This window comes from Pararge aegeria, chromosome Z, assembly GCF_905163445.1.
Source record: "Pararge aegeria chromosome Z, ilParAegt1.1, whole genome shotgun sequence".
NCBI lineage: Eukaryota > Metazoa > Arthropoda > Insecta > Lepidoptera > Nymphalidae > Pararge > Pararge aegeria.
Genome location: NC_053208.1, coordinates 20266767 through 20775471, shown reverse-complemented (window position 1 = coordinate 20775471; position 508705 = coordinate 20266767). Strand labels below are relative to the sequence as shown.

At 35.7% G+C, this 508705-nt stretch overlaps 11 protein-coding genes across 26 annotated transcripts; 6 read left to right on the top strand and 5 right to left on the bottom strand.

Annotated features, from left to right (window-relative positions):
- Positions 1-11770: 11770 nt before the first annotated feature.
- LOC120636624 (chondroitin sulfate proteoglycan 4) lies at positions 11771-45541 on the top strand. The gene is made up of 25 exons (XM_039908183.1): positions 11771-11983; positions 12111-12247; positions 13264-13410; positions 16322-16465; positions 16921-17102; positions 18330-18537; positions 23826-23981; positions 24946-25170; positions 26947-27234; positions 28093-28290; positions 30213-30319; positions 31110-31245; positions 32127-32302; positions 32826-32985; positions 33176-34381; positions 34570-34751; positions 35206-35359; positions 35827-36318; positions 37178-37373; positions 38264-38419; positions 39078-40936; positions 41664-41902; positions 42940-43090; positions 43427-43574; positions 45338-45541. The coding sequence occupies exons 1-24, from the start codon at positions 11929-11931 to the stop codon at positions 43532-43534; spliced, it is 7062 nt and encodes a 2353-aa protein (XP_039764117.1). The 5' UTR covers positions 11771-11928; the 3' UTR covers positions 43535-43574; positions 45338-45541.
- A 13016-nt stretch (positions 45542-58557) lies between these two features.
- On the bottom strand, positions 58558-74298 carry LOC120636660 (retinaldehyde-binding protein 1-like). Its single transcript, XM_039908222.1, has 7 exons — positions 74226-74298; positions 65409-65596; positions 62612-62771; positions 62039-62100; positions 61237-61430; positions 60118-60322; positions 58558-59501 (listed from the first exon to the last, which is right to left on the bottom strand). Exons 2-7 carry the CDS (start codon positions 65590-65592, stop codon positions 59293-59295), a joined length of 1014 nt encoding a protein of 337 aa, XP_039764156.1. The 5' UTR covers positions 65593-65596; positions 74226-74298; the 3' UTR covers positions 58558-59292.
- A 39183-nt stretch (positions 74299-113481) lies between these two features.
- Positions 113482-167501, top strand: LOC120636611. The gene is made up of 4 exons (XM_039908159.1): positions 113482-113779; positions 165476-165649; positions 165866-166161; positions 166637-167501. Exons 1-4 carry the CDS (start codon positions 113579-113581, stop codon positions 167319-167321), a joined length of 1356 nt encoding a protein of 451 aa, XP_039764093.1. The 5' UTR covers positions 113482-113578; the 3' UTR covers positions 167322-167501.
- Positions 167502-167778: 277 nt separating this feature from the next.
- On the top strand, positions 167779-177387 carry LOC120636261 (galactose mutarotase-like). Of its 2 annotated transcripts, XM_039907649.1 has the most exons (10): positions 167779-168134; positions 169314-169407; positions 169814-169977; positions 170537-170746; positions 171587-171674; positions 172350-172497; positions 174042-174147; positions 175569-175685; positions 176527-176637; positions 177269-177387. In XM_039907649.1, the coding sequence occupies exons 1-10, from the start codon at positions 167859-167861 to the stop codon at positions 177359-177361; spliced, it is 1407 nt and encodes a 468-aa protein (XP_039763583.1). In that variant the 5' UTR covers positions 167779-167858; the 3' UTR covers positions 177362-177387. The 2 variants fall into 2 exon arrangements, with proteins under 2 accessions (XP_039763583.1, XP_039763584.1); XM_039907650.1 differs by lacking the exon at positions 175569-175685.
- A 12371-nt stretch (positions 177388-189758) lies between these two features.
- Positions 189759-413568, top strand: LOC120636036 (basement membrane-specific heparan sulfate proteoglycan core protein-like). Of its 14 annotated transcripts, none has more exons than XM_039907283.1 (79): positions 189759-189898; positions 262823-262946; positions 263414-263474; positions 264646-264716; positions 265691-265853; positions 266476-266645; positions 267008-267535; positions 269958-270071; positions 352571-352681; positions 353108-353218; positions 353450-353596; positions 353680-353793; positions 354677-354784; positions 355033-355146; positions 355878-356102; positions 357279-357398; positions 358574-358700; positions 359045-359154; positions 360442-360552; positions 362894-363109; positions 364088-364207; positions 364910-364963; positions 366915-366923; positions 368741-368874; positions 369657-369750; positions 370269-370403; positions 370511-370762; positions 371153-371349; positions 371936-372060; positions 372243-372459; positions 372596-372784; positions 373150-373292; positions 374678-374846; positions 376541-376752; positions 377575-378066; positions 378188-378299; positions 378678-378778; positions 379132-379368; positions 380101-380191; positions 380610-380725; positions 382189-382366; positions 382615-382810; positions 383089-383252; positions 383500-383721; positions 384320-384506; positions 385071-385376; positions 386024-386353; positions 387201-387417; positions 387960-388148; positions 388315-388600; positions 388927-389077; positions 389635-389815; positions 390461-390672; positions 391410-391592; positions 392424-392481; positions 394962-395064; positions 395462-395691; positions 396034-396161; positions 396473-396745; positions 397053-397226; positions 397695-397855; positions 398632-398761; positions 399011-399174; positions 399704-399911; positions 400493-400687; positions 401046-401178; positions 402362-402497; positions 403064-403233; positions 404106-404338; positions 405538-405680; positions 406473-406577; positions 406710-406805; positions 407800-408052; positions 408749-408943; positions 409026-409123; positions 409668-409785; positions 410611-410752; positions 412069-412118; positions 412412-413568. In XM_039907283.1, exons 1-78 carry the CDS (start codon positions 189848-189850, stop codon positions 412070-412072), a joined length of 12747 nt encoding a protein of 4248 aa, XP_039763217.1. In that variant the 5' UTR covers positions 189759-189847; the 3' UTR covers positions 412073-412118; positions 412412-413568. The 14 variants fall into 14 exon arrangements, with proteins under 14 accessions (XP_039763217.1, XP_039763216.1, XP_039763220.1 ...); XM_039907282.1 differs by having other exon boundaries at positions 396470-396745; XM_039907286.1 differs by lacking the exon at positions 353450-353596 and having other exon boundaries at positions 396470-396745.
- Positions 413557-414343, bottom strand: LOC120636038. The gene has a single exon (XM_039907297.1). The coding sequence runs from the start codon at positions 414271-414273 to the stop codon at positions 413686-413688; it is 588 nt and encodes a 195-aa protein (XP_039763231.1). The 5' UTR covers positions 414274-414343; the 3' UTR covers positions 413557-413685.
- A 1027-nt stretch (positions 414344-415370) lies between these two features.
- LOC120636620 (tubulin polymerization-promoting protein homolog) lies at positions 415371-417335 on the bottom strand. Its single transcript, XM_039908180.1, has 2 exons — positions 417151-417335; positions 415371-415630 (listed from the first exon to the last, which is right to left on the bottom strand). The coding sequence occupies exons 1-2, from the start codon at positions 417333-417335 to the stop codon at positions 415441-415443; spliced, it is 375 nt and encodes a 124-aa protein (XP_039764114.1). The 3' UTR covers positions 415371-415440.
- An 8284-nt stretch (positions 417336-425619) lies between these two features.
- LOC120636646 (solute carrier family 35 member B1 homolog) lies at positions 425620-433168 on the bottom strand. Its single transcript, XM_039908209.1, has 7 exons — positions 432732-433168; positions 431874-431996; positions 430994-431227; positions 430837-430898; positions 429302-429449; positions 427112-427247; positions 425620-426089 (listed from the first exon to the last, which is right to left on the bottom strand). Exons 1-7 carry the CDS (start codon positions 432921-432923, stop codon positions 426022-426024), a joined length of 963 nt encoding a protein of 320 aa, XP_039764143.1. The 5' UTR covers positions 432924-433168; the 3' UTR covers positions 425620-426021.
- Positions 433169-437799: 4631 nt separating this feature from the next.
- LOC120636652 lies at positions 437800-439581 on the top strand. Its single transcript, XM_039908215.1, has one exon. The coding sequence runs from the start codon at positions 437800-437802 to the stop codon at positions 439579-439581; it is 1782 nt and encodes a 593-aa protein (XP_039764149.1).
- A 17021-nt stretch (positions 439582-456602) lies between these two features.
- LOC120636374 lies at positions 456603-458767 on the top strand. Its single transcript, XM_039907826.1, has 2 exons — positions 456603-456798; positions 458049-458767. The coding sequence occupies exons 1-2, from the start codon at positions 456627-456629 to the stop codon at positions 458741-458743; spliced, it is 867 nt and encodes a 288-aa protein (XP_039763760.1). The 5' UTR covers positions 456603-456626; the 3' UTR covers positions 458744-458767.
- On the bottom strand, positions 456798-459171 carry LOC120636373 (protein ALP1-like). Of its 2 annotated transcripts, XM_039907825.1 has the most exons (3): positions 458758-459171; positions 457518-457916; positions 456798-457346 (listed from the first exon to the last, which is right to left on the bottom strand). In XM_039907825.1, exons 1-3 carry the CDS (start codon positions 459045-459047, stop codon positions 457034-457036), a joined length of 1002 nt encoding a protein of 333 aa, XP_039763759.1. In that variant the 5' UTR covers positions 459048-459171; the 3' UTR covers positions 456798-457033. The 2 variants fall into 2 exon arrangements, with proteins under 2 accessions (XP_039763759.1, XP_039763758.1); XM_039907824.1 differs by having other exon boundaries at positions 456798-457916.
- Between the last annotated feature and the right edge of the window lie 49534 nt (positions 459172-508705).

The window sequence follows — 508705 nt, the reverse complement described above, 5'->3', positions numbered from 1 at the left end:
GTTAAATTAACTTATTTTGCCTAAATACGAGTATATACCAACCGTTCTTCTTCGGATGTGCCTGTTTTTGATGGCCTTTATCCTCTCCATCTTTTTCTTAAGTCTATGTGGGTATAGATCATATTAAGTATATTGTGCGTATATATATAGGTACTATTTATACTATTTTTTTCTAGAAGTTATTACTGTACCTACGATGTAAAGAAGTTTTGAGTTAGGAGCTGGATTTTTAGCTCGGTAATAACTTGCAACTTAAATTAATTTCTTATTTTAATTTTATTTGAAAGTGTTATCTTTCGAGTTTATGTTGAGATAATACTTATTTAAGTTTCAAGTTTTTATACAAGGCAATTATTAATATTATATTTCTACAAAGACCTCTCAGACCTGCATGAAGCAAAACTACTTACATCCGTATCGATAAATTATACCTACCTAAGATTTTTTGAATGATCCGAGCATAGCATAATGTGTTCCACCGACCTTTTTATTGAAGGATGGCATATCACGTCGTCTTTCTACAATCTGGTTAGTGAAATCTACTTGATTCATTATCGCAATTCAGAGTTATATTTGTGAATACGGATATAAGTCTTTAATCAAATGAATGTAAATATTAGTCATTAAATAGGTAGAAGTTTATTATTTATCTACTTAGGATATCAAATATATAAATTTTATTAAGTGTATGATAGTCATATATTAAGTAGAACTATATTATTTACTGATATCAAATATTGAAATTTTATTCATTGTATAATGTAATCAAAATATATTATAAGAACGTCTCGTATTAATTCTCTTAAGTTTAAATAATGGTAAACATTAGAATTTCTCTTCACATTCCTGAGGCACAAGTCAAGTATGGATTTTCAAGGATTTCCTGACGTTATGGGACAGCAGAGTAGTTTTTTTATGTAATTTGTTTGTGTTGTTTTAACGCATCAGCTGGGTGAAATTTCCGACAGCTACGGTAAACTAGACTCTGACTCTCTGTAACATTCAAGTCGTATCAAACTCGTCAACTAGTGCATTTTTTACATATAACCTACCACTACACAACGTGTAATTGAAACCCGAAATAATATTTATGAGACTATAGAGGTACATAATTTACATTCTCTGAGACTTATCTGTGAAACGAAACTCTAATAGTTTTTTAATAAAACCGTTGCGGTGGTACCTTAGAAACTTAGTGTCAGTTATTTTATGTAGCATATTAGATCCCAACATTTATTTCGAGCTATTTACGGCTTTAATATTATAGAGAATAAGTACGCTAGTAAATATCAGACTGTGAAACGAGGACTTTGCTTACTGTGTGAACAAACAAACCAACTAACATACTTTCGCATTTGAGTAATAGTTATCAGTATATTAACTGATGATAACTTTTTATAACATGATGGGTAACTTTTTTTTGGTTTTCTGGAACCGTTTGTGAAAACGTTTTTATCTTATTTTAAAATCATTTACAGATGATGACATTAATTTATATTACAAAAAAACAATACTATCGAAAATAAAGGAAATTCTCATGATGTTACCAAGATGTGGATTCGACTCAACCGTAGTCCGTATCCCTCGTACAAGATTTATGTGCTCACAATCATAAAGACGTTTCGAGTTTCGAAAAACTGTAATGACACGAGTCGAACTGAACTTATCCTCCTTCAGTTAAAACTCGAATTGATCCACACAGCCATCTGAAAAGTTAGGTGGACTAGCGACTCTGAAACATGTTAAATAAGGTTCATTGTACCTCATCATGTAGCGTTTTGAAATTCGAAAACGACGGCACTATTGCGAGCGTGCATACGTGTACTAACGATAATGTTATTGTATCGGAATCGTATTAAAGCGAAAAACTTAGAACAACAGACGCATAATCTTTTGCTTGGCCATACAATCTAAGGTACAAAAGGTGATTATTCTTGAAATGGGACATCTAGTACCTAGAGCCCAATAACCGTATCCAAAAACGTAAAATATCATGAGATCACAAAAATAAATGAAAGACAGTAAAACTTCTATTTTAAAATTTTAATAAATTAAGATAAATTTTCTAACAGATTGTTGGATAAGAAATAGTGTTAATTACAGTTAATTTGTCTATTTTTTATAGTATGTATAAAATAATAACACTTTGTCATTTTATCAAAATCATAAGATTATTTTTGGTCGCTGATAGGAGTGATAAACGTTTCAGTATTATTTGTATAGAATATTAAATAAGTTTTATGGTAGGTATCACGTGAAAAGAACGCTGACTATCTTACTGCGCATTGGGCGGTTTTTTGACAATACGTCTTGTCTAGTATTTTACGTTATGTTATTAATATTCAATACAGCAATTAAATATTAAAATACAAATAAATCACTCATATTTTGTATGTATATATGTTAATTTATATTTCCTTAGCTAGTTGAAAATAATCTCAGGGCAAATCTCAGGTTTTGTTTGAGAATAACCGGATTAACGTAAGATCATTGACTTCCTAGAGCATTGGCACTGGGGTACAAATATATACACATATAGAGTTATATACAAACTTTAAATTGTCCATTGCGCAGATCGAACACCAGGGCCCTTTTTTAAATGAGACCTAAAATAATAGCATAGGATGTAGGGGGTGTTAAATTACAATAAAATATAAAGACACGGCTGCAAATAAAATTAATTTGTAATATTTTGCGATTTCCAATTAAAATTGTACGGTCATTTATCTATTTGGCTAATTCCCAATAAGTATAAAAAATTGCTTTTTTGGTACTTTACATCCAAAAAGTTACTTAACTTTGTCTCTTTGATTCGACTCTTAAGAGGTTTTAATAAAATCATTGTCATCATAAAGAAATTTTTTTATCAGCATTTTATTTATATTCTCATGAACAAAATTATACAAATTAATTTTGTCTTTGGCAGTTATATGACTGATGAGAAATGTATAAAACTGATTACTGTCGGTTTCATAAGGCGTGGCCCGCTCGCCAAGTGTTTGCGAGCCTATTTTAACTAGTCTAATTAATATTTGAGAGGAGACTGCCACAGGACCAGTAAAAGCAAGGCCAAGCCGACGCATCCAACCCGCGTCCGCGGTGGCGTGTTTAATCAGCTTTCTATCACATGTACCCAACTAAATCTTTACGTGGTCTACAGAATCGGTAAAATGACAGTGCTATTTTTAAATGAAACCTGTTATGTTATTAGATGAACGGGTGATGATACACAATAAAATTAAAAAGGCTGCAAATAACATTAATTATTTTTTTTTTGTAATATAAGTGTGCAAAGCACCGCTTTACTCGTCTTAGCCACTACTCGCTACCACCCGCTTACCAACAATCACTTATAACCTTTTAAGAAATATCAGGAAATAAGATAGGTGCCAACTCTATGTATAATTTCTAATACTTCTTCTTTTCGTCTTCAATTAATTGATTTTACTTTGACTCAATTATTTACCTTTGGAAGTGGCTGGAGGAGATAAGTGGGAGAGCGTGTGTTTGAGGCCGAACTCGGTAGCAGCCCACATTCACTTTTATTAACCAAATAAATAAAAGGCAGGCCTCAGAGGCAACTTAATTCTATACCTTGTCATATTCGAATAATTTTAAGTACTGATTCTTTTTTCTCTTGCGTCTCCTGCTAGCTAGCTAGGCTAGTCTTGTGGCAGTGTGCGATCGACTAATACCAATATAATTACTATCAAAATAATTAAATAATGTTTCTGAGGGTTTGTATATACATAGTAGCTGTTATTTTTAAAGTGCAATCGTATATTACTTATAACTATAAAAATGTAGGAGATATTTAGAAAATGGTATTTCCTTCTTTAAAATATAAATGTCTGTTAAAAATTATTGTTTATATCTATTTACAGGCTTTTGGTTTTAGCCCACGTCAAATTGAGTTGAATTTGAGCTTTTCCAAAATAAGTTTTTTTTTAAATATTTTGTCTCGGGTTTACCCGCATTAAATACACAAATGTCGAATAGAAAAGGCCTAAACCTTCCGATAGCAAAAAATATATTTGGCAACAAAGAGAGAATAGCGCCTTAAAACATACAAATTTTATAAGCTTTATTATAATTACTATTAATTTAAACTAACATATTATTCAACATTTTGTTACTATTTATTTAGATGTTATTTAAAAAAACTAATAATTTATTAAGTTCGAAATAATTTCTTAAAAATTATTTAATATAATTTATTTAGTACAATTCATTTTATTTAAAACAGGTAAATTATGATTCGCCTCAATTTATTTATTATTATTATATATTAATTTAATAGCTATTTATGTTTAATGCCATTTTATAATTATGGCTTTACAATAATAAATACGACTAAGTACCTAGTTACCAAATTAGTGATGTTAGATTATTATTTTAAAGGCAAGGTAATTTTAAATTATTAAAAAAGCAGATACCAAACCTATTTACACAACGTTGTTTTACCTATTTTTAGTTATAATTATTGTGCATGATAAGGAAATATAAATCCATTTAGTCGTAGACCATTGTATAGATGTTATTGTATGAATAAAACTAATTAAACGATCTTGTTTCTTATTGTACTAAGACCCCTATTGGTTGTGAATTATTGTTATACAATAAAACAAACCGATCCTCATTTCTTAATTTATGAAGTCAAACTTGACAGTTCTTAATTACGAGTGATCCCAAGGTAATCGAATGGCCAGCCACGAGGTAGACAGGCGACATCAAACGAGTTGCTGGGAGCCGCTGGAAGCAAGCAGCCCGGGACCGTGGATTATCGAACTCCCTAAAAGAGACCTACGTCCAGCAGTAGACGTTGATCGGTTGAAGTGATGATGATGTTTATGAATTATTAAAGGCCACTTATGTCAACTGGATAATGTCAACTGAATACTTCTAAACTGAGACCTTATAACTTTTTACACAACATCAAATTAATAGTATGTAAGAATATCTTTAAATGTCTTCTGACTATGAAATAGCGAGCGGACGGGACAATTATTGTAAGCGGAAGAAATCACAGGCATGGTGAACTGCTAGTCGTAAAATTATAGTTTGAGGCGTACTAACTAGCGCCATCTATCGTTGTACGTAAAGTTGTGGTGGAATATATTCTCACTGAACGTTCGAACAGTTGCATCGGAACAAAGTACCTAGAGTCATTTAGTTAATAGTCTGAACGTCACATACTAGATGGCATTGCTTTTTGCTCGGTGTTACTTTCTAATTAACTATTTTAATTATCTTCACAAAATAGGAATATGAAATATAAAGTCTCTTTGCTCTATTAAAAAAAAATTGTGGAAAACGAGCAAGCAACGTCAAGCAATAGAAAAATTGTTAAATGTCAAAACAGTTATCAAACAAAATTACAAAACTCTTGTTCGAAACGGTTCTTGTCTCCTACGAAATCTTTTTTGTTTCCTTGTAAAGCGTTCTAATAAGATCATTTCGTGAAGCTGACGAGATTTTAGAATGATTCGATTTCGTTCTTTGATTTTCAGCGCCTTGCGTAACCGAAATGCTCTCGACCGCCATCAAAGGAACGCCAATTTTTATCACTACGACGAACCAACGCAACCATTTGACAATTTACCTTTTAAAGTCAGAAGCAGGTAACCTAGCTCTTTATTATCCTACTTACATTTGTGAGGATGCATGGATGTATGGATGTTTGACGTTCACGCAAAACTGCAAAACTCTTTTGACTTACATTTTTAATTAACCTAGAATATACTCTGGATTAGCAGGCTTACTTTATAGCCCCGAGAAATCAATGGTTACGATATTTCTAATAGACTAAATTTTACGAAAATGATCTAGTTGTACGTACCTCTAGCTATAAGCTCATCGTGGTAATTTGCCATAGCAAATTTTTGCAATTAGTTTAACAGACTTGCCAGCACGGGGAACACAGAATTAACCACAATCATCATCAAATATGTAGCTCTACGTGATCAAATCAAAAATGGAGATACATAAAAGCACTAGAGTTACCGACATAGCTAATCGAGTCGCGAAGCTGAAGTGGCAATAGGCACAGTGCCTGATTAAGCAAGCGAGGGGCCCGAAGCAAATTCTTTAAAAGAGCCCTTGATCTGCGTTGGGTTCTTAAGTATAAAGTGTGTTTGCGTGTGCGTGTGCGAGTGCGCGTGCGTGTGCGTGTGGGAGTGCGTGTGGGAGTGCGTGTGCGTGTGCGTGTGCGTGTGCGTGTGCGTGTGCGTGTGCGTGTGCGTGTGCGTGTGCGTGTGCGTGTGCGTGTGCGTGTGCGTGTGAGTGTGCGTGTGCGTGTGCGTGTCTGTCTGTCTGTCTGTCTGTCTGACTGTCTGTCTGTCTGTCTGTATGTCAGTCAGTCAGTCAGTCAGTCAGTCAGTCAGTCAGTCAGTCAATCATTCAGTCAGTCAGTCAGTCAGTCAGTCAGTCAGTCAGTCAGTCAGTCAGTCGGGCAGAGATGAGCGGTATTAAATATGCGGGGCACCGTTTCGCGCGGGGCCCGTAGCAATTGCTACTCTTGCATTACGTGGTAAATCCGGCACTGAATAGGCAGGGCACATAGCTCGGAGAACCGATGGACGTTGGGGTCTTAAGGTGCTGGAATGGTGACCCCGCACCGGTAAACGTAGCGTAGGTCGGCCCCCAACGAGGTGGACAGCTGACATCAGACGAGTCGCTGGGAGCCGTTGGAGGTGAGCGGCCCAGGATCGTAGATTGTGGAACACCCTACAAAATAACAGCATTGGACGTCAATTGGTTTTTATGATGATGGTGATGATTATCAAATTTCAACCCATTACCTCACAGAATGAGAAGGGCCGCAGACCGTAGTCCACTACGCTGCTGACCCAGTGCTGATTGGTAGACTTCATGTGCTTTAAACCTTTGACAATGTTAACAGCGCTATCTAGTTGCCTTACCGAGTTAACATCGCCGTCTTTTTTTCTAACAAAGTTAAAAGCGCCACCTAGTCAGGTTTAACAAAGTTATTAGCGCCCGCTTGTTAGATCTTACTGTATAAAAATTAATAAAAGAAGTTTACAGCATCATCTAGTTTTATAAATTGAAACTTCTCTTACAAAATTAATAGCGCCATCTAGTTAGGTCTTACGAGGTTAACAGCGCCATCTACGTGCCATACCGATGTAACATCGCCGTCTCTTTTCTCACAAAGTTTATAGTGCCACCTAGTTAAGTTATACAAAGTTAATAGCGCTATCTAAGTAGGTATTACGAAATTATTAACGCCATCTTATTATGTATGTAACGAAGTAGTATAAGAGAAGTTTCAAGTTCTCAAATGAAGATTTTAGCGCCATCTAGTTGACTTTCCAAGTTAATAGTCCATCTAGTTATATCTAACGATGTTAATAGAACCATCTAGTTACGTGTTACGAGGTCAATAGTGACATCTAGTTTTTGCGCCATCTAGATGTTCGGAACTTTGCGTAAGTTCGCTTCAGGGCGATAAAAAAATTTAAGACTATACCTGTAATATATTCGCTCTATGACAGAATAGTTTTATTCTGTAATTAGTAGGTAGGTACTAAAGTTTCTACATTTAATGTTAATGATAATAATTTAACAATTTAAATAGTGTTTAAATGTAATTTTATAATACCTAGTGTTTTAATATAAAATTGTAAATATAGTTTACTGTACAGTGTGTATGAACAATAATAGAAAGAATAAAAACACATAACTTTTTAGGTATCCCAAATGTAAAAATACCTTAAAGTTTCTATAATCTAATATATATTTGTTATTTTCTCGCTATTAAATGGAAAAGTTGTAAGTATGTATTACGCGATAGCAAAGTACATTTTTTGTTTATTGTGCCTTGGAATGCCTCACTAGACTCAGAATTCTAATTTACCTAATACATACTTCCTAGCTCGAATCCTTCACTAGCCCGGGATTTAAACTAGGCAACCACAACAAAAACAAACTTTGCCATCTTGTTGAACAAATAACTATTGTTTATTAAATTGTATCCTCCTGTGCCAACCCTACCAAAATAGGTATAAATTTTGCTCGCTTCTTAGAAGCTTTCTCCTCTGTGGCATAACCTTGTAAGAACTGCCTTTTACACCTATCGGCACGCAAGTATCGTTTGTGTAAATTAATACCTACATAAATTTAAGTCAGCAGTTATACAGAAACAAAGAGGGTTACTTCATGCTTTAACGTTTCTATTTGGATCATTAATACCTATTGTTCTAATTGTTCCAGATACGCGCTGACTTTTACTTTCGCATTCTTATTTGGTTCGGGACTGTGGGCACCCTATATCATTGTGTGGTATTCAATGGCCAAGAGAACAATGTAGTTCTATAAAGTTAAAATAAAACTTAACATATTGTTAAATTATTTGTCACATAATACTTACCTATTCTCAATGAAACTATCTTATTAGCACCATATAGCACTAGTGTTCGGTATTGTTAAATTATTTGTCACATAATACTTACCTATTCTCAATGAAACTATCTTATTAGCACCATATAGCACTAGTGTTCGGTTCTATAATTTTCAGTAATTATAGGGCTGTTTTTGCCTGGGACTGCAAGAAAAACGTGGCACCTGGGCGCAGGAACTAAATGAATATAGAGTTACTTAGTTAGTTTATTAGTTTTTGTCTGAGTATTAGAGATTCCATCAACATAATCGAATTAAAAAATTTCAAACTTCGAGGAAAAAGAGTAGAAAATCAAAAACCATTATTTTTTAAACCAGCGAATCCGCAAGAGCTATTGATCCTGGCCTGAGCTACTTTTTTTGTCCTGTGAAGGAAATAGTTTACAGGTGGCATGGCATAGACCTCCACTATTATCTAAAGGAGAAAAGATATTAAAACATCGATCCAGTAAGTTGGCTTAAATGTGGCAACTATTATTACCAATTGGAAATGATAAAGACTAACCAACGTCACATTTTTACGCTGGACACCATAAAAATAAAATAATAATTAAATAATGAAATACAGCCTTATTTTATTAAGAAGCAATATATGCTACATATCGTTAAGATTTAAGTATGAAATAATTAGTAACTACTATTAACACAATATTTTGAACACCAGGCCAGATTAGAAGATGTTCAGTATCTTGTATCAGAGTTTATCGATTACAAATAAACAAAAAAAAATCTTTCCTCTTTGTAATATAAGATTTGATAGATCAGTAACTGAACTGTTCTTATTTCATTTCGCTCAATCTATTGAAATTAACCGATTTTATAAACTTTAATATCAGTTGTTTTTGTGATTTGCTGCGCGTGCTGCTGCTAATCACAAAAAAAAACTGGTCAATCACAAAAAGGGATGTTTAATTATAGCATTTTTGTTCTTTGCAGCGAAGTTTATTGTTTGGTTTGTCAAAAGGGCGTCCAGTATAAAACGGTTAATTTAGGTTTTTTGAACGTTACTTATTCGGCTCGTTACCGGAAAACAAAAGGGTACGATAACGGTATTCAAATAAACCGGTCATAACCGGTTTCAATATACTTATTGGTTTAAAAAACCGGTTAATTGAAACCGGTTATTTTGATGCCTGAAAATATTATACAAAATAATGTCCTAAGTACACTAACGTAATAAGAAATACTTTTGTGCTAGGTACCTACTTTTAATGCGTACCATGCGAACAACCACAGACTATCCAAAACACGATTTGAACAATCTTTCGTTACTTTCTAGTGTTAAGTATATTATGTATTGTATGTATGTTAAATATAAGAAAAACAAATACAATTAAATAAGATTTACTTGTAGACGTACTTCTTTATTATTTTCTTTACAATTTGAAAATTAACTACACCATATGTCACCAGATTGTTTATATCTTCAGACTATGGAGGGTAGAGGTAAGGAGAGTCACCTTATATGGGAGAAAAGTTGAAAAAGTGTCCAGTTGTATGCGCTAAATAACAGTTCAAAAATCCTCCACAATGGCGCTGGTGGATGCACAGGGTATGGTATGAATGTAGCAATCGTAGATGAATTGAAGTATGCCGAGTTAAAAAATTTAATGTCATTATCGACTAAAGTAGTTAATTATTGAGAATTTCAACAACTTACGTTATACAAAATATTGTGGTAAATATAACCTTACTTCCTTGTTTATTTTTCAAGCCTACTCTAACAATATATTTTATATTTGGCGCTTCTTTTAAGAGTTACCTTGATGCAAATGTGGCGCCATCCTAATTTAATACATTTTGACGACACTTTTTCATATACACAGATGATCCTCCTTACCTCTACCCTCCATACTTCAGACAAGTAAAAAATAAATAGCCTGTAGGTAATTATATCAATAATTATGGTTGTTAAAAAAATTTCTTGTTGCAAACCATTGATTTAATATGTTACTAGTATTTGTAAGCTCATTGAAGCAAACGAACAAAGTATGATGTATTGATTTAATAAGTTACTTCTACATGAAATAATATCTGATCCGAAGTATTAAAAAACTCGTCGGACAAAATGGTTGACGTTGCCACAAAATATATACCTATTTTGTGGCAACGTCAACCATTTTGTATTTCATAGATTTTAGAAGTTACACATTTTGACACAAGATAGAGACGTCTTTTTCTTTCATACTAAGTTTTGCGTATAATAAAAAGAGACAATGTTATAAATGTCATGTTTTCCCAATTAATACATTATATTCGTATACCCTATAATTGTATAGACACCATAGCGATGTCGCTGTTTTCTTTATAGTCGTAAAAATGTAATAGGCCCGTTTTGACATTTGTGCAAGACCATAGAATGTAACTTGGAACGAAACTGAAAGAAACAAAAAAATAAAAATCAATTACATACAGTGTTTTAAAAAATACGTAAATTTTTTTGGGACGTTAAATAATACGAAAGAATATATCGCGAGTATTCTTTTTGCGCTTACTTCATAGTAGCATGCAATTTATAATTGTTGCGAAACGTTCCGAAAACAGTTACGTTCTCAGTCTTTTTTTTTTTATACTAGAGCTGTAACCATTTTTTTACTGAATATCGAAATTATATATTGTGTAGTTATTTTTACTGCAACGAATGAGCTTGGTTCTCAAAATGGGTTCTAAATAATGAGTCTGAGTTGATGTATCTGACCAAGCGGCACATGACTGAAGCGTCCCCGCGCGCACTGCGCAGTTTTTCGTTCCTCATCTTGTAAAGTTGACTGTGCGCTCGTTTAAGTTTGATATATATTGTTTACTTTTACGTTAACTATGGCTCTTCTATTTTGGACATTAATTTAAACATAGTGATTTGACTCGATTTTTGTGTTTGTTTTTATATAGTACTAACTCTGTTTCAACATGTTGAAAAGTGGACGTATAATCAACATCCAGTTACGCGTATTGGTTGTGAAGTTAAAGGAATACTTTGAACGAACGAACACTTTACAATACATAATAATATCAATCCAGTACTGATACTAACTTGAATTGATTTATCGTGAGTATCGAGTACAGAGTCTTATGGTTCCATAACTAGTTACGTCGCGATGACAAATGTCAAAACGGGCCTATTATATTTTTACGACTATAGTCTGAGCCTGGACGTTAGACTTTTTGTTATTAAATTTATTCTTATCGTCTGTGGTGGCCATTCATGTTCTGTTTATTAAGTGTGGTGGTGGCTCGAGCAGTGATTTTAATATTATTATTTTTTAACAGCTTTTGTAATTGTATTAGCAAATTAATGTTTCACCCAAAAATTTACTATCCCAACAATGAGACGCCACACTTGTAATTTCGGTTAATTTGGATTTTTGAAGATGTCGCGATATTTTTTTGTTCTATGGATTGGTGAAATTATTCCGAGAGTTTTCCTAAAAGAATTTATTCAGCGACGCTTTAGCTAAATGCAAATGATTACCTTTATTGTTTTATTTGGTAGTGTTGTGTGAAGTTATTAAAATGGAAGTTTTGTTTATATTGTGCCTCGTTTCATTCGGACTGGCTTACGATAAAGGTAATTACTAAGTCTAACTTTAGAGCACAGTTTTCTGTATCTGCATTCAACTATGAAACGCTAATTATTGTAAATTGTTGTATTCAACGTATAACAACCGGTTGATGAAGGATTTGTTTATTTATAGCGTCCTTTTATGGTGCCAGCTACATTTCCTATCCACTTCAGGAAGCTAAAGGCGTTACGGACATAAGCTTTAGATTCCGCACCCATTTGTCTGACGCTCTATTATTACTAGCAGCAGGCAAAACAGATTACTGTATGGTATGTATTAAAATTCTCTATGGAGTGTATTTTCCAAAGATTTAACTAGCCTTGATATGAGGAGATATGTTTTTTCCAGTTTTAATAAACCACTCCTTTTAGTATCTCTATTCTAATCTCAATTTATTTCTCTGTTACTGCATAAAAAAGAAACTAAAAAATAGACTTTTGTATCAACAAATATAAAAAAAAAATGGTGAGTGTATATGTTTACCATTTGCAAATTTTTTAAAGTTGTGTTGGATTTACAAATTTTATATGATGTTACATTTCTATGTTACAAGTATCAGAATGTGCTATAACAAAAAAAGCTTTGTAGGATTAGTTTATTTCTCTTATTATCATCACAAAAGATTAAAGTGCAAATGCTGTGTAAGACCTCCTCAAGATAGAAAGACTGCTGAGTTTCTTACTTGCTGTTGACATATTCTGTCTTCCGAACAAGAGGTAGAGACCCTACAGACAGACAGACTTGACATTTCAATTAAGGTGCATTTTTATTTAAGGTGCTTGAAATGAATACCTGAAACAAAATATAAATTATCACCCATTACTGGCCCAATAAAAGAGCACAAGTTTCCTCAAAAAATAAGTCTTTGCAATCCCACTGCAGTAAAGCAATTTGAAGAAAATATCCCATATTCTCCCTTCTTTATCCCAGAATTTCAAAAATTTCTTATCATAGTTCTTTATTGTTTATGTTATAATCAATATGATTTTGAAAATATTTATTACTGTAACAAAAAAATTAACAAGCTCATAATAGGAGGTAAGCTCAAAATATTTGCAGATATGTTTGAACAAATGTACCATTAGTATAATGTTATTGGTTGCCAAATTTTTACATCACAAAATTACTTTTTATATGAAGTACTACACAGTGTTGTATTTCTGTATGTATAAAGTTGTTTGTATATAGTTTTTATTCCAAAGTTCTATAGGAACTGATATTAATATAAGACTTGAGTTGATATTGTTCTGAAATTCAATGTGTTAACACATATATATTATTTTAGATTCGACTTGAAAGTGGTAGATTAAAACTGCACATTAACCTTGGAGCGGGGGAGAGTGAACTGTCATCATCAAAGGGCATTAACCTTAACGATACAGAATGGCATTATGTGAGCATTATCAGGAGAGAAGCAAATCTTACTATGAAGGTATGTACATAGTTTTATTTTGATTAGCTTAGTATATAATTTTCCATACTTGTGGTAGAATAGATTGGTTTTATGAAGATAATGGTATTGTAAAGACTTCTTTAAGTGTAATAAAACCATTTATCAATATAAAAATATGTTAATAATCAAATTGAAGGCACGTTTAGCTTTTATAATTTTCCCATTACCTTTGTTAGTAAAACAAAAGTTTAAAATGATTTTCAGATTTTAGTCCACAACTTATATTAGAGCCAGAGTGACAGAGCTTGTCTATAGAAGTACTATGGTCTTGCTTATGTCTGCTGCAAAGCAGCATTGTTGAAATGCTGTGTTCTGGTTTTAAGAATGTAATTACAGGCACATTTGAGCTTTAATAATTAGCCCATCACCCTGAAAATACAGAAGGCTTTATAAGTAAAACAAAAGTTTAAAACAATTTTCAGATTTGAATTCACAACTTATATTAGAGCCAGAGTGACAGAGCTTGTCTATAGAAGTACTATGGTCTTGCTTATGTCTGCTGCAAAGCAGCATTGTTGTGTACTGGTTTTAAGAATGTAATTACAGGCTGATGATGCTTAACACCTATGGCTCAGGTTAATAGACACAGGGCAACACTTAGTAGGGTGTGCTTTTTGTGTTCCCTGCGAATTGTTGCTTGTAGGTAGCAATGATTACGAAAAAAAATACTGAACCATTGGGTTATTTGTTATGTTATGTAATGTTATGCACCTTCTACCTACAACTTTGTTAGCACAGATATTCTCGCTGTTTCTTGATGTTTCTCACTGTATAGAACTCTTGGCCCTCATCTTCAAACCTTTGGAAATCTTTTCCCTTAAAAATACCAGCAAAAATTTATTTTGTATACAATAGTAATACATGATAAATAATTATGACTGTTGTGTATGCAACATAAATCAAATCTTTAGGCAACATCCCAAGATATTGTCTTGCTCTATTGCCTTCTATGAATTCTTTAATTAAGTTATTTGTTTAATTTTTATATGTTTAAGCATCAGTATTTTACTGTAGATGATGCTCTTGTTTTATAATTATAATCCTTATTTTGGGGATGTTTTAAGATTTAGAAGAAAAGTTTTTAATATAAAAGCGCCATTTTAAAATATTACTGCATCAAGCAATGATTAAGACAAGAATACTACTATTATTATTTTCAACATTATAAGTAAGCTTTCTGTACTACAGAGTAGAAAAACTTATTACATTAATATAAGAGAAAATTGCTTATGCTATTTTAGTATAATATTCTAAGATTTTAGCTCGGATTTTTTTGCAATATGAATGATGTACTCTGAACACATTCGCTCTGAACTTGGTGTTGAGTTTCCAACACAGTGTCTGTTTGTGAGTTAAAAACAACTCACATCAAAGAACATCAAAGGATGTACATCATCACAATAAGATAAGTGATTCCTATTCGCAAATCAATGACTCGTCACACAGCTGCTATGTTATTTACTCTATTAATAACTAAAAAAAAAAGATTTTTAAATTATCTAAAATGGAACTCGGTAAAATTTTGTGTAATGTCTTTTGAAGCCATCAATAACTGAACTTTACTGAGAAATTTAAGAATCTGAATATATATATTTTAAAAAACTCATATTATTGCAATAATTATTTTCCACTTTAAAGCCAAAAAAAACCTATTCTCCATTCTTGGAAACATGCACAAGAAGTCGTTTTGTTATGTTGATATATTATGATTATATTATATACTCTGTCTTATTCTGAAGTCAAAACTTTACAATCTACATGCCACATTTAATTCAACCAGCAAAAAAGAAAAAGAGACAAGATATTCGTAGGGGTTTTTCCTGAGTGTGTTCGAAACCCATCCGCCCGTATTAATCATTGCCTCTCAATAATTGAAATAAATATGTATGAACTTATCAACAATGCCTGTGTTGTTGGATGGCCCAATTGGATGGAGATTTTATGATTCCATTTGGTTGTGCCTACTGGCAGAATCCAAAACCTCGCAACGTTATTAATGACGGACGAAATAAATTTTACCTATTATGTACGAGAAATATTGAATGCAGTTTTGGGATTTTGCCAAGAAAATGGATTGAGTGCACTTTCAATACATTTGGGTTTTTGAATTTTCTCTGCCTTAGGTATATGACTTGTATGTGTAATATTTATATTTAGTTATTGAACTCCATGTAGGGCTGCCTGAAGGTAGAAATTGTAATTTGTAACTTTTTGTATATTTAATATTAATATCTCACGTAAGTTTCTTTCCACCTCAATCTGAAATTGCTGAACGGATTATGATGAAATCTTGGATGTTAAAATAATACAGTGTAATATACAATAAAATAATACAATATAATAATACAGTACTTCCCAAAACCCATTAGAATGTTAAATATGCAAAATTGAGTTAGTTATTATTTATAGTTTAAACGGGTATACACGATAATATTTTTTTTGAGTTATGATATTTCGACTCAGTTACATGGATCGTGGTTACGACCGTCCGGGGTATGTACCCGTTTAAATATTTACACTGTCTGTGTGTGTTGTGTGTTGTATTGCTGAATAACCACGAAAACCTAAGTTTAAAAACTTCAGTTAATTAGTTCGCTATTCATTCATATAGCAATTTAGTAGCATTAAAAACATTAGAGAAGTAAGTATAACAAGAAGATAAAACATGCGAGCGAAGCCGCGTGCACTCCTTGTAAGAAAATACATTTTTTAAAGTATCGTTTTAATCTTTTTAATTCCACATATCTTAATTAAGAAGGCTTAAAAGGTTGCAGCGAATATAATTATTAAGTTTTCAAGGGGACAGCCTGTGTAATACAAGCTTTCAAGTGTATGAGTCAGCCGACACAGTCCATTGATTATGTCAATGACTTCGCCTCATTATTTTTAGGTTGACGACAACATTGTGAAGAAGAGGTTACCGGGCCGCTTCTTCGAGTTAAACATCCATTATGGCATATTTCTCGGAGGGCAAGGCGATTTTTCGGAACTATTTCTCGGTCATATGGAAAATTTTCGCGGATGCATGGAAGATGTATGTAACATTTAATTAGAATACAATTTTGTGGCTATTTGCTATGACTGAAGTTTTTAACAATAATTCTTATGTAAGTACGTTTTAGGACGTTCATTAAAATATTGAAATAATTCTTCAAGTTGAGAATTAATTTCATGTTTGGGCAGTAATCGTTGTCGATAAAATATGTCAAATTTATTCCTTAGTTAGGTTACCAGCTCTAAGTAAAGCCTGCTTAACAGCTTACTGAGTGAGTAAGAGCTAATCAATCTTCTACGAACATTATCAAAGTCATATATGACATGGTGAATCTTGCTAAGTTATGCTTTTGACCACTTTTAGTTTAAATTCTTAACTTGAGCGGGAGGACTATCTAATATCAAGAATTGCAATAAATCACAAGTTGTGTAATACACCTGAGACTGACTTGGTTTGTACCTGAAGATGGTTTTATATTTGAAATACGTGTTTAGGTTTACTACAACGGAGTGAAAATAATTGAAAAAGCTCGAAGCCGCAGTGGTTCAGTTCACGTAGAAGGAGTGACGTGGAATTGCGCCCCAGAGTTCGATGCCGATATTAACTCTGACATTAGTTTCATTGACGAGGGCGCCTATTTGATTCTACCGAAAATTAACTCAAGAGCGGGAGGAAGGTATGTCTTTACAGGTGTCTTTGTGTGATAGTCATAATTAGACGTATTAAGTATACGATTGGCGCAGTGGGCAGCGACCCTGCTTTCTGAGTCAAAGGCTGGGTCCACAACTGGAAAATGTTTGCGTGATGAACATGAAAGTTTTTTAGTGTCTGGGTATTTATCTGTATATTATAAGTATTTATCTACTTTAAAATATTCATCAGTTAACTTAGTACCCATAACACAAGCTACGTTTACTTTGGGGCTAGATGGTGATGTGTGTATTGTCGTAGTAAAATTATTTTATAAAATAAAAATACTTGTAGTAACAATTAAGATTGTATACTTTATTAATTTACAACCGCGCAGCGTTGCCAATAAAATCGATTGAACGATATGTTCCCCGATACGACTATAATGCGAGCTGTCCCCCGCCGTACCAAATACCGAAATCATTATTTATACATCATGTGTTGTGCAGCAAAGGATGACCTGTTGGCAAACAATCAAAAAAGTTTCACAATAAAGCAGCAAATTGATCCGTGTGCAAAATTTTCTTATGACCAAAATCGATGCTGGTACATGAGTCACATCAGGTGTAGGGACTCTTGAGTTATAAGACAAAACATCTTCCTACATTGAAGTGCCGTGATGAAATGTTATCGTAATATAATATACCGTGCACCGAGCGGTGGCTGCTAATTACCTGTGGGATGCACGCGGATCATATTTCTTGTAGTTCCTATAAGTTCAATATCGACCTAATAAACAACGTGTAACAGAATTAATAAATAATATTGAAAGATGCATAAGTATATTATCATATTTATCTTTTCATACAAACGAATTAAAAACATAATAAGTGTTCATTTATGACATTATTGAAGATGAAAGACCGCGTGCATAGTACCTACGCTACGCGACGCGTAAAGTGTCAGGAGTCACATGATATTAATTTTACATGTGATTTAAGGGCTGTATCGGATTTATTTTAGTAAAAACTATAGAAGTGATTTACTCAAAAACGATTACGTTTTCGGTTTCCCAGATAAGTTTCAGAGACAGTACATGTACCTCTTAAACCTGTAAAGTAATATTTCGGTTTTCATTTACACGTTGCATTGTTTTTTCCTTTTAAAGAATCAAGTCTTCGTGCGCTTAAAAGCTAGCAGCACCTAGTTCCTAGCTAGAGCTAGTGATAACTGTCTTATTCTGTATTAAGTTAACTAACTCAGTGTGTTTCAGGTGGCAGATAGAATTCAAAACGATAACGCCAAACGCAATCATCTTATACAATCCCGGTGGCGGCCGCGGTTCTGATTACTTGGCTGTTGAGATATTGGAAGGAGTTGTGAGGGTTAAGATGGCTCGTGGACAGATCGTACATACGGAGAGAGTGAACGATGGCCAGTGGCATAAAATGCATCTGCTCTTCAACCCCTCTCTTATCGAGGTCAGTGTTTTACTATATTTATTTACATTACTGGCAGATTTTCTGCCAGTAATGTCAAGTGGGCAGCATCTGATTGAACCTACTATTATATTCTTTGGTAAGCGAATTTCATATGAGTTTGCTGTGCTTGTACTATAAAAATTAAGGAATACATCATATGGGAGATATTTTCTTTGAATACATTATCTCTAAAAGGTATTAGAATACGATGACGAAATAAATATGATTTGTCGTGTGGTTTTGCCGTGCCGAAGATAACTATGCGATCTTTTAAGTTTGCTTTAGTTACGTTTGTGCTTAGCTCGATCCATCCTACTTAGATAAACCACGTAATAGTTGTTGTGTACACGTAAAGAGTTTATTTTAACCTTCGCAGTTTGTATGTAAGTTGAATTTTTTTATTTAATAGGGGAAAATTATTTTATTTAATTTTTTACTTTACACACGTTGCATTTTTGTACACTGGGTATTTAATTAGTAACAAAACTTAATTAAGTATTATTAGTTCATGAAGTTGATGATCTACTTACAGTAAAAATGCCTTTTCACCAGTGTACATATTCGGAGCGCGGTCTCCGAATTGAATTGGGTTAATCTCAGCTTTTGCTCGATCAATTATAAAATGGATATTACTTGCTGGAACTTTGCATTTTTTGTTACGTAATATTTGTTTAATGGACCTTTTTTATGTACTTACGTTATATTTTAAACCTTTAAATCTTGCTTTGCTATATAAGATAATATTATGCACGGGCTATTTTTTATTGTTACTTTAAAATGCAATTAGAACTTCTGAGCAATATTTGTTTGTTAAATCTTCTCTTTGTTGCCTGAAAGACGGACAACAAACTCATTCAAATAATAATAGTAGACAAAACTTAAAATGCTTTGCGCTTTTTTATTCAAGTACAAGTTACCTATTTCCTGTATGTCTAAGACGGTAACGGGCTAGCCCTGTGTGGGCTGTTAGGGTACGAGTTATATTAAACTTATTCTTCTAATCTTTATCTACGCGTCATCGTACCGGAACACTTAATCGCTTAGCGGCGTCTTCGACGGGATGGTGGTAAACCATGGCCGAAGCCTCCCGACAGAACTGTCCATAGAAAATTCTAGAATTAAAAATTCCTAAATTGCCCCAGCCGGGGATCGAATCCGGGATCTTTCACTTAAAACTACAACTCTCACTGCACCAGGGAGGTCGGTTGCATACATTTTTGCGGAAGCGGTTATAGCGCATTGGGTAGGCTCGACTTCATTTTCGGGGGACCGAGCTAGGATCGCATAACGCACCTCTAACTTTTCTAAGTTATTAAAATATCACTTGCTTCAACGGTGAAGGGAAACATCGTGAGGAAACCTGCTTGCCCGAAAGTTAGCTTTCGGGCAAGCAGGTTTCCTCAGCATGCCGGATCGAGTTCCGGAGGTAAATCTCATTTCCATCTGTCCTTCAGAAAGTGGTGTTAAAAAGATTTCTCCGTAGCAGAAACTAGTTTACCTGGAAGTGTCATACATAGTTTCACATTGCGGGGAAATATCGTGCACGTGCATATTCCATGTGAATGTTTATCGGGTTAAGTATATTATCGTTTCTTTTTTGTTTTTGTTAAAAACCTGTTATGATAAAATGATAAATGCTGGCTCAGCGAAATACTGTGTTTCAATATTACTACCTCGTGTTGAGATGTAAAGACTGAGAATGAAAGAATGAGATTTCCTTCTTCTTTAAGAAATATCCAATTTCAGCTCGGAATTAGGAAAAAAGTATCGCCAGTTACTATCACTACCACGTCCTAATAATCGTTAGGTTAGGTACCCAATAGGTTTGATGATACGAGACACAATCATAATATATACCTACTGTAAATGTTATACAGTACGGCGATTTTTGCAAATGGTATTCTTTATAGTATAAAAACAGCCATAAGAATTCCGACGTTATGTCATATTGATTTGACAGGGCTTTAAAGTTTAAATATATTACGACAGTACAAGCATATTTCGTTTTGTAATTATTTATCAATGTAATTGAAATAATTGAGTTTTCGGGTTCATTTTTGCGAAAATATCTAATCTTCCAAATTTCAAGATTTTAAGATAACCGTCAATTACGTGAATTTATAAGTTTTAATAATCAGTCTGTGAGGAATCGAGTAGTATGAAAATACGTTTTAAAAACCAGTAGACATTTACTTTTACCGCAATAAGAGATAGTCTTAATTAGTCTTTAGTAAAATATTATTTTTGATAGTGGGCTTACACACAGATGCCATTCTAAAGATTCTGAAGATCCTATAATAAACCCGTTGTTCTATTATGAGGTACGGAAACCAAAAAATGCGAACATTTAGAAGCCCCAACAATATGAAGTTTGTCAGAAAGTCAACTGAGAATACATTAGTTTCAAGTGTTTAATACATCTATCTACGTTGCGCAATTAGATGGAGGCATTTGACCTTATTTTTATTCAAGCATGCAACGAGGTCGTGATTCGAAATCTAATAGCTACAGTGGAACTGTCGAATGCATTGCTTTGGGCTATCGAATCTCAAGATGGCAATTTAAATTGATATCCCGGTTCAATAGCTTTATGAAATGTTGAGCATTTATAGTTTTAGTTTCAGTTATAGGTAGGTACTTTAAGTTTATTCTCGCTGACACTTGATAATGATTGTCACCTTCCTCGGATTTCGTTACGTAAGCCCTCCACTGAGCATTGGAACAGTCTGGTCGGTCGATCTTTACATTGAGTGGAAGGGTCTTGAAGTAGTAGTAATAGTTTGCATCGTACATTTCTAAGCCGAAGATTTATTAGAAATATAGAAATATAGATTGACTCGTTTGTCTTATCATAGGCATTCATTCATTAAGCATTGCTAACATGTAATACGCCACATGAGGCCAGAATGGGGGGTTAAGCTCTAAATTCCGTGTAGCTTTAAGAAAGGACGCCTGTACCTAGCAATGTTTTTCTACCAAAGAATACTCAATAACAGTCCGGTGTCAGAGCCAGGGCTGCCAGATCGATTCTTCCTGTTATCGGGAAACCTGTTATCAATAACCGTTTTTTTGGGATTTTATGGCTTCGGTCGGAAGAAATAAAAAAATAAGTTAATAATATTAATTATACATAATGTATTAGGTAAACAAAAATATTTTTGCATTGCACTGTAGATATAAGAAAAAAAAACATAGTGGGTATTTGTGGCACATAAGATAAGAACAGAATGAGCATGATTATTGTTTGATTTTGTTTTTGCCATAAGTATTTGTCATTTTTTTTGTGTATTGTTTGCAAGTTTCGTTAGACGAAAATGTGAACTTAAAATTATCGAACTTGTTTTTCGGGAGATTATTTGCTTGGAGTCGGGAGGACATACAAAAAATTCGGGAGAATCCCGCCAATTCCCGACCGTCTGGCAACCCTAGACTCAGAGCGTTGTCCACTTTCGTTTATCTGATTACACGGTAATTAATCGCTAACTTGTGATAACTAATCCGCATTAGAGGAGGATAGGGGTCTAAGCTTGAAATCCCGTTTAACTAAGAGGAAGGAGGCCTCCGTTTGTTAAAATATACTCAGTAACAGTTCACTACCAGGGTATTGGAGCTGTCCACTTCCGATAAACTAACTCGAGACAACTAATCCGCATTAGAGCAGGATCTAAGGAGCGGGGTCTAAGCTGGAAATCCTGTTACGCTAAGAGAGAGGAGGGCTACGGTATTAGAGCTTTCCACTTCCGTTCATTAAGAGCATGGTACTCATTAGCTGTCTTGTGATAGCTACCGCATAACTAACCGCATTAGAGCAGGATGGGGGGTTTACAGCTAAGACAGGGGGCCAGTGCCAAGCATTGCACATTGATTGGCTAGGGCGATAAAATCCAATTATCCGATTTTATTTATATATTTGTATAATTTCAAATATTATTTATTGCACCACCGACCTCTTTTCTATGTTTTTTCCTTTTACGCCATTGGTTGCCTGGAAGAAATCGCTATGTAGCGATAAGGCCACCAAATTGTACTCTCTTGATATGTATTCATATCTCTGTAACTACTTTTTCCTTTGGTGTACAATAAAAGTGTATTCATTCATTCATCCGTTTTTCTATTTATATTGTCTAGAAAAATGCAAGTGTTTTCTTTCTTGTGGATTATTCACCTGGCTAATCATGTCGACCTGCCCAGGTCAATATTTCCGCCTTAACTGGCGCTACGCTTCTCTGTACCAGTGAAACTAAAGCCCGATTATGATTGATATTTTACCAGTTAAAATACTTGCGATTGTATTTTTCAATAATTATTAACATTTTGTGGGAAGCGATAGCTACATTGTAATGTATTTAAAACTATAGAACAATGTCATTTTTTGTGAAATATATGATTCGCTGCAATGCTTGCGTTGCGTGCGATTTGCTATGCGTAAATCTATAATGTTAGGATGTACATATAACTTGTCACTACACAATTTATTCTTCTTATTCTCTCTATAATCTTTCTTCTTGCTCTTATCCCGCTTTAAAGTGTCGTCACAACAGCAGACTAATTGTTTGGGTCGTGACAATTTTTTCCGAGGTACCCACTCTGGGAATTAGCAGACATTAATTTAATGTTATAATTATTACCTATCATCATCATGAATACACGTTATAATGTTGGCAGATCACATATATAACTATGGTAGGTACATTAGGTGCTATCATGTAGTATTCATTAGGCGTATATATATTATATGATGTATATGACGTACATTAAGACATGTACGTCATTATACATCATCTCCAACACTGAGAAAGTAAAGTAGTATAAGACGGTTCGGACGGTAGTGCTTCTTCAGCATCTAAAATAATACAGACTTGAATACGGCGTATGAACCAGAATGCAACGATAAATTGTGGTACTGTTGTCTTAGAAATAACCCTAATATGGGAGATAGCCAAAAGATGTGTACCAACAATATTTTTTTTTCTCCCATTGTCGGTTTTTTTACATAAATTATTAGTGAACACCATGCGAATATTATTTGCGGGTCTATTACATTATCATTGGACTTGTTTTTATAGGCGGTCTTTGCGCAATTCTAATATAGTTTGTTAAAATTTGTAAAATCAGGTCTATTAATTGTGATTGTGTGCTAATTAAATTTTAATGCGACATAATCTAGAGCAAATCCTCGCGATAAACAATAAATTCAAGCAAATCAGGGAAGAAACTGCTGAGCAGTGTCTACATACAAAAAAGAGTTAAAAATTCTTACAGTAACGGTGCTTTTTATTTGCTTTCAGCTTTCCATAGATAACATAGCGATGAGCACTCGGATAGAAAGTGGTGGCACAAGATATCTAGATCTGTGGGACTCCTTCTACCTTGGTGGCATAGAGAGTGAGAAACGGCAGAAGGCTTTCTCAAAAGGCATCAAGGCAGCTGATTCTAGTATTATGGTAAGTCCTTCTTCTTCTCTCTGGGCAGTTTTTTGAGTCCCATTTATACATATAATAAAGTTAATACTTAATAAACCGACAACAATGTAAAGTTGGGGCATAGCGGTACATATCTACTTTGTTTCAAAGCACAAGTTTGTCGACGCTGCTATAGACAGCGCTTTTTCTCTTAAAATAAACATCAGTAGTTCAATATTTACGTTATACAAAACAAGCAGCATTAATGCCCGTTTTCACGAACGACGGACAAGGGAATGCCAAAATAAGTATCGTATAATCAAAGAAGATTCCTAGGCATACATTCCTTACACCAATCGATTTTCACTAGGCAACTCGTATTACCTAACTTATCTATGGTTCTTTCCACTAGGTGTGGTATTTTGTGTTTGCATTGTCATATTTTTCATTTTTCGCATGGAGTAAAGGTTATTAAAAAAAAACCAATTTATATTGCACCTGTCAAGAGTCAGTTTACACCTAAAATTTACGATCCGCCGAAACGGTGTCGAAACTTTAGACGGCGCCTAACGCCAACGTTCGTGAAACGTTTTCTTCTATAAGAAACAACTAAATCATTAGAATCCGATTAACGCGATTCCTAGGGTTGTGAAAACGGGTATAAGTCCATCAAGAGAAATACTCAAGTGTCACCAGTGGCGTGCATAGAGGGTATGCAGATGATATAAAATGAAGAAAATCTCCATTACGAGTATAAAAAACTTAAGGATAGGCATTCTAAGAGGGTATAAAAAGCCTTCCCTTTAGTATTTATAACTCGTAGTGTAGATTTTCTAAATTTTATATTATCTGCGTACTCTGTGCATACCCTCTAACTCTATCAGGTCTATGCATGCCACTGTGTCTTACAGAGTAGCAAACTTACGTGTCGAGACCTGTGACAGCTGTGCGTCCAGAGAAGTCGTAGGAAAATACCCTGACAATATCAATGTTTTTAAATCCTCAGGGCTGTATCAGACCGATCGAGGTGGACGATAAGATAATAGGTTTACCGAACGCAGTGGTGACTTACGGAGTGAGTCCAAGGTGCGTGTGGTGGTATCCTTGCCACGCCGGTCCTAGCCCGCCTTGTGTGTCCCGCGCCACTTGCGAGCAACACGGAGTGGATCACTTCACTTGCAAGTGTGACACGGATCTGTGCATCAACCCGGACTACGCTGAGAAGTATAAGGTATAATTAATTTTAGCGTGCATTACTCTACTAGTCAAGTCCTTTCATTTGATACCCATATTGCCCTCAATATGAAAAATTCCCACAAATTGTGAAATGAAAATTAATTCGCTATTATGCGGTAGTGGCTATCTGGGATTTAAAATTTGTCATACTGTATAGTATTCTACTAGTCAAGCCCTTTCATTTGATACACATTTAGAGAGAGTTTTTAAAAGATCTGTAATCCGAATTTCATCAAACACAGCGAAGAACATTCCCGCCTAACTCGCCTTTCAAACAGAAAAAGAAAAAAACAAAATCAAAATCGGTTCATCGGTTTGGAAAAAAACTATCACACTAGACATCCCACACACACACACACAGACACGTCAAACAAATAACAGCCCGTTATTTTAGCCACGGAGGTTATAATTAGAGGAAGCCCGCGACTTTGGTCGCGTTTATTTTGGGTTAAAAAAAAACGCGCAGGAACCTTTTATCTTGCGGGGATAAACTGTATCATGTAGCCTTATTGCAAACTATTTCTGTACAACCAAAAAAATAAAAAGCCGTTAAGCCATGCCTAACTATTTATACCGAGGGTAACGGTTACCAGCAGCTTTTAATACTACATATGTGCCAACGAATACATCCATCTTCAAGATGCCAACTACATGTTTGCCAAATTTCATCAAGATCATTTTAACGGTTGAGCCGAACATAGGTAGCAAACAAAGAGACTCTTACAATATTAATGTGGATAAAGCTGAAGAGTTTTCCTTTTTGTTTCATCGATAACTAAGTTTTCCGGATTTTAATAGGTTACAAATTGCTTTGCAGATACTGTGGTTAGGAATACAATTAAATAATGACAGTGTATAGTCAGGACATATTTGAAAATTTAATGTACGCTCATAAAAACATTTCTAAATTTAAGAAAAAAATGTGACTTCAAGAAACATTAGAAGTAAGAATAAACTTACAGTGCAATCTACTAGGTTACATAAAATTCATAATTCGTTTAAAGGAAATTGCATACAATTCTACATCAAACTACCAATTGAAATCTTGGAGATGTCTCTTAAAAAGTTCAAAGTTTGTATTAAACGTAAGCTTATAGAAAAGTCCTATTATAGTATAAAGGACTACGTAATCGATAATAAAGCTTGGGTGTAAATTATTGCTCTAACCAGGTTGCTCTTCCAATAATTCGAAATGACAACAAAAAAAAACACCCGGCTAAGTTTGTTGTGGGCTTCTTCTTAGACCAGGACGCGTTTGGAACCCTCGAAGCTTTAGTTTTAAGTTTACGAATGTGGTTATCGCCATCATCTCACTACCGTGTAATTCTTATGTACGCATCAAAAGTGCCACCTATGGGCCTACTTGAATAAAGATATTTTTGACTTTGACTTTGAATTGTATATAAGCAGTAGTTGAGCTTTTTGTGACAGAGGTCGTCTTGGAAAGTACTATCGCCATGTTTATTTCTGCCGCTAAGCAGCATTGTTGGAATGCTGTGATCCGGTATGAAGGGCGTGGTTTCCAATGTATTTACGGGCACATGATACTTAACACCAATGCCTAAAACTAATGGACACAGTGCAGCATGTTGCAGAACATGCTTCTTGCATGTTCCCTGTGAGATGTTGCTCCGTTTACAGTTTTCCACTTACCACCAGCTGCACCATCTTCTTGATCTGTCAATTATAACTATTAAAAAAAAATGGGTCAGTGAAGTATGATCTGCACTTTTTCCTACCAGGTAAAAAAAAATTATTTTAATCTTTGCAGGTATTTTCAAAATCCAGCAGCGAATTAGAACTTGTAGCTTTGTACCCGTTGACGGTACAAGAAGGCGGTGTAGCAGTTATAACCACACAGAATATCGACGTGGTGCTCGACCACCATAAGTATGGCGTTCGACCATCTGGAGTTTTGCTTCACGTGGCACAATCCCCTCAACATGGGAGGATCGCAGTGGACTTGTCACTGCAGAGGAATTTGCCGCAGTACACTAATTATATAGAAGGCGAGAAGTCTAAGCAGTTCTTCACGTTGATGGACTTGTCTAGGGATAAGGTCAGTCTTGAATTATACACGGTGTCTTTAGTAGTCTTTCATTGGTAGTTCTTTTTGGTATTAGACCATCGTAAAATTGGTGGTCGACCATTGCTGTAGATCTTTCACTACAGAGGAATTTGCCGCAGTACACTAATTATACAACGTGTAAAAGAATTACGAAATAATATTGAAGGATGCATAAGTACTCGTATATTTCATAAAGATTTACCCTGTAAAAATATTAAATGAAAAGAAGCATATTTATTTCTGCTTACAAACGAATTCAAAACACTCTTAAGTGTAAACTGTGACAACCCTATTGAAGACAAAATACCGACACCCGCATAGTACCTACGCTACGCGACGCGTACCTAATAAAGTGACAAGAGTCACATGATTTTAATTATGCATGTTTTGTTAGGGCTGTATCTTATTACTGTCAGTAAAAGCAATGGCAGTGGTTTACTCGAAAACTATAAGGTTCTCGGTTACACGCAACACGTTTAAGCAGTTCTTGACGCCGAAGGACTTCTCTAAAGATAAGATGTGTGATGTTTTGTTTGCAAAACATTCGTATTCCCTTTTGGTATTAGACCACCATAAATATGCGTGCGGAGTATATCTTCTGCGTCACGACGAATTCAACATACGTGTATCTTAATGCCCAGAATTAATAATAATTCATTTCTCAATTATTATTACTTTTGCAAATTTTCATTATTTAATTTAATGCGATATTTAATGTTTAACGATTTTTTATTGAAACCAAATCGGTACAGAGTAACTCAAAATATACCTTGACATAACTCTCGCAAAGATTTAGCAGGTGCTAAAAGCAAGTAATAATAAAAAAGACCACCAACCAATTTTTTCCAGGTCCGATATGTGCATGATGGATCAGAGAACCACCAAGATGCGATTGTGGTTGAAATGGAACTGATACCGGAGACTAAATTCACTCTTCCCAGCTACCTTCAAGGTCGTAACACGTTTGTCTTACACGTTAATGTTACGCCAGTTAATGACCCACCTGTGCTGAATCTTCTCCCTGGGAAAGTACTCAGACTTACTCAGGTAATGATTTTGATGAAAACGGTTGTATAATGTATACTATATACTATAGTTATCTGATCCAGTGTGCCATGATGGGCAGTAGCTAAGTCAGTGCTAATAGATTTTTTGACGTAATCTGGATACACTATGGACAAACTGTCAAACGAAACAAAAACAATTTACCCTGGGTGCCTAGTGTGAGATTTTTTCCTACGTTTAATTACTCGACCGCGTGAAAGTTAACTTCGATTTGTATGAAAATTTAAAGCGCCATTAGTTACTTAGGTAACTTCCACACTGCCAAATATGTAGAAAATTTCCCACTATGCACCCTGCATTTTTTGCTCTGTAGGGTTTTATAGTATCTTTTACTTTTAAAGCCATATGTCTGACTAGACCCTTAGGATGCCTTTATATTAGTTCTACTAGCCAATCTAAAAGTTTTATTCAAATCATGTAACAAACACTAATGTTTGTCACTTATTTGTTATTTTATTATTTGTTTTTATTTTTTATTTTCAGAGTGACCTATGTACTTCAGTAATTTTTTTGAGTTGCTTTTGAGTAGTTTGCATGCTAATTTGGTACGCGAATAACCTCAAAACTTAAAAATACTTTAGTGTGAGTATGATAATATAGATAATGCTAATATTTAATTTAGGTTTTAAGTTATTTTTTTAGTAACTCTAGTAGCACAATAGAATTTAAATTAACTTTATCATAAAGGTTTCTTATTATTCGAACATACAGTGTACTTCTTCCCAATAACTAAACAGAGTATTGGATTATAACGATATATATTAAGTACACATTTTTAACTTTGATTTTGACTAATGTTTATATACCGTTGATTGTATAAAAAGATGATTATATGACAATCGTTTGTAGATATTGAAAAGAAAACAAATTTTTAATGAAAATTGCGTGTTGAGCAAATCTTTGTTTCTTTTACCTCTCTGATCACGCTGATCCAAACTGATTTATGTACGTGAAAATGAGCATTGCGGTATCGACGGACGGATAATTTCTTAAAAGCAGAAATAAGTTTGAAAAGGTCTAGATGGATTTCTAGGAACAAGTCTTTAAAAGAAGTAGCTAAGCTCAAGTTGCATTTTCCTACCCTTGCCTACAGATAAGGATAATGATATATTTATATCCTCTAAAGCTTTTTGATTAAATTGATTAATAACTTCTGGCGAATGCCTATAGGGTTGAACTAAAAAACAACATTTAACTGACACATATTAACTATCTGAAAATGTAATGTCAAGATATTCAAATTAGTTATATTTTTTTTTTAGCTTACTTTCATATGAAAATAGCTAGTTAATTTGAAAATAGAATATATCTAAATAAACTTTTATTTTTGTTTCTATTTATTTAATATGCATGTAATATAAACAGCAAGAATGTAGTTAAATATTAAAAAGCTATTTAATAGTTAACAAATTAACAATAACCCTAATTTTATGGTCAATTTTAAAACTTAAAATAAGCAGTTTGTACGTCAATAATCAGGATTAATAAAGTTGAGCATAAGCCTTCCCTGCCTTAGAGGAGATTTCGATTTTTTTCTCCTGGTGTAAGTAGACGTTACCGACATCTTATGGCCACAAAACGTTTATAATAGGTAATATAAAGCATAATTTGCAATATCATTTTGTGCTGTTGGTATACTCCGAGAAGACCACGTGTTCAATAACTCTATAATTCATGATTTTTATAAAAAACTGATAGCTGACTTTTTAATTACATAATTTCCTCGCTGTGGTGTTCCTGCCTACTGCCCGATACATTCTAAATTCTGGGCAGTTATTAGTTGCCAGAAACAAAAAGTTCTCGCGGGACCTCGAATATATCAATGACTACACCAACAAGGTTGTTGTAATGAATAAATAAAATCTCCGTTAAAAATATAATTTAATTTATTTAAATAATTAAAGGGTACAAGAAAGATCATAACATCTGACATACTGAAAGCAGAAGACCCTGATACTCCGCCAGAAGACCTATTGTACACAGTACTGCATGGGAAGAATGAAGCTAACAGGTATTTTTTAGATTTAATTTAATTCCGCTACAAGTCAGCACTTGGCTGTAATCACATCTGTCGGAACTGGATGTTAAGTGATGAACCCAAACTGACAACCCGAACAAAAACCGATGGGGGGCCATCGGTTTTTGTTCTACGTCGTACCGGAACTGAGAATCGAACTCTGGGCCTCTCTCTTATAACACTAAAGAGCTTAACACAGCGCCATGGAAATGCCATTTATCTGGATGTTCTTTGCTGCTCCCTGACAAGAAATTGACTGACTGAAATTTTGCATACACTTCGTATGCAAAATTTCATGATCGCTGAAGCAGTGATATTTTAAAAAGCACATAACTTCGATAAATTATATTCGGGCCGGATCTCAAACTCGTTCACCCCGAAAAGGAGGCTGAAATTATTACCAATACGCTATCACCGCATTTTTGTATTCAAAATATCAATCAATCTTTAGCCTATAGAAGTCCACTGCTGGGCTAATAGCCTTGGTTGGTGATCGCAGTAGATTGTAGTAGTAGCACAAAGGACGCTGCTGCCCGTTCTCTGTTACCGCATTTTTGTATTCAAAATATCAATCAATCTATAGCCTATAAAAGTCCACTGCTGGGCTAATAGCCTTGGTTGGTGATCGCAGTAGATTGTAGTAGTAGCACAAAGGACGCTGCTGCCCGTTCTCTGTTATATTCCCTTAATCGCCTCGTACGAAACCCGCAGGAAGAGTGGGGATGGTGCTAACTGTATCCTTACATTTTCTTGTACTACTTTATTAAGATATATTTTTCTACAGTGGCCACATTGAAATGTCCGGACAGCCAGTCGACTCTTTCACGCAACAGGACATAGACGCTGGTGTTATATCGTACGTCCACGGAACAAATAGTGATAAGCAGCTTAATAAAACGTCACTCCGGCTGACTTTACAGGTAAACATCAATTTAAAGTTAAAATTTTAGTGACCCTGATAAACTCAGGGAGTTCTGGAAAACGCTGTATAATAAACGATTTGCCGTTTTACTAACCTTCATTTTATTGTCTCGCGACGAGTGTAAAATATAGAATATATTAATGATTTCTTTGTCTTGGGTGCCCCTAAATCTCTCGCTCTCGCAGCATTCGTAGATGAGAAATACTACGCTGGGTACTTATTCTATAACACCTCATTACGCTAAGGATTTATCCCGGGGCCCTTAACCTAATCTATTTTTAATTACTCCCATTTTGAATAGAGATAGTCTTATATAGAACTGAACGCCCCTTTCCTAAAACTGATAATTACCTATGCGTGAAACATTATTTGCGTGCGTGCAGTTCTTTTGCGCGTCGGCCATACGCACTATGAGAGTAAATACAGCCGCGTATTTTTGGTCGCGTCATTTCCGTCACGTAATTTTCTTAAAACTAAAATTCTACTGGACATTTAGAATTTGCTTGTAACATATGTGTAACCCAAAATAATAATATAGAGTGATAATAAATATACTTTGGCAATACACACATCGCCATCTAGCCCCATAGTAAGCTTACAGGTTTATATAGGTGTTATGGGTACTAAGATGACGGATGAATATTTTTATGAATAATATACATAAATACTTTAAAATACAGATAAGCACCCATACACTGAAAAACATTTATGTTCATAACACAAAAATTTCCCTGTTGGAATCGAAAGCAGGGTCGCAACACACTGCGTCAATCGGCCGTCATCTCTTTTTTTAACAGTAAATATAGATATCAAGTCGATCCGCGCGACACCATACAAAATTACTTTTTAGATTTGTGTTGAAAATGCTTTTGTCCCCAGGTATCAGACGGAATAGAAACGAGCGGTCCAGGTGTGCTTCGAATATCAGTAGTACCGCTACAAGTCCGCCTAGTCAATAACACCGGTCTCTTTCTAGTTCACAACTCGTACGCATTAATTACCTCCGAGAACTTAACTTTTGCGACAAACGCTGACGAGACGAACGTTCACGTCAAGTAAGTATGTCTACAACACTTTGACGTTTTTACCAGGTCTATAAAGGGTCTACTCATTTAACAATTTGGTAACTTTATAAACATGCCTTAGACTAAGTTAACGTACAATTTCTGATAAGTGAATTGTCTTTGTCGTATGGCCCCTTTTGCTCGAGTCCTAAGGGACTTAGATGTTAAATGGCTTATAACTAAAGAGTAAACGACCTGACCTCAGCAGTAAGGATCACTCTGTCGAGGCAATATCTATACGAAAGGCTTCTTAATTACTTTATCTCTTTCTGATTTCTCTGCTATCTACTCAAAATTTGGGCAATCGACTGCTAACCTTTCTTTCGAATCCGTAAAAAATATCTCGCCGCTGTCGTGTTGCTAGGCTCTAACGATTATTATCACAATCCCTATATAACTTTCATTGCGTCAAAGCAATATATTATGATGTTTTAAATTTTCTGCACGATTTCCCAGGACCTACGCTAACTTGTGTCGAATTACATTGAAATGAAGTACATATATTAATTTTTAGGTATGATATAGTCAAGCCGCCACAGTTTGGTGTGGTAGAACGTCTGCGAGTGTTAGATGGAACTTGGCAAACGGTCGATTCTTTCACAAGCGAAATGGTTAACTTTAACCGCGTAAGATACATGCATATACTTGGGAACCCCACGCATGACGAATTAAAGGTAAGCTAAACCCTTGAACTTTTTATGCCATAAAAGTACTATTTTTAAACCTTTTTGGTCATATTTAGTGACAAGCATAAATTTTTAGGGTTCTCATTAATTATTAAATAACTGCACACGGAGATTATTTTTCGTTCTGTAAGCTAAAATTTCATAAATAGGTTAATTATTGCGTGTTCCATTTTGACAGTTCAAGGCATCCGTGGGCACTGTTCGAACGAACACACTATACGACTTTCGACTAACTTTTATCAAACTCGAATTATACCAATCGACAAACGAAGAATTAGTGCTAAACAATACAAGAGAAGCTTTTATATCGGCACAGCATCTGAGGTTCAAGACAAGACCCCTAAGTTTGCCCGGGGAACGCATACTGTTCACGTTACTGAAGCCTCCGAAATACGGCATTTTACATTTATCATCAGGCAAGCATCACTTGCAAACGTACAGTACTTTCACACAACAGGATATAGACTTAGATCAACTATGGTACAGATTGCATAGACGGGCATATTCTCATATACAAGATGAATTCACATTTGTCGTGGGAGCTACGGAGTGCGAAAACATTACCGGTGTAATGACGATCAGGCATGTGCCGGGATCTGTTACCTCAGATCATTTGACCGGTCGAGTTCACACCACATTGGAAAGGTTGCAAGTGATTGAAGGCTCCAGAATGGCAATTCCAGCAACGCATTTGAATTTCCGAACAGATGTCATCACGAATCTTGTGTTCAATATCACACATTTACCCAAACACGGAAAGATTGAAGTTATCAGCGATAATCTGAAGATTGTGAGAGATAACACTACATACTTTACGCTTCAGGAATTGAATTCTGACAGGGTGTATTATTCCCATGACGACTCAGAAAGCAGACATGATTCGTTTCATTTTATGGCATTGAGTCCAGAACCGGAAGATTTTCAATATGTCGGAGTGTTCCACATTGATATAATACTTAAAAATGATAACAGTCCCGTGCGGGCGAACGAAAGAGTCTTCCATATCGTTCATGGAGGGGCGAGGCTCATAACTGCTCGAGATCTGAGTTACACAGACGCAGATTTGGATACTAAGCCATCAGATATAATGTATACCGTGCAAAGATTTACCAAAGACCCTCCAAATGGTGGTATATTTAGAGCTGATAACCCATCGGAACAAATTGCTCAGTTTACGCAAGACGATATTAACAAGAATCTTGTACTATTCAAACATCAAGGCAAAGAGTACGGGAAAATGGCCTTTTGGATTTCGGATGGTTTGTTCGATGTTAACGGCAATTTAGAAATACAAGCGTCACCACCGTTCATAAGAATGTACCCAACAAATGGTTCCATTGTCGAAAATGGAAAAGCGGTCGTCATTACTACTAGAAGCTTGCAAGTAAGTAAACAATGTTAAATAATTGTGATATAGAATATACACCATTAAATTGTCCGCATCTACATTATTTATCTCTTCACATGAGAACGTAAAATTTTTCTTTTACAAACTATTGAAAATATATATGTATGGGTATGTTTAGACAAATAAACGCAATTAAAAAGAAGTAAAAACTATTTTTTATTTAGGTGGACACAAACATGAACTGTATTGAAGAAGATATTCGGTATGAAGTCACACAAAAGCCAAAGCATGGCTCCATAGAAGTGGGTGAAGGACAGGGTGCTATAACTTTCACGCAATTAGACGTTGCTGCAGGCAGAGTTGCATACAGACATAGAGAGCCGAAGATACCAGCTGACTTATTCAGGTAAGGGGCCTAGAAGAAGCTATGGTTTTATTTTGGGTCTAGCGAGTTCCCTCTGTTCAACCAAGTTCTGGTGGGCAATCGCTCATGGAAATAGGGAACTTCTGGCCCGAGTAGATTCAAAAAATTTTACATTTTAGAAGTATGAAACTAACTATATTGCTCAAATAGAAACTTACTTTGCCGTTCCTCATTACACACATTTCTGAATTTATACTAGAAAATTCTGCAGGTTAATTTGATCTATTGCATTTTATTTGAAGTGAACGACAATTTAACAATTTTAAGGACTAGAGTAAAGGCCTGTTCTCCCTAAAATAATTACGAATTAAATCGAGTGATATACATCAGATAAGAACATAAAGATAATGAAGTGCTTTTAATAGTCTTGATTGAGTACTTTTATAAGTCATTGGGTGTTATAAAGTCATAGGTAAATCATATTTTGTTTTTCAAGGTTCAAGGTTATGTGTTTGGAGGCCTGGGGAGAAGGCATTTACCCCATTAAGATATTCCCATCGAGTTACTGGGAACCTTTGAAGATTACTACCAATAAAGCGCTCATTGTCGAGGAGTCGACCAGTGTTAACATTACCAAGGACATTTTGGAGGCAAGTTTTTTACATTATATCTGTTACTATTACAACCAAGAACTATATCCATTGCGATTCATACTAGAATAGAATATAATAGAAAAACTTTATTGCAACACAACACAATAGGAAAAATACAAGGAAAACAGTAATAGTACTTAAGTTCTAGGTCTAGTTCTTCACTAGTTAAAATAATCTCGTATCGGAATTCGCGGAGCTGAAGTTGCAATGAGCGGGGCACATAGCTCGGAGAACCGATGGACGTTGGGTGGTCCGAAGGTGTTGGAATGGCGACCTCGTACCGGTAAACTTAGCGTTGGTAGACCCCAGATGAGGTGACGTCAAACGAGTCGCAAGGAGCCGCTGGACCCAATCGGGACAAATGTCCTATGTTTAACAGTGGACGTCCATTAGTTGATATGATGATGAAGCTGATGATGATACTTGGACGGAGACTAGACTCAAAACACGATTTTTTTTTCTAGGTTATGCACCCCCAAATCGAGCCATCAAACATAGTTTTTCAAGTAATCGAAGGTCCTTACCACGGATGGCTAGAAATATCTTCAACGCCCGGCACCATTGAAGTCGAAAACTACGAAGAACCTGTTCACACAAAAATGTTCGATCAATCCATTATCAACATGAATCGACTAGTTTACGTTCAATCTGGGGTAAACAGAACTAGGGATAAAATAAAAATGGATGTAACAAACGGCATTGTGTGGCTTAGAAGCGTAGAATTAACAGTTATAATAATACCGGAGCATTTCTACGTTGTTTCCTCTAACTTGACAGTCGTTGAAGGTGAATCAGTTAGTATGAAGCAAGACTTGTTTAGAATAATCACGGATTACTATCGCGGTAAAGTTATATCTTACAAAGTGATACAAAAACCCAAGAATGGGAAAATTATGATGGGTGACCAAGACCTCAGTTTGTTACCCGTTTTAAAGCTAAATACGGGCAACATAATGGTACGGACTCTATTTTTGTTTTAAAAAAAATAAATAGGGCTTATATTTTTGTTCTCAGTATATTTTTAACATTAATGATATTTCTAATATTGTAATTTTTGTTGATCTAATAAAGTATTTCGAATCCTAATAGAACATCGATCACAGTAATAAAATTGAATCATTAAAACTGCACATATCTACTATAAATTCGAGTCTTAAAAAGGTTTAGTTTAAATTAATTGGTCTTGATCTTTGGTGACCCAAGAGCTGGCGCTTATTTAGCCCAACGGCTAAGTCTAGCAATTAAAAGGGGAAAATAGCGCCTGCATTTTGGGTACCATGCCCGTAAGTGAACAATTAGACGGCTTATATTTTTTGCAAATATTAATGATAGTTTGTAATTTTTATTATTTTCGTCAAATACTATTCGTAGAGTAAAAAGTGCAGATTTTATCAAAATATCAGTAACAATAATCGTTATACCGGTTTGTAAATAAGCCCTCGGGATACAAAATTTGTGACAATCACATGTGATCATTGCAATTGTATAGGTTGACTTTATGGTCATCATTATTTATTAATAGGCACTATATGGCAATAAGTCTCCTCTCCGAATATTAAGGGTTTAGGCCGGTGTCAAACCCTTAATATTATTATAAACCGCTGGCTAAGTACTTCACAAGCCTTCGAGACCATTATGGAGAGCTCTCTGGCATAAAGACTTCTTAGCGAAATTTTCTTTTACTATCAATGCTAATGATACTGAATTTCTGGAGACATGTGCCTTAATGGCCGGCAATGTCTTGATATTAATGAATTTGTATCCAGTTCTGTTAAGTCGGTACGCCTTTATATGCATGAATGGTTTTTTTTTCAGTATGTAAACGATGGTTCAGAAGAAACTTCAGATTCAATAAAACTAAAAGCACTAACGGAAGGGGGTAAAGAAAGCGAACCGTTCTACGTGAACATAAACATCGTTCCAGTTAATGATGAACCGCCCATAGTAGCCGCTAATACCGGCCTCTGTGTTTGGGAAGGAGGCACTTTCACTTTCACCAGAAATGAACTTTGTAAGAACTATTCTTTTTAAAAATTTTCTCTAATCATTGTGTGTTTCGTTTTTTCCTTGTGTTTCATAACTATAATTCTCCATTTAATTGGTGGAAAACCATCACCTATAAACGATGTAACACTTCATAGTTCATGGATGGAACATGTGCTAAGAAGTGCTGTCCTGTGTGCATTACCTGAGCCGTTGGTGTTAGCCTCATGTGTTTGTAGTTACACAGCCACCGCGCTCTTTTAAGACACGGATCACGTCACTGTTGCTCGTCGGCAGAAATAAGTGACGAAGCTCTATTGCTCTTGTAATACGTAATAGGTGGTTTTCAAAAAAGCTTTTTCAGGAAGTGGTTATTTCTAATAAGTAATCAAAGCAAATTTTCGTGAACAAGTTCAAAAACGGAACGTTTATACTACCATCCAACCCTCATTTTATTCAAACCCCTCGGATAATCCCCATTATCGTTTCCTGGCTGCAATCTCTTATCTATAATCTATCTGCAGGGCTAGCACAGGCAGGAGACAAAAATTATATCCCCCGATTATATCCTCTGACAAGGGATTTATTAACGTGCCCACCTGATACAAAAAGCACGGGAACATGGATTAAAATTTTATCCTCGTTTATACACATATATAATTTGGATATTATTTCCACTCGTGCGCCAGTGCTCTGAGAGTTGATAAAGCTGTGGGAAAAGATAAATTTTTATCCTTTCCACGGGGAGATAATTGTCTCCGTCCGATTGTGTCTCGTGCTAGGCGTGCTGTATGTTAAACTTTAGCATCATATGTCAAGCTACTTTGAGATCTCGTGTTTAATTAGTCACTGACCTCTTGCTTTTATTTATATATAAATATATCTTTATGATATCCTAAACTTTCGTTATATTTATAGATGTTAACGACATAGACACTCCGCTCAAGAACGTGACAATCAGAGTTGTGGATATAGTTTCTGGTTACATAGCCATGAAGGGTGACTTGGAGAATTCGGTAGACCGTTTCACGCAAGCTGATATCGATAGTAGACAAGTCCTGTTTGTTCATAAAAGTAAGTATTTCTTAATATCTTATATTAAATCATATTTAAAAAGTTTTTGTTTTAGTATCAGTTTTATTAACGTTTGTTATATGCGTCGTGAAACTGCAGTTAAACGTCCCGAAGTTCATAATTCAATTAATGAATTAATACACTTTTATTGTACACCATAGAGAAAATTCACACATAAACATATACAATAGCATAACAAGGTAGAAAAATTTGTCGGCATCTCTTCCAGGCAACCAAAACTAATATAATCAAACAAATCCAAAATATCAAGAAGGTAGAGTGAATTTCTTCTCATCAAGGGTCTTCCCTGGATGAGAAACTGTAGGAATCCTTCCTCATCTAGGGTAGTACTACTAAGTTCAATCTGCCATTTGAAAATTTTGGTATAGATTATTACTTTCGGGCGATAGTTTAAGGAATTACACTAATATACTGATCTTACTTGATTGAGGTGCTTTGAACAGCATTTCACTGCAGACTGTTGCTTGAATTAATGTGTTATATTAATTCATCAGTCCACCATCAGCATCAGTGTAGTAGTCCACTATCAGCCAAGGTCATACTCAACGCGTAACATGTTACTTATACCATAATATCATAATTACAGCTACGAATTTCAACAATCGTTAAATTGTCTAAAAAATTTTTGTTCTTCCAGATGGCTCCAAGGGCAAGATGATATTCAACGTCACGGACGGTCTTCACGAATTGTCCAAAATAACATTTCTTATAACTACCAAATCTGTGTCGTTAAAATTAGTGAGAAAGCACACCCTGCGCGTTTTCCCATTAATGAGAGAACCGCTTAACAATTACCATCTAATGTCGAAATGCTCGGATTACACAAGAAATATAATATACAAAATTGACAGAGCCCCGGCCCTCGGCCGTCTCATCATGCTTAATGGCGAAAACCACCACAGATCAATTAAGCAATTCACGCAGCAAGACATCAATAAAACATTAGTTTATTACGAGCACACGCATCCTTTCTCCGACTTACACACAAACGACTCATTTATATTTACGGTGGAAACCGCACTGGCCAAATCTATAGGCGATCAAATATTTAATATAGATATATCCGTGTCCTCTGGTGGTTTAGCCAAATACGTGCATGTCCCAGTAACAAAAGTTCAGGAAGGTGGTAAAGTTCCCATAGTAGTGAACGTTACGAACGTTATAACGTATTTGGAAGGCCAAGCGGGTGTCAGACAACCTCAAATTGAAGCACAGTGGTCTCAACCATCACACGGTGAATTAAAGCCATTCTTATCATCTCTTACCCAAGCGCAGTTAGAAAATGGTGAAGTGACATATGAACACGATGATTCCGATACCTTACAGGACAAAATCGATATGGCCCTTTACCTATTACCCGACTACGTACTTCTCTGCAATGTAACGATAACGATTAACATAGTACCGGTGAACGATCAACCGTTCAGATTGCTCACGGACACCCCACAGATACAAGTCGTTCAGGGAGAAAACTATACCTTAACGAAGAATGATTTACTTACTGAAGACGCTGATACGGCCCCATCTGGTATTTTATACGATATAATTAGTGGCCCGACGCAAGGAAGACTTGTCATGTGGGAAAAAAACGAAACTATGGATGAGGCGCAATCTATAAACAAATTCACTCAGGAAGATATAAATAATGGCAAAATTATATACGAACATTCCGGTCTGCTCCAAACGGCAACTTTCTACTTCAGAGTATGGGATGGGCAATTTAAACCGACTTACACGGTTTTCACTATAGACGTTTTACCTGTCATATTAAATGCTACTTCATTGCATCCAATATACCTGCAGCAGGGTTCGAATGTAGCCACTGTGACCACCGATCAAATATACATAGAAACAAATGCAAAGAAATCTAAGGTGTGGTACAATATAACAGGACAACCTGTCCACGGAATGATTTATCTGGGCAGAAATCCTGTTACTTACTTTTCCCATTCGGATTTGATGGAAAAAGTTGTCATTTACATGCAGAACGACATGACAGTCGCAAACGACAGTTTCGATCTTATAGCCTACGTGCACAATAGTAATTCAACCATGCCTTTTAAAATAGAAGTTGTCGTGCAGCCATTGATGATACTAGGTGACTTAAAGGTTGAGGCAGACAAGTCAAAAATAACACTTTCAAATCTAGACGCGACAGAATTAGCCAAGCTTACGGCCAGTGTTCCGGTATACACGTTAATAAAGAAACCAAAATATGGTACCTTGAAGAAAATTATTCGAAGTTCTGGTGAGAAAACTAGCGCCAGAGAACGCGAGATTGCTTATTTCACGCACGAGGACGTCAAAGCGGGCGTTATTTATTATGTGCCAAAGAAGAAATTAAGTTATTTAAATGGATTGGAGGATAGTTTTAAGTTTTTGCTAGCGGCTACAATATTTCAGCCGGCCGCTGGCGAAATTAAAATATTTATTGGAACCGGACAAAAGAAGAATCTTCCAGGACCTAACGATCCCGAGAGCCATGAGGGCATACCGGTAAGACCTTTAATGAATTTATTGAATGTATTAATTATTTGTAAACATTTTTATAAGACGCGTTTAATAAACGTCTAACATGGACGTGTTTGATTACTTCAATAACGATATCTCTAAATAATGCATCTACACAATCTTCTGAAACAATTGCAAGGCTTGATAAAGCATGAGCTTACGTCTGAATAGAATTGGTCAGCCGGTTGGTGTAGTGGACAGCGACCCTGCTTTCTGATTCCAAGTCCGTGGGCTCGATTGCCACAACTGGAAAATGTGTGTGTGAACATTAATGTTTTTCATTGTCTGGGTTTTATATGTATATTATACGTATATATTATGTGTAATATTTTGAAAAAAAAAAAATTTTGCTTAAAAAAAAAAAAAAGCTTGTGTTATCACAAGCTACGCTTTTTTGGGTGTAGATGGCGATGTGTGTCTTGTCTTAGTTTTTTTTTTAATAGAATAGAACTATAATAGTTGAACTACAAGGGAATAGAACTATAATAGTTCTATTCCCTTGTAGTTCAAGCTCTTTATCCAAGAATAAGTTTATACAATAGATATAATTTGTGCAAAGTAACATCGTATACACACGTGACACAGTTAATACCGTAATGTTTTATAAAAATTTAGTAAAAAATTTCGTCATATAAAATTTGTTATTTGTACTTTTTTCTTTAAATTTGAAATGCCCATGAAAAAAGTTCTCTTACTACTTTTCACTTATCAGGTTGCGAATGGCGAATCGGCGTCTTATTACATGATGGTCATCATGGCGCTATTGGGGACGGTTCTGGCGATCATAGTGATATTTGGCCTGTTGAAATGTCGGCGATACCTCATGCGGGAACAGAATGCGCTGGTTAAAATTCATGGACAAAGCCAGGGCGCAGTTGCTCCTATACCGTTGCCTAGGCCGCCAGATCACCTAATGCCATCGCCTACTCAAGCAACTCCACCTATTAAAAGGTATATGTTTAACTTGAAACACACTATACATTCCAGATTCTAGAATACATTTAAGAGTGTTGATAGCAAAGTAAATAGTTATAGGACCTGGACTTCATTTTTTGGGGGGCAGAGTTCGAATACCAGCACGCATATCTTACTTTTCTTAGTCTTGAGCGTTTAAAACAAATGAAATATCACTTGCTTCAACGGTGAAGGAAAACATCGTGAGGAAACCTGCATACCTAAAAGTTCTCCATAATGTCCTCAAAGGAGTGTAAAGTCCACCAATGGGCCAACGTGGTGGGCTACTGCCTTAACCCAGTGTTAGTGGGCCAGTGTTGATATGATGATGATGATAGCCTAGTTGTTATTACTTTGGTCTCCCTTTCGGGGAATAGAGTTCTATCTCACACTTCTCACTTTTGGGAGTTATGTGCGCTTCAATTAGCAATAATAAACTAAATAATGAATTCTAAACGCCTGACAATTCTCTATAATGTTCTCAAAGGCATTCTGAGAGTAGTAGGTCTTTTATGTGTCTATAATGAAAAGGTTAATGATATGATACATTTTAGAAAATTTCTTTCTTTATTTGTAGTTATACTTTTTATGTGTCCTTAGAAATGTTCTAAGTAGCAACTCGTTGCATTAAAGAAACGTACCTTTAATCGACCATTGATGCTCCTAATGTTATAATCGCAATTTATCCAATTGGCTATCTACCGGCTCTGACGAAAGCTGTGTGCAAGAATACCATAAATCTAGGCAATTACTACAATTGTACAATCCTATCTTGCTCGACAAATTAGTTTTTTTTTTTGGCATGTGTAAAGTGTACGCATTTTTCTTCGAGATCTATTGTGACGTGCTAATTCTACCTTACTTTCTTTTTGTTCCCACCATTGTCATATCTCGTCCTTTTGCGCCAGGACATTGTCTTGGATTGCCGCGTCGGATAAATTTGAGATTTCTTTTCATCGTGGTCCACCACGTGGCAGCCGGGCCTTCTCCTGTAAAAAAAAATAAACCAATGAAGTATTAACGTGACTTCCCAGATACGTGTCATCGGAGCAGTCAGTTCACACAGGCGCCAGTACGCCACTGCCGTCTGGTGGCAGCGTTGCCTGTAAAGTGACTCCATTAGCAGACTCTGGGCTGCCCGACCTCAACGCGCGGTACCCATATGGCGCGGAAGATCACACTGATGTAAGTTTCTTATAATCGTTGGTAGAATATATATAATATCAAAGGTTATTTGGGAAAGATAGCTTTAGCGGAAAGACCGCCTTTGCTCACCAAAACTAGTATTTAAGTGTCTCTACTGTTTATTTTTTTAATTTTGTTTTTGTGTTTGCAATAAAGAATTCAATCAATCAATCGATCAAAATTCTTCAGAAGCTGGATCGAAGGATTTTAAACGATTTCCTAAAAAAGGTTATAAACGTGAAACACGATCAAGGTCAGAGCCCACTAATATTGGGTTGATAATGACGATCGTATTTATACATATACCATTTTATTTATATACCAATTTTATTTTAGGCTGAAGACTGGAGCAGTTATGAGGCGAGCGAATCGGCGTACCCAATCCGAGCACCGGGTGCAGCCCCCGCAAATCCCATGCTCAGACGCAATCAATACTGGGTCTGACCCGCGGAGACCTTTACCCTTCCCAGGGTGCCAAGACAAGGTAAAGTTAAATAAATAGATACACTACGACAATACACTCATCGCCATCTAGCACTAAAGCGTAGCTTATGTTATGGGTAACTAGCGTAGCTTATGTTATGGGTGCTTAGATGACTGAATATATAATATACATATAAACATCCAGATAGTGCACAACATTCATGTTCATCACAACCTCATTGTTTAACCTGTCGGAATCAAATCCACGGCCTTGAACTCAGAAAGAAGGGTCGCTGCCCACTGCGCCAATCGGCCGTTAAAGTCCGTCAAGGGCAGTCGTAAAAGTTGGTGTTTAACGACACAGCTTACTATCATCACTTAAAGGAGTATTGTTTCAAAATGGAACTTCAAAAATACATTATAATTCTGAAACTGGAGCGTCAATAACATTAAAATAATACTAAGCGAGGGTAATTAGCACTTGGAGTAACTTTTTTATCAATAGCTTGCCTCGGGTTCTGGAACAGGCCAAACCACTCATGATATTCCACTAAGTTTATTTCTGTGTTCCGCTAAACTAACTTTTTTATCAATAGCTTGCCCAGGGTTCTGGAAAAGGCCAAACTATCCATGATGTAACGCTAGTTTTAATTCTGTGTCCCGGTATGAAGGGCGTGGTTGCCGATGTCAAATTCAAATTCAAAAATGTTTTATTCATGTAGATCACGGGCACTTATGAAGCGTTCATATATTTAACATGTTACACTAATGTTAGTGATGGTGATGACTGTATTGTTTAACTTAAAACTAAAGCTAGGAGGGTTCCAAACGCGCCCTGGTCTAAGAAGAGCCCACAACAAACTTTGCCAGGTTTTTTTTTGTTATCACAGTTGTATTAATATTGAGCTATGAAGTTGGAGCAATTCATACCCAAACTTTTGTATCATACATATAACCCTTGATATTATAATATTATTTTTCTCTAACCTTACGTTTTATATAAACTTTGAACTTATTGAGAGACATCTCAAGGATTTCATCTGGTAATTTGTTATACAATAATATACAATTACCCTTAAATAAATTACTAATTTTATGCAGCCTAGTAAACTATACTACAAGTTTATTTTTACTTCTAATTTTAATATTGTTACAGCCCACTATTTTTTTTTAATTTGTTACATTTTATGTACATAAATAAAATGTTCAAATATGTATTGATTATGCATCGTCATAATTTTAGCTTCTTTAAATTTATGTCTTAAAGAGTCTTGGCCCCATTTTATATATAGCACGAATAGCCCTCTTCTGCAGTACAAAAATAGAATCAATATCAGCAGAATTACCCTATAATAACATGCCGTAGGACATGTGATTGCGACTTATGAGGTTTAACTCCTACGCCTCAAATTGATGGACGTTGGTGGCACTTTGTTTGGTCGTGTTCTGTTCCCAGTAAACGGAGCGTTGGTAGACCTCCGGCGAGTTGAACATTTGACATCAAACCGCAAGGAGCCGCTTCACTAAAGTGGCACAATGCCGTTTGGAACTCGCCAAAAAAAAAAACTTATGTCCAGCTGTGGGCGTCCATTGGTTGTCTCAATGATGATGCGACTACTGAGTTTCTTGCCGGCTCTTCTCGGTAGAATCTGCTTTCTGAACAACTATTTTTAAGGTAGACTTACTGCAAACATACACACTTGACGTTTCAAAAGTGCTTATAAAGTAGGCCTACTTGCAATAAATGAATTTAGTTTTTTTTTTGATTATGATGGACGAATTCTTATACATGAAGATTAATCCGAATCCCCTGTTATTTTTCAGTAACTCTAACAACCCATGAGAACTTCGTGACGCTTAGCCGTCGACCAAACCGACGCGGGATCGACTTCGTACCAACGCCGTTCCTACTGAGCAATTACAAGGTGACTAAGTACGCAAGTTGTGAAGTGACTCTTTAGGTACGACACATACAAAAAGCTAGACGTTTATCGCATTCGAAGGCCCTAAATATTTATAGTTATGAATTACAAAACCGATGTGTTATATATCTCAAACTTAAACATATAGTTTTATTTTTTTGACAAATTAAACATTATCAATCAATGTATAAAAAAGGGATTCATATGTGATAACGATAAGATATACAGTTGTTAGTATATTTTTGTGTATATGCGTACCACTCTTGTTTGCGCCATTTAAAATGTACTTCAAATATGTATAGTTTTTAATTTTGTCTATTTTATTTTTATAAGCGTTTTAGCATTCTGGTACTTCATTATTTTAAGTTCTTTTCAAAAATATATGTACCCCTTAACTTTTGCATTTAACTGGAAATATTGTGGAAGAAAAAAAGTAAATAATTTAAAATGTAATCTAAATTGAATCCAACGGCCTCACGGCGGGCGGATTGTTGCAAATTGAATTCACATACCTATTGGGAATTAAAAGAAAAATTGGCAGTTCTAAAAATTGTTGAAACAAAATTGAAAATCAAAAGGAAAATTAAAGCGTAAGTAAAGTAGACATACGTCAGCATGGAGACTTGTTGATACCACTGAGGGATGTTTCTTCGTGAATATAACGAGTAAAGCTAACTATTTGAGGGGCGAATCTTTAAGGATCTTATTTATCAAAATGTTTGTCGAATCATTACCGTATACATAAACGGAGTCATACTAAATTAGAAAAAAAAATAGAAGAGAATGCTCTGTTGCTAAAAATTTGTCAGCATATTTAAAACGCTTATTACTTTAAAATTGATAATGATAACCGAAAGTAAAATTTACATTTAACCCTATTCGTATATTAGCGAGTGTTAAGGTAAGACAATTCCTACATCTACTGGGTACGTTAAGCAATTATAAGTTAATACAAAACGAACACACTTGCAATAATAAACACTAAATATAGCTTAGCATGGCCAGTGGAAGTCAGTTCTAACGTGGGTTGTTTTTGATTATGGTTACACATATGTTAAAGCGGTGGGTAAAATAGAATTGTGCGATAAATATTTTATTACATTGGGCAGTAATTTAACGCGTTAAACGTTATTAAACTTTTTCATATCGGAACTATTATTTGACACAATTTTCGTCACTTTTTAGGTCAGGCGTGAACCTTGCAATGGTTTCTTGCTGAATAACAATGACATTGGCACTTTGCAATAAATTGATCTAGAGTTTCAAAATTACTAATAAAGTAGATACGAAATAAAATAAATTAATTTTGAAGTTTAATTAATTAAATAATTATTTCACACGTAGAATTGTCATTCTACATCTAATATTAAAGTTAGAAACATATGCCACCTCTCTTTCGTTTGGTAAATTACAATTTTTAAATTAATTCAATTCATAAATTATCAATTAACACAATATTGAAGTGCGTTAATATAATAGTTATACGGTAAGAAGCCTTAACAATGTTTACAATGTTTACTTAACACTGCGACAGTGTTCAAATTTTATGACTTAGACCTTCATGGCTACTTACAGTATTATGTTCACTTTTATTTACGTGGGGAATCCTCATTGCCTTTGCTAACGGTTATGCAGGAATCTTAATGGCCGATCCTCACGGTGTTCCAACTTACCGCTTTACTCACATTCATTAGTATGTACGTGCGTAAAGCGGTAAGTTGTCTATGTAGTCATAGAAGTATATTACTTGAACGAGTGCTTAAGTTATTCGTTTGGATATACAAGAAAGGTACATGCATAATAAAGATAATATAATTTAATGTCGTGCTATTATGGGTGTTTTATAACATTAACGGAAAATTGTAATCACCGACTAAATTATGTTGTCTTAATATATTTAAGTTTGGTGCCCTATAGATCATAAGTGAAATATTCTTTGAATAGTTAGGTATTAAAAACAAGTGTTTAGTTAAGTAATTAATATAGCTTAATTAATATATAGGGAAAAGAAAAGGCTTAAGGAAAGTATAATAAAAATTGTTTTTAACTTGTTACTAATTCGAATAAAATTATTTTAACAAATTTTGTCGGCGCACGTTAGTAATACTTACCGTTAATAGTAATTATGTTTAGGTTATGCTAAAATGCATTTCGCCGTCGTTTTAAAAAAAGCTGAAATTTCTTTTTTCTTATTTATAGTTCTAACTTATTTTTGAGAATAAATTATATTGATAGTGCCAAACTGTTAAGTCTGAAAAGAAGCCGGCAACAAACTCAGTCTTAATTGATTATTTAATTAAAACGAATGCAAAGACAATACAAGACGAAAACTCACGAATCTTATGCTATTTAAGTGTAATAATTTAAATAACATTGTTTCATTCCGAAGTTATTTAGTTAGTACGAATAAGAGTACAATATGAAACACCAATAAGTATCGAATCTTATACCTTTGATAGTGCCAAAGTATAATAATATAAAGAAAACATTTTGATTCTGAAGTTAAAGCTGAACTTAATGACTAATACTATATCTGATATCACGCAAATAGTTATTTAAGTAGTATAAATGAGGATATTATATGTAAAAACAACAAGTGACAAGTCTTATCCCTCTAATAGTGCCAAAGTACAATAAGTAATATAAAGAAAATATTTAAAATGCCAAGTTATTGCATATTGCAATGCCATCGCTCGCTATTTCTGTTATCACTCAAATAGTTATTTAATTAATATCAATGCGAATATTATATGAATCAACAAGTATCGAATCTTATGCCTCTAGTGCCAAAGTACAATAAGTAATATAAAGAAAATATTTAAAATGCCAAGTTATTGCATATTGCAATGCCATCGCTCGCTATTTCTGTTATCACTCAAATAGTTATTTAATTAATATCAATGCGAATATTATATGAATCAACAAGTATCGAATCTTATGCCTCTAGTGCCAAAGTACAATAAGTAATATAAAGAAATTATTTAAATTACCAAGTTATTGCATATTGCAATGCCATCGCTCGCTTTTTCTGTTATCACTCAAATAGTTATTTAATTAATATCAATGCGAATATTATATGAATCAACAAGTATCGAATCTTATGCCTCTAGTGCCAAAGTACAATAAGTAATATAAAGAAATTATTTAAATTGCCAAGTTATTGCATATTGCAATGACATCGCTCGCTATTTCTGTTATCAATCAAATAGGTATTTAATTAATATCGATGAGAATATTATATGAAACAACAAGTATCGAGTCTTATGCCTTTAATAGTGCCAAAGTACAATAAGTAATATAAAGAAAATATATTAATAGCCAAGTTATTGCATAGTGCAATCACATATCTCGCTATGTCTGTTATCAGTCAAATAACTATTTAATGAATGTGAGAGTACAGTATAAAACACAAGTAAGTGTCGAATCCTTTGCCTTTGATAGTGCCAAATATATAGAGGTAAGAACCGGGAATTTAACAAGAACAGAAAGAGCAAGTAATTTCTCGATGAGTGCCAAATATGTGTGATTTTCTACCGTCGACTTTTTCGATCCCGTGAAAGCTTACTAGGGTTTATACTATCCCTACTTCCCTATCCCTATCCCTAATAATATTATAAATGACAATGTAAGTTTGTTTGTTACGCTTTCACACAAAACCGACTAACTAACTACTTAACCGATCCTCATGAAACTTTGTAAACATATTCTTGGAAGTGTTAGAAGTAATATAGGATACTTTTTATCCCGAGATTAAGCTCGGTTCCTTTGGGAGAGGGGATGAAAGTGTTTGACGATTTTACACCATAAATTCGACAAATTATAACCGATTTAAATAATTATTTTTGTACTATACAGGTTATAATATGTGTTTAATTTTGCCCATACTTTGTGTAGATCTGATAAATGTGCTTGGAGATAGGGGACAGAACTCATCAGTGATACTTAATACTATAAAAACAAATTCAAACGCAGACAAAGTCGCAGGCAACAGCTAGTGATTTATATATATGGTATCCACGGAAACAGTACTGTCACGAGGTGGCGCTCTTGCGATTCCTTATAAATCGTGGTTAAAGTGATCAAATAAGTAAACGTAGGTGGAAAATCTCACACTTGGCTTTCACACATTATCGAATTAATACGAATCATAAGACAATATAATTCGTATTAATTCGATCTGCGATCTACGATATACGATCACATCCGCAGTAGAGCCAGTGTCAGTGACATTGGAGATAAGTTGCAGCGAGCCCGTCTCAGATGGTACGGCCATGTTGCACGGAGACCACAAAATTACATTGGTAACCGATGCCTCAAAATTGCAATCTTTGGAGCTAAAATTCGCTGGCTAGACATTGTGAACGCAGATGTGAGAGCCAATGCATTGGATGCCCAAGACCGGGCACAGTGGGCTGGAATACGCCGGAAAGCGTACTTACTTACAACTTATTGGGATAAGGTTAATTCGAAGAAGAAGGATAAGACAATATAATTCTCACACCATTAGAAATTTAGTATCGAATCTTATGCAAATGAAAGTGTCAAAGTATTAGGAACCATAATAAAGCTTTTAATACCGATTTATTGCACATTGCAATACAAAATCTCGTTTTCATTGTCATTACTTGTAAGGGTTCTCAATCATTACGAATAGTTGATATAATAAATTTACAAATACATGCCGTTGATACTTTTAGATAGTGCCCACTGCAAATCACTTTTCAGTATTTAAGATTATTATTAAATGAAAGTCAATAATTGTCGATCAATAAATATATATCGAAGTTTATTTAAGGTACCGACTAAAAATATTCTGACCGCTAGCTGACCCATAATGAGATGCGTGCGTGCGTGATAGTTTATTTGAATTTAATTTGCGATAGAATGCAGTAGCGATATTTTTAGCAGTAAGATTTGTACGTTCGCAATCATCGTCGATTTTTAGTATAGACAGAGTAAAATCATCCTTATGAGAGTTGTTTTAGAGGCGTAAAATGTGCACCACGTAATTATGTTTACTATAAAAAATATTTGATAAATAACTATAAAGATGATTCCATTACTTCTGTGGACATTGAAGTGTCTTGAGATCTTATCGCCCGAGTGTACGAAAGTGTAGAAAAATAAAGTATTGATTTATACAATTTATATAAACCAGTTTATTTATATAAAGCACTGAAGTAGTTACATTTTTATACTTATCGGCATTTTAATTACCCTCTAAATATAAACTTGGTTAAACAGAAAGTATTTCAACATTCTAAGAAATAGTACTCATAATTAAAATGCTTTATTTTTTCTTTAACAACTTTGTGTTAAGATTTTTATATAAAACCATTACTTAATTGTTTATCAAAACCATCATAGCTTCAATAAATTAGATCAAATGCACTAAAACTTCCAAGAAACTCACAGTGTTTCCGTTTCTAATCGAACTTATGCACCACTTTAAAATCTGGACGTTAAAGTGATGGTATTGAATAAACTTTACGTGGAAAATTTTCCGTTAATAATTCTAGGTTACGCGTGCATTAATTCCATTGATAGTATACTGCCTTAAATATTGTCGCATCATACAATCTTGACGCATTTTAAATTGATTTAAATAGTCATTGATAAAATGATGGAAATGCAACAATATAATCATATAACATCTTTATTGTTAACTAGTTGTACCCTGCCACGGTTGAGGAATGAGAAACAAAACAGAGAATACATTACATATGTCAGCGAGTGTTTTTCTCGCTTTCGGCAGATGGCGCGGTCACTGGGACATCGATCGTTAAAAAAAACTAGTTTCGCGGTCGCGGATATGTGACTGATGCAAAAAATAGATAAAAACAATCCTTGACGCGGATTATATATCATGCTAAAATTTCAGCTCGATCGGTGCAGAACTTTTTAAGTTTTTGAAGTATACACAAACCAACATAACATTTTTATATATATAGATTTGTGATAATGCATTTAAATGGCCATAATTCATTGTAAATCATAATAGTAACGTCAAAAGTCCAGGTAGTTGAAACATTTTATTGACACATATGTAGTATTTTTAACGAATTCCAACGATATAACCTAAAAAAATAAAGGAATTGATTAAATTGAAATAAACCTAATATTACTTTAGTAGATAAGTACCTACACTAACTGAATGGACATTATTTGCTATTGCTAAGTATATATAATTGATGATACCCTCAAATTATAATAAGACAAAATGGTACTAGTAGGAATAAAGATGGCGTCTTTGTTATGATAGAAGTTATTCAGTATTTTTATTCTAAATCGGATTATTTGGCCAATTCGGCCTCATCTCCATACAAAAGTTCGCTAGATTTAGTATGGAGACCTTTCCATTAGATAGATATAACTTGGTTTCCGCATTATGTAAGCGCAGCCAAATATAAAGATATGATACATTTGTATGTTGAAAATTTTGAATTATCGCTTGAATTTGGTCGAAAAATACAAAAGTTTTTAGACTTTGATGATGATATTGCTTTGATAAAGATATATCTATCTCAGTTCATGATACAGAATGCTTAATGGTAGAAGAATCAGCAGATGACTTTTGTATGGAGATTAGTCCGGCCCTATTAACAAAACACTTTTTAATCTTCACATGTTTTAATCTTTTCTAACTTTCCATACATTTTTGCCGGTTCATCTTTATAGCGTTTTCATTTATATTGTATTCATTTTCGAAGTAAACTACGCGTGGATATCGAAAATAATTGTTTCAAAATAATTTTTTATAATATCTAGATTAGCTATAAATACTAAGTTAAGTTAAGGTTAATTAAATGATATGAAACTTAATGAAATGCATTAATGTTAATAATGAAATAGTCGATTTTTATATTCATTTGAAAAAGTTTTAAATAAATAAGGCAGTAAGTGATTTAAGCAAATTAATCTTTTCAAAAGAATCAGGCCTTATTTCGCCTTCTCGTAACACTACACTGTGAACTTATGATAATAGTTTTATTTATATATAGAAAACAAAGTTGAAAATGTGCCTACTCAAAAAGAAATAGAATATTTGATGTGTAAACGTAAACACTTTGTTATATCACATTTGAAACTACAAAGTTATTTAAATTTGTAATTAACGGTTGTTAAGCAAGTCTTTTTAATTATACCTACAATTTTTTACTCACGCCTTCCAAGTTCTTAAAAATCTATAGCTTTTATTGATCGACGGTTGAGTAAATCTAGAAGTAAATCACCAAGGGATTAAAACATCTTAGTACCACCTAAATAAAAACTATCCATTTAAATTAATCCGAAATGGTAAAAGAGATTCGCTTGATGCAAGATGATTTTAAAAATCCAATGGTCGGATCAGTGTCACTTGTCTATAAAACCTAGACAGCCTAACTAATAAACTTCTATTTGTATAAACTTAAAATGCATATAAATATTTTCGGAACCGACAGGATTAAAATTAGGAGTAGATCGAAACTGCAACGTTTCCTACTAGATGACGCTACGCGTCGGTAGGAGAGCCGTAGCTTAGTTGGTGAAAGCGCTCAGGCCGCGATTGTCCGAGAGTCGCAGGTTCAAATCCTGTCGGTTCCGAAATTTTTTATATGCATTTTAAATTTATAAAAATTGATAATTCCTCCAAGCGTAGGTAAAAACACTAATAAAAAATTATAAAAATACAATAAACTTCTATATCGGGTATATAATATAAATTGTATATAATACACATTGATTTCTCTCTTTCCGTCCCCGTTAATCTAATTTTTATAACAAGAAAACTACAATTGCTATTCAACGTTCACACCCAAGTGTTTATGTGTTTACGTTTGCACAGCTGCAAAGTGGGCAGTTCTTTTTAGCTTGGAATAGTTTAATCAGTAAAGTGCCTAGTAATCACCTGTTTACCTCATTGACTGCGGAGATCATAATGCGGAAATAATGCAATAGTGTTAGATGCTAGACTTTCGTTTTACATGTGCCTATAGTACTGCGCAAAATGTTAACAGATAGCAAGAGCAATTTTAAGAGGTTGTTTTATAGATGATTCTTTGGAATTGATTGTATAGGATAGTAATATACTCCTGACCTGTGACAGTGATAACTGCTGTAGTCCTATTTGAAGCCCCTTAAAATAGCTCTTTGCCCCATGATTAAGACGTTCCTCGTAACTTAGTTCTACAGACTTAAAGAAAAACTGGCCTAAAAAAGCAGCCAAATGTTTGCGTAACCATGTCATTTGGGTACAATGGCTGTATAGTTTTTATTATGTCTGTAGTACCATTTAAAAAGCTATAAACTTACGAAATAATAGTCTGAAATGGTCTTGCGACGTATTCACAAAACATGTGCTCTGATTGGTCGTAAATAATTTTCATCCACTGTGTGAAGTCTTCATAGCGTTTGTATGTATCACGGGTGTTAGAATATCGCATTTCAAATTAATAACGAATATATATTATCAAAAAAAAAAAACATAAACGTGTTGCTGTTCTATGATGGTCTGTTACTGCCTTCTCGAGAAATTTAATAGGCCTGTAATAGTAGACATATACACATCTGCATTTAAAGGCAATCAGTTTTTTTTCGTGATCAGATAGATGGCGTTAGCGATATCAAGCACCTGATTACGTGATACTCGAATTCTCAGGGGGCAGAATTGGGTTACGTGGGATTTCTATCCACTAAAATTCGGGATCTCGTAAGAACGCACCGGTGCCTCCCTTTTTGCCTTTTGGGCACGTCCCGCAGAAAAAACGCTTCCGGCGGTATCAGAGTGTACGAAGCCGCCTTAATAAATGTACGTCCTTTGTTAACACCATAACTGAGTGACGAATAAACTTGTTTTTTTTTGCATAGAGTTAGTTGAAAGAACGGAGAGCGCTAAGCTTTTTATCTTAGGAAAACAAACCGTTCCTACGGGATTCTTAAAAAATCATAATAAACGCGGACGAGGAATGCAGGCTATCAATAATATGATTGGTTACTGTGAGACCTCATAGTAATGTTTGTGAATACGGGTGTAAATCTTCCAGTGGCGTGCGTATGGTTATGGTAACTAGTTCTTAGTTAAATACATTATTTAACTGTTTCTCTGCCTTACTACAATGAATATTAAATAAGATACATTTACTATTTTAGCTTTGAAATAACTTAATTGTAAGCGAAATCAGATGACAGGGTAGGCAAATTCCTTTTGCCTCTATGGAGTGCACGCTACTGAGTTAAATGGCGACGAAATCCCGTGCTTCTGGTAGTATTTTAATATGTAATATAGTTAAAATATTATAATTATTTAAAAATTGGCGCTAATCGGGTTATATATACAAATCCTTGAACTGAACTAAATTAACAGATGTTCAGTAATGCCATCTCTTTTTCCAATACACCCGAGAAAATTCATGCTAGTTTTAGACTTCAATTTAGCTTTTAGTTAAGGAATTATGTACAACTGAAATAGCACCATAAACACAATAAATAATTATAATGATTATCTTATAAGTTTATTAATACGAAATATTCATTAATGTATGATTAACAAGTTTTTTTTTCCATAAATTTCTGTAGTACATATTTAATTTCTATATTCTTAGATAAACTTTATCTAAGAGAGCCATACATGGATCTATTATGTTTATTTATATTCACTTTTATAGATCTGATTTGCTTATATAATTAATATATCATATTACGTATTAGTGAAGGCTAATATAAAGTTAAATCTGCCCCATAGAACCATCTGTGTATGACTCTTTAATTTTATCTGTTTTGCAATTTTTTTTTATATTTCAGTGTCTGCGATGATTTCTTCTTATTTCTGAACCAAAGAGCTTTAAATGATCTTATCTACTAAAATGCAATACGAATCGCAAGCACTTTTAGTTATTAGCCAATTAATGAGTAGTGGTAATAAATAATTAATCTACTGTGCAGTGGTATACCAAAAATTTAAAATCGAACTTTAATTTAATCTCATTGTCATTTCAGAATTGTTAAAGAATTCCTTTAATCAGATTTAGCAATCAGGGTAGCAGAGTTTTTTGCTGGTAGAAAAATAATTATGTATTATATTACCTTTCGTTCCTGCAACTGTATTACCCAGATCAATAATTCTAAGAATATTCGTATTTTCTTACAATGGTAAAGACTTATACATAGAGACAATAAATGCTCGTGTATGCACCCTTAATTACTTTAAGATTACGACACCGACAACTCGACTCTTCTCAGTAAGAGAAGAGTAGAGTGAATTTTTAGGGTTCCGTGCCTCGTTAATACAATAACTCTTTCAAAATTTACTAAGTTGTTTGTCTGTCTGACCGTTTGTCTGTTAGAATGAGTAGGAGTAGATCAAAATAAGGATGTTGCGTTCCCATTGGCGTTAGGATTTCAAGTTTCTAGTTTAACTTAATAAAAGCATATGGTATTTTAAAGCTTTCTATAATATTAAAACATCTATAAGATGATCAAAACCTTAATAAAAAGAAGAAGAAGATTCCTTAACTTCCAGAAGATATAAGGTCGTAAAATATTGTGAGACATACTTCTCGCCATCTGATTTTTTTAAAGTAATTTAAAGACTGCTTTATGGACTGAGTTAGACAGTCCATGTTCGTCACAATTTTTTTTTTTATTTATTTCTCCAGGTTTTGAAATTTTAGTAAAATTGGGATATATAAAGGTACTTCATATTAGATATTTTAAAATAAAGTTAACTTTATAGCTGTATAGTTTTTAGTTATTCATAAAAAGTGTTAAATAAATAATTATACGTTTCCTTCAAAGGTATGGAACCCTCGAGGCTAAAGTTTGATTCGCAAACGACCTTTTTTTTTGATTGAGAAGTGTAAAAACAATCCATTATCCATAGATATAAATCCACACATAATCTAGTATAGTATTTCTATTTCATACCTTTCAATATAGGTAGACCACCAGGAACCTTTTTGTGTAAATTAAATAGCGTATTTCAACCTTTATATGTAGATCCGGAGTTTACGCTTACTAAAACAATGGGTGAAGCCAATCTTAGCTAAACCGTCGCTTATGTCTTGAGATAGAAGAACTATACAAATAATTATCCTGATAGTTGGTATTAGCCCTGATAAGCCTTTCTATAAGAATGTAGTTACTAGTAAAGATATCTCTTTAAGGATATCAATTTAATGAATGATCCTAGCCTCTTTTTTTAACTTTCAAACCGCTTCATGAACCTCCAAGCAACAGAAGTTCAACGGCATGAGGGTGCAAAGAATTACAAAACCGCTCCGTTGGACTATTTCCATGCACAAACACAAGCTTAGTTTTAGTCCAGGGTAGTAGTAGGGGAATTAGAAATTATTAGTCATTATGTATGGCATGCCTGTTTTTAAAGCTTTGTCCCCGTCCCTACGTATAAACAAGTCTTGTATGGTGGCAATATACCCGGTTTATTTCTTGCATGCATTTCTTTTAATAAATTAAATTAAATATATAAAGATTTTTTTGTTTCTTTCACGTTTGGAGGTTTATAGAACGTATTAAATTTTAACGAGAATATTGTATCTATAGTATATAATTTAGTGTTCAATACATTTCACAGTAGAATTTGTATACCTTTTTATAGTTGTTGATAATACCGATTTGTATGAACAATCGCTTGTCGTTGTTGTAAGAAAATGCTTCGGGACAAAATTCAGCGTATTGTTTCTTAAAGTTCCTAAACATGCCAAAATTATTGATGTTTTTGTTACACGAGTAAGCCCTGGTACGCAGGCGTACACATTGTTTATTTTAAGCGCATAATATCCGAATTGTTAAGCGAGGAAATGAACCACGGCGTCAAAAAAGACATCGCTCAAACGCATACCTATTTTAGTTCGAAGGAATATTTAACCGCGATGGTTAGACGATAAAATTGAACCCAGTAATATTATTATTTGTCCACTAATTTGAGCTCTTATAACATTTTCAGAAGCACAGTCGTAATACCCCGAAACGAAAGAATAAAACATGTTATCTACTAGTTTATAAATTTTCTTACCTATTTACCTATGGGTATACCATTTTGAGAGAAGTATTCACTTGATACGATTATTTTGAGTTCAATTTTCAATTAAAAAAAAAAAAAAATGATGTGTACGCTTGCTTCAACCATTAAGTTAACTAAGTAGTGGCTAAGCATTATTATTGTAAAGTTGTACCAATGACGGACAATGGTTTCCTATTAGCTTAATGTGGCAAAGTTCTTAAAACCAGGAGCACATTGACAACAAGCCACCCGGACCATGATATCATTTGACTCAACGCGTTTGTCGTTGCCGTTGGTGAGGTGGCATGTATCATATGCCAGTGCCCTTGTCACTATTGCAAAAAAAAAATCCTTGTTCTTGATGCGTAGGAAATCTTGTTCCGCCTTTTACTCGAGTCACGCCAAACTTCCTACGTGCCATACATTGTATCTATAAACACTGTGACGTTGGTAAAATATTTGTACGAATCTTCGTTTGATAAGTGAGAGTGTGAAAAGTTAGTTAGTAAACGAGTTTTTTATAAATAACTTATCAAAAATTGATCTTTTTATTTAAATACATTCTACTTTATTATATTCGAACTTCCACCTGCGATCACGAACCCATCGGTCCACCGTGGTCATTATCGGCCTCCTCCCATTGCAAGAGGAATTTAGTCCTCTATTTAGTTTAGCAGTGGACAGTGTGCTTTTTATGATGAGGATTTTTAGATCCATCAATCTAGTAAGAGAGCTGTGCACAACAGAATTAGCACCATTAAATTCGGCAGTTGAAGGGATGTCGTAGGTAAGTATCATCATGTCAACCCATTACCGGCCCACTACAGGGCACGGGTCTCCTCCCACAATGAGAGGGGGTTAAGGCCGTAGTCCACCACGCTGGCCCAGTGCGGATTGGTATACTCCACATACCTTTGAGAACGTTATGCAGAACTCTTAGGTTCAGGTTTCCTCGCGATGTTTTCCTTCACAATCGAAGCATGTACTATTTTTAATTTCTTAAAACGCACATAACTTAGAAAAGTTAGAGGTGCGTGCGAGGATTAAACCTCGGCTACCCGAAAGTTAAGTCGAGCTTCTAATCACCGCTTCTGGGTAGGTAAGTAAATATAGAAATAAATGCATTGATTAGGTAAGATATTTATTATTTAAAACTATGGAGAGCTTTTACAATTACAGGCAGATTTTTCGATCGCTAAATAACGAGGAATATATTTTACGAATATTATTCGGCGATAGGAAAACTGGCCCTTATAACATAAACATTATTATCACAAGTCTTAAAATTAGAATACTTTCATTGAAATACTACAAAACTGATGAGTTAACTAAAATAGCCGCTGAAAACAGGCGGCTCCATACCGAATCTGGTGCTGCTATCCCTACAAAAAAACCCCAGCTGTAATTGTACCTTCATCGGTTGAGATGATGATGATGATGAAGAAACTAAAACCAACGGCGCATGACTGTTTTTGGAAATCCTAACAGAGGAGCCTCTAATCCTATGTATGTAACAGTGGAAGTCATTTCTTTGTTATAATGAAACCTGACAGTGTTGACTTTTCTGACGCAGTCGTGAGTGATGTCTCAAGTGGGAGGTTCTGAGATAGATTATTTTTACAATATTTCTTCATCTTATATGACACCAAAGTTTATGACTGAATTCCAAACATGTTCATAATCAGTTGCGATTTTTAAAATTTTGTACTGCCGATTTTGGTGGAATTTGAGATTACCCCACCCTATCACCTTATTGGGCGTTCTTTTTATGATATTATTATAAGATGGTTTAAACCTAATTATTGTCTAATGAATCTATCGCTAAACTGTAAATCCTAAGTGTTCAACGTATTAACGCATCAGTCGACCTCTAGTTTTCTGAAGTTGCCAGTCAGTCCTCGCATAGCGTCGCCCACAGCATCTGCGCCTGCGCAAGTGTTAGCGCCAGCACGCAACGCTGAGATAGCGCCTTCTCGGGCAGCTTCACTATACATTTCCAACCGAACCGAAATTTTGTCGTTTAGCAGTAGAATATCCCTTTTCGCTGCCATTTCAGCTTTCCATAGTTCTGCAAGGTCAATGAGAAAGTTTGAAATAAATATATCATGTTATTTAAATTTATATAACAATAGATAACTAACTTTATATATATATTTATTATACTTTATATATATATATATATATATATAAATAATTAATAGGTGCCTAGTACACAAAAAAATTGTTATCGAAAATTTGATTAAAGAACATTTTGCTTGTTCAAAACTTTACTTGATGAACAATAGTAATATTTAATAGAATGGAAGTTCTAAGTCATATGCCTGGGGTTGCCTCCTTAACCAAATATTGATTGTAATGGCGAGAAGAAAGGGCAATAATACTGATACACGCAGGATCACTAACTCTCTTATAGTGTACTAGGTATACAATAGTATAATAGAGGTCAATGCGCAGGATGCACGCAATAACGTCAAAGTTTATTTACATTCTATATCTCGTCTCGTCGTCTTGCTTTAAGTTGATAAAATTTGACACCATTTTGGAATCTCATTACAGAAAACTTATACTTATTTCTACTTTAGGTTTTTATCACAGAAAATCATCAGATGTTGAATTTACAACGCATAATTGCTAGGATTTCTGCAATTGTGAAAGATAGAATTTTTTTGTTAATTATAACTCACGTATCATCTCCTTCATGGGCATCACTCCACCGTATTCCTGCGGCAATAGTTTCTTGTCGATTTCAACGTCTTCTATTGACGTATACAGTTTCACACGTTTCCTTATCTTCTCTGAGATGAGACCCATGCCAAAGTCTAGCGCGAACTTTATAGTGGGGTGTACGTTCACCCCGTAGATTTCTTTATGTCTCAGTGGGATTGTGCGCTGGAAATAAGACGATGTATGATTAATAAGACTGCCTTTCCATCAGACTTATGTGACGAAGCAGATGATGTGTGTCGCTTGACAAAAATAGTTTCTTCGAAATTGTTTAGCTTTCAGCATTTATGTTTAAGAAAAAATCAAACAGCCCTTAAGGGTTAACCCTTATCTTTTTAGTAGTTTTAGTGTGAATCGAGATGAACATCCGATTATAAGATGTCTTAATTTAAAGTTAATAGTACGATAAAAGGTATAGTGGTATAAGGTGAAACTTGATTGAATAGGTGACGCGGAATTCTGAAGCAGTAACGGTGTTTCGGATCTTTGCTGTGCGCATTAAAAACCAGGAAGGGTTTGTCTTAAGGTTTCCTGATGAATAGAGGAATATAGAAATTAGCGTGGTGGGTCTATGCTCTATGATTCTCTCTTCTTTGATAGGGGAAGCCTGTGCTAGACAGGCAGGAGATAAAAATTATATCCCCCTATTATATCCCCTGACAGGGGATATAATTAACGTGCCCACCTGCTAAAACACGGGGATATGGAATAGGAGAATTTTACCCCCGTTTCTTATTACAAATAGATTATTTGGATATTATTTCCACTTGTGCGCCAGTTTTTTTTTTTGCCGGATTGTGTGTAGCTGATTAACCCTAATGATTTTAACAGCGTGACGCGGGCTTGTTGGCGAGCCTCGGAATGGGGCTCTGCCAGAAATAATTATTTGGATATTATTTCCACTTGTGCGCCAGTGCTCTGAGAGTTGATAAAGCTGTGGGAGATGATACATTTTTATCCTTTCCCCGCGGACATAATTGTCTCCTGCCCATTCTTGCCGTGCAGTGGTTCGTTGTTAGGCTGATGATGATAATGAATAGTTTATAATAATAAGAGCCGATGACCTTGATAAGTCTTACCTCCCCATTTTTAACTATTCTCACGGCCTCCTTCGGTGTGAAGAGTGTAAGGTGTGGGAAGCTGACTCCTGAACCGTCTGCGTAGTGCACCAATCCTCGGACTTGAGTCTCTTCATCCTCCATCAGGGTCTCGTAGCACATGGCCATGACTCGACACATATCCTGATTTGTGTACTTATACGGATCGAAGACACCTAAGGAATGTTAGAAACGTAAAAATAGATTGCATCAGTAAAGCCTGGTCCAGATAATACCTATGTTACGTTAGCAAAACCGCGGGCTGAACTGAAGAAACTGTCATTCAATCCAAAAATCAAAGTCTAGTTATTTAATAGTATTAGTGCAGTGGCGTGCACACGGTTTTTCCACGGTTTTGCCAGGGAATGCATAAAGAAAAAAGATGCCTTAAAGTGGAAAAATCCTTCGCATTTATGAGTTATACAAAAAGTTTAGGGTAGGCAGTGCTTTTGTGCATGTATTAAGTGCACGCCGCTTAGTATCCTAAACCTTTAACTGTTGTAATTAAAGGTAAATCGCGGTTCACCATTTTTACCTTAAATGTAACAGTTGATGTGTTATACAGATGTGATGAACAGTGTATGGTTGTCACGGCGTGCTTTGTTATCGACGCTTTGTAAAGAAACCTATTTAAATTACTGATCGCACTAAAACTGTGCAACAAAAATTTTACATTATCACGATACCTACTGCAATATGGAATAATATAAGGCCGATGCGACATTGCATCTACTTCCAATTAGCCTTATCTAATAGATAAATACATGGTTTTACGAATACTTACCAGGTCTGTATATAACGACGCGTCGGCCCAGTTTGTCTTTGTAAGGGCTCACAAATATGTATCTGAAAGGCAATAATATGCGAATAATAAATGAAGTATACATCTAAAAAAATCTAATATCTTGCCCTCTGGTGGCCACCTTATACCTATAGAAATCTTGTAATCTCTTTGATAATACATGTGTATAATGCTAAAAACCTCATTAAAATCTGCCCTTCCGTTTGTGCGCGTATAGGGCTCAATCTTTGCCTTTTTAAACCAGGTTACACTGCTTACGGATCACGGGGCAGGGTTCGATTCTCGGTTCGGACAGTTTTTTTTCCAAGAAATTCGTCTAAAGTTAAGTCTCACCTAATTGTCAGTATTCACTTCCGTGTTACCTCGGTGAGTTAACAATACTTTCTGGTTAAAATGACTTCATTAACATGCGATGTAAGCAATCCCACCCGAATTGGCGCAGCGTAGTTCGACAATGCTCTAAATCCCTCTATGAGAGAATAGGCTTAGAATACGCCCAGCAGTGGGGTGTAAATATAAGGACCAGAAAAATGAATGTTTAAAGACTTGACTTACCCTAGGTCAATGATCTCTGTCATAACGGGCAGCATATAGTCGAGCTGGTTGAATGCAATACCCCAGGATTGCCGGAGTAGAATGTAGCGCTCAATAGCCTCTTGTGCCATTGGAACGCTGAACTTTTTAGTCCTGAGGTAACGAAGTAGGTAAGTAGAGTCTGGAAAGATTTAAAAACGCTAAAGATGATTTTGATTTCGATTTTATGACGTAATTATTATATAATATACTCCCATAATTTACGTTCATCCCTATCCCTATCCCTACTAATATTATAAATGTCAATGTAAGTTTGTTTGTTACGCTTTCACGCAAAAACTACTTAACCGATCCTCATGAAACTTTGTACACATATTCTTGGAAGTGTTAGAAGTATTATACGATACTATTTATCCCGACATTAAACTCGGTTCCTTTGGGAGAGGGAATGAGTGTTTGACGATTACACCATAACTCCGACACATTATAACCGATTTAAATAATTATTTTTGTACTATAGAAGTTATAATATGTGTTTAATTTTGCCCAAACTGTGGTTGGAGATGGAGGACAGAACTCCTCAGCGGACAGCGGCAAACCCCTCATTTAAGGCTTAGCGATACTGAATACTTTAAGTTTTTTTTTATTTACAGCTAAATTTAATGCCACATCAAAAAACAAAATCAAACGCAGACGAAGTCGCGGGCAACAGCTAGTATGTCAATAAACTCCCAGAACTAGCCCAGAAAGTTGGAGTCTGTTTCCACCCCCGTGCGTACATACGTTAAGCCATCGTTCGATCGATAATAAGCATAAAAGCTCACCTATCTACATTATCCTTATTCCGTAGTATAGCAAAGCGAAATCATTATTAAAAAATACTAATTAAAAATGGGTACTCTTCAATTAATATCAAAAAATAAATAAATAAATTAGATAACTAATTGACTACTATTATTAAAACTGGAACAATACCTCCAATAAGGAAAAAAAATTAAAATTGGTTTTAGATTTTGCTTATGTAATGTAAGCTTATGTAACAGAGACAACGAAAATCAACCTGCATTGATAAACTCTTTTTAAATTCGTTGTGCGATATTGCCTGATCCCGTTACCAAATTGAGATTGTACATACAATTAATCAACAGTCGCAACAATTGACTTAACACAATTAATTGCTGGTGAAATTGTCAGTAGAATTACTGAGGAGCGCTTGGACGAATAATTCACACACACACAGTCAAACAGAATAACTGTATTCTTAGAACAGATGTTTCTTTTACACTTAAAATCACTCAAACCACACGATTGCCAATCAAATTTGATCTGTGGAATAATAGGCTTCAAAAAACAATACAAAATTTTATCATGGATCTTGTCTGGTCTGGTATAAAAGAGTGGATATTCATCATCATCATCACATAAACCGATTACCGTGCACGGGTCTCCCCCTACAATGAGAAGGGGTTAAGGCCATAGTCCACCACGCTGGCCTCAGTGCGGATTAGTCGACTACACAAACCTTTGAGAACATTATGTAGAACTCTCAGGCATGCAGGTTTCCTCACGATGTTTTCCTTCACCTTTGAAGCAAGTAATATGAGCATGAGAAGGGGTTAAGGCCATAGTCCACGACGCTGGCCTCAGTGCGGATTAGTCGACTACACAAACCTTTGAGAACATTATGTAGAACTCTCAGGCATGCAGGTTTCCTCACGATGTTTTCCTTCACCGTTGAAGCAAGTAATACTTAAAACACACAATTCGGCCCCCTGAAAGTGCAGTTGAGCTCTTAACCCAATGCGTTATCACCGCTTCTGCCGAGTAGATATTATAGACAGGCAATAACAGGTTCTGCGTTATATTGACTTTGTCGCTTCCTACGGTATCCGAAGGAGTGGTGACCAATGTATCCTGATCTGCCGTCACAACACAACATAACCACAACACGACAAAACACCATACCATAAATATACTGGGATTTTTAACCTTAACTTTAAGTAAAGCCTGTTCTACATGTGGTTTAAAAGAGCAGGTGTTGTAGGGCGATATTACTTCGTATCCGCGTTGATAGATGTGGTCCAGCAACTCAGTGCGCAACACTGCACGCTTGACTCAGCCTTGCGCCACCGCGAAACCCGCTCGCTAAACAACCTCTCAATATTTATTTATATTTATGCATTGGATAGAATCATGCATCAGGTCCGTTTTATTTTATTCCTCTACATATCCTGCGACTGCAAACATGTGCGCATGTGATGTGGTCATGAAGCAGTAATTAATAATGATACAGAGTACTGAGTAAGATGCACTAACCTTCTGGGGCATGGCAGTTATGCTGGAACGCTAAATCGCTTGTCGGCACGTCTTAGTCGGTGTGGTGGTAACCAGCTACGGCCCAAGATCAAACCGAAGAGAATTCAGAAATTATAAATTCCCAAATTACCCTTGCCCTGAAATCGAACCTGGGACCTCTTTTGCATTGTAATGTCAACCTCTCCTGAGGCTAGAGGATGCTCGGAGCGAAATGAGCGTAAAGATAAGTTTTGGAAGACCTGTTTGGTATTGTGTTCCTACACTATGAATATATTATAAATTGCACCAAGCACATTTGCTGGGTGTTATTCGATAACCTAAGTAATGGTGGGCTTCAGTTTCCCTTTCGGGGATCGAGTGTGAAGTCCAGCGTGGTTTAATAAGGCCTGATCCCTTGTCATTCTAAGAGGAGACCCGCACCCTGTAGTAGACGGATAATTGTTTGATATCTATGATGTTAAGTCTTAAAGTTTATTTTTAAAGTTAATTTAAGCGTATTTACCCATTCTGACAGCCAGAAACTTAGGATTCTGTTCCATCCATTTCCTTAAGGCATCAAGAGCTTGACATCTTGAACTTTCTGTTTCCCTGAGTTCAGCTTCCGCAATCGCTTGAGTTTCTTCTGACAGCGGGGACTTGTATTCGTCGGCTGGTATCAGATACCGCTTCGTTAGCCTTCGTGACATGGTTCTACGGATAAGGAAAAATCAGTAAGTAAAAAGTAGGTGTACAGTAAGTAAACAAAGCATTAATTTGTGGAAATGGAACTCCCTACGAAAGACCTATACCCAGCAGTGGGCGTCTATTGGTTGACATGATGATGATAATGAAGACAGTGGATATTTTACTGCGAATTACAAATGTATCTATTTCCTAGTGTATCGAGTAGATGGATTGGAACAAGAAGTAGCCGATGGAAACTCAGCAGTTTCTCTCTTCCAAATTTAATATATATTTATCTGGAACAGTGCTATTTTCTAGATAGAAGTTACAATTAATAGGTAAGACTAAGAACCTTAATATTTTAAGATCCGATACTAGTACAGAAATACAGAAGTTGTAGCAGAAGTTCTACATTTAGTGTTATCATGAATAGATTGCAATTGACTGCTAGTTCCAAAAATAGATGTAGAAAAACTCAGGTAGTAAACAGATAATAACCGGTTTGATAAAATAAATACTATTAGTTAAGTACTTATTAACGACTCTGTTATGTAAAAAATATGCAAAAACATTTAAGTAGTTAATAAGAGTTAGATACTGCAAACATGCATGATCCTAACTAGCATAGATTATGTTGAAAACAGGTATATTATAATTATTGGGGAACAAAATAATATTTTTTTTCGTTAAGTTACTCGTTTTTAGACGTACGGAACAATTGATGTGCGCGACTGTATCGCACATTGCCTGTATTTTTAGAGTTACTCTAGATATTTCGCTCATTAAGTAATTATGTTCTTTATGAAAGTGCGTGGGCGTTGTATCTATTGTGCAACAGACATCTCTACTTCGTTTTAATAGTCTTGTTTACCTCTCCATATATTAGTAAACTACCTAGTTTGAATGTTGCAAGCGTGCTTTAAAAGGGGTCTAATATAGTCTAATCTAACAAGTATTAGGTTAACCGTCCGGAGTAAAGTAATCAGGACCCAATGACTCTGACAAATATTTAAGCCATCGGCCGCGGTAATTTTCACCAACATTATATTGTTATGATAATCGTTATGAGACTCCTTCTCGGGGGGGACCGATTTCTTTACTTTTGACACAAACTATTTAGCAAACTTGTCCTGTGAAGTTGAGAAAGCAGATACTTATGCCTACTCAGAAAGTTACTTAATTCTTATTACGTACACTTACGAGTTTTATTATTAATAAAATTTTTGTGAATTCGGTTTTGTTTTTATATATTTTGATTGTAGAACTTAAAGATGAATAGTAAATAAATAAATATACTACGACAATCACACATCGCCATGTAACCCCAAAGTAAGCATAGCTTGTGTTATGGGTACTAAGATGACTAATATTTTTTATGAATAACATACAGATAAACACTCATATTCTGAAAAACATTCATGTTCATCACACAAACATTTTCCAGTTGTGGGAATCGAACCCTCAGAATACAGGGTCGCTACTCACTGCCTACTGCGCCAAATGGCTAGAATGGTTAGTAGTACTAAGTAAATAAATATCGAAATTGTAAGTACAACTTCAAATTATGTTATTGCAATTAAGATAGCGGGAGGCCCCGGGTTCTATTTCCGGCAAGGGCAATGCTTTCTGGTCTGTTCTGGCAGTGTCTACTTTCCGGTACGATGTCATGAAGAAACCATAGGGGCTTCGATTTAGTATTACTGCCATTCCTATAACAGTTAAGCCGGCTACCATTTTGTACTGTTTCATAACTTACCATCAGATGAGATTGCAGTCAAGGGCTAACTTATAGTGCAATAAAAAAAGTAGACACACGATAGATACACATGCTCCTCTCCAATTTCATAATTTACTAGTACATACTCTGCCTACTTGCAAAATATTTATTTACGCCTGAAACTATGTAGTAAGCAAACGAGAAATACCATATATAAACGTCTACAGACGTGCCAACACGTAGTACGTTCCAACCGAGATAGTACGCCTACTTAAAACCTATCAAGTCGTTAAATATCTTAAAGGCCTGTTTTGTTTTTATAAATTAATCATGGTCTGGGCTCGATCGTGTTGGTTGCTTCGCGAATCCCCATTCACTGTCATATCTTAAATTACACAAAAAACAGGTATCGAAAGGCGACTCGCTAAGATGAAATACGGTGCGTACTTATATCCACTTTAAAAAATTAAAAAGTTTAACGTGGAGTGGTTGTCTCTAATCTTCTTTGATACAGCGATTGGCACAGTGGGCAGCTACCCTGCTTCTGAGCCCAATGTGGTGGGTTCGATTCCCACAACGGGGAAAAGGTATATGTAATTAAAATGAATGTTTTTCTCTGTATTTTAATCTGTATTTTATAAACTTATAATAAAGTATTTATGTATACAATTCATAAAAATATTCATCAGTTACCTCAGTACACAAGCTACCCTAACTTTGGGCCCACTTTGGGGCTGGGTGGCGTTATGTGTAGTATATTTATTTTTGTATAAATGTAGATGTGTCTATGTATATTAACGCTTATGATTTCTCATTTACATTAGTAGGTAAATACGGATATAGATTATGCGAACAACATACGCGGACTGTGTAAGTACTTTATATAAATTAAACTAATATCATAGCGAGATTAATATACAATTAATGAATTTCTTATCGATAAGGTTGTCTAGAACCACACCGCTTTGCTTACATCTATCGTAAAACAGAATAATAACTTATGCTGCACACACGTAAGCAGTGATTGTATATTTTTATAGTTGGAGTTGTAAGTTGGTGTATATGTCGAGGCTATTAGGTGCAAGTTTTGTGCCTCTGTCGCACGCAACGTTGGGCAACAGACCGCCGCAGTCAATGCTTGGGCAACACTTAATTTTTCGTAGTTATATAAGCAATATTCGGTGTCTACTTGTAATAGCAAGATGTTGATTACGAGTGCAAATCAGATTAAAATGGAAGGGCCACGATGCACATGTTGCAATGTTTTGCCTCTATTATTATTGCGTACCCTACTTTAAAGCGCTTAATGTCGTTCCTTAAAGTTAAGTATCGCCCAAATCGAATGCCTAAGAATTTAGGTGACGTCTGTTAAAAAAAACGTGGTGATAACTATTGGTAAACGGTTAAAGTATGCCTAGGAATCTTAGATTAGGAGTTACTTAATTAAGCATTGCCTTGTTCGTCGTTGGTGAAAACAGGCATTAGGTTCCTATGGGAATAACTTGCCACAGCTGTTTGGCGTGTTGAACTAGGGTTCACGGATCTAGGGATTCCCGAGTTATATATAGCCTTTTCTATATCCAAATTTCAGTATCAGCCCAGTAGTTAGGAAATGGCGTTAAACTGGGTGTTTTTCTGTGTATTATAAGTATTTATGTGTATTATATTCATCAAAATATTCCCCAGCTTTTTAGTACCCATAACACAAGCTACGCTTACTTTGGGGCTAGATAGCGATGTGTGTATTGTCGTTGTATATTTATTATTATTTATAATTATCTGGGATAGATGCTCACCACTTTTCGATTAATTAGTAGGTACTGGACAATTGAGCCTTAAAAATGCCTCGATTATGAAAATAGAATAGAGACAGGGTAGGTTTGCTGTCTTCTAATTTATACATATTTAACATTTATTACATACACACCAATATAAGATGCATTTGTTTGTATAATTATTATAATTACTTTACTTTACTTGTACATGTACCTACCTATGATAAATAAATAAAATATTATGGTAGTACTAAGTAGGTATAAGGTGAAATGTAATTTATAAGATTGTTAATAAAGGCTTACTATTATTAAAAAAAAAAAACTTCTTAATTTTTGATCTAAACACGCGTCTGTGTAGATACTTTAGTTAGACACCTATAACGAGGTTCTAATACATTTTTAAATTGGGAAAATGGAGGCATCCAAAATCACCTGTTGCCAATGAGAAAAAAAGGTCTCCTCCAGCCCGGCTAGCACGGGCAGGAGACAACTATATCCCCGGGAAAGGATATAAATTTATCTTCTCCCACAGCTTTATAAACTCTCAGAGCACTGGCTCACATGTGGATATATCCAAATACTATAGGTGTATTAATAAACGGGGGTAAACTTCTCCTATTCCATGTTCCAGTGATTTAGCAGATGGGCACGTTAATTATATTCCTTGTCAGGGGATATAATCGGGGGATATATTTTTTATCTCCCGCCCGTTCTAGCCCTGCTGGTGGGAAGCTTGATCCGAAGTGGGTGGAGTGATGTGATGGATTAAACAAAACGTTACAACGTAGTGAGTAAACCGCAACAGGTAAATTACATAATATGGTGCCAATTTCTAATGCTTGTAAGCTGAACAACGTACAATATGTATGTAAATGAATGAGCATAAAGTAAATAATACTTATATATTTATTATTTACTTAAACTCTTTATTTGTACACCACTACACAGTTAGGAAAATAAAGGGCGAATAGTGAGAAACACAAAAACTGAAATAGAATACAAAGAATAAATACCTATACTACGACAATACACACATCGCCATCTAGCCCCAAAGTAAGCGTAGCTTGTGTTATGGGTAATAAGATGATTGATGAATAGTTTTATGAATAACATACATAAATACTTTGAATATAAACACCCACACACTGGAAAAAAAATCATGCTCATCACACAAACATTTTCCAGTAGTGGGAATCGAACCCACGGCCAGAAGGCTCAGAAGGCAGGGTCGCTGCAAACTGCGCCAATCGGCCGTCGAGCATAAAGTGTTTGCCTTATATTAACTTATTTAGTATGATTTCATTTTGTTCATTACATTGCCTACACCGGATATAGTACTTTTAACTTGTTTGTGTAGATGTAAGCTAGTTTACCGCTATTTATTTTAATGCGGTCTTTACCTATAAGTAGCTGAATATTTTGACTTCATACTGTATAAGCTAGTTGAATTTGTTCTTTTTAATGTAAGCTGGTGGTAAACCAAGTAAAAAAAAGTATACTTTTTTATTCAAACAAAAAGAGTAGTTCATCTGTTTTTAAATGTATAGTTTGTCTGTTTGTCCTGATTATTTGAAGTTATACTTCTTTTGGCGCGTTATGGAAAAATGGTGAGAGTAAATTTTTACGATGCGCACACCGTCACAAAAAACCGACACCCTGAAGTTAGCTATAAGGTTTGACAGTGTACACTTTCTATTGTCAAAGTCATCACGTCACGTCACGGGCTCATTGCCGTGATTTAATTGATTCAATTGTACAAAAATCTCAAACTTTATGTAATTAGTCTATTAGTATTCCAAATTTATTATTTCCATTTCTTTAATTATGTAGGAATATGTTCATTGCGATATTTAGATAAACTTTTTAACAAGATAATGCGTTATAATAAAACTTGTAATGTAATAACTTTTTTCTATTGTTAGTGTCGTTTTTTCTACAAAATTTGAATAAGGCGTAAGATACAATTTTTGAAAAGATTTTTATTTTGTTAACTTCTAACGCGTGTACATAGTACACGCGTTAGAAGTTAACAAAATAAAAATTAGACCAAAGACTAGACTGGTGAAGGACCGAGTTCGATCCCCGGGACTCCTTTACTTTTTCAGTAATTTAAACTTGGCACAACGGGCCACTTGCCCACCAATCCACACTAGGCCAGGGTGGTGGACTACGTCCTAAAACCTTCCTATTGTGGGAGGAGACCCGTGCCCTGTAGTGAGCCGGTAATGGGTTGATATGATGCTGGTGACAATTCTATTAAAGTTCATTATTTTTAATTAATTATAATTCATGCTAATTTGAATAATCTTCAAATCTTTGATAAAATCTAGACTTCATTAACAAAAGCCCTACTAATATTATAAATGTCAATGTAACTTTGTTTGTTACGCTTTCCCGCAAAAACTACTTAACCGATCCTCATGAAACTTTTTACACATATTCTTGGAAGTGTTAGAAGTAGTATAGGATACTTTTTTCCCGACATTAACAGTAGAGGGGATGAGTGTTTGACGATTTTACACCATAACTAAGACAAATCATAACCGATTTAAATAATTATTTTTGTACTATAGAGGTATATGTGTTTAATTTTGCACAAACTGTGGTTGGAGATAGAGGACAGAACTCCTCAGCGGACAGCAGCAAACCCCTCATTTAAGGCTTAACGATACTGAATACATACAATTTTTTTAGAACTACAACTAAATTTAATGCCACATTTAAAAACAAACGCAGACGAAGTCGCGGTCAACAGCTAGTAAATGATAATAAATCCTCTATTATGTACATACTAGCAACTGACGTAATTAAGTCGTTGGTATGTTATATTAATGTACCTATTAAGAATGTGTAGTTAAACTATGGACAGTAGACAAGTAATTTGGTTTCAATACTAATAAGTACACGTTTCGCGCTTTGCTAACATAATTTGCATTTCAGTCATACAACTTCTGTTGACAAAGTGTAAGGAATTTTCTTAAACAACACAGTAATGGCCAATGGCTTAAAAAGAGAATTCTTCGCCCAATGAGAAGAGGTTAAGGCCGTTGTCCACCACGCTAGCTTAAGGCTAATTGATGGAATACACCTTTAAGGACATTATACAGAACTCTCAGGTTTGCAGGTTCACGATGTTTTCCTTCACCGTTGAAGCAAGTGATATTTTAATTGCTTCAAAAAGCAAATATCTTAGAAAAGTCAGGATTCGAACTCGGCCCCCCGAAAGTGAAGTCGGAAGTCATACCCACTGCGCTATCATCGCTTCATTTCATATCAATTTTAGTTGAACATTATCATATGAAGATTGTAACATAAAAATACCAAACTCTACGAACACTATAACTACAGTAACACGTAAGTGTTTCATACTAAATCCTGGAACCTGGTGAGCGCTGTGGTTTTAAGTGGGGGTCCCGGATTCGAGCCCCAGCAGGAGCAATTTAGGAATTTATAATTTCTGTACTTTCTCTGGTCTGGTCAGGTGGGAGGCTTCGGCCGTGGCTAGTACCACCCACTCTACCGACAAAGACGGGCCGCTAAGCTATCGCGTCGCGTAGAAACCGATTAGGGTATAGGTATAACATGACTGGCATACCCCTAACAGGTTAGTCCGTTACTATCTTAGACTGTATCATCACTTACTAGCTGGTGCACTCAAGGGCTCAGTTGGAGTGGAATAAAAAAAAGGATATAATTAATTACAGCCAAATATACTTAGCTACTTATTCTCCAAGAAACATAGAGGACAGTTATAGAGTTATAGTAAACTTTAAATGTATTAAACTGATTGTTAAAAAAAATGTTATTCGATTTTATACAGTAATTCTGGACAAAAGATTATAGATATTAAGTTTAAGATACAAAACTCACACAAGTCTATGCAATTCAAAGTAATCTTAATATTATTATGACATTTAACACAACTATCATAAATGTGAAAGTTAGTGAAAATGTTTAGATGTTTATGTATATTTGGTTGTGAGAATTGTGTTACCCAATCACGCATAAGTAAATTGCTAAACGGATAGCATCAAGTTTTATATCTTACTACCTAGGTATTAGCATAATATCTATATATTTTACCACGAGTATAATACATTATTAGGTATACCGAAATTAATATTACAATACCGCAGTATATGATAACGCATTTATAATGATGAGGTAGTAAGTCTAGCTTTTGCGTTATTTTCCAAAAAAAAATATATATTGAGTCTTTAGCGATAGCTAACCTGTGGCCTACCCTGTCCACCATTTCTTTTTTTTTTTTTACCAAAAAAGCGGCCATGCATTATTCAAAGTAACAAAAAAACAAATAACAATAACTCGACCTTGAATTAACGAAAACCAATGGGTACTAAACGATGTCATTCACTTAAAACTTTTAAAAATTGCATTGTTTTAATTTAACTATTTAGTATTTATTTACCGTAACGATGTATAAATTTACGATTTTTTAAATTTTAAATCCTAACCTAACCCAGTGGTTGTACGAGTAAACCCTTTGTACCCACTGGTGGGAGAAGCCGGAGGATGCACCCCATTTTTCATATTTATAATTAATATTAATTAATTTTCTATTGAATTATATCGATGTGAAGTGTAATGAGCTAGATACGGACATGAAAAGTTAGTATAAAAATAAAATACTAAAATAATTATGCGTGATTGAGTAATTTTTTTCAATCACGCATAATTAGAAATAAATCGCGAAGTCGCCAAGCTCAATACTTTTGTTAAATATTATAAAGTTTTAGTTTTTAATTCTTATATTCGCACAGCTTAAAATGAAAAGATGAGGAGAAGGAAAGTAAATTTTATTGAAAAAAATTTAAAATGTTGAATTCCGTGGAACACATAGGTATTTAGATTCACTTGCGTTAAATTCAAAAACAGAAATGCAAGCTTGCAAGCAAGTAAAAAATGCGCTTACAGCCGATCGGCAGACTGGTTAAATTTTAGTCACTGGCGAATGACTGCGGATTATAAGAGTACCTACTCTTAGTTTTTAAATACCATATATTTTAAAATAAATTTATTGCCATAAAATCTAAAGGCAAATTATAAATTTGATAAATCATAATATGCATTTACACTGAAAGCGCTTTTATTAAGTGACACGACTCAAAACTTTACTTAATATGTGATACAAAAACAAACTCACGTGTCGAAATTTGCCACCGAAACTTGTATCAAAAAACGTGTACACTTCACCACGAGCCGGCCTACACTGTGCACTTAAGAAATGTCTCGGCTACTTTTGCTCTGTGATGCTGAAGTTACTACGGAGTCACTCCTTGACTATTACAGTAAGAAGTTAAGACACTGCCAGTGAATGGATGCAGAGTTTGGCAACATTTTACCTAATTTCTATACATAAGTTTCTTATTTTTATTGGCAGGTTTAGTGTACGGATATGGCGGTTTTTATACCATAAATGGTTCTTATGTAGCATTAAGCATCGTACCGTAACGATAATGGTTTTGCGGTAAGGCTTCGCTAGTAAGTTGGTAAACAGGCACGACTAAAACATCTGGGATGCCCACTTATAATATTGATGGAAGCTTTAGGATCATTTCTAGCTTCGAGATCATATTAAAATAATTTATACAACATTAACTTTGTACAACGTTTCTGGGCTTTAAATAGAGGATATTGTAAGAAATACACGTTGTTGCTAAGTTAAGGGCGGTTTGAGTATGTCGTGTCGTTACAAATGCGAGATTAAATATTAAATCCGTTCGAGTTCTGGTTCGATCTTATCCTATTTGTTGCATTATGGTAATATCTATTGTGACCCTTCTTTTTGGCGTGATGGAAAAGCTTTGTTGCTACCTCCCACCCTTGTGCAGGACGGAGGTTATGTGGGACTGCCTCCTCTTAAGGGGGTATACCAAAACTAAAAACCCTCTTGTTGGCTTTGTTAGACGTCCGGGAACATCTATTAAAAGTACTTAAAAGCTTTAGCGTAGAGGATAGGGGAATAAAGCGTTTCTGTTTTCATAGACTGAATACTAAAAACTAAAGAACATTAATTAGCAATAACATTTTTATTAGGGTATTGGTTATAAAGTAAATATTTTAAAAATTGTTTATCTGCAATGAAATCCAATCTGGACTAGGCCAGCGAGGTGGACTACGGGATCAACCCATTCCCAATGTGGGACTCGTGCCTTGTCGTGGCCGGTAATGGGTCGACCTTACAAACAAAACTTAATTCAAAATTAAAACATGTAACATCAATTATTATTTGTTCAAGGCAGCTAAGTATTATGCATTATTACCAGATGGTATAAAAAGGCATTACCTGTTAACTAATTTGTATTTTATTATTTTGCTTTAATACAAATAAATATGTGAGATTTATATTTGCATAAGACAAACATTTATATTTGAATTCATTAAAACAAAATTACACTTTTTATTTTATATTCCCGACAGGGGAAATTTCGTAATTTATACTTTTCTGAATTTTCTCTGGTCTGTTCGGGTCTGCTGGAAGACTTCTGCTGCGGCTAGTCACTGACAAAGGCATCGAGTGATTTAGATTTTCGGTAGGGATGTTGTCACGTAGAACCGATTAGGCTATGGGTTTAATACAGCTGCCATATAATGATACACCCCTTAAGTTTTAGCAGGACAGGTTAGCACGATCAGAGTCACTCAGTGATGGAAATCTATTTTAGGAGTATCTTTACGTGATCAAATCAGAAATGAGGAGATCCGTAAAATAATTGGAGTTACTGACACAGCTCAACGAGTCGCGAAGCTGAAGTGGCAAAAGGCGGGGCAAATAGCTCGGAGAACTGATAGATGTTGGCGTCCCAAGATGTTGGAATGGCGACCCCGCACCGGTAAACAAGTCGCCCATGATCGTAGAATTTGTAACGCCCTAAAAATATCTATGTCCAGCAGTGTACGTCAATCGATTTAAGTAATGATGATGATGATAATAGAAGAATAAACAACAGTGCACTCTGAAAATATTCCACTCCTTATTTCCACAGTCATGTTATAATTAATCCGAAACTTTAATCGTATTAATGTATTAAGAGTTATTTAACTCTTTTTTTTTTGGTTTCATAGATCTATAAGATAAGAATACTTTAGGTTTATGTTAATAAGTGTGCTTTGTTTTCATTATAAAATTGGTTGCGATGATATCGTGGCTAGCTGAAAGCAGTGTTGCTTAGGTATTCAAGGTGTTATTGAACTGCACTGAAACCACCAATTCTGTATCCACACTATAATATAACGGAAAAACGACTACCAAAGCAAGGAGTCATATGTTTTTAGAGCTTCTGTGAGTTCCTTTGTATCACCGTCTTCTAAATATCTGAATAGATTAGGATTCATATGAGGTACTTAATGCCAAAATCCATTCGTAATTCCGCGTGACACTGGTAGTAAATTCATTATTAAATAAATCTAAATGGGAGCTGTATTCGTTATTACACCTTTTCACCTTATTCAAATGTGGGTATTAGTAGGTACAGGGTTCGGCAGCCTTACTTTTTACCGATGTCTCCGGTAGTCAATTTTTGAAATTTCTTTCATTAATACAAAGGGGTATACCGCGTTTGAGAAGCTTCACAAGCGATACGTGGCTTATTAAACTGTTTTATACCAGCGCTGTTTTTGGTCAGGTAAGTTTCATTAAACTTTATGAAATAAAATACAATAGTGTTGTGTACGCTAATTTTCTGTGTGTATCTCGGTGTGCAATAATGTACACTGTCTTAAAATCTAAAATAATAAAATAAATGTAGGTACTTCAATAATACACATATCGCCTAGCTTGTTTTATGGGTAGTAAAACGATTGATGAATATTTTGTGAATAATATAAATAAATATTTATAATAAAAACACCCGGACACTCAAAAACATTCAATTTCATTGCTTTTATTTTAATCACGGTCATCCCAATGAAGAAAAATCAATAGAAATTCCTTGGAAATGCAGGTGGAATCCTCAAAGCTTACATAGCCAAGTTTAACTAAATCAAATCGAATTAAAAGTATCTGTACCGTGTGGTGACCGCAGATCAGAATTCAATTGTCACCACAGCTTTTCTTCCCGCGGGTATCATAGGAAGTGATTAGGGGCATCTAACGAAGAACGGACAGCAGTGTCCTCGGTGCTTTTAATACCATCTACTAGAAACACCAACTCGTCTACCCAGCCTGGTGATTACGCGCATACCCTCGGTTTAGGAAAGACTTTGAGCCAAGCAGTGATTGATCTGTTAGTTGCAGTATTGAGAATTTTTCTTTCTTTCCTTCGAACCTTAGTAGCTAGATATGAAACTCAGTAATTGTTCAATTAGTCTAAGTAATACCTAGAGGCGAAAACACTATGGTAATGTATAGTGCAATTTACAACTTGCATGCTAAAAGTAGTAATAAGCCCGTAATTATCTTTACCTACGTTTCCTGATAAGTAATATGACGCCTTAAACCTGCTGACACACTCATTTACGCAAGTGTGAAACCAAAGTGCATAGGTACTTTATGGCATACTTCAATTGTGAACTTGCAATCTGAGGTATTTCTGACCATTTCAAAATGATTTGTGTTATGGTTGGTAATATTTGGTATCTACTTACTTTTCTTATTTAGGGGTTTATTAGGATTGATTGAAGATTTTTTTTTGTTAGAAAGTTGATTTTGATTTATTTCCATTAAGTAATTAGGGGAAATTCAAATTTAACATAATAACTCTCGCTAAACGTTTGGGCTATTGTTTGAAAAATGATATTTTATATTTTGTCCCATTTGCAATAAAATCCATGTAAAGGATCCTCTGAAGTTGTGTTCCCTTCCTAATTATGTTTTTATTTCTCGACATTTGTTAAATATAAATTGAGAATATCGTCGTTCCATTTCTCTATTTTGTTTCTCGCTAGGTTTAAATTAACTAAAACATTATATAGAACTTTGAAAATTTTTGTTAAATGAGTACATTGAAGTAATCTTTTTTACTAAGTAGTAGGTTCTTTATTTGTTAACCAATACTTAGTTAGTAGAAGGAATAAGCGGTGATAGCCCAGTGGTCAGGATTCCGGCTTAATTTTCGTAGTGCCGAGTTCGAATCCCATCCGCACGCACCTTTAGTAATAAAAATAGCGCTTTTAAGTAATAAAAATAGCTCTTGCTTCTAGCGTTCTGCATTAAGTCAGCCAAACCGCACTGAGCCAGCGTGGTGTACTAAAGCCTGCACCCTTTGCACTGTAGGAGAAGACCCGTGCCCTGTAGTGGGCACCACCCTGGCCCAATGCGGTTTGGCTGACTTAATGAAGAATAGGGTTGATATGGTGATGAGTCGAAACACGTTTGTACGTCTGTACTTCTTTCATGGTTCAGTTATAAGCCATGCAAATATTTAACATTAATATTACCTTGATAAGTTTTTAGAGATTATTTTATTAATTTAGGTACCTAAGTACTACTTAGTTTAACTTGTTGAATTTTTTGCTTGCCTTCAAGTTTTTAAACTTTTTGCTTTAATTTTTTTTTTGTTGTTTTGTGAATCATTACGAACGTCAGTGAAATATGAGGTATATTTCATATTTCCTCTGTAAAGCCTTAAGTACTCGAAAATCTTCGATCAACAGTCAACAGACTTTAAAGAAAGTCCATTGAAGTAATGTTAATTCGAGTTTGAAGTTTCTTGAGCCGAGAACAGCAGCAAGGTTGGTTACAACTGAATTCTCTGTACTTACTTTGACGGTTACATAAATCAAATTATAGCAGTTATTGCGAATAAGATTAAGGTCGGCGCTATTTGAATCAAATTTTGTTGAAAACTATTGCAAATGTTAGATAATAATGTTTTCCGTAAAGCCCTAGAGTACGGCAATAGAATGGAGTCGCAATTCATTCAAGCCTTCATAAAACAAAACAAAAACGGAAGATTGAAATCTAGAGCAACTGTTTTGCTGCTAAGAGGTCAGATAATCCTTTCTTAGTTCGATTTCAAATAAATCAAATCTCGATGTGTCTCTAAGCAATTTTTTTTCTACCAGAAGTTATCGTAAACTTTAATCTTACCTGGTGCTAAGTGATGATGAAGTTTCTGATGATAGCGGCTAATCTGTTAGGGGTATGGCGTATATATACAGTACCGGAACGCCAAGTAGCTTGGTGGCCCTTTGTCAGTAGGGTGGTGACTAGCCAAGGTCTCTCGCCACAAAATATTGGAGATAAATCGGAAATGATACCAGAAAGTTCTTCAATACCGGTTCTTCCAAAGTTGGGTCTAAAACGTAGAGGCTACGTGAGAAATTTTAATCTCTGATAAGGACCGAAAACAACGACTATTCGACTTCCCTGGCGCAAAAGTCAGCGCTGTGAATTTAAGCAGGAGGTCCAGGGTTCGATTCCCCGAATTTACAATTTCTGAATTTTCTCTGGTCTGATCTTGTGGCTTTGGCCGTGGCTAGTCACCTACAAGACGTTCCGTTAAGCGATTTAGTGTTCCGGTGCGATGTAGCGTAGAAACCGATCAGGGGTACCTATGATTACCATACTCCCTAACCGGTTAGCCCGCTACCATCTCAGACTGCATCACTTACCAGTTACCACCAGGTGTGGTTGAAGTCAAGGGCTAACTTGTAGTGGAAAAAAAAAAAGCGTGACTTATGTTCACTGTCATCGTAGGGCCCATTTCGGATATTGGAGTCGTGTTTGACCTGGGCGTACTTCGCATGCTAAGATGCAAGTATTTTTGACGCCCCGGAATGCACAGTGTGCGCGGCTCCGAAATCATCGTAAAGCAGGACACAGGCTAAAACCAACGGCAGACCTTTATAGAAGAATATACATGTTTTAAAACTAATTTTCCAGCTTCATAAATGCCTCTGTTAGGCCAATATGAATTTTTTGAATTGTTTTGCACGTCAAATTCGGTGGTCAGTTGAAATATTAATTCAAATTCAGCGTAAAGTTTATGTGTATACTTAACTTTTATTGCTTCTTAAACTGATTTTTGTTTTGAATTAATTTACATAATTTCATTAAATTATGCATGTATGTTTTCAAGAATATTTTTTGCTATGCAAGGATTCTAGATGTTGGACAATGTATGTGTGTGAGTGTGTGTAATAATTTACCTAAATGAATTGCTAATTAAATTATAAGATCGTGTGTAGTCCCCGTAAGTACCTAAAAATTAACTTAAAGAATGATCTGGAACGGCTAATAACTAAGTTATTAAAATGCTGTAATTATTCTAGGGGTTGAGGCCGTAGACCACCACGCTGGCCTAGTGCGGATTGGTTGAACTCCACACGCCATTATGTAGAACTCTCAGGGATGCGGGTTTCCTCACGTTGAAACAAGTGATATTTTAATGACATAAAACGAACATAACATAGAAAAGTTAGAGGTGCTTACTGGGATTCGAACTCTGCCCCCCCGAAAAGGAAGTCGAGCTCCTGCCCATCACCGCTTCTTCTTATATAGACTTACCTACTCTATAATATGAACGTCAAGTCCGTCTGTTTGTAGTGACTCTATCGCCGGTTCGGAAGGCAGATTCTACGGAGGAGAAACTGGCTTTTCAAACATTAAACATAACAACTATTTTTTTATTTTGATCAATATATAAGAATACAAATTGATCACTTTAAATTATATGTTATATATGGTATTCTAAAAAGTATACTTTAGTGGCGAAATTTGTTTTTTGACATTGATGTAGAGAAGATTTCTTATTTTTCTTATTTTGGGAGCATTGTTGCAGAATATGGAGATACCGACGAAAATTGATTCCCGGTCAGCCATTACTTTTACATGTTTTTTTTGCACGCTTCATAAGCGAAGCGTTAGTGTTCGAAAAAACACTATTTTTAACACTCATGATATTTTTAAATCTCTTTTTATTATTTAAACTAATTAAAAAGTGTTTGATAAAGTTCTGTCTTGGACGTCCGTGTGTCTGTTATGTAATGTGCGGATCCCGCATCCCGATCTTGTGGTCACGATAACGAGCGAAATACTTCACTTATCGAGTTGGTTATTTTATAGGCTTCAGTGTTTTGAGGAATAGAAGCCTATTACTTTTCACGGTATAATAAGATGTAGTTTAGTTATTATTTACAAATAATCTCAATTTTATTGTAATAAATGAGATTATGATTATGCGTGCACTTTTTGATTTTCCAACTATTTTTAAGTTTCTATAATTAGCTTTTGGTAAGAAACATCTGTCTCGTCTAGTAGTAAGCATAAGTTTGGTCAAATACGATCTCGAGATCCTCCAATCAATGCTGCTTTGAGTCCAGCTTGGAGTAAAATTGGTATCCTCCCAATCCACCTCAGAGAGCTCACTTAATCGGTTATTATCACAAATTTATGGTTATACTCGTCAAGTTACATTGGAGTAGTGGGTTTATGCTATAAAACCATCTTCTCCATGAGAAAGATGGCCTATGCCCAGCACATGGCGTTTATAGGTAGATGAAGAAGTGAGCTAACGTGCACTAGTACTAATATAAATCTTGAAAGTGGTACCATTATCAATGTTCGTTAAGCAATATTGAGGAGTTATTAACGTCGTTTTTCGAGTTGAGCTTAATGTGACAGAGCTCGTCGGGGAAACTACTACCGCTTTGCTTATATCTGCCGAAAAAACAGCATTGCTCTGTTCCAGCGTAATAGCACCGGGTTTTTTTTTATTCCACTACAAGTTAGCAGTCTATGATAGTAGCGGACTTATCTGCGGGAGTAGTCATACCTAATAGGTTTCTAAGCGACATCGCACCGGAATACTTTATCGCTTAGCGGCACGTCTTTGTCGGAAGGATGGTAACTAGCCACGGTCAAAGCCTTCCACCAGACCAGAGAAAAATATATAAATTATATATTTATTAATTCCCAAATAGTAATAATATATTTATTAATCCCCTGCCGGGACTCGAACCTCCTACTCAAATTGAAGAAGATGGCCATAGATAGGCACTTTTTATGAGGTATTCCTTGCATGCACTGAAAAGTGAGTAGGCGATTATTTTCTACTTACCATCATTGTATTAAACCTCACTATACCGAAATGTTGCCCAAATACAAGAGTATTTGTTTTGAACATTGGAATGAATATTTTAATGAGAGATCGCTCGATAAAGGTATATGGTACAGGACCATTCAATCTGAGCCTCCTCATATACCCTGGTTTATGAATAGTAATATTAGTAGGAATAATTTAATTCTAGCATTTAGACTTAGATCTGGGCACATGCCTTTAGGCAAGTTCAAATACCTAATGAGGAAAGTTGATTAGCCAATTGTGATTTATGTGGTGAGGTAGATGATGTTTTACACCTACTAATGGCGTGTGTTCGGAATCACAGCTTGAGAGAAACACTAACCTACGAACTGAATATAAATTTTATGAACATTGGCATTTTTTATTCTATTATTAGCGAACCGTTGAGAACTTCGGCAATGAAACTTTATAGATTCGTTGGTGATTCTGTCAAATTGTTGTAGTTTAAGATTAATGTTTATTTAGGATTCATATTGTGTGTAACGATGGGGCTGACACTATTATAGGTAACCTATAATAGTCCCTTAAAAAAAAAATAGATTAAAAAAAAATAAAACCATTATTGAGTCTTTACCTTGTCCATCAATTACGTATTACTATAAAAAAAAGTAATTAAATAAAATGAAACCCAGATGTGCATGTTCCACGTCATTATATTTACTTACAAAACACTTCCTAGCAATTTCAGCGTAGACAACACACGCCCTTTGCATTCCAACAACCTTGGCCCGATGCTCCTTTCATCTTAAACCGTTGACTCAAATGTTGTCTTACTGTGTCGACACTGTAGAACACCGTGCAATAGTAGGTACTATTGAGTTCGAGGTGTCTTGCATATACTGTTAAAGATCATAATTTTATAACAGTATTTATTGAGAGCTCTTTGCAATCGTTCGTGGATTAGGTTCCTCGCTAAAACTTTAAAGAAAGATTGCTACTTTTTTGATCGTTTAATAATAATTTATCAACATTGATTAATTTTACTTTTGTACGCTGTATTCCAAATGCCATGCGGAACTGCCTTTTAAAAAGTGGGTTTTTTTTACATTATTCCTTTTGTATGAGTTTGTTTTCGAGACAGGATTTTTTTAAAGTTCATCCTAGTTACCTAAGAAGTTTATTATGGTTTATTTAAGGTTGTACAAAGTCAAAGTCAAATATTTCTTTATTCAAATAGGCACAATACACAATAATACACAATAGGATGGCACTTTTGATGCGTACATTAGGTACATGTAAAATATGACAAAGTGGGTCGTTGATGTCTCTGAACTGAGTTTCTGTTTCTGAACTTCGACTGCACCAAATCGGTTATTACCAGAAAACACGAATAAAATGACATTTTCTAAAAATGAATCCAAGCTAGATCGATTTATCGCCTAAATTTCATGAAAATCTTTGGAGCCAATTCCGAGATTCCAATTATATATATATATATATATATATATACAAGAAATTTTAGGGTAGGCAGTGCTATTGCGAATGAATGAAGTGCACGCCACTGGATACAGGGCTCCAATGCACGCTTCGCCACTGATCAACATCCAGGTTGACAACTCCATAAAGATACAGATTTACTTTACAACAAAGTTAGCTTTGTTGCCTTGTTAAGTTATACTAGGCCAACGGCGTAATAATTGAGGTCAATGCACTGGTGGTTTTGTTTGTGTGATGTAGTTTTCTAAACAGTAACTACAACAACCAGGGGCCTTTGCTGAGAGCAGTATTATCTAAGAACAAGGTATTATTATAATATTGTAGAAACAAATTCCTCTCTCATCATCTGGATGCCTGGTACTCTTTTACTAAGTTATTCGAAATACCAGATCATTTCTACCACGCACTTGCAAATTGTGGAACAATCTCGCATCTGATGTGTTTCGTCAAAAATAAATTCCTTAAAATCCAGCAACGCATCGGTTGCTCCTCTGTTGCTGCAGATTTTTGGGCGGCGGTGATCGCTTAACATCAGGTGACCCACTTGCTCGTTTGCCCGCTATTAATATAAAAAAATGTTATTGTTGACATTTCGTTACATTGGTAACAGAATTATATTCTTTATTTTTGTGAAGTCAAGGTATGCCAAAACTGTTATTTTAAGATACATATTACAGTTTAAAGCTGTGGTAGTAAGGCCCCGGATAATTTAATAACGTAGGTACCTTTTTAAAAGAATAAAACGACAAGATACAAATTTTAGGTCGCCATTCGCCGCGCGCCCGCGCCTGTCTCTCAAATATGAGGTAATGTAATGTTGCAATAAAACCACCTTGCTCACTCTTTCGTGCATAAACTGAATGATGTTGTTCAACTGAGACATGCGCATACGCACTGTATTCATCGCTGTGCAACACACATTAAAATAGCTTTTTCTTTTCCACTAGGAGCATCCCTACATTGTGATCTTAACTGGTACTTCAGGTTTTAAACAATGCTTAAGATGGTAGCGGGATAAGCTGTAACGGGCGAGGTATGACAGTTATATGAAGCCCGTATCCCTATTCGTTTGATAAGTGGCGTCGTACGGGTACGCTGCCGCCGAAGCGTCCCACGAGGCCCAAATTAAACATGGCAGGAAAGGACCTCATACCATAGCTGTACTACCTGCCTCATCAATCAATCCTAACCGTATTGTCACAGTGACTGTTTCGGATTCCGGCTGAGAGCGTCGCTGGTGAGCTCTTAGATGGCTCGCGTAAACTGATTTTGTGCAAAACTTGCATCGACCTACCTGTTACATGCTAGTGTAACAGGTACGTCGACCAAAGAAGACTCGCATGGAATTATCGTGAGTTAACAAATTATTCGTGGTCTCTTCCTGTAACACTGTTGCACGAAGCATGGCACCTATACCGCGTTCATTGTCGTCATTCAATGCGCTTTTGGGCAGAAATGCTCAATGGGATCCATTCCGCGACGGGTGGAAAGCATTGTTCCGTGAATTGTTGAGATACTCTGAGAATATTGAATGAATTTTACTTCACTATAGTACATTATATTAGTATCATAACTTTTATTTTTTATTAATGTTTTAAGTCATCTTTCATTCATTTGTCTTATAATTATCCAGAAACTATGTAGTTCTATCTAGTTAGTGTAAGTGGCCCTGGCGTATTAACAAGATGTAAAATAAATAAATAGTTTCCAACAGTCTGTCAGTCTTCTGCAGCACCGCATTTATGAACACGCTTATTGGGTCGTGTTGCCGATTCAAATTACGGTGGAAAAGAAGCGCATGTCGGTCTCTACAAACCTCATTATTCCTCTGCGCCTCTCTTTCTCACCCAGCAGACTCCTTCAAACCGACGACTGAGTAACAGAAAGAGATAGAGATATGTGTACAATAGACACCATGATGTGCCTGGTAGCCAGAGCCAGATTGTTGGTGATGGTGCAATCTGAAAGTGGTACCAGGCCAACATGTTACCCCAATCGGTTTCTACTCGGCATCGTACCGGAACTCAGCGTCTTAATGTTTAAGGTGGTAACTAATCACGGTCAAAACCTTACACCAAAACGGACTAGTAGAAACGGAAACTATAAATCGCCAATAACCCACGCCGGGGATCGAAGCCGGGACCTCTTATAAGACCACAAAGCCTTTCTTATTACACAAAGCTTATAATACCTAGTTAAGTACCTAACTACGTAATAATACCTAACAAAACACGGTTAACAGTTAGTCTACATAATGGTGTCTTTGTTGCGTTTTACATAATCTGTTAATTTTACACTTAGTAGGTTAGTTAAGTAGGTATTTTAATAAACCGTGAAATTGGTGTTACCGCACCGCATCTTGCGATGGTATAACAGGACGGAAATTAATTAAAAATCAACTACCCAACATCTTCAAAGCCTATCGCCATATATATATATATCTATATATTGATCACAAGAAAGAGTTTTCGAGAAATGTAATAGTAGATTATGCATCTAGTTCGGTTACATTGCATTTAACAGTCGATGCGGTTTTAGGAGCATGAGGTAAAAGCGAATGCGCTAAGAAAGCCGCGAGTGTAACAAGTAATATACCACACGCGTTTAATACGATGATTTTCATCACACTTGCGCCAAATAGCTTTTGAAATAGAGCCGTTACCGACTCCGGATCAAATTAACTGAAAAGTCTGCTACTTAGTAAATAGTACCCATGTTCATTTAGGAATATCCCAGAACCCTAGATAGATTCCTAGCCGGATCTATTAAGATGTTATGAATTTATATAAATAAATAATATTAACTTTATATAAATTTCATTACTGTAGAAGAGTCAAGCCCCTATCTTCGATAGGTTCGAATATGCTATGCATCATAGCCTACAGAGCCTGACCTAAGTCTAGCTCTAAGTACTTTTAACTGTACCATATTAATAACCGTCGATACGCTTGATGCAATTTTATAAATCTACTTGCTTTTAAATTAGCCTGTGATTGACATTTATGGGATAATTCCTTTATGGAATGATAAATATCTTATCCCACAACTATAAATCGGGTGATAAAGCGGTGATAGCCTAGTGGGTTTGGCTTCGGCTTTCCTTTCGTGAGGACCGAGTTCGATCCCCGGTGCGACTGAATTGTCGGAGTTATGTGCGTTTTTAATTCAAGCAATTTTATATCACTTGCTATGATAGTGAAGGGAATCGTCGACTGCATGCCTAAGAGTTCTCCAAAATGTTCTCAACGGTGTGTGATGTCTACCAATCCGCATTGGCCAGCGTGGTAGACTAAGACCTAACCCTTCTCATTCTGAGAGAAGACCTGTAGTGGACCGGTAAAGGGTTAGTGATGAAGATGATGACAATTATAAATGAAAAAGAAAACAAAAAAAAAAACCAGGAACCTACTTGTGATCTTAAGAGCTTTTTCAAGTTTACCCGCCTCCCGCATCCAATTAAATCCCCCCCCCAAACTTCCACTTTTTTCTACCAGCTTTGCTGGACTAACTCTTACTCCAGTTATAACGAATTCGGGTCTTGATAAATAAACTGTAGGGGCAAACACTAAATTCAATCTAATAATAAATCAGTTGTCTAACGATGGTTGTGTTGGGGCAGGTTGCTGGATTCCCAAATATAGTATAAGTTTAAAATTCAAGTGCCCACCGCAATACTCGGTATTCACTGGGGAATCTATAGCAATCCATGAAGCCATCCTTTTTGAAGAATCTCATAACAATAAGCAATCCATTACATTGACTGACTCCTTAAGCTCCTTGTATTCAAGCGCTTCAGGCAAACCCTTTTCGAAGCAAAGCTCTTGTATCATCATCTTTCAGATTAGAGAAGTCCTATGCTCTTGCCAGCAAAAAGGCCTGTCTGTCACTTTAGCCTGGATACCAGGTTACATGGGTATAAAAGGTAATGAGACTGTTGATGTGTGTGCGCAACTTGCCATTGAGATGGGTTCTTTAGTCCATTTTAAAAACTTCCCCCAAGATCTACGTTCTCTCGCAAAAACTCACCTTCGTGATTCCTGGAATGTTGTATGGACTAAATAGAAGACAATTAAAGGAAATTCTATTCATCAGTTCAACCAGATATACCTCGCAAACCATGGTTCTTTATGTTCCGGAATATGAATCGTTGGGTGTCGTCCACAATAAGTCGGCTGCGTATCGGTCACGCCTGCACTCCAGTACATCTCAGTAAATTGAGAATAAGGGACAACTCCATGTGTGAATGTGGTCTTGACGAAGGATCGGTCGCTCATATTTTGTTTTCCTGCCCGAAACTCCTTCATAAGCTTTACGATGTCCTTCCTCCTAATCCCCATCCATTAAATGTCCAAAGTTTTCTTATGCCTGTTTTTAGTCGCTATGTAGAATTTGTATGTAAATATATTCAATCTAACAAAATCAAGCTCTAAATATATCCCATTGTGATTTATAATTAAAAAATTCTTTGAATTATAACACTAACCAAAGACCACACTCCATTACAAACGCCTTATTTTGGAATACTAAGATTTTTAAAAAGTATAGTGCTATAGTTATATAAGTTTACCTTTTGACAATCACCTCTGTGGATCTTCCAAGTATACGTGACATTGGCGAAGTACAACGTGCCGATTTGGCACACCTAAAAGCCAACAAAGCATAAAAAAGAAGAAAAAAAAATTAAATGAATTTAAAGAAATGAAATCAAATGAAAATGAAATGAAAGTTCACTTTATTTTACACCTAACAAAAATGAAATTATATACAAAAACAACACTAAATAAAACACAAAAACATTACCTATGAGCCCTTACTCTGCAAATAGTAAGTGGAAAAGCACAGCTTGCGTTATTCATGTTTTCACGGAAATTATTATTTATGGACTTAAAATTTTCTGTCAAGTGTCACGTAATATGTAGTTCCACGAACATTAAACGGCGAAACCATACTATGTTACCAAGACAGACTAATAAAATGACCAAGTCAAAGATTTCGGTCAATAAAACTTTTAACGAAGACAATTTTTAAAATACACCTTTTGTTGAATTACTTTAAACCAGTCATCCGTTGACGATGTGTGTAATCATCCGCCGGGTTACGAATAACAAAAACTGGTTTGATACAAAATGTACATAAAGACGACCTTCACCTACCTTCGGACCCCTTGGCCTGATGCGACGCCGCAGCCGCGATAAATGCACCTATGAGTCGGCCTTTTGGAACAGCTGGCGCTGCGTTACTTTAATTTAAACTACGAGTAGGTGCACCTATACTTAGCAGGCACTTATTCATACTTGAACAGTTACTTTTTTATTATAAGTTATGTAGATTAATATACCGACGTCATGATAAGACGTCGGTATATTAATCTACTGCCTAAATAATAACAACTCATCCTTTGTATTAACTAGTCATTATCGTGGTCCTAATAGTAGGTCAGGTTAGATGGTCCACAAAGAAAAAGCTACTAAGTCTCTTTCTTGTAATTTTTTTTAAGTGTAACTTAAAAAAAACTTGTCACGATTTTTTTAAGTTACACTACAAAAAATCGTCTTAGTCTTAGATGAAACGAAAAAATAAGTGTATAGAGACACAAACACAAATGTATAGGATTCAGCCGACGAGAGAATGAGATAGAACACATTAGACGTTCTCGTACTACATGTGTTTAATGGATGTGTATTAGAAAGTTTTAGTATAAGTGTATAGATTGTTAATGAAATTTTATTTGCGTCAATATTTGCATCTCCTTGATAAAGCTACGGGCAACGGATTGGTGCAATGGTGTCATAGAGCACCTGGTTTTGTATCCTTGTGTACATCAACGGCCAAGTCACTATTAACTATAATAATAAAGAAATCGTAGTAAGGAACCTTAGACTTGGCACGACTTTATATAAATTTCATTACTTTTTAGAGATGAACAAGCTGCTCCATCGAGACTTGGCTAGTATTTTAAAGAATGTTTTTGGGATACAGTTTACACAGTGGCGTGCATTGGGTTTCTTACTAAGGTATGCACAAAGCAGGAAAATTGCATAAAATGGCAAAAACCCTCCTATATATCAATTTTAGGGTATGCAGTGCTTTTGTGCATGTATGAAGTGCACGCCACTGAGTTTACATGAAGCGCCTTGTCATTTTATCAATAAGTTATTTAAATCGGGGACTTTCAGAAGTTTCACTTCTACCGTATGTGACTTGCACAAACAGACACTATTTCATTTTATAGTAACCAATAATTGACGGACCAAGCAGATAGTCCAGCTGATATAAATAGAGCATCACTTTGCTGGGCGTGCAAGGATCACGTTCTGAAACGTGCCATCAAATGTCCATAAACCTGAGGATATAGGTGTCAAGTCTCATGTACCTGTAATTACACCGGCACCCATGCCCTTAAGAGCGGAACACAGCATTGCAATACTGTTTACCGGCAGTTACAAGCATGTTGGTAGAATCTACTTCCCCGGACGAGTTGTCATAAAAAGCAAATCGGCGTCATAGTCATTTGACTGGGATCGATTCCCACATGTGGAAAATGTTTGTGTGATGAACATGAATGTTTTTCAGTGTATGGGTGCTTATCTGTATATTATAAGTATTTCTTATGTATTTTATTCATAAAAATATTCATCAATCATCTTAGTACCCATAACACAAGCTACGCTTACTTTGGGGCTAGGTGGCGATGTGTGTATTGTCGTAGTATAGGTATTTATTCTTAGTATTCTATTTCAGTTTTTGTGTTTCTCACTATTCGTCCTTTATTTTCCTAACTGTGTAGTGGTGTACAAATAAAGAGTTTAAGTAATTAATAAATAATATAATTATTATTTACTTTATGCTCATTCATTTGCATACATATTGTACGTATTGTCGTAGTATATTTATTTATTTATTTATAGGGAAGAAACAGATGCAAGCGTTACAAAGAGACTACAGCGCCGTCGCGGAACCAATATGTTAAGGTGCATGTATATTAAAACAACAACATCGGTAGTACAACAACAACATTTGAGCTTCGCGCTATCACCCAATCCTTGTACGGCTAACATAGGCAGGAGACAATTCTCTTATCTTTTCCCGTAGCTTAATCAACTCTCCAAGCAATGGCGCACAAGTTGAAATAATAATATACGTGTAATAATAAACGGGGGTAAACTTTTCCTATTCCCTGTTGCCTTGCTTTAACAGATGGTCACGTAAATTTTCGTTTTTTTTTAAATTTCATTACAACTGTCAGGGGATATAATTCTTATCTCTTGCCTTATGGTAGTCGTGGTTGTGTACTGTTACAATCCAAGTGGATATTAGCTACAATCAATCTGAAAAAGTTGTGTACAATTAGAATCAACAATGTTGTTTCTAATCAACAAGTTTAACAGTCTCATTTTACCACAGTTATCTAAACAGTTATGTCTACCAAATGAGTCGTTGCTACTGCGGCTTTCTTGATTTTATATTCAAACTATACAATAAAAAGAAAAAGACGCATAAATTAAACTAGCCCGTTGCTAGTTTAATTTATGCATCATTCATATCATTAATATCATTTTTCTTTTTATTGTCTTTATATCTACGGGTTATATTTCATAGCACTTCTTTATTTCTAGCCCTCAATAAACAAAATTTCATTGAATTTCCATTTTCAACATAAAATGACAAAAAAGTATGACCAACAAAGAATTAGGTATGATTATAATTGATTTAAATTGTTGATTGAATGCATGAGCTGTGTTCAAAAGCGACGCGATTATAAAAGTCGTATTTCTTAAACACAACACACGACAATAGTACTACTTTCCACTGAGATCGTCAGATGTTGATCAGATGTAAATGCACCTTAAGAACTAATACGCGCGGAGTGGTGGCATTAATGTCAAAGCGCAGAGTATTACAGAGAGCTGTGGAGTATGAGTGGTTTTTTGAGTATGAGTCGTCATACTATATTAGTGTTTCGAAACAACATTGCGAGTTTAATCTTCCTGTACTAATGATACCGACCCCAAGTCAGCTAGTACAATATTGAGTTAAAAGAAAAAATAAAATCAAATAACAGTTGTTTAACCTAAAATTGTCTTTCAAGCAAAGTTATGAGAAAGGGAAACCTGTGCCCAGCTGTGAGAGTAACAGCCGTAGCCGGTAAAAATGTTATGTGGACTAAATAATAAAATTACTGTGTTTGCAATCAGCAGTGCATGCTTTTTTTTTTTTTTTAATAAAACTCTGTGAAAAAATTTATTGGAATAGGCACGAATGAATAGGCACCACATAGGCTTTTCTAGAGTCTTTTTTCATTAGTACTTTTAATCAGATTATCATCATATATTATTCTCATCTTAGGGCCCAGTGTAACTTTTAATGAAACACAATTTTAGAGCGCTCATTGAATGAGTCCTAGCCCAGTTAGCCGCGGAATAATCCGAGAAGCCAGGGCTGCTTGACTTTTAACAATTATTCGGGAAGATACCTCAAATCTTAAAATTAAAAACGTTTTTTTTATAGGTAATTTGTTTAATCTGACTTAAATGAATTATCATTTCATTTCGTTGCACCTTTTTATTTATATTGATTGCTGTTTTCACTCACGGCAAGGAAGAGCAAGCATAGACTAACTGAAAGAATGATAAGGCGTTCTTCTTTTAGATTGTGATTATCGAGATCCCTAGGCATATACTTTCGGGCTGTCATTCTGTAATGAAATAATACATTAATAATGCCTATCTGTACACTATTATTGTAAACTAGCCGCTATTTACGACGTTGTCGTCGTTACAATTACAAAACTTCAACTTATTCAGAAACATAAAACCATCTATGATACTTAATAAACCTTAATCATATTTATTAAGCACTTAAAAATATTTCCAAATAATTTTGGTTCTGGAAATAAATAGCGCCAGTTGTTTACTAGATATTTTTTTTTTTTTTTTTTTTTTCCTATTGTTATCCTGCAATCAGTCCTTGACTATGAGCAGATGTGTTCATAGATATTTTTAATTATTTTATGTTAATTTCCCATTGGAAATTGTCATATTGAGGAAAGACTGGTTTAGCATTTATTTAGGTCTAGAATTTTTTTTCTTTTTAGCCGGCTGAGACAATCTGGTACGGTGAGTTGAACTGCCAGCTGGTTGGGATGGTGCCTAAGTCGTATTTGGTAGTTGTTACTACACTGTTGCAGTTCTTCTTTTACGTTCCTGATCCTCAGATGCTCGTGGATCTCATTGTTCTTGATAAACCAAGGGGAGTTCGTTATTTGTTTGAGAATAGTCTTCAGCTCTTTGGATTATTTTGATGTTGGAATCGCAGGCGGAGCCCCAGAGCTGTAATCCGTATGTCCATATGGGTTTGAGTACTGTTTTGTATATCAGGAGTTTGTTGTCTGTAGACAGCTTAGCAAGCATCCAATAGAGTCCTCTATATTTAAGGTTTAGTTCGTCGCGCTTAGTTTGGATATGTTTTTTCCACGTGAGTTTACGATCCAAGTGCATACCCAGGTATCTTACACACCGAGTGTGGGGTAATTCGTTGTTACCAAGTTTAACTGGAGGGCAATCACCTGTTCTCAGAGTAAAAGTTATGTGCAGAGATTTTGCTGGGCTAGCTGTTATTCTCCATTTCTCCATCCACATTTGGGTCTCTAGAAGGCTTTTTTGTAAGATTTCAGATGCTTTAACGGGATTTGTGTGAGACGCAAGTATTGCAGTGTCATCAGCAAAAGTTGCCACTGTTACTCCAGGACTTTGAGGTAAATCTACAGTAAATAATGTGTAGAGAACTGGGCCCAATACAGAACCCTGAGGCACTCCAGCATTGATATCATAGAATCCAGACATACATTCGCCTTCCCTAACTTGAAAGATTCTACACGTAAGATAAGATTTTAGTAATGTATAAAAAGAGTGTGGTAGCAACATTTTAATTTTACATAGCAATCCTTTGTGCCAAACTTTATCAAAGGCCTGCTGTATGTCCAGGAAAGCGGAGGAACAATATTCTTTCTGTTCAAGGGACTTTCTAATAACTTGGCATACACGATGAACTTGTTCGACAGTCGCATGTTCCCGCCTAAAGCCAAATTGATGATCAGGTAGAATCTTCCTCTCAGCTATTGCGCGAAGTAGCCTTTTCAACAAGATCATCTCAAACAACTTAGACAGTAACGGCAGCAGACTTATGGGTCTGTAAGACACAATATCATGATTAGGTTTACCAGGTTTGCAGATCATTATTATCTGTGAAACCTTCCACAATAGCGGGAAATATCCTATCCTAATAATACTATTAAAAAGTATAGTGAGAAAAATAATCCCCTCTCTAGGGAGTTCCATAAGTACTTTTTTGTCTATTAGATCAAATCCGGGGGCTTTTTTATCTTTCAGAGTACAAACCGTTCTTCGAATCTCTTTGGGTGTGACACATTCAAGCGGTAGATCTAGTTGAAAGTCCCGGTGCAATATCTCATCTATGTTAGATTCATCCACATTTGGTGATGCAGCGTTTGGCATGAATATATTTGCTAGATGATTTGCAAATAAATCGGCCTTCTCTTGTGGGCTTCTCGCCCAAGGATGCGCTTTTAAAGGTGGTTTGGCAATAACAGGTCGGCTTATGTTTTTAAATTCTTTCCATAGAGAATAATTTGAGGCTTTGTTAGGAGAAAGTGATTCAATACGAGTTTGATTTGTTGCATCATTTGCTTCAATTATCATATCTTTTAATTCTCGTATAGATCTATTGAATGCAGTTTTATCATCGGGATGTCGAGTATCATGCCATATTCTACGGAGGCGTCTTTTCTCTTGAATTTTTGATTTTATCTGCCATGGAACAGTTTTTTGACGAGGTTGTAACCGTACTATTTCAGGAGTGGACTTCCAACAAGCTTCTTGGATTCTCATAGTGATTTCCTTAGTTGCATTTTCAATATCTACTTCTGACTTCAAGGTCACTTGAAGTTGCAATGTATCCTCAAGTATCTCTCGAAAAGCATCCCAGTCTGTTCGATAGTTGTGGAGTATTAGGGGTTTTTCATAATTGAGGACCGTAGTACTAGCAGTAAGGACGACAGGAACGTGGTCAGATGAGCCATCCAAACACGTCTCTACGCCAAAGAAAAATCGTGCTAAGCCTTTGGTTATGAAGAAATCCAACCCATCTGGTTGCCTATTGTTGTCTGTTGGCCAATATGTTGGTTCAGAAGGGGACAAGGTTTCAAGGTGTAGAGAGTATATAGTTTTTTTTAGTTCTCTACCTCTAGTGGTCGCCAATCTAGATCCCCAGTGGACATGTTTTGCATTCCAGTCTCCACCCACTATAAAGCGATTGCCTAAGCTCACAAGATACTGCGAGAATAACTCCCTGGTTATTTTGTGTTTGGGTGGGCAGTAAACAGCGGATATTGCGAAGTTCCCATGTTTGTCCTCTACTGAAACAGTGGTAGCTTGAATATGTTCAGTTTTGAAATTTGGGAGTTCGTAATGTTTTGCAGATGCAAATGTGCAGAACCATCAGGATGATCAGTGTTATACATGTCATAGTATTGAATTTTTACTTTACTACGAGAAGTGAAATGGGTCTCAGATACAAGCAGTATGTCGAGTTTATGAAGTTGAAGTAGAGTTTCCACTTCGTATTTATTTGGGGCTAGTCCATTGATGTTCCATGTTGCAATTTTTAAGGAGCTAAAAGCGATAGTTTACTTACAAGTGAGGTAATGAGACTCATCAATGTGCTCATTTGTTGTAGGATTAAGTCGAATTTTTCAGATTGTTTTAAGATTAATTGTTCTAGTGTTGAGTAGTTGATAGGTTTCTCATTATCCCCGCTCACATGTGGTTTGGGCGATTTTAAGGTTTCTGCATAAGTTCTCCTGTCTGATTTATTTTCTGGCCTGGTTTGTTCATGGTTTGCTTTGGTAGGGTCTGAATCTTCTTGAAATTTTGTTATTTTGTAAGACTGTACTTTATTTTTCCTTTGTAGTATTTCTGTATATACTTGACACCCCTTATAGTTTGCAGGATGTGCACCAAGGCAAAGGGTACATGTAGCTGGGGTGTTACGGTTAGTTTTTGGACATTCTGACGTTTTATGACCTTGTGCACACTTTACACATCTATATGGTCTTAAGCAATAATTTTTTGAGTGTCCATATTGTTGACATCTTTGGCACTGTATCACAGTCGTCCTTTTCTTAGGGTCTTCGATAATAACAGATTGGTGATAAATAAATTTAATGTCTTTAGCCATTTTGTTGTTAGGTCCAGGGTTGAGATTAACAAAGAATGTTGAGGTTGGTATTTTTTCTGGACCATATCGAGCGTTGATAATTTCGCCAGCATTTAGTGTTGCCTGTGTTCTCTATTGATTCCTTTATGGCATCATGAGGAGTTGTGTGGTGTAGATTTTTAATAACTATTCGATAACATCTCGCATCTTTTCTATTGAATGTATGTCCTATCAATCCATTCTCCCTAACCAAGGACATTATTTTTTTGTACACCTCTGTAACGCTGCAGTTTATCCTTAGTTGGTTTCTATTGACAATTCTGTATGTAAAAGCAGACTTTCCAGCCACAGTTTCTAATAATTCTGTGAGTTTATTGACATCTTCTATGCCATATAGTATTATTGGTGGTGGCTTTGGAGTCTTTCTTTCCTTAGTCGGGCAGTCAGGATACTTGCTCACGTATCGCAAGACACCCCAGCTCGACCCTACTTTATTAAACTAGGTATTTTAACGCTGCCTTGCCTACTCATTTATAATGTAGCAGTATACGTAGAGCAGCACAGAAACGAGTTTGACAAAAGGAGTCATTGTTACTTACGATATCCTCATAGACTTCTATCCAAATATCACAGCCTTAAAAAAGCTACAAAGACTGTAGCAGGCATGGGCCCAGAAGTTTTCAATAGGATACCAGGTAGCATAAGAGATGCACCAAATAATAATTTATTTAGGAAAAAACTGAAGACTTGGCTTGTCGAGAAGGCTTTCTACAGTTATAATGAATTCTTGGATGGTAAAATATTGTGAAGATTGACTTTACTTATTTGTTATTATAGAATAATATTATAATGAATTTATAAAATTACAATATACATTTGCATGAGACAATTTATTATTGAATAATTACTTTGTGACGTATAATATTAATATTTATGAATAAATGACTATTGACCATTGACTATTGACTATTAGTTTTACTTTCAAGTTCTGGTTGGTCTACAGGTAGCTGGCTAAATCTGTTTGCAGTATCAATACCCTCTAGAGGTGGTGAGGTCGATGTTTTCTTTCTTTTTGGATATCTGAGACTGGGCACTCTTTGCCAAGAAGGGTGTTTATTACTTTCTGTATTGTCATCTGTTAGTTGAGTAATATATGAATCATGAACACCATGGTGGTGATCATATTGTATGTCTATAGTAGAGGATGGATTTGGAGCACTAAAACTTCCAACTGATGAACTCCTATTTCTTTGTAAAAAGAAACTTCGATGGAAGACTTGTTGCACACACTTTTTGTTTCCAGTAATATTAACGGCAGCAGGAGCCTGGGAACTCACTCCTGAAGCGTCATCGGTAACATATTTCACACTCTCCAGCCCGGGTACCGGAGAGCGCCGGGGGTTAGCCGGATCGCAAACATCGTATTCTCATTATCTGACTTTTCCATGTTACGAAGGGGGGTTGGGAGATATACTTTTAGCACTTTCCCAAGGTGCTAAAGCTGCATTTTTATTTTGTTTTGAGGTGATTTAATTCCTCATGGCGTGCAGTAGCCAGGTACAGGTTATTCAACCGCCGCCCGTGACTCGGCGTTGCAGCTCGTTTAGCACCACCCAGGGGACACGTGTAGGGTGGGCCTCAGGATGAGGTGGTAGATCCTACGGACGTGAGCTGCTTCCGTCCCCCACCACAGTGTTTACTAGATATAAATTTATATATAGATGTATATGAATACATAACTCGTGCTACAGTGTATCGAACTCCTCCAAAACGGCTCGAACTATTTTTACGATATTTGTTTGTACATTTGGTAGGTCTTAGAATAGGTCGTAGGTTCTTCTTATTTTTCTTTTTATATATATTTTTGACATATTTAATAATTAAAAAAAAAAATCTCATAACATCTGTGTCTGTACATTGCAGGTACATATACGCGTATAACCACAATAAAACGACACTGGCGGTTAAAAATTCTCGGCTGTCGCAAAAAATCAATTAAGAATTTATAATATATATACATAGTTATAGCTGGAACCGTTACTTTTCATCAAGATTTATCACCTTTAACAGCCACAAGCAGAAAGAGCGGGAAGAAGAAGAAGCCACGAGTAGGGTGGTGGGTGGGCAACTCGGCAAACGAAGTAGCCCCCTTTCGATCTCTTTTGTAACTCGCTTGGTAAAAATTTTAATAAAAAAACAATTTTGATATCAATTTCAAATAAAGAATTTGTCATTGATATGTTCCAATTTTATTTTCCTGGTAGGTGTAGTATAAAAGTGCTCGGACGAAAATGCGATTCAAATCCCTTCTGATGTGAGAACCTCAGCTCTCAAACTATACATAACCTCGTGAGTAATCTGTCACCTTTTTTGCCTTGACATAAAGCATAATATTTATGAATAACCACTTTTATTATGAAAACACATACAAATAAAGGAAATAAGTTAACACAATCGTCATCAGTAGCCTATTAACGTTCTACTGCTGGGCGCAGGGCTCGTCTCTGATAGGAGAGACGGTTTTAGAGCATATACCAACCACGCCGCTCCAATGCGAGCTGGTGGGCTTAACGTGCTCTCCGAGGCGCAGGGGCTGTCACTGCCAACTAACTAAGCCCGGTCTGCTGCCGAAAATTCTTTAATAGAAAATACACAACACATTATAAAAAGACCTAGGATTCGAACCCAGGATCTTGTGATTCGTAATTGAACACAAGAACAACAAGGCAGTCAACACAATGCTTACAACTAAGACGATAGTATACAGTGGCGTACATCTCATAGATGCAAATAAGCAGTGCATACCCTGACCTCAGGGCCTCTCAGACCATAAGGACGACCTAATTAAAGATTAAAAAAAATTAAAAATTTAATAGAAAACTACGAAAGCGCCATCCCGTTTAAACCGCCCGTACTTCTATGTAAATTCAATGGACAAGTTCCGTGTCATAGTTTAGAACTAAAATAGACAAACTGCATAATATTATTAACATAATATTTCGATTATATTTTAATTTTGAATTGTAAACAGTATCCCTAAATGAAAAGTAACGCTTGAAATATAATTTAAATCTCATAATATAAGCTGGGGTTTTCACGATTAAGTATCCATTGCCGGTTAAATCGTTTATTCGTCGCTCGAATAATTGCGCCGCGCCGCCGCGGTCTGCATAGAAGCACAGCGATTGAATGCATATGTCGTTACTAGTATGCGCGAGCATACTAGGAAGTTCTGGTGTGTATTGATGTAATCGTGTGCGTGCTTACACAATATTTGGCTCTTTCTATGTGTGCCAGTTTTCCAGGTTTCCAGTAAAGGAATTTCGCTTGTGTTCCGTAAGCAGTGCGAAATTAGAAATCCAAATGTATGTTTTGTTTTTTTATAAGCAGATTTAATTTGCTTTGTTTATTATTGTTTTCAACAGCATTAATTCTTTTTGTCATTAAAAAAATTATCAATGAATTTCAATACATTTAAGGTCTTTAGAAATTTATAAGTAGCTAATTTGTTCAAAGAATTTTATTAAAATAACCAAATTAAAAGTTGCCGAATTATGTTAAATAAATAATTAACGTTTACCAGGTGGCGTTGGCAACTGATGAACTAATATTCTTTTTTATTTATTGTTCAAATAACAACTTTTATTAGCATTCGTGTACTAAGAAAATATTACGGACATATTACGCCATTATTGTTTACCTTTTACCTTCTGTCATAACAAATTATATTAACTGAATTAGAATTAAGTACTGTTTTTTTCGTTTGCTGTGCGGTTGTTTGTATATAGTTACAATTATTATTGTTAACATTATAACCTTTGTGACAGTGTACTGTTTGTAAATGATTGTGAGGAATATTCGTAGTGTAAGAAAGTTCTTATATTCGGCGTGTGATCTGATGGTTCAGTGTGCTTGGTAAATGTAGGTAAGTTTAGAGCTAATTCTTAACTAACGTTTTGTTGCGATTATTCGTAAAGGAAGGAATGCACCTACAACGAGCGGCACGTAAAAAGAGACTGACTCACATAAACAGGCGAATAACAGTAATCAGTTTTTTTTTTTTAATTATTTTTTTATTATAATGCCTATGTTAGTTTATTGTTTACCCTAAAAAAACATTATTTAATGTAATTGCCGCAATGGCAGACAATTTTAAAAACTCGCTGATCGGTCGTTTCAGAGCTTCCTATACTGGACATAGGAGATGCGATCTACATAATACCAAATGAGTATCACAAAAAAATGTTAGGTTAGGTACCTACCTACTCACAAATAAAACTATACAGTAACATCAAAATACCATGTTCTTTTCCTACTTTTTTTAATGCATACCCTGACCGAAAACCTTATATATAAAAAAGGACCATATATATACAGGTATACACAGGTCGGTACATTACCACCTCACGTTAATAATAAATCAAATCTAACAACTTCAGCTTTTTAATCGTCTGAAGGTTTTTGATTAGACTATTAATTTCAGGCGGCATCTATAGGAAAGCTAGTTCTGAAAAAGGGGCATAGCAATACACAATCAATATTATATATTCACTTTTGACTGACTATCGGCGGCCGTGGCACATCACTGGTATCATCACTGGGAACAAAAGAAAACAAACTTTGCCAAGTACACTAACAAGTTTAATTTTGCTAAAGGATTACTCGCAACAACAAACTAATACTAGGTAAATAAAACTATTATAGCACATTAATAATTCACAATGAACCGTGGTTATCACGTATTCCCAATTAATAATCAACAGTAGGTTTTCATTTCGTCAATTGAGCACGCCTTATCGCAGCACTCACTCACAATTTGCCTTTTCCGTCTTGCAAAGATCAGAGCTTTTTGCGGCTTGATCGTTGGTATGGCGAAGTCGTTGTTTATGGAGTTTTCAGAGTTAATGGTCAGAGTTTCATTCATGGACTTCCTGTAGCTCGTTTCTTTATGTACCTCGACCTCGTATGTCTTTATTATCGACGATCTCTTTTCAGCGATCATGGGCCTCTCTGAAGTGACCGGTTCAATGCATACAAGTGCCATTGCCATGGCGAGTCTCCTGCCACAGTAAACTTGTACTTCAGCCTTTTGAGATAAGTACATCGGGGCCATTATGGCGAGTAGAAACAATACCATTGGGAGCTTCATTGTAGTATCAGATTTATCACTTGTTGTTATAAACCGACTTCTGACCCAGTGTTATTAGATAGGACGCAGCGAATGAAATGTGATGTTGGGAGGAATTTTCTTGGGTTATATACCTTGGCTAGGTTATTAATATTCATAAAGGTAGGAAGATCCAAATGAGTCCTGAATAAGCAGCGAAGTAGTTAACATAAATGCACATCGACATCGTAAGGGTAGCTTAACACAAATATATTCTAGGGAGTATGCATACTCATATTATTTCGAAACATGCATTTTTATTATCCTGAGAAATCATTATTTTTTTTAGTCATATTATTTAAAAAAGGCAGAGGTTCTACAGTCCGCTGTATATATACATATTGTTTTTATTTTGTTCAGTTTTTGTTCATCGATTTCTACACTAACTGTAGACTGACTAAAAAAAAGAAAAAATTCTTCGTTAGTGTATACTTTCAACTTAGTCATCAGGAGAGGATCTGCAGCGGGATAAAATAAGCGGGGTGCACCTATAGCGAGTTGTTTATATTTGATAGTAACTTGTGCATTTTCATCCGAAATGAATAATTAATTTGATGAATTAAAACTGATGATGGAGACTATACATTAATAAGGATTTCACGAATTTCGATAACTTTATTTTAATAATACAGTTACTGAGCAATTTATGCTTATCATAATATAGGTGTTACTGTACTTTTATATGACCTGGACAATATTAGGTACTTACTTTGTATACCGTTCGCTTAGCTGACATTTTTTATGTTTTACTCGGCACCATGATAGCCCAGTGAGTAGGAGCTCGACTTCACTTTCGGGTGGCCGAGTTCGAATCCCAGCACGCACCCCTAACTTTTCAAAGTTATATGCGTTTTAAATAATAAAAATATCTCTTGCTGAAAACATCGTGAGGAAACTTGCATGCCTGAGAGTTCTCCGAAATGTTCTTAAAGTTGTGTGGAGTCCACCAATTCGCTCTGGGTCAGCGTGGTGACTAGCGGAGACTGACTGATGATGATGACTCGACACCAAATCGTTTTCGAGCAGCGTGGGTTAGGGGACTGCGCTCTAAAAACGTCTCTCCAATGACGGAAGAATCTTGTGCAAAAAGTGGGACGTTAAAAGACTGCAAATGATGATAATGGCGGCAACGACGTTCATATAACATTTATTTTTTAATAACATTTTATTTTTAGTTATTTGTAATAATATGTACCAGATGCATTCTGCGTGATAATTGTGCCCCACTAATTCCCATCCATTCATTCATCCATCCAACCCATGGCCGAAGCCGCACCGTCAAGCAATTAAGCGTTCCAATACGGAGTCGCGTAGAGATCAACTACAAGTATGAGTTTAGAATACAAATTTAGCAACACACTTAATAGAATAGCCCGGTACCATCTTAGACTGGATAATACTAACCACAAGGGAGATTAGGGCTAACTTGTAGTAGGTGAAAAAAAGATTTCTATTGTCCTGGATAAAATATTAATTTTCTAATTCTGGGCACAGACCTCACTCCATGTAGCATTCTTCGTAGGTGGAAAACTACCTCTTTAACGCTAAAGTTTGTTCAGCACGTGTTCAGCTCTGATGACCTCCGACCTCAAATTGCGATACGTTTACTTTTCAAAATTCAAAATTTATCTATTTATTAGTAGGCCTAATATAAGCACTTTTGAAACGTCAAGTCTGTCTGTTTGTAATATAGTTACCTTCTGAGCAATTTATGCTCATCATAACAAAGGAGTTGCTGTACTTTTATATTTCCTGGACAATACTAGGTGCATGCTTTGTATACCGTTCGGTTAGATAACAATTTTTATGTTTTACTTGGCACTTGTAGCGGTGATAGCCCAGTGGGTAAGACTTTGACTTCACTTTCGGGGGCAGAGTTCCCATCCCAGCACGCACCTCCAACTTTACCAAGCTATGTGCATTTTAAGCAATTAAAACATCACTTGCGTCAACGGTGAAGGAAAACCCTGCAAGGAAACCAGCATGCCTGAGAGGTAATTTTGGACCTACCAATACATAAGTTTAAAGAATGTGTTAAAACATATTTATTACAGCGAGGTTATTATACAATTGATGAATTTCTTAATGACAAGGTTGCTTGGAAGCATCCGGCTCCGCTTTCATCTCTCACAAGATAGAAAAATGAATTTTAAAATGTAAATTGTTGATATTGGAAAAAAAGCAACTGCTGAGTTTCTTGCCGGCTTCTTCTCGGTAGAATCTGCCTTCCGAACCGGTGGTAGAGTCACTACACAAAGACAGACTTGACGTTTCAAAAGTGCTTATATAGGCCTACTTGAAATATATGAATTTTGAATTTAGAATTTTTTTGAATTTTCCATGTTCTCAAAGGCGTGTTGAGCCCGGGACTGCGGCCTTAACCCCTTTTCATTACTTTCCGGGCCGGTAATCGGTAGATATGTTGACGATATTGTTATTATCTCATCTGAAATTTAATCCAGCTTGGCGACACAGTCAAAGTTTAGACTTAGGATCTATTTATGGGATCACAATGATCTCATATTAAGATCGCAACATGACCGTATTCCATTGCAGTATGCAACGTTGCGAATTGCAATTTGTTTTGATGAATTCTAGGAGTCGTCCAGTACATCAATAACCTATAAGAGTCCACTGCTGGGCTAAAGGTCTCTCTCCCAACGGAAGGGTTTGTCCATTATCACCACGCTGGGCAGACGGGTTTGTGGTCGCAGTAGATGGTAGTAGCAGTAGATGGTAGTAGTAGTACAGAAGACGCTGCTGCCGATTCTCCGTTATATTCCCTTAGTCGTCTCGTACGATACCCGCGGGAAGAGGTGGGGTGGTGACAACTGTATTCTGATCTGCCGTCACCACGCGACATGTCCTCCAGTTTTTTGATGTGGCACTAAATTTAGTTGTAGATCTAAAAAAAAGTATTCAGTATTGCAAAGCCTTAAATGAGGGGTTTGCTGCTGTCCGCTGAGGAGTTCTGTCCTCTATCTCCAACCACAGTTTGGGCAAAATTAAATACATATTTTAACCTCAATAGTACAAAAATAATTATTTAAAGTGGTTATAATTGGTCGGAGTTGTGGTGTATAATCGTCAAACACTCATCCCCTCTCCCAAAGGAACCGAGCTTAATGTCGGGATAAAAAGTATCCTATATTACTTCTAACACTTCACTTTATTTTATCACTTAAGTAGTTTTTGCGTGAAAGCGTAACAAACAAACTTATATTAACATTTATAATAAAAGTAGGGATATAAACCAAACACTCGAGGGAAACATCAGTAAGTGTTATTAAAAAAAAATTCGAACAACCATTATTACTCAGTAATTTGTAGAAATTACTGAGTAATAATGGTAAATAATCTTATGTTGTTCCCAAAAATTTTAATAATAAAATAAGAAAAACGTATGTACTTCAAATTTTCTTTACAAGTAACTAAGACTTTTTCTTTCTGTAGTGAAAATTTTACTGCATCGGTTGCAGTGGACAGCCATTTTGAAAGAACTATATTTAAAACTAACATATATTTTTCGCTGTGAAGAACTAACTGCACAGATTATTTAAAGATTAGGTTATTTCAACCTTGCTGATTACTAGAGCTGTCGGCTTAGCGTTCTCTACAAGTCACGGGGAGGCATTCTTCAGGCTGGCAAGTACTGAGAATACCAAAACATATTCACAGAATACAAAAAAATCTCGACCCGGGACCCGGGCATCGCGGGTCGTTGCACCGTCAAGTAACGTGAATAATAGTTGAACATGATTATACCAACGAGTCAATCTTTACCTCAGTGATGAGCAAAAAAATGAGGCGAATCGCTCGATCTGGTTACACCCTTGTAGCGATGTCATATTATCATGCTTGGCTGATCTTTGCATTTATGGGTAAGTTTTTGGTTATTTTCTAATAATATACGTTCATGGCGCATTATCTTAGTATGTAAAATGCAAATACGGATGTATTTGCATTTTACATTATCACTTCATATCGCGGCACGTACGTCTTCAAGAGCAGCAGGTCGGAAGAAATTTATGCTGGTGAAAATTACAGGCAGTCATTTATACTAAAAATTCCACATGCAAATTAGGTATTACAAATCTTTGTGCCACAGCGGGTCTTTCAGGTGTCGATGTGTTGATATGTCGGCGAAATTAATACTTATGTCGGCTTCTTTGTTGAAATTGAATCTAATTTACTGCAATGCCTGCCGGCATGTGATGATGCAGGTCTATAACCTGTAAGATCAGTGGCGTGCACCAGGTTCCTTACCAGGGTATGCATTCAGCTGGTCAATTGCATAAAAAGGGCAAAATATTTCCTACACGAGTTTTATATCAATTTTAGGGTATGCAGTGCTTTCGTGCATATACGAAGTGCATGCCAATGTGTAAGATATATGGCATTTATTTGAAAACCATACCCCTAACCGGTTTCCGCGCGAAATCGTACCAGACTAGATAAAATTCAGTAATTACAAATACCCAAAATTCCCTTGCCAAGTATCGCACCCGGGACTTTTTACTTAAAGCGCTCACCGCTGCGCCTGACGTAAAGTAAAACATTTCATCTACATTTCATCGATCAGGATTTTGGGACAACGTAATCTTAGTTTTGTCCAAATTTTTCCCCTAGACAGCAGACTTTTCTGTCTAACCCAACGATTTTACTTTTTAGCTTCACCTCGAGGTGAGGTCAAAAAATATTGGTCGAAAATACGCAAGATTTTCGACCAATATTTTTTGTTCCAATTCCAAGGTCTAATTCTAACCTAACCTCAACTGCAATCCCGCCTGGTGGTTAGCCATGATGCGGTAAAGATCGTAGCGGGCTAACCTATTAGAAGTACCTATAGTGTCCCACAGTGTACCTACAGTGCCTGAAGACCAAAGTCTTCCAACAGAGCGTGTTGCCAGTGATGACCTATTACTCCGAAACATGGTCGCTAACAATGGGCCTCATAAGAAGGCTCAGAGTCAGTCAACGGGCGATGGAGAGAGCTAAGCTCGGAGTATCTCTACGTGATATGAAGAACCGACATAGCTCAACGAGTCGCGGGGCACATGGTTCGGAAAAAGATTGGATTGGGGTCCCAAGATGTTGGAATGGCAGCCGCGCACTGGTAAGCGCAGCGTTTGTCGACCCCCAACGAGGTGGACAGACGACATTAAGCGCGTGGAAGGTAGCGGCACAAAACCGTGGGATTTGAAACTCCCTACAAAAGACCTATGTCCAGCTTTGGGTCTATCGGTTAATATGACGATAATTATAATATTTAACACTAGTATATATAGCCATTAAGATACCTACATAATTGTAAGAAATGTAAATAAAGCTTTATCATATCATCAAGTACCTACAATATCAAAACATGCTCTCAAAACACCGAGTGTTTTTCAATTATTATATTGACGCCTTATGTAAGATTAGACGGTCTGTCTTGTTTAGAGGTACCTTCTAGGTAGCTTCTATGTTTTATGATATTAATTAGTCTATCTAAAGACGGATGTAGACATTGTCAAAGACAAAAGCAAAATACTAATGACTAATATTATAGTAAGCGGTGATAGCCTAGTGGCTAGGCTTCGGCTACACTTTCGGGAGGCCGAGTTCGAGATCATCATGTCAGCCAATCGACGGCCACTGCTGGACATAGGTCTTTTGGAGGGAGTTCCACAATACACGGTCCACAATACTTGCCTCCAGCGGCGGCTCCCAGCGACTCACCTGATGTCATCTGTCCACCTCGTTGGGGGCCAACCTACGCTGCGTTTACCGGTGCGGGGTCGCCATTCCAGCACCTTAAGACCCCAACGTCCATTGGTTCTCTGGTCGAGAAGTAATAACTTATCAAATAAATAAGAACAACAATTAACCTGGGCTCACTCACTAGTCTAGTTAGTCACAAATGTAGCTAGGATTATATGACACTCAGAGTAAAGTATTATAGACGTTACGTTAATATAATTATTATATTAATAAAAATTTAGTGACAAATTAAATAACTAAGCTATTCTTAGATTTAGGCAAGAATTCAATGCAACTAATAATTAATTCTCTTCAATTTTACTTAGTACCTAAGTTTGCTGTGGGCTCTTCTTAGACGTTTAGGAACCCTCGTAGCTTTAGGTTTAAGTTGGCGAACCAAGTTATCCCCATCCCCTTACAATTATGTAAAAATATAAGTTTGAACGCTTGTGATAGGGCAAGTGTGTCTGTGTTAGGCCTACATGAATAAAGAAATTTTGAATTTGATAATTTGAATTTACATGTAAAGATGATTATCTATAACAGCAATTATATTTTGAATTCAACTTGTAAAACTGTATCTATACTTGTAATCTATACTAAATTATGAAGTTGTAATAACATATTTATTTGCTATTAATACTTGAAATAAGGCTAAATAATATTCTAGCTAACACTATTAAAACATTATGATTATGATTTAATTGAAATGCACAATAACTTATATTACTATGTTATAGCATCTAACTAATGGATCTATCTATATATATGAAAGAGAAAGTGTGTGGGTATGTTCCTTATAGGCTCCTAAACGGCTGGACCGAATGAAACTTACAGGGAATCTCCGGATTGTCCTGGCGAGTAATCCTGAACAGTTTGGTGACGATCGGAGCATTCCTATATTTGAACTGTCAAACTGACAGGCTTCCGTCAAAAAAATAATGAGAAATGTAAAAGTAATCCATATGTAGACGATCTCGATTAGGTCAAATTGTGCACAGTGGAATCTTAACGGCCCTTCGCCCATACTTCAATCTGCCCTGCCCATTGCCACTTCAGCTTCGCTGAGCTATGTCGGTAACTCTAGTTTTTCTACGGATCTCCTCATTTCTGATTTGATCACGTAGAGACACTCCCAGCATAGCTCTCTCCATCGCCCGCTGAGTGACTCTGAGCCTTCTTATGAGGCCCATAGTTAGCAGCCATGTCTCAGTTCCGTAAGTCATCACTGGCAACACGCACTGTTCGAAGACTTTAGTCTTCAGGCACTGAGGGATTTCAGCACGCAACTCCAATTAAAATATCACTTGCTTCAATGGTGAAGGCAAACATAGTGAGGAAACCTGCTTGCCTGAAAGTTCGCCATATTGTTCTCAAAGGCGCATTGGGACCTCGTGGTGTACTACAGCCTAAACACTTCGCGACGAACGGGAGGTGACCAGTGACTTGTGGTCAGTGGCGTGCACTGGATTTCTTACCAGAGTGTGCATACAAAAAAATGCAAAAATTCTTCTCCAATACGAGTTATATAATAAATTTTAGATTAGGCAGTATATATGAAGTGCACGCCACTGCCTGTGTGCGGCCGGTAATGGTACAGGTACCTACCATAACAGTGGTACCTAAATGTGACAATAAACTTCGAACTAATTCAATTATTAACAAAACTAAAAGTTCTTACTTATTCTTCTAGTAACTGATAAATCCAGAACTGATGATATGGCTGGCTTGCGACAATATTATGAGGATAAAAGTAAAAGCAACACAGACGAACACAATTTCGGTTAGGTCAAATTGTGCGCAGTGCACCGATTTAAATGGAAACTCTCCACCCATTGTTCGATCTACAAAAAAAATACTCATATAAGGTACATATAAAATAACAATGTTTAAAGAATATTTTAAACTTTGATACAATTTTAAACAAATATGTGATATTTTTTTAAATTGTAACATACCTTTCGAGGGCAGAGTTTGAATCACAGCACGCACCTTTTGTAAGTTATATGCGTTTTAAGTAATTATAATATCACTTGCTTCACATTACAAGAAAACATAATGTAGAACTCCGACATGCAAGAAACCTGCATGCCTGAGAGTTCTACATACAGTTATCAAAGGTGTGTGGAGTCCAACAATCCGTACCGGGCCAGCGTGGTTGACTGCTGCCTTAACCCCTTCTCGCAGGGGGAGGAGACCCATGCTCTTTAGTGGGCCGATAATGCGTTGCGGGCCGAACCACACCAAAAAAATATTTGTTTTTTTAGACAATTTTTTATGATTAAGCATCCAAAAATAATATGAAAAGTCCGCAGCGTGGACGAAGTATTAACTTATCAAATAAATTAAGAAAAAAATTAACATGGGCTCACTCACTAGTCTAGTTAGTCAGAAATGTAGCTAAGATTATATGACAGGCTTCCGTCAAAAAAATTATGAGAAATGTAAAAGTTATACATACGAGTATGTAGAAATCTAAAAGTAATACATATGTAGACAATCTCGATTAGGTCAAATTGTGCACAGTGGACTGATCTTAACGGCCCTTCGCTCATACTTCAATCTGTAAACGATAACTAGGATAGATTCATCATCATCAACAGCTTAAAACAGTCCACTGCTCATCAACAGCTTAAAGGCCTCTACCCCCGTAAGGTCCCGCGACGGGAGTGTTTGCCAATAATCAACATACTGGGCACACGGATTGGTGATCGCAGTAGATAGTAGTATAAGCTGCCCGTTCTCCGTAATATTTCCTAAAGATAGATTAGGAAGGGGGATTTGCTAATGATTAGCTAATTTTGGAACGATATATAATACGATGTAACTTATATGTCATAATGGATTATAAACTTAACAGTGCTTAATATTTAGCAAAATTGTTTAACGCACAATCGGCTTCGGATTTGTACTGGCTGATAAAGAAGTTCGTAATAATAATAAAAGCAAAACATTAAAAAAAAGGTTAAATAAAGATAAATCTAGTCCTCTAAAATAGAGAGAAATCTAGTCCTCTGAAAGAAGACAACAGTTTTCAGTAAGTAATATTTTACAACAATATTTTCATAATAACAATAAATCGGGAAAAACATCAAATAAATAACACGCAACACAATAATATATCAAGGAGTAGATAAATAACAAAAGATCCTAAAATTAAGTAACTAAAAAAATAAAATAAAATATTAAAATGCTATTTTGTTGTGAATGTGATAAAAATAAAAAACCAAATTTAAAATAATATACCTACCTGTTGGTAAAAATAAAATTTCCTTCGGTTGTTGTGTTACCAAACAACGAATCGCTTGAATTTCCACAATCCAGCGAAAGATTTAAATGCTGAGTTTAGGCGAGAAAAGTAATGAGAATAAAACCTTTGGAATCCAACTAACAGCCTTAATTACTCAAAATAATATTTGTCTATTTATTATGAAGGAAACTTATTTGATAAAAGAATAATAAGATAAATAATAGACAATGATTATAAACTCGTTGTTCGTTCCAAATTTGAACTCTGTACTAAATTCCCATGTTATATTGATATTGCATATTCATCCAATTTACATAATGCGTGCAAAATTTCAGCTCAATCGAAAACTGAGAAGTGGGTCAAGTTTATTTTAATGATTTATTAAAGGAACACCAACAGCTTGTTCACAATACATTGTAAAGGAAAATCACAAATATTTTGTTTCTAATCAGTGTGCAAAGTGTGAAGCCACTTAAAGTACTTAAGTTTAACGATTTGATAAAAATAAAAGACTGGGACCGGGACATGTGAATCTAAAGCTTTAAAAATCAACTGACGTGCCCTAGTCTCGCAAATGGCTCGATCAGTTTGAATATTAGTGATTTTTATATTTTGTTCGCCTCAATACTGGGGTGGTTTAAGGAAAATTAAATTATAAAAATCGAAACCGGCAATTTTAAATGGAAATTAGTTTAAAGAACTACCCAGTTAAGGAGTTAGTGTCGGAAGTTTCGTTTGACAGCAGCGCCATGCATAACTTTTATGCATTCTGTCTTGTTATGTGAAATCTGTAGCTGAGAGGTGGCGGACCTATCGTTTGATAATTGCGCCACACATAACTGCTATTGATTCCGTATGGTTGCGTGAAATATATGACGGATCTATCTTAGTCGTTTGATAGCTGTGCCACGCATCACTCTCTCTCTGGTCGTTCCTTCATCACTGAATATCGTGGTCCTGGTGAGATCTCAACTTCGCGTTGGTAAACTTTCTCCATCGGCTTCTGTTGGAGGCCATTTTGGCGATTTGATAGAAGCGGTCCGAATTTAATTTTTTCAACTGGTTTGCCCATCTTGTTGGGGACCGGCCTCTAGGTCTTTTGCCTTCGGTGTTGCCCGTAACTATTATTTTCTCCAGGCTATCATTCAAACGTTGGAGAGAAATGGTAGATCGAGACTCAATGGTGCCATGCATAACCGTTTTCATTACGTGCGGTTGTGCGAAATCTATGGCGGACCCATCGTTTGATAATTGCGCCAACCTCAAAATCATCATCGTTTAACGTCCTCGTTTCTCATAGGTGAGACGGTTATAGACCACGGACCCACAACGATGCTCCAATGCGGGTCGGTGGGGTTTCACGAGTATTTTCACAAACGATAACAACCGGGACCGACGGCTTTACGTGCTCTCCGAGGCACGGGGGTTGTGCATCCAATGTCATAACACCAGGCTGGTACTGAAAATTCTTTCACAGAAAATCCGTGCTTCGACCCAGGACCTCGTTATCCATTATTGAATGTCACGCACTATTATTAATTATTAAGTGCAGTTGTATGAAATTTAGCGTCGTTTGGCAACAGACCAGATGCGTCATTCATAACGGTTTTCATCACTGCGGTTGTTTGAAATCTATGGTGGAACCATCGTTCAGTAGTTGCGCCATGTATGACTGTTATCACATGCAGTGCCGGATTAACCGCAAAAGAGGGCCGCATATTTAATACCACTTATCTCTGCCTGACTGACACGCACACGCACACGCACACGCACACGCACACGCAGACGCACACACACACACGCACACGCACACACACGCACACGCCCGCGCACACGCCCACTCACGCACTCGCACTCGCACTCGCACACGCACACGCCCACGAAATCAGACATCGCCTAAAGTGGTTTACTACACTATTAAATACCCACAAAATTGTAACTACGAGCAAAGATGTACGACAGCAAATACGTATTGTATTTAAGATACGTTTATACGTATTTAAGATACGTATATAAGATACTATAAATAGCTACCGAAATATTTACCTAAGTAGGTACTGCGATCACCAATCCGCATGCCAAGCGTGGTGATTATTGGCATAATTTTGTTATGGGAAATAAAGACCAACCACAGACCCTAGTACCCGGGCCTCGGTACGAGAACCGATGGGAGGGCAGGTTCCAAGGTGCTGGAATGGAATGTAAACGCAGCGTCGATCGCCCCCCAACGAGGTGGCCGGACGACATAGGACGGCCCGGGACCGTGGATTTTGGAACTCCCTACAAAAGACCCATGTCCAGCAGTGGACGAAGAAGTGATGATGATAATGACTATAAAAAACGTTTAGAACCCTTTTCTGGTTCCGTAGCGAACAAGGATTTTTTAACTTCACCATGTTCGTCGGTCTGTGTGTCCATTCAAGTTAGAGAATACGAGTATTGGCACAAATATCATTATTATTATCATGACAATTGATATGAGAAATTAACGATTGAATAGTTTGGTCTAAATAATGAAATGATTACATACCAACTGTATTTAACGTTCTTTCGGTTGAGCATGGAATGACTGGAATCGGGTTATTAGCTTGACAACTGCAAATTCAATAGTCTAAAATTCATTTATTTTTCCTTAAACGACATCATGTTCTTTTATGTATTGCTTATTGAATTTCTCTAAAGCATGTTTACTTTTGTTGATTTTCCAAAGAAAATGTTGTTACTAACATCTTTGTTTTGAATTTTGATGTTGGATGTGAAGATAAGTGGACGTTCAAGGTTCACTGCACTGGACTTTGTTACTGTCATTTTTATTATTTTATATTTGTGACATTCGTATACACAAGGAGGTATTACCTAATAAAGTTAGTTGGGACTTAGGAGTTCTTTATAATATGCACTCCATATGATATCCTTCGATTTTATTTGAATGAAAATAGGATTTTATTATATATAACCGCTAGTGGTTGGTATTATAATAATAATACATTTTGAATATCAGCTGTGATTATAAATGAAATAATTTGGAAGGACCCTTAGATGTTCTCTTTTAAAAAAATATGCTTAACACAAAAAAAACTTTTAGTCCGGTTTTTTTATTCAGATAAGAAAATAATCTTCAAATAAAAAGTATCAATGCGAAAGTGAAATTGCGGATGGAAACTAGTGTTATTCACGAGTAGCGCTATCTAGCGGTACGACTACAATTCAGTAAGACTTTTGAATTCGTTGTCCGCATCGCGTCGTGTAGTTTATAAAACGTAAACTCTTCTAGTTTGTAAATACAATAATAGATGGCGCTTTTATGAAAAACATGCTATCACAGGTAAATTAACTTTACCTTTCAACCAAAAATTTAAATTAAATCAAATTTATGAATAAAACTGCCCCTAAAATTATTTTAATACTCAGCATTTGTTTCTATTTTTAAAGATAGCTCTGATTTTTCGTTTGCAACAAATCGGCAGGTGTGTGAAGCTGATTTGGATTTCACACACGCAGTGCTTAGTTTAGTGCACCTTTAGTATAATGTTTACTCCGACAGTTAACGGTCGCGTGGACTTTTACAACTTCATACCTGATTCAGTTTACCCGTCAATGAACTTGTGCTTGAAAACTCTGGCGCCGGTTTTAAATTCAAAATGTTTTCGCAGTCCCGAGACTCGTTAGACGATGAATTCGGGAGGCCAGTAGAATCTATTATGCGATGTGAGGATTTTAAAAGCAACTTCGCGAGGAGGCTCTCGAACAGATATATTTCCAGATCTCCGGTATCTGGTACGAGGCAAGATAATGTTTTGAAACTGCGACCACCAGCCGACAAACAGGAAATACTAAATAATGTGAGTTACACTACTTTTATTTTAAATGTTTTCAATATTTATATGTTCTAATTTTTACGTTAAGTAGCTAAACATTAAGCGGTATACCTACGTAACGGTTTATTTTGAAGTGGATTTTTTGTGTAGCGAGTCGAGAATTAAATGAGATTGCACTGTATGGGTATCACTAATTGTCAGTGAAAGTGACTACCTATTTATGTATTTATAATAATGGCACTGAGTAATTGGCACATTAGACTGCAATATTACTTGCATAATTGGTGATTTAGGTGAACTATGTTATTGCTGGTAGATACGCTGTACATTTACAACTACTTTTAGTGAATACCGCGTAAGTGCCATTATGTTAATTTTATAAAAGTATCAGATAAATAAAATGTGCTAAAACGTTCATTAATTGTCTACTGCTGGATTGAAGGCCGTTTTGATAATCATCGGAGGGTAGTAGTAGCACAAAAGACGCCGCTAGCCGTTCATTTATATTCCCTAAGTCGCCTCGTACGACACCCTAGGAAAGACCACCTCTCCGGTAGTAACAATTGTTTACTACTAAACTACTGTGAATGTGAACACTAGTTTTTAGAAACATTTTGTCTTCCTATACCTAACTAATGTTACCTAGGTATACCTTTTGTAAGTTTGCGTATCATCACTTTTCTAGATCAAACCATACGATCACCATCACCAGTAGGATACGATTCGTCATATGTTACGTTCTTATTAAAAATGAATATAATCCTACTCATATTTTTGGTTTAAAATATCAGTTCGGCAGTAGGTAAGGAAAGGTAAACCTTTATCAAAAACTAACCAATTATCAACTCTCTCTGAAGAAGGTATTTACATTTTAGACTAGTTTCGCTCTCGTCTACATATACAGTGGTTATTAATAAATATAAAATAATATGTTAGTCGCAATCTTTCCAATAAGCATACAGGCAGGCATACATGCGCAAAAGCACTGCCTATCCTAAAATTTATATACAAATGGTATTGGCAGGATTTTTGCCGTTTTAGGCAATTTTCCTCCTGTATGCATACCCTGGTAATAAACCCAATCGTAAATAACGTAGGTACCTACGTAACGTAAATAAACAAACTCGTTCAATATTATAATGTGATGTAGGTAGACCCAATGAATAATTTGATTAGAAGAGAGTTAGATACTTATTTTTCATTAATCGTCCCTTTGTGCAGAAGTTCAGATAGAGAGAGAGAGAGAGAGAGGGATATTTATGAATCTTAATTAGGTATGTAGGTAGTTACTAGACAGAAAAAAGTAATAGATACATACCATTTGTACCTATCTTATTATTTGGACGAGTGAATTTCGAGTAATTTAAAATTTTTTTTTTTAATATTTTAACCGAATAAAAGATATCCTACGGAAGCCTTAATGCACAGATGGCTCAGATTTGGCCGGTATTTTAATGCACAACAATTTTTCGGATCTTTCATTTTATAAGGTAGGTACTTTGGTAAGTTATAACGATAAATTCTTCAAACATATAAAATACTATGAACTGTTCCCCAGTCCCCCATAGAATAGTTAATAATAGTAATAATATATTTAGGTTATAATAGTTTTAGGTTAAGCAGTTTTTTAACTTACCAGTTAAAAAAGGGGCAAAAAGACGTTAAATAAATGAGTACCCAACCAAGTGCAAGATGTTCAGAAAAAAAACCGAAAGTTTTCCTGTGAATTTTTGATATCTTTATTCTTTTGTTTAGTGTGCAATTAAGAAATTATTTTAATTTTTCTTAACTATGAATATAAGTGCATATGGTTGCTCACACCGAGTAAGAAACTAAGATAATATTTTTTTTACAAGAAAATAACCGGCATTGAAATTTAATACATTTTAAAGTTATTTGAGCCAAATTGCAAATGCTTATCTGTACAAAGGTATTTTCGATGCAGAGACGTTAATTTTTGAGGAGTTCTCCTGAGAGATACTTCACCGTCAGCTAGATGTAAATTAAAAAGCAAACATAAAATTAATCCCGTGAAATGGGTATCATTGTCTAGTTCTAGCGCCCATACAAACCTTCATCCGTGAACTAAATTGTCTTTCCGAAGGAAAATTCATTAGATTTTTATTAAAAATCCCTCGATTTCTCCATGAACCAAATTAGCAATAACACCAGGTCATTGGAAATATACCGTTTCAATCAAAAGAAGAAATTAGTATAAATACAGAGTTCTGCATTACTAAATGGAGTTCTAAGATAACAAACATAAAAAATAACCTAATATGATAGGCTATAAACCACCTCGTATTTAGGAACGCGGTTATAAAAAGAAATGATTTTAGTAGGACCACGTTACGTATTACGTAATCAACAACAGTTAGGTACTTAGAAAATAAAATTTTATTTGTTAATTATTGTACCAATGTTACCCACATGCAATAAGTTATTATTACGTGACTTGACAAACCTAGGTAATTAAACGTTACGGATAATAATTTATAGCCCAACAGCGGATATTATTTATTACAACTTTGTATGAATGAAAGTCATTAAACTAGATTACAACGGTCTATTGGGTCTGCCTTATATTAAGGAATAGTACTTCCTAACATTTACATTAGTTTTTACCGTTTCATTTTACCGTTTAAATAATCTTAAATTTTTAAACGAGCAATTGTTGTAATAAAATTGGAATCTCGGAATCGGCTCCAACGATTTTCATGAAATTTAGTATACAGGGGATTTCGGGGGCGATAAATCGATCTAGCTAGGATTAATTTTTAGAAAATGTCATTTTATTCGTGTTTTCCGGTAATAACCGATATGGTCCAGACAAAGTTTCACGGGTCAGCTAGTTATTTATTATACTGCCTGATGACAGCTAGGTAAATAGTTCATCCGCAACCTATTAACGTTCCACGGCTGGGCCGAGGCCTTCTCTTTCATAGGACAGTTTTATAGCATAGACCCATCACACTGTTCCAATGCGGGTTGGTGGGCTTTGACGAAATTGCCAAAAATTAGTGGTAATAACCGGGACCGCTGCCTCATCGTGATATCCGAGGCAAGGGGGTATACACCGCCAATTTTCTAACCCCGGGCTGGTTCTTTAAAAAAAAAAAACTATTTCATCGACATCCCAGAATCTCGTGATCCGTCGATAAACATGCTAACCGAGGAATCAGTCAACGAGGTACATAGTTATGTTGCGATACTTCTAAGGCCCCTAAATCTAGACCTTTATTTTTTCGTGAACGGATAATACGCAAACTGAAAGCTTGGATTGCATCAAGGTGCGGTACCTCTAAGCTTATATAGGTACTCACCGGCCATGGTTGCTTCGGTGAATACCTATTGATCGCGAGGTGGCACCTCGATGCCACAGCACGACACATGCGAGGAGTACGTGTTTTAAATTTTAAATTTAAAAGAATATACCTCTTTTATACAGAGAAAATGCCTGATTCATATCGCTGCATTAGGGCTAAAAGAGTGATTATGTGGGGCTTGCACCCCTATATATCTTCCTCGATAGATCAATGTTTGAGGTACCACATATTCATAGAATGTTTGACCACTCGTTTATGTCAGGTCCCATCGTGATCTTAGCTTAGCCGCAGCTGAATACCACGAAAAAAATCTCAAAAAAACTTATATTTACTAATTGACAAATGTGAGCCCGAGAAGAATTTCGTTTGACTATTTTAAATTTTGTAGCCTATTTTTTTTAGAGTTAATCATAATATTTTTTTTTAGGAAGATACACTGCTTTGAAATATGAAGTAGAGGTATGTTTAGTAATTTTTTATGCTACCAAACATTTAAATCGGGTTTTGGACCACGGGAAAAACTAATTTAAGGTGTCAAAAATGTCATATTTTTTCCAAGTATAATTAGGTATGTCACCATTTGAAAGACATAGTTCTTTGAAAATCCCCTTTTTAGTACATTCGAGCAAAGACTTCACCTTGTGAGGCGTGCGCAGAATACGGCGTGCAACCGTTTCGGCCTTCGGCCATTTTTTGGCGACGAACTCATGTCGAAGTCAAATATTTTTTTCTCCAAAAGACTCCTAAAAAAGAAAGTTTGATGCGTATATACAAAATTACTACATGGTAGTGAGATGATGGTGGTTGCTAGAAACGTAGGTTCGTATACTTAAAACTGAAGCTACAAGGGTTCCAATCTAGTCCTTGTCTAAGAAAAAGGCCACAACAAACTTAGCCGGGTCAGATCTTGCCAGATATGTAATCATTATGAATTCAAAAATAAATATGTTTGATGAAAAAGTACTTAGGTAGCTCGATAGCATACCTAATCTAGCAGATATTTATGAAAATAATATACAGCAAGGTGACAGGCGATACTTCATATCTTTAAAAAAATGTCAATAACATGATAAGAAATCCCGTGTGAATCTCTAAATGATTGACAGGTTGATAGTCAAAATAAAGTAAGCGCACAGCGGCCGCCGCGTCGCCGCGCCGCGCGAGGCATTGCATTATAAAATGACATAAGACCTATTGGATGAAATTTTATGGTACAAACCACGTACAAACGGCTGGATGTGATATCAACGGCCTGTTTTACAAACCCGTTAAAGCACTGCCTACCTTTATATATTTTTACCTTAAATGCGAAAATTTTCAATGGTAAAAATGTATCTGTGTATTATTCCAGAATTTGAGATAAATTAATACCAAATTTTTATTAAAATCCGTCCAACTTTTCTAGCATTTTGTAATTTCTTCCTCCACTAGGAAGTAGAAATACAGTTTAATAAAAAGAAACAAAGGTAGTGGGCAATCCAGCCCAAGTAGGTTAGAACTTATAATTTAACTTAAGTTTATTACCTTCCACGTAAAAAAGAGACATGTATTTCAGGAGATAATGGACCTTCCTCTTAGGAGATCTCGGATCATCCTAATATTTAAGGATATCTCGGAGCTTCCCCATATGTGCTGGGTAAGCCTACAGCAGTAATTCCTCATAACTCAAGCTTTTCACCTCTGTAGTATGCTGGATACCTCTCTCGAAGATTTTCAAACGTAAATAAAGGATAGTTACTTTCTTAAAAAATATAGAGCTTGTTTGAAAATCGAAATTAGGACCTTATGATTTGCAGGCGAATATACTAAACATTATATATTAACAGCGTCGAGTTGTTTGACAGGTGTAGTAAACAGTTGGTATATTATATTCAGTAAATAGAGGCAATAATAATTTTATTAAGTAACTTTAAAAAAGCTTAACCTACTCAAGGAACTGACGCATTTCCTCTTAGAATGTACCTATTAGAAAATTACGAAATAACGTTCTTAAACTTTATCTCTTATTTCCTTTAATTACTTTCTAAAATATGATAATTATATTATGTTATAAAATCTGTATCTTCCTGCACTTCAAAGAATTTTACAATAACATGTGTAACTAATTATGCAATATTTTTGTCAATAATTAAAAAATTGTGTTTATTCTTTCCGGTGTAACAGATACTTTGATTTTTTTTGATACATGACATAAAACGTCGCGTTGTGTCGGTGGTGATGTTCATGTAAAAACAATTTATCTTGCAATGTCAAATTATCAGCATTTCTCTAAATGCGTATGATTGTCCAAAAGTAACTATTCATTAGTTTCACCGATTAATCTCCTTCGTGCCTTCCTCATCTACAAGACGTTGGCAAAGTACCTTGTGCCATTTTAATTTCCTATTATAGTATACAGGATTACGTAATCGATGAAAAAGCTTGGGTGTGAATAATTGCTCTAACCAGGTTGCTCTTCTAATAACTTTAAATGACAATGTGAGATGGTGATAGCAAAAAAAAACACCCGGCTAAGTTTGTTGTGCGCTTCTTCTTAGACCAGGACGCGTTTGGAACCCTCGTAGCTTTAGTTTTAATCTCACTACTGTGTAATTCTCATGTACGCATCAAAAGTGCCACCTATGGGCCTACTTGCTTAAAGATATTTTTGACTTTGACTTTGAGAATTGAATTGAAAAAGGGTACTTATATCAGAAATCAATTTCTAAAATCTTTTCCGGTATGCCCGCTTTTCTTTGGAAGTTTCTTTTTATTTCGAGAATCTACCACTACCTAAAGGGTGAAATAAGGTTTGAAGGACCATATGTTTCTCAACTTTAGGGGTTTTCAAAATTAGAAGGTGAGTTCCTTTTTTCGTTTTAGTATGCGCTAAGAAAAAGTCTACAATCGAGGGTTCGAAGTCTTTATCAAATTTCTATATTTTTGAAGTTTTTAATTTCTACATTTTAATCTACAAAGCGTTGAATAAAATATTTCAAAGAAAGGGATTTTCTATAGAAACACCATTCTTTTACCATTGCATTTCCATACAAATACGCGAAAAATCTGATTTACCCGGCAGTTTCGTGGCCTATTATATTTGTACTATATGCATAGCATTTTTCCGCTTCAGTTTCCAAATAAACTCATCGAATGCATAAAACAACGCTTAAAATTCTTCGCAACAAATCAAGAACGGTCATATTTGATCCATGTTTCACAATCTTATAGAAAGGTTGGCTATAAAGTTAGTGGTATCAATGAAAAATTTCAAAAAATCCATGACTTGCAATATCATGTACATTAATTTACTAGTCAAGCCTTTCCATTTGATACCTATATCGAAGGAATTGCGAAAAATTAATGTAATTAACCATTTATTTGGTTGGCAATTTTGAATTTCAAATCATACCCATATTGAGAGAATTGTGTGTAAAAATTAGGAAACGGAAATGGTCCTAAGCGAGAGTCAAATAATACGTCCAGTATATGGCGTAATGGACGCATAGTTACAATATTAAAAAATGACACTCAAATAATTTAGTTACGATCTTGCTTTAAATTAAACGGATGATGCGCATGAGTCGTTCCATGCAAAAGAGATTTAGTCATAGTACGTACATTATCATGAGGAGTGGTTGCAGTATGTGAATCAGAAAGTAGAATATCCTCACTAGAGGCCGAGTGCAGGAAATTTAAAAGTCTTGCATTGGAATTGATTATCGGATTACTCTTTTTTCATTTTAGTAGCTTTTTTTTACTGAGCTGGTCCGGGGTAGTACCTACGACCACTATGGTTATTTTTTCCGCAAAGCAGCGTTGTAGCAATTTTGACTGAAGGGCGCGGTTTCCGGTGTAACTACAGACACGAGGTTTAACAGCTACGCCTCAGGTTGGTTTTCCGCTTATCAGGTGGACCATCTTCTTTTTTTAATACTCCATACGCTTGCGCTTGACAACTATTGTGCCTGATGGAAAGCAATGATGCGGTCTAAGTAGGGGGCGCTGGCCTAGAAAATGCCTATTCACTCTTGCCTTGGAGGCATTCAAGTTGTATGTATCAGGAAACACCGATGGAATGTTCCAAACGTTAGCGGTAAATATCATATGGAAAGCGCTTCGTACGTGATGACTGAATGTCAACAACAGATGCAAATGTTCACGGCGTCTCGCTGTTCTGTAGTAGAATGGTGCCGGAGGATTATTAAGTTCCTGAGCTTACTCGCCAAAGTCCTTGTATATCCTGTAAAAAACCGCCAGACAAGCAACATTACGTCGATGTTGTAGGCTGTGTAGTTTCGCCTGCGTGAGCGATTCGTTGCCGATGATTCTTCTGGCGCGACGATGCACCGAGTCAAAGGCTTTCAGTCTGGTACAAGGCAGAGGCATCCCGCAGGTGACTACAGTATTCCATGCTGTTTCGGATTTGAGCGTGGTAAAGAGGAAGCTGTCCCGGCGTGATATACCGCTTAACCTTGTTAAGGATACCAAATTTCTTAGCAGCAGTTTTGGCCTTATACTCTATTCTTTTCCCATAGTTGGAATTAGATGAGATGTTGATGCTCGGATCTGCTTGGTCCTTCAATTATTATCGGCCTTTTTCAGAGATATAGCAATAACTGAGAAGTTATCAACTATAGCATGTAATATGTTGCTTGTGATAAGCACGTGTAAGGGAAAATGAAATGAGGCTATGAATGAACAATATGTATTATATATAATAATTATTTCTTAAATATAGTTCAACGGGTACATACCACAATAAGATTTTGGATTTGTTTTGCATTTGCAATTTAAAAGTGACGTTGTCAGTGTAGTGTGTCGGACAGTTCTTGAAATACTGACAAAAAGAACACGAAAGCGGGTAGTCCGATTCTGACCGTGACATTTAACTTGACATCTCGTACCTACGCAGTCCCGTCGTGACCACGATCCATGCAACTGGGTCGAAAATGTTGATTAGCCACGAAAATCTTAGTTTAAAATCTTTAATATAATAATGATATGTGTAGTATTAGAATTTATAACATGTAGTTATACTTCAAATATTTACTTGACTGATTATAGCCTGTATCGTGACTATTTGATTACACGTTTTTCATTTAAGTAGCTGTAGCGCTTTTCTTGTCTGAGCTCTTTCGGGAAAGTATTATCACTTTTGCTATTATTATTTTTGCAGCATCGTAGCAATATTGTGCTCAGTTATGAAGGGCGCGGTTACATTAGCGGTACATATCAGAAACGTAGATGAAAAGCGCTTCGTACGTGATGACTGAATGTCAACCACAGATGCAAACATTTGATAACCACAGACCTCGACCGGATGAGTACGACTGGTGAAGGGCGTGGTTGTCTGTGTAATTACAGCCACATGAGGCTTAACACCTACGTCTGAGGTTGACTGTACTTTGTAGGAAGTGTTGCTTGCAAGTACTGCGAATTGTTACTTTGATTATCGGCGTTTATAGGCCCTTTAATTGATGCGTATTTTTGTCCATCTGTGGCACTCTTCTGTTACAGCAGTTTCTAAAGTGGGTAAATAATTCAACTTTTGATAACTTTGAATTAATATTTACCGGATATTTTATTAAATTTATTAGGATTTTAACAAAAGTGCTTATAGTTCTTATTTAATTAATAAATAGTTTTCAAGAAACATTTAAGAATAGACTTACAGCCAATGTTAATGACATTGTGTCAGTGGGTACTTGGATACAAATATGGAACGATTTATGATGACTTAGTCGTTATCATTTGTGATAAAGAAGAATCAGCTGACATTTTCTTTAAAATCGGTAAAAAAATATGAAAACGCTTTAGTAAAAAATGTTTTCTTGATATAGGTACGATTATTATCCGACTGGATTGAGAAATATGGCTACAACACTGTACGTTGTTACCCTTGCATTTGGCATTTGCTCCCGGATGTTGCGTAACGCTCGACTAGTCTTCGAATGAAAAGCCCTTCCCCATTACATACCTGTTTACAGAAAATGTTTTATCTGGTTCCATTGTTCCAACGTTACATCAACGGTTATTGTTGTTAAGGATTGAGTTGGTCACATGTGAGGACGTCATTTTTCTTCTACTACACTATTTTAGTTTAGCCCTTGCAAAGTGACCTGGTAAATGATGCCGCAGTCTAAAGTAGGTTGCGTGCAATTCATATATGCACAAAAGCACTGCCTACCTACCATTTTCGTATGTCTCATAAAGGAGAACGATTTTTCCATTTCATGTCGTATTCCTTCTTTATGCATACCCTTGTCAAGAACCTCGTGCACGCCACTGCTAGTAGGGGTTCGGCAGTAATATTAAACGTATGAGTTTACCCTTAAAAGGTTTCTACGTAACGGCGTTGGCAGCAAGTGTTTGTCGATAGTGTGGTAACAAGCCACAACCGAAGCCTCCTACAGTGGTGGTGTAAAGAAAAACAACGTAGCAGAAAAAAATCTGTGCAATCGTTGTGAAGATATCAATGATAACAGAGGTATTTAAAGAATATTACACTAATATATAAAGCTGAAGAGTTGGTTGGTTTGTTTACTTGATCTTTTAAGGTTGTTACTTATACGCGGCGGTTATGTCGATCTTTTAAGGTTGTTACTTATACGCGAACAAAGTCGCGAGTGACCGCTAGTATAAAGCCTTCGTTACTTTCTGGATAAAATAGCTTTCTAATGAAGAAAGAATGATTAAAATCACTTTTTCTAAATCAATCGATTACAAATAAAGAAGTCATCAAAAGATTTGGTATACGGCTCCTCTCTTTTCCTCTTTATAACTTTTGAATAGCTTTTGTATAGTAGCCTTAGTCTGAATAGAGATTTTTGCACAGAGCTCAACCGGATGAGTACTACTGGTGAAGGGCGTGGTTGTCGGTATAATTACAGGCACATGAGGCTTAACACCAGTGGCGTGCACTTCATACATGCACAAAAGCACTGCATACCCAAATTATTTTATATAACCCTTATTGGAGGGGAATTTTTCCATTTCATGCCATGTACCTGCTTTATGCATACCCTGGTCGAAAACACCTACGTCTGAGGTTGACGGACACGGGGCTGCACTTTGTAGGAAGTTTTCCTTGCAAGACCTGAGCATTGTTGCTTTGTTTTTTGGTGATAGTTTTCTATTCAATTGAGCCATCTGCTTGATAAAGCTATTGTTGTTATTCTTCAGCATTAACAAGAGTCGTAACGTTAGCTTAACTTTAATTGCACTGTCTATATTGTGTTTAGCATATTCAACTACAGCTGCTGCCCAGTGGCGTGCACAGGGTTTGTGAAGTGCACGACATGCATGTATGAAGTGCACGACACTGCTGCTGCCCGCATATATCCAGTGGAAATCGTTTATTTTCCTGTGGGGCTAGCACAGGAGACAAAATAAATCCCCTGACCAGTGGCGTGAACCATTCACAAAAGCATTCACCAACATTCACCATTCACAAAACAATTCACCAACATTCATCATTCACCATTCATAATAGCATTCACCAACATTCACCATTCACAAAAGCATTCACCAACATTCACCATTCACCATTGACAAAAGCATTAACCAACATTCACCATTCACCATTCACAAAAGCACTGCCTACCCTAAAATTTAAATATAACTCGTACAGGAGGAGAATTTTAGTAGTTTTATGCAATTTCCTCGCTGTATGCATACCCTGTTAGGAAACCCAGTGGACGCCATATAATAAGCGTATGCTGATAAAGCCTGGGAACATTTAATAGGAGAAGTTTACCCCTTTTATTATTACACATATTATATTATTTGGATATTATTTCCACTTGAGCGCCAAAGCTCTGAGAGTTGATAAAGCTGTGGGAGAATATATATTTTTATCTTTTAGCCTGATAATTGGCTTCTGCCGATGGCAGCCGTGCTCGGATATTAATCTCCGTCCTTCAACTATATCTCTCTGCCAAAAATCAAGTAGGTAAATTGTTTGTTAGTTATAACAACTTGAGTAAATACAAACAAACAAACACCTATTTGCATTTATTGAGTTAGTATAGATGGATAGTTTAGTTAGTTTTAGTTTTTTCCTTTAGTTTCCGGGTCGCATTAAAAGTTGTTGGGTAGTGGATTTTCTCGCCAATAATTTCTTATTTTATTGCCTTATATGTTATTTCTTGTGCGAGAAGTGAAAAAACAAATACACCATCAGGGTAAAGTAGATTTACTGGTAGCATAAATTTATTCCTTGTACAAATAACCGGTAAGCGATTTCACTATAACTACGTCCGGCAAAAGGCGTCCTAAGTCCAAAAACTATGGTGAGGCAATGTAAACGAGCTCTGACATGGGAAGTAGGTACATATTATTATATCTACGTACCTTTCGACCCATCGCTGCACACCTGTCTACTTACATGGGAAATAAACGAATCGATTCGAATCTTACTTCCTTTTAACGATCATTATGCAGTGTTCATGTAAAATTGTATGTACAGGAGGTTTTTCTAAGCAGGGATAGCAAGATTTTATCTAAGAACATAATTACAGCTATATATAAAACTAGCTATTGCCCGCGACTTCGTCTGCGTTTGATTTTGTTTTTTGATGTGGCATTCAATTTAGTTGTAATTCTAAAAAAAATTTAAGTATTCAGTATCGCTAAGCCTTAAATGAGGGGGTTGCTGCTGTTCGCTGAGAAGTTCTGTCCTCCATCTCCAACCACATTCATCAGATCTACACAAAGTTTGGGCAAAATTAAACACATATAACATAACTAGTACAAAAATAATTATTTAAATCGCTTATAATTTTTCGGAGTTATGGAGTAAAATCGTCAAACACTTTCATCCGTTTCATCATCAACAGGATAAAAAGTATCCTATATTACTTCTAACAACGAAACCCATGAAACTTTGTACTCATATTCTTGATATGAGTACAAAGTTTCATGAGTATCGGTGTAGTCGTTTTTGCGTCAAGGGGAACAACTTACATTGACATTTATAATATTAATAGGGTAGGGATGGGATTATTTCGGATAGATCGCAGCTGTTAATCACACCAAGGTTTGAAACAGCGTTACCAGGGGATGGGGGGGGATCAAAAGCTCGCCAGGAGTTGAGCCCTAGGGTTCGATGACATTGGGGGAGACATGGGGGACGCTTCATGTGAGGACCTCGGCTTTGGTTGGGGTTTGGACGAGTGTGGCTTTTCGGACTAGAGTTTATTCGAATGTCGACGTGACTGTGGATAGGACCCACGTCCGACCCACTCTGCCAGAAAGAGTTTGAGCCCTAGGGCTCGAAGAAGCGAAGGGATCGTCGGCCTGAGGGCGCCAGTTTGTTTCTCTCGTCTCGATCTTTGGGCATGCTTTGTCTACCAACTCTCCTATCGCTCGCCGCCTAACTCCCGACTTGACGACGTCATCGTCTATTTCACTAGCAAGAAACCATACACGCTTTGTACAACTCCCATTCTTCGTTTCGCTGTTAAAAACTGTTAACAATCCAACTGACACTTTATCCATGATTACAAGCTTTAGGTAACTCGTCGTCAACTGTTATTATTAAGGGCTTCCAAATAAAACACTGTTATCCCGATAAAGCTGTATTCCAAATTGAATAATGATGCAACAGCCTCCATTTGTACCCACATGTATACTGTGACATTTGGATTTTATTTTGACTTAGCAAGAATTATCAATTTAATATTTCTGGTTTTTTTTAAATAATTTTTTACTCTAATTTTTATTAACGCTATATTTATTTATTCGTATTGAAATTGCGTGTTTTTTAATTTTTTCTATGCGTTTATTGCAATCACATAAATTACTACACTATGTGTTTATTAATAATTATTGCACGCTAGCTAATGGCAATACACTGATACTTCGTGATTGATATTTAAATGACATATCTATGTAAACGTGTGTATTATGCAAATAAAGATATATCTATCTATCTATTTATCTGTGATAATACCAGATATGTGAAGCGTCTGAAACATAACACCAAGGCGGGGAATGGATGCTTTGAAAACAAATGTTAATTAAATTTTCGAAACCCGTATACAGGTAGCCCAGGTATGATTGTGTTCGATTCTCACGTGAGCTAGCAGTCAAGGAGATACGAAGACTTGGGAACAATGGGGTTGCGTTATCTGCCTTTCATATCAGCGTTTCCACTCACAATGCTATGCTGTGGGTATACTTCCGCCAGCGTATGTTTAATTAACACCCTGTATCATGGTCTGTGAGCACGCTATATTGTGTTCTATCGATATTCAGTCAATTTCAGTTAAGGTTTCCATACACGGGTCTATCCATCGCGAGCGACGACTACGGCATGTCTTGGTAGTAGAGATTTTTTTGAGAGAAGTACCATCACCCTTATAACAGCTGCCAAAAAGCATTGCTATGACGGGCGTGGTTACGGGTGTAATTTTAGGTGCAAATTGCTTACCACCTACGCTCCTTCACATCTTCATGTATTCAATTTGATTTCGTAGGTTGCCTGGTAGAGATCGCTTTTAAGCGATAAGGCCGCCTATTGTACCTTTTTTTTCTAATGCATGTTTTTTTTTTTGTATTTGGTGTACAATAAAGTGTTTTTTCATTTCATTTCATTTCACCTTCGCCACAGGACGCCAATTGGAACAATGTGTTTCTGGCATACCCATTATTATTATTATTGCTCTATTTGTAGGCCATGGTTTTCCACCAGGTAAGACCTCCCTGGTGCAACGGTGAGCGCTGTGAATTTAAGTAGGTGGTCCCAGGTTTGACTCCCGGCAGGGCCAATTTGGGAATTTATAATTTCTGATTATTTTTAGTGTCTGATCCGGTGGGAGGCTTTAGCTGTGGCTAGTTAGGTACCACCCTACCGAATAAAATGTGCTGTTAAGCGATTAAGTGATCCGGTGCATTGTCACGTAGGTATCGATTAGGGGTATGACTACCATACTCCGTAACAGGTTAGCCTGTTACCATCTTAGACTGCATCTAAGTGATGACTTACAGGTGAGTTTTCAGTCAAGAGTTAAATTGTAGGGGAATAAAAAATAAAAAAGCTCTATGCATCGACCGTCTATTATTACTGAAAAATACATAGCAAGCGATGGATTGCATGTGTATCTAAACACTTAGAAGAATACTCGCGTAAAACTTCTACTGAGCTTTCGCAAAAGTTTCTGCTATATTTTACCTCCCGTTACATACTCGTCATAGCCAACGTTGCCACTTCTGCTTAGAAGTGGTATTAGATATTATAATAATTTGCTTTTAGCGTGTAGGCACTCGCGTCAGAAAGTTAGCATGCTACTTGCACAAGTTACTGGTGCAATATGCACATGCTTTATTTTACGTCTCGTTGCAAAATAGTCGATCACTTTGATCGTAGCCACCTGTGTGTGGATGGAAATTATGAAGGATCGCTGTGATTTGTTTGTAATTGATCGCTGCGTTTTTCTAAGAATATATTAGGGTAATTTGCTTTTAGAGTTTAGGCACACGCGTCAGAAAGTTAACTTGCGACTAGCACAAGTTACTGGTGCTATACCTTCATATTCAACCGAGTTATTGCAATCCATCGATATCCGCTTTTTTCGAATTTTAGATACATAGATCCGTAAATCAGAAATCAACGTGAGATAGATAAGTCGTGAGCAACCGCTACTGTCAAGCCTATCACAAAGTTCGGCAGTAAGTTTCCCTGAATTTTGTAACACGCTTTTTGTGCAAGATTTGTAAATGTTTATGGTGTGTAAATCGGTTACTACTGTATTGCTTTGATTTTTTTTTTATTCGATTAATTTCGCCACGAATCTCTTTTCACGCAAGAAACGTTTTAGCATTTACATTAATTATGGATTGTTGTATTGTTTGCCGATAAGGCTGGAACTATATTACGTTAAATAATCAGAAGTATATTTATAACTAGCGTACCCAGCCCGCTTCGCCGGTTTTGATTTCTTTTATTTAAAAAATAAACTTACATCATTAAATTTTTAATTTAAGGCTCATAATATATTAAATCATTTATTTCTCTTCGTATTCATTCTCTTCTTTTAACTTCTCGATCGGGTGAAGATCATTATATGGGTTATATAAAATAATAATTAATAATAACTAATTAATTAATTATTATTATTATTAATTATTATTTTAATTATTATTATCTTACATGGGTATAGACCCATGTACACCCATGAATAGAATATCATCATAGTAAATAAAAGCTGTATTTGACAGTTTGACAGTTCAAAAATAGGAGTGCTCCGATCGTCACCAAACTTACTCGCCAGGTCAATCCGGAGATTCCCTGAAAGTATCATTGAAATCGGTCCAGCCGTTTCGGAGCCTATACGCAACATACCCACACACTTTCTCTTTTAAATATATAGATATAGATAATACTCAGAATACTCTAAAATAATAACCGAAATAATTACGCCGATAATAAAATAATTATTAAGGTATAACTAGCCAAGCCAAGCTAGTTTGCTTTTGTAATTTTGTACTGTCCGTCTGCCAAGGACTTCAAAAATAGTTTACCACCAGGTGAGACTGTTGTCAAGGGCTTCCTCGTACTACTGGATTAAGATCCTTAGATCAACAGTTTTCTAATGTCACAGAGTAAGGATATCTCTTCTGTAAACTGTGATATCATCATATAAACCCATTACTGGCCCAATACGGGACACTGGTCTCCTCCCACAATGAGAAGGGGTTAAGGCCGTAGTCCACCACGTTGGCCCACTACGGATTGCTGGACTCCACACACCTTTGTAAACATTATTGAGAACTCTCAGGCATGCCGGTTTCCTCACGATGTTTTCCTCCACCATTGAAGCAAGTGTTATTTTAATTGCTTATATCGCACATAACTTAGAAAATTTTGAGGTGCATTCGAACTCGGCCTCCCGAAAGAGAGTTGAAGGAATACTAAGCTATCACCGCTTCAACTGCGGTATTATGTTAAAAAATTCAACTACACCTTACTATAATGCCACATATCTTCCAAATAAATTATTTCTACAGAATGCTATAAAAACAAAAAGAAACGCGGACGAAGTCGCGGGCTACAGCCAGATACATATATACAGCCCCAGTTAATAAAACACTGTAACAATGCTATGTAAGTTTGATTAATAGTTCCACCTTGGAGGTGATGTTTTACAAGAATGCCCGCACGCACCTTATCGAGCCGTAGACTCCAGTCTCTTGCAGTTCATCTTGACCTGCAGAGGTAGCTCGCTACGTAACCATATTTGGCATAAAACTGTGATAGTCACGTACCTATCGCGATAGTCGCGAATATCGGTGACTATTTCTCATGAATGGACGTAAACAGTTTTTGGTCTAAGGGATGACCCCAGAGGTCAAAAGCTGTCATTTTACTTTAGGTAAATACTTAATAGAAAATGGACATTGTTTGGATTAGGTAGGTGTCACGAAACTTATGGTTAGGTCTTACTAGGATGGCCCCAATTTCGATGTATTATTTTTCAACTGTACGAAACGAAACTGTAGAAAGGAATATTTTTTATTCAGATGGGCCATCTGCTCGTTCCGTCTATTATCACTTTGTTAAAAACACAAACTAGTGGTTTGCAGAGAACCACTAGTTTAATATAATATGTCTAGGTAGAGATCGCTGCTATCCAGTTAATCTTATCAATTAATTTGCAGAACCTTCATGAAACATTTATAAAGCATCACTTGTTTTTATATAATAAAATAAATAATAAATAAATATACTACGACAATACACAGCGCCATCAGCCCTAAAGTAAGCGTAGTTTGTGTTATCGGTACTAAGATGACTGATGAATATTTTTTATGAATATTTATTTATAAATAATAATCATAAATATTTATAATATACAGATAAACACCCAAACACGGAAAAACATTCATGTTCATCACACAAACATTTTCCAATTGTGGGAATAGAACCCACGGCCAGCCACTACACACAGAAAGCAGGGTTTCTGCCTACTGCGCCTTATAAGGCGAAATATTATAAGAGAGCGGATCCCGTCAACAAACTGTTTTACAGTTTGTCGACATGTTTGTAATTTATCTTACTGTAGTAATTGTTACTGAAAATTAAACAAAACAAAAACAATAAAAATAATCAAACCTAGACTGGATGACGAGGAAGTTTAAGTTTTACTCTAACATTCGTCAAATAGGTATATTAAACTAGGTATATTATCCATTTGCAATAAGTTATCTAGAAAAAAGTATCGCAAAATGAGATTTAACCTTAAATGGACTTCCAAGAGGAATTCGATATGTTCGTCATTTTGTAATTTAAATGTGCAATTTCACTGGCATGTAAAATGTTTCCGTTACATTTATGTGACTTTATTACCATACCGGGTTTTTATTCTTAAATCGAAGATTTTTTTGCCGATAAGGCTGGAACCATATTACGTTCAATAATTAAAAGTATATTTATAATATTACCTCAGAATACACTAAAAGATAATAACGGAAATAATTACGCCGATAATAATATTTATTAAGGTATACGTAGCCAAGCGAAGCGAGTTTGCTTTTGTAAATTTGTACTGTCTGACTGTCAAGGACTTCGAAAATAGGTTACCACTTACCAGGTGAGATTGTTGTCAAGGGCTACCTCGTACTTAGTGGAATAAAAAAGAAAAAACTCTAGTTCTTTACCCACAAATAGAATGGGTAAAAAATATCAAATATATCAATCAATTTTTGTATCTATCTTTAGGCCTAAAGTGGTTCAGCTAAGCTATCTTTCTAGCTGTATTAGTTAACAGCGGTCCCAAGACGCGGACTTCGTCCACGTATGAATCAAACTTAAAAGATAAACGTATACTGTCGCGATCTTTTTTTTAGAAGTTGTAAAGAGGAATTCCGCCATACATTGTTTTGGCGTTACTTTAATTGTTTACGCATCGCACGCTTAGGAAGCTCGCAGAAGGAATATCTTTCCCGTTTACAACATTTTTCATGTAGCTCCGCTCCTATTGGTCATAGCGTAATGATATATAGCCCATATCCATCCTCAGTGAATGGATATTTCAACACAAGAAGAATTTTCAGAATCGGTTCAGTACATCCTACATTCTCACAAACTTTACCTTTTTATAATATTACTATATCGCAGTTCACCGGGATTTTATTGGCGTTGACTTGACGCGGGTCGTAACGGAATGTTATATTAACCACGCGGATATCTTACTCATAGACCCCTTGTTGTGTTTTTAAAATAGCCCAGTCTACTTCTGTATAAAATAGAATTAGTTAGTAGTTTAATAACTCAGCAATGACAAATCAAAACACAATATCAGTTTAAAAGTAGAGATTACCAAATAGTTGTCAATAGAAAATAGATATGGTATTCAAGTAAAATTGCGATGCCAATTATTTTCATATGAGCACCATCAAGATGATGATGACATACTTGAAACTCTGTGGGTACCCAGTGCATTATCTTTGATGGAAATTTTCATAATTCCGTTTAAACTTCGGATCTTCAATCCGCCCATCTACCTCGCAAAGTAAGTTATTCTCTAATATCGCGAAGGTACGTACTCAAACCTTTTAGGCATCGGGAGTTTCAAGGTCTGTTAATTAAACGTGTGTGATAAAGCATTCGATAGTTTAACCATGCGGGCGGAACTAACTAACGTTTTACCACGCTCTTGGTTAAGATTATCAGTAACAAAAAACACAAGGCCGAGTATTATATAGGTTAAATAAAGTAACTGAAATTTCTTTTCATGGCCATGCATCAAAATGCGTATCGAATCACTCTCTGCGATAGGATTTCCCAGTCATACGAATAAAGTGAACTTATTATGCAAACAAATAAAATTCATTCGGAAGAAGCTATATAGAGGGAAAAAGTTGGACGGCCGATTAGCGCAATGGGCAGCGACCCTGCTTTATTAATGCTTCTAGAAGTTATCATAAAAAATTAAGCAGTGATAGCATTCCTTTCTTTTATTCCTTTTCGCGGAGATGGAAAAAAACCGAAGCCGAACCGAACCGCGTTGAGGAAGCCGAAGCCTTTCCCACTAGCGAACTTAAATTATCGTTCCGGTTCGATGTCACGTAGAAACCGATTAGAGGTATGGGCTTATCATAAACTGCCATACCTCTAATAGTTTAGTCTGCTACCATCTAAGACTGCATCATCACTTAGTGGTTAGGACTTCCATCTCATTTGTAAAGGGGGCCGTCAGATCCTTGGCAGGCATCTCTAAGCTTAATCATTTAAGTCAATAAAACTTGATGAAGGAAATTATTGTGAGTGTGCCTGAAGTCCACCAATCCGCACTTGACCAACATGGTGGGACACGGCCTAAATTTTGGGCACTTTAGTGGTCTGGTAATGGATTGAAAATAATGGATATACCTACAAATGATTAATACGTTAACAATAGAAACGAGCTAACTTTATTTTTAAGCTGTGATGCATTATTTTCACATTGATTGTGTAATAGGCGAAACTTGTTTAATGGTTTAAAACCGGAATCTCGAACGTGATTTGCGATTTAGTTGTTTCGGAACGAAGTTATGTGAAGCTTATTGATGTTATGAATGTTCTTTAAACTCGGTTTGTTGAATTCGGTTTCGTTTCGTAGATTGGTGCCAGTGTAGAATGTCTATTTTAGGTTGAGGTTACAGGAAATAGTTAAACACACAGCTATTATTTTTGTGCTGATTTTAACGTAACATATTATTGTTTGTAAACCAACCTTAACTAGTTTGTGTTTATACTAGCGTTTCCCGCAACTTCGTCCGATATGCAAATTTATCCCATACAACCTTTAATTCTTCAACCACCCGACCAATGCGGCTTAGCGTAACGTTAAATAGCCTTTAACCAACCCAAAAAAATTGTTTATGAAATGCAAAAAACTGTTTATCGAACTCGTCGGGTAATTCCTGAGATAAGCGGAATCAAACAAAATAAACACATTCTCACTCTCGACTTTTTTATTATTGGCAGAAACCTCCTCTTTTGCCGCAGGTTCTATCAAGAAAGGTTGCCTTTAAGAGCCGACTTGCATTTCAGCAATAAGATCCTAGAATGACGGAATTTTTCTGTACTTAACTTACTATTGTCTGTTTATGTTTTGCAATATTTTTTTTTGGTTTTTCTGTAAGATAAAAATATTAAAACCGAACTGATTTTATAACCACCTATTTTTGATTCGGTTCGGTTTTTGTGTGTGTATCTTTAAGTGGTTTCCGTTCTATTTCGGGTGGGTTTTCGTACGTACTATTTCAGTTTGCCTGATTGCTTATTATTTGAGCTATATATATCAGCGACTTTAGTTGTCCCACGGATTACTGCGTTGTGGAGACAGTAGAACTTATAGCTAAGGTAAAAATTTCTTAATTGGTGAAAATCTTGCCAAATGAGCCAATAACACTAAATATAAATAACAAGTAAGTATTTTTTTTTTGTAATTTTAGAGTCCCTATAGGTATTTTGTAATCAGGAAATCGTTTATAATGTCACAGCCACAGATCACACCTTTAAATAAAATGATTCTACAAATGAAATTAGTTTTGTGACTTTAGTGGATTAGGAAGAAAGGGAAAATACTTTTTTAACTTCTTTGAACCTATATAATTTAAAGCTGTAGAGCTGAAAAGAGAGATGGCATAGATGCAGTATTTTAATGACAATTTTTTTTTTAGTAATGCTAAAGCTCAATTTGTTCTAAGCACATAAACACCGAGCGTCGACATTATATTACGTAAATCTTTCATAAATCTAGAAAAGAGTAATACAAGGGTTCCAGGCCCCTTCGTATTAATAACGCCATAGAGCTGTGGTACCAGACCGCACCTTTACAATAAGTAAGAAACATGATTAACGAAAAAGTCTAAAACAAAATTATAATGTCAGAGGCCTGTGCAGTTGACTTACTTAAACATTAGAAAGTACGAGAAAAACAACACGACGAATGAGAATTTAATATAAGCTGGAATTTAGGATACTAGGTATGCTTTCATTTTTTTCACGCTTGTGTTTATAAGGGTTCTCCTTTGTCCGTCGGTCTGTCCGTCTGCCACCAGGCCGTATCATGAACCGTGATAGTGACACAGTTGAAATTTCCAAAAATAATGTATTTCGGTTGCTGCTATAACAATAAATACTAAAAATCAGAATACTATAAATATTAAAGGGGCCTCTCAGGCAGACGCTTGAAATATTCACAGAACATTTAGAGTTATATGCATATTCAGTTTAAAAACAAATAATTAAATTAAAATAAAACTGATATTTAAGGGGCCCCCCTTAAATATCAGTTTTATTTTAATTTAAATATTAGTATAAGTCCTATATAACAAACTTGATATTCTTGTCTATTTCATAGATAATTCGGACGGTACGGACCCCTCTGAGCGCGACTCCTGACTTGCGCTTAGCTGGTTTCTTTCTTTCTATACTCTCATTTAAATGATTACAGATTACTGTTTTTAATGTTAAACATCTATTGACGCACCTAGGAAGTAAACTAACTCGTATGCCGTCACGGAAAACGGCATGACGACGACGTCATTTCTAAGATCATTCGATTACTAATCTACAACAGTACTTACCTACTTGCACAATTTATGACATATAATTATACCTTATTGTTAAAATACTAAAATATTGTTAGAAAAGAGCAACTGTTGAGTTGCTCGGCAACTTTCGGGCTTCGGGCTTCTCGATTGGAATTACCTTCTGTATCGGTGGTAGAAATAAAACTTAACTATATGTTTTTTTAAATAGTATACCATAGTACATTTTTGTTACTAATAATAATAAATAATAAATATATTACGACAATACACACATCGCCATCTAGCCCCAAAGTAAGCGTAGCTTGTGTTATGAGTACTAAGATGACTGTTGAATATTTTTATAACTAAAATACATAAATACTTAGAATATACATATAAACACCCAGACACTGAAAAACATTCATGCTCATCACACGAACATTTTCCAGTTGTGGGAATCGAACCCACGGCCTTGGACTCAGAAAGCAGGATCGCTGCAAACTGCGCCAATCGGCCGTCAAACTAATGCTCGTTCACAAGTATATTTTTGTTTCTAATTCTCAGATCAATAAATTCCTGTCAAGGAATTTTACCTTTTAGCCATTCATTGTTTTTTAAAACCAGGCAACGATCGTGTGATTTATCAAAAACATTCGTGGAATTAACATTTCTATCGACGCGAAGTTATGAAACGGACACGACACGATAAGTTAACGATTGAAAGGTAATGACGTAGTTATAATTTTAATGATCTCAAACTGACATGTTTTTAATTAACATTTATAAAACTTGATCGTTAGCGTACAAAACAAAATGCTTTCCAATAACGGCATCCAGAAGTTAATCGATTTTTATATCACTATTTTATTTTGAATTTGAAAAGTCAAGCTTAATAATTGGAGTAATAAACTCATTCTTTTTTATTTTATTTTTATCATCCTTATCTTATAGGTCCGCGAACAGCAGATAAGTAAATTCATACCATACTAACTTTTCTACGCGGTATTACACGCGTTTACTATAGGACGTAGCGATATGTTGTAGTAAATCATGTCGCATGGGCACATCACTAGCAGTCATAAACTCCCCTTCCTTAGGTTTTTTGATTTAGATCTATCACTATCCACTTTACTATACGGCCCAAAAATATTTGTTGTAGGTAAAGGGCAAATTTTATCAACATAAGATTTTCTCGATAGTAAAATGACTTTTTGTAAGGAATGGTAATGACGAGTGGAAATAAACTTTAAATTTTTTATTATAAATATATTTTCATAAAAAAACGGACTATAAAAAAATTAGTATTCAATCCTTTTGATCGCGAGGTTTGCACTCACAGAATTCAGAACTAATCTGAATTTAGGCCTCACCGAGGTAGAGTGGCGTTTATGTTTAGGCATCACATTTCGTTTCGTCACTTAGATAAACCCTGGTGAAGCTAGCCAGAAATATTCCAAAATAGAACATAATATTAAGCATAACCTTTGTTGTAGGTATATGTCTAATCAGAACACACAAGAAATGTATTAGAAGAGCAAGCACCCATGTCGAGTGAGCAAAGAAAACAATAAGTAGTTTCAACTACACTCATTTTGCATCGTTAAAGTAGACTTATCTCGCATTTCCCACAAACGCACGATAAATCCATACACCATGATCTACCGTGCCCCGTATACAAATGAACACTATAAATGGCATGCGACCCTCCTCCCACACCGCAACGGTACCATTCACCATTGTTTGTTGTACCAACACGAATAACTGTGATACAATTATTTATTGAAATGTCGGTCGCAATTGGCCATTTTTGAAAAACAATAGTTTTTATTGCGGAACAATCCCGATAATTATTTTTAGGTATGACGTAACTTATTAGAGCTTCGTAGTTTTTGTATAATGGCACGAGTAGCTGGCCTGGCCTGGCAATGGAGTAGCAGAACAACGCGCAGCACACCTTGGCTCCTCAGCAACACTCCATAAAGCACTCGGCGACCTGGGCGGCTTGCTAAGTTTCTGGAGCGAGCTCGGCTGGCTGGAGTGATCCAGCGGGGAGCCGCATCAGTGGCCATACGTACAACGGACGGTCCCAGACCAACCAAGTGCGGAAAAGGCCTAGGAACAGAAGAAGATGAAGAAGAAGAAGAAGAAGAGTAGCTGGCCTAATTGTTAGGGATATGGCAGTTATATTCAAACCCCTAATCGGTGTGTACCTGGCATCGTACCGGAAGGCTAAATCGTTCAACCTTCACCGATACTTTTTTGACTATAGGGTTACTATCGCGGATCAAACCCAGAACCTTCAACTTTGAGACCATAGTGATCATCATTGCGCCAGGTCGTCAACGAAACAAGGAGGCACTTCTTGTTTGAACGCAGAAATCTCAGTTCGATTCGAAACAACTTGTTTGCATTTAATAGGCCTATTCTAATTCTTGAGGAAGTTTATATGCTATTACGCTACGCCCTTCAGGAGCCGAGAGAACGACGTAAAAGCGCGGTAGGTCGAAATTTAAAGTGTATAAATTACAGGTAAACATATCATATTGAAAGAACTGCTGTTAAGTCTTGGCCAGACTCTTTAGTCATTGAACTGTTGAAGCTTGAAGCGAAAATAAAAAAAAGAACCTCAAATATGCGAAATTGCGCAAGATGCATCGTGTGAAAATTACGTAACAATCAAGTCATTATAATATAATATTGTGTTTGTATTTTTTAACCAGAGAGAGTTTGTTACGAATAGAGCAGGTACGAATGAAGCAATTCAATACGAAGCCATGAAAAATAATATTATGCATATACATAGAGGCTCTCGCAATTTCGCATTGTTGGTTGCGAAACTCTGATTCCATGAAGATTATTGTTTTGATTTTAAATGCAGGTGCTTACGTTAATAACGGAGATAAATATGAACCTCCTTTTTCAGCGCTTTTTTATGATGAAATTATTAGACTCACAGGTCTCGTTATTGTGGTCGTGGTGTTACTAAGATGATAAATACCTAATTAACCTGTGGCCAACCCTTTATTAAAAGTTATTCTGGGTGCCATGATTGCTATTGCAATAGTCTCAGTGATAAACCAATAAACGTTTATATTTAAAAAAGCACTAATGTAAAAAATCCAGAAAATAAAAACTTTAAGTGATTAGTACCTACACTAGAAAATAGTTGGAAAATCCAAAAGTGCACGCCTCAGTGCTAATCTCATTATTTGTAAATAATAATTAAACTACATCTAATTATACCGTCAAAAGTAATAGGCTTCTATTCCTCAAAATACTGAAGCCTATAAAAAAAACAACTCGATAAGTGAAGTATTTCGTTCGTTATCGTGACCACAAGATACGGGATCCGCACCAGAACTTTTTTAAACAATTTTTTAAATAGTTTAAATTATAAAAATAGGTTTTTTTCAACATTTGTCTATTTATATTCACTTATAAAAAGCAATAAAGAATAAAAAAAGTGACATTTTAAGTTGGAGAATCACTCGGTGTGCGTAAACTGACAGTAATCCCACCGCTTCGCATATGAGGCGTGCAAAAAAAAACCATTCGTAGCAACACTTGGCAAGCCTGTATCATCAGCAAGTTGTGATTACTTTTCGATCGGTAGCTGTAAAGGTTTGTCAACAAATTATTTGAGAAAAAAGCATGCACTTCTGATTGCCAACAAACGTCTTTAACCATTGGATGCGTATAATATTTTAATTAGTAAATAAATATTTTCTCATTTTCTTTTTCATCAGTAGGTACTATGACGTCATTGAACAACCACTTAGACAAAAGGTATAGCAGACTATGTTCCCTGTTGAGCTGTTCTGTTGAGAGAACTACTGGGTTTCTTTCCTACTTTGTTACTAAACTGTGTTCTGTTACTAAAAAGCACACATTGGTTGGACGAAATGGTTGGACCGCGATCCCTGATTGGTTATTTAAGATCTAAGTATATTAATTTTATAGTATATGTTTTTATTGTGCCCTGCGGCTTCGCCCGCGTAAATTACGGGACGCAACGTTCAATATCGGTTATTTAGTGCCCTCTAAAATTTTTTTTCAATATCTTCAATGTGTTGAATCTGACGCGTTACAGTTTTATTATAAGTTAGATTGGTTCCATTGCCTTTTTACGTTTATTCTGACTTTCGTACCTTTACGTATCCACAATATTGTAATATAATATTATAACTTACAAAATACAACTGGTATTGCTCAGCATAGTATCATTTGGTATTAAGTTAAATGCAATTAATTACGTTAATTAATTATTTAAATTGCAGTTTGAATAAGTGGAAAAACTGAAGATTATCATCCAATCCGTCGGTTTCTATCTAAATCGTTAAGTAAAAATCTTTCTTTGCCTACACATAATCAATCAATCCCTACTAATATTTTAAATGTAAATGTAAGTTTGTTCGTAAAAACTACTTACCCGATCCTAATGAAACTTTGTAAACATATTCTTGGAAGTGTTAGAAGTAATATAGGATACTTTTTATCCCGACATTAAGCTCGGTTCCTTTGGGAGAGGGGATGAGTGTTTGACGATTTTACACCATAACTCCGACAAATTATAACCCATTCAAATAATTATTTTTGTACTATAGAGATATATAATATGTGTTTAACTTTGCCCAAACAGTGGTTGGAGATAGAGGACAGAACTCCTCAGCGGACAGCAGCAAACTTCTTATTTAAGGTTTAGCGATACTGAAATACATTAATTTTTTAGATCTACAACTAAATTTAATGCCACATCAAAAACGTGAAACGAAGCACGAACGCAGACGAAGTCGCGGGCAGCAGCTAGTCTTCTATATTTTTGTCCCTAAATTCGTAGTGTAAGTATTTAAAAATGACAAGACATATACCTACTGGAAATTTTATTTATTTGTATAGTTAACTGGTGAAGTGTGTGGATACCACCAATCTGGCCCAGTCCGTATTGGTTGTATCCACACATTAATGAGAACATTATGGAGAACTCTCAGGCATTCACTCTCAGGTTTCCTCACGATGTTTTCCTTCACCGTTAAAGCAAATGATATTGTCAATCACTTAAAAAAAAGTTAGAGGTGCGTGCGTGGATTCGAACACGCTCCCACGAAAGTGAAGTCGAAGTCTCACTTACTGGGCTATCATCGCTTCCTCAACAGTTACACTTGAAGAAATTATGTAATAGCGTAACTCTGTACTCAAGTAAAAAAAATACATTTGACTCATCCTGTCCGGATCCCAGCAATTTGAGTAAGTGTATGCTTGGCTTCACAAGGGGCAACCAACCGTGTTAGTGCTTTGCGGACCAGGGAATAAACAGTCTGTAATAATTAGTGTTGCCCAAATGCAAGAACAAGACGAGACTTAGCCAGTCTTGGTCTTGGTCTTGCGCCAATACACCTGGTCTTGGTCTTGGTCTTGGTCTTGCGCTCCCAGTCTTGGTCTTGGTCTTGGTCTTGCAGCAAGAGTCTTGCAAGTCTTGCAATTACCTATTAGTCTATTACTATTTATTAAAGTTTACTTTAAATCTTAGAAAAACGTATTAGAATTGGAACATTGTGAGCTTGAATTAACATAGCCATAGTAAAGATCAAGCAGATTAATAAATAACTGAAGATTTGATAAGAAATTCGAAAAATCAACTGACCTATATGTCGTTTTCCATGGAAGTAACTGTTTCTTAATAAACATTTATGATTTATAAGCTTACATTTGCTAAAACATGTAAAAAAACAAATTAATTACAATAACTTGACTGTATTTTAAAGAACAATACTTATCTGTCTAGAAAGAGATTGAACCCTCAACTTATAAGAAATTTAATAAAAGAGTTTTACGATTTATCATTTATTTGAATAAAAAATAAAATACAACACAAATCAACAGCTTTATCATTAGGTTATGATACTTTATATCAATTCTTTTGACCAAGAATTAATACAAAGTAACCATCTGGCTGACTAATCACTTAACCTATTTCTATGTTTTCTAATTACTAATGATGCTTTAGAAAATAACCTCTCAGCAGGTACTGAAGTTGCAGGTATTGAGAGAAAATCACGGGCCATTTTCGATAAAATCGGATACTCTGTCTCATGCGTCCTCCACCAATCTAAAATCACCAATCTGAAACTTATTTATTCTTTGGAACACCTGTAGGTACTCTTAAAATTCGAAATTATTTTGCATGAATAGTGTCAAATGTTATGATTTCGGCGCGGCGGCAACGATTGTTTTAGATTTCAAAAGAAGCCGCCGGCGCGTGTATCATAACCATGTACTTCCGAAAAGCGGCAAATTTCTTTGAGAAGTAAGTACAAAACCTTTGATGCCGCATTATCAAAGTGCCGATGGTTAAAACATAACTATGCATGCACTCAGTTTGATTTTAATAGATATTTTTTTATTCGCTATGTTTATGGTATTAGTCGTAATGCGCATAGGTCCAGTTTTTCATATTCTTTGATATAGTTTTTTGCGTCTCATAGAATTCCTAAGCGTACCTACCTACCTATACACCGAACTGTTACACCTAACTACTCCGTGAAATAGCGCTAAGTCCTAGCTGCAAGACGCAAGAGTCTTGCAGGCTATGTCTTGTTCTTGCTCAAGTCTTGCACGGTCAGTCTTGGTCTTGGTCTTGCTAAAAATACGCGGTCTTGTTCTTGGTCTTGGTCTTGCAAAAACGCAAGAACAAGACCAAGACTGCAAGACCAAGACTGAATTTGGGCAACACTAGTAATAATGTACTTACTCCGTACTAACTACGTTATTACTCAAAGGGGATAGCTATGGTTGGCCACGAACTAACACCTCGCCTTGCAAAGTGTTACTAATTAAGTCTTTAACATTTATTTTATTTATGATTGCTACCGTTGTAAGAATTTCTAGATTAACTACAGGATGTTAGAAACTTTCTGATACTAAACTAAACTTTTGGATACAAGAAAAACCAATGTGCAAGATTAATGAAATTAAGACTCAGTGGCGGTAGTACTGGTTGGTGGTAGAACAAGATGAGCACAACAAAGAAAAAAAAAGAAGTAAAATTTAAATAAATAAATGATAGGATATTGTCAATATTAATAATAATGTAAAATAGGCTTGCGCTTCGTCAAAAAGGAAAAGCAGCAGGTAAGAGTTACCGGGCTTTTAAAAAATAAAACACTCGATAGCATGTCTTGAACGCTTACCTTATCTTGCTGAACTTTATGCCGAGAAAATAAAGGGGTCCTGCGATATTCTTAAAAACCCAAATTAAGTGCGGACAAAGGCGGTGACAACAGCTAGTAAATATATTTTATATATCGCTGAAGCCTTCTTTTAAGATTTGTATTACTACCCCTGTGTCAGAAGATTCCGCTCTTCCATTACAATTAAAATAAACTTAACTTTTTACCTACCTTCATTTTAATGTAATTACATTAAAATGAAGGTAGGTAAACAAACAAAACAAGAGATACAATTGTATACAAAAGTATATCATTATAACGCTTGTTCAATTGTAATAAACATTAAACCTTTTTGTAACGTACAAAAACTAAGAGGACCAATTAAATTATCGTATCACTGCAAAATAGCGAAGACCGACAACGCACTTTTTACGTGACACCTGTAAACACTACACCTGACTCATTCTCCCCGGGTTTAAAACAATTTAAGTTAAACGTATGCTTCGCTACACAAGAGGCACCCAACCGTGATGTTTCTTATCTAAAAAGGGAATAATAAAGTTGAGTTTAGCTTTTGTCTTCCATTGGTTTATACCCATATAGTTCTAAATAGACTGTGCTTCACAGTTCATTACCTATAAACTTTTATATAAAATTAAGGGATCCTTTACATATCAACTACGACTTAACAGGTTATTAGATTGGTGACGCCTTTTTTATTTTTTTTGGTCATTTATCGGTCTACAATCCGGCATTGTTCACCCATGAACCTAGGTTTTACCGGATGTTTATCATTACTATTGAGATAACAATCGTTAGAGCCCGCCATCCCGTATTGGAGCAACGTGGTGAGCTCTAAAACTCTCCTAACTGAGAGCAGGCCTTTGTTAATCAGTGACACATTAAAAGGCTTGAAGATAATGAGTTTGATGCTGATATCAAGTTTACATACTGTACCTACGTCTATTATAAATGCGAAAGTAACATACTTTCTTAATTACAATCGTAAGTATGCTCTTTATGTTTGAAGAACCAAAAAGTGACTTCTAGGCCAATTTTGTTGTACCTACGTAAATCTCAAACTAATCTAAGCTGACAGGGCTGAAACAGGTGCTTTATTTTGGAACTTCGTGAATAGGACACACTACGTTTACGCATGCTTTTTTTATTTTAGGTTAGAAATTTATACAGTTGTATATATAGGTACAGCATATTTTGCACCATAAAGGTGGCGATAGCGCATTGGGTAGGAGTGCGACTTCACTTTCAGGGGGCAGAGTTCGAATCCCAGCACGCACATGTAACTTTTCTAAGCTATGTACGTTTTAAGTAATTAAAATATCACTTGCTTCAACGGTGAAGGAAACCTGTATGCCTGAGAGTTCTACATAGTTTACTCAAAGGTGTGTGGAGTCCACCAATCCGCACTGGGCCAGTGTGGTTGACAACGGCCTTAACCCCATCTCATTGTGGGAGGAGATCTGGTAATGGATTGATGTGATGATGATGATGAAAACTGAGCTTTCAACGTGAGCGAAATCTCGGAAAAATAGGAACGAGAGGTCAGGTGGTTTACTCATGGTGTAGTGAATCATTAATTTCTTTTAGATAAAATGATAAATATGATAAAACGATCTATGTATGTAGAGGGACTAAACTGATTATTTCGCCTATTTTATTTTTATAATATATAATATATAAAGGCAACAAAAAAATTAACGAAAAAAGTGCATTACTTTTATTTCGCCAAGTTTTGAAATTCAATCTGGCAATGTCACGCTCTTCAGTTATTTTTATTTTATAATTGAACTGTAAAGCCTAAAAAAGCGCAGGTTGCTCGGGGCTCCATTCGGCGCTGAATTTCAACACTACATTTTAATAATTAGCGATAAAGTAACGACAAGGACTGGTTTTAAAAATGATACAGATGTTTACAGTGTGTAACTAATAATGAACGTAAGGTTAGGACACTAATGACTTTACTTATTTCGCAATGTAAATCCGGCTTTATGTAACTGTAGTTGATTCAACTGTATACTATTCAATGGCCCGCAATTAATGGAGACGACTCTGTCCATTCCAGTAAGGCTTTCGCTAATTCTTCCACTCAACACCATATCACAACTCCAAATTTTACCAATTAGTCGAAAACACTTCGTCAACCTGTCTTCCGCTTGTGAGAGACTATTGGTCCTACCATATTAGCGCACAGACAACCCATCTCGCGTGGCAACGCATATATTAGTATTAATGTCGAGTCTGCGATGGCCTTTATAGTGTAAGATTCCGAATAAATAATATATAAAACCTATTTATAATTTCTGCAGGTAATCTTAATAATTCGACGGCCGATTGGCAAAGTTTGCAGCGACCCTGCTTTCTGAGCCCCATGCCATGGGTTCGATTCCATAACACTACGCTTACTTTGGGGCTAGATGGCGATGTGTTTCTTGTCGTAATATATTTATTAAAAAAAAAAAACAGCATTGCGTAGGTATATAACGTACCTATTAGTATTATCAAGTGTTGTAAACCTACACTTATAATGTAACAAACTAAAATATGTCATTTAATATATTTTTTTTAAATGTATTATTTTATAAAGTATTCTGTAAAGTCCCTGTAGGCTTATAAAAAAAGCTAATTTTATATATTAATTAAGCTTTGGTTCAGTTTCCTAAGGAAAAATTCGGGTGCAAATCCCGCTGGCTGTAGAAATTTTATTAACTTAATAATTAAGAACATCAAAAACCACTGTACTTTAGTAAAGTTTCTCGAAAAAGGCGTAGTAATTATTTTACCTCAAATGTTTTAAATGTTTACCCTAAAATGGGGAAAATAGGAAAAGGTTGTGAGCTAGCAACATCCCGCGGGCGTAAAGTTGAGACGTGCTCGAGGCGTTTTCTCTGTATTTGGACACAACACACAGCAATAATAGCTGAAAGAGGATTCTGTGGGTTCTTAATTATGTGTTTATAACAGCACAGTTGCTCTCTTTTAACATATCGAACGCCTTTCGGAAGGTGTTTATAAAAAACATGTTTAGTTACCTTATTTACGAGTATCTACATATCCAAAAAGACGGCAATGTTATGTTATTGCATGATTGTGATTTTACTAAAATTATACCATAACATTTGTTACAATTAAACTGTACCAAAGAAACTTGGTTGTAATTTAGTATGAAACGCTCCATTGATCCAACGGTCTTTCGTTTCAAAGAATACCCTCAAGCAAAAAATGTGATATTATAGTGGCACTTTTTATTGCACTTTCCATTTTGCAACTGTAACAAGACATTCATTAGTTGTTATTATGTGATGATAATGGCTGTGACACTTTTTAAAGTCCTACATTAAAATAATAAAAAATAAAAAAGTATTTCGAGATTTTGAACAAGCTCTCTAAACGTCAATCATTGACGTGGCCCCATGCCCTGTGGTGACGGCAGATCAGAATACAGTTGTCACCAACCCTCCTCTTCCTGCGGGTGTCGTACGAGGCGACTAAGGGACTATAACGGAGAGAGAGAGAGAGAGAGAACGGACAACAGCGTCCTCTGTGCATCTTATACCATCTAATGCGATAACCAATCCGTCTGCCTAGTGTGGTGATTTTAGACAAACCCTCCCATTGGGGGAGGCCCGTAGAATAGCAGTGGACCGTTATAAGCTACGATAATGAGTCAGCATTTCAACTCTAAAATAGTTTCTGCAGTTTAGTATTGTGTAGCGTACCTCTTTCTTCAAAAGAGAACTTTTCAACAATGCATAACTTTACAAAGTCATAAAAGCAAGCAGTTTTTTCCTTGCCAACCATAACAATAGTAACAAGCTTTGTTTACATTTAAGGTGATATGGGGTCACAGATTACTATGGCAACAGAAAAATTAGGGATGGATATTATTTAAAAAATAATTCATAAATGCGTTCATACGCACACACATACACGTGTTAATGTGATTTTTAAATCATTAAAATTAGTAATGAGCTAAAAACTGGAATATACGGTATTTATTATCATAATCATTTCTCTCGTATCGTAAATCCATGATTAACGATATTTTATAATATGAGCCGTTTCTAAAAAACATAAAAACTTTGTAATACTATAAACAGATGAACTCACGTGGTTGTATTTTGATCGGTACAATTCTGTTTAATTTTTTTTATTCCTACTATTTTTGAGAGGCAACATCCAGCACGGCCAAAAAACTTTGGGGGAATCAGAACAAAGTCAAAGTCAAAGTCAAATATTTCTTTATTCAAATAGGCACAAAGATGGCACTTTTGATGCGTTATTATATACAAAATGTGTACATAGCAGTGAGTAGTGATGGCGATAACTACAATCGTAAACTTAAAACTAAAGCTACGAGGGTTCCAATCGCGCCCTGGTCTAATAAGAAGCCCACAACAAACTTAGCCGGGTGTTCTTTTTGTTATCACCATCTCACATTGTCATTAGAAAATATTTAAGAAGCAACCTGGTTAGAGCAATTGTTTACACCCAAGCTTTTTTATCGTTTACGTAATCATTTATACTATAATAGGACTTTTCTATAAGCTTTCGCTTAATACAAACTTTGAACTTCTTTAGTGACATCCCCAAGATATCAACCGGTAATTTATTGTAAAATTGTATACAATTTCCTTTAAATGAATTGCTTATTTTGTGATGTCTAGTGTACTGCACTGCAAGTTTATTTTTGCTTCTAACGTTCAAATTATTGCAGTCACATTTTCTTTTAAATTTTGATATATTTTTGTGAACATACATTAAATTTTCAAATATGTATTGGCTATAGAGTTTCATTATTTTAACATCTTTAAATTTATCTTTCAATGACTCTCTCGGACCCATTTTATAGATCGCACGAACAGCCTTCTTCTGCAGCACGAAAATAGTGCCAATATCAGCAGCATTACCCCATAGTAAAATTCCATATGACATAATGCTGTGAAAGTAACTAAAATAGACTAGCCTAGCAGTTTCTATGTCCGTCAGGTGGCGCATCTTCTTTACTGCATAGGCAGCAGAACTAAGCCTGTTCGATAAATTATTTACATGTGGGCCCCATTGAAGTTTAGCACCTAACGTTATTCCTAGAAATACTGTTGTATCCACCGGATTCAATTCCTCATTATTAAGTAGTATAGTGGTTTTTACATGTTTAACATTTGGTAATGTGAATTTTATGCACTTAGTTTTATTTTCATTTAAAACCAAATTATTAGCTTCAAACCATTGTACTACTTTAGCGAGATAGTTGTTTACATCGTCTTAAGCTAATTCACGTCTCTTAATTTTGAACATAAGTGATGTATCAAAAGCAAACAATACTATCCCGTGATTGTCCTTAACAAGGTAAGGCAGGTCATTAATGTAAATAAGGAATAGAAAAGGTCCTAATATAGAACCCTGTGGACGTGTAGCTAAATGTGTCACATTGTACACACACACACAGTGTGTGTGTGTATCTACTGTCCTGTTTAAATTATTTGAGATTTTTTTAGCCAAAGATTTTTTAGTTGGTACCACCATAATACCACTGGTATACTACTGGTCGCGATACTAATGTTAGCAGTTTAACCTTCATTTTTTCATAACCATAAAGAAAAATATACAGAAAAATAAGCCAAGAAAAGTATGACAATCAGCAGTAAGATACTGATTGTTTTATTATTCAATTGAATTTATTGATATGAGTTACGGCTTTTACACAATGTTAAATCACACTTCGTATAAAGTTACGTACACACAGGGTTGTAGAAGTTCCGTCGACTAATGTCCACGACGCGTCGTAAATACGAATCAAGTACCGGATCTAATACAAGTAGATAAAACACAACCGACACGAACTCGAGACGTGACGAAAATCTACATGTTAAGGCAACTTCACAATAGGTATATTGTCAAACTTTTCAACAGGTTTTGAGGTTATTGTCCTTACATCAGTTATTTTCATTCGCTGCCTTAGATTCATCCAAGTTCAAGTAGAGTCAAAGTTTTTAAAAAGGCAAACAAAAAAAAAAATTCATCTTCCAGCAATATAATATCACTTTAGCAGACTAGAACCTGTAATCACAAAAAGTATGTTAAAAATTTCGACCTTATCTAAACACTAGTTAGGTGATGGATAATAAGCCTGCTCTGTGGATTTACTACCATTACATAAAACAGTAATATTTGAAAGTGATAGTTATGTATAAAGCACGTCGACATCGGTAAAATTTTTTATTTTTTATTTATTAAAGTTCCGAAACAAGAGTAACAACGAAATTAAAATAATACCGCTCATTGCAATACTGTTGAATGGGGATATTGATTTTATGTTAGTGGCCTGGGGATGTCTGTAAAGAAGAAGAAAGAACGTTAAGCATATCCTAGTTATTATCAGAAGTAAATGTTATACAAATCGTGAATCCTCACCAATTGGCAATGGGACATTTAATAGAGAATAGTCATAAAATCATGGCACAGAAGTAGAAAGTTCACGATTATTCTAAAATGTATATGATAGGCTTATATAAAGAAGGAAGTTTTGAGTTTTAGTTCGATAGGGGTCAGGATGCTGATGAACTACCTACTTGAAATATCCAAATTCCTGTATTGTAAAAATCTGTTCAACTATTACTGTTATTGTACACGCATCTTAATATGTTACGTAAGTAGACATAAACAGTCGAGCGGTGTGCTGCATTTGAATTGTTTGCCCCTGTTTAACAACATTGGGCTTTGGAAAACACTGGATGTTTTTATAAGAAATGTTTAAACATAGGAGATATCAACATATTTTTGTTTAGTGTTAGCCTATTGTTAGATTATCATCATTTCAACGAGTATTACTGTATGTCTGACTGCAGAGTACCTCTTTTCTCTGGAGTGGAGTGTAATAGCTTAACCCATCTGATCATCATCATCGTCTATATCCCACTTCTGAGCGCAGGCCTCGACTCTCATGAAGGAACCAGAGCATTCACCCACCACGCTGTATCAATACTAGTTGGCTTTAACAATTATTAACATATGTTATTACGTTCCTAAACCGGTTTAAACTCAGGAACTCGTGATCCTAAGTTAAATATGCTAACCATTAGAGCTCCAAGTTAATAATTAATCTAATTGAATCTTCAGTTGACATATTGAATTCAGGCTGCTATTAGTACCTACAGAGAAGAGTATCAAAAGTATAGTACTACTAAACCCAAAGAAGCAGTTCTTGCGCTACAATACAATAATGCAGTTTGCTTCGGCAGGGCGTTGCAACGCGGAAATTGGTATATAATATAAGTCGCTAGTAATGTCATAAAAAGGAAAGATTGTTTGTAGGTTTTCCATTTATTCCCTTCAGGCTTCACGCAGCATTTTGCATAGAAACAGTAAAAAGCTGCAAAGTGAAATAGGTCACCTTCTTTCCAGGAAAATCAAATCCATTGACAAAACATACTAATAATATCGATACAAGGTAGGAAATGACTTTTATGTGATTTCTCCATACGGAAAGTGCCCCGCAATAGAGCCGTAGAGACTAGGAAATGTATTCGCGACTAATAAGTATTATTTATTTAAAGTAGCACCGACTTCCTTTACTTATATATAATATATAGCTATCATTATTATCATCATAATATCAACCCATTACCGGGTACGGGTCTCCTCGCTGCAGGCCCAGTGCGGAGTGCGCTCGCAAGTGATATTTAGAAAAGCTAAAGTCGAGTTCGAAGTCCTACCCACTGGGCTATCACCGATTTACATATAGGTATCTATACATTATTTTAGTTATATGTTCCTAATTATATGCCACATGCACTTTAGTTATTTTACATGAGGCAGTTTAGAATAACTGGGTATATATTATAATGCCCTGATATCTACTGGTCTAGATTTAGCGTCACGGAACAAAAAGTGCTTAAAAAGCGTGAATTCTTTTATAGAGGTGTGCATGACATTTAACTCTACGTACAATTGATTTCGATATTAAAATGTACATTACAAATATTTAAATCAGATGGTAACTAAAATGTCTTTACCATAGTTAACTTAATGACATTATTTACTCTCTTGAAATTGTTAATTGGGAATATAGCTTGGGAATATAGCTTGCTATCTGGCCACCATAGGCACTGCGAGAAACTTTTTAATCCCACGGGACATCAAATAATAGTATGCAATCGATGTCGCGAACTGCAACTAGTACACTCAATTTATCAAATACCTATCAATCATTGTTCAATATTCAGACATGCGGATTTATGTATGTAACAAATATTAATTTTGTAAATAAATGTACCATCTACTGTGGTTATTTATTACGTAAGGCACTTTTTATGCAGGGGAGAGGAGTAGTTGCAGCAGTAGTAGTAGTTCAGTAGTACTATAATAGTAGTATGGTAGTAATATCTATTATAATCATTAAACGGATATGAATTTCGTAGTCGAATGTACCATCTCCTGTGCTTATTTATTACATAAAGTTATTTTAATGCAGGGAATAGGAGAAGTAGTTTAGTAGTACTAGTAGTAGCAGTAGAAGTTTAGTAGTATTAGTAGTAGCAGTAGTAGTGGTAGAAGTATTAGTAGTCGATCAGTTTTCTCGACAGAGCTGGTCCGAGCAAGTGCTACGGCCATGCTTATTTCTGCAACAGAACGGAAGGCAAGAAGTGTTTCTCTGTTTATGACCGATGATTTTCTACACCATGGGCTGGGCCGTCTGCTATTATTGTAAAAAAAAATATTCCACATAAAACTTAGATAGGTACCTAACAGAGAGGCGTCGTAAGGATCACTCTTGCGTAGTTCATTTCCCATTTTATGTGTGCTATGGGATACATATATATATAACTTTAGCTTAGGGCTTAGGGCTTTGGTTCTATCACATATTATTTACCCACCTCCACCACTAATGTGTGAGTACCTTCAAATCAAAAGTAAATGGGCATATTATAGGAAAATGTGTTCAATTTTAGTCTAAATTGTTATTGCTCACCATATTTTTGATCATCAAAATCATCGTTTAAATCACCTGGCCCAGATAAATAGTCGTTGTTAAATGACTTGACTGTAATTATTAGTTGAAGATGAGTGAACTTACAACAATAACGATTTGGATTATATCATCAACTTAGTTATATATAGTATTTTAAAATTTACACTATCGCATTAGGACAAATACACGCTATATAAGTTTGTAAAATGGGTAAAATCATAAATGCAACCAAAAACTGCTGCCAGTTAGTTTTTTTGTATCTCGTATCGTAAATATCGTAAATTTTGGCACGATTTAACTTTTTCAATTCCAATGACTGTGCAGATCACTCGAGCCCGTCAAGTTTTAGGGTGCTTACGTTGCTTACGTCTATTATGTGACGACGTTTGCGTGTTTCCTTTGAGAACTTACGTGCGTACGGTTACGTAAATAGGTACTTAATTGCACCAGATTTAGGTCGTGACTACTTAGAATCGGCATGACATATAATTTACGTTAACGCGCCGTATTAAGGTGCCTTTTTGCTTGTGCTGCAACGTTTAGGTATATGAGACGTCGGCTTTCTTCAAGATCAAAGTAGTGCAACTCATCTACGTGGCACTATTATCTATTCTGTGACATTACGTGTACATTGCCTTGACTGCCTGAAAATTATGTGTTGCTCTAAGGTATGAACACATTGTTCATCTGGCTATGTTGATAGTCGTTAGTATAGAGTTCACACCTTCGGTTCAGTTCTTCGGGTTCCGATCTCAGTTTGATTCCTGAGCCGTACCAAAAAATTGTTATGTATGCTTAGGAGGTTGAGTTTTTTATTTGTTCTTTAGCTAGGGGTTAGGAACTTTGCCTCGTCCCTCGTATGAGCACATTAAACCTTCAACCTCGGTTATAACTGTTAACGTACCTATGACAGAGAACCCCCCCCAGCTGTGGGGATTGATAGGCTCAGAATGATTATGGTACACAAATCGGCAAACGAAACTTAATTGATAGATGTTAAAGACTGTTTACCCTATTTATTATGTTCTGTGTGGAGAAGGTAAGAACTATTTTTACGACCGGCCAATTTAGTTTAGTTTGTACAACAATTAACAATATAATTGGCAAAATTGGTGCAAATTCTGCTTAACATGAATCTCGACTAACTTCACTGATCTAAAAGTGCTACTATACTATTCTTGCTGTATTCCATGAAAAAGATAGCATGATTTCAAGAGATTGACTAGAAGTAGTTAAGGGATAAAAGACTTGGCACCATGGTCGACCAACTTTTATTACACTACGAGTAATAAAAAGTAACCTATCCAATTGTTTTTATTTTTCCTGCCTAATTTATTTCCTGTTAGCGTAGGCTACCCGTTTAACAGTGGCGTGCACTTTATACATGCAGCAAAGCAGTGCCTACCCTAAAATTAATGTATAACTTTATAGGAGGAGGATTTTTGGAGTATTATTCAATTTTCCTGCTGTATACATACCCTGGTAAGAAACCCAGTGCACGCCATTGCCTTCTAGAAATAATTATCTGATGGAGCGGTTATAACGCAGTGGGTAAGAGCTCGTCTTCACTTTCGGAGGGCCGAGTTCAAAAAGCACGCACCTCTAACTTTTCTAAGTTATGTGCGTTTTAAGTAATAAAAAATATCATTTGCATCGACGGTGAAGGAAATCATCGTGAGGAAACAAGCGCCTATTATACGTATTTGTGCGAAATACAACGATTTATCTAAAAAGATACCTAGCATCGATATCTTCCATAACTAACTTTAAGAAAAAAACTCACCGAACATTTATCGGTGAGTTAAATTTTGTGTTAAATTTTATTTTTTTTTGCAAATTAAGTTTATATGACGCTTTGTCAATGCTATGCGCACTTGTCATTGACGTGCATATCAGTCCATGTGTTCGTGTGTGTGCTATGTTTAAAAAACGTGTAATATGCATGTTGTTAGTGCTCTTAAATAAATAAATAAACCTGCATGCCTGAGTGTCTACTACATAATGTTCTCAAAGGTATGTGGAGTCCACCCATCCGCACTGGGCCAGCGTGGTGGAATACGGCCTTAACCCCTTCTCATTATAGGAGGCAGTGGCGTGCATACAGGGTATGCACTAAGCGGGAAGATGATGTAAAATTAAAAAGAGTTATATAAACTTAAGGATGGACATTGAAAGAGTTATATATAGTCTACGCTTAACTTTTTATAGCTCTTACTGGAGTTTTTTCTCATTTTTTATCATCTGCATACCCTCTACGCCACTGGTGGGAGGAGACCCGTACCCTGTAGTGGACCGGTAACGGGTCTATATGATCTTAGCCCTACTAGTCGAAACCCCTTAACCATGTCAATGTCTCTAAGCATGCTGGACACAGGACTAAAACAAGGCTATATTCATGTTTTAAAATTCAAATGTGATTTAATCTATTTAAATGCTATTTAAATAGTAGGTAGGTTACCTAAGGAATAATTCATATGGTAGAGTTTGAAAACGTAATGTGGCCAGGGAGTTGTTTTTGCCTACAATGCTAACACAAAGGTATTCAAAATGCATGACGATATCTCGTGTTGAAATTGACGAATATCAATATGAGATTGTTTACTTTTATCTGATGTGATCTTATTTGTCAAATTCATTGGTTAGCTGTTTTCCAGCTTTATAAATAATAATAAACAATAATGAAAAATAATTAATTATAAATAAAATCAAAAGATTTACATTGACTGGTATATTACAGCTAATAGACCTGATATAGGGCTAGTCGAAGTGGATGTTTTTTTTTTTATTTCTAATAGTGCAGGTTGTATATTTAAATTTTAACGTTCTTGAAAATCCCTATCCCTATCCATAATCCTATATCCCTACTAATATTATAAATGTCAATGTAAGTTTGTTTGTTACGCTTTCACGCAAAAACTACTAAACCGATCCTCACGAAACTTTGTACACATATTCTTGGAAGTGTTAGAAGTAATATAGGATACTTTTTATCTCGACATTAAGCTCGGTTCCTTTGGGAGAGGGGATGAAAGTGTTTGTCGATTTTACACCATAACTTCGACAAATTATAACCGATTTAAATAACTATTTTTGTACTATAGAGGTTATATGGGTTTAATTTTGCCCAAACTGTGGTTGGAAATACAGGACAGAGCTCCTCAGCGGACAGCAGCAAATCCCTCATTTAAGGCTTAGCGATACTGAATACTTTAAATTTTTTTAGAACTACAACTGAATTTAATGCCACATGAAAAATCAACAAAAGCTAGTAGAAAATAAATAGGTACCCAGATACTGGTACCCAGGGTCGCTGCCCACTGCGTCAGTTGGCCGTCATTGCTTATGATGATAACGTGTCAACAGTATCAACTCATAACCGGCCTACTATACGGGCATTTCTACTAGGCTAGGTCGCAGTGATTCTATTATGATATAATAGAGTCATTGGCTTTTTGAATTTAAGCAATAATTTATTTCACTTGTTTTATGATGAAGAAACACATCAAGGGATCCTACATAACTGAAAATTTAAGTAGTAGTAGAACTTTTGTGACTTATTTCTGCCGCTAAGCGGCATTGTTGCAATACAGTATAATAGTAAATCGTAGGTGATAAGAATTGACACCGAACTATTTGAGAGATCGGTATAGAAACTACATGTCCTTTTCATATTGACGTGCATACTAAATTTCGAAGCTGTCTGCCCGCGGCTTAGGGAACTACTTAAGGAAACGGGATATAAGGTAAGCTATGTTCTTTTCCATGTCAAAGGCTATATGCATGCCAAAATTCATCCAAATCTGTTCAGCCGGTTTAGCGTGATTGAATAAGAAACATCCACACTTTCACATTTATAATATTAGTAGGATAGTAGGATCCGAGTTACATTTTCGGCACAGAACGCCTTCGCAAATCCAGTAAAAAGCGGAAAGAAATCTTATTATGAGCAGACTTTCAGTAGATTTCGTATTAATTAAAATTTGCTGCTAACATTATAACAAACGTTGTTGCATTGCCAACCACGTTTCTTGTATTATTATTAATCAATCCACGAAACCTGTAGGTATCCAGTTTTATTTTTAAAGATGACCACTATAAACCCGTTAACTTTAAATAGCTTCCAAGCGAATACATATCGAGGTAATTTCACATGATGCCGCGGCCGTGAAGGTCAACAACTTTTTTTTAAATAAATGCTAGTAGTAGTATTATATCTGCTGATAGAGCATTGGGTACGAGTTCGGCTTCACTTTCTGGGGCCGAGTTCGAATCCCAGCACACCCATCTAACTTTTCTAAGTTATGTGCGTTTTAACTTAGAAAACTTAGAGGTGAGTGCTGGGTTCGAACTCAGCATCAGAAAATGAAGCCGATGTCCTAATTACTGTGCCAAAGACAAAAATAAAAGAAAAAAGGTTTAGTTATATATGATACCTACATGTAATAATAGAATAGAATAGAAAAACTTTATTGCAACACAACACAATAGGAAAAACAAAAGGAAAACAGTGCAAGGTAATCAATAGTACATAATGCTAGGGTGCAAAGGCGGCCTTATCACTAAAAGTGACTTTTAAAGCAACCTAAGCGTGCGAAGCCGATAAAAAGTGGAAAGTTGATGGTGCATAAAGTAAGTTACAAAAAAAAACTTACATGAACATACATGCACATTTGTTTTTTATTTTATTTTTATTTATATTGCATATTAATATTTAATGTAAGTTTTTTATTTTTTTATTTAGTTTAGTTTTTAATTATTCTATTTATGTTATAGTGTAGTGCGTAGTGATGGGTCATAGATACCAAATAAATAAATAAAAATAAATAAATAATCAAATAATATCAACAATATACAACATAATATTTAGAAACGCCGAAATTGGATGATGATGATGATACAAAGTAGGTACCTTCGTTAGCAAAACTTAAGTGTCACAGAAAAAACTTGTATGAAGTCAAATTTAAGGTAAATAAGGTGAAATTGTTCGCCATTCCATCAAAATAGATTACGCTTAGGCGTAGATATATTATGTAAAATAAATAAATAAAAATCGTTTATTTCGTTTCTTACATTGTAAATGATACATGTTGTGAAGTCCTCCTAATAAGCATCAAAATACCTGTTTCAGGAGGCCTTACTCTTCCATAGCAAAAACAAGATAAAATAAAAATAGAACGATTGAGTAGTGTGTCTTGGTGTGTATGGTGTGTTTATGTTTGTGTGTGTGCGCGCGTGTGTGTGCGCGTTTGTGTGTGTGTTTGTGTGTGAGTGTGTGTGTACATGTTATCATGTACATGTACATGTAGAAACTAAAAAACCTAATAAACTGAAACTTAGCAAAACAATAATATGCTTACGTTTCTATAGATACTAATTTTAGAAATAACTTATCATATTAGTACGAGTAGGTCAGTAAGATAAGATAAAAATTTTTTATTCAAAATCAGACTAAGTTATAAGTTATAATAATTACAAACTAAAATTAATATTTACAATAAATATAAGCCGTCCAACTGTTCGCTTATGGGCATGGTACCCAAAATGCTGGCTCTATTTCCCCTTTGAATTGCTAGACTTAGCCGTCGGGCTTAGGTAATAAGCCGAAGCTCTTGGGCCACCAGACGTCAAGACCAATTTTTTGGGACACGATGTTAATAAAATTTTTCGTGTCCGAAGACAGTACGTGATTCCACAAATTAATAACGCGCTCGAAATTACGAGCTTTTATTCAGCAATCCTAAAAAGGTCCTTAAAGACAAATACACACTGGGGTCGGTGGGGCAGAGAATTATATCTTACACAACGTAAGTTCCTACGTAAATAGATGTATCAAGAAATGAATTTCAATGGTCTGACATCGAAACCAGGGTCGGAGATCTATCAAAGGCGATTTATCTTTACGGCATTGAAAAGCGCGCCAGAGGATGTCGCGGCAACAGGATTAGGGATGCAAAGACATGCGACGGGATGCATCGTAGTGCAAGTGGGGATGCATGCTTAGCTGTCGTTTCCGGTGTGCGCAGAATCTCAGCATGCCGGGGAATGTCTCTTTTCCTGCATGAATGCCAGTATATTTAATAGATGGCTGTCATGATCGTGTGATGACCGTTAGCTAATCTCCTGCAGTCTCTGGTGTGCGCTGATTAGTTTATAGATTTGTCTATTGCCTTATCACATTGTCTACGCTTTGGAGGCCATTGAAGAATGTCAGTCATGTTGAACAAATTTTGTTAGTCAAAATATTGATAGCTGAGCAACACTGACAAAATGATAAGTGAAGAATGTTCGAAAAACCTCAAGAGATCTTCTTATTAGAAACTCAAGATTTTATCTTAAACCTAAATTTGAAAAAAAAAAGTATGGATAGATATTTTACAACTACAACTGTCGAGCTGAGGTTGAAATACTTATAGTTTATCTTAAGTACGTATGTCATGGCCTTGTATCTTTGGTTTTTTATAAAAATATGAAGAAAATAAGCTGATTTCAGATTAGTTATCTGCAGTCTTTTTGAGTTCGTTGTCCGCATTCCTTTGACAACTTTAATGTATTATTATAAGCGTTCAGCAACCAATTCGCTCAATGTGCTAATAATTAGTATAGCTTTATGTAATCATCATCATATCACCCTATTATCGGCCCACTAAAAGGCAAGGATCTCCTCTCGCATTGAGAAGGGGTTATTCCACTACGTTGTCCCACTGCGGATTGGTGGACGCCTACGCTCTACGCCATTATGGAGAACTCTCAGGCATGCAGGAATTCTCACTATATTTTCCCTCGTGGTTGAAGCAAGTGATATTTTAATTACATAAAACGAACATAACTTAGAAAAGTTAGAGGTGCGTGCTGCGATTCGAATGCTACTCCCATAAAGTGAAGTCGAAGTCCTATTCACTGCGCGTACGTAAGAAATAATAAGAGAGTACATAATAAATACAAAATAGATACACAATATACCCAATTTAAGTTTGGGACATATTTGATATTTTTTAACTGACTTCTTAAAATAATTTACTTTATAATTATTTATTAAATGCGTAGTTTTTAGTGATTTCACCGAGGTTTCTTGGCCGACTTGCGTTATTTTTATGGATGAGGTCACATTCAAATTTCATTAGGTTGAGTAGGTATAATAATAATATAGCTAATTAATTTAAAATAATTAGCTTCGATAATAATATTAATTTTTTTAACTGCTTGAAAAGTGTTCAATAAAGTCATGCTAAAAATTAAGCTTTCCAAAAATCGAGATAAATTAAAGTGCCACAAAATTTAATGTGCTTAGGAGTTAGGCTTTCGACCTGCGGTATACTAATTCTTATACCAAAATAACATCTACAATAACTGTTTGTATTTTGTAGTATAACTACAACTGTAAGTTATGAAAAAGGTTTTTATAAAGCATCGTTTTAAGTAGGTAAGAATCCTCTTCATATGATGAGAATCTACTAAGTAGCTTCTTTATACTTTTAATACTTTTAATACTCGCCATTTTTTATAAAGTTCTTGAGTTGAAATTTACTATATTACTATGCGAACCTTGTCATGGTCTTACAATCCGCATTTAATTTACTAGTGCAGACTACAGGATCCTATTTGGGTACCGCCATTTAAGTACAAAATATTTTAAGATGCTACCTTCATACTTGGATGTCAAAGATGTCGTGGTCTCGTTATGGTCGTTTATAATTTACAATACTTTTTTTATATTCGACTAGCCCTTGCCCATAACTACAACCGATTTTTTTTTTAGTTTTTTAAATCGCGTTTAAAATGATAGTTTTCCCGAGAGGAAATCTCGAAACTCTCTCTCTCTCGAAAACGAAGCTGACGAGCATAGGATAGGTCCTATGTACATAGTATTAGTAGTACGATACATAAAAACGTTCAGATAGACACGGTGGATTAAGAAAATTTGAATATCTACACGACCATAAATCTGTCTCAAAATAAAGGGACACAATAACTCAGCGAATTAAATAACCACACAAATTGCTTAAAAGTGACTTAGTACTTTTTTAATACCGTAACTTTGATTAGGTTCCAACACTCACCAATTTACCGGTAAAGTAAGTTATTCACATACGATCTTTATTTCGAAATGAGGTGGTAGATAGAGAAAGGTGTACTACCTCAGACCATAGGGATAGCCTATCTACCTAGACTATCCCTGTGGTCTGAGGAATGATTTAATATGGACATGTCTACTTAGGTAAATCCATTTCCCAGTCCGTACGTTGTCACGCTCGAAACATGACGCTACCTACCTGTTTACAAAATAACGTATTCAAACAGCATATTGGCGTGACTTGTTCATTAGTGCACTTGTCAGGACGCGGGCTGGGCGCTTGCTTCCGAGGGTTCGGGCCGGATGTTCGCGTCACGCGCCGCCGCGTCGACGGGCTTGCCTCACGCCAACCGTCCGTACCAAACCCCCCCTCTACTTACCGGATTTTGCTCACTAAAAGCAATACGATGTCGTTACTGTTCGATTATACCGTAATAATAATATCTTAAGCGGTGATGGAATGGCAACCCCGATCTGGTAAGCGCAGCGTTGGTCGACCATCAACAAGGTGGACAGACGACATTAAATCGCATGGATGTTAATTAAACATTACTGTAAATTTTTAACTTTCTTTTTCTTTTATTTATACGTGCAATAAAGTGTTTCTTCTTCTTCCTGAGAGTTCTTCATATTGTTCTCTAAACCTTTTTCATTCTGCAAAAAGACCCGTGTCCTGTAGTGGGCCTTTAATGGGTTGATGATGAATTAATGAATAATATATTTTTTGACCAAAGAGTAACTTAACCATTTACAAGCTTCGGAACTGACAGAGGCAAGCCTGGCAGACTAATTACGTCTTTATAGACAGCACTCCTAAATATCAAAACGAAGTCTCTCCAATACTCCAATAAATTGCAAATTTATAAAAACATTTATTTAAAGTAGGTAAGTAAGCACTTTTGAATCGTCAAGCTTGACTGTTTTAAGTGACTCTACCACACCTGTTTGATAGGCAGACTACATAACACTCTTTTGTTATCAACACGTTGACAGGGTGAGCCACATACCATATTTGGATATTAGTTGATGTAAGTATGCACAATGTTGACCCAAAACCAAATATTGAACTTCAATTTAAGTTATTTATTTTAATGTTGAGGCGAAGATATTGTGCATTGGACCATTTCACCCGATATTTAAGTTAAAGTATGCTTTTTTCTTGCATTTTTTTATTATTGTTTACTAGGTAGTGACTTGCTAATTAATCGAGCTTGATACTTGGTTCATACAACGCCACATTTACCCGAGTTAGGAAGGTCGTGACGGTTGTATTGGATTGAGGGCCTTAACAACAATTTAACCAACTACACCACGGGTCACGTAAAAAGAGCGCTGATAGTAGCGCATAATTTTGCTATTGCAATTGCATGGTTATATTATTACTAGATTTTTATATTTTACTATTTCATCCCTTAGAACTGTTGCTTTAACAGAATTCAACTATATCAAGAAAAATGAAACAAACATGCTTTAATCTCTAAACAACGTCCAAATAAAAACAAGTAATAAGTTTATTTCCCTGGGCTTAAAATTATGAAATGCGTATATTTAGGATGCCAGCTATAACTTCGCAATATTTCTGGTTCTGGTTTAAGATATTTATTGTTCCATAAAGGAACCTCCATTTAAATGGAACTTATAGGCTAATTTACAAAAAGAGGGTAATTATATAAAATTGCATCTTCGAGCGCACAATAAATAAATTGTAAATATTTGCTATTTTATAATGAAGATTTGCTGCCAAGCACTTTATAAATAAACACTTTTTTGTACCACCCGGAAACTGTACCTCTGTGCATTTTGGTGATACAAAGTATCCTATATCCTTTCAATTTTATAGGCTGTCCAACGCGCAGGTAATCTGTCAGTGCTATTTTTACTTAATATCTATTATACCATCCCAATTCACAACTTAGCCGTGACTCATTTTAAGTAACCTCGGTGAAATTGTACCTTACACTACAATTACCATTGACCGATTTCATTGTAACCCAATCTTAGCCTACTAGCCTTGGTCCGTAGTTACGTGGATCCGTGGTTCCGAGCTGATGCATCTGAGCACTGATACCCGAGAAACGTAACCAAGCACTTTGGAACTTGATACTATGTAAATAATACGTTCTATAACTGGCTATATAGGTCAGCTATGCTGGCGGATCTTGTGTACATAACATCTAGGGCTTACCACTTACTAGTATACTATTTTCGGGCACACACGTACTATATCATCCAGTGGCGTGCTTATAGGGTATGCGCAGGGTGCGCAGATGATATAAAATTAAGAAATCTCCAGTAAAAGTTATAAAAACTTTAGGGTTGACTTTTTATAACTCTTACAATGCATATCCATATCTATATATATAAAAGAAAGTTGCGTTAGTTACACCATTTATAACTCAAGAACGGCTGGACCAATTTTTCTAATATTTGATTTTTGGATGATTCTTAAGGCGGAATAGGATGAAAAGTATTAAAATATTGCGTATATAAAAAAAAAATTGTTTTGCGGTACGAAGTTCGCCGGGGCAGCTAGTATCTATATATCTATATTTATAAAACAAAGTCGTGTTAGTTACACCATTTATAACTTGAGAACGGATGGACTGATTTTCTTTCTTTTTAATTAGTTTCATTCCTGTTAGTCCGGAATAGGATAATAACTAATAATAGTAATAATATATATAAAAAAAATTGTTTAAAATCAAAACAATAATCTAGCCGTTCATCTATATCTATATTTATATATAAAAATGTTATGATGGTTTGTGTACGCTTCAAAAAGTCATAAAGTTCTACACTGATCGTGCTGAAATTTTAGCATGATATAGGTATATAATACGCATCAAGGATTGTTTTTATCTATTTTTCTCAACCATTCAATCACAATGTGCCAAAGCGAAGCGTGGCAGGGTATTGCTAGTATATATATAAAAGAAAGTTTTGTTAGTTACACCATTTATAACTAAAGAACGGCTGCACCAATTTTTATGATATTTGATTTTTTGGATTCCTCTTCGACCAGAATAGGATAATACGCGGTACGAAGTTCGCCGGGACAGCTAGTTTTTTTATAAAATGGACAGGAGTTTTTTTTTTTTATTTTATATAATCGGCCAGCTTGGTGCATACCCTGTACGCCACTGATCTCATCTTATAATCGTGGCTGTTATTTTAAACCCCAAACAGTTTCTTCGCGGCAACGTACCGTACGTAACGTACGATAGGGTAACCAGCCAAAGAAAGCCTAGAAAAAATTGACAAAGTATTAAATCCCAAACATTCTCATCCAGGGGATCGAACCAGAGATATCCCATTTGTGAGACCTGCGGTCACCATTACGCCACACAATCATTTTTCCAGATCAGTCCAGTGCAGAAAGCAGCCTAATGTCAAAGGCTGATAATAACCGTATCAGCCGGCTTTCCTAAGCACGAGGGTCTTAGTGCGATATAGACGTTTAACATCAAAATGAACTATCTATGCAAATTGTATTATTCATTGTTCCTGGGGGGGAATTCGTCCTTCTTGCAATAAATCACGTCAATTTGACAGAAGAACAAACCAACCTGTTTGTTACTTATGCTCGACTCAAAAACATCTTGATGAAATTTAGTACATGTATTGCTTGCATCTTGGAAAGTAGTTGCCGTTGGAACAAAATAGTTATTACGAATGTTGGCAATTTTTTACATCGATAAATCATAATATTGTCCTCGTCATACATGATACTTTACAAATATTATTACTTTATAATGTTATGAAGTAGAATGTTTTTTTCTCTATAATTTAGTATGACGGAACTATCTACAACGTATTGTTTTTTAATCTGACGTGCATTACCCAGTTCCATTACGTTTATTTTATTCACAATATTGTTTTGGGTCCATTTGATTGTTCTCCGTTGTTTTAACGGATGTTGCTCAGTCGTAAAACTCATATCAATGCTCCACTTTTGTAGGTCATTTATCGCCGTGATAAGATTTCTTAAATCTTCCGAATTTATTGTTGTCTATCTTCTGGATAAAAACCAGATTCTACACTTCTACTACTAAACAATAAATAAAAGTGAAACTTTGGTTTACTGATTCACATTTTACCTTGGGCAAAAAAATTATTCGTTCAAACTCTTTAAATATTAGAATATTCAAATCTTTTAATTCATTATGTATGTAAATAGAACATAAAGTAACTGATACAGTTGTACATAGAGACGAATTATTTTTTTACTTGAAACTATTTGATCCAGAAGGATTCAGCGTTGTTATAAGTACTTTTAATATATTTATATAATCAAAATTGTGATTTCCCAAAAATCATTCAAATATATCCTCCCTCTGGGCACAATATAATGGAGTACTTTCAGGCATGCAGATTTCCGGTCGATATATTACTTCATAGTAAAATAGTTGCTTAAAACACACATAACTTCAAAAATTTGGAGATGTGTGCCGGGTTTCTAGCTCACTCCCTTCGAAACGGAGATCGAAATGTAAACTATTAGTCAAATATAAGGTTAGCTAACTATGACCTTCTAACTGCTGGTTTTTCTCTTGTTGCAACATCATTCTATAGTCACTATAGTGAAACAATACGACAAAATAAAGAAATATCAATAATTTAAATTCGTTTTTCATTCATGTTCTCAGTTTTGGTTTAGATTTTCCATAGTATGCAAATAGATATCCTGGTATCACTAACAAGGCATCAGTAGTACTGGCTGAGTATGCTTCTGTGCTCAAGTGACTCGTACAAGTATTAGCCAGTACATAATAAATCAACAGAAATAAGAATTCTGTGACCTTGATATTAATAACATAGATGAGCTCTGACCCTGAAAGGTCTAGTTCCCTGTATTAAGTTCCTGTTCGGAGAGTAACAGTAACATTGCTTATATTATTGCGGTTATTCATTATAGTAATAATTGACAGTCAAGTGATGACAATGTTGAAGTTTTTATGATATGAGTTAAGTTAATGAGTACTCCCACTCGCTGTTTACAGCGTGGGATGTCTTTGACAGTTTAGAAGTTCACAGTGTTTACTGTTGTAGTGTCTTAGCTCCCAGGTTTTTGCCGCATGTCAACAAACACCTGTGTGTGGATTCCGTTACTTGATCCGTTTTTGTAAATCATATTCTGCTGTTAAAACCATTTGATATATCTCACGGTGCACAAAGCTGACTTGAAGCATTGTTGACGCTTAATCATGCAAAAATTGTACGATTCGATAGTACAGAATGTTCTTGCTAATACTCACATGCGGCAAATTGTGTTCCGTTGCCATAAAATTATATCTTCTTTCGTCTAGACATTATATTATTGATGATGATAAGAAAGTAGGAAGCGATCGAGCTTCCGACTTTCAAAAGACGTTTCTCATGATTAGTGCTGCGATTTGGAAAATGACTTATGGACAATTTTAGTGAAATCTTTTTTTTAATATGTATGACTCCATAGCTCCGTATTTTTTTCTTGCAGATTGGTAAAAACATTTCAAACGATCTGTTGAATCAGCAATAACCGCAAGTTGAAGGCCCTGGGTTCGATACCCGGCAAGAACCAATATGGGAGCTAATAATTTATGTCTTAGGCCCTTAATTGTCATGGAGTATTAAGAAACAATATTTTTTATCATATTATTAAGTATGCTTTTGTATTTTTTTCAGGGTCCGGAAATAGTTGAGAAGTGTCCTAAAATTACTAGGAATACAAATTATGAGCAAAACGGGGACGTTGTAAAAGCACCGGATATACCAGTAAAGAATATCGCTGACATTCGGCACACTGAAGTAAATGCCCTAAATATGGAGGTGGAGACATTGCGATGGCAGCTCTCGCAGGTAAATATAAATAGCAAAGTATCATGTTAACGTTTTGTTGGTGCACCAATATAATGACATAAATCTTTAGTTTTTTTTCATCTAAGGCATTGCGAACGCTTAGCGAATGCTCTATCTTGCTCTGGGCGAATTAAAAGTGTTGTTTCATGCTTATATTGTAGCACTAATGTGGTATGCTAACTTAGGAAATGCCAATTTTAGCGTGATTATTTTCAGACTGAAGCCAACAGGCAGATGCACATTGCTCTACTACAACAAATAGTAACTTTTTTGAACAGAGTTAAGGAGCATATAGAAAACCAGAAAAATGAAACTGAAGTACAACTAGATACTATGTCATCGATAGTTTTCCCAAAGTCCTTCAATATAACTGACTTGCCTAGAACCCGGTCAGTTTTTCACGTCAGCAAAAATATTGATTATACTCTGAGCCCTACTAAGAAAATTAGTACAAGGAAATTCAGCAAATCGATTAGTAATGTGAACGGATATAAAGATTGCAGCAGTTTTTGGTAAGTGCATCATATTGTTTGCAATTTTATATGATGCAATTGTGCATCATATTAATTGCATCATATTTGACTATGAAGGTCAAGTGTTTTGTAGTAACTTCTTTTTGTATAACTTTATTAGGCTCCATATCGAGATTGCCTACCATTGTCAAAACAGTATCAAGCATAGTATAGGATTTTATTTATCTTACTATTACATGTTCTTCCTCTGCGTTTATTAGGTTCTTTTACAAATCCCGTGGAAACCGCTTCTTCTCCTGGCGTTATTTAAAAAAATTGCGTATTTTACTCCCCAGGATCCGTCCTTTCAACTTTTTACCAAAAATCAAGTTGGCGGATTGTTAAGATAGGACGTGAAGGTAGACCAAAACAACCACAGAATTAAGTTCTTAATTATGTGAAACAAACAAACTCGATTTCGCTTTCATAATATAATGAGAATTTTAATACTATGATATTTCAAATTTTCTTTCAGGAGTCCCTCAAAATTGTCATTAGTTTCTGAAAATGAGACGGGACAAAAGTTAACGGAGGAGATGTCAAGACTAATAACTCTTGCCAACACTGTTCTTAGTACCAAACTGCCTGACCTAGCGTGTTCCTGTGCTGGTGGTCGCGTTGAGTCAACTCTGACTGAATCTGTTAAAAATGATCAAAATACTGTACAAATATTATCCAAGTCTTTGGATTCCATTGAAGAGAATGTAACCGATACTGTTGTAATGAATACAAATTACAGTAAGGAGACTTACAATGGCATAACTAACGAGCTCGATGACGTGAAAACTAGAATTTTGAGTGACTTTATTGTATCGCAATCACCGCTTAGTTGCGGATTGGAAAACGAATTTTCCGGTACAAAGTTATTTGACCAAGAACATTCAGGTTCCGTGAACGGTTTCGGCGCATCGTGTGGAAAAGTAGTTCAGAAACTTGACAAAAGAAACGAATACAATGTGTCTTCTAATTTCATAGAGGATGAGAGTGGTTTCTCATCGATGAGTTCGTTTCAGGAGATAGGTATACCTATCATAAGCATAATACCACCGTCACCATGCAAAGAAGTAGAATATTTAGAAGAGATTTCTAACGCAACTGAGAAGTGGAAAACGGATGCCATTGAACTGGATAAGCAAAGTGTCAAAGTGTTTTGGGTTTGATTTCCCTACGAATGTACAAATTTAATGCATAATAATTAAATATTGTTTCGGAAATCAATTGCAATGCGAGCCGATATCATTTGCTTTTAGCCATTACGTTTGTCATTAGTAATTTATTATGTCTAAGACTAGCATGCTACTCATGCCGTTCTTTATTACAAATAAAGATATTTTTTTTACGCGTTTACTTTTCTTTTATAAAATAAAATGATACCTTATACCGAGTTCATATTATAAGTTACACAATTACCAACTTTATTTTAAATTTTTTTTTGCCACAATAGGACTAATTATTATTGGAAATCATACGTATTTATTAAAACCTTTCTCGATTTTTACAAGAATGAGTCATCTTATAAAAAATGCGTTTGTATAATGTCATTTTATTGACAGAATTTGTAGAATTTTTTTATATACCATTTTTAGGTCTCAAAATTATTGCAAATTAAAACTTATTTTATACTAAACATTTAAATGATTATATAAAAATAGCAAATTTTAGATACTTAACAAAAATTCTGTGTGGTTTAAAATATAATGGCTGAAGAAGCTGAAGAGAGGGCAAGTGGAGACACAGTCTCCGTAGCCAAGCCGGAAGGTGAGGATACGTTACGAAAAGTTCCAGATGTTGAGTTGATATTAGATGGTTTTGGTTTTATGCCAGAAGCGAATCAATTTAAATCAGCAAAGGAACTTAAAAAAATATATAAAACTTCAAAAGAAGAGTCTAGCCAAAGTCCTTGCGCGTCAAGCACTAATATTGATATCGTAAGAAGATATACTTGGAAAACCAGGAACAGAATGACAGTACAGGTAATATACGTTCAAGTCAATTATTAGAAGCTCTAGTATTAGAACTGTAGTAGGATAGCGAAAAGGCCACGAAAAGATGCAAATAAACATACTATACAAATATCACTTTATTAATTTACTTTATAAACTATGACAATATGAACTTATCGTTTTTCAACCTCGCAATTCACTTCATAACCCTCTAAAAGAACGATCCAACCCGCCAAGAAGAAAACCCAATTTCCCGCCAAAACTCATAGCGTCCAGGTAGAATCCAAGCAATTTGATTGGTTCCCGCCGTTATGCGTCTACCGGCGTTAACCAATCGGAGAATGACAACCGATCGTCTCGTTCAAAAATAAGATTAAATTAAAAAAATAACAAAGAAGTGGAAATTATAATGCTATTCAAATTTAAATCCTAACACTAGCAACTAGTAAAAGTCATAATTTTCTGTAGATTTATAAGATGGTGCGGACTTTTGCCGGACCAATTTATAAATATACAGCCGGCGGATTGCCACGGGCAACCGTTTGGGTAAGAGGCTTAAAAGCATAGGAAAGAACGGCATACTGGTGTCGCTTTTAAAACACGATAAAACAAGCCCCGCCGTGGATGGATCTCAGGACCGTATAATAAGTAAATTGGGGCCGCTTGTCAACGTTTTGCAGAAGTTTCAATTAGTGATAACTTATCTAGTCGGCTTTGCCTTACCAGTGAAAATAACAAGCACTAGATTTTAGTGTTTAGAAACCTACCCTATAAAGCCCTCCCGAATTGAATTTGAGAGGCTATCCGGTGCAATTCTTAAGGAACGAGCTGGGGTAACGTTAATCCACTGCATTCTCATTTGCTTAGGCAATGGGCGGCATTTCGGAGTCAAGATTCTGCGCGGATATATTAATATCGATGGTTAGAGTGAGAGCGTTATCGTCCGCAGATTAGGCAATTAAGACATTTGAAATGTCAGTGGTAAAGAACGCATAGGTGCAGCTAAGTAACTTTAACAAATTTATCTTTGTTTGTTTGTTTGTTTGGTTAGTTCGGGCTGACCTGGAAAATAAAAGACTTGTTCTGGGGACGCAACTTTGGCATGGCAATACATTTAGAGTAGAACTATCTAGAAAAAAATTGTTCCATTTATATAGACTTTACAAATAGTGATTAAAGCCTTATGTGCTTTTATAATATTTCCAATAGGTTATAACGTACGGCGCTACAATAACAACAATTCAAGTTCCTGACAAAAAGGGAGTTCCTGACGATGTGATAGCTGGATTCGATACATTAGAAGGTAAAGCATTTCGAACACATTTTACGAATAACCATTTTTTTTTTCAAAAGATTAACGTAGGAAATTTGTTACAAGATTTTAAAACATGGTTTGTCATTTACCCAAGAAGATGAAATTCTAAGAAACCGTTTGTTAGAAACCGTTTCCTTTGCCTTAAATACCTGATTACATTTGATAAAAAAAATAGTCGGTTTCATTTTCCCGTTTTGAAACTTTCAATATGTCGGCAATGCCAAACACAAGTTCACAAAGAAAAATAAGTTAAGACATAATTATACAATTTTTTAAATGCCATAAACATTATTATTATGTAGAAAAAAATAACCGTTTTGCTCTAGTAGTTTTTGACCTTTATCTTGTGAATTTATAATTACAAATTAAACATTTGAATGAATATATTACACAGAATACTTTCAACCGGCAAACCCGTACTTTGGAGCCACTATAGGACGCTATGCCAACTATATCCGTGAGGGTACAATGGTAGTGCAACCTTCCGGAAGAATGTATATGCTTAGCCATAACCGAGGACACAATCACTATAATGGAGGACACGTCGGATTTGATAAGGTATTTAAGGTTATTGTCATTCGGACGAATTCTAATCATCATCACCAATGCCCCTGCATAAGGCTCTTTGCAAGTTTCCCGAACGGCTCTGCCCACAATTACTACTCTGAGCAGAAGGGATGGTGATCACAGTAGTAGCAGTAGCACAGCCCGGCCAGACTGCCCGTTCTTCTTTATATTCCCTACCTGCGGGAAGAGGAAGGTCTGTAACCACTGTATTCTTATCTGCAGCCACCACACGGCACTTCAAATAGAATTAATATATTTTCTCGGATTATAATGCTGAATATAATATTCTTCTCAGTTTGACAACTACATCACAAGCTATGATTTTCTCATAGAACAGAGAATACCGTGCCGTGACCAATTCACCATAAGTTCTAAATCACTGAACTAATTTTGATGTGTGAGGTATCGTATCGCTAGAAAAGCTACAAAATCCCACGAGGGAAATTAGATATTATTTTTTGAATAAAGTTAAATTTTCAAATGTCAAAATTCGTGTTATTTATTCATTTTAGTTTCGTATAACTTGGTTTTTTTATTTACTTGTTACTAGGTTAATTGGCGTTCCTACGTGAATGGTAATAAAGTGGTAATGAGTCATATCTCCGAAAGATTTCACGAAGGCTACCCTGGAACGGTAATGGCACAGGTGACCTTCGAAGTCACTTGTGATAACACTCTGAAGATTGAAATGAAATGTCATACCAGCGAACCTACCATCGTCAACTTAAGCAATGCTCTTTACTTCAATTTAGCGGGTCATGTGAGTTATCAAGACATAATAAATAAATATTTTTAAAATATTAAATGATGTTGAAAAACAGCAATCTGCTGAGTTTCTTGACGGTTTCTTCTCGGTAAAATTCGCCTTCCAAACTGTTGGTTTACCACATAAAAATAGACTGACTTGATATTTCTTAAATATAGTTAATCGGGTACATACCACGATATATTTTTGGATTTGTCGATATTTCGACCCAGTTGCACGGATCGTGTTCACGACGGGACAAAAAAAAAATATCGTGGTGTGTACCCGTTAAACTATATTTAAGAAATGTTGATTAACCACAAAAATCTTACTTTAGACTGACTTGATGTTTCAAAAGTGCTTATAAAGTAGGCCTACTTGAAATAAATGAACTTTCATTGGGCTAATGCAATGTCCTTACATATGGGCGACGGAATAAATACCAAGCGAAACGAAGGTCTGTAGAGTTACTCGTGTTGCATCTAAAAATGTCTAAGCGTCCTGTGACTCAAGGGCTGGGCTGGTTTAGCTTAAATTCTAGCGTTTGTGCACACTAACCTTGATGAACGCTTTATAAGTGCCTGTGATGAGCCGAACCGAATAAAAAATAAATTAATAAAAATAATTGTTTCATTTATCTTTAAGATCTGTGAAAATTTAAATATTAGACAAAAAGTTCGAAAGAGTTAATCGATCGTCAATGCTGTACTTGAGTATTACCGCTCATATTTAGCTGCAGAAGAGCTGTTATAAGCCTAGGTATATATAGGGTTATAGTCTACTCCAAAATAGTAATAAGCCGCGTATAAACTTCTACGGGATAGTAAACTTCATTGTAAATAAACTTTCTTTTAGCACGCGGGTCCCGAGCAAATGTGTGAACACATCATTACTATTAATGCGGATAAATACACGGCCGTGGATGACGAAGGTCTTGCAACAGGTACCAAACATTCTTTCTTAAAAAAAAAAAAAGTAGCAGTAGCAGTACTGGATACAAAAAACAAACAACACATCGTACTGAAATCAACCTTTATCTTTAAAAAAAAAAATTAGCAATAGCTCAGCAGTGGCTCGAACGTTTTGTTTTTTTTTTTTGTTTTGCTTGCTATAATATAGTGTTTTAAAAAAAAAAGAGAAATTTTGGGAAAAAACTTAGCAAAAATGTCAAAATCGCAATTAGAAATTTGACATGGGTGATGGGAATCCTAATACAATAGATAAAGTTCTGGAAATTTCATAAATTTTAGGTATAACGAAGTTTACTGGATTATCAAGCCATCATAAAACCCTGCCCATTCCTAATGATACTGAAATTCAAATTCAAATCCAAATCTTTATTTGCGTGATTGCAGGTTAACAAATTTGATCTTATACTAAAACATAACAATTGATGTTATTTTTATCTGATGTTATTTAATGATTTATTACCCGGCTATGTTTGTTGTGGGCTCTTCTCAGACCAGGGCGCGTTTGGAACCTTCGTAGCTTTAGGTTCCAGTTAGCAAATTCATCACCATCCCCTTAAAATTATGTAAAAATATACATGTATGAACGCTTCATAAGTGCCTGTGAATAAAGAATTTTTTAATTTTATGTATTTTTTTATTAATTTTAGGAGAGAAGAATGTCGTTGGTGGTACTGCGTACGACTTCAGAGTACCGCGTGTTTTGCGTGGTATGTTGCCAAGGATACCAATGGGGGGCTATGATGTCAACTACTGTATCACGCAAGGCACTGAGCAAGACTTATCGTTCCAAGCCAGGTCAGTAACAACCTGAAATAATCACAGCATAGGTACTTATTATCTACTATAGGTTAGGCTACTATAGATTTGCCGCGTGGTTATGGCAGATCAGAATACAATTTTCGCCTCCCAACTCTTCCCGCGGGTGTTTTATGAGGAGACAAAGGGAATGTAATTGAGAACGGGTAGCAGCGTTCTCCATCTACTGCAATCACAACACACGTGGTGTTCATGGGCGAATCCTTCCGTTGGGAGAGGTGTTTAGTCCAGCAGTGGACTGTATGATGATATCTTTACGTACCTGTAGTACGTAAGGATACGGTGATAGCCTAGTTGGTAAGGGTCGGCTTCATTTTCTGAGGGGCTGAGTATTCCCCGACAATGCAATTAAATATCATTTGCTTTATTTATGTATGGTAGCTATTCGATCGCGGGGCGCACCAGTAACTAACTAACATTAAATATCACTTGCTTAAGCGTTGAAGGAAAACATCATGAGAAAACCGGCATGCCGGAGATATAGAGACATAACGTTACCAAGGGCGTCTGTCTGCATTCTACCAGTCCCCACTTGACTACTGTGGGTGACTACGGCCTTCACTCTTCTCATTCTGAGAGGAGTTCCGTGGCTTGTAGTGGTCGGTAATGGGTTGATTTTGATGATGCCTATAACAGTCCGCTGCTATACCAAAGACCCCAACGAGAGAGTTTGGTCATTATTATATATTACCTCTGAATGGGCAGACGTAGCGTTGGTGGTCAAAGTAGATGGTAGTAATAGCACATAGGACGCTGCTGCCTTACTTATCGTTCGCGTAGTTTACCTTTTCTGTCAACAGATGGCGTGATCACCCTGTTGGCTCGCGCTATAATTGTGCTATTTCATTTATATATGTTCATTTATATATTGTCAGTTCAAAATGGAGATTTTGTCCTCATGTGTAGTCAAATATAGTAGTGTTACAAGTCGAGTATCGTGTTTCTTTTATGGACGAACGGCAGTGTTCACTTTTATCTACCTATTGCCAACAATATAAATAGGAGTTGGTAGGTATAGTTATAGTTATAAATAAAATAAATAAATATACTACGACAATACACACATCGCCATCTAGCCCCAAAGTAAGCGAAGCTTGTGTTATAGGTACTAAGATGACTGATGAATATTTTTATGAATATAATACAAATAAATACTTATGATATACAGATAAACACCCAGAAAACCCCCACACCCACTGAAAAACATCCATGCTCATCACACAAACACTTTTCAGTTGTGGGAATCGAACCCACGGCCTTGGACTCAGAAAGCAGGGTCGCTGCACACTGCGCCAACCGGCTGTCCGGCTGATAGTTATCACTTATCATCTTAATTTATGAATCGTCTGGAGATTTTAATAGTTATTCGGACAAGAAAGCGGGTTAATTACTAATAATAAGAATACACGTAGTAGTGACACGGAATGCAAACCATCTAAAAAGTCCACATAACTAGATATGATTTTTTAATATTAACAAACGTTCATAAAAATGTTTTTAAAATAATATTTCTATACTTATAGAGCTCTCCATCCCATTACCGGGAGGGTTGTAGAAGTCTACAGTACTCAATCAGGTATGCAGTTCTACACGGGCAATCTACTTCCGGATCCGGATAAAATCGTTGAGGTAAACTAAATATGTATAACCTAATTCAATAAAACCGTCGAACAACCCGCATTTAGCGTTCAAAACTCCTCATAAAGGTGGGTAGGTTTGATGGTCAACTTGGAAGCGAGCGAACCTGCGGGAAAAGCTACCTGTCTATAAGAATGATAATGAAATATAAGAAATTTCTTTAATCGGAAGTTAATTTATTTTTCATTCGAAAATGGGCGAACATAACAACATAATATAACAAACAAAATAAAATAAAGTAATTAAATATCAATGTAAAAAAAAAATTTTAGAGGTTTTACTTAGATCTTTGCTAGTTACTACACCTATGTGAAATCTTAAGTAATATTTTTAAGCTTAAGAGTTTCTATGTTGGACAGCGCTGTTGTTTTAAGCTGGAGGTTCCAGGTTCGATTCCCGACAGGGGCAATTTTGGAATTTATGAATTTTCTCTAGTATGATCTGGTGGGAGGCTTGGGACAAAGACGTGCCGCTAAGCGATTTACCGTTCCGATACGATGTCGCCTAGAAACCGATTAGGTGTATTTCTTAAATATAGTTCGTAGATTTGTCGATATTTCGGGACTGTCCCGTCCCATCGTGACCACGATCCATGCAACTGGGTCGAAATATCGACAAATCCCATAATATTACCGTGGTACTCGTATGTACCAGTTGAACTATATTTAAGACATTCTGATTAACCACAAAAATCTTAGTTTAAAATCTTTTGATTAGGTGTATAGTTTAAAGATAACAGGTTGTAAACTGTCAGTCCGATTTGATTAAAATATGCGTAAAAGTAAAAATGCTTATTTGTTATGGAATATGAATTTCTATAATACATCCACGTAAGCCATAGCTTGAGCAATGTATTACAGCTTATGTGGATGGTACTACAAATATTTTTAATTTAATTATCTGTTTTGTTGTGTCTGACGGCCGACTGGCACAGTGGCCAGCGACCCTGCTTTCTGAGTCCAAGGCCGAGGGTCCGATTCCCACAACTGGAAAATGTTTGTGTGATGAACATGAATGTTTTTCAGTGTCTGGGTGTGTATCAGTATATTATAAGTATTTAAGTGTATTATATTCATAAAGATATCCATCAGCTATCTTAGTACCCATAACACAAGCTATGCTTACTTTGGGGCTAGATGGCGATGTATGTATTGTCGTAGTATATTTATTTATTAAATAACCCCTTCTCATTTTGGGAGGAGACCCGTGAGACTACAGGGGTAGTGGGCCGTTAATGGGTTTGCCGGTGATCCGTTGTAATATTAAGTTAATATATATCAAGAAAAGTAAAAACATGCTAAGTGGCTTCCTTTTAGACCGTGCCGTTAAAAAACTATGTACCTAACTAAAAAGAGAGGCTTCGTAAGACAATTTAAAAAGTGTGTCAAATGACTGTCTGTTGGTTTGTTTAGGAACCGCGGGCTGAAGAAGAGTCACAAGAAGAGGAAGTGAAAGAGGAGTCTGACAGCGGGAGCGAGAGCAGTGACAAGTGGAGTGCGAATGGCGAGGAGGCTGGTGAGGAAAGCAAGGTGAATGAAATTGATAATATAAAAGTTCTTAAACTTGAACCTGAACGGAATGGATTTTCTTCACCTATTTTGTAACATTCCTCACATTTCATTATGGCTTTTAAAATAAGTTAAGAATATTTTAATATATTTGTATAGTCGCGAGGGTTTCAGTTAACGTTAATATAACTTAAATAAAAAGACGTTGAATAACTTCGAAATCAGCTCTGTGAAAGAAAGTCGCAATTTATATATTAATAGGAATAACTAATGTGCTAACGTAACCAGTAACTTTGGCAATGCGCTGAGTATAGGAACGCAAATTTTTACACAAATCTTTTAACTTAAATGACAGGTAGGTGTTAAGATACAACTTCATTTACCACAATAAACCTTAGGATGATTGCACTAATATTAAGAATCTCAATTAAGTTTGGTAAATTTTACAATTCTATAATAAACTACCAATTGACATCTTGGAGATGTCTCTTAAAAAGTTCAAAGTTTGTATTAAACGTAAGCTTATAGAAAAGTCCTATTATAGTATAAAGGACTATGTAATCGATAAAAAAACTTGGGTGTAAATTATTGCTCTAACCAGGTTGCTCTTCTAATAATTTAAAATGACATTGTGAGATGGTGATAACAAAAAAAAAACACCCGGCTAAGTTTGTTGTGGGCTTCTTAGACCAGGACGCGTTTGGAACCCTCGTAGCTTTAGTTTTAAGTTTACGAATGTGGTGGTTATCGCCATCATCTCACTACCGTGTAATTCTTATGTACGCATCAAAAGTGCCACCTATGGGCCTACTTGAATAAAGATATTTTTGACTTTGACTTTGACTTTGAAATGTTTTTTTAGGGCAAGAAAAGCTACGGCTACGTACCGTTATTGGGGAAGAAGGGGACTTTTTACAGAAAGCATGGTCTCTTCTGCCTTATGCCGCAAAACTATCCAGATGCTGTGAATCATGTAATTATATTGTTTTATTGTGTAGGTAAAAAATGGTGCCAATTTTGCTGAAATCGAAACTAAATTGACATGTCTAAAAGTATACTTTTCCACTGTGAAAATGGAACTAGGAGAAGAAGAAAAAACGCTATATCGCACGTATAACGTAAAGGAAAAGAAACAATAAGGAGTATACAGTAAACAAAGATATGCAAAGGCGGCCTTAATGCTGCAAGCAATCTCTTACAGGCAACTTTTGTAGACAGTACTTACAGCAAGAGGACGGGATAGTGCCAAGAGTGTTGATATAAATACATAAACACCAAAATGTACAGATGCAAGTACATAGATAATTTAAATAAATGTACGTAAGGGGGCGTTCATAAAATACGTTAGATGTAAGGAAGGAAGGGGGAGGGGATCGAGTCAAATCTCATCTAATCTTACGTTGGAAAGAGGGGGGGGGGGCAACCCACGACACCGCTTTCCGCTTTGGCATCTGTTTCATCACAGAGCGCGTGCTAACTCCCATACCCGGAGCGGCGAGCGGTCTCGTGGGAAACGCCGTTATGGGAACAATTCCTTTGATTTTAGGCAAAGAAATTTCATTTCTGTTTAAACATAATAGTGTGCAAACATTTCCTTGTTCCAGAAAAACTTCCCGAATTCCATTCTGAATCCAGGAGAGGTGTACGTCCACAAAATTCAATACAAATTCGGTCTACTGCTAGGGAAATATGTCTAATAAATTGTGAAAGTCTCGTGTGATTTGGTGAATAAAAATTGTTAACCGTTGAAAATGTAAAGCATATATCGCCTTATTTAAACTCATGTAGGAAAGTATAAGAAACGTGTTGAATTTTATTTCAGAGAATTTGTTTGCCATCAAGGAAATATATACCATACTCATGAACATCATGAAGAATACAGTTAGTTGAGATAACCTTATCAACATTAATAATAGGATATCGTCACTTAACTAATCAAGGATCTGAAGATTTTTAATTGAAGCTTTTACGGTGTAAACTCAGCATACCAAGAAAAAACTGGCTAAATATAGCCAGTAGTTAATTAATGTAGTTGACGGATTTGCATATTTACATTTAAACAGCATACTTGTTTGTCTATTTTCCCCTGACGAAAGTCATGCTGATAAGTAGGATTGTAAGTATGTTTTAACGCTCAAATAACTTCAAATGAGTAAGTGTAAAGTAAATAAAGATATATAAGAAGATGGATGTCTTCAAATAATTGAGTTTCGATAATTAGCCTTAAGAGTTAGTAATAGGTTTAAATACATCGATAAGAACAAACTGTACACTTTAAAGAGTACTATTAAAAGATTTACTAAATGGTTGGTTCCAACGCCCTCTACCAGTAAGGCTTGTGATTTAGCAGTTTCCACGTGGTCAACTAGATGGCGCTATATGCTAAAATTTTGATTGACTAGCACTGCCCTCTATTATTACCACTGGGTAAGCTGCTGTCACTTTGTTTTTGTCTCCAATTGATTGATGCCATTGTGGCGCTGTATGTGTTACGCATGTTATACGAGTGTCTAAGGAACTAAAATTCATAATACTAAGTATTAGTTCCAGAGACACTCGTATGTCACCTGAGGCGCTTCAATGACAACGTTAACACTGTCATTTTTAAAGGAACAGCATCAAGTTCCGTGTGATGATAATAGAGGTCAGTGTTTACTTTTCAATGTGCACGCCATATGACATGTTGTCAGTGTAATGGCCGTTGCACACCATCTCGACTCAATACCACATTACCTGATTTTTGCTTTACGTCATTACAATATTATGTGCAACTTATCAACAGAAGAAAAAGACCGCAGCGATATATGAATATAAGAAGTAAAAAAAATTCAGTGTGCAGATTATTGGCTACATAAAAAATTTGTAATTCATTCAAGGAAAATTGTATATTATTTTATAATCATTTTCAAAATGAATTCTTTAAGATGTCTATCAATTAGTTGCAGGTTTATATAAAACGTAAGTTTAAAGTAAAATCCTATTGTAATAATAAGTTTATATTCGATAAAAAAAAACTATGTCTATGAGTTAAAACTATAGGTATGAGTCGCTCTAAATCAAATATTAAATGGCTGTCAGATGATTATAACAAAAAAAAATAACCTGGCTAAATTCTCACCTTAATATGAATGAAAGCTTCATAAGTGCTTTGTTGGATAATTTTTGTATTTGAATATAATTATTTCAGTAGTATGTACAAAGAGTGGACAAGCGTTGGCTACTTATTATGATATAAACCTTTTTCTCTAAAAGTTAGCGCGTGTCTGCAAATTGCAATCACATCTGGTGGTAAGTGATGTTGCATCCTGAGATGGTAGCAGGCTAACCTGTTAGGGAGTATGCCAGTTATCTTTAAACTATACACCCAAAAATCAATAGAATCACAGCGCTCACCGCTGCGCCAGGAAAGTCTTCAAAAACCTCTGCTTTCAGTGTTAAAATTTGTTGCTGAAGTCGGCGTTGAGTAAAGGCCTTTAGTAATATTTACTACTCTGCCAGCGAGTCCGATTCGCAGCATAGATAAAACTCAGAATAAAGAACATACAGAAACCGTGTACACGACTAATACTAAAGCATCGAAAATCACTCCACTTTTTAGGGTTTCTTCAAACGGGCGGTTAGTCACTTCATACCATTTAGCAGTTGACAGTAATTAATTTACCTCAAATGTTCTTAAAGTTTTGAGAAAGAGGTAAACCGCTGAATCCATGATGGGCAGCGTTCGGGAAACTTCGTGACACCATTTCGTCCAAAAATCCCTCAGTGCCTGAAGACCATAGTCTTCGAACAGTGCGTTTTGCTAATGATGACTTACGGATCACAGTCGTGGTCGCTAACTTTGGGCTCATAAGAAGGCTCCAGAGTCACTCAGCGAGCGATGGAAAGTGCTATGTTAGGAGTATCGTGATAGAAATGAGGCAATCCGTAAAAGAACTAGAGTTACCGCCATAGCTCAGCGAGTCGCGAAGCTAAAGTGGTGGCAATGGTCTGGGCACATAGCTCGCAGAACCGATGGACTTGGGGTCTTAAGGTGCTGGAATGGCGATCTCGCACCGGTAAACGCATCGTAGGTCGGCCCCCGGCGCGGTGGGTTTTCACTGTTTTCGGACACAATGCACTGCATGCAATAATGGCATTATGAGGGTTCTGTATGATCTTAATTCAGAGCTCACTCTTTGTAAGGAAGGGTTTTAAAGGGAAATACCTACATAGGTACATTTTCCGGGAGAGGCACTTTCAGCTATTGTATTTAGTGACTCTGAACATCCTTTGAGCATGGGCATATTAACCCTAGGGCCAAAAGGGGCATGGCCCGGGTCGACAGGCTGCGGGGAGCCGCGAAAGCAGAGTGAATGCAAAATAATAAAATCCTTATATGTGGAAACCTGTTATTAGTGTTATCTGTCGAACCCCTGTCCCTAGGCCTAGGACCTGTTCATAGTTTTAAGGCAAAGAATTTTTGAACCAATTAGTAATTAAAACTATTGGTTTTCCAATTAAAGAAAATAAAATAAAAAAGGCACAGTTCCTATGGGACAGAGCTAAAGCATGATTCTTCGATTACCTCAGGCATAAATGGTGCGTTTTTGTTTCTTTCTTTTGATGCCTTTTTATATTATTTTTATTCTTCATTAGTTTCTTTATTTCAGGGTTTAGTTTTTTTTTTTTAATTACTTTATGTTGAGGCTAAAATTACCGGCCCAGACCGTTGAATATTAAAGTACGCGACTCGCCATGAGCATTAAGTGCTCAGAGTTACGGGCAGTGTTTAATGACGTCTAACTGCCAAATGTAAGTTCATATGGAGTTCTTTTGAAAAACCTAGGAGCTTAACTTCGATTTGAATTACCGAAGGGACACATTTATTAAGCCCGTCCAAAAAATTATATTTAGTTTATAATTAATTTTTTTTTTTTTTGAAGTAATTGCCGGCAGGCGTAGCGACCCTGCTTTCTGATTCCACGGACATGGGTTCGATTCCCAGAACTGGAAAATGTTTGTGTATATATGATATAAATGTTTTTCAGTGTCTGGGTGTTTATATGTGTATTATACGAGTTTGATTGATGAATATTATTCTTTAAAATATTCATCAGTCATCTTAGCCTTATGGCTACGCTACACAAGCTACGCTTACTTTGGGGCTACATGGCGATATGTGTAGTGTCGTAGTGTATTTATTATTTATTTATATTCAATCCCAAAAGGTTTCTACGCGACGTTGTACCGGAACGCTGATCGCTTAGCGGCACGTCTTTGTCGGTAGAATGGTAGCTACGGTTGAAGCTTTCGACCAAACAATGAAACTTTCTCTCCAATGAAACATTTTTTGACAATAATAATTTTTACCGAGGAGTCTTCAGTTGACCCACTTTCCGGTTTCCAATTGAGCTGATTATGCACATGCTTCTTGTCCTTATGGTATCTCTCCACTATCGGAGGTCGGGCGTTATCCGCCATACATTTCACCCGCTGTTGACCGCAACTTTGTCCGCTCTTATGTGGATGTTGGAAAATATTTTGGGATGCCAAATAGTAAACAATTTTTTTTTCCAAAAAATAAAAATGAAATGTTAGGATCGACAACCTTTATCACTTAAGTGTATGAAAAATAGAGAGTACAGACCTACTGAATACGCATGTAAAATTTAAAAATCGGTCTGTCAGTTTCGGAGGAATACCTATGGTTACTAACATTGTGTCACAAGAATTTTATATACAAGATTTTTTTATTTATATAGGTAACTGTCTGTCTTTCGCCAAACCGAAAAGTTGCTGGGCAATTATCGCTTCAAAAAAGACAAAATATACATATTAAAATCTATAGTAACGAATAAAATTTATATCTTTTTAACATTAGATAGATTACATTAACTTTTTTACAATAATAACAACCTCAATTATTAGTTACTTAAAAAAAAGGATTTTTTGAGTAACTTAATAATTGAGTTTAAAAAGAAATGTTAAGCACTCTTTATCAGTGACATATTGTATCGCCATCGCATGAGCCTGTTGGAGCACATACCGGAACTAATAACATTTTCAAACCATTCAGAAATCCATTGATATATTTACACACCAAATTTCATCCTAATCGGTCCAGTCGTTAAGGAGGAGGAGGTGACAAACACGTGTACAAAAGATTTACATACTTATATAAAGTTTCAGTTGATCGAATATTACTATGGTACACGTGACCTCACTTTATTTTATAAAAACTGAAAATGCAATACAATTTCAGAATATTTTGTGTAATAGCTGGGATAGTTTATTTTTAGCAATAATAATTTTGATACCGTATGAACTGTTCCGCGAAAAATATTCGCACACCTGGCTTAACCTAGCTTAACACTGATTGTGTGGGATCTCAAATTGCAAATTGTTGCATTATGGTTTCATTTTATAACAAGGTTATTTGGAAAACAGATGCCCATAAAAATACCAAAGTATAACTAATATACTCGCCTTAGAGGAATGATAATAATTGTAGATGACGTAAGTTTCTTGTCATTTCAAAGATAATTTGAAAAAAAATTGCTACCTCTTCAGTAATTGTAAGGATTTGAAATAACTTTTACACGTGTGTTAAACGTTGTTTTAATATTATCTAGGACCATAAACTTTTTCATTCTACTGTTGCCACAGTAAACCGTGACCGCATTTGACCTTAAATGTAAACACAGCTGTAATGGTTGTAGACCAAAAGTTGTTCATTATTATGAATGTCTTTACTACTACTTAGCGATAAGGCCGCTTCTGTCTTTGTTTTTCTATTATATGTCTTTTGTTTCTTTAACTTGTCCACTACAAGTGGTCGAATAAAGAGTATAAACAAATACTTTAATCAGCGTATTACCGGTTAAACCCCGGTTTTCATCTAATAATATGTTGAGTATGAAAATTTAATTGTTTTTGTTTTTTGACCATAAAATTTTATTGCGAACAACATATTAAAGAAAGTTAATTTATTAACTTAAAAATTGTTTGCACAATAAAAAACCAACTTTTTTGACCAACTAATATACAAACGTGTAACGGAATTACGAAATACTGTTGAAGCTTGCATAGGTATAACTTCCCTACTTCCCTACTAATATTATAAATATCAATGTAAGTTTGTTTGTTACGCTTTCACGCAAAAACTACTTCCTAACTACATCCTCATGAAACTTTGTACACATGTTTTTGGAAGTGTTAGAAGTAATATAGGATACTTTTTAACCCGACATTAAGCTCGGTTCCTTTGGGAGAGGGGATGATAGTGTTTGACGATTTTACACCATCATCATCATCATCTCAACCAATTGACGTCCACTGCTGGACATAGGTCTTTTGTAGGGAGTTCCACAATGCATGGTCCTGGGCCGCTTGCCTCCAACGGCTCCCAGCTACTCGCCTGATGTCATCTGTCCACCTCTCTTCCGGAGATTCTTGACACCCCTTGCCCGCCGTTACCATAACCGCTGCCAGAGCCAGGAATAGCGGGGCTGCCGGGGACTAGGGGCTGTGGCTTTCTTTTCTCCATTCGTACAAAGATTTGCCCGGTAATGACCTCGCTGGGCAGGCGGGTTGGTCATCGCAGGGCTAGACTGATCGCACCGGCGTCGCTGCTGCCCGACACCGGTCTGTGCCATTTATTCAGTCTAGCCAATTTGAAGTCGTTATTCCGCCACTTGTCGGTCGCCAGAGCCTCGTCGGTTAGACGGCAGGGTGCACCACGTGCAGGTGAGGTTGGCATTTTGGGAGGCTGACTGGTACTACACCCCCTTACACCCCTATTTTTTAGTACTATAGAGTTTATATAAGTGTTTAATTTTGCTCAAACTTTGTGTTCATCTTTGTGCAGATCTGAATGTGGTTGGAGATAGAGGACAGAACTCAGCGGATAGCAGCAAACCTCTCATTTCTCAGGCATAGTGATACTAACGACTTTAAATTTTTTTAGAACTACAACTAAATTGAATGCCACATCAAAAAACAAAATCAAAGGCAGACGAAGTCGCGGGCTAGTACATCATAAAGAATCACGCTGTGAAAATATTATGAAAAGAAGCATATTTGTTTTTCCATACAAACTAATGCCAACCAAAAAAAAAATGTGTGCGTGTACTAGTGTACACACGTAAAAAGTGAAACTTCTTAAAGACCTTATTTTTCGAAAAATGATCTACTGCAACTTTACAGAAACTGATTAAATAAAGTTAAATTAGATAAAGTTTAACAAAAGGCTTTTATCATGGACATGAATACAAATAATACAATTATGTCATTTTACTTTATTACTACTAAGATAATTTAAGCTTTAATTTAATTGTAATATTATTATTATGGCTTATGGTAACTGAAATATGAAATATAAATATAAATAAATAAATATACCACGACAATACACACATCGCCATCTAGCCCTAAAGTAAGCTTGTGTTATGCGTACTAAGATGACTGAAGAATATTTTTATGAATAGGTAATATAAATAAAATACTTATAATATACATATAAACACCCAGACACTGAAAAACACTTATGTTTATCACACAAACATTTTCCCGTTGTGGGAATCGAACCCACGGCCTTGGACTCAGAAAGCAGGGTCGCGGCCCACTGCGCCAGTCGGCCGTTAAATATTGTTTACATTCCATAAAAACTCCAGCAATTTTAGTGCCGGATCTTGTTGTTAATGTTTGAGGACTTTTTTTAATAATATATAAAATTCAAATAATCTTTCAAAAATTCAACTAGCTTCAAAGATTTTTCTAATGCAGATCGTTTTTTATCGTTATTGCAACCGAGTAAAGAGGCACGAAGAGGGAGGAGGAAGAAAAAAATTAATAATATCGTCCAACTTCTGATTTGGAGATAGGTATATAAAGTGCAACAATCAAAATATTCATCCTATTTTCCATTTGGCATTGAGCCATACATAAGTCAGGAGAAAGAACAGAAAAATCTATCGATGAAGTTACAATGTTAACAACATCATTAGCATTATGATATATGCTTACGTCTTCAGCCGTTTAAATTTTGCAATGCATTTGAAGTTCGAATAAACTCGAATCAACCGTGGTTGGGACAAGAAAAAGACGGCGCGTAACGAAAAAATGTGACGCGTAACTGAAAAATGTTACACTAAATTTTTTTCCAACCCCGATAAAGAAGTTTTACTTCTAAAAAGACCGACACGCGCATAGTATCTACACTACGCGACGCGTACCTAATAAAATGACCGGGGTCACTTGATTTTACTTTTGCACGTGATGTTAGGACTGTATTTGATTTCTTTCAGTAAAAACTATCGCAATGGTTTACTCAAAGGCTATTAGGGTTTCCGTTTCACAAATAAGTCTCAGAGACTTTAAATAATGCCCCTCTGAAGCCTCTGAAATATTATTTCTGTTTTCATTTTCACGTTGTACATACTTAAAGCATAAACTAATAATTTTATATTTAACTTGGAAATTACTTAAAAATGCTGTAGAATTCATTATTTCTTTAATTTTTTTGGTTAACAAAGTGAGACTTTTTTTGTCTTCTTCTTCAAAAATATACTCAAATTGCTGGTGTGCCTATAATATTTGGAGATTTCTCCAGAATCCATCGAATAAATATTTACAAAATTGAAATAGAGCCACCTCTGAAGTATGACGTACTAAACAAAAAAAGTATCATTAAAATCGGAAAAGGAGTAACAAATATACAAAAAAAAATATATAGTCGACTTGAGAACCTACTCCTTTTTTCTAAGTCGGTTGAAAATAAAAGAGTTCTGAGCCTACCAGCTGCGTCTGCGTAAATTGAAAACGAACTATTAGCTAAATAGCCTTAAAAAAGTTCTAAAAATTAATCCTAATAATTCTAATAAGACCTTACTCGTTTTATTAGAAACGAACACTGCCCGCAGCTTTTCCCGTAATGATTACTCGGTCATGATCATATCAACCCGTTACTGGCCCACTACAGGGCACAAGTCTCCTTCCACAAAGAGAAGGTGTTATAGTCCACCACGCTGGCCTGGTGCGGATTGGTGGACTCAACACACCTGTTGCTAATATTATGAATAACTCTCTGGCATGCAGGTTTCCTCACGATGTTTTCCTTCACCGTCAATGCAAGTGATATTTTTATTGCAGAAAAAAAAGCGCAACTGAAAAGTCCTACCCGTTGGACTATCGCCGCTTTACCTGTTCACCCCAGCGCGGCGCCTAGTAGTTAACAACAGGCGTTTAAAGTTGGCATAGTTTGCAAGTTGTCAGTGGAATAAGGACATAAGGATATTAGCAATATTTGTTTGTCAGTACCTACCTACGTAAGTGGAATGTAGCAAGAATAAAATACTAAAACAAATGCATCGTGAAAAGCCCTTCCGAAAGCTACAGGTGCGGAATTCAATGTTATAGTGCTGATATACTCTAAAAGTGGTTGGAAGAACTTAAACTATAAATAGGTAATCTAAGCAGTTCTTAAAAGCGAAGAAAAAAAACCTTTTTTCCAATAACCATTCATGACCATATTTCTGACTAAAATGTTGTCCGCTTTATACGACTCTGTTAAATTGTGTTGCTTGAACATAATGGCAAGTGACCTAAAAGTTACCAAAAGAAGACGTTTTTCTGGTTATCATTTTTGAATATTGAATTTTGCAGTTTTGAACGCGGAGGTCCCGGGTTCGCTCCGAGGTAGACGTGCCGCTAAGCGATAGTCCGCTACTATCTTTGGCTGTATCATTACTTACCGCCAGGTGAGTACCAATACAGGGCTTAATTGCGGTGGAATAAAAAATATATTTAGTAGTTTTTTTTTTTATTACTAATTTATACGGAAGCCTAGTGGTTAGGACTTCCACTTAACCTTCGGAGGCCGTGTTCGAATCCCAGCACGCACCACTAACTTTTCTGAGTTATGTACGTTTTAAGCAATTAAAATAACGCTTGCTTCAACGGTGAAGGAAAACATCGTGTGGAAACCTGCATGCGTTATAATGTTCTAATCCAATAATTTTCTCAGAGGCGTGCGGAGTCTACCAATCCATTCTGGTCCAGCGAGCTGGACTTCGGCCTAAACCCTTCGTTCTTCTTGTGGGAGGAGACACTTGCCCTGTATTGGGCCAGCAATGGGTTGATATGATGACGATAATGAGGATGAACAAGACAATTCCAAGAATGTAGATACAAAACATTAAGAAAAACTAAAAATTGCATTCGAAAATAGAATTTGGTCATGTCACGATTAAAAGATACCAAAACGAATTATATATCTTGCTATAATATACCTAAGACTAACGATAGACCTACTCAGATCAGACGAAGTCGTCTAGAAAGAGCAATCGTGTAGCGGGGTGAGAACTTACCTTACTGGCTCTAGTAAGACTCGTACACTGTTGCAACGCTGTCTATTTGATAATCTAGTCAACAGATTTCTATTAAATTTAGTGAGGAGTTAGATTTCATCCTTTGATTGGAACCCATCCCGGGAAAATATATTTTGTTCGTACAGGTTTACAAAAACAACAACGCGTATTATCGCGGTAAACAGTATTTTTGTCTGGTGGGAGGCTTTGGCCGTGGCTATAATAACGACCCTACTGACCGACAAAGGAGTGCCGTCAAGTGAATTAGCGTTCCAGTACGATTCCGCGCAGAAACCGCATAAGTATTTAATATAACTCTAGGCTAGTCCGCTACCATGTTAGAATACATCATCACAAATCTTACGTAAAAAAAAAATCTAGAATTTCATAATTTCATCTCTCTCTCGCTTTGACACTTATATACTGCTGTAATAAGTTTTGTGGATTAAGCTACTATTTCCAGCTATAGGGCTCTGAAACTTTGTAAGGAGGACAGAGAGACAGAAACGCTACCAGTCAAACAACTGTCATGCTGATAATAACACTAATATTAGATATTGGAGCCAATTGGGTTTTTTAACTAGGTACCTACTTACCCACTATAAATAAATTTAAATTACATGTCTTGGTTGTCGCTGTAAAGGAATTGGGTGCGACGAGTAGGTAAATAAATTTTATCATCATTTGAATCACGATTTTCTTGATTAACTATTTACTGTGTTCAGTGTGAGGAAATAAGATTTATTTTCAATAACACCATTTTTCAGTTACGCTCTTTCAGTTGCGAGCTATTCTCGCGATAAGCGCAAGAGAGGGGTCATGGAACTTTGCGGGGCTGAGGCTCGACTGGGAAGGAAGAAGAGGGAAAGAGACGCAACATTTTTCTTACAGCCTAGTTTCCGTTGGTATGCAAGATTATGCATGATGCAAAAAATATGAACTAGGCCTTTCAACTTAATGCGGAAAACCACGGTCTTATAAAACAATTGGACGCAGTTAAACGAAAAGGATTGAACCCATTTTGATCTAGTTTTGAGATATTTAGGGCTTCACAAAAAAAACCTGGTAAAACTATCGAATACTTGTGTACCTACAGTGTTTTTCACGCTGACATTTGAAAGATTTCTTCAGTTTAAGAGTGACAAAACACTGCATAACGTGACAATATGCCGCAATTATTTGTGAGGTCCTAACTACCTCAGTGTGGGTTTTCGTTTAACTACATCCAATTATAGTTGTTCATTTATGGCCTATAAATCAATTATGTACTAAGGTTTAATGCATTTGTTGCTATCTACTCCGATATAGGTAAAATTAAATAACTCGTAAACATGTTCAATTTAATAAAGACGAATCTTGCACTTGGCCTAATTTACACAATTAAGTTATTTTAATATACTTACCTGGCTGATTACCAATCGTCCCACTTTGATAGATCTAAGAGGGCTTTAGCTTAACTTAGATGGGCTAGTTAAAATATTTGTTCCCATATGAAAAACACTTTAATTCTAAGGAATCCTGTGCTGACTTACTACACTCGCTCAAAGCAGTATTATTTTAATATTGTTGACGCTCAAATAGTTTCAGAATTAAATTCTTTAACTGAATGACCATCAAAGTCTTTTAAGTATTATTTCCGGTGACAGTCACTTAAAATTTTGCATAAAGGTCTTCTGGTGTTAAGTGAAAAATTAAATACCGAAGATCTAAAAAATATTTCAGTTCCATATGGTTAATGGTACGAAAAAATCTACATATGTCATTTAAGTTAATATATTGTGTTGGTACTGACATTGAATTTGGGACTATATTCAGCACGCGAAAAAATATAGCTCTGCGTAGGTATAATATATAAGTTAGTGTCTTAGATGATATGCATTTGTCGCTTTTGTGAAGACTAAAGCAAAAAATCCGATGGACCTGCAGCTTTATGTTATCAGCGTACGCCGTCGGCTTTACAACGTATAATAGCCGGCGGCTTATGCCGGATGACTTTCACTTTGACAGCGGATGCGGTCCACCTTTATTGCAAATGAAAAAAAGGGAGGGATTTTTTTTTTAAAATTTGCATATCCTATTACCTATTTATTTACCTTCAACAATTTTCTTATTCGAAGGCTCTAACAACAAACGTAAGAAAGTCAGATTATTTAAATTGGGTGTAATGTTGTAAAAAAAAATTATCTTGCATAAGTAGGTACCTACCTCGTTAAAAAAACTTTTGGAACTATCTCCTAGTCTTAGAACTTAAACAAATAGTAAGTATTGGTACCTTTTTGTTATTTGATTTCATCGTGGCTTGGTACCAATCTTCTTTAGTATTTAAAATCCAAACTAATTTTCAGTGGCCAGGACTTTGTATTACTGCCCTCGACAAATAAATAAACAACATCAAAAACTATTTCATATTTAACATGTTATGTACGCATCAAAAGTGCCATCTAGGTATGTGCCTGATGAATTAAAAAATATTTGACTTCGACTTTGACTATAAGGAGATAACAAATTAACTTTCGGTTTATTGAATTAATCCAAGGTAACTGTAAATCAGTTCTTTTGTTAAAAAGTTTTGTCTGAAGGAGTTCCGTTTAAAAAAAGGCACCAATAATATGCCAACAACAAAGCGCATGCCCGACGCGCGTCGGCCGACCCGATGCTTGCATCTTGATGTAAAGCGATGCGTGCACTTCTAAAGTTGGGGCGAAAAGTTGGTAGCGGGCTCGCGGCGCGATTCAAAACCATTCGCGGTTCGACGCTAGCGAGGCACGGTTGGTGCCTCCGCGTTTGCCGTCGGTCGGAATATACTTTACACCATTACAACTAAACTCAAAAAATATCATGAGGGTCCCAACGACCCTCCTACTCGTCTTGGTCACTCTCCTCGCCAAGGTAAGTGATTATAAATTGTCATTGTGCGAATTCGTAAACTTTACTAACATAACTTAAAACGTGAAAACTTTTTTTAAATCAAAATACACATTAAATACGTTCTAATAATATAAAAACCTGAAATTAATAAATAGTTGCCTCTCGTAAAATAAATGGTTTCCAGATATTTTCGCACGGCTAAACTTTTTTCGCAAATTGAAAATAAACAACACAGTGCCCTAAAGCCGGTTTTGCAAACGACTGATCGCTGAATGCTTTTAAATTTTACGCATTTCTTTCTAAGATTATTGGTTAACATATTAGCTCACAGTAAAATTATTGGAATTTTCTTCTAAAATTTTTCTGATATATGAATGAGTATAGCCGACGTCTTTACAAAAAAGTTTTGTATTCACTAACTTGTATCGTAGGTAACTCTATTAATCAATATAACGTTCCTAGAACTTTATAAATTAAAAAAGTTTTCAAACTAAAATCTGACTCAGAGTTTGCAAAGTAAGCAACGCGAGTTTTAGGTATAATATTGTTATGAAATTAAGCCAAATAGGTACCTCTGCATTAAGCTTATGCAAGCGAAATTAGATATATAAGTATTTTATAGGTTTACTGAAGCAATATAATCGAGGTAGCTCAAAGCATAACTGCAAATTAATAAATCACATCGTCATTTACAATCGTAGTATAACCTCAATAAAATAATTAAGTAGGATATTTAGGTATATTTCAATTTCATTTAAGAATGTTAACATAAACCTTTTAAGACAGACTTTAAATTTTAACGCATTTATTTTCAAAATCCTAATTCTTATAGCAAAATTGATTATTACGAACATAAAATATGATAATTATGTATTCAGATGCAACTTTTTTTTGAAATGACATGTTACAATTGCATATTCAATTAAAATTTATACCGCAAAATTGTTACTAAAAACATCCTTTGCGCCGTAAAAGAAGTTAAAAAGTTGATTCAAATACCTTTCAATAGTGTACAAAAAAAAGTTTCAAAGATATCAAATAATTTAGAACAATTTCTCAGGAGCCCTCGATATTGTTCAATATAGTGAACTAAGATACTAACATGGGACCCACTGATAATATTGATAAACGTCTGTTTTGTTTTGGTTAGACCGCAGTAAAACTACAGTTGTGATAATATATTAGAGTGAATTTAGTTCTCATAATTAATGGTTTTTATCATTATTATATTCGACTGAATCTGAAAAGTTCCTTAAAAGTGTGCCTTCTTGAAATAAATGAATTTTGAATTTGAATATTGGCCCACTGATGGGCACAGACCCGGGAGAGGTATACACAGGAGTAGTTTTTTTATTTTGATAATTTTGTTCGTCACATCTATACTAAGTATGATATTCAATTACGACGTCTTCACAATATTATCATTAATTTGTGTGTAATCTGAATAATTATTATATTATTGATTGCCAGGCTAGGAAATGCGTTCGTGTATCCATGAAGTATTCTTACTACCAATCTATTATAAGTACCTTCGTTTTACTTCTCAGTCTCTAGTAAAGAATGCAGATTATCGGTTAATAAACCAGTCATTTGATCGAAGCACAACTTCACCAGTCCACCCATTAATAAAAGTATTTGTTTCAATACAAAAAAATAAGAGTTAAAAATCTGAACTACGAAGAAATTTAACTTTTATAGAAAACTAAAACTGGGCTAAATGAAAGTTAAAAACAAGTAGGAAGCCTTAAAAAAATTGTAATGCTCATTTAATAAAAAAGATCTTACATTTAACAAAAAAAGCCTAGTCGATTGCCTTCAAAAACGTGGATAAAAAAGCGCTTACACAGAGAAGATAAATAGATCTATATAACGTTTGAACGCAGCTTTAAGGCAAGACTATAATTATTGTTAATTATGCAGCTAAAAATTGTTAAGAAATCCTTTTGTGTGAATTCATGCACAAACTAAATATGTCCTTGATTAAGCAAACATCCGTTTCCAAGAACTCAGGAGATAAACTATGGATGGTTTTTGCGTGGTTTTAAACATAATCAGAATATCTTTTAACAAAAAAAGGCATAGACACTACTATTATAGCGGGTTTTCGGTTGAACTGAATTTTAAGGATTCTATTATTTATCACACGATTACCACCGGTATGTAATGTAAAGTTAGTCTATATTCAGGTTTCTTGGTTTCATGGTGAATTTATGTGATTTTCTTTATTCCACCATAGCTTCTTAATGCCCGAACAGATTTGAAGCCTTTCATCATCTAGAATGTCACTGGATATAAATGAAATATGAAAATTTTGTTCGTGTTTTTTTATAATTTTCTTGCTTCTAATTGTTTACTTAACATATATAAATATAGAGAAATTAAAAAAAAAAACTACATCTACGTGTTTGCATTCCTTCTTATGTACCTACGTCTTCTTTTAAAAGATATTTCATAATTAAACTCTCTACCGAACTGTGTACAAAACCTTTTTATTTCCGCTTAGTATAATTGTTCACCTACATATAATTAATACCTATGGAAATAATTAAGCGGTTTACATCAAACTCCAATTCTGAATGCAACTAGTTTTATTCGTAGCTAGAAACATGGAACGAAATTGCAATGCAATTGAAATTGTAGCTATAATCCGCTATGAATCCAATATACACACAGTGTAGGTATTTAAAGCGATGAAGTAGAGAGAGAGCGAACAATGCAATACCACCTGGTTCAAATCCGACCATTCGTATCATGGGAGCAAGTTTTGGTACCCCAGCGCCATCTGTCGGGCTGATTTGTGAATCTAAACCATCCAGGGTGCCACCCAAACGCATACAAACAAATTCGTTCAAATCGGTCCAGCCGTTTAGGAGGAGTTCAGTGACATACACACGCACACAAGAAATATATATATAAAGATAGGTACTAAACAGTATGGTGTATTCCTGATAAATTGGCGCTAGAATTTACAAGCGAGCTAACCTGGAGGGTTAGGTTACCGATCCTAAACCCGTAATTGGTTTGTTCTCGGTATATTATATATTATAATTACGACCTCTCATACAGTTGGCAACCTAACCCAAGTTTTGCAGCATTCGTATACGTGGCAATTAAAATATGTATTACGATTGTCAATTGTTGCCGACTACGTAACGGGTTTCCTAACAGTACGGTTTGGCTTTAGGTTACTAGACACGGCTGTAACCACTTAAAATACCAGTTCTCCAGATGGATCCAAACCCCGAATAACCCTCTTGCAAAGCACAAAAATATCACTCGTGAATAGCATGTGAATTCGTTATTTCAATTAGCTTTAAGAACCAAGTGCGTGCTTAGAGATACACATGCTTATATCTATCTGTACCTACTACCGCAGCCTGGCGGCAAAATTTGGCCAATATGTACTATCTTCGAACCGGAAAACTCAATTTGCCTTAAAATAGGACAGGATCTTAAAAGCTTTTTACGTTCAAAGTGTTTGTTGTACGTGCATTAACCACTTTCGTCACGTGTATAAAATTAACAATTGGGTGGCACGTACGTAATCACTTTTGTTCGATAAAATAATAAAATTATGTTTCCAATTTTTGATGAATATCCAATTCATCAAAAAGTAGGTAATTTAACTCGATAGTGCGGTGATTTGGTTTGTGTAGTTTAAATCTATTTACAAGTGTATTCTTGTGAAGTTCATAAATTTTGGTTCGAATACTTACGACTGAATATAGTCTGTAAGCTACTAATTTTATTATTTTGCATTTTATATCTGAATTCTTGAAAGAGTGTAGTGCGACGTGGTAGGTCGGGGTATATTTTGTTGAAAAGCACATGTACTAGTAATATAATTAATAGGAAAAAATCTGCTTAACGTAGGTACCCATGTTAGTAAGAGTTCGCAGAACTCGAAATGCAGTCTTTGAATTGACTTGTAATTTAGCAGAATACAAACAGTGTATCGTTCGAATATCAGACTGAGGGATGCGTGGTTGCAGAGTTCGAAATATAATTTATTTTTGCTTGAACGCAATGCTGTGTTATAGAATGGCATCAGTAGTGTGGCGATCGCAATGATTTTTGTCACTATTTCCTTCGCGAGTGATCAATAAATTCAGCGAATCACAACAAGATAATCACAAGCATCGTATAAAGTTTGATATTTTACTTAAGAGACATAGTGTTAAAATACATCACAAACATTCTAGTTATTCCAATTCATACGTTTTGAATATCCAAGTAACGAATATGGATTTAAAATGTAGGTATGTGACAGAATCGATTAGTCTGAAGCGAATTTGTAATCCAACTGAAATTTCATTAAGGACGTAGTAGGACATCCTAATATAACGCAACACTGGCTGGAAATATAGGGATATCACCATCGGATTGATTAATACCCCATACCTATGCAAATGCCATTCTAATAGAAGAGAATTATATAGAGCGTACGTACCCGCTAGCTGCGTGGATGTGGGTTGGTGGGCTAAAGTAAAACAATATTTTAATATTTAATTAAATTAACAAATCCTTATTGTAAGTACTGCAATTAGGTCCGTTAGCGTAATGTTGTAACTACATTAAGTATTTTTTAAATTAATAAAAGTAGTAACTTATTAATTTAACTTTTAAACTTATCTTTTACTTAATAATGTTATTTTTTAATATTACTTTTACTTGTGACATGATTAATCAATTAACTCAGGATATGGTAATGATTTTGACCTACAATAAACTACCCTTTGAACTTTTTAAGAGACATCTCCAAGATATCAATATCTTGGAGATGTCTCTTAAGAAGTTCAAAGTTTGTATTAAACGTAAGCTTATAGAAAAGTCCTATTATAGTATAAAGGTCTACGTAATCGATAAAAAAGCTTGGGTGTGAATTATTGCTCTAACCAGGTTGCTCTTTTAATAATTTTAAATGACATTGTGAGATGGTGATAACAAAAAAAAAACACCCGGCTACGTTTGTTGTGGGCTTCTTCTTGTAAAAGTGCCACCTATGGGCCTACTTGAATAAAGATATTTTTGACTTTGCCTTTGACTTTGACTACAGCGTAACGTAGATTTGCAACTAGGCCACATCGTCCTCACTCTGTATTAAAGGGACTATTTCGTGTCGAAGTAAACATTAGCTTTAACGCTCGATTGTTCTCCCACGTCCCGTTACATTATTGGCTAGTTTATTCAGCTAAAACTCGTTTAAAAATTGTAGCTTTATTTATTAGGCTTTTGAGTAATAAAAAAGATCGTATCGTGATTAACTAGCGGACCCGCGCGACTTCGTCCGCGAATGAGCCGACTTAAAAAAATATTCGTATGTTGTCGCGGACTGTTTTATAGAACTTTAAAGAAACAACAATTCCGACAATTCCGATATACTTACTACATACTTCCGTCGTTTGGCGTAACGTTTACCGTTCACGCATCGCACGCATTAGAATCTCTCAAAAAGGATATTTTTGCCGTTTTTCCTGAGATTCCAATATAAATGAATCCTAGCTAGAACGATTTATCGCTCCCTAAACCTATTGTATAGTTACTAAATTTCATGAAAATAGTTGGAGCCAATTCCGAGATTCCAATTATATATATAGTTACAAGAATTGCTCGTTTAAAGATATAAGATATCCTACTGATATTATAAATGCGAAAGTTAGTATGGATGAATGAATTTTTATTACGCTTATACGCAAAAACTACTGAACCAATTTTACTGAATTTTGGAATGAAGATAGATTATACCCTGGATTAACATATATGCAGTTTTTTTTATCCCGGGGAAATGTACAGTTCCCGCAGGATTCATGAAAAACCAAAAACCTTAGTTCGCGGTTTTTGGTCGAATAAGAATTTTATTTAAAAAAAAACGTTGGTTTTGAAAAAAAAACCCTAACCAGGTGGAGAAACCGAAAAGAGGAAGAAGTTATAATAACCGTGGTGACAAAGTTGTGTGAATTTATAACATACACTTTTTAAACTACACGCATAACTAATGCACGAGCATACAATACCAAAATATCTAGGTATAGATATTTTGATACTTTATGCTCATATCATATAGATATATTAAATTTGGCGGTCTTATCGTTTACAGCAATCTCTTGCAAGCAAACAACTTCTAGCTTCCAAGTACGTAAACAGATACTTTAGTTTTTTATTGATAAGTTTCCCACCGTTCATTATCTGATCTGATTACAGTAGAGCTTTAGATCCCTATAATGAAAGCACCATACTTTGTCTTTTTTATTCAACTAGCTGATACCCGCGACTTCGTTCGCGTAGATTAAGGTTTTCTTTCTCGCAGGCACTTTCTTATTTCCCGGTATATAAAGTATCCTATGTGCTATTCCAGACCACAATCGATCTCTGTAACAAATTTCAGCCAAATAAATTCAATTGTTGCGACGTGACGTGATCTAGCTTCTGCCCGCGACTTCGTCTGCTTGGACTTCAGAATTGGGTCCAAAAAGAAATGAAAAATGTGTTAAATATATCAATTCATAGGTCTGTAACTTCAATTATTTTTGTTACTTTTACTTAAAATTAAATAGTTAGATTTTAGAAAATAATTTTAAGTTAATTTGCTAATAAGAAAACCTGATAATATGCTTATTTTCGCGAAATATCCTATTTAAAGTTAGAACACAGATTTTTTATTTATTAAATATTATTGAAAAGTAGTTCCCGAGGGAAAATTGAAAATTGATTACGAGCTATGCCGCGGGCAGACAGCTTTGAAATTTGGTATGCATGTTACATTTGCCTATGGAAAATCACATGTACTTTCTATACCGATCTATCAAATAGTTCCCGTGGAATTAAAAAATGTTAACGAGACAAGCTTTAGACCCGCAGAGAAGTCCACGCAGACGAAGTCGCGGGCAGAAGCTAGTATTATATATAAAAAATAAATTCGTATATTTTTGATATACTACATGACAGGTATAACGTTACTCGAATCATGCAGGCTAATTAGTGAGTGCAATGTTATGATTGTTTTAATAATTTAAATAACTCTACACGTGCTGAAAGTTTATATTTCGTTGTAACAGAAATACTGTACTATATCGTGCAAGGAGTATCTGCCTTGCAATTAGGCCTGTTTTAGTATATGAAAAGATTTTTAAAGACGTGTTTATTTTAATTTTCATTTTTTCATTTTTAGTAGGCCTATTTTATAGTCAATCTTGAAATTTAATGTCAAGTTTGTAGTGATTTTTATTTTGGGACAAGATATGAGATTTTATCTGGTGGGGGCTTCGGTCATGGCTAGTTACCACCGTACCGACCACGTCGTGGTGTCAAGTGATTAAGCGTTTCGGTACGATATATTATTTTATGGCAGCAGGGGGGTATGGCAGTTATATTATTTAATATAACTGCCATACCCCCTTAACCGGTGAGATTGCATTTTGTGCTACAAAATATATATTTTTTTTACCTCTAATAGGCACCAGAAATATTAAAAGTAACATTTAACTAAGTACAAAAAAGTCCCCATAAGGTCGGGTGAGGTTTCGCTGTGTTAGAAAGATGTGGAACTTTTTTCTTGAGACTTTTGAGTATACTGTTATGAGGCAATATATAATATTAAAGTAGAATTTATGAGAAATGAACAATCCATTATTTTAAAACTTAACAGCCGCTATACCGACTTTATTTTTTCTATTTTTTGACCGATCAGAGGTTTGATTTACGTTTGATTTTTAAATCGGTAAATAAAACCTTGAGAAAACATGAGATCTCACGGCATTAAGATACACATAGAGATCGTATTTTTACTTTATTTTCTCAATGTGTTTTGTCCTCGGCATGTCTAAAAAAGGTTATCAATTGGCCGAGATTGTATTGTGTTCAGTATTCTCGGAATTTTGCATGTGGTGTGCTATCGTTAGCTTTATATCATGATATTTTTTTAACCCCTTTGCAATTTCGGAGTTATCGCGTGAATATTACAACATCCGTATCTTAGACTCAAAGTTCATGTTGATTTGTTAGTGATAATATGTACAAAAATAATATGTGTTCATATAATTCTGGGAAGACACATGGATGGGGCCCTGAGTCATATAAATAACTTTTTGTCATTTTTTGTCTTAATATTAATTTCGGTATTTCTTTTTAAACTTCAAGATTCAAACAATAATTATTTAAAAGGTCATATGTCTATTGTATATACAATAGACTGAATAGATTGTATATACAATAGACTGAATAGATTGTATATACAATAGACTGAATAGATTGTATAAACAATAGACTGAATAGATTGTATATAAAATAGACATATAATGCAATTTTTTTAGAACTCTTTAAGGGTAACTTTGTGAAAAATAATTTTATCGAAACTTTAACCGCAGAGCACGCAGCGGAAGCTCTCAAAAGGAAAAGTACCCGATTTTGATATTTACTTTTTCAAATTTGTCCAGCAGTTCCTGAGATCTCGTTCAAGTGAACAAACAAACAAACAAACTCTTCAGCTTTATATAAGATATAAGATATGCGTTTATATATTCGTAACTCAATAATAGTATGAGTTTTAAAAGTTATTTTTGTAGCATTCGTTACAATATAACTGATAGACTTGGTTGACCGATAAAGTACGTGATGTGTTCCGTACACACTAAAATAGGTATAGAGAAGTTAGTCCTGCAACTAGTTAACTTTGTACACTTTGGCTACCAATTTAGAAATCGCTGTAAGATAACTAGAACTTTGGTTTAGAACTTTAACACAGGCGTTGCGCAAATGTAGACGTTTTTGTTACTTATTGTTTATATTTGGGTACGAACTGACTAGTTGAAACAACAGTACAGACTTATAATATGTAGTATGTTTTGGTTAGGTTGCCAGTACTTTTAAAAGATAGGTTTAAAAAGTAAACTAGAAAGAAAAAGATTGTTTTTTGTAGAAATCGTATATCCATAATCGTATATCTCTGTAAACTTTGAGGTATCTAGTTGGTATTTAATGTGGATCAACGAATTCCCTGAAGTGACCGATTCCATATTATTAATTTTATAAAAATAAAATATTCACTGCTTTTGCTCGTTTTGGTTTCCCAGCTCTATGAAGTGTCCACCTCAGCGCGGTGTTAAATCATCTATTTTTATCTCATAGGTTTATTTTAAATATTATATTAACTTACAAAAATATTACTTTTGTATTCACCATTTTATTTTTATACAAATTAATAAAGTTTGCAGCGTTGCAGCTTAGCTCCTTAGTATTCCTCGCTGCTATATCAGATATTATACCTCTGCCCAGCATATTAGTTATGGTTTAAGGACAATTATTATATATAAATTTACAACTGAATCATTTTAAGGGACTTTCGCTCAAAATAACGGCACTAACTTTTAGTGCCACTTTAGTCAGCTATACCTTGATGCTGTCCGGTGTCTGTTGCCTTTAGTGCCTAGGGACTCTACGTCTATCGTCCAGTAATCCATTGTCACTTAAGCTAACTTATTGAGCTATCCCACGGATCTCCTCATTTATATACCGAATATGTGGAAATAGCTATAAAGCGCTCTGATGATGCCCATGGCGCATAACATTGCAACGTGGAAAGATAACGTGATATCGTCTTTTTATAATATGATGACCTAAATACACTGCGTGTTAGGATGCATTGTGAGACTTCGTAGTACGGTCGTTTGTGATTACGGGTATCTGCAGTGAGAGCGAGAAGCTGGTAATGAATGCAATGATACATTTTTACGCGCGTATGGGCAATTTAATTTTTTATCATTTACCCTGAATTCAGAATTATTATGCTATCTCTGCTTGTGATAGGACAGGTCATTTCCCGATGTCAAACGACGTGTTTTATTTTTCTGTAGCAAGGGTCAAAAGTGTAAGATAAAAAATGTAATTTCTTTTGTTCTACTTATATTGCAATGTACCTTTAAACAATCTTATAATATGTTTTGTATCGACCTTTCTTATTTACAAGACTTAACCCTGGGCCCTTGTTATTTGTGTCAAAGAAATCACACACCTAACTTATCAATTATTATAATAATTTTAAAGTTAAAGTTTGTGGTAATTTTAATTTGTATATCGTTTTAACCCAGGCCGTGGATTACAAATGATCGATTATAATATCCAGCTGTGATAGCCCAGTGGGTAGCACTTTGACTTCACTTTCGGGGGAGCGAGTTCGAACCCCGTCACGCATCTCTTACTTTTCTAAGTTATGTGCATTCTAAGGGATTAAAATTTTACTTGCTTCAACGGTGAAGGAAAACATCGTGAGGAAACCTGCATACCTAGGAGTTCTCCATAATGTTTTCAAAGGTGTGTGAAGTCCACCGAATCGCACTGGGCCAGCGTGGTGGACTTAACCCACTCTCACTTTGGTGGCTGTAGTGCGCCGGTCAAATATCTTGAAAATTCATAATTTGCCATGCCATAGCCTATTTCATCCGATTTGGGTAGAGTTTTCCATAAATGTGAAGCACGTGTTGCTGTTTTTTAACCTAAAGCCTAACTAAATACCAAGTTGGATAGATATAACTTGATAAAGTTAACTTTTATACAATATTTCTTTACTGTTTTAAACAGTTAAAAGGTAATGTAAAGAAATACTATCTTACCTACACCTCGTAAAGTACTCAAAAATATTCTCTCAAAATATTCTCTCAAATAGTTTCTTCGTTCAGTCGTTGGGGCTGTAGGTTGTCTTTCAGTCAGTCAAGACAAAGTCTTATACACTCATAGAACATAGATGAAAGATAAGTAAATTAATAATTAGATAATAATAACAACTTACGTTTAGCCTCTTTATTTCGTCAACTAGATAACGTTTATTAAAATATAATTAGAATTATTCGGTATAAATTCGATTAAAAGAATAAAGTTTATCTATGTGGCATTTAAGAATATACCTACAGTTACTTCTATTTATATAAATTGTGACGAATTCTTAGTTATGATAATAACAAGACAAAGTTCATAACTACAATCCAATACTACCGATTACCTAACTGCCTACTCCAAAGTGTTTTTAAACTATTTAAACATTTCTTCAACAAGGTCTCCTGTAGCCTCTTAAGAGCGAAAGGGTTTGGAGCTGTGACCTTCAACGCTGCAAAAATCCAGTTGTTTTCTAATCGGAGTCGCAGTTCTATATTATGCACATTAAAATTAGTATAGATATGCAGGAATATGATCTTAATGATTATATGCAAAATATACAAAATACTTACACCTACCTATCTTCCTCTCTATTTTTACAAGCTTTTTTAAATTCGCACTGTTTCTATGTAAGTTTGTTTAGGTCAAATCTTGCAAATGAATTTTAAAACAACCGATTGAGCTGAAACTTTTCATACACGTTTGGTTTGAATGACAATTTGTGGTAGTTGAGTGACACTGTTCTTAATCCAATATGGCTCCTAAAATTAGAGCACCAATTACTTAGTAAAAACAGACAATGAAATTTAAAAAATGATGTATCTTCTAGTCTTCTTCCCCATATCCCACGATCGATTGCCTGTTTGACGTCAATTATTCTTCGTGGCCTTTTTGGTGACATAACCGCCACTTTACGGTCCCAAGGGTTACAATTGTAATGTTATTTTAATCGCAAAATCAGTCTATCTGAGCATCACATGACACTACTCCGGACCCTTTCGAGAAGTTTATGTTTGCATTAGACTCATTTGTAAGCTTTTCACTTTATATGTATGTTGTGAACAAAACATTTTAACTTCAACTCTTGATGCTGTTCTGGTGTACAAAGTTTTACGCGTACACGACATGCTCGGAGCACCCGCAGTTTCTTTTACAGGGCTCCATTGTTGCTATTGCGTAAACATTCAAGTCAAAACCAACTATAGGTTTCGTAATTATACAAAAATAATAGGTCTATAGGCATTGCTTATAAAGTAAGTGACCGCACATAAGTGCCAAGATTGCCCGAGGTTATCCGCTGTGTTATCATCGCTAGTCTCATTGTGTCAATTTTCCAATTTTAGTACCCGATAATTATTGTAAGAAACATTTTTTCATCTTCTGATTTTTGGGACAGTTATCAGTCCAGTTTATCGACAGTGACCCAACCCGACTTGCACAATTATATTATATTGATAAGAGCCATTCTTGGTATAAAATAATTATGTTATTTGAATGAACCTATACAGGGAGTTATTTTAGCAGTTATTTATTTATTTATTTATTTATTTTCAACTTACGACTAGTTTACAGGAATTTCCTAATGCACTAGCGTAGATACTGATGCCTACCTACACACTAAACTTTACCAGAGTAGCAAATGCACCACAAAGCAACCTTTGTGAGTTCAGTCAGAGTACAACAAAACAGATCCGTTCTCAGCATGAGCAAATTATTAATCCCACTTCTGGGCTCAAGGATATTATGATAGCGAAAAGCGATTTAGAACTTTGACCCACTACGCTGTTTCTAAGAGGGTTGACGATTTTTAACGATTTAGATTATAATATTTTGTGTGTAGAAATATGGCTTATCGTGCTCACCAAGTTATGAGGATAGACAAGCAAATGTCAGCACTCCAGGTTGATACGAGGAGTTTCTTGACAAGAAGACTTTATACTTAACCAGCAAAAATTTGCCTGACGCCATATTCGAATTGAGGATTTTCGATCCGCAATCCGTTATCCGTTAAAAGCAAACAAGCAGTGTATATTTAAAATAGCTAACAGTGGTTATAATCTTTTTTAAAAACCATTATTCCGGCGTTGCTCTTACCCAGCCTGGCTTTCAAAGTATAATTCTTCTAAGTATCTGAAACTCAAAAAGTGCTCTGTTTTGAAGTCAGTTATTGTGCTTTTGAACTTGCTATTGCCCGCGTTTATTACGTTTTGTTTATAAACCCCGTGGTTAACACTTTTTTTCCTGGGATAACAAATAGCCTATGTTACACCACGTTCTTTCAACTAACTCTATGCCAAAAATCAAGTAGGTTGGCTATTAAGTTATAGCGCGTAAAGAAAGGACAAACAAACATACACACTTTCGCTTTTATAATATTAGTAAGGATAATATTTGAACACAATTGTTGGACGAAAAAAATTACGTCTCACTAACCGCTGCAAAAATAGCACCCTGTATCTATCTATACGGTGCAATCATACGACTAGTTATGGACGACATTTTGGTTAAATAATATTCATCAAACAATAAAATAAGCAGGTACAGACCACCGTTTCATTTTGTTTAGCTAAAAGTAGCTGCTTTTTGGTAATGAATAATTGTAAATAACTCAAATTTCATAATTCATCACGAAGTTTAAATAATTAATGATAATATTTTACCAGCTGTTGTCCGGTTGAAATTCGGGATCATGCAATCAAGTGTTTCAGGTTATTTCTCTTCACTTTATTACTTATTTATTACTACAGTATTATAGTAGATCATTATAAATAGGTAATAAAGTGTCTCTATTTGTTATCTATGTTCGGCTCATCTTCTGAACTGATTCTGATGGAACGTATAGCTTGAGACCGGCATAGCATACTTTATATTCCGAAAAATCATTTTTTTTTTAAATCGATAAAGCACGAGGCATCGTGCTGATATGCGCTCTTATTTAGCCTATATCCCTTGCGTACGAATAGCTTTCCTTGTTTCTAATACGCACCGCGAAGATCTGTTATATCTTGCGGCCTCCCGTTTTCAACCCCATCTATCTAAACGTTTAAAACAGTCTCTAACACGCACTATAAAATAGCTTTTAAGCTATTTTTAAGTAAGTAAGAAAAAAAACTTAACAAGGCATAAATAATAACAAAGCATTATAATTTATAAAAAAATACATACATTTCTCCGGGGCTTTTAAATGCCCAAGCAACCGGCGGACAGGGCTCCAGAGTGAGGAACCTCCTTACAATACGCGCCTTTCAAAATCCGACCCTTGATCCAACAACCAAGCGAAAGCTTCCTAAGATGTTGGTCGAAGCTTTTTTCGAGAAGACCAAGGAATAAAGATTTATTATTATAACGGTAAAGAAAAACGTTCTAAGAAAAGCTTTATTAGCTAGAGTACTCGGTTGACAAAAACCTAATTTGTACCCATTATAAGTTGATACACGTTCTGTGTGGGCCGGAAATGGGTTGATAATTCTGTCATTCTGGACTTACTTATGACATATTTATATTTTAGGCTTTTCATTCGAATGCCTTATATTTCAGTGGATCCACCAGTTCCTGTTTTAAAATCTCAGAAAAAAATTCTGTCAAATAGCGCATGATGAATGGGCAGATATTTTTTCCGATATTTTTTTCCGATGCAACTGTAATGCTGAACTGTCAAATTCATCTCAATTACCAACTATGGAAAACTGATGGTAGAAATCGTTAAATCATTTTGGTTGACACATTTGAAAATATTGAAGTCTTGGTTATTTGAATTCTTCATTGCACACACAAATATGATACAAAATAACAGAAGAAAGTTAAACTTGCAACTGAGGCGTGCAAAGGTGCTCTTAGTGAGAGTAACTTGAGCCTGAGTAAATATAATAAAATTTTGACTAATGAAACAATAACAACAACTTTTTTTTTACAAAAATACCGATATTTTTTATATCATGAGTAAAAAAATTAAGATGCACTTCATGTGAAGCAGAAAATACAGTCAATAAAAGCGTTATTTTGTTACTGCATCGTTCGCTCGGCTGTTTTTTAGAGTTCCCCGAAGGCTAAGCGGGATCCTATTACTAAGATTTCAAGACTTCGTCCGTCCATCCGTACGTCCGCCCGTGTGTCTGTCTGTATGTCATTCCGTCTTTCACGAGGTATCTCGGTAGCCGTGATAGTAAAACAGTTGATTTTTTTTCAGTTTACGTATTTCGAGTTTTTTCGGCCGAGATTCTAAACAAATACGTGACAACAGTTTTGCTTGATATTAATAACGGCAACAGGTAGACGCTTGAAATATGCACAGAATATTTAATGATACAATCACTTTTAAAAACCTTTTTTGCGATTTTTATAGATAATCGTACGGGAACCCTTCGTGTGCTAGTCTAACTCGCACTTTGCGGTTTTGTTTTATTCAATTTTGTTTTTTGAAAGTGCCAAATCCTTTTCGAAAACCTGTTTCACTCCAAACAAGGAAATCATTGGGTAATTTGCCTCTTTAAAATCCTATTGCAAGCTTTATTTGGATACGAACATAGGTAACTAGCATTAATAGAAAAATATAAAAAATTGTTAAATGTAAATTGTTGATGTTGAAAATGACGAACTGCTGCGTTTCTTGCCGGCTTCTTCTCGGTAGAATCTGCCTTCCGAACCGGTGGTAGAGTCACTACAAACAGACAGACTTGACGTTGCAAAAGTGCCTACTTGAAAAAAATAAATTAGAATTTTTTATTTGAAACCAACAGGCACACCAGATTTAGTATCGATACATCAGAGGTTATGAAAACTATGTTAGAATATGCACACTGAAATAATACAAGTTATAAATACACTTTTTATGTAGAAATTAGGTACCTACTTAAAATGGGTTGTGCTCGTGTACAGCTCTGCAATTAGTCTGAAATGCAGCGGCTCGTACAACTGTCATTCTCCATTCCTTTTCATAAACTACCTTTATGGCAAGAGTGAATAGGCATCTTCTAGTCAAACGCGTTTCATCTTAGACAAAATCATCATTTTCCGCTATGTCTTATTGTGGGTCAAGCTTATCTATCAGCATGAAAATGACTCATCATCCAAGGCCTATTGTTGTCCCAGTCGCACTGATGGGCACAGGCCTCCTTTCCTATAGTGACAGGGAATTAGTCCCACCATGCTGCTACAATGCTCGTTGGCGGGCTTTAACGATTGTTATCACATTTTTGTGATAGGGAGCCAGCCACAGCTTAACCTCGAAACATAGGCATGGACACCGCAAATTAACTAACTTCGGAGTGGTACAGAACATTTAGAGAAAAAAAAACCTACAAATTATATTGTCCTGATCCGGGGCTTAGACCAAGGGTGTTTATGACCTTTAATTTTAAAGAATCCCATTTGTGATGAATTTAAATTAACAGATTGTTATCTTTGAATTAACTTAAATTATTGACACGTTTGTTTTCGAACTGGCATAAACGTAGATTATACAACTGATCCTAATTAAAATATTTACAAATTCAAAAGGGCAGGAAGAGCAAGTAAGCCGATATTATGTATCATGAAGTTATAAGCAGAAAAAAAATACATTGTGGTTTAACGTACCTTAAGAATTAAGGATAGAAGGTATGCTCGTGTACCATATAATACAATGCCAATCACAAAACTATTATTTCTCATCTTTAGCCTATTGATGAACCGAGACCCAGAGCTGCCTCTTTCTTCTCTTTCTGTTTCTTTGCGGACCGCGCTAATCTCTGGAACTTTAAAAGGTTTCAATTGGTTTTTTCAGATTGATTGTTTTTGTTACAGAAATATAATAGCTTTTATATAGTTGAAGAATAACTAAAATCGGTTTAGTAATTTATCAATTAGTTAGCAACATACAAACAAACAAACAAATCTTTACAATATTAGTATAAAGGTATTGGTATTTACCATTACACAACTGCGACCCTTAGGAGTAAAGTAAATTAACTCCAGTGATAACGTAGCTTTCCGGGCAGGCGATGCAATGCGGTGGATCGAGGTTTATTGTGTTTCCTATGTAAAAATAATAAGCGCGAAACATATTTCTGAGCAGCTCTACGCAGATGGAGTAGCGAGTAACCGCTAGTGTTAAGCAAGTAGTACTATATTCGTACCTAACTTATAATAGAGTAGAGTGAAAAATATGAAATATGAAAAGTTATAATCATGTGCTTAAACGATTGCAGTTTCTGGTGAGGCTCGTAATGAAATATTAAACCTCTGTTACCGTAAATATCCGAGTACCATTAAATCTTAGACCTAAGCCAGCCGTTCCGGTGGGCTTCATTTGTGGGCTGGCTTCAAAACCCAGATCTAAAATTTACCCAGATTGCAAACTCTGCGTAAACCAGACACCCCCGCAAGGTGCAACTAAAACAGGACATATTTGGAACCCTCATAGCTTTGGTTTCAAGTTAATGAATGTAATAATCGACATTACCTCAATACTTACAAAGACGTGCCGCTAAGTGATTTAAGCACCAAATCGGTTATTACCGGAGAACACGAATAAAATGTCATTTTCTAAAAAAGAATCCTCCGAAACCCCCTGTATACTAAATTTCTTGAAAATCGTTGGAGCCGTTTCCGAGATTCCAATTATATGTATATATATATCTTTATATATATATTTCTTGTGTGCGTCTGTATGTCACGAACGAACTCCTCCTAGACGGCTGGACCGATTTGAATGAATTTTTTGGTATACGTTTGGGTGGCACCCTGGACGGTTTAGATTCACAAATTAGCCCGACAAATGGCGCTGGGGTCCGCTAGTATTGTTTTTAATATATATATATATATACTGTTTCTGTTTTTTATTATAAAAAACAAAACAGTATATATATACTAGCGGACCCCAGCGCCATCTGTCGGGCTAATTTGTATATATATATATATGCAAGAATTACTCGTTTAAAGATATCGGATGATTACTCCTAACCTTGAAAATATGCTGTATTCTTTTACTTATATCATTATATTTGGTAAAGTACTATGCTATGCTATGCTATCTGATTCTGATTGCGTCCGGACAGACCATCTGTCCGTCCGGACGCAGCGCACTGTTACATAGTCTTCACCTACCTCAATTAATCTGATACTAAGCGTAAAGTTACTTCCGTACATCAAATTACTGCAAATAATGTGTGGAATAACAGCAGCGCTACATACAAGTCAAAAGGCTAAGCAACTTTGATCCAAGTTACTAAATGGATGGGAGCACTAAGGTACTGAATACGTAATTGCGTAAGTGTAGCAATACTTCATGTATTCAGTATCGCTAAGCCTAAAGTGAGAGGTTTTCTGCTATCCACTCGACATCAGATCTACACGAAATTTGGGCAAACCAAAACTGATAGTATCCAGTACAAAAATAATTATTTGAACGACAGACATACATAAAAACTGACAGACAGGCAGACAAAATAAAAAAATACAGTTTTGGCGAACACAATTCAAAATATCTGCAATACAGAGAATTCTATATAAATAGGTATAGGTAGATTAACACGATGTAACTTTGTATGTTGCAAATATCGATTAGAATTCAGAAGATTCGGAAGATTTTTTATCTTCCTTGCTTATTAGGGCAAAGTAGTAAAGTCAAAGTCAAAGTCAAAAATATCTCAAGCAGGCCCATAGGTGGCACTTTTGATGCGTACATGAGAATTCAAATTTAAACGTCTGGTATTGGTCTAATAAGAAGCCCACTAATGACGGTATGGTCTATTATTATTACTGCTATTAAATACTCAGATGAAAGTACACAAACGCACTGCCGACTAGTCATTCGTAAGCTATAAATTATTAAATATTTTTCCGGCCTCGAAAATTTTGTTCTAAATAGATCAATGAGTTGAATAGTTCATCAACTAAAGTACGCAGCTGATAGCGATATTATGTTTCCGATATGAAAGATTTTACAGATAAAATCGAGCTGGCAATACAACCTACTTACTGTATAATATTGGTTTTCGTATCATCTATACGAAACGCGATTATAATAGAATATTTGTTTTGAATGTTTAAGTGCAGGATCTGGGTAGGTACTCAATAAAAAACATTGTTACAAATGAAAAAAGTGCCTGTACGAGTTCCTTTGTTCAAATCTTGAGTAGGGCCAAAAATTGTGAAGGTAATGGTGGTGTCAGAACACGTGCTTCAGGGAGCATTTATAATGCTTCTCCCTAAATAAACGTGCCCAAGTGTGACCATAAAATTTCACTTCCAAGTCTCGTTCAAAAATTACTCAACTTCTTTGGACGAGAAACAGTATAATTTGTTTTATTTCAAATCGTTGTCTTAGCGTAATATATATCTAGAAATCTTCTCTATGGTGATATCTATGTCATAAACGTGTTATTTTGAAGATAACAAGTTAAGTAAGTACAAACAAACAGACAAATGCTCTGTTCCGTCGTGGATAATAAAACGTCTTACAAACCTCTTTTCTGAAAATCGTTTTTTGCGAATGCTCGTCACGAATACGGTATTAGGTTGGTATTTTTTTCGCTTGGCTGTGGGGAAAGGTTTCGAACTTTGCTATTATAGGTAAGTGTTTCATTAGGTGCTGTATAACTAAACATACTAAACTGACATAATATTTTATGAAACTCGGAATTTTTTACCCAACATTGAATAAAGGTTATTAAATTGTTTTGAATATCAGACTGGATACAGTGAAGCATAGCTGGGTTTATATGTATTTTCATTGAAGTTTGATGAAAAACAGGGGGAAAGTGGACAGAACTATCCTACTATATATCTTAGTATTTTTATTGTCGTTTAGTATAACGTTAGTTTGTTATTACAAATATTTGCTCATAACCTTTAAACTCCGTGAACGTACATTAGAGCAGCGTGTTGGGTTTTAAACCTTTTCTCCTATAACAGAAGAGATCTGAGCCTTGCCGTGGGACATTAGTAGGTAGGTTATAATAATTCAGATGGTGCATATTTATCTATTCACGAAAATAAAAAGCGTTGCCTGAGAAGATTTTAGGAACTATAAAGTCATTGAAGGATATATAAACTAGGTAAGACAGAAAAAAAATTATCTTTCATAAGTACGTACCTACACGAATTGGCCGAATATGTAGCAGATATAAAAAAAAAATCATTTATATATACTCGAAGTGAGTGAGTTTGCAATGAAGCGCTCAAGAACAACATTACCTATAAGGAAATTAATGAGTCAAAAATACACAATAGAGCTGTATGGCACAAAGATAAGTCGTGATAACCCGGCTGGCCTATTTTGATATGTGTTTGCTCAATCTAAGTGCAGCGGCCGTATCTACAAGGTGCATTATACTCTATAGCAATGAGGATGCAAACACGTTAGTTAATGATTGGCATATAGATAATAACCATGAGTGGATTAATTTATTTAATATAATAATGGAATATAATAATATATGGAATAATCCTTGTTATATTTAAAAATATAAAGTTTCTTTTTGTCGTGACAACGTCTTTTAATTCGATGGAGCCGGCTGCACGCACGAAAAAACATGACGTATAAGGCGTTACCTCGCTCTGAGGCGTTCCATTCAAGGCTTGAAGTGAAAGCGAGAGCGCGGAACGAGCGACAAAGAGGCACAGTCGGCCTCCGCGTTCGACATCTGTCTCTCTCTACTTAAGTGAGCGATGCGTCCGCGTGGACAGCTTCTATACAATAATACATTTTCATGTTTTCAGCAAGGATGAAGTGCAGCGAAAAGTGAATGTGGTGTCAATTGTTTATAGCAACGATAATATCTATCAAACAAATAAAATTAAAATTTTCTTTTGAAAAATGTAACCATTCCATCAGTATTTTCTTACGACGTTGTCACGTCATCGTCAGTAAGCCGACTTTACAGACAACCAATTTTTACGCAACATATAAATCCATTTTGGTAGTAGTACAGCTTTTTGGGAAGTACCTACTACCGCCATGCTTATTTCTCCCTCAAAGCAGCATTGTTGCAATGCTGTTCCGCGTGTTTGAAGTGCGTGTTTGTCGGTAAATTTACAGGCACGTGAGGTTCAACAACTGCGCCTCAGGTTGGTGGACACAGGGCAGCACGTTTCGCACGTGTTGCCGGCATGCACTGCGAAGTGTTGTTCTCTGCCAATTAATAGTATAAAGAAAAACTTTGTTTCCTAACCAAAGGGAAATTTTGAACAATGTGATCTCTCCCTGTCGATATTATTGCCTCTGTGCTGGTACTTAGTTTACGTCCAAGGGTTTCGGGCGTCGATGAGTAAGCCAATAATTAATTCGGTTGTTTCCTTATATAAATGCATAAACAGATAAAATATTTAGCAACACAAGTGTTATGTTATAACATTGACCATGTAAAGATATTATAAAAGGCAGGCAAGGCAAACCTACTTATCGTAACTAGTAATTCCCGTGATTTTTTCTCTCCACAGAATTAAGGATGTACAGAAACCGTGTACACGACTAATATTAAAATCACTAAGCTTTAGATTGGTTTCTCGAACAAACGGTTAATCACTCCATACTATGTTGAGTTGCTTCGTAAAAAGAAGGGAAAACCTGAAAACATACTTAAGAATTATGATAAAGCATAAATAGCCACACGTCAAAAAAGCAAGAACAGTACATTCAAAAAATTCACAATTCATTTATTTTAAGTAGGCCCAGTTTATAAGCACTTTTAATACGTAAAGTCAGTATGTTTGTAGTGACTCTACCGGTTCGGAAGGCAGATTCCACAGAGAAGAGTTGGCAAGTAACTCAGCAGATTGCTCTTTTTAAACATCGTTTTACAGTTTACAATCTTTAAAATTCACAATCTTGTGAGAAATGAGAGCTGAGCCTGCTTCAAAGCAGCCTTGTCGTTAAGAAACTCATCAATCGTAAAGTCGTCATATAGTTACCACGATTTATTCAATATGGTTTGAAAACCGAAATGTCTTGAGTATAATGCAGCACATGTCTACATGTCCTCTATAAAACCTACGTAACATTGTGACGTAAAAACTAATAAAAACAGACGTTTTTAGGCTGAAATAATAGATAAAAACGCTACTTATCTATAGTTGTAGATAACAGGGCTTAAGAAGAGGTAAGCGGTTATTGGATTTACAAAGTACCTATTACGTAAAAGCCAAATGAAAACTATAAAATGAACTTCTCTATTCTTGCATTGCCTCGTATGTTTATTGTACAGTATAAGGTTTAGAGATTTTGAAAAAATACTGCGCTGGCACTTTGTAAATTTTTTCCGATTTAAATTCCAGCTGAAGCAGGTACCTAAATTCCAGCTGGATCAAGCACCTGGGGAATTATAATATATATATATATTAATTCATTCAACAGTACTGTACTGTACTATATAGGGTTTTTCAGACGAAAAAATCTCAGTACCAGTCTGAGTTGGTGATTTCCAGCTTAACGTGCTTAACCTGCCTCGTAGAGCAGGTTAAGCCGTATGCCAGGTTATGATCACTAACCCACACTAAAGCGTGTTGCGTGGAAAAATTGCCCATATATTATGTTTTGAGACCCTCTTTTTTATGAGAGACGAGGACTGCGCAAAGCAGCTACATACCCTTTAACCACTTTTATTCATAATCTTCCAATAAAAAGAGCTTAAAACTATAATTAGTTTTATTTCCGTTCAAATTAGGTGCGAGCACAATTCGCTGAGTTCGCGACAAAAAATATCGTTGAACTCACAGTTCACGTTTTGACTGGTCACAGATAATTAATTTCGAGGTAACTATTCACGTAAATTATTGTCGACACTTACGTAAGAATTTTTTACTCAGGCAAATATCTTTATTCTTAGTGATAACGGTGGCGTTATTAAGTGACTCTACGCTATAGCCCTATATGCTTGCGTAGACGGTCTCTTAATAACGCCACCGTTCCTTCTTCGCCTAAGAAGTTCGAAGGCTGAATATCTATTCATCGTGCTTTGACTTCGATCAGCCGAAGTAAGTTTATTAACGACATATGTAGTTTCATTTCCGAAAGACAACTTTTTCTCGCTTAAAGTCTGAGGTCCTGTCTTCTGAGGTTAGGTTAGGTTCGCTTTAGGGATCTCACCCAGACAGCTTAAGTCAAAAGAAGTGCCGATAACTATGTTACGTTTTCCTTTTCATCACCATTACGCAGCGTCCGGAGGATAAATACTAATTTCATAAAATGGCACTTTCAATTGTCAAAGTCTGGGGGCTCATTACGGTGATTTAATTGATTCAATTGTTCAAAAGTCTCAAATCTCAATATTGAGTGAAAACTGGTTGTACGATAATAAGATAACTAGATAATGCGTTATAACAAACCTTTCAATGTATTATTATTACCTTTTTTCTATTGTTTTTCGACAAAGTATTAAAACTTTTATCGTTTTTTCTACAAAGGCGAAGGCGAAAGCGTTTTAGAATAAGGCGAAAAATATTAATTTGTCTTGTTACGCCAAACAACCGTAAATTTTAAGGATTAACTTTAAGTACCTATCGAGGCACCCCACATTTAATGATGAATTAGGCATCTAAAACAAATGTTTTTTGACCTCTATAGCGAAGTGGTGAGAGCTGTGCTCTTACAAGTGGGAGTTACCGGGTTGATCCCTGGAGGGGATTTTTCTGGTCTGATGTGGTGACTTGCGATTTAGCGTTCCGATACGATACCGCGTTTAAGCCGATTAGGCCATCTAAAACATACTCCAGATTAGCCTGCCACCATATATTTAGCCAGGCTGAATGCATATTTAGGTAATAGTAGTGGGTACTTTTAACCACTTACCTTAATGCATCATACATCATGTTCTTCACCCCCTCTGCTCAATACAAAGAATTAAGAACATACAGAAACCGTGTCTACGACTAATATTGATGCATCAAATACCACTACACTTTAGAAGTGTTTTTGGAATATGTGGTTAGTCACTAAATTCCATTTAGACAGTAATTATTTCACCTCTAATAATCTAAACGTTTACTATGAAATGGGGAAAATGGGAATGTTTGTGAGGTAGCGTCATTTCGCGGATGTGAAGTAATGACACGATGCACGATGCAGGATAAGGGTTCTGTATGTTCTTAATTCTCGGTTCAATATTAGTGTCGTATACCTATTCTACGTTTGAAGAAACCCATAAAATCTATGTATTACTCGTTACAGATTTAACTATTTAAATTGCCTCGTTATAATCTCTTTTAAATAAACATTTAAGCCATCTTATAAAATTACAACTAAACAAGAAGGTATAATAGCACTTGCCGCGACACAATAGGTTGCAAAATATACAAGCATGAATTTAATGCGGCTAATCATTTTTACGTACAGTCGCGACATCCCAATGATTCTCGGAATCACAAGACTATATAAACGGTCGTGCTGAGAACCGGTTTTGTTTTATGGTTTGCGTTGGTGCAGTTTCATAGCAGATTACGTTGGCGCGTAGGGTTCGTGGGTGGTTTAAAACATGCAATAGATACGCTACACGAGAGTATAGCGTATCTATTGCATGAGATAGTACGATCTAGCTAGGATTCATTTTTAGAAGATGTCATTTTATTTGTGTTTTACGGTAATAACCGATTTGGTGCAACTAAGTTGCACGGGTCAGCTAGTTATTAATAATGCTACTATTTCGAAAAACAAACACTGAATACAGTAAGAAGATAGGTAATTTTTTTTACCAATTATTTTATTATAAAAAAATATTATGCATACAATCCAAACCACATGGGATTGTATAGTGAATCTATCCTATAAAACCCTCTGTCTTTATAAGAGAGGAGACATGTGTCCAGTAGTGGGACTATACTAGGTTGAGGAATTTATTAATTAGTGCCTTAAATGTAAATTCACGGAAACAGCAATAGAATATACCTATAACAAATAACTCGTAAATTGTAATTGGTTTAATAAAAATGTTGGCATAACAGCATATATTTAATATGATTAACAAGGTATCAGATTAATTCGTTAAACAAGCTGCTGAAATCTTTTAACGAATTGTCACACAACAAAAATATAGAGGTCTTATTTCGTCATCGTCGGTGATGTTGCTGGCGTCATGCTTACTCATCGTTCAAAGTTCAGAAAGTAACATGTACTCATGATTTTTAGCTTATTATGTATGTTTTGCTTGCATACATACATTACGCAACGGTGCTAACTCTATTGTACATAAATCTGTAAACTAAACTTTTTGCTTTTTCGGAAGGACACTTGCCGATAACCTCCTAAGGGGTTGCTACGGCGTCACCGGGGGAGTGGGGCGAGCGCGAAAGCTCGCCATGAGAAGAGCCCCAGGGCTCGACGACATCGGGGGGAGTATGGGAGACGTCGACCCGAGGGTGCCTCCTGCGAGGACTCGGACCTCGGCTCGGTTCGACGTTAATCTGACTGTTGGTGGACTTTTGGACTAATCATTGTTTAGTCCGAACGCCCCCGTGACCGTGGTAAGGATCCACGTCCGGATGACGTCAGAAATCGGGGCCCTCGTCTTCGCCGGCGAAGACGCTGTGAATGTTGCGTGTGTGTGTGTGGTTGGGACACGTTGTCGGTAGTTATTTTGTCGTCAGGGTCGTCAAGGACATGCTTCGGACGTCGCCGCTTTGGTTCGACGTCGGGGACGGGGGTATAAGTGGACGCCTCGACCACTAGGGGGTTGGGGTGTCGGACTGCATTTTCAAAGTAGGTCTTTGATAATGTTTTCATGTACTGGGCTATGGTGGGAAGATCGAGGTCTCGGTGGAGATCTACGTTGCGCATGTACCACGGACTGTCCGTGGTCATACGCATAAATTTGTTCTGCAGGACTTGAAAGCTCCTGTAGGAGCTGTGAGGGCGATGGGCGAATACGACGCTGGCGTATGTCATAATGGGACGTATGCACGTTTTATACAAGGTTACCTTGTGACGGAGGGATAATTTGCTTTTGCGGCAAATCATCGGATAGAGACGACCCATCACATACGCAGCCTTGTTGCGGGCCTTGCGAATGTGTGCGGTGAAGCTCATTCTATGATCGAACGTTACTCCCAGGTATTTGGCCTTGTCTTGCCAGGGTATGGGACGCCCGTAGAGGGTGACCTCTGCGGGGTTTACCGTGAAGCGGCCTCTCGGTTTGCCCGTGAAGAGCACCGCTGCGCTCTTCTCGGGGTTAACCTCGATCCTCCAGAGGCGGAACCACTTGCCCAGCAGGTGGAGCGCCTTTTGGAGTCGACTTGCAATGTTGCTCTTTTTGGGATCGGTCGCAAAGAGAGCGGTATCGTCGGCGAATTGGGCCAGTTTGACCGTCGCCGGTAGGTCGCGGGGAATGTCGCTCGTGAAGAGCGCGTATAGAAGTGGGGAGAGCGCGGAGCCCTGAGGGACTCCCGCTCGTATGGGTCTAGGGGAAGAGAGCGTACCGTCTAGACGATAGCGAAATGTGCGATCGGTGAGATACGCTCGCAGCAAACGAACGAGACTAGCTGGCACGCCCAGATGGTGCAGCTTGTACAACAAGCCGGCGTGCCAGACCCTGTCGAAGGCCTTGGCAATGTCTAAGAACACGGCCCCAGTGGGGCTCATGTGTCTGTATCGATTGAATCCTGCCAGTATGTGCTCCGTGAGGCGGTGCGCTTGGTGGACGCAAGAGTGCTTGGCTCGAAAGCCGAATTGCTCGTCGTTAAGGAGGTTTTTCTCCTCTACGACTGCCTTCAGTCTGTGTAATATTACCCTCTCATACACCTTTGCTAAGGTGTTGAGGAGGCTTATAGGGCGATAACTGGAGGGAAGGTCGCGGGGTTTGCCCGACTTGTGGATACCTATGACTGTTGCTTCCTTCCACTGGTTGGGGAAGTAGCAGTTTGCCAAGAATACATTAAAAATTACCACAAGTAGGTTGATAATTTGTCCTGGGAGTAACTTTAGGGTTTTGTTGGTAATGCCGTCGGGGCCTGGGGCTTTCTTAGAGTGGAAACCCTTGATAATAGTATGAACTTCATCGCAGGTCGTCGGGGCGAGAGGTTCACCATCGGGAGGGGTCGAGAGGATTGTTGCGAGTTCGCTTTCGACTCGCAAGACGTGGGGCCTATCAATGGATACGGTGCTCGGAGAGCATTGGGATTCGAGGCAGTCAGCCATGCATTCAGCCTTATCGATATCTTCAAAGGCGGGCGGAAGGTCGGGCCGTGCTAACGGGGGGAGGGCGGGAGCGCGGGTCATTTTGAGAGCCTTCGCCAGTTTGTAGAACGCACTACGCGATGGCGAGAGCTCCCCCAAGAACCTGTCCCATTGTCCGTGTCGGAGTGCGGTAATGATAGACACTACCTTCCTCTGGGCTCTCCAGAGTTCTAACCGATTCTGTCGTGTCGGATATTTGTCATGCTCCCTATGGGCCCTATTCTTGTTTGTGATTAGCTCTCGCGCGTCCTCCGTGAGTACCATGCGGTAAAATCCGCACGGCATCTCGCGGGAGCATTCGCTCGTAGCGTCACAAACGTGGTTGGTCAGGTGCAGTGAGGCTGCCTGGGCTTGCTCTAATGTCTCTACGACGTCAGGAATTTTAGAGAGGTGCACAGAGTCCTTCGCTTCGAGTAGCCCGGAGAGCTTCTTGAAGTCGATGACTTTACGGGTCGGGAGGATCGCGGGGCCTACGGGGCCTAGCTGTAGTTTGACAGGTCTGTGATCCGAATATAGCTCGGATAGCACTTCCACAGAGTTCACCTGAAGGGTGATATTCTTGAGGAGCGCTATGTCGAGTATGTCCGGTCGGTCGATCGAACTATCCGACATCGGGAAGCGAGTCGGCGAGTCTGGGGCAACTACGATAAAGTTGAGGTCGGGTCGTCTGACAAGTATGTTAAGTTGTCGTCCGTGCGCGTTAGTGGAGCGGGACCAGTCGGTGTGCTTAGCGTTGAAGTCGCCAGCCAAAATGACAGAGTCACCTAAGGAGAGGAGAGCGAGTAAGTCACTCTCTAAAAAGGTTTTGTTCGGTGAGAGATAAACGGATGCTAGTATGATCGACGGATGGCCGGTCATACCCACCTGACATACGGAGGCTTCCATGTTGGTAAGCTGTGGAGGATCGAGAGGAGTGCAGTGAAGAGCCCTTCTGTAATAGATCGCGGTACCACCCAACCGGTTGGTGGTCCGATCATTTCTAATTAAGTTATAATTTCCAACTTTGGGATCGCTTCTACTAGGTTTTAAGAAGGTCTCTTGCACTAGGAAGATATCGATTTGTTGTGCACATATAAATTCACGGATTTGATGCATTTGATCGATAATGCCGTTTGCATTAAAGAAGCTGACTGCCAGGGAGTGTGGTTTTACCCTACCTTTATATGTACTACCCATTAACGGATTGCTTTTTGGATAGTCCCGATGGTTGTTAGGAGGCTAGAGTGCTCACGCATAGCCTGGTTGAGGGAGACCTTTGCCTTTGCAAAGAATACTTTTACCTCGTTCATGTCAACCGCAGACACGAGGTACTGGATGAAGTCCAGGGGGTCCATATCCGGAGATAGGTGCATGGGCGAGGGCGCTGAGGCCGGGTGGGCCGCTGCCGGTGCGGTGGCCTGAGGGGCTACCGGCACCGGTGCGGGGGCGGGGGCGGAGGCGCTAGGCGCTCCGTTAAGGGGCTTGGCCCATGCGCTGGTAGCGGGTACCGGCGCTGGGACGAAGCGTTGGGCGGGCTGTGCTGCGGGTCTCCGAGCCGGCGGCGGACCCCTGCGCCGTGTAAACTGCGGCGCCTTAGGGCATCCGCGATAATTCGCGGGGTGCCCCTGGGTGTAGCAGAGTACACAGCTCGGTGGTTCGTCGACGGTCGGGTCCCGTCGGGAGCAATCGGCGGTGCCGTGATCGCCCAGGCACTTGACGCACCTAGGGCGGGCGAAACAATTCCTTGCGGAATGGCCGTACAGTTGGCATCGGTGGCACTGGCCGACCTTGCCTCTGTTATGGGGCTTCTCGATAGTGAGTCCTGAAAGGTGGCACACTTTTTCGAGATTGTAAATCTCTTTACCTTCGGGGGAAAGTTCTAATAAAACGAGAACCATCTCGTAGACATATTTCGTCCTGGTATTGTACATCCTATGTACCTCCAGGACAGGTAGATTTTGCTGTAAACTAAACAGTAGACGAGTCACTTAAATAATAAATCAATGCGTTTAAAGATCGTTTTTTTAAGAACTGTATCCCTGTCATGGGCATACAATGTGAAAGGGACAGCATTACTTTTGGAACCCTTAGTTTTGTTAAGTTTAGTGTAAAGATGATTATACAAAAGCAACAATTAGCCAATGAAAATTAAGCTTAACTTTTATTGTATATCATGGTATTCCGTAAAGTTACGCCTACTGCTGTCCTAAATATTCGAGCCATTTCTGATAAGCAGGAATAAATTAATTAATAAAGGAGGAAAAAAAAACGTGTGTGTACACGCGATAGATGTTTCATTGGCGTAACAGGATAAAAATATTTTCAAAAACTTTATCTTTCGCCTTATTCTGCATTTGTAGAAAAAACGACACTAACAATAGAAAAAAGGAATAGTTTGAATTATTGAAAGTCAACTGTCAAAACTAAAATGTTGACTTATAGCTAACTTCTGGGTGTCGGTTTTTCGTAACGGTGTGCGCGTGCATCTTAAAAATTTACTAATCATAATCATTATAATAATCATTTTTCCATAACGCGCCAAAAGAATACTTTATAAATAAATCAAGTGTCAATAATAATAAAGGTAAAGCAAATTATTTAGGTAGGCACTATTAATTCTATATTTACCCCTGTTGTGTGTCTGTTACATGTACTATAGTATTATACAGGTCAGTGTTTCTATACAATAAGATGATACCATACTAATCGATGTGATTTGACCATTAAATGAAACAAAGCGTGAAGCGGTGATAGCGCAGTGGGTAGGCGCTCGACTTCACTTTTGGGAGGCCGACTTCGAATCCCAGCCTGCAACTCTATTTTAAGTTATGTGTAATTAAAAATATCACTTGCTTCAACATGGAGGAAAATATCGTGAGGAACCCTGCATGCCTGAGAGTTCTACATAATGTTCCCAAAGGAATGTGGAGTCCACCAATCCGCACTGGACAAGCATGGTGGACTACGGCTACTAATTGTTCTCTAATTCCAACTATTATATAGTTTGGTTTAAGAATGCTTATTTGAAAAACAAACGACACGTATTTATTCCATATTTTTGGTTTGTCAAATCGGTCTTACTCACGCAATTTTTTATGAGTCGTTGAATACTAAAGAACGAGATGAACTTTACTTTGATCATACAGTATCTAGTAGTCTACAGAAAACGTATGATTTGTATTTAAAAAAAAATTGTGTACATGTTTATCTTGATTACTTTGGTTAATTTATTTCAGTGTTTATATATCCACTCGCAAATTTTCAATGTATCGGAAGTTGTAGGTGGTTTGTTTTCTTACAGTATATTTATTATAAGAACTTACAATGTAGCGCTACAATAACATCCGTGACCGCGATCAGGGGCTGTTCAATAAGTAGTAGGTAGGTATTTATTTTAAATTAAAAGCCGTTGTTAATCGTGCTTTAATCACCACAATAATCTTTATATGTCTATCAACCAGTGCCGCTATCCCACTGCTGGGCAGAGCCATCCTCTCTCATAGGAGAAAGAGTTTTGTTTTATTCCACTACAAGTTAGCCCTTGGGCGCTGATGGTAGCGGGCTAACCTGTTAGGGAGTATGGTAGTCATACCCCTAATCGGTTTCTACGCGACATCGCACCGGAACCCTAAATCGCTTAGCGGTAACTATCCACTGCTAAAGTCTCCCACCAGACCAGACCAGGGAAAATTCAGTAATTATATATTCCCAAATCGCCCCTGCCGAGAAAAGAACTTGGGACCTCTTACTTAAATTCATTGCGATCACCGTTGCGTCAGGGAGGTCGTCTAAAAGGTATAGGTTTTGAGCACAGATCAGCTATGCTGCTCTAATGCAGGTTGTGAATATGTTAGCTATATTACCTGGGACTTAACTTGCTCTCTGTGGCACGCATTTCCTAACTCCAAGCTAAAATTTTTATTATTTTATAAATTTAAAATGCATATAAAAATTTTCGGAACCGACAGGATTTGAACCTGCGACTCTCTAGCAATCGCGGCCTGAACGCTTTCTCCTATTAAAGCTAAAACTCATAATTTATTTATTTAACAGAAAATACCTAAAAAATCTAGTCCCGATCGAGGCAGTCTAAAGTATAACAATGAAAACATTATGTCTACAATATGTACTTTTTAACATAATATTGTTTAACCATAATATTGTGTTTGTAGTTGCATGTGTTTATAGTTGCTGGGAACTTACGTAAAGCAATGCCCTTTAAAGCTAGCCCGGGGACATGAATACAATATATAGAAGCATTGTTACAGAATTAAACTAAAATGTGGGATTAATAGGTACCTACCACATAAATAATAATGTATATAATTAGTATGGTAAATTAGAGTTCCTATTAGTACAGCACATAATATGATTGGGCTAGTTAAGCAAGTTGGGTTTAAGTTAATACTCGTAACTGGGGGCTCAATTCCTCCGAAGCTGTTTTTTATATTCTACTACAAGTGAGCCAAGAAGTCAAGAGAAGAAAGAGAGTGAAGTCGAGCTCCTAGCCCAGTAGAAGCTCGACTTCACTTTCGGGTGTCCGAGTTCGAGCACGCACCTCTAACTTTTCAAAGCTACTTGAGTAATTAAAATACCACTAGCCTCAACGGCGAAGGAGAACATCGTGAGGAAACCTGCACGCCAGAGAGTTCTCCATAATATTCTCAAAGGTGTGTTAAGTCCACCAATCCGCACTGGGCCAGCGTCTAATACGGCCTTACCCCTCCTCCTCCGTAAGAGGAATTGGATGACAAACATACCGAATATTGGTGTCGTTTTGAGTATTTTTCTCACCGTTTAAACCTTCCCTGGACTTCCACTAATATTTCAAGACTTATATTAGCCAAATCGGTCCAGCCGTTCTCGAGTTTTAGTGAGACTAACGAATAGCATTTTATTTTTATATATTAAGTATATTCTAGTATATTCAGCTGAGGTCCTCCTGCCTGGTAAAGCAGCGCCACCTACCGGGTCCAGTTGTGTTTTCAAACCATCAATGAATACATTGAAATATAAACAAAAAATTACACCAAAAACCGTCCACATATTTATGAGTAGTTAGGTGACAAACAAACGTACCAAAGGATTATATATACTAGCGGACCCCAGCGCCATCTGTCGGGCTGATTTGTGAATCTAAACCATCCAGGGTGCCACCCAAACGCATACCGAAAAATTCATTCAAATCGGTCTGGCCGTTTAGGAGTAGTTCAGTGACATACACACGCACACAATAAATATAATATATATAAAGATTATCACCATTTAAACCTTCCCTAGACTTCCACGAATATTTCAAAATCTAAATTGGCCAAATCGGTTCAGCCATTGTCGAGTTTTAGTGAGACTAACGAACAGCAATTCATTTATATATATATATACATAGATTTGGTATGGAAATTTAACGGATTGCAAGACTGTTGCGACAGGTCTCATATACAGGTCATATTCTTACGTCTGAAGCTATCTTAAAGCTGAATATCCCTGTCTCTTTAAAATGAGAGCGCTCAGTGTCACAGTGCAACATTAAGATATATGAATTTCCTGATGATGAATTACCTATTATTTTGCGCTTTATATATAGGCTCCAGATGGTCATCAGACAATAGAATTGAATTCAGTAACCTCTTCCAACAAACACTGATCCATATATCTGGCCACTCATCAGCTGGTTTGGTAGAATCTGCCTTCTGAACCGGTGGTAGAATCACTACAAACTGATTGACTTGATGTTCAAAAGTGCTTGTATTTAGGCCTACTTGAAGTGAATGTATTTTTAATCACTAACATTAGTGTAACATTTTAAATGTATGAACGCTTTATAAGTGCCTGTGATGAGGTTAAAATGAATAAAACATTTTTGAATTTGAATTTGGTTTGATTTCTAATTTGCTATTCAAAAGACAATGGCACCATAGTTTAAAAAAAAAACACCCATACTATATGTTATATACTAAAAATCAGTAAACAAAACTGCGTTTGCTTTATTTAGAACTGGTGATTCCATAGCTATTTTTGAATCCAATATGTCACTTTAAATCTTTGTTAAAAAACATCTATAAAGTAAAATCAAACAGTATTAGGCCTGGTTTATATGCGCATACATGTTTCTTCTCTTACAATTCATATGGCCCGCTACATCTCTGCCCTCAGCTTATCTAAAATTATTCATAATAATACATCAAACAAAGCAGAGATAGACATGAGTTTCAAGTTAAACCCCACTAGACTTTTAGTTAGATCACACTTATTACCAGATTATTGATCTTGACTTGGGAAGACTGTTCAGCATGCGCTCTGAGTAACGCAACATAGGCAACTACCAAACCAGCAAGATGTCCTCCTACCCAATTACTGATTTGTGTCAAAATTGCTTTACCACTGCACTTTTATCCAAAACAAGCCTCAGAAGCTCATCTCATCATCAGGTACGCCCGTATAAACGCGCTTTAGTAAAAGAGAACTTTCAATGTCAGCCGGGCAATGTTTTGATTCGATCCAACAGACGCGTCAAAACATGTTATGCACGGTGATTGGCTGAAGCTCACTGTTGCAGACGAATGGGGACTGTGGCCCAAGAAAGAGGCATTAGCGGTTAGATTAAACTGATTTTTTATTCAAGTTTGAGGATTAAAAAGCTGTTTGGATGTGTGGATGCTAATTATACACGCATTCTAAAAGCATTTCCATTATATTTGACACAAAGAGAGTTGATGGCTGTGTGCTGGACCCTAGGTTACTTTTCGTTGATACAAACTTTAATGATGCCATGCTAGCTAATTATAGAGAATCAGCAATGTAGGTACAAGTAAATTTTGCTGAGGTTACCTGAGGTTACCGCAAACCAGCTTCGTGGCACAAGCCTCCTGTCTTATAAGTGAGAAGCTGGGCAGGCTATAGATACCTTATACCACCATTTACATACCATATACCACCACATACATACCATGGATATTTTCTCACAATCATACTGCTTAGTGCTGAATTGCCAGGTTTCAATGATTTGTCAGCCTATTTTAATAATAATTCGATAGTAACAAACATTTTAAGGTAATGTTGCTTTGTAGGGCAAAAAATTGTTTAGTATATGATACTTAGAGACTTGCCCATTCATTTTATCGCTCTCTTTTAAAGCTAGTCTTCTACCTCTTTGGTTGCCTGGACGGGATCGCTATGAAGCGATAAGGTCCAAGTTTAATGCGCTGTGCTTGTTTTTCTGTTGTTTTCTGGGATTTGCACTTTAAATATCTACCAATAAATTTTCGTTGCTCATTATCTACGCTTAAAGCTTATGCTTACGGCACTATACGTTAATAAACAACGGAGTTAGGTTGTAAATTTACGTACTACATTTTCAGCCGGGGGCTCAATTGAAAGCATGTCATCAAAAATGCTAGTACTGCATACGAGAGATACATGATCTGAATAGCTGAATAGTAACAGATTAATTTTTTGCATGTTGCCAGAAATTGCATTGTTGTATTCTTTGCTACAAATATCCCTAAAGTAACAAGACAGTTTGACGTCAAAAGACTTCATGAGTGTGTAGTAAATGAGTTTAGAAAAATCTCGTGGATAAATTTCCTTTTATACCTATTGTGATAAACCATCAATGCCTATTCATGTCACACTGTCATTGACTGACTGTCACTGATTTTAGAGCAAAGATTCTAGCATAGATGGTAATTATGAAATGAATTCCGGGCTCGTATTTAAAAAGCTTAAAAATAAATAGGAATTACACCTAATAGGAAACCGCAGTTACAGGATCCGTAGTCAAACATGTAAGCCAAAACACTTGGAAACACATTTTAAGGTATAACTTATTTATAGAAGTATTCAAGGGAAAACATATCTCGTTGAGAACATAAAATCTTTGATAGCTATAAATTGAAAAGGTTAAATTTTTAAATATAATTGGAAGTGCAACTCTAAGACTGATTATTTTTGCTAAGTGTATCCAACGAATATACAACGTTGGGTATAACTATCTGGGTTTAAATGTCAGCCCTCATTTTTAGATAGGTACGTAACTCTTTGGCACCCACTCAATCAGTCCAACTTTAATCCGTTTCTCACAAAAGTTTATAACATGGACAAACAAGATTGACTGGATGATTCATGATGCATTCATTGAACTAATTTAAACGCGCCGTTTGTCCACGTTACCAATCATCCCAATCAATTATACCAGCCCTGAGCTCATTTTTAAACTGCTTAAATTTGATTTATGTGACAAACCCATAAAAAATATTGCACCACACAATTTTCGCTGCGTTCACTACAATTGGCGGGTCGGGGGCTTGATTAACTCGATTTGACTGTCATTCGACACTTGGCTATGTCATCTATTTCATCATAAATTACGATGCAAGTGGCGCCATGTAAAAAACGCTGACGGTCGGTCTGCGATATAGGTGATTTGTACAATGAAGAACATTTTAAATTTTGCGTACACGATGTCTTTATACGAGGATTCGGTTACAAATCTAGATTTTTCACAGACAAGTGGTTTTTTTGTTTTATAATAAACATTTACGTGTTTCGCATATCGAATGTAGATATAGGTAGACTATACACGTTTACATGCGTCTGTAGACATTTACACTACGCGGGAAACCTTTTGTCCACATCAATCAAGCTGTAGTGAACATGTTGGTGAAAACATGTACACATATTTGTCATGTTTACTGCCATGTTCCAAAAACCAAAATGACTGTATTTTATACATGCAGATTTTGTATGTAAGCAAATGGTATAATTCTTAATAGGTAGCTTAATACTCGCTTAGAGTTTACACTGTTATTATGCACTTACCATATTTATTAACTAGACAACATAATAATGTGAACGAACTTCAGGGGTCATCATCGAGTGAACACTTCTCTTATGAGAAAAACAAGCGTTGTTATAGGCATGCGATAATGATACCTATTGTGGTTTAATAAACAGCATAACGCGTTAGTAGCATATTTTAAAAATAAACAGAAAATCAAGTCTTGCTCAACTTACTCTATTTACTGCCACGTTTGCTTAGTGAAAGACTGGTTGATCAAATAAGGTTCGCGTATTAGATTGCTGGGTTTAGCCAAAAAATTAAAAAAAAACCTGCAGTGTGCAAATTTCCGTTGTCTCTTTTCCTCGAATAGCACTTTAAGTTGTCAGAACTGACTGACTGACCTATCAACGCACAGCTCTAACCACTTGACGGATCGGGCTAAATTTTGCACACAGTAAATACAACGTACGTAGGTATCCGTTAAGAAAGAATTTTTGAAAATTCCAACCCTAATTAGGTTAAGTGGGAGGTGAAAGTTTGTATAAAATCATTTGTTATCAATTTATTTTTCAAGTAACATTTATGAAACTTCAATTGATTTTAGATTTTCGATTAAATAAAAGAAATGCGTGTTTTACAATATTTATAAATTCCACCCAAACATCAAGGTATATACCTTGATGTTTGGGTGGAATATAGGGGATCAAAATTCATATGAAAGATTCCGATTTTTTAGCAATATTTTGATATATATAAAAGACAAAGGTAACTGACTGACTGAGTTATCAGGCTGAAATTTGAACACAAATAGTTATTACACAAACAGACCCGCCATATCATAGGCTTGTTCTACGTGTGAGTGCAGACATTATGTGATTGAGAAATGAGAAACCACCTAAACGGGACTGTGCAACGGGACCAGGTTGAAAGTCAAAGCTTTGCATCGTAATTTAGATGTAGCCACAATTATAAGTGGGCGATATCTATATACATATATGAGATATCTAGGTGTGCCAAAGGGGAAACTGTATTTTTACCATGGATTCCTTTCATTCCGAACAATCTTCCGTTTGAATTCATACAATTAAAGTTAACACTCAAAGTATGTTTTGCAATGACTATAATCAAGTCTAAAGGTCAGACTTTCAAAATTGCGTTAATAGACTGTAAAGAAAACTGCTTCTAACATGGGCAGTTCTACGTAGCTTGCACACGCATTAGCTCACCCAGTAGCTGGGTAGTTCTGCTTATAGATCAGTACAGAATATTGTCTATAAAGAAGTTTTGTAAATCATATTTTTCTATTAGCAGCAAGACATTTTTTTAAACCTTTCTAGTTAAATTTTACCAAATCGAAAATTTTACTTAACGTGAGCGAAGCCGAAGGCAAAAGCTAGTCAACACTAAAATGTTTTTTCATAATCATTAAAGCTTTCGCGCAGAATTTTGGAGCGTCAAATTTCTAAATACCTTTCTCCTATTAGAGAGTACGTCTTTGCCCTGCAGAGGAATATTGGTACGATGATAAGTCCTAGTGCACTTGAATAATAAAACAACAAAAAGTAGTAGTATAACAGTAGTAGTGAAACGGACTACTAGTCGATCTGTTCAAGTATTGTTAGTGGTCTTTTAGTTTTAAAAACCTTAATTTTACACATGAAATGAAGTGTCAATGACGTTTACATTGTTTTGTTGATAAGTGGACGCGTACAGCTTTATTAGAAAAATTCTAGAGAGCGTGATGGTTAGCACACTGATCCGATCTGATCCAATGTGTTTTATAAGCGTCGAAATGAAATGTATATAGTATTCCTTAATATGGTTAAAATACAAAAAACAAATCATTTGATAAGGTTACAAAATGATATACCCACCTGGAATCGACAAGTGAAGATCTTTTAATCAAAAAGGAGAGGTAAAGTCCTAATCTGGACTTCACAAGTTGAAACTAACCGACATGTTTACAACGGGTTAACGAAAGAGATGGACAGTGATAGACTGTGGCAACTTAAGGAAGTCTGTGATATCAAATTTCATAGTATCTATTTCTGCTAATTATAGGTATCTACCTACTTGAAGTATTGACAGGTGTGGTTGTATAAAATTCACGGAATAAGATTTAGCGGAAAATAAACACCTAAATACAGGATGTATATGATAAAACACAGTTTGTGGTAACTTATGTTATTGTGTTACCACGAAATAATGAGATCATTTTCGGACTTAAAGGAAAATAAAGTTTAAAAAATAGTGTTTCATAATTTGGTGCTAGCAAGTCAGCTACATACCTATCAGGACGACCTGGTTTCAATTTCTAGTAAACCTTTTCTGTGAAGAAATTCTCAGTAGATACCGTCACGATACCTCCGTCTACTCCCGTGCCTCGGGGAGCACCGCCGTCGGTTAGTTATTATCATTAACCCTCAATTTCGTATAAGAGCAAGTCAGCTACATACCTATCAGGACGACCTGGGTTCAATTTCTAGTAAATCTTTTCTGTGAAGAAATTCTCAGTAGATACCGTCACGATACCTCCGTCTACTCCCGTGCCTCGGGGAGCACCGCCGTCGGTTAGTTATTATCATTAACCCTCAATTTCGTATAAGAGCAAGAGAGTATGAGCTCAAATTCTTGTCTCCTTTGAGAGAAGAGGCTTGCGTCCTAGGACATTAACAATGTTTTTAAGAAGGCAAACATAAAATAGCAACAAAAATAAAAAGAAAGATCCAGAACCTAAAAATCTGGCAGCAAAAGGCCCCTAACTCGGTTGATTGCGATACTTTGATAGCCGGGCTTACTTGAAAAATATGAGTATAATTTGGTATGCGGTGAAGTGTCGAGAGGGCGTCATAGTCGGTCGAGACAAAACCCGCTCGGATCGAGGCTAATTGAGCGAAGAATGGCCGCCACCCTCTTAGTATTCTGTCCGGGGCAGCCCGAGGAGCCGGGCGTTCGGAACATCAATCTCAATACGACGAAGATGACGGCAAGGCGGAAAGCCCGTGCGCCAACAAGGAACCCCTCTTAGCGTCTTGACCGCTGCTAGAAACGGGATACTTTGATTGATCCTTTTGTAGTTTACACTTTTAATGCCTCAATGATGACGGCTTACAACCTGTCTGACTGAATTGCCTTCACTGGATTCTTACTGTTAGGTCGGAACATTGGCTGCAGCTAAACTTTTCTACACAACCAAACAATTTTGTTTTATTGATATTATCTATTTCACATTTAGAATACCACAGATTTTTTGAAATTCGAAATACTTTTAGCATGATCATTAATCTTCTTTTTTTTTATTGTCAACTAAGTACCTACTGCGTTACAGATTGCATGGTAAAAATAACTACGAATTTGATGAGTAAGCCACACTATGCTCAAACAGATGACAACTTTTGTGATCGCATGTGCTCGAAACATTTCAGAAGCAGAACTTTTGTTTTAATGTTGTTTAAATCAAATATAAAAAGTGGTCACAATTTTATTGTCAATCGAATTGATTTAATGTGTAACACGAGTATTTCCTTGTTGTTTATACCTTTTCAGTTTCTGATGTTAAACATAAATAAATAATTAATTATTTATAACAAAATAATTTTAACGTTACAGGAATAGAAATTTCAACAGGTGTGATCTATTGGTTATAAATGTCATTTAAAGTTCGACATAACCTCACAACTATAGATACCACATCTTTAAAAATATTATAGATTCTTTTGTTATTATTGTTTTGTTTGGTTTGCTTATTTGTTTTTTTTCCATTCACGCCTCAACTAAGCAACGAATGTACTTGATTTTTGCAATAGAGTTAGTTGAAAGGACGGTGAGCAATTCAAATTATCTTATTATCTTTATCTATATATATTATCTTTATCTCAGGAAAATAACAGGTTCCCACAAGATTTCTTAAAATCCCTTAATAAATGCGGGCAACAGCTAGTAAAAAATAAACAATATATCAATGTTAAAATCATCATAACCATCGTCGTTGGGCAAGGGTTAAAGATAGCGAGATTTGTATTAGGATCCATAAAGGGCGCCATCATACTTGCAAAACTAGTAAAATTGGTTGACCGTTGATCCCGGGTTGTACATTGAATAACAATAAGATACTATTTCGGGTACTAGAGATGACATGCACATAACATTAACGTATGAATTTATGTATTAGGCTTCACGTTTTTACGCTGGAGAGATAGCGGCATGATAAATGCTGAACGTATTAAGTTTGATTACTTGTTAGTTTTATTATGTTATTTGAAAATAGATTTCCTGATTGTCTTTATTGGGTTAACTTTTGATGATTTTAGGCGTAAGATGTTATTTAGAATGAAGTAGATCAAAAAAGAATGAAACAAATTCTATAAAGTTCTTCTGTTCATTGGTACCTACTTGTAGCAAGTTTTAACAAAGTAATTTATTTTCATATTTGATGATAAGTTTTAAAGAGTCATGATAAAATTTATGGCCGAAGCACACTAAGCTGAAAGAGGCACTGCAGTGTATTTTAAATCTCAAAGGGTCGTTACGTAGTAAGAGAGCAAATAGTCGCGATTGTAACCTTCCAAAATATCAGACCTGAGTCATGGTGAAATTAAAAGTTCTCGGGTTGATCCCTGCTGGGAACCACACGTTTGTCATGTTTATCAAAAAGATTGACAAACTTGCCCCACATTTAGATTGACACAGTACTATCATTCAATTTTTATTTCAATTATTAAAAATATTTATTTGAGTCAATCATTACTTGCGATCTATAATAATCCAGCTGGAAGGTCTGGTTTTCAAAAGTTCTAGGGAGGTGCTATAGTATTCTAAACTCTCAGCATTTATCAGGTACCTCGTTAAAATTGGCCACTGTCTCATGTACTTTTAACTCGACTGATTTCATGCAGTGTATGGATTTTATTTTGATATTTAAAAGCCGTCAGATGGAATAAAGCTTTTATCTTTATTTAGAATTTCGCCAATTGAATTTGTATGGAGAATTTTATTTCGAAACTTAATGCTGGATAGAGACGAGCGGAAATACTTTATTTGGACCCTTTGCTGACGCGAAATCTCAGTTTAGGGCGACATAAGGGTAAAATACGTTTGATGGAGCTTAGACTATACTCCATTATGAACGTTTATGACTGCAGAGAACAAGCACTAGAATGTACAGAACAACGAGGTGACGTTTAAATTATAATCCGGTATAAAAAGTATCCTAAATCCGTCTACAAAATACAAAAATTGATGCAGCTATGGTAGCTGATATTAGAGTAGAAACAAACAAACATACATTTTTATACATTGGATTTCATGGGACGTTAGTTAAAATTGTCTATTACTATCATAAATTGCTAAAGCAGATAACGTAGTGAAAAGCTTTCAATATTGCATTAAAGTGAAAAATACCTGTTATATTTTGGAGAGAAACTTCAAGTCTACAATGTTGAACGATTAAGGGAGGATTACATGCTCGTTAACATGAACACATGGTTTTCATTATAGCGTTTCCACTTATAATCGTATATCCATTATACCTGAGGACTTTATTAAAAAATAGTTTAGAGTATTTTTCTTACGCTCGTGATTGATTTCGTGACTATCTCAATTTATTCAAATGTATTATGTTGATAATAAAAAATATTTTCCTGAATAATGCTTCAAAAAGATAAAAAAATAGAAAATATAACGCCTTGTAGCACTCGATTTCAATCGTGTCTGAGAGCTAGGTGACCTGATGATGGAGTGGAATAGTGATTTTAAGGATATTCACTTATATCAGTATCAGTATCAGTAGCTTCAAAATATATTTATAACAATATAGTATTTGTAAGACAACATATTAGTCTTTATAAACAAAAAGTGGACATAAACAGTCGACTTACAAGAAATGGTCATAAAATAGTGTCATCTGCATATCGTCTGCGTAAGGTACAGGGATCATTTGTGGGATTGAGTATACGCTTTTATAATATGATTCCTAAGGTGATTTTGGACCTGCCAATGCACAAGTTTAAAGAATTTGTTAAAACACATTTATTACAGCGAGGTTACTATACAATTGATGAATTTTTTAATGACAAGGTTGCTTGGAAGCATCCGGCTCCGCTTTCAGCTCTCACAAGATAGAAAAATGAATGTTAAAATGCAAAATGTAAATTGTTGATGTTTGAAAAGAGCAACTGCTGAGTTTCTTGCCGGCTTCTTCTCGGTAGAATCTGCCTTCCGAACCGGTGGTAGAATCACTACAAACAGACAGACTTGACGTTTCAAAAGTGCTTATATTAATCCTACTTGAAATAAATGAATTTTGAATTTTGAATTTTATCGTATTTATTTATTTGTTATTCATTATATTTGTTTATTAAAACAAATATAATATACGTTATGTATTTTATACATTCATCGTATATCGTAGATCAGCCGACATTTTTCCAATAAGTGGTCGTTTTTAATATTTGTACAAAAATTGGTGATAAGGTTTCTCTTAAAAATATTGATCACTATGGCTCACAAGGTCATGAGTCTGTAGGCCAGAAAATCTTCGAATTTTGGGTTGCTGTTATCCAAGACCGTACCACGCAGAGCCCCGGTTATTTTCACTAACATCTACACATAATCGTAAAAGCCTGCCCCCCACATTTGAGAAGCTGGATGGGTCTATGGTCTGAAGCCGTCTCTTCTATGAGAGAGGAGACCTGTGCAGCTGCGCGTATAAATAAGATGGGTTATAAGAAATAACATATTATAACGCAACGATATTTTACTGGCAAGGCACTCTGATTTATTTTTTGAAATATCACGATCTAGAAGTAGACCAGTTGTATTTTTGTTTCCCTTTATATGTTCCCTAGATTTTAAAGTTATAGTGGTTCAATCTGTCCACGAAATAGTTAGACTGGTATTCTGGCCAAAATGTGACCGATTTTGGTATTGAATCATATAGGTTGGCTTTGAACGAGCATTCTAGAACGCTTTTAAATTTTTTTAAAATTCAAATTTCTCAGAGAACGTTGCCTATTATTAAAATTTTTAATAATTGCCTCGTGGTTGGCATGTTGAACTATACGATTCAAAGATCCAGCGTGCGATTTACCGTAGAAATTTGTATTGGGTTTTACTGTCGAAAAATTCCTTTTTAGCCTGAGGATAGGATATTTGCGGTGCTCATACTCTTAACTGTATTTGGGATATTAACACGTTTTTAAGCGCATTTCGACCAAAAAAAAGTCGAAGTTTAGGTATAGAGTAGCTTGCAGAAGTTTAAAATTTGTAATAATAAACAATCACTTTGTGGCTATTAGAATGTACTAAGACATATTTGTCATAAATATACACCATATTTATGGCATATTAGTAGCCAAGCTTCAATATACTTAGAAAGGATTTATTTCGTCGAACATATGTATTTTTTATGTTTGTTCTCCAATTTCCCCATTTGTAGACTGATTTTATTATTTTCGAGATACTCACAAGGCAGCCTTATTTTCATCAAGTCTGGATATGATGAGAAGATCCCTTGGACATCTAGGGAAATCTTTTGCTTTTATAGCCATACAGTGTTTGTCGAATTTTCTGAAATGAAATAAAATCTTAAAATGATTTATGTGCTAAGGTCTAAGATTTTTTTAATACATAACATGATTTTAGACTATTAATCAATCTAACTCGGCTTTAAGCACACCCACATAATACGTTTCTTCTACGTGCCAAAGGCTGTAAGATAATTGGTCATGCAATAAAGTAAAAAAAAACGTTTACTATTAGAGATTTGGTTGTTTCGTAGAACAAAAAAAAAGAATAAAAGCTATAATCCCGCCTCGAAGCACGGTATCATTAAAATAAACTCGTCTTACAAAGCTAAAAAACGACATTCACGTTTTGGAAAAGTCAAAAAGGGATTACGGGAAGCGTTAACAATGAGTTCCGAAGCTATACCTATTTACTTTTCGCCGGTCGCGTCGAGTGGCAGACTTTCCTCTCGCTTACATACATTTCATGAGCTATTACACACCGCCCTACTGTGTAGATCATATCAGATACAACCTTAGAGCTGCTACAACGAAAAATATCTAAAAGCTCGTTTACTTCTCGTATCAGCTCTTATAAAGTTTATATTTGTTAGATTATGTTTATATTGGTGGTAGGCTTGGTGTATGCGGAATCATACATATATTATCTTGGGTTTGGTATGTTTTGAAAATCATACAATTTGAAATTTTTTTTTCTCACGAAGAAAAAAAAATAAAAATGTATAAAATTGTTAGTTCAGAGTAAGGATACAGTAGTCGTCCTTATTGACCTATGTATATTAGGAAGGGACCGACATAGCATCTATGCACAGTCGCGACACTGTCGGCATATATCACTAGATCAAAAGTGTCGAAATGAAGTGTTCTTGATTAGTATATAAAAAAACTCGAAAAGCACCGCCAAATTGAATATGACCAAATTGGGTAATCGCCCCCTACTTGGGGCGTATTACGGTTAAATAGGGTTATATATAGATACTTTTGATTCCAAATGAAAAAAAAACAAATAAAAAAAATAAAGGATTCGGAGGACTACATACTACAAGAAAATTGATGAATATTAGATTTTTACAAAAACAAACTAAGTATACTTAATAAGACAATAGTTTACAGATATTTTTGACACAGTCGTACATACTGTACTGATTCGTTAACTTAAAACGAAAGCTACTGGGGTAAATTTTAATATGCCAATATCCAATAACATGTCGAAAGGTATTTTGTACATGTGTATATTTAAAAGTGAAAATACCTGTTGTGGGAAAAACAACAAACCTGTCCAAATGCTATCTTGTTTGGAAAATATTGAAGTTCCGTCAGTTGGCGGAAACGCGTGTTAGTGAAATAATTGCAGCGTTAAATGGGTATTATTAATTGGCATTTACAGCTCAAGTAGATAGTGTTTAGCCACAATATAGCGGGATTTAACTGAGAACTTGTAAAATTAGTCGATCCTTCTTGCTGTGACAACGCAACATTAGCAGATAAATAATTATTTATGAAAATATATTATTACTTTAGTTTTAATAAACGACTACGCCTGTGTGGCCTTTATTAAATACTACACTACGAAATAAACACCACGGACCCACGGTTTGGTGAAGCATTACAGATTAACACATATTGTATATTAGTAAAAATAATAGTTTTATTTGATTTTTATGTATCAGAATGTATTTCCATAAGCTTTTAAGATACACCCGTTTTTGAGATAGATCTTCAAACGCATTTTACAACAACTTAAAGGCACACCAATCGTTGATTTGCTAAATTCAAAAAATTTTTGCTAATAAACAGAATTATTTTTTCCATGCTGCTATAAAGTCTTCAGATTTTACTTAAACCAGGGTAAAACAAAAAAAAACATTTTTTTAAAAAAAATATATCTATTTTTACCTACCCAGTTTGATTAAAAGTAATTTACAGGCATTGAAATAGAAGTTACTTTTATCCCGAATTCATAAAGTAAAGGGCTAAAGGCACACAACTAACAAACTGAAGCAGAAAAAAAAACAATTTCACGTTTCAAGATATCGTTTAGTTAAATCGATGTTTTAATATTTAGGTATTTTTGTAATCTACATATTTTTAATAATGATAGCAAACAGATTATTTATCTGAAATATTTGCATGTTACGTATATTCGATTCTCACCCTCTGATTATATAGAATACACCCCTACTACGATAATTTACACCTCACCTTTGAGTATCAGAATACAATCAAGCTACAGTAAAACGGACCTAACGTTGCCTATTTTAAGCTCTACGTCATACAGCTAGCGCCCGGAACGAAATTCTGGATTAATAAAAGTTGGTAGTACGGAATGGAAGACTTTAATATCATAGCAATTAGGTTCATAACGCTTTAAAGTAATAGGTACGTAGTGTTTCGAAACTCGAAAGCCATCAAGTCTTGCGAGGTGTGCTTTCACGTACGGGAGTGTTGCAGGTAAGATTATAAGCCCCAATACTTCACGGGGCTTATGAATTCACTTCTATAATATTCGACCAAAGCTTAGTTAAATTCTCTGGGTGCTTTTGAATATGTGCATCTAAGTAGATCTTTGAAGTACCCTATGATGGCATTAAATTAATTAGCAAACAATGTTAAAGCCTGCTCGATTTATCTCGCTGTAGCAAATTTAGTAAGCTGATTTAAGATGTAGTTTTATTATATACTAGCGTACCCAGCCCGCTTCGCCGGACTAGATTTTGCTTTATTTTATTTAAACAATATTAAATTTTTTATTTAAGTCTCCATAATATAGTAAATCATTTATACACCCCTAGAATACACCCCTATATTTAGAATATTTCTCCGTATTCATTCTCTCCTAATCTCTTCTCGAGCAGGTGAAGATCATTATCTACACCCATGTGCACCCAACAATAGAATATCATCATAGTAAATAAAATCTGTATTTGACAGTTCAAAAATAGGAGTGCTCCGATCGTCACCAAACTTTACAGGATTACTCGCCAGGTCAATCCGGAGATTCCCTGAAAGTTTCATTGAAATCGGTCCAGCCGTTTCGGAGCCTATACGGAACATACCCACACACTTTTTCTTTTATATATATAGATAGAAGAAGATAGATAGATATAGTTGCTTTTCGTGCATTGACTTAGTTCACTAACGTAGAATAGGTTAATGCGTATCGAAAATTGTATAGCGAATTATTATTGTTCACACGTGATAATAATATTTAAAGCCTTACAGCATCAATTGAGCAGCGCGGTGAGTACGTTTGAAACCTCTCCTGTAAAAGAGCCTGCCTGAGAGATGGAGATGAAAATTCAACGCAAATTCACGATGCTTTTACGACAACAAACGACCTTAAGTACTAATAGCCCTGCGCTTGGGATTCATCTTCAAAAATGCAAAGTGATTAACTATCATAATCAATCAAAGTGAAGGACATATATATTGTAGGTGCGGCGTTGGATTGCAAACTCGATTAAATTAATGTTCGATTTCCTTTTCTCGTCATAAGGTGCGCTCCTGCTCCTAACGTACAAATTTCTTGCTGCCTTGATAGAAAGGAGTTTATTTATTTGACGCGTGCGTTTGTGTATATATTGTAAGCCCTCAGTAATATTTGTAAGTTTGTTGTGGTCACTTCTTAGACCAGGGCGCGTTTGGAACCCTCCTAAATTTAGTTTTAAGTTAACGAATGTAGTTATCACCATCGCCTTGCATTAATAGTAACATATTATATCTATGAACGCTTCATTGTGTCTACATAATTAAAAATTAAAAAAATGATGTATTATACGGTAGGTACTTACCACCGGTGGTCAAGTCGTGATATAATTACAGTTTCTGATTGTTCCACTACATGTTAGCACTTGACTGTAATCTTACCTGGTGGTAAGTTGTAATGCAGTCAAATGTGTTAGTGGGCTAAACTGTGTTGTATGACAGTTATTACCACACCCCTAATTGGTTTCGTGGCATCGTACCGGAACGCTAAGTCTAATAAACAAGCAAGAATAATTACGATAGTATTTTTATTGATATGGATGACAATAATATACTGGAAACTTAATCATTTGACCCCGCTATTTTAATGTGAATTCTACTCTAGCGGGTCCATTTTGAGCCCTTTTATTTACATTGATAATAGCAGTATTATTTTAGTATCCTGGCCGCCAATACACGCTTTTTCGCTTCCGCCAAACAATCTACTGAAATCCCTTAGCCAATCTCTTTTAAATAACATGCGTTTACTTCCCGAAGAGAATACTTAGGGTATATTGAAGTGAAACTTCTTTAGAGTCGTTGTCATTTCAAATTCGTTGAAACGAAAAAATAAGTCCATAGAGACACAAACACATAAATGTGACAGAGTGAGATAAAAAATATTATACATTTTTACCTATTCTAGTTACCATGGAAACTAAATAATAAACCTTACATTCATCCTAAGAGTTCTGATACTCTACATCCACCTCAATCTCTCGTAGGCTACTTTTCAGAAGTTATTCTTTTGCCCTGTGCGAATAAATTGCACAGGTTTTTTTTTTAATAATTGGAGTAAATATCAAACTTACATTCATGAAACAAAAAACCTGAAAGATTCATGAAACAAAAAAAGACATAGTAAACTTAAAATTCTTATTCCATAATATAACTAATTTCCAGTTTAGTTAATAAATTGCTACAGAATCATGTTGGTACACAACAAAGATAGGTAAAACATCAGATAAAAATGATTATACATATATATGAAAGTTATGTAGTGTAAATCAATGTAAGTCTCGGTGCAAGCCCCTCACAAAGCCTCCGTTCGTATGTAAGACGGCCGGGCGTGGGACTGTTTAACAATTGCTTAGGAGGAGAGCTATGTGACAAAGGACCCTCACGTGGCGTAGCGCGCGCGAGATCTAGATTTAAAAAATGTCTGGCTTTACTCCGGTCGAAAACTTGGGTACTTGACGCTTTTATCTTACTAGGTTACTCTTGTTTATTAAGGTTAAACGATGATATATTGAAATGAATTATTTTCTGTGTTGCGTTGGGGACTGATTGAGAAATAATCATCTACTTATGAGTAGAGATCAGTGCCCTAATTAAGTGGTTTTTTTTTCTCTCGTTAAGACACAAATCAAATTCACTTTGGCGGAACTCTTTTCATTTGTTAACTAATAATAATTAATTAACTGTACGAAATTCGAGTAATTCATAACTATAAGCTTTTTTATCGTTTATGTAAAACTTTATGTTACAATATTATTTTTCTAGAAGCTTACGTTGCATAAAATCTTGGAACTTATTGAGAGCTCTCTCACAGCGTCAACTCGGGCCAGGGTCTTCTCTGGTGAAGACGAGGAATAAGTTGTCTCATTCCATCCGCGGCTTCATACGTGCTAATTTCCATCCTTCTGTACCCTACGTTATTTTTTTTTAATTCATAATTGATGGACCTAGCAGATATCCCACTTTATGGTAAATGAAAAACCATTGCCTATAAAAAGAGCAAAATTCACGAAAAGAAACACATCCTGCAGTGTTGCCCTGTGTTCATCAACCTGAGATGAAGATGCCAAACCTTAGGCATGTAACTGCATCGGCTACCACGCCCTTCAGACCGGAACACAGTATTGGGACGATGCTGTTTAGCGGCAGAAATAAGCGGCAGCTTTACTACTACCGAAGTGGAGGCCACACTAAGAGGCATTCAATGGTTGACGATGTCCCTGATTTCTTCAGGAAGCACACAACCCAAAAAAAAACAAAAATACAAAAATACAATAAAATAACAAACAGGGCAGTAGGTAGGCAAGCCCGCGTAGCCCTCTTTTATATTTTTACGTGATTAATTTTTCGACTCGCCTGCTGGTTTATTTTGTATTGAATTGATTCTGTTATGACATACGTATCATCCGCGCGGTTGAAAGGTGACTTTGTTACAAAATGTCATGTGTGCAGTTAAATAAGCGAGCGTGAAACGATTCACGTAAACAAAAGAAATCTCCATACGTGTTAACAAACAACAGACTTGTTCATTCTATATACCTGATGGAATATGTCAGTTTGCTTCTGCAGGGAAATCTATTTATGTGCAATGTAATTATAACACAGTATCTCAAGCAAATATTCCATGACACAACAGTGTGCGCTGTGATGTTCCAGTATTGGGCTGAATCGGAAGTTATAATTTTTTAAATAGCGAAGGTTATTGAATCCAATGTTGAATTTATCAGTTTTATTCGATATGGAGTCATACTGTTGACGGCTTTGATTTACGATAGCCTTTGCCGAAAACGACCACCTAGAAAAAAATGTACCTGCACCTGACAAAATATAGTATTTTCACTCCTTTGTATCTCCGAGTATGTTAACGATAAACGACCGTATTTCTGTGATTTTAACCGCCTCTTATTATAAGCTCATAGATATTTTAATATGTGCACATTTTTATGCACCTATCCATCTACTAAAGCAACCCTTAAAGGTTCAAAATAAATAAAATGTATTAAAAGAACCACGGTACACACGATGGAAGCGCGTTTCTAAATAATGTTTCCACCTTTACTTATAAGAATAGCTACAAACGACGTATAAGTGTTTATGGATATTTCAATGCTATCTTGATTAACATTGGGTAATGATTACGGCATTTATGACATATGCTCAGAGTGGAACCTTGAACCAAGTCTCATGAGTTGACATACAGACGTATTTTAAAAAGCGCGCTAAAAATGGCATTCATCTGAAAAATTACTGAAGGGCACCAGTGAATGCCTCGCTAGAAGTTATGTTACAATTTATAGTCGTTAGACATTTCACATATTAAAAAATCTTACAAGGCACTATTTGTTGTTTAGAAAGTAAACATTTTGAAGTTATGATAACCAGTGTGCAGGACTTCGACTTCAATTTCGGGGCCGACTTAAATTTTCTAAGCTATGTGCGTTTTAAGTAATTAAAATATCACTTGCTTCAACAATGAATGAAAAACATCGTAAGAAAACTTAGCATGCCTGAAAGTTCTACATAATGTTTGAAAAGGTGTGTGGAGTTCACCAATCCCAGCGTGGTGGACTACGGCCATAGCCCTATTCTCATTGTGGGACGAGACCCGTGCCATGTTGTGGGCCGGTAATGGGTTGAAACATCTATTATTTCGCTGGTAGAAAAAATAATATTATCTTAAAGTGTAATGAGCTATAGAAATAATTGAACGGATTTCGACCAATTAATATAAAAAAATAAAACTAGCTGTTCTCAGCAATTTTATCTCCGTTAAGGGTCGTAGTATTCAGCATAATATTGGCCACGGATACCTTACATATGAACTATGATTGTATTCACAATCTTGGCTTAAGCGTCGTTAAATGATTGAGTAAAGTAATTACGAATGTTTACGTTCGCAAGAAGTGGCCTCTTGCGAACGCACATAAATCAATCTTAAGCTATCTAAGGGTCAAGCCACATTACTAGCGAACGCTTCAAAAGTACCTATTTGCGAGTCCATTAAAATCGCTCACTTAGTAAGATTTAAAAACACATAATCAACCGATTGACGTCCACGGCTGGATATAGGATTGTAGGTAATTACATAATCCATCGTCCGGGGCCGCTTTGCTTCCAGCAGTTCCCAGCTACTCGTTTGATGTAGTCAGCCCACCTCATGGGGAGTTATATGTGCCCCCCCCCCATTGCCACTTCAGCTTCGGGACTCGTGGACCCTTGTTCTTCAACGGATCTGCTGATTCCTGATACTGTTATTACATGAAGATACTCTCAGCGTAGCTCACTCCATCGCCCGCTGAGTGACTTTACTCCTTATTATGAGGTCTGGAGTAGGCGACTAAACTCCAGCACTAATTAGTGCTGTCCTGAAATCCATTAGCGTAACAACCGGGTTTCAAAAGCATATGCCTAGGACTGTAGAGGGCCGAACAGGATGCTGGAGAATCTTAAAAAAAAATATTATTACAGAAACTTCCTAAATTTATTACGCATATGTACATTTACCTACTGTACAATGTACATACGCTAAGTGAAAAAAAATTATAAATGTATTAAAAGAACAATGGCCACTTTGGAATTACCTCATCAGAAATAGTTAAAGAGATGAGATTGGCTGAAGTCACCAAAATATAAAAAAACACACAATGGGAACTTCAAATAAAAAGATATAAGGTTATTAACGTAATATATATGCAATAATGCGGCCCCAAACAAGGTGGACAGATGACATCAGGCGAGTAGCTGGGAGCCGTTGGAGGCAAGCCGCCCAGGACCGTGCATTGTGTAACTCCCTACAAAAGACCTATGTCCAGCAGTGGACGTCAATTGGTTGAGATGATGTCATATCATCATCATCATCATCTCAACCAATAATATGTAATAATTTTAATGTATGATTATTGTATTTGTATTTTTTTTAAACCCAGGATAGGTTTAGGCAGGTTTACGCAGGACACCATTTGATAAATTTGTCTTTAATAACTAGTATAGTTACAACACTGTCTAAGCTCCGAAATTCTACTATTCTATTCTACTATTCTTAAACTGCTTGGTATTTACTAGATGGCATGAACATCGAGAGTGAAGCAAAACCCTATTTCATATTGAAAACAATGTTTTATTTAATTCCATCGTTCTTTTAAATTTTACTACCCTTAATTAAATACCGTCCATACGTACCATGCGCTATTGTAATTTGAAGTTTACTGCAAATACTTTAGTATCAAAGGTATGTAGTACAATTTAACAATTGAAAGGCGACATACTTTAGGGGAAGAAAGTTGCTCGACGGGTTCTTTGATTCTTTATAATCTTTTTTAAATCCTCACAGTACAGTTTCATACCGGCATTTCTCATTCGTACGCTTTTAAGCCTTACGCCTGTTTAAAGTTCATTTTTACGGTCTGGCAGAATTCTAATTAGCTACAAAATTTTATAAAACTACCAGATGGTCCTGTGGACTGTTACAAATTTAGATTTTCTTGCATTTTCTGCTGTTTATTTTCCTAATTTTCTTTTTATAAACTAGTCTTTATTGAAACAAACAAATTCAAATCGGGCCAGTCAACCGGCTTAAAACAAGTTCACATGCAGACGAAAGTTTCCGTACCAAGGAACAATATAAAACTACAATGAACTAAGCATTATTATTTACTGTCACTTGAGGCTTAACACCTTCGCCTCAGGTTGAGGGACACGGGGCGGTAAGATGCAGGACGCCTATATCCATGGACGCCTAGCGAAGTGTTGCTTTGTTTTTAGGTGATGGCTTTCTACATAACATCCCCATCCCTACTAATATTATAAATGTGAATGTAAGTTTGTTTGTTACGCTTCCCGCGAAAACTACTGAACCGATCTTCATGAAACTTTTTAAACATATTCTTGAAGGTATTTGAATATAGTAAACTTTTCATTAAAAAAAAAAATTACGTAAGATAAAAAAAATGTTTGTGAAAAGATCCAAAATCACATATATGACTTTAGGTGTAGACTATGTAGCAGTACGCTGCCTCCCAAAATTACGCGGGCGAAGCCGCAGGGCACATCTAGTCAGTTTATATTTGCTTGGTCCGACGATTAATTCTATTATCTGCCAATTAAAAAAAAACACGTCATTGTTATCGACGACATTAAAAGACTTTTCTTATATGGAAAACAATATTATACACCGATAGAAATAAACAGTTTAAAATTACGTATATTACTGCCAAGACAGCCCACTGACATACAGACGAACTTGGACACAGCAGGTGCACGAGAACTATATTACACTAGTAGAAATAGTATCGTATACTTTGAGTCTTTAAAAATACTGCTTTTTCACTTGCACAGTGAAATACTTTCACTTCATTGTATCAGTGTTTAATAATGCTAAATGGGAAATTCTTAGATAAACAAGGTTTTTAATTAAATTGCAGTTTGCGCTCGTATTACTCGGCATTCCTGAAACTGAGTACGTAGAGCTTTGTATAGAGGATTGGATTATATTTAAAAGCTGTGAGTGGCTTGTAACGCAACCTATACTTTAATATAGTTTTGTAAACTGATTATTAGTTTTAATCCCCATATTCATTTAAGCTATGCGAGGACGCTTGAGCTTTTGAAGCTTTTGATACCGACTAATAATTTACGCCTCATTTCAGAGGCGATTTCAATATTATGCTTTCTGTTAAATGTTTTAAGGGAACCTAGATTCCCAGAATCAATCAGGATCTTACTTCATTTTTATCTATAATAACATTAGTATGGATAATCCTATTAAATTTTATGACATTGTAAAAAAGGTTTTAGTTGTTATATAAAATAAAATAGGTGTGCCATGTATGCCAACTTTATTTATTCAATTATACCCTGCGTCCCGCTGTCACTGACACAATGCGTATTGAATTTTCATAATCTTATTTTCTGCACGTCTCCTTGCGGCTTGCATACGCGACGCAAAGGTTTTATAAGTGTCACGTAAAATGAGCACTGACTGTCGAACACAGTGGGCAGTTCATACATTTACACGCAATTACAATTATAAATTTACGAACTCTGTACCCCGTTGGTCTAGTGGTTAGCAGGTGTCTTACGGATCTCGAAGTTTTTAGCCTTGTCTATATGTAGGTACTCATCTACTAATTAATACGCGAAAGTTCATTTATTATTACACAAAAGTGTTTAGTCTCACAGCGTGAGGTCTTCTTTTGCGGCGATCCACCAACGATAACATGTTTTTGAGCACTATTTATCCAATATGGCGGAGATATTATAAAAGGAATTAAAGTAGAGAACAAAACTCGAAAGAACAAGTCGAAATCTTGTAGGAACAACTACTTTCGCTTTACTTTCAAAGAAACCCCCTTTATAGCTCAGATGACAATGTGTACATATATAATAACTTACACTACGTATGTGGCTAGAAGTTAGCATGTTCAATTTCGAATCCTGTTTTGATTCCCGGATCGAGCAAAAATTGTGTAGGTATTGGTTTGGATTTTTATCTTTACTTAAACTTTCTGAATTGGCGTTATCCACCCCTTGCCTCGAATAACACGTTAAGCCATTATGCTCGGTTATCATCAATAACCCACCAACCTACATTGAATGAGCGTTGTGGGTCTACACTCTAAAAATACGCTCTCTTATTTGAGAGGAGGCCTGTACCCAGACATTAGACGTTTCGATTTTATTCTATTGGTGTGAATGCGTGATAAGAAGCCCTATTGGTTATGAAATAACCTGACAAGCACACGATATCGCTGTGACTCCAGACTGAGACAAAATCGAATAACGTGCTAACCTTATTTTGCGAGCGAATGGTTTTTGAACCGACTTCGAGACAGCAAGAAGATTAAACTCAAGCTTTAATTATATATTTCGTGGATATTTACTCATAGCATGACATAGGACTTTTGCGTCAGCTTCTTTTCAGTCAATTTACAATCAGCATTTTGTCACTACGTTGGGAGACCAGACTTCACTGTTTAAAACAACCTGAGAGGTAGGACACGAATTTTTCTATAATGACGGGATAATGGGTAGACATAAATCTCACATGACTCGCATGCTAGCCCTACTTTTTGAATAAAGAATTCTAATTGTATTTGTAATTCTAGGAAAAAAACCTATATTTATTTTTCATATTAACATTTAGTATAGAATGATCTGATGATGTTAACCGATTCTATACACTATATAATATAAGAGACGGCACACGACTCTGCTAATCTGTGGATGCAGTGTAAGTGGGATGAGAAGTTTTAAGGAAGGCAATTATCGAAATATTTATGATAAATTACAAATTGCATTTAGTAGCCGTGTTCAGAGTCCTAACAATTTTGAATTGGAAACATAATATACTTCCTAGATATAAGTTTGTTTGTAGGTATAGGTACGTGTGTTACAGCGTGGAAAAGCTATATTGGGATAGCATAAATAAATCGACTACGTTGGTTAAGTTATCCAAGTCGATAGCTGTATGGGTGACATACTTTTAAGATTTACATTTGACCTTAATATTTTAGATGTGGACTTTATTTTTAAGTTGAAGCAGTGGAATTAGGTCTATACTCTGTGTCTCTCCTATGATAAAAGAGGCTTGCACCTAGGCAGTGCGGTAATAATTTTTATTTTTTTTATTTATTTATTTCATCGAAAAAAAAAAAAGAAGTAAAACATTTAAAAGGTGTGAAACATAAACTCTTAAGAGTTTTACCGTTACACCCTGCACCGTCGACAATCATTGGGCGTGAATACAACTCGCTAAATGCTAAAATTACATTTATGCTAAAATAAACTAACTAATGATCATTAACTTATGACAAATGGAGATAAATAATAAGTACTTAACAAAAATTTACGCCTAAATGTGCGTAGTATAAAAATAAGTACTTAGGTAAAAAAAAAATGGTTTATAGTAAAGGTTTTCACACATTAGCCTGTAACTATTTCCCAATATAACCATGCTTTCGTGCTGCTAATGAGTGTGTGTCAATATAGACTTATCTCAAAACACGACGTTATCTTGGTATCGCGATGCGTAAGCCCGACGGCATAGATCATAGTTCTCGAGAATATTTGCTCATCTAGTTTATTGTCGATGATTTATATTGGGTTGGTTTTCATGATACTAAGTTTTCATGATAGTTAATATGATAACGGCCTAGTTAGTATGGTCAGCGCAGACTCTGCGTCAAACAAACAGCATCATTCTCATTGCCCATTTTTAAAATAAAGCTTTTGTCTATTATTAACTTAAATATTTCACATTGGCCGGGCATCGCGTCTCTACTGTCACAATCCTAGACTAATATAGTGAATAGTGTTCAGTTTAGATACGAGATATCTATATGCAATTTAAAGCCATAGATTGATTTTGCATCTACACCATACAAAAATAAATCTTATTTTTTCTGATTTCGGGCGTTAACGTTAACTAAAAATCCTGGCTTTGTAAACAAATTGTCACACCTTAAACATTTAAATTGACACCATTTATTTGAACATTTACCCTCAAGATAAGAAATCAGTGAGTTAAAATGAATTACGTATAACGGTATATGTATGTATGCTAGAGTTAACACCAAAAAATAGCAATACAAGCGGAGTTTTACCCTCGGTCTGCGTAGCTCCTTACAGATATTATTAGCACAGCAACTAAATACGTGTACAAACATGATACCAACAAGCTAACGTCATGACTCCTAGCAGAGAATAAATATGTAGTACTTACGTTCCAGGAAAGATGTGCCTAATCTTTGTTAGAGTTGCCCCTACCACGAAATGGCAATATTATATACCTACTTAGAATTTATAATAATGTAAACTGACTTAATTACGTTAGTATGTTTAACTACGAAACGTAAACGACGTGGCTGCCGGACACATGAGACTACTCACCAATGCCACAGGTTAACACTGGATGGCGCTTTCTTAGACGCCCTTGCATGCCCTTGAAGTGGTTCTCTATTCATAGGCCTTGGTTTTCCACTAACCATAATCCACCTGGGATGTTCTCTCAATTATCACTATTAAATAAAATTAAAAAAAAAGTCATTGGCGTTTCGCAAATCGCTTGGTTAGGCACTGGGTTTTACAGACAATATCATCTGCCCGAGGTATAAAAATTATCCTTGTTTTGTATCAATTTAATGAACATCGTGGAGTTAGGAATAAGGTTAGCTCTAAATTGCTCTTTGGCTAACCGTGGGACACTCAGAAGCTTGTAGTATTAAATAATTATGAGGACAGGCGATAGAATAAGGATTTATAGCTACTGAATCGTATAATATATCAATGCAGAGAAACATACACGATTGAATAGCATTGGGAAATATTTGGAAAATCCAAAAGTGCACGCCATCTAATTATACCGTTAAGAATAATAGGCTTCCATTCCTCAAAATACTGAAGCCTATAAAAAAAAAACTCGATAAGTGAAGTATTTCGCTCGTTATCGTGACCACAAGATACGGGATCCGCACATACAGACACACGGACGTCCAAGACAGAACTTTTTCAAACAATTTTTTAATTAGATTAAATAATAAAAAGAGATTTAAAAATATTTGTCTATTTATATTCACTTATAAAAGCAATAAAGAATAAAAAAGTGACATTTTAAGTTGGAGAATCACTCGGTGTGTGTAAACTGACAGTAATACCCACCTTAACTCTTCGCTTATGAGGCGTGCAATAAGAGTAGAGTAACAAGCATCAAAAATCAAAATCAATGTTTATTATTGTGCTAGAACCTGTTTTTTGACAAAATATTAATTATGCCAATACCGATTTTGATCCTTTTTCTTGAGAAAGATGGCCTTTCCCTTTCCTAGCATGATATATTAATAGGCTGAGGACGAATTTATGATTAATAAGTGAGTTTAAATAATTCGACTTTAGATTATAGTAGGGGCTACGCTTCAAATAAGTCCGCTAAACTGTTTGTGAAGTGACAATAAACGGTTGATAACTTGATACGGTGGATTTACGCCAAAATAAATTGAATAAAGTTTTTGACGTTTCTAATTTTGGCAATCATGTTAGATAAGTATCTATATAAGTATATAAGTAGTAAATATGTGTCTATAAATAAGTTTCCAGGGTCTTACCAATTAATTTAACAAGCCCTGTGCTTATTAACAGGTAAATATCTATATATCATATGTATTGTATACCAGTAGCAATTTAATCTGTGCATTGCCTTTCACCCAGTCACCGTAGTATTTTTTTTAAAGTTATAGATAAAAATTATAAAAAATAAATTTAAAAAAGGAATAAATAAACTCACCCTACAGTACAAATGTTCCATAAGTACATAACTTATGGATTATTTTTATTTAAAATGTTCCATAAGAATTATTTTTACTCTTAGACGAATATATAATTCTAGTATCAGTCATAGTAATGCCACCGCAACGGGTTGCTCGCAGTCCATCTAGGGTGTTTATTTAATTAAAAACGCACATAACTCCAAAAAGTTACAGGTTTGTGGCGGCGATCGATCGAAGGAAATTCCGAAGCAAAACTACTCGGCTATCATATCAGTCGATTATAATAATATTATAAAAGGTATAATCAACTTATTTGCGCTATTATAACAACGACAAATCACTATCTGGTACTTTAAGTGTAATTTAACTGTATTATTTATGAATATATTATGAATTCAATACATTTAATACACTTTCACAATTTATATTACATTGAGTAATCACTAATCATGGTATGATGATTATTATATTGATATTAGTTTGAGTGTCTTTGATATTCGTAAGTGGTGGTTTGTTAATCATATAATTAATAAAATAAATAAATATACTACGACATTACACACATCGCAATCTAGCCCCAAAGTAAGCATTAGCTTGTGTTATGTGTACTTAGATGTCTGATGATTAATATACATGCATACTTACAATATATATATAAACACCCAGACACTGAAAATCATTCATGTTCAACACACAAACATTTTCCAGTTGTGGGAATCGAACCCACGGGCTCGACACACCTCAGAAAGCAGGGTCGCTGCCCACTGCGCCAATCGGCCGTCAATTAATACACTAGATACCAAAAAAAAACATCATAAACATTAGACTAACGAACATCCCACAGCTGGGCACCAGTCTACAGTTACAAAAAAAAAGATATTATAGAGCTTGTGTATTTAACACCATGCTACTCCGCGAGTTAAGGGTTACGTCACAAACTTCAACGTACAGATAAAAATTGTATCATATATGTAAATCTCAATAGCTAGGTTTTAGGTAAAACACAGAACAATAATGTAACCAAAAGATAGGAACAAATAAAATCTTAAGAAACATCATTCCGATTACCGGATATAAGTAGTATCTAGATGAGCCCCCTTTCTTTTAACGGCAAGAGGTACATCTTTCAAGGCGAAAACAACAATACAAGTTGAAGTCGAATCTTCTTCCAGTTTGAAGAAAACTCTGTGCCACCTCCACGTAACGTGAGATAAGAGCACCAAACAGAAGAGTATCCGTTGATATGGAGTAAAGTAGGTAGAGCAATAATTGTTTAATTGTAGAATTAACTTGCTTAGCGGTGACGGTAAACATCGTGTGGAAATCTGCCTGAGAATTCTCTGCAATGTTCTCAAAGGCCTGTGAATAAATAAATAAATATACTACGACAATACATACACACATCGCCATCCAAAGTAAGCGTAGCTTGTGTTATGGATACTAATATAACTGATTTTTACTCATAATATATAGATAAACACCCAGACACTGAAAACATTTATGTTCATCACACTAACATTTCCAGAATCATAAGGGTTAAGGCCGTAGTCCACGACCCTGGCCCAGTGCGGATTGGTGGACTTTACACGCCTTCGAGCACATTATGGTGAATTCTCAGGCATGGAGGTTTCCTCATGAAGTTTTCCTTCACCGTTGAAGCAAGTGATAGCTCAAAACGCACATAAATTACAAAAGTCAGAGATGCGTGTTAGGATTTGACCTTGGGCCTCCGCCAGAGTAGCTGAAGTCCTAACATCTAGGCTAAATAATAATTATCATAATTTTATGTATGAACAATATATATTATATATAATAATTATAGGTGAAGTATTCTAATAATTTATACCATGTAGTTTAGTTTGCAATATTTTTATGTAGGTAGTAATTTTTATTGCCGCACCCACCCGTTCCTTACAAAAACTACTATCGCCAAAGGTTGTCTGGGAGAGATCGCTTTAGCTATAAGACCGCCTTTGCACACCTAAACTAGTTTTTTATTAATTTTTATTTGTAAATGTGTTTCTTTGTATTTTGTTTTTGTGTGTGCAAAAAAGAATTTAATAGTAATAATAATAATAATAATAATTACCGCCATGTGGAATGTTGAGTCAACCGTTACTGTTCCGATCGTCGTTTCAGTCAATGGTCTTCTCGCGAAAAGGTTCGACCAATTTCTTAAGAAGCTTTCGCTTGGTTGTTAAATCAAGGGTCGGATACAGAAGGCAGTAGTCCTTGAAACGGCGCGTATTGTGAGGAGGTTCCTCACTCTGGAGACCTGAGCAACGGTTGCTTGGGCATTCAAAAGCCCCGCAAGCGGAGGGTGGATGTTTTTTTTTTATATAAATATTTAATAGTGTTTTTTATTTTATTTTTAAGCATTGTTAAGAATTTAAATAAAGAATAAATGATATATAAGTAAAATAATAATAATAAATATTCAATTTAATATTTAACAAACAATCTCTAAAATTGTTTTTATCGCAGATCAAGTATTTTTCTAAAGAGTAACACCGCTTTTCAGTTCGGCTTATGTTATCCTATACTAATTGAGAAAACAATTAGAGGCGCGCCTTCATTAGGTAGGTATTAATGAACCCGTCCCCCACTCGACCCTCTAGGCCTAAGCTATCAAAAGTTGAACAAAATATTTTTGACGCGATTTGATTGAGATGTTCTACGAGGGTTCATTACGCAAGAATAATTTATCTAGGGAAGTTAACCGTCATCATATGATCAACGCATTACTATTCCTACTACTATTTACAGGGCAAGAGTATCCTGTAGAAATCTCCTTCTAATGCGCTGACGCCGGTGTCTTTTGATTTGGGACTTGTTTGAATAAAAATTCACGTAGCACGAATATTATAATAGTTGATTGTATTCCATGACTTAGTTTTCGAACATTTCAGAACCGTCTTTAAAAGTATGAATCGACAACAATGATATTAGTTTTTTACGACCACAGAACCACCAAACCACAGACCCATAGATATTTATGGTCCAGAACACAGATGAGAAATGTAAATGAATGGCCCCAAACAGTCCTATAAAAACAAAATGACATTGAAACGACTTTGCTTTACAATTAAAAAGAAAGAAATAAATATTTTCGTCATTAATAAAAGTAAAAAGTAACGCAATACAAATGCTCAAGTACTTTAAAAAAATACTGAAATCGCTAGAGGTGTCCCTATAATATTTGAAGAGTCCCCTCGATTTCTCCAGGATCCCTGAAACAGATCATAACCTGATGAAAATAGGAACACACATGGGAACTTTAAAATCTGAAACAAAAATAATTCTTCTAATCGTTATATAAATGACAGAGTTCTGAGAAAGCAAACAAAAAAACTACAACCGAATTGGTAACCTCCTCTTTTTTAATAAGTCAGTTAAAAATGGCTTAGGCAACAGCTACCACACGAGAACTCTCAAGCATATAGCTTACCGCACTAAGTTTTCCTCTAATGATAATGCAAGTCATATTCAATTGCTTAAAACGTACATAGCTCCGAAGAGTTAGAGTTGCATACCAACTACCAAGGATCGAACTCGGCCCTCCGTAAGGGAAGTGGAAGCCCTAACCACTGCGCTATTATCAATCCGTAATAATCATAGTTTACTTTCTAAAACAAAACTGAGGGGTTATACGTGGTTAAAGATCAACTAGGTCGATCCAAAACAAAATATTATTATTAAATAAATAAATAACATTGGCAGTACATGCCAGTATTTCTGATTGAAGGTCGAACACAATTATTACTTGTAGCAATTTAAAAATATCCTATGACCATGGTCAAATGATAGAAATAGATTTTACAACTACTTTACTGTTCCAAAAGTATCTAAGAAATTCAAAGTATGTCTTTAATAAATAGCCTTATATCACTCCACTGCTAGACTGAAATTTCAGTTTGCGGTTTAAGAAATTTATTGTTTTCATAAGAAAAATATTCACTTGCCTGAAAACTTAAAGCTATTTCATGATAAGAAGGTTTGCTAATTGCAATTACGAGCGTGCTTAACAAAATAAAAACTTAATTCAATATGCCGAAATAATCATATGCAGCTATCGGTAAAAAGTACACGAAAATATGAGGTATTTTTTGTAATTGTAACAAAATCCCAGTATCGCTATGCATATCTACGTCATGATGTGGATATTACATAGACGTAGAGTGACAAGATGTGGCTCAGTTTTCAGATAGGAGATATCGTTTTTATTATTCATTTAGGTTTCCCATAACCACGCTGGGCAGACGCTGTAACTACACTACTACTAGTTGCAGCACGAGTTCTTTGCAGCACGTGTACTTTGCAGCACGAGTACTTTGCAGCACGAGTTCTTTGCAGCTCGTTCTCCGTTAGACTCTCTTAGCTGAACGACACCCGCGGGAAGAGAAGCGATGGTGACCACTGTGTTCTAATCTGCCATTACTACACTCAAGTATTACTCTACTTGTCAGAGTAGAGTAGCACTTGAGAAAAGAAGTGAACATACACACGGATACTGCTCGCACACATGAGGGAATCGAACACAGGACTTTGTAATCTGCAGTTAAACTTGCTAGACCGACCAGAGTAAATAGTAAAGTCGATTAGCAAAAGTGAAGAACACTTGAAGATACATTAAGTGGACTTTGTTAATTGCATATTATATTGACGTCAAATCTTATACGAGCAACTTTTCAAGGTGCCATATTAACACCGCAGTAGCCTATAGTTGAAAAACCAAGATATTTACCACGAGCTATTTATTGTCCCCAACGTAACCGTGACTTTACATCATAGTTTTAAAATCCCACAGTTTATTTAGTTAAGATACCTTTAGTTTTTATAGGATAATTATTATCTTGTAAAAACAAACAAATGCTTTATTTTCATATCTAGTCACCAAGTGCAATGAATGGCTGAAAGAAACATCTAAATACAACAAACAAACATACAAGCTGACACACTTTTGCAATTATAATATTAATGTGAATTATCTGTGGGTCATTATTATGAAACATCACCTATACATCGGCAATCGAGGTTAAAACAACACAGACTTTATTTTACAATAAACTGAAAATGTTATTGAATCTGCCTGATTTACAATAGTGATCGGGTTGTCCGTTTTTCACTGAACATGGTGTACGCCCCATGAAATGAAAACAGCTTTATTAAAATTGAGTTATTTTCACAAAATATTAACGAGGTGAGTATTTTTTATCATAGCTGCGATTTATTTTTCTTTCGTATTCTCTTATTGGTGTATCGTTTTTTGGGACTCAGTAAATTCATTATGCACGACAAACATTTTTTTTGTGCCTTAATATGATATTGATGTTAGCCTCGACTGTTAATAACTACTTACCTTGAAGAAAAAGTGGTGGGTTCTCATAATTTCTTCTTCAAGGACTTTTCTAAGTTATGTGCGTTTAAATAATTAAAATATTACTTGCTTCAACGGTGAAGGAAAACATCGTGAGGAAACCTGCATGACTGAGAGTTCTCCGTAATGTTCTCATAGGTGAAGTCTCATCCCAGTGGACCAGCTTGGTAGACTACGGCCCTAACCCCTTCTCATTGCGGGAGGAGACCCGTGCCCTGTAGTGGGCCGGTAAATGGGTTGATATGATAATATATTTACCTTGTTAATAATTGCATCCTTGGTCTAGTGGTTAGAATCATGAGGTCTGAGTGCCACTTGTGAAAAATTGGCGTAGATGATCAAATCAACTCACAGGGGCACTGTAACACGTACCTAAAGCATTGATTTTTTTCTCACCCGTTTTTATAATAGTATTCATCGGATAGGTCTTTAAAAATATTGTGGCTTAGTGGAAACCATTTGAAGCTTAATATTGTGCAAATGGATTCCCTGTTTGTGAATCAATATTAAACTTTAAAGTGCTAGTTTTTGTTGGGGTAGTTTTTTTTTAAATAACTCACATGAAGTTGTTATTTATTTAAAATCTAGGTAGATTATAAAAGTTTACGAACTATGTGCTATAATGGAAAAATCAAATATTAACATCCATTATAGCATTAAGTCTCAAATAAAAGTCTGAAAGGCGGTCGGTCGTAAATTAATGCTAAAGCCAATGCAGGAAGTATGCCTTCAAGTTTAAAGAATATAGTTTAAGACAGAAGGAGATACTTAAGAGTTTATGTCCAGAATACTGTGATTCAAATAACATTGGGCATGACAAGCATTTGACTGGTATAACTAGAATGTGATTAGTAATCGTTAAAGGGGTCCACATTGGAACTGTGCAGCATGGAGGGTCAAAGCTCTAATCCCTCTCTCCCATTAGAGATGCCTTTTCCCAGCAGAGCGTCATTAATACGCTGAGTATGATGAGGTTGGTGATACGCTTCAATGTATTTTGAGCGTAACAGCACAGTTTAAATAAGAGATACAGTAGTTCGACCCCTTTAATCTCGTGGTAAATGCCTACATCGTCTACAGAGAGTCGCAGTAGTCTAAAGAGGCTATAGATATGTCCCTTGCTATTGATGCAAGTAAGCATCACTCTCTTTGCCCTACAGTTACCGCAAGATTGTTTTATCTGGACGGCTTCGTCGGACCTCAGTTTGATTATCATTACTCTGTGTTACAGATATGGTAACTGCTTTATATATAAATTGAAATTGAATTCGAAACGTTACATTAAGCTCATGTTAATAGGTTCGTTTGTAGCTTAGGTGTACCTTCGAGGCTACATTCAGAAACTGGAGCTTTTGACTAAGTTCTAAGCGAACTGTAAGCCGATGTAAGACCCTTGGTGTACAGTAGATTCGATTAAATTTGTTTGTAATAAACTTCAATAAGTATCTGCTTGGAGCTGAATAGAGATACATTCATATTCATTATAATTATTGTTCCTCTTGCATAAGTTACCCTTTAGAAAATGTCATTCACATTTACTTCCAAACTTTCTGTTACTCATTTATAAATTCATCATTTAATTAAAATTAAAAAGAAGTACACCTGAACAATAAACTATACATTACTGGTAATAAATATTTAATATAATTTGACGGTCGACCGTAGTGGGCAGCGAACCTGCTTTCTGAGTCCAAGGCTGTGGGTTTGATTCCCACAACTGGAAAATGTTTGCGTGATCAACATGTGTGCATTTTAGTGTCTGGGTGTTTATCTGTATATTATAAGTTTTTATGTATAATGTATATTATTCCTAAAAATATTCATCGGTAATCTTAGTACACACAAGCTACGCTTACTTTGGGCTAGATGGCGATGAGAGTATTGGCCTAGTATATTTATTTATTTATAATAGTATAAAGAGAATCTCTCCATTTAAAACAATTGAATGAAGAGGAATTTAACAACAGGGACCCAGGTAATCTGTCCAATGTCTACGATATAAGGGTACAAAAAAATTGTTCCTTTATAAGAAACATGCTTTATACTTTAAAGCACAAGCAGCGTTGTGAATAATATACTACTAGTAAGGTACCTACTTAAATTTGATCAGGTGCTTCCAAATGTCTAAATACAGAAATGAAGGTTTTATTTTTTTATAATGTGAAGTACAAATATCTTGAATATCACATAGTTACTGTAGACCAGCTCGATTAAAGGGGCTGGCGATGTCCGCCGGTTATAAAAACCCCCGTGTGTAGGAATAGTTTAAAAACATATATTAATTAAACACACTTTTATTACTTGTTGAAAAAAGTAACCTTAAATCTGTGTGGTGGACAAATAAAATAAATAAATATACCACAACAATACACACATCGCCATTAAGCCCCAAAGTAAGCGTACCTTGTGTTATGGGTACTAAGTTAGCTGATGAATATTTTTTTTTATGAATATAATACACATAAATACTTATAATATACAGATAAACACCCAGACACTGAAAAACATTCATGTTCATCACACAAACATTTTCCAGTTGTGGGAATCGAACCCACGACCTTGGACTCAGAAAGCAGGGTCGCTGCCCACTGCGCCACTCGGCCGTCAAACAGGTTACCAATTTGAGATTAAACGTATTTTTATCATCATCATCCTACGCAGCCTTTTTCGAGCTCGGGACCTCGTGTTCCAGACCAACGAGGTAGTTTTAAGTGATGCCATGTAATTTTAAATATCTATCTCTGAATCTAAACATATATGAAATCTATAAAATATCAGAAATCACTCTTAGAATAGTCGTAGTGTCTATATAGACACTTGTTTGATGTTTGTTGATGATTTTACGTAGCTATTGTAAATCTTACGAGTATGATGATCATAATAACGAACGTATAATTTATTACCCTTCCTTATTCTATGTTATGTTATTATGTTAAGCTGTTTTTTTAAGTAATTAAAAACCCGTTAAAATCCATTACACTTCGTATTCGCAATGAAAAGGTAGGCGGCGTCGCACGCCGGCTGGCTAAACTTTGGTTATCCTGCGACAGATGTCACTGTGTCAAAATAACTCGCGCTAACGAAAGACCCAGCTAAAAAGTATAAGTGCCGAGACGAGATGAAATAATATTAACAGTCATAACTAAGTTTGTCCATTTTTTGAATGTTGTGTTCAGGATACCCTGATAACACATTAATAACTCAATAAAAGATCCGTACTATGACAGAGGCATAAAGATGTTTTGGGAATCATCCCCCCTTGGGTGGGTCATTTCGGTTTTTTTTAATAAACGTAAAATTACCATGAAAATACCTTTTTTGATAGAAAAGGCACCGACAGTAATGTATTGCACGCCTCATAAGCGAAGCATCAAGGTGATTCACTACTCCCTCTATATGAAAGTCAAGGACTTTTCGAAACTAAAAATGACTGTATTTTCTTAAATTGCACTTATAGGATAATATATATATATATATATATATATATCTCAAGAAAAAACATTCGTTTAAACGTATTTGATATTTTCAAAAAACCATTATATTGTTTAAATTAAAAAAATATATTAAAGTACAAAAATATTTAAGGACTTCCGGATGTCTGTCCGTATCTATCCGGATCTGGCACACTCACGACCGTAAAAATTAACGTCTCAAAGTTTTTTTTTTTTTAAAGTAAAACAATTACTTTAAAAAAAAAAAACTTTAAAATTACAATAAATAAAAAACTAAATTGATTAGTCTTTAGTGTGTCTCTTATTAAAATTGGGATCGTTCACAATGTTTGCTTGTGTTTACGTCGTGAATGGCGCAAAAAGTTGATTTTTTTTTTCTATTCCACCTACGTCATTGACTGATACTAAATGATAGTAATAATTTAAAAAAAAACAGATGACTCGCTCCAGCGCCCGCATGCGGTGAAAAGTTTAAGGTACTTTTTTTTAGTAAAAAATAAGTTTATGAGGGGTGCACTTTTGGATTTTCCAAATTTTTGTAACATAGGCCTGGCACGTAATTAAAAGGACCTTAGACAAAGAAAAATCGTATAAATAAAAATCATTTCGCGCCTAGTAAAACAAAACTGCATTCCTAAATTATGAAATATTGCATACAATTAGATTAAAAGGGCTTGTGGTATTTTACCCCAAATTAATATTTGTGGTGTATTTCATTTAGTATTGCTACATTTAAATTTAATATTGTTAGATAGACTCGTCTAGTCTTTAAGAGTCGATTTTGAATAGTCGTAGTATATACTACGACTATTTTATCTTATTTATACAATCTTAGTTGGTTGATGCATCGGCTAACATGTTGTTAGGTGTAACCCATACCCCATATAACTAAGGAAAGTAAGAAACTCGGCTGTTTACTAGCTCAGGTACAATCTTAGGCAAATTAAAAGTTTATTCGCATAATTAAAACTTTCTATTGCGTTGCAAAATGTAATATTATATAGGAGCCCACAAAAAACTTAGCCGGGTAATATTTTTTTTGTTATCACCAGCTCACAGTAAATTTATATTAAGCTATGAAGTTAAAGTAATTCATACCCAAGCTTTTTTAGCGTTTAAGTTATTCGTAAAATTATAATAGGATTTTTCTGCTAAGCTTACGTTTAACTTTGAACTTATTGAGAGACATCTCAAAGATTAAAAATAATACACAATTGCCCTTGAATGAATAATCAATTTTATTTAGCCTAGTAAACTTTGCCTATGTTATATATAGTCGTACCTATAACATAGAGAAACTTCAACAAACGATGCAAAAAATCTTTTTACTTATTGATTAGAGGCTATAAAACAGAGTGATATATTCAAATAAGTACATTATTTTTTGCTTTAATAATACTCTTTATTTTAAATGAATCTCATTATTCACTCATTTATCGGAGTCATTTGATGGTGAGCATTTCTTTGCATTTCCTTTGTTCGTGCCAGACATGTACATACTAGGGTAAACGCATGGTAAACGTTGAGGCGGTCTTTTGTTTGAGTTAACGAAACCGGAACGCTTCGCTTCTTTTCTTAATTCATAACCCGACTACGGCTATGCCAAAATACAAGAGTTATTATGTTTACTTACTATCTGCGTGCAGTAATTATAATAGTGCTTCCACGCGTGTTTTAAAGGAGTATATAAGTACTATTCATTATATATATGGTTTTCAGTCATCGTCGCCATCAGTTTCAGGGTTTGAAACATCCCTATCTTTCGGTATTCTATAGGATATATTTCAGAGAGTGTGTTCAAGAACTATTGATCTAGTTCCCCCCTCGCCTTTTTACCATCGAAACGCGAGGCACCGTAAGGATCTTTGTCCCTGGTCTATTTACCACGGACGCGTTCGAAAAGCTTCGCATCTTCGTTTCTGATCCGCACCACTAGGATCTGGAACGCCCTTCCAGCTTCCATTTTCCCCAGTACCTACAATATGAGTACCTTCAAATCAAGAGTATATAGGCATCTTCTAGGCAAGCGCGCTCAAGCGCGCGGTCTAGCCCAGTTATATTTACCCCATACCTACCCCTAAGTTTCTTTGCGACATGATACTGGAACAGAATTGCTTGGGGGCACGTGTTCGTCGGTAGAGTGGCAACTACTCACGTTGGAAGTCTTCCACCAGATGAGGCAAGATGAAATTCAGACATTTTAAATATCAAATTGCACCTGTCGGGATCGAACCCCGGACCTCCTTAAAAGTGTTTAAGACTACAGCGCTCTCCCCTGCGACAGAGAGACGTCAAGCTTATTAATGTTCAAAGGAGATGGTTTTAGGGCATAGACCCAGCATTCTGCTACAATGCTGGTTGGTAGACTTTAACGGCTGTTATATGTTAGAGAAATAGATGAGATAAGCGGTGAGAGGTTGTCTGTATTAGATAAGTTTGGCTTATCTGCTGAATTAACATTTATTTTGGCACAGAAACAGCTTTTAACACAAGTGACTTTTACATATGGTATTTAATATTCAAAGTGAGAAGGTATGAAAAGAATTTAATTACTTCTCATAAGTCTTAAACTCTTAATTATTGAGCACACGGATAGCACTGTACCTATTCCACGAAATTTTACTAAGTGTAGATATCAGTGTATCGAACTTTGAACTTCGAACAGTGCATGGTGCCAGTGATAACCTATGCTTCTGAAACATGGTCCCTGATTATGGGCCTCATAAAAGTCACCACTCAGCGGGTGATAAAGAGAGCTAAGCTCGGAAAATCTCTGCGTGATCAAATTAGAAATTAGGATATCCGTAGAAATTACCGACACAGCTCAACGAGTCGCAAAGCTGAAGTGGCAATGGGCGGGCACATAACGGGTAGGATAAACAAACAGACAAACATACTTCCGTAAATACAATATTAGTACGGATGCTTTTTTTTATTCCACTACAAAGTTTGCCCTTGACTGCAATCTCACCTGGCAAGCAGTGGCGTACACTGGGTTTCTTACCTGGGTATGCATACGGCAGGAAAATAGCCTAAAATGGAAAAATCCTTCTCCAATGCGAGCTATATTCCAATTTTAGGATATGCAGTGCTTTTTTTGCATGTATAGAGTGCACGCCACTGCTGGCAAGTGATGATGCAGTGTAAGATGGTAGCGCGCTAACCTGTTAGGGAGTATGGTAGTCATACCCCTATAGGTTTCTACGTGACATCGCACCGGAACACTAAATCGCTAAGCGGCACGTCTTTGTCGGTACGGTGGTAACTAGCCACGGCCGAAGCCGAACGAGACGAAACAACGACATTGATGTCATAAAATACTTTATGTGTGGTGACGATCTCAATGTCACAGAGACTCGGTCTCCGTCTGTCGCCGGGCCATTAACTTGCTTGTCGCGTCCCTCACACTCGTTTGAGGATCATGTTGGACTAAGTAAAATTGCAAAGAAATCCTTCGTCGCGGCTTCCCCTCTCTAATTGCGGCTTGAGGGTCGATTTATTTGTGAAACGCACGCTGTTGTGTGTAGCTAATGAGGCCTTTTATTTGCCTCCTACTCGTGTTACCAAATACATCTTTAGAAAAAGGAGTAATTTCGAGCGCTTTATTTACGGACTTTGCCTTTTTTGATATTTTATGCGTGAAAGATTTTTAGGGTTGGTTATCAATTCGGTAAAATCCGACCTTTACGAGGACGAGCCGTCTTTCATATTTCACGTATGCTCTGTATTTTGTATACATTTTATCACGACGTAATATGAGTAGCATTGCACCTGTATTAAAAAATTACACGGGATCACGAATATTATAGGAACGCTGGGTAAAAGTACTGGGGTCATGTTATTTGTAGTACCTACTGTGCTGTTATTTAAAAAATATCCTTCGTAAAAAATAAAAAGCATGGAACTGAAAAATTTTCTTTTCGATTCGAACCAGTACAGAGATTAGTACGTTCAACCAACCGAACAAATTCTTCAACTTTATAATATTAGTATAATAAAATAAATAAATATACTGCGACAATACACACATCGCCATCTAGCTCCGCAGTATGCATAGCTTGTGTTATGGGTGCTAAAATGACTGATGAATATTTTTTTAATGAATAATATAAATATATACGGAACACCCAGACACTGAAAAACATTCCTGTTCATCACACAAACATTTTCCAGTTGTGGGAATCAAACCCACTTCGCCAATCTGCCGACAAGTATACATTTTATACGCAGGTTTCCTTATTTTCAATGACATTATAGAAATAATTTTACATTCAATATCTTAATATAATCTACTTATTAATCTATATAGTCGAATACCCTGTTCAGGTCATTGTGCTTGTACTATCAGTAGCGTGCACTTCATGCATGCACAAAAGCACTGCATACCCTAATATTTTCATATAACTGGCAAGGAAGGAGGATTTTGCCATTTTAGTTCTTTATGCTTACCCTGGTCAAAATACCTGTGCACGCCACTGTGTACTATCAAACACTGTAATGCCAATTTATTTTTGTAAGAGAGCGGACATAGAAATGCACGATACTTCGTAACGGATTCTTGCGTTCCGATGAGTAAGAGCCTAACGCCCTTGACGCGTGCCAGTCCGAGACAAAGATGGCCGGGTAGGTGCAGAGTGTTAAAAGTATATTTGACTTCGGATCATAAAGAAGGTCAAACGGCTTGTTCTGAGAGGGAGGGCGATAATCGAAATCGTTACTTGGGCGGGGCGGGACGTGCGCAGACCAATCCCAAAATACCTATTCTTGGAGACATCCCAAAACCTCCTTCTAGTTGTATGTACCATTTAAAACTTCTTATCAAATATAGGTTACAAATAATCTGATTCTCCGTTACAATTGAATCTTAGCTACGCGCGAAATATAGTTAGTGAACTTACTGTTAATCTTACTGTTTTAAATGCGGAAGATTAAAAGGATATTTGTAACTAGATCACGCCAAGGCGATTGATCTAGATTAAAGTTGCACAGAGATAGAGTATAGACTGGAATGGCACGTGATAAAAATATGGCTTCCATACGATAGCATAAGAGATCGTGTTAGTTTTTAAATACTAGTAGTGGAAGTATGTAAAAACTAGTAGGAGTCCGTCATAAAGGTGGATGAAGACGCAAATGTGGATGAAGAGAGTTAATATTTTAAATGCGAAAGTGTCTTTTTTTATTTTTTCTCTTTATACATGAAATAAAAATAGCTTGCATCGTACCGTTCGATATCCGTACAAGTTACTCATTTTATATGACCCTGGCTGTGCCTTAGGGCTTCACAGTCACAAAGTCTTCAAGCTTCCTAAATAATTCAGATGCCTTAAGTAAAAAAAAACAATCTTAGTGATAGGGCAAAACCTATGATATTTACTACGGATATAAAAATATACTTCAACATATTTAAACAAACTACTAAGGTGTGGACAAATAATATACATACATAATATACAACGTGTTGTATATGATTTGGCCAGTAGTGTTGACTATTCTATTTATTTTACATTATTATGAACATAATAAAATTATAAACTATAAAAAGTTATAGTAGAAATCTCAAGCATGCACGTTTCCTTACGATGTTTTCATTCACCGTTGAAGCAAGGGATACTTAAATTACTGAAATTGAACCAATAATTGGGAAACTAAGATAAAAAGTAAAAGGCTCTTTTCCAAAAGTAGAAATATGTTTCACTTATAAAAATATATCATATTGTAAAAAAATTGAAATTTTGAAAATATATTTTCAAAATATATCATTTCTTGTCCGTCACAATAAGTATTTCCAACCGACTTAAAATATGGAGGAGGTTCTCAATTATGTATGATTTTTTGTTGTACATTTGTTACCCGTTTACTCTTTTTGATTGGTATGAGGTATGTGGTGTTGAATACATCGACGGAATTCTTTAAACATTTTAGGCACACTAAGCGTGTATTTCTGAAGTAATTTCACTTTTTTCCAAATACAGCAACATTTGGTCAAGTGAAACTGGTGGTAGAGAGAACTAGTTTAACAAGGGATGCGCTTCGATAATGGTATGGGGTTAATAAGCAGTTCATTCTCCTTGCTTTAAAGGAGCTAATGGCGAAGTGCCGGTAGAACTCCTCAACCATTAATGTAGAATATATATTTTCCTTGCTAACTATATAAGAAGGAATATTGTAGTACAAATTATCAAGAGCAACGGCACAAAAATGTTGTAGAATAGATTAGATATAGATTTTTATATAATAGATTTTTTTAAAACTCATATTTTAAGGGTTTAAGTTTTTTTTTTAAGTTTTTATTCTTTTCATTTCCAGGCTTCTGCAGCCGAGGACATCTACTGGGAGGGTGAGAATGACCTGGCGAATGAATTTCTCGAAGTGGATCGAGACTCCGGAATCGGTGGCCACTTGAGACGACTCAAGCGGGCTTGGTTTTGGAGTAAGTTCATAAATACTTACGGCTTACCTTCGTAACAAGAGCCTATAACAATATAAGATCTTGTAGATGTAGAAGTAGCACAGAGGATGCTGCCGCCCGTTCTCCTTTATATTCCCTTAGTCTCCTAAGGGTAGGGGTGGTGACAACTGTATTCTCATCTGCTGTCAGGCTTACCTTACTTATTATAAAAAAAGATCTTTACCAACACAGAAAAAGTCACGGGCAACTGCTAGTATTTAATTAAATGAGGTTCTAAATAATGTATTAAAATGATGTAATTTTCATTGATTTTAACATTATTTCCAAAAAAGTAGGTAGTAAGTACCTAACTCTATATGCAATCGAACTACGTGCTCTTCATTCGACGTCTATCGTTTGAGATTATGATAATAAAGATGTTATTGTGTATGCATTACAATATCATATAATTATACCATTTTACTAATTCAATATGTTAATAATTTCAGATACCGAAACGACAGCAGCACCCGAACCGGAAGAAAACTTTACCGAAGATGACGAACAGATGTAAGTTAAGTTTTATCTCTTTAAAATATAAAACAAATTGTCTTTTCGCGTGTGTCTTTTTATGAGCTAACTAAGCTAACTCCTTAACGGAGCAACAAATATGTTTAAGTTTTTTGCAAGTAGATTAAAAAAAATTGCAACCATGTCGCCGAAAAATAATTTAATTAATTTTAAATGACTAACTTCACCAAAATTCGGCATTTATAAATGTCATCTTCATATCAACCGATTGACATCCTCTGCTGTAAATAGGTCTTTTATAGGGAGTTCCGAACGGTCGTACGTACGATCTTGGGCCGCTAGTTTCCAGCGGCTCCCTGTAACACGTTTAATGTCATCTGTCCACCTCGCCGGGGGTCTGCAAACGCTTCGTTTACCGGTGCGAGGTTGCTATTCCAGCACCTTGGGACCCCAACGTCCATTGGATCTCAGAGCTATGTGGCCTACCCATTGCAACTTCAGCTTCGTGACTCGTTGAGCTATGTCAATAATGCTGCTTTTCCTTATTCCTGATTTGATTATGTACAGATACTCCGAGCCTTTTTATGAGACCCATATTCAGCGATCCATAGTCAGCAACACGCATTATTCGAAGACGCACGCGTTCAGCTCATGTTGATTCGTAGGTTCACCCGTTGAGAAAATATGGTGAGGTCATTGAGCATCGTATTATGGTCTTACTCCCAGAGTCTCTGGGAGTAAGACTATATCGTTGACAGTCTGCAAACCGAAGTTTAGTTATGTGCTCGCCGTTGATGATGATGCCAAGTAGTTTCCAGTCTGATTAATATTTCAACTAGTCGCTGAAATAGTAGGCAGGATATAATGCAACGCGTTTATGATAATACCCCTAAACGCTTTCTCTTCTTCAGTCAGCATTTCCTCCTTCCACTTAACTCTATAAGCTGTCATCTCACTATCCACTACAATTTCACGTACACCATATATATCTTTTTTGGTTTTCCTGCTTCTTTGTCTTTCCAAATATATATCTATTTTCCTGGTAACATGATTTTTTCCCCCATATACATGACCATCATACGTCGATCTCTCATCTTTTCTTTGCCAGCGGCCTTAACCCCCCCTTCTCATTGTGCCCTGTAGTGAGCCGGTAATAGGCGGCTATGATGAATTATCCTTATCTAATCATTTCTGTTTTGTCTGATTACAGCGAAGACGACGACAACCTCAATGGTGGGTCAGGTGCACGTGAGCCCGAGTTAGAGCCCGAACTAAAAGAAAGTAAGTGTATAAATTCAAAACTTACCGTTGAATTATGATATATATTAAAAGCGGTGATAGTCTAGTGGGTAAGGCTTCAGCATAAAAATTTGCATAGCCTATCGCTTCTGAGAAAGCTAATTGGGCTATCAAAGGCAAAAAGCTTAACAAGGGTAGTGTGTAGTAGATGCAAATCAAACATCAATTGATAAACTTTTGAAGCAGTTTTAAAGAATTCAATCACAAAAATTAAAATATGCTTAAGTTTATACAATATATTAAAACACGGTATCGATGTGCATACTATTAATGGCATTCCTTGGGAGCAGGCTGTCCTGCTTTCTTCTGACACAAGACAGAAAAATGATTGTTAAATTGTAAAATTATTAAAAGAGAAACTGCTTATTTTTTTGCCGGCTCCTTCTCGGGTAAATCTGGTAGAGGCTCAGGCACTACGATCATAAAAACATGACGTGCATAGGTCTATTAAATTTATATGAATTTTTAAAGTTTGAAGTAACTCGCTTTTAATAATTTAGACCTCGTATTGAAATACATACTTTTACCTTCTAAAACACTGTAGGACCAAACTATTATTTTAATTGTAATACTTAATTACCGAATAAATTAATGTAAATTGTATTTTGGATTCTAGCATTTATGCTAGAATTCAAAATACAATTCAAAAATACTAAATATTAAAAATTTTGGCTTATCTTTAATGTCGGTTATATGACGTTTATCCCACTGATTGTATCGATGGTATTTATACAAATAAAACATAAACCAAAAATATTTATGTCTGCTAATCCATTGTCATATCCCATTTTTTGAGTTTTTGCAAATTGTGGGGCAAATGATTGTGACGAATGAAAAATGTGTAAATTCACTTAAGTGAATTTGGAAGCGTTTCTCCCAGTCACATAATAAGGGTCTACTCTTACTAATGTTATATACCTATCTACATTTTTATAAAATGTAATTTGTCGTTCCAGAAACTCTACGAGTTACCTTCGTAGTGATGGAGCCATACCGGGAGAAGTATTCCAACAGAGACTCACCCGAGTTCCAGAATTTCTCCAAGTCCCTCGCTGGGGCTGTGAACACAGTGTTCCGAGATCTTCCTGGAACCCACCGCGCCAGTCTAGTGCGAATACAGTTAGTATAATATAAATTATTGCTTCTCCGGAATGTTATTTACGTGGTTATTATTACCTGTGCTTACAAAACTACCAAAGAAAACATTTTAATTGGGCAAAGCTTTGGGCTTTGAAATACCGATGGAACACAAAAAGAATTATTGCATTTTACAGGAACCAAGGGTTTAAAGTTTCGTTGAGTTTGTTTAGTGATACATAAGGCAGTAAGTTTATATAGGTAGCTTATCAGAAGTAGCTCGCGGACAAAGTCGGGGGGAAACTCTAGTACTTCTTCTACAGTAATTAGTAGGAAATTTCTTGGTTAACCATCTGCACACTAATCAACTGAGAGTACGATTCCAACTCTTAAATTAAAAATAACTATTCCGTAGTGATCGAAGCTGACACCGGCGCACGCTAAATTCTCCCTCAAGCCTTTTGGTTAACTCCCTCCAGGCTTAAGTGAAATTTTCTTATCTTGTGCCACAAGGATGTAATAGCTTATTTCTTACGATTAATTTTCATCATCAAACTTTACATTTTTTATATGAAAAGGTGACAAATTTTAAGAGAAAAATTATTTTATGAAAGATCAAAGTCTTGAAAAAATTAATAAAAAACAACTTGGTGTTTATTTTCAGATCACGCCCTGCAGACGAATTCTCTTGTAAAGTAACGCTGGACATCATCGTTACTGGGGATGACACAAATAGAATATCTGAAACATTGCGTGAATACATTAGGATCAAAAGGAAGCTTGATAAAATAATCGTCAATGATAAAGACTTTAGTGCAACAGTTCTTCACACAGGTTTGTAGAATTTTATATATCAATTCATATCATTCAAGTTTATTGAATACAAAAAGTTTCATAGGTACTAAATATTGTATAGCATTACCCATTAAACTACACGTTTTTAAAAAAGCTAAAGGTTTTTAAAGGTGGCATACGATCATCTTCAAACAAATGCATAGCAATAAGGATTATCGGGACGACTCGGTGATAGCTTATCAATATTTATTTGGTTACTTTAAATTAATGTTTTGTTTTATTTTTAATTTTATTTAAATGGAAAGAGCAAAAGCTAGGAAGCAATCTCTTTTATATATTTTTTATTATTATTTTTATTTTGGTTCTTTATTTTATTTACGTTTTAATTTATTCTTTGATAGGATTTGTCGACAGCGAATCTATAGATCAAAATGAAAATCAATACAATGAAGTTGAGAGAGGTGATTCTAATCCTGACGCAACAATATTACCAGATATAGTAACACCTGATAATGAAGATATTTTCGGAGAAAAACCTATTGGAGTTGACGAAAATGAAACCACTGAAGAAATTCCTCCTTACCAAGGTGGTGATGATTATGGACCTTCTGAGGAGACACCTTTCTTCGGAAACCCTGATGAACAAGAGCCCAACGAAATAAGCCCGAACGAAGCATCGCCAGATGAAGGAAGGAATGACTATGAAAGACCTGAGGGATCAACCGATGAAAGAAGAAGAAACGACTATGACAGACCTGAGGGAACACCCGATGAAGGTAGAAACGACTATGGAAGACCTGATTATGAAAGACCCAGTGAGAGCCCCAGTGAGAGGCCCAGCGAGAGGCCCAGTGAGAGGCCAGACGATAGAAGGCAGTGGCAAGAAACCTATTCATACACAGAAACACCTGAAACAACGAGAAGTTACTGTGAGATATTTTTATTATATCAATTTTGCAAAAAATACGCGTTAAATGTCTTTCATCATTTTAGATTTTTTCTTAAATAGTTTTGATAGCTCAACATAATGGAGGATACAAAATTATTAATTCCAGACTAGTTAAAAAAAAGTATACTTTTTTCATAAATTATTAATTAAAATACTGTAACCGGGCAGTAAAGGAAGCTATAAAAATATATAATAATTCTGGTTATCATAGGTAGATGCCGCGATTGGTAATATAAAAGCGGATAAACGTAATTAATTATTATTTTTTTGTTCATAAATTAATTCATTTGGTCTACAAACATATATTTCATATATGAAGATAACTCATTAGCGTCATGTAGCATTAATGCTATAGATAATATGATCAGAACATTATAATACAAAACTAATCAACTAAGAATACTAAACGATTTCATAGCGCAAAATATTTCGTCTGCTTATATTTTGAAGGCCAATTGGCACAGTTCGAAGCGACCCTGCTTTCTGAGTCCAAGGCCGTGGGTTCGATCCCCTCTACTGGAAAATGTTTGTGTTATGGGCATGAGTGTTTTTTAGTGTTTGGGTGTCACTGTATATTATTCATTAAAATATTCATCAGTCATCTTAGCACCCATTACACAAGCTACGCTTACTTTGGGGCTAGAGGCGATGTGTGTTTTGTCGTAGTATATTTATTTATTTATCATCATCACAAACATTTTGGGTAATAATTATCCGCTGCCTTCCAATGCCTTCCCACCTACTGAGAATTTCTTATCAGGAAAACCAAATACCTTAAATGTTTTGGGCCGATCCAGAAAGAACGGAGATCTATATAGACTAGAGTGAAAGATTTTTTTATATTTATACTTAATGCCAATTTATTTTTTGACAATTTAGAGTTATGCTTGAGATGGACTTTTTTCAAGTCGTCTATTTGGAAATTTGTAGCGATCGACATAAATATATAATTTAAAAACTGCATATCCAGTTACGTTTGTGTATTTCAAATTATAGCATAGTATTTCAATTAGGCTAACGCCCGGCGCCACTATACCGGGAATGGTGGTGTGAAATGTGCTACAGGACCCGATGGAGAGAGATCTTATATGACAAGATTACTCGCCATACCAGTGATCACGATCCTCAGTCATGAGGGAGCGACTAAAGAGAGAGAGATCATAGTTAAGTCGCAATAGCAGCTTTTGTGTTCGAAAATTTTATTAGATCGCCGGTAGAAACAAAAGTGGAATACATTAGTATCGCAGTACTGATTCTTATTCAAACAAATAGTTTAATCATCAAGGGTATTCTTATAGCAGTAACATACTTTTAATTCAATTAAATCGGACATTCAAATTAGGTGTTATCGCGAGTTTAAAAAATGCAAGGCCTATAACTAAACACAACAGTTATTTTTAGAGATAAATTGAAAAAGTTCTCTTTAAAACTAAACCCAATTTTCCACAAGAATAAACAAACTAAGTACTCTGTAGTACTACACCTAAATTGAATGCCACACATCTCTCAAATAAACTTTGACTACTGGATGTTTTATGTACAAAAACGAAGGGGGATGAAGTCACGGACAAAAGCTAGTTTAGTTTTAAAGTTTTAGTAACAATCAGTAAGAAGACATAATAAATATAAGTTTGATTGGTATTTTTTACCGTGTAAAATTAATTAAAATGAGTTTGGGAGAATTATTAAAGAGAGTCGTGCACAGAGTTATCGAGCATAGACCCACCACGCTGTTCCAATGCGGGTTGGTAGCGCGAGGTATCACGATGCATATATGAATGATTTACCACAGGGTTCTGATCTAAATTTTACTATAAATATCTTTTACAAGAATTAAAATATTTTGCTGTAAGAAACTTACGCGATTCCCTAAAACTCTATAAAATGTAGCTAAAAAGACAGTTTCGAACTATCTTATAAATTGCATTAAGGTTATTTAGTTTTTATTATAATTTTTTTTAAACTTTATCCGGACGAAAATGTATGAATTTTTTAATCATACTTTTCACTCGGGAGTTCTAGGGAGTTTTAAATAACTTGTTATATATATTTCTAATAAAACGCTGAGGTCCAATTATTGATTAACCTACACTGTATAAGGTCAGAAACTTACACCTGAGACTGAGTCAATAATAAGTAGACATTTCAGTCTTCAGGCACCTATTTGACCTATCTGACCTTTCCTTCACTTCGATTTTTCTTCTTCAACGGGACTCCTGCGGAGTTTTAACATCAGGCACAGTTTTAAATCCCTGTAATTTAAATTCGACGACTTACCTGATCGCCTTACTTACGTGGAAACTACCCCCTATCTTAAATAATCTTATAAACATAGAGTATTTGAGAATCTGCAACATGCTTGGTGGGAGATTGATTTTAATACGGACATATCTTGTTGACAGCTTGCCCGGACGATGCCATGAGTTGTGACGATACGAGGTGCGTGCCACTAAATCTACGTTGCGACGGCCGCTCCGACTGTGACGACGGCGCCGACGAGTCAGGCTGCCCGGACAGTAAGTACCTTCCTTCCTTCAATTTTTATAGAGCTTGTCTCGTCTTGCCTGTCGTAAAGAATAACTGGATACGACAATGGTTTTCTAAAGCAAATCCTAGCTAAGGACAGCAATTCATTTAAATTATTATTTATAAATTATAAATGCAGCTTTTTTTCGATACAGGCAATTAAAGCGGCAATAATATGGTTTCATTGTTTAGATTATATAATAGTCTCAGCTAAAAGGAAAAAGAAATAACAGTTTGCAACAGTGGTGTAGGTATTTACGCTAGTAACATATTAAATGTAACGTAATGTCGTCAAAGTTTTTGAAATGATGCGGTAGCCTTTACAAACGTCCCATAGATTTTTGCTGTGAAAAAGCCTCTTTGCGGCCTTTGTATTTTTCTTTATTTGAAGAATTAAGCTAAATATATTAGGTACTTGGATGGCGCTGTACAGCCTGATATTGCGTTCAAAGCGATGCCAGAATGGCAAAATAGATGGCGCTGTATCAGGCATTTAAATGGAAAAATCCAAACTTTAGTAATAATATCTCTATTAACACGTTAGAAATTCTATAGAAGGGATGAAGCATATTTCAGGTTTCATATAGTAGTTTTCCTCATCGACAAATGTGTAAAGAGTCAGTCAGAAAAAAAAGATAGATATATCAGAAATGAGGTTCGTAAAAGAACCGCTTTACCGACACCTCAAAACTAGTCCCAAAGTACATAAATTGGACAACCGATGAACGCTGGGTCCAAAGATACAAGGGCACCCTTGCACTGGTAAATGTAGTTTAGATAGGTGGACAGATCCCAGATGACAACGAACTAGCCTCAAAGTGATACTGGACACAAGCAGCACATGATCGTAGAATTTGGGACTCGATCTAAAACACCGTCTATTTGTGAAAACTTGTAATTTGCTACATTCTTCTACTTTACTTGTTCTTCTATTTGCTATTATTGGCTGTAATATTTCTTAAACAGTAAAAAAATCTTATAAAAATCTGATATACGGTAACGATATGACGATGATGATGCTATAATACGTGCGCTTAATTGCAATTATATACCTTACGGTTACCGAAGATGCAGCCTAAAGTAGAGCACATGGCTAGAAAGCTAGAAAAGCATTCTATTCACTACTTTAGTTTTGAAGGCGAAGAACAATAACAGTTAACAGAGAAAACTGAAGCATAAAGGGCGTTCTAGATCTCCGCGTATCATATGTCACACCGATCTTTCGTGCTATAATTGAGGGAAAAATGTTGTGATGGAGTAAAGTGAAGGAGGAACTTAAAGGTATTTCTTACATACTTAACAAACTATCTGAAATAGGGGTTTGCTGCTGTCCGCTGAGGAGTTCTGTCCTCTATCTCCAACCACAGTTTGGGCAAAATTAAACACATATTATAACCTCTTTAGTACAAAAACGATTATTTAAATCGGTTAAAATTTGTCGGAGTTATGGTGTAAAATCGTCAAACACTCATCCCCTCTCCCAAAGCAACCGAGCTGAATGTCGAGATAAAAAGTATCCTATAATACTTCTAACACTTTCAAGAATATGTGTACAAAGTTTCATGAGGATCGGTTAAGTACTTTTTGCGTGAAAGCGTAACAAACAAAATTACATTGACTTTTATAATATTAGTAGGGAATTAGGGATAGGGATAGGGATGGAGAATACAGGCTTAATGGCAACATCGTGTCTTGCAGTGGCTATTACTACAATAACCATTGAGTACCTACATACAATAACCATTGAGCGGTCTTATTATATCATGGACCAGACGTTTAGCCTCTGGAACGGTTCACGATTCGTTATTAAGTAACACCCGTATCAATAGCGTTTCAAGAATCGGACACTGTAATTCTTGTAGGGTAACCATGAACCAGAAGGAAGTACATTCAAAGTCAATGTTTTTATTTAAATATTTTAGAAACGTTTTGAATACAACCTTTTTCCATTGTTGATGTAATCATACCTATTCAACTACTGGAAGAAATGCTACTAGAATCAGTTATTCAAATATCAGATAAAAACAATTACAAACTAACTTCGTTACTGGTATATTACTTTTAATTAATAAGACGTAGTTAAAATAATTAGCCAAACAAATAAGATCATTCGGAAACTATTGTAATGCATTAATATGACGCTGGTCGATTTTTGGTGTAATTTTGGGTGGTGGGTACCACGTGGGTTTAAGAAGTTGACGCTGGAACTTGACGTGAATAAAATCATGCATTCATATTCTGGTGTTCAGTGTTACGAGCATTAAATTTTATTTAAATACAGAAACATTATGCCTCTCTTTATTACCAATCAGAACGGGTGTACAGATCATTAGTGCTCTTCTTTATAAATTTAACTTAAACAATAAACGACGCTGATTTTCCGATAAGACTTGAGTAACGTTTTAGCAAAAGAAATGAATGAATAAAAATGAAACCACGTTATCAGAGTGAAAAAAATTAATAGCGAAAAAATATGGTAGCAGATACATATCTAATATGCACTGAACAATAATTCCAGGTAGGAACAATTCAGCTGGAACGAACGGTCCATAAAATATTTAGCTGGCTAAAAATTTTTTTTAAGCCAGCTAAAAAAGCACTTTGGATGTAATGATGATTAGTTGAGCCTGTGATTTGGTTATTGGCTGATTGTTTAGGTTATCATGGATTCATGACATAACATTATAAACTCGATAAGTGTCCCCGCTGCGTCCGCGTTTGTTTCAGTCTTCTGAATACTAAGGAAGCTGTGTGTTTAGTATCCATAGGCTAAAAGCTAATAAAAACAAACATGTGTATGCTTGTTTTTTATTAGCGTTCATATTTATAAAGTAAGTATGCACGATAAAAAAAATGTTATACCTTTATTTATCCTTATATCAAACAGTCATAATGGTCACCTTATTGTTTGTATGTGAGGGTACAATGTTCTCAAAGATAGGAATGTCGAGTACGTACATATGAAGTCGCTCAAGTGCGATAATTATAATAAATTATTTATCTTAGCAATTGAAAGTTTCGATTCCCTCCTTAGTGTTATGAGAATTTTACACTAATAGAACTATGACGAAATCTGTTTACAAATATAATAACCGAATCAAACGATTTAATCTTGCATCTTGAAGCGGTGATAGCCCAGTCGGTAGGAGCTCGACTTACCTTTCGGGGTTCGAAACCCATCACGAAACTCTAACTTTTCTAAGTAAGGCGCATTTTAAGTTATGAAATATCACTTGCTGAAGGAAAACATCGCTAGGAAACATGAATGACTGAGAGTTCTCTATAATCCAGCAATCCGCACTGGGCTAGCTAGTTGTGGACCACGGCCTTAACCCCTTCTCTTTGTGGGAGGAGACCCGTGTCCGGCAGGGGGCCGGTAATGGGTTGATTTGATGATGATGAATCTTGGAGGTGTTCGTAAGGAACAAGTTGGTGGAAAATGTCTAAAATATATAAACAAAACCTTTGTAGAAATAACAGTAGTCAGTTGCATTAGTAGTCGTGCTTTTTGACTTTGATAATAATTTCTTAAATATAGTTAACGGGTACATACCACGATAATAGTGGTAACCGTGGTCAGTCCCGTCGTGACCACGACCCATGCAACTGGGTCGAAGTATCGACAGATCCAAAATATTATCTTGGTATGTACCCATTGAACTATATTTAAGAAATGTTGATTAACCACTAAAATCTTAGTTTAAAATCTTTGATAACAATTTCATAATTATTATCAAAGTCAACAAATTTCTCTTGCGATATAATGATGACGCCAGATCACTGGCGTCATCATACTACGTCACTAGAATCATCTAGTGATACAAAATCTTCAGTACCGGCTCAGTATTCGGATATCTACCCCTGTGCATCGGTGAGGTTATTGAAACGTATATGTAATTAAAATCGTTTAAGCTCACCCAGAAGCGTGGTGGGTCTAAAACCTGAAAGATATCTTAAGAGAAAGGACTTCCGTGCACAACTGGTAACAGTCGGATGATTATGACGATGTATAAATTACAGGCTGCGAGAAATGCGAGTACAAAAAATAGAGCAATTTAAACAGCTCCTAGCTCCTTAGTAAAGTACAGGTGAAGAATGGTCGTAATGATAAGCTAACACGAAATTGTACACCTTTTGTTCTTATACTTCGACCTTTGAAGGAAGGCATTTCTGACTGGTCGAGATTAAATCGGCGTTGCTAGACGATAAAAATACGGTATGTATATATTTTTTGCCTTACTAATAACTAGCTGACTCGTTCAATTTCGTCTCCACGAATTTCGTCGCTGAAAATCGTTGGAGCCGATTCCGAGATTCCAATTATATATATATTTATTTATATTTATATATATATATGTTATTTTTGCGACATTATATATATATATATATATATATATATATATGTATATATATACAAGAATTGCTCGTGTAAAGATATAAGAATAACAAAAACATACATAATTTTAGTAACTGTTACAATGACTTTGTAAAGGGGGTAAATAATTAAACTTTTGATAAATTTAACTTGATTTGTGCCAGATATTTTATTAAATTGGCTAGCATTTTAACAAATGTGCTTATAATTCTTATTGGATAGGTTTCAAGAAAAATAAAAATTCTCAAGACTTGCAGCCAATCTGTTCGGAACTCATTTATAACATTGGGCTGATTTTATTGTTAAAAATATGAGATTTTAAAATTCATACTGTAATGAACAAAAAGGTTTTATCAAGTTCTGTTGATTAATGTTTTATTGGACCGGACCAATTGGCAAACGTCATGAAGAAATTCTTTCAGCGGCCGGATTACATAGCGTTTTTACATTATCCGATCCGATATCGGTACCTACTAGTTTTAACAAATTCGGTATTTCAAACTTGCATGGACTCCTTTCGCTAAGCAAAAATATCTTCTTGTTCTTCTATAGATCGAGGAAATAACTTTGATGTAGTTAATAGATACTGATTAAGGGAAGTCAGTTAAATTTGATAGGGGTGAAGCCTACGGAACCACTCATAAAACATTTCCATATATATAAATACATGTTATAATTTTATCAGTAAAGTAAGACGAACTTCTATTGGATCACGTATTTCATAGCTCTAGACTATGTAACGTCGAGTTTCCGGGTACGATTCCGAGATTGAATCCAAAACGGTGTTGGGTTATTCGGCCAATTCGAAGTACCAGCTCAGAATTTTCCAAGTTTTGTGTACCTACCAGCTTCCGAAATGAGAGTTTTAACCGCTGCGTCATTGGTAGGTCGTAAAGGGGCAAAAAAACACTGGATGCTGTTAAACCGTTTACATTCGTTATGAGTGAAACAGCTTCGTGTTTATGATGATGAGTTTCGCAATCCGGGCGCAATATCATAATTTGGTACTTATTGAGGCTAGAGTGGACAAAAGACAAGATCATGCGACAATCGCATCACTGACTAGTAGAAAAACATATATTTGATCGCTACTGACAAAATTAGCCTATTTATGTCCAACTGTTGGACACAGGCAGGAAGGCGGGTATTAGAGTATTGGGCTTCTAAGTTTATAGTGCAAATCATTCGTTGAGGAAATAAAATATTTAGATAGCAATCATTACAATACACCTAGCAAATAATTTGTAATGTAGAAAATATATTCTGGTGTCATGAATATTTAAACAGCAATTACATATTACTACAATGACTAGTCTAACTAATTAAGGTTTTTAATTTTTACTCATTATAAAGATGGTAAAGTTTACTTTAAAACTGTAGAAAATGTTGATTGTTCCAAAATTATGCTTTACAGTTCATCGGATTAATGGACAATCAGTTTGGATTTTTTTCTCGTTTCAAAACTGTCTTGTCTTGTCTACCATCAATACTATTCCTGAAATGTCAAATTAAGTTTGGTAAAAGAGAATTGTCTGGTTAACAGGGTGTTTGAAACGAATGAAATATTCCTCAAAACAAAACGAGAATATATGGAATATTTAGTAAGCACCTAAGTTAATACCCGTGTAATACCCAAAGATAAAAAACAAACTGGTAAAGTTCGCCAAGGAATTTTTAAAGTCTAATAATTCAAAATACCTAATAAGTTACCGAAATGGTAAATAACGGACTCTTATTTTTTTCTCGCAACCTTAAATAAAGGTAATTATGAATGCCAATGACTTGGAATTTGCAGTGGTTACAGCTAATAATTAGCAAATGATGTATCTTTTATATTGAGGAAAAAATTTGTGGACAAAGTCGCGTGACAGCACTAGTCAATCTTATATAGAAATTCACGTTGATTGTCGGGTGCTATTGCGAAACCAGATAAATTTTTTGTCAACTTTCTGAGTGAACACGTGACTCCAATTTTTTGCGACTTCCATGCTAAAGTGTACTGGCTCTTTGTTGTACGATTCGTACCTACTTGGCTGGTTTTCATTTCATAATACGAATGACCGCAAACAATTGAAAACGTGTATCCTTAGAGACCAAATATAAGTCGGTTGCTCGGGTTAGCAACGTTGACCCATATCGGTAAATAGGTGGGCGCCTTTGGAGGTTTGAAGGAGAGTTTGGTATCCGGCAGGGTCAGCTTGTTAAATATATGTGACAAGTTGTATCAAGATCGATTCATCGGCTGATACGCTCGCACTTGTAATGATAGTTTGGTAGTACAGAAATCATCTGACTACAGTTTTATTATAGATATATATTATTATGTAAATACAAATGATATCTCCAGATAACACTTGGCGCCAGTAAATCGATAAGCACTGCTAAGTGTGCAAATCCATTAACACGAATTATTTCTAGAGATCTTATATGCTAGCGAGTTACGTCCAATTTATTTCAATGAAAAGTTCATGGGCTTGCCTATACTTGTCACATATAAAGAGGCTGTGACATGAACAGAAACAATGAGCCTAGAACTGTTCTAATTGAGTATCACATACCTTAAATTTGTCTCAATTGAATGTAATAAATATTTCAAATCAGTTTTTTTATCAGTATTATATATATATATATATATGTATATATCTATTTTCTTCTTTTCGCCCTTAAGCCAAAATGTGGTGCACAAAATGCCTTCTTAAAATTTGAAGATCGATTACCTGCCTGACTTAACCTTCCTTTAGAAATTATCTGTGTATCCTTTATTTAATACTACCTGTTGCCCGCGACTTTGTCTGCGTTTGATTTTGTTTTTTGATTTGACATTCAATTTAGTTTTAGTTGTAAAAAAATTTAAAGTATTCAGTATCGCTAAGCCTTACAAGAGGGGTTTGCTGCTGTTCGTTGAGGAGTTCTGTCCTCTATCTCCAACCACATTCTCTTAAATACATATTATAACCTCTATAGTATAAAAATAATTATTTAAATCAGTTATAATTTGTTGGAGTTATCGTGTAAAATCGTCAATCACTTTCATCCCCTCTCCCAAAGGAGCCGAGCTTAATGTCGGGATAAAAAGTATCCTATAATACTTCTAACACTTCCAAGAATATGTGTACAAAGTTTCATGAGGATCGGTTAAGTAGTTTTTGCGTGAAAGCGTAACAAACAAACTAACATTGGCATTTATAATATTAGTAGGGATAGCGATTAGGCATGCAAAAGTTTGTTTGTTTTTTGTCCGTCCTTCGCGCCCTACTTACGCAACCAATGAAATTGAGTTTTGGTATATGGTTAGTTGAAAGGACGGAGAGTAACATAGGCTACTTTTTCCCAGGAAAACGCGGACTTAGAACGCGGTAAACAGCTAATAAAAAATAAACATATAAAACAATAAGTAGTACAAAATTATATACGTGGTCAAAAATTATTGAACCAGATGAAATACTATAGTAAATTCTGTGATCTTACTAATATTATACGCGATAACCGAAAGCTTATTAGGTAAACATGAGATGTGCTCATTGTGTTATCTTGACCGTATAACCTATTTATTATCAGGTAGGTATCTAAGTTGAGTCTTCTGATAGGTTCATACGAATGTTCAATGTCTGTCAAAATGCGTTAAGATTGTGACGCAGTAAATAGATTCCTGGATTAATTTCACAAGATGGATTCAATACAGAGTAAACATATTATAGTATCATATTATCATCTTAGACCAGGGCGCGATTGGAACCCTCGTAGCTTTAGTTTTAAGTTTACGATTGTAGTTATCGCCATCACTACTCACTGCTATGTACACATTTTGTATATAATAACGCATCAAAAGTGCCATCTATGTGCCTATTTGAATAAAGATATATTTGACTTTGACTTTGACTTTATTAAACATGATATTCTCCTTAGTGGCGTAGCAGTAAACGTTAGTATACGTAGCAGTGTGAGTAAGTGCAGCAGTGTAAGTAAGTGGAGCAGTGAGAGTTAGTAGGCGAAGTTGTGAGTGAGTAAAAAAGACACCGATTTAAGTTTTAGTTTAATTAACTATACATTATTAAACTATACATTATTAACCCTATTAACCCCTAACTATTTTGTGAATGCAAAAAAATAATGTAACGGAACTTTATACGCATCATCGTCGAATGGTGCTATATCAGTTAACAAGAATAAAAAAAAATACCTGTATTTGAAAGAGCTCAGTAGAAGAAGTAAAGGAGCACGAAAACACATTTTGGTTTGTTAAGTACTTTCAGTGGCTTTGAAAACATTATTTATATTTTTGGCTTTTGTTCTGTTATTTTCGAAACATTGAACAAAATTGCTATGAAAAATTCACACTTCTTATTTATATTATTCAATTATTAGTCACCGTACGAAACCAATATTGTCAAAATTTTAATCGGACCTATTGGAAAGTATCACCTAAAGATGAAAAAAAAACACTCAAATCAACGAAATCTTATATAACGATAAAAATGCATACTAGCGGACCCCAGCACCATCTGTCGGGCTGATTTGTGAATCTAAACCATCCAGGGTGCCACCCAACGCATACCAAAAAATGCATTCAAATCGGTCTAGCCGCTTAGGAGGAGTTCAGTGACATAATACGCAAACAAGAAATATATATATAAGATATAAATAACATCGAATCGAATTGTCAAAGTTCATTTTTTTTGAAAATTGCTTGAAACGGTATAAATCATACATCTGGGACCAACATGAGTGAATGTATCTTATTCAATCCAACAAATTAAAATCTATACCATAATCCTAGACCTGTTACCGTCCCAGTGCTGGCCATGTACCCAGCTCAAATAAGAAAAAAAAATCCAAAAATAAAGTGTATGTGCGGATTATTATTAAATTGACATGCAACTAAACCACTAGATCCTTGCCTTTTTATCAAGGCTTTTTCCTATATATAACAAAAGGACGTTGCTTTTGGAAATCTGAGAATCCCAGCATAGTGGATGAATATGATCGGTGCGTGCTAGGATTCGAACTCGGCCTCCCGAAAGTGAAGTCAACCTACCTTTCAAACCCTACATTATTTCTGAAAGAGAGGATATATCATAATATGTCTTTTTATTCTAAGTTGTGTGTGATCAATGTTATGAAACAGCTTTTACCGTAACAATGCATATACATTTCTTCATTAAATGTAAAGATGCAAATTAGTTGATATCCCCTAGTCTAACTCCCAAATGAAATATATTTAAAACTCAGATTTTTTAAAGTAGGTAATGAAACATTTTCTACTTTATTAAAAAGGTTTTGTATATACCTAGATAGAGTTTTCTTTAGAATAAGATATTAAAATATGAATTTAAACTGGATCTATCCAACTAACAAACTTGTACTATTATTTTTTATTACAATACTTTTATCTATCAGTGTCATGTACTCTTTGCATGTCAATGTTAATAGCTACTTTTTTTTCTTTAAAACGTACCTATGTTTGTTCAATGTTTTTCAATCAGGATAGAGCAAAGATCATTGACCATTCAGCCCATTGCTTCGTCTAATTTAGGATGATAGATTTGACAGCTTACATTAGGGATTAAGTAGGTACTTTATAATCGTTACTGAACCTTTTCGAATAACTTGGATAGTTTTATGGCAATGCTGTAAGATGTGTTTACAATTTATGATACAAAATATTTAATATCTATGAATTTTATATGCCACACAACTGGCAATAATCACGTGTAATGATTTATTTTAAAAACTAAAATAGTTTTTTTAAAAAAATGATTACGTGATAGTTGTGAATGACTTTGATATCTACAAGAAATAATAATATTGTGACCGCTAATTATTGTGTTGATTGAATATTCGAATTATTTCATTTCAAAACCGATTTCGATAGTCTGCAGTTTTTCGTTTCGTTTTCGCAGTCAATAATTGGGAGGTACGGTCAACATAGTACGACATTATCTGTAATATAATTTACCACCAAGTATATATATAGAGTTATGTAATTTGACGCAATCTTCGAATCGAATGTTTATAATTCAAGTAGAGAAGCTACTTGAATGAATGAAGTAAACTTGATAGCGATCACGGGTCAGAGTTTAATAACTAAACGAAGCCAACCTATATAATTGTAATTTTATTTTTAAAACATCGAGATAATTTTTTCACTATTAGAAAAATAACATTATCATTTTTTATAAATATAACTGATGAAAATAATTTAAACAGTATAATTTATCTTAATTTCATCTATGGCGGTTTTTTTAAACATCCTAGTTATTGTCAACGTTGACATGTTGTTTTATTCTTAGGTTAGTTGCGTGTTTTCAAGAATCGATATTCTGTATTATAATTGCATGTCTCTACTGTGTTTAAAACCCATGCCTAACTGAGCCATTACACGAGTCTTTCTATTTTCAGGCGCTTAGTGACATTGCAGTTTCAATGTACCTATCTATATAAGTATTATAAAAGTATCGGAAAATAAAATCTGATTATTATTGTTACTGTTTATCTTTAAAATGCTTCAAGTTTATGATAGTCATCATCATCATTCTCAGCCTAGGTATGTCCCACTACTGGACAAAGGCCTCCTCTATAATTGGAAAGAGAGATTTATGGTAAAGACTCTCTGTTAACCTCCAACCTCAACAAGGTTAAATCCTCTCACGTTTATAATGACATAGGTATTAGTTATAATAACAGACTACGAATTTAACGTGTTCTTGAGAAACTGGGGTGGACATCACCCGTTCCCTCACTCCAGGCTTCTACTGACATTTTCTTGAGAGGAATGCTACCAACACCTAAGAATTTTTGGCTCAACCCAGGAATCGAATCCATGATCTAATGATCCGTAATAGAAGATGCTCACCACTACATCGACACAGCGGTATATAGCATGGGGAAAATAAACTGAAAATTAAAAATTCCACAGAAGGCTTACTATCGTCGCCTCAGAGTTTAAGTATTCCAAAATGTGTATCAAATATCTTGTCTAATTGTTCTTAAATCTATGAAGTTCTGCACAACAAGAAAAACAAATTATGGTAAGCCAAACTTAAGACCAAATAGTTAACATGCACGATTAAAACGATGCAAGTAAGCCTGAGCTCCCAGATTCCAAGTCCCCAATAATAACCCAAGTCTTTTATAAAACTAACCTTACGTTTTAATTTCCCACTTCTGCAATGATTTACAAGGGCTTAACGACATTGTATCGTGCAATTATACTGGTATCTTGTCATTAAAGTACCTACTTAATAAATGATTTCCTCATACATTCTCAAAGACCATTAATATGATTAAACTTAAGATAGCTGCATCATCAGTTTAGAGGTTTTCATGTATGAATATGGATCACGAGGATTTTGATCCCTGGATCGTCACAAAAAATACTCAGCTCCACCCCGGACTAATATGAATAAACTGATTGTTATTTAATGCCCATTACTTGTGATTAAAAATGATCGTTTCCTTTTTAAATATTTTTTCGCAATAAGATGAGTTATTGTAACTTATTCATAAAGGGTATATGGATCTGTGGACTATTTTCTTGATTGACTAAACAACAAAATATTGTCCTTCATGCGTAGATGCGTATGTATTACGTAATTTTGTGCACGCGAATAATACAGCTCGTTAGTGCCTTTTGTTGTGATTTTCTTTCCATATACCATAATTTAAGGCAACAATCTTATTATTAACGAAATTAGATAATATGGCCTATGTTAATTTTAGATAAAATATCTCTCTAATGGTGAGGTTAAAATCAGTTCGGTAGTTTCAGAGTTTATTGAAAACAGATTAACAAAGCAAAGCTAACAAACTAACATACAAATATTTGCTGTTTATAATAAAGTTAGTAACGATGAAATAATAATTATAGAGTTATATTAAAAATATTCATTGTTTATACCTCCGCAAAATAAGGCTTGCTTCAATCCATCATTCAATCAGTTTTATTTATTAGCTGATACAGGGGTATTAGTTTTACAGAAAAAAATATGTAGAACCACAGAACAGCGAGACACCGTGAGCGGTGGTATCCTTATGTGGTTGATATTCCATCAACACGCTCGAAACGTTTTTTATCCACGTTTCTGAAACGTACCGCCAAGATGTGGAACGCCCTCCCGGCAACTGTGTTTCCTGCCACGTTTAATATGAGTACCTTCAAGGCTAGTGTGAATAGGCTTTTTCTAGGCAAGCGTGCTCCAACCTAGACCTCATCATTGCTTTCTAACGGGCATGATCGTTAATAAAAAAAAAAACACGCAAATTTGGCATGCAAATTATTATCCGCTCGTTTTTATGCTTCAATAGGTAGAAAAATAGGGATTCCATATTAGACGTTTGAAACTGTAAATTGTATGCCGTTAGTTTATATTTCCTTATTTACCTACTTGAATACTATTGCTTGGTGTAGGTCTCAAGCTGACCGCAGCCTGGAAATATGAATAACTAGAATTGAACTAATAATGAAAGGGTCGTTTGCTTAATGTCGATCGGTAATCGAACTCTATCTGAAGTGAGAATACAAAATATTGTGTAGGCCTATCTTTGTCGCCAAAGGGTGTAATGGCCGAAACTGAACCTTCTATTGTAGTCGAACATTTTGGTTACCTTTGTGGATGATGTACCTACGATATTATATTACTATCTGAGCGCGTTATTGTTCAACTATATGACTGAAATTCATTAACTGCTGCAGCGTTAGAGACAGTCTTTTGACATAATATATGGACAAACTTTATCAAGCGAAATAGCGATTTTGATAGCTCCCCAAATAAGGGCCATCTTAATTCAAGGCATTGATGTGACTTTGGTTGTATGTTGCTAAGACTAGAGTTACATATGTGAGTTTTACTTATGGATTTATGTACAGTACTCACGTACTGTGAGATAAACTTGTGTAATTTAACAAAATGTATTCTGTGGTATGATGTATATACCTTACTGAGCCTTATATACGCTTTATTGAGTTAAAACTAACAAAAAGAGACTTGCGTGTGTTTAAATAAGTTGCTTAAATAATAACATTTTGATCGTAGGTGATCAATCCAAGCTATTCGTGATCAAGCAAATTCGCTGACATAAAATAAGTTTTTCTATGAAATTGAATACAGGAGCGATAGCGTGCTTCGCTTCATTTTCCATCAACCCGCAACCGATGTCTCTCATCCATAATAGGTTATATTAAATTGCCAATATTGCTCCGATTAAGTACCAATAAGTGTAGTACATTTTGTTCTAGCATGCATACATATATATATACGTGGTCAATACGCTGGTGTAATCTTATTCTTATTTCTTAATGAGAGTAAATAATTTTGAAGATTTTCCTTGCACAGTGTTGAGCGATGCGGTTTAATAAGTTCTGAGCAAATTTGGGAATTTTCCGGCGTGGCCTGCTGGGATGCTAGGGTCGCAGCTAGTTACCAATACCGACGAAGCCGTGCCACTAAGTGTTTAAGCGTTGCAGTAAGATGCCGCGTTTAACCGATTAATAGTATAACGTATATACGTACGTAGAATATAGTAAAATTATATATTAGAGTTAATATAACTACCATACACTTAACAGGTTACGCCGATACCATCTAAGACTGCATCATTACTTATACCTCCTTGTGAGTTGTGAGTTTTCAGTCAAGGACTAACTTTTAGTGGTAAACTTGTTAACAATATAAAATCGGAACAATGGAACGAAAGAATTACAAATTCGGAAAGAATCCCTAAGATATGGGAGCTATAGCAATTTATATACTATGCGATCCTAGTTTGTTTAAAAATAATTAAATTTTAAAACCTTATTTCTTGCCGGCTGCTTCTCTGTAGAATCTGCCTTGCGAACCGGTGGAGTAGAGTCACTAAAAACAGACAGACTTGACGTTTCAAAAAATGCTTATATAAGGCCTACTTGAAATAAATGAATTTTAAATTTTGAAATTTTTTTGAATTTTAAAACCTACTTTCAACATAGTGTACATTATTCTACTAGTCAAGCATATTCTTTTGATACTCGTATTGAGGTAGTTGTAAAAAAAATATATAATTAACCATTTTGTGGAAGCGGCCATGGTAGATTTGTAATTTGACATAGTGTATGGTGTTCTACTAGTCAAGCCCCTTCATTTGATACCCAAATTGAGGAAGTGTTAAAAAATGTGTACCTAAACCGCAAACATAGCTGAGAACACAGACGTATTCACCTTTCAAACAAAAACTAAATCAAAATCGGTTAATCCTTTAGTGAAATACTAAGCCACACTGCCACAGACAGACACACACACACCCCGTCGCTTTTGCGTCGGAGGTTATAAACATATTATTCTCGTAATCTTCTAATTAAACAAACATTATTATTTCGGTACGAATCACAATTATTTGAAGGTAGGTTAATATATCAGTTTGGATAACTTACATTAGATCTAATTATTTAAACTTTTGTTTATCGCACTTAATAGCCACACTAGTATGAACCTAGATAACCCCATTTAGAAGGCCGATTGTTGTTGTGAAACGCAGATAACCACACGTTTCTTAGGCGTGCTGCTTATTATAAAATGTGTTTTATACGTTTTTAATAGACTCATATGATGCGGCTATTAATGTATAATTTAATTGTCAGGAAGACTTATTTGGGACTATGCAACAATACAAATCATCAAATTTACACCATAACTCCGACAAATTACAACCGATGTAAATAATTATTTTGTACTATAGAGGTTATAATATTTGTTTAATTTTGCCCAAACTGTGGTTGGAGATAGAGGACAGAACTCCTCAGCGGACTACAGCAAACCCCTCATTTAAGGCTTAGCGATACTGAATACTTTAATTTTTTTTAGATCTACATCTAAATTTAATGCCACATCAAAAAAACAAAATCAAACGCAGACGAAGTCGCGGGCAACAGCTAGTACATCAATATATTTCTTGCAAAAGATTGAGAAGTAATTAAAAAAAGCGTGGTCGCTTATTAAAATTTTCAAAACTACGTTTGTCAGCGTGTATTGAGTGGAATAAAAGAGGATCGCGCTGCCTTAAGCGTATTAGTTTGCATTTCTTTTACATATTTTCATTTTGTTTTCTAAAACTTAAACTAATCATAGCTATATAAGGTATCCATCCACATCATATGTAGCCGATGTAACAACACAAATTTTGTTAATTAGAAATTTACTAAATCCTTCCAGGTTCAACAAAACACAGTCATTATGTTATACGTGTGTGGTATTAGGTATTTTGGTATTGTCTGTAGTATCACTAATTCAGTAGTGTCTAGATAAAATGTTACAGGCTTAACATTAGTGGCGTTAATAAAACATCAGGTGATAATTTACTCCTGCGTAGTGGATGTCAGACCGGGCTGTTTCCGGCATGTCGCGACGCGTCGCTGCGATCCTGGCAGTATCAGGCACATCTGATTTATAACCAACCTGAACTCCCAAGTCTCAACTTAGATTCGCTTAGAACAAAGATAACTCGATATCGAAAAATATATTTTTCTAGGGAAATAATAATTACAAACTGAAATTAATATTTACAATAAATATAAGGCGTTACTTATGGGCATGGTACCCAAAATGCTGGCGCTATTGCCCCTTTGAATTGCTGGACTTAGCCTTTGGGCTAAATAAACGCTAGCTCTTGGGTCACCAGACGTAAGGACCAATTTTTGGGACACGGTGTTAATAACATTTTTCGTGTCCGAAACCATGGGCCCAGAGTCTCAAACGCAAGCGCCGCAAGAACGTAGTTATTACAAATAACGGAGTATTTACGGCGCTTAAGCATTTGAGCAGATTTGGCAGCTGCTGCCGCTTTTTGGGACGTACTCGGCAAGTGAGAAGCTGCCAACGTATCAACGCAGGTCGCATCCCACACCAGCGCACGCCCTATCGACCACGGTACTATAGTCATACCGTCTGGGCTCTTGCCATCATCCCTGAACAGATCGATGTCAGAATAACTACTTACTGAAACAATTCTAAGACTCAGATCACGAAGACACAGACCGTCTTTATCTTTTTCTCAGAGTTACACTTGCATCTGCCCCCCTGCTCGGTGGAATAGTATACGTAGACTTTGGAACTCTCCACAAAAGACCTAAGTCTTATGGCGGACGTCAATCTCGGCTAATCCATATTATTATTTTTTTGTACTTCAACAATTTTCTTAATAAACTTCGGTATTAAAATGTTCCCCTCATGAACTTGAGAGCAGAAAACAAAATTGGGATATTTTGGTACAAGTACTGTGAATCGTCAATAACTACGGCAAATATCAATACATTTTCGAATAAATTAAGTCTCTAAATTGGCTACCCATCGATATAATAAATTACTAATTTATAAGCTTTCTATGGCTACCTATACTGGTTTGAAAGGGTCGACTTCGAATAGTAAACTTTATTCGCATATTCGAGTTGAATATCGAATAATAATTAAATATTTGCACATCGCTTTTCACGATAACAAACCTGGTGCAGCCCCATTGCATTGTGCATGCTTTGTAAGGTGGCTAAATTTACAACTTAAGTGTTTAATCAGTAAAGGGAATTTTACGGGAACTTCCATTATTGGTTGAATTTTGACCAACCGCGATATTAGGTTCTTGAAATTCGAGTCAAATAACAAGTATCCCTCGTTACTGGGACGTGATAACAAATGGTATTTTTATGGCACGTTATGACGCAATATTTACACAATTCTATTAGAATCAGTCAAGAGGTTAAGGAGTTGTACAGCACGCATCACTATTCATCTCATTGTCGCCAACGCGCGTCGCTCGGTGCCATTATTTATTATTGGTGGTGATTTATTGTTACGATTCCTTACGAAGTAATTATCGTGTATGATACATCAATTTGGTACGTAAGCGCAATGACATCAGCTGCGATGGTAACAGTCAGCAGATGATAGCTAGCAAACGAGTCAAGTTAATTAAAATCATGACTTTTGACTAATGACTATTTATATTGTTGTGATCATTAAGACTTCCATGTTCTATTTAGCAAATATTAAACCGACCAACCCGCATACCAGCAGCGTGGTAGGTCAACGGCCTACATCCCTGTATTCAATAAGAGGGGACTTATGTCTGAGATTTAGATAGAGACAGACAACATTTAAAAGCTGAGATGTTGATGATTTTGTTTGAAAAATATCCATAATCGATCTGTATTTACAAAACGGATTACGCTATGAGTACGACCCTTAGTTAACGCGAGTTAAACCGAAGGCAACAGTTTCTATTTGATAAATTGCAACATGGAATCTAGAACAGTTAGTTAATTAGGTTTAAGACATCATCAATATGTGTTGAAGATGATATGGAGAGACCTTAATTCATTTCAATTATCACATCACAAATAGTAACTAGGTATATTGTGATGTTGGAACAATATTAGCCAGAATAATGTAAACAAATGGAATAGGTGTTATGTTATTTTTAGGTGGAACGGCCCGTCTATAAGGCCCGTAACGTTGCGTGCACTACCCTCGTTTAACAAATTTTATGACAATCTTCCGACTTAGTATCGCACTTTTTGTTTAAACTGTCTATCAATTCTAATGCATGCCGTATCATGTTTTTAGCAAGGAACATGTTTATGGCACTGTTTATGCAAGCAAAAAGACGTTAGTGGTTTCGCGTAGTTGAGACACTTAAGTAATATAAAATAGGTCTGGATTCATACCTATAGCATATGCGCTTGAATTTTAGGAAACTTCATGTAAAAAATATAACGGACGGTTTGAAAAAAATTTACCTAACAGAATATAGCCGGTTTTTGTTTACGGTTTTGACATATTTTATGATGTGCTGTCATCCCAGATGTAAATGTGTAATAGATGTATAAATATTACACACTACTGTATCGCTCTTAAATAAATGAAACTACTGTATCGCTCTTAAATAAATGAAATAAAAATAAATGTTCCGCTTGCAGAAATTCGGGCTTAGATTCGCCACTTTGACCCAATGCGTTTGTTCCTGATATAAGTGTCAGCCAATCAGAAGGCAATGCGGTCGCTGTCAATGATTCCAGCTAAATCCCCCTCCTTTGTTAGCCATACGTCAGTTATACTTTGAAACGCATTAAATACTAATTCGGTTGGGCATAAATCCTGAGTTTAAATTAACCTAAACTGATGGATCTAAAAGCAGAGCAATCCTATTTTCATTGCTTCCAGCCGAAAAGTATACAGGTGAGAACCAATCCTAACCTATAAAGTTTACGGTAGGAATTGTTAGTAATGAAATTATTATGAGAAAATATGTCAACATTAATTTTTAAACATCATGGCTCAAAACGTGTCGCTGGAAACAAAAGGCCCAAGACCGTAGAATTTCGAACTGCCTAAAGAGACCTATGCCCAGCCGTGGACGTCAATCGGTTGATATCTTTATATATAAAAATGTTATGTTGGTTTGTGTGCGGTTCAAAAACTCAAAAATGCACCGATCGAAATTTCAGCGTGATATATAATCCGCATCAAGGATTGCTTTTATCTATTTTTTGCATCAGTCACATATCCGCGACCGCGAAACTACAGTTTTTTTAACGATCGATGTACCAGCGACTGCGCCATCTGCCGAAAGCGAGAATAACACTCGCTGACATGTAATGTATTCTTTATTTTGTTTCTCATTTCTCACTCATTCCATAAAATTGTGCCACAGCGAAGCGTGGCAGGGTTCAACTAGTAATGATATAAATTCCTTTAGCTAGTACCTAGTACTGTTTAGCAATAATTCATATTCCAGTAATGTCAACTGGCTAAATCTGTCGTCAAATTAACAGAACAAAGCGTCATCAGAGTCTTATCAACAGCCTGTCAGTGCTAATATAAACACGGAGAGATGTGAAGGAATGCACACCCTTACTGTCATCATCTTAACCACGATAAATTACGTCACTATTCAACAGCCAGCGTATCGCTTATCTACATTGCATACTCGTACGCATACAAAGACTATACGTTACGTAACGAAAACTACGTAAACGAGAACTAGGATTTAATTTTTACCTTTGTTTTGTCATATACCATAATAAAGAAAGTTTTTTGAGTTTCTACTCTCGATCTGAAGTTTATCCAAGAAATTTCAACATAAAAACCCCAAACCTAACAATTTTGGATTCAACCCGAGTATCGAAACCTAAACCTCGTAATCCTTAGTTCAATATGCTAACCACAAGACCAAATAACGCTTATCTACATCGCGAACAAGTACATGTATAGAAATACCGAGTTTTTTTACTAATGAGTTTTTATTCTTTGAGGAGCAATAGAATAGTGATCGAATTTTATCACAATCTTTATTCTTCAAAAACAAAAACAGTTTGAAGCTCAAAATTCTTCTTTATATAATCTTTAAATATCGTGAAAACAAGTTAACAGTATTATCATAGTATTCAAATCCAATAAGCCATTCTAGTGTGTAGCATTCAGTGCCTTTGGCGGAAAATTTTGAAATAGAAATCTTTAGTGCAGACAGAATTCAAAACGTTGACATCTATCAGACGTCTATATTAAGTAAATTCTACCAAGAGGCTATAACGTATCCATATGAGTTAGCTTTATTAACAAGTTAGCTTTTTTTTTTTGTATTTGGTCTATCACGACAGCCAGATCAAAGTTAACAATATCTTAATTTGCACCTAAAAACATGCAGTTTCTTTTTACTCTGATAGTTTTCTTTTAATGTTTTCGTTCTTGTTTTCATTACATTTTTACTCTTGCATTTTTACCCATCTACTTTCCAATTGTGAACGTCTGAAACTGCATGGAAAAATGTCTTGTCGCTCTATTTCTTAGTTTTTCGCATGTGACCTTGATCTTTTCAAAGTCCGCTGTTGTAAAACACAGCTCATGGGAACAAGAAGTATTTTTGACTAACTTCCAAAAGCATTTGGTTCTCAGTCCGACATAGTTACTATTCGTTGATGTTCACGCATTTTTTAGAAACAGCTTATGTTTAGAACTCACTGTTCTCCGTCTGTCATATCTTGTGGAAGCCTTTTGTTTTCCTAAACTAAAAATTAACGTCTGTCCTTCCAATATCTAATAACTCTAATAAGGTGAATTGCTTGCTGAGTTAGGACGTAAAGTAAGCACAAAAAAACAAACAGACACACTTATTTTTATTGGTATACTTTGGTTTTTCTCTCTTTGTTATCAAATCTTTTAAAGTAAAGCAAATTTAATTTGACCCACTTCCTGGTTTCCGATTAAGCTGCAATTTTGCATGCATAGTAATATGCAAATTGGATGACAATGTAATATTTAAAAAAAACTCATTATTCTGTTATGGATCTGATTGATGATGGAGCTGGAAGATGGCCATGGCCTACTCTTTAATGAAACGATGCCACCTCGTCGGGTTAGAGTTAGGTTTATCTTATTCACCTAAAATAATAAATAAATATAAAATCTATCTTTTTTTATTCTATTTTTATTGAAAATTATTTAAAGCTTGTTCTCCAAACTAGTTTTTTTTTGTATAAGGCTGTTTCATTAGGCGACCCGTATCGTTTGGTTACACTTATAATCTCTTTCAATCTTGTTTTTGACTATTATAGGTAAGAATGCGCAATGTACACCAACATTATCAGTTGACGTCATGTCTTGGTGAATAACGCCTTGGAAAAATGTAACATATATTTTTTTACGGATTCTTTTATAGGTGTATCTTTGGAGTAGGTACGCTTCGAATCAGTATTATCTTATTATGAGGAATTTATCAATTAAATATTTAAATACTACTATGTATAATAGTAAATTGGTGCTGTGCATTAAGATCGGTTATCACTATAAATGTGACAATAGTCGGGAACGCCCGCTTACCGTTATTTCCCGCCAGTAGCTGGTTCTATTTCCTCTGGTTCCTTTGGTGAGAATTACAGCTTTAATCTAACCTAACTGGTCCGTAATGACTCGGTGCACTCGATGAATTCGGTGACCTCGTCGACTTTGGTCACCGTCGCGTTCAGGTTAATGCAATGGCGCGGGGGCTCGTATGCCCTCGGGGCTAAATGACTTGAATGACTTTTGTGGCTAGATGCCTTCTGTGACTTTGGTGACCGTCCCGTACAGGTAAAATCTGGTGGCCTGTGGTTTCGTTTGCCTTGGTGGCTAAGTGACTTGAGTGACTTCGGTGGCTAGATGACTTCAGTGTCTTTGGTGACCCCCGCTTTTGGGCAAAATAGGAAGGCCCAAGACGTCTTCGGGTGGCTCGGGATCATGATAATGATGACGTTGAAAAATGATCATTCTAAATCATATTTCTATTTAACGGCCAGATCTTATATATTATTAGTAGTGTATTCATCAGGTATTTTTTACTCAGCAGTGTCAATGTTCTAAATAGGAGCGAGTCTCCCGTCTGGTTTACGCTGCTCATACTGAAATCGAGCTATTTTTATTTTAACTTAGTCCGAATAGTTGAAAGTCGATCAATAAGGTATAACTAATATGAAATTATTATAAGAATGCCAATGAGTGCTATTAAAAGTTCGGCGGTATGAAGTTTTAAAGTCTATTTTAATGTTTGTCTTGATGTAGATTCAGACACTTTCGGAGTATTTATATTTGATTTTAATCGAAATGAGAAAATTTGTACTACTGCCAGACTAAGATCATATAGTGGCGAGGTATATACCTTAAAGGATTGTTGGAGCTGCCACGTGTAAAGAAGGAACCCTTGCATTTTTAAAAAGAAATGTACTTGTAATTTTTTTATTTGATAGATACAATTTTACTGCCCATGTTTTTCGGAAGGTATAGTCCGCTAAAGTGAGGAAATCGTTTCAATCCCTAAGTATAGTGTGTAATTCAAGGTTCATAGACACATGATCCGTCAAATAAATACAATGCCACCGGGTTAAAAATTAATTTAGTCATAATACGATGTAATTTGAATTTGCTGTCATCGTTTCTCAACGGGACCTAATTGATGTAGGATTTTCATAATATTGCAAAAAGGATTATTGTACTTGAATTGACGCACCTTTGGAATATTGACTGTTAACGTACACATATAGGACAAAAAAATAGAACATCAATGGATGTTAATATTATACATATAGCAACACTTTTATCTCGTTTCCCATTCTGTATTCCATTTATATAATATTCATTATTCACCGTTTTCAGTTAAATTATTTTAGCTCGACAACAATACACCGATAATGCGTGATGAAGACACTTCAACTCTATTTGGCGTTAGGGTTAGCACTCGATACATAGGTCACCAACAATAATAGATAACGGTATTGAATAATATTTACTATATCGGGTGTTTTAGTTTACGAAGCGTTCTCTACATGCGTATCGGTAGGTATGAGCTATAACCACATTTAAAAAACGTATCAACTAAGAATATAGATCGATTTTGAATAAACTTCTTTACTATATTTTAAATTGTTTATATTCCAGCATTATTTAACTATTACAAATTCTCTGATAAAAAATTATGGATACTCGAAATCACTGCTCCTCGACAGAATGGGAAAGTTGATTTGCGTTGGGAAAGAAGTAAATCTGAAACTAAGTGGTAAGACCAACATAGGTAAATCAAGCCACCAACCAAGAGAAGACGCGGTCAAACATCTCTCTATAGCGATGATAACGTTTCTTAATCATGAGGTGCCATGAAGAGTGATAGCCTAGTGTAGGTCTTTGGGTGGGCTGCCTTCGAACCCTTGATTCCACGGTAAAGGAACAAATTGCGTAGAAAACTGCATGCATGAGAGTTCTCTATAAAGCTCTCAAAGGGTTGCGACCTCCACCAATCAGCCCCTGGCCAGCGTGGTGGATTACGGGCTAAACAGTTCTCATTGCGTAAGGAGACCCGTAGCCTTAAGTAGGCTGATTATGGCTAGATCTGATGATGATGACGATGATGGAATGGAAAAAACCGGGATTTTCGAAATATCCACTGCATATATCTATGCAGTCAAGCCATATTAGAGCACCGGAACAAAATAAACAGTGTGATCATTGGTGTCTATTGTTATTGAAATAGTATCGACTCCAAATCGCGTATTTGGACCGTGTTTGAACAGCGTTATCGAATTACATTTTGCCAGTTTGTCCGTCACCCTGTTATTTTGAACAATACCGATTCATTAAAACCAGTTACCTAACTCGATTTTATGATTTATAAAGAAGTTAGTGTTAAATAGGTATTTGTATGTCAAATTGCGATGTTTGTGTCGACTATCTTTTTGTTTTGTTTTGATTTATTGCGCCTATATTGTATAAACGCATGTCGGCTTACAACCATGATATAACGGCAAATATCATCGTTGAAAGCTGACATGTTATAATACTTTAAATAAACTTATTTTCACGTTTCTATTTCTCTCCGTTACTAACCTAACTGAGGTAGTTAAAATTTTAAATTAATTGGGGTGCAACAAACGAATCTAAAATTTAACTAGTAATATTTTAGAATTATTCAATTACGAGTGGTAGATGTCACTTACAAAAATTAACACAGATAGTAGTTTTTTTTTAATCAAGTCAAAACTTAATTTAGAAGAAAATAATGCGGTTTTTTTCTTCTAAATGAAATTTTGGCATCTTAAGATGAAGCTGGATGGACAGCAACGTATTAGGCATGTATATGGCTGATGCTCGCACACAAAAGTTCTTCTTAGCTAGGTAGGTACATATCTTACATAGAAAGCTAATGGGTGATCGTCATTTGTCCCAATCCTCTCTTCTCTCTCATATAAGAGTTGGATCGCGAGAGCGCTTAGAACTTAGCCCAGCACGCTTCTACAATTCGGTTTGGCGGGAGCCACCTCTATCATGGAAGAGAGAACAACACTCACCGCGGCGGTTCTCTCAAAGTATACACATTGACCTCTATGATTATCCATATCGTGGATACCTGTACCTTACTTAACGTTTGTTTTATTTTTTTGTTCATGTAAATAATTATTTAAATCGCACTCATTTGCATGTCATAAATTAATTGCCCACAGCGAAAATCGATAGAAAGCATTATTTTTATGTCGCATCTACAATTACACAATAACTTACTTTGTCGCGCGTTCCACAACATAACTATGCAATGTTAGGTATTATAGAAAAAATAAGAAATTACATATCATTAAAACAACTAATATTTAAATAATTGCATATATGAAAAACGCTTAAAATTTAAGTACGTACCGGGAATCAAACTCGGTCCCCGAAAGCGAAAAGACAGCCAAGGTATAAACTACTAGGCTATTACCGCTTCGTGTCGGTGAAATGAGTGAATTAGCTCAAAACAGCCCTTGTTTATTAATTTTGGACCACCGATCACTGTTTTAGCAAACACTAAAATTAAATTAAGACACGGAGTAATCGACTAATTTGATGTAGATACGACTTAACACAACCAAACATGAAAAACACGTGTTAAATTAATTACTTTCGTTTCAAAGTCGGTTGAAAAATATCTAGGTCGAAAGCAAGAAGAAAAATATTACTTAATACTATTGTTAGTTCAATAGTACCTAGTTGCTAAGCGACATTTTCTTTATTTTTAAACAGAATATTTTTTTTTTTTTTTTCATGAGAAGAAGAATATATGTAAGGAATTTATTGACGATTTAAAGAGTTGTACATTTGTTGGCGAAGCTGTCTCTACTCCAATCCTTCCCTGGTCATCTTTTTCTTTTCTTGCCTCCTAAAATTCAACCTTGGTATTTCTACCACATATTTTTCCTTTTTCACCAACATAATAGATAGAACGCCTATAACCGTTATAGCTCCTTTTCTATTTCTTATCTATCACGCTATGTAGGGTTGGCACATCATCTTCAAACTTGAGGTAGGTTGCTTGGGTTTTGGCGTATTTTTACGACCCACCGGCTGCTTAGGTCAAACCTATAGGAATCATTGATAAAAAAGGTAAAATCATTTTAGTACAGTTCCTAGCATATCCTAGGTCCAACCCAAAAGCAGGTTATTCAATGTCCACGCCATGTCCTCTGAAAACCGCTCCGTAGAGAGCGGGGGCACCGGAGGGCGGCGAGGATTTCACTTGTACGGTTTACGTACACTCATTACCGGATCAGCCGTGTCTCCAAAAGAGCAATCTGCTGAGTTTCTTGCTGGCTCTTCACAGTGGAATCTGCCTTCCTTATAAATTAGGAAACTACTTGAAATAAATGAATGTTGAATTTTGAATTACATATCCTTCACAGAGTAACAACTTTTATTTCGATTTAACCTGTGCCTTTTGGAGTAGAGACTTTGGGACCGTGGGGTCCGGTGGCAAGAGCTCTTTTCAAAGAATTATCGAAAAGGGTTATCGAGTCCGGTGATCCTACAGCGGGCAGTTACCTTGGCCAACGAATTAGTTTGACCATCCAAAGGGGCACTGCTGCCAGCATCTTAGGAACTGTCCCTCGCGGCGGTGGTTTCGAGGACTTTTTAGATTTCATTTAGTTTTAAATAGTTTATTTTAGGTTATATTTATAAAACAATTATTTTAAAGAATAAATAAATTATTTTTAATCGCCATTTAACCTCCGTACAATATATAAATTTTAATCACATCAATAACACACAAAACAGGTAGTATATTTTTCCGCCGCCAGGAGGAGCCCCACTCTACATCGTTACCATCAATCATCAACGTTTTGCTATTATAAAAATACTGTAGGTATCGTCCTACTATCAGTTTAATTTAGAGAGTAAAATTTGCAATCGTTTATCACTGTACGCCGTTGGAAAGCCGATTAAGTTAGGAAAGACTTTCAGTTTGAATTAGCGTCAGTGCAGTATATGGCAAATCCAAAGCCAATACTCTAGTCTGAAAATAAAAGAATAACACAATATGAGCATAGTATAAAAAAAAAGATTTACGTTGAATATGTAGTGATATAAAAAAGCATGAACAAGTAAGTATATAAATTAAAACATTTCCACATGGTGTGAATTGCGAATAACACATATCAATCCATTAGTAGATCTATTTATTAAAAAAATAACTGGGATTAAAAAAAATATCATGTCCACAATTCTTCAGTGCCTAACCAAGATTCGAAAAGTGATTGTTGCCAGTGAGGACTTATGGTCTGAACGTATGGCTTGGCCACCTACAATCGATGTATATTGGTGTACCAAGTTACTGAACCTTGCACTAGGTTGACAGCTTATATCAAAAGAGTTGCACCAACAAAACAAGTTACGGCACGAAAACGGCATAATTCCTTGCAAAAGATCACAACTAATGTCCATCAATATTCAGTGGACATGGTTCTTGGCACCTCATGATCTGTTGGCTAATATGAGATATGATGAATGAGCATCATCATCATTTCAACCAATCGACGTCCACTGCTGGACATTGGTCTTTTGTAGGGAGTTCCACAATCACAGTCCTGGGTTGCTTGTCTCCAGCAGCTCCCAGCGACTCACCCTCAGTGGGGCCGACCCACGCTACGTTTACCGGTCGCAATCCATTCCAACACCTTATTACCCCAACGTCTATGGGTTCTCCCAGCTATGTGTCCTGCCCATTGCCACTTCAGCTTTGCGACTCGCTGAGCTATGTCGGTAAATCTCCTCATTTCTGATTTGATCGCGTAGAGATACTGCCAGCATAGCTCACTCCATCGCCCGCCGAGTGACTCAGAGCCTTCTTCTTCTTTCTTCTTGTCCCATAGTAAGCGAGCACGTTTCGGAGCTATATAAGATCACTGGTAACACGTACTGTTTGAAACTGTAGGGATTTTGAACGAGAAGATGTCTCGAAGTTTCCCGAACGCTGCCCATCCGTGTTGGATTCGGCAATTCACCTCTTTGTCGAAACTGGACCTACCTAACTGGATCGTGTATCCTAAGTATATGTTGATGAGAAAGACCAATACGTAGATGTACCGGTAAGAGAGTTCATCAACTTCATCATTGTCAAACCATTACCGGGCCACTACAGGGCACGGTCTCAAAATCAGAAGGTTCTAGGTCCGTCTCCCACGCGGTCTGAGTGCGGATTGGTAGACTTCACACGCCTTTGAACCTCACTCAGGAATACACGTTTCCACATGATTTTTTTCTTTACCGTTAAAGTGAGTGATATTTTAATTGCTTAAATTAAAAATGCACACAAGTCTGAAAAGTAAGGGTCGAACTCGGACCCTCAGGCAGTAAGGTCGAAACTCTCATCGCTTAAACTACTTATCGGTACTAGATAAGTAGTTAGTTACTCTTCATCAATTTAGATGCGGCATAGTACCGAGATCGTCATCATAATTATTATTGGTCACACCATAAACTCGTAACATCCTCAATATATTCCACGAAACCCATTAACCCTTTTGTATTTATTGATAAACAGGTTGCCTAAACTATTAACCTCAATTTTAAGAATAGTTTGTTTGTTGTGGAGTAACTAGCATTGCCCCCTAACTTTGTCTATTTTAACGAACTGTTTTATGTCGACCTGATATATATTACCTTGTATCTATTGTTAAAAAATGTTACCGATTACAAGGTTCTAGTTTCGATTCCTAAGTCAAATGACAATTTTTATAAATTAGGCTTTTATGTACAAGTTCTTTGTAAGAAATTCTCATCACTCGGAGATTCAGGCTTGGAGTTTTTTTTGTCTAACCCCATGACACAGAGAGCATGCTACTCGTAAGCTGTCCCTGCGGGTCCCTGTTATTACCATCAACATGTGAGGGAAGGAGGGCTAGACGCAGCAGTAGAGTAGTTGATACGATTAAGCGTCGCTGCGGGTCGGGGCACACTTTTCATACTATCCGACACGATATCAAGCCAAAACGAGGTCACGCATTTACTCTGTAGGGTGTTTCGTGTTTTGAGTTGCATCTGCAGTAATTTGGTCTGATTTCTCCACAGATTTTAAATAATAATTAGATAAGTCTTTCCAAACTTTTGAAATGTCTATGAAACTTTAAAAAAATAGTATGGGTATGGAAACAATAAAATTTCAAATTAAATTAGACAACTAAGTTCGAATTTAATCAATTATTTATTAATATGTAATGTGATGTGACAGATTTGTAACATCATTTTATGTAGCAATATGCACAGTTTGTTGAGGTGAACAACCTTTTTTTTCACGTTTTTAACCCTAAATTGCTTATTTATGATTTATTTTGTCTAAAAACATTAAAAAGAAATACAGACATATTTATGAGATATTTTAACTCTTTCCAAACGTCATATAATACTATTTCCAAGCCTTGTAGATGGCGTGCTTTCGTTGCCATACAAATATAAGTTTACTTTCCGTTAGTTTCTCGCAATTGATAGTTATACGTAGGTTGAAAATCTGACGAACATCTTCATACAGACAAAACTTCCATGGAAAATATTACTAGATAAAGATATATTGTTATGGTTTAACTAAATATAAACATTTTCGAATTGCCGTTCTGTGATGCCTGGCGGACACACGCTTGTTACGTGAGTTAGCGTTGCACAGTTTTCATCTATAGGGTGTTTTTGAAACGGAAACAAATGATTAAAACACGTCAAAGTTATGTGAATATCCATTGTTTGGTTTATCTAAAACAAAATTTTATGTTATTTCTATTAAAAATGATTTCCGCTATATTGCTGGCTGAATTATATCATTTGTGATGCGCTATGAAGAAGTCAAATTTTAATCACTTTGCCTTACATTTAAATTTATTATTTAATTATTTATTTTTAAATTAACATTGGTGGATCAAATATTTGTTCCTCTGTTGAACAGGTAGCTGTAGTTTTGCTCTGCAACTTTATACATAGTGCACGGCACCATCAATTTTTTACGCGAAATATTAAGTAAGATAAAGATAATCTATAACATCAGTAAATCTTTGGTACTGGCCTCCAAGATCATGTGATTTCGCACCTATTGATTACTTTTTTGGGGACAAGACGAAAGAGAGAGACCTAAAGACAATAGGCCACTTGCTAGACAAGGTGGTTGGAAATTGGGCTAGCTAATTACGCTTTTCCCATTTTCCCAAAATATTTTTTGAACATTATTTATTATATTTTAAAGTCTACCTCGAAAGAAATCACCCTGTACCTACCCAATGGTCAACAACCACACGATAAATGGACTCTATCGAATTGTCTTTCGCTTAGTTTTTATTTTAATTACTTTGGTAAACACTAAAATATTCGAAGCAGATATTCTATAACTTTCTAACAAAAGAAAGTAATCTTTTTTATTTTCTGGATAAGTATTTCACTCTTTTTGCCGTGCTAGTCCAGGCGAATGTTTTTAACTATCTCATTTCTATTGTGTATCCGCTTTTTAATTATCTACTACAACGTAGTTTTACGTACTATAACATATACGGACGCTATCTTCCACGGCTAAATATATTAAAGATGCTTATATTTTGTTCCACCGTAGCCCAATATTGCTCCTGGATGGAGTGGCTTTATAAACTCTTTGTAAAAGACTCTCAATTTTATTATTTCATAGAAGAGCCGGTGGAACTTGAGGAATGTGCTTATTTTTCTTTTACTGCATGACATTGATGTTCACTTTTTATTGCACTTTATATCAAAACTGATAAGATCTATTTTGCTAGAGTTCGCGCTCTACAACGTAGGACCTATTCTTGTAAGGGTTAGGACGCGATGAAACCGATTAATGTTACTCAAAGAGAACCTCGAGTTGGCCTTTAGTAGATAGGGTACACTTTTTTTCACTTAACATCATATATTTCAAGAAACAAAAAACGGGTGAAATTTATTTTAAACATTAGGTGCATCTATTTTTTTCTTGAGACCTGGTTATGAAATTTATTTCTTATTCTATTTACATTTCCTAACATTATAGTAGGATATCGTTATATCTATATTTCTTGTGTGCGTGTGTATGTTACTGAAATCCTCCTAGATGGCTGGACCGATTTGAATGAATTTTTTGGTATACATTTGGGTGGCACCCTGGATGGCTTAGATTCACAAATTAGCCCGACAGATGGCGCTGGGGCCCGCTAGTATTGTATAAATACAATTAACTGGAAAATTGATCTACTGTGGCAAGAATTACTTCTACATGATGTTGCGGTTAATGGTGGTAATACAATCACAATTATTTATATTTTGAAAGAATTGAACAGATTGATCGAATTCCATATATGGAAAACATACATTTGTTATTGGAACTGACATTTGGTGCGTTTTCTTTATATTTAGAGCATTTGCACCAATACACTTTTTGAAGTGTTCGGTTTAAATAATGCGCTTGAAAAGCAGATATTAAGGCTGACACGTTAGCGGGCAACGTCTCTTCACTTACCCACTTGAAGTTCACCGCTAATCCATTTAGGAGAAAATATGTGCTAAGCGGCCACCTGTTTGTAGCATTTAATATACCACCTCGTTTATTATTGCGGAAAAATCGCGTCGTTTACCGTTTGTATTTATTGTGACTTCTGGTCTCAAGCGTATTTTAAACTAAAAACACTAGTTACTACCAGCACCAGGTTCTACCGTAGGCTGACCCATAACAGTCATCTTCGTCATCATCTTTTTTAATATTGCACTGCTAAGTACATGTCTATCCTTTTTTACCAGCGAGACACAGACTATAAGACTGACTCAAAATTATCCCACCAATCATTTGATAGAGCGACATTACATTTGAAATCTTCAATTACATTTGTTATCATAACATTTAATACAATTCTTTCACCTCTCATGCGTAATTATTGTAATATTTTTAAAAGGAAGAAATCCTTGCAAGTTTACAATATGCAGTTAAAAATTTCTGCCGTTTAGTTAAATACGATGATGCCCTACAGTTTTTTGAAATCACTTTAGCTCGGCGTACCTTTTTTGTGAACCTATTTAGTAGTTGTGGCTCTGACAGATGGACGGACGGGCAGATGGGCATATGCACAAAGTGCGCTTCGCTGGGTTAATTATATATTTTTAGAATCCGAGCAATTTAGCGCTGGTATATTTGGTGGTAACAATCTGAATCATTTGTTGAATTCTTTTATATTGCAATCCTATATTAATCACGTTAAACATATCGGATCGCTAACAGCATTTTGTATATAAATCCCTCCGCGAATCCCTTCGTACCAAATTTAAAAAATAGGCATACTTACAGTAGCCTCGCAATATATTTATAATAATATAATCTTTATTAAACAACACATAAGTAATTATAAACAAAAAGTCGATATAAACAGTCGACTAACTAGAAACGGAAATAAATTAGTGATATCTGCATATCATCTGAGAAAAGTACAGAAGTCCTTTGTGGGGATGGGTTTATGCTTTTATAACATGATACCGAAGGTAATATTAGATCTACCTTTACCTAAGTTTAAACAATTGGAACAGTTGGAAAAGAGCAATCTGCTAAGTTTCTTGCCGGCTCTTCTCAGTGGAATCTGCCTTCCGAATCGGTGGTAGAATCACTACAAACAAACTGACTTGACGTTTCAAAAGTGCTTATTAATTAGGCCTAAATAAATTAATTTTTAATTTTGAAAAGTTTTGAGTACTTTGGGAATTGTTGCGAGTTTTGAAACGACTTGATACGTAAAACTCTGTAACAATATTATCTGTTTTTTAAAAATTGTATCGCGGTTTAAGAACAGATTATTAAAACTGTCAAACCGGTATGTGGATCATGACCATTTTTTTTTACAAAATCTGTAATGTTTTTTGTATGGCCATAGAGAATGATGAATCCTAGAAATTTATATTTGTTCTGTTTAGTGATTAAATAAAATATAATATATTAAATAATAATCCATTAGTTAACCGATTTTCGTGCATGATTTTGCGCACAAGTTGAGCAACAATAAAAAAATTGATTCCATGCCGTGTATGAGACCGACTGCAATATTTAACAAAGTGCCAACATGTGGAATGGTTTTACAGGAATATTTTTCCATTGCGAGTCGTTCTATAATATAGAAATTGTAAAGGTATTTAAATGCCATACATAAGAATAAGTGATCAACATATTAAAGTGATTTTGCAATAAGATATAGACCCTTTACCGGTCAAGTAGGTCCTTAGAAAATTTTAAAGTGTTACTGAGGTTATATGTAGGTAGGTATTACACCTAGTTGACAAAGTTTCTGGCAGGGTTTCTGCGGTGACGTGCCGCACTTACTACTTTGAAACGACTCTTGGAATAAAGGCGACAACTAACTGATGCGCACGAAAATGTATACACACGTACTCTTTGCTATGTATATATAGATTTGATAGTATAAAACTCCTAAAAAAATGGACAAACAAACAAACCCTTCAGTTGTAACATTACTATAACTGCCACAGTTGGTATTGGTAGAATTGACTACTGCATCAAACTAAGCTATCATATCTAGTTGATCCTAAATAACCGCTTATCAACAAGCGGTTTCCTTGTGTAAACATTGACTGGGTTGAATAACCTATTGTTTTTAATCTCATCGCGTGTTTGAGCTTTTTTAAAGTTTCTTTGGTGCCCTCTACACATGCGAACTAATATTTGTTAAGTATAACACGGTTCCAAAACTCCAAATGACAAATCTATTTAGATTCTAAACACAATATGACACATTAGTAAAAAAAAAAAAAATATTACTCAGTAAGGTTTAAATATTACTAAGTATTTTTATTTGATCTCAAAATGTTATTAAATTTCTTCAAATTTTCTCTAGACATAACTGTCGTTTTTTTATCTCGTTTTTTTAAATTGTGTTCAACTCAATATGTTAAAAATAACAAACATATTTTTCTCTGCAAAGAAGTATTGATTATATTCAAAAATTTTAACAGCACTTTAGAAAACCTCGCTCGCATATTCCACAATATGTTTGGAGTCCTGTAAAATGTCGCATGTGGGTACACAACCTTCGGGGCAGTGAAAAAGCGCCTTAGCTCTCCTCTTAGAAGTGTGCAACTGGACTTGAGGTATCTATCTACTTCATTAATTGAGCGGGAAGCTTGAAAATATCTGTCCTTTGTCCTACGGGCACCGGTCGCCTTGTATTAGGATTTACGATCAAGTTTGCGGGTGTAACTCTGACACTTAAAATGTTTAAAATAAAACTGATAATTTACTAGGATTTATCTTAATTATTATGTTCAGTATTATATATATAAAATATAAAATCGCTCGATACTTTTGCTTTAATCGTTATTAACATTCTCACCACTGCCACTGCTGAAAATACGATTTTCACTCCCTACGGTTTAGGGCCGCTTGTATTCAGCGACTTACTGCGATTCTTTTTATGTTGCTTTCCACCTCGTGGGGTAAAAAACAGCCAAACAAACAAATATGCATAGTGCAGAAGTATGGGTTTTAAAATGCAAAACTATATGGGGTCTACTAACAATGATTTTTCCAGTATGAGCTCGCACCTTCAGCAACTTAGGACCCCAACGTCTAAGTCGGGGTTACTTTTGCTTACACCTTTATTAAAGTAAAGTTATTATCTAGAGAATGTCAATTCTTCTGCCGATTTAATTTTGAATTTTTTTGGCCTATCTCTATAACCAAGACTTTAAAAGAAACTAAATTTAAATCTTCAGTTATAAATATGTCTATCGTAAATAGATGTAGCATAAACAACGTCTTCGGCATAAACGATTAAAAAATGTAATATTATGAATCACAGTGACATCATTATTTACTTAACAGGCATTATAATATAATATTTATTTATTTTATTTGTATCTATTTGCGCTGATGATTGAGTTGTATTAACTATTACAATATATTCGCTCATACAAGCCCTCAAACGCTTAAGAGAATGAAGCAACGAAAAAGATATATTTCAAAAGTTATTAGAGCTTTAAAAAACCGTTTTGATTTGAGTTTGGTGCCGCATAAATAGATACCTAACTTGAAAATATATGAGTATTAATAAGCCAAACATAATACACATTTATACAACTCAAACAGTATTCAACTTAAAACTTTATTATTACGTATCACAGTGTATCCGTATATACTACGGTAGGAACACCGATCAGATTTAACCAAACTTCTCAACTCGTATTAGGTTCCAATGTCATTGCATGAAAAACTATAATGGACTACTCGATATACAGCAAAATACTCTGGAGCTGCAACTCAAAGCTTATATCTGTATTTACACCTGGGAACTTTTGGAAACTAATAGAAAAGCTCCCTCAGCTATCTTTGCATTTTCCCTATTTGACCAGTGTATGCTTGGGGCCGATTCCTGTTAACGAACCCAGTACCGCAGTTGAATGTATTTACTACTCAGCCAAAGAGGTAGTTGTTGTACAGTCTTATGGTGAGAATTTATTGATAGATAGTCTTGACTTATAGCGACCATTTTTTTTTTATCACATATTATCCCTTGACTGCTAAATGACAATGGCATACTCTTGGCGACACGGTTTCGTCAGTAGGGTGGCCGAAACATACATCCAAACAAATTTTTCATATTCTAGTAGCGGTAAGATTGCGTTGTCATATTTTGAAAAAAAATACTTTGTTACTTGGTCACCACTAACGTTTTATTTGGAAATGAAATAAAAAAAAATACTTATTTACCTATTCTGGTACATATTTGTACAGCCTCCGAGCTAAAGGAATATTTTAGCACTCTGTAAATTTTTCCCAAAGAGCATATTATTCCAACTACACAACAGGTGGCAAGAAAGCGCAGTGGCGACATTTTACAGGATTTACAAAAGATCCGTTAAAGCTTTGTGATATATTTTCATTAGTAAAAAATGTAGGCCAGTGCATAATTATTATCTTTCGCTCGACCAGCGTCATTGTTTTGCGGAGCCATGCATTATATAGGTACTAAGTACTTGCAATTTCGTTCCAAGTTTAAATATTAGAATGCAACCATTGAGTTACGTTAAAAGAGGAGGCGCATATGTACAGAATACCCATGAATATAAAATACCTATATATATATTATATCATAGATATATATCTATTATCTATATAATATACCTAAAAAGCGGCGATAGCCCAGTGGGTAGGACCTCGACTTCACTTTTGGGAGGCCAAGTCCGATTTAAAATATCATTTTATCGACACAGTTTATACTACTGCAACAGTTATCGTGGCACCATGTTTATTGTGTCAATTCTGTACCCTTACCAATATTCTGAATAAATGAATAAATGAATTCCAAATGAATTCCAAATTTGCTTTAACGGTTTAGGAACATCATAAAGAAACTTGCATGCCTGAGTGTTCCCCATAATGGATGAACTCCACAAAGGTTTGTGGAGTTCATCAATCTGCACTGGGCCAGCGTGGTGGACTACAGCCTTAACCCCTTTTTATTTTGGGAGGAGACCCGTGCCCTTTAGTGCGCTAGTAATGGGTCGATATGATAAGGAATATACCTAACACTAATTGTAGATCGGGACTTCGTTCGCGTGGAACTAGCCCCTGAACCTATCACTATGAAATAAAACATATCGATCTCTTGCTCAGTGAAAAATAAATATAACCCACGGACCGTAGGTACATTATTCAGCGATTAAAGTAGCCTTTGTGCTATTTCAGACTATTATTTATCTTAGTGCTAAATTTCATCAAGATTCGTTCAGCAGTTCAGTTATTATGTGTTTCTTATATAGTATTTGAATCCGTTAAAATCGAATTAAAAAGCTTATCGAAGCCCTGATTGTCTGTTACATTCTAACCGTAGCACACTCTTAACCACAACGTTTAAAGTAAACTAGCTGACCCGTGCAACTTCGTTGCACCAAATCGGTTATTACCGGAAAACACAAATAAAATGGCATTTTCTAAAAATTAGACCTTGCTAGATCGATTTATCGCCCCCGAAACCCCCTGTATATTATATTTCATGAAAATCGTTGGAGCCGATTCCGAGATTCCAAGAAGAATATACAAGTACATACAAAATATAAGAATTGCTCGTTTAAAGATATAACATATTTGACACCTTCTCATTTTTCGTATTAATAGGCATCAAAATATAAGTTAAAGATCTGAACAGCATGAAAAAACAGAGGTTTACGGGCTGTATCTCTAAAAAGTTCAAATCTTCTTTTGCTTCTTGGTTCTTGTTAATCTTATTTCTGACTGAAACTGGATTTCTATCTGTTATTATACAAAAAAGTGTCATCGATTCACCTTCATCGACAAATCGGATCATCGAATCGATATATTGAAAACCTTGAAGAAACGCTTTGTGAGCAAAACGAGTTTCAAACAATTTTCTTGCTGGGATAAATTTCGGTGTTTATGTCAACAGTATAATGTCATAAAGCTTGTAATCTGATTCCCGTAGGCAGACAGGTTAACTCGTCCTACGCGTTCCGTGCAATCGGCTGCTCAGTACTCAGTGCTAGGCGATGCATTACATACAACGGAGCCTTTGACTATAGCGAGGAGGCATTCAGTCCCTCTCAGCACGGGCGACCGTTCGCACGCTCCCACATCGCGCGGTTGCACACGACATATACGACATCCGTAAGTTTTGTGACAGATTCCCAACGTATCCTCCACACTCCACACGGCGACGGCTAAGCCGAATAAATTCTAGCTACTCGTATGTATCCCGCACCGGACAGCGTGCAGCTTTAACGAGAGGAAACTTTCAAACATTTCCTTAGTTACATTAACAGTTTGGAACTTAAAATTGGCATTTAGCCGATTTCTGCTGAAATGTTGCTCTGAAAAATCTTTCCTAAACTACTTTTTTGAAGGCTAATTTGTCCATTCCAGTTTTACGTGCAATCCAAATTTCAAGCGACTTTTATATTATTTTTTCGTGGATTTGAATCTCAGTTTAGATCGTATGATACAATTTAATATCTCGTGAATGAAATAAACTATCCTTGAAGCTTATACGAAAAAACATATTTAAAAGTTTCGCGCGGATTCTTTTATCAGTTTGCACACAGAGTGAGATCAATTTCATGGCATCCGGCGTTTCTATGTGAACAAAAATACATATTATAAAAATACTCTATACATATTATAACAGCATTTAAGGAATAATATACTCTGGACTGTGTCTCAAAATCTTCGAAATACTATAGGTACCTCGTCGTACTTTGCGACGGAAAAGTATCATTTTGAAAAAACGTTTATGTTATAATAGTTATCATGACCGTTACGTAACATTGATCAAAATTATGTTTAAAACATACTAAGAGAAAATAGATAATATCATGACATAATTAATTTCATATTTATTTATTCTTTTATAACCTTCGATCAATATTGATGTAAAATGACGGTTAAGTTATAAATCCATAACATACATACCTAAATGAAAATAAAATATACATTTTATAAACTTCCCCGTACTTCTTAAAGCATCCTTAAAGTGTTTACATATGAAATTGTATTGGAAGTAAAGTGAAGATCACTTGTTGCGCTTCTTAAACAGAAAACCATTAACCCTTTTAACAAAAACAGTACTATTTACAATAAAATTATAGTCACGAAATAAAAATAACAAGTTTATTACTTTATTATACATTCTTACCTAATGTAAATATATAAAAAAGTTACTAATAAGTTGTGGTGGCTGATGGAAACAAAAATTACGTAGTAAGTAATTTCCCCTCACCATTATCATTATTACGGTTATTACCCTGTTAATAATCGCAATTTAAGAGGCAGATTTCGTATTGTGAACCACTATCAATCTTTAGAGCAACGTGGCGGGTTTAAGATCCATACCTATTTCTCTCTCTATTAATTAGGCTGATCCGATCACACCTTAGTGATAATATAGTGTAAATAAGAAGCGCGCTAACCAGACCAGAAATTAGTCAATATAGAATTGATTATAAAAATTCCCGAATACCCGTGGCGGGAATCAAACTTGGGACTTGACCACTTAAATGCTAAGCCACGCACTGCACGCAATGATGGTTATTATCATGACAATGTTTCCTTTAACCAGCAGGTATTATAGAAATTTAAATTTTATTGTTGATAGATTGTGAGTTTAACTCAGTTAAATATACTATCTACATAGCAACTAAGTTGGTGGCCTTTGCAGTAGGTATAGTATATAAGTTAGTTTTTTTTTTCATATATTATCTATTATATTATAATTGGTCTGTTTAGAATAATAGAGACCCGAACTTAACAAGACAACGTTTGCTCTTTTGACACCAAGTTGTCGTATCAAACTACGTTATTATCGGTTAATTTTATATCTATGCTACATAATTTATATACTACACTGTTTTGTTATTGCGAAAGTGTGACTTTTAGTTGTTTTGTTTGTTTGTTTGCTATATTTATTTTTTCTCGGCAACTGCAACGACCTTTGTATTTGGACACAGACACAGCGGCAGCTGGGGATAATTTTTATCCTTTTTATTAGTGGCTATTTTATTTATATACTCATAAAAATAAAATAGCTTGAGAAAAAGCCCACAACAAACTTAGCCGGGTGATTTTTTTTGTTATCACCATCTCACATTGTCATTTAAAATTATTAGAAGAGCAACCTGGTTAGAGTAATCATTCACACCCAAGCTTTTTTATCGTTTAAGTTGTCCTTTATACTATAATAGGATAATAAAATTATTTATAAGCCAAACTATCAATCTCCTGCAGTCCAGTAGAATTTCAGTCTTGTGGGTCAATTACCGATACGATATCGATACGGTAGTATCTTGAAAGTACAGCTGGAAATAATATGGAATCAGTGCATTAGCTTCTAAATATCATACTTTTTACCATTAATAATAAGTAGCACTCATATTAGAATGTGGATTTGTTGGAGCTCGAAACCCCTCTCTCCTGCGAGACTGTGCTGATCAGCGGGACTGATGGCTTGACATAAGAAATTCGGTCTCCTTTTTTTCAAAACCTATTATGAAACTTAAAATTTTTACACGTCCCCACATGTGTAGTGTAGTGTCTCTAGATTGATGTCACAAATTGCACTCACGATTTGAGTGTCATAGCGACTAAGGGCACTGGTTACATAATCTCATTGATTTAACTCATTACTGATATAGAACTTTGCTTAACCATAATATTTAGTTAAACATAAAATTAACAATTCAAGTCATAATAATTTTTTACATTACTAAAAAACCGATTTCCAAAGGAAACGAAACTTCTAGAGTATAGGATAACTTCAAAATTCTTGTAATATATTTAGAAATGTGGGCTATTGATAATTCTTTTCTTTCTTACTTATAATAATAATATATAGTTTATCTTTTTATTTAGAACTAGCTTTTTTATAAGCAGGCTCATATTTTCTCTACACATTTTACCTTTATATTGAAATTCGGTTGGAATCATTATAAGGCTCGTCTATAAAGACATCGAAACCCAAGCGTGAATCGGGAGTGTAGGCTCTGTTTACTCTTATACAATATTTAAAAGAAAAAAGTATTTAAAAAGTAACAAAAGTAACCTTCGACAACACCTCTTTGGTATTTAGATGTCTTATTGATCCTTGAAACGCATTGAAACTTATTGTCCGATTTTTTTTGTCAAATAGCGTATACATACAAGCTGTTATATGTTTTATTTCGCTACAATTATGGAGCTAGCTGGAGTTATAACAGTAAAACCCTATTTTTAATCACGTACCTAGTTAAGGTGACCTCCCATCAATCCAATTATCGATGTTTTAACATCGATGATAGGAGTTTGGAAACTTCAATACAATAATGGTAGGACAAATATTTCGAAACATCGATATATTTTAATAGCCAAATTGGTACCTACTGTTAAACATTTAGCTGATGTAATAATTTGTTTCATCTAAATCACTTATAAATAAAATCAAATACTGTTGATTTTTAAAATAGATTTTTTTTACATTGGATCTAAATACAATAATGTAGTGCGAGTGAGGCTCTGAGAATATTTTTTTATACGGCGACCATTTAAATGTATTTCATAATATTCTGCCTTTAATTTTATTTTTAACTATTATTTTATTCATGTTATACGCGCCGCGGTTGACAAACTCTAAAATCGATTACAAAAGTTTAAAAAAATAGTTTGGAGTAAATCGAAGGTAGCGTTTCTGGCCGATAGAGAAATCAAATGATCCTCCTATGGGCAGTGGATTCCGGTTTAATATCATACAGTCGCCTAAAAGGGCCTAAAACGTTTGCTTGTGCGTCCCGTCGTAATGTGCGAGTAGGTTAGGAAAGCACGTGTCAGGATTTTGCAAAAGTAAAAAGTAAGGGCTCGAAAAAAAAGTTAAATTTCTGTTGCGAATTTCTTCATCATGAGTTTGGTGTTAACGTGAACTTCGATTATTTTGCAACTTTCCAGTTAGGACAGTGGGTTTACATTCAATTAAATAAACGGTGCGTTATTTCTGCTGCTTGGGTAGGGCAATAAAAATTACTAGGTATTTACAAAAAAGCCATTGTATATCCTTAGGTGATTCTTTATTATTAACATGAAATATTAACAGCTATCTTATTATTCTTAAAAAGCTGGCGAAAGTTTAAATAATATAACGACTATTTATGAAATATCTGAAAGAATATTCCATAAATAAAGAGAGTTAACATAAGTTATGATTTAAAAATCGTAATTTAAGTAGTTTTTTCATTACTTTGGAGGTGATTTTATTTTAAACCATTTAATATTACTTCAATGATTATGTTTCTGACACATTGTTTTATAAGGTTTATTTAATCTATTCAATCAAAATCATTCTTGCCTTTCCAAATTACTTTATCGCTATACCAGCTTGTATATTCATAGGGTCAGCGCACTTAGTTCCCGATCACACATCCCGTGGTAGGAAACTGAACATAATAAAGGGTCTTGTTCTTATAAATGCACTCTATGATATTAACGAAATACAAAGAAGCCCTCTGTAGCACCATTACGGTAATAGTTTACCAACTCATTTTTCCAAATCGTTAATCTTCATATGGATATTAAATCTAACTGTTACGTAAATTCTATTAATATTACGGTAACATTTAAACAGTTCTTTATAAGAATAGGAAAAACATAATGATTAAAAAAAAAGTCGGACTCTTGCACGAATGGTTATCTTTAAAAACGGCAAAAAAATCATGTCTGTTGTATGGGTAAAAATTTGTTTTATTTTATAAATAATTTATTTTAAAAGTCTATATATAGCTAACTATTCTGTAAATACTTCAAGTGAAAAATAACGTTTTTTGTACGGGTCCCACTTAAACATTTCATCATCATCAACATCATCACATCAACGTATTACCGGCCAATACGAATCTTCACCCACAATGAAGGGGTTAAGGCCGTAGTCCACCACGCTGGCCCAGTGTGGATTGATGACTTAATCATTTATTTTACTCTTATAATATTAGTATTTGTTGTTATAGCGGCAACATAAATGCACGTCTGTCTTACTACCACGGTTCATGAGATACAGATGGACAGACAGACGGACAGACAGACAGACAGACAGACAGACAGACAGACAGACAGACAGACAGACAGATAGATTGACAGCGTAGTCTTAGTAATGGGGTCCCGCTGTATTCCATGAGTACGGTACCAAAAAAATATACTTGTCTCGTTTCAAAGGATCAAAATCGATATCTATGACGACAATGACGACGTGTACGAGTATGTAGTAGATTTACAAGTTTAATAAGAGACATTTGTTTTTAATATTTATTTGTAGAGATGAAGATATATATAATGGATAAACTACAGATCGTGATGCGCTGCAACTGATTCCCGGTTCGAGCCAAAAATTATTAGAATTATCAAAATTCTCAATACCGGAAAATTGGCAATGTCTATACCCATGCCTCGGAGAGCACGTCAAATCGGTTTATATTTTTTAAAAAAAGCCCAACAACCCTTATTGAAAAAGCATAACGGGTCTATAGTTAAAGCACCTATCGCCTATGAGAGATGCAATGATTTCAATTTGATGCGATGCAGCGGAATTTCAGGCCCTGAGTTTCCACTACGATCTATCAATAGTCTTAAATTGCATTATGGTTACCTATTAAATAAGGCGGTGCACAAACGTGGCCACTTTTTGTTATGGACGAAAGATACTAACTCCGGCAACTGCGACCAGTTACGGCAACTGGCCACTGATAGCATGCGAAATTTTCTATTAACGATTATACGAATGCGTTAATTTTCTATTAACGATTATTCGAAAATTCTCTTTCAAACGTCCAAAGTCGTGCAACCATACATTTACTGACTTTGGTTAAGCCACACATTATTTGCAGTCCTCGGTTATAGAGAATTGAAAGTATTCTAAGATGAAACGGGAGTGGGTCCCCGGGACGGTCATTTACGATTGTCAATATAACGTGATTCAAGGTTTCAAATAGTGGGTGATCAAATAGCCAGCACCTGAGTCGTTTATTTACATAACTATTATGTTGAAATAAAATACATTGCAATTTTTTTATATCATAAATGGTTGATATATTTGGCAATACTAGTACTATTGAAAAAAATCTTTACATTAGGTTGGTATCTGATTAATTGAGGAAGATCGTATAATATGTTGCAGTACACTGCACTTCTTTAATTTACGCGGGCGAACCCGCAGGCCACAGCTAGTTATTAACAAACGTGATGTGGCGTTGGGGTGTTTAGGCAGTATTTTTTCGCGCTCTCACATTTCAAAGGTGTTTTCAATTGAAGTTTTGCAAAATACTACGTAACAGTCTGACGTTTTCTTCTTCTTCTTCTCAAACTTAACAGCTAAGCTTTCAACTTCAACTTTCTTTGTATATCGCTCTCACATTCGCCTTTTTATAAGTTCCTACATAAACCTTTCGTTTTTTGGACGAGAGACCTAACCTTCCACTCCCGAAGTCTGAAATTGGGGGTTTCTTATTTGTAACAGGGGAGAAAAGTATCCCTGTTTGCACAAATCTTGAAAGATACTAATTGCCGTTAATCTGGTGTTTCAAAGTTCAAGGTGTCATGTTATATAGGACACTTGAGTCAAGTCTGTATTGAAAATTCACCTTAGTATGTAGGCAGTGTATGCAAAGTAGACCTGCATTATGCACCCTACCGTTTTATTAACAAACTAAAATTTTCCCGCGACTTTGCCCGTGCAGAAACAAGTTGTCAATTTTCTCCTATAGGTTGCTTTTCAAATATTGATTAAATGGGTATGTTATTTAAAAATCTAACTCAATTTTTTTTATGTATTTTATTTATTGATAGGTATTGTTAAATAACTTATAAATTAACTGATAACTGTGAAGGTCGCGCCAGCATGGGATATTGCTAAGAATGCTGGCGCGCAAAATTCCACGCTGAACAGCCAAGCTGATCCTTTGCGCAATAAATGAGCTACCCTTTTGCCACCAGACGAGGCAATATAACTTGGACAGATATTAATATCTTTAACTTTGAGCAGCATAGAACTCTCATGCAGTCTCTGTTAAGTTATAGAAGTAGAGCTTTTTGTGACGCAACTCATTCGGGGAAGTACCCCTATATTTATTTCTTCCCCCCAGCAACATTGCTGTGATCCAGTCTACCATCTAAAGGTAATTACACATACAAGACGCTCAAAAACTACGCGGTTCGGTTCATAGACCATGGTTTTCCGCTTACCACTACTATGTACCACTTACTATAAAAGTCTTAGAACCACAATCAAGAGATAGAAAAATCCTAAGTTGCTCGCTGTGTATCTACATGCCTGTGAGCATTCGTTCAAAAAGGGGTCACTCTTTCAGAAGTTTAGCCCTAAAAAACCCTGGTTTGCGTTGTTCATTCGTAAGAATAATTGATAAATTCAATCAATATGAGTCTAAGTTAGTTATTACGGAAACACAGAAAGACAATTCAATTTTATTCATTCGTAAAGATAATATACAAGCAGGCGGCCGCGGCTTTGCTCCTTTGCTTGATTTGCATTGTGGAAGGATGTTATCTAGAATCCGCTTGGCTACCAGTGGGTATTATTATGTCACCAAACAAAATCCATAGCATGTAGAAAGTTAAATTCTCCTAGTAATTAGAGTTCTTAGTTCAAAATTTCTTTATTTTTATCGATGAATATCCCTACTAAAATTATGAATGTCAATATAAGTTTGTTTGTTACGCTTTCACGCAAAAATTACTTAACCGATCCTCATGAAACTTTGTACACATATTAAAATAGAATACTTTTTATCCCGACATTAAGTACGGTTCCTTTGGGAGAGGGGATGAGTGTTTCACGATTTTACGCAATAACTCCGATGAATTATAACAGATTTAAATACTTATTTTTGTACTATAGAGGTTATAATATGTGTTTCATTTTGCCCAAACTGTGGTTGGAAATAGAGGACAGAACTCCTCGGCGGACAGCAGCAAACCCCTCATTTAAGGCTTAGCGACTCTGAATACTTTAAATTTATTTAGATCTACAACTAAATTTAATGCCAAATAAAAAACAAAATCAAAAGCAGACGAAGTCGCGGGCAACAGCTAGTAAAATTATAATTTAACCATTAAGTTCGTAGTAAAAAGACTTTAATGTGATATAATATTTAATAGGCAGACCTGTCAGACCCAGTCATACTGAATCTCCTCATTAGCTTTTTAACGTCCCACTGCTGGGCTCAGGCCTTCTTTCACATAGGATAGACGGTTCTAGAGCATAAAACCACCACGCTGCTCCGCATGCGAATTGATTGCTTTAATAATTAAGATCACATGTTAGTTATGTAAACCGAAACTGACGGCTCTCCCAGAACTGGGGCTGAGTTATATATATAGTCAGTTGTTTATATAAAAAAACATAAGTATTCCCTAGAAAGCGATAGCTTTTATTAAAACTTTAGTTAAGTATATGTCAGTTACATGCGATACATAACGTCTTGCAATGCTTGAAAGTAATTTTTCGACCGTTTCCTGTAATCGGTAATGTGATCCGATAGAGGGGTCGGATGGTGGTCATAGGATGCCTTAACGAGTGAATGCTTACCGAGCAGACTGACAGATGATGAAATATTATCAAGATTTATAAATATTACAAGCGGACCCTAACGCCATCTGTCGGGCTGATATGTGAATCTAAAGCATCCAGGGTGCCACCCAAACGCATACCAAAAAATTCATTCAAATCGGTCCAGCCGTTTAGGAGGAGTTCAGTGACATACACACGCACACAAGAAATATATATATAAAGATTTATGACAAGCTTCTATAGTCAAATCTTGCAAGTCAAATATGACTTATTTCCTGTTTTCCAATTCAACTGAAATTTTGCATGTATATGTAAACCGGATATCAGTGCAATGTTATTATGTCATAGAGCTGATCTGATGATAGAGCAGAGATCTTGGGATACGCAACCTGTAGAGTTTGGGTTCGCAATTCGTCTTGGCTAAGACTCTGTTTCTAGGGTCTAAAAACGAAAATACCTATGAACCATACCAACTAAAAAATGTTTGGCTCTTAATATTTCTACTTACGAAATGTAAACATTTTTTTCAATAGCATTAATAAAAGTTATTTACTCGTACCTTTTTTATCATTAATGAAAAATCTAAGCAGATTCGTTTAATAAAACCTATCTTAGAATATATATTCGAAGCCCTTTAATGAAATACACAAGGTAACCTAGTGACCTTATTTAAAAATTTCGATAAGTTATTTTTGGCACTACAAGACGGGAATTGAAATCATTGATTTGCTACTATAGATATTGCTTAATGGTGGAAGTATGAGTACCAAGGTTTTTATTGTCAATTAGTCGTATTTTAAATATGAAAAGGCTACCCTTTATATTATTATCATGGACAAAATCTTATTGTTCTGTTTAACCACAAACAGACGAACCGGGACAACTTAGTTATCCCATAAGAGTAAATTTTTCTTTAAGGTACTGAATTAAAAAAAAAAAAAAGAATCGTAAAACTGTTTTAGATTAAGACTGTAGTTCAGTAATTTGTTGGAACATTGTGGCCAACAAATTACTGTTGTTGGTACAAATAGAAATAAACATATTGTTAAGTACAGGCCGATAACTCAGAGTAAACTGACGCGATTTGAAGGTGAAATATCAGCCAAAATTCCTGCTCTCTTTTTTGAAAACTGTCATCCCGACAATCTTTATCGTACACTTTTCAGTGAAATAGAAAGTGCATTTAATAAAGTATTTAATATTAAACACATAGATTCTAATAAAAAAATGAGGTTTAGTGAGTGGGCGACTATAGGCATTTACAAAAGCAGGGATAAGTAGTATGAGCTATATGATGAAAAACAATACAATCAGACTCAAACTTTCCTTGCATATGTAAAAATTTACTCCAAAACATTTAAAAATGTTTGTAGACAAGCTAAGTCGCTATACATTAAAGATCGGATAGTAAAATCTGAAAACAAAATACAAACAACCTGGAAAATTGTTAATAATGAATCTGGGAAAACTGAGACGGATATTTTGAATTAATTATTAATAATAATATGGTTACTACTGATACAGAAGTTGCAAGTACTTTTGAAAACTTTTTTCAGAATGTTCCTATTTTGTTAACAGATTCACTAAATTCCTCACCTACTGCAGCTCAGAATTTATTAAGAGGCAACATTAATGAGTGCAAAGTTTTATTTCATTTCAAACATATAGATGCATCGGATATCAGTAAAAACTTCAAGTTGTTAAAATTAAAGAAAACAGGTGATATATGGGGAATGTCAGTAAAGGTAATATCTCAAATTATTGACGTCATTGCTCCTCTTTTAGCCATAATTTTCAATGAATGTGTTGATTTAGGTACTTTCCCGAACCTAATGAAACATAGTAAACTCATTCCTCTATTAAAATCTGGTAATAAAAATGATATAAACAATTACAGACCTATCTCAATCTTACCAGCTTTTAGTAAGATATTTGAAAAAATTATATTAAATCAACTTTTATATCATTTTAATGTAAATAACTTACTACACCCTGAGCAGTATGGCTTTACTAAAGGTCGTAGCACAACGGACGCAGGCGCTAAACTTATAAAACATGTTTATGATGCCTGGGAATGTTCACAGAACGCCATGGGTGTTTTTTGTGATCTATCTGAAGCTTTCGATTGTGTTGATCATAAAACCTTGCTTCTTAAGCTAAGCCACTATGGTATCCAAAACGTTGCACTAAATTTGGTTGCCTCTTATCTCAGCAATAGAACCCAAAGAGTTTGCATAAATGATGCAAAGTCTCAGGGTTCAAATACCTCAATGGGTGTCCCACAAGGCTCGATTTTGGGTCCTTTTCTATTTTTAGTGTATATAAATGATCTACCGTACCATGTCAGTGGAACATGCGACATTGTATTGTTTGCAGATGATACATCTCTAATTTTTAAGACTGATAGGAGTAAAAATAACTCTGACGAAGTAAACCGTGACGTTATGTCGCATGTGTCGCACTGGTTTACAGTTAACAACTTACTTTTAAATGCAAAAAAAACAAAGTGTGTCGAATTTATCTTACCAAATGTAAAGAAAATTGATAAAAATATAATGATAAATGGTGAATCACTAAGAATAGAGACTTCCACAGTTTTTCTGGGCGTGACCTTGGATAATAAGCTACAGTGGGGTGCCCATATAGATTCACTAGCGGGTAAACTAAGCTTGGCTGCCTACGCAGTCAGAAAAATTAGACAGATTACTGACGTTGAAATAGCTAGGCTAGTTTATTTTGCGTACTTTCATAGTGTTATGTCCTATGGAATCTTGTTATGGGGTAAAGCAGCTGATATCGAAACTATATTTATATTGCAGAAAAGAGCTGTACGGTCAATATATAAACTTAAATCACGCGAATCCCTCCGTGAGAAGTTTAAAGAAATAGGCATACTTACTGTAGCTTCACAATATATTTATAACAATAACGTATTTGTAAGACAACATATTAGTCTTTATAAACAAAAAGTGGACATAAACAGTCGACTTACAAGAAATGGTCATAAATTAGTGTCATCTGCATATCGTCTGCGTAAGGTGCAGGGATCATTTGTGGGATTGAGTATACGCTTTTATAATATGATTCCTAAGGTGATTTTGGACCTGCCAATGCACAAGTTTAAAGAATTTGATAAAACACATTTATTACAGCGAGGTTACTATACAATTGATGAATTTTTTAATGACAAGGTTGCTTGGAAGCATCCGGCTCCGCTTTCAGCTCTCACAAGATAGAAAAATGAATGTTAAAATGCATAATGTAAATTGTTGATGTTGGAAAAGAGCAACTGCTGAGTTTCTTGCCGGCTTCTTCTCGGTAGAATCTGTTTTCCGAACCGGTGGTAGAATCACTACAAACAGACAGACTTGACGTTTCAAAAGTGCTTATATTAGGCCTACTTGAAATAAATGAAATTTGAATTTTGAATTCGAATTTTGATGAAAAACATTTGTCAGAAAAACATACGTAAAATAAAGTTACCTACTGTTCCATTTAAAATAGCTCCGTTTAAAATTGCATGAACACACAAATGTTAATTAGGTTTTGAAGTAAGTGAAATAACAGTTATCTTGTCATAGAGTCTATACAGACGGAATGCGTTTAAAGTGCATTGCTTTAAGTTTGCAGTTTTTATGCAGTTCGATTGAAATATATACATTATATAATCTATGTAGAGTTGATGACAAATTTTTGAACATCTCTTTAAATTTATTCTCGACTTATATTATAAATGCGAGGGTGTGTTGTTTGTTACATTACATCTTTACTAAGCAACCAATCGACATTATTTTTAATGCAATACAGTTAGTTAAAAGGACGGAGAGTAACATAATCTACTTTCCCATGAAAATAAACGGTTTACATGGATTTGTAAAAAAAACAGTAAGAACGCTAGTGAATAATATGACACTCCTGTGTCAAACTCATTAATATTTAAGTGTACAGATGATAACGAAGTTTGTCTTCTGACTTGAAAGAATCAAGCTGACATGTTTGCTGACCTTAGAAGCAATGCATTGATTTATTATCGAAGCGGTTACAGCAACCGCAATTGCACTGCATGCGGACTGCAATTTCCAGCTCGCTTGCAGTTCAAAAGCAATACGTCTGTATACGCACTTAGACATGCCTCAGCAAGTCTGCAAGGGCGGGCAAAATTCCAGGATTGTCTTGTGAAATGCACCGCGTTTGAGCTCGTCCAAATAGCGGAACTTTTAAATTATACGCATACCAACCTACACAGCGTCGTCTTTTTCTTATTTTTTCACTACAAGTTAGACTTCAATCTCACCTGGTGTTTATGTAGTCTATGACAATAGCGAAATAACCTTATAGCAATATGGTAGTCATACTCCTAATCCACGCCACATGGCATCGGAATACTAAATCGCCTAGCTGCACGTCTTTGTAGGTAAAGTGGTAACTAACTACGGCCGAACCCTACCACCAGGGCCTACCAAAGAAACTTCAGAAGTCATAAATTGTCAAGTTGCCCCTGTCGGGGATCGAACCCGGGACCTCCCTCTTTAAACAACAACGATCACCTCTGTGCCAGAGAGGTAAAAAAGTTACTTATAAGTATTATATGTTTTATGTAAAAGGCAGCTATTTTAATAATAACAGTGGGGTCACAGCTCATTTTATTTATCCTTACTAATATTATAAATGGGAAAGTGTGATTGTTGTTTGTCTGTTTGTCCTGCTTTAAAGCCCAAACTAAGCAACAAACCAGCTTGATTTTTGGCATAGAGCTAGTTGAGAGGATGGAGATTAACAGACTCCTACTACTAATTTCTATCCCAATAACAAAAAAGTTCACGGGATAAACCGCAATAAAAATGGACGAACAACGCGTCCCAAGTCGTCAGTTCGAAAAGGTCTGAGTATAGTAATTGTTACCAACCATATAATGCTGCAAATCTTGTGCGGTATGCGATAACAGTGACAGAGACCGTTTTAGAAATGCAACATTCCTTTCGCGTTCTCAATTAATTCAAAACACATTGTCTTTTATGTATCCGTGTGGAGTAAACTCGAATGATAAATTATTCAATCCCCGTAGCTAGTTAAAGTGGTTTTTTATTATCGTTAAAAAGTTTATTCCCACCGAATCATGCAACAACCGGGACACCAATAAAACTATATCCAACTTGTACGCATAGTTCATTAAAAAACCGCCATAGATTATCAATACAGCGTATTTTCATCACATTGTTCTACTAATCCAGCCCTGTCACTTAAAACACGTATTGAGGGACTTGTGAAAAAAAAATTGTGTTTGTGGTGGCGGCCATCTTAGATTTGCAATTTTTCATAGTATCATATTCTACTATACCTAAATAAATAATTCATAAAGCTACCAATAAAATGATAATGTATACAAATAACTTGAACGTGTAGGACTGTGCAGTAGAAATCCTTATTCTGGGCCTTTATTATTAAACGTAGCATAACGTTCGAATAGTTACGTCAATTTGTGTTCGTTTATTATAGATAAAATAAAAAACCAATTTTAATACTAGCCTACTAACTATTAATCGTTGAACGATTATATTTGTATTTACGCAGTATTCGTTCTTCTTCTTTCATATGATAAAAAACTGATGACAGAAGGAGATAAAACAGTGTAAAGACCGGCCCACGAAGGTCGGTCAAAAAATTTTAGAAATGAAATGAAACTTAAATTAATAAAACTGGTATTAATATAAAATTCATGGCAAGCCTGTATCGTATTTAAGTTCAGTATATTTTTCACTCGATCATTGTTGCTTCCTTCTAAACAAATTATTTTAGAAAGAAGCGTGCACTGCCGTTTGTAAATGTGCTGCTAACAAACTTGAAAGACTATTTGTTTCACATTATATTTTAATATTTATCCTAAACGGTTTACGTTTATTGCAAACAGATTTGGGTACTAGTTGGATAACATTTTTTTTTTTTTGTAAAGCCGTTCGAATGTACCTACAGTTTGTATTATTATGAAGTGCATTCGATGTTTGTTACCTGCAGCACCTCTACACGGATAGGGCAAAAAAAATATTAGGTCTGCTTACATTAAATTTTCATTTCATTTTCCTTAGTCAGCAAGTCCTTTTTATTCTAATTATGTACCTTTGTGGTATTTGTATGAAGTAGACTTAATACCATTGTTTCTAAAAATAACATTGTTTAAAATACTGTCGGTATGTGCATTTAATTAAAGTTATTACTGCACACTTGGACATTCATTTGTTTTTACGCTACATATTCTTTACTAGTAGCCAAGGGATGTTTGTTCTTTTGTATTTTGTTTTTGATATTTGTATCTGTTGTTTCGTCATTCGTAACATAATATCGTGAACCTGACAATATTATGGACGAAGCGTCGGTCATCTTTACTCAATCCGCCTATTCGTGTCTAAGCTCCAATCTAAGATATATTTGGCTCCTACAAAAAGGTACCTTCTGCCCAGCAGTTCTATTCCATTCTATTTCAAGCAAATTGCTCCAAAATTGGCCAAAGGTCTGCTGATTTCTGTATAACTCCATATTTGTGCCTCTTGGTGCCAAGTTGATTAATATGTCTGTAACTTTTGACAAACGGTACCGCTGATGGTTTTAAGGGTTGCATAAATTTGCCCACAAGCCATTTAGCATACAACACACCTGCCCTGCTCAATCCTATTAGGATTAATATAAAGCTGATGAAAATAATACACCTTATAAAATCAGTTGGGGAAACTTCATACACGCATTAATGCACTGCCTTTCGCAAAGTTCTTGTTAAACTGAAAATCTGTCTACCTAATCCCTACTTAGGTTGAAAATCGCGTGCAAGCTTTTCATTGCGATCCGGGACAAGCAAACTTGTTAAATACTAAAAGTTTCTTATTGATAATGTTGGGGTATTGTCAAGTTTCGTTATAGGTTTGCAAGAATGTTGAAGTGAGCTCATGTCTCTTAAAACCGAATTAGGGGTTTATTTTATTTGAACGTCTTGGGTGTCGCCAAGTGTTGTTGTTCCCAACATTTAAATTCGCTTTGATGTGAGATCGCTCTGTTTGTCTACGAAATACGATATGTGCTCGCGAAATTACATCAGTATCTATAGCAACTTTCCTATTATAAAGGGAAAACATGTCATTCTATTATCATCCAAATAGATTGGTATTTTTATATCGTTAACCTTGTACTTTTGCTTATTGTAAAAATGCTATCTTATTATTAAACCAACTAGCCCTCTTTCGCCTTCCTTCTTACTGATGCAATCCTCATCTGACCTTGTATAGCTCTTACCAAAAATTATGACACAGGATGATTGTGATCATACACATCCTCCTGTGCCATAACTTGGTGCCTAGACTCTAACAAAAAGTTACAAATAACAAAACATTAAGAATTAAAGCTATTTTAAATTCGCTGGTTTGATTCTTGTTGAAATCTTTGACTTTTACTTAATTTATATTTAGTATAGTTATATTAATTTATATTTAGTATAAGCTTTGAGAAAGTAATTCAATATTTTCGAGAACTTTGGCTATATTTAAAAATAATTGAGAGTGAAAGTTAAGGGTCACGTTTCGTTACACGACAGAAAAAGTTATAACGTGGAAGAACATGGAGAAAGGTGCTATAAAGTGTTGCAATCTAAAACAACTTGCGCAGACGACGTATTTTTATTTTAGTTTTGTACCTACTAATAATATATTAGTAGAGAAAAGGCACAGCATTGGCACAGCATTGGGAGCCTGCCTTGCCGAGGTTCTAGTAAATGTTGTAGAATGCCACTCAGCTGATCAGTGTACTTAGAAAACGGATCTTTAACTATTCAATCGCTATACAATTTTTATTGTTAATGTGTACTCATTTTGTTACTAGGGCATTTGAGTCTTGCAGCTCCATAAATATAAACGTACCTACTGGATTTCGCAACGCCAATATCACGTTTGTTTACTTCAAAACTTTCATTGGCTTCTTAATGAGAAACAAAATCTTGAAGCTTACGAAGAAGACTGGCAAAATAATTCAGGATATGAAAATGTATTACTTTGATAGGGTTATTTTATAATCTAGGTACATTGAAATTAAGTTTAATTTGGTTGCTAGCTAGATAGGTGCTTTGAAGCTAGCTAGAAAGCTTAAGGAATTCAAAATCAACTTAACGGCTATCCTGGGGGATTAATTTAGGCGGGAAGGACAAAAGGTGTGACTTAAAATAAAACTGATAAAAGGATAGACGAAGAAGCTACGAACCTTTAGTAGCCTTAAAAGCTCTTATCAATAAATTAACTTTCTAAGATTTATGACTTTAAACACTTTCATATTTGTAGAAATTAGTATTATTATTACTGATAAAGTTTATTCTAATAGTTTTTCTAAAAATCATCAGAAAAAGCTTAAATTCACACCTCCGATTTGCGCTGAAATCTATAGGATTATTAAAATCGTCTACCGATGTTTTAAATTAACATAGTAACAGAGGTGTTAGTCGTACACACGTGTTCTAAGATGAAACATTGAGATAAAAGCGTATATTTTCATAAGTTTCACGTTAAGCTAAACTTAAACTATAGGTACATACACAATATGATTTTAGGGCAAAGTCGCAGTTGTAACGTCCCACACAGTGCAAGCTGGCACAATCAGATGCACTGTCTTTCTTGATTAAAATGAGTCAAGCGCACGTCACCTAGGTAGGCAAGCAGACTTTAAAGCACTGATACTAAATAGAAGGCAGAGAATGGAGCAAAACTCTACGCCAATATCCGAAGGATACTTATATACCCAGTGAGACACTACGATACCGCGAACTAATTTCATGAAAAAGGTACCCTATAGGTTTTTCTATAAATGGTTGATTCCCTTGCGAGTGCCAAAATATGCAATGATATATATCTTTACTTATAATAAATTTGTACCTAACCGGTTAAATTCTCTATATTATAGGTATTTAAAAAAAATGGTAGGGCACTCGATGATCGATAAAGAAATCGGTCAGTCTATATCCTGGCAGCGCATTACGCCGAAACTACTGAATAAATTGATTACTGAAATGATGAGTAGGTACTGAATTGAAATGAAACTTGGCATAATTTGAGTCCATACTGCGCGGCAGTGCATATAAACTCTTAGGCATGTAGGTGTCCTCGCGATTATCATTCTCCATTAAAGCAAGTGAATTCTCCATTAATGCATTTAAACAAGCCACACAATATGTATAAAGATATCACTTTCGCCCAAAGTAAATATTATACCTACCAATCGATTTATGTACGAGTATATCAAAAAATAATAAAAGTTACATCTATTATGCAGATGTATTGTAATTCGTATCTACGTTTTTGGAACAATAAACATTTTATTTATTATTATATCTTTATGTATAATTGATGAGAACACAGAGAACTGTAGAAAATAACTGTTGCGAGCTGGGGTCAAACTTAGTCCCCCTGAAAGGGAGGCCAAAGTGGTAACCACTAAGCTTCCACCACTGCAAAATTTAGTGAAATATATGTTTATGGTTAGATTTATTGGAATGACGTATATAGTTATCGGCATAAGCCCTTAAACACCCTTATGTCGATTGAATCATTCGCTGGTCAAGAACGATCGTGCTGTATCTTATCTCATATTATTACATCCATATTTGTATCTTTCATAAATAGACACTCAACATTAAAATCAGTTAATTGTTTTATCTTGTTAATTATTTTACTATATTGTTCATGATTAGTGTTTTAATTCCCATATTATTAACTTCTCACTTTTGGAAATGACCTTTACCTTTTTAAAAACAAAAATCTTCTGAATACAGAGGATTTTTTGGTCTTTAAATTAATTATATCTAGCTCGTTTGTTAGGTTTCTATTTTAGGATTTAGTTTGGAGATCTGAGTGCAACAGGATTAGTAGAATAGTATTTTTTTTATAAGTAGAACGCTATGTTCGACGAAGCGTATGCACCCCTTGTTCTATTTAAGATTCTTGTTATAATTAAGTGATTTTAATATTCTGCGCCTCATTAATTATGCTGAATATAGTGCAAAGTAAGTACCTTTCAAGGCGACCATGGCTAACCGTTTGCTACGGTTGCGTACTGGTACGAAAGATACTAGGTTCGCTCCTAACTAGCTAATTTTACAAACGATAGAATAAATAAAAATTATTTGTCGAATTCATTTACAACATAGGTACGTAAAACTCTATCGATTCTGAGAAATAACTTCTAGAGCTTTATCTGCCTGTCGTAATGAAACAACAGTGTAGTTTTTAATGGGCATTGTGACATTCGTCATTCCCTGTCATCACTCAAACCAATAAATTGGACCGACAGTGTTGCAAATAATGGTGAATGACGGGTCAATAGATGGTGCATGAATGGTCCTAATTAACAGGACAAGACTGTACATCTGATTATCTTCACTCCAATCGCAATGTCCTCGTGTTAAAAAATTGATTGATACGGGTTATAATTTAACTTTTGAGCTCTTTTTATCCTCTCACAAAATGGGAAGAAAAGTTAATGCCAAACTTACAAAAGGTTGTTAAATAATTAATTTAACAGTTAATAGATGGCGCCTTTGATGAAATTAATTCGCGCTATCGTTTGTCACTTCCTCAAATTTTAATTGCTTACCAGAGTAAACCCAAAATCACAAAAAGTTCAGCGCACTAAATGGCTAAAACTTTTGTATACTTGTAAAAATATGATAATGTAGAAATTTATCGAACAGAATGATGTGCTAATTTAATTAATTGACAAAAACTGTTAGTTCTGCACATGATTACTCGCATTCATAATCCCAATATTATACTAGCTTGCATGCAGTTAAACTTAAACGTTAAAATTTAAAATCAATTAAAGTTATTTTGGAATATGCAAAAGTTTGTAGATTAATAATTTCATTAGAAACATTTCATTTCATTGCAATGAAATAAGTTCCAAGTTTGTTGTTTTCTTAATGCCCCTTATAAAATTACATCGCGCTTTAGTATTTCTATCCTGAATTAAAATAGCAATGTTTCCTCCTAGATACAAATCCAAACCTTAGATTCACCGGCGATTAATAGGTGTCTTACGCAGTTTGATTTTATTAATTTAAATTGATAATTGGCAAAGCTTCAGGCCGCGATGGTCAGAGAGATGCAAGTTCAAACCCCTTCGGTTTTTAAATTTATCTTTTGTAAATAAACTGACAAAATGCTTTTAGATTCATAAATTTTCTAATTAAGGCCTAAGTTGTATTAAATATGTCTTGAAGATAGTACAATAAACCTCTACGCCATTGTTTAAAGTTATGGTGAGTACGCTACAAACAGTCTTTAGAATTCTTAACCGGATAACTTTAGAATGTTATGTTGAGCTTACCGCATTAAAGGTGTGGGCTTTGAAGACGATTCCAATAGTTGCTAAGTAGAATAAAAGCAGTCTCGTGGAGACATATGGGGTACATATACATGACTCTGTTGGGAATTCATAACTTTTTAATGATTAGTATAACCATTAATGATTTTTTGAATAAGTATATTTTATAGAGTTTAAATCTTTACACAGATATCGAATACTTAGATAAAAAATAGCTCCACTGGAAAGAGCCCCTACCTATTTTATAAAATCTCAATATATTTTATTATTTTCTATATATCACAAATTTTAAAATCATTATGAAAAGTTTGCGTTGGTCTACCTTCTATCTTTTTTTAATCGTATCAGATTATTACAAACATATTTTCTGTTGCATGACATATGTTATATGTTAAGTAAATTAAGAGTAGGTAGTAGCAGTTATATTCTTTATTGTATATAATGGCAAAAACCAAATAGCTAAGTATCCATTTTCTATTCCGTTTGTAAATGGATTTACTTTTATTTATTTTTGTTTAGTAGCTTTGATTACCGAGCGAAATAATTAGATAGAGTTAAATACCAACTTGGATATTTGTGACCTCTTAACTATCTAAACGATTTTAAAAATGATAGATGTTCCTAGTAAATATCTTTTTAAAGAGAATCTTTTTTATTTTATTAAGCTACAAAGTAGACAAATTACAACGTTAGTAGGTAAAAAAGGTTAATTCACTTGCAAGATAGTTGTTTAAGTTTTATTTATTGCCGTAATGAAAAGTGGTTATTTAAAGGTAAAGTTTCTTCGTAAACTATTAAAGTAAGCAAAATATTTCACAATTTAAAAAGACAAAACACAGAAGATGTCGTGACGTTGTACAGATTTGCATAAAGAGCAACTATTCACCGATTACCGCATGCCTCGAAGTAAGTAGTAAGATACAGCGACTGTTTTTATTTTTATTTAACAATATGACAAGCTCTATACTACAATGACCATTTAAAATGAATCAGTGAATTTGACTTGACCTGTAAATCGAACTGCAAGCTATTATTAAAACATAAAACCAATGTACAAGAATGGCTCCTAAACCCACCAATATAATTCTGATAACTTTATTTATTTATTTATTGATTTACTAATGCGCTAAAATGTTACCATGCCGTGAATTTAAAAATATGATCATATTATCATCACCTGGTTTCGTTATATTTACTATTTACAACTTTTAACTACTGAGTCACTATTGGTACATCTAAAGAAAGTTGGCAAAATCGGCGAGCCCTGAAGCACAGTCAGCTACAGTTAGGTCCTGTTTATTGAATGATACTAGGAGATATACTGTAAAGTATGTAAACTGTTATTATAATGGGTAATATAATTTTGAATTAAAAAGTATAAATATTACACCGTCTTTATTACATTTGGCCGCCTCAAACTAAATTTATGAAAAATTACCAAGATAAGTCAAGTAGTCTAGTTTGCTTGAGTAACAAATACTATTTGTATAGGTACATAAATATGTTGTGCAAAATTTCATCAAAATCGATTTAACCGCTGAGCGGAACTGAACCGTAATAATAATAAACATCTATTTATTTGTTACATAATCTTTTGTTTTAAAGTCTCGCATTATAATTATATAATTTAAGAATTTGATAATGCGCTGGCAAGTATTGTGACTCAAAAATATCGACAATACGCTAAATTTTGTGGTTTGTGGCACAACGTACGACATCGTACTAAGCGCACGCGATGCTCGCTCATCATGAAATTAATATCAGTTTCTAAATAAGTGTCCCGAAATAACATCCTGACAAAATGTATCTGATAATTTAGAGTTTGAGCAATTTGCCATTCGTTTATGTCGTTTTTTTAATAAAGTTTACCAGTAAATTATGATAAAACTGTTTTAGAAATAGTATTCGTAAAATTTGCATTTGGAACAGTAAAGTAAATCTGTATCTAGTATCAGTTTATCTATTAGTTTTATGCAGCTCAAGATTTTGTTTTATATAGTTCGTTATATTTGACATAGTTCGAATTCTGAAGAAAGAGACATACGATAAACTTTTGCCCTAGGAAAAAATGTTTCTTTGGGGATTGAAATGAAATCGAACGAAGTCGTAGACAACAGCTATTTATTTATAAGACGAAAACAATAGGTTACATCCCTCTAATAAGCGTTAAGACAACAATACCACAATAGTATCATATTCACGAGAAAATAATGTAATGAGAGCTTTATCATAGGTATATTGACGTGCCTCATACAGTATATTAAATCTTTATTCAATATAGAGCTATTATTACTAATATACTTAGCCAAAGGCTTTGGACAAGCAAATGGCATTAACTTCGTTTGCGTAAGTTAATCGCAGATTGCCGCAAGGTTTGTCTGTTTTCCATAAGTTCTATTGAAACTGTCGTCATCAAGCAAAATAAACTAGCTTTTTATTCGCGATACAAATTTTTCCTTTATTGTTTAATTATAAGTATATTCAAGTGGCCCGGATCCTCGTCTTCTATTGCATTTTGATCTCTGCTGTCGATCAAAGTCATCAAAGTACGAACGAACTCACGGCCGATTGGCGCAGTAGGCAGCGATCCTGCTTTCTGAGTTCAAGGCTGGTTCGATTCCCACAACTGGAAAGTTTTCGTGTGATGTTGTTTAGTGTCTGGTTGTTTAGCTGAATAGTTTAAGTATTTATGTGTACTATTCATAAAAATATTAATCAGTCATCTTAGTAACCATATCACACGCCTTTGGCTAGATGGCGATGTGCATATTGTGGAAAAAAAACTAAATTAAAAATAACGAAACTAATGCGGTTTATGCCCATTTCTTAAATAGTAAATTGTAAAAAAAATTAAAGTTACTCAGAAGTACCCAGAACACAACTTGAATAGGCACATAATATGATACAGGCTTGTAATTGTGTGGGTAGCTACGTAACGCAATTTCCCCTAATTAAATACCTACGGTAACAACATGTGCAAGCCTCATAGGATGTGCAATGTCATTAACAAATTTTTTTATAGTTGGCTTTGCTACTTGTCTCCTTAAAATGATTAACAATTTAAGGTCTTTTTAAGCGAAAGTTATTTACAAAATAAAATAGTACTTCCTTTAGAAACTTCGTTACAGTATTATTTGTTATCGTTACTTTATAATTAAAGCTCTGACTTTAAAACAAGTGAAATGTAATTCTATTTGTATTTGGAATCATTGAATATGTTGAACTAGAAAATAGACTTTTCCTCAATATTTATTATCCGGCGCAATTACTATAGACACACCTAATCAAGCGCAACCTAATTAGGTACTAAAGTAAAATAATACTGAATTTTACCATATGCCCTGCATCGCTATTTGTCTATATCACCGCACACAAATCACGGACTACCCCCGTGTAAAAATTACACGTTTGAAAGACGCAAGAAAGATGAAAAGAAAAGTAAAGTTCAAGAGTGAGGATATGATTATTGAATGCGCATATACGTTAACTACATACGAGAACCTCGGTCGAGCAATTTATTTGATTATGGCAGATTATGGGTACAATAATAGTTGCGTAGACAATTTTCCATGGCCAATTTATAGGACATCAGTTCGCTAGGCGATTGGTTTCGCTTTAGGTAGGGACCTACTTGCTTGCAAGTTTTTAGTTTATCTTTTGTATAAAATGTCGTTGTCGTTTAAACTGTCTACCTACAGCCATATTGGCATACCTTCTATTTCCAGTAGGAAAGTTCGTGAGTGAGTTACCCTGCGTTCATCTAATAGATTTGTTCTGAAATGTGAAAGTTTAAAATAAGCACCCGCCACTACTGAAAAATACATATATTGTATCTATATGCCACTTGATCTTAAATAAAACTCTACAAAGAAGAAGATACCCTTTGCACCTCTGCAGATATGCATCTAATCTCATTCCACCAATAATTAGACAGTACTGTTAGTACTCACTCCTTCAAACAAAAAAGCACTTTGGATATATTTTGTTAAAATTTAGCATTAATACAGAGTAACATCACCAAAAATATTATCGCTCCAGCATTGGTGCGGCATGAAGTCAGCATCTTCAATCTCTGGGCTGAGATAGAGGAACAAGAAAATAGAAATTACTAATTTGTCTGGTTATCGCGAATTCTAGCTAATTAGGCTGAGTCATCATTGTCAACTCATTACCGACCTACAACAGGATCTCCTCTCAGAATGGAAATGGTTTAGGCCGCACTCCACCACGCTTTTGAGATAATTACGGAAAACATCGAACTCAGTACCCCCAAAGGTAGACATAATTCCTAGCCACTAGGCTATCATCGCTTTTGTTTTATTAATAAGGCTTAATATTCACTGTGAAAATAACAATGACGCAAAATTGATAACCTTCTCCTTTTGGGAGCGGTTGAAAAGGAAAAATGGTGTGCCATGATTACAGTGCTCTCTTTGTAAAGAGTGACATACTTCGCGGTGCTCATATAGGTGCGTACCCACTGTTTTGTTCTGATAAGAAAAATGCAAAATCTTTAGTCCTTGCTTCATTTTTTTCTCAGCAAACATTTTTATTAATATTAGTTAGAAACATCGCTGAATTTACACAGTTAAGATGATAACGGGCAAACTTGCTAGGATTATGACGATTATATTAAAGACATACAGCTAATCTGTTTCTACTAACCCCCCCCCCCCCCTCCCCCCCCCCCCTCCCCCCCCCCCCCTGGTAACTAACCCCGGCCAAAGCTTAAGCGACGAAATTTTATTGATAAAAAATTGACGCATAATGTGCGTTTTTATTTAAGCAATTAAATATGACTTGCTTTAACGGTGGAGTGGAAAGCCTGAGAGTGCTCCATAATATACCTAGTCAAGGATGTGTGAAGTCTACCAATCCACAATTGGCCTTGTAGACTACGGCCTAACCCCTTCTCATTCTGTTAGGAGACCCATGACCTTAGTGGACCGATTATGGTTGATGATGATGATGAAGATATTGTGTTAGTTCATCATTACCGTTTTATCTTTTAAATCGTAGACTATATCCAAGACATCAGAAGTTCTTGTAGAGTCCCGCACTTTAGCAGCACGGTAGTCTTCACCTATACCCTAACACTCTCTCTCCGCAGAGACCTATGCCCAGCTGTTCAAATTGACAGACTGATGATCTTTATATTCAAAGTATACGAGTATATAATAAGTATATACTCGTATATTTTGAACATAAAGCTCAGCAGCTTTAAAATGTCTCTCAGTAAGTTCAAAGTTTATATAAAACGTAAGCTTACAGAAAAATCCTATTATAATATTAAGGATTACTTGTAGGATACAAAAGCTTGGGTGTAAATTGCTCTAGCTTCATAGCTTAATAAAAATAAACAGTGAGATGGTGAAAACAAAAAAAAAAGTTACCCGGCTAAGTTTGTTGTGGGCTCTTCTTAGACCAGGGCGCGTTTAGAACCCTCGTAGCTTTAGGTTTAATTTGGCGTACGAAGTTATCACCATCCCCTTACAATTATGTAAACATATTATATGTATGAACGCTTCATAAGTGCCTGTGATAGGCCTACATGAATAAAGAAATTTTGGTTTTGAATTTGAATTTATAACCAAGGAAATAAAGAAAAATGTAAAGAGTGATAATATTGACTTGCAGTTATTTTTACGATCGCAGTTTTAAAGGAGGCTAACGGCTACGTAAATGTGTCAGGGATGCCTTTAAGTTATTAAATATTTAACACATAGGTATATAGGGGTTTATTTGCAGTTACTTTTTATTCAGTTACTTTAAAAGAAACCATTTTTAAATTCAACAGACTTAGCCACTCTGTCACTTAACCTGATTCATTTATAGATTTTATTTTATTGAGTAGAGTTCAACAGTCATTCTGCACGAGGATATACAATTTGAGGATTTAACTCGATTAACATGAGATCCCTTTATCCGATCCCGACTTTGTGAAATGGGACCATTTTAAGGGGATAAAAGAATGAAAAGTTAAATAAAATATTTTTCTTTTAGTCCACAATGAATGTTAAAAAAACAACAATAGTTACTATGAATTTCTTAATCATAGTAGCTAGAAGCTGTTTATGGAGTCCCCTCATTGTGATATATTTGCTGATAAATGGGCTGATTTTAAAGTTGAGATCGTACATTTTTGTGAGAATTTATAATATACATTCTTTTCTTTTATTCCTGAATTTATAACTTCGTTCATCCTTATTATTTTATGCTTTATAGTGTTGTTATAAATTTATTAAATTAGTCAAGTACTCTAATTTATTTTATTTTATATTAATTTCATTTTATGTGGCTTGGTCTTTTCTAGTTAAATTACAATAATCAGATAAATAATAAATAGCTGCATTAGCAGGTAGCTTAGAAAAAGCTTAGAAAGCTCCGCTTTCATCTCTCACAAGATAGAAAAATAAATGTTAAGTTTTACATGGTTGAAAAGACCAACTGGTGAGTTCCCTGCCGGCATCTTCCCGATAAAATCTGCTTTCAGACTTGCAATTTTAAAAGTGCTTCTACCTATCTTACTATTAAAAAAAAGCTAGTGAGTGCCGATACAGTCTAAGATGGTAAGGAATAACCCACTAGGAGTATAGTAGTTAAATTATACCTATACCCCTCATCGGTTTCTTCGCGGCATCATACCGGGACGTTAGATCGCTAAGCGGCACGTCTGTGTCAGTATGTTGGTTACTCGGCTCAAGCCTCCCATCAGACCAGCAAGAAGGAAATTCAGGAATTTTTATTTTCCCAAATAAAAATTCCTGAATTCCTGAATTCCCCTGCCGGGAATTGCCACCACTACACCAGTGAGGTCTTCAAAATCGTCTTTGTTTACCCTTGAAAATAAACTGATTTCATTTACATATGATATTTTATGTACCTACTAACTGTTGCCCGCGACTTCGTCTGCGTTCGATTTTGTTTTTTGATGTGGCATTAAATTTAGTTGTAGATCTAAAAAAAATTAAAGTATTCAATATCGCTAAGCCTTACATGAGGGGTTTGCTGCCGTCCGCTGAGGAGTTCTGTCCTCTATCCCCAACCTCTATAGTACAAAAATAATTATTTAAATCGGTTATAATTTGTCGGAGTTATGGTGTAAAATCGTCAAGCTCTCATCCTCTCTCCCAAAGGAACCGAACTTAATGTCGGGATAAAAAGTATCCTATATTACTTCTAACACTTCAAAGAATATGTGTACAAAGTTTCATGAGGATCGGTTAAGTAGTTTTTGCGTGAAAGCGTAACCAACAAACTTACATTGGGCTTAAAGTCGGGATAAAAAGTATCCTATATTACTTCTAACACTTCCAAGAATATGTGTACAAAGTTTCATGAGGATCGGTTAAGTAGTTTTTGCGTGAAAGCGTAACAAACAAATTTACATTGACATTTATAATATTAGTAGGGATAGGGATTATAAAAGGTATAAAACTCTTAGATGTAATATAAAAGCATAATTTTATACAAACTTGGTGAACATAAACACTATTGTAGGGAATTGCATCCGGGACCTCCCACTTAAAACCACATCGCTCAATTTACATATGATATTTTATGTACCTATAATAAAAAGGTATAAAAAAACTCTTAGATGTAATATAAAAGCATGATTTTATACAAACTTGGTGAACATAAACACTAGTGGAGGTATTAACGTACTGGGCATTTCAAAAGAGTTTCCATTTAATATTGCGACCCGTTAATGAACGGTGGTAAGAAAACATAAGTTTTACGTAATAAAATTGTTTTGAACTTTGCGAAATAAATTAAATGTGTATTTATCCACGAATAAACAGCTTTAAATGTATGTGTGAGTGTTTTTTGATTGTTACGAGTGTTGAAACTACAAGGCCCATTTTGATCTCAATCTATAAAATAATCAGCTTACACTTAATTTACTTCTGATATATTAAGTAATATTTGGTCGTCCAGTTGAATACTCGTAATGAGTTGTGCGTTTTTAATCCTATCTATCCCACTAATAACAGAAGCTTTCGCTTGGTTATTGGATCAAATCCTTGAAAAGGCGCGTATTATGAGGAGGTTCCTCACTCTGGAGCCCTGACCGCCGGTTGCTGCATTTAAAGCCCCGCAAGCGGAGGGTGGATGTTTTTGCTTATAAATTTTAAATAGTGTGATTTTAAGAATTAAAAAAAAAAATATAGTAAATTAAAAGCGAAAGTTTGAATGTAAGTGTGTATGTATGTCACGCCATAACCACTTAACCAATTTGACTGAAATCCGGAATGGAGATCTTTTATAACCTGGAATAAAATACTTATACCTGAAAAATTTGTGCTTCCATTTATAAAAAACTGTATTTTTCGTCAATGAGGTAAAACCAAGCTATAGGAAAATAATAGAGCAAGGCAAACATACAGGCACAGTCAAAGCTCTGCATGTATTAAACATAGGGAATATACGGCTCTTGTGACATATAGATACTATCTGCACCCCGAGCACGTCATCATCGTCATCATATGAACCCAATAGCCCACTACAGGGCACAGGTGGGAAATGTGTAAGCCGTAGTCCACCACGCTGGCCTAGTGCGGATTAGTGGGCGATGAACAAGTATGTACACGTAATTGCAATAAAACACTAAGGGGCGTTGATATATCTATATGTCACGAAAGCCGTACATTCCCTATGTTTCATACATGCAGAGCTTTGACTAAGCGTGTTTAATTTTATAAATTTAAAATGTATATAAAAATTTTGGGAACCGACAGGATTTGAACCTGCGACTCGCGGGCAATCGCGGCCTGAGCGCTTTCACCAATTAAGCTTCGGCTCTCCTACCGTCGCTGCCGAAAATTAGTATATGCCTTTCACATCAGTCTTATAGAGACTGTGGCGTCATCTAGTAGGAAACGTAGCAGTTTCGATCTACTTTTTCAAAGGTCCATATTGCGTTTGAAACAAGAGATGACACATTGCTTTTTAATTTTTAAAATTTATGAAATTAATAATTCCTCCAAGTGTAGGTAAAAATACTAAAAAAATATAAAAATATAAGCCTGTTTATTTGCCTTGCTCTATTATTTTGATAAGTAATAGATGGATCCTTGAAAATCTAAATATCTTGAAAAGTATGTCAGCTACTTATAAACATAGTCTAATAGCATCGATGTCAGCTGATAACACCGAGCATACCAATAGCAAAGGCATAATTTCTAAATTTAACGTGTGTATTAAATCTAATGGAAAAACCAGATGTTGCGATTTGGTTGTAAAAATAAAAAGACGGTCAAGTACGAGAAGCTTTGGTGTCATCAAAGGGTTCCATTCTTAAACTAATATACTACTTATCTTGAAAATGGCCACTACGGTTTCATTGGTAGTAGAGTCACTACACACAGACAGATTTGACGTTTCGAAAGTGCTTATATTAGGCCTACTTGAAATAAATGAATTTTGAATTTTGAATTGGGTAACCAGCCAATAAAACCTAAGTGAATATTTATGTTCTAACCTAACCTAACTTTATATATTAGTAGTAGCACAGGGACAATGACACGATTACACTTTTTCGAGAAGTTTAATTATCGCTTCGGATTTTATATTCGCTCAATTTTTACAAACATACTTTAATGCTACAGGCCCTATCTCTTCATCGGTAAATTTTGCGTAAAATTTTTTGATCCCTCGATTTATAATATCCCTACTTAAAATTAGTGTTTAATTATTTATTTCCGGTCTGGTCCAACGCGAGCGTATTTGTATTAAAATAAGCTATTAGAGTTTTCAGAGAAAAGGTTTTATGTTATAAATGTGTGTGCAGCTTTACATCAATTTCTACTGTTTCTTGGTAGGCAGCTTATGATACTCCATCTCAAGAAGACTTGAGCAAAGGTTGAGGTTGTGCATACTACATGCAAATTCTCATGGTGCATACCTAATCGCAGGATCTATTGTATTAATGTCAGATATTCACATAGAGTACTTCACGCACATACACAATCACGGCTAGAAACGGTAAAAACAAAACGCTCTTCGTGGAATAGAACGTCTAATATCAACTATGAAATAAAAAAAACGTCTGTGAGAATATTTAAAAAAAATATAAAATTATAAAAAAGTTACTCGTACGTCATAGCAAACTAAATTTAGACCTTCGCTATTAAGTATTTTTAGTTTTACGTGATTACATTTTGTTTAAAAGCACATTGTAAGTTAACAAATAAACTGACGCAGGCTGTTATAACACGACGTGAAATAGATGTAGGTATCTATTCTATCTACTAGCTAATTATTAGTTTACAATACATTTTTAATGTAAAGCCTTGTCGTGACGTCAGCGGACAAAATTGTAAAGAATATGTAAAGAAAAAAAAAGTTGACTATCTAACTAAATGCGTATTTTTTGTATTGTGCAGATTTTAGTTTGAAATTAATATTATTATGAAACGTATCTTGGGTCATTACACGAATTCATTTTTTAAATCTTGCCAGCCAGGAGTTAGGTTATTAGGTTATTATTAGTGCCCGCGAGAGTACGTTAAGACTTCGATCCCGGTTATTATTACTAATAGGTCATAATAATTATATTAATGCAAGTAGCAGCTTTTTGTGACAGAGCTCGTCCGGGGAATTACAACCGCCTTGCTTATTTCTGCCGCTAAGCAGCATTTTTGCAACGCTGTTTTAAGATATGAGGGGCGAAGTTTTCGGTGAGGTTACAGGGGCATGAGGCTTAGCACCTAGCCTCAAGTTAATCAACATAGGGCGGCACGTCGCAGGACAAATGGTTGATTCTCAACTTACATTACCATCAGCAGGGCTAGCACGGGCGGGAGGTAAAAATTATATCCCCCGACAAGGGTTATAATACACGTGCCCACCTGCTGAATCACTGGAACATGAAATAGGAGAAGTTTACCTCCGTTTATTAATACACATATATTATTTGGATATTATTTCCACTTATGCGCCAGTGCTCTGAGAGTGGATAAAGCTATGGGAGAAGGAAACAAAAGAATCTCATAAGAAGGTTAAGCAGCAGTGAGACATTAATAGGCTAGTGATGGTGTTTTTGAAGTACTTAGTAATTAGTCTGGTATTATGAGGGTTTCATTTAGGGTCTCATAGAACAAACAAAGCCCGCTTAAACTACATTATGTTTACAGTCAATATAAGATTGAAAAGTGTTCTAAGTTAATACAAGATCGTTACGAGATTTGTTTTAAAACTGGTCAAAAACTGATAAATTTTGCGAGATAAATATAACCATCAATCGGGTTTAATATAGGCACAGAAAACTTCTACGAAAGTCTTTTATTTTTTTCTAGTTATTATTCAAGTTATATATCACTGAAAATTAGTAGTGTGTCTAATTTTTTTTAACTGGATAGGCAACGGTTTACAACTATCATGCCTGAAGGAAAGCAATGATGCGGTATAAGATGGGAGCACTTGCCTAAAAATATCTATTCTCTCTTGCCTTGAAGGCATTCAAGTTGTATGTGGCAGGAAATGCCTTTTCTTTCTTGCCTTGAAGTTATTCAAAATATATGTGGCAGGAAACACCGATACTAATAATATTTAGTAACAGTCTGAAGAAGTTTACGTGTTAAACTTTATACAAAGGTCCCCCTAAAGGTTTTAATAGAGAATGAATGCTTGTAGAGTTGTATTATATTTTTCAAATTTTGATTCTAGCTTTGACTGCAGCTTGCTTTCTGGCAACGTGCTTCAGTGCTTCGAGAAATTTTCTCACTATCACAGTATATCAGAAATTCTACGCAGACGAAGTTGCTTTAACGTAGTCAACAATATTCCAATAACGCTTTATTAGGTGATAATATATAATGTGAAGTGCGTTGCGACAGTGAATTTAAATCCGAGTTTTTTTTTTTAATTCGTTATCTTTGGACTGATAATAAAGCTATAAATCGTAGTATATGAAATACCTACAGCATGAGTTTACTATTGCTTAGTCCTAATCGAGAAAAGCATAGCGAGTGTTAAATACTTACATAGCTGGTAAAAGTGGGTAATTATCCAATAAATTATTTAATGGAACAAACCAAAAACCACTCACAGCAGAATAATGCATCGCGGCCATTTTTTGAGTAGCTTTATAGACGATGCGTTATAGAGTGGTGGAAGGCAAAGGTCAATGATGCTATTTTGGTAATACTACTGAAGTTCTGCCATGTTGATCTAGTGTTTAGCATATGGTACTAAGGATCCTAGGTTCGATCCTGGTCGGTTAATAAATAAGTAACACATATCGTTAAAAGGATCAGAAACAATACTACTGAGAATACGTTGATTACGGTTACGGTTTTTACCGGATTACGGTTGTCTTCAACAGCAGGTGTTAGTAATCGTAAAAACCCGCCAAACTGTAGAGCAGCGGAGTGGTGGGTCCGTGCTCTAAACTCACCTAAAAGATAAGCGGAATGCGCGCAGCTGTGGTATGTTCCTTTATATCATAGATATCATTATATCGTCAGATATCAATACGGGTGTCTGAAACATAGAAAACACATGTTTTATACTACATAATATGATCGGGGGTTTGAATGCAAAACTGAAGAAACTTTTCATCTTTCATTTAATATATAATAAGGCTTATTATAAATTTATAAGTTCTCATGTAAAGTAACGCATCTACATTAACGTAAATCGGTGATTTTAAATGAAGACGGAAAGGTGAAATTTAACAACTCCATCGAAATTTTAACGTCTTTTAACTTCACTCCAACGTTAAATATGTCAACTTGATTAAGTAACTCTAGTAAGTATCTATTTGTTAACGAAAAATCCGTTACCACAATATCTCAGCAAGGTATTCTACTCGTATAATGTCCTCTTATTACAATAAAATTACATGACGAAACTTTTTTTTCAAAATTGAAGTCTTCTTTTTCTTTTAAAATTGAGGTCACTATTCTTAAAGAAGAGTGAATGAATGAATGAATACACTTTTATTGTACACCACATAAACATATAGTAAAATTATAAATAAAAATTGGTTGTCTGTAAAGTCGGCTTACTATAGATAGTTGAATGTGACAACGTCGTAAGAAAATACTGATGGAATGGTTGCATTTCTCACAAGAAAATTTTAATTTTATTTGTTTGATAGATATTATCGTTGCTATAAACCATTGACACCACATTCACTTTTCACTGCACTTCATCCTTGCCGAAAACATGTAAATGTATTATTGTATAGAAGCTGTCCACGCGGACGCATCGCTGACTCAAGTAGGAGAGAGACAGATGTCGAACGCGAAGGTTCTTTGTCGCTCGTTCCGCGCTCTCGAATGGAGCGCCTAGAATGGAACGCCTCAAAGCGAGTTAACGCCGCATACGTCATGTTTTTTCGTGCGTGCAGCCGGTTCCAACGAATTATAAGACGTTGTCACGTCACGTCACAATTTGGCGGCAAAAGTGACATAGATACAAAGAAAAATAATGAATACATAATATGTGCAGCAACGGTGCATTACTTATTTAAGTGATCAGAGTGCCTAGTGTGAAATATTCTACCTAGGTTTACTTATTTTTTTAATTAATATTTATTTATATTTTTATCGTAATAATAAAATGAAGATAATAATTTTGAATTTATATTAATATCCTAAAACTGCTTAATAATGCCTGTTAGGCGGAACCAAGTCCGCCGGGTGGGCTAGTTATTTATAGATTATTATAAAATCCAGTGAGCTATGTAAATAAGCAGTCCTGTCTATTTGTTTAAAACATTTGTATCGTGTGTGTGTACGTACTAGCGGATGCCTGCTACTTCGTACACTTAGTTATTCTCGCGCGTCGCCGTGCGCTATGTTTCTGGCACGTTTTAGTAACAGATCATCGTCGATAACGTTCAAGCTAAAGTTCTAAATTATTAACTTTAATGAAAAAGTTTATCTAACTTAAATACCACAGACCTTTTAAATATTTATTCTGATAAGAATTATAAAAATACTTCTTAATTCTAGGTGGATGATAGGTTTATGTTTTAGAACTATTCAACAGAAACAACTCTCCGATATTAGATTATCTTATAGTGCTAACGTTGTAAGCAGCTCTCATATTGTTATATTTTTGCAAATTATATTTAAAATAACAGAAATGTTGGTTTCCTCACGATGTTTTCCTTCACCGTTAAAGCAAGTGATATTTAATTGCTTGAAACGCACATAACTTAGAAATGTTAGATTAGATGCCGGGCGAACTCGCCGCCCTGAAAATCAGTCAGGACTTCGAATGGGCTTCTTTTGTTTAATACTTTACCAACATCTTAAATGCAAATTTTACAACTTGTTTTCCTTTCTTTACTGCGGAACCCTATTTTTCCATTCTGCGGCGTGCCTGCGGCGCGATTGACGTAAACATCAGCTACATGTGATCAATGATCGTAGGTTTATTTACAGCGATGCTATTGAAATCTTGTTAAACATTCTGACAACCTAGATTTCGGTCATTAAAGTTATTAAAGACATCTCATTTAGTTCAGTCTTACAAGAAAATCGTAAAAGTCGCTTGAAATTAAACACTTAAAAGCCGATTGAAATTTAAAATGAATTGTAATTTAGTCCTCGAAAACATAAGGTCTAGGCATCTATTTACAAGACTTTTGTTGGTTGATCTTGCAGCCATTACATTAGATGGATACACAAGTTGGCAAATAAAAAATCACGAGCCGCCTGTGATGACAAATTCAGCCTGACTAGCTCCCCTTGATTAAACATAAAAGCCTTTAAAATGCTATATTTACACGTTCCGCCCGTTTTGTCGTTTACCTTTATCAATACACTATCCAGCTTATAGCGATTTCAACTGCAGAATCACATAAAGTCGTGTGGAGTGTGTGGGAACCGTCGCAAGTGATTGGGGGATTGTTACATTACAATCTGATAATTACTTTGTTCAGAACCCGACCTGGTAAAAACGAAATAAATGCGACAACAAAGTGATTAAAATGATCATACATAGAGGGACCTTGGTGTCCCTTCTCGCGATCATATCAATCGTGCGAGCACAAAACCTCATCTACCGTAAGTACTATTTTTTTTTATATTTATATTCCTCATCTTAGCATTTTGAACGAAAGCTGATAGATTTGCGATGGTGCGAAGTTATAAGGTTTAAAAATTACCTTTTCAATCAAAAGGTGGTTCTTGGACTCTATAAAACCAACGAGGTTGCAGTATGAGAAAAATTGGACCAACTTTACAGTTCGGTAAAAACTTTTTATTGATGTGCACGATACTTTGTCTACGGGGTGAATACCAAGCTTCCATGGGTTTAACCATAGATAAGTTGGTTGACTTGAACCCTATTTCGGCTGAGCTGAATTAAATCATATAGAAATGAGACAATTTTATAGATCGGTTACAAACGAGTAACGAGGTTCTGACGGCTGTCGAAGAAAGTGTTTCAGAATTGTGGTTCAAGGCACTGTCTCGATCTGCTTATTTTTTAAACTGGTAAACAACTTGTTATGAAGAATTTGGCATTACTTGTATTTAAAAAGCTGGCAAAATTACCTTCATAAAATGTTTCGACTTTCATCTCTTCGGTTAAGACAATTTCACACATTAAGTTTGAAGATAATTGATATTGTTCACTACAAATAAACATGAAACACACAGTCGCAGGAGTGAGGTGAAGGTAGAGCGGGGACGGTAATTTTTTATCAGTTCATTTGAAAGAAAACAATCCCATAATCACTTCATAAAAGTCGACTGACTGACATTCTTGCGCGAATAAAGGACCAAGTGGCGAGTGCAATCTCAGATAATTTTCGACCGAAGTCCGAAAAGGTACAAAGGTACAACCTGATCTGTACCTATTATATATAAACATAAAGATATTATGTTCCCTTTGTTTAGATTGTTGGGCTACATTAATTACAAAGTAGGTTTAAAAGTAACCCGATAACCGTGCTCAATACAAGGTAGTGATATCTACAGGTGCATTCAAGAACAATGGAGCAAAATTCCGCAATCACTTACATCGCGAACCATCTTCGCCCCAGCGACTGTGTGTTTTGTGTTTTAATGTAGGGTTCAAAAGGCGTGTTCAATTATTTTGTTCGGTCATTTCACTGTGCAGATTGTTTGGTATCATGCGCTTTAGAAAGTTTAGACAGGCCTCTGATTATATACTATATTAAAATCTTAACTAAGCATAAAATGCATTTTATGACGTACATTTTGACAAAAACAATTGCTGAGTATCTTCTCGGTAGAATCTGCAGCCTCCAAACCGGAGAAGGACAGACTTGTTGTTTTAAAAATGAATGAATGTAGATTTTTTCAAGACAAATCCTGTTATGTATTCAGTTTCAATGTTATATAATTTTTGTGTTACGTATACAATATCAATCTGAATCAGTAACCAAGTAAGAGGGTTGGACGTTCTTTTCGAAAAGCGACGATTCTTCGAAATTTTTTTTATTCGGTTCTGAGAGCATCTTGACTGAAACAAAAGAAGTACTGGTACGAAAGACCTAACTAACCAACGTTTCAATTGATCAATAACTAGAAATTATTAGATAGTGTATTTTTTTGTGACGTCAATTTTGCCCTCCAAAATCTCTTTGGGCCAGCGTTTGGCAAAGCTCTTTCTTCTTAGGCTGTATCTTATCTGTGGCATATTACTTTCAATAGCAAATCTAAAACTACTTGGGATCAAGTTATAAATATTATTATATTCAGCCTGAGCCTCATAAATGAACTCCGTTCTTTTCTCTCCGTTTAAGCTTTTTAAGAGTTATAAAAAGCTTAAATATATGTATATATAACATCGCAAGAGTTATAAAAAGTATTTATAACTCGTACTTGTGACATTCTTCATTTTATATCATCATGATACCCTGTGCATACCCTCTATGCACGCCACTGTTTGTAAGTATAGTAAAAAATATTTCTATCAGTTCAACTCTATATGTTTCGCTATTCGGACATCAAGGGGCGGGCCATAATCAGACTGCCGTTCCGCCAGCAAAAACAATAATTAATAGCCCACTGCTAACAGATTGTTTATTACTAACATTTTAATTTGTTTCTATATGTGAGTATCTAACTGCCGCTTTGGTCTAGTCATGCTTCGCTATGGATATTTTTCGGTTCGATTTTCGGGTTGAGTTTTACTGTTAAAACTATATGCATAAATAATTAAAGCTCAAATGATTTTACATTAGTACATTTTTTTAAAATGTTGTATTTCGTGTGCCGAACTTGTTTTCCGAGCAAATCTTCTAAACTCAATATTCATTTATGTAAGTAGGGTGACTCTATATGCTCTTTTGAAATCTCAAGTCTGGTTGGTCAAGGTTGTAGTTCCAGAGGTGCGAAGCGCAGATTCTACCGAGAAAAAGCTCAAAAGAACTCAAGAGTTGCTCTTTTCCAACATCAACAATTTAAAATTAACATTCATTTTTCATTCTTGTAACAAAGGAAAGCAGAACGCGATGCTTCTAAGAAACCTTCGCAAAATATACCGTTTTCGATTAGACTTTTATAGGCGAATTCTCCGAATTTCGCGGAAAACAGCTAGTCCACGACGGTAAATTAGAAGTTTAGTAATCCTTGATTGGCTCAGATTAATTGGCATAAAAACAAATATGTTCCTACTGATAAATGTATAATCCTGCCGTAGGTTTATAAGATAGTACGTAGCACATTAACTTGAAAACTAGGTGAACTGCGACCTCCTCAGTGCATACTCGTACATGCCTAATTCACTTCAGTAACAAGTCCTGATCATGAGGTAATTGATCTGACAAGATACCGACTATTTAATATTCATGGCCCTTTGTCACTGGCGTCATGTTTGGTGCAAAGAGGTTTATCGACGCCTTTAAAGTATGAAGGGCCCTCGATTTAAACTGCTAACATCAGTAGGTAGCAAATAGCAGTCGTTTACATTTGGGGCCGATTTCGAATGGATAAAAAATATACTATCATAATCTGTCAAATAAGTAAACAAGATAAAGAAACAAATAAAATAATGAAACCCGACTCTGAATAACACAGAAAGTGTTACCAAGGACGCCTTTTTGGATTGGTTGTCATATTGCTCTTTAAAGCTCATGATAATAACTAAGGTAAGATACCTCCCGGTGTCTTAGTAGTCATTACTTATAATACTCAGAAAGCTAAGAGAATTCAATGACACATCATATCTATAGATGATATTATGTCTGTTACTAAAGAAGAGTATAAACTTTTGTCTTAAAGCCATTTTCGAGAGCCTTCATGTCAAAACTTCTTAGCTCTAACACTAGCGAACAGATAATGGCTACCCACTATAGGTCAAGGGTCACCGTAATCAGTATCAGAAGTGTATAGGTTGTAATTCCACACGCTGGCCAGTTACATATTGGTACATTTCACACACCTTTGAGAACATTATAAAGTACTCACATGCATACAGTTTGCGATATTTTCCTTCCCTGTGACTTGATATTTAAACCCTGAAACATAACTCTGAAGTTAGAGGTGCGTGGGGATCGAACCTGCCCCTCCCCCAAAGAGAAGCCGAAGTGTTAACCACTAGGCTCACCGCTCCTTATATTAAATAACAACATCGAAAAAAAATGGGAAATTTACAAACGCTGATATTATAATGGTAATGGGTGCATTTACATCCATTGTAATATTTGTCAAACGACCCAGTAGGGTTCACGAGAGATTAACCACAGGGGGAAGATGCTATTAGCATGACAGAGAGCAGCCAACGAGAGTGCCTCCAGAAGCTATTTTTGCGCACTCGCTACTTAAAGCTGAGCGTCCATTTTATTCAAAACTTAAGATCTACATACACGATCAGCATTAGAACTGCACAACCGTGGCAAAATTGCAAATTTTAAACAGGTTTTGGTTCGGTTAGAATACCTGCATTGAAACAGACTCAAGCTGCAGTGTATTCTGTATTTTTTCTTCATTCAATAGAATTAGAAATGTACGACCACCATGCAGCTGGTCTCTCTGGTCATACAGATACAGGCACTGTCGATAAGCAGGGCGTTTATTTGCATTAGTTGAACTAGCATCATCAGTTACTCCAAACTCCATCTCTCGGAAAGAATTACAACCCGCATTGGAGCTTCATAGGGTTGTTAGCTCCAAATTATTGCTCCCTAATGAGTGTGGGTGAACAGTGGGACGTTAATAATGAATATGTCATAATGATGATTAAACGTTCAAATTGATAAAGCGTATTGATTGATTTTGTTTAATTTATACATGTCACTTGCTTTAACGGTGAAGGACATCGAAACCTGTACGCCTGAGAGTTCTCTCTCTTCATAATTTTCTTCAAGGCGCGTGAAGTCGACCAATGCCGAACTGGCCAGCGAGGCGGACTATGGCTTAAACCCTAGGGCCGGTAATAAGTAAATAAAAGTTATACGTAATACGGTAAGTAAAAGTGCAAGTTAATGCCCTATTTAAACCGGAATCCAGATGCATAATATAACATAGGATTTTTTTTCTATCTTGTCACCTAATAATACACATGATTTGCATATTTTATAAATTACTATTGTGTCGTTTCCTTTCACTAACGATATACAAATAAATATCTCCGCCTGATAAAGACCCGTCTCACTTTGACGGGTTGGTCTTTATAAATTTAGATCGTCCATTGTTATATTGTGTGTTTGGTAAACTTAAACAGTCGCGACCCCACCGAGCGGTTGTCTCCATTCTCATAATCAGGGCCCTGATTCTGTGTCACTGACATCACACTTGTTAATGCAATTGGAAAGAGAACATAAATACTAAAGCAATTGTTAGTTTATTTAAGTACTAGCGGACCATCGCGACTTGGTCCGCGTATGAGTCAATCGAGAAGCTGGAATAGATCAGATGCTAACATCATAATCATCGTGGCTAGCTATGTACCTACTATTATTTAACGTGGTATCCTGAGTTAGTAAGTTGTCACTATTTTAGTTGATACATACATACATACAAACTTTCGCATTTATAATATAAGTAGGATGGTACGCATGCACTCGATCGTTGTCCCATATGCCTTACGTCTTGTTATCTGTGAAGAATTATGTCCTTGATCTCCGACAATATTCATCAGATCTTCATTAAAATTAGACAACACATGCTTGACCGTATACACTTTCAAATAAAATTAAAATCGGTTCAAATTTAACGGAGCTATGAAGTAAAATTGATAAAAGTTTTCATCTTATTTCCCGGAGGAAAGTTAATGTTTATAAGGATAAAAAGTACCCGGAATATCAGCTACCACTATAAAAAAAAATATTTAAATCCGTTCCATAGTTTTCACGTTTTACCCGGACAGACAGGCAGACAGCCAGACAAAAATTAAATATAAATCTGTTTTGGACTCAGTATCGATTATAAAGCATCCCCCGGTCAAAATTTTCAAAAGATATTAAATGTACAGAAATCTTCGAGTTACAGTTTTATTATAAGTTTATTATGTGTGCAGAAATCTTCCAGTTACAGTTTTGTTATAAGTATAGATGTAGAATTGTCGATGGCATCACAGAATTCATTTCACATTAAGGTTAAATGACACAACGAGCCTCCTTTGCCACTTAACATCTGTTTATCCTATCTATACCAAAGTCAAACTCTAAATTCATGCGTACTTAGTTCATTTCACTAACAACTACTATTGCAGGTCGAAGTTATGAAATAGACATTTCTTTTTCTTTACTGACGACTCTAGTTCGTGCCTTTTCTAAGCTACTTGACACTGGCAAAGTACATTGTGCTGTTTTGGCACTACGAAAAGCCATAAATCAAAAGAAGAAGAAGAAAGTCAAACTCAAAACTTTTTTATTAAAAGGCTTATTATATAAATGCGCTAAAAATATTAATGATTTTTTTTGCATTATTGTTTGAGAGTGAATTTTGGAAGACGTGCGTGCCTAGGAATGCCTTAATTTTTTTAAATATGAATTCCGAAACATTGATTATTCTATATTTAATTTAATTTTTACATGTTTATATGAAATTCTTCTAATTTTGGGAGAAGGCTGGTGTCCTGAAGTGAGCTGGTCATGGATTTTAAAGATGAAGGACGCACACCATTCTTTTCCGTTATAATAAAATTATATCTAGCCCCTACCCTCGTATTGATACGAAGTAGTAGGGAGGTACTAGCCACGGCTGAAGTCTCCAAATCGGCATAAAACCTTTAAAAAAAGGTAGGAGGTTTTAAGCCTTCTCTTTTCCGAGTCAAAAATTATAAGGTTATATTATAAATTAGTTGAAGCAATCAATGTTATTGGCCCAAAGACTAATCATGTTAAATGGACTAAAAATTTATCAAGTAGTACGCGGTTTTGTAACGAAGGGTCCCGTAGCTATCTTTGAGCGAGTTAACTAGAGAACTATATATATAGATTCTAATTTTAAAAAAGGCAAATGCGTGAATATAATTTACTGGCTGTACCCTGCCACACTTTGCTGTGGCACATTGTGATTGAATGGTTGATATTTTTGATGAAAAATAGATAAAAACAAACCTTGTTGCGTATTATATCATGCTAAAATTTCATCTCGATTGGTGCAAAACTTTTTGAGTTTCTGAAGCGTACACAAACCAACTTAACATTTTATATATATAGATGTATGGGGCCAAAAAATATAAACCAATTTGAGGGGTTCTCATACAAGCAAATAAAGTTCCACACCTCCGGTTCGTTCAAATTTGCGTCCTGTGAGCCTCTAAACGCGCGCTTTTTTGTCATTGGTTACACGCTGGACGCAATTTTGGACTCCTCTAAGGACGCATTTGTACACCGCAGCTTGGCTTGGCCTAAAATGATTCCTAGTTTTATTATTTTTTTAAAGAAAGGGGGTAGTTCATACCTGGTTACCTAATGATTATTTTCGTTTAGAAGTTTCCAGTACCAGCCCAAACTTAATAAACTGGCGGAGTCAAACCCTGTGCCTCGTTCCCAGTTATTATCATTAACATATTATGATAATAATCGTTAAAGACCGCCAAGGCTGGTTGATCAATACTTCTATTCCTTCTCTCGGCTATATAGCCTGATATGCTCAGCACTGTGACAAGGAATATACGAAGTTTCACTAGTCGGGAAGGCACCTCAATAAGAAGAGAAAATATTACACCAACATTAGGCCAACGATGATTCCTCTACGGAACCATAAAATGGCCTCCGTAAAACCTCGGGGACAATTTGGTAATAAGGGGAACCCTGTGCCTGGTGCAGACCGACTACTTATAACACAGTTTAATTTATTTGCCGATTCTACCTTGTTTGGGGCCCATTACCTGAGTGGTACTGATATACGAGGTAGGGTTTCAATAGATAGGGCATATTATTTTTATAATATGCCCTATTTTTTTTACCTATAAATACATGATAAAAAAGCCATGTATTAACTTCAGCATCGGCGTTATGAGAACTGTAGGTAAAGCGCTTAGGCCGATTTTTTCTATGCATTTTTAAATCCATAAATTTGGCATATTTCAGAAAATTTAGACATCAGAATTGAAAAAGTTAAGTTGTCATCGCACTTCTGGTCAGCCAAAAAGCATAAATGAACGAATGTATTACTAAAGAAAATAAATAATAATATTGCATAATTTAAACCACTCGCGTGGCCAAGATACGCCGCATTTGCTAAAACATCAAGACCTCTAGTCTTTCCCATGTTGTGCTTCTTTAAAGAAGTTTGCTACTAATTTAGATCTATAAATATATCGCGTCGACCTTTAAAATCACCCAGTACATTAATAAAAATCTTGAAATAATAAAAAAAATTAGATACGGACCTGCCAATTGGTTTAAAAAAATGAGCATAGTATGTTTGGGCGCTACAAAGATACAGGCACAAATTTGATTAGTTCATAGAAAGATGTTTAACATCATTGACTATGAATCGTGTAATGCCAGTCAAATATATTAAACTTACACAAAATACCCTATCCATCTGAATATTTTTATTCGTAACGCTTAATGTCGTGCTCTTCCTTAAGCCCACCTAACCTTGATTTACCAACTTTATACATTTCGCTGTTACTGATTTTCCATATTTAGACATCTGATTTTATTATACATAATTTAACAAAAATATTATGTTCAGTGTCTACTCTAAAAATTTGCGCAATTAGTCATCATCATCATCATCAGCCTATCTCAGTCCACTGCTGGACTAAGGCCTCTTCATTTGCACGCCATCTCGGTCTATTGCTGGTTAGCTGCATCCAGTTCTTCCCTACTTCCTTTACAATATCATCTCTCCATCGAGCTGGTGGTCGGCCAATGCTTCTGTGTCCAGTGCGCGGTTGCCAATCCAGAATCACTCGGCTCCACCGCCCGTCCTCCCTTCGACATATGTGACCCGCCCAATTTCATTTCAGGGCCGCTGCTCTTTGAACGATGTCAGTGATTCCAGTTCGGTTTTTGATCTCTAATCTTATCTAATCTTCTTATCTAAACCGCAAATTGTAGAGCTATTTAAAAAGCTTTTTTAACTTAAGGGAAAGAGTCGCTTACAAGCTTCCACAAACAACGGTATTATGCTAGGTGCTACGTGAGGTGAGCGTGATGGCATTGGTTCTAGGAATGCTGCGTTTTATTGCATTTATTTATATTGTTATATAGTTTTTATTTTCATTCCTGTGAAAACAGTTCGTTTTACTGGCCTCCAAAGTAGCCTAGATCAGTAACCAAGATTCATAAAAATGTATATCCTAAAATTGAAATTGTCCCTGTGTTCTTCGCCTCCCTATGGACAGGATCCCTGTGAGAAATTATATTAAGTTCGGTGTAGCAGTTGAGTGAGAAGAAACAAACAATTAAACTGATACACTTTTGTGATGTATAATATTGGTATGGTGTTATAAGTACAAATTGTATAATACGGTAGAAGTCAACTTCGATTAAAATAACCACTATATATTTAATTGAATCAGCGTTTTTTTTTAATGTATACGTGCACAATTTCTTAATGTACAAAACAAACCTTTTTTTTAAATTGAAAAGTTCTATACTTGTGGTTTTTTTCTGCACTCTGTAGATGAGTAATAATTTTGTCTCAATGATACAGTGTTATCATTTTATATGGCCTTGTGGTTATTATGATTATGTATGGTATCAATTAAGTACCTAATCAGGTATTCATTCGTTTTATTGGATTGGTGCGAATTACTTAACCAACTGGCATTTGGTTTTCTATATTGTACACAACTGCAGCAAGTGGGAACATTAAAATGCATTCTCAACCAGTCTAGGTAGCCACGGCCTAAATTGTTTTGAGCTTGCGTCATGGTGGCTTAAATGATTTGCCTTGAGTTAATACCTGAGCAAAGAAGGTTCAATAATACCAAGTACAAATTTTAATACTAAATATTAATTACATTTCTTGTTCTTGGTCAGACGCCACTTCAAGTTTAGTTACCTGCCCATTTTCTAACAACATTGATAAATATTAAAATAAGCTGCAGAGCTTAGTTTCATATTCATTAAACTAATCGGTATAAGGATATCGATTCATCTAATCATTATCGTCACTCGGCTGGACAGCACAGGTTTCTAGACTAAAGAGAGAAATAGACCTCTATTAATAAACCCCTCTAATCTTAAAATTAAAACCGGAAAGAACGCGTAAATGTCGCCTTATAAAGGTGGCCAAAGTGTTGAAGCTCCGTTCAAGCGGAGCTCATATACGGAGCAATGTTTAAAGATGGGGCCAGCCACTCCGGGTGTCTTTTATCGGGTGCTCTCGGGAATGCTTCATTTGCAAAAATGCTAAGTTTGTTAATGGATGCACCAACCACGTTTAAAAAAATTACATTGTTGTTTTGAATATTACATATAAATGACACTTGTTTTTCCTACTTTAGCACCCGCAAAACTGTTCAAAGGCCATTCGGCAGATGTCTAAAAAAGTATTTTTTCAAAATTTTAAAGAACGATTATGAACAGATGCGAATGAAATGTGTAATGTTTTTCTGAATAAACACTGATAAAAGTTAAAAATATAAGCTTTCAAGAAAAGCATCTTAAGCTATCTCGAAGTTGGGCCCTATTTAGTATACAACGTTAAGTTTAGCACGTAGGCCTGTCTCCGCTCACGGAATGTTAACTATGTAAAGGTGTTTCTGAAAATATTTATGCGGGAAGAAATGGCAGGAAAATCTCTGTGTAACGTCGCGTTTTTCTTACATTTTATTGTCGATTTATACAAACATGTTTGTATGAGTGCTACGTGACCGCATTCCATTGATGATAGCTCATGTGTTTCTCGGTAATAAATTTCAATCAGGTGAGGTTTTTTTTGAAATTCTGCACCCTAACACGTTAAAACCTCAGCGGTAAACCTTACCACTAGTTCATAGTGTAACTTAAAGTCAGTTTACTCTTTATTCATAATATCTTTACGTTAGGTACTATGTAACAAGGTGTAAAATAAAGCCTTAAGTTTTATTGTAATATATTAAACTCAAAGGACAACCTATCCTAAAATAAGGCATTTCCGTTCTGAACAGCCAGCCCGATTCTTTGCGTAAAAAATCAAATAGCTCTTCTGTCACTAGGCCATATAATATCAATCTGAGAAAGTCATGAATTCTTCTACCACATTTCCCTGCATATATTTCACTTTAGACGGCATTCGAGTGTTGACTAGCTAATTAACAGTATCAATATAACTTTACGCTAATTGTTGATGTTTCTACGGGAATCTTACAGCTTCTACCGCATGTACAATATTTGCTATTTACAGACTCATCGCGCCATCTAGTTAAAAGGTTACCTAAAACTAGAAAATCCGCTTTCGAAATAGATGGCGTTGTTGGAAACTTTGACAATATTTTGTAGCGACTGATGTTATTATTAGATCCAGTATTACGACATTCAACAGTGCCATACTCCTCAAGGAATAATTTTACTAAATGTCCTATTTTGTCCATAGAATCATGTGGCACAGACGACTTCCACTGCAACGATGGAAAATGCATCGAAAATTATCGTCGCTGCAATCGACAAATTGATTGTCCTGGTGGAGAAGACGAAGCTTTTTGCGGTAAGTAAAAGTAGTCATGGATAATGTAACCTCACAAAAAGGTTTCTTCACATATCTCAAAAGTTGTTAAGTATCTATTATTTTTTATAAGATTGATGTTTTTGTTAATAGTAGTGGTCTACTCAAAAATTTATTTGAATGCGTATAAAAAATAATTTGTGATCAACTCAAAAGAAGCTAAGCTTCTAACATACGTACAAGTCTAATATACGTAAGTAGAGACACGAGGTTCCCTGTCTAAGATGTTATTCGTAAAATCGTTTCACTAGATTAATGTACCGTACCTACTTAACAAATTGTCATTCTTGTAAGTTTATTAAATAATATTACACACTAAGTATCAATAGTAGTTCGTTTGCTTTCGTTTACAATTACACTAAAAACCACGAGATATAAACAAAATGTAACTCTATTGTGTGTCAGCAGAATGTAGATCTGATGAATTCCGGTGTCAAGATGATGGCTCCTGCATCGAAAATAGAAAACGGTGTAATGGTAACAACGAGTGCAGGGACGGTTCCGATGAACTTAACTGTGGTAAGTTGAAAAGAACTATACTTTACTAGCTTTTTTTGAGTAATCTTTCCGTCCTCAAGCTACAGATACTTCAAAGTAATAATATTAAAGTTTTGCCTTATGTTACATTTACTAGTTTCAAGCTTAAGGATGGATGTAAGATACTTTGGCTACTAATATTCTAGGTCATTGATCATCATTTGAACATTAGAAATTTTTTGCATGCTTCCTCAATAACATTGGAACGGTAAGTAACTCGATTAATTTATTGGACTGGTGACCATGTTTGCCACGAAAGAGGTAAATTCCGATGTAAGGATGGCTCTTGTATATCACTACTTTTACGATGCGACGGCTTCAGAGACTGTCCACGCGATAATAGTGATGAACTAGGCTGTCGTAAGTACCATATTATTAACTAAAAATATTGAGGCAAACTATAAGGATATTTTAATACTAACACTTTTAATGCAATTTGAAAGCATGCAGCTCAGATCAATGGCAGTGTGATCATGGCAATTGCATTAAGCGCAGTAAACGTTGTGACGGTCGTGTGGATTGTCCTACTGACAGATCCGACGAGAGGAATTGCATTGGTAAGGGAATTAATGAAGTAAATACTGTGAATTAGTAGGTAGAGTACTCGGTAGTAAAAATTACACATTCAGCTTTAAAAAGAGATCATCGTCGTCGAACAAACAACAGTTCTAAATCTAAGCTGTAATAATATATTTTTTAGGGCTCCGTACCCAAGAGTGAAAACTTAAAAAATTTATTACTGTAAAAATTCTATATTCATTTAGGCCTACCTAAACATCTATTTCTACTCCAAATAGGCCTAGTTTATAAGCACTTTTGAAACGTGAAGTTAGTCTGCTTGTAGTAACTCTTTCACCGGTTGGGAAGGCAGATTCTACCGAGAAGAAATAACTAAACCCATAAATAATAACGTATCTCACCGCAGGCTTGCGACAGGTGCAAATCTCACCATTGCTGTCAGACCTTTCTTTTTGTATGCAAAAGTGACGTTTGATAGCAATGAAGGTGAGCTTTACGCCTGTCGAAGCCTGGTGTGAGATACGTAATCACCCTGCGGGCCAGAGTTACCGTCGCAATGACCTGTTTGTGTAAACTCCTATTAGAGTGCGTGTTTGTAAACTTTAGCCGCCCCTGAATATGTTTCTTATTTAGCTAATAAATCTTTATTCATATCCTCCTTTATTCCAATCATATTATCCTTTATTTTAGTTAAGAACATATATTTAAATAGCTCACTATCACTTTTAAGCTCGATGTAAAATATTTACTACCGGGGACGTAAACGCAATTTATAAAGAGTATAAAACGTTATTATATTATATGTAAGCTATTAAGACATAAATCAAAATTTAGCAAAAAGATAAAACGCATATGTGCATACATTTTAACACTAAAGATTATTTTAGGAACATTAACTATAAGCTTTGCATGTATTTCCAGCAAATGGATACTATAAATGCAGAACCGGCAAGTTAATACCAGATCATCAAAGATGTAATCGTCGTTATGATTGTGACCCTGGAGATTATTCAGATGAGCAAAATTGTCGTAAGTTTGCGATCATCGTAAAGGCATTTTGTCGGCATCTTCTCTGTCTTCTTTACATTTGTTCTTTCTCGTTTTATAACCGATCTTTTGTCTCTCCATCGTCGTGATATTATCTCTTTTATATTTTCTCTTAGCAGTTTTAATATTTCACTAGAACTCTTTAATCAGCCTTATTTTTATTTTTCCGAAAAAAACTATCTGAGATTTTGTAGAAACACTTGAGAATGCAGTATTTTTTTTACGATCAGCATGTGGTGACGGCGACTTCAAATGTGACAATGGTTACTGCATTCCTGCATCCAAAAAATGTGACATATCGCATGACTGTCAAGATGGTTCTGATGAACGAGATTGCACTTATGGTTTGGCTATTTAAAATTTATTCACCTTTAAATTTTATTGTGTACTTTATGTAGCTTGCCAACATTTAAATTTAATTCGGTGATGGTTACATAATAGTATGTACACTTTTCGCAAGCAAAGCATGATTAAAAGATATAATAAATAAATTACTTGCCTGGAAAATTAATAAAATCATTGTATTACAATTTGATGTAACTATCAATAATTTGATATCAACTTTAGTATTAATTTTTATATCAATTGAGTTATCATTTTTATCTTTTCTTTTATTTGACTATCTAATTTGTTCGAACTTACCTTAATTTATTTACTTACTGCTAACTGAAATTTAATTACACTTATACAAAAACAAGAATGAAGATGTATATTTACAACTTCCTTTTTCATGTTTGTGTGGTTTTAGTGTCTGGCCTAAGAGATTCTACAATAGATCTAGAATTTTCCTTTAAACCATTATAAATGTTGAATATATGTCAACATAGGTGATCGGACATTATTTTCATCAAAATATTATTGTTATTTTGCTTTAATAAGCATTAAAACTATAACATTATCTTAACCAATCGCTTATTGGTAACAGTTCTGCAGAAGTAGAATCTTCAAAAATCTTCAAAAGAGTTCGGTTTGACACTATGACCAAACAACTTGTACATAATGAACACTCGATAAAATTAAGCTTTTTACGTAACTTCTTATATCGGTTACGGTGTACGTTATATTATTATGGCAGGCTCAATTTGCATGGCTTATCAATATAAGTGTTCGAGAGGACAATGCGTTCCCGCGGAATCGCGTTGCAACGGGACCGAAGAATGCCAGGATGGTTCGGACGAAAGCAATTGTCCGTGTAAAAGAGGACAGTTTAAATGTCATGATGGATCTTGTATTAATTTCTCCAAGCGGTGTAATGGTCGAACTGATTGTCAACCATTGGGGGAAGATGAATTAAACTGTGGTAAGTATAACTGTTGTATACAGGGTTGGAATTTTTGATTTTGCAGTTTCTAGGTGTCACTTTTCAAAGGTTTTCTCGAAGTACTAATATTAATTCTCTACCTCTATGATGTGGATCAATGATCTAACCTAACCTAATATTAAGTGTTTATACATCTTAAGCACGTGCATGGTTTGAATGGATGCATTATAAGCTTTAAGATTAACTAATACCTCTAACATGCGTTCAAAGTTGTATGAAAATTTATAGATAGTAAGTCTTAATATCTCAACGGTATCTCAACGGTTAGGGCAGAGTCAAAAATCCAAGAGATCTAAAAGTTGACCCAACGATCTTTTTGGAATCCGTTGGAATATTTTCGTTCTCTCCTAGCACAAATTTCACTCTTATATCGAGTGGAAAGGGGATTTTAAGTCTCCGTTAACAAGGTAAATATTCTTTAAAATATAACAGTGCTGTTGTCGCGGGACGCCTGTTAGATGTGAAACATTGATACTTCTTTGCATATAAAATACTTTTTAGTATATTATATTATAACACAATAATACTATGCATAAAAGGATGGTTTATAAAAGCATACGAATAGGGCATAATCAAAACTAAATAGTTTTGATTATGCCCTATTTGTATTTCGTTTTCGTTCGTTTTATTCATTTTCGCTCTATTAAAGGAAGCGCAATTTAATTCCATCTGCACGCCAAGGCAAAAAATTGTTAGCTATTATCTTATATTATTTGTTATGTTTGTTAATTTCATAATTTAAATTGAGTAATTTCATATTTATGTCTACAAATAACAAGCTGTGTATGGGTCTTACATGCCTTCGATTAAAAATTATTATTTATTAAAAACCAGTTTTAATAACCGCATTGGATGTTTCACATCGAAAAATCTACGCCTTTAATATTCTCCTTCACTATACTGATTTTGACTACTTCATCCAATGTCTTATATCTTTCATTTCTTGTGTTCTAATGTGGGTAATATCTAGAATAAAATGGGCTCAAACAGTTAAATAATCCTTTTTTATTAAGTCATTAAATCAGTTTGGAAATACAAAAAGTAACTAATACCGTGGAATAAAAAAAAACTTTTGAATAAATATTTTTGAATCGATTTTTAAAGCCTTAATGCCGATACTGAAGAAGAGATTAATTAATATTCCACATATTTCAGAAAATACAGCTTGCGGGCCCGACAGCTTCCGCTGCGATGCTGAATCCAGTGTGGTTTGCGCTACCAGATGCGATGGCAACCAAGAGTGTGACGCTGGCGAGGACGAATACAATTGCCTTGGTAAACACCTAGAATAGTTACCTCCAATGTACTTTAAAAGTGGTGGGCCAAAAATAATTTGCCAAATCTTTCTTGGGATGCAAAATTTGAAATCAAAAGTTGCATCCCAAGATTTCAAATTAAAACGTGTTTTGAAAACTACACTGAAATGGATTTCTTAATCTATTTTCTATCTGCTCGATTTATTTCATCAGTATAAGTACAACCGGCATACAAATTACCACCGCTGGACGAAGTTGTCTTGTCTTGTTTAGTGTTGTATGGCTAAGTTTACCCGTTGGGCTAAAAAATGCCAGCTCTTGGATCACCAGACCAGTGGGTCAATTTTTGTTGTATAAGAATGTTGCAATGCGAGTTTATGCTTGTTTAAGAGGCTTAGCGAATTGTTATAAAATGATACCAGTGTATGCAGGAAAATATTTATGTTATAGTACTATTCTCATTCTATTTCAGTGGTGCGTATTCCAGCTGCCCGATTTACAAACTTTCCAACAGTTATTAAACGGTGGACAGCTGTCTCCATACAAAATATGCGATATATTGACAACTGTCTATCAATAATTCGTTCTGTATGAAGACGACTCGTGGGCATCTTGTTGGAAAAGTTAGTGAATCGAGCAGCAGATGTTTATCTTAAGTGGGTCAATAAATTATGTTTCCTATAAACATTTTTTTTGTTTTACTAATGTTAATAATGATTTAGTTTCCTACGAAGAATTTTGGAGAAGTTTTAAAATGGTATAGATATTGCAAATAACTATAAGCGCCCGGTAGTGGGCAGTTCAAAATCTTTTTCATGCAAAACTGATAAGCTCGACATGATTGTAGAGAACTAGAATAAATATGGTATGTTTTATTTTAGATATAATACAAAACGGAAAGCTTCTTAAATTTGACAGTTCCTTTAATTTTTGAAATTTTTGACCCAATTTAGATAAAAAGCGTGTCCATCATTACTATTGTTTTTTATAACATTTTTGCGATATTAACAAATCCATCCATATAACCAGAAGTAGGTGTAAAATTACTCAAGGAATACAATGCGTGCACGAAGACTCTTTGAATACAATGCCAATTATGTTAATAATGACAAATCTTATCAAATACGTAAATTTAATAAGATTTGAAACCCTGAGAAACTTTGCATACTGAATATATACTATTTTTTGTTAAAGATGAATGCGACCATGAGTGCGACGGAATTTGCCTACAAGATATTCAAATATGCGACGGAAAGACAGACTGTGCGGATGGATCCGATGAAAATGACTGCACTAATTGCGATGGGCCAAATGACTTCAGGTAACCCATAACAAAGCATTATACCTACATGGTATCTACATTAAGTTTAGTTTAATATTTTAAAGTAAAAAATGTAGTAAGAGTGTCTTGCGATTGTCAATTTTTACTAATAATGTAATGTTTCGTAAGATTTATAATGCTATGCGTAAAAAAAGGTGCGAGCTGCGATTTGACAATGCAATTATAAAAATAATTTATTTTACTTATATAATTAGATTAATTATGAGTAATAATATATTTATCATATTATATTAATATCGTTCAAACATATACAAAAATAATGTTTCCTGTATAAATAAAAAAATAGGTGGGATTGTACGATGTTTTTATTTCTTTGTTTATAGATGTCAAAACGGTGAATGCATACTTGCTGCCCAACATTGCAACGACCTTCAAGAATGTAACGATGGTAGCGACGAACTCAACTGTAATTCGACAATGATCCCAGAACCCTGTGAGTATTAAAGATATATATATAAGTATTAAATATATAATATTAAAGTATTTTGTGCGTTGGCTAATAACCTAATTACATTAACAATACAGTTGGAATATATCAATCGGGTGTAAGCACAACAAAAAATATTTTTCGTATAATTTTAGTCATAACCAAATTAAAATATATATAAGAGAATTTCTGAGATTTTATAATTAATCATTGTGCGAGAAAGTGATTGGATTTTGCTTTAATCCTACTAATATTATAAATGTGAAAGTGTGGATGTTTTTTACTCAGTCACGCAAAATCGGCTGAACGGATTTAGATGAAATTTGGCATGCATGTAGCCTTTCACATGGAAAAGAACAAAAGTTGCCTTTAATCCCGACTCCTTAAGTAGTTCCTAGTAGCTTTGAAATTTGGTATACATGTAACCTATGCAATGGAAAAGGACATGTACTTTATATACCGATGTACTTTATATATCTCTCAAATAGTTCCCGTTGTAAGATTAAAAATTGTTAACGAGCGAAGCTTTAGACCCAATCCTGAAGTCCATGCAGATGAGGTCGCGGGCAGAAGCTAGTAATATATAAGTTGAGAGCAAAAGTGTTACATGAAAAGTCAGATTAACGTCGAACCGAGCCGAGGTCCGAGTCCTCGCAGGAGGGGTGCCTCCTGCGAGGACTCGGACCTCGGCTCGGGTCGACGTCTCCCACTTCCCCCCCGATGTCGTCGAGCCCTGGGGCTCTTCTCATGGCGAGCTTTCGCGCTCGCCCCACTCACCCGGTAACGCTGTAGCAACCCCTCAGGTGGTTATCGGCAAGTGTCCTTCCGAAAAATGAAAATGAATGTTACATGAAAACGAAACCAAAGGCACAGTTCATTTAATGATTATAGTTGAAAATAAATGTAGGTAACCTTAATCTCCAAGGGCCGTATTAATAAAATCCTTATATATTATCCGTAGCCGTTTGACGGCAGATCAGAATAGAATTGTCACCACCCCGGAGAGGATCCGGGGTGTCGTACGAGGTGACTAAGGGAATATAACTGAGGACGGGCAGCGGCGTCGTCTGTGCTGCTGCTACCTTCTGCTCAGCGTGGTGATTATGCGCAGACCCCCCCTTTGGGAGAGGCCTTTAGTCCAGCAGTGGACTTTTATAGACTATTGATGATGATATTAGGTATCCGAAACTCATTTTATTGAAATGATACCACCGCCGCCGCACCGCCCCGCTGACACTCAAAAGGATGCTTCTTTAACAACAAATGAATTAACTAGTGACCTTATTTATTCAGATGGCTGTTTTGAAAACCAATTCACGTGTCGTGATGGCACTTGTATTAACAGTATGTTCGCCTGTGATGGTCATGCAGACTGTAATGACAGATCTGATGAAGAAAACTGTCGTAAGTATTACTACTAGGTCTTTTATACACCTAATGATTAATAAAAACACTTGATTCACTATGCTTTCTAACACGTATGGATATTATATGATGCTACTTTTCACCTTCAGCGTGAAAGTTGCGTTGCAAAATCTAAAAAATACTTTCAGTAAAACAAATCATACAGGAATTTCAATAAAATCATACATGCAACTATGGAACTATCAAAAATTTTTTTTGTTTTTTAATTTCAAGTCTGGGCTGTGTCATATAATATGGCATAGGGTAAAGTCAAGTTCCGTTCGATTTGTATGGGACAATAACTTTCCAATGCACAAAATAAATAACCAAAGTGGTGGTATATAATGTATATATGTATATAGGTACTATGATGCAGAAGTGATTTGTGGGATTGAATATACGCTTTTATAATATGAATCCTAAGGTAATTTTGGACCTACCAATGCATTAGTTGAAAGAATGTGTTAAAACACATTTATTACAGCGAGGTTATTATACAATTGATTAATTTCTTAATGAAAAGGTTGCTTGAAAGCATCCGGCTTCGCTTTCATCTCTCACAGGATAGAAGAGCAACTGCTGAGTTTCTTGCCGGCTTCTTCTCGGTAGAATCTGCCTTCGGAACCGGTGGTAGAGTCACTGCACACAGACAGACTTGATGTTTCAAAAGTGCTTATATTACTACTACTTACCTACTTGAAATAAATGAATTTTGAATTTGATTTTCAATTTTGAATTTAGTATTTTAGTATTTTGAAGGTAGTTCACGCCTGTATTGATTTGATTCCCTTTCAATCTTTCAATCTGAAGGTGCAATAAAATATTTTGGTATAATATAAAATTCTTCTACCACGTCTCAATGTGCACAAACCACGCTTGATAAACAAGCATTTGAGGCACCTAACTCACATCTATTTTATTATATTGTAAAGGTACTGTGTATAAGCATAACTTCTCATTATAATTTGCATTCACACTTAGCACTTAAATTAATTAATGCACATTCTATAAATCACGACTATTATTAAATTTTTGAGACGAAAATGTTAGACGGACGAAATTTCTAATTAACAGCTCACATAATATTTTATGGCTGGTGAAGGATTACATTCAATCATTTTAACATTGGAAAACGTTTTGCAGCCCTATTTTATATCTTACAGTACGATTTACATGTAGTATATGTATTTATTAGAACTAAAAAGCTCAATCGATGGTCTGTGACGTAATATTTTGTACTTATTTCAAATAAACAAAACGTGCAAGTATCTATTGTTTTAAATTTGAATGAGATGTCAATAACAAAAAATATATTTATCTAAAATTGTGGTTTAAACTTGAAAGAGTAGATAGTAATCGTGTAAAGTTACCGGATAACGCCTAAATCTTGGAATGGTATAGCCTAAAATGACTTAAATGGAGTTTTTAATTGTACTACTTGGGAAGTTATAATAATTATTGTGTTAGAACATTTTCCAATGCTAAATGATTTGTCATAACTTATCTGTATGAAAATTAAAAAGAGCTGATATACAGCATGGTTCATGGCGAGGCCATCGCGAACGCAGATAGAGACGACTCCGTGCCACGAATCAGAATTTACCTGTTACAACGGTCGCTGCATCCCGCATCTTAGGCGATGTGACAATATCTATGACTGCTCGGACTTCTCTGATGAGCAAAACTGTTACAACTCTGGTACCGAAAGCGTATTTTAAACCCCTTCCGTTGATTATGGAATGCAGAATGCGTGTTCAAATATTCAGATTTATCGGTGTTCAATAGCGGAATTTATCCGATCCTTAGATAATATTAAGAAATTCCTTCTGGCTACGTTATGTTTCTTAATTTAATTATTTTTCAGTTTGCTCACCAAGTTGTATTTTCCTATGGCATGCTTATTTTTATGGTCTGAATTTTACCCGCTTGATATTTTTACCTTTAATTCAGTAAGAAATGAAATAATTGTTTTATGATTCCATAAATGGAAAAAATGCCGCATCGTTAAGCTTTTGCATGGTACGCTAATATTGTTATTTACCGTGATAAAATATAATGAAGTGTTTTGATTGTATGTTTTCCAATCTGTTTTATTATCTACTTAGGAATTTTATTGAAGTAGAACGCAATGGTGTTTTAAATAAGTTAATTTATACATCAAAGTTAAACCATCCGAAGTAAAGCTATCAATAACATTAATTAAGTAATCATCGTATTTAATTGAATTAATTATTCATAAAATATCGGGAGAGACATTTTTTTTTGGGTTTAGTGTCGTTATATTATTAAAGCTGTAAATAATTTTCATATTTTATGAACTAACGGTTGAAATTTTCTTTAGCATGCCAGGAAAACGAATGGCAATGTGTGAGCGGGCAATGCATACCTATCAACGGTTACTGCGACAGTATAGTAGACTGTCCCGACTTGTCCGACGAAAAGGACTGCTCCACTACATTCAGGCCATTCACGACCGCATACCCAGCCTACCCGTACCCCCAACTACCCACGACCCAGCGACCGATATTTACAACTACTTCCAACCCCTACGACAAAGGTAACAACCAATTTAATTGTCTTCATGTGTGCACTTTTGTATTAAGAAGTTCATCATCGGTGAAAAAGTAATGGGCGATAGATATATTTGCGAGACTACTTTTTATAAAAAGATTTTGGAGGCTTCCCATAAAACTTTAAACAATATATGTTAACATTTTTTTTTAAATTTATTTAATTAGATAGTTTGTAGTTAAATAAAACATATATTTAATAATGCAGACTAAGATGGTCGATGGGATGGATGGATGGGATGTTATCTTATGACGGTCATGTCAGTTATATTAAAAATTCATATAAGCACCTACCTAATACTTAGGAGCAGCTAAGTATTTATTACTTATATATTTTAATATTTATTAATACAAGATTCCTGTTTTGATAATTGTTTAATGGCAATGGTTCATGGATCAAGAGTCCCCTCATTCATTGGCCACAAAATATATAATAGTAATATAATAGTAAGTTAAATATTGGCTGATGGCTGCATTTACAACCAGTAGTAGAGCTAAACAATGAAACAGACACAATAATTTGTATATTTTTAATAAAATTCAAGAAAATAATAATTGTAGACTAGAACAAGTCTTTTTTTATTATTAGAGCATCGGAACGCATACGAAACGTTTTCATCCACGTTTTTGATACGAATCACTTTGGTGTGGAACCTTATCATCGCTTTCCATAAGACATGATTGTCTCTAAGCGCAAAGTCTATCTTATAAAAAGTCATGTTTTAATATTATCCAAATTAAAAAAAGTACCCGGGTAGGTAAGTAAAATCCAGTAGTGCGTAGTCTTACAAGATGTCATTTAGCTAAGGTAAGTACATAATATTATAGAAAATGTGTGTCGTTTACGTGATTAGGCGTCGCGTCGTGCAGTTTTTAATATAGTCATGTACACGTGATTTTATAATAAGCACATATTGTCTGGACTTTTGAAAAATAATTGTAAAGTAAAGATTGAACTACATTAGGGTGTGGAAGAAACGAATGGCGGTGTGAAAACGGGCCATGTATCGATGTCAGGCGGCGTTGTGACGGAAACATTGATTGCCCAAAAGATGGAAGTGACGAGTTCGACTGTCCAGCAGGCAGTAAGAGATATTTAAAAAAAAAAAAGCTTCGACTCCAAAGGTCCTATTTAAGAGATGCAAACGCCATGAACGCACGCTCTCTTATAACTTAATAACATTCTACCTATGCGTAAAGGATTTATTGGCAAATATGTTTCAATGTAATATAAAATCTTAATTTTGTATCGTGGAAATGGTAAATAGGATATTATTTTAAAATTATTTTTGATTTATTTGGTGCTAATTTAGTTGTATGCAAATCGTAAACTTTCAACGGCAGACATTTGGTCATTACTCAACTTTTAGACCTGCCAGGTTAATGCTAAAGGTTTGGGATCATCAACAGAGGATTTAAAAAATCAAGAAAAGTATTCGCCAATTTCCCTTATTTATTAAAGTCACTAAAACTTTTTACTAAGGATCGAAGGACTAAAATTATTTCTAATGTCATGCGATGTTTTAGTAAAAATGTTAACCAAATTAAAATACTTACTTAAATTTAATACTTAACCAACTTTTCTGCCCATTTCATTACTATAACTATAACTTAAGCCATTATTAACCATATAACAATATAAATGAATGTAAAAATCAAATAACTGTAATAAAAAAAACTTTTGCATCATGATAATGGAAAAAAATCAACTACGGAGGCTTTGTGACTGAGGCGCAATATGTAATTTGGATTATCCATCTCTCATAGCCTATTTTTTGCTTTTTCAGGTCCCGATGCTTTGGTTATTGAAATTTACCCTGCAGAGCAAACAGTCAGATACGGTGAGTTCGCAAATATATTAATTAACCTACTACTGTCAGGTGTTTTTGTTTATATTTTAGATTTATATATATTTATTTCTGTACCCATTATAACAGCGATAAAATAAAAAAAAATAGTTCAACGTTATTTTAGAACAACATTTATGTTTATTAGGTACTCCTTAATTACATATAGTAAGTTTTTTTTTTTTTGTTTTCGAATTGAATAAAAGTTAATTCCTATGATGAAAACTACAAAAAATATTTTTTGTATAATTTAGACATAATAACACCAAAGAAAACAATAATATTAATAATTAAATATTTCTACAACCCAACGAAAGGCACGGAAGACAGGTGAGCTTAGAAAGACAGACAGCGTACCCAACAAATAAATGTATGAAGCTTAACATTTAGCGATCGAAAATGCATCCCCATTAGGTCAAGATTCGAACTCCGCACACCGTTTTCCTCGTCGAAGACACACAAATTCGGTTTATGACGTCACGTGGACGTGGTTCGTATCCACTGTCACAGGGGCGTAAGGACTATCCCCCAAGTGCAACAAACCCAAACTATAGAAACGTCCCACCACAAATAAAGGTCGAACCCTCCCGAACACTGTCGTCGGACTCTGGGGCTCAACTCTCGGCAAGCTTTGCATTTAACATCTCGAAAATGCCTCGTCTCATAAAAAAAGGATTTAAGATCCATCACGATACTTTAATACGGGATTTAATTAATAATTATTTTACCACGTTAAAATATTTTACGACTATAACCAGGGCCGGCTGTTGAACGTGCTCCCTAGTCACAGGAATGGACACCGCCAGTATTCTATCCGGACTTTTACAAAGAGCATTTTTAGCGAAAACCCCAAAAACATACATACATTATACATAAACTTATCTACAGATATTAACATTAGTGATAAATTGATGTTCTCGCGACATCTGCATATATCTGATGGGTTATACCTGTTATCACATTGAAATCCAAAAAACTATTTAGTACGTTGTTCATCACAGTGCTTAATTGATATAAAACTATTGTTCTCTAATTAAGAATATAAGTTATTATATGAATTTATTTTTAGTTATTGTGTGTTAGTTTTGTAAGTTATTTTATTAGCAAGCCAAGGTTGAGGTACGCCTAATACGTAGGAACAAAGAAAGAAACTTAAATATAGTACATAAGTCATGCCACATAAAAACTGCGCTAGCGGTTTGTCAGAGCATTTTTGTAACAGACATAAGCTGCTAGACCTTTGTGTTCTACTCGCACGTTCTGTGCCCTAATGTTTTATATGTGAAGGTGTAGGATGCCCGCACACACGTCAATATTATTGACAATAGGGTGTGTATAATATTATTGACAAAACTGTGAACGTGAAGAGTTTATAATATAATTGCGCTTCAGCTCTAGCCTATATCCATCAAATTGCATACTCAGTAGGAGTTTTCTTTTCCTCTTTACTGTGTACATTTTGTGTACAATAAGTGTGTATTCATTCGTTCTGCATTCAAACACACATTCGCATTTATAGTAAAAAATAAATAAAAAAATAAAAATAGTTTATTTAGGTAAATAAAATTACTGTAAACACTAATGGCTGGAGCCTTCTTTTAAGGGGAGTATTACTACCCCTGTGTCAAAAAACACCGCTCTTCCATAACAAGAAATAAACATAAAAACGAGGGTAGGTATACAAATAAAAATATTTGTGTTGATATTAGAAATAATAGACATGTTACATAGCAGAAGATAAGTTAACTAAAGTAACGTTTCTGACTTAATTAATCAATGCTATTTATTATCTAGTACTGATGGCAAGCGCTCTTTTTAAGTGGCGTGGCTTGTACAAACTTCCAGTAATACGAGGTGGGGGATATTCTACAATAGGTATCGTTAATTAATAAACACTACTTAGTTACTAAATACTTTCTATATTTCTTTCATGGTGGTGGAACAGTCAACACTGGTGAGTCGGTATGCCTTTTTTTGGGTGCAAAAAGGGATTAAATAACTACTTTACCTATTTATAATATGGAATGAATTAATATTAATAATAATTATTATTTGGGTTATTATTCATTATCCACACTTACTGTTTTTGTAACTATATAAAACTTTTCAATTTTTTATTTATACATTTGGTAGGTACCTTTTTTCAACGTTCAGGTATATTTACTTACAAAATGCACGTTGGGTTGAAAATAACTAAATAACAAAATAAAGTGAACGAGAGAATTGTTGGTAGGTTTCGACTGGGATATTTATTATAAGTATATATTTTTGACCTAACTTGTATTTAGAAAATAATTGATACAATGGGTTTTTGTATTCATTACTTTCCATCAAACTTTTACTAAGCCCTTTTTTTGGATTTTAACTAACAAAAAATAATATTTTTTTTTTTAAATAATAACTGATTAAATTATATTTTTTATAGGAAAAAAAAATATCGTACCATCGTCCTTTAATCCTCCATCATACTCCTTTAATTAAGCTAGGGGCATGATTCGAATATTTTTTTTCTTCAAACTGCAAAACATGGGTGTCTAGTGTAAGATTTTCTAACTACGTCTACTTATTCTATATAAGAAAGTTATCTTCGATTCGTATGGACTCGAAAGAGCGCCATCTAGTTAGACTAGTGGGGAAAATTATTGTCACAAGATGGCGCTCTCCTTTAATAGCAGTAGATAGTTTAAGTAAAAACCATTTTATTTTAAATTTAATTTAATTTTGACGTACTTCCCGGAGGTCCCGGGTTTGATTCCTGGCGGGGACAATTTGGGAATTCATAATTTCTGAATTTTCTCCGCTAGTTACGACCCTACCGACAAAGGCGTGGCGCTAAGCGATTAAGTGTCCTGTTGCGATGTCGCGTAGAAACCGATTAGGGGTATGACTACAATACTCCCTGACAGCCAGCTTATAACGGCTGTCAAAAATTCTAGCATAATTTTCGCGCTGAACAGAAAAGTAAATAAATCCCTTGAGACACAAGCAGCGCTAAGCTGTGCGCCACGGGATAACTTTGTCTACCCATAATCTCATTTTATATCATAAAACAGGACGACAAAATGGGAGATTAAAAAACATTGATAACTCCTTTAAAAAAAATTTGCAGGGGGGCTCCGGGGCCTACTAAGCTAAACAGGAAAGACGAACTTAAACTGTGGTGCTATAAATATCGCAAGGTACAATCTAGCCACATGCAATAGCAAAAGTTGTGTTGATTGCAATGATTAAGTATAAAAATAAAAACGACTCGTCTGCCGCAAAAAACAATGCGATTTATTTTTAACCTCCTCCGAATGGTTAATAATTTTAACTCCTACGCGTCCTTTAGTAACTTAAATAAGTTTTGCTTGCATGCGGGATAGAAAAAATTACGTCACCGGACGATCCGCATATGTGAAGCATCACACTTATTACCTGTATTTATTAATAAAATATTGGGAACAACAATTAAAAATAGTTTTACTAATAAAATGAATTAAGTATAATAATAAATAAATATAACTGAATATAATTCCAATTATTGATAATTATTACAGAATATAAGACAAAAGAAGTACTTCATTATGCAATGACGTATGACGTTTTTCGAGACGGCAAAGTGGTTGCTATAACTGCCATGTCACGCTTATAGCTGCTTCACATAAAAAATATCGTTGAGCGAATTAAAAATATAGTTTATAAGGCATTTATGGGCTGTAGAAAAAGCTTCGTGGGGAACAAATATGTTATTTATAAAATAATCATAATAATATTGAAATATTATTCCAGGCGGCGATGTGGTCTTTACATGCCGTGACAAGGGTCCCAATCGTACACCCGTTCGTTGGATTCGAGAGGGCGGCAGACCTCTCAAAGTTGGCTCCACTGACAGAAAAGGACGCCTGGAAATCACTGGAGTAACGGTATGAGTTTAAACACACTTAAATCATGGTTCACTCTGCAATTGTTTTATTTTTCTTATATCAAGCTCAAACGCGTTTCTTCCTACATTACTTAATAGAGCCATTTATGAAAAGGGCTCTGGCAAGTTACCATATGAATATAGTTCAGAAAGTGTCCTCAGTAACTATTTTACTTCGTCCCTCATTTCATCGTAAGACCTGCGCAATTATGTAGTTGATACGGCACTGATAGATAAAATGATTTGGTACCTCGTTTCTATAACGCATACAAGATATCCTTACCTAACATATGGGAAATGCAAACAGGTCACACTGTTTTTCGGTATTTTTACCGCCTTCTTACAAAGAATAAGGAGTACCGAACGACAGAAGTTTGTTTGAGCAGGATGCGAGTTGCTAATGCAAATACGCCAAGAAACGTTTAGTTTTGAAGCTGAGCATAGTTAACGATGACTATTTCTGATATAACGTCTTGTAACATTTCTTTTACTCAACACAAGTTGGTAATAAGGCACAAAAAGTATCCCATTTCATCAAGCTTAGTGCTATTAGCTGTTATCGAGTCAAACATAAACACTTGTGCATTTTTATCTGAGTATGGATAAAAAAAGAAGCTGAAGTTGCTTTCACTATAGCTAAACAATCAACGGAGGGCCTGTAGCCGAGATTTCCGACTGTATCGATTAACGAATCTCTACGTTTCAAGTAGCCACGTCTTATACAATGAGATAGAACGTGTCTTTATGTTATTTTCTTAAGATTCTTATTTTGGGATTTTACAGCCTTCGGACAGCGGCATCTACATTTGCCAAGCACCAAAATATTTAGGCAATCCCAAGGCTGAAGCACAAGTTATATTGACTGTGGAAAAATCTCGTAAGTTGTTAATTAACATACTTATTGCATTAGATACTAAAATGTAATGTACTTCTTAGGGGCTTACGTTTTATAATGTACCTACCTATCGAATTTTCATTGACGGCCGATTGGCGCAGTTTACAGCGACCCTGCTTTCTGAGTCCAAGGCCGTGGGTTCGATTCCCACAACTGGAAAATGTTTGTGTGATGAGCGTGAATGTTTTTCAGTGTCTGGGTGTTTATATGTATATTCTAAGTATTTATGTATATTATTCATAAAAATATTCATCAGTCGTCTTAGTACCCATAACACAAGCTACTCTTACTTTGGGGCTAGATGACGATGTGTGTATTGTCATAGTATATTTATTTACTTATTATTTAAGAATATAAGTTAAGTAGCAGGATAGTTAAACTAAAAAACTTATTTTCAAAAGGTGAGTTTTTTTTTAAACTAGCCTCTTGCAACACTTATATTCTTGGTCGACGCTGTTGTGCTCTTCTCGAATAGTAACTCGAATTTTTACCTGTTGTAGCTGCTACCTCCAAACCAGAATACATTCCATGTCCACCACACCAAGCAACCTGTGGAAATGGACAGTGTATTGCGCGAACAGCTATATGCGATGGGAATGTTGACTGTTTTGATGGTTCTGATGAGGAATCTTGCCGTAAGTATAAAACGTATTTTTATTGCAATTTTCACATTACTCTGACTATGTGTACCTACGAATCAAAGCAAACGATATTTTTAAATTGAAAATTGTTTAATTTTTAGACCACAACGGAATGTGTGAACCTAATGAATATCAATGCGCGAACCGCAAATGTGTTCTCAAGACTTGGATTTGTGACGCTGAAGACGATTGCGGCGACAGATCTGATGAACAGAATTGTGGCCCCGCGATCCCTGGCCAGCAATGTCTACCGGTAGAATTCGCCTGTGCAACCAACGACCAGTGTGTACCCAAGACCTTCCATTGTGATGGTCAGAGCGATTGCTTGGACAAGTCTGATGAAATTGGATGTGGTAAGATCTTTCTCTACAAGCCAATTATAGATATAACTATCAGAAAACTAGTTTATACTTACCCTCTCACGTCTGATGAAGTGCTGTTGTTATATCGAATTTTAGACAAACAACCCAACATAAGAAATAAAATTTTTATAGAACATTTTTTTATTAGGTAATTCTAAAAAACTTAATCTTAATCCATATTACCATGGAGGTGCATACAAAATAACTGACCCGCTACCTATGTGAACAGGCCATATTAACTTTAGTATGGTGTCTTGAAAGCAATGCCGTCATACGAATTTCAGCTGTATCTGTTAGGTTTAACTCGATTAAAATTTAGTTGTAATATTTGACCTTGTGACCATTATCATTCCTTTACTTAATAAATGTTCATTTTTATAGCTCCGGTATACGTAACCAGACCGCCTGTTCCATCAAACCTAAAATTGAACCCTGGTGATACCCTGACGTTGAGATGTGAAGCTGTGGGTGTGCCAACACCACTTATATCTTGGCGTCTTAACTGGGGCAATGTGCCTGAAAAGTGTGAATCAACGAGCACCAACGGCATTGGAGTATTAACTTGCCCCAACATGCAAGTGAGTACAAAGTAACTTCGTTCAGCTTTGTCGAAAAACGATTCCGAACAATGATTGACACTAATTTTGCTTTCATACTTTGAGGATTCTGTGTTGTGTCAACCGTCCTCTTGCCGCGGGTAACGTACAAGGCGGCTAAGGGTATACAACGGAGAGCACCCTCTGTTTTAGTACTAGCATTTATTGCGATCACCAATCTGTTCAGCTAGTTGATTAAAAGCACACCAGATCTAGCAGTGCACGGTTATAGGCTATTTGATGACTTGGAGGATTCAAAACCATGTGGTTATCAAATCCGAATCAACTGCTCAGATAATCTACACTGACAAAATCCCCATAGCCATTAGCCATCCCCAATTGGGGATAGATTGGTGATTTCCCATTAATCAAATTGTTTGTTTAGTTTTAATTGCCACTTCTCTGATGTTACTAAAGGCTAAAACACCAAAGCAATTTTTTTAATTTAGTGTACGATAAAAACTAGAGCAAAAGAGTTTCTAAGGTGACGAGTTACGCTCGAACTTAGATATTGTTCTTAATCCAAACATTCTTGAAAAATAATTAAAACTGAATTAACTTGCTCTAGGCGGAGGACAGCGGTGCATACTCTTGTGAAGCAATGAACAATAAAGGAACCATTTTCGCAGCCCCCGATGCTATTGTTTACGTCAACAGAACCGCAGATGTTTGCCCTGCTGGATATTTCAACAGGTATCAATTTTATATCGAGCCGTTTAGTTAAACATATAACGGTTATGATGCTAATACACTTATTTTTTCACTCCAGCTATAACCGTTTAGTGCAGTGAACAATTATTCAAAATGAATATGTTTTCATACATTTCTGTTTTAATAGATTTCTGGGACATAATGTCAATATTCTTAAATTTTAGTGAGGCCCGATCAGAAAGCGAGTGCATCCGTTGCTTCTGTTTTGGAAAATCTACACAATGCCAGAGTGCGGATCTCTTTATTTTCAACATGCCCACTCCCCTCGGAGAAGGAGGCACTAGGCTCATTGGAATCAGTATTGGCTACAATGGTGCCACCCAGAAAGATGAAGATATGACCAACCAGTACTTTTATCAGGCATTGCAGAATGGAGCAATGGTAAGACATTGTTTAAGATATCCCTTTGAAATACGAATAAATCAAAACTATTTCTCTACCACTGATAAAAGCTTACTCTTATTTCTTTAAAAAGAACATTCTGTATATCGAACTAAACATCTTGTAAAATCTGCAGGTAACGAAGCTTGACCAGTACGGTTCGTCTTGGACAAGGAACACTGAATCCCATCCTTATATTACTCTCCCCGAATCCTACAACCGCAACCAACTGGCCTCTTACGGTGGAAGCATTAAGTACAGGATAACACCACACACTGTCAAATCGTATACCGAGAAAGATAGAGTCCCCGATATTATTATTTTGGTAAGTTCAAATAACATATAGTACGTAGATATTAGAGAAAATGATAAAGTAATGGTGATAACAAAAAATAACGCGGCTAAGTTTGTTGTGGGCTTCTTCTTAGAGCAGGATGCATTTGGAACCCTCGTAGCTGTAGTTTTATGTTTACAAATATGGTTATCTAACTACCGTGTACACGTTTCTCATATACCTAATGTACGCATCATAAGTGCCATCTATGTGCCTACTAGAATATAGATATTTTTGACTTTGACTACTTAGAATAGTAATTTATGTCAGAATGATCTCAACTCTATATTTGCACCGTGAAACGTACAAAAACATGTTTTATAAATTCATAATTTAAAGAAGGTTTCAATCCACAGGGTAAATATCAAAAATTGTTCCACTACAGTCAAGCTAACCGTGCCGGGGACATATATATTGACGCCCGTCTTACACCTAATTACTGGCAAAAACCATCGTCAGCTGGACTTATACCGGCCACAAGAGAAGATATAATGATGACGTAAGTATTAGTACACAACACTTGTTTCCTAATGCAATTCATAAATATGCGTAAATATGCGCATAATGCGTTCATAAAAACATTTCTAAATTTAAGAAAAAATGTGACTGCATTAATTTAAACATTAGAAGTAAGAATAAACTTACAGTGCAATATACTAGGTTACATAAAATTCATAATTCGTTTAAAGGAAATTGCATACAATTCTACAATAAACTACCAATTGTCATCTTGGAGATGTCTCTTAAAAAGTTCAAAGTTTGTATTAAACGTAAGCTTATAGAAAAGTCCTATTATAGTATAAAGGACTACGTAAACGATAAAAAAGCTTGGGTGTAAATTATTGCTCTAACCAGGTTGCTCTTCTAATAATTTAAAATGACATTGTGAGATGGTGATAACAAAAAAAAAAAAACACCTGGCTAAGTTTGTTGTGGGCTTCTTCTTAGACCAGGACGCGTTTGGAACCCTCGTAGCTTTAGTTTTAAGTTTACGAATGTGGTTATCGCCATCTTTTGATGCGTACATAAGAACCACACCGTAGTGAGTACGGTGTGGTTCTTATGTACGCATCAAAAGTGCCACCTGTGGGCCTACTTGAATAAAGATATTTTTTTTTTTTTTGAATTATAAATAAAAATCTTAGATAAAGGCCTACCATTATCTGAGAGCAATAAAATATTATCGTCTAACTTTAAGTTTTAATACACGTTTATTAATGAAGTATTCAAACATTGATGGCTATCAAACAAATGGTAATTTCGAATAGTCTTTGCCAGCGACTAAGTCTTGTAGACCAGAATCAGGTGCAGAATAAGGGGGTCTCAGGGGGCTGAGGCCGTAGTCCACCAAGCTGCTGGTTGGCAAGCTGGGTTCCTTACGATGTTTTTCCTTCACCGTTGAAGCAAGTGATATTTTAATTACTTAATACGCATATAACTTAGACAAAAGTTAGAGATGCGTTCTGGGGTTCCAACTTCCCCCCCCCCCCCTCGTTGAAGTCCTACCGTGAACACTTGCCCACCAACCCACAATGGAGCAGCGTGGTAGGTCTATGCTCTGAATCCTCTCCTATAAGAGGCGAGACCTGTGCCCATCAATGGGACGTTAGTAAAAAGCGGGGGACACGCAATGTGTTTAGATACTGTTTAAATTGCAAAATACCCTGCCAACAATATCTTTACTCGCATACCTACTTTGCGAGCATGATGACGGTTGTTTACTTTTAGTTTAGTATCTAAGCAATCTGTTATTAAAGAGGAATGTGCAGTACCCTGACAAGAATCCTGAAGAACCTATAAAATATGTTAATTTTGTTTCAATAAATAACATAAATGTATAATTAATACATTTTAATTAAAACTTACCAATAAATTTATTTTCAGTTTAGATGACGTTGAAATGATCCTTTTGCGAGCTGACTTAAACAACGCTGGTACTAAAATAACTGAATTTGCTATGGAATCAGCCCAGCTGCTGAATGTGGGACTCGGTGCAGCTAGTCTAGTGGAAGAATGTGAATGTCCAAAGGGATACAAGGGACGATCATGCGAGGTGATTAACTATTCAATTAAATATTCTTCTTCTCAGTCGGTTCGCTCTTGTCAGAGCGGTGTGGTCGTCACTTAAGTTTTATGGCTCGCTTGACTATCCGTCGCCACTCCTCTCTGGCAGCTGCCTTTCCTGCACATTCATGTAAGACGACAGCTACTGCAGCCTTTATAAAAAAAATAAAATGAAAAATATATACCACTTATGACAAAACACACATCACCATCTAGTCCCAAAGTAAACGTAGCTTGTTTATGGGTACTAAGATGACTGATAAATTTTCCCCCGTGTTTTTAAGAAAGCTGTTGTGCACCCTATCTATAAAAGTGGACACACAGTGGACAGATGTAGTGTATCAAGCTATAGGCCTATTTCTGTTCTTAATACCTTGTCCAAAATCTTTGAGAAGATACTTAATAAGAGGCTCCTTAGTTACATAAATCAAAATAATTTATATATGCTTCCACTTCCAAATTGTAAAATAATTACTTATGTAGATGATATAGTACTTCCTATTCACGGTAAAAACTGGAAAGAAGTCAAATATTTCTACGAATCTTCATTAAAATCGATCTTGAGATGGCTTCAGCTGAATCTACTTAATTTAAATTATCTAAAACAAAATTCGTTTCATTTGCTTCTTCTTCACCATCCCAAGCATCGCCTACCTTCACCATTTGGGCCCACTCCTGTTTTAATGACAATTATTATATTTGCAAGTGTGAACCAATTGAACGTTGTATGAGCACCAAGTACTTAGGTGTAACAATCGATGGTTCTATGACCTGGAGGAAACATATTGAATCTATTGTTCCTCGGCTCAGGAAACTTATCTTTGTGTTTCGGCGACTGAGGAATGTGGTTGATTTCAACTGCTTAAAAACAATTTACGACTCTCTAGCAAAATCGATCCTTATATACTGCATTACCTGTTGGGGCGGTTCTGGGATATCTCTAATGCTGAGACTGGAAAGAGCTCAAAGGTTATGTGCATAAAACCTTTATATTTTCCTACCACTGAGCTGTACTCAATCACTGGAGTGTTGACGATAAGGCAGCTATTTGTCCTATCTGCGATTCTTCGTAAACATGCCGAGATGCGCTATGACCCTAACTTAGCAAACACGAAGCGTAGATAATATATGGTATGTAGGATAGAGGCAACACGCACTGCAGTCACAATACGCCATTACCCATTTTTGATTTGCTTACTGTACAACAGACTAAACAAAGAAATTAATATCTACCCTTTACCAAGACACTCATGTAAGCTAAAATGTTTAAAGTGGCTTCAATTACTATCTTATGAAGAGACGGAAAAACTTTTAATTATTTTGAAATAAGTTCAATTGAAAGATTCTCTCACACACACACACAAACACACAGACAGACACTCACATACTTACACACAAAATACATACACTCTTACACACACACTCGGAATCAAGATTAACATGTTGCATGTATCCCTTTTTTGTATCTTATTTTATTTTAATTAATATTTTTGAATGTATTTAGATTTTTTGATAAATATCAAGTGAACAGTGGTAAATTTTAAGTTTTGGAGGTGGGCGTGATCACTGTTACGCAGTTTCATACTTTTACAGTGATCATCGTTTCATTCATTAGTGGTTAAAATATGTTATTGTTCACAAATAAATAAATAAAAATAAATAAATAAATAATTTGTTTTATAGAAATGCGTCGACGGTTATGAGCTTCAAAACTTCGGTCCATGGAACGGTGTATGTGCACCCAAGGCTCCGTGTCCACCAATGACATACGGTGATCCACAAAGCGGTGGCGACTGCCGTCCATGCCCATGCCCGCTTACAAATCGCGAAAACCAATTTGCCAGTGGTTGCTCCATCGGGCCCGGTGGAAACGTCGTGTGCGATTGTCTCCCAGGGTAAGCTTTATACATTACAAAAGCTATAAATTAAATTTACTGGCTACAGTTTGATGTGATTCAAAATTAAATAGTTAATATCTTCGGCCCTGACTAATTAAACCCTACTAACGAAGACGTGCTGTTAAGTGTTCCAGTACGATGTCACGTAAGGGATTATAGTTTAGGGATATAGAACTGCCATGTGCCCTAACAGGTTACCTCGCTACCATCTTATACTGCATCATCAGTTTCCACCAGGTTAGATTGCAGTCAAATGCTGACGTGTAGAAAAAGAAAAAAAAATAAACAACGTTTGTCTGCATATGTACACGCGTTAGAAGTTATACTTCTTTGGCGTAACAAGATGAATATCTTCTCAAAGATTTTATCTTACGCCTTACGCGTTTGTAGAAAAAACTACACTAACAATAGAAAAAAGGTATTTAATACATTGAAAGTTTGATTACAACGCATTATCTTGTTACCTCGTTATTGGACCACCAAGTTTCACTGAACATTAAAATTTGAGATAATTGTACAATTGAATCAATAAAATCACCGGAATGAACCCGCAGTCTTTGACAATTGAAACCTAATAGCTAACTTCAGGGTGCCGGTCTTTTGTGACGGTGGTGCGCGCATAGTAAAAAGTGAGCTAGCGATGATGAATTTCGGACGATGCATTCTACTCTCACTCCGTTTCGCAACTGCCATCATCCTGTTAAAATCGTGTAACCGTTACATCATATAATTTCTCTACCATGATTTTTTCCTAACGCCGCTAAAGAAACATAACTTCAAGAAAGTACGACTTCTCACCATTGATCAATGTTATTACAGGTATGAAGGACCAGACTGCAGTTACTGCGCAAACAACTATTTCGGCAATCCACTTATACCTGGCGATTCATGCAAGCCGAAACCACAAGACAACTGCGACCCAATGGGAACCGCTCAAGTCCGCCTCCCAGATGAATGTGTCTGTAAAGAAAATGTTCAAGGACGTTACTGCGACCAATGCAAGAGTGGGTCCTTCTATTTATCAGATGACTTCAAACACGGATGCGCTCTGTGCTTCTGTTCGGGAATACCTCCACAGAGCTGTGTAAGCAGTACATGGCGTAGGAGAACCACTACCGTACGTTTTAATGTGCCAAATGTAGTGGACCAACTGAAGGTGTACAACAGTGCGCCCATAGGCCCCGCAGGCGCTGTTCGGTATATCACTCCTGTAGACACCGGCTTACACCCCGCTCTTGTAAGAGGAGAAGTTAACATAAACAGTATAACACGGTCGGAGCCATCCATCTTCTACTGGGGTCTTCAGGATAGGTAACGTTTCTGTTCATTTTGAAATTTACCTACTATATATTTGGTACATCCTGTCATTTAAAACTGCAAAAGATATTCCGTATCTTCTATTGTTTTTAGTAGCATCATCTATTGTTTTCAGTTTTGCCGGAGACAAAGTAACATCGTATGGAGGATACCTTACGTACCAACTACGCAATGTTCAACCGAACCCAAGTTTAAGAAATACAGCAGCCGATGTCCAACTTGTTAGTGTAAGTAAACAAAAAAAGCTTTAAACTACATAATTTTGTGTTGTACATAAATTTTATTTGATCTCACTTCTGTAATATGATCAGTTAATTAAGTCTACTAAGGCTGAGCTAGGGTTGAGGGATCAAATTACAATGCCTCATAAGTAAACTATCAGCTAGTCCTATTTAAGCATGAAAGGAAATCGCAATATTACTAAGACAAAAAACAACTATGTCATATACCTATGCGAAGAAAATAACAAATTAAATACGTATCATTTAGTATAGGTTTTTGTTTCCGATGTAATGAGCAAGGTACAGTATACATTTATAATTATCGATAGATAACCACTATATTAACTGAGAATAGTTTTAATAAATTTAATATTTTGTCTTTAGGAGAACAGTCTGACATTCCTCTACTTCGGTGACGCTAAGCCAACCAGCGACGGCTTCTTGAACGTCAGCGTACAGTTTATTGAAAATTCACGATGGCAAAGGTAACCAACCATAAAGACTTTTACTTTCAAGGCACACTTATATACTCGTAACTAGGACCCCAGACTACAATGATTGAGTCATTTTTAGACAGCGGATTGGCGCAGTGGGCAGCAACCCTGCTTTCTGATTCCAAGGCCGTGGGTTCGATTACCACAATTGGAAAATGTTTGTGTGATGAACAAGAATGTTTTTCAGTGTCTGGGTGTTTCTATGTATATTACATTAATAAAAATATTCATCAACTATTTTAGTACCCATAACACACGCTAAGCTTACTTTGGGACTAGATTTGTCGTAGTATGTTTACTTATTTCCTTGAAAGTTAATGGAGACCAATTTCTTATATCAACAGATCCGATGGCAAACCTGTAACACGAGAACACTTCCTCCTTGCTTTAGCTGATGTGAAGACGATTTTGATAAAGGCAACTTACTCCAGCAACACAGATATTGCATCGATAGACAGTGCTAGCATTGAGACCGCAGACGAGTATGGTGACGGCCCCATGGCCCAACATGTGGAACAGTGTATGTGCCCCGCAGGTTACATTGGCACCTCATGTGAGGACTGTGCGCCCGGTTACACTAGGTAAGCTTTCATTTTGGACTTCGAACTGGCATTATTCATTACTTCAGCTCAGCCTACTCAGCCTACCAGTCCGGTGTTAGGAAATTAACTTTGACCGCTAGGGTGGAAAAGCATGTTAACTATAGGTTTATAGACCATCAAACCGTATTAAAGAAGCGCGGATAATCTTAGCTCTAAATCCGTTTATCCTATAAGTATATGAATATGAGAAAACAAAGAGTGTTCAGAATTTTTTTATTAATTCTCTCTCTTACTATGAATCATTCTCATCGGAGGTAAGTAATGATACAGTATGAAATGGTATTTTCTACGCGACATTGTCACGGAACTCTAAATAGTTAAGCGGCACGTTTTTCGGTAGACCAGACCAGAGAATATTCAGGAATTATAAATTTACAATTTGTCTCTGTCGGAGATCGAACCTTAAATCGAACTCCACTTAAAACCACAGCGCACTACGCTGCGCCAGAAAGGTTATCGACATCACATCTACCCATTACCTGCCCACTCACCCAGACCACGGGTACTACACACAGAACACGGGTATCCTCCGACAATGAGAAGGTTAACCCCTTCTCATTGGCCGTAGTCCACCACGCTTGGCCATTTCGGATTCGAAGGGTAATTAACAAACAGACAAATAGAAAGATTGTGACATTAATAGGCTGAAGAAGATGATGATGATGATGATACGATAAAATTAGTTTTATTATATTTTTATATATTTTTCAGGAGCTTGAGCGGACTGTACCTACGTCATTGCGTCCCTTGCGATTGTAATGGACATTCGAATAAATGCCACCCCGAATCAGGACAATGTTTTGTAAGTGTGTAAAACCTGTAATATAATCTACGTAGATTGGATGAGCCAGTCTCAAACCAATTAGGGATAGATTTTCACTTTAAAATGACGTTAAATTAAATAGTTTCGATGTTCACTACCGTTTTATTATCTATTCATTATCTTGTTTAAAATTATATACGAATAGATAAACGTTTAATCCAATTTATAAAAAATTCAAAACTATATTAATAAAATTTGACTAAACCAAAACCTAGACTTGTACCAGTGGTTTTTTAATGGCGATTCTGTAGGCCAAACTAAATAAAAGGCAATGGTGGTACAAAGTAACACTGACTCGCCGCTATATTTTTTTGTCTTTTTCTAGCGGCGACTTTATTTCTATCTAACGTTTTCTTTTAAATAAAAGTAATTAAAGGCTGGTGTTGAAATTTCATAGGAATGCAACGATAACACTGAAGGAGCGCAGTGTGAGTATTGCCAACCCGGCTACGAAAGGGACCAGGTAAACAACTGCGTTCCCATAAGCCAAACAACACGCTCGCCCATCTGCAAGTAAGTTTCATTGGGTTAAAGTGATGCGCAAACTGATAGGCTTTTGTATACTGTGTCGGATACATGCTACATTTACTTAATTAACACACGATAGGCTTTTGTGTACTGTGTCGGATACAAGCTATGTAAATACTATATTGTACATCACATGAACTTGTACCTATTAGATAGCAACATTCAACTTAAATATCGGTACAAAAAAGGCGGTGTTATAGCTAGAGGGATCTCCTCCAGATTCCAGCTAGGGAATTATAACAATGATAAGAATGGAAAGATGTACAATGTTACTTGGTGAATACATGCTAAACAGTAAATAAACGAAATCAATGCTTTATAATATATCCAATATTAAATTCCCATGCAACACACACGCACACTCGCCGTATACATTCATCGTAAAAGCTATGATAAACGAGAATCGAACAAATGTCTAAGTGTTACCACGTTCTGAGGTAGCAAGCCGTGTTTGCCTGGTTACCATTACCGGACACAGCAACCACAGTTTCTTGTTATAGTCTCCCGCGTCAGAAAAAAAACATCAGTTTGCGCAGCGCCAAGCTATTTTACTTTATAATAATAACTAATTAACTATCGTCATATCGACCCATTACCGGCCCACTGCAGGGCACTTGTCTCCTCCCACAATGACAAGGGGTTAAGGCCTTAGTCCACCACGCTGGCCCAGTGCGGATTGGCGGACTCCACATACTTTGAGAAAATTACGTAGAACTCTCAAGCCTGCAGGTTTCCTCACGATGTTTTACTTCACCGTCGACGCAAGTGATATTTGAATTACTTAAAATGCACATAACTTATAGGTATGCTGGTGTACGTATTAACTATATCCATAACTAGCTGTTACCCGCGACTTCATCTGCATTTGATTTTGTTTTTTGATTTGGCATTCAATATAGTTGTAGTTCTAAAAAAAATAAAGTATTCCGTATCGCTAAGCCTTAAATGAGGGGTTTGCTGCTGTCCGCTGAGGAGTTCTGTCCTCTTTCTCCAACCACTTTTAGATCTACACAAAGTTTGGGCAAAATGAAACACATATTATAAACTCTATAGTACAAAAATAATTAATTAAATCGGTTATAATTTGTCGAAGTTATGGTGTATAATCGTCAAACACTCATCCCCTCTCGAAACGAGCTTAATGTCTGGATAAAAAGTATCCTATATTACTTCTAACACTTCCAATAATATGTGTACAAAGTTTCATGAGGATCGGTTGAGTAGTTTTTGCGCGAAAGCGTAACAAACAAACTTACATTGACATTTATAATATTAGTAGGGATGTATGTAATTATAAAGGCTCAATTTAAGAATATATTCAGAAATCCTAGAAATATATTTTAAAATTATTCGAAAATAATCTGCCTTAATTATTGTTAGCTTAACTAAGTTGGCACTTTCACTTCCGGGAATGTGTTGACACATTTTTGAAATGAATATGTTTTCAGCTGTGACCCCCGTGGTGAAGAATTGCCTTGCGACTCTTCTGGATACTGTTCTTGCAAACAAAATGTTGAAGGCGAGAATTGCGATCGTTGCAGACGTGGCACGTTTGGACTAACAGCAAGCAACCCTCTAGGTTGCATCGCTTGTTACTGTTCTGGAGTCACGAGCGATTGTCACGAAGTAAGAGATTATTTTACCAACATATTAAACTTATACGTTCCCTCTTTTTGAACCGAAAATTTCACTAATGAATTTTAATTCCTCCTTGTCTTATTAAGTAAACAATATTTACACAACTTTTAGTGCAAAGTTTTAAAGTTAGGTTACTAATATTTTCAATATTTTCTAATACGACCATTAGTAACAAAAACAGATTGCGCCATTTTATATAAGTATTACATTTTTCTCTAATTTTTGCTTTATTCCAGGCTACTCACTATTCCCGAATAACGATACCGGCACCCATTTTCGGAGAGAACTACGGAGGTTATACTTTAATGGATATAAACGCTGAACGAGTTATCAATGACCAGTTTGTACCCGTGGTCAATGAAAGTGAACTTATGTATGTCTTCTCGGACCAACCTATTTCAGATCTGTATTGGTCGTTACCAGGTTTTCCAGGTAACATATGAAATTTAAACTAAAAAGCTTTCATTACTTGCAATATCTCTAGTACACCTAACGGATCATTATTGTTCTAGTCTCTAGTACACTTAAAGGTTTGTTTATAGTTAGACAAAAGTTTGTTCCCGAAGGAATAGATTATAATTTACAGAACTTTTAAAAAGGCACGAAACTATTAAAATCATGCAAAATATTGAAAACAATATGTTAGGCATGAAAAATGCAGTTGGTTTTTAATTTAAAATAATTGAGTTGCTTTTGAATTTCTTTAACAGGCAACCGAGTTCTATCCTATGGTGGAACCATATCTCTGACCCAAGAGTTCAAATCGTCTGGTTACCAGGATGTGTCTGCCCCCGGCACAGATGTTGTCTTAGTTGGAGAGAGTCAGTCAGTCTTCTGGTCAAACCCAAGGCCCATCAGATCTGGCGAAACAGTGGTAAGTATAAAAAAAGTATAAAATCTGAATGCTCTGAGGGAATCTGATAATCCCTACAATATGTGAAAAAGAATAACTTTCAGTGATAACGTAACTAAATTCAATATTAAAATAATTGTTAGTTATCTTTTGTGTAATGTAGCCGCGAATAGAGATTTTTCTTTCTTCTTTAAATAAACATTCTAAAAAGCAACGTGCTTTTAAGAGGTCGTCTTACCAATCTATATTTTTAATTAAAAAATTTCAGAGTTACCAGGTACCTTTACGCGAAGATGGATGGTACAATCTGAATTCTATCGATCCTGCGACGCGTGATGTCTTCATGTCAGTTCTTAGGAATTTGAAGAGGGTATTAGTTCGCGCTACTCTCACGCAACAGAACCTCATGGCTACTTCAATCGCAGACGTATCAATGGAAACTGCTACCGTGAGCTACGAACCTACTTCACGTGCGGCGACAGGTATTGAGGTGGGTACAACATTCTTAATCTAAATATGTGTTTTTATTTATCTTCATCATCAGAATCAACTTCTGCCTGATTTACGTCTACTAACGGATTCGAGTTCAGAACCGCCAGTCGTCGATCCGTCACGGGTTAACGGACTAGATAAAGAACTCTTACTTAGGAAACTATTATTAAAAAAGTGACCAGTCCAAGATTTTCGGCCTGTTCGATAACGTAAAAGCAAACTACCATTTGTAGGAAGACATCTTATGAAATGTAAATCTCTTTCTAGTATTGTGTCGATATAGACGCGACATTAAGATGAAATATGTACCGGAATAGTCCATATTGTGTTCTTATAATGATCATCATCAACAGCCTATAAATCCTATAAGCCTATCCTCCTATCCACGGCTGAACTAAAGACCTCTCCTACTGAAAGGATTTGCCCATAATAAAATAGGCATAGACGGATAGGCATAGGATTTCCTTAGACGAATGGCATAACTTATGTGATCAATTATTATTATTCCTGTAATCACCTTTGTTTACGGATTCCGCTCAACATGTCTTTATAATAATATCTCGTCTTTCTAATGCGTATTTCCAATTTTAATCTAGGAGTGCAGTTGCCCTGACGGATATACCGGAACCAGTTGTGAAAGCTGCACAGTCGGCTACTTTAAAGACAGGGGCGGTTATTGCAATCCATGTCCTTGCAACGGTCATGACTGCCAGTTGGGAAATAACGACGAAGTCATCTGTTTCTGTAAATCACCTTACACTGGACCAGACTGTTCGACTGTTGGTGAGTAATAATACATTGACAATAGTTAATTTAAATTTTAAGTTTGAACATTATTAAGGTTCTCTTCTCAAAGACTATACTTTATCAAAGGCTACACTGCTAATTTGCCTGTTTTTCCAATCCTGAAACAATATTTAAAACAGTATATATGCGCGTATGTGTCAAATACACCATGTGTCGTGTGATTATCGATTTATTGTATGTACTGTCCAAAATAAAAAAATATAGGTATATATCGACAATTAATAAATAACATACTACTAACTTTAGTAAAATGGCACGACTTTGGTATGAATAAAATCTAAAATAATATCACCACCAATATAAATTTTTCATCAGGACGTTTCTTATTGATATAAAATAATAATAGTACTCTGGTATAATTTAACGAATGAGAAAGACTCATATAAAAAAGTGAGCAACAGTTTATGATGTATATTTAAAATATTAATACTTAAATACCTATTGTAATAAGAACCTTGCCAACGTTACACGTAATTCCTGAGCTAAGTGCTTGTTCTAAATTTAAAGAGTACCTAACCAATGTTATAAAATCACCATTAGGCTTGATCATGGAACTACATCCCCATATACGCGAGGATTACGCAAACACCTCTGTGGTTGGAGTCACTTTCACTTGCAAGTATCGAGCGCCTGAACCCCTCACTATTAAGTTTTACTTCGCCGGACACGAAATGGTACCAGCACAGCAATACACAGAGTCGAAACTTTATAAAGATGGTTGGCGGGGTGAACACGTATGGCGCACCCTGTGGAATACTAAAGATCAAGGAGAAGTTTACGAATGTCGAACAATCACTAAAAATGGATTTATATTAGGAGTATTGTCTACTACTTTACCAGAACAAGGTAGCCATAACCAAAAAGTACCGTGCCATTGTTGTGTCCTGTCATTAAATGTACTGGCTATACTCGCTATGCTTTTTCACATGTGGAGTCATCGGATTTTTCCATCTTATCGATTAAAAAACATAAATTTTATTTGCGAAATTGTCTACTCTCATGATTTGTTTAATATGTATAGTTAAAATCTTTTTCGTATCTAACAAAGTGTTGTAATGTTTCCGAATGTAGTCATTTTTGTGTTTGCGTCCACTAGCCTTGTTGGATGCGGTTTAATTAATTTTTAGGTCACTAATTGTCTATTATTAAGTACCCTTTATTTTTTTTTGTAACCTTCGCCTTTGTAAGTTGTTACCCTATTTACTTTTGATATGGTTTTACTAGATTGATAGATTTTATTTAAATGTGTTATTGTAATGTATGTGTATATGTAAATTATTTATTTGTATTAATGTAGATTAATTGATTATTTATAAACGAATTGCAAGAAGGAAAGCCATGCCCAGTCGTGCTCAAGGCATGTGTTTGAAGCGTTTAAAAAAATACCTTTATTTGTATCGAACTGTGTTTATGTTATTGCTGTGAAAAGTTTTAAGAATATAATTTTTATAATTTTGTTGTTCTTGTTGTTGTAATTTAACTTTTACTTGCAGGTGGTAGCCCTCAAACTGAAATATCTACAAGACCCCCGCCAACTAAAAGCACTGTTGTAGTAAAAATCACTAGTCCCACAATCAAAATCCGAGAAGTAGGAAGCACAGTCAACTTTACGTGCCAGGCCCGTAGTCGAATGGTCCAGGTGCCTTTACAAGTAAATTGGTACAAAGCCGACGGATACTTGCCACAGGATAGACATCAAGTAGATCGTGCAACTGGAGTACTTCTGATTACCAACCTTCAAGTATCAGACAGTGGAAAATACATCTGCCAAACAAGTGATGGCATTTCCACAGAGCAAGCAACAGCAACCCTTAAAGTACCAAGTATGTATCACCTATACCACCTGTTTGCAATATTTCATTAGGATATTAAAGATATTATAGTGTTATGTATGGAATAGACAGACTAAGATAAAATAAATAGGTTGTAAGTGGGAATGATACAAAAACCTTACCAACGAACTTCTGAGAATTTATCAATTCTTACTTTAGTTAAAGAATTTTGCACCGATTCAAAAGCTACCATACTCAGTTAGTTAAAGTAATTGGTAAAATAAACCTTTGCTAAATGTATGAATGCATAGAATCCTAGACCTACCAAGTGTCTTCACATGGGTACACGTTTTGGGTGTAATGCAAAATATGTTAATGGTTTTATGGCACTTAGATCGTTTATGTCCTTGGCGAATGCTGTCACACTAGGGAAAATACTTTGACGGCGCCCTTTAAAAAATAAAGTTTGAATTTTTTTATCTACAATACGTTCCTTTTATTTTAGGTAAGGTATTTTAAATAAAATACCTTACCTAAAATAAAAGGTATTTAATAATTCGGTGGGTAGGGTACAGCGGGGTTGCCAAATCAAAGCAAAATATGATAAAAACAAGTTCTCTATAGTTTTTCAATGTCGCTCCGCTTACAACCATCGTCTACTTCGCCTTTATTAACAGGTCATGATACTGACAATATGAAGCACTAATTATATCTATATAATTATTACTAACATACAATCGATTTATTACTTTCATGCTATCATTCATGGATTAGTTGTACCTGAGTGGGTTTTTTACGCAAAAGGTGAGATAAAAATAAAAATATGCGTATTTTCTTTGTAGACGGATGAATTAAGTTTATCTATGAACGACTTCTAACCATGTAATTTAAATTTTAGGCAATGATATGACTGCACCAACTGTGTCGATAAGTCCTTCAGTAATGGAATATATGGAAGGAAGTAGGATTGCCTTAACGTGCACGACCACCGGTAATCCAGCACCAAGAATCACTTGGCAGAGAGCTTCGAATCGAGCTTTGCCGCGATTCAGCGAAACATACGATGCTCTGCTTATCATTGATAATGCCAGCGTTGACGACTCCGGAGAATATAGGTAAAGAAATGTTTTCATAAGGAACAATATGTAAATTGGCTAAAGAATATATATAATTCTAATTAATATATTGGGTATTTATAATTCATCACTTGTATCGTTTATTTTTTACTTCACTTCGCTCACGGGCGCCCGCTTTAATACCACTGATCGGATCGATTCGGACGATTTCCGAGATAAGAATGAAGGTAGGCCACCTTCATTCTTAACTCGGAAATCGTAAACAAAAAACGATCTAAACACTTTTCGACTATTCATTAGATTCGATAAATACGTTGTCTTGTGTAGTGCTATAATGAAATTTACCTTTTTAGTAACATGGTTCTTTTTGACACTATAAATTGGCAATGTATAATTAGCTAAGCTGTCGGTACCGGTTCTTTTTTTACGGTGAAAAGGTGGTAATCTTTGAAGCCATTCCGTACAGGGTACTGTGATTCTAAACTCGTTAATTCTTTTATCAGAGATAATTTTTGTACCGCATTGAACTTTGATAGGCAGAAGGTAATGATTATGATGATACTCTAATAACTGGTTTGCAGGTGCATGGCAAGCAATGCCGCCGGATCTGAAGTTCGCACGGCCGTTATAACTGTTCGCCCAAGAGAGCGTGGTCAAGGTGAAAACCTAAAGGTTTCATCCAGAGAGCCAAGGCTCAATGAAGGCCAAAGCACACGAGTTGTTTGTACCGGAACCACTAACGTGCCAGCAGGCACCATTGATTGGGTCAGGTAATTTATTCATTTTATTGAATACTAGCATAACATAATATACGCTTGATCTTCTACACTATTTAGATTACATCTATATAATTATAATAGTTCCTAACAACAAGATCATTTCGCACAAAAAAATGTGTTAGTGTAATAATTTATATGCACAAATATATTTTCACAGACAAGACGGCACACAATTCCTACCGAATGTTCGAGCTGATAATGGTGTACTTTCCATTAACGTTGCGCGTCGTGAGAATGAAGGCGTCTACATCTGTCAAACGGAATCCCCCGACGTGAACCCGGTCCTTGTGGTTTTGACAATCATACCTACGAGCACAATACCACCGAATGAAGTCACTGACATAACACTGTCTGTGAACCAAACGACTATACCGGCAGGTGGTAAAGGGCAAATTGAATGCTCGCCTAAAGGAGAGCCAATGCCACTTATTAAATGGACCAAGGTACATTAATATTACAAAAATAATCTTATGAAATTATTATTAAGATACTAGCTGACCCCAGCGCCATCTGTCGGGCTGATTTGTGAATCTAAACCATCCAGGGTGCCACCCAAACGCATGCCGAAAAATTCATTCAAATCGGTCCAGCCGTCTAGGAGGAGTTCAGTGACATACACACGCACACAAGAAATATATATATAAAGATATTTTATAAATAGGTAACGAAACATCTTACCATAGGTTAATAATTGTTACATGATTGCTTTCAAAAGTTCGTGATAGATAGTTAATATTTTTTTGTCTTTAATATTAAAATTAATCGACAGCACCCAGGTTCACTTGGACCAGGAGCAATTCAAAGGGAAAACACTTTGATCATCACAAATGCCCAAGAAAGTGACAGTGGGTACTACAGTTGTGAAGGAATTGTTGATGGCAAAACTATCGTTAGAAAATTCGCCTACATTGACATCGAAAGTAAGTATATTACTTTTACGGGATGTGATATAAAATCAATCGAAGGACGCCGAGTCTGCTAACTTTACAAATTTTTAAGTATGATAAAGTATATTTTATTCCTTTAATGGAATATTAAAAATTTTCCATCGCCCATTAACTTGTGGAAAACCAAAGTGAGGTAGCAAATCTATTATTATTGTAATGGATTGGCTCAAAAACAAACACAGAACAGAAAAGGAAATTCCACAGTTCATTATGTTTTTATACTATGTTGAAGCGACGATAGCCCAGTGGGAAGGACTTTGACTTCACTTTCGGGGGGGCTGAGTTCAAATTCCATTCACTTGCTTCCACGATGAAGGAAAATATTGTGAGGAAACCTGCATGCCTGAGTGTTCTCCATAATGTTCTCAAAGGTGTGCGTAGTCCACTATTCCGCGTTAGGCCAGCGTGGTCGATACCCATAGCCCCTTCTCATTGGTGGAGGGGACCTGTAGTGGGCCGGTAATGGGTTGACATGATGATGATGATGATTATTTTTTTATTTCTAACTCTATATGTACGTGATTTCGTAGAACGCGAAAAGGCTAAAGTTGAAATCTACCCACAAGCGGAAAATTCTGCTACACTTGGCAGTGAATTCCGACTCTACTGCAACGTTGTCGGTGGTATTCCATCTCCAGTAGTCACTTGGGACAGAGGTGGAGGCAGAGCGCTGTCACGTCAAGCACAGATATTACAAAATAACGTGTTAAGGTTAGTTGTCCCTGTCATGTTAATCAATAAAATATTTATTAACAACGCTCGGCTTTAGTTCATTCCTTTATAGTTGTGACTGTGCGCGAGCGCTTCAAGCGCTTTTGAAATAAAAATTAACTTTTTTATGAAGAAGTCTATGTGAAATTTTACAATCACAAATCTTATAATGAAAAACCTCTCCTTGTTCACGCACAGAGTATTTTCCGGAACTTATTGGATAGAAGCAACGCCACTTTGCTGATTTCCATGACATACAATGAACTTTTAGCTTAATTTGCTATAATCCGCGAAAGCCAGAAAAATCGATACCTACTGTGCAATTAATAATTTCTTCGAACTTTACACTCCACACTAAAGAGTTCTTCCAAAATGTACTATGTACTAAAATTTACTATGCTACAAAAGTTTCATACATAAACTAGAGCATCCTCAGGGGACGGTTAATTTACAGTGAAAAATTTGCTAAGTAAGCAATTGTTCATCAAAAAATGTATTATGATTTATACAACTAATTGACTTTTACAATTGTCACGGTAGATTTTTGTGTCGTTTTTTATTATTCGTTGTTGTTAGGTTGTTACACATTTAAATATATTCAGCCCAAACTGTATTCGTTTATGAAAAATTATGCTTACTTTTTAGTTTCCAAAACGTGGAAGTGAATGATGAAGGTGAATACACATGTACAGCGACCAACGAAGCCGGATCTGTTAGTGCGAGTGCAATACTTAAAGTAAGGTCACCTCCCGTGATAAGAATTCTGCCAGAGAATTACATGAGGCGAAATAGGGGCGAACCTGTTACCGTTGAATGCCGTGCTGATGGATATCCTGAGCCCGAAGTTTCGATCAAATGTAAGTAACTTAGTTTAACACTTCGATGAACTATTAACTATAGATTTTCTAACTTGTCATAATAAGTAACAAATAGAAAATAACGTGAATGTAAATAAATTAATTATTTAAATAATGATTTTCTTTAAGAATTACAATAATATGTTTTTATTATATCTAAAATATGCATTACACTGAAGAGATTAATCATATTGTTAAGAAAAGTAGGAAATAATAAACTAAAGATGATATTATAGAAAACCTCTACTTCTTAATTAAAACAGTTGTCTACCTTGTTGATCATCAATGCTAGGCGTCACTGACTACGGATCACGAAGTCTTGGATTCTTTACCCAAGTTTATTTATACCGAGAAAGCCTTAGTAGATAGCCAGGAGCTGTTTGAAAAAAGCAGGAGTATAGACCGAAAATATAGTTAGATCTATATCCTCGTTCGGAGCATGGGACAGATCACACTTTTTATTCCTATCTGTCCCCCTGAGCAGATCGAGAGCAGTGAGACTAATAGGAATTATCCGAGTTAATAAAGCGGCGCTTTCCATCCCCAAGTCTCGGAAAACACGTTACGCAGTCGGTTCCAGTTATATACTAATATGTTAAAATAATTATAATCGTCCAAGCTTAATCCCTTTCTCCCAAGTCTGAATACAAACATCGGACCTTAAAAAGCACTAAGAAAACACGCAGAAATTCTGAATTATTATTAGGCTGTTGACTAGAGTTTTCGTATGATTTCAGCAAGCTCAGGCCTACGTGTGTTAGTGCCACCTACTCCAAGGATAGCAGTTTTAACCATACCTAGTTTAAGTGACAGCGACGGCGGAGTATATCTCTGTACGGCTTCATCTGCTGCTGGTATTACTGAAGAGGACTTTGCCATTAGCGTTGAAAGAGGCGACGTAAGCGACGAATATACACCTGGTTCGTACAAAGTGTATTATGTATTGAAAAAAATTGGTTGTCTGTAAAGTTGGCTTACTGACGATAGTTGAACGTGACAACGTCGTAAGAAAATACTGATGGAATGGTTGCATTTTTCAAAAGAAAATTTTAATTTTATTTGTTTGATAGATATTATCGTTGTTATAAACAATTGACACCACATTCACTTTTCACTGCACTTCATCCTTGCCGAAAACATGTAAATGTATTATTGTATAGAAGCTGTCCAAGCGGACTCATCGCTCACTCAAGTAGGAGACAGACAGAGGTCGAACGCGGAGGCCGACTTTGCCTCTTTGTCGCTCGTTCCGCGCTCTCGCTTGCACTTCAAGCCTTGAATGGAACGCCTCAGAGCGAGGCAACACCGCATACGTCATGTTTTTTCGTGCGTGCAGCCGGCTCCATCGAAGTATAACACGTTGTCACGTTAAAAATAAAGTGTTACAATAATCAACTGGTGTAATCTTCAATGATTTAACATTGATAAAAATATAGTGGTGTGGCAAATGTAATTATATCAACCAATTATCCATTAACCTCAGTTAATACCCATAACACTGATAAGCCCTATTTAGATTTTTTATTAACATTAAGTATTTTCTCATTCACTTTGAGCTTGTTATCTAAATAAACTAGAACATCACTAAATATGGCACCTGTCATTTTTCTGCAGTGAATTAATAAATAAATTTCTAGATACCAATCTGCATTTCTTGACTAATAGTATTAAGTTTAGTAGTATAGATTATAATTACCCTGAGTTAACAAAGCACTTTTACCTATTGGGTAATATTAAATTATTATTTTCAGACGACGGATACACACAAAGCATCCTCAGAGCTATTGAGCACCAGGAAGCGCGCATAAGGTTAGTCAATTCATGAGTTTACCTTTAAATTTGAATGCTCTTGTTTGAGAATCTATATAATATAAATTCAATCACCTTTTTCATTTAAAACCTATTTAATAATAATACAATCCTCTTTTTTTTTTTTTTTTTTAAAACACTGTCATATTATTAGATACATTCAACAATATTTTAGTATATTAAATTAAGAATTAAGATTACCTTCTCATCATTTGCATTTCTTTTTATTTCATTTTCACAATAACTATCATAATTTATTTGTAGAATTTGAAGAATGATTTAAAATTTCATCATTAGCAACAGTATTTTTGTTTTAGCAAATACTGTACTTATACTTATACTACGTGTGTTTACTTACATTTACATATTTAGCAATATTCTATTTTGTGTTATAATAGAACAGTCTATATACTCGTATATAAAAGGCAAAGGTGAATGACTGATCTATCGACGCACAGCTCTAACCACTTGACAGATCGGGCTGAAATGTTCCACACAGATAGTTATTACAGCGTAGGCATCCGCTAAGAAAGGATTTTTTTTAAATTCCAACCCTAAGAATGTTAAATGGGAGATGAAAGTTTGTATAAAATCTGAAACACAGAAATTTGTGAAACGCATATTTATTTAAAAATAAAGAAATACGTGTTTCACAAATTTTAATCATTTCAACTCCAAAGGCATCAAATAGGGCATGGAAATTTATATGAAAGTTTCAGATTTTTTTAATAAATCACGTTCATATTTTTTTATTAGCAGCAAGTCTTTTTCTTAAACCTTTGTAGTTAAAATTTACCAAATCAAAAATTAAACTTAACGTGAGTGAAGCCGCGGGCTAAAGCTAGTATATTATAACTATAGGCTGGGTAAAAACAAAATGGCACCCATTATCTATCTATCTCTATATATATATATTAAAGAGAAAGTGTGCGGGTATGTACCGTATAGGCTCCGAAACGGCTGGACCGAATTCAATGACTTTCAGGGAATCTCCGGATTGACCTAGCGAGTAATCCTGTAAAGTTTGGACGATCGGAGCACTCCTATTTTTGAACTGTCAAACTGTCAAATACAGCTTTTATTTACTTTGATGATATTCTATTGTTGGGTGGGTGTACATGGGTGTAGATAATGATCTTCACCCGCTCGAGAAGAGAATGAATACGGAGAGAAATAAATGATTTAATATATTATGAGACTTAAATTAAAAATTTAATGATGTAAGTTTATTGTTTAAATAAAATAAAGCAAAATCTAGCCCGGCGAAGCCGGCTGTGTACGCTAGTTGGTTATAAAACTTAGAGCACCACCACCGGGCGAACGAAATAACCTTGTATTGCCGAATTGACAGCAGGATTCTACTAAATACAATATCAGATGTTTTCGAATGGCAGTTCCAACGGGGTTTTGTTCTCGCCTAGTTCATTCGATGATTTTTTTGTTGTTCCAATTAATTACGTATTAATGGTTGATTCCATGGTCGTATATATCTTTCGAATTGTGAAATATACGTAATGTATAGCGAAAGCTTTCATTGTTTTTTATTATATGAAAGTTTCAGATTTTTTTAATAAATCACGTTCATATTTTTTTATTAGCAGCAAGTCTTTTTCTTAAACCTTTGTAGTTAAAATTTACCAAATCAAAAATTAAACTTAACGTGAGTGAAGCCGCGGGCTAAAGCTAGTATATTATAACTATAGGCTGGGTAAAAACAAAATGGCACCCATTATCTATCTATCTCTATATATATATATATTAAAGAGAAAGTGTGCGGGTATGTACCGTATAGGCTCCGAAACGGCTGGACCGAATTCAATGACTTTCAGGGAATCTCCGGATTGACCTAGCGAGTAATCCTGTAAAGTTTGGACGATCGGAGCACTCCTATTTTTGAACTGTCAAACTGTCAAATACAGCTTTTATTTACTTTGATGATATTCTATTGTTGGGTGGGTGTACATGGGTGTAGATAATGATCTTCACCCGCTCGAGAAGAGAATGAATACGGAGAGAAATAAATGATTTAATATATTATGAGACTTAAATTAAAAATTTAATGATGTAAGTTTATTGTTTAAATAAAATAAAGCAAAATCTAGCCCGGCGAAGCCGGCTGTGTACGCTAGTTGGTTATAAAACTTAGAGCACCACCACCGGGCGAACGAAATAACCTTGTATTGCCGAATTGACAGCAGGATTCTACTAAATACAATATCAGATGTTTTCGAATGGCAGTTCCAACGGGGTTTTGTTCTCGCCTAGTTCATTCGATGATTTTTTTGTTGTTCCAATTAATTACGTATTAATGGTTGATTCCATGGTCGTATATATCTTTCGAATTGTGAAATATACGTAATGTATAGCGAAAGCTTTCATTGTTTTTTATATATATACTTAGGCATTTAGATATATTTCCATTTAACAGCCGTAACCTGTATTACACGAAACAAATTCTCACAAATTATAACGTATTTCAGTTGCAATGCTTCGAATGAATTCGACGTGATTTGGGGGCGTGCCGACCGAAAACAATTGCAATACAACGCAAAGCAAGTCGGAAACGAGCTAATTTTCTACAATGTAAGTTTATTTCGATTATGCAAATCAAAACTAGTAGAAAATCAATTGACAAAGTTTTATTACAAAACAAAATTAATCTCGCCATACTTTGTAATATTTTCAGCTAAAATCTTGAGGTATTAACAGGCATGCTGATTACGCAAAATTGCGTCATTGCCAAGAAAGTCTTGGCAAATTGCGACTGCAACGCACTGAATACTATCATATTTTGCTTCAATGGTTGAGAAATCATTGAAGCAATTTGTATATGTCTTTGTATGTTATGTATCCTCTTTATACGCATAAATAATATAGCCTTGTACATGGCTCTCACTAATCGAGATTTACTCTACTAACGAAGATAGATTGTTGGTGTTTGTGAATTGGTTTGTAATTTTATATTGATCTTTATTTATAGGCATCAAAGAGCGATTCTGGTAAATACGAATGCAGTTTTATCAATCGGCGCACGAAAGAAGTCCAACAATCAGCTTACACTAGTCTTAAAGTCATAACTCCTCCAAAAATCACTCTAAGACCACCAGTACAAACAGCAAACCCTGGACAGTCACCAACGGTGGAATGCTTGGTAGAAGGAGATGATATTATTAGCATATCTTGGAGACCAGTCGACGCCTTTCCTTCCAGGTACATTTTATCAAAATATATTTGCGAATTTATCCAGATCAAAATAGTATCATCATTTTTAGATTAACTAAAAAAAATGTTTGTTTTGACTTTTGAGGTACGTTTTATCCCAGTTACCAATCGAAAAATATAATTTATTGCGTACAATTTCTCGTTGCTGCTGATGATTCAAAAACTGGGTGGTTTTAAATTAAACTGAAAAAGGTAATCGGACTTGTTACATCTATAACTATTTTATTTATAATAGCTAAACCCTTACCTTCTCTTTATTGAAAATATTTTATGTAATAAATTCTAACACAAAATATGGCCCGAATTAATTTGAATAATTTTACATTGTAGCCGAGTCCAATTCCGAGGTTCCACTTTGATATTCCGCCAAATTGAAGTTGAAGATGCTGGGAAGTATGAGTGCATTGCCACGAACAGTATAGCAAACCGAAGTAAAGTTGCAGAGGTTATCGTTAGTGGTGAGTATTTTTCATTTGCCAGTCACACTTTGCTTAATCACCTCGATATTCACAAAAAAGCACGTAGACAAATTATTCAAGTTATTGCACATACATACAATGTTTATAAACTTGTTCATCACAGGTCGTACATGTTGACTTGATTATTTTTCAAAGCACCCATTATAATAATTTGCTATGCCATGAGAAGATCACGAAGCGAGTTTACAATTTTCATCAACCCTCACATTAATTTTTAACGCAAACAAAGTGAATGTACCAATTGAGAATGTATATACTTGACTGCATGTTATAATAACCATTCATAGAAGATACTGATCAAGTGACATCGGAGTCAAACGATAACGAGCAGTTCGCGCACCTTGGAGCCGCCGTGCACCTGAGCTGCAATGTCTCGCAGCCCGACGTGCGGATTCAGTGGATGAAGGATGGCATGCCGGTGCCGCGAACCGTCAGCCAGAAGAACGATGGTTCGCTTTTCATTCGACTCGCCCAGAAATCTGACAGCGGTCGCTATGTTTGTCTCATTATAGACGCTTACGACGGGAGTTACACCACCAATTACATCAATCTCCACATCGAGGGTCAGTGCGAGTCGTAATAGCAAACGTTTCCTAATATTGTGGTCCAGTAGTAATATATCGTTTCAGTTCTTTACTACTTACTTAACATTTCTTCTTGCTTGGAAGCCATGTTATTTCACAATTTAATCTTGTTGGCATGCTTAGCGAATTTGATTAAGTATCTTTTAATTCCTTCTCTATTAATATTTTTTCTAACTAATTCAAAATCTTAGTACTGTTGTTATTATTTCGTAAAGTCTTGTCGCATATCGAAAGTACCTACCTACTAAAGTAAATAATAGCTGAAATGTTTTTATTTTATATGAAGGTACTAAATGCTTGGATGAGCATTTTCACTGCTATGATGACAGCGGTTGTATACATGAGGAACTTTTGTGCGACGGATTCAACGATTGTTTGGACTTTAGTGATGAAATCAATTGCATACAGAGAAAGAAGCGCCTTTCTAAGACGCTTCTGGATCCAAATACAATACCAACTGGTAAATTTGCAATGCGGGGGCGGAGTTGTGTGTCTCGGGTTTTCGGGTCATGTGCCGTCTATACTCAATTATCATTAATTGTATGAATGAATATTATATTCACTAGGTGTCTTAACAATGCGGTGAACTTTAAACGTGCATTGGTTACAGGAAATATTAACCAGTATATTTTATCTATGGGTATTGAGTTTTGTTTTGTATAATTAATAATAATAGTATAATTCTTATGAAACCTTATAAATGTTAAAAACCATCCTTTCTTTAGGATAACCTCTGCTTTTGCATGGTCATGCGTTTCATAGTATCAGTTTGTATTATTAAGAATTGTGGGTTATGTTTGTTTGTGTACGTTATGCTTGCCATAGATGGTAAATGTGTGTTTTCGGATTTTATATTAGTACCTACTACTCTTTTACTTTCAAATTCTTAGTTAATATCAGTTTCTTTAATGCACTTTCATAATTTTAGGACCCCGCACTCCAACCAACTCGGAAGCATTAGTGGCAATTGATCAAACAAGGAAGGCATTTAGAGTTGGAGAAAGAGTAGACGTACTTTGTAGAGCAAAATCTAGAGACGTAGCAGTAAAATGGGAGCGATTTGGCACAAACCAATTCGTCGAATCTAGAGTAAGTGGCATATTTAATTATGCATTCAAACTTTAAACTGTAGCCCGAACCGGGAAAAGATGTTGAAGAGAATTATCACGATTCATGGTCAAACTTGCTAAACACATGATCCATATTATTCTAAATACTAAATACTGACTTGAGGTCTTCCACCTGAATTCTTGGATGGAAGTTTCGATATTCCCCCATTGGGAACACGTAGGTATGCCCGACTGCAGATCACGAAGTTTTACTTGTATTAGAACTTTTTGTGGCAAAGCTCGTCCCAGGAAGGACCTACTACTGCCATGCTTATTTCTGTAACAAAGCAGCATTACTGTGTTCCAATCTGAAGGGCATCTATGGCGCTGTAGGACCGAATCTTTCGAGGACGTGTTCCTTGGATGACCTGGCTGGGCAGTGTAGCTCTGTTTATACGCGATAATTTTCCACCTACCATCAGCTCCGCCATACTTGTCCCGTCAGCTTTTAATATAAAAGAGCAACGAATTTCATTCCAAGCACTAAGTAACTACAAACTTACTAGGTACTTAGTATTTCTCTGTTAGGTAAATTCCTAGTACTAGCTCGGAGTAAGGAAATAGACTGCCCAGTACCATGCATCGAGCTTAATCCATAAAGCCGGTCGTTAAAGTCCGATAAACCGTGTTTAAGCTATGTATTAATATTTGTAAGTAATAAGCACTGGTACGTAAACGTGGATGATCAGTCAAGTTAGTCGGCAAGGTTTAGATAGACTCAGTATGGTAAAAATTCCATTATTATTTTCTCAACAGACCTACGGTGACGGCGCACTTCTATACATACCTGAAGTTCAAGAAGTGGACGCGGGTGTATATAGATGTACAGGTGTAGAGCGCAACGGATTTTCAACATACGACGATTTTAACCTTGAAGTTTTGCCAGGTAAAGATAAGAAAACCTAATTTGCTTTTTTAAAATAATCAACCGCTGCTTATTATATTTATAATAAGGAAGTTATGAAACTAAATAGATAATATAAAAACAAAATGATATTATAGTAGAGTAATATATCTCTAGTAAATTATTTTGCCAGGCCAGGCCTAATCTCAGCACTCTGAATTTTGTATTATGTTGAATTCAAATTATTATTTTTACCAATTTTAAGTTTACTAAGTTCCTCTCTATTTTTAGGGGAGAACAAACCCGTGTTTCCCACAAGTGACAGAGAAACAACATTTACTGTACGCTTGGGTAATATAATTGACTTGCCTTGCAACCATAATTTGGAAGAACCAGTATCTTATGAATGGAAACGAGAATACTCCCAGCTTCCAGCTAACATTCAACAGAACGATGTAAGTGTACACTAAACAATTTAATAGTCTCTTAATTCTCAGTATGAATTCTAAGGTCTGTTAACTAGATGCCAAAATTGACAGCACTTTTATGAAGAAATATCAATATCGCAGTCACAGAATGAAGAAACGAATCCGTGCGGATTATTTCGGCAGAATCCCCGCCAGAGATTTTAAACACCTTTATATTATATTCCTACAAACACCTATTATGTTGTCATAAAATGCATTGATAGATACACCCAAAACTGCCAGCCCGTGGAATTTCGGAACCGCAGATGTGTTTTTTAGATGCTGATTACGTAAGGTCACGGTAAAAGCATAAGGGCATATTAATGCTGGTGCTCCTACCAATTATGAGAACCTTGTAGAAGCATGTGGGCACTCAGTCTCGAATTGGATTGCGGAAACGGGGCTAGGTGACGTTGGCTACAGAAAATGAAGGTCAAACCTATCCGCACTATAATCACAACCTTCATATTTGCTTGCCAACTTCAAATTTGAAAAATATGAGATGATTTCATTTTAGCGTGTCCTACACTTGAATGGTGTAACGGAAGCAGACGCCGGTACCTACGTATGCCGAGTGACAAACAATCGGGCAAGGTCAGAAGCGCGAGCTACTTTACGTATTACCGGACTTGTGCCCAAGTTCAACGGCGACGGATGGGTTGCTCTACCAACTTTGCAGGATGCATACATGCACTTTGACATCGAAATTTCATTCAAGCCATCAGGTAAGAGCAACTTTTATAACGCACTTTTGACAGAATAGCCTTAAGTGTTAATATACAGGTAATTATCAGTGGCGTCCATAACGCAGGGTATAACATTAAATAAAAATAGAGAAATAACAAGCCTACCCCTAAGTTTTTATAACTCCTACTGGAGATTTTCTTAATTTTATATCATCTGCATACCCTGAGCATCATACCCTCTACACACGCCACTGGTACTTATATGATTCCCTTGTTAGTTTAGTGGTTCGAATAGATACCAAGATTTTGTGGGTTCAATTTCCAGGGTTTCTATTATTAAATTACAGCCAGTTAGGAGATTGGTATCTTTCACCCCATTGCTTTAAAGAGCCCACATTACATTGGCCCTGTTCTTTTCATTGGAGCATTATGTAGGAATATAAACTCCAGTCTCCATTAGCTCAGACGTTTAAATTATTAAGGCATTAAAATTATTAAATAGTGAGAAAACAAATGACTTGTGGGGAATTTACGGTAACGTTTATTGATATAATTGCACCTGAAGCAAATATCCTATCAAGATTTAAAATTAGTAAAGGATTATATTTTATTTATTTCAGATCAAAACGGAGTAATCTTTTACAACGCTCAAAACAATAATGGTACAGGCGATTACATGATTCTTCAGCTCGTAGATGGTATCCCAGTGCTCACTGTTAAGTTCGACACAGCTACGCCTCTGACTGTAACTGGTGATCGACCAATACAACTTAACGTATGGCATACAATTCGTTTGAGCAGAAGTGGTCCCCAAGGTAAGTTAAATAACCTGTATTTAATTTCAAGTAACAAACAATCTAAGATCATTTATGGGTTTCACGATGATAACTTTCTTTCCTAATATTATTAAGAGGAAATATTTAAATATATATTTTTTAATAATAGGCTCCGAAAGTACTGATTTTAACTATTTCTTTACTCAATGAAAGCAACATTATCACGAAATGACATAGTCTATAATTAAATGGAAAAAAAATATTTTAATCCTTTGGAAAAATGCAATAATGTAACCCAAAGTAGCAAGATTTTACCTTTACTTCGAGTGCGCTGAGAAAACTATTGGTACATCAAAATTATGTGTTACGTAGTGTTACATGTGTTTTTGGTCTGCAGTGACCATGGCTGTGGACAACACTGGTCCATTCGTCGGGGAACTCTCTTCATATACAGTTTTGGACTTGAACGCGCCACTGTACATTGGTGGCTTGCCAGACCAGCGCCCACCTGAACTTATACGTTCTACCGGGTAAGTCACTAACGTTATCTCATTCCACTATCGATGTAGTTATGCTGGAAGCTTTCCGATAACACCTTATTATTTGTGGTATTATTAATTCTTCAACTCAATAGGGTTCTATTTAGTATTTTTATTTCTATATTCGTTGAGGGCCGATTGGCGCAGTGTGCAGCGACCCTGCTTTCTGAGTCCAAGGCCGAGGATTAGATTCCCACAACTGGGCAATGTTTGTATGATGAACATGAGTGTTTTTCAGTGTCTGGGTTTATCTATATGTTATAAGTTTTTATATTTATTTAGCATAAAATTATTCTTCTGTTGTCTTAGTACCCATAACACAACCTACGCTTACTTTGGGGCTAGATGTGTCATAGTAAAGTTATATATTTATTTCTATATTCTTTAATGCAACAGGGTTCTGTGTCGCCTCATTATCAATGTCTGTTACAAAAAAAAACTTGCAAAATTGTGTCTGGTGGGAGGCTTAGGCTGTGGCTAGTTACCACCCTACCAACCAAGACGTGCCGCTAAGTGATTTAGCGTTCCGGTACGATGTTGCGTAGAAGAGTTTAAGACTGCATCACTTACCCCCAGGTGAGATTGCAGTCTAGGGCTAACCTGGGGTGGGAGAAATAAATGTCGACAGCGAAAGGTGGAGGTCATTTCAATCCATAAGCGCTTAGTGCCATACCTATTGAGACAAATTAATAAAATAAATCCTTGATAAAAATGTAGCGTAAAATCGAAGTTAATCTGTAATTATGTGTAATTTCCCTAAAAAACTAAGCTAAAGTTATGAAAATAAAGTGATATTTTATTCGAAAATTTAACACCGATCTAATATTCGTCCGGTGGGAGGCTTTGGCCGTGGCTAGTTACCACCATATCGACAAAGACGTGCCGCTAAGCGATTAAGTGCTCCGGTGTGCTGTCGCGTGGAAACCAATTAGGGGTATGACTAACATGCTCTCTGACAGGTTAGCCCGCTACCATCTTAGACTGAAACATCATGTACCACCAGGTGAGATTGCAATCAAGAAGAAGAAGAAACAATTTATTGCACGTATAACATACAGGAAAAGAACCAGTAAGGAGTACACAGTACACAATGTAGACATGCTAAGGCGGCCTTATTGCTGCAAGAAATGGAATAAAAAAAAATCCAAACCTAACAGTTTCCGTCTTTCTTTAGATTCGTCGGTTGCGTTAGCATGTTGATATTGGGGAAAGAAGAAAAGGTTATAATGGACAGTAACAATCAGCCGCATAACGTTTACGACTGCGACACCTGCAATCCCAATCAATGTCTCAACGGTGGTATATGTCAGGTAAATAAAACCTTTTTTTACTTAATCATATTAATATGCTGATTGTAGTTCACGTCAGTTTACGCACTTATCTTTTTAACCGACTGCAGGAGGAGGTTCTCAGTTCGTCGGATTTTTTTTTTTTTTACTACTAGAAGACACCTGAACCGATTTGAAAAATTCTTTTTTTTTTGTGTTTAAAGGGCAAACGTTCCAGGTAGTTCCATTTAACTCGAAATCGGTCGAGCTGTTATCAAACAATCAACAATAATGTAACCCAAAGTAGCAATTTTTTTTGCTTATTAGTTCGTTTGCTTATATTGAAGTCGGTTTTTTTTTTAAATAAATTAATCAATATTAATGAATCCTCAAACACATGCCACTTGCTCAAACACACCACCTGCCTGAATAGCTCTGTTTGATTGGCAACTGATCTTGCAGATCACCCATTGAGTTAAGAACATACAGAATCTTCATTCAGCCATTATTATATGCAGTGTATTGTGTCCAAAAACCGTTAATGTAAAAAAAAAGTCAATTTATTTGCCAAAGTAATTAAAGTTTGATTTCATCTGATAATTAAACAGGAGGCCCGTAACGATCGAGGATACACTTGCCTATGTCCGACGGGCTTTGCGGGACAGAACTGCGATCGCCCAGGTGAAGCCTGCCATCAGGGCCTCTGCGGAGCCGGAAAATGTATCGACACGCTCGATGGATACAAGTGCATTTGCCCCGTCACTTTCACGGGCAAAAAGTAAGTGATCATTGTTATTTTTCAAGACGTTTATCTTTAAAAAGATCGGTTTAGTAAAAATATATAACTGCCTCGTTGGTCTAGTGGTTACCATGTTAAACTGCGGATCCCGAGGTCCTGGGTTCGAATCACGGGCCGGGCCAAGAATCTTAAAAAAAAGAAAAAAGAAAAAACGATTTTTTTTCTGTTAAAGAATTTTTATTACCAGCCGGAATTTGAAAAAAATGTCAACCACCGTGCCTCGGAGAGCACGTTTAGCCCTCTTTGAGAGACGAGACCTGTGCCCAGCATGTTAGGAGGATGCGGATGATGAATAAAAATATAGTCTCATGAATATGAATTACTTTCTCTTTTGTGGATTGCAAAGATGACTTTATAACAAAAACATTTTCGTGATAATTTATGTATCGCTGCAACCCTAAGTTAAAGTCATTTATTATTTTATTTATGCACAAACATAACACGTAACCCTTGGAAGGCATAAGTGAACTAAATGGAAACTAAGGGTTACAGTCTCTTAGTTTCCGACTAGAAAAAATTTGTATAGTCTGAAAGCAGCTAATCTCGCAACAGTTTCTCTGGTATGATTATGACGACTAGTTACATATGCAATCTTAACGTAAACTGAAGGAAACAGACTAAAATATATATGTATTGCATAAATATATATAAGTATATATAAATATATATTGCGATTATGCAATTATTATACATACATGCATATTATATATACATACATACATTCTCCTTTGGTTTGAGATCTTGTGTATTTTTCTCTCCATTTCGTTTGCGCGTGCAGTTTAGAGTTTTTACTTCGCCCAACAAGTCTCATTAACATATTCTTTATTACTTACTTATATTTTTGTTTTTAGTTGCGACGTGAAACAAAACATAGATTACCCAGCGTTCACGGGAAGCGCGTATCTGGCGATTAAACCACCAAACACCACTCGGTTCTTGCTTATGTCTATGAAAATCAAAGCAAAGGCGCCTATAGCTGATGGTATTATAATGTACTGCGCTCAATCATCGCGCGGCTATGGAGGTTTCACTTCGTTGGCGGTGCGTGATGGCCGCCTCGAGTTCCGCTACGACGTCGGAGATGGTGAGTTGAGTGGATTAATTACCAACGAGTATATTGACTCTCAACATAGCTCAACGAGTCGCGAAGCTGAAGTGGCAATGGGCCGGGCACATAGTTCGGAGAAAGGATGGACGTTGGGGTCCCAAGGTGCTGGAATGGTCCCAAGGTGCAGCCCCGACCTGGTAAGCGCAGCGTTGGTCGACCCCCAACGAAGTGGACAGACGACATTAAGCGCGTCGCAGGCAGCCGCTGGATCCAAGCGGCTCAGAACCGTGGAATTTTAAACTCCCTACAAAAGACCTATGTCCAGCAGTGGACGTCTATCGATTGATGTGATGATGATGATATTGACTCTCATAAGCCGTAAAAGCCTAGTGTTCTGGCTGATGACTTCAATGATGATGGTGACGAGCCGAGTCGTGCGTACTAAACGTGACCACGTCATACTACTTAAAAGACTACTATTCCGCCAGGGCTGTTCAGTAGCTATAAGATATATACTAAGATCTTAGAGGTAGCAGTATAATTTCGTTATTCTCGATCAAAAATACATTAGGCCGAATTACTATGTGAAGCGGTGATAGCCCAGTGGGTAGGACTTCGACTTCGCTTTTGGGGAGCCGAGTTCGAATCCCAGCACGAACCTCTAACTTTTATAAGTTGGGTGCGTTTTAAGTAATCTGTGGCGGTACCCCGCGCGGTAGGATTCGGGAGCGTTCGTGGTAGCTCGAGTCCGTTTGGCTATTGGGATTCGCCAGTGTGTCATGGACTCTGCAGTAGGTGGCACGCGCGAACGCGTCGCGGTAACTCGCACACCACGCCGCGCGGTTAATTTTAGTTTGTTGATTTGTTTAGTCATTTAACTTTGTAACTTACCTAAGAACCAATTATAACGATACTTCATATATGTGGGTTTCATTACTATCGCACGCCTATAAATCAAAAAAGCACTTGATTTAACGGTGAAGGAAAACATCGCGAGGAAACTAGCACGCCTGAGAGCTCTACATAACGTTCTCAAAGGTGACGTCCACCAATCAGCACTAGGCCATCCCCCCTTCTCAGTGTAGGAGGAGCCCCGTGCTCTGTAGTGAACCGTTAATGGGTTAATATGTTGTTGATGATGATGATGATTTACAAAGTGTTCACTATAAACTGCACCCATCGATACATCTATTACCGTCAAAACACGGCCGCCTAAAATTCTTTTTTTTTTTCAGGAAATGTTCCAATCATATTGACCAGCAACATGACCTTACAGCCCAATGAATGGACTGATGTGCGTATTACCCGCGTGGGAACAGTGGTTTCTTTGAGGATACACATGATACACAACTACAACGCCACTTTGACTTCGGCAAAGGTAACTATTATAAATTATTCTGTAAACTTACATTTATGTCACTCCAATCGACGTGGTCATTTGAACAAAACTTCAAAGAAAAACTTACAAGGATCGAGAATACTAGATGTAATAGATTATTTTCTTACGCTCGCGCTAATTTCAAGGACAATTATTTTGATGACTGACAATGACTGTTATTCTATCTCAAGCAAAATAATAGAAGAGTGAGTTATTACTAAAGGGTAAATTAATTAGAGTATCATCCCGACTCAGTGGTAGGACGAGGAAAGACAATTTCCTCACGTGCCACTGGTGAAACGAGTTGGGCGCACGACGGGGGGTTTAAAGTTGATAAACTGTTAATGTTAGCGATTAAGATTAATAATACATAATAGTACTAAAGTGACTTATCTGAAGGTTCATAAGAATTCTTTGTTTCAAATTATGAAACCTAATGTTTTAGTCAATTTCGCGCGACATCCTTAAAAAATCTTTATTGGTGGAACTTACACTGCGCATTACAGGATACATAAGACTTTATGCATATAGGTTTTATATGGGTGTTAGATTTATAACATACTAGCTGGCCCCAGCGCCATCTGTCGGACTGATTTGTGAATCTAAACCATCCAGGGTGCCACCCAAACGCATACCGAAAAATTCATTCAAAGCCGACTAGGAGGAGTTCTGTGACATACACACGCACACAAGAAATATATATATATATATATATATATATATATATATATAAATATATTTATATATATTTATATAAATATATATGTTGCTTAACTAGTCCTTTTATTACAGGATCTCTACTTAGAGACTCCAATGTTCGTGGGAGGAGTCGACGACACAATCATTCTCAACAACAACACCGGTGTTACTGGAGGATTCAGCGGATGTATCAAGGATGTAAGTTAACATATGTTTTACAGCTAGTAACAGGACATAAGTGCAAATGCAACTTAATCGCATTCCTTGTTACAGAAAATTTATATATAGTAAAATACGGATAACTTTTATTTCTTTTTTGTTTTTTTTTAGGTTTCCCTCCATGGCGACCAATTGGATCTTATTAACGATTCAATTCTTTCGGCAAATGTACAAGAGTGCGTTAATCTCATCCGTGGTGACATTCAGGTAATACATTAAATACAATATCAATAACATCATAACAATACTATCGTTTTCTCATTATTTCTATTTGTTTAGACAGAGGCATATAATATTTTTTTTATTAGTTTATTTTTTTTTATTTCATTTTATGAATATCTAGTACATGTTTTATGAATCGTTAGAAGATACTCAGCATAAATTCGGATTTTATACCTTATATCCTTTTAAATCACTTTGTTACACAGGGCCTTTAAGAACACAACTAAGTCGAACTAGGTATTTACCTCACACCGTGGAAAGTGAGAATTGTAGTATCTAAGTAATTTTCGCGGAATTAGCTCAGATCGAAACAGCAACAGACATTTTTTTTTATCATTAGTCAGAAAATATTGTACTATTTTGTTAAGAATGTCTACTCTTGATTAATAAATATATAGACTTTAAATATTTCAACTGCGTGCCAACTTTCTTTCTGCAATATCATCACGGTGTTTTGTTCTGTAATTTAAATTCATAAAGCAAATTGCAATCTATGAAAGATAACTCAAAATGGATAACGTGGTTAAATTGAATGTAAAGTCACGTTCACGGCCAACATAGGCTGGGGACAAAAATTTTATCCCACTATTATATCCACAGACGAGGCATAACATTTGCTTGACCACCTGCCAAAGTACGGCAACATGGATAAGGAGAAATTGAATTTTTTAATGTTACACTTACATTATTTTACTTGTCCGACCATGCTCAGAGAATGGGTTAAATTGCGGGAGTAGATAAACATTTCGTCTTTTTCCCGTAAAGAAAATGTCGCCTATCTGGTACGGCAGTACCAGATGGACATATCTCTTAACCAGCGTTTTCCACGTCATTAGGGGTACGCAAGTTCAGGTTATCTGATATGCTTTTTAATTCTTGAACATATAAGGTCTAGAAAAAAGAGTAAGCCCCTGAGATATGTAAGTATTTTTCACAAAATTCCAAATATCTATCACTAATAATAATTATCACCATTTAGTTTGAAAGTCTCTGCTCCCAATGCCGCAACGGTGGGTATTGCCTGAACGTCGACTCCTCATCTTGCACGTGTGAGCCCGGATACAGCGGAGTTTACTGCGAGAACCGTATCCCCACGAACTCTCGAGCACAAGATGACCCGTGTGCGTCTCAGCCTTGCCGGAACGGAGGCACCTGCAGGCTGGACCGCTCGGCTGTCCAGGGATACAGTTGTGACTGCCAGCTTGGATTTAGTGGGCACAACTGCTTGACATGTAAGTGGAACATTGATTTTAAAATGACGGCCGACTGGCGCAGTCGGCAGCGACCCTGATTTCCGAGTCAAAGGCCGTGGGTTCGATTCCCACAACTGGAAAATGTTTATGTGATGAACATGAATGTTTTTCAGTGTCTGGGTGCTTATCTGTATATTATAAGTATTTATCAGCATTAAAATATTCATCAGTTAACTTAGCACCCATAACGCAAGCTACGCTTACTTTGTGGCTAGATGACGATGTGTGTATCTACTTAGTATATTTATTTATTTATTATTTATTATAAAAAAGTGCAATAATGTTTATACTCTTTTTTGGTACATAAAGTAAAAAAATAAACACTTAAAGTAGGTAGGAGACAAAGGCGAAGGATTAGGAAAAGGAATAAAAGATGACCAAAAATTATGCAAACACTCTAGCATGTATATTAATCAGTTGTTGACTGTACAACACCTAATTACAGAATGAAGAACGCATCAAAAGCTATTTATGCTTATTCCCTCTAGATTATATACGGACTCTGACCTAACTAATGGTTACACCCACTAAGAGTTTTGACAAAACCTTCGGGACGTAAATGAGTAGAGACTAGATTTACACCAATCGGATATTTAGGCCGGCTATCGCAGTTTTTAGCGAATTAAGCCTAAATATTCAGTGTACAGCAAGATTAAATATAAAAATATTTTGCAGCATTTGAACTACTACAAAGCGTTTCATTCGACGGCAACGGATTCCTTGCCCTGCCCCCTGATTACTTGCAGTACACCACGCTAAACCAAGAACCCGCACTGGTAGCCCTTGCGTTCAACACGAAATATGATGGTGTGCTTTTGTACCAGCATGAAGAGAAGTTGAGGTACGGCGGTGACTTCATCCTGTTGCGAGGTATGTCCTTTTCAGATACATAATTTACATTATTACCATCGTACGAATTAAGAATAACGTATAATGTATTTTTATTTTTTAGTGAATGACAGCGTAGTTGTCGTAGATTGGGATTTGGGTGGCGGAAGGAACAGTCTATCAATACCAGAAATCCTCGTTACCGATGAAGAACGTCACGAAGTGAGTAAAATAATTACGAAAACGTACTTGTTAACGAAAGTTGAATAATTTAACGGCTCAGGTCAAGTTAAATTTTATTAATAATTCTAAATTAGTTCCAAATTAGAATTGACCAACTTACCATACATCCAGATTGAAACTTTACCTTTAACTTCGTTTTAAAGTATGCAATCAAGTAACTGCGCTCTTTTTGTTTAGTAATAATCAACTAAACATTTTCACGGCCCACTAAAAGGCACGGGTCTCCTCTCACAATGCGAAGGGTTACCGACGTGGACCATTAATCTGGCCAAGTGCGGATTCTCGGACTGCACACATCTTTGTGAACATTATGGGAAACTCTCTCTCTCTCTCTCTGGCATGCAGGTTTTACTTGCGATGTTTTCCTTCATTAATAAATCAAATGATATTTAATTGCTTTAATTAAAAACGCGCATAACTCCAAAAAATTGCGGTTCCGGGGATCGCTCTCGGTGACTCGGTGGCAACAATGGCTTGATCGATGTTTTACATAAATTTTAATATTTCTGTGTTTGTTTTACAGATCTATCTTCAACTGTATAAGGATGGAGCGGTGGAGCTCACAGTGGACAAAAACCCACGAATGGCACTAAGCAATGGAATTTCTAACGTTATGAACGCTGACTCGAAAATCTATTTAGGTACGTTCACGTCCATAATTTTACACAATGACTTCTAATATTAAATAACTAGCGGATAGACATCGTCCTGCAGCGTCAAATATAACATATACTTATAGATTCACAAAATTTCGTAACATACCATCAGCGTCACCAACCGAGTCAACGGGTTTAAAGGTATTTCTTGATGCTAAATCGAGATGGAACAAAAAAATCTGGATACCCTAATCGTATACTTTAAGTCGAGCCGTTTCTGAGGAGTGCGATCGCAAACACACGCAAGCAAGAGATTTTATTTATGAGATTTTATAATACCTTCGAGACCGAGACATCGATGGCAAACAAGAGGCAGATTTTTTACAGTATCGAGCTAGTACGAAGAATATAAGCACCTCGCAGCATTCTATGACTATTTAATTTTTTATCTATGTCTCTTTATTTAATTATAGAGTGGATGTCCATTTACCAAAACTGGTCAGGTCTGGTAGGAGGCTCCGGCCGTGGCTAGTTACCAACATACCGACAAAGAAGTGCCGCTAAGCGATTTAACGTTCCGGTGTTTTGTCGTGTATAAACGTTAAAATAACTGCCATAATCCTTAACAGGTTAGCCCGCTACCATCTTAGACTGCATCATCACTAACCGACAGGCGAGATTGCAGTCAAGGCCTAACTTTATGAGTAATAAAAAAAAAACTAAGACCACACACAAAGTTAGAACAGGCATTTATTTTCTTTCCCTCAATTGATACCCAAGGATACCCAATCGTAATACTCAATCTTAAAAGGGAAACAAAACAAAAAGAGTTATTTAAATAGATGCCTCATGTTTACCATATATTTTTAGGTGGAATCCCAGACCATTTGAATACTGAAAACTACTATCCAGGCTTCAGAGGTTGTATAGAGCAAGTTGAATTCAGCGCCGGTCGTAGCCTCAATCTCGTTGACGTCGCCGTCGGTGGTAAAAACGTAGAAAGATGCAAAAAGTAAGTACTTACCAATTATTACTAAAGTGCCAGTAATTTGGAGGAACATTAGATGTTACAATATTTAATGAAGACATGTAAATATTGTGACAAACTATGTTAATTATTAGAAATATTTATTTTAGTTAAGGTATCAAATATAATGAAACTGTTGATCATGAATTACATTAGTGAACCGTTACGAAACTCATGCATTCATTTAATTATCAACTTATACTAATATCAAAATACTAACAACGGATCGACCTAGAAAATCATTTAATATTTCATGTTACTAACAAAACTTACCTGTTTATTCCATGCTGCTTGGATTCTTCAGCTCCATGTTTCCTGACGTATATCCATTCTTCGAAGAGTTCGAAGTTTTTGAGTCACCTCCACCTAGATATCACTTTAATTCCAACAACAGGCTTGCTCTCTCACATGGTCCGTTAGTCGCCCTATTGCCGTCCTTGATAAGCTTTATGTATTTACTTAGAGGATGTATCTTTTCACATTTCCACTGCTAATTTGGAAGTGGTACGTAATTAGTGATTAAGTAATTTAATATAAGCATACAGGGTGAAATATTTCAGCTCCGTTTTTATAATAGGATCTATAATATTTTTTGGTATGTTCTTCTGAAGACAGTCAATTATAACAATACGGTTGTACACAAATCTCGAAAACTATAGCTACTGAGACCGTTCCTTTTTAAAGACCTGGGTTTTTAAAAAGTATCGCACTTTTGGGCCTACCAATTTTGTTTCATATAAATAAATAGCTCACCCTGTATGTTTATGGGTTAATCATATAACTGTTGTAGTTTTTGTTCAATTAATTCTCAATTCAAATGGTTAAATTAAAATGAATGCTGTTAAAATCAATTTCTAAATATCATTTGTGTGTGTATTGTTTTTTTTTACTCATTTTCTTAATGCATATAGGTAATTTGAATTAAAATATTTTGCATGCGTTGAATATCTGTCTCAACGTTATTAATCGAAGAAAATTAACTATCAAAATGGTGGTTATAAGTTAATTCATATTCATATTTTAAACTAGATGAACCGTTGCACATCGTAATACCTAAAATCGCCATAAATTTAAGAAAATAATATCAAGTGCAATTGCCGTATCAAAGATTTTTTAATTTCCAAGCTTAATTACCCTTGGTTCCCAACGGTAGCCAGCGATGGTTGCCACTAAAAAGGTCCTCTCTCCTAACTGTAAATAACAATTATAGTACTAATTAAATTAAAAAGTATGGTTATTTTGACTATCGCATATCTATCATTGTAAAGAAAATATTTGTAATACTATTTGTTTTTATTTAGGTAGATGACCCCCTCAATCAACAACGAGCCATCTCAGTACATGACTCCAGGTTAGTATTGTTCTGCTAGGCAAACATTTTAACGTAACTAATATGTGAATATACGATATTACACTACACCATAAAACGTAGAAAAGAACGGCAGAAAAGATAGAGTTTCATTATCTAATTCCTGAGATTTTAACCTTTAGCAGATTTAAGCCAATTTTCTATACTCAATCTATCCGTAATCGATAAAAGATTACAGTTTGAATAAGGAAAGCGGTGGTTGATAATACAAATTACTAAATTTCTAACAAGCATATGTCAAGCCCATTTAAAAATATGTACAATTATTTTTTCAGATGACAACCTTCTTAGTCCAGTTAACTACGATGTCCAATATATGAAGGAACATGCTGTAATCTCTCTACGTTCGTTTAAAGTTCCAAGCAAAATGTCAATTGATAAAAATATTAGTATTTAAGTAGCAAATGCATTTGTTTGATTCAGTATCATTTGTTGTTGTTTCACTTTCACGGTTTAAACTTTAGTAGAGATTTTATTATGATGTCGTAATTATCGGATCGTCGTAATTAGTATTAAGGTAAATTCACCATTCAGGACAATACTTCTAGCTTAGATAAGACTACTTAGATAACTGGAAATGATTGGGACGAGAAACTTCAACGAGTTTGTGATAATAATATTTATGTCTCAAGCATACCAGATGAAGCTCTTCTCTTTGGAGCGATATAATATTATATTATGGTGCCATAAAATTTTTATGTAATGTAATTGTTGTAGTTAGGAATCTATTTACCATGTATTTTTTTCTCCGCTTATTATGCTTTCATTTCTACCAAACAGTTACAGATATAATATTATATTATCTAATAAACATTAGGTGTATTTCCAAATTGATTCATTTTATTATTGATTAAGATTTAATTAAGTGACCGTTTTGCTATTTTCTATGACATCATGTGCCAAATCTGGTTTGACCTCAATTTAATTTCTGCCACTGCCATTTTTTTTGCTTTTTTTATCCTATTTCTTAAGATAAGTAAGTAGCACTCACCTAATACAGCTACGTTACTTTTAAATATTTAGATACTATGATTACTCTTTTTGTAATATTTGTATATTGTTTTAGCCAAATCAACTGCGGTCGCATTTAACTTAAATATATCCCCAGTTATTTGTTTATCTTTTTTTACAGTTTTTATATAATATTACAAAACATTACTTGCATGTAATGTGTTTACTGGATTTAGCTTAGCTAAGACTTCAGGGGCACAATATGCAACTTTTATGAGTGGCTATTGCATAATTACTATTAAAATAGATACTTTTACTTTATAATAAATAAAATAAAATAAAGGAGTATATTAAATAACATTTTAAAAACTTATATTATGAATGTGTGTAAAAGTTATCATATTTCACTTTTATTCAATGTTTACTTGCGTACTGCAGCCTAGTGAGCAAATAACAATAAAATGAAAAGTATCAACAATAACTGTTTTGTTTTATTTAAAACTCCAAATGACTTACGACCTTATATTATTGTTTCTACTTCATAGCTTTGTAAGGTCTACAAAGATACAGTGTATTTTTTTATTTTAGTATAATGTGTTTATTTATAGGGCACGTGAATTTTTTGTAACAGCCGGTCTCGAAGGCCTTTTTGGTTGCAATCATCCAACCAATTGACACATTTCTTTTCAACATTATAGTAAATATCGTTTGGTACAACAGTCACAAAGGGATCCGATGAGTCTGATCTTATTACTAAAAAGTCGTTTCTGCCCTTTTTTTGCACGTACGGCTTGTCTAGTATAGCTGAGGACTTTTTAGCCAAGGCGTTTATGAGTTCGTCTTCTACCAAAGCTGCTAATTCATCTTTCGCATCCATTGCAGGAGCTTCTTCATTATATCCTGCAGCTTCTTGTCGTAACCAATTCTTAAATTGTTCAACATTTACAGTATTCGACAGGGATTTATAAAAATATCGAATATTATCGTTGGACCTATCATGCTTTCTACCATTGAATGGTATATTCTCCTCAGATCGAGTTATTGCTCCAAATATTTTCCGAATGTATTCCCGTTCTAAGTCTCTTTCACCTGAATCTTGAATGTAAGTTCTTTTACAGAGTACTAAAGAACTACAGAGTATTAGTTGTACAACCATTAATATTTCTGTCAGATGAATACGACACATGGTTCTTTAAAGATTGAGACAGATGTTAGCCCTTAATCTTTTTATCACTTTGTATGTAGAGTGCCTGTAGCCTTAGTACAAGTTTTTCACTCTCGCAATCGAGCAGTCGTTTTCGCATTTCAAACTCTGTATCGCTAAAGAAAAATGGGCCTAATGTCACTCGTTTTATAGTCCCAAATCCTGTACTTCTGTTAAAAGCCCGACCTAAAGAAATGTAGGTATGAATGAGCTTTAATGCAATGCAGATACGATAGATACACTTTACTCTGATGTTCAAGTACTTCAGTACTCGAAAACGACTCTTCGATTGCGAGCGAGCAGATCTTGTGCTAAGGCTGCTGTTCTCAAGTATGTACACGTAATAATAAAGTGCAATCGCGTGTGAAATTATAAGTGGCAAGAATTTCTCATTTCAAAAACTAACTACGCGTAAAATTCATTCGAGTTAATACAAAAAGTAAGTTAATTTGAAAAGAAAGTTATTGACTAATTTTAGAAAATTTGTTAACTCTTATGTTGTGACCCATATAACATTAGGTAGGTGAGATGATGATGATGATGCGTCGGCGTGTTGGATGAACCATTTGAAACTGTATAAGTAGAACTAAAATTCTAGTTAGTACCCGTACCTACACGAAAAGGTTTTGATGTTTTTTTTCTCGCTCTTAATAATGTTAATAATGGCAATACTCTTATCACATTTCAATTGTGGTATGTTACAAAACCCTAAACAAGCTTGATTGACACAATTGCCGTTATGTTGAATTAATTAAATTATTAAATAAATAAATCAGGTATAGTCATCCGAGGCAGTTTAAAAGAAATGCAGATTGGTAGACTTCAAATGGTTTTAAGAACGTTAATAGGGATATTATGGGAATTTCTGAAGTATTTCAATAGAATGATACCTACATTCTATTTTTTTTTTAGTTATTTATTTATTTATTAACTCATTACACATAATATACATCACAGGTCTTAATTTAAAGGTGTAAGCATAAACTCAAAAAAATTTTTGTACACCCAGCCGTTGACAAATTTCTATTGAAATACTTCAGAAATTTCCACAAATTAGGGGGTATTAAAACAAAAATGTCTTAGTTCAGTCACGAATGTTTTAATAAACTAAGCTGGGAAGTTCTAACGGCGTAAGACAAAGTTTGAAATTTAAAAAAGCATCTTCTCTTTTGGTTTGTAAGTTAAGAAAAAGTCTCTGAACTGAGGCACTACCACAGGAGTCTGGCCTGGCAATCCGCAGTTGGTAAGAGTCTCGCGAACTTTTTCTTCGTCCAGTTCTTTCATTTCACATACATCTGTTAGGAATTCATTCCACTCGTCCCAGTCAAGTTCTGTTTTACTGGGGATAAAATTAAAATTTTAATCGAATTTATTCTTAAAATATGGCTGAAAAACATACAGAACGTTTGGTTTTTGTTTGAAGAGTTCCATCATATCATTCATAGATATTCACCATATGTCGGTTCATCTAAGGAACTTAGTACCAACTGAGTACCAGACTTGAAGGAAAATTATATCGAAGAGATGCCATTTAATAATAAGGCTTTAATATATAGACCGACGCTTGAATGTCAATCACACGTGATCGTAGGTAAGGATGGTTGGCGCGCTTAGATGAATGCCTTTCCATTTATTGTTTGAAGGAACCCATATTATAGGTATGAACCCATATTATAGGTATGAAGGGCATTTCAAATATTTGCGGTGTGTATATATGTAATATTTTCGGAATCAAATATCTCTGTTTAATCTATATAGGATATCATCTAAGTAGGTATGTAACGGGTGTTACTCGTAGTTCGATGTTCGTAGCTGTCAGGCGACTCTGCGACGGTATACCAAACGTTGAAGTCTACTGACCAGCAGGAAAAGATTCGCTGCCCCAAAAATTAATGGAATTAAATAATATTATCCACAGTTTTAATATAAAGCAAGGCAGGCATATTGGCAGGCATAAAGAAAGAAACTAAAACATTTATCCAATAGATATTAGACATTTAGTGGACGAAGCGTTTTTGCGTGGCAATGTTACAACATGATTATTATGCTTTAGCTCTATCCCATAGGAACTAAGCCTCTTTCTGGGATAAAAATTACATTCACTCTAACTTCTGCTTGCGCCGCCTTTGCAGCCTGCTGTCCAGGACCATGGCCCTTTTAGCCCTTGGTTAAAATACACCATGCTACTGACTATTGCCTCCTAATCGCTGAGATTCCTAGCAACACGATCTACTGAAACAAAACCAAGAAGCTGTTACTTGGCAGAGTCGTATACTTAGTAACTGGCCACAGTATTCCATACACGATTTTACTTGGGCTTGGTACAGAGTAAAAAGCTCAGGTTGGACTAGGTATCCTACCCACCTAATACCGTCTCCATGCGTGTTTCACTCGAGAAGAACATGAAGGATAAGATGCTAACAATACCTCATCTCATCTCAGACTGCCGCATTATATCACCATACCAGGTCTGTAGCCTTAGTACAAGACGTGCTAGCTCGCAATCGATTCGAATATTAAACTCTGGTATCGTCATAGTAAATAGACCTAATGTCACACGTTTAAGAGGACCAATCTTGTACTTTTATTTTTCAAGTAAGCACAATAAGAAGAATTTAACTACGTTGTTCAAGTATTTCCCTACTCGAAAACGACTACTCGATTGCGAGCGATCAAAACTTAGCTAAGGCGGGATCCCGGCGGGACGAGAGTGCAGAGGCAACCGACATAACCACACAGTGATTAGAAGTGCCTACGTATAAGGGTTTTAATTATAAAATAAAAGATACAAGGAATGAATCGTTTAAAAGCCGCTTTGCGTTGTAAACCAACTGACTTTTGATAGTTCCTGTAACTTACCTGAATTTATTGAATGCGATGCCGGTATCGGTCATTGTTAATTTTCTGTCTTCCAACAGTTTGCTTTGTCTGAACCAAAAGTCTGAGAAATACAGAGTGATCGTTGTTCCGTCTCTCTTTTTATCCATCATCTTGGCAAATTCAAAAAATTGGCCATCTAGTGTCGCCGGCTCTTCCTCTCCCATTTTATTTGTTCAACTATAAGGGAATCCGATTTCTTAAACTAGGTATTAAAGTATCACATGTTATAGGTATATCTTATAATGTGTGGTGACGGCAGATCAGACAACTGATGTTGCAACTTGTTGAATCCAAATCTTTACTATCCTCGCTCAACAATCGACGCCGGTTTTGAGCTAATACAAAATATTTGGAAACTGGAAGAAGTACCGTGGCCTGCTGGGCGTTTTCTGTGATTAGTTTAAGGCGTTTGATTGATCAACATAAAACGAAAGAAGAAAAGTACACCGCTACAGAATTCAGGGTGTACCTCTAGATTTAACGATTTACTGTTTGCGCGATAGAGTTCAGAAGGTGGACGTGATTGGCTCTGATGTGGAAATAGGGGTAGGTAACACGAAGGTCTATATTAGAACAATTTTTGTTCCTCTTACCTCGCTTAAGACAATCCCGGGACCGTTTTGTTTACTTACTTATGAAATATTAATAACGTTTTAAAATTAATAGACGTTAATTATCTTTTGACGATTTAAACAACTCTGTCGCTTAAGTGACAACCAACCAAGTGCATAAAATTAACATTTATAACTTAAACCGATTGAGCTCCAAAATTTACGGTACCGGGCCGATTGTTTCCATTGGCTCCCATATGTCCACCTAATTAGGCGCGGAACAACGCTGCGTTTAACTGTGCCCTGTCGCCATGCCAGCACCTTGAGTTGGAACCCCAACGGTCTCGGTTCTCCGAATTATGTGCCCCGCCCCTTGCCACTTCAACATTGCGACTCGCTGAGCGACGAAGGTATCTCTATTTCTTCTACGGATCTCCTAATTTCGGATCTGACCACTTAGAGATACTCCCAACATAGCTCTCTGCATCGCCCGTTGTATGCCTTTGAGCCAAAATTTAAATTACCAACTGTTAAACAAGTGAGAACCACTGTATCTAAGTACTACTTAATAATGAGGAGCTTATCCCTGGTGGATACGACAGTTTTCGTAGGTATAGCGTTAGTCGCTAAACTTCAATAATTTATCGAATAGGCTTAGTTCTGCTGCCTATGCGGTAAAGAAGAATCGCCAAATGACAGATATAAAAACTGCTAGACTATTTTAGTTATGCGTTATTAAAATGGGTGCGAGGGTAATTGAGATATACATTTTAATATGTTAAAATAAGTCTATAATAGCCTAAGTATGTTCATAAAAATATTTCTATATTTAAGAAAAAATGTGTTGCAGTCAATTTTTTTCTTAAATATAGTTATATAATTTGAAGCAAAAATAAGCCGTTTGACACCTAGGAAATGTCCCTTGAACAGTTCAAAGTTTGTAGAAAAGCTTATAGAAAAGTCCTATTATAGTATAGTCCTATTATAGATAAGAGGCATCTCCATGATTTCAATGCAACCGTTGAATTACCCATTTATCTTAGAATTGTATGCAATTTCCTTTGAACGAAGTATGAATTTTATGTATCCTAATATATTGCACTGTAAGTTTAGTCTTACTTCTAATGTTTAAATTATTGCAGTCACATTTTTTCTTAAATTTAGAAATGTTTTTATGAACATACATTAAATTTTTAAATATGTAGGTACTGACTATACACTGTCATTATTTTAAGTCATATGAAGGATGACCAAAATGATGAAAAAGAAAACCTGGCTATGTTTGATACCCTCGTAGTTTGATGCAACGTACGCCTAAAATGCGCCATCTATAGGCCTACTTGAAGAAAGAAATATTTGACTTTGACTTTTGTCTTAGGTCCAGATTTTAACTACCGATACTTTAGAAAAATTATATCGCGTTCTTGTAGATATATAACGGAATAACGATTATTTGCGTGCACTATGCAAATTCTTCCCCTTTCAGCTACCCATTTCTTTCCAGGGTGCCTTCCTTCCCTTCTTGACTTAATAATCGTGTCTTCTCCAGATCTTGTTTCCAAGCATGGTCAGTGTTCTGCCGAAGCCTTCTCTTACCACGATTTAATTTTTCTGTCGTATAAGCTGCGCCTTCCAAAAAATAAACCTAAAATTCTCATGCGACGTAATTTTGGTGGAATGGATGTAGACCGGTTGTGTGATGACGCCCGCAAAATTGATTGGTCAGCCGTTGGATCTGCATCCTGTATTAATCTCAAAGTGGATATTTTCTGCTCCTTGCTCACTCAGCTTTACAACGTGCATGCGCCTATCAAAGCAGTTAAAATTAAACACTTACCTGCTCCTTGGCTGACTGATGAGTTGAAGAATAGAATTTTAAAGAAAAATATAGCGATGTCAAAATTTAAAATTAACAATTCAGATGAAAATCGTAGAAAATAACGAGGTCAGGAATCGCTGCAATACATTATGTAGAGATGCACAACGACGACACATTCATACATCAGTCGAAAACGGCGACTCATCCAAAGTTTGGAAGTTTCTTGAAACTGTTGGAGTTGGTAAATCATCCGTAAATTCTATTCCTCCTAGTGTTGATATTGAGCTTTTGAATCAATATTTCTCTACCCCTTCTAACTCTTTTGGTAGTTCAGATAAATTGCATACTCTTCATGCTCTCTCTGCAATTCCAACTCCTAATTATCCTCCGTTTGAGTTTAGTCAGTTTACTGTTTGTGATGTTAAGAAGAACATTTTGTCCATTGCGTCCAATTCTGTCGGTTGTGACGATATTAGCTGTAATATGCTTATTCCTCTCTTGGATGTTATCACTCCTGTCATCACTCACATCTTAAATGAATGTACCTCTACTAGTAAATTTCCCGACGCTTGGAAGAGCGCACATGTCATTCCTCTTCCTAAACGTGCTATTCCGGCCGATTTTTCTGATTTCCGTCCAATCTCAATTTTACCCTTTTTATCAAAAGTCCTTGAAAAACTGATTTACCATCAACTGAACCTATTTCTTAACCGGCATTCTCTTTTTAATCCATTTCAATCCGGTTTTCGTCCTGGGCATAGTACGGCTACTGCTCTTATTAAAGTAACTGATGATATACGTTGGGGCATGGACAATAAACAACTCACTGTTTTAGCATTGCTGGATTTCAGTAATGCTTTTAACACGGTTGACTTTGACATTTTGTTGGGTCAGTTACGTTCTCTTAACATATCTCCATCAGTAATTGACTGGTTTCATAGTAACCTTCATGGTCGTCGGCAGCGTATTCGCGTTGAGGACACTAACTCCTCATGGTGTAATATTACTGCTGGCGTGCCTCAAGGCGGCGTGTTGTCACCATTACTTTTTTCTATTTTCATCAATTCGATAACTCATAACATATCTTCTCTCTACCATATGTATGCTGACGATGTCCAGATTTACACCCAGTCAACCTTTGAGAATCTTTCGATAGCTATTGCAGATTTAAATAGGGATTTACGTCTTATTCTACAGTGGAGTAAAGCACATGGCCTAAATGTGAACCCTAGGAAATCACAGGCAATTATTATAGGCAGCCGAAACCAAATTTCAAAGATTGACTGGGTTTCCCTTCCGCCTATTGAATTCGATGGTGTAACAATTCCTTATTGTGTTAATGTTAAAAATCTAGGTATATATCTAGATCAAACCTTAAGTTGGACACATCATCTGAAAGAGGTCAGTAGAAAAACCTTTGCAGCTTTGGGTTCTTTGCGTCGCCTTCGTTCTTTTCTTCCGATTCCTACCAAAATTATGCTCGCACAAACTCTCCTCCTTCCCATTATTGATTACGCTGACGCAAGCTTTGTTGACTTAACTGAAGACCAGTTAAATAAGCTTGAGAGACTTCAAAATACTAGCATCCGGTTCATATTTGGATTGCACAAATATGACCATATTTCCCAATTTCGGTCTCGTCTCAAGTGGTTACCAATCCGACTTCGCCGGAATTTGCATATTCTTTCTATTCTGTACTGTATCTTGTTCCATCCTTCTACTCCTGTTTATCTCAAAGAGAAATTTGTATTCACAGGGCCTCCTGAGGATGCTCGCTCTACGAGGAGGTTTATCCTGAAGGTGCCTGGTCATAAGTCCTCTTTTTTCCACAAATCCTTTACGGTTCAGGACGTTACACTTTGGAACGCCCTGCCGTTAGAGATTCGTGAGGCGCAAACGATCGGCATTTTTAAGAAACAAGTGAAGGATCACTACTTGTCTGTATCGGCCGGGCATTGATGGGAATGATCACTGTATTCTTTTTTGTTTATTTCGTTTTCTACATATTTTTGAGGGTTCTTCTTTTTTATTAATTTTTTTTTTTTTTTTTTTATTAAGTATTTATAGTAGCGTATTTGTATGTTTATATGTTTGTATATATGTATGGAATATATTTTATATTTTTGTACATATCTTTAATATGTTATGTTTAGTATATACTATGTTTTATGTTTTTTTTTTTATTATTTATTTTTTTATGTTAATTTAGTTTTAAGTCCTAATATTTAAATTTGTTTGTTGTACCACCTACTTATTTCTTATAACATTTTCTTGTATGCCTTTGGTTGCCTGGAAGAGATCGCTATTTAGCGATAAGGCCGCCAAATTGTACGTTCTACCTTATTGTGCTGTTGTATTTGTATCTCTGTAAATTTTCTCTGTGGTGTACAATAAAAGTGTATTCATTCATTCATTCATTCACTCTATAAGTATTGCTAGAGTTTCGTAGTTTCGTTCAGAGATTTACCTGTGAGCAAAATAAAATTACACCACTCGCTACGTCAACTTTAATTGCTAGATCTACTTCTGTCTCGTCGAAGCCACGGGTCGGTATCGCGGAAACAGCGAGTCGGTTTAAGGTAAATGTATTACACTGGGGTATTTTTTTCGTTCGCTGGGAGTATCACAGTAATATGCCCATAATAAACATAAGGGTTAGGTACTTGGTATTTTCAACAAACTGGCAGTTGCTATAGATACCACATCACATACTAATCGAAAGTCGAAACAAAGAAGATATAAGCACTACGGTACCGAAACACTATCCCAAAGAGCATAGAAATATATAATCTGTTTTGTCATTATAATAATAATATTATATTACCTTCAGTCAGCGAACGAATTGTACTTTAGTCCCCAGTGGGCACACATAAAAGCCATAAATGAGAACTGAATTGATTTGAATCCCGTACAATTATATCCTTGGAATCCAGCCTGAAATCCTTAAAACAATGAATATGGACTATCAGTAGTGGAATTATACTTACTCTATTTTTTATACATAGGTAATGAAATTGGAAGTTAAATATGGTAGAATAATATTGTGTTTATATTGTCTTATTATGTGCCTATTCCGTACATTACCTCCCTTTAAAGTTAAGATTATTTGTTCAAAAAATATTCAAATCAATCAGCTAATGGCATAAAGTAACACTTAAATTACTTCCTTGTGATAAATTATGTTTGCCAAAGAAAAGAAATACTGATTGGGCGAATTTCATACAAATTCAAAGTAGGTATTAGATTTTTTTTTGTGGTGATGAATTTGAGCCAGAAATGGAATAAAAATCCTTGGAAGTTAAAAAAAGAAAAACTTAAAAGTCAAAGGGCATTGCCCATTCTAGTAAAAACAGCTGATGATGTAGTCATTTTTGTACCTCAATTAATGGTGTTTTATTTATTCATTGACAACATTGAAGTCTTGGTAGGAAAAAACAGATAAGTCGGTTTCCGCATCGCGGAAATATTTACAGAATAAAATTAATTTATTAAAAAATATGCTAAATAAAAAGCAGCTGGAGCATTATATTATAGCAATATTATTGTAATGCTGCAGGCTCAAATACTATTAAATACGCATGGCACGGGCATCCCCTAGGGGGTGGGAGGGATACAGACCGAGAGACAGACAAAAATTAAAAAAAAAATACACTTCTGTATCGATTGTAGACGACCCTCTTAAATAATTTTCAAACACAGCCGCAGATGTTCTAACCAAAAATAAAATCTCACTTGCCTATATATATGTCACATATATATGCCAATCATACTAGAAGCCGGGTACGTACGCCTATGCTTGCAACCTAGAGTTCTTTTTCCAACAAGGCATGAGCAATAATATTCCGACGTAGTTAGGTGCTACTAGTAGATATTTCTTACACTTCCATTTCTCAATCTTAGACAACATAAAAACACTTCTGTAAACTATTAAAAGTAAAGTCAAGTGTATACCACGTCAACTACATTACAGAGAGAGAGTAAGGGATTAAAATAAAATAAGAGAGACACAAAGATATAAATAAAATAACATTTAGATAGTAAAAAAATGGATTTATTTATATTTCAAATACTTAGATTAGCTATCTATAACATAAAATGTTTCCAATGTGCATTCAATCTACAAAAACTACATTATTTTTTATCATTTACGACCAATAGGGGTCGCAGTATATACGATTAAATGCTTTTTTTTATTTTTTATTCCCCAAAGCACAATTTTTAATAAACCAAAATGATTTACTATTTTTGCCTTTTAAATTGGACGTAGTTTATCAGAAAGGACTCAAGCCGCGAAATTTAACAAAATCATCAATTAAAAGAGTTCAATATCTAGAATAATATCGAACGACCCAAATGGGATGAGAATCCTTTCTGCAGAACTACGTTTTTTTTAAGTATAAATAATATAACCTAATTAATAAAATCACATTAATGATAAAATAATATGAAATGCAAAAATGCATTATCTTCAGGGCACTTACTTGCTATGCCATCCAAATCGTAGCACTCGTCAAGTGCCGTCAATTATTGACGTAAAATGCAAAGTAAAGAAACCGCTATTTTTTGCTTTTTTATTTACTTTAATTAACTACCTAATATAAATAGTATCTTTATCCGTCGCTCATCCATCCGTGTGTCAAGCCTCGCTGTTACAAAATCTTTAGGTAAAGCACATTCTAGAATTACAAATCTTTAGATAAAGCACATTCTAGAATAACCTAAAAGTTACGCCGTAGCAGCCTTAAGAACAGTACGTACGTACGTACAGTCGTACTTATAAGAAAATTCCTCGTTAGAAGAGCATATACGAGAGAGAGAGAGAGAGAGACAAATAATAAAACAAGATAACTCGATCATCTACGAGTTTATTCTTGACGTTTCAACGTCGCCTGCTACCTAAGGACGACATCGTCCGTTCAGTTTAGAAGCGAAAGATCAAAAATAAATTTTAGTTGAAAGAAGCAATACTGGAAGAAGTAGTGCTCATGGAAAATAGTGAAACTGCACCGTATAGATTGTGTGTATGTCGCTGTTTTGGCAAGTTGGTAACGCGTACGTACTAAGTACGCACGTAAGTTGGTAAAGCTATAATCTTAAAGCTAACATGTACATATTCCCATACCCTTTCTGTTTTAAGGGTTCTGTATCCATACGCCGTATTACTAAGACTCAGCTGTCCGTCCGTCTGTCAGTCATGAAACGCGATGGTTAAACAGTTGGCATCTTTACAGATGACGTATCTGTGTTGCCGCTATAACAACAAATACTAAAGAGTAGAATAAAATAAATATGCCATGACATGATTTTTTTTTGCCGTTTTTATTGCCAAAAATATAGGTTGCCGTATGGGACCGTTCGAGCGTACGGTCGACTCTCACTTGGCCGTTTTTTTTATTTCACTACAAGGAAGCCCTTATCTGAGATCTCACTTGCACGGCTAGGATGGGCAGGAGGCAATTATATCCCTGAGGACAGGATAAAGAATTACATTCTCCCATAGTTTAATCAATTCTCAGAGCATTGGCGCACTAGTGGAAATAATATCCAAATAATATATGTGTAATAATAAACTGGGGTAAACTTCTCCCATTCCATGTTACCGCGGTTTAGCAAGTGGACACGTTAATTATATCACTGGATATAATCTGGGCATATTTATAACAATATAGCATTTGTAAGACAACATATAAGTCTTTATAAACAAAAAGTGGATATAAACAGTCGACTTACAAGAAATGGTCATAAATTAGTGACATCTGCATATCGTCTGCGAAAGGTGCAGAAGTCATTTGTGGGACTGAGTATACGCTTTTATAATATGATTCCTAAGGTAATTTTGGACCTACCAATGCATAAGTTTAAAGAATGTGTTAAAACACATTTATTACAGCGAGGTTATTTATTGATGAATTTCTTAATGACAAGGTTGCTTGGAAGCACCCGGCTCCGCTTTCATCTCTCACAAGATAGAAAAATGAATTTTGAAATGTAAAATGTAAATTGTTAATGTTGGAAAAGAGCAACTGCTGAGTTTCTTGCCGGCTTCTTCTCGATAGAATCTGCCTTCCGAACCGGTGGTAGAGTCACTAGACACAGACAGACTTGACGTTTCAAAAGTGCTTATATTAGGCCTACTTGAAATAAATGAATTTTGAATTTTGAATTTTTGAATTTTGCATATAATTTATGTCTCTTGATTGTGCTAGACCTCCTGGCGGTAAATAATGATACTGCATCATTATTGTCCTCTAAGATGGTCGTGGGCTTATTTCTTATGGCTATAGCATATATTTATGAAACCTGTTTCTGTTTTTGGCTTGTACACGTGTCCTTTGTCCGTTGAGTGGTAACTAGCCTCGGCCAAAGCGTCCAACCAGACAAAATGCGTTAACTATTACAAGTGCATATCACACGGAAGACAGTTTATATTTTATTTCAATCCTATTATACTAATTAAACTACGTCCACGTTTTCGGTAAGTCATTTATCTTGTACTTTTTTTGCTGGCTGAACTTTTCCTTTGCTATAGAAGATGTCTAAGAATAGGCCTGAAAAAAAAAAGCAATCTCAAATAATCTCCTCTAACTTTAACTTAACTGGTTTTTTTATCAATGTGACAGATTTTGTAAGCGATTTCTTTCGAAATAATTATTTTTTCTAGTGATCCATTGGTAATATATTGTGTTAGTATGTTACTATGATAAATAAACCAGCCTCAAAAAGATATATACAACGAAGATATATACGAATTACGAAATAATGTTGAAGGATGCATAAGTTTATTTCATAAAGAATCACCGTGTAAAAATATGAAATCACAAGAAGCATATATATTTCTATACAAACGAATTCATAACATTCTAAATGTTTACTAATGACGACCCTATTGATGTTAAAAGATCGACACGCGCATAGGTTCTACGCTATGTGACAGGATTACATGATTTTAATTTTGCATGTGATGTTAGGACTGTATCTGATTTATTTCATTTAAAACCAAAGTTAAAAAGGTAACCAAAGGTAAAAGTTTTCGGTTCCAAACATAATTTGTCTCAGAGACAATACAAAATATTCTAAAACTTGAGAATTGTTATTTCTGTTTTCATTTACACGTTGTATAATATGTAAAGGAAAAAAAGCTTTACAGACGATGAATAATGGAGGTTCCATTTCGATTTGCTTAGCAAAGTAAAATCGTAATTTGGGTGAAATAAATTATCTGTTTTTATATGATTAAAGGTAATCTTTAATGTGAGTCAACTATAATATAAAACGTAATTAATTATTATTATAGGCGATTGGCGTAGTGGGCTGCGACCCTGCTTTCTGAGCCCAAGGCTGAGGGTTCGATTCCCACAACTGGAAAATGTTTGTGTGATGATCATAAACGTATTTCAGGGTCTGGGTGTTTATATTTATAATACAAGTATTTATGTATATTATTCATAAAAATATTTATCAGTTGTCTTAGTACCATGCCACAAGCTACTTTGGGGCTAGATGGCGTAACGTGTACGGTCGTAGTATATTTATTTACTAAAACATAACAACTATTAAGAATTTAACTTACCGGAAAATACTAAAATGGCCCCTAACCATTGCCGTGCTAGTAAAATGTTTCCAAATATAACAACTGACGCCAGAACGGTGAAAAACTTCCTGGTCGTTGTTACGACTGCGCAAGGTAGCGGACCAAACTCTGCTACCTGTAACAATATTCCATATGTATACATATATCACCTTTTGGTTACAAACGGCCTGTCCGGTGGACACAGAGGCTCTCCGCTATTCCGATATATGTAGACAAAGTGCAGCCAGCTGGATCCAAGCGGCTCTTTTGTAGGGAGTTCCAAATTCCTCGGTTCGAATTTGGAACTCCCTACAAAAGACCTTTGCCCAGCAGTGGACGTCTATCGGTTGATATGATGATGATGATACCGAGTGAGATTTATATGTGCACGCACAGTGCATGGAGGGTATGCACAGAGTATGCAGATGATGTAAAATGAAAGAAATCTCCAGTACGAGTTATAAATACTTAAAGTTAGGCTTTTTATAACTCTTACAATGCCTATTTTTAAGTTTTTTATTACAGTTACTCGAGATTTTCTTCATTTAATATCCAACACGCAAAAACCACTAAAAAGTTTGCGGGACTTTTGCATTTCTACTCGTAGAAGTCAAAGACAAAACTTCCTTCATCCAAACAATAATATAGACAGCGTGTGTGAGGTTTTGGACCAGGGTAAGCATAAAACAGAAAGATACCACAAAGTTGAAAGACCCACCTACGATACGAGTTATATACAAAATTTCAGTAAGCAGAGCTTTTTCACGTTCAAAGGACATGCTTATAGAACAAACTTTCGATGCTTCCCGCAATACCAATTTGTCTTTAACTGCTAAACTAAGCGGCCACATAACATTCCGTAAAGGTCATACATAAGATAATCTTGATACTAAACCGACTCTTTTTTTTAAGGATTAAAACCTACCAATGCCTAAAATTGAAAATCACATCTTAATTTTTCAATATCATTTATTATTTTTCTTTTTTTTTTAAATTATTAACAATGCCTAAGAATAAATTGAAAAACACTATTAAAAATTTATAAAAAAAAACATCCACCCTCCGCTTGCGGGGCTTTTGAATGCCCAAGCAACCGGTGGTCAGGGCTCCAGAGTGAGGAACCTCCTCACAATACGCGCCGTTTCAAGGACTACTGCCTTCTGTATCCGACCCTTGATCCAACAACCAAGCGAAAGCTTCTTTAGATGTTGGTCGAAGCTTTTCGCGAGAAGACCATTGACTGAAACGACGATCGGAACAACAACGGTCGACTCAATATATTTGGAACGATTAATGACCAATGTTTTTAAAGACTACTGAAACACAGTTTATACTAGTTCACAGTGGCGTGCATAGAGGGTATGCATAAGGTATGCAGATGATATAAAAAATTAAGAATATCTCCTGTCCGAGTTATAGAAATACTTAAGGATAGACATTGTAAGAGTTATTAAAAGCCTACCCTTTAGTATTTATGCCTCGTACTGGAGATTTTGCATACCCTCTATGCACGCCACTGCTAGTTCAGTAGTCAATCAACAATTGGATTGTTTTACAATTACACATAGGTATATGCGATGTAAATGTACCTACCTAATAACTATAACCTATAAATATTTACATCTAAAAAAATTGTAAAGTTTTTACAAATTTGTATTTTGTAGTTGCTATGTGTACAATATGTAATTATTAATTAAATAAATAAATGTTTTTAAAGTACAGAGTATGCAAGTATGCTTCATACATGCACAAAAGCACTGCCTACCCTAAAATTTATATATAACTAGTATAAGAGGAGAATTTTTGTGATTTACGCAATTTTCTTGTTGTATGCACACCCTGGTAAGAAACCCAGTGCACGCCAATTGCGTATGAGAAATGAGTAATAAAGTAAGTCAGCGGACGCGTATAAAGCAACCCGTTAGCGTATTTTCTTCTGGTATGGTTTTTAGAATTATTATTTCAGGGTGAAATCCTATTATTACCTACTGACATAAGATATTATAGCCTTCGTTACTTCTGTCTAAAATAGCTTTCCAATGGTGCGGGAACTACAGTTCAGTGGTTACTGATTTTGTCGATTACAACAAACAAACAAATTAATATATGAGATGACAATTTATTATATGAGTATAGTTATAGATAAATTGTGCGCGCTGCAATCTATTCAATAGCAACATAGTCACTCACCATATAAAATATGAAAAGCTGTCCAAGAGCCCCTGTGAGCGCGAAGCTTGCTATGTAAATTAGAACTTCGGGATACTTGCTCACAAAAGTGCAAAATTCAGAAATTTCGCCACTTAATATAACGCCAACAGTAATAATTATTGATGACCTGAAAATAGAATTATTAAAGGTTGTATAACTAATCTAAATAATGTTATAATAAAAGATAATTTAGCCGTTTACAGAGATATGCAATTCGCTTAGCTGCGTACAACTTTGACATCGAATTAATTTATTTCTTCAGCTAGAAACTGTTTCGCATGCGTTGTCTCGTTTGCCTTTAGAATAAAACGTTAATCGTCAAAGTATCGTGTCAAATAATAATAGCGGAAATAATAGTTGTTTTTTATAGCGGACAAAGACCTACTAAAGACACTAGTTTAAACAAGGTTATGTTAAGTTCGTATGGCCCGAACAAATTGAAACGGATCGATATAAACAATATCACGACGGAGTATCGCAAAAAGGTTTATTGGTAGAACAACGTAATGAAGTACAGGATAATTATTAAACTACATACGTTACAAATGTGAAGTTATTTTTTATCCAATCGTCTTCACCAGATCAATATCAAATTAATGTTAAACTGAAAACCACATCGAAGATATGTAGGTACTAGGTACGAATAGTCTTGTAAGGTGGCTTTAATAAATAATATTGTAATCAATTATTCTAGATTAGACCCTGTTCGATCCCCGCACGCTTTTTTTTATAGAAACTATACGTTGATATATTTGAATACTTCAACCGTAGCAAATACGCAATTCAGTTGGGCTGCATAGGAAACGGACAACGGACGATCAGTATCAGAAAACCATCCTCAAACTGATTGCATTGCATATGCTGAGTATAGTCCTTTTGACTTATCTCCAAGTGGCAAGTTAGCTAAAATATCGTCGCTGAGAGATAGCCCATCTCTCAAATCAAAACTGTTTAACATATACAAACTAAAAAAATAAAACGATACTCTTTGGCACCTAAGTACTCATTTGAAAAGATGGAACCGTCTATAAAATTATTTTTAGGTATTCGTAATGGAACCAGAAAATAAACTATACAATTTGTTGGAAAAAAATTGGAAGTGGTTTTGTCTGTGAAATTTCGTATGCAACCCAGGTCTATGGACCATTTCGAACAAGCCATTCCAGGACAGCCTAGTTTTATGAAAATTTTAGGTAGAAATTCGAGAGAAAATTTTAGAGAGAATCAAGTCCGGATATTTTAATGCTAAAACCCTGTAGAGTCAGTGACGATGGCTAAAGTTCCGTTGATCCGACAATGCCGCGAGAGGGGCAAGACACATACGTATAACATATTTCAGGATTGAAAAAGCCTTGGCGTCTACAGTGCGACTGAACCGCACCGAACACATATCAACGGCATATCTTCAGCGCGGCTCGTAGATTTCTGACTTCAGTTCAGCGGCAGTTGTATATTATATCGCAAAGCCATAATTACTCTTATAACAATAAGTGATACCAACATTTTATACATACCACCAATTTGTGTTAAGCATCATAGAATACGCTGTAGGTGAAGATTCACTCTTTATTCTCTCCTAAAAGAAAAAGAAATAAATTTATTTTTCATCGTCACCACTTTATCATAGTTATAAAAGTGTTAAGTAAAATATTATTTTAAAATACAATTTACCTGAACTGCTCCTGTTAAGCCATCCATAGTTAAAGACAAAAGCAATAAGACCTCTCCAATGCCCATTCCCTGTGAACCATCATTTAATTTCTTCCCTTGGTCCTTGTACATAAACATAACAATTCCAACAACTATCAGAAAAACGAATAGATACTTTTTCAGTGGATACACTTTGCGTCCTATTAGAACACCCAGGATCATCACAGGGATGGGTTTTGCAGCTTTGCCAACAACCTGCAAATAGATGAATAAGAAAATGATAATGGGTAGTTTGATCATGTGAAAACATAGAACTGTTACAGGAACTAAAAAAACATTTGTGTTTCGAATTTGTTGTTGAGGTTTTCTTATTACTAATAGTTGCCTGCAGACAATGGTATAAACTGCTGAACATGTAGAGTCCGTCACGATGGCTAAAATTCAGTTGATCAGACAATGCAGCAAGAGGGGAAGACACATACGTATAAACAGTGGAAACACAGTTTATACTAGTTCACAGTGGCGTGCATAGAGGGTATGCACAGGGTATGCAGATGATAATAGAGATTAAAAAAAAAATCCAGTACGAGTAATAAAATCTAAAGAGTAGGCTTTTAAAGCTCTCACTAGCTCATCTTTAAGTTTTATAACTTGTACTGGTGATTTTTTTTCATTTTATTTCATCTGCTCACTGCTCACCTTACCCTGTAAGGTTGCCACTGCCTCCAGGTGTAGGTTTACTTTTCTGACAGGTTGCTATCCAATAGTCTGCATGCATAACAATTTGACAGCCACAGTAGTATATTATTTGCACAATTGTGTATGTTTAGTCTTTTTTCTAACTGGTGTTTTTTTTTCTTACATGAATGAAATATTGTTAAAATATGAAAGTAATCCTTACCTGAGTGGGATAATTAATCCATTGCAGTGCCATTACTGAACACACCATTGCTAATAAGTAGGTCAGAGCAGAGGTAAAGTAATAAATTTTCCTTGTGGTATCTTTTTCGTGCTTCCATGACAGCTGAAAAGTATTTAGTAAACCATATACATATAAAGCATTTGTTTAGATCTCAGTGCTAAAATGTAATACTCTATATGCCCTGGGAATTTTCATTAGTTATTGTTTCAGCTTAAAAAGTAACATAATGTGTCAAGCCCATCCTGTTAATAAGAGTTTGTCAGTGGGTAGGACTTTGATTACACTTTTGGGGGACTGAGTTTGAATGAACCAGCACGCACCTCTAACTTTTCTAAGTTACGTGCGTAATTTAAAACATTGTAAGGAAACTTGCAGCCTTGATGGTGGTTTGTGGTGAACTATTATTGACTTAACCCCTTCCCATTGTGGGAGGAGACCCGTGCCTTGCAGTGATGATGAACATGTTATTTAAACATTGTCAGTAACTCCAACAGGTTCAACATAAGAGGCTTATTACGTAGATTCTTAGAAAGACACATGGGCCAGTCTGGTTGCATCTCATTACAAAAGTTATCACCAGATTACAGATCGATTTTATTTTATTTTAAAATATTGCAGTTAGATCTTGACTACATCTCACCTGATTATATGTGATGATGCAGTGTAAATAGCCTATTAAGAATATCCTACAATAAACGAGGATAATATGGTCAAGCCTCCCACCGGTGAAAAATTTGGGAAGTAGTTGGCACAAGATTATTACGGGATTAGTACACGCTACTATTAGTACATGCAAAGCCACGTTTATAACTAATAATAAATAAAATACTGACATACCATTAATATTTGGGCGAATATGTAGTTCACCACACATTGAATTAATACGAGGGTGAGCGAGCATGTATATTTGTCATTGGCACCATACTTTCCTCTCGTTATTTTCTCTTGTAACATACCAAATACGAAATAACATACAAATATGGAACTCGCGTAGAAAATAAAACGAACTTCACTCTTTAGTTTAACCATATTGGCTTGTTTCTGAAATGTCCTTAAATTTTATCCTATATTAGCCTTTACTTTGGACCCTGTTCGGCAGTCGGCGGTCGGCTCTAATAAAACTTAAGCTAAACTAAATTATGTCGACGTTATACGACGACAACAGACACGTAATATATCATATAATTTCTGTTATAGAAAGTAACCACTAATCTAACCATGACAAACTATTATCAAATAAAAAAATTACACGTACACCAAAATTTAATGGTAAACAAATCAAGAAGTCAGTCTTGTGTTACTCAGAATGTCAGTCTTGTCATCTAAATTCACAGATAAAAAATAAAAATCGCTGTTCATTTTTACGCAGATACATGACTAGCCTATGTGTAAAATTAACCTGGGCAACTTTAGCCCGGGGATTTTGAGGAAGTCATTTTTTATATTTGTGTAAATAATTTGGTTCGAAGGAAATTAATGTAGGATAATGTTATGCAACAATGAATCAGGCAACAAAATGGATAAGGAGTCGTAACGTCTAATTAGGTCCTTAAATGTGTAGGTACTTTCTATTCTACTGTAATATACTAACTAGTAAGGCAATGTGATAAAAAGATTTCTCCAAGATTATGCTAAGTAATCTTAATATTAGAATAATATGGCGGTTGGGGTAAAGCGCGCGCGACAGTTATATGCAGGGACGTTCGTCTTTTTTTTTCTCAGCGACGCAGACGGTATCAGTTTCTATAATCTAAATTTATTTTTGCGAAGAGCACCTGAGTTAGTAGGTAGTAAGAATGACGTTTTAAAGTACTGTTACTTTACATATCCTGTCTCCTAGTTTAAACCCTCAACCTCGTTAATAATTCTGACAAATAGACAGTCTTCCTCTACCATCACAAAAAAAAATTGTGTAATGGGTTGTATTTATTATATACGATAATATTAAAGTTAGGGCATCTTATTGTGGTAATATAATCTATAAGTTAGTAGACCTTAAGATGGCGATTTTGTTCTTGACCAAATATAATAATGAGGTCCTATCTTAAATATCTTTTTAAGTTTAAATCTGATTAAGGCTCTTCCTTGTAAGTAAGTTAAACTTACGACTTAACTTAGAAATCTAGCATGAAATGTTAATTGTTAACGTTAAACGGAACACAATCATTATTTTAAAGGAAAACAGACTTTAAGTTGATTAGCAAAAGCCTTATAACGTTATCGAGGTCGTGGCCTTCAAACTTCGTAAAAAATGTAGAGCTATGGTAGTTAAATGCACGCTAAAGGTTATTTTTATGTTGTTTTAAAACGTTTGAATAAAAGTTTCATAAAAATTACGCATCTCTTGAATAGAGTGTAAACACGTGAACTGTTTCCGAACTGTTATTAAATTAGTTAAAACTTTGTGAAAAGCGGATCATTCAAGTTTTGCCTACTTAGTCACTAACTTAGTCATATCGGGATAATTTTTAATTATTCCCCATTGTTGTTTTTGTGATATTTTTTAATAAATTATTTTTAGATTATTATGAATTGGTGAGTTATTTTTATAATATGAAGATAATACTTAATTCAGAGTTAGTTTGTCTAATAACTGATCTAAGTTCGTTTGTCATTTTGTGACATAAATAAAGTGCGGCAAATTTAACTGACTAAAAGATAATTGTCAAGATCGATAGTTACTAAGGTGTTGCCTTTAAGCAAGAGACAAGCCAACCCTTTTTTTACGATTTATTCTGTAGTATCTTTAGTTAGTAGGTATTGTATCTATCTATTTATCTATAATTGAGTAATTACCTCAAATTAGAGTTTTTTTTTGTGTATGATAGCACTGATCTCTGGAACTAACAGTCGGAATTGAAAAATATATAGTTTATAAAATTTCATACGTAAAAACTCCACGAATAAGGTATGAAAAATTTTCCTGGATCATTAAATGGTAATATGGTTAGGTTAGGTTGGGTTTTCTTGAATTTTAAAGATTAATAAAAAAACCATCAAGAGGTTATGAAGAGAATAAAAGTTTATTGGTTAGAACGTGCTATACTAATTAGGAAACAAGTAGTAGGTACTATACTTATTTCCTAGTTAGTATAGCAGTCTGATTAAAAAAAAAACGCTTTAACCCCCCTTATATATAGAACTACCAGTCGAATTTAAAAATCCTGGAGTTTGATAGCACAATTCTCTAGAAAGGCTTTTAGCATTAAGTTGCGCCTGAGAAGTCGAGCAACAAAAAAAAAAGAGCTTTACAGAACGCCTAGCGAAACCTAATAGCACAGGCGGTCGAATAAATAATTGTGGATAAAAGTTTGTAAGGGAAATTCAAGAGAAATTGCAGTTCTGGGAATCGTGTACCGACATATTACAATTTAAATAAAATTAGATCTACCCGACGCTTTGCACAAGTATAACTAAAATGGCGTGTATCGTCCCCACTTTCCTAATATTGTCCCTGTAATGCTATAAATACATATTTAGGCTAGGAACCTTAAAGTTTTGTATGTTAAAGTTATCTCAATGACTAAATATGGTTTGCCTTGTTACTTAGGTAAGCGAATGGATTGTGGCGACGACAAATCTAGAAAACCGTCACTATTACTTACCCTATAAAATCTAAGTGCCCTCATGAATATTTATGTTTTAACCTAACACAACGATAAAAACACGGGTGAACCGAGACTAGAGTAAACCGTTTTGGTTTAAATTATTTATCACTTCACTTAGTCGCTCACTTAGTATAAAATTCGCCTACTCAGTAATCTACCTATTCGCAATATATAATTTTATTATAATTTTTCGCAAACATAACTTGATGCTGCTTAATTAATGTTTGCCGTTTAATGTATTACTATATCTCGCCAGCGGTTTATTTGCTTGATTTAAAGTATCCCAAAGAAAATTTTACAAACAGTACTCCCATTAATTGCTGAATCATAAATCTGCCTAGAAACTGGGAAGTTATCTGCAGAGAAATAAGGTCTACATACATAGGACCTATCACCTAAGTATATTGTGTTTATTATTTGCATGGGACCATTCCATCATCCTAAATTGTAAGAAAAAATCACCAAACTGAGACAAGATTAATGACTTTTTCATATTTTTTATAGAGATCGCTTGCATTCTTGAGACAGAAACGGACGAATACGATTTTATACTATACGAGACAAACCTCTATTAGTGTGATGATAAGTCATAAGTCATGCTGGTTATGTTGCTAAGCGTCGTCGTAATAAATAGCGCCTTATTATTGTGTGATAGGTAGTAGGTACCTACCTGCTTAATTAGAACAAGGCGTTTGGTTTCCAAACGTTGACTCACTGGCTAAATAAAGCTTCGTTCATGTTTGGGTAAAATACCATTGCTCAGTAATATATTAGATAACTAATGCTCTCACTCGTTAATGTGTTCGTGAGAAGTTTTCTTTCGGGGCCAATTTCGTTAGTTGGCCATTGAGTTAACCAATGCGTTTTAGCTCAATACGACGCAACGAAAATCGCTGAAAGTATTGTAATACTTTCAGCGATTTTCGTTCCTACCCACATTATGAATATCTACTATTAGTTTTATCAATGTTTTTAATATAATGATCATTTAGGTAAAAACAAAAACTGGACCCTTTTGGTGCTATAAGTATTTTGAATGGATAATTTAATGAATTTACCTACATCATTATCTAGTATCTATATTATCTTTAATCTCTTAGTGCATCAAAGTTAAATACGCATTTTCTATAACAATATTATAAAATTAAAAGTGTGTCTCTTTAATTGCTGCTCTGATCTTGATAAAATTGTGCACCAGGAAGATTTATCTCGCATCCTGAAGATGGACATAGCATACTTTTTATACCGGAAAAGAATTTAAAAGGTAGTCTTTGTACACAATTAATATTTAGGCATCATAAAACCACTCCACTTTAGAATGGTTTCCCGAACCAACGGTTAGTCACTTCATACCATTTAGACAGTCATTTTTTTACCTTTAATGCTCTTAGAGTTCACTATAAAATGGAAAAAAAATTTAAGCTATCAACATACCCGGGTGTGGAGTTAGACGTGCGCGGGGCGTTTTCACTGTTTTAGACACAATACACTGGATACTATAATGGATGAGTGAGAAATTCGAATGCTAAATGTTCTTAATACCTTGTAGTGCCTTGTAACCTATGCAACTTTGTATATCTGAACTGAGCTTAGAAAAAGAGATGGATTGCATCTAACAGTTAATAATAAGAGCAAGTAGAAACCTAACTACCTACCCAATAGTTCTGTGTATGTAATGGTAGTGAGCGTTGTCGTTTGACCTGCATAGTGTATAATTATTTATCCAATTAGGTGGGTACGTAGGTATGTATGAGTTATACTGTGCAAATAACAAAGTACCTTTGTGAAGCCAGTCTGTTATTTCACTTACTTTGTCGGTTCTATGAATGAGGTAGGTTAAGCTAATACTGTTAATGTTATACAATAACGTATAAGCATATAATAAAATAATAAGCTGTACACTGTTAATGTTTTACTTACAGTAAAACACCCGTTTCACGTAACTAACTACGTCTTACCTTGCTAACTTTAATATGTAGGTTTTGAGAAGAATTGCAGTACCTGGGTACCCGACTTAGAAAAACTGCAAAGAAAATAATTATTTGCTTTTTAGTAGCTTGGTTCTTGCACGTACTTGCATCTTTAATGACCTACCACACCTAGGTAGGCATATGATAAGATTAAGGTCAACGAGCGAACAGTATTAAATAAAATATTTATCGTGTATGAGATATATATAATTTCACAATGAAATAGTGCATAGGTTTTTGCCTATCAACTATTGAGTAAAAGAGTTTTAATTATCTTAAAACTTTAATTGTTTCAGGTACTTAATATAGCTATCAAAAAAATACAAGATGACTGAGAACAATAAAAAAAGAGGAAATAGTTTTCGCAAAATTTTCCCAAACCTATTCTTTTCCAACAAGAATAAAGAAAAGTCAACGATTAAAGATAACACTGGTTTAAAATTGAAATCAGGTGGTACAAGTAAGAATAATCAATATCAAAACCCTAAGTTTGTGATTGATAAGCATGAAAGTCATAGTGATAAGACGGAACAAAATGACGAACGAATATACGAAAATCTTTCAACAGCAGTATTTATTCAGAACGCTAATGATTCAAACAGTAACGACCGCGTTAGTAATCATTCTTCTAGCAGTACCTTAGTCTCGGAAAACGCTAAAAATATGAGCCAGTCTCATAATGAACAGAAATCATATGAGAAAAGTAATAAATATATTGCAAGGCCACAAGTCCCACCAAAACCACAACAAGAAATATTGTACCCTTCACCAGTGCCAGAGAAACATGTACAAAGTTATGCTAGAACTCAGTATCCTGATGTTTACTATCATTCTGTAGAGAAGCTTGCTGATAAGTTATCCACCCTAGATGAAATTGAAATTTACAGAGCATCACAAGCTCAAGCACACCCAGCATCAGTAGGAGCTGAAATTAAAAAAGTAAGCACAAAATTTCTTATATCACCGAAAAAGGAAGCTGAAGTGCGCACGATTCAACCGATTCGAGCTCGAAGTTTATCGCTTGATAAAAATAGTTCAAACACTGTTGAAAATCCAAGGAAGCACAAAAACGAAAAATATGTTGAAAAGCCGTATAATTATTCTGCCCCAACTTCCCCTATAGCTGTTGGACATAAAAGACCAAACATGCCCACGACTGTTTCTCCGTATGAACGAGTCAAACAAAATATGATAGAAGCGGAAGAGAAACGAAACTCTTTGAGTAGATTAAGCTATCAAAACAAATTATCACCGTCACCGAGATCCTTTTTCTATGATGTATCAAAAACTGCAGCTGCTGAAGATTCATTAAAAAGAGAAAAGACTCGTCAAAGAGTTGAAGCGTATTATTGGCAAAAAATAAAAGAGCTTAAACAAAAAGAAGACGAATATCTTTTGAGACAATCATTGGGTAGTTCTTTAAGACCGCAGACAAGGACGCAATATGCATCATATTCTAATTCAAACTGTAGTACTCCGACCTCTTTTATACAGGATTCTAGAAGTTGCAGTTTGCCGCGCGGTAGTGACTTAAACTATGCAAGTCAAACCATGAACACATCTTCTCCTTTCATTCGAGGTGCTCCGCAAAGGCGAACTGACTCTTATATTAAAACGAAGAGCTATCAGACAGACCACGACCTAGTGCAGTATAGAAATTCCGAAAAGTTGTACGGAAATGTTTTAAACAGAAATCACATGCCAATTTTTCAACGTGGCTCATTAACCACTGATACGACAAACATCGTTCAACAACCAAAACGTGTGAGTTTTGAAGAAAGTACCTTAACTTTAAATCCTGAGCTGCAACAGGGCGTTAGAAGTATAGAAATGCAGTGCAAAAACAATAAGTGTAAAAATTGCCAAACTAGTGAACACAATACAGTGAAATTAGGACCTAAGGACCTGAAGAATCCACCACTACCGCCATTACGTACAACAAGTGTTTCAGGTGGTATTAAAAATAATAAACATCCCTTTGGTAAAAACATAGTAACTATAATGGGTGGAACTCGTTCAGTGTGTTCAGAATCTGAAAGCGGATCTGAAGCTGGTGAAATCCAAAGGATAATGCATAGCAACTCGCGAAAAGGTAAGTCTAGTCTCTAGTCTAAGTGTGTACTTAAATATGTAAAATCACTAGGTAAAATAAAAAAAAACTAGGGTTTACAGCGCTTCTCATAATATTGAGAGTATCATAAAATATCGGAGAGGGCAGATATCTTTATTGTTTTGAAACAGGCTTATTTACGCTTGAGCGCAATCTCTGTTCTCGGTAAGTGTAGGTGTGACCTAAGCCTGATTATTTTCTCTCGTTTTCGTTTTACGAAATTACGACATATATTTATAGACTTATTATTTTACTAGCTGTTGCCTGCGACTTCGTCTGCGTTTGATTTTGTTTTTTGATGTGGCATTAAATTTCGTTATAGATCTAAAAAAAATTAAAGTATTCAGTATCGCTAAGCCTTAAATGAGGAGTTTGCTGCTCTCCGCTTAGTAGTTCTTTCCTCTATCTCCAACCACAGTTTGGGTAAATTAAACACATATTATCACCTCTATAGTACAAAAACAATTATATAAATCGGTTAAAATTTGTCGGAGTTATGGTGTAAAATCGTCAAACACTCATCCCCTTTCCCAAAGGAACCGAGCTTAATGTTGGGATAAAAAGTATCCTATATTACTTCTAACTCTTCGAAGAATATGTGTACAAAGTTTCATGTGGATCGGTTGAGTAGTTTTTGCGTGAAAGCGAAACAAATAAACTTACATTGACATTTATAATATTAAGTAGCGATAGGGATTGCTTTTGATTTACATGTGTTTTGAGGCGATACAAAAGTAAATATTTTTGCCTTGAAATTATTGGATTTAATAGAGCAGGTACATTATTCTTTCTGAATAAAGGGTCAAAAAAACATTTTATTTATTTTTACATTGACGGTTACTAGTGATAGACTGAGTACTCGTTCATTACCGAACAGCATATCGAACTTGCGTAAACGAAACTTGTGACCTGTATACGTGACGTACTAAACTGGCAAAAAAGACGCTTACGACCTGTATGAGACGTACTAAATTTGCATGAAAGACACTTGCAGCCTGTATACGAGACGTACTAAACTTGCATAAAAGACATTTGCTTCCAGTATCGAGACGTACTAAACTTGCGCAAAAGACACTTGCGAACTGTATACGAGAAGTACTAAACTTGCATAAAAGACAATTGCGATTTGTTTACTAGACTAAGCTTGCGTAAAAACACTTGCAACCTGCATACAAGAAACTTCCATAAAAGACGCTTGCGCTCTATATACGAGACGTACCACACTTGCATGAAAGACACTTGCAGCCTTCATACGAGACGTACTAAACTTGCATAAAATACACTTGCAACCTGTACACAAGACGTACTAAACTTGCATGAAAGACACTTGCGAACTGTAAACAAGTGGTACTAAATTTGCATGAAAGACACTTGCGAATTGTATACGTATTAAACTTAAAAAGCAGTTATAGCCAAGTGGCTTTCCTTTCTTGAAGCACGAGTTCGAGCCCCGGCAAGCACCACTGACTTTTCGGAGTTATGTGCGTTTTTAATTTAAGCAATTTAAATATCACTTGCTTAATACGGGAAGTAAAACATCGTGAGGAATGCTGCATGCCAAAAAGTTCTCCATAATGTTCTCAACGGCGTGTGAATTCCACCAATCCGCACTTGGCCAGCGTGGTAGACCTAAGCTCTATTAATTCAGAGAGGTGACCCGTCTCCTGTAGTGGCCCGGTAATGGGTTGGTGATGATGAATAAACTGGCATAAACGACACTGCTTCCCGTATACGAAACGGACTAGACTTGCATAACAGACACTTGAGACCTGTATGCAAGACGATCTAAACTTGCAAAATAGACGCTTACGACCTGTATATGAGAACTAAACTTGCGTCGAAGACTCTTGCAACCTGTATACAAGACGTACTAATTTTGCATAAAAGACGCTTGCGGCCTGCATATGAGACGTACTAAACTTGCGTAAAAGACACTTGCGAACTGTTTACGAGAAGTACTAAACTTACATAAAAGACACTTGCGAATTGTATACGAGACGTTCTAAACTTGCATGAAAGACACTTGCCACCTGCATACGAGACGTACTAAATTTGCATAAAAGACACTTGTAACCTGTATAAGAGACGTACTAAACTGACATAAAATACAATGGCGACCTGTACACTGGACGTACTAAACTTGGTTAGAAGACATTAACGAATTGTATATGAAACTTACTAAACTAGCATAAACGACACTTGCTTTCTGGTACGAAACGTAGTAAACATGCATAAAAGACAGTTGTGACCTGTATACGAGTCGTACTAAATTTGCATAAAAGACACTTGCGACCCGTAGACGAGTCATACTAAACTTGTATAAAAGACACAGGCGACCTTATACGAGACGTAAATTCGTTTCGTCTCGGACTAATCTATGGATGTTTTGTGCTTGGCATAGATAGTTGGAGTATACTACTCTATGGTTTTGCGCTTGTTGTGTCCATACCTAATGGAGGGTCTACCAACAGCTTGAGCTTACTATTTACTAATTTAATTATGCTCTAAACTTCTAAGTACTATTAGTTATGTATAGGTACCCACCTACTAAAACATAACGCAATAAATGGTTAATAATCGACTAACGCATCTTCGTTTTTGTATATCCACGCCGTGGTCATCGTCATCAACCCATCAACGGCCCGCTACAGTGCACGGGTATTCTCTCAGAATGAATAGGGTTTAGGCCGTAGTCCACCACGCTGGCCAATAGCGGATTGGTAGATTTCACACACCGTTGAGAACATTATGAAGAACTCTCAGGTATGCAGGTTCCTTCCGATATTTTCCTTCACCTTTTAAAGCAACTAATATTTAAATTTCTTAAATTAAAAACGCACGTAACGCTCCGAAAAGACGTAGTGCGTTGCGGGGCTGGATCTCGGTCTCCATGAATGGAAAGCTGAAGCCATACCTACCCATTAGGTAAACACTGCACCGCTTCGTACATACGCCGATGTTGATGGGCTTCAGCAAACTTTACGATTACTTTGATGATCGTCCATTAAAAATAAATATTAAGTTATACTTTAACTAGAGTTAAATAAATAAAATAAAATTAATATACTACGACAATACACACATCGCCATCCAGCCCCAAAGTAGACGTAGCTTTCGTAGTAGGTGCCTGAGGAATATTTTTTTTATCAATAATATACCTAAATACTTATAAAATACATATAAACACCGAAAAACATTCCTGTTCATCACACAAACATTTTCCAGTTACGGGAATCGAACCCACGATTGAATACAATGTAGGTATACTAAAATAACCAGCATTATTATATTTACTAGCTGTACCTACCCAGCCACGATTTGCTATGGTTAAGTCTAATATTTATTAGAGTTTCTGTGGGTTATTCGGTATAACAAGTTTATTTAAACACTTACCTAGATATAAAAGCAATCTTGTGTTAAAATTTCAAATCAATATATTGAGCACTTTTCGAAGACCTCCCTGTAGCAGCGGTGAGCCCTTCGGTTTAGCGTATTTAACGTTCCGGTACGATGTCGTGTAGAAACCGAATATTATATGTATCCCATACCGGGGTATGGGTTTAATATAGAAGCCATTTCTCTACTTATTTATTATTTATTCATAAGACAGACCAGCAATTAATTGTAACTACATTCATAAAAAAAAAAATTATGTGTTAGAATTATAAATTCTGTCCAGTGCCATTACAATAATCAATTATAGGTGTATACAGCATTATCGTTGTTATCTCCGGTCACAATTTAAAAACTTAAATAAGTATTTAACTAAAGATTATTAAAAATAATAATATAAATATGAATTAAGCTATTACAACAGATTGTTAAGTAATATTAAATTAAAATTAAAATTTATAATTAAGATTATTTATATTTACTCTACTTAACAGGTTAGCCCGCTACTATCTGAACTTAGACTGTATCATCACTTATCAACTGTTAGTGTTTAGTACCTACTTTCGAGTTTTGTGAACAGTAACGTACTCCAGCTGAACATTTTTATTTACGATATGCAGGTATATCAGTCGTAGCTTCTAACAGAAAGATTCGGTGAGACCAATTTATGTGCTTAAGTAGGTACATTGGTATTTAATTAATCTGGAATAGTGGAAAAAAAGTTTAACTACTTTCGAGTTTTGTGAACAGTAACGTAGGTACTCCAGCTGAACTTTTATATTCAAAATTAAAAAAAAAATCAAAATTCATTTATTTCAAGTAGGCGACGTCGTCTGACGTCTAGTCTGTCTGTGTGTAGTGACTCTACCACGGGTTTGGAAGGCAGATTCTACCGAGAAGAAGCCAGCAAGTAACTCAGCAGTTGCTCTTTTCCAATATCAACATCAACATTTTACATTTTAAAATTCATTTTTCTATCTTGTGTGAGATGAGCCGGATGCTTCTGAGCAACCTTGTCATTAAGAAATTCATCAACTGTATAATAACCTCGCTGTGATAAATGTGTTATAACACATTCTTGAAACTTATGCATTGGTAGGTCCAAAAGGTAGGTATGCCTGTCGTAACTTAAAGGTTCGATGAGATTAATTTACGTACTTAAGTAGGTACATAGGTAGTTAATTAATCTTGAATTTGGAACTATTAAACTGAATATGGAAACGAATGTATTACTTTTCACCCTTTTTCGATTGACTAACTTGAACAAAAAGTAATTGTTAGTTAGATAGTTCTTGTAACTACTCGCGAACTTTTTTGTCGGTTAATAGTATCTACTTTTAACATTTAGTACCTGCCAAACAACATTATTTTAATTTCTATCTTTAATCGATGCCACGCCATAAAACTCAGATTCGGCATATTTATTCCAATAAGTACATATTTTAGTCAATAAGTATACTTACATAAAGTCATATTGAATTATCTACACAGCTAAACTTTCCTCTTGGCGAATAATTGGTGAGAACATGGTGAAAATTTTATGAAATCCATCCTGTAGTTTGTTTCTCTCGATTAAACAGACAGGCTGACGCGGCGGGAACTTTCTTTTATAATTTTTATTGATAGAATATTCAAGTACTTAAGTAGATTGATCAAAGGTTCTTCTAAGCGCCTTGAACAAAATAAAAGCAAAGCAGTATTATAAACCGCTTGCCGCTACTTTGTTGTTTACTCAGTTTCTTTATTTTTTTTATTTACGACGAAGATTGTAGAAAAAATATTAATAGTTTTTTCTTAAAACGAGTTTGAAATCATCTCATAGATTTTGAGAAAAAACTTAGGTACCTACTACAAAATATTTTATAAACCGATCGCTTCAATCGAATTTCAATTCAGTTACTATTTTATTAGCTAATTTATGTAAAATGGTATCTTAATATTAAATATAGCCACTATATGAAACTTAACTTGTATACACATTTATATAAATTTCTGTTTGTAATATTGCTACAAAGAACTCTATTTGTAAAAATGTAAGGTTCATAATCGCGCATAGTCATAAACCCCAGTACATAACAATATCAAATTAATATTAGATTAAGTGCAATTAAAAGTAAGTTTATTGTCCGATACATATAAAAAAATATTATTTTGTTGTTCCGGATAATCTCTGAAGCAGCTAAATGGATAATGCCGTGACTTTCACAGTTGGGTAGTATATTACATAGGTATCTACATAGGCTTATATACTTTTATATCAGTTATATGCTATTGAAGGGGTGAAATGAGGGTTGTTACTTTAGTCTGTATGATATTGCCATATATTTCTAAGCTAGCTACATTAAAATTTAGATGGAAGGTTGCTTTTAGGTTAGTGATCCACTAAAAGAGTTTCATTAAGTTTCGCTAAGCCTAAAGGAGAGATAGGGGCTGGATAGTTTTTTAAGTTGTAGGGTAAAAGTTGGTTCACAGTTAAAAATATTTTTTTTCAAAAAAATATTTTTTAAACCATAGCCAACCATTATAACCAACATACATTTAGTGGTTCAACCATAGCATCCTTATCTTTACATAGTATAATAAAAAAAAATCCCCCTCCGCGCCTGTCTGTCCGTCTGGGCGCAAAAACCTCAAAAGTAGCAAGCGGATTGTCATACGGTTTTTACTGATGTACAAGGTGATACATGAGGAAGCTTTTGGTATAGGTATAATTTATTATGTTTTTCTGTATATTGGCTGAAACATAACTATAATTGTTAAAGATGCCACAATAACCGCTTTTTGTTCAAATTGTTCAATCAGAACACTGGTACCATCGAAAGATGATGAAATTCCCATCATGATATTGATTCTTATCCAAATAATTAGTTTTATAATAAAGATTGCTTATGTACCTCTAAATTCAACGTTAGATTATTTGAATTGGACCTAACGTTTAGAAGTCACGACGGGCAAAAAAATGCTAAAAGTAGAATAAATGCCGCTGTGTTAGCCAATCGGACCTGAGTCAGTCCATTTAATGTACAACAATGGTACACATTTTAAAATTGAATGGTAATGCATAAAGTTGTTATTGTTTTATTTTACCCAATACACTCCGAAACTGCTGGACCGATTTTATCAATTTTGTACCAACAGAAAGTTTTCCAAATAAATTAGAAATCCTTAAGAAAATTGCAATAATGTAATCTTCTAAGAAAGTTGCAAAATTTTGATTTTAAATTCGTTATTTGGCGTGCGCTGAGAAAACTATTGCTGTTAACTAAAAGTTTGTACCTACTACGTTATTAAAGTTCTCATTATTACCCAAAACAAACAACTCTCCCTCAGGATTTGAGAAATACCGGAATTAACGCGGACTGAGTCGCGGGCAACAGCTAATAGGGTATAAAGAGTGAAATCTAAATTTTGTGTAGACAGCTACCCAAATATTACAATCATCCGTAGTGTATAATGATCGATATCAAAATTCAAAATTCAAAGGACTTTTCAAGAAGGCCTACTTTATAGGCACTTTTGAAACGTCAAGCACCTACCTAGTCTGTTTATAATGACTCTTTCACCGCACCGGTCCGGAAAGCAGATTCTAATCTTCATCCGAAGCCCATTAACTACTGCTGGGCACAGGTCGACACGCCTCATGTCTCATAGGTGAGACGGTCTTAGAGCATAGACCCACCAAACTGTGTTGTTGTAAAGAACTGAGTTTACGTGCACCCTTAAAACTGTTTGACTGGCTGGTACTGAAAATATTTTTTTAATTAAATAGTGGTATGAAATACGTGGCAATTATGCTCTTGGTACCAAAGATCCGAAAAGCAATTTATCCGTACCGTTCATTACGAAGTTCTTCCGAATAAATTTGCATGTAGATTGCTGTAATCACAATGAAAGCGAACTACAATAAAGATAAATACTCAATACTTACCTTGACTATTTTTCTTTATGATGATGGAAGATTACTGCAGCTAGTGTCAAAATTTAAAATTCATTTATTTCCGGTAGGCCTACTTTATAAGCACTTTTAAGACGTAAAGTATGTATGTTTGTAGTGACTCTACCACCGGTTCGGAAAGCAGATATACCGAGAAGAGCCGGCAAGAAACTCAGTAGTTGCTCTTTTCTTGTTGTCGCTAATATTTTCAATAATAATAATATTTACCCAAACGCATAGATGATTTGCTGACCGCAAACGCCTTTGAGATGCTGTGAGTGCTGGAGATAAATGTTTAGAATACCTAGACTAGACCTGCTTTTAGGACCAAAGCGACCATCGTAAAGTAACTGAAAATTTAACCAGGCTATCGACATGCCAACTACGAACCTTGGAATTTTCCGTACACATTGCCAGCAAATTCAATAATTTCTAATGTCTACATATTTGTAGTTGTTACTTGTTATGTGTACATTGTGCAATTTGTTTTTATTTATTTATGTATGCAGTAAATAAATAAAAGGATCCCAGACACTGGAGAACTGTTGGCAATGGGCAAAGTGGTTGGAAGAGGACGTAGCCCTCCCTATTTGGGCCGATCAAATCAGAACCACACTGGTCACACCTGTCCACATTTGTACTTGTATCTGCCACGGACAAGTACTGACGGAGCCAGCAGCGCAACATCGTCACAGAAAAGATATTCCGTGGCAGACACATAAAATTATTCATCATGATAAATGAAAGAAAATATCATAAGATCAGAAATCGCTGCAATACATTATGTAGAGATGCACAGCGACGCCATATTCATACATCTGTCGAAAACGGCGACTCTTCCAGAGTTTGGAAGTTTCTTGAAACTGTTGGAATTGGTAAATCATCCAGAAATTCTTCACCTTCTCATGTTGATGTTGAACTTTTAAATCAATATTTTTCCAACCCTTCTAACTCTTTTGATAGTTCAGATAAAATGCGTACTATTCTTTCTCTATCTACAATTCCAACCTCTAATTATCCTCCGTTTGAGTTTAGTCAGTTTACTGCATGTGATGTTAAGAAGAGCATTTTGTCCATTGCCTCAAATGCTGTCGGTAGCGTATATTAGCCGTAATATGCTGGTTCCTCTTCTTGATGTTATAGCTCCTGTCATTACTCACTTATTAAATGAATCTATATTCACTTCCAAATTTCCTGAGGCTTGGAAGAGCGCTCATGTTATACCTCTTCCTAAGAAGGCTCTTCCAGCTAGCTTCTCTGATTTTCGTCCCATTTCTATTTTACCCTTTCTTTCCAAAGCCCTTGAAAAGCTCATTTACCAACAGCTGAACCTTTTCATTAATCGAAATTGCTTGCATAATCCATTCCAATCCGGTTTTCGTCCTGGGCATAGTACGGCTACTGCTCTTATTAAAGTTACCGATGATATACGTTGGGGTATGGACAATAAACTGCTCACAGTTCTGGTATTGCTGGACTTCAGTAATGCTTTTAATACGGTAGATTTCGACATTCTGTTGAGTCAGTTGCGTTCTGTTAACATATCTCCATCAGTGATTGACTGGTTTCATAGTTATCTTCATGGTCGTCGGCAGCGTATTCACACTGAGGAATCTCATTCCTCATGGTGTGATATTACTGTTGGCGTACCTCAAGGCGGCGTGCTATCTCCATTACTCTTTTCTATTTTCATCAACTCCATTACTCGGAATATATCTTCTCTCTACCATATGTATGCTGACGATGTCCAAATTTACACCCAGTCAACCTTTGATAATCTTCCAATCGCAATAGCTAGCATTAACAAAGACTTGCGCGTTATTTCAAATTGGAGTAAAGCGCATGGCCTTAACGTTAATCCAAAAAAAACTCAAGCTATTGTTATTGGCAGTCGAAGGCAGATTTCAAGGATTGACTGGTTTTCCCTCCCCTCCATTGAGTTTGATAGTGTCACAGTCCCATACTGTGAAAATGTAAAGAACTTGGGCATTTATCTTGACCGAACCTTAAGTTGGACGTACCATATTAATGAGATCAGCAGAAAGACATTTGCAGCTCTAGGCTCTTTGCGTCGTCTTTGGTATTTACTTCCTATACCTACCAAAATTATGCTCGCACAGACTCTACTCCTTCCCATTCTTGACTACGCTGACGCAAGCTATGTTAACTTAACTGAAGATCAGTTAAATAAACTTGAGAGACTCCAGAATTCTAGCATTCGTTTCATATTTGGGTTGCGCAAATATGATCATATTTCTCAATTTCGGTCTCGTCTCAAGTGGTTACCTATCAGACTTCGCCGGAATTTGCACATTGTTTCTATTCTGTACTGTGTTTTGTTTCATCCTTCTACTCCTCTTTACCTGAAAGAGAGGTTTAAATTTGTAGGACTCCCAGACGAACTTCGTTCTACGAGGAAGTTAGTCTTGAAGGTGCCTGGTCACAAATCCTCCTTCTTCAACGGATCATTTACGGTTCAGGCTATTAAATTATGGAACGCCTTGCCGTTAGATATCCGTGAGGCACAATCGATTGGGACCTTCAAGAAACTAGTGAAGGATCATTATTTGTCTCTTTCAGCCGAACAACGCTGAAGCGAATCATTTTAAGTGTGTAATTTGAATTATTTATGTATTTCATACTAATTGGGGATGTTATATGTAATATATTTATATAGATATTTATGTTATATATTTTATTTGTATTTATATATTATATATTTATATATATATTATAGTTATATTTATATATATATATATATTTTATTTATATTTATATATTTGTATAATTTTTAAATCTTATTTATTGCACCACCTACCTCTTTTCTACGTTTTTTCCTTTTACGCCATTGGTTGCCTGGAAGAAATCGCTATGTAGCGATAAGGCCACCAAATTGTACTCTCTTGATTGTATTTATATCTTTGTAACTACTTTTTGTTTCTTTGGTGTACAATAAAAGTGTATTCATTCATTCATTCATTCATCATTATTATTATAGAAGCGGTTCTTTCGTGGAGACTGAATTCGAGCCCAAGCATGCACCACTGACTTTTCGGAGTTAAATCGGAAGAATTTAATCATCACTTGCATCACTTGCTTTATACGGTGAAGGGAAACATCGCGAGGAAAACTGCATGCCTGAGAGTTTTCCGTAATGTTCTCAACGGCGTGTGAAGTCTTCCAATCCACACTTCGCTAGCGTGGTACACTACGGCCTAAACTCTTCGCATTCCGAGAGAAGACCCGTGCCCTGTAGTCGTAATGGGTTGATGGTGATGTTGAGAATAATGATATCGGGGCGCTAAATAAAACGAGCCAATTATAAACAAACAAAAAATCCTAGTAGTAACTATTATACTACTATAAAAAATTGTAGTATAATGGTTAGCCTCGTGCTTAACTACTGGTATCTCTCCATGCCGAAAGTTTGATCCTACTTAGTGGAGCGAGAGGCAGGAATTGTTGGTAAATTAGGACAAAATATATCCTATTGCGTCATCCTTTTTCATGGTTTACAATGATAATACGATTTTCTTAATGTTTTATTAAACTGGTGGTTATCAAGTATACTTACCTATTGTAAAGCGTCTTTTTCCAGCATCAAACCACTCTACAGGCGTAAGGCCCGCACTTGGCGTGGAAACAGTCGTGCGCCTTGATCATTTATAAAAAGAAATAGGAAATGGAAAGTTAATTAGGGAAAATGTAAAGCTATTGCGAAACCTATTTTTTTGATTAAACTGAACCGAGATTGAATAAAAACAGGAACTTTCTCCACTCGGAAACTTTTTAAACCCAGTTTCCGTCAAACGCAAGTTTAATTAAAATGTTTGCTTGTGACTTGGCTGGTAAAGATAGGGTTCATCACATCAACCGATAGACGTCCACTGCTGGACATAGGTCTTTTGTAGGGAGTTCCAAGTTCCACGATTCTGAGCCGCTTGGATCCAACGGCTACCTGCGACGCGCTTAATGTCGTCTGTCCACCTCGTTGGGGGTCGACCAACGCTGCGCTTACCAGTACGGGGCTGCCATTCCAGCACCTTGGGACCCCAACGTCCATCCTTTCTCCGAACTATGTGCCCGGCCCATTGCCACTTAAGCTTCGCGACTCGTTGAGCTATGTCGGTAACTTTGGTTCTTCTACGAATCTCCACATTTCTGATTCGATCGCGTAGAGATACTCCGAGCATAGCTCTCTCCATCGCCCGCTGAGTGACTCTAAGCCTTCTTATGAGGCCCATAGTTAACGACCATGTTTCAGAGCCATAGGTCATCACTGGCAACACGCACTGTTCGAAGACTTTCGTCTTCAGGCACTGAGGGATTTCTGACGAAAAGATGGCACGGAGTTTCCCGAACGCTGCCCATCCGAGTTGGATTCGGCGGTTCACCTCCTTCTCGAAATTGGACCTACCTAACTGGATCGTGTGTCCTAGGTATACGTATTCGTCAACAATTTCGAGTGCAGTGTTCTCAACGATTACTGGTTGAAGCGGAACATGAGCATTAGACATAATCTTCGTCTTGCTCATGTTCATTCGTAGGCCAACCTGTTGAGAAGCTCTGCTGAGGCCATCGAGCATCGTATTTAGGTCTCCCAGAGTCTCTGCCATTATGACTACATCGTCGGCAAACCGAAGTTGAGTGATGTACTCGCCGTTAATGTTGATGCCAAGTCCGTTCCATTCCAGAAGCTTAAAGACGTCCTCCAACGCAGCGGTAAATAGTTTCGGGGAGATAACATCTCCCTGTCGCACGCCTCGCTGCAATTGGATTGGTCTCGTAGTCTGATCCTGTATACGAACTGACATAGTGGCGTTTTTGTACAAACACTGCAATACTTGGATATACCGGTAGTCAATTCGGCATCTCTGCAGTGACTTAAACACAGCCCAAGTTTCCACCGAATCAAAGGCTTTTTCATAGTCCACAAACGCTAAGCAAAGTGGCCGGTTATACTCTTCAGTCTTCTGTATAACCTGCCGCAGCGTATGAATGTGGTCTATGGTACTAAAGCCCTTACGGAAACCGGCTTGTTCGGGAGGCTGGAAGTCATCAAACCTACGAGCGAGACGATTCGTAATGACTCTCGAAAACAGCTTGTAGATATGACTCAGCAGCGAGATGGGTCTGTAATTCTTCAACAAGGTATTATCACCTTTTTTGAAGAACAGAACCACCACACTCCTGTGCCATGCCTCTGGCGTTGTGCCTTGGTGAATAACGGAATCAAACAATCGCTGAAGGACTCTCAGTATCGGTTTTCCACCTGCCTTCAGGAGTTCTGCCGTTATTCCGTCATCACCCGGCGCCTTGCCATTTTTAAGCTGCTTGAGAGCCACACTAATCTCGTATAGGCTGACGTCTGGGATATCTTCGGTATAGTGTCGAGTTAATTTGGCTCTAGGATCCTTAGCCAAATCTTCAACAGGCGTCTGTACTGTGGTGTACAACTGTCCATAAAAGTTCTCAACCTCACCCAAGATCTCAGGTTTGGAAGAGACAAGACTACCATTATTGGTCTTCAGTCGCATCAACTGGCTCTGACCGATAGACAGATCTCTAGCGAACACTTTAGAGCCTCTGTTTTGCTCGATGGCATTTTTAATACGCTCTGTATTGAAGTGCCGCATATCACGAGTCTGTGATTTAGAGATCTGCCTATTAATCCGCCGGTAAGCGGACGCGTCTGCTATAGACTGTAGTCTCATCTCTTGCCTCTCCGTCATAAGCTTGAGTGTATTGGTTGAGAACCTATTGGCCTTGTTTCTACGGTGGGCCTTGTAGAATTTGGACCCGACTGTTTGGACAGTTTCCACCAGCCTGTTGTTCAAATCGTCCACAGTGTCGCAATCTGCTAGGCAACCGAACCGGTTCTGTAGTTCTAGTTGAAAGCTCTCGGGGTTTTGAATATGGGCACGAGTAGGCCGGAGTGTAGACTTCACCAGTCTGACTCTTTCAAGTTGAACGTTTATACTCAATGTGCCTCTTACCATACGGTGATCACTTCCGGTTTTAACCCTGTTGATCACAGAGACATCATTGAATACATGCCGTTTGGTCGACATGATGAAGTCGATCTCGTTTCTCGTGGAACCATCGGGGCTTATCCAGGTCCATTTCCTGTGTGGCCGCTTCTTGAAGAAGGAGTTCATCATATAAAGGCCCTCCTTCTCCATGAAGTCAGCCAACATTTGACCCCTGTGGTTCCGTTGCCCATACCCAAATTGCCCCACCCTCAACTCTGAACCAGTTCGCTCGCCAAGCTTCGCGTTGAAATCCCCCATCACAATATTGTAGTAGGTGTTCGAGGCATGTATGGCTTTTGAAATGTCCTCATACAAAACCTCTACATCCTCGTCTGGGTGTGCCGAAGTCGGCGCGTATACCTGTATGACCTTCAACGAATACCGTTTGGTAATTCTGAGTATAAGGTATGCTACCCTGCTCGACACACTTTCGACTTTTACAACATTGTTGACGAGAGACTTGTGGACGATAAACCCGACACCACCCTGTGACTGTTGGTCACCCTCCCGGTAGTAAAACAAGTTGCCGGATTCCAAGATTATCGAGTCCTCCCCCTCTCGCCGGACTTCAGACAATCCTATAATATCCCAGCGCAACTTGCTCACCACTTCTTCCAGCTCAATCACCTTTCCATCGGTCCTCAACGTGCGTGCGTTGTATGTTGCCAGGTCAAGTCGTCGGGGTTGGCAGCGGAATCTCTGCCGGAGATTCTTAACACCCCTTGCCCCGCCGTTACCATAACCGCTGCCAGAGCCAGGAATAGCGGGGCCGCCGGGAACTAGGGGCTGTGGTTTTTTTCTCCTTCCCATTAAAGATATGCCCGATAATGACCACGCTGGGCAGGCGGGTTGGTCATCGCAGGGCTAGACTGATCGCCCCGGCGTCGCTGCTGCCCGACACCGGTCTGTGCCATTTGTTCAGCCTAGCCAATTCGAAGTGGTTATACCGCCACTTGTCGGTCGCCAGAGCCTCGTCGGTTAAACGGCAGGGTGCACCACGTGCAGGTGAGGTTGGCAATTTGGGAGGCTGACTGGTACTAGCCACACCCACTTACACCCCCTTAAGATAGGGTTACCAGATCTAAATTCAAAGAAGTTCGGACACAATCATGACAGATTGAGAGCCTTAGGTATCGATAGAAACCTGCGCATATAATATAATCAGACTAGATTAATTTACTTACCTTATTATTAATTACACCAGTTATCTCATGGAAAAAAAAAAAAAAATTATGTGGGTAATTAAAATTACTGTAAACGCTAATAGTTGGAGCCTTTTTTTAGGATAGTATAACCACCCCCGTGTCAGAATACACCTCTCATAACAAAAAATAAACATAAAAACATAGGTATAAAAACAAAAAAAAAAATATTTGTGTTGATATTTATATGTTTTAAATTCTAATTGACGCAAGCCTTTATACTAAAAATGTTTAATAAAACCTCATAAAACCGATTAGCATTATCAAAAGAGTAAAATTTTTATGTGATATTTTCTATAATATTCAATAATTATTTTAATAATTAATATGTCTATGATAATTGGTTAATTTAACGATCATTAGCCTATTTATGCCCAACTTTTGTGCATAACCATTTCTCAAAATGGAGAGAGGACTTTAGAGTATAGACCCACCATTCTGCTGGAATATGGGTTGATGAGTGCAACAATTTTATCACATGCTAGTAATATTATCTAGCATCGACGGCTATACCTGCTCTTTAAGATATTAAGGTAGGATGCAAATCTCCTTACTACATGCTAATCCTAGTACCTACCTACTGAACTTTAACAGAAAACCTTCAGGGTGATTACGTATCTCGCTACAGCAATGCTACAGGCGTAAATCTTGCAATCACTGCTTTCGTTTATTTATTTTATGGAAAAGTGACGTTTGACAGCATACGTAGCATTGCTGTCGCGAGATACGTAATCGCCCTGCCGATCTTACAATTATTGGCTCGACACAGGAATCGATTCGAGAAAATCGAGGCAGCAAGCCGCTCTTTTCTGCTGGACTTAATATAATCTAAATATAAATTATAATAATTAATTCCGCATATTTCCTGATTTGGGAACCCTGAATGAGGTCTCGCGATTTGTACATGCGGTGGCTTGAAAAGAGGAAATAGGTTTTTTCACAACTTTTGACACGTTAAAAGATTAAAAAAACTATGCTTTTCAGTTACTTGCGTTTGTCTTTCTCATATACGGAACGACTTTATTTTTACTCTATTTACCTTTGCCTGAGATACTCCATATACCTACCTAATAATGTTAATATTAACCTTGCACTTCTTATCGTCCGTATTGATACCAAAATCTTTTGCCAAACAGGGCTAAGAAAATATACGATTTTATATATTTTCTTCAATTTGTGAAATAACGGCACACTCACACCATATCGAGTCAACACTTTCTTGATTATAATTATAACGTCAAAATGTGGGCATTGTAATATAGCTATATTGCGGTTACTTGCGTTTTCTTTTCAGGCTGGAATCTCATAGTTAGCATTCGTGCACTGTCAAAGCTACTGAATTGTGGAATGCACTCCCATTGAACATAAGTATGTCGAAGTCACTGGGCATATTTAAAAATTCTGTTAAGTTCATTATCTCGCTCAATAAAGACGACTGTTATTATTTATTTATCTTTTCTAACTCGTACTTAAATAAATAAATAATAAATATAAATAAATAAATATACCACGACAATACACACATCGCCACCTAGCCCCAAAGTAAGCGTAGCTTGTGTTATGGGTACTAAGATGACTGATGAATATTTTTATGAATTATATATACATAAATACTTAGAAAATACATATAAACACCCAGACACTGAAAAACACTTAATGCTCATCACACAAACATTTTCCAGTTGTGGGAATCGATCCCACGGCCTTGGACTCAGAAAGCAGGTTCGCTGCCCACTGCGCCAGTCGGCCGTCAAACGTATTAAGTATTTATGGTATGTTAAAATATGTATTGGTATATTTATTTTTTTCTATTTATCTATAGTATTGTTGTATTTGTGTAGTCTGGTTTATGTATTAGTATGTAGTTATTCGTATGTATGTTCTAAATAGTGTACCCCACCTATTCGTTTTTCTTTTTAGTTTTCCTAATCCTAAGGTTGCCTGGCAGAGCCGAGCGATAAGGGCGCCTTTTGTATCCTGCTTCATTCTTCATGTGTTTGTTCTATTTTTTTCGTTTTTCTGAGAGATGTTCAAATAAAGAGTATAAATAAATAGTTACATAATTGCATATAGCTTATGTTACTGCTGCAAAAAAAAAATATTCTTAGTCTTAGGTGAAAGAATTGGTAATTGAAAGTTCATTATTACTACAGATAAACACAAATCTTTCATCTTTTTATTTTAGTATAGGCTTAGATCAAATATGATAGTAGGTACACTTTATTAATATGACGTCTTTTTAATGTTTAGAGCTAGTTCAGACATGGCGGATTCCGCGCGGATGCAAATCGCGCGGTTGAACCGCGCGGATCCTAATTACATTAGCGCCTTACAAATCGTTCATACCTGTCCGCACGGATTGACAATCCGCGCGGCTCAACCGAGAAAATGAATTCGCGCGGTCGCCGCTCGGTTTTATTTACTTGACGTACCTAGAGGGCGTTCAGTTGCTCCGCGGAAGCCGCGCGTATCGGACGGTGACAATGGATCGCTTCGACACCGAGCTATTCATCGATGAGGTGGAAAAAAGACCTGCTTTGTGGAACATCCAATGTGCAGAATATTCTAACAAAACGATTAAAAACGGAGCTTGGCAGGAGCTGGTGGAGATTTTTGGAGAAAATGAGGATTCTTTGGAAAAGAAGGTTCTTTTTGGTCAGTAGACATTTAATTATACATTTTACCAGGGTAGTTTACATGTTTTGTAATAGACAGTCCACCCCAAATAACTGAAATGTGTATAACGTTGTTTGGCGGTACGTAACGAGCGCGGGAAAACTATCACGTTACCACAGTAACGTATAGCTATTAACTGTAATATGTACAACCCACCAACGCGACGCGCCATCTTGAGTTTAGTTATTTGGCGCGAACTGTAACAATTTTAATTTCATATTTTCGTGTCTTGCCATTCTACACGACCCTCATTCACAAAGTAATTAGCATATTTGTCTCTAATGTTTAATGATGATGGTGTACCCCTTCCTGCATGTAATGTAATAAGATTACTCATTGGCGCAGTATGTAAAGTATCTTCATACTGTATACCATCTCTAGTTCTAACAAAATTGTGTAGCACGCAACAGGCCTTTATTATGTCTTCGGCAAAGTCTATATTCACGTTTATAGGCCTATGAAAAATGCGCCACTTGTTTGCCAGAATTCCGAAAGTGCATTCAATAAAACGTCGAGCTCTTGATAACCTGTAATTAAATATTTTTTTTTCATATGATAGCCCTTTACCTGCATAGGGTCGCATTACATTTTCGGATAAACCAAACGCTTCATCGCCAACTATGACGTATGGCAATGGTTTAGGATCTGTTTCAGATATTGGTTTAGGTTTTGGTATGTGTAATGACTTTTCTATTAACCTTTTATAAAATGCTGAATTTTTAAAAATTGCAGAATCACTACTTTTTCCGTAAGATCCGATATCTATGAAAGTAAAACAATAGTTACTATCACAAAGTGCCAACAGTACTATGGAAAAAAAAGTTTTGTAATTATAATACAAAGAACCCGAATCTTTGGGTTTTGTAATCCTTATATGCTTGCCATCTATGGCGCCTATGCAATTGGGAAAATTTGCATATTTTTCAAAATCTTTAGCTATTTTCTTCCATATATCTTCGCTGGGTTCAGGCATGACGTTTTTTGTGACTTTTTCCCACAGAGTTTCACATACTTCACGGACAATTCCTGTGATTGTAGATTTGCCAAGACGAAAGTTGTAATGTAGTTCTCCAAAGGAACAACCAGTACCCAGATATCTGAAAAATAAAATATTAATCTGTATCGTTTTGAAAGTCTGCCGGGTCCGCTAGTTAAAGCATAATGAGTGTCTTGAATTACCTAACCGCTACTGTATTTATATTTGTTAAAGATAGTGATTTCTGTTCCAGGTGTATCATTACAAAAAAAATGGAAGAACATCCGTGATGCTTATAATAAGGAATTCAAGAAAGGCAAATCAATTCCTTCTGGTTCTGGTGCATGTAAAGGTTCAAAATACATGTATTTCGACCGGCTTTCTTTTCTTCAGAAGACGATAGAAAACAAAGAAACTATCACAAACATAGATGAAGCCAAAAATGAAGAAATTCGGAACATTGACCAAAAGCTAGATAATTTTGTAAATGCACGTGAAATACAACCGGTACCCAATAAAAGGAAGAAAACTAAAATTACTTCAGAAGAGCGATTGTCTAACATATTAGAAAATAGTATTGAATCAAGAGATAAAATACAAAGACAAATACAAGAAAGTATGTCAAAGCAAGATGATGATGATAAACTTTTTTGCATGTCATTGTATAAAGAGTTAAAGAAAGTTCCAGAAAATAAACGATTGGCTACTAAAATTGAATTGCTCCAGGTAATACAGAAAGGGCAGAAATTACCATCGCCTATTCATATCACGAGCCAGCAAAACACGCCTAATGCAGTATTTTGGCAAAACCAACAATATTCAAACCCACAAGGATATTTCACTGGATATTCTACAATAGTACCAGGAGAGTCTCCATCGCCTTTATCATGCAATAGCACTGACGATTCACAGTCTTCTATAGTACAAAATATATATTCTGACGTATAAAATAAATATCTTACCTTAATGTGATCACGAGTTTTTCTTCTGGGGACACGCTTGACCTCATATGGGTATCATTAGATTCAATTTGTTTACTCATCATTTCTAATAATTCATCAAATGAATTTATCGACATTCTCAAATAATTGAAGAATTTTGGTTCAAAACTTCTTAATTTTGGATATAAAGTCTGAAACTGACCATGAGTAAACCGATCGCGTAATATTGGATGCACCCAATACTGCCGTTTCTTCTTTCTTTCTTTTTTACGGAGCAACAAGTACACACATATTGCTTCTTCGACTTCCATGATTGGACTGTCACCCTATGCGAATAACGGCACTCCGCATGTACATCCGCGCCTGTCTGAACACTTGCGTTTAGAACCGCGCGATTTGCATCCGCGCGGAATCCGCCATGTCTGAACTAGCTCTTAATGTCATCTTTCATTTATTTTTCCTATAGTTATCCATAAATTATGTAGTTTTATCAAGTTAATGTAGTGTACATATTATTTTTAGCAGTTTATAGTTTTCATTAGTTTAAATAGGACAAAAACAATAAAAAAAAATCTATTCAAAAGTTTAAATTGAACCGTGGAAATTCCTACAAAAATAGTTCTTTTCATTTCAGTTTCACCGCGAAACTTTGCGTAATCTAAACCAAAGTTATACAGTTCAATAAAGTTTTCGCTCTCAACGATTCCCCGTGGTGTATTGCAATACCTTTTTTATGAATATTTGATTTACAAGGGGTGCTGTGTAAATATTCAGGTATGGTAGTATACATTCAATCGGACATTATTTGTTGAACAACAAAGCCGACCCAATCGATGTACGAACAAGTAGATATATCTAGATATACTTCTTACTTCCACCCCTATTTCACCGGATTTGTTTATCTTGGGGGAGGGCATCCACCCCATGTGCTCAACTCCAGCTCCCCTCACTCCCCCCGTTGCAACCTGTTATGGTAGTTATTTATTTATTTTATTCGCTTCACGCAACTAGGCCTATATATAACACATAAAATAAACTTAAATAACTATTTTAAGATCAGCGTCAGCGTCATCACCCATTACGGCCCATGACAGGGAACAGGTCTCCCTTTCAGAATAAGAAGGGTTTAGGCACCACGCTGGCCAAGTGCGGATTGGTAGGCATCACGCGCCCTTTACGCACGTGAACATTATGATTAGTGTTCAGGCATGAAGGTTTCCTCACGATGTTTTCCTTCACCCTAAAACAGGTGTTTTTTGATTGCTTTAATAAAAAAAGCACATAATTCAGCAAAGCTAGAGGTGCCGGGGAACCGGATACAAATCCTTCTCCCCAAACCTCGAAAGGAAAGATGAAGCCTTACCCACTAGACTATCACCGCTTCTAATAAGGTACTATATCTATCTATCTATCTATGTATCTATCCTCTATATATATATAAAAGAGAAAGTGTGTGGGTATGTTCCGTATAGGCTCTGAAACGGCTGGACCGATTTCAATGAATCTTTCAGGGAATTTTCGGATTGACCTGGCGAGTAATCCTGTAAAGTTTGGTGACGATCGGAGCACTCCTATTTTTGAACTGTCAAATATAGCTTTTATTTACTATGATGATATTCTATTGTTGGGTGTATATGAGTGTAAATAACATACATGTGGATTAGTGTAAATAATCTTCACCCGCTCCAGAAGAGAATAGAAAAGAACGATTAACGATTATGAGCCATTCGAAACAAAAATATCCAATTTAAATTGTCATAAGAGTAGGTATAGGGTGAACGGTTTACAGTTTAGATTATACCTAAATTATAACTGACTGCTCGCTCATGTTGAATGAAGCCCCGCCGAATAAATTTACATGATGAATATGGAAAAGGCATTGAATATGCACTGAAGTTAAGCGTAGTCTTTTCTGAAACGAATTTGGTTAAAAAGGCTATTTCGAAGTTGACGCCATACCTACCGCGTCTTAAAAAACACAACTTTAAATTTTCGTGCACACATTTTAAACACCACATTAGTCAAATTAAAAAAAAAGTACTAAGACAATACACACATCGCCCTTTAACCCCAAAGTAAGCTTAGCTTGTGATATGGGTACTAAGATGACTGATGAAAATTTTTATGAATAATTTACATAAATACTTATAGCATACAGATAAACAGCCAGACACTGAAAACTATTCATGTTCATCACACAAACCTTTTCCAGTTGTGGTCATCGAACCCACGCCCTTGGACTGAGATAGCAGGGTCACTGTCCACAGTAAGAGTAGCTTGTGTTAACGGTAAGGGTGGCAGCAGGGCTACCCACTGGCCAATCGGCTTCAAAGTCTATGCTCATCATCATAGTCAATTTATCACCAACCCATTACCGACACACTACAGGGCACGGGTCCCCTCCCATCATAAAAAGGGTCTAAGTCTATTTTATACCCTGTGTAACCCTGTGTAACCCTCTGTTTGTAAAAAGAAACGTGTGTGTACTTATTTATGTACACGCGTTAGAAGTTATAAAACAACAACGCAACAAATTAAAAATCTTTTAATAAAAAAAAATATTTTTCGCCTTATTCTAAGTTTGCAGAAAAAACGACACTAACTAAGGTATTCAATACATTGAAAGTTTTATTATAGTTATAATATAACGTATTATCTAGTTGAATAAAGTTTAAAAAACACAACACAAAAAAAATTAAAGAATTAAACGCGCCAAGAGAAGTATAAAAATCCTTCAAAAACCCTTTTAAAATCAGTTAAACCGTTTCGGATATTATCTGTAACCAACGGAGAGAGATTCGGATACAAATTTTAAACATTTACATTGTATTTATACTGTTTCTAGCTGTTGCCCGCGACTTCGTCTGCGTTTGACTTTGTTTTTTGATGTGAAAAAAAATTTAAAGTATTGAGTATCGCTAAGCCTTAAATGATGGGTTTGCTGCTGTCCGTTGAGGAGTTCTGTCCTCTATCTCCAATTACATTCATCAGATCTACGCTAAGTTTAAGCAAAATTAAACAAATATTATAACTTCTATAGTACAAAAATAATTATTTAAATCGGTTATAATTTGTCGTAGTTATGATGTAAAATCGTCAAAAACTTTCATCCCCTCTCCCAAAGGAACCGAGCTTAATGTCGGGATATAAAGTATCCTATATTACTTCTTAAACTTCCAAGAATATATACACAAAGCTTCATGAGGATCGGTTAAGTAGTTTTTGCATGAAATCGTAACAAACAAACTTACATTGACATTGTATATATAACGAAGAAAAGACAACAGCTTCCTCCGCGCTACTACTTTCTCCTCTGAGCTACTACTATTACCGTCTACATCTCCCGTTGGGAGAAGTCACCATTGGACTTTCATAGGTGATATTTCACTCATAATAAGTAATATATTTTTTTCTTTTATGTATGGCAAATTAAACTGCAGGACTAGGTTTTCCTATGAAATACCAAAAATCATTGAAAACTATATATACTTACGTCATCATATCAACCAATTACCGGCCCAATACAGGGAACGGGTCTCCTCCCTCAATGAAAAGGGATTAAGGCCGTGATCCACCACGCCGGCCCAGTGCGGATTGGTGGACTCCACACTCCTTTGATAACTTTATGAAGAACTCTCAGGCATGCAGGTTTCCTCACTATGGTTTCCTTCAACGTTGAAGCAAGTGATATTAAATTATTTAAAACGCACATAACTTAGAAAAGTTAGAGAGGTACGTGCTGGTATTCGAACTCGGCGCCCCGAAAGGTAAGACGAACTCCTACTCACTGGGCTATTACCATGCATAACTATGATACTTACGTAAAAACAGTGAAATATATTTTAGATACTCACCTTAAAAACGTTTTCCGTATAAATATTCCCTTGAAATGTTCATGCAGAGAATGATTTTATTACGAGAAACTTCCAAATTAAGAGCGAAATATCCGTCGTAGCGAGTTAATTGGGTTTCGGAGGCTTACATTCAAAATCAGGCTGCTTTGCAAACGTTGAATTCAGTATTTAACATGCTTTATGCCACGCACTGACATGATTTTTTGACGTTTTTAAATAGATGGGCTAAGCTAGACAGAAACTGATCCCACATACGTAACGTATGCAACGCATTATGAATTCAGGTCTATTGAATTCATATGGATATCTATGCAATGGACAGAAATATACTTATGTATGCAATACAATCTCACGCCTCCCAAATAACGTCTACCTGCAATGGCCAGATTCGCATGCTAGGGTGGATAGGATGGCCACTGGCGTTGTTTTTCAAGAACTTCAGAAACAGCACGTCATAAACAAATAGTCCTTTGAAAAAGTACAACAGCATCTGATGTTAACGTTTCTCATTGTTTTGTTACACGTTGTATGCACAAACAAGTGTGCACGGCGATTCTTGAAAGTTGCATCTCTTACGTAGCGTACGTGAGACCAGGCTTTCTCTAGTTTTATTTCTCTATATTTTCGAATGAACCAATTTGGTTTTCGTTTTATTTTTTGTTTCAAAGGCACACAATTGCGTTTTAGAAATTCTATCGCAACTCCCACAATTTTTTTTTTTTTTTTATATTAACGATAGGCCAGCGCTTGTAATGATGAGGTCTAGGTTGGAGCACGCTTGCCTAGAAAAAGCCTATTCACTCTAGCATTGAAGGTACTCAAATTATATGTGGCAGGAAACACAGTTGTTGGGTGGGCGTTCCACATCTTAGCGGCAAGTATCAGAAACGTGGATAAAAATTGGTTGTCTGTAAAGTCGGCTTACTGACGATAGTTGAACGTGATAACGTCGTAAGAAAATATTGCATTCCATCAGTATTTTCTTTTTCTTCGTTGCATTTTTCAAAAGAAAATTTTAATTTTATTTGTTTGATAGATATTATCGTTGCTATAAACAATTGACACCACATTCACTTTTCACTGCACTTCATCCTTGCCGAAAACATGTAAATGTATTATTGTATAGAAGCTGTCCACGCGGACGCATCGCTCACTCAAATAGGAGAGAGACAGATGTCGAACGCGGAGGCCGACTGTGCCTCTTTGTCGCTCGTTCCGCGCTCTCGCTTCAAGCCTTGAATGGAACGCCTCAGAGCGAAGTAAGTAAGTAACGCCGCATACGTCATGTTTTTTCGTGCGTGCAGCCGGCTCCATCGAATTATAAGACGTTGTCACGTCAAAAACATTTCGTGCGTGTTGATGGAATATCAACCACATAAGGATGCCACCGCTCACGGTGGCTCGCTGAACTTTGGTAGAACGGTTATGAGAATCATACGAAATGGCTTGACTAGTAGAATAATGTACACTAGAAGAAGACTAGCAGAAGTAATTAATGAAATCGAAAAAAAAGTGTTATAGATGCGGGAGTTTTAAATCTTATTTTATTTTAATATCGCTATCTGTGTGTTTTAAACGAAATAATAGCAGCTATTTGAATACTACATAAATAAAGTTTCTAATCTAGCATTATACTGCAAAGTTACGCACACATACTTTCACTTAGAGCCATAACTTTTTTTAAATTCTGAAAACAACAAATATCAGTTCAAGGATTAATCGACCTCATTAGATTTGCCAAAGAATTTGGAATAAGTACCTACCGTTACACTTCTTTGTTGATATGCAATGTGGTAAAGACAAAAATATGGGACTTATTAAAAAAAAAAGAAAAGTTACCACCTATCAATAAAGGATATAAAAACTTAAAGCTATGCAGGGCAGTTGATGGACTTTTCTAGTCGCCATGCCTCGCCTGTTCTCATCCATCTCTGTCATGACTAATTTATTTACACAGACAAAGTACCCTACTGCATATAGCTGCAATGACGCAGTAGCTAAATTAACTTTTGTTATTATAAATAATAGACGTAGTGAAACCCACAGGCAACCCAGAATTAGGTCGCTTTGAGACTTTAGGTACCCATAATAAATCAGTGCATTAACCTATGCCCATTAAGTAAATAATACAACAGTTACGCAGTGTATTAATATTTCAACTGATAGCATCTTTCAAATGTCAGAGCTTTCAAAACAGTGCTTAAGTATTCATACGTGTGCCACGTTTCTTTGAAAGGCCTTAAATGTCTCAAAGGGTCTCAAAACTGACTCAATATAAATAAATAAATAAATATACAATGTACGAGTAATATGACATTACTCGCATCGCCATCTATCCCAAAGTAAACGTAGCTTGTGTTAAGGGTTGTGTACCTACTAAGATGACTGATGAATAATAAATAAATATTTATAATATAGATATAATATTAAATTGGGGTTTAATACACACACTGAGAAACATTCATGTTCATCACATAGACATTTTCCAGTTGTGGGAATAGAACCCACGGCTTTGGATTCAGAAAGCAGGTTCGCGGCCCACTGCGCTATTTGGCCTTCAATATGCGTTGAATCCGTTTTATACACCCAGTTTATGTACCTTTAACCTTGGTCATTTTGCATATTCTATACTGTATAAGCTCTATTAAGGTTAGAACGGCTTAATAGTTCATCTAAACTTTAACGTTCCACACCCCAACGGAATAAGAGTTGATAAAGTTCATGTTAGTTGTTATTCACAGCATTGTCCCAGATTATGCATGAATGAGGGCACGAGTCTGTGTAATGTTGGCCGCACGTTGGCTTTACTAATAATGTAGATACTAGATATTGTTACCATAATTTTGTTAAATTTTATTACCAGTCCACCAGGGCAGGTCCTCTCCCAGAATGAGTAGGGTGTAAGCCGTACTCCACCACGCTGGCTAAGTGCTTATTGGTGGACTCAACACGCCTTTGAAAAATTATGGAGATCGCATGCCGATATTCCTCACGATAACTGTTAAATAATTATAATAATAATATATATTGATTTCAAGCATCAAGGTTCACTTTTTTTGCCCGTAAAAACACATGACTTCTATATAAGCAAAAAAATTGTACACGCAAATCACTGCCGTTCCAATTCACTTGAAATAGCACATCAACGATTCACATGCCTGCAGTCCAACTCCAACCTGCCAGCAATCACCTTCAGGATGCCGTTAGTGCTCCCCCAACCTTCGCTCCAGGGAGCCATATCTTTTACGCATTGTAGCTTAAAAGTCAACTACCACTTCCGCAAGCATCTCAAATGCATCTACAAAAGCGGGGCAGACTCATCAACACCCTAAATGAATTGACATTGAACCCGAAAAATGCACGTGTAGAATTTAGTGCAATAGACTATGAACAATGTTTTTTAACCGCGGCGTTAGAACACCGTGCAAAAAATTTAGCATATTTGCTCTCACTGACAACGCTCTCCGTTCTCTTCCGATGTCCGTGTCGTCTTTGAGGTCAGGGGTGAACATATGCCCAAGATATTTGAATTGGTGTACTTTTTCTGGCTTAGAACCCAAGTAACTCCGAAAACTTAAAAAAGCATGCATGGGATCGATCTCAGTCATCCCGAATAGAATGCACAAGTTTTGTCCTGTAGTTCATCTCTAACGCTACTCTAAACTTTCTGAAACCTTATCGTACAATTGTAATCAGATTGGTAGACCAATAGTGTAAAACTTCATACTAAATTTGTGCTTACGTGTATAAGTTATGCATGCATAATAATAATATTGTATGTCACACGTATGCAATTAATTCTGTCGCTTTTACAGCTGATTTATATAAGCAACCAGAGCGGTCACTAGATTAACGCGACGGTCACAAGCACTGGTCACAAGTATAAATTAAAACTCAGGCGCGGTTCGTTTTTTATAGCAATCGATAAGAAACTCGAGCGATAGTGGCCAATGTCCGGCCAGCCTAAGTCTGCGGTACGTTGATATTGAATGTATGCAAATGGGAAAGTTGGGTTAGGCTGATTTACCCTAACTGATGCCTATTGCCTTCGTCGTAGTTTAAACTTTAATGTTACTATTATATAATACATGTGCCCCGCGTTAACTATGGATCGTAGGATGGTGGTTATAAAATAGGTCCTTTAATGGTTTCAGGTATCTTATTAAATAGTTTAGCATTTTTTCGAATTTGGTTATAGTTAAACAAGTTACAAGATTTAACTGTTTAAGAAAAACTTGTCTAGGTTCGTAGCGCTGGTTTCGTAGCCAGCTAAAGAGGTTTTTATCACGTGATATCGGTAATTTCAAGAAGTGTTATGTCAGGGGGGTTATAAGATTGTATGAAAGTAATTGGCATAAAAATTTGCAATTAATAAAGATATATTCAGCACAATTGCTCTTAACCTGAATTACGATGGAATGGAATGTATGATTATTATGGAAATATATAAAGGTCGTTAATTTTATTTCAAATTACCATAGTCGTTTTTCAAAAGTTAAGTTTGGATCTCACTGCAAGTTTTAAGTATGCAGACGAAGCATCAGCTTAGCAAACTAGTATAAATTATTATATTCAAAAAACAAACTAAAAACCTCTCTTAGGAAAAAAAATCTTTACGTTGTATTTTTCTGCTTAGATCACTCGATAGGTACCCAAAAAGCTGGCACGTCTATTGCCTCTTTATATGGATAACAACACTGTGTAACATTATTTAATTTATTAGTTTTTTCATTTATCACTTTTCAAATGTGTGATTTATCAAAATAAGTTAGTGTAAAATATCTCCCATGTTCCCAATTTACGTTATATACGCTATTTTGAATATAATTATATTATTTTCTCTTAGTTATGACGAAAAAATAAATTAATGGATTTATGATTAAATTACATTTCAAACCTTTTGCAAAGCTCGAGCTAAATTTTACTTACCAGACATGGCGATAGCAATAATATGATAATCACAAGCGTACGTGAGTTTATAATATTTAAATTATTCGGTACGTAGTTTGCCTTCTTGAAATATTGACGTGCACAGCAATTTTCTTTGACGTTTATGTCGCCTGTTACTGTCGCGTATCTACTGAAACGAAATCGCAAAGGTACGCTGATTAAATGCGGGATGACGGGTTTTATAAACAACGATCTCCGCCTCTGAGGTAAACATAACCAGCCAAGTTCGAGTCCGTTCCTTGGAGGGAAACGCTCACGTTAAGTTCAATTTTGATTGTTAAGTTACAATTTCATTCAGATTTCGAACCCCTATTTTGCCCCATCAGGGAACTATTTTCAAAGATCTTTTCTAAACGGACTCTTACGTTATATGCGTATAATAGCTATGTTTGTATAAATAAATAAACAAATGGACGAGTCTCCTTCTTACCTTATTCACTCCCGTGGCCATCAGCGCCTAAGCTGTGCGTTGATCAGTCTGTCATTCATTCGTTCACCTTTACCATTATAACATAGGCATAGTTACAAAAGTAGTATGGATGTTAAACAGTTTAGTTATTACTACAAACTAATACTACGTCATTGTTCACCCCATGAGGTTTGTTTAAAAATAACGAACTCGTTGATACGTGATGATATTCAATCACAATTTATTTTAACAAACGTAGGTAATAATTGAAGCGTAGCGTGGGGATTGAGGGTGTATTTTTACGACTTATTTTGTACGCATCGCTGTAAAACATTTGGTAGGTAGGAAGAAAAACGAACTGGTTGCGATTGCAACTCGTTTAAAACGCGCCGAGGGTCCGGGCGTCCGGAGCGCGTATTCTGCTCCATAAAAATACGGCGTGTGAATCCTGCCTAACCCATATATCTGTGTGTCACGTACGGAGCTCTTTGCCAATTCAGCCGCCTGCCTGCCAGTGCTGAAACTGATACCTAAGCACTTTTGCCAATCTAAACGACTGTAACTCTTATTAAGTTAATGACAGGGCAGGATTCGTTTCAGAGCGTTGCAAAACCCGATTTAATTTGATATAACGTGGCTGATCCGTGCAATTAGTCATCTCAATAAAATTAAACTAAACCAAAATGGTGCACGCAACGCTGATCCAATGCAAATAAGTGGCCTTTAAAGATTAGGTATTAAAAAATTATAATTGAGTTGTGTTGGGAGTTTGAGTGTAAAAGACGCCCAGCCCAAATATGACGAACAGCGTCCTACTGCGTATATGACAATTATGCGCGTTTTCACTAAACCTATAAATAAACGTTTCACCAACTCTTATGTCATAACTATTGTTGAACGGTAGACGTATGCCTAGGAATTTCCTTAGATTAGACATTACTTATTTAGGCATTGCCATAAAGCCAGTCATAGCCGCAGAGTATAATGTAGTATAAACTCGCAGGTGTCGTACGAGGCGACTAAGGGATCCCTAAACCATGAATGGCAATATAACTAAAAGGGTCTAAAGCGTAGGTAGTTTAAGCCGAATTAAAATGTGTTGCTAATCTTGTGCTATTATTACACGTCCTGAGTGGTGACGGAATATTGGAATACAGGAATCAACACATCTACCTATTCTTACCGCAACTATTTTAGGTGATTAAGGCCTATTACGGCGAAGCAAAGCAGAGGACTCTGTGCCTCCACTCTACCATCTATTGCGATCACCCGTATGCCCAGCGTGGTGTTTTCCAAATCTTCCCACCGCATTAATTTTAGTCTAGCAGTGGACTGTTATAGGCTATTGGTGATTGATGATATAAAGTCTATGGATACATGACTTCTAGCACTCACGTGTATATTGGCGAGCTCTATTCAGAGAGGTAATGGGCCGGTATATGCAAGCGTTCAGAGGTATTGATTCGTAAAATAGGATAGCGTTTGAAATGGTTCGTAAAGCCAATTTTGCATGTCAATTTCCATTTAGGTGTTATTCCTATTTAAGTATTGGGCTAAACTTTGAATTAACGTTTGTCTTTTCGGCGATGGCAGTGCGGCAGGGAATAATCTAACCATGAATCAAAACTGGTAGACTTTAAGCGATTTACAGGTCCGATACAATTTTGTTTTTAATAAGTTTCACTACAATTTCAGCCCTTGACTGCATCTTACCTGATGGTACGAGGAAGTCATGCTACGAGGAAGTGATTCAGTCTAAGATAGGTACGGGCTAACCGACTAAGGATTGATGTCAATGATTGAACTCGTACCCTTATTGGTTTCAACGCCTCATCGATCGTAACGCTAAATTGTTTGGCGTATCGTTTTTAAACGACTTCAAAAATTAGGAGGTTATCAATTCGGATGTTTATATATTTTTTAGATTTAAGTATTTTCATTATTCAGTCCAGGCTTATCGGTTTTACTGAATTAAATTTTTATTCGGAAGGGGTTAATTCCGAAATGATCCCGTTTAAATTTCTCTAATTGGTCTTTAATAAAGGACAGTGAAATATGAACATTCGCGATATGATCCGCTAAGCTTTATAAGTACAAGATTTGATACATTACAACTAAAACTGTAGTTTTATAATCTACAGTGGTTTCAAATCAAAGACGAGTTTCGGAGACAACGGAACTCCTCAAAAAATGTCTTACAATTAAGTTGGTATAACATTTATTTAAATTGCTAAAAATAATTTAAATGTCGTCTCAAAAATATGTGTCCAAGCAACCGGCGGTCAGGGCTCCAGAATTTGCCTATTACTATTTCAAAAGACGGTTTTTTTTTGTAAACGAATTTGTTTCTTGTTATCGATAGGGTGGTGCTCGCCACGGCAAAAGCCGAAGACACAGTATATCAATTATTAATAACTACCAGTTACCAGAAGAATAAGACATACATTCAAAGACGGGGAAGGCGAAGCTAGTCATAAAAATGAAATATTTCTTAAACTATTTCGTTTTGTAGAGTCCATTCTTATAAAGAACTTCTTTACCTTTTACGAAGAATTCCAATTCCTCGCGAAAAACGAAGTGGAAACTAATTTCGAGTCTGCAGAGTTAAAATTGCTTTCTATTGAACTAGGTAGAGGCCCAATGCAGACTTAGCAAAACTTCGTGCGCATGCTTGAGTACTTTTTCTACGGATAAATTTCGTTCTTACCAAACTCCAATCGATAGGTTGAGTTGTAAATATGTAAAAGATAGAATAAATTGCTACTTCGCCTGCTGCGAATTGCTTGTTCCCTGCATGAAATTCTTATTTGCACACTACTTTAAACTTTATTTTGAATGGAATTACGACAGTCGCGTGCACGGAGTAGATATCATTCAATATCATTGAATTAAGACCATGCAGAATCCTCATTCAGGCATTATTGTATGCAGTGCATTGTGTCCAAAAACAGTGGAAACTCCCCGAACTCGTATTACTTTACACCCGCGGAATGTTGCTAGCACACAACATTTTTCCCATTTTATGATTAAAAAATTAGAGGTAAAATAATTACTGTTAATTAACTGCTAAATAGTATGAAAAGACTAACCGATTGTTCGAGAAACCGTTCTAAAGTGGAGTTATTTTTATACAAAAGGTTTGAATTTACAACCCCAATACATTCCTGTCCACATATTTGGGAGGATAAAATACATACCGAAATTTCAGCGTGACTGAATTGGTCAAAGCATCGCGATAGCTCATAGAGATAATCTCGATCCAATTCCGCCGGTCAGCAATTCCAATTTGTATTGCACATCGAATGCGAGCCAGGGAGGTATTAGCGCAATAATTATAAATAGGAAATCACTCAGATTTCTTTGACAAGAGTTAACCTGAATATTCTGCTGATTCCACGACCATCGCCCATCATTTCTATGCGATTTAAGAAAAAAAAAATTCTGTTTAGTTTTAATTAAATTGTTAACATTATTGAAATCATTGTAACACAATTAAATAATTTTTTTTGCATATTGTAGTTAACTTTACTAAAAACTTTGATTACTTGTCGTTTATTTTTTTTATTTTGTGTTACTAACATTATTTCTACATTGTGATCATAATTAGATTTTATAACTATTTAATAAAACTATTGTACGTTCGACTGTGGGTAAACTGTTTGGAATGCATCTGCCTCTTCTCTCATTTTTGTTTTCTGCATTCTATGTGCAAACGGTTAAAAATAAAATTCTATTCTTTTCTATTCTAATCAATTATTATTTCTACCAACTTTATACTGCTCTATTATGGTAAAAAGTACATAAAATAGCACTTGCATCTCTCTGGCAACAGCACCATGGCCTTCTGCTGGGATGTTGGTACAGACCGTATGACACATATGGGCTTCTATCACTTATAATTAAATGAAAAGTGATCGCAAGTTCCGCCGAGATTTTCAGCTTTGCGAGAGACAAAGTGAAATATAAAATTCTGATTGCCTGCGCAGGTTGGCAATCAGAAATATATCGACTGACATTGAGCTATTATCAGGTTTTCAAATGTCGGTCAATCTGCATAGATTGACCGACATTTGAAAACCTGTGAAAAAATTAGTGAGAAAAAATTTGTGATTAATTTTGAAAACCAATTTTTGGCTTCATAACGATTTATTAATACGGACCTGGAGGAGGTTTACTGTGCATACAATGCCACGCTCTGACAGGGCATCTTTTGGCGTATCCTAATATTCGATAGAAGCAGTTACTTTGTAGTTTACGAAAATCCCGGATGCTGGGCTATTGATGGCTTATCAAAGTACAGATGTAAACACCCGATTCGGAGAAAGCAAAGCAGCGTCCTCTGTACTTCTACTAACATCTGCTCCCAACCACATCTTGGTGATTTCGGGCATACCCTCTGAGAAGCTTTTAGTCCAGTCCTTTAGTCCTTTTCTTATAGACTATGGATGATAATGAATACGAAAGTCCACATAAAGTCCAAAGTGCACAATGAATACCAAGCTACTTAGTTTGATTGTCGCCGATTATATAAAAAAATTGCCTTCATATAATAATGTAAGGAAAATAATGACTTGTTATATGTTCGAAATATCAACTTAAGTAGCACATCTGTTTTGAAGAAGACATCGCAATTCTATCACAAAAACTAAAACGTTTTACATTGAAACTCGATGTTGATAACATCGATGGAAGCCATCGAACGTGCTTGATATTATATGAAAAATACATGAGCATTCACAGGCTATTCGATTACGAGGGAACTTCGTTCAATCATGATTCGATCAGATATTGAATTTCATAGTCGGCTGCCGGTTAAAATACGTTGCCGTTCATGTACGATTTAGGCACCTTGTATGTGGAACGTTCGCTTGCTGTAATCGGAAATGGAAAGACCTGATCGCACATTTCAATAGGGTCGAAAACTGAAAATGCAAGTGACGTTAGCAGCAGATAGCACATCCGGTAGAGCTGATGTCACATTGTATGATTTGTTACTGATCATGTGATTTTCCGAAGGGATAGTGATTAGGACTTCAGCTTCACTCTCGAGGTAGCAGAGTTCGAATCCCAGCACGCATATCTAACTTTACTTAATTATGTGCGTTTCGAAATACCACTTGATTTCCCGGTGAAAGAAAACACCTGCGTGTCTAAGAGTTTTCTTTAATTTTTTAAGGGCGCGTGAATCCGCCAATCCGCACTGGGCCAGCGTGGTGGAATACGGCCTTAACGCCTCCCTTTGTGGGAGGAGACTCGTGCCCTGTAATAGGACAAAAATGGGTTGAAATTATAAAATTATGTCGATATTGTCAGCTACTCGTAAGTATTGTAGGAGACTAGAAAACATGTAGAACCCTCGTGGCATTTGTTTTTTCAACTACACTACAATGCAAAATATGTATATATTATAAAAATGATATTAATTTGCTATACCCTGTGGAAGGCAGAAAAATCTGTACGGTGTAATTTATAATTTCTTTAATCTGTATACTCCACACTCCGAAGCCGGAGCATCCTCAGGAGATGTTGACTTTACAATGAATAATTGTTACTCGTAAGTAACCATTAAGTATTATGAAATTGGTTTCGGAGCAAAACGTGCGTAGAGGGTGCATTGTTAAGGATCTGTTTGGTGTGAAATAAAAAGATTGAAGAAATTATAAATTACACCATACAGATTCTCCTGCTTTTCGCGGAGTAGGTATAGATTATTAAGAATTTTATTTTCACAATATATCATGAAATTCCGCAAAATAATGCCTGCTTCCATCCAATATACTGCAAAAGGGAAGATCAAGATCGTAAAAAAATTCTTGATATTAAAATTACTGTATTTTATTGGGATTAATATTGGAGCACGATTTAAAAATAACAGTTTACCTTGAGAAGTATATGCCATTTAGATTATAGACTTCTTTTTAAGGTTTGTGCTGTATTTTGGGGATATACTAAAGCTTTATATTTTGGTATTCATTCTTCTAGAATGTTCATTTAATCAGCGTACGCGGATAAGGCAGCTGGCTTACAATACAAAACAAAAGCTGCGTAGCAATTCCCTGCTGGCTTGCTTTACAAATTCCATTTTTTCAGGCTGAAATGAAACATAACATGTATTACCTAGTTTTCTATTTCTTAAAAAATCAATGATAATGTCTGGTATTTATCTAACCTGAGGTAATTAGGACTGCCTACAGGAGAGAAAACTTATAAAGTCGAGCATAAACAATGCATGTTGTGTATTTAACACACAGACCGCAGCGCGTCGCCAGTCTGGCGCTTCACGTCTCATTGGAATGTCGCATGTCGGTAACGCGACTGCCTTACTAAAAATGGCTTAACGCGACTAAACAGTTTCAATAAAAAAAAACAGTGTCACCTTAAAGTAAGGCCTTAAAAATATATAAACCAGAAAGTGATACGTAACGTGCTAGCCAAGGGCCGCTCGACGTGACTTGCGAAGCTTCTATAGTGACTGAAACAAATTTAGGTAAATATACCGAGCATGCCACAGGGCAGTAGAGACCGGCGACGCGACTTTCCATTTAAATTTTTCTTTAAATTTATTTTCATCACGCGAAAAGTCGACGATTTGTCACGCGCAAAGCATATTTTCATACTAACAGGGTTACTCATTGACAGACCATTATATCTATTATGAATAATTACAAAATTAAGATCATAATTTTGATAAGTGTACACACACAATAGGATTCCGAAAGTAGCAATGTCCCTATTTAAACAAAACATCTTAAAATTAACCACGTAACTGGAACAACGTAGTAAAAACGCCACGCGGGAAGCGATGTGATGGGTCTTTATATATCGTTTCAGATTCAGGTAAATGCACGATTCTTATCGTGCAATGCTTCACTAATTTAAAATAGCAAACAAAAAAGTGTATTAAAAAAAGTAAATTTTACCTAAAGTACCTAACGTAAGCCGTTGTCAGGTATAGCCGCAGGGGTACACCGCACGTAGGTGGAAACTGTAGACGCCTGTGCAAAGATTAAGAACACGTTCCCTCACTTAGGACTTAGTTTGGTATGAAAAATTCCGGTTCACAGCCCCCTGCCACCTCCACGAAGGGGGACAACATAATCTGAGTGTGAGGGAAATTCACGAAGATTGTAGAATTTTCGAACTATAGAACGTGGGATGGTTGTTTAGTGATTTATATCTATAATTTTCTATAAGTTCCACCAATCAGATAATTAAAAGGAAGTCTAAATTACGATCATGCCACGTACCTAACACTAAACTGACGGTCCAACCTTAGACTACAGTCGTAGGTATGCACTGAAGGATCTATAGTTGTGCTAGTAGATATGAATGTTAGAATCAGAGTAACGTTTTATCTAACCTAAACATCAAGTATTGTGTGATTCGTCCTATCTTTTGCTTGCTGCTCGACGTTGATGTAATCCACAAATATAATAACCCCAACATGGCACCGTCACGGGTCTCCTCTCAGAATATGAAGGGTTTTGCTGGTAGTCCACAACGATGACCAAATGCAAATTTTTCTTCTCAGTTTATGCAAATCATGTTAAATTGCTTGGAAATTTGTTAATGGAGATTTCGTCAATCCATACAGGTTGTTCTTTTTTATAAATTATTATTCCAATACATCGGAACAGTACTTCTGGATGTGAAAAATCTATAAGCTATGGTAAACCTGATTGTTGGCGATACAGGCTGTAGCAACGCATCGCAACGCTGTATGATGGAATATATTATGTACTATACGTAGTCGAGTTGTCCAAATTTCAAAGACATTTTTAAACAAAATTTTTTTGTATTTAATAAAATTTATTTATTTAATAAATTATTCATTATTTTGAAAAAAATTTGTAATGCATGATCTTTTCATTATGGCATATCTGATTCCTGACATAATCTTTTATTTTCCTTAACGCATATAAATTACGATGTTTCACATTTGCCAGGCGTCTCGTGACGGCTCACACATGTTTTTCTCTAGATGAAAAGTACCTTATGTCCTTTTTTGGTACCCCTAACAATGTGTACCTACCTACTTACTTTTGCAATGATCATGAGAATAATACTTAAAAATTATAGTGAGATTATGTAATTTTATTTATCGATAAAGTTTCATATTATTACGTTTTCTCAATCAGGGCCCTTGGAAATATGATGTAGTTTTTATATGTTTTTTTTGTGTAAATTAAACTTGATGGGTTACTGTAAAAATCTAATCTAAAAGTAGCGAGTTTGCTTTATACCCCCTCTTAAAGTAAAATAAATGAAAGGGTAGCAAACAAATAGAATCCGCAATTAGAATTTAAAGTCAAATTGTTGAGGTTAATATGAAGAGCCTATCTGTTACTCATGTTCAAACATAAACTGATTAAAGAAAAAGTAATAATATGATTTACTCATTTTTTTAAAAGTATACCTAGTTTGACCTACATGGACATGAAGTGATAAATAACTTCCGCGCTCGCTTGCCAACAAAATAATCTCTACTTATTCTTCATTTGTTTCTGCGCTCGGCGTTTTCTTTGTTGTATTTACTTTTTAATATTCCATCGCAATTCGCAATACAATGTTTATTCAGTTTAAAAAAAACAAAAACGATTATGTTTTAGCTTTCCAGTAGCCCACTGCAATTTTCTATTGTGGAGCAGTACGCTACACCCACGAATTCCATTGTGTTAGTATTCACCATTTTCTTTTTCAACTCCAGAGTTTAAATAAAGATATTTGGGTTAAAAAATTCTTTAATCATTCAATTCCTTGTTTGCTAGACGAATAATTACCGTGTTTAAGTCATGGAATTTAAGGGATGCATTAGGCTGGATCGTTCTTTTAAAAGCTTTTGTAACAAAATACAAACTATATACATTTTACTAAAGCGAAGCCCTCACTAAGGCCTTCAACCCATATACGCGGTAGCGTACAAACTTTTGTTTAATCTTTTGATAATTGGTGTTTAGTAACCATTCAGAACGCATTGTGTTTTAGGGACACTTATAACAACCGCTGTTTAAGCAGGAATCTTATGATTGTGGTTTCATGGTTTGTAACATGCGTGCCTATTTATTCGTACTAGACTCTAGAGCTAAAGCCAAACCGATACGTTCAGCAAGCATTAGCGTTTGCTTTACGGCCGAATTATAAGAAGTGCTGTTTCAACTGGAGTCTTGTGATTCGTCGAGATTTGGATGCAAATTTGCACGCTACCGGTTACGCTGTCTGAATACTTTGGCTTTGCTCAATCCAGCGCATCTTGTGATGGGTCATACAAAGAAAGACGGCAAACGCTTCATAGTGTTTGCAACATCGCCCCAAGTAAAACTTGTCGAATTATTTATTTACCTAACCTTATCTTTATTTACATTAATTTGTGTACAAGGACAATTTATCTCTGCATGGATTCATTCCAAATACTCCCGAATGTGGAAATAATTAAAGTAAAGGAATGCTTGTTATTCAATGCCAAATTGTTAATTACCCAATTGTTATTTTCATCATTCTTCCTAGTAACAGGGATAATATTACAAAGCTTTAAGCTCATTATCCACGATATTAAACATGAGTGTTTTTTTACTTTACATTACCGCTCTACGGTTTTATCATATTCCGAGTTAGTTACGTTTATACAATGCTTCAGTTAACAATGCAATATTTTGTTGAGAATGCTTGCAGTGACAAAGCGTTCTTAATTGAACCGGGAATTCATTTCTTTTTACAATTAACATCAAAGAGTTTTAGTGCAGCTAATCTAATTTGATATGATTCTAACTGTACTACTAGCAACCCTACTAATATATTTTTGTATTATAATTATAAATGCCAATGTAAGTTTGTTTGTTACGCTTTCACGCAAAACTACTTAACCGATCCTCATGAAACTTTGTACACATATTCTTGGAAGTGTAAGAAGTAAGGATATTTCTTATCCCGATATTAACCTCGGTTCCTTTGGGAGAGGGGATGAAAATGTTTGACGATTTTACACCAAAACTCCGACAAATTATAACCGATTTAAATAATTATTTCTGTACTATAGAGGTTATAATATGTGTTTAATTTTGCCCAAACTTTGTGTAGATCTGATGAATGTGGTTGGAGATAGATGGCATCAGCGGACAGTAGCAAACCCCTCATTTAAGGCTTAGCGATACTGAATACTTTAAAAACAAAACGCAGACGAAGTCGCGGGCAACAGCTAGTATAATATACTACAGTACCTACTCATAATGTAAACCCTTTTGAACAAACCGTTGTTTTGGGAATATAAACGCCGTGACTTCCAACATAATATTTTAATAAGCGTAAAGCAAAAATAAGTGATGTGCTAATTTATCAACGTCTATTCAGACCAACGCTAAAACGTTTTCGCAAATTCTAAACTTAATGAAAAGATTACAGTGCAAATCTTTTGTTCCCATTTCGCTTGAACGAGCTTAGGTAGGTACGTTAATCGTTCCAACGCCATTGGGACTAAAATTTACATTAATTTACTGACATATATTCGGTGAAATAAATATATTGCATTTTAGAGTTCCGTAGCCAAAAAAAACCTGTAAATATAAATAGTTCAGGGATTTATGATTGTCATTCGCGTAGATATGTTCTGCAAGAAGACCGAACGATATGTCTTGAACGATTATATCAAAGCCTGATTCTGAAAATAATGGAAAGAGTAAGAGTGTAAAAAAGTAAAAAAAAGTGTCGCTGGGTATTTGTGGGGCACATTGTGATAATTGCCGCCCTTTGTCCATCAATCTGAGTTGTAGGTGTTAACCCTCAAGTGTCTGTTATTACACAGACAACAACGCATTTCCGAACGGAACACAGTAATGCTGCTTTGCGGCAGAAATAAAAAAGGCGGTCACAAAAACACGTGTTTACTGCTCAGATAATAAATTTTGTTTTTAATTTTAAAAACTAGGGTCCTTAAAATATGGCTCCATTTTTCCAAAATCAAAATCTGCGTGACATGTTATATCAGCTTTTGTAAGTCGCCAGCGAGGTTAGGAAGGCTAAGGTCCTATAATACTCTAACCTATCATGTCGAATCCTATCCTTATGAGTTCTTTCGAACAAGTTTTTTTTTATTCTAAACTTGACGCATATTAACATGAAAACGGCCCCTCAATAGAAGAACTCAACTTGATAAGAGGATAAAATAAGATAATGGTGCTTGTAAATTCAAAAAGCGATGGTAATATAAGCCCCTTATTTTGCACACCAACGTATCATCTGCTTCATTATTATTATTAGTAGGCAACAGTGCGCGCTCGTACCTATTTCTGACGAGAAAATCTGCATTTCACGGCATTTTCAATTTTCAACTTTCTTCGTAATAATACTTCGTTCATATTCTGAGAAGAAATGTGCCTTTCAATTTGTTTCCTATTTTTAAAAAGTCCTATTTCAGACTAAGTTATTTTCATCGCGTACTTTTTGTGTTCTATTTTTTTTTTCTCGTCTCATTATTTTGAATAACCAGTATTAGTCCCTCGTAGGTGTTTAAATTATTATTACGTCCCATATTTAAATTGGCTTAGGTGCATTGCACTCCACCCGGCTTCGCACGAGTGCAATGTGGATTCTAATGTGGGGCAGTTTGGATTGATTTTTAGTGTTTTTCTAGGATTGTAAGCTTCAGGGGGTGCCCATGCAGAGACATTAGCGGTAAACCGGTAAACTTAGACATTAGACAGTTTACAGACGTTGAAACTGCCAGGTTTGTCTATTGTATAACGTACGTACGCGTACTACTAAATAGGTACTGACAGAATACCAGCGTTGTGGGTACATTAGTATCCGGAACATTAAGCTGAGTCAGAACCTTTTGATTGGCACGACACATCATAGACTTAAGCTATTAATAATTAAGTACAAAATTTTTACTTTTTTACAAGTTACTCCGTATGTAAGCAGTGGCGTGCACTCCATACATGTACAAAAGCACTGCATACCCTAACATTGATATATAACTCGAATAGGAGGAGAATTTGTGCCGTTTTACGCAATTTTTCTGGTGTATGCATACCCTGGTAAGAAACCCAATGCACGCCACTGTATGTAAGTCTGTTTGTGTTGTTCTGGTAAATAAACAAATTCTATTCTATTCTACTTTCATATTTATGTTATGTACTACGGGATCTTGCTATGAAGCAAAGCAGCTGATATATATACTCTATTTATATATGTAACGAAAAAAAATTACCGATCAAAAACAAAAATTAATCTTAGTAAAAAAAAGTGGAAATGAACAATCATCTTACTAGAAACTGCCATAAATTAGTAATATCAGCATATCATCTTAGAAAAGTGCCGAAACCGTTTGTGGGGCTCAGTAAATGCTTTTATAACACGATACCTAAGGTTATATTAGATAATTACACATATTTAAAGGATGTATAAAAGCACATTTTAAACTCCAAGTTTTTTTTGGCGTGATGGAATAGCTACTATTGATGAATTTCTTAATGATAAGGTTCCATGGAAGCAAGCCGCTCCGCTTTCATCTCACACAAGGTAGAACATTGATTGTTAAATTGTAAAATGATTGTGTAAAACAGCAACTGCTGAATTTCTTGCCGGCTTATTCTTGGTAGAATCTGCCTTCCAAACCGGTGGTAGAGTCACTACAAACAGACATACTTGACGTTTCTAAAGTGTTAGGCCTACTTGAAATAATTGGATTTTGAATTAATATTAAGACTATAGGTAAACAATTTCGAGGTACATCAATTTCGTCAACTTGCAATTTAAGCGCATATTTATTACGACATCACATTACAAATCTTTGAATTTCTTGGCTTTACTCATAATATACATGAATACTACATATAATCCTTCCACTTGAATCCTCTATGTATTGCAGAGAAATTGCATTTAAATCCGTTGCGTAGTTTAAAATACCTAAACGTACAAACAGCGGGAGTGACTTTGTTTGTAACCCTCGACGCAAAAACGACTGAGATGAGATCTATGTGTGCGTGTCTGTCTGTGCCAACGTATTTCTCGAACAGATGAACCGATTTTGCGTTTCTTTTTTTTATTGAAAGTTGAATAAGTAGGGAGTGTTCCTAACTATGTTCGATGAAAATCGATCCAAGATGGCCGGCGCCATCTAGGGCCATAAAGGGCTTGACTAGTAGAATACTAAACACTGTGACAAATTTCAAAGCCAAGATTGCCGTCACCACAAAATGGCGAAATGCATTTTTCCACAACCTTATGGGTATATTTGAATCATGAAGATTGGGCTTTTTCAAATTTTAAATTTTATTCATTTATATAAAATCAACGCACAGCCTAAACCGCTGGTCCTGGAGAAATGAATTTTGAGGTGTTTTTCTTTATAAAATCCACTAAGAAAGGATGTTATACAATTCCACCCCTTATGTGAAGGACGGTTGAAAAATTTAGATAAAACTGTCATTTTAATCAGGGGAAACTTTAATATTATAGAGAACACAAAGAGATTTTTTTTTAATTTTGGTCACTCTGCTTAGCTAATTACGCTGAAACTAATGAACGGATTTAGGTGCAGTTTAGTATCCTAAAAACAATGAGGTTCCTGCGGGATAGGGTAAAGAAAATTTTATACCATAACTCTGTCATATCTCAACCTCGAAAGAAGAACATATATTGAACATAAGAACATTTATTGGATGGGTGGTGTTATCAGTTATGTCCTTTTGGTGAAGATCTGGAGAATAACATTTAAGATAGAAAACAGAACTCATCAACTGACATTATCAACTCACCGACTTAAGATTAACGTTATATACGTTATATAGAGGGCGTTATATACACATCTCACACATTATAAAATATTAAATGGTAGAAATTTTCTTGGCTAACCTTCTGCGTACGAGACAACTAAGAGTATGATTTAGACTCTTTAATTTATAGATTACTTTTCGTCTTTTGTGGAAGAAGCTTAAACCATCATACGCTAATTATCCTTCAAACCTTCAAATCACCCATCGGTCTATTGACTTTTTGATTCTGTTTCTAAGTCACACATCTCTCGCTGTGATAGGGCGTGATACGTAACAAATAAAATGAAACCTCCGCCGATCTTGATGGAATTTGGCATATAGATAGGAGACTTGGTATCCCAAAAAATGCGCAAGGGTACAATTTCCGGATGGTTAAAGAAAAGTGTTATTTTTAAAAAGCTTACCAGCAACACTTAAGATAGATTTCACATAGACGCGATTCTTTAAAAACTTAAGCAAACGCGGGCACAAAGGCAAGCAGGGAAAAAGTAACTAGCATAAGTTAGAATTACTATTCTAAACTCCTAAATCCCCAAAAGATGAAAGAATAAAAAAAGAAGTAGCAGCAATGTTGTGGATACCAGTATATCATAATATATACTTGAAAATATTCTCAGGAAAAGCTGAAATTAAAAAGTTAATAAAACTCCTATTATATTTCATAAGTTAGTGAAAAGCTAATTTATCTAGATCCATTCAGACTTACAAAAAAGCGCTTTTATGATATCAAAACGTGAAACGGATTCAGTTATTTCAAGTACCTACGAGTCTGGAGATAAAGCCCGTCCAAACTCAGCATTGTTAGGATTGCACATGCCTTTTTTACGTTCGAATTCTCGGGTATACCCGGAATTAGTGGGAATTCGTTCTTACTTTTTTTAACCGTGTAAATTCCGCACACCTTTGGAGTTTAGCCAGACTAGCGTGGTTGGCATAGGTATATTATTTTTGTTTCATTCATCGACATATTATTACTTGACTGCGATATCACCGGGTAATACGTTGATGATGATGTATTGAGCGCTAACTTGAAAAGGATTGCACTCTATAGAACTCATTTAATTAACTAACCTAACCTCTTTTATTATTTATTACTTCATCATATGACTAAAACACACATTGTGGGACATACCATAAGTAGGTACATATATAAGTATCTACTAACTATTTTAATATTACTTAACATTATATTATTAATTATTACTAAAGTGTTTTTATATATACTTATAGTAAATAATATCAGTATAAATAGGTAGATATAATTCAAACAGATAACTCAAAATACTCAGTTATGTCAACATTATTTAAATATAGTATTTTTTTTTTCTACCAAAATAATAATTAATAACAAAGAAAAATGTATCGATTTAAATTTTTCGTGACAGGTAACTTTGACATTATTTTCAATCGAGAAAATTTTACAGAATCATTTAAAGCCACTGACCTCTATTATACTATAGAACGCATTATAGAAGTCAGTGTTTAAAGTGAATTAATATTTCGTCGGAAATATTGTCAAGAATAAAATAACTTTCTTTTTTGCCGTTAAGAACTACCTAGATTGTTTTGTTAAAAGTTTAGTTATTTCAACCTCTATAAGCAGCACATTATTTACAATTTCACGCACGGGTTTCCTTCTGCTAGAAGAAGGGGTTTCCACGGTAGTCACCCAAGTGCGGATTGGTGGACTTCACACGGCATTGAGAACATTGTGGAGAACTCTCAGGCATGCAGGTTTTCTCACGATTTTTTCCTCCACCGTTAAAGCAAGTGATATTTTAATTACTTTAATCGTTAAATATAAAAAAGATAGAGGTCGGGATTCGAACCGCTATCACCGCTATAATTCTCAAATGTTAGTTGTGTATGCTATTGAACGTTATAGATTTTTTGTTTATTTGATTAGGTTTGAATGATGGAACAATAATTGGTTCCTAAATCATCAAGTACTTGAACACGACGCTCGGTGAAAAGAAAATCGACATATTATTTTATTATATTCCATACATTCGCGTTATTTGTGAAACCAACGTTATTTACACTTCACACTTCATATGCTGTGTGGGAGCCACTCTGTGTTTATTTGCAGAAAGGTAAACATTACTTCGCACACTGTGACGCAGTATTTTAACGTGAAAATCAACATTTTTCAGTATGCGTGTTGACAGTTCCAGTAATATGAATATTTTTGAAGTCGTTGGGTATGAGGCCCGAAGTTTTTAACGCACTGGGATCCCCGATATAATTCCATTGAAGTGCCAATGGTCTGACCTAATACCCTAGGTACGTTTATTTGTTTTTTTGCTCGTATAAATTCGCATGAACATTATGATTCTCAAAGTAGATATGTGTCTTTTTGTCACCTGCTTATGGTGTATTTTCGTAGGTAAGGCATAAGTTAGGCACAAGGAAAATGTCCATATTTCATGGGTGACACTAGCTTGTATTCAAATGAATATTACCTACTCAGTACCAGCCCGGAGTTAACAATTTAGAATTGACGGTCGTGGGTCCTGCTTGCTATCACTAACAATTACTGATTAATCTCGTCCATGCCTCGTAACCCGCATTGGCACAGCGTTTTTCTTAATCCCTCGCTCCTATGAGAGACGAGGCATGGGCGCAGTTATCATTATCATCATCACTTCAACCGATTGATGTCCATTGCTGGACATAGGTCTTTTGTAAGGCGTACCCAATTCCACAATTCTGAGCCGCTTGTTTCCAGCGGTTGCCCGCGAATTTATGTATGTAACACTAGTTCTTATACAGATCTCCTTATGTCTGATTTGATCACGTACAGATAACTTCTAACATAGTTCCTAACATAACTCTTTCCAGCGATCGAGCGAGAGAAGTCGCAGAGTCTGTGTCTTCTTATGGGGCCCATAGTTATAGTAGGCCATTAATAGGCTTTTACTAGAAGCTTGAAATCTTTGGAACAATAAGTAACCTTGATCTTCATATGATCGGATTTAGGTATGCGATGTATTATGCATTTAATATTTATTTTCATCCTGTCTTTATTTATAAAATTTATATTCAATTCTGTCTTCACAATGCACTTGTTGTACTCTATAAATTTGTCCTTTTCTGAAGATGCTAAAAGCACGGTGTCATCGGCATATCGCAGAATATTCACGACTTTGCCGCTTATCTTTACTATATCTCAAACCCATCTAGAGCTTCAGATATGAATGCTTCCGAATACATTTAAAAAGCAGGGATAACCAATTATGCACCCCTGTCAGATACCATGGCAGATCTCTACTCAACTCTCACAGCTTTTTGTTTCCAGTACAGATACATTAGGTATAACCCATAAGTTCTTGCCATGCAAACCGACATCCATCAACCGAACGCTCCAAAAGTATATACTGCCTAACGCGGAAGTATATACTGAAACGCCTTATCATAATCGATGGAGCACAAGATAAAATTAGTCTGTCTTGCTTTTTGAACGAAAAAAGCGCTTCTCGTGTCCACATGCCCGATCGGATACAAAATGGACTATCCGCGAGTTGATCATTACAGTTGAAACATAGCCTGTTTTGAATGATTGCCAGGAATACTTTGAGTAGAGGGCTCACTAAGCTAATTGTGCAATATTCTGCACATTACCTCGCCTTTATCTTTTTTGGTAGTGATATAAATGTGGATCTGAGCTAGTAATCGAGTTAAGAGCTCGACTACGTTTTCATCTTTTAATAGTTTAAGCATTTCACCGGTACCTATGTTGACAGGACCTAAAGCTTTACCAGTTTTAGCAGAGACTTGTTTCACCTATGTTAATAGAATTGTTGGTCCAGAGTCATCCGTGCTAGTTGCATATCTATTAAGTATTATCAAAAAAAATATATAAAATACAGTCTTCTTATCTAGGGTTATCTCTTCTTTAGATTGCTGCTCTAAATAATGATTTGGAGCTCTTTTCACACCTTTATCGTAAGTGGAGGAGCCATGTTTTTAACAATATTTGGTGTAGAGTATAAAGATAGAAGAAATTATAAATAACATCATACAGTTTCTCCTGCTTTTCACGGAGTATAAAAATTAAGCTTAATTATTATAAAATATCATGGAAACACGCAAAGTAACGCCTGCTTCTATCCAATATGTAATGCTTAGAAGACCACAGACATTTATTTGATACAAAAATATTATACGTTCCTTCAGGAGTTTTAACCCCATATAAGACCCGATTGACATGTTAAATATATAAAAAACAGTCTATTAGAAATAAAATCACTCAAAATATTACGACTCCATAGCTCCATAGCGGTCGAAATTATATGCAGTAAAAGGGAAAAGTCTTTGGTCTTAAATACTTGAGACGATAAGATTACTTATTTGAATTAGAATTCATAATTTTTGATAATATGGGCAATTAACATGAACAAACTGTTTTTTTTGTAATATAAAAAACGACCTTTTGTTACTTAAATATACATATGCTGTCGCGGACATTTTTGTAGGCATTATCAAGCTCGATAGAACTCGAATCGTATATCTCTCATTGTTAAGGCAGCGTTCGTAAGGCAAGTTTTCGTTCGACCGTTTTTTCTCCGACTTATTGTGCAGATCTGACTACTATTCAAAGTTCTTTAGAGTTTTCCGTGTAATATATAACCTGTGAAACTCCACAATAACGTAGCTTTCTATTAGTAAATAATTTGACAATCGGTTCTGTAGATCCAGAGATACTCTTTACAACGTCAAAAACTTACAAACGTTACCTCTTTATAATATCAGCATAGATGATAAATTGAAGAAGTTCATACTTTTTGGTCAATAAATATATAAGACAAACATATTCCAAATTTTCGTCATAAATGAATCAGTATGCTCAAGAAGAACATATCTTTGTCTCGAAACGATTATCGAAAGTTTAAGTTATTTCAACCTCAGCAGCACCTAGAACCTTAGCATCCTATACTACTGTTTATGGTTTTGGTACTCTAAAAGTTCACGTATCCGATAAAGAGACGCCGGTGAAATCTATAAAATACTGTACCGTATGTGGAAACACATTTTTTTAAGTGAGAAGCTGATTCAAGTCTTTCATAATGGCGATAGCGGCATGTTGAACAGCTTTATCTAAGGATCGGTCGTCTTTGAATAAACTCTCAAAAACTCTCATTTAAGCATAGAAAATCATTAGCGAGACAAAATGGTTAATAGAATTCTATATATTGATAAATTGATTTAGATTGTATAAATATATACCAAATCAGGTTATCCGATGGAAATTTTGAGTTTTTAATGCAAAAATATCGTTTTTGTTAATACTTACGTGCAAAATTAGGGTTTATAATGGAAGGTTTTTTTTTCAGTTTTTATGTTTGTTAATTTTGTAAATTTAAAATGCATATAAAAACTTTCGGAACCGTCAGGATTTAAACCTGCGACTCTCTGGCAATCGCGGCCTGAGCGCTTTCTCCAATAAAGCTACACGGCTCTCCTACCGTCAGGCTGCGAACATTTTTATACCTATGCATTTTTAGTTTATAAAATTGATAATTCCTCCAAGTGTAGGTAATAACACTAATAAAAATTATAAATCTCAATGTAAATGAGCCCGTATTTGTGCACGTCAAAAAATAACTCACTTGCTCAATTCTAGATACCTTTTAGCTATCCGCTCGTGACCATTCTAAAGGTGTCCCATACCATACCGTGATTTATTAGAACCGCACTGTTTGTAAATAAGCGTCGGTGTGGACACATTTTTACTTTCCTTCTGATCAAATACGCAAAGTATTTTCGTAGTAAAATATTTGTATCGTTAGCCCTCCGTTATACTAGTTAACACCTTTTTGATGGAATAAAAATATTTTCACACACAATATTTCGGTACAAAATACATTTTGCACGGAAATTATTTGCTAAAAATATTTTTGATGGAGAAGAAATAAACGGCACAACATTTTATTTATGCCCGAGTAAAAATGTTTTGATCATTTCAGCTGAAATGTATTTACAAAACCTTCAATATACGCAATCGGCTTACAATATAATTGGTCCCGTTTTCCTCAATTAAGAGAAACATTGAGTGCGGCTGTGGCTGCGGTCTTCTAAGGACGGAAGGTTAATATAAAAATATTGTTTTCTTTGCTAAAATGTAATTCTTCCCAGCAAAAAGATATGTTATTCTTGATCATTAATTGTTTTCTCATTAAATGTTTGTCTGCTTTACACGATTCAGTTAAAATTGTATCGAAAGAAAATAATATCAGTCATGTGTAAAGAAACTTTTAAAAACTAACCAAATACTTTAGATTATGAAGAAATTATTAAGTATTGTTGTTATTAAGTTTTTGTTGTTGTTCTTTTGTTTCTAATTTATGCCTCAAGCAAATTCTTGGGATAAGGAAAAAGTAGTCATCGGTCGTTAGTCTTAGATTCACTGCACTACACAATCGACACCACCGTCTACGATGCTCTCCATGTAGCTGGAGATAGAATGAGATGGCGAACCATCGTGAAGAGAAAAGTCGAAAAGAAAAAGAGAAAAGAAAGAAGGTGACTAATAAATGATGATGTCGACAACTTATATAATCCATTAAAAATTGGGAAAAGAAAATCGCACAAATATATTGCAAATTGAAGAGTTGCGTACCTACTGAAATGGAATACAGCCCTGTTTCGATCTTAAACGGCAATTTTATATCTGTTGGTTTTATTTAATGACGTCTACCGATGGCAATTCAATTAGTTGCTCGCTAGGGAATTTTCGTTCAGTAGTTTAGCATAATATTTCTAAATTGAAAATCTTTGCTCGCGACTTAGCCAGTTTACCTACTAAGTATTATTATGTACTGTCAGTCGTTTTTCGTCACAATATTCATACATGACTAATTTCAACTGTTTCAAAGTTGAAAAATATTATTGAAAAAAAAAAATAATAGAAATAATCTAAATAATTCACCTGTACTTGTTTGTCACCGAACTTCAAACTGGCTGGACCTATTTAGCTGAAAATTTTGCGTGTATTCCACATGGATATGGTATTCCGGTAGGTCTTGCGTTTTATTACTTGTACTTATTATTTCAAACCTTGGTAAATCTGTTCAGTTAATTTTCGCGGTGTACGCCAGTAAAGCTCCAAGTCGCTCGGTTCATTAGTGAAAACCGTAGGGAAATCCGGTCCGTAGTTTTTCAGTTTTTCGCTCCCAGACAGACAGACACACCGGGTGACTCCTAGGCTAATAGTATTATATACATAATACTTGTATTATACACATAATACGTTGTATTATATACATAATACTATTAGATTAGAAGTAGTTAAATAAGAATTCCACATTTTTTATACAACGAACAACGTTTCTATTTACTTAAAGCACCAGCAACGATAATTATATGGTGGTGCATTTGTACGGTTTATTTTTCCTTGGCTATAAAAAAGATTGAGAAGTCGACAGTTTTTCCTCTTACAAATTGAGATGTTATTTTTGCAAACAAGTAAAGCCTTTTGTAAATGAATATTCAAGAAAGAACGAACGTACTAAATAATTTGTTTTAATATACCCGAAGTTTTTTTTTTACTCCTTTTTCGACTTGTTATATCAATTTGCTCATTATTTCACAATAATAATATATTTTATTGAAGGTACTGCTGATGGGGTATCCGCGAGTAGAGGGTAGTGATGGGGGTGTAAGTGGGAGTCTAGTCCAGTCACCATCCCAAATTGCCAACCCCACCTGCCCGTGGTGACCGTGGTGCACCGTGCACACCGTCTAACCGACGAAGCTCTGGCGATGAGTGGCGATATAACCACTTTGAATTGGCTAGACTGAACAAATAGTACAGACCGGTTTCGGGCAGCAGCCATACCAGTGCAACATTCTAGCACTCCGATGACCCACTCGTCCAGGGTGGTCATTATCTGGCATTTCTTTGTGGATGACAACTCCCCACAAAAGACCTATGCCCAGCAGTGGACGTCAATCGGTTGAAGTGATAGTAGTAGTTGTAGTAGATAATGAACTGCATAGATTTAAAAATACAGCAACAAAATCACGCAAATTTATCAAGGAATAGCGGGGAATCGGTGTTGTTAGTTAGGAGCTTAAATTAAAAATGCTTCGAATTAAAAACTTCAATGGACCTATTTTTAAGGAAGCCACCAAAAAATAAAAATCAGTTAAACTTTAATACGAGAGTCCGATATTATCGTCCTTCACTTTACAAAATATATCGCTGTGTACAAAGCGTTTATTGACATTTTACCAAAAAAAAGGGTTGTGTGCATCACGCGGCGAGGGTGAAATGTCGCGCGCTTGTAATTTTCGCTGCAAAGTTATTTAAGTAAATAGCTGCAACACGAGTACACTCGTGTCGTTAATTTAGCAATTGAAATGGAAAAATCGGGTTTACCCTGAATAGTTTTATTTACGTACTTCGCACTAATATTAAACCTGACACCACAAACCCATAATCACAGGAATCTTATTTAATTTTTCAAATTGAGGGGCGGGGGAATTAATTTTGTGGGTATTTATAATGTTAGTGGGAAAGATTTCCTTCTTATATTACCTCAAGAGTAAAGCCCTAAACAACAACGTAACCTCTACATATTGTTTTTGTTGATCTAGAGAAAGCATCGAGTAACCAGGGACTCTTTATGGATTGTTCTTGAGAAAGTTGAATGTCCTGAGAAGTTTATATGCATTGTGAGTCAGTTTCACATTGGAATGATGACATTGGTGTAGTTTGACAATAACTACTCAGTCAATTTAAACTGATAGACGGTTTTAAACAGTTTTGCGTTTTTAAATTTTTTGAGAGACGAACTTGAAATTTCATGAGGTAAAATAACGTAAATATTTGATTTTATAGGAGTGTCATTAACTTGTGACGGTTGAGAGCAAAACGCGAAGTTTATCCTCTATCTATCTGAAGTTTCTACATGCTGATAATGTTTGGCTTATGACTGACTCCATTAAAAGCCTTCAGCAGTGCTTTCGAAAGTCGCGCTTATTATAAGCGTATCTAAACCCAGTATGGATACACAAGCAAACTGCAAGAGGTTTATCTGCAAATTGCGCTCACCTTCAGAAAATCATTATCGAGGACTGAAAGAAACTATTTACTGGGGGACAAAGATTCCATTATAAGAAAATTGTGAAGGAAAATGGGCCTCAATGGATTACCTGAGCTCCCGTAAAAGCTGACGGGACTTGTGGTTGTACAATGTTACTGCACCCGTGGCTGGACAATTCGCTTGTGAGCAAATCTGGCTACAAATGCTATGAAGGTCATGGACTAAATCCCCAAGAGGCCAGACGTATTTGCAATATCTAACCAAAAGGCTAAGGCCGTTGCAACCGCTTAGTGCTCCATTGGAATTCCATTCCGCCCATTACTTTTAGCCCGCGTGTTGAGGAAGTTAGTGGGATTCTTATTTCAAATTCTCGACCTTTGCACTTAATATACTGCTTTTTAACAAATAAATTGAATTATAGTGTATTAACTTTGCGCTGTTCAACCCAAGCATTGGAGAACATGCGTCAGTTGTGGTTATTATCACAAAAATGATAATAATCGTTAAAACCCACAAACTCGCATTGGAGTTGTGTGGTGGGTTTAAAAGCTATACAGCTATCAGAGACGAGGCGTTTGTTTAGCAGTGGGACTTTTATAGGCTTAGTAATGGAGGCAATGTATGTATTGTTTATTTCACGTACAGATTTTGTCCAGTGACATTTTTACTGTAGGTATGTACGAATTTTAACAAAATTCCAGCGCTGCACCGGAATTAATTTTGCCTTTGATGTGTACTTTACTCATCGTAGCCGACAGCGTTTGTTTGACATTCTCGCTCTGGGCTGTGCTTACTTTTTATAACGTAGAGGCATTGATAGAATGCTATTTAAACTTTTAACCATGAACTGATTACGATGTATTTTGCTTGTGGTAACTACTATAGATGGTTGGGTTAGTATTGGTATGGATTTTCTACTCGGATTCTTATAAGTGTTGTTGATTGGGCCTAGCGCTGCCCAAGGCCACATGACTGATAGATGAAGTCCAGGGTTGCGGATGACTAGCACTCCGGTGCGGCTACAGCGCAAGGTCGTTGCCCGCATCGATCGTGGGGGACAAAGCGCGCGCCTGTGCGAGATCGCATATAGCCAAGCAACAGGCCTAATGTAACCTCTACTGTGCTGAGTGAAAACCTCAGTTCAGTTCAAAAGAGGGCGTCCGAGGACGTAGACGGCGCACCGTACGTCGCGTTTGCACGTTCAGCGTATTGCGCCGACGTCGACTTACCGGCATACAAACACCAATAACTGTGATTACAAACACCAAAAAGTTGTAGGTAGACTGTAAACTCACTTGCTTCTCTGATGCTCTGCTTATGGGCTATAGTTACGGCACGTTTCTCTTGTTTTAAAGTAATGGGTGTGGTTCAAAGTCTGTTACGTTAAAATGTCCGACGTAGAGACGAAGGGGAGGCAGGGAACGCCACGTGATGCATTACTCCGACATAGTGAAGCACAACCCTATGTGAATGCGGCGCAACCCTCGATTCTGCGCGTTGCATCACATAACTTTTAGCGTAAACTTCTTACAACCACGTGGTAATGCACTTGAAAATAGATCTCAGTTTAGTGACGTCAGTCGACGCGACCGACTACTGCCTTCCCTCAATAGACAACCTGAGTGCCATTAAATAATATGTGGCAACTGATTTGTTTTACAATTCTTTGACATTAATATCAGCTGATTACTACTATGTACATTTACAAAGGGCGCCGATTGACGAGCTTCATTCACGATCACGCCTACATGTTTACGCCTCGTGTTGTCGTGATTATTGTTATTTTTTGAAAAAAATTATATCAGTTTACGTTATTATTGTATTGAAATCACTTATAAGAAGAGTGTTACTACTTATGGCGTTGAATAATTTTGGTATTTACTTGAAGTCAGCTGTTATGTAAAAGCGATATGGTATACAATTTTGTTTAAAGTATACCCCTACTTAAGGCAGCTGCTAGGGTAGGCCTTTTATTAATTAAATTAAATTAATTCTATTAGATCTACTGATACTTATTTAACGTGGCATCTAAGGATTACACCAGATTATAAAAGATAAAGAACTATTCATGGAAGCTATAAAATAAAATATCAGCTGGTTTCAGGAAATTTATATAGGTAGGTATGACATGCCGCGTCACGTAAGTATTTAAGAGTGTTTTGTAAACAAACTGCACATTGTGTTTGCTGCTAACTTATGGGTAGGCCATATTTGGGTTATAAAAATTACCTACTATTTAAGTTTTCCCTATATTATAAACATGAATTAGTTTCAAAATAAATTTGCACTGGCTTTTAGAAATTATTTTGTACCTTTTGTACTTTATAGTTATTACGTATATATATATGTATTTACAGTTTTAAAACGCATTAGATTAGATTATAAAGCCTAAAACACATAGCAATTTGGGCGGAAGCAGAGCTGCAGTTGAGGTCTCATTATATATAAGTTGGGGAACAATCGGCAAGGATCACCTTGTAGTTTTGTGACAAACGATATATAGCCCGGTATTGCATAATTCACATAGTAAATTTATAATCCTGATCTACCCGGTTCGCACCCTGCCCTTATCCGCTCTGCCTCCGTCTTGCTCTCGACCCGCAATGTACTGCGTACAAGGTGTGAAGCTCGCAGAGTATTACAGATTCCGCGCCAGTATACCGGCTCCCGGCCCGCTGCCGCTTGTTTGTCAATAAGGATTATATTCGGCGCGACCAGTTTCATAAGAACCAAAAAAAAATATCCAAATTCGCAAGAGGCTTTTGCCCCGAAACGTGCCCGGCTCGGCGGCTGTGGCTATGTGTTTTATGTTTTAGTATTACTAAATAATTAGTTAAGGATTAGCAACATTTTTCGGTAATTAAGCCTAAATTAGATTGTCCATTATAGATAAAATATACGCTGAGGCGCATATATCTGAGTATACGTGAGGTTCACCTATACCCTGATATTTTATTCCGTGATCTGCGAATACCGGTTAATTTTATTTTAATAATTAAACATTCGGTGAATAATTCTAAATCGAAGTAGCAGTCACGGAGAAAGCCGGCTTATGTAGATATTTACAGGTTGTAAATTACAGCCAAATATATAGATATTTATCCTCTCCCAAGGTTAAATATCTATATATTTTTTCCTTTAAGAACAAATCATTTTCATTGCAATGGGATATAATTTATTTAGCTGCTGATGATGATGATAAGTCTACCTTTTTAACTTAGTAGGTATACAGTGGGGTTTGTATTCGTCGGAATTTTATTTTACACCGGCACGAGTTCCAAAAACGAATATAATAATTGGAAATAATTTATAAGATATCCTTATAAACAATGAGCCAAACAAAATTAAACTTACACCGACATGCCTATATTTGTTTCACATCTATTAAGAATTAGTATAATATTCAATACAAACAAATTAAAGATTGATTCGAAAATATTTAATACATTTTTGCCATTTTAATTAAGAAGCAATTTTATTGGTATGTGTATTATTATTATTATATTAAGCTATAACAATAGTGTCCAGTGGTCAGTTACGGTAAGCATAACGAAGTAAAATGGCATAAACTGGCAAAATCCTCCTCCGTTGCCAGTTTTATAAAAATGTTACGGTATGCAGTGCTTTTGTGCATGTATGAAGTGCACGCCACTGAATGGGATCCAGTACTATTTATTCGTCGTATTTAATTCGTTGAGGTTTAAATTGCATTACAATGATTTAGTTCTTTGAAACTAAGAACTAAAAGAAAGCTTTCTGCTTTCATCATCAGCCTAATAAACGTTCAGCTGGGGCAAAGGTTTCTCTTCGGTTAGGCATTCTCTTAGGTGACAGGTTAAATAAATTTTTATTTATATTCATCCACGCATCGATGGGGTGGCTGTAACATTTAATTATTTACATGCTCATTGAATTACAGTGGCATTTCTGAAATATTAATTTTTATATTAGTACCTTGAGTTTCAAGGGGATGCCTCGAGGATCGAATCGTGGACGAAGCCTGCAGGTGTGTCATATAAGTAGAAATGGCATTTAAAGTTGACTAGGTAACAATATCATATTAAAGTTAGAATTAAGGATTATATTTCGATATTAAAATTATTGTCGACTTTGGCGAATGTGCATGTAAATAATAATTTTTGTATCGTGAAAATTGTTAAGGAATTAATATTATCCGTGTTCACGCTTATTCACAGTTGATTAACAAACTTTACTGCAAGATAATATTAACATCCTTAATAAAAACATATTATCCTGATACTATAAAAAATGTTCATACATGTGGTAATGTTATATTTTCCATGATATCGAAATTTATAATTTCTGTTAATAAATTAAAAATTATTGAAATTACATATATTTAATCATATTAGATATTTTATTTAGTATCATTTTGAAATACCATTAAATAAGAAAGAGGACTATGAGGTCTTCAGGCACTCAGGTTTTTGTAGCATAGTACCTACCTAGTCTCAAAAACTAGTCATTGCGACAGGATCTAAAATCTAAATGCTGGCGCTCATTTAGCCCTAAGGACATACTTACTGCAATGCAATAGGTGATCCAATGTCTTGCACATTGCTGAAGGCTGACAATTTCGATGGCTTATATCGTGGACCTAATTTTAATTAAACTGGGTAAATCAACAATAAAAAAAAGGAATAGCAACAGCTGAATATGCTGTACAGGAAAATACCTAAGTCAGGACTAGGTTAAAGAACATCGTGGCCACAATTAATACTCTTGGAAAATAACGTCCAGGTGGTAGAGTATCTAGTACCTGCCTACTTGAAATCTGCCTCATTGATGGCAAATTAAAAACGACAGCAATACAGTCCACGCAAAGGTACTCGAAGTGCAAACGCAGTTTTACTTTTTGAATAAAAAAACATACAAATTATGGACTCTTATGCAAACTTTCATGCCCTATCATAACCCCTTAGAGGTAAAATTATAAAAAGTATACAGCCTGAACTATATTAGAAATCTGTATGTAAAATATCGAATGCAAAAAAACAATTTCAAATGAGAGTCCAAACACTAGCGAGTTTAGGCAAACCAAAAAAAAAAAGCTCTTTACCTTTAGTAGACAGAATATCGTCCACCAATCCGCATTGGAGCATCGTGGTGAGTCTATGATCTAAAACCGTCTCTCATATTATGATAGACGAGGCCTGTGTCCAGCTACGACGTACGACGTTAATAAGGTGCGGATGATGATTCTATATCATTACTGAATAAAATATAAAGGCACTTTCTTGCTGCAGTTCCCGCGACTTTCTCAACGTGCATGCAGATTATCAGTCTCGAAGGAATAAAAAAAAACATAAAATTAAGGATACCTTGAAAACGGTGCATCCTAGTTCAAAAGTTATTGTACACTAGTGGCTGCCGTTCACATATATGTTTTGATGGTTGAGTGTCTTTGTTATTTTCTGACCCCTGAACTACTACTATGCGAAAAAACATGTCGATAACTCTTGCTCAGTGAAAAAAAATAACTGATCTATCCCATGGGAACCGTATATTCATCCCGGAGGCCTATTTGCCATCCCAGACTAATTTATTTCATCCCGATCCGTTCTGGCTTGATTTAGTAAGAAACATCCATCAAAATTTACGCTTTTATAATATTACTAACTGCAGTGACGTGCATACAGGGTGTGCATTAAGCGAGCAGATGAAATAAAATGAAGAAAAATGTCCAGTACGAGTTATAAAACTCTTAAAGATTGGCATTGTAAGAGCTTTAAAAAGCATTTAGATTTTATAACTCGTACTGTAGAATTTCCTCAATTTATATAATCTGCATAACCTGTGCATACCATCTATGCACTGAATAGCTGTTGCTCGCGACTTCGTCCACGTTTGTTTCTGTTTTTAGAGCAGCTCTCTTTTTGCTAAAAAATTTGCTTCACCAGGAGTACAACCTTTCTATCATCAATAGCCAATAACATTCAACTGGACTAACTCTCCAACGGAAGGATTTGCTCATAATCACAACGCTGGCCGGACAGGTTGGGGATAGCAACAGATCATAGTAGTTATATCCCCTTATCAAATTCAAAATTCGAATTAAAATTCATAATTCATTTATATCAAGTAGGCCTGTTTTATAAGCACTTTTGAAACGTCAAGTTAGTCTATTCATAGTGACTCTACGACCGGTTCGGAAAGAGAGGGGTGGTGACAACAAGTGACGTGCATAGAGGGTATGCAAAGGTTATGCACTAAGTAGGCAGATGATATAAAATAAAGAAAATATACAGTACGAGTTATAAAAAACTTAAGAATAGGCATTGTAAGAGTTATAAAAAGCCTACCCTTTAGTATTTATAACTAGTACTATAGATTTTCTTCATTTTATATCATCTGCATACCCTGTGCATACCCTCTATGCACGCCACTGGTGACAACAGTGTTCTAATCTGCTGTCACCACGCGGGATAACGGCTAGCTTTCTATCGCATAATAATAAGATAATCACAATATCGCTAATGCCTCACGACTCACGAGTGCAGGGGCGTGCTCTAATTTTTGGACCAGGGTAGGCATAATGCAGGTAGATCGCATAAAATCGCAATATCCCCGTCTAGTACAAGTAATATTTATGTTTATGGTAGGCAGTATTTCTGTGCACGCATGAAGTGCACGCCACAGCACGAGTGGAATCTGGTTCAGTTGTAACATCGTCTACATATAATTATTATCATGAGCACAAAATAAAATATTGTATTTTAGGTCACGGGTTGTTGACGAGTTAACGAATCGGTATTGCCAAGGGATGTCACGTAGGCTTTATACGCGCACTCACACGCGGGCAGTACCCTTATAGGATAGCCTTGTTTGTCTGTCTGTCAAGGCTTTATCTCGGAAACATGTTGAAATACAAACCATAAACTCAGGTCTACAGTCCCCTAAAGCTGTGCAATAATTTAAACTTTATGGGAATCCAAATTTACGGATCCATTGACCTAACTATGAAATTTGGTAATTAACATCGTCTTATACCACAAGTAAAAGAAACATCTAAAAACTATATATTTGTAGGTAATCAAACATGGAGTTTGATTAGTATAAAACTTTTTGTTAAATTATATATTTAACTTACCTACGAAGTTCAAAACCCTTTGCGGACGAGTTCAACTCGCACTTCTACGGTTTTTTATAATACTATTAGTTAGGTTAGTTACTGTATATCATCATTACCTAATAACTACTCCTCCTTAAATATTTTTCATACAAGACTTAGTACGTTAAATAAAAGAAGATAGGAACCTAACAAGTACCACATTCAAGAACGTAATTTCAAAACATTTAAAAACGCATGACCTCATAGATTTCGTTCATTTATCTATTCTCAATAGAAAGATAAGGTAGGTATATTTCCATCTCGAAACTCGAGTCTCGGAATTGGGTTATTTCTATAAATAAATTGAGTAAATGCTATTTATGTTAACCGTTAATCGGATCTTCTAGGCGTTGTCTTTAAAGGGCGTTGTCTTTACTTTATGTTTACCGAAAAGACTAATAATTCGCCCCGACCTGAGACGTTTTTTAGTGAAGGTATAACTATAATAAAATAACTATAATCAGTGTCACAATGTTTGTCCGGGATGAACTCCGAAACTACAGAACCGATTTTTACTTTCACTTTAAATGTGTGTTTTGCTCCTACTTAAGATATTTTATTGCGAACTAATTGCTTAGTACCTACCTAAGAAATAACCGACGAGGCTCTGGCGACCGACAAGTGGCGGTATAACCACTTCGAATTGGCTAGGCTGAACAAATGGCACAGACCGGTGTCGGGCAGCAGCGACGCCGGGGCGATCAGTCTAGCCCTGCGATGACCAACCCGCCTGCCCAGCGTGGTCATTATCGGGCATATCTTTAATGGGAAGGAGAAAAAAACCACAGCCCCTAGTTCCCGGCGGCCCCGCTATTCCTGGCTCTGGCAGCGGTTATGGTAACGGCGGGGCAAGGGGTGTTAAGAATCTCCGGCAGAGATTCCGCTGCCAACCCCGACGACTTGACCTGGCAACATACAACGCACGCACGTTGAGGACCGATGGAAAGGTGATTGAGCTGGAAGAAGTGGTGAGCAAGTTGCGCTGGGATATTATAGGATTGTCTGAAGTCCGGCGAGAGGGGGAGGACTCGATAATCTTGGAATCCGGCAACTTGTTTTACTACCGGGAGGGTGACCAACAGTCACAGGGTGGTGTCGGGTTTATCGTCCACAAGTCTCTCGTCAACAATGTTGTAAAAGTCGAAAGTGTGTCGAGCAGGGTAGCATACCTTATACTCAGAATTACCAAACGGTATTCGTTGAAGGTCATACAGGTATACGCGCCGACTTCGGCACACCCAGACGAGGATGTAGAGGTTTTGTATGAGGACATTTCAAAAGCCATACATGCCTCGAACACCTACTACAATATTGTGATGGGGGATTTCAACGCGAAGCTTGGCGAGCGAACTGGTTCAGAGTTGAGGGTGGGGCAATTTGGGTATGGGCAACGGAACCACAGGGGTCAAATGTTGGCTGACTTCATGGAGAAGGAGGGCCTTTATATGATGAACTCCTTCTTCAAGAAGCGGCCACACAGGAAATGGACCTGGATAAGCCCCGATGGTTCCACGAGAAACGAGATCGACTTCATCATGTCGACCAAACGGCATGTATTCAATGATGTCTCTGTGATCAACAGGGTTAAAACCGGAAGTGATCACCGTATGGTAAGAGGCACATTGAGTATAAACGTTCAACTTGAAAGAGTCAGACTGGTGAAGTCTACACTCCGGCCTACTCGTGCCCATATTCAAAACCCCGAGAGCTTTCAACTAGAACTACAGAACCGGTTCGGTTGCCTAGCAGATTGCGACACTGTGGACGATTTGAACAACAGGCTGGTGGAAACTGTCCAAACAGTCGGGTCCAAATTCTACAAGGCCCACCGTAGAAACAAGGCCAATAGGTTCTCAACCAATACACTCAAGCTTATGACGGAGAGGCAAGAGATGAGACTACAGTCTATAGCAGACGCGTCCGCTTACCGGCGGATTAATAGGCAGATCTCTAAATCACAGACTCGTGATATGCGGCACTTCAATACAGAGCGTATTAAAAATGCCATCGAGCAAAACAGAGGCTCTAAAGTGTTCGCTAGAGATCTGTCTATCGGTCAGAGCCAGTTGATGCGACTGAAGACCAATAATGGTAGTCTTGTCTCTTCCAAACCTGAGATCTTGGGTGAGGTTGAGAACTTTTATGGACAGTTGTGCACCACAGTACAGACGCCTGTTGAAGATTTGGCTAAGGATCCTAGAGCCAAATTAACTCGACACTATACCGAAGATATCCCAGACGTCAGCCTATACGAGATTAGTGTGGCTCTCAAGCAGCTTAAAAATGGCAAGGCGCCGGGTGATGACGGAATAACGGCAGAACTCCTGAAGGCAGGTGGAAAACCGATACTGAGAGTCCTTCAGCGATTGTTTGATTCCGTTATTCACCAAGGCACAACGCCAGAGGCATGGCACAGGAGTGTGGTGGTTCTGTTCTTCAAAAAAGGTGATAATACCTTGTTGAAGAATTACAGACCCATCTCGCTGCTGAGTCATATCTACAAGCTGTTTTCGAGAGTCATTACGAATCGTCTCGCTCGTAGGTTTGATGACTTCCAGCCTCCCGAACAAGCCGGTTTCCGTAAGGGCTTTAGTACCATAGACCACATTCATACGCTGCGGCAGGTTATACAGAAGACTGAAGAGTATAACCGGCCACTTTGCTTAGCGTTTGTGGACTATGAAAAAGCCTTTGATTCGGTGGAAACTTGGGCTGTGTTTAGGTCACTGCAGAGATGCCGAATTGACTACCGGTATATCCAAGTGTTGCAGTGTTTGTACAAAAACGCCACTATGTCAGTTCGTATACAGGATCAGACTACGAGACCAATCCAATTGCAGCGAGGCGTGCGACAGGGAGATGTTATCTCCCCGAAACTATTTACCGCTGCGTTGGAGGACGTCTTTAAGCTTCTGGAATGGAACGGACTTGGCATCAACATTAACGGCGAGTACATCACTCAACTTCGGTTTGCCGACGATGTAGTCATAATGGCAGAGACTCTGGGAGACCTAAATACGATGCTCGATGGCCTCAGCAGAGCTTCTCAACAGGTTGGCCTACGAATGAACATGAGCAAGACGAAGATTATGTCTAATGCTCATGTTCCGCTTCAACCAGTAATCGTTGAGAACACTGCACTCGAAATTGTTGACGAATACGTATACCTAGGACACACGATCCAGTTAGGTAGGTCCAATTTCGAGAAGGAGGTGAACCGCCGAATCCAACTCGGATGGGCAGCGTTCGGGAAACTCCGTGCCATCTTTTCGTCAGAAATCCCTCAGTGCCTGAAGACGAAAGTCTTCGAACAGTGCGTGTTGCCAGTGATGACCTATGGCTCTGAAACATGGTCGTTAACTATGGGCCTCATAAGAAGGCTTAGAGTCACTCAGCGGGCGATGGAGAGAGCTATGCTCGGAGTATCTCTACGCGATCGAATCAGAAATGTGGAGATTCGTAGAAGAACCAAAGTTACCGACATAGCTCAACGAGTCGCGAAGCTTAAGTGGCAATGGGCCGGGCACATAGTTCGGAGAAAGGATGGACGTTGGGGTCCCAAGGTGCTGGAATGGCAGCCCCGTACTGGTAAGCGCAGCGTTGGTCGACCCCCAACGAGGTGGACAGACGACATTAAGCGCGTCGCAGGTAGCCGTTGGATCCAAGCGGCTCAGAATCGTGGAACTTGGAACTCCCTACAAAAGACCTATGTCCAGCAGTGGACGTCTATCGGTTGATGTGATGATGATGATGACCTAAGAAAACAGCGACCCGTGGCCGGGTCAGCTAGTTTTTCTATAAAGTAGATAAATAGCACGTCTGCTACTGCACTTTGCTGCGCAGAATTTATTTTGATTAAAATTTCTCTGTTGTTTTGCGTTAAAGCACTGTACTTAAAATCCTCTCCTTAAGAATAAATAAATAAATATACTATGACAATACACACATCGCCATCTAGCCCCAAAGTAAGCGAAGCTTGTGTTATTGGCACTAATATAGTTGATAAAAATTTTTATGAATATAATACACATAAATACTTAGGTATAATATACAGATAAACCCAGCACTGACACACTCCATGTTAATCACACAAACAATGTCCAGTTGTGGGAATTGAACCCACGGCCTAGGACTCAGAAAGCAGGGTTGCTGCCCAATGCGACAACCGGCTGTCAAACAATCTTTAAAAGATGCGGATAAATCGTTTAGTCTTCTTCGCGAGAAGATAAGAGTTATAGACAAGATTTGATTATAGAGACAGATTTGCTCCTGAAAATCCCGTAATAGTAAACTGCAACAGGGCCTTAATGTACCTGATGGTAAAGTCTTAGTTTATCGCCACCGAGATAAATTCCAAACGTAATTAGATTTTAGAGTAAGTCCTGAGCCGAGGGTGTTGCATTTAGAATCCGAGCGAGGCGAGTGGAATTAGGGGCGCCTAAAACGAAGGTAGTTACCCTTCGCGAGACGGTAAAATAAGGGTTGTAAAATCATTTTCATCACATTTGTTAGTAACGTGTATCTATATGTTACGTTTGTATCTCACTGCAGTTTACAGGGCGCATATTTTCTTATTTACTATCTACCGTCCAAACGTCACGTCTGGCTTCACGGAAGATCAGCGCTGTGTCTTAACAGGCACTGCAAACATGCTGAGTGAAGACCATTTTGGGATCACACCGTTCCTATAATTGTTGTGTAGACTATCAAGTTGTATTTTAATTCTAGTGTGTGTATATCCAAATAAAGTTTTTCTTTCTTTCTTTCTTTCTTTTCTTTCTATTTAGAAAAAGAAAGAGTTTTTATTCAACTGACTTTCACACACAAATTTTGCACAGATTCTATCATTCCTACAGGCTTAATAGCAATATTAGAATGAACAGATATTATCCAGGTTTGCAATCTTCCTTATTCAGTTAATTACTACCTTTATGGGAAATGGCTTTCAGAACATCTTTACAACCCCGATTAGACTTTTGAATGGCTTTATCCTTTATCTACTTTATCTTTCAGTGTTCATTTACGTCGTGTAAGTGTAGCTATTTCATATACACGCCTATTCTTATGTATACAAATGTCTTACTGAACGAAATGGCAAATCTAAAAGTAATGCTATCCTTTTCTACAGGGAACATAATAAAAAAGAATAGTAGGACTACTTTAAGACTGCCTGCAACGTATCATTGATAATATTTTTCAAATGCTTCAATACACTGGCAATATTATTGACGTGTGTGTGCAGAGCCATAGATATATAAATAAGGTTTTGTTTGAGATTTGAGTCCAAGATAATTAGTCCTAATTACTGCTTAAATAATGTGGTCATTCACGTCATTCAAGACCGTTTGAGAAATTATGTAATAATAAAAAAATGTAATGTGATAGTTTACTTATAGATAACATGTAAAATGCGTTGTAGAGGTGTAGTCTGAAAAGGTTTTTTAACTAAAGAACTAAGGAACTAAGGTTCTAAATAATGAAATCCTGTACTACTTATGTGCGCGTTTAACAATGTGTTAATACTCTATAGATGAATTTCTAAGTGACAAAGTTGCTTGAATTCCATTTGCATTATTATTATTCCATCTTATCTCACGAGAAAAGTATATGCTGAATTTCTTGTAGCTTCTTCTCGATAGAATCAGGCTTTCGAACCGTTGGGATCCGAACCGAAAAGCGCCAGACTTGATATTTAAGTGTTTATAAAGTTATATAAGTTAGTTTTGAACTCCAAGTTATAGAAACTTTAAAGATAATACTATGTTAACAAGAAAACTCCCCTCTTTTAAGAAATCATACTGGTAGCCTATTATAAATATGTATTTCGGCAAGTATAATATTTATAACTATAACTATGTGAATATAAGAATACCTTATTTATGTTAACATAATAATATAACAGGCTGTATCAGATAGGAATTAGGATTAAAGGGGTTGATTAACCTGGCTTTAACCTGGCTAAGTTTGTTGTGGAACCTGGCTAAGTTTGTTGTCGGCTCTTCTTAGACCAGAGCGTGTTTGGAACCATCCTAGCTTTAGAACTTAACGAATGCAATTATCACCATCACTAAAATTAGTGTAACATGATAAATAAGTGCCTGTGATAAGGTCTACATGAATAAAACATTTTTTTTTGAATTTGATTGACACAAACAACCACTCGTCGCTATCAACAGACAACAATAAACTCCTAATGGTGGGAGGCTACTTTTGTTCACGGAACAAAAAAGTTTGTAGTAATGGAGTAGCTATTATTCTGTTTTTTTGCCTGTTTTAATAAATATAATACACATATTAATCTAGAATCTTGTACAATTTTATGTTCTAATTTTATGATTAATTCACCAAATAAAAACACATAAATCTATTATATGAGTTGCCTTTTGGAATTTCCTGGAAGAAATTCAAATATTGTAGTCAGTTTGTAATGTCAAAATAACAGCTTTTTACTAAATGCTTGTGAAAGTATGATAAATAGTACTTACTATAAACTTAGATCACGCGAATTCCTTCGTGCCAAATTTAAAGAAATAGGTATACTTACAGTAGCCTAGCAATATATTTATAATTATATAATCTTTAGTAAACAAAACATTTGTAATTACAAACAAAAAGTCGATATAAGCAATCGACTTACTAGAAACGGACATATATTAGTGATACCTGCATTTCGTCTGAGGAAAGTACAGAAATCCTTTGTGGGGATGGGTATATGCTTTCATAAAATTAGACCGAAGGTAATGTTAGGTCTATCGTTACGTAAGTTTAAAAAAATATATTAAAACACATTTAACTACACGATTGATGAATCCCTTAACGCCTTCTGCTTGAAAGCTGGCCACTCCGCTCTCATCTCTCCCAAGACAAACATTCTGAAGATTGTTGTACTATAAAATTATATTGGAAAAGAGCAATCTGCAGAGTTTCTTGCCGGCCACTGACGTTTCAAACAAACTGACTGACTTGACGTTTCAAAAGTGCTTATAAACTAAGCCTTCTTAAAATAAATTAATTTTTAAAACACAAAGCCATTTTTAAAATTTTGTCTGTCTGAACAAGCAGTTCCGGCTAATCTTCAAAACAACTGGACTGATATGCCCTATCCATTTTGATTTTTTCTAAACCAATACAAACGACGGATGCGGTTGCCTGTATTTGTAAGGGGTCTTAAAGAAGAAGTGGCGCAAGAAACTCCAGAGGAACCCACCTGTTAAATGTCATATTATCCAGATATTATTACAAATATTATTTTATGTTCTAATGACGCATATTCTATACCATTGATCATATTACTACCAAATTATAAACACAGACTTTTAAACGGTATTTAGCAAATATGGTGGCATTTGGAAACTTATGGTGGAAACGCATTCTTTCGGATCATAATATTCTTCTCGACGCAACCAAGCTACAATGCTTTTCCATAGTAAGCAACGAATAGGATCTCAAAGAAAACCGAAATAAATTAAAACATCCCAAGCCATACAAAAAGAAGAACAAAATATTATAGCCAAAAAGAACCACATAATTTTTTTTTATACATTAAGTGGTTTTTTTTTTTACTTTGTTCCAAATCGTTCCATCGCTCGTAGAAATCGAGCCCAATGTATAGTGAAAATATAGTTTGTCTCTTTTTGTCTATGCAGCGCAACGCGTACGAAAAGGACAGATTTGATATTTTAAGACTGGCGCGAAATTCTCACGTTTTTGTGTTTTCATACCATTTTAGTTCAGAAGTTGTCAGTTGTCATAATTTCTTTAAAGTATTAAATTGGAATGACTTATTTTAAATAACAAATATTGTGTACATTATTTATTATTTATAATATTCAAGAATACTATCATATTAATTTGGATAACGAAAGAATGCTACCATATTTATTTAGATAAAAATCCACTTACTTTCTATTGAGTAATAAGAGGATTTTGCTGCTTCAAAAATGATTAATAATGAGTGAAAAATGGTTAAAGTAGTTCTGGAGTCTATTGGGTACACCCAACTAACAAAAAAAATCTTTCCCTTCTATAATATTGAAAAGGATGCCACTATTTTAAGATATGACAACTTAGTTTTGTTTTGTGATACGTACATCAATAACTTAATAAAACCTAAACCAGCTTACAAATATATCATATTAAAACAATGACCTAACCACAATCATCCTCTGTCTTTTAGCGCGTCACTTTCAATTAAAACGTGTAATTACATGGAATATTTTCGCTAAAGAACAGTTTACGGACACGTGTTCGTGAAAACGTTTTATTAATATACACGTATTGAAAGCTCTGATTATAATGAAAAAAAAATCCTTTTCACACCATTCACTCGACAATACCTAATTACATAGCCTGGTATAGAAAGTTCAAGTACGGCATTACATCCTAAAGGCTTAACGTGCTTGAAATGTTGTATTGAAGTACATTACAATACTTGAACATGAGGATCTTAATTTTTAAGTTAAGTTTAAGTTACTAAGTAATGTAATCATTTTTAATTTTTAAAAAAATTGCCTAATACTATACTCTTTAAGGAAAAAAGAAAACATAGAACACACCATAATTAAATTATACTTTTATTAAATTACACTAAGTATAAACATTTCATGTTTACAAATTCTCTCTCTTTGTTGAAGTTTTATGTGCCTGAATGTAACGATACTTTTAAGTTCAGACACGTTAGCAGCTCAGACGTTATTAAGGCATTTAAATTATTAAATAATAAGAAAACAAATGACTTGTGGGGCATTTCCGTTAACGTTGTAAAGTCTTTGATTGATATAATTGCACCTGACCTATCATTCATATTTAATAATTGTATAGACTGTGGTGTGTTTCCTGATTTAATGAAACATAGCAAACTAGTTCCGTTGTTCAAATCGGGTAGTACTACCGACCCCTCTAACTTTAGACCAATATCTGTACTACCTACTCTCAATAAAATCTTTGAAAAACTTATATTAAATCAATTACTTCACTTTTTTAATAAGAACGATTTATTGCACGGGCAGCAATTTGGTTTTACACGGGGTCGCTCAACAACCGATGCTGGTGTTGAGCTAGTAAAAAATATATTTGAAGCCTGGGAGAAGTCACGGGACGCACTTGGCGTCTTCTGTGACTTGTCCAAGGCTTTCGATTGTGTACAACATGAAACATTAATCAGGAAACTACACCACTATGGAATTCGGGGCATAGCTCTAGATTTAATGATTTCCTATCTTAATGATAGAATTCAAAAAGTTGACGTGAACGGAAAGCGGTCTAACGGGTCATTTGTGCAAATTGGTGTCCCCCAGGGATCTATATTAGGACCCTTCCTATTCCTCATTTACATGAATGACCTTCCTTACCTAGCTGAGGACAATCACGGGATAGTATTGTTTGCTGATGATACATCATTGATGTTTAAAATTAAACGTCGTGAAAAAAATCTTGACGATGTAAACATATGTCTCGCTAAAGTAGTACAATGGTTTGAGGCTAATAACTTAGCTCTTAACGGAAAAAAAAACGAAGAGTATTAAATTCACACTACCGAATGTTAAACAAGTAAAAACCATTGTACAACTTAATAATGAGGAGTTGGATTTGGTGGATACGACAATCTTTTTAGGAATAACTATAGATGCTAAGCTTCAATGGGGCCCACATATAAATAATTTAGCGAACAGACTTAGTTCTGCAGCATACGCGGTAAAAAAGATTCGTCATATGACAAACATAGAAACTGCTAGGCTTGTTTATTTTAGTTATTTTCACAGCATTATGTCCTATGGCATTTTATTATGGGGTAATGCTGCTGATATAGATTCTATTTTCGTCCTGCAGAAAAGGGCTGTTCGTGCGATATATAAAATGGGCCCAAGAGAGTCATTAAGGGATAAATTAAAAGAAGTTAAAATAATGACGGTGCATAGTCAGTACATATATGAAAATTTAATTTATGTCCATAAAAATATATCAAAATTTAAAAAGAAAATGCACTGTAACAATATAAATATTAGAAGCAAAAATAAACTCGTTGTACAGTTTACTAGGCTACACAAAATTGCAAATTCATTCAAGGGCAATTGTATATTATTTTATAACAAATTACCAAATGAAATCTTTGAGTTGTCTCTCAATAAGTTCAAAGTTTATATAAAACGTAAGCTTACAGAAAAATCCTATTATAACATTAAGGATTATTTAAACGATAAAAAAGCTTGGGTGTGAATTGCTCTAGCTTCATAGCTTAATTTAAATTTACTGGCAGATGGTGATAACAAAAAAATAAATTTACCCGGCTAAGTTTGTTGTGGGCTCTTCTTAGACCAGGGCGCGTTTGGAGCCCTCGTAGCTTTAGATTTAAGTTGGCGAACGAAGTTATCACCATCCCGTTACAATTATGTAAACAATTATGTATGAACGCTTCATAAGTGCCTGTGATAGGCCTACATGAATAAAGAAATTTTGAATTTGATGAATAAATTGAATGATTAAAAAAATAAGTCAAATTAAAAAAACAAATTATTATTAATAAAAAGTAACTACAAATACTTATTAATAAAACGTTTTCACGAACACGTGTTCATGTTCAAGTATTGGAGACTAGCTGTGCCCACAGATCCGTCCGTGTATATGGTAATAGCCTTGCCGTAAAATATTTTATTATTTACGATTACTACGATTTTTCTGGAATGTAAAAGTATTCCTTGTCCATCTGAAAGATACAATCTATCTCTGTACTGAGTTCTGTTAAGATTGGGCTGGTTTTTTGGCTGAGCTGTTGAGCCAAACATAGATTACAGGTATTTAAATTTTTTTTT

What these genes read in the sequence shown, in the direction of transcription:
- LOC120636624 (XM_039908183.1), top strand. Translation starts at nt 11,929, where the DNA reads ATGGAAGTTTTGTTTATATTGTGCCTCGTTTCATTCGGACTGGCTTAC. An exon ending in AAGTACTCAGACTTACTCAG is followed by an intron (nt 28,291 to 30,212) that starts GTAATGATTTTG and finishes AAATAATTAAAG; the next exon opens with GGTACAAGAAAGATCATAAC. An exon ending in GCAACTCCACCTATTAAAAG is followed by an intron (nt 41,903 to 42,939) that starts GTATATGTTTAA and finishes GTGACTTCCCAG; the next exon opens with ATACGTGTCATCGGAGCAGT.
- LOC120636373 (XM_039907824.1), bottom strand. Translation starts at nt 459,047, where the DNA reads ATGGAAGTCGAAGAAGCAATATGTGTGTACTTGTTGCTCCGTAAAAAA. An exon ending in AAACTCGTGATCACATTAAG is followed by an intron (nt 457,917 to 458,757) that starts GTAAGATATTTA and finishes TTTATTTTTCAG; the next exon opens with ATATCTGGGTACTGGTTGTT.
- LOC120636660 (XM_039908222.1), bottom strand. Translation starts at nt 65,592, where the DNA reads ATGTCACGAAGGCTAACGAAGCGGTATCTGATACCAGCCGACGAATAC. An exon ending in ACAGAGATCATTGACCTAGG is followed by an intron (nt 62,101 to 62,611) that starts GTAAGTCAAGTC and finishes ATTGCCTTTCAG; the next exon opens with ATACATATTTGTGAGCCCTT. An exon ending in GCCCATGAAGGAGATGATAC is followed by an intron (nt 59,502 to 60,117) that starts GTGAGTTATAAT and finishes TTGACCTTGCAG; the next exon opens with AACTATGGAAAGCTGAAATG.
- LOC120636611 (XM_039908159.1), top strand. Translation starts at nt 113,579, where the DNA reads ATGTTTTCGCAGTCCCGAGACTCGTTAGACGATGAATTCGGGAGGCCA. An exon ending in AACAGGAAATACTAAATAAT is followed by an intron (nt 113,780 to 165,475) that starts GTGAGTTACACT and finishes TATTTTTTTCAG; the next exon opens with GGTCCGGAAATAGTTGAGAA. An exon ending in TGCGATGGCAGCTCTCGCAG is followed by an intron (nt 165,650 to 165,865) that starts GTAAATATAAAT and finishes GATTATTTTCAG; the next exon opens with ACTGAAGCCAACAGGCAGAT.
- LOC120636038 (XM_039907297.1), bottom strand. Translation starts at nt 414,273, where the DNA reads ATGTGTCGTATTCATCTGACAGAAATATTAATGGTTGTACAACTAATA.
- LOC120636652 (XM_039908215.1), top strand. Translation starts at nt 437,800, where the DNA reads ATGACTGAGAACAATAAAAAAAGAGGAAATAGTTTTCGCAAAATTTTC.
- LOC120636261 (XM_039907649.1), top strand. Translation starts at nt 167,859, where the DNA reads ATGGCTGAAGAAGCTGAAGAGAGGGCAAGTGGAGACACAGTCTCCGTA. An exon ending in ATCCGGATAAAATCGTTGAG is followed by an intron (nt 174,148 to 175,568) that starts GTAAACTAAATA and finishes TGGTTTGTTTAG; the next exon opens with GAACCGCGGGCTGAAGAAGA. An exon ending in ATCCAGATGCTGTGAATCAT is followed by an intron (nt 176,638 to 177,268) that starts GTAATTATATTG and finishes TCCTTGTTCCAG; the next exon opens with AAAAACTTCCCGAATTCCAT.
- LOC120636036 (XM_039907282.1), top strand. Translation starts at nt 189,848, where the DNA reads ATGAGGGTCCCAACGACCCTCCTACTCGTCTTGGTCACTCTCCTCGCC. An exon ending in TGCAACAGTTCTTCACACAG is followed by an intron (nt 266,646 to 267,007) that starts GTTTGTAGAATT and finishes ATTCTTTGATAG; the next exon opens with GATTTGTCGACAGCGAATCT. An exon ending in TCATCCGTGGTGACATTCAG is followed by an intron (nt 406,806 to 407,799) that starts GTAATACATTAA and finishes ATCACCATTTAG; the next exon opens with TTTGAAAGTCTCTGCTCCCA.
- LOC120636646 (XM_039908209.1), bottom strand. Translation starts at nt 432,923, where the DNA reads ATGGTTAAACTAAAGAGTGAAGTTCGTTTTATTTTCTACGCGAGTTCC. An exon ending in AGCTTTTCATATTTTATATG is followed by an intron (nt 427,248 to 429,301) that starts GTGAGTGACTAT and finishes ATATTGTTACAG; the next exon opens with GTAGCAGAGTTTGGTCCGCT. An exon ending in GGCCATTTTAGTATTTTCCG is followed by an intron (nt 426,090 to 427,111) that starts GTAAGTTAAATT and finishes TTTTTTTTTCAG; the next exon opens with GCCTATTCTTAGACATCTTC.
- LOC120636620 (XM_039908180.1), bottom strand. Translation starts at nt 417,335, where the DNA reads ATGGGAGAGGAAGAGCCGGCGACACTAGATGGCCAATTTTTTGAATTT. An exon ending in ATCGCATTCAATAAATTCAG is followed by an intron (nt 415,631 to 417,150) that starts GTAAGTTACAGG and finishes TTTTATCCCCAG; the next exon opens with TAAAACAGAACTTGACTGGG.
- LOC120636374 (XM_039907826.1), top strand. Translation starts at nt 456,627, where the DNA reads ATGGATCGCTTCGACACCGAGCTATTCATCGATGAGGTGGAAAAAAGA. An exon ending in GGAAAAGAAGGTTCTTTTTG is followed by an intron (nt 456,799 to 458,048) that starts GTCAGTAGACAT and finishes TTTCTGTTCCAG; the next exon opens with GTGTATCATTACAAAAAAAA.